The 576716-nt window shown below is 39.2% G+C and overlaps 5 protein-coding genes across 11 annotated transcripts; 2 read left to right on the top strand and 3 right to left on the bottom strand.

Annotated features, from left to right (window-relative positions):
• Window positions 1–134288: 134288 nt before the first annotated feature.
• On the top strand, window positions 134289–134975 carry LOC115844878 (tropomyosin alpha-3 chain-like). Its single transcript, XM_060297616.1, has 2 exons — window positions 134289–134766; window positions 134828–134975. Exons 1-2 carry the CDS (start codon window positions 134289–134291, stop codon window positions 134905–134907), a joined length of 558 nt encoding a protein of 185 aa, XP_060153599.1. The 3' UTR covers window positions 134908–134975.
• Window positions 134976–146277: 11302 nt separating this feature from the next.
• PLCH1 (phospholipase C eta 1) lies at window positions 146278–386665 on the bottom strand. 3 transcript variants are annotated; one of them, XM_060298491.1, is made up of 24 exons: window positions 386501–386665; window positions 359229–359347; window positions 256467–256613; window positions 254213–254455; window positions 245850–245980; window positions 242404–242574; window positions 226536–226629; window positions 224189–224392; window positions 216169–216289; window positions 211771–211942; window positions 206316–206423; window positions 185418–185579; window positions 179442–179513; window positions 176128–176219; window positions 172891–172988; window positions 161846–162025; window positions 161647–161754; window positions 160510–160634; window positions 156192–156276; window positions 154110–154256; window positions 153793–153872; window positions 152225–152284; window positions 151433–151787; window positions 146278–148994 (listed from the first exon to the last, which is right to left on the bottom strand). In XM_060298491.1, exons 2-24 carry the CDS (start codon window positions 359305–359307, stop codon window positions 146908–146910), a joined length of 5121 nt encoding a protein of 1706 aa, XP_060154474.1. In that variant the 5' UTR covers window positions 359308–359347; window positions 386501–386665; the 3' UTR covers window positions 146278–146907. The 3 variants fall into 3 exon arrangements, with proteins under 3 accessions (XP_060154474.1, XP_060154473.1, XP_069901596.1); XM_060298490.1 differs by lacking the exons at window positions 245850–245980; window positions 254213–254455; window positions 256467–256613; window positions 359229–359347; window positions 386501–386665 and adding an exon at window positions 242885–242954; XM_070045495.1 differs by lacking the exons at window positions 152225–152284; window positions 254213–254455; window positions 256467–256613; window positions 359229–359347; window positions 386501–386665 and having other exon boundaries at window positions 245850–245975.
• A 12167-nt stretch (window positions 386666–398832) lies between these two features.
• Window positions 398833–417051, bottom strand: C4H3orf33 (chromosome 4 C3orf33 homolog). Of its 3 annotated transcripts, none has more exons than XM_070045494.1 (5): window positions 416893–417051; window positions 415033–415092; window positions 407396–407543; window positions 401917–402077; window positions 398833–399627 (listed from the first exon to the last, which is right to left on the bottom strand). In XM_070045494.1, exons 1-5 carry the CDS (start codon window positions 416947–416949, stop codon window positions 399226–399228), a joined length of 828 nt encoding a protein of 275 aa, XP_069901595.1. In that variant the 5' UTR covers window positions 416950–417051; the 3' UTR covers window positions 398833–399225. The 3 variants fall into 3 exon arrangements, with proteins under 3 accessions (XP_069901595.1, XP_030698225.1, XP_030698226.2); XM_030842365.2 differs by having other exon boundaries at window positions 416919–417051; XM_030842366.3 differs by lacking the exons at window positions 415033–415092; window positions 416893–417051 and adding an exon at window positions 410459–411690.
• Window positions 417052–427102: 10051 nt separating this feature from the next.
• On the bottom strand, window positions 427103–448963 carry SLC33A1 (solute carrier family 33 member 1). 2 transcript variants are annotated; one of them, XM_030842406.2, is made up of 6 exons: window positions 447747–448957; window positions 436823–437013; window positions 432706–432890; window positions 432314–432431; window positions 429727–429942; window positions 427103–429040 (listed from the first exon to the last, which is right to left on the bottom strand). In XM_030842406.2, exons 1-6 carry the CDS (start codon window positions 448519–448521, stop codon window positions 428873–428875), a joined length of 1653 nt encoding a protein of 550 aa, XP_030698266.1. In that variant the 5' UTR covers window positions 448522–448957; the 3' UTR covers window positions 427103–428872. The 2 variants fall into 2 exon arrangements, with proteins under 2 accessions (XP_030698266.1, XP_030698267.1); XM_030842407.3 differs by lacking the exons at window positions 432314–432431; window positions 436823–437013 and having other exon boundaries at window positions 447747–448963.
• Window positions 448964–456320: 7357 nt separating this feature from the next.
• GMPS (guanine monophosphate synthase) lies at window positions 456321–574187 on the top strand. 2 transcript variants are annotated; one of them, XM_030842403.3, is made up of 17 exons: window positions 456321–456388; window positions 467272–467400; window positions 502608–502789; window positions 506209–506323; window positions 512704–512801; window positions 515711–515814; window positions 527557–527750; window positions 528153–528318; window positions 549211–549362; window positions 550455–550628; window positions 552018–552123; window positions 553502–553617; window positions 556021–556146; window positions 559330–559445; window positions 562517–562647; window positions 563557–563729; window positions 564786–574187. In XM_030842403.3, the coding sequence occupies exons 2-17, from the start codon at window positions 467356–467358 to the stop codon at window positions 564885–564887; spliced, it is 2100 nt and encodes a 699-aa protein (XP_030698263.1). In that variant the 5' UTR covers window positions 456321–456388; window positions 467272–467355; the 3' UTR covers window positions 564888–574187. The 2 variants fall into 2 exon arrangements, with proteins under 2 accessions (XP_030698263.1, XP_030698264.1); XM_030842404.2 differs by lacking the exons at window positions 456321–456388; window positions 467272–467400 and adding an exon at window positions 468562–468931.
• The last annotated feature ends 2529 nt before the right edge of the window (window positions 574188–576716 follow it).

Here is a 576716-nt window from a genome sequence, read left to right as displayed (position 1 = left end):
GATGCCCCATCAGATCAAAACAAATGAGTCTGGTCCATCCACGCAGGGACTTTCACAGACAGTTCAACAACCGGAAGTTAAAGAGAATGAGTTTTAAGGAGACCTACTTACTTCTGACTCTAAATGTGAAGACTTATAAAATCATGAAGGTGGTTGGACCAGAGCAGCAATTCCCAGATCTGGTTGATGTTTCCTCAAGTCCTTCTTCCATATATTCTGATTTATTTAACTTTCAGATAAGCACTGAAAGTTATGTATTATGAAGCTCCCCAGGTGAATCTGATAAACCTGATGTCAGGTTTGGGATCTTCTTGTCTCTAGATGACCTTTGCTGTCCCTTCCAAGACCAAAGGCCCTCATTACTGTGGAAGACAGCCAAGAGCAACAGAATCAGCTCCTGCTGGCCCCCTTGTCAGCTGAAGCCAGAGCTGAGAGCCCTGAGAGTTTTGGAAGCAGTCTACTTGGAAATAGGGGTGGATTTTTTTTTTTTTTTTTGCGGTACACAGGCCTCTCACTGCTGTGGCCTCTCCAGTTGCAGAGCACAGGCTCCGGACGCGCAGGCTCAGTGGCCATGGCTCACGGGCCCAGCCGCTCCGTGGTATGTGGGATCTTCCCGGACCGGGGCACGAACCCGTGTCCCCTGCATCGGCAGGCGGACTCTCAACCACTGTGCCACCAGGGAAGCCCAGGGGTGGATTTTTTATTCTGCATATGGACCTTAAAACATGAGTTGTACACACATATGTATGCAAACACTGGTAATATATATATCAACCAAAGGTGGTTATCAATATGAGGGCTAGAAAATGCTATTAATGCCATTTCCCTAAAAGAGCCACTATTTCAGCCTTTTAGAAAGCACCGTATGTGGTGAATACACTTTTGAAGAAACATATCAACATATATAATTACCGAACAGAAAGCAATGGGATGCATAATATTGCTAATCTGCTTTACTTGAAAGCAATTAGAACACTGAGCATTGGCTTATATTCCCTTTTCAGGGAACAAATTTAACTGAGAGCCAAATAGCACAAAGCTCTGTAACTTAGACAAAAAGAGTTATTAAAACTGTCAAGGCCAATACATACTTAAGGATGAAAGTAAACTGTAGCTGGCACCTTCTTTCCATTAGCTCACATCCATATTTCCCTTGGATGTGTGCTTGGAAATTCAAAATTATTAAGTTCCAAATGAGTCATTTGTTTTGTTTTGTTTTTTAACATCTTTATTGGAGTATAATTGCTTTACAACGTTGTGTTAGTTGCTGCTGTTTAACAAAGTGAATCAGCTGTGTGTATACATATATCCCCACATCTCGTCCCTCTTGCATCTCCCTCCCACCCTTCCTATCCCAACCCATTAGGTAGACACAAAGCACGGAGCTGATCTCCCTGTGCTATGCGGCTGCTTCCCACTAGCTATCTATTACATTTGATAGTGTATATATGTCCATGCCACTCTCTCACTTCATCCCAGCTTACCCTTCCCCCTCCCTGTGTCCTCAAGTCCATTCTCTACGTCTGCATCTTTATTCCTGTCCTGCTCCTACTGGGCATACACCCTGAGAAAACCATAATTCAAAAAGAGTCATGTACCACAATGTTCATTGCAGCACTCTTTACCATAGCCAGGACACGGAATCAACCTAAGTGTCCATCGACAGATGAATGGATAAAGAAGATGTGGCACATATATACAATGGAATATTACTCAGCCATAAAAAGAAACGAAATTGAGTTATTTGTAGTGAGGTGGATGGACCTAGAATCTGTCATACAGAGTGAAGTAAGTCAGAAAGAGAAAAACAAATACTGTATGCTAACACATATACGTGGAATTTGTTTTGTTTTGATGGAAATATCTGAGATTCTTTTTGGATGTTATTTCTGAAGTAGAAATAATGATGTACCCTACTGATTATTGGCAGATTTATGTTTACATATGAATCCCTAAAGAATCCACTCAAGAAATACGCTGTCTTGATAGAGACCTTATGATAAAGGTCTTCAGCTCCAATATTCTCCTTCAGGTTCCTGCACCACCACTGTCAAAGCCATTCTTTGGACATTTGTTTTATATTACTAATTTGTTGCAGCTTAGGTGTTTCTGTTTTGTTTTGTGTGAAGTGTTTCCTGGTAGACAACTGTTTGCAGGCTGTGTCCTCTGTCCAAGTTAGAAAGAAGGAACTGTTAGACTGTCCGAGTTGACACTGGTGCCCAGATATCTGAAGTGTCACCTGGCCCTCCTCCTTGGGGGATGGGGTTTTGGTGTGATCGATGGAGTCCACTGGGTCTGTAAACCCACCAAGTGAGTGATTACCTGGTTCCTGAATTTATAGTTGGGAAAAGATGGCTTAGTCAGTGGGTGTAATGCCCACATTGGATCCTCAGTCTGTGAAATAAGGGATCTCATGGTGGGGAAGTTCAAACTGAAATCTCTGAAACTGCCCACCCCCAAATTTAAAAACTTATCACATCCAATGGGTAGGGGATGGCAGGAATCAGTGCCAGCTTTAAGGATCTAAAGGATGCAGTGGTGGTGGTCCCCATCATATCTTCATTTGATTCTCTAGCCTGGCCCATGGGAAAAAAACAGATGGGCTCTAAAGGGAACCCTCCTACGCTGTGGTGGGAATGTAAATTGATACAGCCACTATGGAAAATAGTATGGCAGTTCCTCAGAAAACTAAAAATATGGTTACCATATGATCCAGCAATCCCACTCCTGGGCCTATATCCAGAAAAGACAAAAACTCTAATTCAAAAAGATACACATACCACAATGTTCACAGCAGCACTATTTACAACAGCCAAGACATGGAAACAATCTAAATGTCCATCAACAGATGAATGGATAAAGAAGATGTGGTACATGTATACATAAATAAAAGCATAAAAAAGAATGAAATAACGCCATTTGCAGTAACATGGATGGACCTAGAAATTATCACACTAAGTGAAGTCAGAAAGAAAAAGACAAATACAATAGAATTCACTTATATGTGGAATCTAAAAAAAAAAAAATGATACAAATGAACTTATTTACAAAATAGAAACAGACTCACAGACTTCGAAAACAAACTTATGATTGCCAAAGGGGAAGAGGGAGAGAGATAAATTAGGAGTTGGGGATTAACAGATACACACTACTGTATATAAAATAGATAAACAACAAGGAATCTACTGTATGGCACAAGGAACTATATTCAATATCTTGTAATAACCTATAGTGGAAAAGAATCTGAAAATAATATATCTATAAATATATATATGTATAACTGAATCCCTTTGCTGTACACCTGGAACTAATAGAACAATGTAAATCAACTATACTTCAATAAAAAGTTGTTTAGAAAAAAAAAAAAGAAAAAGCAGATGGGTTCTAGAGTGGACCTTTGAAAACTCCACCAGGTAATAGCCCCAATTGCAGCCACTATGCCAGATACGGTATTCTTCTAGAGGAGATTAACACAACCTCAGGTACATGCTATGTGGCCATTGATTTGGTATATACGTTTTTTTCTATTCTAATCAGAAGAGAGGATGAGAAATAGTTTGCATTCACATGGAACAGGCAGCACCGTACATTTACAATTTGCCAGAGAACTATGTTAAATCTCCTTCCTCTGGTCATAGTATATTCCAAAATACCTGTATTATCTGGATATCCAACAGAGAATCACACTGATTGATTAGACATATAACATTATGCTACTGGGCAAGATAAATGAGAAAGCTAGCATGCTGGAGGTCTTGGTAAGACCCATGCACTCCAGTAGGTGGTAGACAAGCCTTAAAAAGATTCAAGGGGCTACATCAGGAAAAATTTTGGGGTCCAGTGGTACTAGGCATGCCAGTAAATCCTCTCCAAAGTAAAACAAGAATTACTGCAGCTTACCTTCTACCCTGAAGTAGGAAGCTCAGTGCATTCAGGCTCTGACGGCAGCATACTTGATACCTGGAACGCTGCTCCAGTCTCTGTACCAGGTGATGCAAAATACTGCCAGCCTTGAGTGGGGCCCCAGGAAAGAAAGGGCTCTTCAGCAGGTCCAGGCTGTGGTGATACAACAACCCTGTCCCCTTAGCCTTCTGAGCCAGCAGAACCTATGGTGGTAGAGAGATCCGCGGTTGGAAAAGATGCTGTTTCGAGTGTATGTAAGCCGCAGTGGAGGATGAAGTCCTACAAGTCCTAGGAATCTGGAGCAAGGCCATGCCGTAGGCAGGAAGGAATTAGACACCTTTTGAAAGACAACTGCTCATTTGCTCCTGAGCTCTGGGAGGGATGGAGTGCTTGGCCACAGGGTACCAGACAACCATGCAGCCAGAAATGCTCAGCACAAGTTTGGTCCAATCAGACCCACCAAGTGATGACGTCAAGTAGGCCCAGCAGCGCTTCATCACAAGGGTGATGAAGGGTCTATCTGGGATCAAAAGCCCGCCAGATCAGAAGGCATAAGCAAGCTGCATGCACAAGTAGCTCAGACCCCCTTACCAACCACTTTGTCAACCACTTTGCCATTCCCTCAGCTCAAGCCCACAGCCATTTGGAGAATCACGTCTGATCAGCTGACCACCACACTTTAAGGATGGGTTGGCTCAGCAGGTGGTGCAAACTAGAAATGGATGGCAGCTGTTTCACCCTCACTTGAAAGAACAGTTTCAACGCCTCAGAATGCTTATATCAGGACCAGAAAATAATCTGGCCCAAGGATATTAAAGACCAGCAACATCTGACCAGTGCTGAAATGATTTATTTTTCAGTTGACTGATACCCAGGATACTATTATTGTCACCGGTGTTCATTATCAAGCAGATGCTAACTTTTTCACATTAACTGACAACCTGAAAGCCAGGCAGCTGAGCTACCCTCAAGCTAACTGCAAATGATGTTATTCAGAGTCCCAGATCCCTTCAGTTTCTAGTATCATCTTCTTTACCTGCTGAGGGGGGTAAGGCTTTGATACTGGGTCACCTCACGTCACAATACAAAACAGGTTTTGCCAGAAGCCTACAGCAGCCTAGGATGCAGACACGTACCCAGCAATTCACAGGAACAAATGCAAAGCATCTGCCCATGTTAATTACATTAAGATCAGTGGAAAGCTGGCTGCCCCTTAAAACAAGAGTTAAAATGAAAGGAAGGCTGGTTCTTTGAAAAGTGATAAACAAACAAATGACATTATTCCTTCTTGGGAAACTTATTCAGAAAAGGCATATCATTTTACACACAGGAAGACAAATACACAGTCATTTTAATTACACCACACTCAGGAATCCAGCCCAGCACCTACTTCTTTACCACCACAGCAACTCAATTAGCTTTCTCTGTTTATCATTTTATTTTGCTGCCACAATTTTGGAATGACCACCTTTCAAACACAATCATATTAACATGTAACATGCTGCCCTGTGACATGCCCCCTGCTATGGGGCAGTGGTTTTTGCAGAGCCTGACATGTGCTGCTTCCCCTGGCAAAGTTGTCTTACCTGAACCCGGCAGGGACTGTACAAAACCTTTCTGTTTCCTGTCCAGGAGGCAGGGCACACCATGGGGCCAAATCGTTCTGCTTTCTTAATCCCGTCTTCACTTAGCATATGGGAAGAGACAGGATAGCTTTTCCCAACCGACCCTGAGCAAACACGTCAATTAGTTCAAGAGGAGCTTCACAGCTGAAAGGAAATGTGGGATTCATCTAGACTAATACTCATGTTTTGCAAATTGAAAATCCATGTCCTAAATAATGGATCAGACTTCCACCAGGCCACTCAGCTAGAGAGCAGGGAATGTTAGCAGGCATGGGGTCATGACAACGCACCCTGCCAAAGAGAAGGCAACAGCTGAATTAGCGCGATTGCCTTAGCAATCCACCCACAGTGACTGCCTCCCATACAGCCCCAGACCTTTTCTCTGGCTGCCGACCCTCTGCTCCGTCTTTGGCCTCTCTCTGGTTGGTTCCAGCTGTTCCTCTTGGTGTATGGTGTCAGCTGGGGTCCAGTCCAGAGGATAGTTATGCCAGTTATTTAAAACCATGGGGATTTAATTCAGGGACTTGGTTATATGGTTGTTGGAACACTAAAAGGGCAAAAAATAGCACGCAGAAATAACCCAGAGGTTAGTAATTGCAGGAAGCAGACACCACCACAGGTGGGGGAACAACAGGAAAGAAGTGGGGTCACAGAGGCTCTGCAGTCACAGGAATGCTCCCCAGGATGTCGGTGCTCCAACAGCCAAGGCTACAGCCGTCAGCTGGTGCCTCATGGCTGATACCTGAATCCATGAAGGAATTGCCACGTGATTGTTGCTGGTCAAATCATTCCGATAGGACTTATTCTACCGCTGAAGAAAACAAACTGTTTATGAAAACAAACTCATTTGTAACAGCTGAAAGCCTTGTTATGCTAATGAAAGATCATTTTATGTAATCATTAAAGCCAGTCCCTTAAGGATATATATATACTAGGTAAAACTTTGTAGCCTGGCCCTAATTACCACATGTAGTTAAAAGTAATCAAAAACCATTTCTTCAAAATTATTCTGTAATTAAGACGGCTCATCAGTTAGATGTGACTTTTTCCCTATCCCAACTTGTGCGAATTAGTAAAGTTCTTACCAAGAGCAATAAATCAAAACCATTATAATTACACTGATTGTGTTCAGCCTCATCCATCATAGGTCTCTAATCATTTGACCTATAATTGCTTTTGTAATTGCTTCAGGCTTTAGTAACAATAATTGCTGCTATTTATTATGAGTTGATTATGTACCAAGTAAGTTATAAAAATTTCATTTGGGGGCTTCCCTGGTGGCGCAGTGGTTGAGAATCTGCCCGCTAATGCAGGGGACACGGGTTCGAGCCCTGGTCTGGGAGGATCCCACATGCCGCGGAGCAACTAGGCCCGTGAGCCACAACTACTGAGCCTGCGCGTCTGGAGCCTGTGCTCCGCAACAAGAGAGGCCACGACAGTGAGAGGCCCCCGCACCACGATGAAGAGTGGCCCCCGCTTGCCACAACTAGAGAAAGCCCTCGCACAGAAACACAGCCAAAAAAAAAAAATTAATTAATAAACTCCTACCCCCAACATCTTCTTAAAAAAAAAAAAAATTTCATTTGATTGTTGCACTTTACCTGGGAGGTATTATTCCCATTTTAGAGATGAAGAAACAGTTCTGAAAATGTCCTTGACTCGCACTCACAGAGATCTTTTAGGAGGTACTTTATGATTTATAGTATTTATCTCTGTTCCTTATGCTACTACAGAGATTAATGGAATTATATAAAAAATAATCCCAAAAAACACATAGCAATAAAACTATCCAAAATAGAACATATGAAGCATTTTTATTAGAGTTGTGGTAGCATCTGTGTCTGCTAACTCCATCCTCTCAACAGCTTCTACTCTGTATCTCCTGATTGATTTTTCTTCTGGTTATAGGCCTTATTTTTCTGCTTCTTTGTATGCCTGGTATTATGGGTTAAATTTTGTCCCCCAGTAAGGTATGTTAAGTCCTACCCCCGATACCTTGGAATGTGATCTTATTTAGAAATAGGGTTGTTGCAGATGTAATTAGTTGAGATCTGGATGAGGATGGGCACTTAATCCAATATGACTGGTGTCCTTATAAGAGGAGAGGGCAGAAACTCATGATGAGAGCACCAAGTGATAGAGGCAGAGGCTGGAGTTATGCAGCTGAAAGGCAAGGAGCACCACGGATTGACAGCCACCACCAGAAGCTAGGAAGCAGCAAGAAAGGACTCTACCCAGAGTCGTAGAGGGAGCACAGCCCTGCAGACACATTGATATCATCCACCTAGCCTCTAGAACTGTGAGAGAATCCATTTCTGTTGCTGTAAGCTACCTAGTTTGTGTTCCTTTGTTACGGCAGCCCTAGGAAACTAATAAACTTGCCAATCTGGATTGGATGCTGGATATTGTGAATTTTGCATGTTTGGGTACTGGATTTTGTTGTATCACTTTAAGGAGTATTGGGCTTGGTTCCAGCATGCAATTAAGTTACTTAGGAACAGTTTCATCTTTGTTCAACTTGCATTTTTTTAAACTTTATTTTATTTGTTATTATTATTTTTTTGGCCACACCATGTGGCTTGCGGAATCTTAGTTCCCCAACCAGGGATCGAACCCGGCAGTGGAAGTGCAGAGTCCTAAGCCCTGGACCACCAGGGAATTCCCAGAACTTGCTTTTAAAGTTCATTAGGATGGCTCAGGAGAAACCATTAGTCTAATGCTAACACCCTTCTTCAAACTATACTCAATGCCCACGTTTTACAAGGCCTCCCCACTGTGGTTGATGGGACTAAGAACTATTTCTAGCCCAGTGTGAGCTCCTGGAAATGTTTGTCCTATTGCTGTCTGTGGGTCTTTCCCCAGCCTCGGGGAGTTTCTTCTCAGGCTGGTGCAGATCAGGACTCAGCCAAAGACTGGAGAGGACCCATCTGCCCATCTCAGGAATTCTCCGGGTAGCACTCTCTTCTCTGGTGTTCTCTCCCACAAACTCTAGGCATCTAGTCTCTCAAAATTCTGATTTCTATCTCTTCAACTCAGCCAGACCTCTGGGCTCCACAACCTGGAAACTGCCTTTGGGCAGTAAGTTGAGTCGATTGTAGAGCTCATCTTATTGATTTGACTGTCCTTTTCTCAAAGATCAGTCCTGCACTGCCTTAGTCAATTCATGGAAATCTTTGTTTCACATATTTTATTTGATTTTCCTTTTTTTTGATGTTGAAGATTGAATCCAGTCCCTATTACAACATCATGGCTTGAAGGAAAGTATGTTATTTATTTTTTTAAGTAAACAAGAATATGGTGTTTTGAAGTTTCTTTCTTTTCCCCCCTTCTTAGTAGCTGGAGGGCACATCTCAAGTCACTACTGCACATGAATGTGAAACATATCATGTATCTTTTTTGGCACCAATAGGTTTCCTGTGAAGTCTCCGAGAAAGAGAAATCTAAAAAGTGAATCAGAGCCCGGAAGATCAGACCCAAGGACCCCCAATCTCAATAAACATCTTGAGTTACTTATGACTGTTAGAGGCAAACTGGTAACAGAAATCGCATTTTGCTTTTCAAGTGATTTCATGAGCCAAGCAGATGGTAAACTTCCTCACTAGTCAGCAAGTGCAAACTCTGCGATTGCCATCTTTGAAACAGTCTTACCTTGACACCATGTGGGACCAGGCAGGGCTGGAGGAGACAGAAAGCACTGAGATGACAAGTGAAATCAGATGTCTTGTGTGGTGTGTGGTGTGATCATTAGAAACCAGGAAATTTATGTAAAAGTAAGTTGGGCAAAAAGCAACACTCTATACTAAACACATGCTAAATTACAGAGAGTTCATAAACATGCCAAACGCCATATTTTTATAGCAATTCATAAATTATAAGACATTCCCACATTTATTTATTTTTTTCAAACCTACTCTATACATCGTCTTCTATTTCTCAGCTGATGGAAATTCCATTTTCCAGACGTTCACGCCAAACCTCCCAGTCATTGCTGGCTCCTCTCCTCTCACACACCTCCTATCCAATCCAACCCAGCAAATCTGGTAAGTTCTAATTGTAATAGATCAAGATGCAACCATGCCTTAATACCCCCACTGTCTGAGTAAATAACTGTCCTCTCTCCCTGGATTCCTGCAAGAGCCTCCTAACTAGTGAACCTGCCTCAAATCCAGCCTTCCAAGACTATTTTCAATCCAACAATCAAAATGGCCCTAATATAAATCAGATTATGTCACTCCCCTGCTCAAAACCCAGTGATGGCTCCCTATTTCTCTCAGAGGAAAAGACAAAGTTCTTACAGTAGCCTATAAGACCCCATAGGACCAACAACTACCCTACCTGGTTCTCCTTACCCTGGTCTACCTTTTCCTTTTGCCATAATTTCATCATCTAGCCTGCTATATAATAGGGTTATGCCAAAATGCAACCCAGTCTAGCAAACCAGCTGCCTTGGCTGATAAAATGATACATGCCCTCAGCTAATACATCTGGTGAGGACCGGTTTCCATACTGTTGCTAACTACCTTAGCCAACATGGTCATACACAACTCTCCTTTTTGGTAGATAACAGTTATCCATAGAGCAGTTTGAGGTAGATGAGGGTGAATTGCTGCCACGCTCTTGCTATTTAGGTTATAACCAAAGCAAAGCTGACATGCATGCAGGTATGGGTTGAGCAAACAGTCATTAGCAAGCAGCACAAAACATCTCTGCTGAACTGTGTAAGTTCAGAGAGGTTCCAGCTCCCTGGATCCCTTTAATGTTACCTGACAAGTTCTCTCGAGGCAGACACAACATTTCAGAGGCAAGATTCTGTTAGCCTTTTAGACATCATCAAGCAACAAGAATCCTCTGAAACCAATGGACAGAGGATCATTTAGGGAATGAGCCTGGTGTGCCTTCCCTAAGGACATAGACTACAGGCTTTCCCCGGTTTTTATACATTACTCATGCAAGAGGTATAGCCAATCCTCTTATCTTGACCACCTCAAATTTCACAGAGAGCCCATTTCTAACATACATTGTATAGTCAACAGGTCCCCACTTTTATCAATAACACAGTTCTGACATTCAATTCTAATGGAATATCTAATTACATACCCTTGGTTTGCTCAAGATACCAATAATCCTTATGGTAGCCACGTCTAGTATGAGACTGCTATAGTCTAGAAGCTGATTACCCCTTTTGTATAGATTCTCCATGGGGCAAATCTCTGCCCCTAGATTTAAAACTTGTGTTAACTAGCACATACTTAATTTCACATTATCTACAGGGAGTATATTAGATTAGAGATCTTATAGCACATGGCAATGAGTTAACTTGTGCCTCCACTGACAAATAGTTCAATGCCTACTATTTTCACTATAACAAGTAGCAAGACAGAGTAGGTTTTATTTTCCTTTTTTTTTTTTCACAGCCACAACTGTTGATCAATTCCTGGTATCATATAACATGCCTGTGGCAGAAATTGAAAATCCAGTCAAAAGGATTGGAAGACAGGAATGTCACATCAAAATGTCTTAAGTGTGGGTAACTGCCTGCTCTCCACCAAAAATTTCTTATGTCTGAAGTGAAAAAGAAGTGGAAAGAAGTGATGGAAGAAAAATGGGCTTTCTGCAAAATCAGAAAATTCATAACCTAGAACATATAGTAGAATGCAATCAGAGTCCTACATGTCAATCATTTTTATTCTTTTTAAATGCTTTCTTTTATCCTTTGTGACTTGAATGATTCTGTTGTGCGTGTAGGATAATTGGCTTTTCTGTTTGAAAAAGGAGTAATGTGTTTCTAGTAAAAGTACTAGATTAAAAATATTCTTTTCATTGTATGCCAATATTTTTCATTTTTATGTTTGCTAACATGTCTGAGCAAATAGAAACATCAGATAATTTAGACGTGAATTTCAATGTAAAAATTATTCATTGAACATGAGTCAACAATATTCCCTACAGAAAGCTCTGCCAAACACTATCCGTCTAAAAAGTTTTGCTCTATCAGGCCATGCACCATTCAGGGAGAACTGTACAAGAAAATCTTTCTTGGTTTTTTATTGGGTTTTGCCAAATAATATTTTCAACATTTATGACCTTCAGATCATAAGTTCTCTAAAATTAACTATTTAAAAAGAGATCTTGAATTGTGTTCTAGAAAGTCAGTCACCTGGTTTTTCCAAATTTTCAGTTATTGATGAACAAAAATAAAACCCGTATTGATTCCGGCAGGGCCAAGGTGGGGTTAAAAGAATCTTTCTGTCCTTGGAGGAGAAATGATTTGGCTGGGCCTTAGAGAATTGCTGGCATTCAGCTCATGCTTCATGTGTTTCCAGGTGAGAGCCAAACACGAGTTTGTCACAGAGACCAGAAGGAGCACTTGTCAGGGTGAGAGTGAGGTTGAGGGTGGAGGAGGAGAGTGAAGAGGGAGGGGTCAAATGAGAAAAATCAGCTTGGCAAACTCAGGGGCATGATCCAAGGAGCAAATTAAGCACTGGCTCAGGGCACGAACACAGCAGAGGTCCCAAGAAGGAGAAATATTAAATTTTGCCAAGCTGATCTGGAATTTTGCAAGCCAAAATTGTAAAAAAGGGGCTATTTTCATTTCAACATAGATGTGACTTGTACCTTTTATAGATGAGTGATGCTTTATTTTGAATATGTCAGATGAGAGATGGGAGTGGCAGGAGCTCTGGCACCATCATCTCCTTAGTTCTGGGGCCTCTGAAGGTCTTATTTGGGCTCCAAGTGGTGCTCTAGAGGAGAAAGCTTGGAAACGTAACAGGAAAAAATACACTGGCACATCAGGGGAAAGAAAGCAGCATCTTGTAAGATGAATCGCACAGCGATATATGAGGTGGAGGAGAGCACAGTGAGAATTGTCACAGAGGGGTGAGGTGACGGGAACTGCCAGGAAGACTAGCCCAGGGGTATTTTGAGAAATATTTCGTTTATCAGTACAAAGAGGCAGTGTTGAAAGTAGCATAATCCGCTTTCATTCTATTTTTGTATGACAAAATTATCCTATTTATGTAGGTTAAATGTAACTAATCTATTAATACTCTTTATCAAATATTCTCCTTGTAATAACATCAAATCTTATAAAACATACATTCATATATGTGTATGTATATATGCATGCATGTATATATACAAATGTACATAGAGAGGAAGAACTGATTCAATTCCTAAGATTACTAATGTCAGTGTATGTTTTTAAAGCAGCTTCGAGATAATAGTTCACATAGCATACAACTCAGCCATTTAAACTGTAGAACTGAATGTTTTTTAGTATATTTACAGGTACATGCAACCATCACCACCGTCAATTTTAGAACACTTTTACCACCTCTAAAAGAAATCCTTTAGCTATCACCCCTTACCTTTCCAGGTCACTCCCAACCCTGGGCAACCACTAATCTCCTTTCTGTCTCTCTTCTGGATATTTCATATGAATGGAGTCATATAATATGTTATGTCTTAAAGAGGGGCTTTTTCACTTATAATGTTTTCAACATGCAAACATGTTGTAGCATGTATTTGTGCTTCATTCCTTTTTATGGCTGGATAATATTTCACTGTATGCAGGTATGTACCACATTTTTTAAAATCCATTCATCAGTTGATGGACATTTGGACTCTTTCCATCTTTTGCCTATTAAGAATAATGCTGCAGGGCTTTCCTGGTGGCGCAGTGGTTGGGAGTCCGCCTGCCGATGCAGGGGACAGGGGTTCGTGCCCCGGTCCGGGAGGATCCCACATGCCGCGGAGCGGCTGGGCCTGTGAGCCATGGCCGCTGAGCCTGCGCGTCCGGAGCCTGTGCTCCGCAACGGGAGAGGCCACAACAGTGAGAGGCCCACGTACCGCAAAAAAAAAAAAAAAAAAAAAAAAGTCAATGGGAATCATTTCTACTACTTTAATAAGTAGATATTCATCACTTCCTCCAATGTCCTAATTCCAGTCTTCCACAAATCTGGTACAGATAGAGCAGATGCATCATTTTAAAACGCTCATTCCCCTTGCTGATGGGCAGAGAAGGGTCTCAGAGAACCTCTGAAGCTTATTGTATTTTGAAATTGGACGAACTTACATTCCAAGGAGAGAACACTGAGTTTTGAGGAAGCTGATAGTGTTAGAAAATTACTGTTTTCTTGGCTTCTGACTGGGCTGATTTATGTCAATTTTGTATGTATATTTATCATAGTTGGGTAAAATGTTAACTTGTCCTAAAAGGAAGAGCTCTAAAAAAAGGAAGAGCTCTAAACACTAAAATAATTTTCCCCAACTCATTTTGTTCAGAAATTTCTGGGAATACTAAATTCTAAAATACCTCGATGACACCTTGGAATTCAGATGTAGTCTCCCACCTCCCTTTTCAAGATATATTTCCCCAGGGCTTCTCTGGTGGCGCAGTGGTTGAGAGTCCGCCTGCCGATGCAGGGGACACGGGTTCGTGCCCTGGTCTGGGAAGATCCCACATGCCGCGGAGCGGCTGGGCCCATGAGCCATGGCCACTGAGCCTGCGCGTCTGGAGCCTGTGCTCCGCAACGGGAGAGGCCACAGCAGTGAGAGGCCCGCGTACCGCAAAAAAAAAAAAAAAGATATAGTTCCCCAAAAGACATAGCTAATCAATGTACTCATAAACCAGTAAGAGTAGGAGAAGTTTGTCATTCACTCAATCAAAACCACAAACGTAAAAGGTTCTGTTCATTATTTCTATTCTTTTGCTCTAAATTCTTATTCTAGGAATGTATTTAGGAAGTAGACTTTACTATTGGAGCTTTAGAATCACTTTTAGGGGTTTTTTCCCAGGAAAATAAAACCGCATGATCTTTGCGTTTCATGAGAGTATTTTTCTGCCAATAAATATAAAACTCATTTGACTTTTTCCCATAGGAAAAGTGTTTTAGTGGAAATATAGGCTCCTCCAGGGACTGGGCATTTGTAACCAAATAGTGTGGCAGTTGAGTTACTCTGTAGCCTTTTAAATTAGCAGATTCATGTGACAAGACAGATGGCCAAAAAAGAGTTAGACAGCCTTGGGTTGAGCTTTGGTGATGTTATTCTTTTACTGTGTCATTTGGGGTCAGGTTAATCTGGTTCAATTTCTTCATCTCCACAAATAGGGGGGGAAAATGTCCATCTTACAGCTTTGCTACGATTATATAAGAAAAGAAAAAGAAAACTGTGTAGACGTTAACCCTCAACAAAACTATAAAATATTCCCACAGCATTCATGCATTTTTAATGCAAGCTTCCTCATATTCTCTGAAATATACAGATAATGCAAAAAAAAAAAAAAAAAGCCCAATTCTGCCTTGTCTGACTTAAGATTAATATTTTAACTTTACTTGTCTTTTAAAACCTACATATTATTTTGGGAAATGATTTGAATGATCCATGTCACTACAAAAGATATTTAGGGAAGATTCTACTGCAGAATTTTCTGTGTGATACTCTTCAGGGAGCAGAGACTACTCAAATCATACCTTCAGCCATTTCCAAAACTAACGTGCATTTCTCACTTCTTGACACTAGATGGCACACCTCTGAAATAAACCAAGGAATTTGTATAAGGCAGGAAATGAATCTGGGTTAAAATAAGCCTCCTCAAACCAACATATCGTGACGTTTGAAATGGAGGAAGATGAGAGTGCCTGGAAAACCATTTATCTTTTCGACAATTAGGAAATGACATGGGAAATTAACCATTCAGCCATTGTATTATTTTCCTAGGGATGTTGTAACAAAGTACTGCAAACCAGGTGGCTTAAAACAACAAAAATGGGGCTTCCGTGGTGGCGCAGTGGTTGAGAGTCCGCCTGCCGATGCAGGTGACACGGGTTCATGCCCCGGTCTGGGAAGATCCCACATGCCGCGGAGCGGCTGGTCCCGTGAGCTATGGCCACTGAGCCTGCGCGTCCAGAGCCTGTGCTCCACAATGGGAGAGGCCACAACAGTGAGAGGCCCGCGTACCGCAAAAAAAAAAAAATGTATGACCTCACAGTTGTGGAGGCTAGGTGTCGGAAACCAAGGTGTCGTCAGGGTTGGTTCCTCCTTGAGACTCTGAAGGAGAATCTGTTCCAAGATCCCCTCCTAGCTTCCGGTGGTTGTCAGCAATCCCTGGCATTCCTTGGCTTGGAGACGCATCCCTCCCATCTCTGTCTCAGTCTTCACATGCCTTCTCTGTGTGTCCCTGTGTCATCCCATGGCCTTCTACAAGGACACCAGTCATTGGATTTAGGGCCCACCCTAATCCAGTATGACCTCATCTTAGCGAATTACATCTGCAAAGACCCTATTTGCAAATAAGTCACAGTCTGAGGCTCCAGGTGGACATGGATTGCGGGGGACACTCTTCAGCCCAGTACACACAGCAACACCCAAACTGGGCAGTCAGGTCTGGAGCTGAGCTGTGAGACTCAAGGACAAGCCATGTAACCTGCCTAAGAACCATGTCTTCATCTTGTGAAAAAGGAATATTAACATATGTGCCTCATAGTGTTGTTGTGAGGGTTAAATGAGGTCATACACACAATGTACTTAATGACTAGCATATAGTAAGTACTCAATAAATATTAGCTGCTACTGATGTTATTGTTGCTACTGGAATTCAAAAACGGGTCTTCCCACCTTACGTTTCCTCCAGAGCCTGACATAAAGGTTTCTCTGGTCTGAGTTTGACAAAATGATGAAGAGGGCAAAATGCGTCTCTTAAAAGACCCAGACTTGCTTCTGTACTTCTCCTCTGCGGGAAAGGGTCCACCTGTGTCTTGATTTTTTTTATCATGTATTTATTAATCTTACTGAGTCTACTTTCCAAAAAGGATTTGTGACAACAATGTCCTTGTGTTCTCTTCCTGCTTCCACAGGTTCTAAATGTGCCCAGGAATGGTCCAGACCTAGAAGAGTGGAGGACTTCGCAGCATTTGAGTAAAGGGGTAATACGGAGTGACAAGACGTAGTGACTGTCCAACCTCAAGCAGAACCAGTTCACGACAGGCGAACAGAGTTGCACCTGAGCACACAGAAAGGGAGGGCCAGGCTGGGTCTGGGCAGGACTGCAGAGGTTGTAACAAAATAATCACACTTGGGGCCCAAAGCCAGCAGTGGATCTGGTGGGTAAAAGTGATGCTCTAGGGGAGGAGCCCCCCAGGGCACTCAGAAGGGAAGGAGTTTAGGGACAGCCTGAATACCTGCCAGTCAGAAGGAGAAAGGCATTCAGACAGAAGGTGGTACCAAAGAAGCAGAAGGTGAGGAGGAAATGTCTCTTTCCAAGGTAGCCAGGATCAGTGGACTCTGAAACCCTTACCTAGTTCCCTGGGCCCCTCAACTTTCATGCTCTAAGCAGACCATCACCCCTACCAGAGGCCTGCTCTGGCTTCCACATTCCCTTTCTCAGAGAAGGCCCTTCAGAATCACCAGCCAGAAGCAGGGGTCATTCTGGAACCCTCCCTCTCCCTCATGGTCCATATCCTGTGGGTTCTACAACTCCAAAGTCACATGACTCCATCCCTTCTCTCCCTGCCCCTCCCCAGTACCTAAAGAACAAAGTCTTCAGCATGAACACAAGGCCTGTCGAATCTGAGCTCTTGTCTACCTTTTCAAGCCTCCCCTGCTTGGTCCTCCATCGGTACCCTAACCTCCCTCCAAGACAAACTGTGACAAGATTATTGCTGAATGAATACAGGAATGAATAAATGCATCACTACAAACAGGAGGAGGTTTAGAGCTTCCAAATAGTTTTCTGTCAAATTCTACCTTTTAATAAAACAAACATTCTGGGGTTCTCTTATTAGATTGATAAGATTGAATCCGTTGTGGATTTAAAAGGACCCTATCCAAAAAAAAAAAAAAAAAGACCCTATCTGTTATGAGAGTAGAGATTGCATCTTTCTCAGTCCTAGCATGGTACCTCACACAGTGATATGTGTTGAATGGCAAGATCTAAATTCTCAGCCCTGGGGAGTTCAAGTTTGAGTTTTCTTCCAAGGTTGGGTCTTCCAATCTGCCTTGTATATGGAAGGAGCAGAAATGAGTGTGACCTGGATGAATGCACCTGCTTCTGCAGCAAGAAGCCCTTGGCAGACACCTCTGACACAAAGGGCAGGAACTTGGAGGGAGAACTGAGGCCAAAGAGGAAGTATTGTGTGCAAGTAGGAGATAGGTGAGGGGCTAATGTTGATCTGTGGATGGAGTCAGTTGTGAAAGTCTTGGAGGTGAATCCCAGGATGGATTGTCAGGTGAGATACAAAGACATCAGTACTGGAGCCTACAAGGCAGGGTCAGACATCAGTTCACAAGGGTGCTCCTCTCCCTGGGTCTTCTTCAAACTGAACTCTTTACCCCCAAAATTCATATGTTGAAGCCCTAACCCCCAGTGTGATGGTATTTGGAGACGGGACCCGTAGGAAGGTAATTAAGGCTAAATAAGGCCATAAGGGTGGAGCCCTAATCCGATAAGACTAGTGCCCTGACAAGAAGAGGAAGAGACACCAGAGCATTCTCTCCCTCTCCCTCTCCTTGTGCACACAGAGGATGGGCCTCGTGAGACACAGTAAGAAGGTGTCTTGTCTGCAAGCCAGAAGAAGATCTGTCACCAGGAACCAAATTTGCTGGCACCCTGATCTCGGACTTTAGTCAGTTTGGGCTGTTTTAACAAAGTACCATAGATGGGATGGCCTATAAACAACAGAAATTTATCTCTGGAGACTGGAAGGCTGAGATCAGGATGCCAGCAAGGTCAGGTGAGGGCCCTTTTCCGGGTTGGTTTCAGACTTCTCATTGTAACCTCACAGGGTGGAGAGAGAGCTAGTTAGCTCTCTGGCCTCTTCTTACAAAGGAACTCCACTCTCATGACCTAATTACCTCCAGAAGGCTCCATCTCCAAATACCATCATATTGCGATTAGGGTTTCATCCTACGAATTTTGGAGGTGACCCAAACATTCAGTCAACTGCAGACTTCTAGCCTCCAGAACCGTAAGAAAATAAATGTCTGTTGTTTAAACCACCAATTCTGTGGTGTTTTGTTATGGCAGCCCTAGCCACTAAGACAGGTCTCTCTGGAAGGATCAGGCCCTGCCCTGGTATAGGAAGCACTCTAGTCTTCCTATAGAAGCCACACACTGTGGTGGCTGCAGAAGACAGCCCCTGGCAAACACACACACACACACACACACACACACACACACACACACATAAAAGAATGTATCTATAACCGTGGAGTACTGAGTATCAACCGAACGAGGCAAAGGAAGATATCTTGAAAGTAAGGCTATGCAAGCTGTCCATGAGGCCAGATCTCTCTCCAAAGAAGTTATTTAGGGACCCCACAAAGCAGGGCATTAAAGCAGTGACTCGTGCAGTTTGGGGACTCACAGACATCAAAATGGTCAGTCACACTGTCCCTAAAGGATTGGCTTCCAAGTGTCTGTCTAGGTTCTTACTTGTTCCTCACCCACCTGCTGGCTGACCTTCACTGGGCTGCTTCTACTTCAAGATCAACAGTCTTATCTCCATGACCATGAGCCTTCCTGATTCCATTTATGCTTCACTTTGGAGATTTGGGAAATTAGAACCACCGTGAAACCAGACATCTATCTTTTTATTTTTGCAGAAAACGTCCTTTAACAAAATTATTGCTAATACTCCATGAAGATGCAATTAAGAAAGTTGCTTCCTCCAATCAATCTTTTTTGACTACTTCCCCTGTAATCCAAAGAGAATTTATTTATATGTCTGCAAAAATTGAATGAAGCCAGATATAAAGACATTTTTGAAAACGCTTTGGTCATGAAATATACAAGTTGCTGTCTGGCCCAACAGGTTTCCCAACACTGGAACATATAAAGTGATCCTGTAGTTAAAGCCCATGTGTTTAGAAGATGTGAAACATCCTCCCCACTGTCTGTGAGTAGGGATGGTGATTCGGTTTTTAACTACTACTAAAAGCAAGTTTGTTTTCTGTTGAAATCCACCAGATCAATCATTTCTATATTCCTGCATCATGGCAGGACTTTTGCATCATTGCTAAAAGGGTATCTTGACAACTGGCTTCTGTGTTCCAGGTGGACCCTTGCACCAAAATAATGAACCTACCATTACATGAACTTTAAAGAACGTCATCCAGTGCTTTACATGTAACAAGGAGGTCTATTACTCTCAAGCACAGTTTGGGGTACACTTACCATGCAGTTAGACCACAAAATTAGGGGGTTGGGGGTCAGAATGATTTGTGCAGGCTTTAGGATATACAATAGAGGATCCATGAACCCTAGCGTGACACAAACCCCCCTGCGTCAGGAGCCTAGCTACAGAGTTTTTGAACAAGTAATTAATAAATAATAATTAATTAAAATTAAAATAATCAAACAAATGTTGAGTTACCAGTTTACTGTTTAAAACAAGCTAGTTCAACATGCTGAAAATCTTATTTTCTGGAAATTTTTCTTCAGTATTAAAAACACAAAAATATTTTCTTTCTTAATAAAGAAAAGTTTAGCTCCTTATGCAGTGATAGAAGGCTTACAGAAAAACTGAACATGTTTGCTAGTTAAAACTAAAACCTACGCCTCTGAACTACGTGATGGCATGGCAGTGGGATTCTGGACTGCACTTCTCTCTTTGAACCACCAGGGGTCATGATTTGCACTCTTTAGCAGAGAACAAAGCGAGCTGGCTGTGAAACAAGGTCAAGAGGGACTTTTTTCCTGGTAGTTTGAGCAAAGGCCCAAAACCAGGAACAAAGGCACTAAAGGCCCCTTCTTAGCTCACAGAGCTGCCAACACCTGCCTGCAGCTGGAGCCGGTTGCAGGGCCTGCAGGCTGGCTGAGGGTTCCTAAAACCAACCTGAGCTCCAAGAGCATCCTACCTGTTACTCAGACTAGACGAGAGGAGGGAGTCTGTCACTTGGGGGACTACAGCGTCCATGGAGAGAGACAAAGCCTTCCTTATGGGGAGAGAGACAGGGGTTACTCTCCCCAAAGTCTAGTGCAGGAAGGAGCCCCCAGGAAACTCTCTTGTTAAGATGGGGTGTCTGCAAGAAAGAGAGGAGGGCAGTCCATCCCCTCGACCATGTCTGCTCAGTCCCTGACTTGCTGATCTGCCCCCAGCAGAGAACAAAGAGAGGTGAGGTCAGGGCTGGGGAGGGGGCAACAGTGGAGCGGCTCAAACCCCTCTGATGGCCGCGGGAAGGGTGCCGGGTTTCCCCAGGGATGGGGTGGTCACCTGAGACAGTAGCTGAGCTCGTACTGCCTCACCAATCCTCACCCTAACGTGCACCAGCTGGGGAGAGAACCCAGCACACGGGCCGGGGATGGGCTGAAGGGTGAGGTGAAAGAGGTCCAGCAGGAGCCGGCTGTCCCAGGCAGGGCAGGGAGCTCAGCATGGGAAGGCCTGTGGCAGCAGTGCCCACAGGAGGGGACACTGGGCCCCAGCCCCCCAGGGACTCTGCCAGAAAGGGCAGCCTGGATGAGCCAGAGAATGAGCAACAAGAAGGAACACCACAGCCTGCCCAGGGAGGGAGAGACACCTCTGCTCTTTGCCTCTCCCTCCCTCTGTTCCAATGACTGGAGGGCTTGGCTGGGGGCAGGGGAAGCTTATAAAGAACAGATTGTGCTCCTCCCTGTACACACACACACACACACACACACACACACACACACACACACACACGGCCATGAAAACCATAGACAGTTGTGACCTCCAGGGGCAGGAAGAGAGTTTCAAAAGGAGTTTGAACTTGAAATTTTAAAATGAATGAGGGACTTCCCTGGCAGTCCAATGGTTAGGACTCTGTGCTTCCACAGCAGGGGACACAGGTTCGATCCCTAGTCAGGGAACTAGGATCCCGCATGCCACACGGCGTGGCCAAAAATAACCCCAAAAGAATGAAACTTAGTCAAATACTAAAATAAGATTGGGATAAATCAAAGTGACTATAAACTTAATGGTTACCCTCACGGTTGTACTCAGTTACTAGTCTTCTACTGTCCTTTTAGAGAGTGTCAGCTCTCTTTCCCCTAAACTGGGATTTGCAGTGAACCAGATCACTCAACACAGCAGGGAAAACAAAACGCGCACACACACGCACACACGCGTGCGCACACACACACACACACATAAATCAAGAATTCATGGAACTAGTACAACAAACCTTAAATATTATGAGAAAACTCATAATCCTGTTTGATAAAAAGATATAAATTCAACTTTATGGATAAAATACACCCTAATTATAGACTATTTAGGCAGTCAGAGTGGGTGTGGAGAAAAGGTGAAATCATGTCAACCGCCCATAGGGTAGGTCAGATGGAGGATCATTGCCAACCTGCGTCTCTACCTACAAAGTGTGGAACTTGGATTAGGCGGTCTGTAGCCTCCCTTGTCATGCTCTGATTTTATAATCTTATATATACATTTTTATTAAAGCACATTCTCAATTTCTCACATCCTTTTTAAAAAGGCATGTCAAAGTGCACCACACTGAAACTTGCAACTCTGGAAAGAAGGCAAGGTGGACTCCTGGGTGGGGGGCTTCCAGGGTCTAGAGAGGAAGGCAGACGGCTTCCTACTCCAGACAGATGGCGCCCTTCTACCTCCAGCTTCCAACTTGCCAATTGCCAGAGCTCCAAAAGTTGTTTCCTGGCCAATTGTTTGGAACTTGGAGCCCCAGAGAAGTGCAGTGACTTTCCAGTGTTGCGTGGCTAGTTAATGAACTTGGACAACAGATTGGTTCTCCTAGTGCCTGTCCAGAGCTGAAAGTTAATCAGATTCACTCACATGTTACACAGAGTAGTGAGGACAGTGCCTCCCCAGAGAGGCTCCTTCTGCCACAATCTCATCCAGTCGCTAAGAGATCAAGAGCTGCCATTTCCGGGCTTCCATGGTGGCGCAGCGGTTGAGAGTCCGACTGCTGATGCAGCGGACACGGTTCGTGCCCCGGTCTGGGAAGATCCCACATGCCGCGGAGCGGCTGGGCCCGTGAGCCATGGCCGCTGAGCCTGCGCGTCCGGAGCCTGTGCTCCACAACGGGAGAGGCCACAACAGTGAGAGGCCCGCGTATCGCAAAAAAAAAAAAAAAAAGAGCTGCCATTTCCATGGCCGCTGCCCATCCCTGGGTCATCTCACTTCTTACGTTTGTCTCCACTTCAGTCTTTGTCTCCCCATACCTGCCATGTCTCCCCTCCCTTTCCAACTCTCTCAACTCCTCCTGAACATAATAGTAATAATATTCTCTGTAGCACTTTACAGTGGACAAAATGCTTTTGCCTGAGAGCACATTGCCTAAATTCCACCACAGTTCTATCTTGTGATTAGGGACCAACACAATTTTACAAACAAGGGTACTGGGGGCGGGGGTGAAAGGGACCTTCCCAAGGTGACAAGGCTAGTGTTAAAAACAAGACAACAGGCTAAAAATTTGAGTCATTTTGTTACTGAACCAAACTTGGGTCCCCTAGCGCACAGTAAAGCCAATCTACTGACACCAGGTTGTGGTGAAGGAAAGCACAGCATTTACTGCAAGGAGCCTGATGTGGGACTGAGCAAGGAGAACGAGCAGGGCAGCTCCTACTCAAAAGACTTGAACTCTCCAATGGCTTTCAGGGAAATGTTTTTGAGGGCAAGGTGAGGAGAGGGTGGCAGGGTGCCTGATCAGCTCGTGAACATTCTTCTGATTGGTCAGTGGTGAGGTAATCAGGAACCAATACCATCAGCTTTGTGGTTCCAACTATCTGGTGTCTAAGTACTTTGATCAGCATGCAGTTAACTTCTTCTACCTGGTGGGGGTCTTATTATCTGCAAAACAACTCAAGGCCATGACTCAGGGTATTATCTATAACCCTTGAGGAGGAACTAAAAGCCTTTGACTTTGTTTTATGGCTAAACTATTATTAATTTGTCTTGCTTGACTGTTTCCCTTTGCTTCTGCATTTTCTCACTTCTGATTGAATTTGTTCTTTGGGACTCAGGAAAGGTCTAGAAGACTAAAGCTTTTCTACAAACAACAGGCAGGTGAGGGACATGGGGTGGGGGTGGGGGTCTGTCCCCAGGAAGGCCCGACAGTGTCCCACTCAATTTCAGTTTATGCTAAGCCCCACATCACCAAACCAAGCCGTAATTATGGCTTCCTTCAGGGTCTCCCAGAAATGGAAGCTTAAACCAGGCAATCAGGAATCACCTGATCAGTACTAGTTAGGCAATCTGCCTGATAGACCCTACTGTCCCCTAAAGGAAAGAAAACTTGCAACAATTACTCTTTTTGTGAGTCCCTTGTTCCTGCTTCCTGTTCCTGTTAAAAGTCTTTAATTTTATACAGCTTTTCAGAGCTCCTTTATATCTGCTGGATTGGATGCTGCCTGATTCAAGTTGATTTTTGCCAAATAAACTCTTAAAATGTTTAATATGACTCAATTTATCTTTTAACACTAGTATTAGTAGACTTGAGGATTTGTTCTTGTTCTCTGCGGCCCCCACCTTTGTTCCTCCCATTCTTTAAGATTGTGATTTTTTTTTTTAAATAAGAAACTATGGTTCAGGAACCCTCTTGCATTGTTGGCTGGAATGTAAATTGATACAGCCACTATGGAGAACAGTATGGAGGTTCCTTAAAAAACTAAAAATAGAGTTACGATATGACCCAGCAATCCCACTACTGGGCATATACCCCGAGAAAACCATAATTCAAAAAGAGTCACATACCACAATGTTCATTGCAGCTCTATTTACAAGAGCCAGGACATGGAAGCAACCTAAGTGTCCATCGACAGATGAATGGATAAAGAAGATGTGGCACATATATACAATGGAATATTACTCAGTCATAAAAAGAAACGAAATTGAGTTATCTGTAGTGAGGTGGATGGACCTAGAGTCTGTCATACAGAGTGAAGTAAGTCAGAAAGAGGAAAACAAATACCGTATGCCAACACATATATATGGAATCTAAAAAGAAAAAAAATGGTTCTGACGGACTTGGGGCAGGACAGGAATAAAGACACAGACATAGGGAATGGACTTGAGGACATGGGGAGGGGGAAGGGTAAGCTGGAACGAAGTGAGAGAGTGGCATGGACATATATACGCTACCAAATGTAAAACAGATAGCTAGTGGGAAGCAGCCGCATAGCACAGGGAGATCAGCTTGGTGCTTTGTGACCACCTAGAGGGGTGGGATAGGGCGGGTGGGAGGGAGATGCAAGAGGGAGGAGATATGGGGATATATGTATATGTATAGCTGATTCACTTTGTTATACAGCAGAAACAAACACAACATTGTAAAGCAATTCTACTCCAATAAAGATGTTAAAAAAAAAAAAGAAACTATGCTTCATTATGGAAAACAGTGTTTGTGCATTTAAAATGCAAATCGTGTTAGTCATGAGTGTTTGACCTTACCACCCACCTACTGATAATGTGCCCTCTGATGACAACCTCACTGCTTTTATTCTAATTCACTTACATCCACCAGAAAGGTGGGTGTATGGGGTATTTTCCTGTTGTTCTGTTCCCACTGACTTGAACTGTGCCTGACACTTAGAAGAGTTTCAAGAAATATTAAATGAATGAGTGAACAAGACAACCAGTATTTTTTTAAAAGCCAGTATAGACTCTTCTAGAGCTAGAAACATTGCCAAAGGTATTCCTCCTTGTGAAAAGTTATTTTTAAGTAAAACAGAATGATTCTAAAAGATTAACTTTAAACCTGATGAGAATTGTCATTTTTGTTAAGATTTTATTTATCCTTTCTTTTTTTCCCCTCTTCCACATGCTATTGCTAGCATTGTCCAAGAAGACCCTCTCCCAGTACCAGTCTGGAGTTGAAGTGAGAACCTAAGAGTTTGTGTATGCGTGTGTGTGTGTGTGTGTGTGTGTGTGTGCCTGCATGCACACACAAGCATGAGTTATAGAGGGAAGAGACAGGGGCAGGTGATAGACAAGTAAGACTGGGAAGGGGAGGAGAAAACTCCAGGAAGCAGTCTCCTACCTCTTTGCCACTTAAAGAAGCTGATATAAAAGCATATACATTCAGGAAAACGTTGCTTCCACCGCCAATGGGACAGATTCCAGGATGATGAGGAAGGGCCTCAGCAGGTAGAACTACTAGAAGCCACTGGTGGACATTCTGAATCTTGCATTTTACAAAAAGCTCTCATCTGGAACCACTGCCTCACGTGTCTTTCTCTGCATATCACATAAGCAATTTTTCTAATGTTGTCACATAAATTGATTTGGAGGGCAAAACTTCTCAGAGCATTTCATTGTTGATTCTTCATGAAGCCTAAACAAAAGCCTCTTGGCCTAAGAGATGTTTACAAAAATCATTTCTACTGTATGTGGTTCACTGAACTGAAAATGAATGAATCAGACTGAATTTTAAAATCATTTGATAAAAATAAATGGATTTGAGTATAACCATGACTGTTCTACCCTAGTCATTCAATTGTTAGGTAAGATTCTATTTGCAACCAGGTTATTTATCTCCCATCCTTTTCCCGAACCCATCCCACCTTCTCAGTTGAAGGACAGTGATATGCAAGTGAGGAGAACCACCCAGCTCCTCCACCCTCTGAAGAAGGGCATGCTGGCTTGTTGCTCCACAGGCCACTGCTCTAGGAATTAAATGTCACTGCCTAATCCTTGCAGAGTCTGCCTTCCTGCAAAGGCCACCTTGGAGAGGTTAGTTGAGCTTCGGGAGAATGGGACGAGATTGCCATTTTTTTAGATTACTGAAATGCACAGTTACTATTTTAGAGCATTGCTGACAAAATGTTGATAGAGCATTCATCACCTCCTTTACATAGCACTTTCTCAGAGATGGTAAATTATCGGTCCAAATACCAAGTTTGGCTAGTTGCCAGGCTTTTATTGGGCCCATTCAGTATACTGTTTTTCGATTAAATCAGTTGTCATCATTTAAAATTTGGGACGCTGTACATTTAAGAAATGGATTTCCACCTTCTCTTAAGAAATAACAAATCTCCTAAGTTTAGGTCCATGTTTTTTCATGAAACAAAATCTCTGGAGTTGAGTGGTAGCTGACCTTTTTAGTAGCCAGGACACAGTCCCACTGCTTTCTACTGCCTTACACACAGCCCATTACAACTCGTATTATCTGCCTGAACCATTTGAATTTGCAACTTCTGCTTTTCACTCAACAGAATAGTTCTGAAAATGTCCTTTTTATTGTTAATCAGAAATCCATGTGTGCTTGTTGGTAGTTTATGAAACATTGTGCATCTATAATTTGTCAGTTTAAAATATTTTTACAATGAGAGGCTTTAACGTGTACATTTAGTCTTGAGACATATAATAGGACATTGAATAGTATTTTTCTTCTTGCCTCAGAACTTTTAAGTCCCAATGCTGAGGGTAATTAGTGATAATGCCCTCAAATCCTAAAGAGAAGCTGCTGGACATATTTCGTGAGAATCACTGAAAGATATAGAAGGTCATCCCCCAGGCCTTCATTCACCTACATGTCCTATGTAAGGAAAAGAATAGCCATCCAGAGGGAAGGCATCAAAGTAAAGAGCCCTGGGGAGAGAGCTTTGGTTCTCCTCACTCTGGAACCAAGGAAGGGGGAGTTCAAAGAGCATCTCTTGGGAGGTTAGAAGTGCCTGCAGGGAAGGGATCCTGACAGCAATCTCCTTAACTGGATGAGGCCAAGCAGCAGAATCTCATAGGCTCACCTTTCCAAGGAGGAGCACAGGGAAGGAGCACCTAGGAGAACGTGCCATGCATCCTCTTAAGTTGGGGACATGCATGAGCAGTGACTGGGGCTCACCTCTCACCTAGAGATGCTTTCAGGCAAGAGTCAAAGGAGGCTGAGCAGAGAGGGTAGCAGTGGGGTCACCTGCACCCTCCCCAAGGATGCTTGAGTGTCTCAGGGAGTCCTGAAGTTGGAAAATTTCAAGACTGTTATAATCTGATGTCTTGTTAGTCACTAAGGACTTGGATTCTTTCCCCTTAACGACACTTTCTGAAAAATCAAGGCCCCCCCCAGGGTGCCTAGCATTCTGGTTTCAAGATGTCATTTCCTAGGGTTGCATCTGCCTCAGTTCCATCCTGAAGGAAAATGTGTCAAGGTTCCAGCATTTCAAGAAAGGGTCCCAAGATGTACTCCTGTTGCCCCAGCTAAGGGTACACTCCAGGCTTGAGCCAGTGACTGTGGACAGGAGAGCTGTTGAGAGGGTAGAGGTGGTGATGGGCTTAAGCTGGTCAGCCTCCATCTCTGGAGCAGGATTTGAGCTTTGAGGGTAGGGGTATCCAACTGAATGAAAATCATTTGGAAGCAGGGAGTGAATTGGGTAGGCAACAAATATTCATTCTCTGCAGAGGCAATTAAAGATATTTAAGTAGGGAGTGACACAACCAATCATAGATTTGAAGTCATTTTGGCTACAGTGTGAAATTTGAAATGCAGCAAGGCAAGACTGGAATGGGTATCTTTCCTATAAATAAAGACTTGGCTGTATTTGAAAGTAAAACCTTGGCCTTTAATATGTGCCTTCGTGCTTATATCAAAACTGGGAGCAGTGAAGAAATGAAGGCAAATATTTCCTGAAATTGCCTAACATCCTGACATTGCCACGTCATCTCTGATGATGTGTCTTCAACCTATCAAAACCACTCTTCTGAAAACCGTGCTGTCAACATGGATACAATTTCCCATCTAAAGAGCACAAAAAATAGATGTGTCATAGATCTACAGAAGTTTGACTTGTTTTCAAAAGAAATAAATATCTCAGTTCCTATTTGCACCTAAATGCATACATACACATACATACACTCACACACTCACACACATATTCATTCACTCACATGTACTTACATACACTCACACACACACTCATAATCACACACACAAAAAACATTCACATGCACACTCATGCACTCACATATGCTGTCACACACACACACTTTCTCACTTACACACTTAAATATGCAAGAGCCAATGCAAAGAGAATCATGTATTGATATTACTCTGTAGGATCCAAAATGGAAGAAGCAAAATGATGAATATTTATTTGGGTCCAGTTTTTAATATCTTGCTGGTTTACTTTTATATTTCAAGGAGAGAGGGGAGATCAGTCTAGGTTTGGGGATTCAGATCTTGGAAATTTCCATCTTCATTATGTATTCTAACTGTCTGGGGAAAGGCATTTTTCTCATTTCAGCTTTAGCCTGCTCAATCAGTTTGCAACAGCTAGCATCTCTAAAAGAAAGGGCATCAGCAGACTTTCTTGGAATCCAAACTGGAAAAAAATTTCAAACATATTTATGCCACTATCTTAAAAGAGAAAAGGATGAGGATAATATTATGTTACTAACAGAAATAATGGAACAACAGTGAAGTAAGCTGTGGCAGCATCTCAAGTACAGTCTAGAGAGACTTGGGGAACTGAGTGTTAGCCCCAGGTCTGCCCCTGACCAGCAAGGAGACTTTGGTTAAGTCCCTTGAACTTTTTGAGTCCAGTCTTTATTCGTTCAATTCTGATAACCAAAGTTTTTTTTTTCCAAATTTTTGCAAATTTTATTGGGTAATAGTGAGGTAGGTAATTTTCTTTGCAGAGTCTGACCTTAACCAGAGTCTGAGTCCTGGCGATAATATGCTCCGTGTAGCTAAACACTCATCCCCGGGAAACTCATTGCTGGGGTATCTGAAGCCCCTGACATGCTCCTTAAACCCTCAGCACAAATCCAGACCCCTCTCTCTGCTATGCCACGAGAATTGGTCACACCCACAGGCTGAGGACAGAGGCTGGAAGTGAGGAAATGTGGTGGGTCATCTCCACAGTGCTGCTCTCCATGGGGTGGAAGTGAGAAAGCGCTGTAGCAGCATCTCTCCTCCGAGACCCACTGCATGCAGCCCGGCCTCAGGCCTCATAAAACGATTTGTGTAAACAAAGAAGACACACCCTTATCTATGTCAGAATTTGTCATCCTTGATTTTCTTTTTTTTTTTTTTGGCACTGGCTTGAAAATAATCTTAGCAAGTTAGACATACTGATGTCAGTACATAACAATATGACTCTATTACAGTTTTCATTCCAGCCCTAGAAAAACCCAAGAAGTAGGTGACCTGTGTGTGAGCTTAGGGTCCCTCCAACTTTACTTCGTGGGCTTTTAACCCCAACACTGAAGGTCTCCCCGCTGAACCTCAGATTCCCAGGATACTCCATGAAAGCCTCCATAACAGCAAGAAGCATCTCAAGCCCTTTGCCCTTTTGTTCCCTTCAAAACCTAGAAGTCCTAAGTCCCTATTCACTAATACACAACTCGTTGCCAGAAAAGCCATTAGAGCATGATGTATGCCTATTTAACTTGTGCAAATTGAATTATACACAGGTAGGGAGACAAAACAGAAAGATATACATTTATATAAACACGAGCCAGGTACCTCTCCTAGTGTTCAATAGAAGCAGCAGTCATTTATTCCAACTCTGGAGGAAAGAACTGCTGTCTGGGCCTTAACAAGAGGCAACAGAATCCACAGAAAACCAGGCCCACAGTCTATATAGACCTTAGCACTGTGCAACTCCACTATAACTCAAGGCAAAGAAATAAAACATGTAATAAAAGCTTAATATTTTACCCCTTATGAGTCATTTTTCTCTCTTAACAGGGCTCGTTGGTATTCAGTGCCAAACGGAAGTTACTGTAATTTCCTGTTACCTACAGGATAAGTAAGTGACCACAGCAGCATGGCCCACCTGCCTCGTCTCCCTCCCTCAGTCTTTCTTTTTTTTTAATAACTTTTATTGGAGTATAGGCCATTACAGAGCATTGAGTAGAGTTCCCTGTGCTATGCAGGAGGTTCTCATTAGTTATCTATTTTACACATAGTAGTGTATATATGTCAATCCCAATCTCCCAGTTTATCCCTCCCCCACTGCCCACCTAGTGACCATAAGTTAGTTTTCTACATCTATGACTCTACTGTGTTTTGTGAATGAGTTCATTTGTACCATTTTCTTAGATTCCACATATAAGTGATATCATATGATATTGAATATTTGTTTTCCTCTGTCCGACCTACTTCACTCAGTATGACTACCATCCATGTTGCTACAGGTGGCATTATTTCATTCTCTCTCTCAGTCTTCATTCTGGAACCTACCCTACACTTTAATTTTCTGACTGCATATTTTTCTATTAAAACAATATAAACTCATAAAAAGCTGAGTTCAAAAAATATAATGTAGCAAAAAGCAATATGTATATTTTTCTTCTAGACTTTTATATAAAAAAAAAGATGAGCTCATTCCACATAGACAATTATATTCCCTTATTTTTCTCTTAACTCTGTAGCCTGAGCACCTCCCCACAATGTTAAAATCTCTCTGTAAACATCATGTAAAAGGTTTATGTACTAGTCCATGGTGGGACTATTTAGCAATGCACTTAGGCCTTCCCCTGTTGTGTCGAGCATATAAGTTGCTTCCGTTTTTCACTACGATAACGTGTACTGATCAGGCACACTATATGCTTCTCTGCTGTCGTTATGTTGTCACCTGCCTGTCAGATCTTTCCCTCTGCTCTCTGCCTGGTAAACTCCCACATACCCTTCAAGTCCCAGCTCAAGTGTCACCAGTTCTGCCTGCCAACCTGTTCTATAACTAACTCCTCTGGGTTAGTTACTTTCTATTCTGGGTTTCTACATCACTCTGTGTATCTCTATTACAATACCATCCACACTGTATAACATTAAGATGTTTGAGCAACTCTTCCACCAAAATGTGACCTTCCTGAGGGTACAGTCTTGTGTTTTGCATCTTTCTAACCATATCACCTAGTACAATGCCTAGCCCATGGTAGGTGCTCAACAGATATTTGCTGAATGAAAGGATTTCAGTCATTTTAGCAGAGTGTCTGAGGCCCAGGGGTGTTTTGTTTTTTCCAGAACTCTTCAGTTATGGCATTCAGAAATTATGTCCATTCATTCTTTTTTCCATTTGTGCTAGTGGTCTGGTTGGTACAAATAATTTCTATGGCTAAAGAGTGTATTAAAAAAATGTTTAACTTCCTACCAAGTATGTGCCCAGAACTTTGCAAGATCCAATATGGGACTCAATGGGAGAAGCTGAAGTACTTTTCAAAGGGAGGTTAAAATGAGTGGGAAGACAGAGATAACTTTTTAAAAAATGTGAAAGCCAAAAGGATAGTTTATAACAATTTGCAAAAATGAATATCGGTTGCAATTTTCAAGGCAGATATTGTGGAAGAGGTAGATTTTTAGCAAGAATACAGATAATATTCTGTCTCCCCTCACCCACCCCTCCCTTCTTTCTCAAGTTCTACCAATTCCATACCTATGTCTACATCTTTTCATGGCTTAATTAGAACAAAAAGTCTAGGATATGGTGGTTCTTGTCTCTCCAGTAAAGTGGGAGGAAAGTTTGGGTCTCCATTGCCTTCCTCAATCTCCTCTGCTTGTTACTTACATCGCCCTTATCTCCTCTTTCTATAGAAGAAAGAGTACAATAGCCACTACCAGAAAATTCTTGTACTTAGTATTATATACATTAATCTCTCTTAGTGAACTTGAATGTTACCTGCATACCTAAAATTTATATAAAGAAGTAGTGTGTTGGATTTAAGTAAAAATGATTATTTTTCCTTGTGTGAGAACTCCCAGATGGAATACCAAACAAGTGAATTTAGAAATCAATTAAAAAGGCCATTCGCACTAGGTTTTGTATGAGAACATGCAGAATATGAAGAGGAACACAAACCAGAGCCTGCAGTGAGCACAAGCAAAGCTGATAATGGGCGTTAGGGTGTCAGCAGACGTTTCTTGTACTCACATTAAAATGCCATCTTTGTAGTTTCCAGGGTCTAAGAAAAGTTTTACAGATCTGCCCTTCCTAGTGACAAAACCTGAGTTGCCTTTACCCAAGAAGCAGTTATCAGTACTAATTCTGATTACTGGTTTGGTGCTTTTAGCACAAACTAGATTTTTTTCCCCTGAAATAGAATAATTTTCCTCTCCACTATCTCCAGTAAAATTTGCATCATTTTAGAATGTTCCCCCAAAATCTTATGAAGAAATGAGGTGGGCTGAATTCCATCCCCTGAAAATTCATACTAACAAAAATCATACTAACCCCAATACCTCAAAATGTGACTGTAATTGGAGATAGGGTCTTTAAAGAGGTAATTAAAGTTAAATAAGGTCATTGAGGTGGGTCCTAATCCAATCTGACTGATGTCCTTATCAGAGGAGATTAGGACACAGTTACACACATACACACACACACACACATGAAACACCATGTGAAGACACTGAGTGAAGACGACCATCTACAAGCTGAGAAGAGAGCCCTCAGAAGACACCAACCTTGTTGACATTTTGATCTTTAACTTCCAGCCTCCAGGACTGTGAGAAAATAAATTTCTGTCATTGAGCCCACCCAGGCTGCGGTACTTTGTTGTGGCAGCCCTAGCAGACTAATACAGGAGGCTTTCACTGCCATGAATTTGACAGATACATAGGGAGAGAATTTGCAATTTGTGATTAACAAGATAAACTAACAAGGTGTGAAGTCTCATTTGTTTGTTTGTTTTTAATTCCTTGTGTAAAGAAAACGTTTTTAAATTCAAATTTCTTACCTCTGAACCAGTTTACGTATAATGTTTTATTTGAATACTTATCGTAAATATAATCTGTTAACCAGCTTCTCCATGGCTTTAGCTTTCATTATACTCATTCTATTTCTAAAAGTCAGAGGATGAGGGAAGTGCTGGGGTGGGGGGAAGTGGGGGGAGAGGCCGAAGGTGAATCCTTTGTGTGTAGAGCTCCTCCAAAATGAGGCTGCCTTTTACTCGGGGCTGTCTGATGACCCACCTCCCTCCAGGTGGAACAAAAGGGAGTGTCTGAGTCTGCGGCCACATCGTCACCAGGGTTAGCTGTGGCTCTGTTACAGAGGTGTGTAGCTTCCCGGCAATGGCTTCCCAGCTCTGCTGACACTTCTCCTCTGAGCTTTCTCCGCACTTCTGTTCTCATCTAAGGAGCTCCGGCTGCTCCCACCACCTTCCACGACTCGCAGGACCTGGCGTCACAAGCTGAGCTCACAGTGTGGCCACCCAGGGAATCAACAAGCTTTCTCTACCCAGGCTTTGCCCAGTTAATTGGACATGATATTCAAGCAAATGACTTCACTCAGTACTATGTCTAGAGGGAAAGTAGATATGTTCTCCCCAATTTCTTTAAAATAACAACAGCACAGGCAGAAAGGTAGTCCAGCCAATCCACAGAGACTATAGTAAATGTCACACATAAAGACTCAAAGGTGCTAAAATAAATCACAGGCTGCCTTATTTTTCAGTCACACCATACTTTCCATGCTCACCTCTGTTTTCACAGAATCTCAATGAAAAGCTGCACAAAGAAGACCCACATCAGGGGCAGTCACCTCTCTGGCTTCACACACACACCCCTCAACATGGGAAACAGTGCTCCCTATCCCACAAAATGGAAATATATTAAGAGACCCACAATGACAGTCTGTCCCATTCAGTAAGATACAGATACGTCCAAGTGACATGCACCTTGGTAAAAGCCAAAATATTTAAGTTCCTTGATTCATGACCTGACTCCTGGGATTTAACCTTAAGAATTAAGGTTAAGGAAAATAATCCAAAAGAAAGAACAGTAGATTACAAATGTTTATTTCGGCATTATTGGGGGTGGTACAACAATCCCCAACAGGAAAATGGTTAAACAAAGCAAGATATTTGCACTTTAGTCTGTTATAGACTGATTTCTGGAGCCATATAAATCAATAGAATGGAAATTCCCTTAGAATAAATCAAATTATAGGAAGATGTGATAGAATTTCCCACTCACGTGCTAGGAAAAAGGAGTCACTACACCCCACACCTCACTCACCCAGAAAAAAACATTACCTTTGGTATGTGAGTGAACAGCCTTGTCAGGTGAAAGCAGGGCCCGGAAAAGGCTGGAGCTGGTAGGTTGCCAGTCTCCCACAAGATAAGAAAAGAGGGGACCACATGGCAGCCACAAGCATTTGGCCTCTGGGAAGAGCCCTGGGAATGTCAGGCATGTAATAAATGGTGATGGAAAGTGCGTGGTGACGGTGCAATGCCAGATGCGCCACATGTGATCCAAATGACCAGCTGGGCCAATCAGGAGCTGTCCTTGGATGCACATATATGGAAAAGAGCTGGAGAGGAACACAGTAAATAAAAACAACTGGTTTGTTACTGTACTAAGACTACTGACTCATTTCCCTTTAGAATTTTTATTGATATCATTGAACAGGAAATATTTCAAACATGTATTTCAATAGACTTTTAAAGAGTGGCACATGCTGGTTGAAGGAAACACCATGCATCTTATTTATTATATGGATCAGAAAGGGACCCCCAGATGTGGAGGAAAGGGAACCCTCCTACACTGTTGGTGGGAATGTAAATTAGTGCAGCCACTATGGAGAAAAGTATGGAGGTTCCTTAAAAAAACTAAAAACAGAGTTGCCATGTGATCCAGAAATCCCACTTGTGGGCATATATCCAGAAAAAAAACTATAATTCAAAAAGATACATGCACCCCTATGTTCATAGCAGCACCGTTCACAATAGCCAAGACACAGAAACAACCTAAACGTCCATTGACAGATGAATGGATAAAGATGTGGTACATATATACAATGGAAAACTAATCAGCCATAAAAAGAATGAAATAATGCCATTTTCAGCAACATGGATGGACCTGGAGATTATAATACTCAGGAAGTGAGAAAGAGAAAGACAAATACCATATAATGTCACTTATATGTGGAATCTAAAACATGACACAAATGAATGTATCTACAAAACAGAAACAGACTCCTAGACATAGAGAACAGATTTCTGGTTATCAAGGGGAAGGGGGGCTGGGGGAGGGAAGGATTGGGAGTTTGGGGTTAGTAGATGCAAACTATTATATATAGACTGGATAAACAACTAGGTCCTACTGTATAGCACAGGGAACTATATTCAATATCCTGTGATAAACCATAATGGAAAAGAACATGAAAAAGTTGTATGTATATATAAAACGGAATCACTTTGCTGTACAGCAGAAATTAACACAACATTGTAAGTCAACTGTACTTCAATAAAATACATTTTTAAAAAAAGAAAGGGACTCCCCGCAGCAGGGACTTTCAGGATGTTCAGTGGCCAGGAAAGAGTCTTGTTTTCATTTATCAACAGTTTTAATACCTCCTGCCTCCTTCTCTTTCAGGAAAAATGACACCCTGACAAACATCTTGTCCTCTTCCACTGCCACTTTTGTGGCTCCTTTGCCATTCACCAGCCGCACTACAATTCTGATTTAACGTGGCCCTTTGTCAAATCCAAACAGCTGCCTTTTCCTCAGTATTCAGAACAAACTGTGTGCGGGCACGTTCCCTCCGTACCCTTCCTTTAGTGCAGCTCCTTTGGCAAAGTCCAGGGCATACCTAATGGTCATGAGGGTCGAGTGTTGGTTCCTACTAACTTAAATAGCCCCCTTCCCTTTAAAAACATCTGACACAGAAATGAAGAAGAATAATTCAATCAAGTTTCTCTTGGGATTTATGCTAATACCCTGAACTCTGGGAGAATGATCATACTGCCAGGACCATCACTGCCTTAGAGTATTTGTTTATTAATATTAATAAAATGCAAGCAAATTATTCATTCAATATATATTCATTGAGACCCACCATGGGTACTGAGTAGTAACAGAGCTGGGGCAAGCATCCAGGTCCATTCTCAACAGATTGAGTCCTTACTCCTAGGTGCCCCAGGTAGGTTCTTACTCCGGGCAATGCCCTCTTCTCAAACTAGAAGGATAGAAACATTTGCACTCTGCACACTTACAGTCAATTTGGTTGCCTAAAGTTCTCTGTTTTTTTCAACCCTCCCTGGAGGCTGTACTTCCTACAGCCATCACCTGGCAATCCCCATACATGTACCTACACTTCCATTTGCTTTTAATTTCCATATGTTTAGCTACACCTAAAAAGCTTTCCTTTGGAGGAAATGTCTTCAGCAGGTGTGTTGCCTACTTTGAACTTCTTTCTCTTAAGCCATCAGCCTTTCTCTGTTCCCCACTGTGAAACTGACTAAAAACAGCATGAAGCTGACAGGTTTTTGTATAGAGAACTGACATAGTATTAAAAAATGTCAGATTTTTGTTCCCTCTTTTAACGCATGGCATCTTCCAGTGCATCTTTTTCTTCATGTTGTTATTATCATTATTCACCAAAAGTTTTTGTTATCCAAAAAGATAATTCAGAACTAGAAACTGTATTCAAACAATCGTTCTCAAGTGGAGCTCTCCTGGAAAATGACCTATACCCTAAATGTAATATTAAAACGCTTTGCTGAAGAATAAAGTAAGTAAAAATGGATTTTTCAGATTTTCTTTGCTCATTTGAGTTTATTCAACTCATAGCACATTTTTCAGTAAGAAATGGCAGGATATTCACCCTGCTCTGCTCAGAGAGAAAAAATACAGGAGGGGACACAGAGCTTTAAAAATAACATCCGTGGCAGAAGTAGACAGACATCTGGGTGTGTGTCTTACTTAACCTCATGTCCACTAGACCAAGCCCGAGGCCTGGCTCAGAGCAGATGCTCAATAAGTGTTTGCCAAATAAACCCATGAGTGAGCAGAATCTGTGCCCTGGCACCAGCTCTTTGTTGGAAGAAGGGCTGGTAGATAGAGATGCTCAGTCAATAGCCTCATCACATTCATGGTCCTGGCCAGCTGAAGATAGGAAGAGGCATCTCACCCTACAACCTGCACCCACAACAGAGCCAACCTCAAGAGGACTCTGTTTGGACATGAGAGTCCTCTAAAAGCTATGTCCAAAGAAGATTCTGGGGTCCCCTCCAGAAACTTTAGAGGCCTGAGGTCCCCAGGGCTACCTCTGGAGTCCAAGCTGGAGTGTAGGCCCACCCAGAAGCTCTCACAGCAGCACCCAGAGGTTGCTGCCCAGATGCCTGGCATCTTAACTGTATGCTTTGGTTCCCAAAATTATGCCTCCAGTCAGACAGTTTTCCTGGATCTCAAACCATTTCACATTTTCTCTTGAACATCACCCTGGGGGCATCTTATAGAAATGTCCAACTCAAGCCATTGACTTTCCTCTGAAATATGCACTACCTCTTGCGTGCCCCAATACCAGACTCACTGTTTGTGCCCCCAATGGCATCCTATCCTCCCTCAACACCAAACTCCCCACGTTTCCTGAACACCTCCACATTTTTGTGAGTGGTATTTCTGGTGGCTGAAATCTCCTTGCACCAATAGCTTTCTTGGAAAACTACTCATCCCTCAAGAACTTACTCCATGTCACTTTCCTCTCCTTACCTTTCCTCACTCCTCCTGCATGGAGTGAGCTTTCAGGGAACTTTGTTCAGGGGTTCAGCTAGCACTTGTAATTTATCTATCAGCTTATTTGTCACTTCCTGACTGTGACCGTCTCCCCCCAAGAGATTCTCAAACCCAAGTGAACATCCAAATCATCTGGGGAATTTTTGAAACAGAAATTCCCAGGCCTTCACCTGGCGATTCAGACTCAATAGGTCTGGGGTGGAACCAGCGATGCTGAACCTCTAAAATCTGAGAGGATTCTGGATATCAACCATGTGTGGGAGCCTCTTCCTAGATAATAGCTCCTGTGTTTTGTTTTTTTTTTCCCCTAAAGTGTTTATCCATTCAATGTATTTGTTATTCTAAACATTGCAAGGCAGGATGGGAATTTTAAAGATGGGGGATAGAGGACTCAAGCACAGACAGCTCACTCCACAATCATATTGCTAGAATACTGTAAAGGAATAGCTCCAAAATCACAGCCCCCACTGCCATGATGTACAATTTACAAGACAGGGTGTGTCAGGAGGAAAAAAACGCGACCAAGGAGAAGCCTTTGTGAAAAGAGTACTTCAGGACGTTCCCCATCAGACAAGCACAGCCCTGATCCTGTATGCTCTCTCATGCAGCAGGTGGCATAGCATCAGTGTGTAGTAGAAGATTCATCGTTGGTGGGAGCATGGGTGAGTAGACAGAAAGATGTTTGGTGGATAACAAAGGACAGTGAGACATTCTGAACCACTACAAAACTGAGAGGATCCTGAAAGAGACTCTCAAGTTAGTTCAGAGCCTCTGGAAATAGGTGGCAGAATTGAGCCCCATTTCTAGCTCCAGAAAGCCTTGGCTACTCTGGGGAGCAAATTGAATTTAATTTCTGGTAGATTCTCTCTTCTCCCTTTGTGCATTTCTTCCCCATCTCCCCACTTCCTCAAAGGTTTTTATAGACCAGAAGCTTCTCTAGTCTTCCCTAAACCCCAGATCAGGTGTTTCCAAAGCCCAAGGGGATAACCTGGCTGAATACCAGGGGCCTGGTATGTGTCCAATAAATGGGTCCAGCTGTCCAAAAGGATCTCTGAATCAACCCTGGGCAGGGTATCCGACCGAACACAACTTCAGAAAGGTGAGAAAAACCTTGAGTTGGAGATGTGTGTGGCTGGTTCCCTGCTGTATAGGAAGGAGGAAGTTCCCTCCCACGGTGTTATCTCTGCAAGAGGCAGCCGGTACAGGCTCCCCTGCATGGCTCCCCTGCCATCTGGCAGCATTTGAAGCCCCTTGGGGACTCTGTTTAAGAGCAATTTAAATCCATAATTCAAACTCAAGAGCATTTTTGATGTAAAAAAAGAGTAATGCTTGATTTAATTTTATTGCCTTGGGCTTACAGGGAAAAGGGAAGTGGGGAGGGGAGGAGAGGGACATCTGCTGCTGGTGGGAAAATGCCCAGGGCAGAGCCTTTCTGTGTAATTATTCCTGGGCAGGAAAATAAAAACAATCCACATTTTCTTCCCAACCTATGGCCTCTTTGCATCTCAGGAAACAAGCTCTCTGCCACTGGAAACTTGACAGGCTGCCCTGCAACAAACATCAGCTGTCACAGGCATAGTGCAAGGAGAAGGGAAGCCTCCGGGGCCAAGCAGAAGCCATCAGGAGAGCTCAAATGTGCCCACCAAAGGGACCCTCCAGATAAGCATCAGAGAGCATCAGGGTAGGTTAAGGTCCAGCAGATGGCTCTCCAGGGTCTGCTTGTGTTTCAATGTCTGTTTTCACATGGAGAATTCATGGGCTATTTCTACACACAAATCTCACATCCTTGGAAAAACAACGGCAAGATTAGAGCAAAAAGAGATGCATCTAAACCAATATCATTGAACTCTTCAATCAACATAAAGTCATAGCAATCCTAGCACCCTCCAAATCTTCCCAGCCAGTATAGTCCTCACGCTCAGGTTGAGATGAGAGGAGGATGCAGCTCTCCTGGAGGTGGAGAGCATGCTGGCTTCTCCTGCTCCCTTGCCACCTACAGATGCTAAAGTGGTCTGGCCAGGGCCGCATGGCTCCCTGCAGCCCTAGTCTGTGAAGACCAGTGTCCCTGGAAAAGTTGGCAACATAGGTTAGTTTGGACTTCGCTGAATGTATCACATTTCACAGTGAAGGAATTAATCGTGGGATAGCATATGGCAGTAAGCAAGTCCTCCAGTGGTTTGTATAGTATATGTATGAACAGCCATGCAATCTGTCTGTTGGACCCATCCCTTGCTCTGGGATTCCAGCCACACCCACCCAGTTAGCTGTTTGGTACCATATAGTCCTGCAACCCTGGTTACAGCTGGCTGGACCACGGAGGTGTGCGTGACTGAAGAGCAACCTGGCTCAGGGACCCTGCCCAACAGGCAAAACTGTGATCTAATTAAGCTGATCAGATCTCATTGCTTAGACCTTGTGAGAGCCAGCATTAGGGAAAAAAAAAAAAAAAAGAATTAGCCTTTGGTAGAGGGAATAAAAACATTCTGCTTACCAAATATGCAGACAAAGTTCATATCTAATCACCAGAGTACCAAAAAAACTTATTTTGGAAATAACTGATATCTGTTTTATTTTATAAAAAATTAATCATCACAGAGGAAAAAATCAGAACTTTTTCTAGATTTATTTGTATCTATCTTAAAACTCTGCGCGGCATTTACTTTGAAATTCAGGATCGGGAGTAGAGAGCAGTCTACGCATTTTCTGGTCTAAATGCCTTAATGTGAACCTGAAAAACTACAAGGAGAAGCAGCAGGACGAAGCCCTGAAGCAGTAGGAGTCAGGAGTAGGAGAGAAGAAAATATCAAGTGGCCAGAAGGCAGGAGCAAGAGGCGCAAATCAGAGACTTGCTGAGTCACCATAGTGACCAGACAGCAGAGAGAGGACGCAGGCGCCCCTTTCTGGAGGAAACCTCTGAAATTCCTGCAGCGCTCAGAGCTGCTCTCTGGCCTCAGTGCAGCCTAAGGCTCCCTCTTTCCTCATGTAGCCTTATTGCAAATACTTACCTCCTGAGCTTGAGGTTTGTCTTTGCTTCTTGAAACCTAAAAGAACCTAACTAAGGCATCATATTAGCAAATAAAAGAAATATATGCAGATACTATAATCAAAGGTAAGAAACATTAAAGGGAGTGGACAGGATACTATGATTTGTGTGTCTCAATTGAGAGGCTTAATTCAAGAAGAGCTTTGAGTTGAGAGACAACATTACAGAACATAGAATACCTTCAGGAAGATGGCGGCCAGGATAAATACAGGTAAAACCATGTCTTAAATGGGCAGCAATCAGGAAGCTAGGGATGTACCACCAGAAGAAGAGAAGACTCAGGGGGCTCATGATAGATGGTGCCCTGTGTCAGAGGACTATCAGGTGGAGGAAGGATTGAAATTTTTTCATGTGCCAAAGGGAAAGAAACAGGAACAGGGAGAGTAAAGGTTTCATTTTAATAATTAGAAAAGCTTTTCAAAAATCTGAATTTTTCAGAAGAGGGGGTGGTCTGCTTTAAAAGGTAGTGAGTTTTTGTCATTGAAAATGTTCAAAGAAAGAGAAAATTTAAGAATCATCTCAATTCTGAAACTGTTTGAGAGAAAGACTCCTTCTATCCATGACATTTCCTATGTAGGGAGCACAAATTTTGGAGCCTTACTACTCAGGCTTGTATCTTGGATGACCCTAAGCAAGTTACTTGGCTCCTCTAAGCAAATTTCCCAATCTAGAAATTGAGAAAATACTAGTACCTATATCATAGAGATGTTGTGAAGATTAAATGAGATCATTCAAATAAAGAGTTTAGAACAATGTCTGGCACCTAAGAAGCACTAGATATATATATTGGTTGTTGCTGAGATTTGGTCCCCAGGACTTCTTCAAAGTGCTCATAGTTAAACTAATTATAACTGTGAAGAGAATATCTGCTCATCATTGAAGGAAATAAATATTAGAACTGCTTTATTAAGTGTCATTAAATTAGTAAATTAATGCTGAAAATGACCTTAGGTTTTGCGATATTCCCTTCTCCTTAATTATAAAGCCATGTATGACTTTTAAAAGAACAAAAAAAGGCAGGCCCAGGGGCTGTAATTGAATTCCACCACTGGTTCAGTAAATATTTGGGAGGTACCTTCCACGTTCCTGGTACTGTACTACACAAAACTAACACAACCAAAGAAATAACTTGCTCCAAAGGAACTTACTTAAGTCAGGGAAATAAACCATCAAGATGAAAACAAACAGGTGGCCAAGATGGCAGAGTGGAAACACCCTGAGCTCACCTCCTTCCACAGGCACACCAAAATTACAACTGTTTGCAGAGCAACTATTTATGAGAAAGACCTGAAGAGTAGCAGAAAAGATTTTCCACAACTAAAGATATAAGAAGGAACCACAATGAGATGGGTAGGATGGCCAGAGATATGATATAGTCAAGACCCACGCTCCCAGGTAGGCAACTCACAGGTGTAGCCAGCTGCCTTGAGACTCAGCCCCTCATACCAGCAGGTCATCCCCAGCCCAGGTCTCCCCAGACTCCACAGCCAGCTGCATCAAGACCCAGCTTTCCCCACAAGTGGCCAGAAACCACCATGAGGGGCAGGACATGGCAGCCAACTGGGCTGGGAGCCAGTCCCGCCTGCCAGTATGCACACAGTAGTCAGTCCTACTGCAACAGGAGGGCCTACTCAGTCCATATAGGGGGTACCGCTATAGCATATAGCTCTGGTGACCAGAGGGGAGTGTGCTACTGGGCCCCATAGGACATCTCCTACATAAGGCCACTTCTCCAAGATCAGAATCATAACTGAATTACCTAATACACAGAAATAAACACAGAGAATTAGGCAGAATGAGGAGACAGAGGAATATGTTCTAAACAAAGGAACAAGACAAAACTCCAGAAGAAGAACTAAGCAAAGTGAAGATAAGCAATCTATCTGATAAAGAGTTCAAGGTAATGATCATAAAGATGCTCAACAAACTTGGCAGAAGAATGGATAAACATAGTGAGAAGGTTAACAAACAGTTAGAAAATAAAAAGAAGAACCAAACAGAGCTGAAGAACACAATAGCTAAAATGAAAAATACACCAGAAGGAATTGACAGTAGATTAGATGACAAAAAAGAACGGCTTAGCAAACTAGAAGACAGAGTAGTGGTAATCATTCAAGCTAAACATAGAAAAGAAAAAAGAATTTTTAAAAATGAGGACAACTTAGGAGGCCTCTGGGACAACATCAAGTATACTAACATTTGCATTATAGGGGTCCCAAAAGGAGAAGAAAGAGAGAAAGAGGCAGAGAACTTATTTGAAGAGATAATAGCTGAAAACTTCCATAACCTGGGAAAAGAAACAGACATCTAGGTCTAGGAAGCACAGAACGTTCAAACAAGATGAAACCAAAGAAATCCACACCATGTAATTATAATTAAAATGGCAAAAATTGGGGCTTCCCTGGTGGCGCAGTGGTTGAGAGTCCACCTGCCGATGCAGGGGACACGGCTTTGTGCCCCAGTCTGGGAGGATCCCACATGCCGCGGAGCAGCTGGGCCTGTGGGTCATGGCCGCTGAGTCTGCGCATCTGGAGCCTGTACTCCTCAGCGGGAGAGGCCACAACAGTGAGAGGCCCATGTACCGCAAAAAATAAATAAATAAATAAAGGCAAAAATTGAAAATAAAGAGAGAACCTAAAAGCAGCAAGGTAAAAACAACTAGTTATGTACAAAGGAACCCTGATTAGACTATCAGGGTTAGACTGATTAGACTATCAGGGTTAGACTATCAACTGACTTCCCAGAAGAAACTTTGCAGGCCAGAAGGGAGTGGTACATTATATTCAAAGTGATGAAAGAAAATAATCTTACAACTAGAAATACTCTACCCAGCAAGATTATCATTCATATTTGAAGGAGAGATAGAGCTTTACAGATAAGCAAAAGCTAAAAGATTTCAGCACCACTAAACCAGTTTTACAAGAAACGTTAAAGGGACTTCTCTAAGCAGAAAAGAAAAGACCACAACTAGAAATGTGAAAATTACAAAAGGAAAAATCTCATTGGTCAAGGCAAATACACAGTAAAGGTAGTAGGTCAACCACTTATAAAGCTACTAGGAAGGTTAAAAAACAGAAATAGTAAAATCATCTATATTCACAATCAGTAGTTAAAGGATATACCCACATAAAAAAATATGTAAAATATGATGTGAAAAACATTAAACATAGGTGAGGAGTAAAAATGCATGTTGTTAGAAAGCACTTGAACTTAAGAGATCAGCAACTTAAAATAATCATATATATATATATGCACATATATAGAGAGAGATATATAGATTGCTATATATAAACTTCATGGTAAGCAGAAATCAAAAATCTATAACAAATATACACAAAAAAGAGGAAGTAATCCAAACATAACACTAAAGATATTCATCAAATCACAAGAGAGCAAAAAATGAAGAAAGGAACAACAACAAAGAAAACTATGAAAACAACCCCAAAACAATTAACAAAATGGCAACAAGTACATACTTATCAAGAATTACTTTAGGGGCTTCCCTGGTGGTGCAGTGGTTGAGAGTCCGCCTGCTGATGCAGGGGACACGGGTTTGTGCCCCAGTCCGGGAAGATCCCACATGCCGCGGAGCGGCTAGGCCTATGAGCCATGGCTGCTGAGCCTGCGCATCTGAAGCCTGTGCTCTGCAACGGGAGAGGCCACAACAGTGAGAGGCCCGTACCGCAAAAAAAAAAAAAAAAAAAAAAAAAGAATTACTTTAAATATAAATGAACTAAATGGCCCAATCAAAAGACACAGAGTGATTGAATAGATTAAAAAAACCAAGACCCCCATATATGCTGCCTACAAGAGACTCATTTCAGATCTAAAGACACACACAGACTGGAAAGTAAGGGGACAGAAAAAGGTATTCTATGTAAATGGGAATGAAAAGAAAGCCAGAGGAGTAAAACTTATATCAGTCAAAATCACTTTAAAACAAACACCAGGGCTTCCCTGGTGGCGCAGTGGTTGAGAGTCTGCCTGCCGATGCAGGGGACACGGGTTCGTGCCCCAGTCCAGGAAGATCCCACATGCCACGGAGTGGCTAGGCCCGTGAGCCATGACCGCTGAGCCTGCGCGTCCAGAGCCTGTGCTCTGCAACAGGAGAAGCCACAAGAGTGAGAGGTCCACATACCACAAAAAAACCAAAAAAACCCCCAAAAAAACACCATAGTAAGGGACAAAGAAGGACATTACATAATGATAAAGGGATCAATCCAACAAGAAGATATAACAATTGTAAATACATATACACCCAACATAGGAGCACCTAAATACATAAAGCAAATATTAACAAACATAAAGGGAGAAATTGATAGTAACACAATAATAGTAGGGAACTTTAACACCCAGACAGAAAATCAAAAAGAAAACACTGGCCTTGAAACACACATTAGACCAGATGGACTTAATAGATATAGAATACTCCATCCAAAAAGCAGAAAAATACACATTGTTTCCACATGTACATGGAATATTCTCCACCTAGATAACATACAAGGCCACAAAACAAGTCTCAATAAAGTTAAGAAGAAATCATATCAAACAACTTTTCTGACTGCAACAGTGTAAGACTGGAAATCAACCATAAGATAAAAACTGCAAAAAAGCACAAACATGTGGAGGCTAAACAATATGCTACTAAACAATCAATGGATTGCTGAAGAAGTCAAAGAGGAAATCAAAAAATACCAGGAGACCAATGAAAATAAACAAAACAATCCAAAATCTATGTGATACAGCAAAAGCAATTCTAAGAGGGAAGCTTATAGTGAAACAAGACTACATCAGGAAGCAAGAAAAATCTCAAATAAACAATCTAACCTTATACCTAAATGAACTAGAAAAAGAAGAAATAAAACCCAAAATTAGTAAAAAGAAAGAAATAAAAATCAGAGCAGCAATAAATGAAACAGAGACTAAGTTTTTTTTTAAAAAAAGCAATGAACTAAGAGCTGGTTCCGTGAAAAGGTAAACAAAACTGATAAACCTTTAACCAGGCTCATCAAGCAAAAAAGAGAACAGACCCAAATAAGTAAAATCGGAAATGAAGTAGAGAAGTTACAACAAACACCACAGAAATACAAAACGTCGCAAGAGATTTCTACAAACAATTATACAGCAATAAAATGGACAACCTAGAAGAAATGGATAAATTCCTAGAAATGTGAAATCTCCCAAGACCGAATCAGGAAGAAATAGAAAATATGAACAGACTAATTACCAGTAAGGAATTTGAATCAGTAATGAAAATTCTCCCAGCAAACAAAAGTCCAGTACCAGATGGCTTCACAGGTAAATTCTACCAAACGTTTAAAGAAGCGTTAATACCTATCTGTCTCAAACCATTCCAAACAATTGAAGAGGAAGGTTTGCTTCCAAACTAATTCTACAAGGCCAGCATCAACCTGGTACTAAAAGCAGACAAAAGTGCCCACCCCCCAAAAAAGAAGAAAATTACAGGTCAATATCATTGATGAACATAGATGCAAAACTCCTCAACAAAATATTAGCAAGCTGAATTCAACAACACATTAAAAGAATCATACATCATGAGCAAATGAGATTTAACCCAGGAATGCAAGAATTGTTCCACAATATCCACAAATCAAGCAATATGATACACCACATTAACAAACTGAAGAATAAAAATTATATTATCTTCTCATAGATGCAGAAAAAAGCTTTTGACCAAATTCAAGATCCATTTACGATAAAAACGCTCAACAAAGTGGATATAGAGGAAATACAATTCAACATAATAAAGGCCATATATGACAAACCTACAGCTAACATTATACCCAATGGTGAAAAAGCTGAAAGCATTCTTTTTAAAATCAAGAATAAGACAAGGATGCCCACTCTCACCACTTTTACTCAACATAGTATTGGAAGTCCGAGCCACAGCAATCAGATAATAAAAGGAAATAAAAAGAATCCAAAATGGAAAGAAAAAAGTAAAACTGTCACTGTTTGCAGATGACACTGCATATATAAAATCCTAAAGACACCACCAAAAATCTATTGGAACAAATAAACAGATTCAGTAAAGTTTCAGGATATGAAATTAATATACAGAAATCTGTTGCAATTCTATACACTAACAACAAACTAAGGAAAAGAAATTAAGAAAAAAATTTTCATTTACAATTGCATCAAAAAGAATAAAATACCTAGGAATAAATGTAAGGAGGTAAAAATCCTGCACTCAGAAAACTATAAGACACTGATACAGGTAATTGAAGATGACACAAACAAATGGAAAGATATACCATGCTCATGAATTGGAATAATTAATATTGTTAAAATAATCATACTCCCCAAGGCAATCTACATATTCAATGCAACCCCTATCAAAATACCAGTGGCATTTTTAACAGAACTAGAACCAATAATTCTAAAATTGGTGTGGGAACACAAAAGACTCTGAATACTCAAAACAATCTTGAGAAAGAAGAATAAAACTGGAGGTTTCACACTCCCTAATTTCAAACTATACTACAAAGCTACAATCATCAAAACAGTATGGTTCTGGCACAAAAACAGACACATAGATCAATGGAACAGAATAATGAACCCAGAAATAAACTCATGTGTATATATGCAATTAATCTATGACAAAGGAGGTAAGACTATACAATGGGGGAAAAGTCTCTTCAATAAGTGATGTTGGGAAAACTGGACAGATACATGCAAAAGAATCAAACTGGATTGCTTTCTCACACCATATACAAATATAAACTCAAATGGATTAAAAATTAAATGTAAGCCCTGAAACCGTAAGACTTTTAGAAGAAACATAGGTCTTTGACATCAGTCTTAGCAATTTTTTTATATATCTCCTCAGGCAAGGAAAACCAAAGCAAAAATAAACAAATGGGGCTACTTCAGACTAAAAACTTTTGTATAGTGAAGGAAACTGTCAACAAAATGAAAAGGCAGCCTACTGAATGGGAGAAGATATTTGCAAATGACATATCTGATAAGGGTTTAATATCCAAAATATACAAAGAACTTATACAACTCAACATCAAAAAAACAAACAACCTGATCAAAAAAATGGGCAGAGGACCTGAATAAACATTTTTCCATACAGGTGGCCAAAAGGCACATGAAAAGATGATCCACATCACTAATCATCAGGGAAATGCAAATCAAAACTACAGTGGGATATCACCTCATATCTGTAAGAATGACTGTTATCAAAAAAGACAACAAATAACAGTTGTTGGTGAGGATGTGGAGAAAAGGGAACCCTCGTGGATTGTTGGTGGGATTGTAAATTAGTGCAGCCACTATGGAAAACAGTATGGAGATTCCCCCAAAAAAATTAAAAATAAAATTATCACACAATCCAGCAGTTCCACTTCTGGGTATATTTTCAGCAAAAAACAGAAACACTAATTTGATAAGATATAAGCACTCCAGTGTTCATTGTAACATTATATACAATAGCCAATATACGGAAGCAACATAAATGTCTATCAATAAATGAATGGATAAAGAAAATGTGGTATGTACTATATATATATACACACACACACACATACATATATATACACATACATATATACACACATACATATATATACACATGCATATATATATACACACATACATACATATATGCAATGGAATGTTACTAACCATAAAAAATTATGAAATCTTGCCATTTGTGACAACATGGATGGGCCTAAAGGGTAACATACTAAGTAAAATAAATCAGACAGAGAAGGACAAATACCGTATGGTTTCACTTGTATGTAGAATCTAAAAAACAAAACAACTGAACCAACAAAACAGAAACAAATAGATAGATGCAGAGAACAACCTGGGGGTTGCCAGTGGAAAGGGGGTGGGTGGTTCAGTGAAATAGCTGAAGGGAGATTAAGAAGTTACAAAATGAATAAGTCATGGGGATATAATATACAGCATAGGAAATATAATCAATAATATTGTAAAGACTTTGTAAGTGACAGGTGGTAGCTAGACTCATCGTGGTGACCATTTTGTAATGTATAAAAATACCCAATCTCGATGTTGTACACCTGAAACTAACACAATATTGTAAGTCAATTACACTTCAATTGTTAAAAAGTGAAAAAAAGATAACAGATGAAGGCAGGGAATAAACAGAGTGCTGTGATGAGTGTTAGAGCGGACAGTGAAGTGAGGGTGAAATGCTTGCCTGTGGCCTGAATCTTCAGGAAAAGACAGGGTCTTTATTCCCCTGGGGGGAAAAGTAAACGACTAATGCAAATCCTTGTTTCCACAAAGAGGAAGAGAATTGAGGATAGGTAAGAATCTCTGTTAAACATCTCAGGTTTTTTACCAAAAATAGAAAGATTGGCCATTTTTACAAACAAAAGAAGTCTCTGCAATGTTTTAGTCATGCAGCCTCCATATAATTATATATTCCATTTCTCTGCAACCACCTCAAATATTAAATTTCTCACTTTTCTCATAGTCCATTCTGCTTCAGAGTAATAAGATCACATCGATAACTGAAACTAATATATAAGCCAAAATTTTCATTTTAGTGAAAAATATCCAATTTCCTCAGCAAATCTTTAGTAGCCAGCATATCTTCTGATGGGCTAGACTAAAAGGAAACCAGAGATTAAAAGAGACATAAAGAGGCATACTCCTCCTGCGCTATCAGCTCCCATGTAAGAGTTGTCTAGCTGAGCAGTTTATTAATCAGGTTAAGCTGCACTATTCTAATAAAGTATTACAAACCTCCAAATCTCAGTGGCTTAACATGACAGCAATTTACTGCTTCGGTCATTTAAAGTCCATTGCAGACAAGCAATTCCCCAAGGTAACTTATCCTCCACATGGTGACTTAGAGATACAGGCTCCCTCCATCATGATTTTAGGATGTGTGTAGCAAAGCAAGAGAAAGTGAAAAGAGCTCACACCTCCTCTTAATTGCCTCTGATTAAAAGAAACACATATCTTTTCTATTCAAAATCTGTTAGTCAAAACCAGATACATGGTTTTGACCTCCCTGCAATGAGGCTCAGAAAAGTAGGGGAGCACATGAAATATTGAGGGAGTATTACTGCCTCTTTTGGTATATGCAATTCTCACCAAAATCAAACTCAGGCCAGGGATATTCAGATGTCTTGGGAATTCAACTCCAGGCAGGTGCAGGTATCCCAGCCTCAACATTCCACAGTTTAAGAATTTCTACTTGTCTATGTTTATTTTTTTTAATTAATTAATATATTTATTTATTTTTGGCTGCATTCAGTCTTCGTTGCTGCATGCATGCTTTCTCTAGTTGTGGCAAGCGGGGGCTATTCTTCATTGTGGTGCGCGGGCTTCTCATAGTGGTAGCTTCTCTTGTTGTGGAGAACAGGCTCTATGTGCGTGGGCTTCAGTAGTTGTGGCACTCAGGCTCAGTAGTTGTGGCTTGCGAGCTCTAGAGCGCAGGTTCAGTAGTTGTGGCGCACGGGCTTAGTTGCTCTGTGGCATGTGGGATCTTCCCAGACCAGGGCTCAAACCCATGTCCCCTGCATTGGCAGGCAGACTCCCAACCGCTGCGCCACCAGGGAAGTCCCACTTGTCTATGTTTAAAACACATGTAAGTTTTCCTCATAAGGAGAGTCCCACTTGTCTATGTTTAAAACACATGTAAGTTTTCCTCATAATGTTACACCCTGGCACTTGAATAAAGTGTTACAGAAAGCAAACTGAGCCCCAGTTTTGCAAAAGATGGAACTTTAAAGATAGCAGCAAAACCAGCACTGTTCTTGTCAGACTTGGTCTAAGATTTGGAGAATATCATACACCATAGACTGGACACCATGCACATAAGCCCATCATTGGGCATAGATCAGGTAATTAACAAACCTTTTTTTCAAATTATATCCACAACAAAACATAGTGCCTTTCTATTGTTCCATGATTTTTTTTCTGAAATGGTGTAGTCTTCAAAAAATTTTTATTTTTATTTTTGTGAAACTAAGATAAGTCTATCTCTCGGTAGGAGAGAAATACCTCTCTTATCTCTCTGGGGTTTTTTTTTGTTTGTTTTTGTTTTTTAGTTTTCTTTTTCTTGGAGCTATGTGTATAAAACTTCCAAGTGGATCAACCCACACTGTGCAACAGTTTTGCTGCCAGGTCTATGTGGCAATTTACATCATGACTTTTATCTAGTAGTGGTTGTTCTTGGAAAAGTCTTCAGTTCTTAGTGTACATATAGGAGAATGACATTCAGGAAAGAGACTCACAGTAATAAATCTGATTTAGGAAAGATATGTGACTGAGAAATATGAAATCATCCTAATAGCACCTGGAGTGGTAACTTTGCAGATTTTTTTCCTCTCTTTTTTTTAATGGCAATTAGTGACCTCCAGATTTCTTTCCAATATGCACTGACTCTTTGACACCTTTCTACACAGCTATCTCTGCCATCGTCTTGGACAACAGGAATCTACTTATCCAATAGAAAGGCTCCTGGGCACTTCCCTCGTGATCCAGTGGTAAAGAATCTACCTTCCAATGCAGGGGACACGGGTTTGATCCCTGGTTGGGAAACTAAGATCTCACATGCCACGGGGCAACTAAGCCCATGCGCCACAACTACTGAGCTTGTGCGCCTCAACTAGAGAGCCTGCGTGCTGCAAACTACAGAGTCTATGCACCACAACTACAGAGTCCATTTGCCCTGGAGTCTGTGCACCACAAGTAGGGAAGAGAAAAAAACCCACACACCACAACTAGAGAGAGAAGCCTGTGTGCTGCAAGGAAAAGATCCCACATGCTTCAACAAAGATCCAACGTGCCGCAGCTAAGACCTGACACAGCCATAAATAAATAATCTTAAAAAACAAGAAGAAAGAAAGAAACACTCCTGTCTCCACAACTTCCTTAACTTCAGTTACCTTATTAGGCTCTATACACATCAATCACCCATACAGGTGTGATCCAAATCCTGTGACTATCCCCAATAATTCAACTGCTCAAACTTAAACTCTAAAATTCCAGTCTTTAAGTACGATTTTCTTTTCTTAGAGTACACTCATTCTGTCAATCCGTATACCCACTTTTCACATATTTACAGCATCCAGTCCCTAATGCCTGCCCTGGGAGGTAGTGAGCTTCTTGTCTCTGTGGATTCAGGAAAAGGAAGGATGATCATCTGTCAGGGATACAACACAGGCCTACCCTGACCTTTTGAGAAAGTCATGTTGCCCTAGAAGGTGCAGGGATACGGAATTCATGGACATATTGCAACTGTGATTTAAATGCTTGATTCTAGTAGCTGCAGGGACCTGACCTTCCAGTAAGTTTTCCATATTTAAATGACAAAGGTTCTAAATCAAGCACTAGATAATGACAAAATAATTAAAGTGATAAATACTGAAAAACTTTAGCAGGATTAGGAAAACGTGTCAATTTAAATAAGTTGAGCAATAGGGGTAGGGGATTAAGAGGTACAGACTATTGTGTATGAAATAAATAAGCTCTGAGGATGTATTGTACAACATAGGGAATATAGCCAATATTTGAAAATAATATAAATGGAGAATAACCTTTAAAAATTGTGAATCGGGACTTCCCTGGTGGCGCAGTGGTTAAGAATCTGCCTGCCTATGCAGGGGACACGGGTTCAAGCCCTGGTCCAGGAAGATCCCACATGCCGCAGAGCAACTAAGCCCGTGCGCCACAACTACTGAGTCTGCGCGCTAGAGACTATGAGCCGCAACTACTGAGCCTGCATGCCACAACTGCTGAAACCTGTGTGCCTAGAGCCCGTGCTCTGCAACAAGAGAAGCCACCACAATGAGAAGCGCGTGCACCGCAACGAAGAGTAGCCCCCCGCTTGCTGCAACTAGAGAAAGCCCGTGTGCAGCAACAAAGACCCAACGCAGCCAAAAATAAAAATAATAAATAAATAAATTTACAAAAAAAAAAAAAATTGTGAATCACGGGCTTCCCTGGTGGCGCAGTGGTTGAGAGTGTGCCTGCCGATGCAGGGGACACGGGTTCGTGTCCCGGTCTGGGAGGATCCCATATGCCGCGGAGCGGCTGGGCCTGTGAGCCATGGTCGCTGGGCCTGTGTGTCCGGAGCCTGTGCTCCGCAACGGGAGAGGTCACAAGAGTGAGAGGCCCACGTACCACAAAAAAAAAAAAAAAAAAAAAAAATTGTGAATCACTGTGTTGTACACCTGTAAATTTATAATATTGCATATCAACTATACTTTAATAAAATAAGTATAGATAGATAGATAGATAAAGCTGAGTAATGTTACAGCCAGTACCTTGCAAATGCAAGAAACAAGAGACTGTAATTAATGTAATACCTGGAAGGAAAATGGTGTTGCTCAAGAATCATATACAGTGTATAGGGTAACACTTACTAGGGCCATAACATCAGCCTCAAATCCGGTATGCTGAGGTAAATTAAAACTTGCCTCAGTTTTTATTTTTTTGCTGTACGCGGGCCTCTCACTGTTGTGGCCTCTCCCTTTGCGGAGCACAGGCTCCAGATGCACAGGCTCAGCGGCCATGGCTCACGGGCCCAGTCGCTCCGCGGCATGTGGGATCTTCCCGGACCGGGGCACAAACCCGTGTCCCCTAGCATCGGCAGGCGGACTCTCAACCACTGCACCACCAGGGAAGCCCTTGCCTCAGTTTTTAGACTCCAATTTAGATCGGACTCAACTGGAAGAAACTTCTTTGTTGTAATAGAAAAGATAATACAAGAAAAAGAATCCTAAACTTACAAACTAAGTGAAAGCAGCACAGTAAGTCAAATATACACAAACTTGTGATCAGTTGGAAGTACCTAAATGGTAATCTCCAGACTGCTGGGATAGAAATACTCCTGCATAGAAATCCTAAGCATTTATTGGATTTCGGATTATTGTTTTAGTATTCTTACATTGTCATCAAGGCAGATAATCATTAACTATACATATTTTTTTAGCTTAAGCGATCAAATAAGAGGATATTTTATGCATCAAAGAATAATGTCTCAGACATTGGTTACCAATTGATAAAATCAAAGGGTAGAATATTAGAAGAGACCCTCAAAAATCCTAGGACAATCTAATGTGACTATGGAATTATTTTTCTCTTCCTTGGGGAACAAAAGGAAGTTAATAGAGCATAACCATTGTTTGTAAGCTATTTACAAGAAGATCTATGTGCTTCCTTTCCAGAACATAAATACACTGAGGGAGGAGAAAATACAACTCCTGCCACAAACCTTGCTCAAAGCTCTTTGTTAGATGATGTGCTGACTTACTTCCTATGGTTCTTCTAGAGGAGAGAAAGAATCTCATCTCCCATTGTCCTGAATGAATCAAGAGAATTATTGTTGACAGACAAAATGGACCCAAAATTTCTGCTCTGAATAAAGTCTAAAGAAAAGAATCAGACCACCTTCCCATTACTACTGTTCTCTCCTGAAACAGCCACTGCATTTCTGCCCAAGATGTGAGAACTAAGAGTAAAACCTTTTTACTATATCCCATTACCAAACAAGATCTGCAACCTTGAGTTCCAGGGTTATTCAGATCTTTAAATCTCAGTTTTGTTGGAAAACTGGAAGCAAGGTAGACAAAATAAGATTATTTCTTAGCATTGTATTTGATAGCAAAGATAGGGTCAACAAAATGCTTTGACTTAAGAGTCCTAAATTGTCCATCTCATTGCAAGGAAAACAATATCAATAATTTCTAACCCTGGCTTCAAGAGACATCCTCTAATTTGGGGAAAGTTCTATGATACTTTATTCAGTGGTCGACTGGGCAAATAACTTCTAAGCTTCCTTGCAACTCCAGAGCATTACACAAGTGCTTATTACGTAGCTGGCTCCTCATATAGCACTGAAATAATATGTCATGCAAATGTTCAAAGGAAGGGAAAGGAGATACAATGAGAATACCTTTAGCATTCCCACAAAGGAAAAACTGATCTTTCTCATCTGATGTGCAGACACTGGACAGAACTAGGCCACTTGTTAACTTTTCAGCAAGAATCCTAACGATGTTTAAGAGCTGCCACTGTTGTTGGTGGTAGTTCTAACCCCCCTTTAAAAATACATATAGAACTTTGATAGGTAATTCAAACCTGAAAACAATTTGTAAAATACGTCAGTCGTTTTATACTACGGAATATTAAGCAGACCCCAAGCTGCTCAAATGAAGTCAAAAGGGGAAAATATACCTAGCTTATTAGCTTTTCTCAGCCATCCCCATTATGGCCAAAAATTCTTCAGGAAAATAATAGAAGACAAAAGCTAGTTTGAAACTAATGTCACAGGGAAAAATGGTCCTAAACTCTAAATAAGTTGAGTTCTAAAAGAAAAATAATGAAGCCACTAGATTAAAAGCAATATCAATTTTAAAAGATAGAAATGCAGTGGGGACTACTCTGTATTTAAAATGACTAAACTCTTTCATTTAATGCAAGCCAGGTATGATGTTTACATAAACCGTTAGAAGTTGCTGGAATATATGAAATCCTAAGGAGTCCAATAACACACACTGTGTGATGAATCAACAATGCTTCTGAACATAAAACAGAGACAACAAAAATTTGAGATTTGAAGTCTTAAAAAATGAGATCTGACATCTTTGGTAGAAGTGCTTGTACTAATAATGGCACTTTAAAGTTTATCTTAAAGAGAAAATAAGCAAATCCATGTTCTTTTGGAATGCATATGCCCATTAAGAGAAGCTAACAAGCTGACTGCAGCAAATCATACATAAATGGCGTCTATCCCAAAGTCAGGCTGAGGAGTGTTTATGGCTTCCTCTCTCCCAGTCACATGAAGTTGCCTTGGTGACTATCTGTCTCGTACTGGTTTGCTCTCCAAAAATACAACAAGCCAGATGCCTGTGGGTTCGGGTGTGTCTAACTGAGCTACACTGAGCACCAAATGACCTGGAAATGTTTAATCCAGCTTTTGTCAGAACAAATTACTGGGATGTTCTCATGCCCTTTAGGGACTAATTTATGATTGAATCCCAAGTCCTGTGCAACACTATGGGCCAAGGCTGATGCCCTCCTTCCCCCCTGCATGCAGAGTCTCTGGGTATGGTGCTCTGATATGAAGAAGATCCACTCAAAAATGGTAGGACTAATAAGAGGATGGCCACATGAAATACTGTGAGGGTCCTGGAGAGAGGTGTGCATTTTGCGCTTTTTGCTCCTCAGAGAGCTCTTTTCTGGAAAGAGAGCCTCGGTATGCTATCTACAAATTGCCCTGTGACGTATTGCCAAAGAGACGATATAACATGTGTTATGGACTGAATGTTGATGCCCCCCCCAAAAAATTCAGGTCTTGAAACCCTACCTCACAATGGGATGGTATTAGGAAGTGGAGTCTTTGGGGGGGGGTCACTAGAATTAGGTGAGGCCATGAGAGTGCAGCCCTCATGAATGGGATTAGTGCCATTATAGAGTCAGGAGAGAGCTTGCCCCTCCCTCTGCTCGTGTAAGGCTATACCAAGAAGACAGCAGTCTGCAATCACCTGAAAGAGGGATTCACCAGAGCCTGACACGCTGGTCCCTGATCTTGGACTTCCAGCCTCCTGAACTGTGAGAACTAAATTTCTGTAGTTCATAAGCCACTCAGTCTATGGTACTCTGCCATAGCAGCTGGAACTAAGACACCATGCCCTGGCAGTGAGCACTAACCTAGCAACTCTAATATTTTCAGTATCAAATTATTCCCATTTCATAAACACTTCACTAGGGTGCAGGACTTGCAGAAAGAAACTCGAAGATCAGGTCTGAGCTTGGTATATATTGATGTCAGGTGGGGGAGGCTCGGCCCCACTGAGCTCCCTCTCGACTGCCCACCCTGCCACAGGGCCCTGAAGGGGCACAGGCTGCAGGGTATAAGCGGCTCAGTGGGTGTCTCCAGATGACACCTTCTCTGCACTCAGACCTCTCACTCGGTCTCATGGACTCACCCGTGTTGCACACTCCTTACTTTGTTATCGCTCTCCTTTTGGATTTTGGATGCAGAGTGTTTAGTATGATATTCTTCAGTTTCAGGGTCTTCTGTCATCATCAATCCATGCAAAGTCCTTCTCTTGTTTTATTTCTGTGTTTTATTATTTCTGTATTTTTCCCCATCATAACCTATCCACACACTTTTCTTCCCCCTGCCCCATAGGCATTAATTCTAATGTGTTTAATATATATCCTTGGATCTCTATGGGTCTTGGAAAGATATGTGACTGTGATTTCAATTTATATGAATGGTATTGAATTACATGTCATTCGGTTTCCTCCTCTGCATCTACATAGGTACAGTGTTGTTACCTCTGACTGCTATGGAGTATTCCACTATTTGCATCCACTGCTTATTACTAAGTACAGTCATATTGCTCTGCAGAGATTGCTCCTTTACATTCCCAGGAGAGATGCATGAGAATTTCTGTTTGCCCACACTTGGTTTTATCCAACTTTCTAACTTTTACCAATCTGATGGTTGTAAAGTGGGTCTTATTACTGTTTCCATATGCATTTCTCTGATTGCTACTAAAATTGGACATCTCTTCACATACTTGATACCCATTTACATTTCTCTTTCTGTGGGTTTCCTACTCATTTCTTTTGACCATTTTTTGTTTATTGATTTGTTCATTGTATGTCTTAGATATTAATCCCTTGTTAATATGCAGCATATATCTTCTTCAGTATGGTAGCAGAGTTCCAAGAGAGCACAGAAGTATACAAGGCTTCCTGGAGCTTTGGCTCAGAACTGGTACAGTATCACTTTTTGCTACATTCTAATGGCCAAAGTAAGTCACAAAGCCAATGCAGACTCAAGAGATGGGGAAATAGACTCCGCCTCTTGATTAAATGAGCTACAAATTCACATTGCAAAGGGCACAGACAGAGGGAGGAAAGGAAAATCAGGATCAGTTTTGCAATCAATCTACCACTCGTTTCAGTTATCTATTGGTTTATAACAAAGCACCCCCAAAATTTCGTGGCTTACAATGACAATTCATTATTATCTCTTCTCGTTCTGTATGGTGGCCAGATTTATATGAGACGTTCTCAGTTGGGGTCTCTAATGCAGTTACTGGAGTTGGATGATGGATGGCTGGGACTGGAGTGGTCTGAAGGCTCAGCTGGGCTAGACATCCAAGACGATTCCTTTCCTCCCATGTCTGGTGCCTCAGCTGAGATGACTGAAATAGCTGGGGACTTCCTCCCACGTGGCTTCTCCATGTTGCTAGCTTGGACAGTCTCAGCATGCCTTCTCAAGTTATTCACACTTCTTACACGGCTGTTCATTTTCACCAGAGAAAGCATTCCAAGAGATCAGAGCAGAAGCTTCAAGGCTTCTCACCTAGCTTCAAAAGTCACACAGTGTCTCTTCCAGAAAATTCTATTGGTTACACAGGGCCAGCCCAGGTTCAGTAGAGAAGGGGGCTGCACAAAGTTGTGAATACTGGGCATTTGTGATCACCTATATGTGTAAGTGTGTGCAGTGACATATATGCATGCGATGCAATATCATCTTCACCTTTAGTTCTGAATCTGTAGATTTTGCTTCCATGTAAATAAATATATGTGTACATGACACCGCTTTTTTAGACAATACATTTTACTTATTTATCTATTTCCTGGAGTATTGGGTTTATTTTTATTCTTCCAGAATGTATAATTCTTTCAACTGTGTTGTCAGAGTGGACACTTTTGAGGCCTCGTGTGAAATGACCTGGAAAGAATATCTTTATTGCATACTCACTTTTAATTTTTTGACATTTCCTCCCTTCAATACTTTGTGTCTAGTGTTGCTATTAAAACACTTCTTCTCTAGGGTCATTAGACAAGTTTCCTTTGTCTTCACTTTTTTTTCTAGTTTTGCTCTCCTTTTTGTCAGTCTAGGTTCAGTTATTACCCACTTCATCCACCCCCTCCCAATGTACTCATCAAGTGATGCTGTCTCTAAAGGAACTTCCAGGCATTGCTCTTTCTCAGTAGCTGCATCAGTGATAATCCAGTTCTTGAAGTGGAGAGCAAGGAAAGCAGGGAAACTTCAGGGTCCAGTTCAAGGCTGCACTTGCTTTCATCCATGCATCCTGCCAGACCACAGTGCTTGATACTATCTTGCAGCCTCCAGCTAAGGGGCTGGCCCTGCCATTGCCCCTCCTCACAGTGGCTTTGGGAAAGGCAATGTCACTCAGGGAGATGTGGGGCACAATGAAAAAACTCACCTAGGCTACTCTACTCATACTACCTACATCTCCTGCATTCCAAGTTGCCCCTTCCACCCAGCCTCTGTTATTTCCACACCTACCTCTGGCATAAAGAGACTCAACCATCTTCCACCTCCTCAGGCCGTTCTCACAATCTTTGTGTTCTGAGATATGGCATTGCCCCTGTGGGCTCCGTGTCATCCTCTGAGCAGAGATCACATTGTTTACCCATCTGATCAGGATCCACACGTCCAATGTCCCAGACCCTTCACTTCATTTTTAGATAGCACATTATTATATTAAAATGCAGTCTTGAAATTAAAATATGCTAAACTTCAGAGCATAATCTTTGAAATAAGTTTTCTCAAACAACTCTACAATTCCATTAGATATCGCACCTTATAGAATTACCTTGTTTTTTAAAAATGAGGTTAAAATGAATAAATTAGCACACATTATACATGTTTTTTTCTAAGTTTGATTAATCAATAAGGAATAAAAATGAAAAATTATAAATATATTCATCTTGCTAAAATAAAGGACACTAGTGTTTCCTTACAAATTAATGGATATATTCCATTGTTTCCCTTTTTCCAGGACATTTGACATTCTTTATCAACTGGTACATAAAAGAATAGAAAAACAAAGGTTTCTCATGTTGTCCTTTGTACTTCTATATGAATAAATCAGAAGGATAGTCCACTAGAAATTAGTAAATGACTTCAATTATAGAAAGGAAAGGATCTGCCTTACCATTTTGATAGGGCCGAAAGCAAGTGTTTTTTATTTGGGCTCAACCTGTTTCAAACTTTGAAGTCACACACTCGTGAACATTTTAATTGCTTTTTTCCTTTGGTATGTAGAAATATAATTATTTTCAGTATGGAATCTTTTTCTTACTCAATTCACGCCAATCACAACCCTCTTATCGTTCAGGGTTTGTTTTGGGGGTTTTTGTTTGTTTGTTTTGTTGTTTGTTTTGCATTTAATACATGGTTTGTCAGGGTCATTATTTTTGCCTCTACTTTGAAGTTTTTTTTACAGATGAACATACATACCTTTTCCTGATACAGAATTGGGACCAGGTAAACCAAGCACCACATTCTAGTCTTTTTCTCCATATTCTTTTACATATATATATTACATATATATTATGTATATTATTACATATATAATATGATTATATATCTATAATATATATATTATATGTTACATATTGTATTAATTTATCATATATAATTTTATATTAATGTAATGTTATATATAATATATATATTTACATCTTTAGATTCTAAGAGTCTTGAATGTATAGCAGTACCTTTGCATCTGTTTCTTTTGGATGTTTATTGATGTGAATCAACAATAAAAATCTCACAATCTATTCTATTAGTACATTTTCAACTGGAACCTCACAGGTGTAACTGAAAACATTCTTGAACCATCACTTTGGAAATACTTTTTTTCTCACTTAGCTGAGCTTTTGGAAGAACTTCTTAAGTATAAGTTTGGAAGGGAATATTCAAAAATAATAAAGTAGTTAATTACTATTTATATTCTTTGAACTATTTTCTTTGAAAAATTTGGGTGGATGAAGAGATATTTTCCAAAGCCCACTTTTACTCTTAGCTCCCTGCTTGCTACTCTCCTGGCCTCAGCCAAGCCCATGCCATTCCCATACTTCATCTTAGTGCCTGGAAAACCAGCTATGTTCTGTGCCCTAGGTCTGTGCCCTGGGAGGGAAGTGAAACACTTAAAGCCTGTAACTGACCAATGTGAAGTGTAGCCATGATGCTCTCATGAACCTTTCTTGATAGCTGAGTATCAACATGCTTACTATTTGGGAGAAGATTGGAGAGAGGCAAGTTCATTCTTGCAAAGAATACAGCATGGTGAATTCAGTTAAATGAGAGGTTGAGAGCAACCATCTGCTTACTGTGTAAAGCAAAAAACAGACATCTGGGGAGACAGGTGATGGAGTGGAAACAGAGTTGAACTGAAAATCAGGAGGCTTGTGTGATAGCCCCAGCTTTGCCTGTGCTGGCAGCATTGTGACCTTGTATGAGGTCAATTAACCTCTGAGGACCTCCGCTTTCTCAGCAGCACATCAAGAGTATGAGACTAGATGACACCAAAGTATTTACAAACTCAAAGGATTTTTTCTTGACCCCAATTGACCTCTCCTGCTAATGCAGACACACATCAAACACAACTGTTTGTTCCTAATAGGGATTCAATATGCTAAATGGAATGTCCAGGGGCAACCTAATTAGGCAGGCAGTGGGGCTGTGGATTTATCTGATGTGACTCCAATGCCCATGAAAAGCGTCCTTTGGTCTGCCCGGCCTTGACCCTAGCTGTCAGAGTGTTAGTGTTCTTTGCTGACTTACGGAGAACAGTAGCTACACTCATGTTGAAACTCGTTGTCACCTATGCAGAATAACATTCTTACTGAGTAGTTAATATACTTTATTCCATGTGCAGAAAGCTTTGGGCTTCAGTTGGTTAGTCTGTAAGCTAAGATAGAGTCATTTTTCCCAAAATTAGTTCCTATAAATATTGGCAATGAACTGAGGCAGTGGCAGAGGGACAAAGGGGAAAGGTCATATCTCAAAGATGAACGGTGACAGGCATCCTTATTCTCACCTCAGATGGCAAGATCAAGAGGTCACTCCCAATACTTCCTGGGGTCCTTTCATTAACTTGAATATTTTCATAAGTAAGAGTTACTTTCTTCTGAACAGGAAGGCATATTAAGTACCATAAGTTCCTGTGTCTTTTTCAGAAATTATTCACTGAGGATGAACATACCAAATAGGAAAACCGCTGTTAACAAATAGGGCAAGAAATATTACTATGACCCAAGTCATAGGTTCAGAAATTGTATACACATTGCAAAGAAGTAAAATATTGAATTGCAATAACAGGCTCGTCTCATTTTTTTTATTGCCCGAATGGTTGGTGCAATGGAAACAGTGTGATTTCTATACTATATCAATAACTCAATAGTCTGAAGTGGCATTAAGGATAAAAACATTCATTTTGTTAAATTGTTTTACCACAAAATCCATGAACAAAATCAAAGCAAAAGGAGAACATCCTATGAGGAACAGTTTGCTGGAATGAGACTATTGTTTATTAATATAAATAATCTGTTAAAATAAATCCCTATTCAAAACAGTAGCACGCATCCCTTTTTCTCATTCTCCCTACATTTGACTCTCAAACTGAAATTAAGTGGTAACTTGGTTCTATTTTAGAATGATCTAAAGATACACATTTTTGGATACATTATAAAACCTTTCTTCTAGTTATTAATGGTATGTTTAATTCAAGTAAGAGCTTTTCTATCAAGTATATTTTTAAAATCTACTGTGTCTATACTTTATTGTCTTTTTTCCCAACTCTTATTATCAGAACTGTTTTGCTTCATCAATAGTCATTTATTGAAATCACTATGTGCTAGAATGATTTAGTTTTCTTCATTCTAATGGAGGCCTAGGTGTCATATAATTACGGGTCCTTCATTAGTAGTATTGCTTCTTCTTAACTCTTTTCATTGCCTTCTCCCTGATTACTTGAATCTTCAGGTTAATTGAGATTTCTCTGTACTGATGAATTGGCATCAGTCCGTGGGCTATTCTAAATAGACCAGAAAAGAGAATCCTGCCTTTTCAACTATACACTAGTTGAAGCCAAAGGATGGGGAATGTTTCTTTAAGGACTCCTCAAGCAGCTACAGTGGAAATGACAGGATGGCCGTTTCTATCCGAAGTCCTCCAAAAATTCCCATGCCATCAGTGTTAGGAGAAGGTAGGTAACACTGTAATGTCTAACAACCACAATGCCACATACATTTATTTCTTGCTCATGTTACATGAGAAAGGCAGGTCAATGCGGGGCTCTGCAGCACACCATAGCAGGGAGACTCAGACTGAAAGAGGCCTCTCTATTCCCGGGACTATTCTATTGGAAATATGTGACCTTCTCAGTCTCTGCAACAGAAAAAGAGAGTACTGGAGTGACTTGCACTTGGCAGTTAAATGCTTTGACCCACAAGTAACATGCCACTTCCATTCACAGCAAATGGCCAGAACTAATTACTTCCCCCTGCCTATCTGCCTAACTGTAATCCTCCTGTGTACCTGGAGGAAAAATAGGCAGGATATGAGTAAGCACTCAGGGTCTTTATGACACCACTCATGGATCAATGAATGCAGGATAAAGGCTTTGGGCTGGGGTGGCCAAATGGACACTTTCCCCATGCCCTCACCTGGTGCCATTTTTTCCCCATATGACACTTATTGTAACGCAGAAGAGGGAGGCCCACAAGAGTCTCATATCCATATAAGGAGCACAGCCACTAGTATTGACGGGAAGCCACTTGAGAGATTTGGCTCTTTTATCAGATGCCTGAAGATAAATGATGATTAGAAAAAAGATGGTTTACATAAACAATAGATGCCAGCTAAGGATACAACGTCCCATTTTCACCCACATAGTGGTCCACATAAGCCACCTCACCATCCACACACATAGAATTTAGATGAGATTTGAGGGAGAAAGGGAGAGATCCTGAATTTATTTGAGGATATCCCAGAAGTCACCAGTCCTGCATTATCCAAGATTATGTTTTGGCTACAAGTGGACTGAAGGTTCAAGATCGATGTTACATCATTCTGGGTAAAATCATACCCTCAACCATGGTTTGCAAGTATCATGACTGGTACATGATAATGAGTTAGTAAAATAACTAAGGCGTTATAGAAAGACATATCAGTTAGGTGTGGAACATCTTGGATGAGAAAAGTGAAAAAAAATGGGAACCCTGACACACAGGCAGAAAACAGGTGTTCCTGGACTAAGTAAGTAAAAAGTAGGTAAGAAAGATTTGACCAAGCAGGGAATTATATTTAGTCTCCTCCAATTTTAATTTAATTTGTTTTGCCTCAGTGCTTTTTTAGGATAAGAATCGGGGCTTGATGGAAAGGAAGAAGTCAAATTATCTCTGTTGGCAGATGATACGATCATATATAGAGAGAATCCTGAAGACTCCACCAAAAAACTATTAGGACTAATAAAAAAATTCAGTAGTGTTGTAGGATCCAGAATCAACATACAAAAATTAGTTGTGTTCCTGTACACTAACAGTAAATTATCTGAGAAGTAAATTAAGAAAACAGTCCCATTTAAAATAGTATCAAAAATAATAAAGTATAGGGCTTCCCTGGTGGCGCAGTGGTTGAGAGTCCACCTGCCGATGCAGGGGACAGGGGTTCGTGCCCCGTCTGGGAGGATCCCACATGCCGTGGAGCGGCTGGGCCCGTGAGCCATGGCCGCTGAGCCTGCGCATCCGGAGCCTGTGCTCCGCAATGGGAGCGGCCACAACAGTGAGAGGCCCACGTACAGAAAAAAAATAAAATAAAAAAAAAAATAATAAAGTACTTAGAAAGAAATTTAACCAAGTAGTGAAAGATCTGTGCACTGGAAACTATAAAACATTAATAAAAGAAATTGAAGATGACACAATTAAATGGAAAGTTATCCTGTGTTCACAGATTGGAAGAATTAATATTGTTAAAATGTCCATACTACCCAAAGTAGTATCCAGATCCAATGCAATACTTATCAAAATTTCAATGGCATTTTTCACAGAAATAGAACGAAAAGTCCTAAAATTCATATGGAAAAACAAAAGACCCAAATAGCTCAAGTAATCTTGAGAAAGAACAAAGCTAGAGGCATCACAGTTCCTGATTTCAAATTTTATTACAAAGCTATCAAAACAGTATGGTACTGGCATTAAAACAGGCACATAGATCAGTGGAACAGAGTAGAGGGCCTAGAAATAAACCCATACATATATGGTCAACTAATCTTTGACAGGGTGACAAGAATACATAATGGGGAAAGGACAGTCTCTTCAATAAATGCAGTGACCACATGCAAAAGAATGAAATTGCCCATCATTCTCAAAAATTAACTAAAATGGATTAAAGACTTAAACCTAAGACCTGAAACTGTAAAATTCCTAGAAGAAAACAGAGGGCAAGCTCCTTGACTATAATTTTTTTAGTCTTGACAATAATTTTCTGATTTGACACCAAAAGCACAGGCACCAAAACCAAAAATAAACAAGTGAGACTACATCAAACTAAAAATCTTCTGCCTAGTAAAGGAAATCATCAACAAAATTAAAAGAATAGGAGAAAATATTTACAAACCATGTATCTGAGAAGACATTAATTTCCAAAATATATAAGGAACTGTGACAACTCAATAACAACGGCAACATTAAAACAAATAACCCAGCTGATAAAATGGGCAAAGAACTTGAACTGACCTTTCTCCAAAGAAGACATACCAATAGCCAACGGGTATATGAAAAGGCACTCAACGTCACTAATCATCAGGGAAATGCAAATCAGAACCATGAGCAGTTATCTCATCACACCTGTTAGGATGGCTATTATTGAAAAAAAAAAAAGATAAGTGTTGGCAAAGATGTGGAGAAAAGGGAACTCTTGTACACTGTTGATGGGAGTGTAAATTGGTGCAGCCACTATGGAAAACAGAATGAAGTTTCCTCAAAAATTAAAAACTGAACTACCATATAATCCAGCAACCCCATTTCTGGGTGTATATCCAAAAGAATTGAAATCAGGGTCTTGAAGTGATACCTGTACTCTCGTGTTCACTGCAGCATTATTCACAATAACGAAGATATGGAAACAACCTAAATATCCAGAAACAGATGAATAGATAAAGAAGATGTGGTACATACACACAATGGAATATTATTGAGCCTTAGAAAGAGGAAATTCTGTCATTAGAGAAATGTAAATCAAAACCACAATGAGGTATCACCTCACACCAGTCAGAATGGCCATCATCAAAAAATCTACAAACAACAAATGCTGGAGAGGGTGTGGAGAAAAGGAAACGCTCCTGCACTATTGGTGGGAATGTAAATTGATACAGCCACCATGGAGAACAGTATGGAGGTTCCTTAGAAAACCAAAAATAGAACTACCATACAACCCAGCAATCCCACTACTGGGCATATACCCTGAGAAACCATAATTCAAAAAGAATCATGTACCACAATGTTCATTGCAGCTCTATTTACAAGAGCCATGACATGGAAGCAACCTAAATGTCCACTGACAGACGAATGGATAAAGAAGATGTGGCACATATATACAACAGAATATTACTCAGCCATAAAAAGAAATGAAATTGAGTTATTTGTAATGAGGTGGATAGACCTAGAGTCTGTCATACAGAATGAAGTAAGTCAGAAAGAGAAAAACAAATACCTTATGCTAACACATATATATGGAATCTAAAAAAAAAAAAAAAGGTTATGAAGAATTTAGGGACAGGACAGGAATAAAGATGCAGACATAGAGAATGGACTTGAGGACACAGGGAGGGGGAAGGGTAAGCTGGGATGAAGTGAGAAAGTGACTTGGACATATATACACTACCAAGTGTAAAATAGATAGCTAGTGGGAAACAACCACATATCACAGGGAGATCAGCTCGGTGCTTTGTGACCACCTAGAGGGGTGGGATAGGGAGGGTGAGAGGGAGATGCAAGAGGGAGGGGATATGGGGATATATGTATATGTATAGCTGATTCACTTTGTTGTACAGCAGAAACTAACACACCATTTTAAAGCAATTACACTCCAATAAAGATGTATATATATATAAAGAGGAAATTCTGCCATTTGCAACAACACAGGCAAACTGGAGGACATTATGCTAAGTGAAATAAGCCAGGCGCAGAAGGACAAGTACTACATGATAATACTTATACATGGAATATAAAATAGTCAGACTTATAGAAGCAGAGAGAATAATAGTAGCTGCCAGAGGTTAGGGGAAAGGAAGAAATGGGGACGTGAGGGTAAAGCAGTACAAAGTTTCAGTTATTTAAGATAAATTAAGTTTTGGAGATCTGCTATACAGCATAGTGCCTACAGCTAACAATACTGTATACATAAAATAATCTAAAAGGGTAGATCTTGTGTTCTTACAATAATAATAATGATGATAATAATAATAACAAAGGAAGTGGGAGGAAACTTTGGAAGGTGATGGATATGCCTGTGGCTTTGATGGTGGTGATGATTTCAGGAGCATATACTTATCCCCAAACTCATCTAGTTGTAAAAACTAAATATGCACAGCTTTTTACAGGTCAGTCATACCTCAATAAAATGGTTTTAAAAACAAAGAAAAAGAATTGGGGTCTGAGACAGGTCAGAATTGAGATGAAATTGCCCTATGACTAATTAAAGCATTGTTTTGACTGCATCCTATTAGCCCATTGTTGCCAGAATGACCTTTCTAACCCAAATCCCATCATTCCATCTACTACATAAAACTTTCATTAGATCACTTTATCCTTGTAGGACAAAGTGCAACTTCTTAGCATAGTGTACTATTCCCACCTTCCTCTTTATCTTCATGTTCTCCAAACAATCATGGTCTAGTTATGTTGAAAAATCTATAGTTCTCTGTCACACTCTTTTATTTCATATGTCCACATGTTCTGTCCACATGTTCATAAAATGAACACAAGCATCACCACCTCCAGCACTAGTGCTACTAGCACCACCACTACAAGCTCTACCATCACCTTTAATCCATCAATACAGTTACCACCACCACTGCCAGTATCATGTCCACTGGTACTGTCACCACCACCACCACCAGGATCACTTCCACTGCCACCACCAGCAGCCATCTGGCAAAGACCGTCTTCAACTTTTAAGACTTGGTTTTAAGTGTTAGCTATTCTACAATATTATCCTCTGTGCCATCAATGAACCCTTGTGTCATCAACATCCTTTCCTAAAATGTGATCATGGAAGCATTTGCCTCCAGATATTAATATCTGTTCCACACAATTACATTTATTAATAGCTGCTTTATGTCATTTGAACTAGGCCTTTAATATGATTTAAAATAATGTTTTTAGAGGACGAACCAAGATGGCAGAGTAGAAGGATGTGCTCTCACTCCCTCTTGCAAGAACACCAGAATCACAACTAGCTTTTGGACAATCATCAACAGGAAGACACTGGAACTCACCAGAAAAGATACCCCACATCCAAAGACAAAGGGGGAGCCACAATGAGATGGTAGGAGGGGCACAATCACAGTAAAATCAAATCCCATAACTGGTGGGTGGGTGACTCACAGACTGGCGAACACTTATACCACAGAAGTCCACCAACTGGAGTGAAGGTTCTGAGCCCCACATCATGGTTCCCAACCTGGGGGCCCGGCAATGGGAGGAGGAATTCCTAGAGAATCAGACGTTGAAGCCTAATGGGAATTGATTGCAGGACTTCAACAGGACTGGGGGAAACAGAGACTCCAAACTTGGAGGGCACACACAAAGTAGTGTGCGCATCAGGACCCAGAGGAAGGAGCAATGACCCCAGGGGAGACTGAATCAGACCTACCTGCCAGTGTTGGAGGGTCTCCTGCCGAGGTGGGGGGTGGCAGTGGCTCACCTTGGGGACAAGGACACTGGCAGCAGAAGTTCTGGGAAGTACTCCTTGGTGTGAGCCCCCCCAGAGTCTGCCATTAGCCCCAGCAAAGAGCCCCGGTAGGCTCCAGTGTTGGGTCGCATCAGGCAAAACAACCAACAGGGAGGGAACCCGCCCGCCCCCATAAGCAGTCAAGTGGATTAAAGTTTCACTGAGCTCTTTCCACCAGAGCAACAGTCAGCTCTACCCACAACCAGTCCCTCCCATCAAGCCTCTCAGATAGCCTCATCCACCAGAGGGAAGACAGCAGAAGCAAGAAGAACTACAATCCTGCAGCCTGTGGGAAAAAACCACATTCACAGAAATATAGACAAGATGAAAAGGCAGAGGGCTATGTACCAGATGGAGGAACAAAATAAAACCCCAGAAAAACAACTAAATGAAGTGGAGATAGGCAACCTTCCAGAAAAAGAATTCAGAATAATGATAGTGAAGAGGATCTAGGGCCTCAGAAAAAGAATGGAGGCAAAGCTTGAGAAGATGCAAGAAATGTTTAACAAAGACCTAGAAGAATTAAAGAACAAACAAACAGAGATGAACAATACAATAACTGAAATAAAACTACATGAGAAGGAATCAATAGCAGAATAACTGAGGCAGAAGAATGGATATGTGACCTGGAAGACAGAATGGTGGAATTTATTGCTGTGGAACACAATAAAGAAAAAAGAATGAAAAGAAATGAAGACAGCCTAAGAGACTTCTGGGACAACATTAAACGCAGCAACATTCGCATTATAGGGGTCCCAGAAGGCGAAGAAGGAGAGAAAGGACCCGAGAAAATATTTGAAGAGATTATAGTCGAAAACTCCCCTAACATGGGAAAGGACATAGCCACCCAAGTCCAGGAAGCGCAGCGAGTCCCATACAGGATAAACCCAAGGAGAAACACGCCGAGACACATAGTAATCAAATTGGCAAATATTAAAGACAAAGAAAAATTATTGAAAGCAGCAAGGGAAAATCAAAAAATAACATACAAGGGCTTCCCTGGTGGCGCAGTGGTTGAGAGTTCGCCTGCTGATGCAGGGGACACGGGTTCGTGCCCTGGTCCGGGAAGATCCCACATGCCACGGAGCGGCTGGGCCCGTGGGCCATGGCCACTGAGCCTGCACGTCCGGAGCCTGTGCTCCACAGCGGGAGAGGCCACAACAGTGAGAGGCCCGCGTACCGCAAAAAAAAAAATAAAATAAATAACATACAAGGGAAGTCCCGTAAGGTTAACAGCTGATTTCTCAGCAGAAACTCTACAAGCCAGAAGGAAGTGGCATGATACACTTAAAGTGATGAAAGGGAAGAATCTACAACCAAGATTACTCTACCCAGCAAGGATCTCATTCAGATTCGTTGGAGAAAACAAAAGCTTTACGGAAAAGCAAAAGCTAAGAGAATTCAGCACCACCAAACCAGCTCTACAACAAATGCTAAAGGAAACACAAGAGAAGAAAAGGACCTACAAAAACAAACCCAAAACAATTAAGGAAATGGTCACAGGAACATATATATTGATAATTACCTTAAACGTGAATGGATTAAATGCCCCAACTGAAAGACACAGGCTTGCTGAATGGATACAAAAACAGGACCCATATATATGCTGCCTACAAGAGACCCACTTCAGACCTAGGGACACATACAGACTGAAAGTGAGGGGGTGGAAAAAGATATTCCATGCAAATGGAAATCAAAAGAAAGCTGGAGTAGCAATACTCATATCAGATAAAATAGAGTTTAAAATAAGGAATGTTACAAGAGACAAGGAAGGCCACTACATAATGATCAAGGGATCAATCCACAAAGAAGATATAACAATTATAAATTACATGCTCCCAACATAGGAGCACCTCAATATACAAGGCAATTGCTGACAGCTATAAAAGAGGAAATCAACAGTAACACAATAAGAGTGGGGGACTATAACACCTCACTTACACCAATGGACAGATCATCCAAGTTGAAAATAAATAAGGAAACAGAAGATTTAAATGACACAATAGACCACATTGATTTAGTTGATATTTATAGGACATTCCATCCAAAAACAGCTGATTACACTTTCTTCTCAGGTGTGCATGGAACATTCTCCAGGATAGATCACATCTTTGGTCACAAATCAGGCCTCAGTAAATTTAAGAAAACTGAAATCATATCAAGCATCTTTTCTAACCACAACACTATGAGATTACAAATGAATTACAGGTAAAAAAATGTAAAAAACACAAACACAAGGAGGCTAAACACTACATTACTAAATAACCAAGAGATCACTGAAGAAATCAAAGAGGAAATCAAAAAATACCTAGAGACAAATGACAATGAAAACACGATGATCCAAAACCTATGGGATGCAGCAAAAGCAGTTCTAAGAGGGAAGTTTATAGCAATACAAGCCTACCTCAAGAAACAAGAAAAATCTCAAGTAAACAATCTAACCTTACACCTAAAGGAACTAGAGAAAGAAGAACAAACAAAACCCAAAGTTGGCAGAAGCAAAGTAATCATAAAGATCAGAGCAGAAATAAATGAAATAGAAACAAAGAAAAAATAGCAAAGATCAATAAAACTAAAAGCTGCTTCTTTGAGAAGATAAACAAAATTGATAAACCATTAGCTAGACTCATCAAGAAAAAGAGGGAAGGACTCAAATCAATAAAATGAGAAATGAAAATGGAGAAGTTAAAACAGACAACACAGAAATACAAAGCATCCTAAGAGACTACTACAAGCAACTCTATGCCAATAAAATGAACAACCTGGAAGAAATGGACAAATTCTTAGAAAGGTAAAACCTTCCAAGACTGAACCAGGAAGAAACAGAAAATATGAACATACCAATCACAAGCACTGAAATTGAAACTGTGAATAAATATCTTCCAACAAACAAAAGCCCAGGAACAGATGGTTTCACAGGTGAATTCTATCAAACATTTAGAGAAGAGCTAACACCCATCCTTCTCAAACTCTTCTAAAAAATTGCAGAGGAAGGAACACTCCCAAACTCATTCTATGAGGCTACCATCACCCTGATACCAAAACCAGACAAAGATACTACAAAAAAAGAAAATTACAGACCAAAATCACTGATGAATATAGATGCAAAAATCCTTAACAAAATACTAGCAAAGAGAACCCAACAACACGTTAAAAGGATCATAACCATGATCAAGTGGGATTTATCCCAGGGATGCAAGGATTCTTCAATATAAGCAAATCAATCAAAGTGATACACCATATTAACAAATTGAAGAATAAAAACCATATGATCATCTCAATAGATGCAGAAAAAGCTTTTGACAAAATTCAACACCCATTTATGATAAAAAAAAAAACACTCCAGAAAGTGGGCATAGAGGGAACCTACCTCAACATAATAAAGACCATATACAACAAAAGCAGAGCAAACATCATTCTCAATGGTGAAAAACTGAAAGCATTTCCTCTAAGATCAGGAAGAAGACAAGGATGTCCACTTTCACCACTATTATTCAACATAGTTTTGGAAGTCCTAGCCACGGCAATCAGAGAAGAAAAAGAAATAAAAGGAATACAAATTGGAAAAGAAGTAAAACTGTCACTGTTTGCAGATGACATGATACTATACATAGAGAATCCTAAAAATGCCACCAGAAAACTACTAGAGCTAATCAATGAATTTGGTAAAGTTGCACAGAAATTTCTTGCATTCCTATACACTGATGATGAAAAATCTGAAAGAGAAATTATGGAAACACTCCCATTTACCATTGCAACAAAAAGAATAAAATACCTAGGAATAAACCTACCTGGGGAGACAAAAGACCTGTATGCAGAAAACTGTAAGGCACTAATGAAAGAAATTAAAGATGATACCAACAGATGGAGAGATATACCATGTTCTTGGATTGGAAAAATCAATATTGTGAAAATGACTATACTACCCAAAGCAATCTATAGATTCAATGCAATCCTTATCAAGTTACCTATGGCATTTTTTATGGAACTAGTGCAAATCAGCTTAAAATTTGTATGGAGACACAAATGACCCCAAATAGCCAAAGCAGTCTTGAAGCAAAAAAACGGAGCTGGAGGAATCAGACTCCCTGACTTCAGACTCTACTACAAAGCTACAATAATCAAGACAATATGGTACTGGCACAAAAACAGAAACATAGATCAATGGAACAAGATAGAAAGCTCAGAAATAAACCCATGCACCTATGGTCAACTAATCTATGACAAAGGAGGCAAAGATATACAATGGAGAAAAGACTGTCTCTTCAATAAGTTGTGTTGGGAAAACTGAACAGCTACATGTAAAAGAATTAAATTAGAACACTCCCTAACACCATACACAAAAATGAACTCAAAATGGATTCGAGACCTAAATGTAAGACAAGACACTATAAAACTCTTAGAGGAAAACATTGGAAGGACAACCTTTGATATAAATCACAGCAAGATGTTTTTTGATCCACCACCTAGAGTAATAGAAATAAAAACAAAAATAAACAAATGAGACCTAATGAAACTTGAAAGCTTTTGCACAGCAAAGGAAACCATAAACAAGACAAAAAGACAACCCTCAGAATGGGAGAAAATATTTGCAACTGAATCAACAGACAAAGGATTAATCTCCAAAATATATAAACAGCTCATGCAGCTCAATATTAAAGAAACAAGCAACCCAATTCAAAAATGGGCAGAAGACCTAAATGGACATTTCTCCAAAGAAGATATACAGATGGCCAAGAAGCACATGAAAAGCTGCTCAACATCACTAATTATTAGAGAAATGCAAATCAAAACTACCATGAGGTATCAGCTCACACCGGTCAGAATGGCCATCATCAAAAAATCTAGAAACAATAAATGCTGGAGAGGGTGTGGAGAAAAGGGAACACTCTTGCACTATTGGTGGGAATGTAAATTGATACAGCCACTATGGAGAACAGTATGGAGGTTCCTTAAAAAACTAAAAATAGAATTACCATATGACCCAGCAATCCCACTTCTGGGCTTATACCCTGAGAAAACCATAATTCAAAAAAAGTCATGTACCAAAATGTTCATTGCAGCTCTATTTACAATAGCCAGGACATGGAAGCAACCTAAGTGTCTATCAACAGATGAATGGATAAAGAAGATGTGGCACATATATACAACGGAATATTAGTCAGCCATAAAAAGAAACGAAATTGAGGTATTTGTAGTGAGGTGGATGGACCTAGAGTCTGTCATACAGAGTGAAGTAAGTCAGAAAGAGAAAAATAAATATTGTATATATTAACGCATGTATGTGGAATCTAGAAAAATGATACAGATGAACTGGTTTGCAGGGCAGAAGTTGAGACACAGATGTAGAGAACAAACGTATGGACACCAAGGGGGGAAAACTGCGGTGGGGTGGGGATGGTGGTGTGCTGAATTGGGGGATTGGGATTGACATGTATACACTGATGTGTATAAAATTGATGACTAATAAGAACCTGCAGTATAAAAGAACAAACAAAAAAACCACAACTAATACTAAACTTTCTTTGGGTTATTTGTATGGAAATATGTTAATATAAATGTTTCATATATGACATGAAATTTCTAAAAATCTTATACGTACTTTTATAATGTTATAAGTCATAATTATAGTTATTACTTTAAAATATGTATCTCAGAAGTAACTAAATTTCCTTGTCAATTGCTTTATTATGAACTTTCATCAAATCTTTAACCGTGGTCATTTTTAAGTCTTTTGTCATTACAGACAGTTCTGGGTTTACTGTGATGCTTTTGCAAAAATGTTCCTATAAAAGGGTTTCATCTTCAAGGAATTTATGGAAAAGACTCTGACAAGTACAGGTTTCTGGTAACTGACTATACTGCTGAACTGAATGAATAAGCATTTTCAGAACTCTAATGGAAAACTGATGAATTCATAAAAGTGCTAACAAAAGATCATGCTAAAAAAAATTAATTACATGGGACTGAGTGAACTGATGAGGATGATTATAATTTGGGGGACTTTCTGTTTGAATAAAAAAAAAAATCCCACAAGGACTCAGAGGCAAAAAATATACAAATCAATTTTCACTGCAAAGTAAAGGAGCTGTTACAGTGGAGGATTACTGGACTGAATATCAATATTATGACATAGTATGAGTGTGTTTTGTGTTTGGTAATTGCAATCATTGTTGCTTTTGTTGTGGTCATCTATTTACAATGCTTGTTGTCAGTTTATTTATCTCTTGTAAAAATAAAATACAGTGTGTGTGTGTGTGTGAATAAAATAAAATAATATTTTTAGATAGTATAAATAGTAGAAAATATAGTTTTCATGCCTTTGATGTAATAATTATGAACAATTATGATAGATTTACTATCCTTTAAGTAATAATTTTAAACTTGCTGTTTGAGAGTCTTTCTGTGTTGGAATTATTTAGTTATATTTAAACCTAGTCTTTCCTCTATTTTGTGTACTAATATTTAGACTACATCATTGTTTAAGGAGGTTACATTTACATATACACATATACATATGTGTGTATATATACAACTTCCTTAAATAATGATGTAGTCATATAAATATACACACACACGCACAGGCGTGTGTGTTTGTGTGTGTGTGGTTTTTTAGATTTAAGTGGTATAAGTGTGACGTCTTTACGCAGATGAGGGGAGATGGGATTCCGTGCATAAGCAGTGTTACAGACAGAAGGTTTTTTCCCTTAAAATTCATGTGTTGAAACCCTAACCCCCCAATGTGACTGTATTTGGAGATAAGGCCAGTGAGGTGACAAAGGTTAAATGAGGTCATAAGGGTGGGGACCCAATCCGATAGAACTGGGGCACGTATAAGAGGAAGACACCCTAGAGTTCTTCTCCCTGCCATGTGAGGACACAGCTGGCCAGGAAAAGAGCCCACCAGGACCCAAATTGTCCAGCACCTTGATCTCGGACTTCCTGGCCTCTAAAACTGTGAGAAATAAATTTGGTTTTTAAGCCAAAAAAAAAAAAAAAGATTTAACTGTTTATAAAGATGTTTTTTTCTAGCCTTCTTGGTTAGAGGTGAAAAACCAAAAGCAATGTGTAGGTGGATGCTCATGTGGCATGGCACTCTCAATTCTATGCCAAAGGGGAGAAAAGTTATAAAACCCATGAGATACATTTTCTATTTTTTAAAGCTAAATCTGCAACTTAAGTGTTGAAAAATTTATTCTTTCATCCATTCATGCAAGTAGTATTTGTACAGTGCCTTTTCTGTGCCAGGCACTGAGCATCAGTGGTAAACAAGACTGACACAATCCTCATCCTCCGTGTAGATTCCGTTCTATCAGGGCAAATGGATTTTTTTAAAAAAAGTTAAACAAAATAATTACAACTTGTGTTGAGTACTGTGAAGAAAAGAGGCAGAAAGATAATTCAGGGAGGCCTGTCTGTGAATTGAAAGATGAGAAGGAAATTAGCTAAGCAAAGAAAGGAGGTTAAGGACATTGTAGGCAAAGGGTACAGTATATACAAAGGCCCTGAGGCAGAACAGGGCTTGGCATGTTTGAAGAACTCGGAAGAAACCGAAGCAGAACACAGTAAGATGACAAGACTCAAAAATCTAGGCATGCCCTGGATCTGGCAGAAGATTCTAAGCCAAGGTTGGGAGTTTGGATTTGATGACATGGCCCCAGGATTAAAAGGTTTTCAGCGGGGGGAACATGACCTGATTGATGTTTCCAGATATCCTAGCTTTTGTGAGGAGGCAGTGCTGTTGAGGGGAAAGAGTAAAGCAGGGACAGCAGTTAGGTGGTCCAGACAACAGATGATGGAGGTCTGGCCCACATGGTGCCTATGGAGATAGAGAGGGCAGTAAGGAACTTTTCTGACTTGTCACCAACCCTCAGAACTGTCCTGCCAGTGAAGTGCTGGTATCAGCACAGATGAGTGGCTTCTGTTAACTCATCTAGTCAACTGACAGCTGAGGCCAGATGGAATCCCACAACTGTCTAATTCTCAAGCACAGCTTTTTCTGCTGTACTGCCAGCCTCTTACTGCCCTTGGAGGGCTGCCCGCCCCACATCAATTTTCCTGCTCCTGATTAGAGGCTGAGATACCACTGTTATTGCCAGTAGGGGGATATCCTTTCCCTTTTTTCCTTTCTTGGAACATAGGTTCCCATCCTAGGGTACCTGTGACCATTCAGCTGGCAGATAAGGATCAGGAGAACGTCCCCCAGATTCCCTCCAGGCTTAGCCACGATGCCTGTCCCCTCTGCCCCCTGCCCTTGTTCAAATACCCCAAACACCACCAAACTGAGGGTTCAAGCTTCAAACTATGAATTTTTCAGGGGGACACAATTCAATGCATAACACCGTGTGATGCTTCAAATCTTCCCTTTCTCAATTTATATTATTCCATGATTCTGATTTGTCTCCACATTTCCACTACCCAGGAGCACTGGCAGTGTCAGTGAGGCTTTGCCTGGTACATTTAGTTAGGCTTCAGTAAGAGACAGGATTTCATAACCTCTCAAAACAAGTACCACAATCAATTCAGAGACCAAGGGAGATATCAGAGGCCCAGAACAGGTTAATTTACCCATTCCATATTTCATATGGCTGAAATTTAAGCTGTCTGCTGAGAGGCGCATGAAATCTCTGCAACTTAGGTTTCTCGTGTGTTGTTTCACACTTCTCAAATAATGAAGTGGATGTAAGAATTTAGTCTTCAGGTCTCATTATCAAAACTGGAAGTGAGTGGGGTGGAGCAGCTCTGGAGTTCTTGCCTGTCTACGGTGGGTACAGTGGTTAGCACCTGGGTTCTAGCCCTGCTTCTGCAACATATTAGCTGCGAGACCTTGGCAAGTCACTTCACTCTCCTGAGGCTGCTTCTTGATTTGCAAACAGGGATAATAAAACATCCTCTGAGCATCTGACCAGATTACTGAAAAGGACCAATACCAATGAGGCAACTTAAAATGGTGATGCTGTTATGGTCACACCTGAAATGTCACCCTCTAGAAATGGTTTAAGGTCTTGGTTTCCCAGAATTACCATAAAATCAGCATTCCAGAGCTGCTTAGTAGAAGTAACCAATCTTTTCCACTGACCTTGTGCATGTGGTTGCTCCCGGTACTTCTTTAACAGATCCTAAATATGATGAGAAGGGATAAAGTGTGTCCCTAAAATCAGAGCTCTGCTCTAAACACAGTCACTTGTCTCAAATGTCACTTAGGAGACTGTTGTCTAGAACTTCATTTAGCCTTTTTCTCTTCAAAGCAAAAGGTTCTTAAAGGATTGACTCTTTAACAGTAGCAAAACAAGCCACTGCTTTGCCTCTTCTAAAAGTTTAGGGTACTTGGACAGGCATGAAGAGAGGAAAAGTTATTAACTTAGACTTTTCCTCTTCCTCTGACTCTAGCTGCCTTGTCTCTTAACCAAACACACTTAAGTAAGCAGTGCACCAAAAATTAGGTAACCAGTCCTAGAAAGGGGATCTTTAACAGGTAGGCAGATACAACCAGTTTAGAAAAACTAGCTGGTATGGGGCAGTAAATTCTGTGTACATACAGAGTAGTGAAGCTTTGAAATGAAACCTGAGATGTTAGCCAAACCTGCAGATAGCCTGCCTGGCTCAGGAGCAAGTGGGCTGCTTGGCAGAGCAAGGGAAAGGAGGGCTGCAAGAGGGAGTGATGGGCTGTGTGGGAACCTCAGGATGTGGCAAGGAAGGGAAAGGGTTGCCAAGGTCCCACTCTGGGTAGCCAGAGCATCTAGTTCAAAAACAAAACAAACAAATCTTAAGAAAGGTCTAAGATAGTCATCAAGCTGTTTAAAGTTTCAGAAGGAAATTCCACTAACAGCTGAGTCATTCCAGAAGTCCAGACTCAGTCTCCAGCCCAGCTCAGGGCCTTTCTGCACACTAGACAATCATTATGGGCTTGTGTTGCCCTAAAATTAACATGTTGAAGTCCTAACCCTCCCCCCGCAGTACCTTAGAATGTGGCCATATTTGGAGATTAGGCCTTTAAAGTAATAATTACAGTTAAATGAAGTTTTGAGGATGGAGTTGTAATTCAATAGGACTGGTTTCCTTATAAGGAGAAGAGGAGACACCAGGGATGCACACACAGAGGAAAGACCACTCGAGGACACAGCAAGGACGCAGCCATCTGTAAGCCGAGGAGAGAAGCCCCAGGAGAAGTCAAACCTGCTAATACCTTGATCTTGGACTTCTAGTCTCCAGAACTGTGAGAAATCAATTTCTATTGTTTAAACCAGCAGTCCCCAACCTTTTTGGCACCACGGACCGGTTTTGTGGAAGACAATTTTTCTATGGCAGGCGGTGGTGTGGGGGGGATGGTTCAGGCAGTAATGTGAGTGATGGGGAGCGATGGGGAGCAATGGGGAGCAGCAGAGGAAGCTTTGCTGGCTCGCCTGCCACTCACCTCCTGCTTGCAGCCCAGTTCCTAACAGGCCATGGACTGGTACTGGTCCGCGGCCTGGGGGTTGGAGACCCCTGGTTTAAACCACCCAGTCTATGGTACTTTGTTATGGCAGTTCTAGTTCTAAGTGTAGTGGGAACTAATTGCAATCCAAAATCCATTAGTACTTTATTTTTTAATAGCTCAATTTACAAGGATTTCAGAATCTGAACCCCCATATTCGCTCTACCCCGGCAGGGAAGAATCAAACCACAGTTAGTCAGGGCATAGAGAAGAGGAGGCAAAGGCCCTATCTGGCCCTTGGGTGTTATGACATTCTTTTGTCCACATTGGTCCTTCAGGTGGGGATCTCTATAAGGCTGTAATGGTCCCATTGGCCTAGATGCACCATTACATGTTTTTGTTTTCTGGAGTCACACCACCTCCCCTTGACACTGACAGAAAGCAAGACCTGGGACCCTACTCTTATACAGCATACAGAGGATGCTGTCTCCAGTATAACAGGAAGTTCAGTTTCACTATCAACTTTTTTCTGTCTATAACTACAAATATCATTCACTGGGGTAAAATCAGAAGATGGGCCTGATACCCTGAGAAATGGGCTATCATCCTTCCATACCTTAATTATAGCTATAGGCTGGAGTGGTCTAACCTTGCTACTGACAAGCCAGTAGCACTGGCATCACTTGGGAGCCTGTTAGAACTTCAATATCAGGTCCCAACCTAGAATCAGAAACTACACTTTAACCATATCCCCAGGGGATTTTAAAATCCATATTAAAATTTGAATAGCAGCAATATTGCACAATGATTCTCAAATTTTAGCAAGCATCAGAATCGTCTGGAGGGCTTGGTGAAGTACACATGCCTCGACTGCACCTCCAGACTCTGACTGTATGGCTGGGGTGGGGCCTGAGGATTTGCATTTCTAACAATCTACCAGGTGACGATGCTGCCAGTTTGGGGATCACGATTTGAGTCAAACTGGTATAGAACATATAAAGATACATTAATGTTTTATAAGTTAAGAGATCTCAAGTAACTTTTTCTGACTATTTCATTATTAGTTGAGGCAAGCCTGTCATACATAACATTTGTGGAGTTCAGGGCAAGAGTACAAAGACACCCATGTACCATTTATATAAATATTTAACAGTTATAAATCAGGATGAAAGAAAAAGGATTTAAAAATATTCTGTCCTCTATCTTGACAGATAACTTTGCATGATGATGTGGAAGATCAGGTTCAAAGGTAGAATTCTCAGGAGTTCTCAGGATCCTCAGAATTCCGTGCCTATCCTCTTCCCAGCCTACCTGCTTTCTCTTCCTAGTCTCGCCCCCTTCCTCAACCTGGGAGAAGACTCAAGAAGTGGGCTCAGGGCCTTTGGACAAGGAATTCCAGCATCTCAGGAATTCAGAGGAATGGGTTCAGAAAGGACACACAGACTCCAGGGTGTCATATCACCTGACCTCAGGGATTCATTGCCTAATGGGGAGGAGGGAGGCCAGAGAAGGACCAAAATGCACAAAACAAAAGCACAGAACACAGAACAGGACTCAACATGGTCAAATCTAAGTGTAGTACAGATTGGAAGGCTTGAGGCAGCCTATGGTTTTCTGATAATATTCTTAGAGTCATAAAACTATTTAGTGCCACCTAGGAAGTCTGCAAGATAAAATATAACAGTTGACCTACTAAGTTCTGTGACTCTCAGTGTGGTCCCCAGACCAGCAGCATTGTTATGGACTGAATGTTATTGAATGTTTGTGTCCCTCCAAAATTCATATGTTGAACTACTGTGAACAAAATGTTGGTAGAAATATGCACAGTAAAGGCCATGCTGGTGATAGACAGAAATGAGGAAAGGATTATTGGGAAGTGGACAAGAGATGATCTTTTCTATAAAGTGGCAAAGAATTTGGCTCAACTGTGTTCTAGTGTTTTGTGGAAGACTGCACTTGTGAATGATGAAATTAGATATTTGGCTGAGATTTCTAAGCAGAGTGTTGAAGGAATGGCTTGGTTCCTCCTGACGGTTTTTAGTAAAATGTGAGGGCAAAGATTAATTGAGGAAGGAACTGTTAAGCAAAAAGGAACCAGAACTTGGAGATTTTGAAAATCCTCAGCCAATCCATTTTGCAAAAAATGAGAATGCTTGTTCTGAAAAGAACACTGAACAATCATTTAATAAAGAGATCATGTTGCAGTTCATGGACTTTATCAGTCATCTCTGAAGAAATCAGGAACAGAGGTGGGATTACACTGGCAGAAGCACTGTCAGCTGGGATGAAAAGGGCAATGGAAAAAAAATGGGACAGAATGAAAGATGGTCAGACCTCTGGGATTCTATAGAACCGGACAATAGGCATAGAGCTATCCAGCTGTAAACATGTTTTATTCTTCAAGAACAGAGAAAAATGACCCTGAAGATAATTCGGAAATCATCAGGCTACCACCTCTACCATAGACCCAAGGTCAAGGCTGCTTATTCCTTGGCTTCAAAGGGTGGGGCACTCTCAGAGAGCTGTAAGGGTGGTGCCCTCTGAAGCCAAAGGGGTGACGACCCCACTGAGCCATGCGGGTGACACTGCCACCCCAGTCAACCTAGAAGGTAGAGCATCAAACTAAAGAGGATATTCTTGAGTCTTAAAAGCTCATGGAATTTGTCCTGCTAGGTTCCAGATTTGCTCGGGACCCACCATATTTTTCTTCCTTCCAATTTCTCCTTTTGAAATGGAAATGTCGACCCCACCCTTCGACAATACAATGTCCCACCATTGTATTTTGGAAGCTTATCTGGTTTCACAGATTGCCATTGTAGAGGAATTTTGCCTCAGGCTGAATCATATCTCAAGTCTCAGCTGATTTCCATGATATTTAAATAAGACTTTGAACCCTAGACTTTAGAATTGAGGCAGGAATGAGTTAAGATGTTTGGGGGCCGTCGAGATGTTATTTCCCTAAACTGAAGAAGCTGTTATAATTATATAATTCACAGAAAGAAAAAATGCACAGCTTCCAGATCCCCCTTTTTCCGGAAGAGAGAAAACTCAAGGAACTCTGGTTGTTCAAGGTTCTACACAGGCGTGGGCCCTGATTGGCTTTCATCAGTTTCCTTGCTTCTAGTCTGCACAGGGAAGGGGTGATAGGTGGGGCTGATGAATTCAGAGGTGACCGTAATGAGCCACCGTGGTGGTCAGAGGTTAAACCTTCCTGGAAAAAAAAAAGTTGTATACATATTTTGTAGTTTCCAAGCACCCTCAAACAGCTAAAAATCTCCCTGAATCTAGCATTTTACTCAGAGTTCTTACTTCTTGGGAGAGCTGATTTTGTCTCCTAGAAAAGATAGATGAGAATTTGGCCAATGGCCTCAAAGAAACCTGCTATTTTAAGAAGGGGATGTGTATCATCAAATTTCTTTCCTGCCCTTCAGAAGTGGCACTTTGCTAGATTCAGGGCATTCCACCTTCGTAAGTGCCTACCTAGGGAAGTCCCCACCCAGGAAGTTTTACCACATAGTCTAAAACCACAGAGTTTGTCGGGCCAGTCAATTGAAGGAAGTCTAGTTGATGAGTCTAGTTGACCACTGGCTAAAAGAAGGACTAGAGAGCTCTGTGGCAGGATTCAGGAAAGAGAAAGCTTGCTTATCTTCCCCAGAATTGGAAGGGCAATGCCTGGCTATTAGAAAAACAAGCACATCCCTGGTGCTAGAAGTGCAGCTGTTGCCATGGCACCCATCCAGCCAAAGTTTCATTTGCTGTGGAGGCTCCACAGAGACCAGGTCCTCAGAGCTGACAGCAACAGTAAGATGCAGCTGCTAATTATATATTAAAGTAACAAGAAAACCCCCTCTGACATGCTGCATATGGTGTCATGTCCTGAGGTAAGCTCTTGGCAAGAACAGAGCTGCCATTGATAAATTCCCCTTGTTTGTCCATTAGAAATGCACAATGCTGGGTCATGTCTGGGGCAACCAAACCCAGTCTATGGAACATTGAGAGTATATACCTCCTTTGCTTGTCCCTACAGTTTACACTGTAAATTCTGCCCCTTTTTACTTTTAGCACATTAGGACACCTTTTATTTTCATGGTATGATCTTGGCATCCATTTATCCAACTCCTTCATTTAACAGATGAGGAAATTCATGTTCAAAGGTGTATATTCCCTTTCCCAAATCACGTAGCTAATAAATGATGGAGGCAGGATTAGAACCCAGGTCTGTCTGATTCCAAATAAAACCCATGTTTTTCCTCATCAATCTGCATTGCTTTCCTGAACTAATGGAAACTGTATTATGTCCTGTATCAATTAGGAATGATTTTGACTGCAAGTAACTACAAAACAACAAACAAACATAAACACCCAAAACAAAACCGAAAACAAATCTAAGAGTATCTTAAACTATACAGAAATTAAATCAGAACATAGGTAGTTCCAAAACTGGCTCAAAAGCAATACAGGGTCAGGACCCCAAATCAGCATCTCTGCAGTTCTCAGGCCTTCATCACATGATCACAAGACGGTCAGTGCAGATGCAGGCATCAGGTCCGCATGAGCATGTCCAAGCCAGGATCAGTGGACAGCTTTATAATAGGAGGAGGAAGATGAAGGTGAAAAGAACTATTGTGATGGTCTCTCCTTTTCTCAAGGAGTAAAATCCATCCCAGAACCCTCCCAGTGGATTTTTTCTTATGTTTCACAGGACAAAACCAGATTATATGGACAACTGTAAGCTGCAAGGGAGGCTGGAAAAGTGAGGCTTTGGCTTTTCTCAACTACTCTAATGGGAAGTAGTTAATAGAAGTGCATTGGAATGGCCATTAAGTAGCCAACACAAATTGTCTGCCACAGGTCCTCACAGGCTCCAGGGAAACTGTGCTCAGTGGCAGTTCCCTGGCTCTGTGCTCTTGATCTTTTTCTAGCACTACTCTAAGAGCCTCCTAACTGATATTCCCTGTCCAGGATTTATCCATTTAGCAGAAAGATTTGTCTGACCCTTCCACTCAGCCCTCAAGCCTTTTCCATCACAGGACCTAACTAACTATCCATACATTTAAACATAAGCATTTAGAGAACTGTTGTTTAGATTTTCTATTCCGTGCATAAGTGGAGAATATTTTCAACAAAAATACAGCAGAAGAACCTACTGTCTTTCTCTTCCCCAGACCACCTCTCTCACCCAGGGTCATTTCATACACGTTCTCCAAATGATCTCAGTCCCAGATGAACTTGAAATGTACTCTGTCTGGAGGAACACACACACACACACACACACACACACACACACACACACACACGCTATAATCAAGAGTAAAAGCAAGACAAAATCCTTACAGACTTACAAATTGACTACATGGAAATTTAGAGGTTTTCTTTCTTTCTTCCTTCCTTCCTTCCTTTCTTCCTTTCTTTCTTTCTTTCTTTCTTTCTTTCTTTCTTTCTTTCTTTCTTTCTTTCTTCCTTCCTTCCTTCCTTCCTTCCTTCCTTCCTTTCTTTCTTCCTTCCTTCCTTTCTTTCTTCCTTCCTTCCTTTCTTCCTTCCTTCCTTCCTTTCTTTCTTTCCTTCTTTCTTTCTTTCCTTCCTTCCTTCCTTTCTTTCTTTCTTCCTTCCTTTCTTTCTTTCTTTCTTTCCTTCTTCCTTCCTTCCTTCCTTTCTTTCTTTCTTTCTTTCTTTCTTTCCTTCTTTCTTTCTTTCTTTCTTTCTTTCTTTCTTTCCTTCCTTCCTTCCTTCCTTCCTTCCTTCCTTCCTTCCTTCCTTCCTTTCTTTCTTTCTTTCTTTCTTTCTTTCTTTCTTTCCTTCCTTCCTTCCTTCCTTTCTTTCTTTCCTTCTTTCTTTCTTTCCTTCCTTCCTTCCTTTCTTTCTTTCTTCCTTCCTTTCTTTCTTTCTTTCTTTCCTTCTTCCTTCCTTCCTTCCTTTCTTTCTTTCTTTCTTTCTTTCTTTCTTTCTTTCTTTCTTTCTTTCTTTCTTTCTTTCTTTCTTTCTTTCTTTCCTTCCTTCCTTCCTTCCTTCCTTCCTTCCTTCCTTCCTTCCTTCCTTTCTTTCTTTCTTTCTTTCTTTCTTTCTTTCCTTCCTTCCTTCCTTCCTTCCTTCCTTCCTTCCTTCTTTCTTTCTTTCTAATATAATCATTTCAGTATGGTTGCTGGTTTTCAGATTTATTGACTTGGAAAATTAAGGCTTTCCTATGGGACATTTTACGTTTGTCACTTGATAAAGTCCCTGCCTATCTGATTCGAAGGCCCAGACTCAAACAACTTCATCTTAAAAGGCACAGAACATTTACATTTATTTTTTATCCATAAACTAGGGCTGGAATGATGCATCCATAAGAATGCACAGCAGCATCTCCCCCAAGGAGTATAAACTCCAGGAGGAGCCATTCACATATTATATGTAAATGCAGCCCCCTGGAGCTTTGCAGCTGCCGTCCTAACAGTAGGTGCTCCAAGAAACAGCAAATGGTACACCAATTAGCCTGAGAGCTAGTCCCCCAAGGTATGTGCTCACAGCAATGAGCCAGTCCTTTCTGCTGCTGCCAGAGCACATGTGTGAAGGTTACACATAGACCTAGAGTCTGTCATACAGAGTGAAGTAAGTCAGAAAGAGAAAGACAAATACCGTATGCTAACACGTATATATGGAAATTAAGAAAAACAAAATGTCATGAAGAACCTAGGGGTAAGATAGGAATAAAGACTCAGACCTACTAGAGAACGGACTTGAGGATAAGGGGAGGGGGAAGGGTGAGCTGTGATAAAGCGAGAGAGAGGCATGGACATATATACACTACAAAACGTAAGGTAGATAGTTAGTGGGAAGCAGCCGCATTGTACAGGGAGATCAGCTCAGTGCTTTGTGACCGCCTGGAGGGGTGGGCTAGGGAGGGTGGGAGGGAGGGAGATGCAAGAGGGAAGAGATATGGGAACATATGTATATGTATAACTGATTCACTTTGTTATAAAGCAGAAACTAACACACCATTGTAAAGCAATTATACTCCAATAAAGATGTAAAAAAAAAAAAAAAGAAATGATTGTCCTGTTCAGAGCCCAGGCTGATTGCACCCCAAGAGGAGCAGTTGCTCCTTTAGTCTTTGTATACGACGCATAGCTCTTGTTTTTAAATGACAAAAAGAAAGGGGGCCCTGGTGTTTCAAGCCCTCCTCTCCTCAGAGAGAGTAAAGACAAAGGACAGAATAAGGGAATGAAGGTTAGGCAAGGGACAGAGGCAAGTGCCAGGAAGACACTGAGCAGAACTGGGAGCACACAAGCTTTTTATTCTCTGAGAGAAAGAGGCAGGTGATTTTTCAATCAGAGAACATGCCAATTTGGGGGGAGCCTGCACACACGCAGAGTGTGTTGGAGCAAAGAAGAGAAATTCCAGCTGTTAGATTAGTCCATGGGTAATCCGATTTAGCAGAAGAGAGCAGTCACAGAATTTTTATTGTGCTTTTCATTCATTCAACAAAAATGTATCGTCAAGCACAGTTCTATGCCAGGCACCGGGGCTGGGATTCAGCAGTGGAGGTACGCATGGTCCTTGCCACCAGGAAACTTATAGCCCAGTGGGTAAGGAAGACATTTAACAAATAATCACACAAATAAGTGTGCAATTTGAATTGTGACAAGTGATGGGGTTTGGGGTTCAGGATGTGCTACCCAAAATATGTCAACTTGGCATACTGAATATCTCAAGCTGAGGAAATTGGAGAAGTGGTGTATGCAGGAAGGACTTTCTTTCCCCTGAAGGAGATCATTAAATCCTCATGTGAGAGGCGCCCTCCCTATACCAGGAGTTGAAAGGAGCATCCTTATCTATCTCCAAAGATGAAGAGACAGAGAGAAATCTGAACTAACAAGCCTTGCTGGGCTTCCCCGAATTTACTACGCTTAGCTCACCTTTGTCCTATTACATCTTTCCACAACTTTCCACTCTCCATCAAAACTAGAATAAAACACTCAGGTCTGTTTCTTTGGGTCTTCATTTCCTTACAAAGTCTCCTGTGTCACATAAAACTTAAATAAACGTATATGCTTTTCTTCTGTTAATCTGTCTTTGTCAATTTAATTTTCAGATCCAGTCAGGGACATTAAGGGGGTCAAGGGAAACTTCTTCCTCTCCTACCTCAGCATTTCAAAGGAAAAATACAGGGTAACAGAAGAGTGAAAAAGAAAGGAAAGATACCCAGACAGGGCAGAGTGCACCCAAGGAAGCGATGTTTAAGCTCATGAAGGATGAGTAGGGTTCAGTCAAGTGAAGAAGAGAAGTGCTAGAGGCAAAGGGAACAGCACGTTGGGAGACCCTGAGTGTGGAAAAACTTGGCACTTTTGAGGACAGAAAAGAGACCAGCATGAGCAAGGAGAGTGGTACTGGAAAGCCGAGAGCTTGGATTGGCTCTAACGTGTGGGGACTTTTAGAGAACATTCAGGTCCTGAATCCTCCCAGGTCATATCACATCCACTGCAAAAGTGTCCCAGTCATCAGCTCATCAAACACCAGGCAGGAAGCCACCTTGCTTTGAGAACACTGCCGCCTGCTCTGAACCTTCAGCAGAGTAGAAATTTGCATCCCAGAGTAATTCAGAGGTATTAGTAGAGGAAGCACCAGGTCAGGGCAGGTCAATGGCTATTCAAATCTCTGACATTTGGGGCACTGTGTCAGGTTCCTGGGGCCTCCCTTAAATCACACATGGCAACTGCCAACGCCAACAGGTAGGGGAACTGGCTTCAGATCAAAGCAGCAGATTCTCTCAAAGAGTTCCCTCCCCTTCCTCTCTCCTCCCACTGCAGACTAGTAATAGCCCAAAGCAGCCTGGCCCCTGGCTTCAAGATCTCTTTGACTTCATTCCCTAGTGATTGAAAAAGGAAGCATTTCCATAATATGAGATTTCAGGATTCTAGTGGTTTCAGTTACCTGTTACCTGATACATCAGCAATTTCTCCACAGTAGACAGGAGAGGAGAGGAGAGCTAGAGGTGGAAGGAGGCTGTTATCCAGGCCTCCTCACAGGCACAGGCTTGGCATTCAAGGGGCCAGAAAGAATTTACCCATGCTAACTTCCACTAAAATGCTAATGTGGAAATATCTGGAGCTCTTCAGATCTGTGGACCTCAGAGAGAGGCTGCTCCAGAACTCTCCAGAACAGCGTTGGGCAAAATAGCAAAGTGAAAGGCATAACTCTAGTCTTGTTTTGTTTAAAAACAAAAAAACTAAACTAAAATCACAAAGGACTCAGTAATGAGAGACTAAATATTCAAACAGACAATGGCCAGACAATATATAAAATAGAAATCTGACTCACAGCCTGCAGCAACCAGGCCAGGAAAACAATGCTTTACCTACATTAGCCCAGCCAGGAAGTCCATCTGCTATCTAAGTCAGGCTTACAGGAAGTCAGACAACTATCTAGTACAACCCAGGAATCCAATCAATAACCCCTGTAACTATCAGGCCAAAAAGGCCAGGACTTGATTAGTAATTGACATCTTCCCTAATATTTGTCCTTGCTTCCAACTTTGGACCAATTAAAGGAAAGCCTGCCACGCACCCCCAACCAATCACATTGATGCCACCTACAGCTTCCCTGCCAACAGGCCCCAATCAGGCATGTCTGAAGCCTTCCCTCTTTTCCACGACAAAGCTTTCCCACTCCTCTGCCAGTCTTTGAGCCTCTGCCTAAACGTAAGTGACAGTGGCTGATTCCCTTGCTATAGCAAGCCCTGAATAAATAGCCTTTGCTTGCTCGCATTTGGTTGGTCTGCATTTATCTCCACATTAGGGTTCCATCTTTTGCTGGGTACCTGATACATACCTGCTCATCATCTCTGGACCTCGGTCTGCTCCTCCATAAAATAGAGTTGATATTGCTAACCTCTGTCTTCTTCATAGTATTAGGAGGAAGAAATAAGTGCTTTGGAAATGAAAACACTGAAGCAACAAAGTTATTACTTTGGGTGTCAACACTGCCCTCCATCACCTTCCTCTGCTCTCCCTGTTCCTCTTCTCATTTTTGCATCTCCATCTTAGTTCAGCACTTCAATTTTAGTATGTAACACATGGAGGAAGCCATGTAAATGTCTATCGATTTAAAATGTTAGAAATAGAAACACGGAGTGTTTTTCTCCACTGCAATGTCTCTTTTAGTCCTTCTTAGCTTCCTTCCTTACCTCTCTCTGGCTCTCCACCCCCTCCACTTTGATTTTTCTTCCCCAAAGTGTGTCTTTTGTATTGTGAACTTCTCTCTTTCTCCTTCCTTCCTTTCCTAATTATTGATGTTTTCTGTTCTCTGATGCTAGATTTGAGGATTTCTATTTAACAACTTTATTGGAGTCTAATTGCTTTACAGTGGTGTGTTAGTTTCTGCTGTATAACAAAGTGAATCAGCCATATGTATACATATGCCCCCTCGAGGATTTTTTTGATATTTTTTAAATATTGAAGTATAGTTGATTTACAATGTTTCAGGTATACAGCAAAGTGATTCCGTTTTATGTATATATGTATACACATGTATATATATATATATATATATATATCCTTTTTCAGATTTTTTTTCATTACAGGTTATTAAAGATATTGAATATAGTTCCTTGTGCTATACAGTAGATCCTTGTTTATTTTATATATAGTAGTGTGTATCTGTTAATCCCAAACTCCTAATTTATCCTAAATTATCCCTCCACCCTCTTTCCCCTTTGGTAATTCTTTGTTTTCTATGTCTGTGAGTCTATTTCTGTTTTGTAAATAAGTAGTAATAAAAAATTTTAAATTATAAAATCCTGCAAGTTTTCCCTGTTTGAGGACAAATGTCTGTCTGGAGGGTCTGACACCATTTTAAAAGAAATACAGTTTCATTACTCCCAAGGACAAAAGACAACACTGGTTGAAAAGTGAATAAGAAAGCCTTGCACTTGAACAGATCAGAGTTGTAATTAGCCTATTCATTGTTTGCATGCAAATTCAGGCTCACAAACTGAGAGTATTTCCCTTGTTTGTGCTCTTAATTCCATTAGCAAATCTTATTCTCTGAGATGCAGAAAATCCTGTTACAGAGTAATATTCATCATAAAAATTAATCCCAGGGTCTCCCATAATCACACGTATTAATCCCTAGGACTGGTCCAGTGCTTTGTTCACATGATTACAACAAATTTTCCACACGTAATAACTTCATACAATAGATGCTGTCGCAGCAAAAGGGGCTGCCTTGCTCATGCATCCAGAGTGGTGATTCCCAGGGCAGCGTTCTCAGACTTGAGGGTGATTCTGCACTGCCCGCCCCCCCTCACCTTCTTGAATTTCTGAGTCAGGAAATCTGGTGTGTGCAAGGTGTGAGCATTTCTAAGAAGTTCCCAGATTATGTTGATGCTGCCAATCCAGTGCCCACACAAGAGAACTGCTGCTTTAAGTGTCTGAGAGATTGGGCCAGACTTGAGTCCAGCCAAAACCACTCTGGTCCTCTGATGCACACTTTCAAGTTATGAACTTTCCAGCTGAGACCAAGCCTCCTGTCCTTAGAAATCAAAAGGTAACCAAGGACTTCAGTTCATGCTAAGACACAATGACTGATATCAGCTCCTACCAGATGCTACCTTGAGAGGAGATTGGAGGGAGGACAATGACAGTGAGTCAACTGAAATGACAGGGCCAGAGGGCAGAGAGGAGGCCCTGAGAGCATGGAACAAGCTGTGTCCACACCATCTGTCTAACCCCAACTGGCTTTCTCAACAAGAGCCTCTCCCCATAAGGACATGCCTATTTCTACATCTTCCAGTTGTAAGTGAAACAATAAAAGGAGAGCTGAGAGTCAGGGTGTGGTTGAATGATTCTGGGTCCTTGCTGCCCCACCTACCAGTCAACTACATTTATCTCCCGTCCTGGAGCTTTCTTACAGTTCTACCTATAGTCATCTCACTCTGGGACTTTAGAATCCTAAAGGATGGGACTCACATTTGATAGCGGGTATCTTTTGTTTAGATATAAAAGGAACAGGATAGATTTGTATTGGCTCTCTTGACTTGGAGCTCTAAGAAGGCTCTGGTTTCTAGGTATCACTAAACTGTGTGCACTGAGCATAATAAAGCAGTAGAGCCAATATGAATTAGGTTCCCACTTCTCTGAGCAGGACTGAGGGTTACATAATACAAAGCAATAAGTTCTTGCTGCTGATAGAATAGCTTGGGGTAGAAGGGCCTGTGAGGGGGATGATTCAAAATGCTTGGGATAAAGTGAGGAGCTCTGGAAGAGAACTAAGTAAGTGCAGGCAGGATACTCACCTGTTGATTATGCACTTTTTGCCTGTTCACATAATAGGCTGAGGCCACCTTGATTTCACTGACTTCTTCAGCGAGAAAACCAAGCAGTTAAAATACGTGGGGACAGAGACAAGTCTTACCCAGAGTGGAACTGCAGGAGCGTGGCCACTACTGCAGGGCACTTTCTCAATGTCAGGGACTGTTTAATAGTTTTTAGCATAATGTATGGACATGGTAATTGTTAAGACAATGATGAAAGAATTTAAAAATGAAAGCAAGGCTTCCTACATAGGCTCATTCTACTCCTGTAAGTACCTCTTAGATTCATCTGTGGGTTGGCTAAGAGTAGAATAAGAATACATGTTATAATAAGCATAGCTTGTGGTTGATTATGAAGGAAGTCCAAGGTAGTGGTGAAAAGAGCATAATTATTTTCTGAGATGCAGAAAATCCCATTACAGAGTAATACACATCATAAAATGTAATTCCTTCCATGAATACTTTTACTGAAAATAGTAGGCAAGAATCCCTCCCATCAAGCCTCTTAGATAGCCTCATCCACCAGAGGGCAGAGAGCAGAAGCAAGAAGAACTACAATCCTGCAGCCTGTGGAACAAAAACCATATTCACAGAAATATAGACAAGATGAAAAGGCAGACGGCTATGTACCAGATGAAGAAAAAAGATAAAACCCCAGAAAAACAACTAAATGAAGTGGAGATAGGAAACCTTCCAGAAAAAGAATTCAGAATAATGATAGTGAAGAGAATCTAGGGCCTCAGAAAAAGAATGGAGGCAAAGATTGAGAAGATGCAAGAAATGTTTAACAACGACCTAGAAGAATTAAAGAACAAACAAACAGAGATGAATGATACAATAACTGAAATAAAACTACATGAGAAGGAATCAATAGCAGAATAACTGAGGCAGAAGAATGGATAAGTGACCTGGAAGACAGAATGGTGAATTTACTGCTGTGGAACACAATAAAGAAAAAAGAATGAAAAGAAAGGAAGACAGCCTAAGAGACCTCTGGGACAACATTAAACGCAGCAACATTCACATTATAGGGGTCCCAGAAGGCGAAGAAGGAGAGAAAGGACCCGAGAAAATATTTGAAGAGATTATAGTCGAAAACTCCCCTAACATCGGAAAGGACATAGCCACCCAAGTCTAGGAAGCGCAGTGAGTCCCATACAGGATAAACCCAAGGAGAAACACACTGAAACACATAGCAATCAAATTGGCAAATATTAAAGACAAAGAAAAATTATTGAAAGCAGCAAGGGAAAATCAAAAAATAACATACAAGCGAACTCCTGTAAGGTTAACAGCTGATTTCTCAGCAGAAACTCTACAAGCCAGAGGGAAGTGGCATGATACACTTAAAGTGATGAAAGGGAAGAATCTACAACCAAGATTACTCTACCCGGCAAAGATCTCATTCAGATTCGATGGAGAAATCAAAAGCTTTACAGAAAAGTGAAAGCTAAGAGAATTCAGCACCACCAAACCAGCTCTACAACAAATGCTAAAAGAACTTCTCCAAGTGGGAAACACAAAGAAGAAAAGGATCTACAAAAACAAACCAAAAACAATTTAAAAAATGGTCACAGGAACATACATGTTGATAATTACCTTAAACGTGAATGGATTAAATGCCCCAACTGAAAGACACAGGCTTGCTGAATGGATACAAAAACAAGACCCATATATATGCTGTCTATATGAGACCCACTTCAGACCTAGGGACACATACAGACTGAAAGTGAGGGGATGGAAAAAGATATTCCATGCAAATGAAAATCAAAAGAAAGCTGGAGTAGCAATACTCATATCAGATAAAATAGAGTTTAAAATAAAGAATGTTACAAGAGACAAGGAAGGCCACTACATAATGATCAAGGGATCAATCCAAGAAGAAGATATAACATTATAAATATATATGCACCCAACATAGGAGCACTTCAGTACATAAGGCAACTGCTAAGAGCTATAAAAGAGGAAATCGACAGTAACAAAATAAAAGTGGGAGTATTTAACACCTCCTTTACACCAATGGACAGATCATCCAAAATGAAAATAAATAAGGAAACAAAAGCTTTAAATGACACAATAGACCAGATTGATTTAATTGATATTTATAGGACATTCCATTCAAAAACAGCTGGTTACACTTTCTTCTCAAGTGTGCACGGAACATTCTCCAGGATAGATCACATCTTCGGTCACAAATCAAGCCTCAGTAAATTTAAGAAAACTGAAATCATATCAAGCATTTTTTCTAACCACAACACTATGAGATTACAAATGAATTACAGGTAAAAAAAAGTAAAAAACACAAACACATGGAGGCTAAACAGTACATTACTAAATAACCAAGAGATCACTGAGGAAATCAAAGAGGAATTCAAAAAATACCTAGAGACAAATGACAATGAAAACACGATGATCCAAAACCTATGGGATGCAGCAAAAGCAGTTCTAAGAGGGAAGTTTATAGCAATACAAGCCTACCTCAAGAAACAAGAAAAATCTCAAGTAAACAATCTAACCTTACACCTAAAGGAACTAGAGAAAGAAGAACAAACAAAACCCAAAGTTAGTAGAAGGAAAGAAATCATAAAGATCAGAGCAGAAATAAATGAAATAGAAACAAAGAAAAAAATAGCAAAGATCAATAAAACTAAAAGCTGCTTCTTTGAGAAGATAAACAAAATTGATAAACCATTAGCCAGACTCATCAAGAAAAAGAGGGAGAGAACTCAAATCAATAAAATGAGAAATGAAAAAGGAGAAGTTACAACAGACAGCACAGAAATACAAAGCATCTTAAGAGACTACTACAAGCAACTCTATACCAATAAAATGGACAACCTGGAGGAAATGGACAAATTCTTAGAAAGGCATAACCTTCCAAGATTGAACCAGGAAGAAACAGAAAATATGAACACACCAATCACAAGCACTAAAATTGAAACTGTGATTAAAAATTTTCCAACAAACAAAAGCCCAGGACCAGATGGCTTCACAGGCGAATTCTATTAAACATTTAGAGAAGAGCTAACACCTATCCTTCTAAAACTCTTCCAAAAAATTGCAGAGGAAGGAACACTCCCAAACTCATTCTAGGAGGCCACCATCACCCTGATACCAAAACCAGACAAAGATACTACAAAAAAAGAAAATTACAGACCAAAATCACTGACGAGTATAGATGTAAAAATCCTCAACAAAATACTAGCAAACAGAACCCAACAACATGTTAAAAGGATCATACACCATGATCAAGTGGGATTTATCCCAGGGATGCAAAGATTCTTCAATATAAGCAAATCAATCAAAGTGATACACCATATTAACAAATTGAAGAATAAAAACCATATGATCATCTCAATAGATGCAGAAAAAGCTTTTGACATAATTCAACACTCACTTACGATAAAAGTTCTCCAGAAAGTGGGCATAGAGGGAACTTACCTCAACATAATAAAGGCCATATATGACAAACCCCAGCAAACATCATTCTCAATGGTGAAAAACTGAAAGCATTTCCTGTAAGATGAGGAATGAGACAAGGATGTCCACTCTCACCACTATTATTCAACATAGTTTTGGAAGTCCTAGCCATGGCAATCAGAGAAGAAAAAGAAATAAAAGGAATACAAATTAGAAAAGAAGTAAAACTGTTACTGTTTGCAGATGACATGATACTACACATAGAGAATCCTAAAAATGCCACCAGAAAACTACTAGAGCTAATCAATGAATTTGGTAAGGATGCAGGATACAAAATTAATGCACAGAAATCTCTTGCATTCCTATACACTAATGATGAAAAATCTGAAAGAGAAATTATGGAAACACTGCCATTTACCATTTCAATAAAAAGAATAAAATACCTAGGAATAAACCTACCTAGGGAAACAAAAGACCTGTATGCAGAAAACTATATGACACTGATTAAAGAAATTAAAAATGATACCAATAGATGGAGAGATATACCATGTTCTTAGATTGGAAAAATCAATATTCTGAAAATGACTATACTACCCAAAGCAATCTACAGATTCAATGCAATCCCTATCAAATTACCAATGGCATTTTTTACAGAACTAGAACATATCATCTTAAAATTTGTATGGAGACACAAAAGACCCCGAATAGCCAAAGCAGTCTTGAGGGAAAAAAATGAAGCTGGAGGAATCAGACTCCCTGACTTCAGACTATACTACAAAGCTACAGCAATCAAGGCAATATGGTACTGGCACAAAAACAGAAACATAGATCAATGGAACAAGATAGAAAGCCCAGAGATAAACCCACGCACCTATGGTCAACTAATCTATGACAAAGGAGGCAAAGATATACAATGGAGAAAAGACAGTCTCTTCAATAAGTGATGCTGGGAAAACTGGACAGTGACGTGTAAAAGATTGAAATTAGAACACTCCCTAACGCCATACACAAAAATAAACTCAAAATGGATTAGAGACCTAAATGTAAGGCAAGACACTACAAAACTCTTAGAGGAAAACATTGGAAGAACACTCTTTGACATAAATCACAGCAAGATCTTTTTTGATCCTCCTCCTAGAGTAATGGAAATAAGAACAAAAATAAACAATTGGGACCTAATGAAACTTCAAAGCTTTTGCACAGCAAAGGAAACCATAAACAAGATGAAAAGACAACCCACAGGATAGGAGAAATATTCGCAAATGAATCAACGGACAAAGGATTAATCTCCAAAATATATAAACAGCTCATGCAGCTCAATATTAAAGAAACAAACAACCCAATCCAAAAATGGGCAGAAGACCTACATGGACATTTGTCCAAAGAAGATTTACAGATGGCCAAGAAGCACATGAAAAGCTGCTCAACATCACTAATTATTAGAGAAATACAAATCAAAACTACAATGAGGTATCACCTCACACATGCTAGAATGGGCATCATCAGAAAATCTACAAACAACAAATGCTGGAGAGGGTGTGGAGAAAAGGGAACCCTCTTGCACTGTTGGTGGGAATGTAAATTGACACAGCCACTATGGAGAACAGTATGGAGGGTCCTTAAAAAACTAAAAATAGAATTACCATATGATCCAGCAATCCCACTACTGGGCATATACACAGAGAAAACCATAATTCAAAAAGACACATGCACCCCAATGTTCATTGCAACACTATTTACAATAGCCAGGTCATGGAAGCAACCTAAATGCCCATCGACAGATGAATGGATAAAGAAGATGTGGTACATATATACAATGGAATATTACTCAGCCATGAAAAAGAACAAAACTGAGTCATTTGTTGAGACATGAATGGATCTAGAGACTGTCATACAGAGTGAAGTAAGTCAGAAAGAGAAAAACAAATATCGTATATTAATGCATGTATGTGGAACCTAGAAAAATGGTACAGATGAACCAGTTTGCAGGGCAGAAGTTGAGACACAGATGTAGAGAACAAACGTATGAACACCAAAGGGGGAAAACCATGGTAGGGTGGGGATGGTGGTGTGCTGAATTCGGCGATTGGGATTGACATGTATACACTGATGTGTATAAAATTGATGACTAGGGCTTCCCTGGTGACGCAGTGGTTGAGGGTCCACCTGCCGATGCAGGGGACGCGGGTTCATGTCCCGGTCTGGGAAGATCCCACATGCTGTGGAGTGGCTGGGCCCGTGAGCCATGGCTGCTGAGCCTGCACGTCCGGAGCCTGTGCTCCACAACGGGAGAGGCCACATCAGTGAGAGGCCTGCATACCGAAAAAAAAAAAAAAAAAAGAAAAGAAAATTGATGACTAATAAGAACCTGCAGTATAGAAAAACAAACAAACAAACAAAAAACAAGTAATACTAAACTTTCTTTGGGTTATTTGTATGGAAATATGTTAATATAAATGTCTCAGACATTACATGAAATTTCTAAAAATCTTATATGTTCTGGTATAATGTTATAAGTCATAATTGTAGTTATTACTTTAAAATTTATATCTCAAAAGCTTTCACAAAAATATTCCTATAAAAGCGTTTCATCTTCAAGGAATTCATGGAAAACACTCTGACAAGTACAGGTTTCTGGTAACTGACTATACTGCTGAACTGAATGAATAAGCATTTTCAGAACTCTAATGGAAAACTGATGGATTCATAATAGTGCTAACAAAAGATGAAGTTGAAAAAAATATTAATTACATGGGACTGAGTGAATTGATGAGGATGATTATATATATATATATATTTTTTGCGGTACGCGGGCCTCTCACTGTTGCGGCCTCTCCCGTTGCGGAGCACAGGCTCTGGACGTGCAGGCTCAGCGGCCATGGCTCACGGGCCCAGCCGCTCCGCGGCATGTGGGATCTTCCCAGACCGGGGCACGAACCCGTGTCACCTGCATCGGCAGGCAGACTCTCAACCACTGCGCCACCAGGGAAGCCCTGATTATAATTTTTGTAACTTTCTGTTTGAATAAAAAAAAGAAAAGGAACTAGTAGGCAAACAGATTCTAGCGGGTCAAATTCAGATTGGTATGGGCTTTTTTGTTTGTTTGTTTGTTTGTTTGCGGTATGCGGGCCTCTCACTGCTGTGGCCTCTCCCGCTGCGGAGCACAGGCTCCGGACGCGCAGGCTCAGCGGCCATGGCTCACGGGCCCAGCCACTCCGCGGCATGTGGAATCCTCCCGGACCGGGGCACGAACCTGTGTCCCCTGCATCGGCAGGCGGACTCTCAACCACTGCACCACCAGGGAAGCCCCTGGGCTTGATTCTTCTGTGAATATGTTTAATTGTGATCATTAGATTGTGATAATTACTAATACAGAAGTGAATGGTATAACTACTAGTAGTTAATACTAGTAGTATTAACTATAAGTGACCTTTCAAATTATTTCTCTCTTGTTTCTCTCTTGGATTTATGTCAAAAGTAGCTGATTTGAAGTCAGTTGTACTATTAGTACTTGAAAAGTAGGCTCCTCATCAACAAATTAATACATAAAAGAATAGTCATATGACATTTTCCAAGGGTCAGTATCAGACAGCAGCTTCAAGCCTAAAGCACTGATTAGATGTGAAGTAAACTTTTAGTTGATGTGAAAAGTATATGATTAAGAGTTCTGTATCAATAATTATATGTGATCCATGACATCCTATTTCTCTCAACAATGCTGTCAGAAATAGTGACTCTCTTTCATAATACTGTGAAGTTTATAACTATGTAAACTCTTAGAGCAATGGTGATAAACATTGGTTGCAATATTTGTTTGTGATTTCCTTCTATTAGACAGTGGTGAACTGAGATAATAAAAATGCCAGAAGTTGGAAGGATTGAAGTGTTAAATAATGACACTTCTAGTGGATGTAATAGGTAAATACCTCTTGTTGGTCAGCAACTGCCAAGTTCTAGCATAGGTCTTATGTCTGAGTGATAGAAAACTCAGAAAAATCCGGCAAAGAAACATGCTCCTGATAGAATAAAGAGTATTTTTCCACATCAAAGTTGCTTTATACACTGATGTGTGACAACTGTGGAAAATATACTCCTATACAATGTCTCATCATCATCAGTACATTGTCAATGTATTGGTTAATAATCCTAGTATTAATGGAGTTGATGTGTTGAAATAGAATTATCAAATCAATCCTGAGATTTTTAATAGGTAATAGGAGCTATACAAGATTGAAACTAATTTTGAGGAATTTGGTTCTCAAGGGCTTGATGTTTCAAGTGTTTTGAGTATTTAACTTTTTTTTTTTTTTTTTTGGTGGTATGTGGGCCTCTCACTGTTGCGGCCTCTCCTGTTGTGGAGCACAGGCTCTGGACGCCCAGGCTCAGCGGCCATGGCTCACGGGCCCAGCCGCTCTGCAGCATGTGGGATCTTCCCGGACCGGAGCACGAACCTGTGTCCCCTGCTTTGGCAGGCAGACTCTTAACCACTGCGCCACCAGGGAAGCCCAGAGTATTTAACTTTTGTATAAGTTGGTTCTTCAAATGTCTGGTATGATGGAGGGCATACTTCTTCTTTTGAAGCAAATGCTTCTCTAGTTATAAATATTATTAGTATTACTGTTTTTAGTGAAGTAAATGACTCTATGAATGAGACAGTGTTTATGCTGTATAAACATGTAGAATCTAAATAGTCTGAGTATTTCTGTAGTATACCAGAGAAACTAAGAATATTTTGAGAGTGGGAGTTAAATTAACACCTAGTAATATCACTGTAAGGTGGGCTTTTGGCTCATGGCTTATACCCTGAAAATAATGGGAATCAGTATACAAAGCCACCTGCTTTTTATATAGAAGGACATAGTGGAAATGGGCAAAAACATAATATATATCCTTGTGATGGTCAATTTTGTGTCTCAACTTGGCTAGACAATAGTACCCAGATGTTTGATCAAACACAACTGGATGTTGCTATGAAGTTATTTTTCAGATGAGATTAACATTTAAATCAGCAGACTTTGAGTAAAGCAGCTTGCTCTCCACAATGTGGGTGGGTCTCATCCAATCAGTTGAAGACCTTAAGACCTTAAGAAAAAAGACTGATTTCCTCAAGGAAGAGGGAGTTTCTCCAGCTGACTGCCTTTGGACTCAGGCTGCAACATCAATTCTTCCCTCAGTCTCCAGACTGTCAGCCTTTAGATTTTGGACTTGTCAGTCTTCACAATTGTGTAAGCCAATTCCTTATAATCAATCTCTCTTTCTCTATTCCTCTCCCTTTCTCTCCCTCCACTTTACATATATATGTATGTAGATAGATAGATAGATAGATAGATAGATAGATAGATAGATAGATATATGACTGGAGATTATCTATTCACCTATCATCTATCTTTCTAGTCTATATCTATAAATAGAATATATATATTCAATATATAATTATAGATATGCTATATATGCATATATATCCAGGGTTCTTCAGACAAACAAAATCAATATGTTTATATATACATATAAAGAGACTAAGGAACTGGATCACCTGTTTGTGAGCACTGGCAAACCTGAAATTTGTAGGGCAGGCCAACAGGCTAGAAACTCAGGCAGGAGTTAATTCTGCAATCTTGAGAGAAAATTTCTTCTTCTATAGGAAACCTCAGTTTTTGCTCTTAAGGCCTTCCAACTGATTAGATAAGGCCAGCCACATTATCAAGGGTAATCTCCTTTACTTAAAGTCAACTGATTGTAGATGTTAACCATATCTACAAAATTCCTTCACAGCAACACCTAGATTAGTGTTTGATTGAATAACTGGTACTACAACCTATCCAAGTTGACACAAAAAACTAACCATGGCTTCCACCAACAGTGAATAAGAAAATAAAGTCTAAAACTTACAGTATATCTGGCCATCACTTAATATTTCTTCTATGTAAAGCAGCTAGTCAACTGAAGAATTTTACTCTTGTTGGGCAAGCAAAAATTATTGTAGCAGATGTGAGATATGCTTTGTGTCTAGAACTATTTCTGTGATAAATATATGATGTACTCACAATGTATCCTAAAAATCTAACTGATGGTTTTGCTCATATTATTTCTATACAACCAAAGGATTCATTTGGCTTCCTGCATAAATAATAAGTGAAATTATTCTGAATCCAGATAAAATTAGAATAAATCCTTCAGGAAGTTCAAAGAATCATAATAAATATTGATGTGAAGTTGGGTCTTCACATCCCACTTGATCAAAGAAGGCCTATTAACAGTATAATAGTTATGGCTTTAAGTACTAGAAGTAATAATAATACAACTGCAACAATTAATACATATGGAAGAGAATGTGGTGTGCTGTTTGGGGTATACTAGGTAGTTTTTTTTTTGTTTTTTGTTTTTTTTGCGGTATGTGGTCCTCTCATTGTGTGGCTTCTCCCGTTGTGGAGCACAGGCTCCGGACGCTCAGGCTTAATGGCCATGGCTCACGGGCCTAGCTGCTCCGTGGCATGTGGGATCTTCCTGGACCGGAGCACGAACCCGTGTCCCCTGCATCGGCAGGCGGACTCTCAACCACTGCACCACCAGGGAGGCCCATACTAGGTAGTTTTAAGTTAATAATTGCAGTAATGAAATTAATGGCATCTAAAATGGTAGGTACCTGCTAAAAGAAGGGAGAAGATAGTTAAATATATGAGATACCTGCCATATGTTAGATTTCCAGCTAATGGTGTACATTCTTCATCCTGTTCCAGTTCTTTAGGGAGAAAGTCAAAGGATGCAGGCTTACTCCAGTAGATGAAAAGTTATAAAAGCTTTCTGCAATTCTTTAGGCATCTCAAAAGGGCAATCCTAAGGAATATACTTAGAATCATTCCAGTGAGAATAATCTGCCCAGTATGCTCTACTTCAAGCCAGTGTTACCCCGGCCTTCAGTGAGTGCTGTCTCCACACCCCAGTTATATCTGCCCCTGGGAATCAGAGCGAGGCCGCAACCCAAACAATGAATGGACAGATCTGCGCTTCCAACCCTACCCACTCTTCTCCTCACCCCAAATCTGGTCCTGTCACTTCCCTTAGGGGCCATTTAGAATTGATGATTTTTTCAAGCTGACTCATTCTTTCTGATACATGCCCTGGGGGCGTTAAAACATTTGAATCTTTCTTTACCCCTCACCTTGAGAATGACTGCTGGGTTCAACTCTACTGACAGAGCAAGTTATCCTCATGGGTCTTGGGGAACATTATAGATTGGGAGCCCAGATTATAGTCGGGGACCCTTAGTGTATTCATTGGTATATTAGCCAGATAGAAAAGGCTCTTCATGATCTGGCATCTTCCTATACTTCTAACATCATCTCTCATCACTATCCTCCACTCCCATCACCACACACTATGTTTCCAACAATCACATCATACCTATTCACCCCTAGAAAGACTTTTCCCTTCTTGTCATTTTGGATAGTCCATACTAATTCTTCAAGACCAGCTCGGTGAACTCTGTGAAGTCTTTCCTGACCCCTGTCCTGGGCAGAAGAAATCACTTCCTTGCTGTTGCTTCTACAGCATCACTCCACTGTACTGATAGGTTTTTTTTCATGCCTCTCTCCCTACATGGTAAGCAGCCTAATGACAGGAACTATAGCCCAATCATATCTGTATCTTCCAAATTTTTGATCTCCTGGGACAGAGCAGATATTCAATGAATGCTTGTTGAAAAAATAATGAAAGGCAGCAGATTATAATCCTCAACCCCATATGTGGTGTTTGTCAAAGTGACAAACTCTCTTCCCTTCTGCCCTTCCACCACATCGTGAGTCACTGATGACACCTGTAGTAGAGCTGACAGGGATAAAGATACAGGTCTTTTTCATTGGAAACCTCTCCAGACCTCAGATAGCTCCCTTGTTGGATGATTTCCAGACCTTCCCCTGGGGTCCAGCCTTTGTCTCTTGAGGCAGGGTCGAGATGCACTGTACCTAGTCTGGATTTTGTTCTCCTCGGGTCACCTCCCACAAGCTATACTTTATAGTTATACCCCTTTCTGGCACAGTCTGCAGGCAAACTTCTATGGTACTTGGCAATAAACTCAGTCTTCATAGCATACCTCACAAGGATGAGGAGCTATTCTATTAACTCTTTCCACAGGCTGACACAGGCACCCAGCCTTCCAAAGAAGCAACTTGCTCCTTGCTAATGGCCTTCTGTTATACTGTGGAGTTCTCTGTACTTTTCAAATCTGTTTCACACATAACATTTTCATCTGACCATTACCATAGCTCCCTGTGCTAAATAAGAAGAGTAGATCTAGTATTCCAATTTTCAGATGCAGAAGAGACTCCAAGAGTTCTCAGCCACTAGGTAAGGACTCTAACCAAAACCTGATTTCAGATCTTAAGACACCTAGTGTCCTGTTCTGTGTACTATACTATACCGTATTATGTATCAATATATTCCAAGCTATCTCCAAGATCTGCTCATTCAGTACAAGTTAACTCAGCTAACCATTTCATGGACTAGTTCAAGGAATTTCCAGCACAAGAAGCAACAGTAGCAGCATAGTTGGTGAGCTAAGCTAGAAACACTAGTTAACAAAAGTATTCTCAACTACAAGTCCGTTCTTAGGTATTGCTGGAATTGGGATGTGAACATACTGAAAATATTTTTAATTATTCCTTAATCAAAAATTCCTTCCACTTACCTAACATCTATCAAGTGGCACACTGTGGCTTTCAAGAGATGGGAAGAGATTGTATGTCTCACTGACCAACAAAGGAGTTTTCAAGACTACAGCTTACCTTCGTATGAACTCACCACAGTCCTTCCCCAGAAGCTTCTGTTCTGAAATGTTAAAAGGTAGCTGAAGAGGAGAAAGGGTGAATTTTTGTTCCAGAAAGCCCTTCTCTCTCTCTCCCCTTCTCTCCCTATTTCCATGCCTTCTTCAATTTAAGTTCTTAGATAAATCATCTCATCCCATTCAAAATAAAACTAAAGGACAATTCATTCAAAGAATACTAATGACTGACATTGTCAGAGAAAAATTAAATATTCTAATGGTATTTCCTTGCTTTTGTCAAGAATTCATCTTTAAAGAAAAAAAAATAAGTATGTGCTTTGCAAAGTTGAAGTGATTCATCTTATTCCTCCAAGGTGAGGTGACCCACATCATTTCATCCTTTCAGACTAGCAGTCATATGAGGTTTCAAAATGAAATGTGACTACTCAAAGGTAAAAACCAAGCATACCACAGTGAAAAGTCAAATTTTTCATTTCTCTATTTTGCATTTTCAACTCCTCCCTGTTTACATCTCTTTCCACCTTGCCAGAATAAGACTTTTTTCTTCATAATATCAAGCATTTAGATGTGGAACTGTCTGCCTCAATTTCACTGTATATGGAAGAAGTCCAGTGAGAAAAACCTCAAATATTTCTTTGATCTCCCTAAACATCTCAGGACCTTGACTCAGTTCCCTAGGAATGGTCAGAGCCTAAATCTTATTTTCTTAATAATTATAATCCCAACATTGGGTAGGAGAATGGTAAATTTGCCTACCCTAAGAGGCATGGATTCTCCAAAACATTTCCCCTAATTTATTGGATTTTCCAACTTCCTTGCACAGATAATACAGAACTTTACAAATACTTCTTTGTTCCTCTCCTTTTACTCCTGGATAACTCCTTAATATTTACTTTAGATATAGTCTCTAAGCTTCTCTCCCTCTTTCTCTGAGATGGGTACTCCTCCTTTCTGCTCTCATGGAAAGGTATGCATAGTGGCTAAAATATCTGAAGACCAAGATTTGAACTCTGGTTTTTCCATTTATTAGTTTGTAACTTTGAGAAAAAAAGAAAAAGAAATTAGACTCTCTCAGTCTGAGTTTTCTTATCTGTAAAACCCAATGAAAGAAATTAAAGCAAACACAAATAAATGGAATGATATCTCATGTTCATAGTTTGGAAGAATTAATATTGTTAAAACGTCCATACTATCCAAAGGTGATCTACAGATTCAGTACAATTCTTTAAAAAACATCACAAAGTCTTTTTTCTAGAAATAGAAAAAAAAAATCCTAAAACTCATATGTAACTGCAAAAGACCCCAACCAGCCAAAGCAATCTTGAGTAAAAAGAACAAATCTGGAGGCATCACCCTTCCTGATTTCAAAATATGTTACAAAGCTACAGTAATAAAAACAGCACAAAAACACTGGCACAAAACAGACACATAGACAAATGGAATGAAATAGAGAGCCCAGAAATAAATCAATGCATATATGGTCAACTGATTTTTGACAAGGGTGACAAGAATACACAATGGGGGAAAGGATAGTCTCTTGAATAAATGGTTTTATAGAAACTGGATATCCACATCTAAAAGATTGAAATTGGACCTTTATCTTACACCATACATGAGAATTAACTCAAAATGAGTTAAAGACTTAAACATAAGATCTGAGACTGTAAAACCCCTAGAAGAAAACATAGGGAAAAATCTTGACATTGGTCTCAGCAATGATTTCTTGGATATGACACCAAAAGCACAAGCATCAGAAGTAAAAATAGACAAGTAGAACTACATCAAACTAAAAAGCTTCTTCACAGCAAAGGAAACCATCAAAAAGATGAAAAGGCAACCTAAAGAATGGGAGAAACTATTTGCAAACTTTACATATGAGAAGGGTTCAACTCCCAAAATATATAAGGAACTCTGACAATCAGTAGCAAAAAACAAACAAAAACTAATTTAAAAATGGGCAAAGGACTTGAGTAGACATTTCTCCAAAAAAGAGATACAAGAGGCCAACAGATACATGAAAAGGTACTCAACATTACTAGTCATCAGGGAAATGCAAATAAAAACCAGGAGATATCTCTTCATACCTGTTAGGATGGTTATTAAAAACAAAGATGAAAACAAAAGATAAGTGTTGGCAAGGTTGTGAAGAAAGGAAACTCTGGTACACCACTGGTGAGAATGTAAATTGGTACAGGTACTATGGAAAAAAGTACTGAGGTTCCTAAAAAAATTAAATAAATAACTACCATATGATCAAGCAATCCCATTTCTGAGTATATATCCAAAAGAATTGAAACCAGGATCTCGAGGAGATATCTGCACTCCCATCTTCACTGCAGCATTATTCACAACAGTCAAGATACAGAAACAAACCAAATGTTCACTGACAGATAAACTGATAAAGAAACTGTGGTGTATACATAAAATGGAATAGCATTCAGCCTTTAAAAAGAAAGAAATCCTACCATTTGCAACAATACAGATGGACCTAGAAGATATTATGCTAAGTGAAATAAGTTAGTCACAGAAGAATGAATATTACATGATTCTTCTTATATGAGGCATCTAAAATAGTCAAAAGTATAGAAGTAGAAAACAGAATAGTGGTTTCCAGGAGATGCAGGGGAGGGAAATATGGGGAGTTATTATGTAATGGTTATAAAATTAGAGTTTTACAAGATGAGTAAATTTCATAGATCTGCTGTACAACATAGTGCCTATATTTAACAATAGCTATCACGTACCAAAATTTTTGTTAAGAGGGTGAATTTCATGTTACCTTTTCTCACTGAGAAAAAGGGGAGACAGGAAACTCTTGGAAGTGATGACACTTTTATTATCTTGACTGTAACATAAATGCATACATATGTCCAAACTCACCAAATTTTATACGTTAATTATGTGTAGGGTTTTTTTCTTTTTGGATAGCAGTTATACCTTAATAAAGCTGGGGAGAAAAAAACCAATGCCTTGATTTTGATAAATGCCCAATAATGCCAGCTATCAACATAGTTATTATTCTAATATTTATGGTATTGTTGTAATTTATGTTTGTATGTCTGTCCCCAACCAGTGTCTCTTCCAAGTACTTCTTAAGGACAGGAAATATGTTTACACTTATACAATTATGCTTATAAAAATATAATACTTTTGTCTAGCAAACCATCTAGCATAGAATGGGCCTTCAAAATATAGTAGAAGAATGAATGACTAAAGAAATCAGGTTTAGTGATGTATCTGTGATAGGGCTCTACATCCTCTTAACCTAATTAGGTCAAAACAAAAATCTTTTAGACAAACCCAAAGTTCTGAGAGATTCAAGGCACTCAGAGGCCCAAACAATGTGTTTATACCAACTGTCTGATCCATCATATCCTGGACACAATTATAGTGACATAATTAAAAATATGGATTCTGAGGTCAGGGCTTGAGACCTAGCTCTGCAACTTAATTGCTGTTTGACTTTAAACTCCATAAGTCACAGCTTTCTCATACATAAAATAAGTATAGTTCTGCTTCATTGATTTGTCATGGGAATTAAGAAAAATAATTTACAAACAGTGCCTAGCATAATTCTTGGCATATAGTAGATGTTCAGTTTCCTGGCAGTGAATTTTCCTGAGTCTTGTTTGTCTAAAAGAAAATTTTATTTCATCTTCCTCTTCTCTGGTTATATATAGAAATTTAGGTGGGCAAAATTATTTTGTTGAGCACTTTAAAATTGTCATTCAATTGTTCCCTGGCTTTTATTGTTTGGGTTGAAAAATCTACTGTCAGTCCTACTGGTGATCCTTTGAAAGGAATGTGTCTTTGTTCTCTGTTTTTAAGATGTTCTTTTTGTCTTTGAATCTCAACAATATTATGTGACAATGAGATTTAAATTTCTTTTTCATTTGTAGTTTGTGACATTTTTGATTTTGTAAAACTCTTAGCCATTATATCTTCAAATATTTCTGCCCCAATATATTCCTCCTCTCCTTTTGAGACTGTAATGAATATATGTTAAACCTTTTCACTGAGTCCCACATGTTTCTAACATTTGTCTCTGTATTTTCAATTTTGTTTCCTCTATGTACTTCATTTTGGATACTTTTTATAGACTGCTTTGCAACTTGGTGTGTGTGTGTGTGTGTGTGTGTGTGTGTGTGTATTTGTGTGCATGTGTGTTGGAGCCTCCTCACTCTGGCAGGGGATAATTTATTTAATACTGAGGAGATCCCCATTATATTAAGTCCTTAAAGTGAGGGAATTTTTCTTCTTTTTCAGAAGTTCAATCTTGACAACACTCAAGATCTGAAGAAATACACCTCATTTTAATTCCTTACTGAAAAAAACTGGATGTTTGTGTTTCCCCTAAATTTGTATGTTGTAAACCTAATCCCCAGCATGAAGGTATTTGGAAGAGAGGCCTTTGGGAGGTGATTAGGTCATAATCATGACCTAATGAATGGGATTAGTGCCCTTATAAAAGAGACTGTGGAGAGCTCCCTCATCCTTCTGCCATTGTAGTTACAGCGAGAAAACAGATATCTCTGAACTAGGAAACAAGCCCTCGCCAGACAATGAATATGCTGTTTCCTTAATCTTGGACTTTCCAGTCTCCAGGACTATAAGAATTAAATCTCTGTTGTTTATAAGCCACCCAGTCTATGGTATTTTGTTATAACAGCTCTAATAGACTAAGGCACTTACTTTTTATTACATAGGTTATTATTCCTACCTGTCATTCATTAGCATTTTTCTTTCCTTCATTATTTTGGTTTCAATGTTCTCTATGCTTTTTAATCCCTTGTGGGCTTGCTTCTAAACCAGGACTAGATATTCACCATCAGTATCAGGGGTTCTGCTATAACCAACAGAAAATCTGGATGGAGATGGGCAGAGGGCTAAAATCTTTTCCAGTACACTCTAGAGCTATAGTAGGGACACTTAGACCAAACAAAAAAATCACACCATGTTTCTTTCTGGTAATAGTGAGAAAAGATTAATATGATCTAAAAGAAGAAAAATGGAGCACTGCATGAGAATTAACAGACATCTTCAATTTGGAACACTCCTTAGTGTTTATTATAAGAAACTAAACACCAAGAATCTTCTGTGCTTTTAAAAATGTAACACTGGCACACCTAAATATCATTTAAATTCTCCTGGAAGAGGAATATTTACAATATATGAACATTTAGAAACCTGAGACATGAGAGAATGTAAACCTTGCATTTTTTGGTTATAGATATTCTGAATAGAACTAGGTTCATTTCAGGTGAATAAACATGAGGAGGCAGCTACAGAAGTGTTCCATGTTTATTTAAGTAATTACTCCCCCTCAGGGAAAACACTTTATAACAGCAGTGGGGAAGTGAGGTGAAATCATGCAAGTTAAAATGCCTTCAAGCATAACCAATGGCCTGGGAATCCCAGAGAAGAAAGCCATATGCTAAGGAAATATACAGCTTTGCAACCTTTAGAAAACATTCCAGAAGCAGAAACTTTCTGGTCCTTTCAACTGCTCTAACAAGGGCTCCTGCACATCATCTGCTGCCATTGCCAGCTGCAGTATCAACCTAGAAAAAAGCATTAGATTCTGAGGAGAAAATAGATTTTATCCTCAAAACTAGAGGTAGAGTTGGCAGGGGGGGTGGGAAATGGGCAGAAATGGTTGCACAGAGAAAAATGTGAGTAAAGATAGTCCAATTCTCTTGTCACTAGCACTCCCCCTCAGAGTTTCTTGATAGTGGGCTGCATAGCCCCTTGAATATTAATATTAATCATCTTCTCAGATTATATATTAAAATAAAATAATTTGTTTTAGAATTCTTAGAAAAAATTCTATGGGTTGCACAGCTCTCAGATATCATTTACTGCACTCTGCTTTCTGCCACTAAATAAAGCATGTTAAGCAGTAACTGAGAAATGAGGAAAGCTTCCTCGTGCGTGTCCGGCAGTGTTACAACCAAGCAGAACTTTGCAAGATACAGTTGATTCAGAGACCCTTACAAATCCAAAAGAATGCCAATGTCTCCACCTCTGTAAGTGGTCAGCATTTACATTAAGAAAGAAGAAAAATTACTGAGAATCCACTTGTTAAATATGTTTATAGGCACACGATAAAATGGACAAGCAAATGAAACTCTAATCCCCTTATCAAAGGCAAGAATGGCTACTCTTGGTTTTGTTTTTTCTTTTCCTGTGATTGTAAGACCTCTGTAAAGTAACATTTTCAAAGGTTTTGTTTACCGCTGTTGACTACGGAGATTCTGAAAAGTGCAGTCAACAAAACAAGCTAAATGGCACAATATCAACTCCATCATCTTTAGCCATTTGGATTTCAATTTTCACTAAAGAGTATTTCATTCTCCCCCACCCCATCCTTACTGCAACAGACCTGGTACTATCACCTCCAGAGCTCTTTCTTTGCTCTTTGATGCAATGAAATTAGTTGTTTCCCGAATATTTTGCATGACTAAGAAGAAAGGAATTGAATAAAATATTATAATTTACAAATCTCACTTGGGAAAATATGTGCATATACATCAACATTTCTGGTAAAGGCCCCCAAATCCCTTTAGTCTCCCACTGAATTCACTCAGTGTTCCGCCTATGAATACATTCAGAGGAATAATACATTTTGAAAGTGATTCACTTGATAAAGGTGGTTAAAAAATAATTCAACAAGACAATCCCAGCTTTAAGTCTCATTTGAGTCCTCAAGGCAAAGGTGGGCATCAGTCATAACTATTTATCCTAAAGCTGCCAAGGTGAAGACCCAAAGTAGAAAGACATCTAGTCTTTAGCCATATAAGTAGGGCCATTCTACTCAATAAAAGGACTCTTTATAGGCACACACTCATACACATTCTAAGAGACACTGTGGTAAAATGAACAGAACCTAGACAGGGCTTCAGAGTTGGGAAGAACTGAATTTGAACCTGAGCTCTTCACCATGGTCAAACCACTCTTGACCTTTGTTAGATCATTTAACCTTGTTGAAATTCAAGTCCTTCATCTGGAAAATGAAGGTAATAATATCTACCTCCTGGAGTTTTGTGAGGATAAGTTCACACCCAATGGTGGTCATCACACCTTCATCCTCCCTATCTCCCAGCTATAACAGTCTGGCAAGGAATAATAAAAGCATCATAACTCAAGTAATAGTTCTTAAATTATATCCAGTCTTCCAAGCTCTATGCCGTCTGTCTAGGAAAAAAAAAAAATCACATATATTCCTGAAACCCTAGTATTTTTGGCTTCACATGGAAAGAGTGGGGTAGTAAAGTCTAGATCTAAATTGTCTTTCTGTTAGCCCATCAGACATATAGAGTCCCAAAGAATATATAAAACATTTTATTTCCTCTGATTTGACTTTTTACTGGAGTGGGACCTTAGTTCTTAACCCTTAAGACACCCACCCACATAGCCACCACCTTAGAGACAGCAGAGAAAACTCCTCTCCTATTCCATCTTTATCTTCCCCAAGGCTCCTTGGACACGAACAAAATTTCTCTTTAATTTTGCACGTTTAGAATAGTCTCTTTTTATGTGCAGGTAATCATCCCTTCACCCCACCAAATGCCATCTAGATGGTTCTTGGGTAGGGCATTCTGGGAGGGAGAGGAGACTAGGGACAGAGGGAAAGAGGCATGCATAGCTATTTTCATTGAAGATGCTATAGCTTCTTGGTGATGAGCACTTTCAATGTTCAGAAATCCTGTGGACATTTTCAATGTGTTTTTCCACCAACGAGAACAGGAAAAGGAAAAAATAGACCCATCCTGCTATGCACCCTCTCTATGGAAATTTCTCAGTCCTCACAAAGGTCAGTATCCCTCCCCAACTCCACTTGTGGGTGAAGAGGTACTGAGGTTACTCCATACATACTTTGCCTACATCATTTGGTCTCTAGACGTGTAGCTAGTCTCCCAGAACCAGCAGCTTACGTACAGCCCTCCACCACTGGTACTCCCTCTGTCACCCCCATACAGATCCTAGGTCACTCTGCTTCCAGTGAACCATTTTCAGTTCCCTTCTGGACACTGCTGGCTTCAGATTAAGTTCTTTACAAGGGGTGCACTTCTTCCCCATTTAGGAATGGTAGAAATCTCCCCACGCACCTGAGGGGAGAAATTCTGAGCCCTATGCCCACAACTCAAGTGTCACCCTCCCACGGTACATCTCTCCCTATCCCTAGGGAGGTCAGAGGGGACCCTTCTTGGCTCTGTAGTAAAAACTACTAACCTCTTTATGGAAGACAAGGTCAGCGTCCTGAAAAGCAGCAGATCCTCTCTCCACTGGCTCCCAGCTGAATAGGAGAGCATTCTGAGCCCTGGTTTGGTGCAACCTTGAAACAAACTTCATAACTTGATGGTATCCTAGCTGGCCTTTTATTAGATTGAATGGTGAGTTCAAATATGGTTTAGTACCCATCTATTAAGTATTCTGGGTTGTTGATGCCTCTGTGGGTGACAGTGGACTAGTTCCAGACGTTTTTTTTAAGATTTTTTTGATGTGGACCATTTTTAAAATCTTTATTGAATTTGTTACAATATTGCTTCTGTTTTATGTTTTTGATTTTTTGGCCACAAGTCATGTGGGATCTTAACTCCCCAGCCAGGAATCGAACCCGCACCCCCTGCATTGGAAGACAAAGTCTTAATCACTGGACCTCCAGGGAGGTCCCAGTCCTAGACTTTTTAACCCCAAACAATTGAAATACTTTGGGTGGTAAACAGCTCTCAAAATTTCTCCCTTGGGGCTTCCCTGGTGGCGCAGTGGTTGAGAGTCCGCCTGCCGATGCAGGGGACACGGGTTCATGCCCCGGTCTGGGAAGATCTCACATGCCACGGAGCAGCTGGGCCCGTGAGCCATGGCCGCTGAGCCTGCACGTCCGGAGCCTTTGCTCCGCAACGGGAGAGGCCACAACAGTGAGAGGCCCGCGTACCGCAAAAAAAATAAAAATAAAAATTTCTCCCTTGATCAGAATGCACACAAGAGAGAAATCTTTAAATTGCTAAGATTTTTTTCTGAACCTGTATGGTATGTGCCTGGGGGAAAAAGTGGGTAAACAATCCATTGCCACCAATATATTGCCAAGGATTCAGATGTCTGGCCCTCCAACAAGCAAAAAAGAAGTCAATGCGAATTAATTCTAGGGGTTTGCTGATTAAATAGTTTCTAGATGGGCTGCCTTCGGGGAAGAATATTTTCTTGAATGTAGCAAACCCAGGGGTCTCACTTTGTCACCCCATCTCCACCATCAGAGGCTGAAGAACTGTCCTAAGCACCTGTGGTGCTTCATTCCTCCCCAAGCGGCTTAAGTCATCATGCATCACCCTGGGCCTAGAAGGCACTATTTCCAAATGCTTCCCTAGCCCATGTATGGGGCACTCAAAGACTTTCAATGATATTCCACTCCTGAAGCAGAGCCTTCCTAGTCCTGGAAAAGTTGGGTAACCTTCCCTGCTGCAGGGCTCAATTTCCCCCTTCTTCCACCACCCATAGCTCTGAGGCTTCTCACTGAGCATTTTGCCAACCCCCTTCCCACAGCAGCAGTGGTGAGGAGTCTGGCCTGATAAAAATTCACCACAGAGTGTGGGCATCTCTGAGGGCTTATCTTGTCTTCCTCAGTCAGGAGTCTCTGATACAACCACTTCTCCAACATAAAACTGAAAACAGCAACCCTTTCCCAACAGTCTAAGCCATTCAGAATCTGCAGCACAGTATACTGATCCTTTTTTGCCCATTTGTTCAATATTATACTTTCTTAAAGAATGTTTCCTTCCATTATCCTAGCACTTTATATGTCCTATGCTAGGAATAGGAAGGGAAAAGAGATGTCCTTCCACTCACAAACATGCACAACCTTGTATACAATCTTGTATGCCAGCCACTGTATTAGTTTGCTAGGGCTGCTGTGACAAGTACCACAAACTGGGTGGCTTAAACAACGGAAATGTATCATCTCACAGCTCTGGAGGCTAGAAATCCAAAATCAAAGTGTCAGCAGGGTTGGTTCCTTCTGAGGACTGTGATGGAAGGATGTGTTCCAGGCCTCGCTCCTTGCCCTGTAGATGTCTATCTCTGGGTGCAAATTTCCCCTTTTTGTAAAGACACTAGTCGTATGCACTAGGACTCACCATGACCTCATTTTAATTTGATGACCTCTTTAAATGCCCTAGATATCCTTCTGGGGAGGAGGGAGTCACACAATTCAACCCACAACACCGCCCATTCATAGACTCTGTTCAAGAATGCTCGGAATAAAGCATCACCCTGGTACAAGACAGACTCTAGTGGCAATTAGAAAAGAACTCTGTCAAGTTCTCATCTTGTTGCTCAATCAACAGCAAGAAAACTGTATTCCCACCCACTGATTCATAAATCTCTCCAATTACATACGAACTATAAACATTTCTTTATTCCAAGATTCTATCTTTAACGTGAACCCTTTCTAGCGCCTTAAAGCTCAACTTTTAAATGGGTTATTTTTTAAATGCTCTTGGTGTTTTAAATTAATTTTGTTCATAATATTGTATACAATTATGAAAATATTTTTGAAATTTGTTAACTTTAATGAATTAACAATATGTGCTGAACAAGTTGCCAGAGTGAATAAGATCGCATAGAAAATTAGTTGTCCACTTGCCAATTTTCTGTGTTTCGCTGCCTGAGCAGTTATCTACTTGCTTCTGTACTCAAGCAAGACCAAGAAATTATCATTCACATATTTACTCATTTTAGCTAAGCTCAATGAAATTTGAAAATTTTCACCTACTTTAGAAGCGCGCTCTTCAAAACAATAAAAAAAACCTCCTTCCACTGTCCTTTGAACAAATGGCATCAAAAGACAAATTAAGTCAGACAGGCAATAAGGTTTTTAGAAGGCATATTGGTTTTACACAGAGTTGAAATTTCAGAATCACACCTGCCCCCTAAGCCCAGAATCTATTTCAGAAATTAAAATCACATTTTGCTTTCAGCTTTCAAGTTGGCTTTTGGGATCTTATTTCCCTGACCAGGGATTGAACCCGGGCCTTGGCAGTGAAAGCGCTGAATCCCAACCACTGGACCACCAGGGAACGCCCATCAGCTTTCAAGTGTTGATAAAACGTAAATCCCAATTTTTCCCTAAAAGTCCCATCTTAGGATGATACCATCTTTTCATAAACGTTTAAATACTCTTATATTCCCATACAAACCCCAAAAGAATTCTGGAGATTCCATCAAATAAAAAACACAATGAGAAGAATCAATACTGGGAAGCAACACGAGCTTAATTTTCTTCTTTTATATTTAGGTGAAAACGCTGAAGCACTTAGCGACTCAAAGTTTCCAGGAAGGGTGAGGTCACCTGAGCCTCAAGTACTTGAATCAGGCCAATTCTACGGTGAAACTTGGGGGTTGGGGGGAAGAGGGGAATATCCAGGACACTGTGTCATACTGAATAACGGAGACAGTTTATCAATGTCCAATACCACTTTGGAGTACAGATAGTTAATATCCTTCTACACTAACTTTATTGGACTTAGTATCTATTTTCAAAAATGTGTCCTAGGTGATCTCCCAGCCTATTCATCTACTCTCAACACTATTCAGTCTGAACATTTGAGGGGGTTAAACAAAGGGGGTTCACCCTTTAGAACTCACAGCAGGCACAACTGTGCCAGGCATGTCAGGTACAAGCCTGAGAAACTGACAGTCCAGCTTACCTGGCTCCTAAAAGAGCAGCCCTTGTTTCTGTCTCTTACATCTCTACCTCTGGGTTCCCCAACCCTGGCCAGTGTCTCCTGTATTCCTTGGGTTGACCCAATGGACACAATTATTAGCATCTCCATAGTCTGGAATTTGTGAACTAATTTGCACGTCAGTTTCTTCTGGAAAATTATGGATGATACATCAGTATTTAGAAGTTGTATAAGCAATTTCATTATTTAGATTTGTGACTTGGTGGGTAGACCCAGTTTCAGATGGAATGGCCAGCAATAATAGGATACCTCCTTTATGATCATGGCTCAAATTGTTCTGGGTTTCCACTTCAGATCTTGGAGCATTTCCTAAATGAGCAGGTTAGTTTGGGTTCTGTCCTCTTCCAGTGTTTTTCCTCAAGTCAATTATTGGAAATTGGGGATTGTTTCTCATTGATTCATGTACTGGTCAGAGTTCTCCAGAGGACCAGAACCAGTAGGAGATACATATAGAAGAAAGTTTATTATAATGTATCGGCTCACATGATTATGGGACTGAGAATTCCCACGATCTGCCATCTGCAAGCTAGAGACCCAGGAAAACTGGTGGTGTAGTTTAAAGGCCTGAGAGCTGGAGGGCTGATGGTATAGATTCCACTCTGAGTGCGAGCTAGGAGTGCTGAGGGCAGTAGAAGATTGATGCCCCAGCACGAGAAGAGAGGCAGAGAGCAAATTCAACCTTTCTCTACCTCTGTTCTATTCAGGCCCTCAACCGACTGGATGATACACACCCACACTGGGGAAGGCTATCTGCTTCACTTAGTCCAATTCAAATGTGAATCTATTCCAGAAACGCCCTCATAGACGCACCCAGAAATTATGTTTAACCAGATATCTGGGCACCCCGTGGCCTAGTCAAGCTGACACATAAAATTAACCATCAAAAGCCATAGCCCCTGGGATTGCCACATGAAAAACAGCTTACTTCCCCATTGACTTGCTTCCTTCTAAGTCATAAAAATGAGGGTTATTTCTCATTGACCCATCAGCTTAGTAATTCTTAGTAAACAGCAATTAGCAATACTAGGGACCCACACATATTTGCAGTCAACAGTTACTACTTCTTACAGATTCAATCTGCTATCTCCAAATGGTATGTGCTGCACATAAGCTAACTTAATGCTTTCTCTCATTCCTTTATCTTGTAAGGCAAGATAATAGAACAGAACAGAGAATCCCCAATACATTCAGGTTAACTTGACCTAGAATTCATTCTTAACGAAGGCGTGAGGGGGAACACCAAAACAAGAGAAATGGAATGGAATAGACAAAATAGAGAGTTGCATTCTTTCAAGCTGCAAAAAAAAAGGGATCATTGTTCTTCCACAATTGCATATAACTTAATACCACACTATAATGCACATGACTTTGGAGACATGTTCCAATTAGTTTAACAACCCTTAAATTATCTAAACAATTTATTTTATAAAAAATATATACAGTATGAAATATATCTTTTCTCCTCCTCCTCCTTTTTTTTTTTCTCTTGGTAAATGCTTAATGGTATGAGGATAGAGAGTATTCATTAGATTGCAATAAATCATCTCCCCTTATACATTTTATGTGATGGTCTGCAAATAAAAGAAATTTATGTACAGGATTTAAATCAGTAATACTCTAATGGAAATTCAGTGATATTTAAAATTTTCATGGAGAGAAGACAAAATTAAATACAGCAGTTTATAATTATAGAAAGAATTACTATCTATTAAATTGTTTTCTCATTAAAGAGTAATTTGTATTAATTGTAAAAGGTTCTATATTCAATTACATGTAAGTGAATATAGAATTCAAATATAAAAATATTCTTACTGTGTAAATAATTTTATAAATGACTTTTTCTTAACTTAGCTAAGTGATCTGAATATTTTTTCTTATCATTAATAGTTTTGGACAAATTTTTTAAATTGATCTCCACAAAGAGAGTGTTTGTTGGCAGTCTGTATATCTTCTTTGGAGAAATGTCTATTTAGGTCTTCTGCCCATTTTTGGCTTGGGTTGTTTGTTTTTTGTTATTGAGCTGCATGTAGCTCATTGTTTTGTTTTGAATTTCTTTGACTGTAGGTTGAAAAATGTGTGGTCAATTCAATGATTATTTCCTTTACAAGTTACTCATTTAGGGGTATTCACCTTGTTCTCATTGGCATGTAAGAACTCTGTATGTATTAAAGATAGTAATCCTCTGTCTTTCATAAATGTTACTAAAATCGTTTCCTTTTCTCTCACTTTATCACTTGTCTTTATATTTTTAAAGTGTTTTAAATGTCCTGAAGATTTCCATTTTCATGACATCAAATCTATATATTGTCCCTTACTGTTTCTACCTTTGGTGTCTGTCTGAGCACTGACTCTCTACCTTGAATCTTTATAAATACTCACCTATGTTTTGTTCTGCAACTTTCATGGTTTTGTTTTTTATATTTATACCTTTAATCCACCAGGAATTTATTTAGATTTAAAATGTAAGTTGGAAGCTACATGTTCCTCTGTGCCCCACCCCACATAGCAAGTTGGCCAATTTCTCCATGATTTACTAAATAAGTCATACTTTCCACATAGCTTTGACCCTCTTCGTCACTCTTCTTTACTAAAAACAAAAAAACTCCTGTATGCAGATTCTTCCTTAATGTCATTCTGCAATTTTTGTCATTTCTGTTTTCTTTTAATCTCACTGTTATGTGATTGGGATTACACTATATTCTGAATTTACGTAATAGGAAGGGGATTGACAGTTTCACAAAATTAAGCCTTCCCTTCAACAGCTCTTTCTAATCAAGTCTTTTATGCCCTTCAGTAAAATGTTTCAGCTTTCTTACAGAGGACTTGTTGAATAAGCATTTTATATTTTTATTTGTGATTTGGAATGGAATCATTTTTTCCCTTTTATTTTCTATCTGATTGTTGTTCCTGTGAAGAAGCGTTTTTTGTTTTTTTGCTTGCTTATTTGTTTTGTTTTCTTTTTCTGTCTATTACACTCCTGAAGATTTCTGGCTGAGGAGAATGGGGTGATGGTATACATCTGAATTACAAGGGATTCAAAATTATTTCTAGTTACTATGGTTTGTTGCCTATAAGGATTGAAAGTAATATTAAATGTCTGTTAGAGATTAGTGAAAATAAAGATGCAATTTTTTTTTCCATACAAGTTCACAAATCCCAGGTTACAACCCCTGATGGCTCTGGCATTTCTTAGGGTATCTTTGGAGTTTTCTGCTGGGTCCCCTATAATCAGCTGCAAGAGATGCGGAGAGGGAACATGCCCTTAACCACTATTTGCCTGGGATACATTTTTCAGTCTTTATTTTTCAGTCTTTCTAAGTCTAAGATGAAATGACTCATGTACACACCACTCTTAGACTTTAATCTGGTCTCAGTCACTCACAGTTATTATGAATACTGAACTACTTCAGACTTACTTCTGCGATCTTAATTTCCCTTGATATTTTTCTTTCATGCTTTTGTTTTGTTTGGTAATTTGTTATATTTTCTTTCCTCCATTTTTTCCTTATATAAATCTGGAAGTTGTATACAACCAATTTCTATCCTTCCAGAGTTTTAAAATATATGAGCTTACATCTTTCTATTGTTGTTACTATCAACAGTTACTTAAGACCAGAAAAGAAAAATAAAGATAGCCATATCTGAAAGGATGTTTACTTGTCTCTCTCCCACCCCACGTGCCCATTTACCTCCAAAGAACATAAAGGAGACAAGAGGAGAATGGGAGAAATCCTATCACCTACATTCTAGTCGTGGCAGGCACTGAGGGGTAGAGAACATATAGCTAATAGAACAAGACAGAGCAGTATTCCTACACTTCTTTGCGGATGACAAGTAGACATGCCCCTTATCAAATTCTGAGTTAGAAGCAGTCCAGGAAAGTGATTTCTTCTTGAGGTAGTTTGCTTACGATTGTAATGCCATTAACTGGGTGTAGACTGACAACGTAAGCATGACTAGGAGCCTGGTCTACCAGTTGCAATATTTTACCCAGGGTGAGTATCCATCTATCTCTCCACCAGGGGCTCCTCACCTATTTTCTCTGTGTTTCGGGGTCCCTGGCTTAAAAGACAGATTTCACTTCCAATGCAGGGAGTGGGGGTTCGCTCCCTGATTGGGGAAATAAGATCCCACATGCACAGCCAAAAACGTACTGAGGGAAGGAAAGGAGAGTCTCCCATATGTTGAGGAGTCCCAAAAGCCCCACTGACCTCATATATGTGTTGTCTTAGACCCCGCATGTTCGTGACACCCAGGGCAGGGGAACGTGGGGAATTTTACAGTCCCAGCAACACACTGCCACCTGGGTTCTTTCTACCCAGCCCCTTTCTCACAGTGCTTGGCCTGTGACATCCCAGCGGTGTGTTGCATTCTGGGAAATGTAGCTTTCACGATTCTGTGCTATATTCTCAGTGTAGGGGATGGGGGCAGGGATGAGACCTCTGAAATTATCTAGGAGAAGTAGGGATTGGGGAAGAATTCTTCTGGCCTTCTTAAAGAAGCGAGTGTCTCTTTTTTGGTTGATGTAGACTGGCTCCGCGATGACAACAGAGGGGATACAAAGTATCTTCCTACTGTTTTTATGCTCTCTTTGTTTCCAGGATAAAAGACAGAATAAAAATTTTTTTTCTCTCAGTCCAGCTCCATTTGGTTTAGACTTAGTGAACTTCTTCCCAGCTTATTACAATCATTTTTAAGTTATAGCTTTTAATGGCATTGCACCTTTTTTTCTTTTGCTGTCATAAGCAAGTTAACTGGAAGCTGTTAGAAAACTGTCATTTGAAACAGGAGTCTCTGCTACCGTCTTTTCCTTTTTTAACTGTTATTAAAGTCCCAGATGTGTATGATTCTAAAATATACAGTAACAGGTTACTTAGTGCTATTCATTTAATTGCCTAGAGTCAGAGAGTTGGTTCTTCGAAAAATAAGCCAAGTTATGGTTTGTCTTTCCAGAGGGAAAACTTTTGCAATCAAGCCCTAGTTTCCTACTCATTTGTAGTCTACTATTTTGAGTTCCAAAAAACTGTATAAAGGAAGCTTCTTTTACATTGCTCTGAATTATCAAGCAAGAGCCATTATTTCTCATCTGATCAGCCAAATAGACTTGTTCCCAGGAGGTTGCTTGATATTGGATCTCAGGAAATACTCAATTTTCTCAGGAGAAAGAGGACGTGATTGAACTCTGCCATCAGTGACTGTAATTCCAGGCTCCACATGGTGGGAATTCAGGAAGTTGTGTTTCGACAGCGTAGTGATCTGGGGCAAATATTTGATACTGTTGTTCTTGGACATTGAGGATGTTGTTGCCTTGTGTCTTATCCTGTTGACGTTGAACCCGAGAGCCATGAGCTACCCCCTTTTCTACACTGGCAGAGCCTGCCTCTCGTGAGACAGGTTGAAAATGTCAGATGCTTACTTTGTCAGGCTCACCTGCAGCTAGAGGTGCCATGCAAGCCAGTTCTGACTGGTGTGGTACAATGGAAAGTCTGTTGTGATGAAAGATTTTTCTTCCCTGATTGGAAGGGGAGGGGAATTGGGAGAGAGAGGCCCCACTCCATCTGATAAAGAAGCTAGGAGACGCCACCCTCCTCTTCCTGCTTTTGGATACTGACATGAGAGGATGTGACAGTTGGAGCTGCTCTAGTCATCTTGTGACAAAAAGATGTCCCTGACAAATCAGGGACAGCAGATTGGAAAGACAGGAAGCACCTAAATCTTCAATAATCGCCAAGCCACTGCAACAACCGTGGTACTGTCTACCCCCAGATTTTCTAATGGAGAGAAAAATAAACCCTTGGGAATACCTATTACCTCTGGTTGCAAATGTCTTGTTCTTCTCTACTTCTGGACACACAGGAGCACAGCACTTCTCTGCCACCAAAGTATGGCTCACACATCTATGACTTGAAATGATGTGTGACCAGAGTATTGTATTTTGTGTTCAGTGATTGATCCCTGGTGCTCTTCCCTGCAGTGGTAATCATGGGAGCATGTACATTTGTGGAGGTGCCAAAGATCCAAACAGCCTGGAATAATGAGCTAATGCCTAAAAAACCGCTGCTGTGCTGTGGACAGTTGCCTGGACCCTCAGCTGATTTTGCATGAGTAAGCAATAAACTTCTGTTGTGTTAAGCCACTGTTGGAGGCTGTTACTGCAGCATAATGCAGCCTATCATGCCAGATACAATCTCTATTCTTTTAGCCACTTGTATTTTTATATGCTCCTACTTGTAGCTGAAAGTACCTAATTGATACAACATATATAGCAATTTGACCTGCAGACAATTGTTTCTGAAAAATGAGATGGTTGCATTGGTGGGGAAATGAACATTTACGATTTTCTCCTGCCCAGACTTTAGTTTCCACCTTCTAGTAACAACATCCCAATTTTGCTTAAGGAAACCACTCTGGCAGACATATCCATTCCCTGACCATGTCTTCTCAGCACTTACTTCTACTCACAGAAAGCTGCTCAGTTCAAACTCTTACGACTCCTTGCCTGAAAACTTTTGTCTAATTGTAATAACATGCTGAATTCATAGAGAGGACAAGTCAGAATTACCTAAGAGTTAATGTCCCAGAAGGTCTCAACCAACCATGTAAAGACAGATGGTTAGAAAATAGTCTAGTTTCTTCATCTCTCAGTTGAAATAACTCTGATGTGCATTCTAAATTGTCTCCCTTTGAGAGCAAACCCCAGTTGCCAAGAGTGGGAACTGCTTTGATAACACATCTTTTATTGGCTTCTTCCCCTTCCTTGCCTCTCTTCCCCACTCTTGAGTAAACCTCCCTGGGGTCAGCTCCCAAATGAAGTGCTTGCTCCTGAATCCTTGTCTCAGAGTTAGACTCTGGCGGAACCTAAACAGACACTATCCCTCCCCAAGTGGGCCCAATCTTTCTAGGACTATCAATAAAGGTACATTACTTTCTCTGTCTTTTGTATGTGGACCTTGAATGGAATCACACAATGACTATCTTCAAGAAGTCAGAGGCTCTTCAAAAGGTCTACTTATTAGTTCCTTCTTTATAGATTCCTGCAGCCCTTCTGACACCTGCCTTTTTTGAGCCAGATGCCTTAGTTGTTTCCCCTGGTTCAATGAGTAAACCCATATTCTTTTAATAGATTCATTTTGGGATGAGATAGCTAGAATTGCTTTCTGTGATTTGTAGTCAAAGCAACCAATGGATATAGATGATGTATTAGACCTCTTTCAGCTATAAAGATTTCATGATAAAAATGAACGAGTTATAAAAAGTATAAGATCACTAAATGCTGTATGTTATTCATAAAATCAAATCCATAGAAGTCACTTTAAAATGTCAATGTTTTCATATTTCTTCACATTTTACTTGAAATAGAATCTCTAGCTTGTGAGAATGTCTTTCTAACATTTCAACACAATTCCCTTAAATAGTTACTGACCTGAAAGAGTGAAATAACTTCATAGTGGTAGGGAGGGGTCATTGCAGTTGCTGCTATTTTGTTTCTATCTGGGTGACTATTAAGTTCCCATTATCTGGTGTAAAATCTTTTGAAACATTTTTAAGAATAAAAAGTTCTTAAGAGATTTCTATGCAAAGAAATCCATAATGCTAAAATCATAGAGAAACCTTGTTTATTTACATTAATCTTACATACCTGAACATGAGAGTCACAGAGAAAAACTATTTAAATATACACTAACAACAAAAGATCAGAAAGACAAATTAAGGAAACAATCCCATTTACCACTGCATCAAAACAAATAAAAAACCCCTAGGAATAAACCTACTTGAGGAGTCAAAAGACCTGTGCTCAGAAAACTATAAGGTACTGATGAAAGAAATCAAAGATGACAAACAGATGGAGAGATATACCATGTTCTTGGATTGGAAGAATCAATATGGTCAAAATGACTATATTACCCAAAGCAATCTACAGATTCAATGTAATACCTATCAAATTGCCAATTGCATTTTTTCACAGAATTAGAACAAAAAAATTTACAATTTGTGTGGAAACATAAAAGACCCCAAATAGCCAAAGCAATCTTGAGAAAAAGAAATGGAGCTGGAGGAATCAGGCTCCCTGACTTCCTACTATACTACAAAGCTACAGTAATCAAAACAGTTTGGTACTGGCACAAAAACAGAAATATAGATCAATGGAACAGGACAGAAAGTCCAGAGATAAACTCACACACCCATGGTCAACTAATCTATGACAAATGAGGCAAGAATATACAATGGAGAAAAGACAGCCCCTTCAATAAGTGGTGCTGGAAAACTGGACAGCTACATGTAAAAGAATGAAATGAGAACACTCCCTTATGCCATACACAAAAATAAACTCAAAATGAATTAAAGACTTGAATGTAAGGCCAGATACTATAAAACTCTTAGAGGAAAACACAGGCAGAACACTCTCTGACATAAATCAAAGCAAGTTCTTTTTGATCCACCTCCTAGAGTAATGGAAATAAAAACAAAAATAAACAAATGGGACCTAATTAAACTTAAAAGCTTTTGCACAGCAAAGGAAACCATAAACAAAATGAAAATACAACCCACAGAATGGGAGAAAATATTTGCAAATGAGTGACTGACAAGGGATTAATCTCCAAAATACACAAAGAGCTCATGCAGCTCAATATCAAAAAAAACCAAACAACCCAATCAAAAAATGGACAGAAGATCTAAATAGACATTTCTCCAAAGAAGACACACAGGTGGCCAAAAAGCATATGAAAAGATGCTCAATATCATAAATTATTAGAGAAACGCAAATCAAAACTACAATGAGGTATCAGCTCACACCAGGCAGAATGGCCAACATCAAAAAACCTACAAACAATAAATGCTGGAGAGGGTGTGGAGAAAAGGGAACTCTCTTGTACTCTCGGTGGGAATGTAAACTGGTACAGCCACTATGGAGAACAGTATGCAGGTTCCTTAAAAGACTAAATATAGAACTACCATATGATCCAGCAATCCCACTCCTGGGCATACATCCAAACAAAACTCTAATTTGAAAAGATACATCCACCCTGATATTCATTGCAGCACTATTTACAATAGCTAAGACATAGAAGCAACCTAAATGTTCATCAACAGATGAATAGATAAAGAAGATGTGGTACATATGTACAATGGAATATTACTCAGCCATAAAAAAGAAAAAATAATGACATTTGCAGCAACATGGATGGACCTAGATATTCTCACACTGAGTGAAGTCAGACAGAGAAAGACAAATATCATATGATATTGCTTATTGTGGAATCTAGAAAAAGATGGTACAAATGAACTTATTTACAAAACAGAAATAGAGTCACAGACGTAGAAAACAAACTTATGGTTACCGGGGGTAAGGAGAGTGGAAAGATAAATTGGGAGATTGGGATGGACATATACACACTACTATATATAAAATAGATAACTAATAAGGACCTACTATATAGAACAGGGAACTCTACTCAATACTCTGTAATGACCTGTATGGGAAAAGAATCTAAAAAAGAGTTGATATATGTATATGTATAACTGATTCACTTTAGTGTACACCTGAAACTAATACAATTTGTATATCACCTATACTCCTATAAAAATTTAAAAATAAAAATTTAAAAATTAAAAAAAATAAATATCATCTTCCTTTAAAAAAAAAAAGTATCTCCTAATACCCAAATCTAGGACAAGATGAGAAAAAAATGTAAGAGTAATGGATTATAGCCTAGTATATAAAATATATAATTCATGAGTCCATACTGATATAATTGAGCAAATAAATGGGAGAGAATTCCAATTAATAAACGTAGAAGGAATAATGGCAATATAAAATAATCATTTGGCAACATAATAGTAATAATTATCTCAGTCAAGAATCATTAAGAGATGCTAAAATTAGCAGGAGAAAGTACAATGAGAAGCAGAATATTTACATACTCCCAAATATCTCCTCACAAGATACTTGCCAAATACAAAGAGGAAAATAGTAATGTTACAGTGGAGAAATTTAGAAGACTCTGCCTTATTCAAGCACTCCAATATCACCACTAATGAGACTAAGTGTCATCATGTGCCTCCTGATTTGATATGCTGAGAACGTGTCATGGTTAATTTTATGTGCCAACTTGACTGGGCCATGGGGTGCTCAGATATTAGATTAGACATCATATATGGGTGTATTTGTGAGAGTGTTTCTGGATGAAATTCACATTTGAATTGGTAGAATGAGTGTAGCAGATTGCCCTCCTCAATGTGAGTGGGCTTCATCTGATGTGTTGAAGGGCTGAATAGAATAAACAGGTTGAGTAAGAAAGAATTTTTTGCTCTGTGTATCTTACTAACTTCAAGCTGGGACATCAGACTTCTGCCTTCAGGCTCAGACTTGGACTCAAACTATACCATTGGCTCTCTTGGGTCTGGACTTCTCAGCCTCCATAATCACGTGAGCCAATTCCTATTTATATTTGTGTGTGTGTGTGTGTGTGTGTGTGTGTGTGTGTACACATACACATATACACACACTATTGGTTCTGTTTCTCCTGAGAAACCTGACTAATACAGATATTTTGGTACTGAGAGTGGTTCTAAAGGAACAGAATTTTAAGGATGAGTTTTCTGAATTGATTCTGGCCTTCTGGAATTGACTGTCGAATCTGATTAGATTTAAAGATGCAGAATGACTCTGCATCCAATAGTAAAGAGAGCACTTATAGTCCATGGCATGATCTGGCAATGGAGATACAGAAAATATCTGCATTGGATACTCCTAATCAATCCTTTATAAGAAGCAAGGTGTTGGGTGACTGTGTATATGATACTTTCAAACATTTTGGGAAATCTAACATACCAATATAATGAGGTTGGCTGGTTGCTCCTAATGTTGCTGGACAAAGTGATAAAAAAAAAAAAAGGATAAAAAAAAAATAAAAGTGATAAAAAAAATTGAATTCATGGGTGAATTCAATTTCCCAGCTCAGACACCACATAAATGAGCTGAAAGCTTCTATACATGCCTTGGAATACTCTTGCCTCCTGTAGCTGCAGGGCCGAGATTGCTGAAAATCAAAAGAATCTCACCCTGTGATTAACTGAATTACAGGTTAGACTCCCAGTCTCACAGAGTGTCTACCGTTAAAGTGAGGGCATTGACTGGGGAAAAAATGGGATCCTGCATGCTACCATGGGGATATGTGGGAAGAATCTGATGAAGCTGGAGACACCGAACCCTTAAATTCTGATGAGCCTTCTTTGCCGGTGGAAGAGGCCTCTGCACTCCCAACTGGAAGTGGCATTGGGTCAGGTATGTGGGATTTTTGCAACAATGCATAACCTGAATTTAATCATGAGAAAATATCAGACAGACCAAAACAGAGGGACATTCTAGAAAATAACTGGCCAGTACTCTTCAAAAAGATCAAGGCCATGCAGGACAAACAAAGGCTAAGGAACTTTCACAGATTGGGGGAGACCAAGAAGACATGTCAACTAAATGCAATATGGGATCACTGAGTGGAATCTGGTCCCCAAAAAAAGGTCATTAGTGGGACAACTGATAAAAGCTGCATAAGACTGTAGATTAGTTCATAGTACTGTATCAATATTAACTTCCTGTTTCTGATCATTGTACTGTGGTTATGTAAGATGTTAACCTTTTGGAGGGATGGGTGCAGTGTATGCAGGAATTCTTTGTGCTATTTTTACAACTGTTTTGTGTCTTAAATTATCTCAAAATGAAAAGTTCAAAAGTTAAAAAAAATAAGTTCAAAGCATTATTTAAAGTGAATTACACAAACATGCACTGAAACAGCAACTGGAGATGGAGAATATACTGAGGGAGTAAAAGTAAAAAATATCCGGAATATTGATTAGGCTCCCTGAAATCATACTGTGTTCAAAACATGCCGCGGTCACACTGTGCAAAGCAAAATGGAAATAAGAAACTAGATGTAAAAAAAAATCACAAACAGCCTGAAGAACAATGCAAAATGACCACTTATTCAACCCATGAATTGAAAGGAATTTGGAGTAAAGAACTGATTAAAGAAGGGTTTGGAAGATTTAAGAAAAATGTGACTGAACACAAGTGAGGATTTTGACATATATAAGTGATTTCCCTCCTCTACTATTTCTGATAAGAAAGTATAAATATGTATTTCTCTATAGATGAATATATTCTATTTCTTCTAATAAGTGTGCATGTGTCTATAAATTATGAATAGAAATTTATCATCACCTCTATAACTAGGAAAGAGTGAATATAAAGAATTGTGCATAAGTCAGAAAATTCTGCAAAAAAAAAAAACAAAAACGGAGTTGTACACCAGGGAGAAAGAAACTGATCAGCCCAGTGGTTACACAGGAACTAAACGGAAAGAAGATCTAATAGTATATCATCATCATTATCTTAAGGCAATTATAGTACAGCAGCAAAAATCTGAGCCTTTACTATATACCAGCCACTATTAATCAAGGACTTTATATGTCAATTCACATAATCCTCAACATATGAGGTTAGTCTACTATTCTTCCCATTTTACAGATGATGGTAAAATGTAAATGGGAAAAATGGGATTTGAGGGCAAGCAGTTTGGCCCCAAAGTAAAGTTTTTAATCACAAGGTTTAACCACTGCCATGAATTTGCAAGAAAAGACTTGACTCAACAGACTGGTTTTCCCTTCTCCTGGGAGATGAAGCTTCCAATTTATAATACTATTATGCCTTAATATGATCAATACTCAGGATTAGGATCTTCCTGTCACCAGGAGGTGATGGACTAGGGTATGTGTGGCAAGGTGAAGAGTTGAAGGCAGGGAAGGGATGACAAGAAGGCTCAGACCATAGGATGTAGAGCCCACACCCCTCACGCCAGCACTGGGGCTGGTTGTAGTTCCCTACTGGCCAGGGCTCTCAAAGGGACCAGAGGCAACTGCTCCTGCCATACAGACACTGCCTTGTTGAATAGAAAATTGTCTTTTGGGGAGAATTTGAACTGGTGATGTGAGGCCTTGTCACACCTACCACTTGACTTCAAATTGGCAGCTGGGAGGACAGTCAGCAGAGGACAGTGGACAAATGCTCCTAAGTGTGAATTTAGATTTGAAACACATCCTCAATCAGTTAATATACCCTGTGCTCAGAAAATATGGACACCAACAGTCAGGACTCACTGCGGTTAACTGACTAGGAAAAATAACATGATGAAAACATTTGAGAAACATTTGTTCTGGAAACAGAATTTGCAAATGAATTTAGAGTAGGGTCAACTCAAAAGCCTACAGAAGACAAGGAGGTAATGGATTCTAATCGAGTAAAACAGGCAGAGATGTTTCTTTTGAAGAGACTTTGTTTCCTTATTAAACACCTAGACTAGTCATCACTTCCACAGAGAAACATGCCCTCTCCAATGTTGCTCTTAAAACACACAGCTCTTTTGGGCTATCTTTTGCTTTCGTGGCTTTGATGGAGAGACGCACAGAGAAATAGTTCTCTCCTGTGGGACTTTCAGTAATGTAAGCATGACGATAAATGTGGACTGACAAGCCCTAAGAGGGAGACAAGAGGCAGTGGGTGGGAGGATGGGAGGATGGACAGCACACGCGCACTGATGAGTACAGGCTCTGTCGGCTGGCAGCTGGTTTTTGCCAAGCAGAATGTGGGCCCTGTGTTGTCAGACCTCCGCATTGTTCAAGAAAGCCTGAAAACATTTTTATAGGAAATATCTTGGCTTCCAATATTTACCTCAAGCTTTCAAATTAGGTGCAGACCTCCTTCTTAAAACACTTTCATCATCCTCTTCAATGACACTCTCCCAAGTGTCTCCCTTCTGTACTGGATGCCCCTAATCTCCTTTTCTGGGTCCTCCTCTTCCGCTCATCATCTAAAATAAGGGTGTCCCAGGTCCACTTCTCTGCTCTATCTACATTCTCTACCTGGGCAACCTCACCTGATCCCATGGCTTTCAGCCACCTGTGCCAGAGATTCCCAAACTTATATCCAGCCCTGACCTCTGCCTGGCACTCCAGACACTTGTCACCATGACTTCTCCAAATAGATGTCTAATAGAAAACTCAAATTAACATGGCCAAAATGGAACTCTCCCCTGACCTACCCATACCTTCTCCTCCCCATCTCAGGAAATGGAACACCATCCACCAAGGTGTTCAAAACAGAAAAAAAAAAAAAAAGCATTTCATGCTTTATGTCATATTTACGTGTGGTATAATTTTATGCTCATACTTGTTTATGTTATTCCCCCTTTTTAGGAGACTCTTTCAGCTCCTTCCTCATCCCTTTCACCAGGAAAAGTCCTATTTATCCTTCAAGAATCAGTTCCAGCATCATCACCTCCAGGCAGGGCCGATCACATAATTTTCTGGGCCCCGTGCAAAATGAAAGTGTGGATGAAATCAATCTACTTGTCACATGTTTGGTCGTCCCAAGCCAAGGGATCGTAGCCTCTGCACGGGACACGCTTGGCAGCTGGACTGAGGGTGAGAGAGAGGCCCTCATGATTTGCCTAGACAATGAGCCCGTGGAACTGCCAGCGCAGGATAGGGACAACTGCCACCTTGCCCCACCCCAAGACACTGCGGGGCACAAGCCTGACCTTGACCCTCCTTGCTCCTGTGCCTGGTCTCAGCCTGGGATGGAGGGTGATGGCAGTACGCGGGCCTCCCCCGGCAAGGTTCACTGCCCCATGGCTCCAGTGGCTGAGGATGGGCTGCTGAGAACCCCTCCTGTGGAGACCGGGAAGCAGAGGAAGGTGGGACTGCACGGAGCTGGGGCTCCAAGCCCCGGGTACATGCCCATTGTCCCACTGAACCGCACCTACAAAACACACATTTCAAGGATAAAGCTACAATATTGAGAATTTCGAAAGGTGACCACAGAGCATTAAACCCCAAGCATGAGCACTTCTGAGCGTGAGGCCCTGAGATACTGGTTGTATGCCCATGAAGCCGGTCCTGCCTCAGAAATTTTCTCTGACCGGTCCCCCCAAACTGAACTAGCTGCCCCTTTCTGTGCTCCTTGCTTACCCCATGTTTGCATATATCACTACATTTAGCACATTATCTTACATTATCTACTTATATGTATGTTTCACAAAATGTTTTGTAAACTTCATAAGCTCAAGGAATTTGGCTAAATCCTTTTTTCTTTTTAATTTCTAGGCCTCAGTATTGAAAGTGCTTATCAGTAGACCTTTGATAGGTGTTCAAATGGCCTGACAAATATACTAACTGGCTGAGCAGAAACCAATTTATACACCATCTCTTTTCGGCCCTGCCAACATCCCTACCAAGGTTGTCTCCCTTGTGTTCCAGCCCCAGCAATGGATCACACCTGATCCACAGTTTTACGTCCCCACTACTATAGCCACTGCCACCACCACGGACTAGGAAGTTTCCATGCACAGTTCCAGCTGACAAGGAGAGATCACCACATCTGAACATCTGAACACTTGTCAGATGGGATCCACAGAGGCTCTGGCTTCCTCTGGGGAGCTGGGAAAGGCTGCATAACATAGCTGGAAAGTGAGAAAGTTAACATCCTAAGGAGGCAGAATTCAACAATGAAAGGCACGAGATAGAAAGGAGTCAGCAGATATTTACCTGTCTTTCCTTCCCCTAATGGATTGTGCTGAAATGCAGTCATTTTATTTGGCCTCTCTGGAAATGTCCCACAAGGCTGGGCAACCAGCCATATTTATTCTGAAGTCATAGCCAGCTTGCCAATACTCCTCCTTGTAGTTTCTTACCCTACTTAGGGTAAGCTTAGGGATATCAATTCGCTACTGCAACTGATCAAATGGGGGTAATGATAATTATAGTACTTTTGCAGCCGTCAGCTACTTACGATGGCACTGAACCCCTTGATAGGTTCGGGGCAGCAAACTATCATTTTAAGGGATTCTGTGAAAGCCATAGATGGCTTTAAGGCAGGTAGTAAGTCCAGATCATGAACACATCAAGCAAGAACCAGAGGAACATCTGTGGGGGTAGATCTTGAGGGTGTTGGACCCTCAAGTGGAAATGGAATTTTAAACTAAGCAGGAGAAATTTGTTGAAATGGGCAACTCATCCATAAGTTGGAATTTAGTGTCTAGCAAGTCTTAATACTGTCCTAATAAAATTCAGTGTTTACCAGTCCTAATAGTTAGCTGGGATGACTCCATAAAGCCTGGATTCACAATGGCTCAGTTAGTTGAGGTGGATTTGCTGGAACTTAATTGGCAGAGTAATGAGAAAGGGGTGAGAAGGCTCAGGAAAAAGAGAATATTGGAATGAAGACATGCAAACCCACTACCTGAGTGTATTCTCCAGGAGGGGACACTCCCCTCGCTAAGAAATGTACCCATGATGGGAGAGCCAACATCACTGAGAAACTCACTGTTGGTTGTCTTCTTCAGGCCAGGGTTGACAGTGGAAGATCCTGGCATAGCACTGGACTTTATATCAATGGAGATATTGGGATTCTGGAAAGGCAGAAGCCAGGGGAGATATAATTACTAAACTGAGTAGTATGGTCAGAATGGCAATCAAAGTGCCTTGGCCCAAAGTGATTATTACCTCAAACTGATGATGGTTTTCCCAAAGGTAACATAGACAAACCACCATCTAAGAGCATTGTTTGTCAAAGTGTTGTCCTAAGATCAACAGCTTTAGCATCACCTAGGAACTTCTTTGAAAGGAAAATTCTCAAACCCCACTCCAGACCTACTAATATAAAAATTCTGGGGATGTGGCCCAACAATCTATCTTTTTTTTTTTTTTTTTTTTTGCGGTATGCGGGCCTCTCACTGTTGTGGCCTCTCCTGTTGCAGAGCACAGGCTCCGGACGTGCAGGCTCAGCGGCCATGGCTCACGGGCCCAGCCGCTCCGCAGCATGTGGGATCTTCCCAGACCGGGGCACGAAACCGCGTCCCCTGCATTGGCAGGCGGACTCTCAACCACTGCGCCACCAGGGAAGCCCCAATCTATCTTTTAACTAAAGTTTAAAGACCATTGACTAGGCTTTTGTTTGATTTGTACAACCAAAAGGAATTCAAAACTGATGATCATAAAGCTGATGTCAGACACTGATGGAAAACTGAAATTTCCAGTTACTAGATCCAAGCCAGTTCACAGAGCCAGAGCCCATTGATTAAAGGGAATATTGGATCGCCACAATGCCACCACAGCATGGCAAGTATCTCTCTAACCTTTCCTCAAAGCCAGAGTAATTGTGTGCTGAAGAAAAGGGAATACCCAGATTTTTTTTTTTGCTGCACCACGAGGCATGTGGGATCTTAGTTCCTCAACCAGGGATCAAACCTGTGCCCTCTGCAGTGGAAGTGCAGAGTCTTAACCACCGGACCACCAAGGAAGTCCCCAGATGTCTTGAGGATAGTTAGAATGAGATCACAGCTGACAACAATATTAGAGAACCCCAAACACCACCATGGTCCTCCAGTTAAAAGGGAGCCTTATAGATACCAGATTGTAAATGGTGTTTGGGTTCAAGTGCATCTCACAATGGATCCAATAGATCCAAGGACCCGCTCTGTTTCTGTATCTCTAGTCTCTGAATGCCTAATGGGATAGATATACTTAGAAGTTTGCCCTTGGTTTCCTGACCTATGAATTAAGGAACATTATGATTTAAAAAGGTGCAGGGCACCTTCCCTCCAAGCCAGGACAGTACATCAGAAGCAATATCACCTGCCAGACAAATTGCAGAAATTAGTACCAAAAAAAGGCTTAAAAGATTCAGGGATGGTGATTCCCATAATATACCTAGTTATTTCACCTACCTGGCCTCTGCAAAAAAATCATGTGGATCATGGTGGGTGCCAGGGGACTACTATAAACTTAAAATAGTATCCCCAATTATAGTTTCTGCGCTAGATATGAATTTTATGGGAGCAGATCAACTCAATCTCTGGCACTTCATTTGTGACTACTGTTTTGCTAAATGCTTTATTCCTGATTCTCATCAATAGAGAGGATCAAAAGCAGCTCATCTTCACATTTCAAGGACAGCAGGAAGTCTTCACTATCTTGCTCTAGGTCTGTGTTAATTTTCTGCTGTCTGTCATGGTCTATTCTATAGCGATCTCCATCATCTTGCTGTTCCACCGTGCATCATGCTAGCCTTCTACACTGATTGACCTTTTACTAATTGGACCTAATAAGGAGAACAGGTCAAGTAATTCAAATGCCGTATTAAAACACATATGTGTCAGAGGGTAGGCAGTAAGTCCTTGATGATCAAGGGGTCTGCAACATCAGTGAAATTTTTAGGGGTCCAGTGGTCTGGAACATGAAGGGCCATACACTCTGAAGTAAAGCCTGAGAGCCTGACAATGGTACACCAAGTAACTGTGCAATTGGAGCTGCCCGTCATGAGCTTAGTGTTAACAGAAACTCCCAGAAGAAGGTTGAGAGTCAAAGAAGCAAACTATTGCATGAAAGAAATGGTAGATTTAGGGAGACTCAAGTAATCCAGAAGATGCAAAAAAAATATGACTTGTTGGCCTAGACCTCCATATCGCCTGCCTCTGCTGCATTGATGCAACTCTCTCAGTCCACACCTATTCCAACTGAGGGAGAAAGAAGGACCTTGAACTCAAGTCAAAGACAGTTTTGTAGTATGCTATATTGGGTCCTATAGAAATGGATCACTGCCACATTATGCCACAAAGAGACTCCTAATAACCAGGTAGATAGAATGACTTATTTTCTAGGTGTCAGCCAGCTTCTCTCCTTGCTCAGTTCACTGCTTGCACAATGGGCTAATGAACAAAGTGGCCATGGTGGCATGTTCAGGTCCTGTACACGAATCCAAAAGCAGGGGCTCCAGGGGAAGTAGGGGTGAGAAGCGGCTGCAACTCTGGGCAGAGGAGGCAGGAACCCGAAGGCGAGCAGAGGTCGGGTGGGCACCACGGCGGGGGTCACCAATGAGGCGGTGAAGTGCGAGACCCATGTTCTGCAGCAGCAGGCCGGTGACGTGGAGGAAAGGGCTGAGCGCCTCCCACGGAAGTGGAGGGAGAAAGGTGGCCTGGGAACAGGCTGAGGCGGCCTCCTTGAACTGTAGGATCCAGCTGGTTGAAGAGGAGCTGGACCGCGCTCAACAGCGCCTGGCCACTGCCCTGCAAAAGCTGGAGGAAGCCGAGAAAGCTGCTGATGACAGCGAGAGAGCCATGAAGGTCGCTGAAAACCGAGCCTTAAAAGAGGAAGAAAAAATGGACCTCCAGGAAATCCAACTCGAAGAAGCTAAGCACATTGCAGAAGAGGCAGGTAGGAAGTACGAAGAGGTGGCTCTTAGGCTGGTGATTATTGAGGGAGACTTGGAAGGCACAGAGGAGCGAGCTGAGCTGGCAGAGTACCGTTGCCCAGAGACGGATGAGCAGATCAGATTGGTGGACCAGAAGCTGAAGTGTCTGAGTGCTGCTGAAAAAAAGGACTCTCAAAAAGAAGACAAATGTGAGGAAGAGATAGATTCTTACTGATAAACTCAAGGAGGCAGAGACCCATGCTGAGTTTGCTGAGAGATCGCAGCCAAGCTGGAAAAGACAGTTGAAGATTTGGAAGATAAACTGAAATGCACCAAAGAGGAGCACCTCTGTACACAAAGGATGCTGCACCAGACTCTGCTTGACCTGGATGAGATGTAGGGTGCCCTAGTCCCGCCCTGCGCTGCCCCTCCCTCTGACCCCGACTCCACTGAGGCCAGGCTGCGCGAAGCTGACCTTGAAACTGTTGGCTGATCTCTAACTGGAAGGCTGCTTTCTCCTTTCATCACGTCTCCCACCCCCTCCCCTGTGTCCTTTTCACCAAACTGTCTCTGAATCTGAATCTCTCCAGAGATTCCAGTTGGACTAGAGGCTGAGCACTTTTGGGAACAACCGTTTAAGGGAATGTGAGCAAAGTGTCTTCAAAAGCATGCTGTGATGTACATATTTTATAATTACCTTTTTTGTTGTTGATGTAGCAGCCATTTGTAAAACATTCCAGATAATTCCATAGTTCTGAAGCAGCAGTCTAATCCCTGTCTCACTTTTGGAAGGTAACTTTTCAGCTTAACGCATATTGCCCTCTCCGCAGAGGAGGGGAAAAGGTATGGGTCTGCCTTCCTGAGAACCAAACAGCCCAGAGAAAGGCTCCATTTTGGGAAACCTCATTGCTCTGTAAAAAGTACCCACCAAACGAGAGAGGTGATTCCAGGAGGAGTCAGCAAAAAAAAAAGTACTGTTCAGGTTTTCAGCTGAAAATGTTATCTTTGGGCAACTTTTTTTTTTTTCATCAGAACTGGCCAAAGGAAAAGAAACCATTTTGAAATATGCTAGAGGATTCTGTCTTCTCAACAACCACCCCCACCCGCCACCCCCAGGAGAAACTATTTTACCAAAACTTAACCTGCTGGGGTTTTATCAGAGCCTGACCAACTTGAGGAAAGGGAAACACCCAACTCCAGCCCCCTCTAACCATCCTGTACCACCTAAGGGGTGGGGGTGGGGGGGAATACTGAGAAGTACCAGTGAACTTCACAGTCGAGGCACACAGACTCATGAGAAAAGGGAGACCTAATCACAGAACTTTCAAATGCTGCCCTCTCCTCCTCCACATGTTACCACCACAACACTAAAGACCTACATACTTCAATTCCTGGTACATCACATCCACCTTTCAACCAAAAATTACAAGGCATACTAAAAGGCAAAAAATACTGTTTGAAGAGGAATGACAATCATCAGAACCAGAGTCAGATATGGTAGGAATGTTGGAATTATCACAACAGTAATTTGAAAAAAACTGTGATTAATATGCTAAGGGCCTTGATGGTAAATGTAGACAACATGCAAAAACAGGACATGCAAGAACACGAAGTAGAGAGACGGAAATTCTAAGAAAGTATCAGAAAGAAATACTAGAGATCAATAAAGACATTTGATGGGCTCATTAGGCGAATAGATACAGCAGAGGAAATAATCTCTGAACTTGATGACAATGGGAATTCCAAAACTGGAAAGCAAAGAGAACGACGAATTACAAAAAATAGTACAGAATATCCAAAAAATGTAGAACAATTATAAAAGGTATAACATACACATAATGGAAATAGAAGGAAAAGAGAGAAAGGAACAGAAGAACTATGTGTAACAACAATGACTGAGAATTTCCCCAGATTAAATGTCAGACACCAAACCACAGATCCAGGAAGCTCAGAGAACACCAAGCAGGATAAATGCCAGCAAAACCACTACAGATTGGTATTGAAACTTCAGAAAATCAAAGCTAAAGGAAAAATCTTGCAAGAAGCTGGAAGGAAAAAACCCTTAACTATAGAGCAACAAAGATAAGAGTCACAACCAACTTGTCCCCAGAAATCACAGAAGCAAAAAGAGAATGGAATGAAATATTTAAAGTGTTCAGAAAAACAAACAAACAACAACCAAACCCTATTATCCTAGCACTCTGTACCCTTTGAAATATACTTCAGAAGTGAAGGAGAAATAAAAACACTCTCAGACAAACAAAAATGGAGGGACTTTCTTGCCAGTAGACCTATGTTGCAAGAAATGTTAAATTCTTCAGAGAGAAGGGAAATGATATAGGTTAAACTCATATCTACATAAAGAATATCAGAGAATGAATAAGTGAAGACCAACTAAAAACTGATTTTTCATAATTCTTCTAACAGCTAGCAATTTATTCAAAATAATTACAATAACGTTTTTGATTATGTATACTTATGTGTGTACATATAAAATGTACATATATATGTGTATATATGTATATGTGCTTATATATGCATATATACAAGTGAAATGAATGACAGCAATGAAACAAGGGAAGGGAGGAATTAGGATTATTTTGCTATTATAATGTATTCACACTACCTGTGGAGTGGTACACAGGCATACCTTGTTTTATTGTGCTTTGCTTTATTGTACTTTTTACAAATTGAAGGTTTGTGGCAACGCTGAGTGAAGCAAGTCTACTGGCATCATTTTTCCAAGAGCATTTGCTTACCTCATGTCTCTATGTCACATTTTGGTAATTCTTGTAATATTTCAAATTTTTTCATTATTATATTTATTATGAAGATCTGTGATCTTTAATATTACTACTGTAATTGTTTTGGGGTACCATGAACTGCAACCATATAAGACAGCAAATTTAATAAATGTGTGTGTTCTGACCCCACCTACCAGCCATTCTCTGTTTCTCTCCCTCTCTCCTCAGGCCTCCTTATTCCCTGAGACACAACAATATTGAAATTAGGGCAATTAATAACCCTACAATGGCCTCTAGGTGTTCAAGTGAAAAAAAGAGTTGCACATCTCTCACTTTAATTAAAAGCTTACTGAGAAAGGCATGTCAACAGCTGGGATAGGCTGAAAGCTAGGCTTCTTGCGCCAAAGAGCCAAACTGTGCCAAACAGCCAAACTGAACAGCCAAAGGAAAAGTTCTTGAAGGAAACTAAAAGTGCTACTCCAGCAAGCACATGAATGATCAGAAAGCAAAACAGCCTCATTGCTGATATGGAGCAAGTTTTATTAGCCTCCAGAGAAGATCAAAATCAGCCATAACATTCCCTTAAACCAAAGTCTAATTCAGAGCAAGGTGCTAATTCTCTTCAATTCTCTGATGTCTGAGAAAGGTGAGGAAGCTGTGGAAGAAAAATTTGAAGCCAGCAGAGGTTGGCTCATGAGATTTAAAGAAAAATGCTTTCTCCATAACACAGAAGTACAAGATGAAGAAGCAGGTACTGAGGTAGAAGCTCCAGCAAGTTATTCAGAAGATCTAGCTAAGATAATTAGTGAAGGTGGCTACACTAAATAACAGGTTTTCGATGTAGATGAAACAGCGTTATATTGGAAGAAAATGCCATCTATTACCTTCATAGCTAGACAGAAGTCAATGCCTGTCTCCAAAACTTCAAAGGACAGGTTGAGTCTTGTTAAAAGCTAATGCAGCTGGTGACTTTAAGTTGAAGCTACTGCTCATTCACCATTCTGAAAATCCTAGCGCCCTTAAGAATTATGCTAAATCTATTCTGCCTGTGCTCTATAAATGGAACAACAAAGCCTGGATGACAGCACATCTGTTTCCAACATGATTTACTGAATATTTTAAGCCCACTGTTGAGACCTACTCCTCAGAAAAAAGATTCTTTTTGAAACATTATGGTTCACTGACAATGCACCTGGTCACCCAAGAGTTCTGATGGAGATGTACAATGAGATTAATGTTGTTTTCATGCCTACTGACACAACATCCATTCTGCAGCTCATGGGTCAAAGAGTAATTTTGACTTTCCAGTCTTATTCGTTAAGAAATACATTTCATAAGGCCATAGCTGCCATAGAAAGCAATTCTTCTGTTGGACCTGGGCAAAGTAAATTGAAAACCTTCTGGAAAGGATTCACCATTCTAGATGCCATTAAGAACATTTGTGATTCATGGGAAGAGGTCAAAATATAAACACTAACAGGAGTTTAGAAGAAGTCGATTCCAACCCTCATAGATGATTTTGAGGAAGTGATTCAGTAGAAGAAGTGATTCAGTAGAGGAAGTGGTAGAGATAGCAGGAGAACCAGAAGTAGAGCCTGAAGGTGTGAGTGAATTGCTGAAATCTCATGATAAACTCTAATGAATGAGTTGCTTCTTATGGATGATAAAGAAAGTGGTTTCCTGAGATGGAAACTGCTCCTGGTGAAGATGCTGTGAAGTCTGTTGAATTGACAACAAAGGATTTAGAATATTACATAAACTTAGTAGATAAAGCAGTGGCAGGGTTTGAGAGGACTGACTCCAATCTTGAAAGCAGTTCTACTGTGGGTAAAATGCTATCAAACATCATTGTACACTACAGAGAACTCATTCATGAAAGGAAGAGTTAATCAATGTGGTGAACTTCACTGTTGTCTGATTTTAAGAAACTGCCACAGCTACCTCAACTTTCAGCAAACACCACCCTGATCAGTCAACAGCCATCAACACTGAGGCAAGACCTTCCGCCAGCAAAAACATTACAACTTGGTGAAGGCTCAGGTGATGGTTACCATTTTTAGCAAGAAAATTTTTTTTTTTTCTTTAAAGCTGTGGTTTTCTTTTTTTTTTTAAGATGTTGGGGGTAGGAGTTTATTAATTAATTAATTTATTTTTGCTGTGTTGGGTCTTCGTTTCTGTGTGAGGGCTTTCTCTAGTTGTGGCAAGCGGGGGCCACTGTTCATCGCGGTGCGCGGGCCTCTCACTATCGCGGCCTCTCTTATTGCGGAGCACAGGCTGCAGACGTGCAGGCTCAGTAGTTGTGGCTCACAGGCCTAGTTGCTCCGCGGCATGTGGTATCCTCCCAGCCCAGAGCTCGAACCCATGTCCCCTGCGTTAGCAGACAGATTCTCAACCACTGCGCCACCAGGGAAGCCCAAAAGTATTTTTTTATTAAGGTATGTACATTTTTTCAGAGATAATGCTATTGCACACTTAATAGACTACACTATAGTGTAAACATAAACTTATATGCACTGGGAAATGAAAAAATTCATGTGACTCACTTTATTGTGATACTCACTTTATTGTGGAGGTCTGGAACTGAACCCTCAAAATCTCCAGGGTATGTCTGTGGGCTTGGATTAGGTGTAAAGGTATATTGCAAACTCTAGGGCACACTAAAAATGGAATCATAAAATTATCAATTAAAACCACAAAAGGCAAAAGAAGTGTGAAAGACAAAAATAGGAACAAAGAACAAGGGCAACAAATAGAAAATAGTAACAAATATGGTAGATATTAATCCAACCATATCAATAATCATTTTAAATATCAATGATCTAAATAAACCTATCAAAAGACAGATTGTCAGAGTGGATCAAAAACCAAGGCCCAATTATATGTTGTCTATAAGAAACCCACTTTAAATATAAAAACACATAGAAATCAAAAGTAAAGAGAGAAAGATATACCATGCTAACACTAATCAAAAAGAGTGAGAATAGTTACATTAATTTCAGACAGCAGACTCAGAGCAAGGAAAGTTATAGGAATAAAGATGCACATTAACATAATGATAAAGGGGTGAATCCTTAATGTGCATGTATCTAACAACAGAGTATCAAAATATATAAGGCAAAAAACTAAAATAGATGGAATACACTAATAGAGTTGGACAGTTTAATACTTCTCTGTCAGTAATGGACAGATCCAGCAGGCAGAAATTCAGTAAAGGCAGAGTTGAACTCAATAACATCATGAGTCAACTGGACATAATAGACATTTATTGATTACTTCATCCAGTAGCAGATGACACATCCTGCTCGAGCTCACATGTAACATTCAAGATAGACCACTTTCTGGGCCACAGAACATACCTTAATAAATTTAAAGAATATATATCATACAATGCCTGCTTTCAAACCACAATGTAATTAAACTAGAAATCAATAATAGAAAGCCAACTGGAAGATCCCCAAATACTTGGAGATTAAACACCACACTTCTAAATAACCTAAGAATCAAAGAAGAAATCTATATTCATTAAAGAAATTGAATTAATAACCTTCCAAAACAGAAAGCACCAGGCCCAGATTGGGTTCCCTAGTGAATTCTACCAAACATTTAAAGAAGAAATTATACCAATTCTCTACAGTCTCTTCCAGAAGATAGAAACAGGGGGAATACTTCCTAACTTGTTCTATGAGACCAGTATTACCCTAATACCAGAACCAGACAAAGACATTATTTAAAAACTACAGCCTAATATCTCTCATGAACATTGACATAAAAATCCTCAACAAAATATTAGCAAATAAAGTCCAACAATGTGTAAGAAGAATTATACACTATGACCAAGTGGGCTTTACCCCAGGTATGCAAGGTTGTTTCAACATTCAAAAATCAACTAATGTAACCCATCACATCAACAGGCTAAAGAAGAAAAATCACATGGTCATATTAATAGGTGCAAAAGAAGCATTTGACAAAAGCCGGCATGCATTTATGATAAAAACTCTCAGCAAACCAAGAATACAAGGGAACATCTTCAACTTGATAATGAACATCTACAAAACACCAACAGCTAACATCACACTTAATGGTGAGAAATTCGAAGCTTTCCTGCTAATATCAGGAATAAGGCAAGAATGTCCACTTTTATCTCTGTTTTTAAATATTGTACTGGGAGTCCTGGCTAATACAACATGACAAGAAAAGGAAACAATAAAAGGAATAAAAGGTATTCAGATTGAAAAAGAAATAAAATTGTCTTTGTTCACAGATGTCATAATTCTTTATGTAGAAAATCTAGAAGAATTGACAAAAAATTTTTAAAAACCTCCTGGAACTAATACAGACTATAGCAAGGTTGTAGGATACAAGGTTAATATGTAGAAATCAATTGCTTTCCTTATACCAGGAATGAACACGTGGAATTTGAAATTAAAAACACACTACCTTATACATTAGCACCCCCCCAAAATGAAATACTTAGGTATAAGCCTAACGAAATGTGTACAAGATCTCTATGAAGCAAACCTCAAAACTCCAATAAAATATCAATATATCTAAGGAGAATAAAATAAATGGAGAGATTGCATGTTCATGGATAGAAAGACTCCATATTGTCAAGATGTCAGTTCTTCCCAACTTGATCTATGGATTCAGCACAATTCCAATCAAAGTCCCAACATTTTGTGGACATCAACAGACTAATTCTAAAGTTTATATGAAGATTAAAAGACCCAGAACAACCAATTCAATATTGAAGGAGAAGAACAGTACTAGCGAGGACGTGGAACAATAGGAACTCTCATTCATTGCTGGTGGGAAGGCGTAATGGTACAGCTACTTTGGAAGACAGTTTGGCAGCTTCTTATGAAACTAAACACACTCTTACCATATGATCCAGTAATCATGCTCCTTGGTACTTAATTAAATGAGTTGAAAACTTATATCTATGCAAAAACCTACACATTGATATTTATTGCACCTTTATTCATAATTGCCAAAATTTAGAAGCAACCAAGATGTCCTTCAGTAGGTAAATGGATAAACTGTAGTACATTCAGACAATGGAATACTATTCACACTAAAAAGAAATGAGCTATCACACATGAAAAGACCTGGAGGACATTTAAATGAGTATTTCTAAGTGAAAGAAGCTAATATGAAAAGGCTGTATGGATCCAAGTATATGACATTATGAAAAAGGAAAAACTATGGAGACAGTAAAAAGATCAGTGGTCTCCAGGGTTTGGGGGTGGAGGGTGGAGAGATGAACATGTAGAACATAAAGGATTTTTAGGGCAGTGAAACTATTCTGTATGATATCACAATGGTGGATATATATCATTATACATTCATCAAAACCCACAGAATGTGCAATACACCAAGAGTGAACCCTAATGTTAACAATGGACTTTGGGTGATAACAATGTGTCATTGTAGCTTCATCAACTGTAGTAAATACAGCCACTGTAGCGGATGATGTCAATAGTGGAGGAAGTTGTGGATGGGGCCATATGGGCGGGAACAGAGGGCACAGTGGAAATCTCTGCCCTTCCTGCTCAGTTCTGCTATGAACCTAAAACTGCTCTAAAAAATAAAGTTTATTAACTTTCAAAAACTGGGTTATTCATGGACATCATAGGCATGGCAACATAACTTTCTAATTCTTTTTCCTTATATTTTCAACTACCACACGTAATATTGTTTCTAAATGTTTGGACATTTGGAACAAAACCAATACATTATGTCTCAGCATCTCTACCAGCTGGTGGCTCCCTAAAGACGAGTCCCTATTCTCATAATCCCAGCAGCCAGCTGAGTCTCTAGCCCAGAAAGGATGCTAACCAAATATGCACTAAAGTCTTCAGGAAAGGCAATGGTGTATAGAGGAAAGAGAACCAAAGTAGGAGTTGGATTAAACTTTCCTGGTGATTTCCTAGGCCCCATGACCTTGGGCAAATCACACGTTCACTGAGATCAATTTTCGGAAGCTATGAAATGATAATAACCTCATGTCTTCACAAAATTGTTGTAAGGACCAAGCGAGATGCACCACATATAAAACTATTTTTAAATTGCAGGATCCTTTACAAAAATCAGCTACTCTTACTCATGGGGAATGAAATAGATACTAAATTAAAAAGGAGAGAAAAAGATGGGCTGGATGGAAAAAGGGAAATGAAAAAATTAAAGGGAAACAAAGATAAATTGAGTCATCACCACACTTGAAACAAGATTCTGTGCTTCTTCCTCCTTCCCTGCACACAACAAACTGTGACAGCAGACACAGGTTTTCTCTCACATTTTCCCTAAGTTCTCATTCATCAATGTATCAAACATTTACTGAATACAAATAAGTACCAGGCCTTGAGCTAGGAAAGAGCACAAGGCCTAATCAGTGCCCTCAGAGAGGTCTACGTCTAGTGGGGGAGGCATACAAGTGAACAGACTGATACAATCGAGTGCAGTCAAAGGCTCCTAAATGGAGCTGAGGGATTCTTGATGGGTTGGGTACAACCAGGGAAGAGGAGATGACAATCAGAGAAGGCTCTCTAGAGGAAAGGACCCTCCAGGATACATCTTGGAAAAGGTAGTGGGTAAAGGAGGAAAGGGCAGTCTAAGGCAGAGGAGACCAGGCTATAGAAACAAAGGTACCGAATAGCAGACCTTATATGCAAAGGCTATGGAACCTTATTCCATAAGAGATGGGGATCCACTAAAGGGTTTTAAGTGGGAAAGATGGCTTGATCAGATTTATGTTAAGAAGCTTTACAAGAGGGAGGGGATATGGGGATATATATATATATATATATATATATATATAGCTGAGTCACTAAAAAAAGAAAAAAAAAAAGAAGCTTTACTCTGTCCTCTGTGGATACTGCCACTGCTGTAGGCAACTCTCCCAGGCACCTGTCGCTGTCCAGGCTTGGAATATTCCATTCAGCCTCTAAGAAAGGAGTCAAATGAGAGAACTATGAAACCTCACAGGGCTTGCTCTAGTCAGACTTGGCAGAGAATGGGGGCTTCCTGGACTCTCTAGCTCTCAAAAGAAAAAAATTAGAAAGCCTGTTAGTATCTTGCTTGAGATCTCACTGGCTGTGTGATTTCCTTGTGACTGAGTGAGTCCCTGATCCGTCTTCCAAACAAATGAAACCCTGGTCAGGAGTCTAACCGGAGCACTGAAAGCTTGCAGTAAAATTTAAGCTTTATTGCTTCCTCTTCATTATTAGGCAACCCCCAAATAGTAATCATGAATTCACTTTCCCTCCTCTTCCTAAGTCTATCAGTAGAAGAATACTTCATGTATGGGCGACAGACACACAGGGTACCTGGGGGATTGGTCTCATAACCCATCACTTGGCACCAACCATTTATGTTACTACTAAATCACCTTGAGATAGGGTTGACATCCATATGTAAACTCCTGGATTTTTGTAAGAATACAGATTTCTGGGACTTCCCTGGTGGCGCAGTGGTTAAGACTCCACGCTCCCAATGCAGGGGGCCTGGGTTTGATCCCTGGTCAGGGAACTAGATCCCACACGCATGCCACAACTGGAGCCTGCATGTTGCAACTAAGGAGCCCATGTGCTGCAACTAAGGAGTGGGTGAGCTGCAACTAAGGAGCCCGTGAGCTGCAACTAAGGAGCCTCTGAGCTGCAACTAAGACCTGGCGCAACCAAATAAATAAATAATCAGAATGCCTCTATATCCATTAAAAAAAAAAGAATACATATTCCATCAAATTATAAAAGGCAGATAAATTCTATACCTTTTTGCAAATGAATTTCAACAACTTTATACCGTGTTAATCTCTTTAAGACAAAGATACTTTAAAAACAAACCAAGGTCTAAGGATGGAACTTTGTGAGTTCAGAACCCCCAAGATGATGAAATATCTCAGGTTCACTAAGGGATGGAAAATGGGTCCCTCTCCTTTCATTATTACACCCCTACCCCAACCAGCGTCCCAGTGCTTGTCCAAAGAGAGGAAGACCCTCAGCACTGGGGAGAAGTTCAGGGTTGGGAACTGAGAGAAAGGGGAGTCTAACTGCTTTCCTCCCCACTCTCCCCACACACAACAAAGATTCAGGTGGCCTAATTTGCCAAATACAGCCTTTTGCCTGCATTGCCTGCGTAACCTCCACCGCCCACCCCCCGCCCACCCCCCTGTCACACGCAGGATTTGGGAAGGATTTTTAAACTAGCAACATAATCACCAAATGCGAATAAACTCATTACATTGAATTTCTTCTCAAGTCGCCTTACAAATATGGTCTTTAAAGCACAGTGAGAACACTCAAAGACATGAAACGCTGCTTAAAACTGTCCCTGTAGAAGTGATCTCTTCTGCTGCAAAGAGATGAAAAGGCAAATATTTCTGAGTGGTTCGGATTCCCTACTCAACAGTCATCACATGAGCTTCAATGGCAAAAAAAAAAAAAATTCACGAAGTGTTTAAAAATCTCCTTTAATTATATTTTCATGAACTCCAAGAACATCATCATTGCAAGTAATGTTACAAAAAAGCAAAGAGGGACATCTGAACATGCAATAAAAAATGGATTCACAGTGAAAATAATGTATGTTGGTACTAAAATATAGTTACTTGGCTCCCTGAAGGGAAAAGCTTTCTTCTAAATATCTATTCACTTGGGTTTTATCATGAGAAAATATTTTTTTTTTTGGAAAGCTTTGGGAAGTTTTCAACTTGTGCTACTGTTATTGTTAGCATCTGCTGGAAGTCCCTCATTCTGAAAGCCATTATTTGCAGTCTATAATTTAATCAGAAAATTCAAAAGTACAACAAATAGCTTGGCAACTGTGTTGTTACATACAAAGCCATTAGCAAAAATATGTAACAAAATTTATGTGAAACAAACAATTTTGTCCTTATATACAGAAGTTTGCTTTATTCCTCATACCCTCATAGCCTACTCAAAAATGAGAGGGTGTGGCAAAAAAAAAAAAAAAGAGAGGGTGTGGAAGGAGCCGGTACCAATCTCCTTTGAACTCTCCTTCTGGGTAGGGTAGAGAAATCTTAAAAGGTAAGTTAACTATTTTAATCTTCTTTTAAATGAGTTACAAAAATGCATCTGGGCTTCTTAATAAAGAACAAAAACTAGGAAAAATGATAGTGGCTTTAAAATAAAGAATTCCTCCCTTTGTCCTTTGTAAAATCTCTTAACAGACAGTAAAAATGACTACATTTGTGACTGTGATCTGAGGACAAAGAGTAAAGAGCATCTTGGTGAAACATACGGACGGTAGAAACCAAGCTGCTGAGAAGTTTCACATCTAGGGCATGCACATACATCATACCAATAGAGTTTATACCTCAGGGGAGAAAGATCAGAAAGGTACATGGGAAATGTCACCCGAAGCTATATACAAACGCATGAACAAGAAGAACACATGGAGTCAAAGGGAGACGGTAATACAAGTTTAAAAATACATTTTAAAATCATCTCAAAGCCAAGGACCGTATTTACTGAAAACTCGGACATTCTACAGAATATCTTGTAAACAGTGAAAATGCAGCTTATTTAAAATGTAAAAAAAAAAAAAAAAAATGCAGCTTTATGTAATTCACAGTCTCAAAAGAAAATAAATTTCTGGTTTATCATCACTGCTCGGTTCGGTCTGCAAAACGGAATGATGTGAACAGAACTGGTCGGCATGCCCAGAGCGCAGGGCTGCGCACGCGCCCTCGGGGATGCCGCGGCCCTCCACGCCGCAGGTGCCCTTGGCGCTCCGCAAGTAGCCCGCGATGTACGAGCCGGTGGAGTGCCGGTTCCCCACGGGCGCGGGCGCGCAGGGTTTGCTTCGAAGAACCACTCCTCCCACAGGGCTGGGGTTCACACTTTTCTGCTTGTTGGCTTCCTGCTTTTCCTTGGCGCGACTGGCAATGTTGCGCACTCTGCTCTGACTTCTGGATGACAACTTTCTGACCAGTGCCCTGGGGAACTGATTGACATCTTGCTTGGAATACAGCACTTGGCAGCCGTCTTCCTGGTCAAAGGACACAAGCTTCCGCAGCTGTTCGGTCAGGGCATCTATAGGCTCTAACGACTTTGTTTTCACAGTTACGCTCTTCTTGTCTCTGATGCCCGTTGTAACAAAGCTCTTACTAATACACTGGTACTTGCTTTCAAAATTACAGGCGATGTCCTCTGATGTTAAGTCTCCCAGACTTTTGGATTTGCAAGGACTGGGCAGCTTCAGAGCAGGCAGAGGAGGGTGTGTGGACCGCTCGGGGGCAGGGTCATGCATGTCTTGAACGCTAGACAGGGGCCCAGGGGTCTGGTTCTTTTTTGCATCTGAATTTGAGAAATGGTTATGCATAAAACCAGCACCCTGATAGGCTAGACGAGAAATATTTTGATTTTTGACATCTTGAATACTACTGTTGAATATTTCAGAGACAGAAGAGTGGAGAGTCTCTTTACAGTAGCCATTTCTCAAGCCTCTTTGAAAATGTTCCACCACATCCTGACTGTATTTCAGTTTTAAAGGAGAAGCGAGGTGACTTGTGCCCTGTCTCCTATATCCATAGGTTGTTAAAGGCAGACTTTGTGAGTCTCCATCCATTTCCACGAGACTGCTCTCCCCAGAATTTAAACAGAGAGTGGGATCCACCATTACATCTTTCAGTGTCAAGTCAGTGGAAGTGGCAGGGCTGTGGTTCTTCAGTATTTCCCAGTCTTTTTTGTGGGCGGGACTTTTTAGTAACCAGCAGTGAGGATTATTAGAGGACAGAGGCAGATGGTTTTCCATGGCCCCTGTCTTGGTCTTCCCAGCAAGGTCATCATCTGCTTTAGTTTTAGAGACAGGAGTGCAGATAGATTCACAAACAGCTGCATGTGTTGAGCATTCAGAGTTCTCGTGCCCCAAGAATGCAGTCTGCTCAGGAGATGAGCACAGGAAGGATGACTTGGGTTTTCCACTGGAAAAGCCATGCTTGAAGGGCATTTTTAGGTCCATGGTAGGCAAGGGAGGATGGCCTGCTATCACACTGGGGCTCTGAAGATGAGACAAAACTGTGGGGTTAACCTGGTCGCTGGTCTCATCAAACTGGCCAATCAGTGCTGAGATGGAACTGCCAGGCTCATTCTCATTTGTCAAAGTGACATTATCAATAAGATGGGAGATTTCACTCTCCTGGAGAATTGCAGTGGAATGTAAGTCAGGTATGTCAGAACAGAGCGTAGAGACGTCTGACAAAGAAAAGGATGTCGCAGCTCTGCCCTTATCCCAATCACCTTCCAGCTTCTTAATCTCCAGATTGCTTTGAGAAAGGATGCTTCCTGACAATGCGCTTTTCCCTACCACGAAGCCCCCAGCATTCCCATTTTCCTTGGTTTTCACACCACGTAGATCTTGTGTTAGGCTAACTGCAGGGTCACGAGCCAAATGCTGCCTTGGGGAGAGGGATTTGTTGGTACACTGGTGTTCCTGGCGATCACTTAACACATTTGATTTGGTTCTCCCACCCTTTGGACCTGGTAGCAACTGTTCTGTGATTGACAAGTTGGCGGTAGAAACAGCAGAGTCCCCGTGGCTGATGTCTTTGTGGAGGAGAGCACTGGAGGAAGCGGATAACTTTTTGTTGAAATTTGGAAAATGTTGGTCTTTTATACTTGCCTTCCCATCTCTTCTGTCATCCATATCTTCTGCTGAATGAAACAAACAATATTTTAAGTGACAGGTACCACTTTATGTAGGACCTGCAAACACTCATGTTTGTCTTCAGACAGACAAATGGAAAATGTAAATCTGTTACATCGTGACAATATAATTATGGATTGCATAGATTTGCAACAAAGTGTCTGTGTGATGGATAAATGGTAAAATTTCACTGAAACTTCCCTTTGAATAGCTATTACATCAGCTAAGGATGTAATATTCATTGTAAAAAAAAAATGTCAATGAGTTACCATACTTTTACGGTGAAGATTACCTTAAGTTGTTTCCTATTCAGATTTGTACTACACAGAAGCATGGCAATAGAAACAGAACAAGACAGCTCTGTTAAACAAAGTATTGTGGTACCTGTAAGCAAGATACTGTAAGCTTTCAAAGTTATACATGTGTTAGAAAAAAAAAACCCCACACAAATCATTTTGAAAAACATTTTGTCAAAATACTGATTTTAACCAATTAATTTCTAAAACAAATTGGAGGGTGCAATAGATGCATTAAAATATCAGTATCTGTTGACTTTAAAATGTAAAAATAAAGACTTGGTCACCAATTTTATACCATTGCTAATATCTAATTTTCCATTGATCCTATTTTTTGGTTTTAATACGTAAATTTCATATTGCATTCTCCCCTAAAAGAGGCAGATATCAGGCACAGTAAGGAAAACTATAAAAATACACAATTCAAAGTAATTTGGGGTACCCCATCCTGTTTAGAATAGTGCTAAGACAATATTGATATTAGGTGTTCAAGTGTTCTTAATCACATTATTTTAACGGATTTTATGCTTTCAGTTATGAGAATCAAGAAAATATGTTTAACTTTTTATTAAATATTTTCCTAACTAAAAAAAATCATCATAAAAATTTGATAAACCCAAAAATTATAAGGAAAAAAATAAAGATTATATGATGTTACCACTCAGATAGCCACTGTAAGCTTTTGTAGAGGGATAGAATTACATACACAATTTTTTATTCTGAATTTTTTCCACTTAATTTTTCTTCTACATGATAACTTGAATCATTGCATGGTTATGTACTACTCCATATTTATAAGTTTTATACTTAAGTATTATTAAATATATTATGCTATATATATATGAATAACTTATATAAATTTCCTGTTTTTTAAAGGGAGGAAAGAAACATAACTGTTGCTTTCTAACTCACCTTAATGGTAGTAACATCTGAATTGTGGCATTACAGGATTAATTATTACTAATTTCTTTTGCTTTATTTTCCCCCCAAAATGGAGTTATTTATATTTACATGTAGTTTACTTTCCCCCAAAATGGAGTTTTGAAATAAATTTTAAAGCATATATTTCATCTCTTCTCTGATACTGCCCTTAGCAAAATTTCAAACTTGTTAACTGCCTTTTTCTCCTTCAAATAAACCCTTCAAAAATTGGTTTGTCTCCCTACAATATCTTACAATAAAAATCAAAACAAGCAAAGTGGTGTTTGTGAGAAAATAGATCATTGAAATTAGATTGCATGATGAAAGACTTTTGCTAAAAGAAAGAGGTATCACATTCTCCTGTCTGAAGTGATTTTGATTTAATTAAAACATTTGTTGCAGAGACCTCACATGGACACAGTTTGGGTGCTTAAATTATCTAAAATAGGGTGGGGGAAGAGTCACAGACACAAGGCAAGAGCTCTTTGGTACACTGTAAACAGATATCACTCTTTATCACGTTCTTGATATGAGTGAAGCATTATGCTCAAATTAGGGGAAAAGGTGGGTAATGCCTGCTTCCTATGCCTGAGGACTCTATGAATGGACAGGAGCTGCAGACATGCTGCTTCCTTCCCTTCCAACATCCAGGGGTCAGGGAAACGAGGCCACGGGAAAACAGCTAATAAGCTACCTCTTGTGGAAGCAAAGATTTCTCAAGTGAAGAAGGTGGATTACTTTTAACATCTGGCTTTTCCTCTTTCTCCATAAACATTTCCAATTGTAGAAAACATGTTATATGGTGGGAAAGAAATATAACTAAATTCAACCTCGGAAAAGTCCATTTAATTCTATTCCTCCTCAGAAAACCAGTAAATACTGTGCCCACTTAGAAAACCATGATCTCTGCTAATATTTTGCAGGTTTCATCTCCCTCTGTTGTGCCTCATAGACCCGTAGGCTCCATTCCATCACATCTGATCCCTCACTGTCAATTTCAGATGTCAATGTTATTTTGAGGCTTTAGGTGACTAGGAGATAGCTCTTTTACCACCCACTCTCCAAAGTTTAAAATATGGTCTAAAAGGTAACACTGTAATGTACTGTAATGATTTATTTTTCAGTGTATTTTACTTTGACTACAAAATGTCATCCATGTAATAATGGTAATTAGGGACCAAAATGGACCTTAAAGGGGTGTATTCTTAGAGAAACTTAAAGCATCTTACCCAGAGAGTTTTCTTTTCCTTCTGTGTCTTTTGCAGTTTCGGATATAGGCAGCGACAGAGCCCCCAGAAGACTTCTGTCAACAGGCATGGAGACGGGGCGTGCTTGCAAACTCCGTGCGGTCCTTCTCAGGACCCCATCTTGTCCTCTTGCAGCCTCAGACACAGAATCCTTTACCTCTACCATTTCTTGGAAGCCCATTTTGCTCTTTTTTCTGCCTTTGGCTGGAGCACTGGCTGTGCGTCGCAGAATCCTATCTCCAATCGATCGCTTCCGAACATAATGGGAACTGTTTTCTGAAGAGCTGTGCCTGGGATTCTTATTGAACAGCCCCTTCAGACCTTGGAGCTGTCTGTTCTGAAGACACAAAAGGACCAAGCACAAGTTAAGCAAATACCACTGTGTCAACTGCTTGCCTTTTAAATGACAGCTCCACGAAAAATGGATACAAAACGAAATCTCACAGCCACTGAAGAATATTCAAACCAAGAAAACAGCAGCTCACAGCATGTTTGCACAACGTCATGCACTTTTTATCAACCCGACTTCGGCAGGAAGGCAGCCTCCCATTTTCACAACCAAGCTTTCCCACAAGTTTTCTGCCCGAAGATGACAAGGTGGTAGGAAGAGTTTCCACAGTGAAAAGACTGTAATGAACTTGAGCCACCTTAAAGCAACGGATGCATGTTTTAAAGTGGTAAGCAGGAAGATGGAGCGATGTGAGCGAGCATGCCGCCGTGACCACTGAAAGAGAAACGCGCCAGCAAGAACCAAGCACCATGCTGAGAAACTACCTTTGTAGCTCCTAGAAAGTGCAATATAGTGTAACTGGGGTTGAGTATTAAAGGGCTCCACTGCAAGGGGGAAAAAAGCACAACAAAACACATTTTGGGCTCATTCAAGAAGGCTGCACAAGGAAAAACAGAAGGAGATAGAACACATATGCTCTATAAACCCTTTCTCCCACTTTGGATTTTTAGTCACAAGTTCATTCATCACTCAGTTCGCCACCATCATGTTGCGGTTTACGCATATCAACCCAAACACCCCTTGAAAGTAATTAATGACTTACACATGGACATTTATTTAAGGAAAGAGAACACAAGTCCTACAGAACACCTTCTTGGCTCAAGTTTTTAACAAACTGATTTTTATTATTTCCCTCAAGCATGTTAAGTGCTAGAGATGCTGCTTTGTTCACCTGGGATTCCTAGAAATTCAAGAATCATTTTTCGATCATTTACATTTGTGTATGTTTAGGCCAGAGGAGAGAGCCCAACAAGCACAAATAGAAACCCAGGACTAAACACAGAAAGTCGTAAAACTTTATCACTCTTAGAAATTAGGATCCTTAGCACCTCACCCCTCCCAACTGATGGATGTGAGAATAAACACATACCTCCTATTTCAGGCCAAACTGGTCCACTACCTGCCAGTTGGATTATAGTCTCTAATAATATTAATATTAGCCAACATTTTTGAGCATTTACTATGTGCCAGGCAGCTTTTTAAAAATAAAGTATTTGTTTATGAAGTAGGTACTATTTTTACCCCACATGTACAAATAAGGAAACGGAAGCACAGAGAATGTATATACCTCTGGAGGAGGAGCTCCAGGCAATGCAGACCTTCTGATAAAGAGCACTGGACATTCCCGGGCCCTGGTCAATGCTACAGTCCCTCCAAATCACATCTAGTCCTGAAAATTGATTCCAGTGGCCAAGTCCCCAATTACTTGGCATTACCAGAGGACAGCCTATTGATTTGTAAATCTCAAGTGAGCTCTGCAATGAAGAAATTGGCATCAGCAAAGAGCTAGAATACACTTTTATGGTCCCTTCCTTTTAAGTCCTGTGGGTGGCTTTTAATTCATTCATGATTTTCAGGTTTCCAGTTGAATACAATGGCACTGAATGAATGCATCCTGCCTAGAACTGGCTGGGATCATAGCCCAGTTAGTACAGGTAATTCAAACATCTGAGACTACATTTCCCACTGCAGTCAGCTGGGTCTTTTTAAGGATTATAATAAAATTCAAATATGTAAGTCTATCTTTCCTGTTTTAGTCAAACAAATGATTGCCCTAGAGAGTAATAGTTTTCTCAATTCTTTTAAGCCCAGAGAGGGCCCCTAGGTGGAGGGAAGGAGTACACACCCCTAAAAAGAGGAAGGAGCGCACACGGATGGAGACCTGTGGGCAGGAGAGCACACTGAGCACAGTGTGGGCTGGGCTTCGCTAGAGTTTTCTGTTGAAAAAACAGCTTGTCAAGATACACGTTCCCTTTTATGAAATGAATTAGAAAACTTTATTAAGGACCATATTACTGTTGCATGTGGCTTTAAGCCCTGTGATCTTTCTTACCTTTCCATAGATTTCATTGATTGTTATGTGGACAAAAATGGATGCTTCTGTCAGTCCTTCCAAATAGACATGCCGGTAGCCTGATAAAAGTAGAGAAAGTAGTTTCCTTTGAGTTGAACTTGTGTTTGGCTTTCCCACGGGTGCAACAGAATTAAATACCTGACTTTACTATAGTTCTTTATGTTAACACTCACATTATCATATAACACATTTTATATATCATATATGCCATGTATCATGTATGTCACATATCATATATTAAATCTTCCAAAGAAAAGGAATGGTCAGTCTAGAGAGAAAAGGCCAGCCAGACTTACCAGGCACTAAGCTGCTAAAGGTGACAGTTCTTTGCCCAACAAAATCTCGTCCAATCGGATCGTGATCCCACACAAGGAACCGAACCAAAGCTATTTCTGGCATGTGTACTGTAAATGTGAGGGTTTCTTCCCACACAGGATTAAATCCTCAGAGAAACAGGAAAAGACAAATTAGAAAAGCAAAGGGGTTGGCTAAAAATGATTTAGCAGCAACATCTGCAAAGCAGACAGTGAAAATTGCTTGCCATGGTTATTAAACTCGTGAAGACAACTGAGCCACCCCGGGATGCCTTAGTGAAATAAAGCCTTGGAATTTACCCCATTGCTAGAAAATAATTGGTAAGAAATTGCCTGTAAATTATTACATCAATTCTAATAATCTTTGATGCCACATTGCATTGTAGAGAAAGCTCTTTTAGACAATATCTAGAATGTTTCAATAAGCTCAAAAAGTATCTACAGTAGCGATCTAAGAATAATGTTTTAGCAAAAGCAATAAAGAATGACTCCTCTCCTCCACCCCCATCCCACCCCAGTAGAATGATGCTTCTCACCCAGCAAAGATTCTGCTGCTGTAAGCATCACCAGCAAGCATTTTGTAAGGTTTCAATGCTATGGTACATATACCATCCTATTTAATTCTTATGGTAATCCTCTAAGGGTGGCAGGGCAGAGGTTTTTTTCTAATTAAGAAAAAATATGTATTACTGACTTTCAAAAATATATAACACTTAAAAATTACACAAGTAACCCATGCTCACTTTTCAACATAGGAAATATAATGCTCATTTTATAGTTGAGAAAACTGATGTTCAGAGAAAATAACATGCCTAACATCATGCACCTAGTGACAGAGCCAAAGGAGACGAGGCACTGCTGATTTCCAGTGGCTTCTCATGAAGCAAGACCTTAATACATGAAAGATGACATATTTTCATAGCTACTGAAAATAAATAGAAAGGCATATAATTCAACTCAAATTCTAAAAGGCAAAACCACGTTTATTTCTTGGTAAAATTCTCTCAGATAAAATAATTAAACTGATAAAAATTCAAGCACTCTGTAAGTTTGTTTTTCTTTTCTAAAAATGAAAATTCATGTTATTAAATGTATGCATTCAGAAGGCATCAGCCACTTAACCCTAATGCCTTAGCTAATGAAATAATTATGGACTGAAAATCATTGAGACGTCCCTCCTGAACAAGAGAAGGGATACTTTTTGTTGACTTAGTGATGACATCTCAATTATTTCTGAGACCAAAAATAATATATTGAGCATTGGTAGGAAAATGCAGTATGGGAAGTTTGCTTATTTTAAGCATGTTATTTCCTAAGTAACAGGTTTGTGCTACTCTTGAACCCTCAAATTCCTTTCCTTAAACTCCTCTTAAGGTCTCTCTAGGAACCTCTAACTTCCCAAGCATTTTGAGGATTGGGGTTTAGATTTTTTACACTATTAAGGACTAGAGATTGAGAAAAACAGGCATGCAATAATGTCTGTCATATGTATGAATAAATGCAACCTTAGAAGATTACTAAGAAAAAGACATGAGGCTTGAGTAAAGAAAGTTTTCTTTACATGATGGCCAAAACAGAAGAAGAACGCTGCCCACGCACCACAAGTACATATTCAAGAAGTGAACTTGCCAGAGCACGCTGCACTTGCCTTTACAGTTGTACATGCTCCAGAAAAAAATGAGAAATCATTGGGACGTGGGCTTCACAAATGAGAACTTTGAAGCAACTCATGTCATGAAAACAATATAAAAATATAACGAGTCATTTTCCTACATGAAGTTTTAACCCAGATCTTTAAAATATCATTCATTTCACTAGAAAAAAACATTTGCTTCAAAAGCACAAGTCTTGAGAGCCTAGATTACAACATCCATCAAAATATACCATGCATCAATACCATATTTACTTAGTTTTATGTGTTGAAAAATCTTAACAAAACTCAGATGGCAGTTACAGATTTTAGAAATTTGTTTCTCTTCCATGTAGACAAATTCTCTTTTTCAGTGCAAACTCTATTTCTAGAGCATCCTTATTAAAAGTGAACACAGATTATTATAATCTTACCATTGTCATCTACCACACGAGTCTGATCTTTACAACAATCTACTGGCAATCCGATAATTTCAACTTCTACAAAAGGATCAATGATCTATATAGATAAAGAAAGTATTACTACAACTGATAAATTTCTACACATGTTAATTTAAGAATATTGGCCAAAATATCACATATCAACAGCAACCCATTTATTTAGGTGCTTACTAAGAAAGAGAAATTGTACCAGATTCAACAGAGTCAACAATGAAGCAGGAATAAAAAAAAGATTACATTGTTATTTGCCAATATCTACTAATGCTACAAAAACTTAACCCAATGAACCTTCAACTCCAGTTGGAGGTATATACCCAACAGAAATGAGAGTGTCTATCTATGCAGAAATGCTCAGAGCAGGTGAATTCATAATAGTCACACATTGGAAGCAACCTCAATGTCCATTATGAGTAAGATGGATAAACTGCAGAATATTCATCTAATGAATACTACACAGCAATGAAAAAATAACAAAGTTGTGCTACACAGCCATAATGTGGAACAAGCCAGACACGAAAGAGTGTATACCGTCAGAGTCCATTTACATAAAGTTTGAGCACAGACTAAATTAATCTGTTTTGACAGGGACTGGTATTTGATGGGGGGAGGGGAGGGCTGGGAGTAGATATTGACTGGGAGGGTGGACGGAAGCCTTCTGGGGGTTCTGGATATGTTCTACCTTGATCTGCTTACACAATAATTAATCAAGTTATCCACATTTGATTGGTGCACTTTAAGGTAGTTAAATCAATTGTGTACTATGATGTAAATTTAGAAGTATTTAAAAATAAAAAGATGAAAAGGTAATCAAAAGAAAAAGATGAGTGTTTAGTTCCCCTCTTCCTCACCTTTACCTCCCCCATATCCCCTGCCCTCTGGGAGAGGGATCCCCCTTTGTTTGTCATCTGTAAGCTCTCCTTTGTAGTGCCAGTACTGGATAAGTAGCAAAGAAGGAATAAAATCCTAAGGAACCCAGAAAGGAGAGAATTATGAAGTCTGGGAAAACATATTTTTAGGAGCTTGGAGACTAAGGAGAATACAGTTTTGGAGGGAGCTTCATGGAATATGAGCTAGAGGTATGATAGAAAAACATTTTGAGACAGTTAGGTGGATAGACACGCTTTTTGTTCACTAAATAAATCACAGCTAAAGTTTACTAGTTTTCCATTAATTCTTTGATGCTAAAAGTTTTTCCTTAGAATAGAACACTGTGGTAAAACTGTACCATTGGGAGTCCTGGATTTGGGGACAGCTAATAAATATGACTAAGGAAAATAAAATTCCTTAATTTTAAGGAATTTAAGAGGATTAATTTAAGTCTAAATTAAGGAATTTAAGAAGCCACAGGCTTGAAGAACAACTTCTTGCTTCGACACTTGGTTCCTGTGCTGGACTTTGGCAAGTCGTGTAACTGTCTGTGCTTCAGTTTCCTCATCTGTAAACCTAAGATAACAGTGTACACTTCATCATGCTGTAATCCACGTGACATGCTGGGAGAATGGAACTTGATAGTGGTAGCAAGATTAGGGAGAGATTTGGGAGGTAGAATGTCCAAGAGATGCTAACTGAGTAGATGTGGAGAGCAAAGAAAAGGTGAAAATTAAAGATGACAATCAATTTTCTGATTAGGAGCAAGAAAAATTATTCTTTCATTCTCAGAGATATGAACAATGTGAGAGATCACAGGTTGAGAATTCAGGGGGACTAGAGGGGGGAGAAACTATATTTTCATTAGCCTCTGACTAAAGCACAAATAGTAGAGTATTAGTACTGTAATTTTGTGCCTGGCAGAAATCACAGATGTTTTCAAGTCACAGCATAGTTGCTGCAGAAATCTCCGTGTATCACCCATACTTATCACAATTTCAAAATTCTAATAGTTATTCAACCCCCTTCTAGAACCTGCTATTTATTGCATACATATTTGTATGTCACAGTTTGTTTTTAATATACTGATAAGTGAATTTCAATATGATTTGTCCTGTGTACCTTTATCTATTTTATTTTACGCAAACACATTATTCTGAGAAGGGGTCCAAAGGCCTCATCAGATGCCAATGGGTTCTATGGCTCAAAAAAGAGTTAAAATCTCCTGACAGAGAACCTCATAAACCACAATAAGGAGGTTGGATTTTATTTTAATTATAAAAGAAGATAATCCTCATACATTTAAATGATTACTCTAACCCCAAAGACTATGTATTACAAAGATAAAGAAATACCGATGCAGTGAAAAACACCTGGAAGAAAGCTCCTTATCCAAGTAACATTATCAATCCTGGGATAAACTGACATAATATGGCCCCGGATATGATACACTGAGAAGGATACACATTGCCCATGTAGTATTCCTGCCAAATATGTTTAGTCTGATTCTAATCATGAACAATCAGGTAATCCCAACCGAAGGACACTCTGGACACAGCTGGCTTGGACATTTTTAAAAATATCAATATAATGAAAACAAAAGCTGGAGAACTGTTTTATATTTTAAAAGACCAAAGAGAAATGACAACTATAAGCTATGTGTGACTCTTAATTGGATTCTGAATCTAAAAAGAAAAAAAGAAGATGTAAGAACAATTTGGGGACAATGGGGGAAAATTGAATATAGATTTTATATTAGGTAACATTCTTGTACCAACAAACTATTGGGTATAAGATAGGCTCAAGGATGTATTGTACAACGTGGGAAATACAGCCAATATTTTGTAATAACTGTAAATGGAAAGTAACCTGTAAAAATTGTATAAAATTTTTTTAAATAAAATTTTAAAAAATGAATAAAGTTCTGATGGTCTAAAAAAATAAAATAAAATAGAAAACAATATATTATTGTACCAATATTAAATGTCATGGGTGTAACGACTGTATTGTGGCTATACAGGAGGGGTCATGATGTTAACTTACTCTCAAATGACTCTCCAAAGAAAAGAAAATGCATATATATACACACATATATATAATTAAATTTTGTTATATTTGCTTTATTTCTCCCTTTCATGTGGATAAGTATATATGTATGTGTATATGTATATTTATGCACACATTTACACATGAAAGGAAGATAAAGCAAAAGTAACAAAATTTAATGAGTTAATTGGTGAATCTAGGTGCTGGAGATCCTGTGTTCATTTTATTCTTATTGCAACTTTCCTGAGGTTTGAAATATTTCAAAATAAAAAGTTTGGGGGAAAATATAGGAAGTGAGTCTTCCTTTTTGCAGACAATAAAGAAAAATGGAAAGAAGAGGAAGTAAGGATAAACTTTCTGATACTACCAAAATAACTATTCTTGCTGCTGAGAGAACAGAACTGGAAGCAGGGAGGCCAGTGAGCTGGGAGGCTACTGCAGCAGAACTGCCAAGAGATGATGGTGGCTTGGATTAGGCTGAAGGCAATGCAGATGAAAGACATGGTCCCATCTGAAGCTCCTACTTTCTGAGAAGGAGGACATGGCGCCATCTACTGGAGAAAGTGATGAGAATAAATGTTTGAGGAGAGACGAGGTTGAAAATAGCCACTGTGGAGAATAGGATAGAGGACTGATCAGGTGGAGTTGGGATGGCAGTGCAGCACTACGTGTGGGTCAGTGGAGATTTGAGACAGAGTTGATGGTGGGACCACTGCAGAGCTGCATGGTTTCACCATCGACATTCAAGATCCAGAAAGGATAGTTTAACAGGTGGGAGTGGCAAAGAGCCTGAAGTGATGGACCACTCCTGAGAGGAGGGACATGAACAGAGGAGGGGCTGACAGGTAGGGAGAAAATGGAGGCCAAGGAGGCCAAGAGCAGGTGGAATGGGAATAACGGAATGAAAGCTCTGGAAAGAGCGGAGGCTGTGGTCACAGAGGGAGACATTTTAAAATCACGCAACAGAAATGCATCAAGGCAAGAGCCAGTCTGTGGCCAGGGAGCAGGTGGCTGATGTGCAGCAGAGATGAGGGTCACAGTGGATGAGAAAGGCGGATGGAAGGTTAAGATGCTCTCCTAGGCAATGTGTCTATTAATAACAAAACTGCTCCTTGCATCTCAGTTTAGCATTGCCCGTGTCAGTCTCGAATCATGAATTGAACTGTATTGCACTCGTGCCTCCAAAATAGATGATGCACTGCACTCCAGAAAGAATTGCGTGTGCTTTGCCAATAAGTCAGTTAATATCTATGAGCTGAGGTCAGTGCTCATTTACACACACACACACACACACACACAGCCCTTAAGACATTTCAGATGAAATGTAAACACAATAAAATAAATCACATAATTAACCACTTGGTCGTATACAGCTTACCTCGCCTCGGTCTCCAAACATGGAATCTGGAGGTTTGGGGAGTTGTTGTCCACTAATTACTTTCAGGATGAACTGCTTCTTAGGGTTGGCAGGAAGTGGATCACCAGAGAAAGGGTTGAAAGTACCTAAGCCAGGTAAAGCTGAGGTTAAAAATCTAGGTTTGGTAGCATGGAAACCTAGATACCCACATACCCCCACATACCTTAAGCTTGTAGAACAAAGAAACAATAAATGCTGGATTACTATAGTGTTTCTTAAAACAAAGAAATTATCACCTAACTATCAGCGTGGCTTTTGCCTGAAGGCAATGCCAGCTGGCATTTCCATAGCTGTGTTTTTTTGTTAGAATCTATGCTCCCAAAGGCCAGAAGAATGGACCAATTTAAAACAAGCGTCTGCGATGCAATTATCAACCAAGGCAGGGGGTAAGAGGAACATTTTATTTGAATGTCCATAGTATAGAGAAGGGGAGCAGCTGTCAGATTCACATAATTTTCTATCCTAAACTATTGCAGGTATAGAGTGAATATAATAAACAGAAAGAAGACCTGAAATTAAGTAAACAGCATAGCAAGAAAACACGCAAAGCACAAAATTCTGAAGACACATCTGTCAACAGTTTTGTACCTGAACTGTTAAAAATCCAACTTGGAAAATTTAAAAAGAATTTTGATAAGCAGAACCAAAAGGAAGTGTTTTTGATATAACATTGCATTACCTTTTGTTGTTGTTGTTGTTAGCACTGTTTTGTAATTGGAATAAACTGACTAAAAGGGCTTGATAAAATGGTTTCAGGTGTTATTACAATTTTGCCAGCAGGTCTCAGACCCATACTCCCTTAGAGAGTTTCTGAAAGCATTCAGTTTACAAATAATGCCTAGTGAATATAACGCTGGACCACCGGATTTCAGGTGACAATCCATGCTATTATCCATGTCCCTGTTTAAGTGCATAACATCACAAGGAACATTGTAAACATCATGCTACCCAAATATTAAACAGTTGTGACAAGAGTTCTTTATTTACATTTCAATACCGAATTTACCTCTTTTTTAAAAATCATGTTGCAAAACAGAGGCATCACACTTTCCACAGAGCTCCTTCAATAGAGGCTATGACTATGAAATTAACACACACCTTTGCACATCTGCTGGGGTTTGAGGACATAGCCGCAATTGCCATTTGTCTTGAATTTGGCTCGATTTAACTGCATCATTCGCCCTTCAGACTGGTAGTTCAATGCCACTGTGCAAGTTCAAAGTTTAAGAGAATTAGGCAAGACAGCAGCATAGAGTCAAGACACACGGAGAACCGCTCCTCCCCGAGGCATACACACCTAGCTGGCAACCTGCGTTCCAGTAGGGCAGAGGGTTGAAATTACTGGAATCGATGCGGTAGGCAGAGGGATAAATCCTCGTGAGCTGCTTCTGATTATAAGTCATGAACTGCTCAGATTTCTGCTGAACCACCTGATGTGCTCTTGTTTCACTGAAAGATAACACATTTCCTGTGGTTCCTACAAGTTTTTAACAAAGAAAACAGAAATGTGAGAACTGCTGCAAAGAAAACACCACTCATAAAAGATCTTATAATGCTGTCCGTTTACACCCATAATAAAAGGCAGAGCAAAAGAGTGAATTCAACCAGAGCAGGCACAGCTCCTAAGTAAGAAAGGTCTAATAAAGTTCCACTCTCGGGACTCTTTTGCCATTTCAGATCAGAGCTGTGCATCTTGCTCAGATAACTGCCTGTTTCTGGATCCCATATTCTCCCAAGAATTCAATCATCTCACTACTTCATGTCTATCTGACTAGTATGAAGAGGACAGAGAGGAAAATTATTTTCTAGGTGCATGATTCAAGCAGAATAGCTTTGCCAGAGATCAAGACACCTATGGATAAATAAAACTATCTTTGTAACTCATTCCTGATAAAAGGGAGACATTCGTTGAAGGCATTCATCTAAAAAGCATACATATGAAACACATTAAGTGACAGCTTTCAGAGTCGAAGAAAATAAAGGGAAAAGACCAATTCCAAAGCAGGAAAATTGGGTTTTAAAGTTACTTTGAATAGAATTATGAAACCAGTCAAAACCTATTTGGGAGAAAGGAATCATAATGGAAAAAGAATTCAAAAGAACATCATAAAGAAATAAAAGTTTCAGAAACAAGAACAGCCATCCCCCTAGCCAGATTTATAAATAATGGAAAAGTAAAGGGAGGTAAAAAACAGGAAGCCTATCATCAGAAAGGGTTAATCCAGGACCGACGAAGCTACAAGTTAGGGGGTCATGATGGAGTAAACCTCCAATTATTTAATATCTTACCCTTTTCTCCCAGTACTACCTTTTGTACCACATCTAAAATGCTCCCACTACTCCCACTCCTTCACCAAACATCCATACCCCACCCCCCAAATGACCACCCCATGTCATCTGGTACCTGTTGGAATAGACCAGCCTAGATAAAGATCCAAATGTGCCCAGAGTCTCATTCTCATTCCAAGGTGTGCTCTGAACCCAGACTGAGGGACATGGCCCATGAAACAAAGGAGGTGAATTATAATCTTACTGAGCCTGAATGGTATCCAGACTCTGCACGTTTATTCATGCACACAGTCTCCCAGGGCCCTTGCTGTCCTTAGGATTGTACAGCCTTAGTTATTAAACACTGGCCAAATGACTAGCAACTACACTCTACAACATGGAACAGTCATAAACACAAGTGGAAGGCAAAGAAATTAGAGAATTACAGTGCTTAATCTGATGATTTCCCTCAAATAGACTCTTTCCTTATCACATATATCAATATCTTACTGACATAACTTAGCATAGTTTACATATCTCAAGCATACTAAAAATGACCATATTTGTAGATTTTGATGAGGAATACTTTGAACAGGGTAAGAGAAAATATAGTCTTTTTGACAAACCACATTCAGGTAGAGTAGCACTAAAATTAGTACCACTATTTTCTCTGTCTCTCTACATAAATTATGCACACCACATTATCAATAAGATGACCTTGCTAATTAGGTACATGTCAATTAGTATATTAATAGAGTTGAGCTGCTTTGCATTAGGATGAGCCATGCATTCATTATCTATTGCTTATTTTGTGGCTAACACATACACACACAAAAGACAAAAACAGATAAAGTTCAAGAACTAAACAGTCCTCAATATTATTTTCCATTAAGCTAATAGGATGATGATTATCTAAGGCATGTAGTAGAAATATTTCTATGAACCAAATATACCTTTAACTCCATTAAAATACTTCCTGAGTTTATTTTCTAGCTGTGGGCAGATATTATAAGAATGTGATGTTTAGGTACCACCTCACACTGGTCAGACAGTCATCTCAAAAAGTCTACAAATAATAAACGCTGGAGAGGGTATGGAGAAAAGGAAACCCTCCTACAAGGTTGGTGGGAATGTAAATTGGTGCAGCCACTATGGAGAACAGTATGGAGGTTCCTTAAAAAACTAAAAATAGAACTACTATATGATCCTGCAATCCCACTCCTGGGCACATATCCAGAAAAGATGAAAGCTCTAATTCGAAAAGATACACACCCCCCAACGTTCACTGCAGCACTATTTACAATAGCCAAAACATGGAAGCAACCTAAATGCCCATTAGAGGGATGGATAAAGAAGATGTGATACATATATACAATGGAATATTACTCAACCATAAAAAAGAATGAAATAATGCCATTTGCAGCAACATGGATGGACCTGGAGATTATCATACTAGCTAAGTCAGACAGAGAAAGACAAATATCATATGCTATCACTTACATATGGGATCTAAAATATGACACAAATGAACTTATTTACAAAACAGAAATAGACTCACAGACATAGAAAACAAGCCTATGGTTACAAAAGAGGAAAGGGGAGGGATAAATTAGGAGTTTGGGATTAATATATACACACTACTATATATAAAATAAAGAACAAGGTCCTACTGTGTAGCACAGGGAACTAAATTCAATACCTTGTAATAACTTATAATGGAAAAGAATCTGGAAAAAAAAAAAGAATGTGATGTTCACTTGCTGAGAATCCTATAGGGTCTCATGTTCTCACATGTGAAATTAATTTTTTTTAATAACTGTCACCATCTAAAGAAAGAATCAACACCAAAGGGAAGAAAATCTGCAGATAGAAAAAGATACACTTGTGGAATGGGGGGGGGAATAAAGATCTGAGGAAAGAATACTGGAGGTTGTAAGGACATAAGACTCAGCACAGGCAGTCAACAAAAACAAAGATTGAGAGGGGGAAGATGGCGGAAGAGTAAGACGCGGAGATCACCCTCCTCCCCACAGATACATCAGAAATACATCTACACGTGGAACAACTACTACAGAACACCTACTGAAGGCTGGCAGAAGACCTCAGACCTCCCAAAAGGCAAGAAACTCCCCACGTACCTGGGTAGGGCAAAAGAAAAAAAAGAATAAACAGAGACAAAAGGATAGGGACGGGACCTGCACCAGTGGGAGGGAGCTGTGAAGGAGGAAAGGTTTTCACACAGCAGAAGCCCCTTCGCGGGCGGAGACTGTGGGTGGCAGAGTGGGGAAGCTTCACAGCCACGGAGGAGAGCACAGCAACAGGGGTGCGGAGGGCAAAGCGGTAAGATTCCCGCACAGAGGATCAGAGCCGACCAGCACTCACCAGCCCGAGAGGCTTGTCTGCTCACCCGCCAGAGCAGGCAGGGCTGGGAGCTGAGGCTCGGGCTTCGGGCTGTCGGAGCGCGCAGGGAGAGGACTGGGGTTGGTGGCGTGAACACAGCCTGAAGGGGTTAGGGCACCACGGCTAGCCGGGAATGAGTCCGGGAAAAAGTCTGGAGCTGCCGAAGAGGCAACAGACTTTTTCTTCCCTCTTTGTTATCTGGTGCGCGAGGAGAGGGGTTTAAGAGCGCTGCTTAAAGGAGCTCCAGAGATGGGCGCGAGCCGTGGCTAAAAGCGCGGACCCCAGAGACAGGCAGGAGACGCTAAGGCTGCTGCTACCGCCACCAAGAAGCCTGTGCGCGAGCACAGGTCACTCTCCACACCTCCCTTCCGGGGAGCCTGTGCAGCCCGCCACTGCCAGGGTCCCAGGATCCGGGAACAACTTCCCCTGGAGAACGCACGCACGGCGCGCCTCAGGCTGGTGCAACGTCACACTGTCCTCTGCCGCTGCAAGCCCGCCCCGCACTCCGTGCCCCTCCCGCCCGCCCGGCCTGAGTGAGCCGGAGCCTCCGAATCAGCGGCTCCTTTAACCCCGTCCTGTCTGAACGAAGAAGAGACGCCTTCCGGGGACCCACACGCAGAGGCGGGGCCAAATCCAAAACTGAAACCCGGGAGCTGTGCGAACAAAGAAGAGAAAGGGAAATCTCTCCCAGCAGCCTCAGGAGCAGCGGATTAAATCTTCACAATCAACTTGATGTACCCTGCATCTGTGGAATACCTGAATAGACAACGAATCATCCCAAATTGAGGAGGTGGACTTTGAGAGCAAGATTGATTATTTTTTTCCCCTTTTCCTCTTTTTGTGAGTGTGTATGTGTATGCTTCTGTGTGAGATTTTGTCTGTATAGCTTTGCTTTCATCATTTGTCCTAGGGATGCATCCGTCCGTTTTTTTGTTTGTTTTAATACTTAAACAAATTGTTTTTCCTAAATTATTTTTTATTTTAATAACTTTATTTTATTTTACCTTACTTTATTTTATTTTCTTTTATCCTCTTTCTTTCTTTCTACTTTTTCTCACTTTTATTCTGAGCTGTGTGGATGAAAGTCTCTGGGTGCTGCTGCCAGGAGTCAATGCTGTGCCTCTGACATGGGAGAGCCAACTTCAGGACACTGGTCAACAAGAGACCTCCCAGCTCCACGTAATATCAAACAGTGAAAATCTCCCAGAGATCTCAATCTCAACACCAACACCCAGCTGCACTCAACGACCAGCAAGCTACAGTGCTAGACACCCTATGCCAAACAACTAGCAAGACAGGAATACAACCCCAGCCATTAGCAGAGAGGCTGCCTAAAATCATAATGAGTCCACAGACACCCCAAAACACACCACCAGACATGGACCTGCCCACCAGAAACACAAGATCCAGCCTCATCCACCAGAACACAGGCACTAGTCCCCTCCGCCAGGAAGCCTACACAACCCACTGAACCAACTTTAGCCACAGGGGACAGACACCAAAAATAACGGAAACTATAAACCTGCAGCCTGCAAAAAGAAGACCCCAAACACAGTAAGATAAGCAAAATGAGAAGACAGAAAAACACACAGCAGATGAAGGAGCAAGATAAAAACCCACCAGACCTAACAAATGAAGAGGAAATAGGCAGTCTACCTGAAAAAGAATTCAGAATAATGATAGTAAAGATGATCCAAAATCTTGGAAATAGAATAGAGAAAATGCAAAAAACATTTAACAAGGACCTAGAAGAACTAAAGATGAAACAAGCAACAATGAACAACACAATAAATGAAATAAAAAATACTCTAGATGGGATCAATAGCAGAAAAACTGATGTAGAAGAACGGATAAGTGACCTGGAAGATAAAATAGTGGAAATAACTACTGCAGAGCAAAATAAAGAGAAAAGAATGAAAAGAACTGAGGACAGTCTCAGACACCGCTGGGACAACATTAAATGCACCAACATTCGAATTAGAGGGGTTCCAGAAGAAGAAGAGAAAAAGAAAGGGACTGAGAAAATATTTCAAGAGATTATAGTTGAAAACTTCCCTAATATGGGAAAGGAAAAAGTTAATCAAGTCCAGGAAGCACAGAGAATCCCATACAGGATAAATCCAAGGAGAAACACGCCAAAACATATTAATCAAACTGTCAAAAATTAAATACAAAGAAAACATATTAAAAGCAGCAAGGGAAAAACAACAAATAACACACAAGGGAATCCCCATGAGGTTAACAGCTGATTTTTCAGCAAAAACTCTGCAAGCCAGAAGGGACTGGCAGGACATATTTAAAGTGATGAAGGAGAAAAACGTACAACCAAGACTACTCTACCCAGCAAGGATCTCATTCAGATTTGATGGAGAAATTAAAACCTTTAAAGACAAGCAAAAGCTGAGAGAGTTCAGCACCACCAAACCAGCTTTACAACAAATGCTAAAGGATATTCTCTAGGCAAGAAACACAAGAGAAGGAAAAGACCTACAATAACAAACGAAAAACAATTAAGAAAATGGGAATAGGAACATACATATCAATAATTACCTTAAATGTAAATGGATTAAATGCTCCCACCAAAAGACACAGACTGGCTGAATGGATACAAAAACAAGACCCATATATATGCTGTCTACAAGAGACTCACTTCAGACCTAGAGACACATACAAACTGAAAGTGAGGGGATGGAAAAAGATATTCCATGCAAATGGAAACCAAAAGAAAGCTGGAGTAGCAATTCTCATATCAGACAAAGTAGACTTTAAAATGACTATTAGAAGAGACAAAGAAGGACACTACATAATGATCAAGGGATCGATCCAAGAAGAAGATATAACAATTGTAAATATTTATGCACCCAACATAGGACACCTCAATACATAAGGCAAATGCTAACAGCCATAAAAGGAGAAATCGACAGTAACGCATTCATAGTAGGGGACTTTAACACCCCACTTTCACCAATGGACAGCTCATCCAAAATGAAAATAAATAAGGAAACAAAAGCTTTAAATGATACATTAAACAAGATGGACTTAATTGATATTTATAGGACATTCCCTCCAAAAACAACAGAATACACCTTTTTCTCAAGTGCTCATGGAATATTCTCCAGGATAGATCATATCTTGGGTCACAAATCAAGCCTTGGTAAATTTAAGAGAACTGAAATTGTATCAAGTATCTTTTTCTTTTCCGAGCACAACGCTATGAGACTACATATCAATTACAGGAAAAGATCTGTAAAAAATACAAACACATGGAGTCTAAAAAATACATGACTTAATAACAAAGTGATCACTGAAGAAATCAAAGAGGAAACCAAAAAATACCTAGAAACAAATGACAATGTAGACACGACGACCCAAAACCTATGGGATGCAGCAAAAGCAGTTCTAAGAGGGAAGTTTATAGCAATACAATCCTACCTTAAGAAACAGGAAACATCTCGAATAAACAACCTAAACTTGCACCTAAAGCAATTAGAGAAAGAAGAACAAAAAAAACCCAAAGTTAGCAGAAGGAAAGACATCATAAAGATCAGATCAGAAATAAATGAAAAAGAAATGAAGGAAATTATAACAAAGATAAATAAAACTAAAAGGTGGTTCTTTAAGAAGATAAACAAAATAGATACACTGTTAGGCAGACTCATCAAGAAAAAAAGGGAGAAGACTCAAATCAATAGAATTAGAAATGAAAAAGTCACATATTAATCAAACTGTCAACATACACTGCAGAAATACAAAAGATCATGAGAGATTACTACAAGCAACTCTATGCCAATAAAATGGACAAACTCTTAGGAATGCACAACTTGCCAAGACTGAATCAGGAAGAAATAGAAAATATAAACAGACCAATCACAAGCACTGAAATTGAGACTGTGATTAAAAATCTTCCAACAAACAAAAGCCCAGGACCAGATGGCTTCACAGGCGAATTCTATCAAACATTTAGAGAAGAGCTAACACCTATCCTTCTCAAACTCTTCTAATATATAGCAGAGGGAGGAACACTCCCAAACTCATTCTACGAGGCCACCATCACCCTGATACCAAAACCAGACAAGGATGTCACAAAGAAAGAAAACTACAGGCCAATATCACTGATGAACAGAGAGGCAAAAATCCTCAACAAATACTAGCAAACAGAATCCAACAGCACATTAAAAGGATCATACACCATCATCAAGTGGGGTTTATTCCAGGAATGCAAGGATTCTTCAATATACGCAAATCAATCAATGTGATAAACCATATTAACAAATTGAAGGAGAAAAACCATATGATCGTCTCAATAGATGCAGAGAAAGCTTTCGACAAAATTCAACACCCATTTACGATACAAACCCTCCAGAAAGTAAACATAGAGGGAACTTTCCTCAACATAATAAAGGCCATATATGACAAACCCACAGCCAACATCATCCTCAATGGTGAAAAACTGAAAGTATTTCCACTACGATCAGGAGCAAGACAAGGTGGCCCACTCTTACCACTCTTATTCAACATAGTTTTGGAGTTTTAGCCACAGCAGTCAGAGAAGAAAAGGAAATAAAAGGAATCCAAATCAGAAAAGAAGAAGTAAAGCTGTCACTGTTTGCAGATGACATGATACTATACATAGAGAATCCTAAAGATGCTACCAGAAAACTACTAGAGCTAGTCAATGAATTTGGTAAAGTAGCAGGATACAAAATTAATGCACAGAAATCTCTGGCATTCCTATACACTAATGATGAAAAATCTCAAAGTGAAATTAAGAAAACACTCCCATTTACCATTGCAACAAAAAGAATAAAATATCTAGGAATAAACCTACCTAAGGAGACAAAAGACCTGTATGCAGAAAATTATAAGACACTGATGAAAGAAATTAAAGATGATACAAACAGATGGAGAGATATACCATGTTCTTGGATTGGAAGAATCAATATTGTGAAAATGACTCTACTACCCAAAGCAATCTACAGATTCAATGCAATCCCTATCAAACTACCACTGGCAGTTTTCACAGAACTAGAACAAAAAATTTCACAATTTGTATGGAAACACAAAAGACCCCGAATAGCCAAAGCAATCTTGAGAACGAAAAACGGAGCTGGAGGAATCAGGCTCCCTGACTTCAGACTATACTACAAAGCTACAGTAATCAAGACAGTATGGTACTGGCACAAAAACAGAAAGATAGATCAATGGAACAGGATAGAAAGTCCAGAGATAAACCCACACACATATGACCACCTTATCTTTGGTAAAGGAGGCAGGAATGTACAGTGGATAAAGGACAGCCTCTTCAATAAGTGGTGCTGGGAAAACTGGACAGGTACACGTAAAAGTATGAGATTTGATCACTCCCTAACACCATACACAAAAATAGGCTAAAAATGGATTCAAGACCTAAATGTAAGGCCAGAAACCATCAAACTCTTAGAGGAAAACACAGGCAGAACACTCTATGACATAAATCACAGCAAGATCCTTTTTGACCCAACTCCTAGAGAAATGGAAATAAAAACAAAAATATACAAATGGGACCTAATGAAACTTCAAAGCTTTTGCACAGCAAAGGAAACCATAAACAAGACCAAAAGACAACCCTCAGAATGGGAGAAAATATTTGCAAATGAAGCAACTGACAAAGGATTAATCTCCAAAATTTACAAGCAGCTCATACAGCTCAACAACAAAAAAACAAACAACCCAATCCAAAAATGGGCAGAAGACCTAAATAGACATTTCTCCAAAGAAGATATACAGACTGCCAACAAACACATGAAAGAATGCTCAACATCATTAATCATTAGAGAAATGCAAATCAAAACTACAGTGAGATATCATCTCACACTGGTCAGAATGGCCATCATCAAAAAATCTAGACACAATAAATGCTGGAGAGAGTGTGTAGAAAAGGGAACACTCTTGCACTGCTGGTTGGAATGTGAATTGGTACAGCCACTATGGAGAACAGTATGGAGCTTCCTTAAAAAACTACAAATAGGGCTTCCCTGGTGGCACAGTGGTTGAGAGTCCACCTGCCGATGCAGGGGACACGGGTTCATGCCCCGGTCCGGGAAGATCCCACATGCTGCGGAGCGGCTAGGCCCGTGAGCCATGGCTGCTGGGCCTGTGCGTCTGGAGCCTGTGCTCTGCAACAGGAGAGGCCACAACAGTGAGAGGCCCGTGTACCGCAAAAAAAAACAAAACAAAACAAAAAAACTACAAATAGAACTACCATATGACCCAGCAATCCCACTACTGGGCATATACCCTGAGAAAACCAAAATTCAAAAAGAGTCATGTACCAAAATGTTCATTGCAGCTCTATTTACAATAGCCCGGTGATGGAAACAACCTAAGTGCCCATCATCGGATGAATGGATAAAGAAGATGTGGCACATATATACAATGGAATATTACTCAGCCATAAAAAGAAACGAAATTGAGCTATTTGTAGTGAGGTGGATGAGCCTAGAGTCTGTCATACAGAGTGAAGTAAGTCAGAAAGAGAAAGACAAATACTGTATGCTAACACATATATATGGAATTTAAGAAAAACAAAATGTCATGAAGAACCTAGGGGTAAGACAGGAATAAAGACACAGACCTACTAGAGAATGGACTTGAGGATATGGGGAGGGGGAAGGGTGAGCTCTGACAAAGTGAGAGAGTGCCATGGACATATGTAAAATAGATAGCTAGGGGGAAGCAGCCGCATAGCACAGGGAGATCAGCTCGGTGCTTTGTGACCACCTAGAGGGCTGGGATAGGGAGGGTGGGAGGGAGAGAGACACAAGAGGGAAGAGATATGGGATCATATGTATAACTGATTCACTTTGTTATAAAGCAGAAACTAACACACCATTGTAAAGCAATTATACTCCAATAAAGATTAAAAAAAAAAAAAGCAAAAAAACCAGACTCAACACAATGTTGTTTTCCCTTCACTGAGACATGAGAAAATGGGAGATTCTGACGTACATTTCTCTTCCACTAAAATTACAATTAGATTGAAAACCCATATGACCGCAGTTTATTTTCATAAGCACCCATTAACTGAACAAAATACAAGTGAGAAAGGAAGAGGATAAAGAGAAAGAGCAGCTAGCAGGAAACTCAGGGTAAGAACAGTTGTAACTAGAATTTCTCAACTCCACATATGGCAACTGATGGGTAAGAAACTGTGAAAGAGTCAATGCTTCTGAAATTTCTGCTCTTGTTGTTAAAATTGCAATCTGTGGATTAAATTATTTTCATCAAGGTCAAAATTTTCAATGAGAAAATACAGGGCGTTTCAAGATGTTATATTTGTCAATTAATTTCCTCTTTCTTCTAGTCATTCACACTTGGAACAGCCATCTGTGATCTGGCCATCAAACTAAGTCAAGTCTCCATAGTTTGAAGACTGGGAAGACCTTGCTCTGATACATTTGTGTTTTTAATAATAATAAAGTCTTCCTCTGACCTCTAGCCAATTAGGCAAAGTAATCAAAAGAGCCCTCCCTGTGAGCTAAGCATTGTACCAGCCATCAGTTTCCTGACACTCAAGCTGGATTCTCCACAGTTCCAGAAATGTGTGCTGATGATCTGATTAACAAAAGTTTAATTAACAATTGACAAAGAAAGGTCAGGAGTGTGTATCCAGAAGAAAAAACCCTCAGGCCTTACCATCATCCACAATGTCCTGGGCTGCCACGGAGTTTGTGTACACAACCAAATCAGAGAGCTCTCGACAGAGCTTCATGGTTTTCCTTCGGCGGCCCAACCTGTAAAATACACACCAGGACTCATGACATTTTAGAGCTGGAAGAGGTTTGGGCTTCTGGTTACTCCACCTTCCCTACCTGCTCCTGATGGAGCCAGGATTAGAAACCAAGTGTGATTTTTAGTTCAGCATTCTCTCCACCACAACACCATACTCTTGTGGCTTTTTTCACCGCTCAGCCAGACTTTATTCACAGTCTCTTCTCCTGAATTTGTGAGTTCTATTGTGAAGGGCTTGATTCCCACCATTACCCAACTGTGGAGTAAACCAGAATTTAGCAGGGAATCACTCTGCTTTGTCAGAAGGAGAACCTGGACTAAAAAGCAGTAGGGATACTGTACTGTCAGTCACAAGAATCCTATACCTAAAGATAAATACACCAAACTTTCCATAGTCATTATCTTCTAGAGGTATAAGTACAGTGAATTTTGATTTCTTCTTTATGCTTTTTCTATATTCTTCAACTTCTTAAGACAAATATCCATTACTTACTCTCTCTGTACATCTATATCTTCTGTATCCCATAAACCACTCCTAGGATCTGCTGTACAACTTTACAAATTCTGCCACTTACTCTTTGCCACAGTAAAATTCTCCATAGATTATCACATTCTCCTCACAGACACACTTTTCTCCTCTAGGAAAACATATAATCATTAAAAACTTCAATCCCCACCAAAGGAGATACACAAATGGCCAATAAGAACATGAAAAGAAGCTCAACATTAGTCATTTAGGAAATGCAAACCAAACTACAGTGAGATACCACTGCATATCTACTAGGTTGGCTATAACCAAAAAGGCAGGCAATAATGAGTGTTGGCAAGGATAAGGAGAAACTGGAATGCTCATATATTGCTGGGGAATTTTCAATGGTACAACTGCTTTGCCAACATAGTTTGGCAGTTCCTCAAAAAATTAAACAGTTACCATGTGACTCAGGAATTCCACTTTTAAGTATATACCCAAGAGAAATAAAAACCTATGTCCACATAAAAACTTAGAAATGAATGTTCATAACAGTATTATTCATAATAGCCAGAAAGTGAAAACAACCTAAATATCCTATAGCTAATTAATAGATAAATGAAATGCAATATATTCATACAATGGAATATTATTCAACAATAAAAAGGAATGAAGTACTGATACATTCTACAACATGGATGAATCTTGGAAATATTATACTAAGTGAAAGGAGCCAGACAAAAAAGGCCAAATATTGTAGGATTCCATTTATATGTAATGTCCAGAAAAGGCAAATCTATAGAGACAAAAAGTTGGTACCAGAGACCGGGGGAGAGAGAGATGGAAAGCCGCTGCTAATGGTAGAGTTTCTTTTTGGTGTGATGAAAATGTTCTGGACTTAGATAGTGATGATATAGATTTATTCACTCAGTGAATATTTATTGAGCACCTATTGGAGATAAAATAGTGAACAAATCAGACAAAAATTCTTACTGTAATGATACTTATATACATTCAACAAAAGAATTAAGGCCAAAATGTGTCAACAACTCATTTTGCCAAGAAAGAAGACAGGCACATAGACAGGTATAAAAACCAATGGGGGCTTCCCTGGTGGCGCAGTGGTTGAGAGTCCGCCTGCCGATGCAGGGGACACGGGTTCGTGCCCCGGTCTGGGAAGATCCCATATGCCGCGGAGCGGCTGCGCCCGTGAGCCATGGCCACTGAGCCTGCGCATCCGGAACCTGTGCTCCGCAACGGGAGAGGCCACAACAGTGAGAGGCCCGCATACCGCAAAAACAAACAAACAAACAAACAAAAAAACAATGGGAAGAAGAATCCATGTTCCTCCTCCACCACGTAATTAGGAAATTCTCTAGCCATCGGTAAAAATCTGGTTTTGTGAAAGCAAATGATTATAAATCAATGTGAGAGAGGTAATGCCTAGAAATGACAAGTAAAACTCCCAGGACACTCCATAACACAGACGACTTCTGTATAAAGTTAGCCCTTTTAATCCTTATCTTAAAATTGAATTAGTTTACTGAAGTCCCGAAAGGACACCGTCATCAATGCTTGAGCCTCGATAGCTATTACGGGCAAATCTCTAATTGACTCAAGAGCAGCATGCAACATGATTTCACGTGACAGCTTCCCTGGCTATATGATTCAGAGCCAAGCCTTTCTCAAACTTATATTTGAGAAAATTCACAGCAGAGGTCTCCTGGAAGGTAATTCTATTTCTCTTATATCCTTTACTGTAACTACATATTGAATTTTCTGTACTCTAAGGGTAGGAACCATACACATCTCCTTTGCCCTCACTAATTAGTTACTATTTTATGTATGGACATTCTGTTGGAGTGAAGCTCAAATATAAAATTTAAGTGAACACTAAATGTGATTTATTCCTATAGGACCTCTGTGCCTCCAATTTCGTTTAGTTTCAGTCTTATGATAAAGTCACAGAGCGGTGTGTGTGTACATGTGCACGTGTTTGTATATTTATCTGTCTATGAAGGATATAATTTACTTTCCTTTGCGAGACTTACTGTATACATAATTTGCCAGAAAATCCTTTATCAAATCATGTGTCACAATTTGGGTTCTACAGTTTTGGCCATTTTACTCATTCCAAATTCTACTGGCAATAATAAAGACAACAGCAGCTAATATTTTTGAGCACTTAGTTAATTGGAGTAGGGCTCATCAAGCCAAATAGTTTAATTCCTTTAATCCTTACAATGACCCTAAGAAATAGATACAAATGAGGAGCCTAACTTGCCCCCATCTTAAAGTTGGAGGAACAAGAGTTTGAAGTCTGGCTGATTTCAGATCCCTGACTCTTCACATGTTCTCATAATCTATCTTCTCCTTCAGTCTCCTGTGAGAGCCCCTCTGTACTAGTTCATGTGGTCCCTCTCTCTTCTCTGAAGATATCTTTTACCTGACAACTGCTACAGCCAGCATTTATTAAGAGCTCACTGTGTGCCAGGCAGCACAAGTGCCCTACATGTATTATAATCTCACATCCTGTTGATCTTCACATGTCCCACTGCAGAGCTCTCTACCTTGCAATCTGATTTCCTAGACATGTACAACTAAAACAGCCAAGCTGATGTGGATGGAGGGGCCCCAGGAGCCTGAGCAGGAAACATGGAGAGCTTTCTTACCTGTACAGCTGGCCGGTCTCCTTGCCAGGGTTCTGCTGTGCGTCCTCCTCTTCATCAGCACTACAAGATTTGGACCGTGATTTTGTGGTTTTCTGCCGGAAGAATCAGAGTTCACTTAACACAAACTCAGCACATCAGGTACATCTACAACATACAGAGGAATGAGCTTTAAAATAGACACACACACACACACACAAGGACAATTACTTGGAAAAAAAACAACTGACCAAATATTGCAGCTTGCCTCACCATCAATAATAAGCATGTCTGTGGCCAAAATTATCTTAAAATATCAAGGCAAAACGGAGGGTTTCATGCTCTAACATTGACTTCTAAGCTACATAAAATGTAGGTCTTAGACTATTAGTCATGCATTGAAGGTCTCTGTGAGGGGTAGGGTTAAAGTTGTAATATCTATTTAAACGATTATAAGGGATAAAGGGTCCTTTTATATAGGAAGCTCACTATTCCCTTTGACTTACTTATAAAAGGCAGATTTGATAAAAAAGACAAGTAGTAATTTTTAAATGAATAACTACCACTCCTGCTTTTGTTCAGTATGCATTCAAAAACCCATCTAAATCAAACTGTTCATTTGAGACTTTGACCCATCTTAATTTCTAGAGCAGAATGAAAATTGTTACCTACAGGAGTCAGGCTGAAAGACTGTAGGACTAACCTGGTGTCTTTGGACAGATTAGCTGTTAGACATAAAACCTCTTAGGAATGATACACTTTCAGCCCCACCACATTGGAGATAACCCCAATATTTGGCAACACACACGTCAACGATACAAATGATGGGGAGGGGCCCTAGTAACTGCAGAAAAACTTGCCACCAAAATTACAGCTTCTACAAACAAAGGTAAGACCTTTAGACAGAGTACCCTGGACATTTTGGGAACATGGCTTAGAAAAGGAAAGGGACTCCATCCCCACATTACCATGGGACCAAATCAACTTCTAGATTTTCTCATTCTCAACAAATAAAAAAATTCAAACTACCCTGTTGGCATAAACACATTCAACTCTACTGCACTGACGGCAAGGCGCCAATTTAGTCTAGAACATTTTTACATCTTATTTATGCCTTGAGAACTTCAGTGCACATGGCGTGGACCCAGGCATCTGATGATCTCATGTTCCAGATTGGCCTCTCACCAAGCTGATAAATTGGCTAATCTCTCAAGCTTTCTATTGTGCTTTTTTAAAGGGTAGGACAAAAACATCTGTCCTAAAGGATTATTATTTTTGTGATGATTAAATGAGATGACATGGAAAGTCATTCTGTAAACCACATAATATTAACTTTCAATTTAAAATACTATTAATACTTATTTAAATAACCTGTAAATAGTCTTGTAAACATTCACTCTTATGACTTGAGACATAATAAATTCTAATGCTATACTAGCAAAGGTACTCCCTAAAAGCTTTACTTTGGAAAATAATTTTAATTTAAATGAGTGGTTGTAATCAAGAAAAGAAATATTCTCCAATTCTGCATATAGTTAGTAATTTGAGGTGTTACAATAATAAATCTGTCTTTCCCAGGTTCATTTTAAAATATAAAATGCAGAAAGTAGAAATAAGTAATGAATCGCCAATGATAGATATTTGGAGAAATGATGATATATTTTCTTTACATACAGTTTTGATACATCTTATCATACTTAACATATGACATAATCAGTTTTTCATCTTATTTTTTTATTTAATGTTTTGCATGTTGAGCTCGTCAGAGTGATCATCTTTCTTTCTTTCTTTCTTTCTTTTTTTTTTTGCGGTACGCGGGCCTCTCACTGTTGTGGCCTCTCCCGCTGTGGAGCACAGGCTCCGGACGCACAGGCTCAGCGGCCATGGCTCACAGGCCCAGCCGCTCCGCGGCATGTGGGATCTTCCCGGACCGGGGCACGAACCCGCGTCCCCTGCATTGGCAGGCGGACTCTCAACCACTGTGCCACCAGGGAAGCCCAGAGTGATCATCTTTTAATGGCTGCATAATTGTCCATTGTGTGAATGAATCATGATTTACTCAAGCAGTCTTTATGGGAGAACATTTTGGTTGTTTTCAGTTTATTATGGCTATTTTGTCCAACCTTTCAATAAATTATCCTATTGATGGGGCAGGAAATTCCAGATACAACATTCATTAAAGTACAAGAAATGGCCTTGGAGAAACCTCATGCATAAAGTTCATCACCCAATAATTGACTTGTTTAACATGTTTTACCTTTTTATTGAAGGTAAAGCATACACTTAGAAAAGCACAGGAATCGTAAGTGCACAGCATGATGGCTTTCCACAAAGTGAAACCACCCAAGTGAGGAAATGGAATATTATCTGCCCCAAAGCCTTCAGGTTCTCCCGTTCGGTCATCACCTTCTCCCCAAAGGTAACTACTATCTTGACTTTTATCCCATAGATTTTTTTTTGCCTGTTTTTGAGCTTCATATAAATGGACTCAAACTGTATGTACTCTCTTGGGTCTGGCTTCTTTTGCTCAATGTCATGTTTACAAAGATCACACTATTGCATGTAGTTGTAATTTTGTCATTCTCATTGCTGATAAATATTCCCTTATGTGAATACGCCACAATTTTTATCCTTTCTAATGCTGATGGACGTTTGAACTGTCTCCTGTTTGTAGTATTGCAACTAATGCCCCTGTAAATATCGTTGTTTGTCTCGTGACACACACCTAACAATGGAACTGATAAGACATGGTTCATAGAGTGGCTTTAGTTGGTACTGTGAAACAGTGTGTGGAAGTAGCTGCACAAAGGCAGGTTCCCATTAGCAGTTGATGAGAGCTCAAGTTGCCCAGCATCCTCACTAACACATGCTGTTGTCAATCTCTTTATGTTTGCTGTTGTGGTGGGTGTACACGGAATCTCATCATCATTTTAGTTTGCATTTCCCAGAGGACTGATAAGGGGGAGAACCTTTTCCATATTAGCCACTTGGATATCTTCTGTTGTGAAGTTCATTTAAGCCTTTTGCTTGTTTTTTAAAAATTAGTGTGCCTTCTTTATTGATTTATAGGAATTCTTTATATATTCAGGAAAGAAATCCTTTGTGGACTTGTACAGAATATTGAAAATATTCTTTCCCAGTATGTTATTTGCTCTTTGATACTTCTGATGAACAGGAGTTCTTAAATTATAAAATAGTTTAATTATCAACTTTTTCCTTTTCTGGGGTCCTCATTGAGAAATCTGCAGTTATTCCAAGGTCATGATGATAGTCTCCTATCACCCTCTAGACTCTTTAAATTACCTGAATTATGCACACTTATCTTCCTTAATTCGTACCTTATGTTTTCCGAAGTTGGTCATGAGGGATCGTCCATGTGTTTTCTTTCCACTTTCCTTCACATCTGGATGCTGAGTAAATAAAGCATAATATGACTACTTTTCTTCTTTGCTTTTGTTTTCTCCTTAGTTCTGGTGGAAGGGCATGGAGTCCCTCTCTCCTTCCATCTCTTGGTGGGCAGCCGGAAGGTCCTGCTCATTTCCTCCTGCTCTACCCTCCACTTCCCTGAAGGTGGCTGTGTCTGCCTTGAGAGAGGGGGGGGATGCTGCAGAGAGAGACCTGGGCACCATCAGGAGATGGCAGCTGCCAACAGCTCCCCAAAGCTGGGGTCAAGGACCTCTCAGTAATGCCCAGGTGTGCAGGCCTCTCTACTGCCTGTTCACAAGGCTCTCTAGAGCACAGGATGTATTCCTATCAATGCCCTGAGGGGGAATAAATCATCTTCAGTTAAAAGTAGATTTAATTTTGAAAAATGGCCACAAGTCATTAACAGCCAATTCAGTTGACTAAAAAAAACTAATCAGACTGATCACTTAATTACTATTTAGAATTTGGAAACATTAAAAACAAATAAAATCCAAGTATATCTATGAGGCAATAAGATTGTTTTTCTTTAAGTAAACTGCAGCAGAGCTTATCTGTTCATTAAAATCATTCCCTCTGTGGTAAGCACAGGAAAGATGTATTGTAGATTCTGAATTCCTCCTCATGTGAATTAATTTTCCAGGCTAGAGATCTCTTTACTCTAGGGGACAGGAAAAAAAAAAAAAAAGACCACTCTGCTAAAAGGGTTTAGACTCTTTTTCCAATTGTCATCCCTAAAAATATGTATTAGGTGATTCACTGCTAATTACATGATGTAAGAGGAGACCAAGAGGCCCCGCCCTCCCGGGACTTTCAGCTGAACAGAGATTATCTCATAAATGGAATAAATGTAGGTGAGCAAAACCACCCGAAATCAAAAGGTCAGGAAGAGCATCTACATATATCCATAGAAACTAATCAAAGATACAATGCAGGATGGGGAGGGGGAACTGTGAGAACTCGGTTGGGGAAAAGGCAGTTCAGAAAATAGTGGAGGAGGGTGGGTGGCAGGTTTACAGGGTAATTTTAGTTGCCTGGTTTATATACATTGACTGCCTTTGAAGATCAATTAAAGCTGATCATTAACTATTCAAAAACCCTAGAATTAAGAAAGTAGTAAGATATGGTAATAGAAGTAACACTGCTCTTCAAGTTAGGAGACCCAGTTCTGCCACCATGTAGCCTCAGGTCCCCCATCTCTTTTTTTTTTTTTTTTTTAAGGTGATTTAAAAGATCATTTTTAACCTATTAGAAAAGTTTTACAGAACTAGGCTTATTCAGTCTGAAGAACAGAGAATTGAAACGGTGTTTTAAGGTGAATGAGAGTCTCTCTGATGGATTTAAGTCTAAGCAGGAAATTATATACATCAATACATTGATGGGAAACAGAAGCTGAACACATAAGAAATACCCTGGGACTCAGAATCAGATGGAAAGAGAGGGATTAATAGGTGAAGCAAAACATAGGAGATTCCAGCACACACTCTGTGCTAAAGACTTGCTCCTCTGGGGTAAACACCCACCTCTTGACCTCAGTCCTCTTATCTGTGACATGGGGGAGGAATGGACCAATTAACCTCTGAGTTCCTCTCCAGTTCTAGTAGCTCATCTATTAGTAGGGAGACCATGTCATCTATTGTCCAAAACAGGACTCTTAAGAGTGAAATGGGGACTTCCCTGGTGGCTCAGTGGTTAAGAATCCGCCTGCCAATGCAGGGGACACGTGTTCGAGCCCTGGTCCGGGAAGATCCCACATGCCATGGAGCAACTAAGCCCATGCACCACAACTACTGAGCCTGTACTCTAGAGCCCGTGAGCCACAACTACTGAACCCGTGTGCCACAACTACTGAAGCCCGAGCGCCTAGAGCCCGCGCTCCACAACAAGAGAAGTCACCGCAATGAGAAGCCTGCACACTGCAATGAAGAGTAGCCCCCGCTCACCACAACTAGAGAAAGCCCGCTAGCAGCAACGAAGACCCAATGCAGCCAAAAATAAATAGATAAATAAATTTATTTTTTTAAAAAAGAGTGAAATCGGGCACCTTTAATAATTACGCTGGGACAATAGGTATAAAGCGAGGTTGCCCCAAGCAAGTTGAGGTATAAGGTCATCCATTTTAATAGGCACCTGCTATGCCCCAAGGATTATGCTAAGTGTATTACATATATTCTCACTTAATACATACAACCATCCCTGGAGATAAGTATAATTAAAATCCTAGTTTTGCAGATAAGAAAAACAGAAGTATAGTGAAGTTAGATAATATGCCCAAAGTTACGAAGCTAGTTGGTGATAAAACAGGGATTCTGTGTAGTTCTGTCTCCTCCCTGGCTTTCTCTCCCTCCCCCACTCTACACTCCTTCTTTATGTACCAGAGGAATACACACAGATATCTCTCCCCAACTTGACCTCTCCTTGAGCATCAGCACTGCATCTTTCATTGAATCCATGGATCAAACACTGTGCTAGGAACTCAACATGAATACAAGGGAGACAGCAAGCAAGAGAGATGTAGACTTTGTCCTCCCTGGGCTTGCACTCTTATGATGGAGACAAATGATCATAACACACTATAATAAGACTATGATGGGGAAAGTTCAGGGTACTGCCTGAGGGCACGGGAAGGCCATCTACCTAGACTTGAGGATCGAGGAGGACTTCTAAGGGGACATGTTACAAAAGCTGAAGCCAGAAGACAGGTAGACATTATCTACGTGAAGTGAGGAAGAGGAAGTGTGCAAGGAAAAAGCAAACACAAAGGCCAAATGCCAGGAACATGGCACTTTCCAGGAAACAAAGAAAGGCAGGGGTTGGGTTGTGTATTTGTACTGTACACACGCACATTAATGAACAAATCAGAGCTGGGGTCAGATGATGGAGAAAGGATCTTTTGGGCTATAGCTTTCAATTTGAGCTTTATCCTCCAAACTATGAAGAGCATTTGAATGGTTTAAAATAGGAGAATGATGTGATCAGATGCATGTTTCTGAAATATCGCTATGGTAGTGGTATAAATGAGAGACTGGAGGGAGCGGGACAGCAGGGAGAGGTGCAAAAGTTCATGTAAGGAATAATTAAGGCTACCCAGATGGCTGTAGCTGGGATGTAAACAAAGAAGTGAATTCAGAACTCTAAAGAAGGCAGGCATCCTTCTACTAAGTGCTTCCAGCGTGAAGGATGAGAATTTCATTTTTGTTTTACTTCGGAGATCTCCAGGAAAAAGCTGGCACCAGTAGCACACAGTACTGCACTTCTGAGTGACGATCCAGGAGGGAAGGGAGCTGAAGTGATGAGCTGTCCTGAACCCCACAGCACATTCTCAGCCTTGGCTCTACATGTGTATATGTATCTGACACAGATGGACTTGTCTCTACAGTAACTTGTCTTTGCTTGCCACTGAACCAAAACCATACTTTAAAAACTAACACAACAGCAGGGTTAAAAACCTTAACACTTCATAGTCCAGTTTATTAAAGTTGCAGCCTCCATTTACTTTCTGCAAGTCTGATACATTCTTGCAGTCACCCAGGTTTAAGGGAAAGTAAAAAATAAAAAAGAGGAGGAGTTTTGTCCTACTACTTCTCTGAAATTTGAAGTCCCTTACCATCTTACCTGATGGGGAAATTACCATTAGGATCTCTTCCATAAAAAGAAAGATGGGCTTGATTTGTTTCTTCAAAAATCTCCAAGACCTGCTGTTGTCTTTCCAGTTGGAATGATCTACGACGGAACAAGAAAAGACTTCTCCAAAAGCATAAGGGGAAGTGACTGGCCCAGATTAGCCAAAGAGAGTTCACCAGGGACAAGAAGCAGAAATCAAGCCGGGTTAACCGAATGTGATTTTACAGACGTTTGTGTAGTTTAAACTAAGAGGCTGGAGGGTCAGGGAGGAAAGGGAGAGGCTAACTGGTATTTATAGAAATGTTCAAGAAAATTCAAAATTGTATGATAAACTGTAAGGGCAGTAATGCTGTAAATGACATTTTGGTTGTCTCCCAACATTCCATTCTGCCCCTCCAGCATGCAGGGGCAGAATGCATTTTCAGAGGGGCAGACCTTGGTGCCAGTTCCAGGGGTAAGTTCTCAGTGGCATCAGCAAGCCAATGGTATCCTACGTCCTTGCCAAACTACTGTTCCAAGAAGGACACATATGCAAGGCCACCATGGGGATCAACTCAGGAGTGGGCACATGAGCTAAGATGCTCAACCAGAGCTCAGCACAAACTCTGGTTTGTTGGATGAGGCACATACACTGTCTCACTCTCTCTGTACTTGGACCAAGAAACACATAGCTCAGGGGCCTGTTGGCAGTCACCCTGCAACCACCAGGAGAGGGGGAACCAACATGGGATGATGCTAATCACGTGGTAGGTAGAACAGAAAGACAGGTCTTTGATGACCCTGCTGAGCCTCTGAATTAAGCCCACCTTGAAGGCCACTCTGCAAATGAACTTGCCACTTACCTAACCCAACGCCTTTCTTCATTATTTAAGCCATTTTGAATTAGGTTTTCTATGTTTGGAAACTAAACAGACCTGAGAAACAGCCAGGCGTTTGAATGGCTGGACTTCTGTAGAGTCTAGAAAGTAACCACCAAAGCTGAGTGGTTGCTCACATCCAAAAGTGATGATCTTCCCTCTGCCTAGGGAGCTCTGAGCTCTGGAGGGTAGGCAGCAGTAGCAGGGGAAGCTGCTATCAGCTAAGCCAGGGACCACATGGATCTCCTCTGGTCCAGAATAAATGCCCTCAATGTCCTGCCGTGATAACATCAGCAAACCCACTATCCCTCTTCTTTGCCCATTTATGATATTTTTATTAGAAAGCAGAATAAAAGCCTCAGTCAGAGCCCAAACCATTCATTCACTCAGCAACTATATATGAAGGTCATACTAAGGTCCAGGCACTATACAAGTCAGGAAAACAATGGTTATCAAGACTGACATGGTTCCTGCCTTCACAGAATCTACAGTCTAGTTGAGAAGACAGATATTGAACAAATAAATGCAAATGTGTAGGAAAAAAAGAACTTCTTGAAAAAAGAAGATATAACAGGCTACCATCAACAATATAAAAGGGATAGCTAACCTAACCTAGGGGTCAAGGCAGGACTCATTTAGAATACCACATGGTTGCTGGAATTTAAAAGCCTAAGTAGGAGTTAGCTAGCGTAGATGTGGAAATGGAGTGTTCCAGGGAGAGGAAATGGAATGTGAGGAAGACCATGGCATTTAGATGGTTGTGGCTGGTGTGACGTCGTGGGTGGTGGTGTGACAGGGAAAATGGGGAGATCTGAGACAGGAGAGGTAGGCAAAGATGGAATTATGCAGTTCCTTGAAAGCCCAGTTAGTTTGTAATTTATCCCAAGCATAATAGGAAGCCACTGAAAAATTTTGAACAGTGGAGTGACACAATCAGATTTGCATTTTTAAAACATCATGCTGATTTCAGAGTGAAGGTTAGATTTAAAGAGGGCAAGAGAAGTCTAAGTGAGAGTTAACATTGGCCTGAATTAGGACACAGCCGTGGAGAAGAAGTGGACAGACATACACATTCAGAAGGTGTGATCAACAGGGCATGGAGGCCACCTGAATGAGTCCCCACCCTCACCTGAACACAAGTGGGGAAGATGAATGCAGGGGCACTGGGCTTTGTCCTGAGGGTGCCAGTGAAGGAGCATATGAATCATTTCTACACCCACCCATGCACTTTAATCTATTATTCACTATTTCTCTCCATTTTTCAGGAGGAGATTCTCATTTTTCCAGCAATATAAGGATAGAAATGGAAGAAACTGGAGAAGCCTTCCACAAATGACAAATGATAAGAAACAAAGCATGAGGTGCTTTCTTTTTCCTGTTGAAGGACAAGTACAAGAGGGAAATGTATACCTGCTTCAGGTGTGCATTTAAGCCTTCATGCGTGGCCTTCAGTAGTGCCCTCACTGTGAAACTATCAGGATCTTCCTTGTCTCGAATTTGAGATTCTTTTAACAGCGACTCCAGTTTTTTCCTTATGAAAGATTCCACCTGATGCTCAGTGGTCCCGTTATTCTGCGAAGAATTAAACAGTGGAAATAATTTCCCTTAAGGAACACAGAATCACTTAGAACACAGCCTTCACTCAAGCCAATATTGCTGCTATAATTTCTCTCTCAATTACCTGTAAAAAGTTAAGCTTATTGTACAATTTTTTGTCCTTCTCCCACCAGCCCTCCACCAATCCCATAAAATAATGATGACTGTGACTGCATTCAACCTTTAACAACCCTATAGTCTTATTATCATTCCCATTTCAGAGACACAGAATCTGATGTTTAGAGAAATAAGTTGATCAAGGTTGCAAAGCTAGCAAAGAACTGAGGCAGGATTCCAACTCAGGGCTCCTAAGTTCTTCTCCCCACACTACTTTATACTTTCACTAGAGGGAAGGCCAAGGAAAGTTTTGGGAGAATAAGTTTTCTGTACCTACATAGGGAAATTTGAACAAGACTATACTATTTAAAACAAATCACTTCCTTCACTGAAGGGAAAAAAGTGCTATGGAAATCTTTGTAAAGGAGGATTATTCTGAGATAAAATGTCTTTCCTATCTCTGCCCCACTATGTAATTGGAGGGAATTCACTACTGACTTGTGCCATGACTCAGCACTGTAATTACCTTAAGATCACAACTAATTTCAAGTGTTTTGGATAACAAAGCTCTGCCTGTGTCCAGGAGATAATTTACACAATGTTTAAGTGATCAAGGGACCCAGATTTCCTAGAAGTCTGCTTAGTGCAGGTTTTTGACTCCCTTGTTCTACCTGAAACTAACGGCCCAGGCTCTGTTCACTGCTTCTCCCCTTCTCAACTCCCTCCCCCTCCCGCTATGTCCAACACCCTTCCATAAACTCTTCAGCCACTTGCCAAAGGCCAACCCACCCAAAGGCAAGGAAGGGGCGCTCCTCCACCAGAACAATGCCCCTAGTCCTCACCAAAAGTTTAAGATCCATTTTTCCACTTGCAAATTTGTTACTAAGAGGTCATTATATTTAAACAAGAGAATGGGCAGTTTTTCAGTAATGCATTCATTTTCACAAAATCTTATAAGAGCAAAGCAATATAAATACAAAGGGAAACTGGAAAAAAAAAAGGCTACATCAGAACAGGTTACTGAATTTCCCTGTATTAATATCACATGCACGAATATCTTTAATATACCCAGTGAATGAGGCACTCCACTTCACTGGAGGCCCTCAGGTCCTGCAGGAGATGCAAAGGTGGAAAAGAGCTGGCCTTTGACATCAGGAGCAAAGATCCCATCAGGCTAACAAAGGCATGTCCCCAAATATCCTACCCAGGTCCACACAGCTGCCTGCAAAAGCACAAATGACCAGCACAACAGTGGTTCTGAGAAGGAACACGGCATTCCTGCCTGAGTGACCAGGAAGACCTCAAAGAACAGGGGGGACTCTGTATGGTAACTAAAACTTCAACAGTGATGAAGAGATGTCATCCATCACTCTAGCAAAGATTTTTACATTAGCAAAGCGTGTTTTATAAACATATGAACAGATTCGTTTTCCTGGAGCAGAAGTTCATGAAGGGGGGTAGTGGCAGATAAAGTTGGAAAAGTACTTTGGGAATGGGTTGTGGAGGTTCCTGAAAGCAAGAAGTCAAGAGGTGTGGAGTTGCTGAGAGTCTCTGGGTAGACAAGTGCCTGAGTTGCATTTTAGAAATAACAGTAACCAGGCAGCATATACAGAAAGAGAAAAGATACCTTACAAATGAAAAGCCAGATGCGAGGATTGGTTCAAGATGGCGGAGTAGAAGGACGTGCTCTCACTCCCTCTTGTGAGAGCAGAGAGCACCGGAAGCACAACTAACTGCTGAAAAATCAACGACAGGAAGACACTGGAACTCACCAAAAAAGATATCCCACATCCAAAGACAAAGGAGAAGGCACAATGAGATGGTAGGAGGGGCTCAATCACAATAAAATCAACTCCTATAACTGCTGGGTGGGTGACTCACAAACTGGAGAACACTTATACCGCAGAAGTCCAACCACTGGAGTGAAGGTTCTGAGCCCCACGTAAGGCTTCATAACCTGGTGGTCTGGCAACAGGAGGAGGAATTCTTAGAGAATCAGACTTTGAAGGCTAGCAGGATTTGATTGCAGGACTTCGACAGGACTGGGGGAAACAGAGACTCCACTCTTGGAGGGCACACACAAAGTAGTGTGCGTATCAGGACCCAGAGGAAGGAGCAGTGACCCCATAGGAGACTGAACCAGACCAACCTGCTAGTGTTGGAGGGTCTCCTGCAGAGTCAGCGGGTGGCTGTGTCTCACTGTGGGGACAAGGACACTGGCAGCAGAAGTTCTGGGAAATACTCCTTGGTGTGAGCCCTCCCAGAGTCCACCATTAGCCCCACCAAAGAGCCCACGTAGGCTCCAGTGTTGGGTGGCCTCAGGCCAAACAACCAACAGGGAGGGAACCCAGCCCCATGCCTCAGCAGACAAGTGGATTAAAGTTTTACTGAGCTCTGCCCACCAGAGCAACAGTCAGCTCTACCCACCACCAGTCCCTCACATCAGGAAAATTTCACAAGCCTCTTAGATAGTCTCATCCACCAGAGGGCAGACAGCAGAAGCAAGAAGAACTATAACCCTGCAGCCTGTGGAACAAAAACCACATTCACAGAAAGACAGACAAGATGAAAAGACAGAGTGCTATGTACCAGATGAAGGAACAAGACAAAACCCCAGAAAAAGAACTAAATGAAGTGGAGATAGGCAAACTTCTAGAAAAAGAATTCAGAATAATGACAGTGAAGATAATCCAGGACCTTGGAAAAAGAATGGAGGAAAAGATCGAGAAGATGAAAGAAATGTTTAACAAAGACCTAGAAGAATTAAAGAAAAAACAAACAGAGATGAACAATATAATAATGGAAATGAAAAATACACTAGAAGGAACCAATAGCAGAATAACTGAGGCAGAAGACCGGATAAGTGACCTGGAAGACAGAATGATGGAATACACTGCTGTGGAGAAGAATAAAGAAAAAAGAATGAAAAGAAATGAAGACAGCCTAAGAGACCTCTGGGACAACATTAAACGCAACAACATTCGCATTATAGGGGTCCCAGGAGGAGAAGAAAGAGAGAACGGACCTGAGAAAATATGTGAAAAGATTATAGTTGAAAACTTCCCAACATGGGAAAGGAAATAGACACCCAAGTCCAGGAAGTCCAGAGAGACCCATACAGGATAAACCCAAGGAGAAACATGCCAAGACACACAGTAATCAAACTGGCAAAACTTAAAGACAAAGAAAAATTGTTGAAAGCAACAAGGGAAAAACAATTAATAACATACAAGGGAACTCCCATAAGGTTGACAGCTGATTTCTGAGCAGAAAGTCTACAAGCCAGAAGGGAGTGGCATGACATATTTAAAGTGATGAAAGGGAAGAACCTACCACCAGGATTTCTCTAGCTGGCAAGTATGTCATTCAGATTCAATAGAGAAATTAAAAGCTTTACAGACAAGCAAAAGCTAAGAGAATTCAGCACCACCAAACCAGCTCTACAACAAATGCTAAAAGAACTTCTCCAAGTGGGAAACACAAGAGAAGAAAAGGATCTTCAAAAACAAACCCAAAACAATTAAGAAAATGGTAACAGGAACATACATATCAATAATTACCTTAAACATGAATGGATTAAATACTCCAACCAAAAGACACAGGCTTGCTGAATGGATACAAAAACAAGACCCATATATATGCTGTCTAGAAGAGACCCACTTCAGACCTAGGGACACATACAGACTGAAAGCGATGGGATGAAAAAAGGTATTCCATGCAAATGGAAATCAAAAGAAAGCTGGAGTAGCAATACTCATATCAGATAAAATAGACTTTAAAATAAAGACTATTACAAGAGACAAGGAAGGACACTACATAATGATCAAGGGATCAATCCAAGAAGAAGATATAACAATTATAAATATATATGCACCCAACATAGGAGCACCTCAATACATAAGGCAACTACTAACAGCTATAAGAGAGGAAATTGACAGTAACACAATAAGAGTGAGGGAATTTAACACCTCACTTACACCAATGGACAGATCATCCAAACAGAAAATTAATAAGGAAACACAAGCTTTAAATGACACAATAGACCAGATAGATTTAATTGATATTTCTAAGACATTCCATCCAAAAACAGCAGATTACACTTTCTTCTCAAGTGCACACAGAACACTCTCCAGGATAGATCCCATCTTGGGTCACAAATCAAGCCTCAGTAAATTTAAGAAAACTGAAATCTTATCAAGCAACTTTTCTGACCACAACACTATGAGACTAGATATGAATTACAGGGAAAAAACGTAAAAAACACTAACACATGGAGGCTAAACAATACGTTACTAAATAACCAAGAGATCACTGAAGAAATCAAAGAGGAAATAAAAAAATACCTAGAGATAAACGACAATGAAAACACGATGATCCAAAACCTATGGGGTGCAGCAAACCCAGTTCTAAGAGGGAAGTTTATAGCAATACAAGTCTACCTAAAGAAACAAGAAAAACCTCAAATAAACAATCTAAAGTTGGTTTTTTGAGAAGATAAACAAAATTGATAAACCATTAGCTAGACTCATTAAAAAAAGAGGGAGTGGACTCAAATCAATAAAATTAGAAATGAAAAAGGAGAAGTTACAACAGACACAGCAGAAATGCAAACTATCCTAGGAGACTACTACAAGCACCTCTATGGGAAAAAAATGGACAACCCCGAAGAAATGGACAAATTTTTGGAAAGGTATAACCGTCCAAGGCTGAACCAGGAAGAAACAGAAAATATAAACACACCAATCACAAGTAATGAAATTGAAACTGTGATTAAAAATCTTCCAACAAACAAAAGCCCAGGAACAGATGGCTTCACAGGTGAATTCTATCAAACATTTAGAGAAGAGCTAACACCCATCCTTCTCAAACTCTTCCAAAAAACTGAAGAGGAAGGAACACTCCCAAACTCATTCTAGGAGGCCACCATCACCCTGATACCAAAACCAGACAAAGATACTACAAAAAAAGAAAATTACAGACCAATATCACTGATGAATATGGATGCAAAAATCCTCAACAAAATACTAGCAAACAGAACCCAACAACATGTTAAAAGGATCATACACCATGATCAAGTGGGATTTTTCCCAGGGATGCAAGGATTCTTCAATATAAGCAAATCAAAGTGACACACCATATTAACAAATTGAAGAAGAAAAACCATATGATCACCTCAATAGATGCAGAAAAAGCTTTTGACAAAATTCAACACCCATTTATGATAAAAACTCTCCAGAAAGTGGGCATAGAGCAAACTTACCTGAACACAGTAAAGGCCATATATGACAAACCCACAGCAAACATCATTCTTAACAGTGAAAAACTGAAAGCATTTCCTCTAAGATCACGAAGAAGACAAGGATACCCACTCTCACCACTATTATTGAACATAGTTTTGGAAGTACTAGCCATGGCAATCAGAGAAGAAAAAGAAATAAAAGGAATACAAATTGGAAAAGAAGAAGTAAAAGTGTCAGTTTTTGCAGATGCCATGATACTATACATAGAGAATCCTAAAGATGCCACCAGAAAACTACTAGAGCTAATCAATGAATTTGGTAAAGTAGCAGGATAAAAAATTAATGCACAGAAATCTCTTGCATTCCTATACACTAATGACGAAAAATCTGAAAGAAAAGTTATGGAAACACTCCCATTTACCATTGCAACAAAAAGAATAAAATACCTAGGAATAAACCTACCTGGGGAGACAAAAGACCTGTATGCAGAAAACTATAAGACACTGATGAAAGAAATTAAAGATGATACAAACAGATGGAGAGATATACCACGTTCTTGGATTGGAAGAATCAGTATTGTGAAAATGACTCTACTACCCAAAGCAATCTACAGGTTCAGTGCAATCCCTATCAAATTACCAATGGCATTTTTTACAGAACTAGAACAAAAAATCTTAAAATTTGTATGGAGACACAAAAGACCCCGAATAGCCAAAGCAGTCTTAAGGGAATAAAAACGTAGCTGGAGGAATCAGACTCCCTGACTTCAGACTCTACTACAAAGCTACAGTAATCAAGACAATATGGTACTGGCACAAAAACAGAAATATAGATCAATGGAACAGGATAGAAAGCCCAGAGATAAACCCACACACCTATGGTCAACTAATCTATGACAAAGGAGGCAAAGATATTTAAGAGACTGTCTTTTCTCCACTGTATAAGTGGTGTTGGGAAAACTTGACAGATCCATGTAAAAGAATGAAATTAGAACACTCCCTAACACCATACACAAAAATAAACTCAAAATGGATTAGAGGCCTAAATGTAAGACCAGACACTATAAAACTCTTAAAGAAAGACATAGGAAGACTACTCTTTGACATAAATCACAGCAAGATCTTTTTTGATCCACCTCCTAGAGTAATGGAAATAAAAACAAAAATAAACAAATGGGACCTAATGAAACTTCAAAGCTTTTGCAAAGCAAAGGAAACTACAAGCAAGATGAAAGGACAATCCTCAGAATGGGAGAAAATATTTGCAAACAAATCAACAAAGGATTAATCTCCAAAATATATAAACACTTCAAGCAGCTCAATAATAAAAAAACAAACAACCCAATCCAAAAATGGGCAGAAGACCTAAATAGACATTTCTCCAAAGAAGACATACAGATGGCCAAGAGGCACATGAAAAGCTGCTCAACATCACTAATTATTAGAGAAATGCAAATCAAAACTACAATGAGGTATCACCTCACACCAATTAGAATGGGCATCATCAGAAAATCTACAAACAACAAATTCTGGAGAGACTGTGGAGAAAAGGGAACACTCTTGCATTGTTGGTGAGAATGTAAATTGATACAGCCACTATGGAGAACACTATGGAGGTTACTTAAAAAACTAAAAATAGAATTACCATGTGACCCAGCAATCCCACTACTGGGCATACACCCAGAGAAAACCATAATTCAGAACGACACATGCACCCCGATGTTCACTGCAGCACTATTTACAATAGCCAGGTCATGGAAGCAACCTAAATGCCTATTGACAGACGACTGGATAAAGAAGATGTGGTACATATATACAATGGAATATTACTCAGCCATAAAAAGGAACGAAATTGGGTCATTTGTAGAGCCGTCGATGGATCTAGAGACTGTCATACAGAGTGAAGTAAGTCAGAAAGAGAAAAACAAATATTGTGTATTAACGCATATATGTGGAACCTAGAAAAATGGTACAGATGAACCAGTTTACAGGGCAGAAACTGAGACACTGATATAGAGAACAAACGTAAGGACACCAAGGGGGGAAAGCGGCTGGGGTGTGTGTGTGTGATGAATTGGGAGATTGGGATTGACATATATACACTAATATGTATAAAATGGAAAACTAATGAGAACTTGCTATATAAAAAAATAAATGAAATAAAATTCAAAAATTCGAAGAAAAAAAAAAGAAAAGCCAGACGCATTGGTTTCCACTACGAGCACTAAGACCAAAGTGCTGGTGGGGGAGTTAATACAGGTGAGAGAGAGTTTGAGAGCATTCTGCATAAAACAAATATATATTGAGCTGTTATATGCAAGGTGAAAACATTGTTAAGGTACAACCCCACTGTCATAGAACTCTCAGTGTCACAGAGGAGGCAGACACATCAGTGCATAATTACACAACAGGTGCATGTAGGGTGACAGATGGGCACACAGAGGAGGGGCACCTCGCCCAGCCTTGGGAATGCAGGAGACTTCCAGGATCAGAGGACGCTTGAGCCGAGCCTTAAAAGAGGCGTGTATTAGGTTCCTGTGGCTGCTACAATAAGTTACCACAAACCTGGTAGCTTAAAATGAAGAGCTATTTATTTTTTCACAGTTCTAGAGGCCAGAAGTATAAAGTCAAGCTGTTGTCAGTGCTACATTCAGCCTCCCCAAGGCTCTCAGGGAAAAACCTTTCCTTGCTTCTTCCAGTTTATGGTGGCACCAAGCACTCCTTGGCTTGTGGCAACATAACTCTTGTCTCTGCCTGTCCTTGCATGGCCTTCTCCCGTTGTCCCCACTCCTAACATTAATAAAGGATGAGTTGCTCCCACAAAATAAGAGCACTTGTCATTGGATTTTTAAGGCTCACCCGGTTAATCCAGAATGATCTCATCTCAAGATTCTTAACCTAATTACATCTACAAAGAGTCTTTTTCCAAATAAGGTCAAACTCATAGGTACCAGATGGTAGGCCTTGGACATATCTTTCGCCGGCCACAATCAACCTTCTACAATGGGCTGTATGAATAAGAGCTGATAATCTGGCAAAGAGTGGGGTAAAGGCATTCCAACATGAGCAACACTTAGCAAAGCACTATCTATGAGAACGAGTAACCTATATGAACATGGAGAAAAGAGCACCGGGAAACACAGAAAAAGCAACTAAGACTTTATATGCTGTGCTAAGGCTTACAAAGCACTGTCATGTAACAACACTTTGAACCACCCAAGACCCTTTAAGGCAGTAGGAATAGCCAAATTATGATGCTTCTCTTTTTAAAAAAAAAAAAAAAAACTTTTTATTTATTAATAAACTATAGAGAAAATTGAAAAAATAAAATAAAATAAAACGGATAACCAACAAGGACCTACTGTATAGCACAGGGAGCTCTGCTCCATGTTATGTAACAACTTAAATGGGAAAAGAATTTGAAAAAGAATAGCTACATGTATATGTATAACTGAATCACTTTACTGTATGCCTGAAACTAATACAACATTGTTAATCATCTATACTCCAATATAAAATAAAAAGTTAAAAAGACTAGCCAAATTTTACTCATAATGATGCAGAGGCAGAAAGATTCAACACCTTGTCCAGACACACATGCCTATGAAGTGGATGAGGTGGGACCTAAGACTTCCAATTCAAAATTCTGTGTCTACTTCACCATACAGTGCTGCAGTCATCCCTTTTCTACTGTTACAGAAAAAGATAAATTCCTAAGTCAAATTAATCATATTTTAAATAATCTTTATTCCTACAGGACATCTGGGAAATAAAGCATCACAATCCCTCTGTAGAAAAATATACAATAGTAGGTTTCACTTAAGGTCAGAAGTGAATCCAAGAGGGACTTCCCTGGCGGTCCAGTGGGTAAGACTCCACGCTTCCAATGCTGGGGGCGAGGGTTTGATCCCTGGTCGGGGAACTAAGATCCCACGGGCCATGCAGCCAAAAGTAAATAAATAAATAAAATTCTTTAAAAAAGAAGTGAATCCGAGAAAGGAAGTCCAGGTCTCAAACTCCCAACACGTTTCAAGTGACCCAGAGCCTGGCAGGGAGCACGTGTGTTGAAAGATCCAAAAGAGAAAGTGTGTAAGAGCACCTAGCATGCCTGGTGTCGCACAAATGCCCCAAATAAGTAAGCATCAGTTTCCTTGCCTGGCTCAGGGCCACATGAGGAGTCAGAGACAGTGAGGAAATGAACCGTGGCAGTTATGCCCAAACACTTTCAGCGTCAGCAAAACAAGGCTAAAGATACAAAGCCGGACCCACTGGTGCTGGTGAAATAATGAATGCTTAACACAAAGGCTATAATTATTCACCTTACATCCTCTCAACTCTGGGAGTTGCTGAAGGAATGATATTTCTGCCTGTTGATCTTTTTCTTCCTTGTGATTTACAGCACAAGAATAAATAAATGTGTGGCTGAGGTTTCATTAATATATTATCGTTTGGCCCTGGAACCCAATAGCACTACTGAAAAAAAGCTGCGACACACTTAACCTGGCAAGAGTCAGCCACCGTGCAGCTGCAGCAGGGACCACAGTTGAAAGCCATAAGCATCTTGCTCTTTTGTTCCCTGAGCGGTGGGAGAGGGAGGATATTGCAGCTGGAGTTGGGGGGAGGGGACAGCAGCCCTTCAATATGGTCTGGAGTAGTTTCCACCTGAGCCGCAATCAGGCTTCCTAATTCCCATTTCTGAGACGCAAATATGATCTAGGAATATCAACCACAAATAAATAAGTCAAACACAAAACACATTCTTGTTTTGTCTCCAGCGTGAAATGAAAAGATCACTGGAAACAGAGAGGGCTGACCACTTCCAGGCTGGGAAGCAGCAGGAAAGGGGAGGGAGTGGGCTGGAGGGGCTGCCCCTTAATGAGGGACTCTCTCTACCACCATGCAGAGTGGTGCTCTACCTGGGCTGCACACTGGAATCACCAGGGGCATGTGGCAAAATTCCAGGCCCCATCCCAGACCAATTACATGGGATCTCTGGGTGAGGACCAGGGCATTGGGATTTTTGAAAGCTCCCCTGTCATTCCAATGTGCAGCCACAGTTGGGGCCTTTGCTTTAAAAACGAAAAACAAAACACTGGAATATCTCACTGTCCCAAAATGTCTTTTTTCCCCCTCTGGGTTAGAGTTGCAGACAGGAAGGATAATATATTAGCTGCCCTTTGTGAGTGCCTTAGAGCTCTCCAAGCTGGCCACCTGAGTGTCTTGGGCTGAAGAGCAGCTGCTTCTCAGCCATCCGAGGCTGTGCATTTACTCCTGTCCTCTCCTGTCTCCTGCCTGCTCCTTTAGCTCCCTTAAAACACCTTCTTCTGCTCAAGGACCAGCTCAGGACTTACATTAGCGATAATCATGCTGCAGCTGCTATTCTTCTTATAGATCGTATCTAACATTTACTGAGTACAAATTATGTGCCAGGCATTGTTCTGAGTTCTTTACAGAGTATGAACTTAACTTAACCCTTATGATAATCATTTTCCTTTGTTTTCTTCAGTTAAATAATGATTTCATTCCTTTACTACATAATAAGTCAAATTTATACAACTATGGCAGAGGATGAGAATGGCTTATATTTCCAACCAGGAGAAGTCACTATTCCTTTTTGTAAAACTGAAGTATAGTTGATTTAAAATATTATATTAGTTTCAGAATGGGAGAAAATATTTGCAGACGATGCAACTGACAAGAGATTAATCTCCAAAATATACAAACAGCTCATGCAGCTCAGTATCAAAAAAAACAAACACCTCAATCAAAATAGGGACAGAGGGCTTCCCTGGTGGCGCAGTGGTTGAGAGTCCGCCTGCCAGTGCAGGGGACATGGGTTCGTGCCCCGGTCTGGAAAGATCCCACATGCCGCAGAGCGGCTGGGCCCGTGAGCCATGGCCGCTGAGCCTGCGTGTCCGGAGCCTGTGCTCCGCAACGGGAGAGGCCCACGTACCGCAAAAAAAAAAAAAAAAAAAAAAGGGACAGAACCACTGTGGAAAATGGTATGGAGGTTCCTCTGAAAACTAAAAATACAATTACCACGTGACCCAGCAATCCCACTCCAGACAAAACTATAATTCAAAAAGATACATGGACCCTTATGTTCATAGCAGCACTATTCACAATAGCCAAGACATGGAAACAACCTAAATGTCCATCGACAGATGAATGGATAAAGAAGATGTGGTACATATATACAGTGAAATACTACTCAGGCATAAAAAAGAATGAAATAATGCCATTTGCAGCAGCATGGATGCAACTAGAGATTATCATACTAAGTGAAGAAAGTCAGAAAGAGAAAGACAAATACCGTATGATATCACTCATAAAATATGACACATATGAAACTATCTATGAAACAGAAACAGAATCAGGAACACAGAGAACAGACTGGTGGTTGCCAAGGGGGAGGGGGGTGGGAGACGGTTGGACTGGGAGTTTGGGATTAGCAGATGCAAACTGGAATATACAGAATAAACAAAAATGTTTTACTGTATAGCACAGGGAACTATATTCAATATCCTCTGATAAACCATAATGGAAAATATGAAAAAAAGTGTATATATATATATATATATGTATAACTGAGTCACTTTGCTGTACAGCAGTAATTAACACAATACTGTAATTCAACTATAAATCAATAAAAAATATATTTTAAAAAAATGGGCAGAAGATCTAAATAGACATTTCTCCAAAGAAGACATACAGATGGCCAAAAAGCACATTAAAAGATGTTCAACATCACTAATTATTAGAGAAATGCAAATCAAAACTACAATGAGGTATCACCTCACACCGGTCAGAATGGCCATCATCAAAAAATCTACAGACAATAAATGCTGGAGAGGGTGTGGAGAAAAGGAAACCCTCCTACACTGTTGCTGAAAATGTAAATTGGTACAATCATTATGGAGAGCAGTATGGAGGTTCCTTAAAAAACTAAAAATAGAGCTACCATATGATTCAGTTATACATATACATATATCTATTCTTTTTCAGATTCTTTTCCCTTATAGGTTATTACAGAGTATTGAGTAGAATTCTCCATGCTATACAGTAGGTCCTTGCAGATTATCTATTTTATATATAGTAGTGCATATGTGTTAATCTCAACCTCCTAATTTATCCCTCTCCCCTACCTTTGCCCTTTTGTAACCATAAGTTTATCTTCTATGTCTGTGAGTCTGTTTCCGTTTTGTCAATAAGTTCATTTGTGTCATTTTTTTAGACTCCACACATAAGTGATGTAAGATATTTGTCTTTCTCTGACTTTACTTAGTATGATAATCTCTAGGTCCACCCATGTTGCTGCAAATGGCATTATTTTGTTCTTTTTTAAGGCTGAGTAATATTTTATTATATATACACCACATCTTCTTTATCCATTCCTCTGTTGATGGACATTTAGGTTGCTTCCATGTCTTGGCTATTGTAAATAGTGCTGCTATGAACATTGAGGTGCATGTATCTTTTCAAATTATAGTTTTCTCTGGATATATGTCCAGGAGTGGGATTGCTGGCTCATATGGTAGCTCTATTTTTAGTTTTTTTAAGGAATCTCCATACTATTTTATCCAGAGATAAACCTATGCACCTATGGTCACCTAATCTATGACAAAGGAGGCAGAATATACAATGGAAGAAAAACAGTCTCTTCAATAAGTGGTACTGGGAAAACTGGACAGCTACATGTAAAAGAATGAAATTAGAACACTCTCTAACACCATACACAAAAATAAACTCAAAATGGATTAAAGATCTAAACATAAGCCTGGGATACTATAAAACTCTTAGAGGAAAACATAGGCAGAACACTCTCTGACATAAATTGCCTTAAGATATTTTTTGATCCACCTCCTAGGGTAATGACAATAAAAGCAAAAATAAACAAATGGGACCTAATTAAACTTAAAAGCTTTTGCACAGCAAAGGAAACCATAAACAAAATGAAAAAACGCACAGAATGGGCGAAAATATTTGCAAATGAATCAACCAACAGGGGATTAATCTCCAAAATATACGAGGAGCTTATGCAGCTCAATATCAGAAAAACAACCCAATCAAAAATTGGGCAGAAGATCTAAACAGAAGATTGGGCAGAAGATCTAAATGTCTTACTGTATAGCACAGGGAACTATATTCAATATCCTCTGATAAACCGTAATGGAAAATATGAAAAAGAGTGTGTGTGTGTGTGTGTGTGTATATATATATATATATATATATATATATATATATATATCCTGTTCTCCTATCCTGTTCCATTGATCTATATTTCTGTTTCTGTTCCAATATCATATTGTTTTGATTACTGTAGCTTTGTAGTATAGTCTGAAGTCAGGGAGCCTGATTTCTCCAGCTCCGTTTTTCTTTCTCAAAATTGCTTTGGCTATTCAGGGTCTTTTGCATTTCCATACAAGTTGTAAAAATTTTTGTTCTAATTCTGTGAAATGAATCACTTTGCAGTACACCTGAAACTAACACAACATTGTGAATCAACTGTACTCCAAGATAAAATAAAAATTAAAAATAAATTGCTTATTCTTACAATATAGAGCCTATTAATTTAGTTGCTATCAGTAAGAATCAGAATTTAGAACCCTTATTCTTTCTGTCTCAAGATTTTTTCATGTAGTAATAGCTTTTTTAAAGAGTAGAGATCCCTAGGAAGATAAGGAGATAAAATGGATGACTTCAAGATTCTCAAGATATTATGGCCAGTCACACAATGTATTTGTGCAAGGTCATGAGAGTCCCGTAGGTTTGTAGACCTGCTCCTTCTCCAGGTCAGAGGTCAATGTCAGCCAGGAGAGGACACTCCTACAACAGTTCAGAGCCAACTGGGACAACCCCTTCCCAGGAGTGTGAACGCAACTTATGAAGGTGGTAGGCAGGTCAGAGAGCCAGAAAAAGATTTTGACGTATTATTTTGATGTCCATTTAGAAGATGAAGATAAAGAAACAGGTCTAGAGTGGCAGAGCCAGGCTTTGACCTAGGCTCCAAAGCCTGTGTGTTTGATGACTGCTACCCAGTATGTCATCTGACCTACTCTGGGTATTCCAGGCTACCCTCAGCTCTCTTTCCTCTGAATTCACATTTTCTTAAGTCAATTCCACATGACATAACAATTTGTCAAGTTTGTTATTATTTGTTGCCAGTGTGATAAGTGTGTCTCTCCAGCTATATGAACTCCCCAAAAGACATAAATCTGAGAGGTCATATAAAATATCATGCTTGAGAGCAAGGATGGCCCATATAATTTTCCTCCTCTAAATTAATCACTAGATTAATTACTTTATCTAGCACAACCCCATTTTCCTAATCTGTAAAACATCAGAAATGATAGTTTCAACTCCATCCCCATGGCTATAGGAATAAAATGAAATTCTATAAGTATAAAGTCCTTAGCATAGTGCTGGTGCTAGTAAGGGTTCAACAAGTGTTTCATATTTAAAAGCTGATTTTAGCTCAGGTATAAAAAAATAATAGTACAATGTCAAAAAAAATAGCAAAAGGTAATGTTTCTTCAGAGCTGTTAAGTATACACTTTTTTTTTTTTTTTTTTTTTTGCGGTACGCAGGCCTCTCACTGTTGTGGCTTCTCCCGTTGTGGAGCACAGGTTCCAGACGCGCAGGCCCAGCGGCCATGGCTCACAGGCCCAGCCACTCTGTCGCATGTGGGATCTTCCTGGACCAGGGCACAAACCCGTGTCCCCTGCATCGGCAGGCAGACTCTCACCCACTGCGCCACCAGGGAAGCCCAAGCATACACTTTTAAATGTTATTAGAGCAACCATTCTTCATATACATTAAAACAAAAAAAATACTGTCCAAAATGAATGTAAGTCTGGGTTTGTGCATCTGTACATACATGTGGGTTTATATATGACAATGTACATTCATGCTTTAAAGTCCCCCACTGCTGCAATGACAGAAGAACTAACAAAGAGAAAAATCATAATCTTGGTCGAAATAAAATAAACAAGATCACTGCAGATCATAAATGTAGTTGAGCTCCATATTCACAGAGGGCACAGGTGGCCAAGAATTTATATCTTTTAGTACAATAGAAACTAAAAGTGTTCCACATGCTGTGGGAGATTAGAGCTGGTCTCTCAACATGAAACCAAGGTGGTGAAGAAAGCTGGAATGGGATCCTTGCTTATAATAGGAAACACTAAAAAAAAAAAAACTATTGTGAGGAAGATTCAAAATTTAATATCAAAAGAGGTAAGAATGAATAAGAAGACAAACAAAGTGCTGGTTTGCTTGGTGACTGAATGGGTAATATCTTCAACATCTCTAGTGGCAGAGAACTCTCAATCAATGTAAGGTCTGGTTAGGAACCTGGGGCACAGGTGGGCTGTGTGTATATGTGTGGGTGCCATGGGGGTGGGGGTGCTTAGTGTTCAAGTAGAAGCAATCCCAAAACCACTAGATAAGAAGGTTAAATATAGAAAGAAGGAGAATGGAAGGGGAAAAAACATTCCACTCAAAACTGAATATTCAACCCAAAATTCTAAAACCCATGTGGAAAAACTAATGCTAAGATGGAGTGCTAAAAACATCAACACATGGAAAGGAAACTCACTCTTTCACTTTGAAATAAGTATGTTTAGATGCTCAAAGATATAAAGAAATAGCTCCATAAAAAGAACAAGAAACTAAGAAGCCAAACAGTAAAATAAGAACAGGTGTCTACGAAAAAAAAAACAATAAAAATTTTGTAAATCAAGTATATAGTCATTGAAATTAAAAGAATAGCTGGGATAAACTCTAGACCAGATGTAGTCAAAGAGATAATTAATGAATTGGAAAATAATACTGTAAACATATAGTACCCAGAATCCCCTGCCTGCCGACACAGGGGACATGGGTTCTTGCCCCGGTCCGGGAAGATCCCACATGCCGCGGAGCGGCTGGGCCTGTGAGCCATGGCCGCTAAGCCTGTGCGTCCGGAGCCTGTGCTCCGCAACGGGAGAGGCCACGTCAGTGAGAGGCCTGCATACCGAAAAAAAAGAAAACATTAAAGAATTAAGAGATATAGAAAATAAAGTAAGATTCTAACCTAAATCTAATAGTACTTCCAGAAAAAGAAGACTGATGAAATGGCATAAAAACATATTTAAAGAACAAAACTGTTGAGAATTTTCTAGAATGAAAGAAAACATGAGTTCTCCAGTAGGAAGTGAATATGGAGTGCTAAGAAAAATAAACCTACTTCTAGTCATTTAATAGTGAAGTCACAGAACAGCTAGAATAGAAAGGAAAGACATATTACCAACAAGAAATAGTTGTAGAAAACAAACTTATGGTTACCAAGGGGGAAAGAGGGAGGGATAAATTGGGAGACTGGGATTGATATAGACACACTACTATATACAAAACAGATAACTAGTAAGAACCTACTGTATAGCACAGGGAACTCTACTCAATACTCTGTGATGACCTATATGGGAAAAGAATCTAAAAAAGAGTGGATATATGTGTATGTATAGCTGATTCACCTTGCTATACAGCACAAACTGATACAACACTGTAAATTAACTACACTCCAATAAAAATTAATTTAAAAAAACAACAGGGATAGTTGAGTTCTCGGCAATAATTCTCAGAGGATAATAACTTTGAAATATAAGGGAAATATGTACATACACATATCAATAATACATACAGTACATTAGACCTTAAATGTTCATTACCTTAACTCTCTGGCAGGGCAGGGAGGAAGAAATTGTATCATATACTAGAAAACAACTGGAATCTTCAGCTCACCTTCCACTCCTCACCCCTTGTCACCAGGATGAAACAGCATGCCCGGCACGTGGGTGTTTACCGAGGAACAGGACCTCACAACATCATGAGGTAACTCATCCTTTCCATGAGTGCTGACAAGTCTTAAACCAACAAGATTCATAATCGTCCTTAAAATGGCTCAAATCATAAAATGAATAACTTAGGAAAGAAGGTTAATCTAAGGTAATAGGGAGGGAGGAAACTATTAAAGTATTTAGTATGAGACATGCAGAGTGAATAATGGTTTTAGGGTACTAACATAACACAAAAAGTGGTTACATGTTACTCTACTAGGGCTTGTTTAAACTTGTTGGAAGGCTTGGTGTTCACGGGATGAGCTTCATATAGGAGACAGACAGCTTGATATTTGTGCCTAAGAAGCTGGCTGAACCCAGATTCAGAGAGTGCAAGGAACAAGATACTGAATAGCTCAGCAGAAGAGGAAAAAATCAGTGAGGTTGAACCAGTGGGGTGGAAAGTCTGTAAGGCACACTGACATTAGAGGACCCCATAAAAATGAATAATGGTGAGCTGGCCCCACTGAATCAAATTTGTTAGATTACTGTGCTGTGGTTGAAAGGAAGCTGTCCCCGAAGTCTTTGAGTTGTGTGATTCTTGGGTCATTGAACACACCGGCTTTACCTATGGCTTATTACAGTATGAGCCAGATTTTCTCTATGGCTGAAGCCTCAGATTAATGAGGTAGAAGCTTAAAGGATTCAATTAATTCAAAAGAAAGCATTTCTTAAAAGAGCAAAAGCTTTCGGTGTGGTTTGAATCCCTCAGCTTGATGGTAGACTAGGAGGAGTAAGAAGGCCAGCGTGAGGGTCCTGCCTCCCTCTCTGTTCTAACGTAAAGAACAGAGTAAAGAACAGGGTAAAGCTGGGCGAGCCACAGATCCTGCTTCTGACCTCTGCATCTGCTGTTCCCTCTGCCTGGAACAACCTCCCACCCCACCCCAGACATGAGCATGGCTAACCTCGCCTCTTTCCGGTCTTTGCTCAGGTGTTACCTTCTCTGTGAGACCTTTCCTGACCATCCCATCTAAAACGTCAACAGACTCTTTACACACACACTTTCTACACTTCTTCCCTCCCTTTTTCCCTTTAGCGCTTATCACTGCCTAGTACACTACACGTTACTTATTGTCTATCCTTCCTTCTCCCACCAATGCAGAGACTCCACGAAGGCAAAGATTTTTGTCTGTTTTGTTTACTGATATATGCCCCAACATCTACAGCATGTTGGTGCATCTCCAACAGGAGTTCCTCCATAAAAATCTTTTGAATGTGCCAATGAATCTTGCATAAGCCCCATGACAGCTAGCATTCCAGTGTTCGCGAATGCTAAGCTGAAAATCTTTATTTATTGCAATAATTATTGCAATATCTATAACTTATAAATCTAACCACATTCTGTTAACTTAAAACTGAGGTTAAGAACTTCCTCTAAGGTAATTATTGGTTTCATACAAACTATGCACAGTACATCCGCCTTTGCAGAAATATGATCAGACACTCGATTTAGATCAGACAATTTACGTTCAACACTCAGATAAGGCATCTGAGCCCTCTGCTGACAACAGAACTAGAAATTGACTGATTACGGGATAACACTTTGGCTTTCTAAATACAGCACTGCCTTTTCTCAGAAGAGCTCAAAAATAGACAAAAAAGATTTGAAAAAGATGAGTAAAAACCTTATATATTTCCACTAGAATGTTGATTTCTTTATATATTTTCTCTCCTAAAGTCTAACAAAGAGACACCTGTAAAATGTTACAGGTAAGGTGCTCTCCACTTTCACTTAGGCCCAAATCAAAGAATCCAAATGAAAGATCATGGCTATCTTTATGGAATCACATTGTAACCTCTCAACCTATATGGGTTCCTAGACATCAACCAAGAGACTTTGAAGACTGAGAGGAACCCAGTTGGATATTTTCACAGGTGAATTTATTGGTTTGTTTCCATAAAACTATACCTAATTCTCTTTTATAATTGTAGATATTTAACTTAGAAAGTTAGGAGGCTCACTGATATCAGAAGAAATTTTATATTACTGGGTGGATTTAGAAACTAGAATAACTTGGGTTTTACTCAGAGCAACAAATGACTATTGTGATAGTATCAATAGCTAAATTTCCACCACTCATTTTCACTAAAAACTACATTCGCTAAACACATAACTTAGTCAAGACTCTCTGCTCCTTGCTTCTAAATGATAGACTACTCTGAGGCTGGCAACCAAGAGTTTTGGGAAACAAGAGGCAAAGATATTGAAATTCAGAGACAAAAATCTGGCTTATAAAATAAAGCTTAAAGAACGAAATTACCTATAATAGCAAGTAATTAATTATAAAAATAGCAATTAGCTGGAAGAGCAAAAAAGAAACAAAAATATTAATTATATTTTCACTTATGTAAATCTCTTGAGATTTTCTGTAACCATAGCCCTATTAGTGGTATTTAATTGAGCTAATAAAAACTATTAAAAGGCAATGGATTAATACAGATGGTAATTTTTCCTTTTCACTTCAAGGCTGAGTCTTCTCCACTTCATCCCTTCTAAAATGCATCAAAGCCAAGAAAGAACTATCTACTGAGACTTCAGCTGTCATTAAGCCCTTGCCCTCTTTGAAAATAATACCAGCTCTCTTTAATACCTATAGGAAGTCACACAGTTACTATTATTTCAAAGAGAGTAGACTTTTTTTAATGATGTAGTAATTGAATTCAGGGCAATAATGTAAATTAGCAGATTTTATACAATATTTCTCTTTTTTTAGAGGGTAGAATAATTGTCCAGACATCTAGAGGAATACTACTTTTCTGTAGAAATGAAATTGTAAACCTTATAACAAGTTACCATGAGCAGGTGCTACTCTCAGATTGTCATATGTTCCTGGAAATCATGTGAGTTATAGAAGGTGGGGGAAGTCAAGAAGTCCTAGTCCCCCATAGTGATGGGGGGTGGGGGAGGTCTTTAAGCCTTACATTTCTCCCAGGTTTGCATTTCCATTGGATTACCAGGCTAAATGGTGCTTTTCTACAAAGGCAACTCCTTGATCTAGGACAGAGGTCTGAAGCACCATGCAGGTGGCAAACTATTCTATGCCATTTTATCTGAAATGTGGCAAATGTAAGATTTAGCCAAGAGATCCATGTCTGGAAGAGCTTGGAAATCTTCTGGTCCAAGGTACATTCTCTTACGGAGGGGATGAGCATTCTAGAGAAGCATACACACTTGCAGCTGGGTTCTGTGAGCCAGCCTTGACAGGCAGCATGGTGGGGCTTAAAGCCCATTTATGTCAGCAGACAGCAACATTTCCAACCGCAATTTGAGTTTTGACCAAGCTGTAATAGGAGGGAATTTGTCCCTGGAGAGAGGGTCAGATGGGTTAATCACTAACATTCCTTCCAACTCTAGGACACAAGAATCCTTGACTCACTCACTCAATAAACATTTGGGAGTTTTTGTGCCAGCACACAAAGTAATTTTCAATAAATATCCTTTTTACACTACAGCCACCATATCTGTGAAGATTCCAACACAGCAGCAATTTTTACTGTAGCACACAGAGGGTAAAAATTATGGCCAAGCCTGTAACTTACATAGTGGAGCTTGAACTTGCACTCATCTTCAATTTCATCTGCGCTGTCTTCATCAGAAACTTCCCCTTCCTCTGCATCATCTCCAAGGTGATAAGGTAACTTCTTGCCCTGAAATGAAACAAAACACTCAATTTAAAGATGAAAATTCAGCAAGATAGGGGTATGGGAATTAAGAGGTACAAACTACTATGTATAAAGTAAGCTACAAGGATATATTGTACAGCACAGGGAAATACAGCAATTATTTTATAATAACTTTAAATTGAGTCTAATCTATAAAAATATTGAATCACTGTTATACACCTGAAACTAATATTAGTCAACTATACTTCAGTTAAAAAATAAAATAGGAAATGAAAAATGAAAATTCACAATAGCCAAAAGGTGGAAATAACCCAGTGTCTACCAACAGGTGAATGGATAAACAAAATGTGGTATATGCATACACTAAAATGTTATTCAGCTTTTAAAAGTAAGGAAATTCTGACTCATGTTACAACATGGATGAACCTTGAGGACATTAGGCTAAAGGAAATAAGCCGGTCACAAACGACGACTGTTGTATGATTCCACTTATATAAGGTACTCAGAGTAGCCAAATTCATAGAGACAGGAAGTAAAACAGTGGTATCCAGGGGCTGGAGGAAGCGGGTGGTGGGGAAGATGGGAGCTGTTTAATGAGTATGGAGTTTTGGTTTTGCAGGAAAATGAGTTCTGTACGTGGCAATGCGAATGTACTTGACACAGCTGAACTGTACACTTAAAAATGGTTAAGATGGTAGGTAAGTTTTATGTATGTTGTATTTTACCACCATTAAAAATAATTTTTAAAAAATGAAAATAGACTGTCATACTGAGTGAAGTAAGTCAGACAGAGAAAGAGAAATACTGTATGATATCAATGTGGAATCTAAAAAGAAATGATACAAATGAACTTATATAAAACAGAAACATCTCATAGACTTAGAGAACAAACTTATGGTTATGGGGATCGGGGAGCAGGGGAAGAGATAGTTAGGGAGTGTGGGATTGACGTGTACACACTAATACATTTAAAATGGATAAGCAACAAGGACCTACTGTATAGCACAGGGACACAGGGAACTCTGCTCATATTATGTAACAACCTAAATGGGAAAAGAATTTGAAAAAGAATAGATACATGTATATGTATAAATGATTCACTCTGCTGTACACCTGAAACTATCACAACATTGTTAATCAACTATTCTCCAGTATAAAGTAAAAAGGTTTTTTTAAAATAAAAGAAAAATGAAAATAAAATTTGTTATCTCCTTGCCAATCATTACTTCAGACTGACTTGAAGGCAGATCGCTTGAATTAGAGGCAAAGCAAAGGGAGAAGAGACTTTCACGAAAAGGCAGTTTTATGACTTCCAATTAAATACAATTAATTAGGGATACTATATTTACAAGTAAAAATCAGACCAGGCTTCTGTTCGAGAATATACGACTCGTCATAAACAGGCATCACCCCATCCCATGTCCTTAGAGCAGCTTGTTCTCCTGAGCAGGTTAAATGCGCCCTCCTCTCCTGCTGGTTGTGTCCTCTGCACTGACCAGACCTGCTTTTATGGACAATGCAATGACACTCCTGACCAGCCAGAACATGCCCCTCGCAACCACTCACCAACACACTTTAGGAATCAGGGGCTTTTGGACAACAAGGGGGAATTCTTATAACAAAATGGTAGAAAACCCAAGTTATACAATTATATGCACATTATGATCTCAATGATATATAAAAATTCAGGGAAAAAAATCTGGCAAGAAATATGGTCAATTATTAGGAGTACGAATGTCTGGGTAACAGCATTATGGGTGATAGTTATTTTCTCCTTTTCTACATTTCCCAATTCATATTCAGAAAAAGTAAAACTAAATAAAAAGCAGAAGAAGGAGGCATGGCCCAGGAGCCTGATAAGGGCTTCCAGGACGGCTAATCATCTGTACCAGTAAAAGCATCTTACTTGTAAGCAGAAAGGAATATTAATAGGAAATTGACTCACTCCCAGAATCTTGGGGAGCAGAGAGGGCAGAACCAGACTCTGTGGCTAAGGGACCAAGGTCACTGTGGTAGACAGCCTCTAAAATACCCACAACGGTTCCTACCTCTTGGTATTCATGTACTTCTATAATCCCTTCCCGTTGAGTGTGGGCTGGACCTAGTGACCCCACTGAATGAATGGAATACAGCAAAAGCATGAAGATGGGGGAAATTCTTTAAACGTGGAAGGTTGTTCATGTGCTTGGCAGCCAAATATAATGATAAATTTCTAAACATCATCCCAGACTACTACCCAGGCTGATCTTCTCTAAACTAGAGCTCCAGTGACTTCTGTTACATATTCCTGCTCTTCACACCATGACTGGCCCACCTTCAGCACTCTGGATCTTCCCCTCATCCACTTCTCCTCCCTCCACAAGGCCACCAGCACAGTCAGATTTTCAGAGAACTCTCCCTCCCAGTTTCCTGTATCTTCCCTGATACCCAAAGCTCTTGACCTAAAGGGCTTGGCAAAGAGATAAATTTAAAGCTGGTTAAATCATTTATGTAATGAAAACAAAATCTATATTAAGAATCCAAACTCTTAGAATTTGAATACTTAAATATTTTTTTCAACTTACAAAAGGATGGTTATAGGTTTAAAAAGGTGGTATTTAATTTGCCTTCATATCCCTATGTAATATACTTCTTATTTGTATGTGCTATCTGCAAAGTGAAAACTACATTCTTTTCCACAGGAATATATATAGCTATAGATATATAAATATGGCACTAAGCTTCAAATCCCCTTTACTTAAGTGTGGCAGTAGGTGGGGAAGCAAGGAGAGAAAGTTGCCATCTAGAGTATTCACAAGGCGCCCTCATTTTCAGTCCTTTCAAAATCCCATTAAAAGATATCAGGCGGCTTCCCTGGTGGCGCAGTGGTTGAGAGTCTGCCTGCTGATGCAGGGGACATGGGTTCGTGCCCCGGTCCGGGAAGATCCCACATGCCGCGGGGCGGCTAGGCCCGTGAGCCATGGCCGCTGAGCCTGCGCGTCCGGAGCCTGTGCTCCGCAACGGGAGAGGCCACAACAGTGAGCGGCCCGTGTACCGAAAAAAAAAAAAAAAAAGATATCAAGGCCATATCTTCTGCCAGCTTTTTCCACATTCATGGTCTTTGAAAGATACCTTATACAGGCAGATAGGAAGAAAAGCAACACCACAGAACATTGTTTCTTAACGTCTCTTATGAAGAGTGTTACACCTGAGGAAAATTATAGAATAAACTTAGGTAGAATTTTATGAACTTAACAGTGGCCCAGTGTAAACAAAGAATGACCTAGGAGTCCCCTTCTGATCTACATACTATTTCATGTGGGAGTCACACTCAAGAATTAGATTAATTTCTCCATGGTACTGAAAATATTTCTAGAGACTGGAACCATAGCCATCTCTTAGCTTTTAGCTGCCTGGCCCCAGGACCGCGGTAACTGCTCTATGACACATCTGTAAAAGTAAAATGCTTGGACCAGATAAGTTTTCTTTCAGTAATGAGCCTATGGAAAATTACTAAGTTCGTTATTATTTTTGTTCAAAAGCAAATTTTTGTTTAATTTTTAGGAGATACGTACACACACAGTTGGCCCTCCGTACCCAAGGGTTGGTTGAATCCGCAGATGTGAGGAGCCAACTGTACTAGGCCATTTCATACGAGGGGCTTGAGCACTGTGGATTTGGAACCAATCCTGTGGGTAATGAGGGACTAGTGTATATATCTGTGTGTGTGTGTGTGTGTGTGTGTGTGTGTGTGTGTGTGTACACACAAGGTTGGAAAGTTTGTGTGTTACAGTTATAATAATAAACAACTTACCCATCTCCAAAGTGGTAAGTAGCCATTCAAATGCTGCCTTTTGGATCACAGATTGCTCTGATGCTAAAGGAACTTAGGAAAATCAGTTCCCTTTTTGTTGTTTCAAATGGGAGTGTGTTGGTCTAGAGATCTAAGAAATCTCCTTAAAGTTTGGAGAAGGTTACTACCAGCAAATGGACTGCAGCTGCTTTGAAACACCCACAGCCCACATTGCTGCCACTCCTTCCAACGAGTGCCTCAGGTCTTCTGGCTTCAATTCATCCTGGTGCCCATTAGCCCTAGGACATTCTATGCCCAATGATCCAAAGCCCAGTTATGCACAAGGGATTCAATGAGTTCATATCAAATATTCCTTAAGTTCCACTGTCCAAATGAGAAGTCTTTCAATCAGATGGACTCATTCTGCATTTAACCTTCTGACGCTTGGCTAAAGACCATTTGGGAACATGGAAATATTTACAAGGCTATAAAGCTGACACTGAGCTTTCTAACCTAGCAATCAGTTTTCACCACAAGAGACTGCGTTAGCAAGACTTCAGGAAAACTGACCTTAACGTTATTTCTCACATTATATAATTGGAGCTTTTATTCAAAATGCTTTCACACGTACAAATGCCCAATGACACCCCTTTGATGGATTCAGCCTATAACTCTCATTTAACTGATAGAAAAACAGGTTTTGACCCATTCTAAAGATGAATACTTTACATCTTCCCCATGTGCTGTCCTCTCTTAAAGCCCCAGTTAAAGTCTTGCTATGAAATTACACTATCTGACTTTCCTGCGCCTCCTCTGTGATATTTGGTTTTTGTACACACCCTTTTTAAGTAAAATATAACCCCATTTGATCATTAATACTCTGCTGCTTTTCCTTAGGTATTTAGTCTCAAAACAATACAACTATCCAAGATGCTTTTAGTCCAAATACACAAAATTAACTGGAATTAAATAAAATCACATCAGCAATCTGAGAACACAAGGAGCTGTCTTTCTGGCTATTCCTTGCATTAATAATATTCATTTCAGGTAGTAAGTTTTCTCCCTCAGAAGATCTGTTTATGAAATGCCACTCTATTCACCTACTGCTCCTCTGCCTACACACGAATCCTCTGGGGCACAGTGTCTGAACGTGTGCTCCACTTTGAAGTGAGCTCTTCTCACTTACATAACCAAGGCTGACCAACCATGAAGACTTTTTTTGACAGACAGTTATTGGAGCTTGAAATGGCAGAGAAGAATCTGAAAGAAATGCTTTTGGATACGGACACATGTAATCCAGGCCTCCCATACACAGACCCCTCTCCAGCGTCAACTACTACAGACTAAAATATTCAGTATTTGATTTACAGTACTGAGGTCCTCACTTCATAAAAACAAATCCCAGAATACATGACCAGTCAGTAAAAAGCTTTTTCTGAAGGTATGACTATAAGTAAGTTGGAACAAGGTGCATGCACAAATCTAGACAGCCCTTCATATATTGACTATTATTCTCTTGATAAACCAGTTTTCAGTCCTTAAGGGAGGGAGGGCTTAGCAGGTCATTAGTGCCTTTTATTGCATTCCTGAGGTAATTACCTTCACTAGGATTTTGCCTTTCAAACTTTGAGGGCTTGGAAGCTGCTTGGTCTCTCCTGTGTCTACAGATGACAGGTCGAGTTTGTCTCGGAATATTCCTTTCAGGTACTGAGCAATTTTCCTTTGCTGCTGGACACTGCAGTGATTCTCAATAGACAGTATGACCGGGAACCTGAGAGAACAGCAGTACATTGTAAAGGTGTCGAGTACAGCAACTCACAGGGACTTTTGAAAATTATTCTGTATTCATTATGTTCTTACAAGCCTAGTGACAGTATTTGTGAGCGAGGTGATAATTAAAATGCTTCTAAAATGAAAAAGATGAGAGATGCATTAAAAAAAAAAAACTCCTCTGGCCAAATATATTTTACCAGGCATAAGGGGTGAACAAAATACCAATCCATATGAGATGACTTAGTCTAATATTTTGTAGCTCTCTCTCTCCCGCACACACACAGTACATATATTTTGTCTCTTTTACAAGAAAAAATAAAAGAGAAAATTTTGAGAGATAAGAAACCTAAAGAAAGAAAACTCATAAGGTAATTTTGTCTTGTTTATTCAAAAGTCTAGAAACATCTAGGAGACCACTATCATTAAATGAAGCTATTTACTCTAAAAATATATATTCAACACACAGCTTGAAAATTACTATTGAGGATAAAATAACACAATGGAATTTTGTGTTTTATAGTGTCCTATGTCAGGCATTTCAAAATCATTTGTATAGAATTACATACTAGTCTTTACTTTCAGAAAGGAAAAAACAAAGTCAAGCATTCACTCTCCTCCAGCACTCAGGGATCTGTGCAGAGAATGTGAGACCCCAATGGAGCAATTAGTACAGACAGCCTTAGGAACCAGCAAAGATTCCATGACCTTACTCCTCTTTTGACTTTGTTTTTTCCTCAGAAAAACAAATTAAGGCTTATTTTCATTTTTTTTCTAGTTTCCATCACATATCTTCTGAAGTACTAGGCAATATATTTTTTTCTGGAATAGACAAACCAATATTTAACTTGCGTAATATGTCTACATGGAGAAAAAAATTTATTTATGCACTTGTATGAGAAGCACAAACTCCACAATACAGGCTGTGACCTCCTGAAATTACATTCTATCCTCATTAGTAAACCTGATGCCAGAGGTAACACGAGAGATGAACCTTTGTGACTGAGGTTGGTTTGGTTACCGGACTATAATCTGTTTGCTCCTGGGTCCTCACATGGGTTTTACCCCAGAGTGTTAGAAAGAGAAAAACAGCAGACTAGCAACCCTGAGTTGTCTGCGCAGTCACATCAGGGAGTTCTAGCAATGGATTTTTAAATTATCAATCTGTTTATAAAAAGGCTATCAGTGTCTAATGATGCTTGGTGTATTAAGCAGCGCTTCTCGACAGGGGCTGGGGTGACTGTGTGGCACTCCTTCCAAAGGGACATTTGTCAATGTCTGAAGACATTTTTGGTGGTCACAATGTTGGGGATGGGGGCTGCTACTGGTGTTTAGTGAGTAGAAGTCACAAATTTGCTCACCATCCTGCAATGCACAAGACAGTTCCCCATAACAAAGAATTATCTGATCCAAAATGTCAATAGTGCCAAGGTTGAGAAACCCTGGTGTAAATATGCAACTAAGGACTTCCCTGGTGGTCCAGTGGTTAAGACGCTGCCCTTCCACTCAGGGGTCGTGGGTTCGATCCCTGGTCAGGGGAGTTCCACGTGTGGTGTGTTGAAGCCAAAAAATAACCACACGTGAAACAAAACAAAACATTTTCAGTTTGGGACTTCCCTGGCAGTCCAGTGGTTAAGACTCTGCGTGTCCACTGTAGGGGGTTGCGAGTTCAATCCCTGGTTGGGGAACTAAGATACTACATGCTGGGCGGCACGGCCAGAAAAAAAAAAAAAAAAAGATGCAACTAGATCTTAAAGCTGCACTTTTAAAATGTGCTAAACAAGCTTATTAATTGTTTTAATTTGAAGTGCTTTTCTCCTAAGGATCCCCAGACTTTAAGTAAGCATAGTCAAGTCACCAGAGGGTCCTCCAAAGTACATAGACAGCAGGTCTTCTCAATGCCCTACTTCACATGTTGGAAAATAACGGCAAATCACTTCATCAACTTGGCTAAGATTAGTAGCAATCAGGGTAAAAAGACCCATCAGAATTTAGTACTCGGATTCTTCCATGTGCAAGTCACCACAAACCAAACCTGCTATGCAGCAAGTGTCTCTTAACAGAACAGCATTTTAACTTCATATTTAATTAATGAGAAGACGAAATGTTAGAAATTTTAAAGGCTACTAATGTCTATAAAATGAATTTTATGCAATTGTAATTTTAATTTGCCTTTTTTAATGCAAAAATCATTTCTTGAATGTCTGGTATATTGCAGGCACTGGCTAGGCAATAAAGAATGAATAAGGGGGAGTTCTCTAGTGGCCTCATGGTTAGGATCCTGAGCTTTCACTGCTGGGGCCCGGGTTCAGTGCCTGGCTGGGGAACTGAGATCCTGTAAGACGCACATAGCAGCCAAAAAAAAAAAAAAGCGGTGGGGGGGGTGGGAATAAAGTTTTATTTTTAATTTCTCTTAAAAATGAATGAATAAGACATAGCCACATATTTTCAAGGAGCTCATGGTCCTAACTACTTAAAAGGAGGCAAGTCACCAACAATTGCAAGAAGGTGCTGTATGATATGATAGAAATATGTTGAGTGCTAAGGACAGCGAAAAGAAGCATTTAAATCAGTTGTAGTATTGGTAAGTTTGCCAGAGGGACAATGCCTAAGCAGTCTTCTAGGATGAGCAAGAATTGGGCAGGTGGAATAATGGAGATGAGTGTTTCAGACAGAGAGAACGGCACAAGCGAGGGTAGGGTCTGTGAAAGCACTGAGATCCCCAGGGACTCCGGAAGACAGTCAGTGATGGCAGAAGCCCAAGTCTCTGTGGAGCAACAGTGGAAGATGACACTGGAAGAGCAGGAAGAGGCCAGGCCTTGAAGGGCACGGAATGCATGACCATGAACAACAGGGAGTCTTTGAAGGACTTTAAGAATTACAACATCAGGGCTTCCCTGGTGGCGCAGTGGTTGAGAGTCTGCCTGCCGATGCAGGGGGACACGGGTTCGTGCCCCGGTCCGGGAAGATCCCACATGCCGTGGGGTGGCTAGGCCCGTGAGCCATGGCCGCTGAGCCTGCATGTCTGGAGCCTGTGCCCCGCAACGGGAGAGGCCACAACAGTGAGAGGCCCGTGTACCGCAAAAAAAAAAAAAAGAATTACAACATCAGCTTATATTTTCAGAAAGAAACATACTGCACCAGCGTGGAGGATAAACCAAAGAGAAATGAAAATGAAGAGAAGGCAGTGGAGTCAAAAGATACTTTAGCAACTAGAATTGAAAAGATTGGCTGAATCGAGAGTGGACTCCCAGTTTCTAGGTAAAGCCATTGGTAAACAGTGCTACCCTCCTAACTAGAAGGAAATAGAGTAAGAGGAAGCTTGGCAGAATGAAATGCTGAGTTCAGTTTGGGGTGGAGGCCCCGTGCTGGTAGGAGTCTTATCCTCGCTCAGTGTTGAGGCTCCCCAAACCTATTATAGTATGCCTGGCTTAGAGTGGGCAACTTTAAATATCTAAGTAAATGTCTGAATAAATAATGAAATTTGTTAATTTTCAGGTACCTATGGGATACTCAGATGAATTTGTAGTAAGAATTTTTCAATATATCTCTGAAACTTAGGGAAAACATTCTGGATATATAATGGGCAAAAAACCAAAAAGTAGACCAAGGACAACAACTTAGGAAATAGTGACTATTAAAGGAGTGAGGAAATGGACTAGAAGACCGTAGGCTAAAGAAAGAGGTCGAGAAGCAATGGCAGCAATAGAGGAGAGAAAGCTATGATAGAGGCCCCCCAAAAGCAAGTATTAAGGAGAAAATTTTCACCATTATCAAATGCCAAGGAGAGGTCAAGTAACATAAGGACCCCAGGCACTTCAGTATACATAGGACATCCAGCAAGTCTGGAAACCAAGATATTATTATTTTATTGTATTGCAATATAATCCCAATAAGCTATTTATTATGTATAGTAACCTGTGTTTCTAAACTTCATAGACACTCTGTACACCCTGGCTTTAGAAATTTTGAGGTCACTCTTTATAAGAACGTGCTTCGAGGAGGCAACATCTTGAGAGAGAATGGGGTAAGGAATAAAGAGAGCACAAGAAAGTATGTACATGCGGCCCTTGTTTGTTCAGTGTTTTGTTGGGAAGGAAGGAGAGAACCAGGGCAGGAGAAAGCGAGATGTAGACTCCAGGGAAGTGTGTGGCTTGGTGGCCGTGTTACGTCAGGCAGTGCTGCATGTGCCAGCTGAGCCTGGCTCCCAGCTGCTGCTCTGCTTACTCGTTCTTCACAAAGGCATGCTTGTTGATGGTCTCCACAACATCTCTGAAGAGGATCTTTGAAGTGAGCGTGTAACCGTGGTGTACGACCGGCTCTCCGTCGGGGCCATCCCAACAGTCAACTGCCAAAAACAGAATGTCACATCAACAACTCAAAGTTTCTGGTGTGTCCTGATAGTTCTGGAAATAGCAGACAAGTATTAAGTTTATTGTTTGAGCTTATACGTATTATGATCGTGACAAAGATGTCAGACCGAAAAGAGTGTTCTGGCATATTTATCAGAATAAGGAATTAGAGATTATAAATGATTTACTGCAAGTAAATCTGCTTATAGTTAACAAAGAAGTCATATACACAAGCAGCTTAGCCTTTACCAAGAACTCTCATTAGAAACTGCTCTGAATCCAACCGAGTATGCCTGAGCATAGTGATATTTCTTAACAGGTTGTTTCTCTATTTTACTTCTTCTTATGCAGTTTACTATAGTCTTTTAATGTTTCAACGACCCTCTCAAATCAGTAACAGGGTTTTTCATCATTGTCCTCCTAAACTCATTATGTTTCCATTAGGTTTATTTCCATTTGATTAATTCGACAGTAGTTCTAAAATAGCATTGACTTCTTAACTTCGAATCTTCAGGCCCTGATAAGATTTATGTGCATATGGGCAAATGATTTAATAATTTAAAGTATTGCTTCCCCATGCATAAAAGGAACACTAAGAACAGGACTTGAATCATAAGTTTGAGTGATTTATAAGTACATGAGAAGTTGATTATAAACCTGCATGGCACACAGTAATCATTATTGTTATTAATACTATTGATACTGTTATGTGTATGGACAACCTCACTGACCCCCAGCTGGAGAAAGACAACAGCTTCCTCACCATCCTCCCCAACTTAGAGTTTGCCTTCCCTTGTTTTACACTTTGCCACCAGACTAATTTCTCAAAACACTGCTTTCTCCATGTCACTACTTTGCTCAAAAGCCTACTCAGTGCATAACATAGCATCCGACACACAGTATGCACTCAGTAGGTCTATGTTAAATTTATTAATAAACAACTTATAGCAGCTCCTGCCTGCTTAACCCCAGGGTCCCTATCTCTGGCACTAGAGACTGGCTAGCCATTCAACTAAGCCTGTTATCTCTCTCGCCCTAGCTCACAGCTAGACTACAGTTCCCAGCCTTCCCTTTCAGTAGGACATGGCCATTGAAATGTGGGCAGAAATGATGTGCACCACTTCCAGGTCTGCATTATGAAACCCTGCCTTCACAGTTATCCATGCCCTCTCTTCTGCTGTGAGTTTGGAAGTCATGTGCTGAAGATGGCACAGACACAGAAGGAAAGAGCCTGTACCCCTAAATCACTGCTTGAAAGAGTCACCCATTAAGAACAGCTATTTCGGACTTCACATAAGAAATAAACTTCAGTTGTTTTAGGGCACAGAGATTTAGGCTTAACTGTTAAAGAAACTAGTTAACTAATATCTTAGCTCCTGTTTGACAAGTCAAACTTATTTTCTCCTACTTCCAAACTCACAGACTTATTCTGCCAGTTAGGCAAGCTTCCTCACATACGATCCTACTTCCATGCCTTTGCTTCTTTCATTTAAGGTCAACTGAAGTGCCCTCTTTCACTTTGCTTATCTTAATCTCAACCAAGGGTCAAATCCTTGATTAAGGATTTAGATCCTAAACCAGGATCCCCCATAGAATTTTGCCAGCTCTCATGACATTGCCCTTCCTTATGACAGGGGGTCACAAATTCAAATACCAACAAGAACCTAGCAGGTCACATAAATAAATGTAGCAGCCCAACAGGGAATGTGTGTCTAAATGAGGTAACTATTTCTCACTGTCAGTCAATCATTCTTAAGTAGGAATAAGGACCCAGTTACCAGATCTGAGAAAAGTCAAAGGTCTCTTTCCTCTCTCTTTCTGTCTCTCTCTCTCTAGATAGATGAGAGTTGGGGGGGGGGGTGTTCTGTTCCCTAACTAATACAGTTACATACATCAATTAAATACTGCCTATTAAAATATCCTTGGGGCGGGAATGGAAAAAGGAAAAGGAGAAAGTACTTTCAAGGTTAAAACCATAGGAATACTGGAAACAAATTTTAAGAACAAATATTTTGGGATGCTATCATACAGTGTTATACTGTTCCTTTGGGCCTGTAAATGAGGTCAAACATATAAAGGCATCTTCTCAGGAGAGAGGCTCAATCCCTCTTTTGACATGTGCTTGACATTCTTTAATTTGCCTTTGGATATAAGTGTGAAAAGAATAAACAGATGTTTCAAAAGTATGTAACTTAAACAATATACCCCAATTTATACCCCATTTTGGAAGAAAAAGGGCTTAGGAGGGTTTCTCATAAATGAGCTCATATATTTTCAAAAAGAATGCAAAGCAGACGAGGCAATGCCACAGCTGACTTGATGATCATGTACACATAAAAATATCTCTTCATAAGAAACTACTTTGGTAATGAAAGAAGGAGCCCTTTTGCTAACATTTATAACACAGGCAGAATATGCATATTTGAGGATGGTTCTCCTAACGTTCACTTTTTAGGCCTATTTTATCACTTGTCTGTTAAATGAGGATAGCAACATCCCCAAATGGTGCTGCCATCTGAGCGTGTGGCATCCACAGTCAAGTTCAAATGGCCATGAAGAGCTCCTGTAAGAGCTAGCGCTATGATGAGAATGTTGGCAAAGTAGAAATCCTCTAACCAATTTCCTAGCCACAAAATAGCCAGGCCCATTTTTTCAATCAGACCACATGTTAGAAGCCCCCAAAAGCACCCTGACAAACAGCTGGTCAGATGTGAAGGCCAGCTGAGAGACTAACATGACAGCTTTTCATAGTGGAACTCAAAATGTTTCACCCTGATAGTGCTCCCAGAGATAACAGGAAAAGTTGTGAACCGATTACAACAGCAGTGCAACGTCAGTTCCATAATGAAAGTGAAAATCCCCTGGACAGAACATCCATATTTATAAAGCAACTAGGGCTGATAATCAAGGGAAAAGAAAGGCCGTGTAAAAAATGTCATCAATCTGATTTGCTGGCAAACCCACTTCACCAACAAAAGACTTACTCATTTTCCCCAAGACACCATATATATCCTGACCGAGGACATTGTTGCAGCTGAACTAATGGAGATGGAAAACACAGTATTATCAAAATAGAAGCTTGAAAGTGGAGAGATTCTTCAGGTCACAATACCATGAAAGAACTGTCCAGAATCATTACTCTCCATCTCTAAGAACTATACTTGGCAAAAGCTGCTTCAGAAAATTACCTGTGGGACCTGAAATTTTTAATCCATGACCTGCTACATTCTATAAATCAGGTTCTTTAACTCCTAGCTGCAGCTGTTTAAGAATAAAAACAACTTCATCCAGAAGCAAGGTAGATAAAGCACCACTGGGTGTGTATAGATTGGTGCCTCCAGGTCCAAGCTTGAAGTGTAAACTAAGATCTTCAAATTACAGGGCTGGCAGAAATTGTCAGGAGAGCACGAAAAATCACGTTATCAAGTTCTAAAGTCTTCAGGAACATCTAGATATTTAGATGCCAAGCCTAATCACAAGTCAAGCAAATGCCTCCTGTTAAAGCCAACCTCCTCTCTGTGCTGCACACTGTTCTTCCTAGTCTTCCTTATGTGACCAGATGGCCCTTATTTGATCCCTCGCTTGGGTTGGTCATGTCATTCAATGCGTGTTCTTCCAAAAACCCCAAAGGCTTCCTGGAGAAGCAAAGTGGGGGAGTCAGACAACTTGCGTTCAAATACCAGCTTCCAAGCTTCCTAGCTATGGGACCTTGAGCCACCAACCCTACCCCAAATTGGGGTGCCTTCTTAAGGAGATTATTCCATCTTCCTTAGTGTTGTAAGAATTAAAGAAGGATGCATGGAAAGCACTTAACCAGAACCTAGCCCACAAAAGGGGACGAAATCATGGTGGTTTCCCTGTTCCTTCCCAGTATATTCAAAGCCAAGGTGACAACCATAGTTTCAGACAGGAAATAGAGCAAGTACAAAGCTGACCAAGTCTCCTAGATAAACACAGTATAATGCTTCTTCTCAACAAAACCTTCCAGAAATAGCAGCTTGACTTTCACTGTCCAGTCATAGATTTTTCCAATAGTGAAAACTTCAAGCCAAACAACAGAGGAGAAGTTTGCTGATGCAGGCTTGGCGAGGGAGATATTTGAGAGATTGCACGTCCTTTGAAATTATATACAAGCTGTGCATCTTCTCAGTTTGTGTGAATGTCTGGAGCAAGCAACACCTTTTACACAAGGAGGGCAAAGATCAATAGCTTCTATTACTTTGGTGACTGGCAAAGAGGAAGAAAGAAGGTACAAGGGAAGGCCCATGTTCAATGTCATCTGCTGCACACAATTTCTAAAAGCTAATTTTAAAATTAAAAGATCCCTGAAAAACTAAAAATTATTTGTGTCTGACTATAAATTATCTTAATCAGATAACTTTCCTTCTTAATAGCCCAAGGAATGCCAGAGAATTAGAAGATCTGATTGAGTAAGGAGTTGATCATTAGAACATGGTTAAGCTTGGGTAAGACACTGATTTTGGACAGAGAAATCCAAAAAGAAATGATTGGGCACCTGAAAGACCTGAAAAGCAAAGGAAACAGTACAGGGCACAGAAGTAACAAAATTGCAAAACTGCCTGGAGTTGACTTTCACTTCATGGAGTCACCAGAAGTCATTTTCCATATTTGGCCTCCAAGAAAATGTCACCATTTAAAATGATAGGCAACCATCACTCTCTGAAGCCAATAAGGGTGTGGGCCCTGGCATCTCTATGCATGACAGACTTGTAAAACCGCTTGAGTGCTGAGTGAACAAATGGTTGAATAATGGCTGAGAACAGAATGTCACCTCAAGACCTTCTGTTGCTCGAAAGGTTTTCCTTTATGCTAATATTTTATAAGCATCTTCATTATCCAGTTGCTTAAGCTACTCAATTATCAGTCACTACTGTCAGTAGGTGTTCTCTGCATCTACTGCAAAAATGCCATGTCTTAAATCATACACTTCCAGAGCGCTAAATTGGTAGTGGTCCTAATGGTTCTGTATGCAGATAGTTTTTAATACCTGTCCATTTTCAAAATATGTCAATTTGCCTTTATAACATTACTACTACTATTACTGTAACATTACATCTGCTACTTTTGCAGCAGAAAATTCTTCAAGCCAGAAACTCTCTGACAAAGAAGCGTTCCTCTACTCACCCGTATTATCTCACTGCCCTACTGCTTTATTCATCTCCTTACACTATTCCACCACCCCAAGAACAACTTGCTACCTACTGCTGACTCCCATATGCTCCCACCAAAAAGCAATTCCCCTTTGCTCCATGGAATCTCCATTCCAGTGTAAACAAACCCCCTTTCATCATCAGACTCTCTAACAAACCCCCTTTCGTCATTAGACTCTCTAGAATTCTTCCTCAACCTCCTTATCTTGGTTAACAACCAGTTTACCTGGGAGGATACTACTTCCTTTCTCCACAGATGCTTTTTTTGTATAAATCACAAAATGAGGATGCTACTTTTAAACAATTGTTGTTCTACATTCATTTAAAAAATCCCCCCACTTTTAAACCTCACTTTATCCATCTCTGCCTTCCAGGAATCTTCCAAGTGCCTTTTCCGTAGCATTCTTCTTCTACTTAAGTATGTGGTTTACAGTTTTTAATATCCAATTTTTGATCTTTTAATTTTTTAGCTTTGAATCGCCCTGTCAGCATCCTTTGACTTAAAAGTCCATGTGGGCAATCTACCCAATCACTTAACCTTGACCTCAGTGCCAACAGCTCCCTGCTTCACTCTAATCATGCTCACCCACCACACGCCCTGCATATAGTCATTACCTCAACTATATCCAAAATCCCACCTTGTGATAATAATTCTCTGTTCTTGTTTACGGTATGCGTGATGCCGACATTCTCAGTATTTCTGTTTCTTTGAGTCTTCTAGTCTCTTAACCTCATTTTGTGGCCCCTTCATTTCCTTTCCTAGTTCATGGACCCACTGTCACTTACTTAAAAGAACTCTCACCAACATCTTGAAGATATTTTATACGACCTGGAAATCCAGAGGCTTGGATCAATTCTAGAATCTGTCTTCACTGCTCTTATACCTAGTCTGTTGGGAATGGGGTGGGGAGCAGTCTGAGCATGCAGACTTTGTATAACAAAAAGACTGTTCTGTTAAAGACTGTTTTTGAAATTAGCTAGGCCTTCCCCAGTTTATCTTGTCAACTCCTTACTCATTATTTGCTGATCTTTTTAAGCCTCCCATCCCCCAGCCAACCTCCACCCACTCTACACTTAGTGGATGGTGTTCTCTCCTACTATCCTGAGAAAAGAGAGGGTAACAGGCATGAACCATTTCAAAATTTCTTGTCCCCTACCCCATCTAAAAGCAAAATGAACGAATCCTCATTTCCCCCTCTTCCAAGTCTCAAAACCTCCCCAACCCTGTATCAAGTCTTCCCCTAATGCAGAAAAATGCCAAGTGACTAACTCACAGCAGATTATCTACCTGACCTTCCCACTGAAAGGCCACCAAAACTATATAGCAAAAGACACTAATAACCTCCCAGCTGTCAAATGCAACCGGACTAGACACTTAGTCTTTATTTTACTTTTCTATCGCATGGGACATTTTTGACCATTTCATCCCTTAGGTCCAAGTGACTGCTTTGCGTTAGTTGTCTTCGTCAGTTCCCCTTGTTCTTTCTGCTTCGAAAGGTTGGAATGCATAAGTCCTCAGGCCTTGTTCTCTTTGCCACTCCTCTAAGTGATCTTGTCCACTGTGATGTACATTTACACACGAAGGTCTCTGTAAGTGATCTTGTACGCTAACACACAGAAAACTCGGAATTGTGGAATCTTTATCTTTTCTGGATCCTTCTGTTGAGTTCACATATTGTTATTTAATTGACTAATAAAAATGTCCATGTATATATTACAAAGTCACTATAAACTCAACCGATGGAAAGCTGAACTCATTAATGCTCAGTCCCCACAGTAGATGATGGCTCCATCATTCATTCTAGCTCTCCCCTTCAAGCCTTACATCCTTTGCTTTGCTCACCAGGTCCTGTAAGTTTCCTTCTTTAATATCTGTATAAGCATCTCTCTCACCTAGTCTAAGTTTTTATGATCCTTCCTTTCAATCATTTCAATAGCCTTCCCACCATTCTCCTTGCTCTAGTTTCACCTCCCTTCCCCCACCACAAACATACATCTTAAAGAAAAATTATCTTCCTACACTGCTGCCCAAGCAATTTTTCTAAACTGCAAGTCTGACCGTATCACCCTAGGTATTAAAACAATCCACCGGACCCTCGTTACCAAAAGCTAAAGCTGAAATTCCTTATCACAGCACTCAGAACCCTTTATCGCTGACCCAAGTCTACCTTCCAGGCTGATTTCTCATCATATTTTACGTCACCCCTCACTTTCTGTATCACCTCTCAACCACGTTTGATTCAACTGGTGGAATTCTCACACCATACTATGATTTTTACCGTCCACCCCTTCTAATGACTGTGAGCGCCTGAAAGATAGAAGCCACATCTTACATCTGTGTCCTAACCCCCAGGAACCTCCTAGAAATTTAATAAGTGTTGGATGATTGATAGACCATGAAGTACCTTAAAAATAAATATTTATCCTGAACCATCTTTACCATTGTTTAATCAAAAAAAAAATCTTTCTAGGAAAAACTTTCACATTCATCACAATTTTTCAGCACCTGAAGGTGTGCCTCCCAAATGCTAGTACACATCTCTCTCCCTGTTTGAAGTGTCAGGAGGAACCGGAGAGGATTATGAGTTAAGAATAACTTTACAGTGAGTGGGAAAATAGTTCTGATTAGCATGAGTGCATTTTTTTAGGTCTCCATTATTTACACTAGACGTGCCTGACTAAAGCACGTGTGCACCCACACACACTCGCGCTCAAAGCACGCACCTTCCACGCAGCGACAGCCCTCCTGCAGCACCCGTGCATACATGTCCACTTTGGACTGAGACAGGAGCTGGTCCCCGGTCAGGTATGTATTGTGGGAGGAAGCGATGTAGTAGTGGCACAGGGGCTGGTCCATGTCCTGGTACACTTCATGGTGCAGTGGGTTAAATATGTCACAAGCAGGACTACGCATGAAGTTCGTGAAGCCTTTGGAAATGAGAGAGAGTGAAGTACTATAGCTTTGAAGCATATATACTTAACCAACTCTAACAAGGACAAAAGAGATCAAAGTTTGTTCATACTGATTACCTCATTTACCTTCAGGACAGCCTTTGCAGGGAATACCGGGGCAATGAGAGATGTGCTTCAGATCAAATAGACAGTGTCAAAAACTGAAATATGACTTTGGGGAGTAGCAGTTTAAATATAACCTACAGAAAAACAGACTTTTTAAGAGTTTTGATTGAGGGAGGGAGGGGGCTTATTGCAAAGCTCTTCAGTAACTGCTGAACTCAAGCTATGATTATTCAGTGTGACCTAATGGGTAGCTCATGCAGTGTTCAAACCATATTTATCCTAAGTGATATACTGATCAACAGCAACCTGATAGGTTATTAAGTTGATTTGAAAAATAGTATTGTCAGTGCCATAGCTGAGGTAACAGGTCAGAAGTTAGGCATAGCTTAAAATCAGGGTATGATTATTTGACTATGAAACTGGTTTGGCAAGATGCTACTAATGGCTAGCACATTTGAGAAATGTGAAAAAGTATTTCAAGATTATGTAGAAAACCCTATCAGTTTTTCAAAAACATAGTCCCTGGGTAGGAAAGGCATTCATTAACATATTAACAGATATGTGAATGTCCTACAAGTACCTACATGGAATGATTATTAGGGTAAATTATTTCAAGTCTTCAAGAATCCTGTGGTAAAACTACTGGTAAATATCCTCTGGAACTCTGGAGAATTTCTTCAGGCTCATCTTTATGGTCATAACTTAGAAATCAGGTTTAACTCCATCTTTTAAGGCCCCACCAAAGAAAAGATTCATTTATTGGTAAAGAAAGGTCCAAATTAGTTTATCTTCTTTGGTTGTTTTTAAAATAGCTTTTAATTATATAAATATTAAATAATTTCTCTTCATTTTAATTAGCCTCTATCCCTGGAAGTAAACATAAAATGTCATACCCCCTTGTCCACACTAAGCCTGTTTGGGAGAATAGGAGGCCAACAATCAAAATTGGTAAGATAAGCCATGGTATCATATGCTCTTGCAGGAAGTGGGATGCCCCAGTAGTTTTTTAATTAAGATTATCTATTCTGCCTGGCACATGTTCTCTTTTGGAGAGCAGCCTACAAATTTCTTTCCCTACATATTTTAAATACATATGACTTATAGATACATGTAGCTATATTCATGTCATATCATTTATACGTAATATCCTAGGAGCTAGATTCTAAATATATATTCAGAATCTAATATATATAACTGTGGGCAAGTTACTTATTTCTTTTTTTTAAAAATTTATTCATTCATTCATTTATTTTTGGCTGCATTGGGTCCTCATTGCTGCGTGCGGGCCCTCTCTAGTTGCAGAGAGCGGGGGCCACTCCTCATTGTGGTGCGCGGGCAGCCTCTCCCATTGTGAAGCACGGGCTCCAGGCACACGGGCCCCAGCAGTTGCGGCACACAGGCTCAGTAGCCGTGGTGCAAGGGCCTAGCCACTCCAGTGTATGTGGGATCCCCCAGACCAGGGCTCCAACCCATGACCCCTGCATTGGCAGGCGGACTCTCAAGCACTGCACCAGGAGGGAAGTCCCAAATTACTTAGTTTCTTTAAGCCTCACTTTCTTCAGTTATAAAATGAGATAGTCATGTTAACAAAATTTGTGGTCCCTACAACCTCTCTACCACTACCAACTAGGGAAAACAAATTAGTTGCCAACATTTAAAAAAAGAAAACAAAAAAACATGTTTACTTATTTTAGGGCCAAATTTCCCATCATGAGATTATCTGGTTAAAACTATTTCTAAAAATTAACCATTTGAGAAAAGTCAAAATATTTCTTGGCATCTATCATACATAGTGGCATCAAGTTGACTTGCTTGAGTGGAAAATGCTACTGTCCTTGCAAAAGTAAAAGAAACAGCAAAAAAAAAAAAAAAAAGAAAGAAACAGCAAAATCATGGCATCTGTTTTGTAGGAAAATATGTGTGTCGTGGGTTTTATTTGAATCATCTGTAATTCCAAGATTATCTCCCTATTTCTTTTCCTAAAAATTTTGCTAGAATGTAACTTAGCAAACTAAACTGAGAAATGAGAAATTAAGGATATTGGTTATTTTACCTTCTATGCCAAGGACATTTTTTGCCTTATTTTCTTCAGAAACTTCAAATTTTCTTATGACGTCAATACAATAGTCTGTTGTCACATTCGTCATCTAAACAAAACAGAACAATAGTACAGTACCTGCAATTTCATGAGATATGTTCCTCTATGCTAAAAGGGCATACTGATTTTTTTAAGCATTCGTGATATAGTGCAAAATGGTTAAATGAGCCATATTTGAGGTTACTAGTGTCATAACTACTTAACCTTTGGAAAACGATCAAGATCTCAGTATTCCTTGTATCTTTCAGATTTAATCAGTGAAAACAGTCCTTCAACTACTAGACAAATATTTTCTATGAAGCAACAAGATTAATAAAACCAAGTCAATAATCACTGCAAATGCATTGCCAAGCATCCACTCACTGTAAGCTAGTAGTTATCTGCAAAAGTAATGCTTTCTACACAGACACTGAGGTTTGCTAATCATAAATTGTATGCGAAAAGAAAATGACTCTCTACCAAAGAAGCGTATGCTAGGTAAACCACCTGTGTGTTTATAGCTACAGATCCTTCAACCGATTCATGAGAGCAGTCGGCCATGGTGACTCAAGAACGCAAAGGTTAGCAAAAGAAAATAAAAAGGTAGGTGAGAATTCTGGAGTGAGAATTCTTGTATTCAAATCAGCTGGCTCATACTATTAACAGTGTGGTCTTAAATAAGTCACTCACCTTCTCTGTGGCTACCTTATAATGTAGTTGTGGGGATTAAATGGATTAATATTTGTAAGAAAAATGTATGGTACCAAAAAAGCAGTATATGCTAACATTACTGAGTTAGTCTCAAGTTTGCTGCATGTACATTTCATGCTTAGTATCACTGGGAAAAGCAAACTCTTTGAGAATAATTTCTTTAATACTAATAAAGGATGCAATATTTTTATCAAAAATCCATTCAGCCCCAAAATCTCACAATGATATTTAAATATGCTAATAAGCACCAGAGAGCAGACAGCAGAAGCAAGAAGAACTAAAATCTTGCAGCCTGTGGAACGAAAACCACATTCACAGAAAGACAGACAAAATGAAAAGGCAGAGGACTATGTACCAGATGAAGGAACAAGATAAAACCCCAGAAAAACAACTAAATAAAATGGAGAAAGGTAACCTTCCAGAAAAAGAGTTCAGAATAATGATAGTGAAGATGATCCAGGATACTGGAAAAAGAATGGAGGCAAAGATCGAAAAGATGCAAGACATGTTTAACAAAGACCTAGAAGAATTAAAGAACACCTAAAAGAAGTAAAGAACAAACAGAGATGAGCAATACAATAAATGAAATGAAAAATAGAAGGTATTTCTACTTTTTTTTTTATTATTCTAGAAGGAATCAATAGCAGAATAACTGAGGCAGAAAACGGATAAGTGATCTGGAAGACAGAATGGAAGAATTCACTGCCACGGAAAACAATACAGAAAAATGAATGAAAGGAAATGAAGACAGCCTAAGAGACCTCTGGGACAACATTAAATGCACCAACATTCACATTATAGGGGTCTCAGAAGGAGAAGAGAGAGAGAAAGAACATAGAGAAAATATTTGAAATGATTATACTTGAAAACTTCCCTAGCATGGGAAAGGAAATAGCCACCCAAGTCCAGGAAGCACAGAGAGTCCCAGGCAGGATAAACCCAAGGAGAAACACACTGAGACATATAGTAATCAAACTGACAAAAATTAAAGACAAAGAAAAATTATTAAAAGCAACAAGGGAAAAACAACAAATACCATAAAAGGGAACTCCCGTAAGGTTAAGAGCTGATTTCTCAGCAGAAACTACAAGCCAGAAGGGAGTGGCACAATATATTTAAGTGATGAAAAGGAAGAAACTACAACCAACATTACTCTACCCGGCAAGGATCTCATTCAGATTCGATGGAGAAATCAAAAGTTTTACAGACAAGCAAAAGCTAAGAGAATTCACCACCACCAAACCAGCTCTACAACAAACGCTAAAGGAACTTCTCTAAGTGGGAAACACAAGAGAAGAAAAGAACCTACAAAAAGAAACCCAAAACAATTAAGAAAATGGTAATAGGAACATACATATCAATAATTACCTGAAATGTGAATGGATTGAATGCTCCAACCAAAAGACACAGGCTCGCTGAATGGATACAAAAGCAAGACCCATATATATGCTGTCTACAAGAGACCTACTTCAGACCTAGGGACACACACAGACTGAAAGTGAGGGGATGGAAAAAGATATTCCATGCAAATGGAAATCAAAAGGAAGCTGGAGTAGCAATACTCATAACAGATAAAATAGACTTGAAAATAAAAAATGCTGCAAGAGACAGGAAGGACACTACATAATGATCAAGGGATCAGTCCAAGAAGAAGATATAACAATTATAAATATATATGCACCCAACATAGGAGCACCTCAATACATAATGCAAATGCTAACAGCTATAAAAGAGGAAATCGAAAGTAACAGAATAATAGTGGGGGACTTTAACACCTCACCTACACCAATGGACAGATCATCCAGACAGAAAATTAATAAGGAAACACAAGCTTTAAATGACACAAGAGACCAGATAGATTTAATTGATATTTATAGCACATTCCATCTGAAAACAGCAGATTACACTTTCTTCTCAAGTGCACATGGAACATTCTTCAGGATATATCACATCTTGGGTGATAAATCAAGCCTCAGTAAATTTAAGAAAACTGAAATCACACCAAGCGTCCTTTTTGATGACAACACTATGAGATTAGAAATCAATTACAAGGAAAAAAAAATAAAAAGGAAAAAACACAAACACATGGAGGATAAACAATACATTACTAAATAACCAAGAGATCACTGAAGAAATCAGAGGAAATCAAAAAATACCCAGAGACAAATTACAATGAGAACATGACAATCTAAAACCTATGGGATGCAGAAAAAGCAGTGCTAAGAGGGAAGTTTATAGCAATACATTCCTACCTCAAGAAACAAGAAAAATCTCAAATAAACAATCTAAACTTACACCTAAAGAAACCAGAGAAAGAACAAACAAAACCGAAAGTTAATAGAAGAAATCATAAAGATCATAGCAGAAATAAATGAAATAGAAAAAAGAAAAACATTGCAAAGATCAATAAAACTAAAAGCTGGTTCTTTCAGAAGATAAACAAAATTGATAAATCTTTAGCCAGACTCATCAAAAAAATGAGGGAGAAGACTCAAATCAATAAAATTAGAAATGAAAAGGAGAAGTTACAGTGGACACCAGAGAAACACAAAGCATCGTAAGAGACTACTACAAGCAGCTCTATGCCAATAAAATGGACAACCTGGAAGAAATGCACAAATTCTTAGAAAGGTATATAACCTTCCAAGACTGAACCAGGAGGAAATAGAAAATATGAACAATCCAATCACAAGTAATGAAATTGGAACTGTGATTAAAAATCTTCCAACAAGGCTTCCCTGTTGGCGCAGTGGTTGAGAGTCGCCTACTGATGCCGGGGCCACAGGTTTGTGCTCCGGACTGGGAAGATCCCACATGCTGTGGAGTGGCTGGGCCCGTGAGGCATGGCCGCTGAGCCAGCGTATCCGGAGCCTGTGCTCCACAATGGGAGAGGCCACAACACTGAGAGGCCCACATACCGCAAAAAAAAAAAAAAAAAAAAAAAAAATCTTCCAACAAACAAAAGCCCAGGACCAGATGGTTTCACAGGGGAATTCTATCAAACATTTAGAGAAGAGCTAACACCCATCCTTCTCAAACTCTTCCAAAAAATTGCAGAGGAAGGAACACTCCCAAACTCATTCTATGAGGCCACCATCACCAAAACCAGACAAAGATACCAAAACCAGACGAAGATACCACAAATAAAGAAAATTATAAACCAATATCACGATGAATAGATGCAAAAATCTTCAACAAAATACTAGCAGACAGAATCCAACAACACATTAAAAGGATCATACACCATGATCAAGTGGGATTTATCCCAGCAATGCAAGGATTCTTCAGTATATGCAAATCAACCAATGTGATACACTATATTAATAAGTTGAAGAATAAAAACCATATGATCATCTCAATAGACACAGGAAAATCTTCTGACAATATTCAACACCGATTTCTGATAAAAACTCTCCAGAAAGTGGGCAGAGAGGGAACCTACCTCAACATAATAAGGCCATATACAACAAACCCACAGCAAACACCATTCTCAATGGTGAAAACATGAAAGCATTTCCTCTAAGGTCAGGAGCAAGACAAGGATGTCCACTCTTACCACTTTTATTCAACATAGTTTTGGAAGTCCTAGCCACAGCAGTCAGAGAAGAAAAAGAAATAAAAGGAACACAAATTGGAAAAGAAGAAGTAAAATTGTCACTGTTTGGAGATGACATGATACTATACATAGAAAATCCTGAAGATGCCAGCAGAAAACTACTAGAGCTAATCAATGAATTTGGTAAGCTGCAGGATACAAAATCAATGCACAGAAATCTCTTGCATTCCTATACACTAACAACGAAAGATCAGAAAGAGAAATTAAGGAAACAATCCCATTCACCACTGCAACAAAAAGAATAAAATACCTAGGAATAAACCTACCTAAGGAGGTAAAAGACCTATATGCAGAAAACTATAAGACACTGATGAAAGAAATTAAAGATGACACAAACAGATGGAGAGATATACCATGTTCTTGGATTGGAAGAATCAATATTGTGAAAATGACTATACTACCCAAAGCAATCTACAGATTCAATGCAATCCCTATCAAATTACCAATGGCATTTTTTACAGAACTAGAACAAAAAATCTTAAAAATTTGTATGCAGATACAAAGGACCCCAAAGAGCCAAAGTAATCTTGTGGGAAAAAAACGGAGCTGGAGGAATGAGACTCCCTGACTTCAGACTACACTACAAAGCTACAGTAATCAAGACAATATGGTACTGGCACAAAAACAGAAATATAGATCAGTGGAACAGGATAGAAAGCCCAGAGATAAACCCACACACATATGGACAACTAATCTATGACAAAGGAGGCAAGGATATACAATGGAGAAAAGACAGTCTCTTCAATAATGGTGCTGGGAAAACTGGACAGCTACATGTACAAGTATGAAATTACAACACACCCTAACACCATACACAAGAATAAACTCAAAATGGATTAAAGACCTAAATGTAAGACCGGACACTATAAAACTTTTACAGTAAAACATAGGAAGAACACTCTTTGACATAAATCACAACAACATTTTTTTGACCCACCTCTTAGAGAAATGGAAATAAAAACAAAAATAAACAAATGGGACTGAATGAAACTTAAAAGCTTTTGCACAGCAAAGGAAACTATAAACAAGATGAAAAGACAACCCTCAGAATGGGAGAAAACATTTGCAAACTAATCAATGGACAAAGGATTAATCTCCAAAATATATAAACAGCTCATGCAGCTCAATATTAAAAAAACAAACAATCCAATCCAAAGATGGGCAGAAGACCTAAATAGACATTTCTCCAAAGACATATAGATGGCCAAGAGGCACATGAAAAGCTGCTCAACATCACTAATTATTAGAGAAATGCAAATCAAAACTACAATGAGGTATCACCTCACACCAGTCAGAATGGGCATCATCGGGCTTCCCTGGTGGCGCAGTGGTTAAGAATCCGCCTGCCAATGCAGAGGACATGGGTTTGATCCCCGGTCCGGGAAGACCCCACATGCCGTGCAGTAACTAAGCCCGTGCACCACAACTACTGAGCCTGTGCTCTAGAGCCAGCAAGCCACAACTCCTGAAGCCCACGAGCCACAACTACTGAAGCCCACGCACCTAGAGCCCGTGCTCTGCAACAAGAGAAGCCACTGCAACGAGAAGCCCGCGCATCGCAACGAAGAGTAGCCCCTGCTCCCTGCAACTAGAGAAAGCCCGCATGCAGCAACGAAGACCCAACGCAGCCAAAAATAATAAATAAATAAAAGTTAAATAAATTAATTTTAAAAAATAGAATTGGCATCATCAGAAAATCTACAAACAACAAGTGTGGAGTGGGTGTGGAGAAAAGGGAACCCTCTTGCACTGTTGGTGGAAATGTAAATTGATACAGACACTGTAGAGAACAGTATGGAGGTTCCTTAAAAAACTAAAAATAGAACTACCATATGACCCAGCAATCCCACTACTGGGCATATACCCTGAGAAAACCATAATTCAAAAATAGTCATGTACCACAATGTTCATTGCAGCACTATTTACAATAGCCAGGTCACGGAAGCAACTTAAATGCCCATCGACGGATGGATAAAGAAGATGTGGTACCTATGTACGATGCAATGTTACTCAGCCATAAAAAGGAATGAAACTGGGTCATTTGTCAAGATGTGGATGGACCTAGAGACTGTCATACAGAGTGAAGTAAGTCAGAAAGACAAAAACAAATATCGTATATTAATGCATATATGTGGAACCTAGAAAAATTGTACAGATGAAAAGGCAGGAATAGAGACACAGATGTAGAAAAAACATATGGACACCAAAGGGGGAAAGTGGGGGTGGGGGTGGGGTGGTGGGATGAATTGGGAGATTGGGATTGACATGTACACACTGATGTGTATAAAATAGACAGTAAGAGCCTGCTGTATTAAAAAAAATTTTAATAAAATAAAAAAAGATCAATCAATAAAATATACTAATGAATAATGATAGAGGAAGCTAACTTGCGAGCCAGTATTTTATATTTCAACGATATTCTCAAAAATTCTATTACCTCTTAGGTTCAATACCTATGCTTTAGTGAAATCTAATTCAAGCTGTCTATTTAATAGCATTTAACTTATTGCAGGGGGAAAAAAAGCTCTGTTATGCAACCATTTTTTGCATGTTTGAAAGAGCACAGAATGCTTTTTTTCCCCTAAAACTAGCTGCATAATGGCTAACACATTCTTTGAGTAAATTTTATAACCTTTACTCCACGCAGAGGCCTACATTACTAGACACCACCCGAAAATACCATAAATAAATGAAACCATGCTGCCTGCGAGGAACTCATCTGACCAAGTCTGGCTTTAAGCAGCTCATTAATTTGTCTGCTATAAGCTAGAGAGGCTTATCACGTGCAGTCTAAAAGATAAATAATTTCTCACAAAATAGAACCAAATTGATAAAAATTGTATGTGCCATTGGAAGACTGAATTCACATTGCAATTATTTGGTTTACGAGGCCATTTGTCCAGAGATGTTGGGGACTTGCACTAGACTCAGGTAGTCTACCAGGAGACAATGAGATCTAAAAAAATTCAAGCAAACAAACAAAAAAACCCCCAGCATCCTGGGATGGAGCTAATTGCTGATGAGAACATGTTACTAGCTCAAAATACAAAGCAGGATGTGTTAACAAAAATCATCGTATTTGAAAAGTATTCATTAAATTGATGAAAATATCAGTAGGCATTCTAGGAAGCCCAAAATTTCCTGGGCACCATGTAAGAATTAATGGGAGCTAATCCAAAATTCAAGTATTAAGGATTAACTCAGTGAAATACATTAAAACCTCATAACAATGAGAATTGAAATGTAAGTCAATCTGCTCTCATCCTTCCTCCATCCCTGCTTTCATTTAATTAACTTCCCAATAGCAAAATCTTGCATTTTACACAATTGACTTTTTCAGACCTCACTTTGAAAGTTACATTGGGATTTTACTGTATGAATGAAGGTTTAACATAGTTTAGTTTAGCTCTTTATTGTTCTTTTTCCCCTTGCTTTGCTTTCTATTTGACATGGCTGATAAGATGAAATAGAAACATTTTCTCCCTGTTTCCCATGGAGTTTACTTGAAAGTCTTGTTTGCTATCAATATCTGAGCCACTCACTGTCTCTTAACACTAGTGATTGTTTTTTCTATACAGAGTAATTTGTGCTAAAAGAAGAACTTGAGGAAAACTTGATTACGTTTATATAATGTAGTCAATGTTATGCAGTTTATAAAAAGTTTTTACATCCATAATCTTAAACAGTTCTTGTAAACTTAGTATCTTTATCCCCATCCTGTAGGTAGGAAAACTGACACTGAGAATGGTTATCACAACCAAAGTCATAAAATCATTAGAAGGCAGCACCAAAGTTCAAATTTCAACCTTCTCAATTCAACTCCAAAGCTTTTTCTTTTACCTTGTATCTACTGTCTGGGTGTTTTCTTTATTTCTGCTAAGAAATTGAAATACTTACTTTTAAAAGTGATTATTTTTTTCAGTATAGCTGAAACTCCTGGATCTTAACTTTTGAAATTTTTGCAACTTTCAAATCAGTTATCATAATTTGACCTCTTTGATGATTCCAGATTGGAATGACTCCCAAAACACACGAAACACAAAATCATAATATAATTTGCAAAGAATTTTAAGGTTCCTAAACTCTTTTCCATTTATTTTTACTGAAGTAACATATCCATAATTAAGTCAGTCAAAACAGAGACGCTTATGACTAAAAGCAGAATTCCCCCTTTATACGCAGAGCCACTGTCCAGAGGTAATAATGCCAACATCTCTAGATATTTCTTGTGGAATGAGTCTTTATACTCCTAATTATTATGTTAATGATGTTATTTTATATTTCATATACTTTAAATATTATCTCTTAACTTTTTATTGTTTTTAAATAAAGACAACTCTTCTGGGCCAGCAAAACTAACTTTCGCCCTCCATCAATCCTCCCAATACAGTTATATCTTAACTTTTATTAAACTACAATTCAGTGTGTAAATTGTCCTGAATATGCAAATGTTAACATTAGGTCTATTGTATAATCTGATTGTGTTTCTATTCTTACAGAATTTTCTTCTGATTTAACTGCTGGAATTCCCATCCATTCATTTAATTTGTAATGTCCCTATCCAAATTCTTCCCAATGACTCTAATGGTCTCTTGGTATAATTTTCCACATCAAAGGCAAGAGGGCATCCATGAATTCCATTTTTTCCACTATAAAAGTCCTCCTTTTTCCAGGCTGGTTAAGTTCTAAAATTTCACTCCGTTTTTTGTCCCAATTTCATTCTGTCACTCTTATCAAAGAGCACTTGAGAGGTAAAATATTTATTTCTTGCACATATTTTTGTGTGTGTTTTTTATTCTGTGCCCACATTTGGTTGACAAATTGACCAGGTAGAAAGTTCTAGGTCGGAAATCATTGCTTCATGATTTTTGGCTTCCAGAGTTGCTGTTGAGAAGTCTGATGCCATTCTGATTCCAATCCTTTTTACAGGACCTGTCTTTGTTCATTAATTTGATAAGGCTTTTTTTCCCCCTTTCTGCAAGTCTTTAGGGTTTCATTTTATCCTTGGCATTGCAAAATTTCACTTTGATTTGTCTCTGCGTGGATCTTTTCTACATTCACTGTGTTTGGCACTCAGTGGACCCTACCAATTTAGACATTCCTCCCTTTGGGCTCTAATCATTTTTTGTATTACTTATTTGATAATATCCTCCCTTCTATTTTTTCTTATCTTTTTCTGTAACTCTTGTTATTCAGATAGCGGAACTTCAGGATCGATCTACTAATGTCCTTATATTTTTTCCATTTCTTTCCTGTTTGTTCTCCTTTAGGGACAATTTTCTCAACTTTATCTTCTAAGCCAACTAATGAATTTAGTTCTCTGCTCTCTTCTTCCTCTGAATCTTCTTTTCTCATAGCATCTTTCTCTTGTTCATGGCTGAAATTTTTTTAATCGCTCTGCTGTATTAATGTCAGTTTTTAAAGTTTCCTTCTCCCTGCATTGCCTCTATTTCCTCCAAGATTCTTGATTCTATTTGTTTGCCTTTGTCTCTTTTTTATAGCAAAGAATTTCCTCAAACGTGGTAAGCTTTGGTTATTCAAAACCCATTTTTTAAACTGACTATTTAAAAACCTATTTCAAACTAAGGCAAGAAAAAATTGGCTGGAAGCTCTGTATTCATGAGCAGAGGTTACTGACTAGTGGGCTTCACTGTAGAATTCTCTGGCTGGACTCAGGAAATTTCTGATGTAAATATCTTTAGGGTTTTTTTTTCCTTGGGTTGGTGTGTTAGTTTCCTAGGACTGCTATAATAAAGTACCACAAACTCAGGGCTGAAAACAACAGAAACTTATTCTCTCTCAGTCCTGGAAGACAGAAGTCCAAAATCAAGCTGTTAAAAGGGATGATTCCCTCTGGAGACTTGGACGGAGAATCTATTCCATACCCCTCCCCTTGCTTCTGATGGCTGCTGGCAAATCTTGGCATTCCTTGGCTTGGAGCTTCATAACTGCAATCTCTGCTTCCATCTTCACACAGCCACCTTCCCTCTGTGTGTCTATGTCCTCTTTTCTGTTGCTTATAAGAACACTCATCATTGGATTTAGGGTCCACACAAAATGTAGGATAATTTCATCTTAACATCCTTAAGTACATCTACAAAGACCCTACTTCCAAATAAGGTCACATTTACGGATACTGGGAGTTAGGACTTGGACATATATTTTCAGGCTACTATTCAACCCACTATAGTCTGTAATATGCCTCCAAGGAAAATTTTCCAATGTCCTACTTGTAAGGGATAAACCTGGGATCTGAACCTTGGAAGAGGGTTATGGCTCTCACACTTCAATGCATAAATGTTCATTTAATCTTTGTATTCATATCTATTTTTGTGAAACAAACCTCCCAAAACTTAGAAACTTAAAACCACCAGCACTTATCAATACTTGTTCACAATTGTGTAGGATGGTAAGTGGGACTGAGTCCAGCCACACGGTTATTGTGTTTTCACCTAGGGGTTACTCATGTGACTGCAGGCATCTAGTCAGGTGACTACAGTCAGATGGTCCAAAATGGCCTCACCAACATGACTGTGGCTCGTGCTGGCTGTTGGCTGGGCCTCTTCACATCATCTCTCCTCCTCAGAGAAACTACCTGGCTTCCTCACATGACAGTCTCACAGCCCCAACAGGGCAAGAGTGGAACTGCCAAGGCTCCCTGAAGCCTACGTTCCTTGTACATCTAGTGTGCTACAATCCATTAGTCAAACCAGGTCACAAAGCCAGCCCAGATTCAAGGGGCAGAAAAACAGACTCCACTTCTTGATGGGAGGAGAGGCAATGTCACGCTGCAAAGCCACACACATACAGGGATGTGGGAGCTACTGTAGCCATCTTTATAAACCATCTGCCACGCTCCCCATGTTCCAGTGCCCACACTCAGGTGTGCCTGGTATGCCTCAGTCCAGATTCTTCTGGTCCATCCTCCTCCAGCTCTTATTTTCAGTTTTATGCCAGGGTGGAGAAGGGACAGCTGTCCTGCTGCAAGAGGTAGGGGAGAGAATCTGGAGCCCTAACTACATCTGGATCAGACTTCCAACCAGTGCTTGTGTTTTCAACCCCTGCTCTTCTGTTTTCAGAGTATCATGTAAATTTCATTTTTGATCTTCCTTGGGTTCTTCTGGGCAAATGAACATGCTTTGTGGTTTCCTGCTCCGTGGGCTTGAGTTTCAGTGCTCTGGGGTCTCCTTTGGATCAGACAAGTTTTAAGATTTTGTTGTTTCTGTTTCCTCTCCCATTCTCTTTGTCCTTGTGGTTTTACAGGGGGGGAGAGGTCTTTTTACTGTATTTTTGGGTAATTTCAGCAGGGAGTAGAGAAACATCTCTAAATGAATGGTCATTCAGTTTCCAGCTGAATAAGACAACCATGAGAGCTATTTATCTCCCCAAAATGGCTACTCTCACTCATCCAAAAATTAATCCACAAATTTCAAAGCATTTAAATACATGACTATTTCACAGAAAAATGTCATTTGGGAACTATATTCAAGGGAGAAAAAATATTACATGACATAATTACTCTGAACAGTCTCTCACTGCTTTAACTGTGAATAATTAAGAAAAATGAAACAAAGTCAGGAAAGCTTCTTAAAGAACTGCTTTTATGACGAGGAGAATGATTTTAAAAAAAAAAAAAGAAGATAAAGGTACACTAGCACCAGAAAGGGGTAGTTATAGCAAAGAAGAATTTATAATTATTTCTCACAAGAGAGGTAAGATTAGAATGACCACGACTCTCACCAAACCAGTCTGGATTCAGTAAAGGGCAGTGAAGGGAGAGGGAACAAATGACACCTATAATTGGATCAGAAGAATCAAGGGAATATTTCAGCAGAAAGAATAAAAAAGCAAAATGAGCAACTGTTAGAACCACCACAAAGGGATAATGTATAGGTCTATGTCATAAAGTTCAGCAAGAAGAGGGCGCGCTAGCATGGGATCAGAAAAGTTCTGAAAACTCCCCTGGAATTAACCATCCACATGCATATTTCAGAGAAAAACACTACATAAATAGAAATCTGCTTTTGACTTATCTATGGAAGTAGCTTTTGCTCTTGGCTAACAGCTAGAAGGGTTTGAAAACTATAAGGACTCTTCAATATTCCTGCCTTCTCTTCCTCACTCTTCAATCCATGAGAAACAAAAAGATAAAGAGAAGGTAGAGGCTTGCTAAGAAAGGTTGTCAAGGAGAGTGGGGGGAATGAAATCAATTTCTCACTCCTGAACCAAAACTCTGAAAAGAATTGAACTCAAAACACATTCAGTGCCAGTGCCAAAAAATGGATAGGAACTCTGGAAGAGATGAAGGTTGCTTTTTGGCAAACAGGGGAAAAAAATGAAACAAAGAGCCTCAACCAACCCACGTACTCTGGAATCACAGACTAGTGGACATCTGTGATCTTGATCTGTGGATGCAAGGAAGCAACGGAAGAGAAACCTCAGCCAACTGGCTTCTTCCTTAACTGGCACTTCTTCACAGATATAAAAGACAGTAAGAATTTACCTTAGCACATCACATTTTAAGGATGAAAGTCCTAATCAAACAGCAGTTGGACCTGTCAAAGGCATAAATTCATTGTGCAAAGAGCTTCAGTGGAATAAAAATCTGACTCACGGGCCAATATTTGAACTCCCATAATCCCGGACAGCATATGTGGCCGGCAGTGATATTTCATTTCACAACTCAGTAAATCTGTAAAATCGGAATACTCTGGTGTCTACACCAATCTTACACCATCAGAAACGAATGAATTACTGCCATATGGATCATCAAATTGCCTCAGGTTCGTTCCACTGTGAAAATCCCATTTTGAAACTCAAAACCCCACAAAACTCTTGACTAATGACTCTCCTGCTGCACTTTTAGATCATGTCCAATTTCTCTCTGTTTTAAAGAATGCTGAAATGCACAACTTTATAACTTTTTTTTCTATACACAATTATTTCCTTAGGATGAACTACTAGATGTAAAATGGATTGGTAAAAATTTTATATATTATATACAATTTAATGATAAAACTGCCCATAGAAAGATTGTACCATTCCACAGCTTCACCAGAAATATAAGAAATGGACACCATGTTTGGTAGTATATTTTTTTAACCTTTACTAATTTGATGGGTGATATATGGTCTCTTAACATTGTAAATCAACTATACTCCAATTAAAAAAAAATTTAAAAATGGAAATAATACAGAAGCATATTAAAATAAAAAGTAAAATTCAAAAAGTCTTGGTTTTATTTCACATTTTTAAATTACTAGTGAAGGATGAACATTTTTAATAGATCATTGACATTGTGCAAATTTTTTTATATGTTTCAAATGTTTTGCACATTTTTCTATTGGGTAGTCATCTTTTCCCTCAATTGTCTGTGGAAGTACTTTCCATATTAAGGAAATTCACTATTTCTCTCTTTTGTATATTATAAATATTTTCCAAGTTTGCACTTGACATTCATTTTATGATGTTTGATATATTGGACCACATATAAAGTTTCAGGACATTAATATTTTCCTCTTGATATATGATAATTTAAAAAAATTTCTTTCATGTTATACCCATATGTAGCTTCAAGCTAGTTTAGAAAATTAAACTGGAAACGCGTAATCATTTGCCAGGAGCAGATGTCACAGAACACTGGCTTCTGTTTTCCCCAACTAAAATTTACTGGTTGAATGTCAATATAACAATAGGAGGGAAGAAACATATGCCCCTTAGCAAGTGACATCCACTATTGCTATTCAAATGGATTGGGTAAATTCCACTAGCACAAATGAATTTGAAGTCGCTTTCTTTGAACATTTTAATTTCTCACACTGCTGTGCTTCTGAATATCTCTGTCAAAGGGCTTTCACATTCATCATCCCAATCAATTTTCAATCTGACATTGTGAGATAAGAAAGGTAGGTATCAGCTCCCCTTTGTACAGATCAGGAAACCAAGGCTCAGAAACAGTACTGATTGGCCTGCCCAAGATTCTCCAACTGATAAAGCTTGCAGGATATGAAATGCAGATTTTCTGTACTCCTGGTCTAAGGTTCTTTCCACTATACTGTGAAGAGTTCTTCTGATGACAATGCAGGAGTAGTTATAATTGCAGGAAACAGGGAATAATGATTTAGAAAGGGCATGTTCTCTGGGGAAAATAATTCTTCTATTACCCCATTCCCATTTTCTGCCTGCCTTAACAGCTAACTTTGTTAATGGAGAATCTCTGCCTTTGCCAAATTATCAAACTAAAATAACTGATTTTGATAAAACATTTTGCTAACACTATCTGGCTTAATCCTTAAAGCAACAACAAAATGTATAAAATCTGGATCTGTAATTCCTAAAATGTATGTGATTGTGGTAATGGGATAAAGTAAAATATTACCAGGTCTAGTGTCTTTTTTCTGACACCACCAACACTGACTCTCCGACACTAGCTGGGTATCCAGCAATGCAATTCAGTCATGACGCTTACCATCTGGAGTCAGCATTAGACCCTGCAGGGCTCAGTCCCACAGGCTAACCCTGCTTCAGATGCCGCAGATGAGGTCTCAGGCTACCCCCACTTCTGCCTGGCCTACTACAAATTTGGGAGTTCTGGACATTACTTAAAACAGTAAAAATAGATTTTAATAAGTAACTGTTGCAAAACGGAAAAAGAGAGCTCAGTATAGAACTGGCTTATTTGCGAATACAAGTGGGGATTTATAGCCCAGGAGCAAGGTAGGGGTCAGTGGAGGCGTAAGAGGGGATTCTGGCTAACCCGACCTAACAGGATTCTTCCTGAAATGCAGGCCAGGCTGATCAAATATCACCCAGGGAATAGTGATAGGCGAGGAATTTTATCAGATATTGAGGACGATTAGATATCGAGGATGGAGACTGGTTAAACTGACAGGATTCTTGCTACAGCTGGACTCTTAAGGACAAGGCCAAAGGATGGACCCTTCGAAAAACTGGCTCAAAAGAGCCTGCTTAGAGTTTGTTTCATTAAGGAGAAAGTCTTTGTCAATTCCCACAACTCAGTTTCCAAGATTCGCCAGAATGACTCACAGAATTCAGAAAAGTGCTTTACTTACTATTACTGGTTAATTATAAAGTATACAGCACAGCCAAAATGGAAGAGATGCACAGGGCAAGGTATGAAGGAAGATATTTACCAATGAATTACTATACTGCTAGTTAAGAATTATGTCATAGTTAATAAATGTCTAGCTATGTTATTACTATAAAGAAAACATTACCATGGTATCTGAAAGGAAACACATGAGTTAATTGCCACTACTCTGTGGAAAAATATGCATATTTAAGGTTAAAAATTGTATAAGTGTTCAATTTGTCACTCCCTCTTTAAAGATGCTGGAAACACATTTTAAATAACTCATAGATAAGATTTTTGTGGAATTGTGATATTTACCCCTCTATTCTAAATTTAAAGTATACCTACACCCAACCTCAAGAAAAACTCATGTATCTTTCACAAGTATTTTTAAGTAAACATTCAGTTTAACAGTCTAATGATACCTTTTGCTCCACCTTCAAAAACTGAGCCAGTTCTTCCACAGTTAGGTGATCTTTCTTGTCACTGTAGCTCAAAAGCAACAAATAAAGGTCCCGTCTCAATGACATCATTTTGTAAAAAACACAGAACTCTTCAAATGTCAAAGTTCCCTGATTCTCATCTGTATCAGCTTCCTGAAAGACGCATAGAAAATAACAAGGCAGTGTGAGAGTTTGAAATAGGAAATTCAGTAGCCGGAAATAATATTTACTATAAAAAAGGCTAATACACATTTCACAAATGGTAAATAAGTTCTTTTCAAGCACGCATGGATCAATTTAAAAACTGACTATATATTAGGCCACAAAAAAGTTTCAAATTATAAAGAATCAACCTTATAAAAACTAATTTCTCTGATCACAGTAAATTTAAAAAGCAACAAACAAAGCTTAAAAAAAACTGTGTCCGGAAAAAACACATTTCTAAATAGGAAATGAAACGTACAGAAGTAAACGCATGTACCACGTGTTACAACTTGTGTGATGCAGTAGTTAGAAGGAAACTTGAAGTTTTCAATGTATAAGCAATGTAGATTAAAATCAGAGAAGCTAATAATTCAACTCCAAAAGCTAGAAAAAAGTTAAGCTAAAGAAAATAGAAGGAAATAAATTATAAGCAAAAGCAGAAAGCAATGAAATAGAAAACAAGCAGATATAACATCAAAGGTGAGCAATTAAACCCAAAGCTGGTCTTTTGACAAAACTAATAAAAGAAATTTTGGACAAGACTAATCAAGAACAAAAGAGAGAAAATACATTTAATACATGATGAAAATTCTAGTCTCTCATCAGCTTCTGACCTGCGATTCAATCAAATATAATTTTTACCTATAATAGAATCTCTCTTAATTCTGCATAGGTAGCTTATTGCTCTTACAGCCATCAGCATCATTGGTACCTTTTCCTCCATAAAAGCCTGAAAAATCCATCTGGACTGATCACTAGTTGAAATTATTTGCTCCTAGTAATTATTGAGCAAGGATCTTTCGCCACGTACCTGCTTTCGGATTGGCTGAATTTGTCATAAAACCATAAAACTGTTGGGGATATATAATGAAAAACCAATCCATTTACATGATCTCCTTTATTTTTAGTGAACACAGCTGTAGCTGAGCAAAAACTGACAGGGACTGAATGGCATTTTGAAATTCATAGATGTTGTGACATATAGTCAGCTGGTATGTGGTTTTAAATACAGTTTTGAAAGTCAAAGTGTGTATAAAAATATACTTTTTTAAACTTTGCTAACTTTGGGTCAATTCTGAGCAACCACTTAGACCAATATTTAAATCATACACTGTTTCTCTGTGATGCTGTTGCTTTCTGTCATTTTAAAGGCAGAGACAGATTGGTCTAGAGAATACCAACATTTTTGGTGTTTGAGGCTCTTGGTTGTAGAGTCTTTGCATCCAAAGAAAGTAGGTCTAATGTTCATATTTCTGCCATAAGTTTGTTTCAAAATATCTAGACCTGGATAGAGAGATGATACATTTTTCAAGACTTCCTTGGAAATGCCTAAACCATTAAGAACAGTAAACTCTAAGGTTTAAGCAATAGCATCAAAGACTTCAAAAGAAGCTATCCATACCTTAAAAGACTATTTTTAAAAGAAACCAGCTGAATCTTGTACTGCAACAAAAAGGCAAAGAAAATTCCAGGAAGGCTTTAATGTCTTTACCAGCAACTCAGAAAAAAAAGTTCCTTAAAATAATACTAAGATCTTTGTTTCCATCACTCCACCCTGAGCACTCACAGAACTCTGCTACATGCAAGACCTATGATAGAAATATTCTACATACAATAGAAGTCCAGCTGCTTCTCTAGTCACTGCCGGCTTGAGAAGTCTTTCAGTCTTTAAATCCAAGGTCATAAAAAGAGACCTTACTGTTTTCTTAAAACTTCTCTAAAGCATTAACTTTGAACTTACGAGACTTTTGACATAAATATTTCCCGGTTTACCCTCTAAAATACTCAGTGTATTAGAGATAAAATGTGTCTGAAGGAGGAAAAAATACAGAAGTAAAAATAGTTTAATATCTTATGTTACTTCTCTTATTTCCAAAAAGTACCCCCCAAATCATTATTTTTGTAGGTATAGATTTTGCCCTCCTATTTAAGCGTGGCCTCTCTGATTTAATCAGAGCTATCTCTCCAGTACTATGAATATCTCCTATGGAAAGGAATGCATGGGGAGGTGGGACTCGAAATAGAACAAAAGTAAGATGTCACAGGGAGTGCCAAGAACATGGCAAACCTTTCCATATAACTTAAAAACAATTCACTCTGTGACAACTCATTTCCCCTCCAAAGTCCCTCATTCCATCTCTGGTTCCTTTTATAGACTATCTCATTCCTTCCTCTTCTTTCCATTCTCTTCAGTGCAATGGGACCCAGTTCCCCCAGTGCAAACCACCTCCAGCTTCCAAGGACAAGACCACAGGACCTGTGACCGTAAGAGGTCACAGATCGAAGCCATCCTCCATCTTCCATTCATTGTTGCAACTCACCCCTCATGCTGTTTCTGCCCTTACCATCTCTGATAACACGAGGTTAGAAAACAAAGGAAGCACAAAACATTAAACATCATAAAATATAACGCTTATACTTAATTTTACATATTAAAAATATCACCTACCTAGTCACTTAGAAAATCACTGCAAAACATGGATTATACATATGACTTATCTCCAAATAAGAGCATTTCCTGAATTAGTAGTCTACTAATTACTAATAATCTAACATGTCTTTGCACCAACTTTAACTTAACAGAACTCACTTTTGCACCTTAGGTGGAAGACTGAGTACAATCCCAGCTGGGGGCCACAGAATAAGTTTGGGCCCATGGATTTTCCTCCAGAACTTACCAACAGGGAAAGAGCATCTCATCTAACACCAACAAGCAGCTGGAGTGAACTTCTGGAGGGCTCCCTAAATGGTAGAAGTGATACAGCGCTTCTAAGCCTTAAGGATTCTAAATCTTAAACTCCTCTGTAACAAAATAGAGGGCTCTTGAGGATTTCCACGCGTGCTATTTTGTCGTGTTACTCAGTCTTTATTCTGATCCTCACAACAGACCATGAGGTTGGTAGATGAGATCTTATCATCCTCTCCAAGTGACTTGATCCCATTTACCCCATTATTTAAGTACCAGGTTAAATGCTTAGAATTACTCTCTGAAAATGGCAACAACAACAATAAAGCACTTTAGGAAGTGAAACTGTGGATGCATGTTAAGTTTTGGAAGTTTTCCTTGATGAAATAAAATGCCTCTGTCTTCAAAGAAAAACAAAACAATACAGAGTAGTAATATTAGCTTCCAACAAGGCAAAATAGCCTTTTGAAATACCTCAGTATATCGATAACCTCCAACGTGTATTTTACATAAGACCAATCCAATTGTGAAAATATACCTGAAACATTTGTCTGACTTTTCTTCGGGGCAGATTGACATTTAGTTTGTGCATCAATTGGTGTATCTCTTCAATGTTCAATAAGCCATCACCATTCTTATCAGCTTCCTCAAAGGTCTGCTTCACCCACTTGCAGAAAGGTCAAGAAAAACACTTGCATTTTCATCAAAATAAAAATGCTTTCACAGAATACTCACAAGGACATTTATCATTCACACCAAACTTGAGAAGAAATTCTTTTGAGGAGGACCTGCAATCCACAGGCTCTTAGTGAGCTACTAACAGTGACAACAAAAGGAACTGGGGGAAGGAGAGCACATATAGGTGATTCCCTTCACTGGGAAATGAGAGTCAAACCATATTACTCTGGGAGCTTCTTTAAGATTTTATCCAAACTGTTAAAGCATCTCTATGATGTGATGAGACCCCATGTATACCAAATTTAGGCCTTATCTTCTCCATCTATGACCTTTCATCCAGCATTTTTTTTTTTACCTTCACAATATCCCTACACAACATGATCTTTTCAATTCCCTTTTCTCAGTCCCCCTCTTACAGTTAGAAGCTTAGACCATCTCATTCAATCTCCTCATTGTTCAGATGAGGATATAAAACTAGAAGAGAGGGAGAAATTTGGTAAGAATTAGTAAGAGAACCAGGTCTCAACCCCAGGTCTCCTTCAACTTGGTCTAGCACTGTTTTCTCCTGCACAGAAGGCCTGTCTCTACACTGCTCCTTTTCCTATGACTAACTTTGACAATTCTTACCTAATATCCTCAACTTCTAAATCAAGGGCATTAATAGGAACTGCAAGCCTGATATGATAGAGGTTGCTTCAAAGCTCAGGTATGATACTAGGTGCTTGAGGATATGAGTTTAGATACAAAGGATTTACATCATGTGAACTGAGATTTTAAAAGGCCCCGCCTCTCACTGCCGTGGCCTCTCCCGTTGCGGAGCACAGGCTCCGGACGCGCAGGCTCAGCGGCCATGGCTCACGGGCCCAGCCGCCCCGCGGCACGCGGGATCCTCCCGGACCGGGGCACGAACCCGCGTCCCCTGCATCGGCAGGCAGACTCTCAACCACTGCGCCACCAGGGAAGCCCGCAGAGGGCTTTTTTAAAATGTATGATTCACAGTTGTTAGGGGGTAGATAACAGAAGGTAGGAATGGTATGTACATTTAGAAAACCAAATTGAGCTTCAAAATTCAAAGGGTAATGAAGAGGAAAATAATGAAGATGATGGGAGAAAAACAGAATCAAAGTAAGGGAAAGACTTAGGTTTAAATCTAAGAAATGGGAGAGTGGGAGTAGGTCAAAGGAAGGTGTCAAAGAATAACGTTTGCTTATCAAACAGGTGACATCAAACTGAAAATTTTTCATTTAAGACGAAATATTAACTAACCTCCCAGTAGTAACTCAGAACACTTATACTTCTTAGGTGATTCAAACTACGATTATAGGAGATTATACCTTAGAAAGTAAAAACTGGAAAATTAGTCTTATTTCTCCTAAAGTTAAATAGAAGTGATTTTTCAATCGTAAATATCTGTTTCACATTTTGTTCCCTTTATAACATTTGAATATAACCAGCCCAGTTCTTTCAAATTCAATTGTTCCTCATAGAGTTCAGGAAGGACCTCATTATATATGATACCTGGGAATTAAAGGGTGACCCAGGACCAGGGGAAAAATAACTGAAGAATCAAAGGAGTGAAATATTTGGGCCAATTACTAGTAAGTACCTGAATCTCATTTTTTTCTGTTTTCTGGGAATACAGCACCCATTGCATGAGCTCTATTTCTTTTGACTGTGAACACTGCTCTGTGCCCCACAAAATATTTGGCCAGAGTTCAAAGAAATGAAAAAATGAGTCCAAGGATGGCAGCATTTTCATCCTTTTATTTTATACTTCTTTATCAAAGCATCTCAAAGACTTCTCCAGAGAAGAAGCAGATACAAGCAGACACTAAGCAGGAATATTCTGCAGAAACAAACCCTTTTGGGTGAGCCTGTGTCTGCAAGGCCTTCAGTGTCAACACACAAGCTGGCCTTGACAATTGGTTTAGGGGATCTGGGATTGGTAAGACAGAAACAGAGGCTGACTCAGACCAAGAAATATACACTACTTCTGATTCCATGCTGACCTGGCCCTGTGACAGTGGGTCACTTACATTACCTCTTGGGGCTTCCATTTCTTCCTGTATAATGTCAGTGAGCACAACTAGATGACCCTGAAGCCCCTTCCAACTGTAAGATTCTATGAAAGGAAATACCATTCTCTCTCAGTAACAGTACACATGGTATAAGATATAATTGCAGGTAAAAGTATTCTGATACCTCAAAGTTGTTGTTCATAATTGAGACATGAGTGCCCAAGAAAACCCTGAATTAATGATTCATAGCCAATACATGATAAATTTAAGAAAAGAAATAGTATTTCTGCAAAGAAAAACTAGGAGAGTAAAAACTGAATGAAAAGTTACGGCCTAGTATTGTCTAATCAAAAAACTTTAGAAGAGGGCTTCCCTGGTGGCGCAGTGGTTGAGAGTCTGCCTGCCGATGCAGGGGACGCAGGTTCGTGCCCTGGTCCGGGAAGATCCCACATGCCGTGGAGCAGCTGGGCCCGTGAGCCATGGCCGCTGAGCCTGCGCGTCCGGAGCCTGTGCTCCGCAATGGGAGAGGCCACAGCAGTGAGAGGCCCGTGTACTGCAAAAAAAAAAAAGAAAAAAAACCAAAACACTTTAGGAGAATGTAAAGCATTGAACGGTATTATTTAGTGCAGGGGTGGGCAAATTTTTTCTGAAGAGGGCCTGATAATAAATATTTTAGGTTTTGCAGGCCATTTGGTCTCAATTGCAACTACTCTACTATGCCATTGTTACACAGAAACTACCATAGACAATACATAAATTAATTGGCTAAAATTTCATGTCACAAAACTTTATAATTCTTTCGATTTTTTCAACCATTGAAAACCCATTGTTAGCTTAGGAGCCCATATAAAAATGTGGTGGGTCAGATTTACCTATAGGCTGCAGTTTTCAGGACCCCTGATTTATATGGAAGGTGTAAGGCTTCAGTTTACAACACCCATAAAGTCTTCTACAGGTAATAATTTCCCAAGTGGCATTAAGAGGTAAGGTGGGGACACCAAGGAGGAGAATGATCTGATGGAGGAATATGCCAGCATCATCATCTTTGCATGCTGGGACCATCGAGTTTTCAGACATCAATCGATCTGAACAGGAAAAGCAAAAGATTTGCCAATCCTTATCTCTCTTTAGCAATAACAACAGCAGCTACTGTTTATAAAATGCTTAATATGAGCTGGACAGTGTTCAAAGTACTTTGTGTATAATCAACTCATTTGATGGTCACACAATGACATAGGGCAGACACCATCATTATCGTCATCACCATGTTACAGATAAAGACTCTGAAGTAAAAGAGTTTAAGTAAGTCCCCCAAAGTTACATAGTACACGGCAGAGCTGGGGCTGGACCCAGACAGGGCAGCACTGTCTTGCTCCTTAACCACAATACTGTATTGCTTCTGATAGACCCGAGTACTTCATCTACCTCCATTCAACATAGCTACACTGCAGAAATAACTTGAATTTCACTTTACACTGGATGGATTTTTTTCACACAACTATTTAAGATTCATTATTCTCATTATTCATTCACAGTTGAAATTTTCAGGCCCAATTGAAATGTAATGATAATGAACATATCAGCTCTGTTCTCCTCAATTAATGTTATTAAATTTACATCCAATCAAGGATGTCATTTTGATATTAAGACATTATCTAAACCCCTATCCAATTCTGACAAATCTGTATGAGAATGGTTCTCTGACTCAATGTAACATTCCCTATTTTTGACATCAGCTTCCTCTTCATTATTCATTAATTTCCTATTTCCTTTTCTTTCCTCACTGACATAAACATCAACTCTTCAATATTTCTTGTAAAATTGTTCCCCTGTGTGGTTCTGGGGTACACTTGGTTTCCAGATAGCATATTTTCAGAATATGAAATTCCTCAACTGTCAATCTGATTAATTCAAATATGAAAACTTTCTACTGCCAGTAAACATGGACAAACAAATCATGTTAAAAAAACTATTCACCTAAGCTGGTAAAAATTCAAACTACAGTATTGTAACTTTAGGACATTAAATGTAATCCCCAAGGTAACCACAAAGAAAACAGCTATAGAATTTATATAAATGGGATTTAACTATTTTAATACAAAAAAAAGAAGACATAATGCAAGAAATAAGAGACAAAGAAAGCTATAAGGCATAAAGAAAACAAATAGCACAATAACAGATATTAATCCTTAACAATAATTATTTTAATGTAAATGAATTAAACTCCCCAATCAAAAGACAGATTGACAGAATAGATAAAAACTCATGACCTTACTATATGCTGTCTACAAGAGACTCACTCGAGATCCAAAAACACAAACAGGTTGAAAATGAAAGGATGGAAAAAGATATTCGATGCAAATCATAACAAAAAGAGAGCTGGGGTGGCTATATTAACATCAAACAATAGACTTTAAATCAAAAAAGGCTGTAAGAGACAAAGAAGGATATTATGTATTAATAGAAGTCTCAGTACAGCAGGAAGATATAACAGTTATAGACATTTATGCATCTAATGACAGATCATCAAAATATATAAGGCAAAAATAGTGAAAATTGAAGAGAGAAATAATTCTACAATAATACTTGGAGACTTCAGTACCTCACTAACAAAAGTGGATAGAACAACTAGACAGAACTAAGGAAATAAAGAATTTAAACAACACAATAAACCAACTAGATCTAACAGACATATACAGACACTCTACCCAAAAATAACAGCATATACAGTCTTCTCAAGTGCACATGGTACATTTTCAGAATAGACCACATTTGAGGGCAGCAATTAAGTCTCAATAGATTTAAAAAGATAGATAGCAGAAAGAAGGAAATAAGAAAGATGAGAACAGATATGAAGTAGAAAAACAACTGAGAAAAATCAATGAAACCAAAAGTAGTTTTATCAAAAAGATCAGTAAAATTGACAAAACTTTTGTTAGATGGACGAAGAGAAAAAAAGACTCAAAGTACTAAAATCAGAAGTGAAAGTGGGGACATTATTACTGATTCTACAGAAACATAAAGGACTATAAGATACTACTATAAAAAATTATACACCAAAAAATTGAATAACCTAGATGAAATGGACAAATTCCTAGAAATATAAAACGTACCAAGACTATATCACAAATAGAAAATATGAATAGATCTATAACTAATAAGAAGATTGAATCAGTAATCAAAAATCTCTCAACAAAGAAAATCCCTGGACTTGATGGTTTCACTGGTGAATTCTATCAAATATTTAAAGAACAAATACCAAAATCCTCAAATTTTTCCAAAAACAATTAAAGTGGAGGGAACACTTCCTAACTCATTCTATGAGGTCACCAAAGGCAGACAAAGACACTACAAGATAACTACAGACCATTATCTCTTATTTACACTGATGCAAAAATCCTCAACAGGGGCTTCCCTGGTGGTGCAGCGGTTGAGAATCTGCCTACTAATGCAGGGGACATGGGTTCGAGCCCTGGTCTGGGAGGATCCCACATGCCGTGGAGCAACTAGGCCCGTGAGCCACAAGCACTGAGGCTGCGCGTCTGGAGCCTGTGCTCCGCAACAAGAGAGGCCGTGATAGTGAGAGGCCCGTGCACCGTGATGAAGAGTGGCCCCCGCTTGCCACAGCTAGAGGAAGGCCTCACAAAGAAACGAAGACCCAACACAGCAAAAATAAATAAAAATTAATTAATATATATTTAGCCTGAAATTTTTAAAAAAAAAAAGAAAAATCCTCAACAATATATAGTTGATCCTTGAACACCAGGGGTTTGAATTGTGTGGGTCCACTTATATGGGAAATTTTTTTCATTAAATAAGTACTACAGTACTACACAATCTGCAGCTGGTTGAATCCACAGATGCAGAACCTCAGATACAGAGGGCCAACTATAAAGTTATACTCAGATTTTCAACTGCTCAGGAGGTCTGCACCCCAACTCCTGCATTATTCAAGGGTCAGCTGTACTAGCAATACAATTCAGCAGCATATTAAAAGGATTATACACCATGACCAAGTGAGATTTAGTCCTGGAATACAAGGATGGTTCAACATATAAGAATTGATCAAAGTAATATGCTGCATCAACATAATGAAGAGAAAAACCACAATCATCTCAATTGATACAGAAAAAGCATCTGACAAAATTCAACACCCTTTCACGATAAAAACACTCAACAAAATAGAAATAGAAGAAAACTACCTCAATATAATAAAAGCAATATATGAAAAAACCACAGCAAATATTATATTCAATAGTTAGAGACTGAAAGCTTTTCCTCTAAGATCAGGAACAAGACAAGGATGCCTGCCTTCACCACTTCTTCTCAGCATAGTACTAGAAGTTCTAGCCAGAGCAACTAGGCAAGAAAAAGAAATAAAAGGCATCCAAATCTGAAAGGAAGAAGTATAATTATCTGTTTGCAGATGATATGATCTTACACATAGAAAACCTTAAAGACTTGCAGAAGAGTAGAGCAATACCACACTTCTCACTAATTTCTTTTACTTTGAAAAAGTTATTTTTCATAAAAATACATTAACATGTAATAGTTTATTATAATTTTTAGTGAGATATTTTTGAAATTCTCACATTTAATGTCTTATATGACAAATATCAATAGATTGAACCCACATAAAAACTCTTTGGGGTCTTCAGTTTTTAAAAATGCAAAAAGGGTCCTGAGATCAAAGTCCAATTATGTTAATTTCTCTTGTCAGAGGTTGGTTTAGGAATGGGCCTGTAATAGCATTTCTGGCCACTGATGAGAGGTAGTCTTTTGTGGAGCTCCTGGGAAGTTTTTCTTTGCTCTTAAAAAAAAATGGGGGGACCTTTATGAGAAGAAACTTTGTTCCCTCTGGGCAGGACTTCTCTGTGTTTAGAGCTGCTGCACTTCTCTTTGACCAAAGGGTAGCCAGCTAAAGGACCAAGCCAACATGCTGAGAATGGCAGAGCCTAGGTCTCTAATGACATTACCTACGTCTCTAATGAGCCACTGAATTAACTAACCCTGAAACCGCTCTATCTCAGATCTCTTGTTCATGAGAAAATGAATATTCTTTATTGTTTGAGGCACTGTTAGTATGGTTCTGTGGCTTGCACCAGAAAGAATTCTCAATGATTCAGTATTTGTTTTTTATCAAATGTAAAGGAGTTAGGAACCAAACTAGCAGGAAAAAGCACAGAAAGTTAATTCCTATGTTTATGTTTTGTTCATTTATGAATCCCAGTTGCATTTATCTGCATGCTGTGAATACTGATGAAAACATCATGGCTCATCAGCTTAGACCTTTACACTGTCAACATCCTTTCAGGGGCTGAATATTTCCAGTCTGCTCCAACAATGTCCTTGGTGAGGGATTATAGCTAAAGCAGCACAAATTTACCACCACTCTGGGAAAAACTTAGGGTGCACATTCCAATGACACCCAAGGAAGGAACTGGTACTATTTCCTACGTGGAGAGGGGGAACATGTATTCTTAAGACCATTCAAAATGTGAGGAAGGGAACCAAAGCAGTCAACGAACCTAACACTCTCACTTTACAGATAAGGAAACTGAGCTCGGAAAGGCCATACATGTCACAGATTGTGAAAGTAAGTCCAGTCCCCTCAGAAGAAGTCTGCACCTCAGTTCACGCAAGCTTAAGTTTCTACGTGTTCTATGCATTCATTTACTTGGGGTGGGAGTGAGGAGGGGACAGAAAGATACTAAGGGTAAAGAAAAAAACAGCAATGGGGGGCTTCCCTGGTGGCACAGTGGTTAAGAATACGCCTGCCAATGCAGGGGACACGGGTTTGAGCCCTGGTCCAGGGAGATCCCACATGCCGCGGAGCAAATGAGCCCATGCGTCACAACTACTGAGCCTGTGCTCTAGAGCCTGTGAGCCACAGCTACTGAAGCCCACACACCTAGAGTCCGTGCTCTGCAACAAGAGAAGCCACCGCAATGAGAAGCCCATACACCACAACGAAGAGTAGGCCCCACTCGCTGCAACTAGAGAAAGCCCACACGCAGCAACAAAGACACAACACAACCAAAAATAAATAAATAAAAATTAAATTAAATTTAAAAAACAGCAAGGAAAGTGGATTTAAGCCTCAAAATTATGGGGGAAAAAATATAGTCTAATACACACACACACACACACACATTCACACACACACTCACACACAGTTTAGAATTAAAGTTCTAGGGAGGATATTGGTCGTGGGTCCTCTGCCTTTTGGCAAGGGAATCTTCATCACTGATGCCGGCCATCAGGTACTTGAGGCCTGTGATCCAGGTGCGGGCCTCCTCAGGGTTGGAGGTGATGAGGTCCAGGGACTCCATGTGGTTGCCATGGTAGATGGTGAAGCAGCAGCTGGGATCAAAGTTCCCCTCAGCCTGTCTGTGGAATATTTCAGACTGCCGACCCTCGGTGACTTTGTAAATGGAGTCAATAAGTACTGTGAGGAAAGAGATACACAGTTATGTGGCAGGTGAAGATATGTAGGGAAAGCAAAATCATCTTAAAATTTAAAAATAAAATTCATTGTCTGTGACTTGTGATATTAAGCCCGAATGTGAAATACAAGCTCTGTCATTTCCTGCTAGTAACCTTCTCCATGTACCACTTTACTCTCCTGGACAGCCAGACAACACCCTCCTGGGTGTTGCGTCAGGGTATTGAAATTTATGATAGGAAGACAGATATGCCCAGCAGGACAAGAAGGTTGGTAGAAAAGGGGGCTACGAATATGTCAAATGTATAGTTTATACGTTTATGCCAGGAAAACATACAAAGACCTAGAGCCAACTTTGACGTTTTACAATATGCATAAAACAGCCATTAAAAATTGAAGGGAAAAAAAAATTTGGTGGTAACCAAATAGCATAGCTAAATGTGATTGGGATTTATAGAGAGAAAGCTATGAGGGTAAAGGCAGAGCGGGGCTTAGAGAGGCGGAGGGGAAAACACAGTGGCAGCCCAGGGAAAGAGACATAAAGATACAGAAACATGAGGCCCGCTCCACAGATGTTAAACAGGCCATTTACACTGGACTGAAAAGCTCAAGAGGGAGAGTAATGGGAGATAAAGCTGGAAAGAGATAAATCGAGCTGGAGGCTAGATTATGAGGAGCTGAAGTAACAGACCAGAGATTAGTATTATTTAGGTAGTGGAGCAATGCTGCCAGTGTGTGTCACAGAAGCACTTGCAGAGGGGATTACTTTAGACTAAGACAGTATTTTTTGTTTTTTTGCTTGCTTGTTTGGGGGCATGAATCAGAAGGGTTGCAATCTTACTGATTGCCCATATACACCGTCCACGCCTCTGCTCTGCCTTAATGGCACGTTCCCAATTTGTCTTTCTAACTCGTTCTCCACATGACTCACAGGGAAATGAGCCTATGCCCAGCCCCCGGGGAAGTTCTAGTGGGTCCAAGCCAGTGGGGTGGCCCCACTTCTATGTCCTATGATTGCTTTAGGTTTGGGAACATAACCCAGTTCTAACCAAGGAGACATGGGCACCCTGCTTTGAGAGAAGGGTGTGGAAAGGGGTTCTTCGCTCTTGAAAAGGAAGCACTGAAGAGAAGGTCCCTTTCTGCATCTTCACCATCCTATCAGTTGTGAAGCCAGGTTGCTGCTGCCTCGATTACAATGTCAACACGCAAGGGACAGAGCCAAGGGCACTCAGGGAAAACAGAACTAGAGACTCAATGTCCCATGCCTGAGGCCGGCCAATCTGAGTTTCTTGTTATGTGAGAGAATACATTTGTGTATCACGAAAGCCTAATTAGTCGAGGTTGTCTATGAGCTAAAGAGGAAAGCATCTTATCTGACAGGGGCAGAAGAAACTAGCAAAATGGAGCTTGGTTAGGAGACTTTGCAATAGGCCACCGGAAAGGTGAAGAGACCCTAGACGAAGGAGACCCCTGTGAAAACAGGAGGGAGGGAGCAGATGAGAGAGACACTACAGGGGACTCAGCAAGGACTGGGTGCTGAGTGTAGAAGGTGTGGGAGAGAGGCTTTACAGAGGAGACAGATCAACGCTATTTTACTTGATATCACTGAAACAATTTTGTTAATTCATTCATCAGTTAACTGTGCTCAGAATATGTCAAAACACTTTAAATCCTACTGGATTTATGATGTCCTTTACTTTTCATAGGAAAATAAAAGACGTCAAGTTATAAAACCTCATATCCCAACTACAAAAATATGTCTCCAACACAGGGGAAATATTACCGTTTACAGCACTCGTGGATAAGAAAACTTTTTATGGATTTAAATTCCTCCAAAGAATTAACAAAAGTAAAAATGGTCATCACTTATTCTGTCTCTTCACATTCTCTAACAACTGACCCTAAAACTTGCAGAAATATGAAAAGTCTACAGATCTGAAGCTTCAGAGCCCACCCAATAGAAGCCATGTGTTACTCTGTCAAGCCGAACAGAGAATTCAAAAGTTAGTCTTACTTTTTGCCTTCTCGCTCTTCCTAGAGGGTCTCCATCGGAGGCGGGTCCTGTGCTCATCCAGGTAAAAGAGCCGGACGAGCCCTTTGGTCCCACGCTTCAGTTTGATCATCTGTGTCCCGGACTGCATGACACTCATGCATCTTTCAACTGCAAACAAGATTAGAGTACATTCAGCTCTCACACAATGCAGGTGAGTCCTGGTGTTCAGAAACCTTACTGTCAAATAAAACTTCTGATCACACCCTAAAGGCTCAAGACCCAGAAGACAAATTCAGAAGAGGTAATCTGAAGAGACAGGTGTTAAAGCATTGATTCGTCAGGCTTAAACCAGTAAAAAGCCTTACTGATAGAAAGAAAATGCTACTTCTAGATAAACAATGCATTACTGTTGAACAAAGCGTCTTTTGCTCTAGCTGGCAACATGCCTTTTGGTATAAGATCGATGATAATTTGGTGCTTGAATTTATGTTCATAAAGCAAGTTCTCAGGCTTCATGTTAAAACTTGTGAATTTTTATATAGCCAGCAGTAAAAACATCTTATGATAATGCTTCAAAATGCAATTAGCAAAAACACGACTGGCAAAATGTTTTACCAATTGTTGAAGTTGTATATGGGTTCACATTATAATTTTGGGTATGCTTGAAAACAGCTAAATAAATGTTTTAAAATGTGATGAGGGGCTTCCCTGGTGGCGCAGTGGTTGAGAGTCCGCCTGCCAATGCAGGGGACACAGGTTTGTGGCCCGGTCTGGGAAGATCCCACATGCCGTGGAGCGGCTGGGCCCGCGAGCCATGGCCACTGAGCCTGCGCGTCCGGAGCCTGTGCTCCGCAACGGGAGAGGCCACAACAGTGAGAGGCCTGCGTACCGCAAAAAAAAAAAAAAAAAAAAAAAAAAGTGATGAGGAAAAAAATCAAGTTTTCACAATTAAACATAAAATATTTGTTAATGAATTTAGTTGCTAGGATTTTCTAAGTAGAGAAATAACTTGGTGATTGAACTCAGATAAAATCCAAATCACTTATTATCCAAGTTAATGCTATCATTTAAATTCTCCTCTTTGAGATGAACCTTGATGGAAGTGAGCATCTGTATCTGTTGGTGTTGTCTGTTTCCCTTTCTTTGTTAATTGCACCCACTTTTCCTTTGGAAATACTTCTTTCCCATTCCATGTGCCTTTGGTGGCCCGTCAATCACCCCAAGCAAGAAATGGCCACCTGAGTTAAGCTGAGAGCAAATCTGACTCCCTTTCAAGGAACATGCACCCTGAGTAAAGCACTGAATGAAAACAGAACTGAGTCATTTCAAAGTACAAGATTTAAGAGACACTCCTGGTTGGCCATCCCAAGATGTTACAGTTGTCACAGTTACTCTTCCTGAAGCTGGCAAATGATTCCATTTTCCCCTTGGTTCTCCAAGTTATACAATACTCTTCCAAACGCCCTTTTCTCATTGCATCAGCCAGAAACAGCTTCTGTTTCACCGACTAATATACATAGGACAGATGCAACCATTAAAGCACTAGGAACAACTGGCTCTGAGTACCTACCTGATCAAGCAGCCTACCATTAGATAAAAGAAACGCAGTAAGTCAACTCCAACAATGTTAGCCTTCGGCTTCTTTGGCTAATTTGTTTTTACTAGGAAAAAACCTGATCCCAAAGCTTAACATTGTATGCACAGAGTACTCAAGGTAACTTCAACATAACCAACTTCCACTATTTCCTCCATGCAGAGTCTTTCCTTCTCCCAAAGAAATCAAGGAAGAACTGCACAAAATCAAGCATGGTTTTGGGATTTGATTCTGCAAGATAGGTGAAGTGTAGGTTGCTCTTACCCATTTCATATGACATACCAAATATACAAGTAATAAAATACTGCTTAAGAAAAAAAACACGCAAACTTAAAATGTTTACTTTGAAGACCAGAACAAAATCTGAGATTTGGTTTCGTGCACATTAGTAAATTTACCTACCACTGAGCACCATTCATTTAGGTAATGAGAGCCACAGATTTGAATTCTTGACAGTCACCCTGACCATCTCACACCAGTAATTAGAGGGAGAACAGAAGACAGCCAGTGTATCAAGATTAAATCATCAAGTCTAACCACACAAGCCAAAACTCCCAGAAAATTCTATTAGAACTTCTTTGGCCACTGACCTTAGGTCACATCAGTAAGCAGATATTCACAGTCACCCCCTGCACCATGCACAGGGCTATATAATGAGGTGAAGCAGAGAACAAGGAGACTTTGACTTAAAGAGGTTAACTTTCAAGAGCATGAAACCTTTAAAAAGACAACTTATAAATGGTAGTTTAGAGCTATGATTCAGAACAGTGTTTGGATCTAGACAGCCTGGGATAGAACTCCATATCTGCCACTTATTAGCTGTAGGAGGTTAGGCACATTATTTAATCCCTCTGTGCCTCTATGTCTTTGTGTATAAAATGGCAATAATGTTACCCCTTGAAATGTTGTTGAAGACTGAATGAGTTAATTCATGTAAAGTACTGAAAATGGTGCCTGGAACAATATAAACACTATAAATGGTAGCTATTATTACAGTTTTATTACCGATATTTTAAAAAATAAATGCCAAGACAAAAATACATGAGAGTCCATAGTAAAAAGAGAATACAGTGTGCTGGGATGGGGTTGAGTGTAGTAATAAAACAGTGTCAATGGAGGCTTGGGGACAGGAAAGAGCAGGGGTATGATCAGAGGATAGGAAAAGATGGTCCTCTGTCTACAGTGACCTAAAAGGGGATTAACAGGATATTTGATTCTTTGGGCCAGATAAGACTAGGTGTCGGGGGTTAGGAATGCTGGCCTAAGATTGAAATCCAACAGCAATAAGAGAGAGACTCACTCGATATTTCTGAGCAAAGGAGTAGTGGGATAAAAAAACATAATTCAGGAAGATGTCTGTTTGGGAAGAAAGAATAAAATGAACTGTTTATACCAGAACAGAAAATTGAATTAACTGTACTATCAGAGATCTAAAGCAAAGACTACAGACCTATGGAAAGGACCCTCTATATATCTGGCATGGTGCCCTCTACTTTATTCACACTGCCCCTTCCTTCCCTTTACTTTTCACAGTCACATTTCTTTTCCCTGAAATGGAACTGCTATGGCTACAATATTCTCAGCATTTTAACAGGAAAAGCACAGCGATATAAAAGTTTAATCACTTACTTGAGCTAATAAATACCGCCTATCACTTAGCATCGTCCAAAGAAACCCAAACATTTTAGAAAGTGGAATCCAACCCCTTAGAGAGGGAGTGTGTTTGAATAATATATTAAATATTCGCTAGCTTCACATTTATCCCACCAACTCATCCATGGGCTAAAACTCCAGCATTATCCGTTGCCATGAACAAGTACATATGGTCAAAATATACTTGGCAGAGCTAGGGTATGAATCAATGTCCTGCTTAAAGTGTTTATGTAGTCGCTTTATGCTTTCTCCATGATGTTCCCTATCACACAAAAAAAGCCACATAGTCAGTCACCTTGAAAAAAATCAAGTCTAGTGAAGTCTTGAAAGTCATCTAAACCCATTTCTCCCTTCCTCAAACGAGACAGTCCATTGGAGCTGTACAGCTAACCAGAGAAGGAGAACGCTCCTTCTTTCTAACTCATTCCCACTGGGTAATAATCACCCATGTTAGAGACAAAATATTCTTCCAGTGTCAGCTAAACTACTTAAGGGTCAGCATAATCTCTTCATGTTCTACCTTCAGTTGAGATAGGTAACAGTACCCACTATAAAAGTCATTCACCAGCCAAGCCAGATCAGTAGATTCCGTAAAATAGGGTGAGAAACAAGGAGACAAAGGCAAAATTCCAGGGGCAGGAAAACAAAGGAAGAGTGCCAGAGGCTTAGGATGATGTAACCTCATCACACACATTTCCACTGCTGCAAGGTATCTGGGGAAAGTCTGCAAATGCAGGTTACAGATTCAGGCAGCTACAAACTATGTCTCTGATATCACATTCTCCCTGTGGTAGCCTTAATATTTTTAGAAAAGAAGTTTATTTGGATACAATGCAGCAATGTTCAAGAATATTAAGGGAGAAACGCCCATGAGCCCATTACGTAACACACATACTGTTTTTGTCTATTGTGCTCCAGGCTTCAATATGAATACATAACTGACATATTTGTTGCAATCATGATATTTCAGCCATTTGGCACCCTGCTTTTTTTTCATTTGTATTGTAAACAGCTTTCCATGTTTTTACAGACTCTTAATAATTATTATTTTAATCGCTGCATAACAGAATAGCATAAATATTTAAAGAGCAGAACAGATGAGTAGAGGACTACATTTCTAACTTTACTACATAATTAGAGTTTTAAAACTCTCAGTCTCATCTGTAAAATAAAAGGCATAACAAAGTGGTCTATAAGGTCCTTTAGAATTCATCTCTTTAAAGGGATTAAATCAATCATTTCTGCCACAGTTAGTTTAAAATAAGTAAATTTCCTTAGGGTTTATCATTTCACTAATTCCCTCAAGCAGAAAATGCTGTTAAAAAATACATTTCCTATTTGAAGCATTGTAGTAGAAAGTATCATTTGGGGGGAGAGATGCCTAACATTGCCACTAAGTCTATATGGCATCCAAGTGGGTTCAAGTCTTTAAGCCAAGGTCGAATCAGAGAAAATCACATTCTGTTAGGAATGCCATACATGCCACCTGATGACAGCTTTGAGATATAACTTACATACATTAAAATTCAAATGTTTTAAATGTACAGTTCCATGGCTTCGGCAATTTAGAGTTGTGTGATGATCTAATTTTATTTTACTTTTTTTTTTTTTTAACTTTTTTGGGGTGCGTTGGGCCTTTGTTGCTGCACGTGGGCTTTCTCTGGTTGTGGTGCGCAGGCTTCTCATTGTGGTAGCTTCTATTGTTGCTGAGCATGGGCTGTAGGCGTGCAGGCTTCAGTAGTTGCAACACATGGGCTTAGTAGCACGTGGTGCCCTAGAACACATGGGCTTCAGTAGTTGCGGCATGTGTGCTCAGTAGTTGTGCCTCGTGGCTTTAGAGCACAGGCTCAGTAGTCGTGACGCACGGGCTTAGTTGCTCCACAGCATGTGGGATCTTCCTGGACCAGGGATCGAACTCATGTCCCCTGAATTGGCAAGCAGATTCTTAACCACTGTGCCACCAGGGAAGTCCCTGATGATCTAATTTTAGAAAATTTCCATCACCCCAAGAAGAAACCTCATGCCCATTTGCAGTCACTTCCCATTTTCACTCACAGTCCTAGACAACCACCAACCTACTTTCTGTCTCTACAGATGGGTCTTTTGCAGATATTTCATATAAATGAAAATCATACAATATGCAGCCTTTTATGTCTGGCTTCTTTCACTCAGCATAATGTTTCTGAAGTTCCTATGATGACTGTGTTCATTTGCTTTGTCTTCTCTTTCGCCTTCTTCCCTGACATCACACGAAACTCTTCCACTGTCACTTAGGGTAAAAATGATGCAGAATGGGAGACTGGCTGAATAAAATAATATAAACATAACACAAGGCAGTACTATGCAACTATAAAAAATAATAAGATCTCTATGAACTGATACAGGGTTTCCAGGAGATAATACTAAGTGAAAAAGGCAAAGCGTTAAGTAAGCATATATACATTTATAGTATGCTACTTCTTGTGTAATAAAAAAGGATGGGAATTTTTTAATATACAAATATTGTTTATCATTACAAAAAGAAATATAAGAAGGATAGCCCAGAAAACAGTGAAGCTGGTTACCTATAAGGGTGGGAGAGAATTGAGTGAAGAGGGTAAGGAAGGGACTGATACCGCTCGTAGGATCCTACATGTTCAAAGTTAAAATTGAATCAGTGAGAATGAGAGGAGTGGAAACAAACACAAAAAGTAAACAAATTCATACACACATAGACACGAGTATTCGTGTATGTATTTGTATGCTTGTGTGTACATATACACAAGCATACAGATCTTCTATTTCCTAGATCTGTTCTCTAAAAGGCCAAGAAGCAAAATCCCCTCCAATAGTAATGAGCACACCTGGTGCCCTGCTCATTCTCTGCTCTAAAGGTCACCTTGAGACAGTTTCTCACATACAGCCTCATCCATGCCTGTGCTGAGACCATACAAAAATATCACTTGCACTCTCTTGTAAACACATCTATTCTGGGACACTGACCAACAAAAACTGTGCAGAGCGGGCAAAAAAAAAAAAGTCCAGATCCTCTGCAAGAGAATCTTTTCAGCCAAAAGGTACATGAAAAATGTGAATTGATTTCTTGTCAGCTTCCACAGATCAGAGTAAATCTGTGTGGCTGAAAGGGATTAGTTTCTGAAAACAATTTCATTTCTATGTGGAAACGGTACCAAACAATGCAGGTAATGTTTCTGTCAAAGGAAGGAAAGGGAGATTTCCTAAAATCATCAGAGCAGAAGTAAAGGGTATACTTAAGTCTCAGCATAGACCAAAAACATATTTTGGGACCTGGTACATAGTGAATCCTGAGACACCTTGTTGATGGGCTGGATGACAGAGTCAGTCCAGATTTAGGGACAGAAGGAGGGGTAGCAAAAAGAGCTCTGGTTTGGGTTCCGTCACTAGCTGTGTGGACTTCAGAAGGTCACTGAGTATTGCTGATTATCCTACTTCCCTCAACCTAAAAATACATTTTTCTCTAAGTTCTGTGATCTGGCTGATCTGGCTTTCACAAATATTATTTTACCTTTCGATAAGCTGAAAGCCTAGTTCAATCCAAATGCCTATTAGAATAACTTTAAAGGGAAAAAAAAAGCTGATTAACATCTGGATCTCTTACTACAGATATGAATTTTCAAAATGATCTTTATATAAAATATAACTGCTCTCACAGGGAATGGCTTCCACTTGAAATGCTCTTTCATGCCAGTAATAAGGCCTTAAAGGCAAATAATATCAGCTTATAAGTGTGCTTACAAACAGCCGTGGAGACTCCACTCTTATTAAGTCATGATTCTTCCCAGTGAAGAGCAAACAATGTGAAGTTCATTGATTTTTTTTTTCCATTGCCTAAATCACTCTTGAGTAGAAGATAAGATTATTTGAAAGGCTTTTAGAAATTAATTGATTAGCAGTAACATTCTAGAACTTGTTTGCAAACTCTATATACACATAATCACTATGTTTGCAAAGTTGATAAATACATATGGGAGGATTTAGGTCAAAGAAAGGGTGAAATGAATTAATCAGTAATTTTTTAAATGTTAGAACCTGTTTTCTATTTTATTACAGCCTTTAACATGATACTTTCTTTTTTAACAAGACCTGTCTAGGCTGCTAACTGGCTCATCATTGATAAGTCTTTCCAACAGCTTTGCCTCCAATTTTCTCATCTATAAAAACAAGGAATCTGTTTGCTGGTTCCTTAGACCCTTTCTAGCAAATACTAAAAATCTATAATACACCAGGTCTAGCTTTTGTAAACTTTATCACAGTGATACTACAACTTCATGGGAATGACAGCTCTAGTAAGTAGTATGTAAAAATAACAATAAAATAGGGGTGGGATGCAAGAATAAATAGGGACAATAAGGAATGGGGATGGGGAACGTGGCATGGATCAGGTGAACTCCAGAGAAGACAGAGTTTGAGCCTGACCCCTGATGAAAATAATAAGAGCACTTGGTGCATTTTTTACGTTGTTCTTGTTCTAGGTCTGTGCACATTTTTTCTTCCCACTTAGAGTATGCAAACAGTAGCTGTGATTACTTTAAATGAATGACAAATACTCTGTTTACCACAGTAAAAATTAGACCTTGACATTTCTTTTTAGTAACTAGAAAGCCAGTTTCATTTATTGCTTACTCCTCAACTTAGTTGTTTCCTTGGTGACACTGGACAAGGGGACTTAGTGAGGCTTAACCTTCCCTAAAACCAGTAAAATATTTTCCCTTAGTTCTACAAAAACTGCCATGTCAAAGCACAAAAGCATCTCTACTGGGCATATTAAAAAAATAAAAAGTTTACTATACCATGTATTAATTTCAAAATGCTAGCTTGTTGTTTGACTGATGGTTAGGTCAAAATGGAAGGGTACACAGCTTTTAGGAGACGGAAGTCAAGTGTGATCCTTGGACAAATCCAACTTCTCTTAAGGCAGCAACTGGTCCCCGAGCTTGGCTTTCTTTGAGATAACAGACTCCCAGCCCATGTCTCCAGAAATCCTTGTTGCTTAAGAATCTGTATTTTAAAAGCTCTTGCAGGTAATTCTGAGGCCCATTTAAGTTTGGAAAACAGTTCCAGGCACCATTACTGCTCACCATACCTGTTGAGCATGTGGTTATTGGGAGCCAATCAGCTTCCCAGGTACAGCACTTAATTCAGAGTCACTTAAATGAAAGAAGCAAAGGCTTACTAGCTCGGTTGTATATTAGGATGTTAGCACAAAGTCTCATCCCCTACTGAAAAAATATGAAATATCCCAGTTAAAGCAAGTGTTAAAAGATATGAAAATTCTGATTTTCAAATAATCGTTATTGATTATGTCTCTATAACTTCTTGTCCCCTTGGGAGCTGCTCAGCACCTCACAATGTCAGATCTACTCTAACTTGTAATTAGCTGCTAAGTAGGGCAGAGGTGCTTTCTTAGTTCGGAGCCTTATGACCAGTCCGCATTTTATCTGATCTCACCTACACCCCAACCAGAGACACTTCTTTGAAAAGCAAGATACCTCGACAGGAAACTTACACAGTTGGCTACACACACTAACACAGAATAAGTGTCTGTTGAGGTTGTTAGTGTCTCATTTATTTCTTTTCTTTCTTTTTTTTTTTTTTTTTTTGCGGTACGCGCGGGCCTCTCACTGTTGTGGCCTCTCCCTTAGCGGAGCACAGGCTCCGGGCGCGCAGGCTCAGCAGCCATGGCTCACGGGCCTAGCCGCTCTGCGGCATGTGGGATCTTCCCGGACCGGGGCACGAACCCGTGTCCCCTGCATCGGCAGGCGGACTCTCAACTACTGCGCCACCAGGGAAGCCCTCATTTATTTCTTAAAGTCACTGTACACACTTTCCACTTACCTCCTGTTTTATTTTAATTGCATTTTAAAAGAATGTCTATTTTGTACTCTAACAAATTCATAAACCCCCAGCAGTTCCCAGTTCTTACACTTAAGCCTCTATATCCCTCAGCAACCACTGGTTTGCGGAGTCGATCCTTTTTTGCCAAAAACAGCAACAAGAACAACAAAGTCAAGAAAGTTTAACTGATTTCATGCAAACTGTCCTAATTTTGTCCACAGAAGTCCTACTTCTGTGTGCCTGTAAGGCTTTCTGTCTGTGAGTCAAAGAACAGAGAATGGAGAAAGAGATCGCATTTTCTCTAGAAAACAAAGAGCTTCCCTACCCCCAAGTCTTTTTGCTTTCAGGCCAATGGTCTCCCAAGGGCTGAAGGAGTCAGAGACCACCTGCTGAGCTGAAGCAGGCCTGGCACCTTCCAGCCACAGCCAGTTGGAAACCAAGTTGTACGGCATTTAAAGCAGGGACCTTATTTCTGCGGCAGGTGGTTTTGTGCGGGGCGGGGGTCGGGGGGGGGGGGGAGAAAAAAAATCCATGATAAAAAAAAAAAAGATCTCCCTGTGGTAAGGAAAATGCTTCAGCATATCCCCTCAGGTTTATTTTTCAAAAATCATTTGCCCCTCACCCCAACCCTGGTCCTAATATCATAAGCTTTTCCTTTTTTGTTTTTTTAATACTACGTAAACATCACTAAGTAACTGAGCATTCACCATAGCTTATTTGTGGCATTTTGATTAGAGTTGTTATCCCAAATCACTGACTACAGATCTTAAAATCATTTTTTTAAGTAGAAAAATCTAAAAATGGGAGAAAGATGAAAAAACCCGAAAACTTCTTTTAAGCAAAATTTGCATGTATAATCAGAGCAGATGTGCTATAAAGTTTTCTAAATAGTCAGTCCCCCCCCCCACCAAAAAGGCCAGCATTAAAACCGAAACTAACTGGTTACAAGACTCCTTGAGTCTCTCTGCATTCAGAAATAATTACACACACTAACACATGCATGTGCATGTGAACACAAACATTCTCACACTTCTTCAGCAGTATAAGGATGTCCACCAAGCAGGAACAAACAGGGCTGAGAAGTGTCCATGATCACCCTATGACTGGTGGGGTAAATCTTGGGAAGCATACAGGAATTGACAAGGGACAGACAAAATGTCAGAGAGGGTCGGGAGAATGTCAGGGATGGATCAAGAAAGAATAGGAAATATTAAACACAATGGTGGCAGGGACAAGAAGAAGCAACTGGAAGCAAAACTTTCAATGGTGAAGAAGAGAGTCAGTGAGAAAGAACCAAAAGATAAGAAAGAGCTGTGGCCCAGGAAAAAAGTAGGAGGTAGGCAGAAAGTTGATGAACACCTGACAGCTGTCTTAATGTCAGAAACATAGGACGCTGGCAGAGTCATATATGACATCAGTAGTCAATGGAATGCAGGACCTATTTCAGCCACTATCGTCTACACAATTTTAAGCACGTAAGCAACGCCATATGACTCAGTCTGTCCTCATAGAAGCTTTTCCAGAGTAAGGATTCTACACTTTCTATAACATAGGCAAAGGATAGAAGTCCTAATGGAAAAGGATGACAAACTTAACTACATGTAAAAATATCTATATAAACCATAAACATAATTCAAAATTAGCAAAAGATTAGGAGAAAACATTTGCAAAGAGACATAACAGAAAAAAGGATTAATATCCATGATCTAAAGGGTTCCTGCAAGTCAACAGGCAAAAGGATAAGAAGAGACAATTCACAGAAGAAATGACCAATAAATAGAAGAAAATGCTTAACCTTACTCATGGTTAAAAGCTTAAAGTAAAAAGTGAAATGATATTTCACTTGATAAGCACAAATTTTAATGTGAAGAAAGCTATTGTGGATGAAGTTGCAGGGCTAATAATAAGATTATAAATTAGGTAACATTATTTGAATCAATTTAGCAATATTTACCTATCTTTAAAATAAACATGCATTTTGACCTTGCAATCATAGTACCAGGGCTTTATCCTGAACAAATACTGGCATAATAAAGCAAGAAATAGAGGTAATATGGCTGATCACTATCACCTTGTTCGTAATTGTCTAAAAACAAACTAGAAACCACCTAAGTGTCGATGAGGCCTGATTAAATTATGAGTTAATCATAAAATATTATGATGTCATTTAAAATAATACAATAGGTCTAAATTTGACAAAAGAGAAAGCTGTCCAAGATACAGTATTAAGTGAATAAAAAGTTACAAAGCAATATTTAGACAACTGCATGACAATTCTACTTGAGTTTTGTAACATACATAAATATATGTTATATAGTCTTGGAAAATTTCTGGAATTTGTGGAAAAGGAATGGTACTTAAAGAGGAAGAGAAAAGTGCACTTCAATTCCTACCTTAAAGCCTTCTGTACTGCTACAGGATTTTCTTGTCTTTGTTGTAAGCCAGTACTGCTTTGAAAAAAAAATTTTTTAACGTATGGGAAGTGTTATATTTACTTTAAAATTGCATGTAGTTTGCAAGAGCAAGCAAAATAAAATATTGCCACTCCTTTGCAATTCTGCCAACTGCAAACATGATGAAGCAAAAAAAAAAAAAAAAACTCCAAAGACATGCATTCAAATCCTGGGTTCATTTCTCAGTCACATTGTCACCTGGCCTACCTAGCTGACTCTGAGCCAGTCACCTCACATGTTAAACACAATAATCATGGTAAAGATTCAATGAGATGAAGTATAATAAGTGTCATGCTCAATTCTCAGCACACATTGCACCTTCAACAAACACTAGTTTCTCTCCTTCCTAAATGATATCAAAGCTCAGAGAAACTAGCAGCTCAGGGTATTGTCAGCAGACTCTGAATCACTGAAAACTCTATGGCAGGACAATACAACTGCTTCCAAATACTGAAGGAACATTTGGTTTCTATACCACCCTATGCAATGTGGCCTAATCCTGGGGTATTGATTCCAGTCCACACACAGATGACTCCAAGTGTAGATCTCCAGCACCATTCTCCACCTTCAGTTGCAGGCATCTACGTACAACTGCCGGATGACAGCGCTGGGATATCTAAGAATCTTAAACATCATATCAATCCTAAACCTGCTCCTGCCCCAGCCTCTCCATCTCAGTAAGTGGCTTCACTAACCCCTAAATTGTTTACGCCCAAAACCAAGAAGTCATCATTGTTTCCTTTCTCCATCCTTCACAAAATCTTGACTCTTCATCGAAAGCACAACCCAAATTCACCATTTCTCTCTGTCAGTATGGCAACCTGGTGATTCAAACCCCACCATCATCTCTCTCCTAGATGTCTAAGCATTCCAACTGACCTCTCTGCTAAAAGTTCTCCATGTCATGACTTCTCTGCCAAAAGTTCTCCAGAGTCCTCTCCTCATAAAAGTTCTCCATGTCATAGCTATTGTGGTATTCTTTTTCTTGTTTTTTTTTCTGTAGGTCCTTGTTGTTTATCCATTTTATATACAGTAGTGTGTATCTGCTAATCACAAACTCCTAATTTATCCCTCCCCTAACCCCTTTTCCCTTTGGTAACCATAAGTTTGTTTTCTATGTCTGTGAGTGTGTTTCTGTTTTTTATATAAGTTCATTTGTATATGTTTTTTTCTTTTCAGCTGCATTGGGTCTTTGTTGCTGCGTGAGGGCTTTCTCTAGTTGTGGCGAGCGGGGGCTACCCTTTGTTGAGGTGTGCAGGCTTCTCACTGCAGGGGCTTCTCTTGTTGCAGAGCATGGGCTCTAGGCACGCGGGCTTCAGTAGTTGTGGCACGCCAGCTCAGTAGTTGTGGCTCGCGGGCTCTAGAGCACAGGCTCAGTAGCTGTGGCGCACGGGCTTAGTTGCTCCATGGCATGTGGGATCTTCCTGGACCAGGGATTGAACCCGTGTCCCCTGCACTGTCAGGCGGATTCTTAACCACTGCACTACCAGGGAAATCCCTGTATCATATTTTAGATTCCACAAATAAGTGATATCATATGGTATTTGTCTTTGTCTGACTTTCTTCACTTAGTATGATAATCTCTAGGTCCATCCACGTTGCTGCAAGTGGCATTATTTCATTCTTTTTATGGCTGAGTAGTATTCCATTGTATATATGTACCACACCTTCTTTATCCATTCCTCTGTCGATACACATTTAGGTTGCTTCCATGTCTTGGCTATTGTGAATAGTGCTGCTGTGAACATTGAGGTGCATGTATCTTTTCAAATTAGAGTTTTCTCCAGATATAGGCCCAGGGGAGGGACTGCAGGATCATATATCTCTATTTTTAGCTTTTTAAGGAACCTCCATACCGTTCTCCATAGTGTCTTTACATTCCCACCAACAGTGTAGGAGGGTTCCCTTTTCTCCACTCTCTCTCCAGCATTTATTATTTGTAGACTTTTTAATGATGGCCATTCTGACCAATGTGAGGTGATACCTCGTAGTTTTGATTTGCATTTCTCTATTTAGGTCTTCTGCCCGTTTTGTGATTGGGTTGGGTTATTTTGTTGTTGTTGTTGTTATCAATGTGATATTTTTTAAAGGTCAAGTAGACTTTTCGGAAAACTCCAACAGCTCATTTGGTATCTACCGTCTAGATTTGCTTTTTTCTGACTCCTGCACTTTAGTGAATCACACAAAAGTAAGGCTCCAACATTACATCTGTATACTGTACATGACAAGAAAAGGAAAAAAGACTAGAAGACTTTATACCAAAATGCCAACTGCAGTCATTTCTGGATTACAGGGTTATGGATGATTTATCATTTTCTTCATTTTCTTCTGTGTTTTCCACTGTTTACAGTTAACAAGCAATATTTTAAAAATAACTTTTTTGTTTAAATATCTAATATGCTATTTGCCCATATAGAATAAGAACTGAAAAAGATTTGAAAATTAAAAGACAAATACTAAAATGCCTTAATATGATGGAGAAAGTTTTTAGAACTTAAAATATTCTTTTTCAGTTACCACAAAAACTACTTCTAATCTTTAATTTTGAAGAGAAAAATATCTGCCTTATTCCTAAAAGTCATTTCTCTTAACCCTAAAATTTGATCCAAATTTATTATTAAAAATTTTACTGATCCATATTTAAGTCACATTTGCCTGACTTAGAGCCATAGCAAAGCATAAGACAGAAAACAATTCTGGTAATTTTGGTAAATTCAGAAAAGCATAGTAGTAGATCCAACAAACAAATCACAAGCCTTAAAAATGGGATGAGGCTTCCCTGGTGGCGCAGTGGTTGAGAGTCCGCCTGGCGATGCAGGGGACACGGGCTGGTGCCCCGGTCCGGGAAGGATCCCACATGCCGCAGAGCGGCTGGGCCCGTGAGCCATGGCCGCTGAGCCTGCGTGTCCGGAGCCTGTGCTCCGCAACGGGAGAGGCCACAACAGTGAGAGGCCCAAGTACCGAAAAAAAAAAAAAAAAAAATTGGATGGTGTACTTGCACATAAGTGATTGTATAAGCCTCAGTATAATGCTAGGATCATTGCCAAATTCAAGCTATGCTATGTTTAAACATAATGCATGTACCAGGAGCAATAGGACTTCAGTCCAAAAAAAACCAGTGAGGCAGCAGCATAAGTCAACACCCAGGAGATGCACAAGCCTTCCCAGGATGTCTGCTCACCCTGCCCTGGGTCACAACATTCATAGGGGATTCAACAAGCTATAGACCCTCATCCCATTAGGCTGCTTCCCTAAAGATCTATTCACAGGACAATTACGTCCCAGTCTGCATGCTCTTTTAAATTTTTGCAACTGACTCAGCACTGCAATTGCTAATAAGTGCTGTAATCAGAAATTCTTTTCCTCTAGCAGAACAAGAGCAATTCAAACATCGGAGTTTATCCTCACAATCCAGATCTGAAAGCGAAAAAAGCACCAACTAGGCCTACATCTTCTTTAAATCTCAGAAAACATTTGCAGCACTGTGAAAGCAGTGTGATTCTAATGATAGAAAACACTTTTGATGAATAATGCAAAAGCATCTGTCAGTGTTTAGGAAACAATCACCACTACTGGCCATTTGAACAAGTCCATTCTAGGTGAACGAATAACCGGAAGGACTCTTCTTTGTTTTTAAGTATTCAATTCAGGAACACAAAAATAATCAACAAGGTTCATTTAACTGGAATCATATTTCCAACCAATGTACCCTTCCTTCTGTTCTTGAAATGTGGGGATCCAAGGTTTAAGCCGTTCAAGCCAGCTTGACTCATCTAAAGCAGCTTTCAGTAGTTTCACAGTGACCATCAGCTCTGTCAGAGGGTGGATGTGGCTTCAGAGGGTCATACCAGCAAATGATAATTACTGTGTTAAAAGAGCTATTCTCAGTGGCATAAGTGTCCCAGCTACCAAAAAGCTACAAGTGGAAACCCTACAAAACCAGCTGATTTGTTGTTATAAAGTATCCTATTCCAATGCATTGCAAGCACTCACTACTCCCTGTATCTCTATCAAAACCAAAAAGTCAGATCTCCTTTAAATCAATTACCATGCTCTAGTCCAGAATTTGGAATTATTCAGGACAACTGAATCAAGTATCTATTACCTTCCAGAGCCATCATCATATCCATGAACAAACCAGCTATAAAGCAGTGTATCATTAGAGACAAAATATTTCCCAGTCCAAGCTGCAGGTTTTTTTTGTTGTTGTTGTTGGGGGTAGGAGTTTATTAATTAAGTTATTTATTTTTGGTTGTGTTGGGTCTTCGTTTCTGTGCGAGGGCTTTCTCTAGTTGTGGCAAGCGGGGGCCACTCTTCATCGTGGTGCGCGGGCCTCTCACTATCGCCGCCTCTCTCGCTGTGGAGCACAGTCTCCAGATGTGCAGGCTCAGCAGTTGTGGCTCACGGGCATAGTTGCTCCGCAGCATGTGGGATCTTCCTAGACCAGGGCTTGAACCCGTGTCCCCTGCATTAGCAGGCAGATTCTCAACCACTGCGCCTCAAGGGAAGCCCCAAGCTGCAGTTTTTATAACACAATTTTCTGCCTTCCTCATCTGTATTCTGAGATGACTGGGCCTAAGTCAATTTAACTGTCTCTATATAGCCATGCCCATGTAAGCACTTTAAAGTGCTTGATCACAGAAGATTGTTAAGGGCTCTGCTTAAAGGAAGATCTTACAAAAGGGGGGAAAAAAATTCCCTGGTGCAGTTAATTTAAAATGAGAAAGACAGGGAAGGAGAAAGGGAGAAAGAGAGAGAGAGGAAGCAAGGAGGGAAAGGAAGAATTTCTTAAAGTTTCATCTGATTTATGGGAATCTTACTAGTAAACGAAAGAGGACAGCCTGCACATGACCTGTAATAGTAATATTATGAATGCTCATGGCATTCACATTAGGGAAGTAACCCCCATTTGAGTTTGTGATCTTAATAAAAAACTTTTTTCTAACTTGCCAGATTCCTAGGCTGACCTCCTTGCCCTATCCCTCTTAGACGAGACATCAAAATTCTTTCCTGGAAAGAAACATTGCCTGCTAACATTGCCAATGATGACAACAAGCTACCATAAAATATTTTTTATGACTCTGTTTCCCCTCCCTTAAGTGTGAAGAACTCCTAAGTACAATATCTCCCTTTTTACGATGGTCAGTTTTACTGACAGGGCCAGAGGAGAGAAAGGGCAGAAGATGTGGTAGAACGTGAAGAACGCCACTCTTGAGAGTTGAGAGGGGTCTATAGCTCCCCTGGTGGAGTTATCAAGAGTTTCCTACTGTCAAGATGCCCACCTTCTCAAATGTGTCATAGTCCAAAAATGTAAATGTCCTAAGAGGCTACATATTTTAAATGTTATAATCTTCCTGTTTTACTTATAATGTCTGCCTCTCCCACTAGAAATAAGTTCCATGAGGTTAAGAATTTTTATCTGGAAATGCAAATCAAAACTACAATGAGGTATCACTTCACACTGGTCAGAATGGCCATCATCAAAAAATCTACAAACAATAAATGCTGGAGAGGGAGTGGAGAAAAGGGAATCCTGTTACACTGTTGGTAGGGATGTAAATTGATACAGCCACTATGGAGAACAGTATGGAGGTTCCTTTAAAAACTAAAACTGGGCATATACTGCCACTCCTGGGCATATACTCGGAGAAAGCCATAATTCAAAACCATACATGCACTCCGATGTTTACTGCAGCACTATTTACAATAGCCAGGACACAGAAGCAACCTAAATGTCCATCAGGAGAGGAATGGATAAAGAAGATGTGGTACATATATGCAATGGAATATTACTCAGCCATAAAAAGGAATGAAATTGTGCCATTTGCAGAGATGTGGACAGACCTAGAGACTGCCATACAGAGTGAAGTCAGAAAGAGAAAAACAAACATCATATAATATCACTTATATGTGGAATCTAGAAAAATGATACAGATGAATTTATATGCAAAGCAGAAATACAGACACAGATGTAGAGAACAAACATATGGATACCAAGGGGGGAAGGGGTGTGTGGGATGAATTGGGACATTGGGATTGACATATGTACACTACTATGTATAAAACAGATAACTAATGAGAACCTACTGTAGACCACAGGGAACTCTACTCAGTGCTCTGTGGTGACCTAAATGGGAAGGAATTCCAAAAAGGAGGGGATATATGTATACATATAGCTGATTCACTTTGCTGTATAGCAGAAACTAACACAACACTGTAAAGCAACTATACTCCAATAAAAATTTTAAAAAAGAAACATGAAAAGTCAAAAAAAAAGAATTTTTATCTGTTTTATTAGTGCTTTATCCCCCACCCCATACCTGTCAGTAAACACTCTGTAACTAATTAATGAGTAAATCAAAGGATAAATTATACCAAAATCTCCATGCTGATGCATTCCTGACTCAAACATTTTTTAACTTAAGGTAAACATACATTTAGGGGGTTATGGGCTTAAATCCGTGACTTCTCCGAATTCCTGTGAGTTGTCTAACCATATCAGTAATTAAGCCTTAAGCAGACCTATAACACTCTGCTGCTTATCACCCTGGGATGGCAAGAAAAGTTTCATTTCAATATAAAATTAACTGTTAAACTAATCTCACAAATCCTTCTGAAATGATCAAATGAATTTCTTGGAATCAAAACAGCTCAGAGGAAACAGGACATTCATGACCAGAAGAGGGATGCAAGGAGGCTGGCCATCTCCCCTCCATCGAAAAAACACGCACTGTGTTGTGCTAGGATGGTGCAACTGTGCTGTAAGCAGAGGAAAAACAGTGCTCATTTGCACCACCTACTGATGACTGGCGAATAGGAATAAGCACTGTCCAGGGTAACAATGAAAAAGATAGCTTTTCTCCCAAACCACGAGGCCCTTTCTGTTTTCCCATAAGGCTCGCAGTGGTGAGAGGGGCTGAAATGTTGGGGCAGCTGGTCACCAGGACCAACAGTGGGCAGTGGGGTGTTACTGAGCACTGGCAGGGAAATGAGGACTAAATGAAGGCTAAAAGGATCCACCCTATGTGGTCCAGAGCTAGGCTCATTGTCTAGGATGCAGAGCTGAGGTGTGGCTCTGGGCTACAGAAAGAAGGCTCAAGAAAATGACTTCCAGTAGCCTTCAGAACTGCTGCTTAATTAAGGGCCCAGGAGGTATGAGAAAGTAGACCCAGCTCCTCTAGCAAAAACTGACCCAAACTTCATGCCAGAGAAAGAAAGATCACAGAAAGAGAGGGAGGGGGGGACTTCCCTAGTGGTCCAGTGGGTAAGACTCTGAGCTCCCAATGCAGGGGGCCCAGGTTTAATCCCTGGTTGGGGAACGAGATCCAGTGTGCATGCCACAACTAAGAGTCTGCATGCCACAGCTAAGAAGTCTACATGTCGCAACTAAGAAAAGATCCCGTGTGCCACAACTAAGACCCAGCACAGCCTAAATAAATAAATATTTTTAAAAATTAAAATTTTTTAAAAAAGAGAGGGAGGGGTAGGAGCAGGGAGAGGTGCTCAAGGACCAACTATGTCGGTAACATTGAATCTCTCTAAATGACAGAGTGGAGCACTGGATATCCGGGTGAGTCTTAAACTATTCTGTGTACTTGTCCATGCAGCTGAAATATTCCACGTGGAGAGAGTGTAGTTCAATGGTAAAGAGCACGGACTGTGGAATGTGTGGGCCTTGGGCAAATTACCTAACTTGCCTGGAATCACTTTGTTCATTGTAATAGAGCATGATAATGGTATCTGTTCTGCGGATTTGTTGTGAGGATTAAATGAATAAGTGCCTAGAATAATACCTGCCACATAATGTCAGACTCTTACATGCCATTTATTTCATAATTTTAAAAATTAAAATCTCCCAGCTCTATTGCCACTCCTCAAACACTCCAACTCCCAAAATGCCTGGTAATGGTGCTTTTTACACCACAAGGTGTTTCTCAAGCTGTGCAGCTTCTATCTTCCTCCATCTGAGCATTTCAGTAAACTTTAAAGGATAAGAGCAGAGTGCCCGGTGCGGGGAGAGAATGTGCAACCCTTCAGTCAGAGCTTCCAGCAGTTATTGATAATCCAAATCCTATAGCCTGTTCTGAGAGTACCATGTACACTGTGCGCTTTCCTTCACACTCTGAACAAAAGATGAAGACTTGATTTTAACCTATCCCACTCCAAAGATTAGAAATGCCCTGTATCTGAAAACAAAAACATCAGCTGTGATGCATCTTGTTTTTATGACATATGCTAGTGCTGAAACGTATGGCTTGCAGAGCAAATCCTACAGAGATCTATTCAGCTGTTGGAGGCTTTTTGCTTGCAACTCTAGGAGCTTCCACGTGATGAAAAAACAGGCCGAGGGGTAGAGCACTACTTGGAAAACTGATTTTTAAACATCAATCAATTTTTGCTTTTCCTTAAAAGTTAACTCATTATTAAAATATACTCATTGAAGTTGGGATTCTCCTTGTGAAAATCTTACTATTTTTTTTTTGCAGGGATGGGAATTTCTCATAGTGTTGTTTTAAAAATGTCAGCTAACGTTGCATTTAGTACATAATTTCAAAAATAAAATGATCAAAAAAATTTATAGAAAAGAAATATATATGCATTCAACTACTCCTAAATTACTCTGTGTAGATGCTTTGGGCTGCAAGCAAGAGAAAGACCAACTATTACAAATTGCTTAAATAATAAAGAGGATTTTTTAATTCCACATAGTAAGTTTGAAAGGTAATAACATGGTTAGTTCATTTAGCAGTTCAGTAATTCATTATAAAATCCAAGTTTCTTCCTAAACTGATCGGTTACACCAAATGTATAATAGCATCTCCAGGCATCATGTCTTCCTATCATAACACTACGTCATTTTTAATAGGAAAGAAAACTTTCTCCAAAGTGCCCTGATTTTCTTCACATCTAATTGGCTGGAATTGTGTCATGTGTCCCTGCCTACAACCAATTATTCACAGGAAACTGGAATAACCAATCTGATCAACATTCACCCAGACTGGGCAGATGCTCAGATTTCCCTTGAATAGGACTGATTAACCTGACTGAGGTTCTGTCAGAAAAAAGGAAGCTGTTTTAGGCAACAATATTAATATAACAAATTTAAGTCAAGATACAATTCTCAGAAATTTCTTAAAAAGGAACATATAGGCACGATGTAACTTTTTCAACTTCAGCTATATAATTACATTCAATGTCTCAAAACTAACCCCAGGACCCATGTTGGATGTGATGGGTCCAAAAACTGAAAGAATATAGTACTTTTATAACACTGAACAGATTAATTTTATATGTTAAATCTAATAAAAATTTGGAGCTTGTCTTTTTTATGTCTTGGTTTTTATTTCTGGTAATTTATTTTTATAGTATTCCACAAAATTATCAGTCCATGATGGCCTAAAAACTGAAAGAAAAAAAAAAAACCAAAATAGAAGCCTCAAAGATAGCCTCATCCACCAGAGGGCAGACAGCAGAAGTAAGAAGAACTACAATCCTGCAGCCTGTGGAACAAAAACCACATGCACAGAAAGACAGACAAGATGAAAAGGCAGAGGGCTATGTACCAGAGGAAGGAACAAGATAAAACCACAGAAAAACAACTAAATGAAGTGGAGAAAGGCAACCTTCCAGAAAAAGACTTCAGAATAATGATAGTGAAGATGATCCAGGACATCAGAAAAAGAATGGAGGCAAAGATCGAAAAGATGCAAGAAATGTTTAACAAAGACCTAGAAGAATTAAAGAAACAGAGATGAACAACACAATAACTGAAATGAAAACTACAATAGAAGGAATCAATAGCAGAATAACTGAGGCAGAAGAATGGATAAGTGACTTGGAAGACAGAACTGTGGAATTCACTGTTGCAGAGCAGAATAAAGAGAAAAGAATGAAAAGCAATAAAGACAGCCTAAGAGACCTCTGGGACAACATTAAATGCAACAACATTCACATTATAGGGTTCCCAGAAGGAGGAGAGAGAGAGAAAGGACCAGAGAAAATATATGAAGAGATTATAGTTGAAAACTTCCCTAACATGGGAAAGGAAATAGCCACCAAAGTCCAGGAAGCACAGAGAGTCCCATACAGGATAAATCCAAAGAGAAACATGCCAAGACGCATAGTAATCAAACTGGCAAAAATTAAAGAAAAATTATTGAAAGCAGCAAGGAAAAAATGACAAAAAACATACAAGGCAACTCCCATAACGTTAACAGCTGATTTCTCAGCAGAAACTCTACAAGCCAGAAGGGAGTGGCATGACATATTTAAGGTGATGAAAGGGAAGAAACTACAACCAAGATTACTCTCCCCGGCAAGGATCTCATTCAGATTCAAGGGAGAAATCAAAAGCTTTACAGAAAAGCAAAGCTAAGGGAATTCAGCACCACCAAACCAGCTCTACAACAAATGCTAAAGGAAATTCTCTAAGTGGGAAACACAAGAGAAGAAAAGGACCTACAAAAACAAACCCAAAACAATTAAGAAAATGGTCATAGGAACATACATATCGATAATTACCTTAAACGTGAATGGATTAAATGCTCCAACCAAAAGACACAGGCTTGCTGAATGGATACAAAAGCAAGACCCATCTATATGCTGTCTACAAGAGACCCACTTCACACCTAGCGACACATACAGACTGAAAGTGAGGGTAGGAAAAAGATATGCCATGCAAATGGAAATCAAAAGAAAGCTGGAGTAGCTATACTCATATGAGATAAAATAGAATTTAAAATAAAGAATGTTACAAGAGACAAGGAAGGACACTACATAATGATCAAGGGATCAATTCAAGAAGAAGATATAACAATTATAAATATATATGTACCCAACATAGGAGCACCTCTATACATAGGGCAACTGCTAACAGTTATAAAAGAGGAAATCGACAGGAACACAATAATAGTGGGGGACTTTAACACCTCACTTACACCAATGGACAGAGCAACCAAACAGAAAATTAAAGAAACACAGGGCTTCCCCGGTGGCGCAGTGGTTGAGAGTCCGCCTGCCAATGCAGGGGACACGGGTTCGTGCCCCGGTCCAGGAAGATCCCACATGCCACAGAGCAGCTGGGCCCATGAGCCATGGCCACTGAGCCTGCGCTTCTGGAGCCTGTGCTCTGCAAAGGGAGAGGCCACAACAGTGAGAGGCCTCTGTATCACAAAAATAAATAAAGAAAGAAAGAAACACAAGCTTTAAATGAAACAATATACCAGATAGATTTAATTGATATTTATAGGACATTCCATCCAAAACCAGCAGATTACACTTTCTTCTCAAGTGCACATGGAACATTCTCCAGGAGAGATCACATCTTGGGTCACAAATCAAGCCTCAGTAAATTTAAGAAAATTGAAATCATATCAAGCATCTTTTCTGACCACAATGCTATGAGATTAAAAATGAATAACAGGAAAAAAAAACGTAAAAAACAGAAACACATGGAGGCTAAACACTACGTTACTAAATAACCAAGAGATCACTTAAGAAATCAAAGAGGAAATCAAAAAATACCTACAGACAAATGACAATGAAAACATGATGGTCCAAAACCTATGGGATGCAGCAAAAGCAGTTCTAAGAGGGAAGTTTATAGCTATACCTCAAGAAAGAAGAAAAATATCAAGTAAACAATCTAACCTTACACCTAAAGGAATAGAGAAAGAAGAACAAACAAAACCCCAAGTTAGCCGAAGGAAAGAAATCATAAAGATCAGAGCAGAAATAAATGAAATAGAAGCAAAGATCAATAAAACTAAAAGCTGCTTCTTTAAGAAGATAAACAAAATTGATAAACCATTAGCCAGACTCATCAAGAAACAAGGGAGACGACTCAACTAAATAAAATAAGAAATGAAAAAGGAGAAGTTACAAGAGACACCTCAGAAATATAAAGCATCCTAAGAGACTACTACAAGCAACTCTATGCCAATAAAATGGACAAGCTGGAAGATATGGACAAATTCTTAGAAAGGTATAACCTTCCAAGACTGAACCAGGAAATAGAAAATATGAACAAACCAATCACAAGTTATGAAATTGAAACTGTGATGAAAAATCTTCCAACAAACAAAAGTCCAGGGCCAGATGGCTTCACAGGTGAATTCTATCAAACATTTAGAGAAGAGCTAACACCCATCCTTCTCAAACTCTTCCAAAAAATTGCAGAGGAAGGAACATTCCCAGACTCATTCTAGGAGGCCACCATCACCCTGATACCAAAACAAGACAAAGATACTACAAAAAAAGAAAATTACAAATGAATATCACTCATGAATATAGATGTAAAAATCCTCAACAAAATACTAGCAAACAGAATCCAACAGCACATTAAAAGGATGATACACCATGATGAAGTGGGATTTATTCCAGGGATGCAAGTATTCTTCAATATAAGCAGATCAATTAATGTGATACACCATCTTAACAAATTGAAGAATAAACACCATATGATCATCTCAATAGATGCAGAAAAAGCTTTTGACAAAATGCAACACCGATTTATGATAAAAACTCTCCAGAAAGTGGGCAAGGAGGGAACCGACCTCAACATAATAAAGGCCATATATGACGAACCCACAGCCAACATCATTCTCAATGGTGAAAAACTGAAACCATCTCCCCTAAGATCAGGAATGAGACAAGGATGTCCACCCTCACCAGTATTATTCAACATAGTTTTGGAAGTCCTAGCCACAGCAATCAGAAAAGAAAAAGAAATTAAAGGAATACAAATTCAGAAAAGAAGAAGTAAAACTGTCACTATTTGCACATAACATGATATTATACATAGAGAATCCTAAAAATGCTAACAGAAAACTACTAGAGCTAATCAATGAATGTGGTAAAGTTGCAGGATACAAAATTAATGCACAGAAATCTCTTGCATTCCTATACACTAATGATGAAATATCTGAAAGAGAAATTAAGGAAACACTCCCATTTACCACTGTAACAAAAAGAATAAAATACCTAGGAATAAACCTACCTAGGGAAACAAAAGACCTGTATGCAGAAAACTATAACACACTGATGAAAGAAATTAAAGATGATACCAACAGATGGAGAGATATACCATGTTCTTGGATTGGAAGAATCAATATTGTGAAAGTGACTATACTACCCAAAGCAATCTACAGATTCATTGCAATCCCTATCAAATTACCAATGGCATTTTTTATAGAACTAGAACAAATTATTGTAAAATTTGTATGGAGACACAAAAGACCCCGAATAGCCAAAGCAGCCTAGAGGGAAAAAAATGGAACTGGAGGAATCAGGCTCCCTGACTTCAGACTATACTACAAAGCTACAGCAATCAAGGCAATATGGTACTGGCACAAAAACAGAAACATAGATCAATGGAACAAGATACAAAGCCCAGAGATAAACCCACGCACCTATGGTCAACTAATCTATGACAAAGGAGGCAAAGGTATACAATGAAGAAAAGACAGTCTCTTCAATAAGTGGTGCTGGGAAAACAGGACAGCCACATGTAAAAGAATGAAATTAGAACACTCCCTAACACCACACACAAAAATAAACTCAAAATGGATTAGAGACCTAAATGTAAGACCAGACACTATAAAACTCTTAGAGGAAAACAGAGAAAGAACACTCTTTGACGTAAATCACAAAAAAGCAAAGACAAAAGCAAGATCTTTTTTTTTTTTTTTTTGCGGTAAGTGGACCTCTCACTGTGTGGCCTCTCCCGTTGTGGAGCACAGACTCCAAACGCGCAGGCTCAATGGCCATTGCTCACAGGCCTAGCCGCTCCGCGGCATGTGGGAACTACCCAGACTGGGGCACGAACCCGTGTCCCCTGCATTGGCAGGCAGACTCTCAACCACTGCGCCACCAGAGAAGCCCGCAAGATCTTTTTTGATCCACCTCCTAGAGTAATGGAAATAAAAACAAAAATAAACAAATGGGACCTAATGAAACTTCAAAGCTTTTGCACAGCAAAGGAAACCATAAACAATATGAAAACACAATCCTCAGAATGGGAGAAAATATTTGCAAACGAATCAATGGACAAAGGATTAATCTCCAAAATATATAAACAGCCCACGCAGCTCAATATTAAAAAAAACAACCCAATCCAAAAATGGGCAGAAGACCTAAATAGACATTTCTCCAAAGAAGACATACAGATGGCCACGAAGCACATGAAAAGCTGCTCAACATCACTAGTTATTAGAGAAATGCAAATCAAAACTACAATGAGGTACCACCTCACACCAGTCAGAATGGGCATCATCAGAAAATCTACAAACAATAAATGCTGGAGAGGGTGTGGAGAAAAGGGAACCCTCTTGCACTGTTGGTGGGAATGTAAATTGATACCACTATGGAGAACAGTGTGGAGGGTCCTTAAAAAACTAAAAATAGAATTACCATATGATCCAGCAATCCCACTACTGGGCATATACCCAGAGAAAACCATAATTCAAAAAGACACATGCACCCCAATGTTCATTGCAGCACTATTTTTAATAGCCAGGTCATGGAAGCAACCTAAATGCCCATCGACAGATGAATGCATAAATAGGTTGTGGTACATATATACAATGGAATATTACTCAGACATAAAGAGGAACGAAATTCAGTCATTTGTTGAGACGTGGATGGATGTAGAGACTGTCATACAGAGTAAGTCAGAAAGAGAAAAACAAGTATTGTATATTAACGCATGTATGTGGAACCTAGAAAAATGGTACAGATGAACTGGTTTGTAGGGCAGAAGTTAAGAACCAGATGTAGAGAACAAACGTATGGACACCAAGGGGGGAAAACTGAGGTGGGGTGGGGATAGTGGTGTGCTGAATTGAGTGATTGGGATTGACATGTATACATTGATGTGTATAAAATTGATGACTAATAAGAACCTGCAGTATAAAAAAACAAACAAGCAAACAAAAACAACTAATACTAAACTTTCTTTGGGTTATTTGTATGGAAATATGTTAATATAAATATTTCAGACATTACATGAAATTTCTAAAAATCTTATATGTTCTGGTATAATGTTATAAGTCATAATTCTAGTTATTACTTTAAAATTTATATCTCAGAAATAACTAAATTTCCTTGTCAATTGCATTATTATGAACTTTCATCAAATCTTTAACCATGGTCATTTTTGAGTCTTTTGTTATTTACAGACAGTTCTCGGTGTACTCTGATGCTTTTGCAAATATGTTCCTATAAAAGGGTTTCATTGGGCTTCCCTGGTGGCTCAGTGGTTGGGAGTCCACCTGCTGATTCAGGGGACACGGGTTCGTGCCCCGGTCCGGGAAGATCCCACATGCCGCGGAGCGGCTGGGCCCGTGATGGGCCCGTGAGCCATGGCCGCTGAGGCTGTGCATCCGGAGCCTATGCTCCGCAACGGGAGAGGTCACAGCAGTGAGAGGCCCGCATACAGCAAAAAAAAAAAAAAAAAAGGGTTTCATCTTCAAGGAATTCGTGGAAAAGACTCTGAGGAGTACAGGTTTCTGGTAACTGACTATACTGCTGAACTGAATGAATAAGCATTTTCAGAACTCTAATGGAAAACTGATGAATTCATAAAAGTGCTAACAAAAGATCAAGATGAAAAAATAATTAATTACATGGGACTGAGTGAACTGATGAGGATGATTATAATTCTGGGGACTTTCCGTTTGAATTAAAAAAAAGAAAAATCCCACAAGGACTCAGAGGCAAAAAATATACAAATCAATTTTCACTGCAAAGTAAAGGAGCTGTTACAGTGGAGGATTCCTGGACTGAATGTCAATATTATGACATAGTATGAGTGTGTTTCATGTTTGGTAATTGCAATCGTTGTTGCTTTTGTTGTGGTCATCCATTTACAATGGTTGGTGTCAGTTTATTTATCTCTTGTAAAAATAAAATACAGTCTGTGTGTGTGAAAAAAAACACAAAAAAACAAAATAGTCATTCAACAGAGATCGATTACCCCATGCAATGCATCTAAGTTTAGTTTAAATGCTATACATAGAACAACTTAAATTTTTCCTTTAATTGTCATAAAAAAATCTCAGCTTTTTCCTCCCAACCTGATTAAGGTCTAGGACTTTGAGACCTAAATTTGTGGTCTGAACATTGTAAAATATATTTGAATGTAAAAATTGCATTAAAAAATAAAACTGGCTAGGACTATTGAGCCCTAGGTCAGAGGTCCATTACTCAGTTGGCTAGTCAGTTCCAGAAGAAACTAGACCTTTAACTTTGGCCAGCCCCTGGACACATCAAGTAAAAAGGGAGTAGAAGAGAGCTGTGTATGCATTTGAGCAGGCCACTAATACTAGAAAAACCTGTTAGGTTCCCTCCTAACACAAGATGAGAAAAGTCCTTAGGATAAGCAAAATGCCATTGTTGGTAAGGACTGGTTTCAAAGTTCACATCCCTTTTTCCTTCAAATGAGAAAATCACCTACATTCAATTAGCACTTGAGCTCGTCTGCTGTGGAAAATGTATTTTGTAAAGAGTCCCACATCTTATCATATTTATTTTCTCAGACAGAAATCATATTAATTAATTCTTGCACCTCTCCATAAAGGACAGGACAGACCTGTAGTTAATACTGAAGATTAGGAGATTACCTTTGCCATAATTAGTGTACGTCAAGAGCACATTTTCATAACCAAAGAACCTTTCCACCTACTTGAGTATGTTTATTCAGTAGATTTAAAGTAAACTTTCAAATCACCAACTGCAGAGAAAACATTCCATTTCAAAATGTATTCAAATTGGGCTCTTGTATGGTGTTTTTACGAAATTATTAACATACTGTCTTCTTATGAAAAGCTCTCCGACATCCCTGAGAGCACTAACCAGGGCATAAAGGAAGCAAGGTGCTCAACAGTTAAGAATTCTACACTGATTCTCAGACAGAAACTTGAGAGCAAGGATCATCCTGAGCTTTAGCACATCTACTGATAGCATTTATTAGTGGGTTACACTTTCTTCTCCTTATTTATTTCTCATTGCTTATCCTGGCACAGCTCTCCAAGTGATTTTTTTAAGGTATTCAATTTTAAGAATGCAAGTTCAAGTACACTCCCTCCTTTACTGCAGGAGAAGGTAATTTCGAATATTCAACAAATAGGTTTACCAACAGTCTTTTTGTAAGGGTTCCCTACTTTTCATCCACTATCATTCTAAGAAATATTCCCATGAAATAATCCCTTCAACAGTTCCCACATTAAGCCTTAAAATTACAATGCCATACCTTCAACCACACACAAGCCCTCCCACAAGTACCAGTTCCCACAAAGAGCTAAATTTAAGCCTGATAGGAGAGACAAAACTCCACTCCTCTTAGACTCTGGGACCTACACTTTGGACATGAATGGCTGACTTTGCCGTCAAAGCCCATCCTGCTTTTCTCCAAGTCGCCAGCTGTGACTTCATTTTGGGCTTTAGGCTATGATTTTTCTCTTTGCATGTAAATGTTTATTTGTGAAGTCTTGAACTTTGAGCTACCTGCAAATCTAGAAATGATTTGTGCAAATTGTCATGTTCATAATCATAAAGGCTCCAGCTTCCCGGATTATAAAAAATCTCTTGTTATTTAATTAATCTCAAACTCATAATGTCCTGTAACATTGCTATTGGAAAATTTGTTTTTCCAACATGTCTATTCTCTTACACATAACTAGAATGAGTAAAATTTCTGAATAAATCAGAGGCATCTGTACAGGCAAATGATTAAAGAGTTTGGCTGCCTGCCACAATATTGGAACAAGATCTGGGAGAAAATATTACTGAATAAAGGATTATAAACTTGGACATGCAAGTAAATGCAGCTTAAATATATACCATTAGTTTCCTCAAAAAATAGACTTTAGACATGCTTATATTCCATGCATCTCTGTATTACAGCACTTTAAATAATCTAGGTAATGAATAAATATTTATTAAAACGAATACATCTTAAAAACCACAAGATATACCACCTGGTTGAAAAGGCAACTTTTTGGTGGCATTAGGCTCCCCCATAAATAAACCACACATAAGGCAATCACAGTCCTTGATACCAAAGACAAAAGCCCAAGTGTATTTGAAGATGTCTGAGGATAACTGGGGGAGGGGACTCAAAGGTGGAATATCTAAAAGAGTTCCCTGTGTTTTCACCTGGGAGCCTTTTGAACAGTCCCACCCAGCAAATGGCAGCCTGTTTTCACAACCACTACTACCCATGTGAACATCTCCCAGGCTCAGTGCACCAATGAGCCCATCTTACTCTCGTCCATTAGATTCACTTCCCCAAGAACTTGTAGTAGGGCCTGAGAAATTAGTTTCCATCTCTGCTGATCACTTGCAGGAAAGATCTAAATCAGGAGTTGTGAGATGGCCATTTCCTAGCATGCCAAAGCAGAGAAAAGCAGTCTACAAAAAAAGAGACGGGCTTCCCTGGTGGCGCAGTGGTTGAGAGTCCGCCTGCCGATGCAGGGGACGCGGGTTCGTGCCCCGGTCCGGGAGGATCCCACATGCCGCGGAGCCGCTGGGCCCGTGAGCCATGGCCGCTGAGCCTGCGCGTCCGGAGCCTGTGCTCCGCAACGGGAGAGGCCACAACAGTGAGAGGCCCGCATACCGCAAAAAAAAAAAAAAAAGAGAATGAGGCAGGTAGTAGGGAGAGCCATGGAGATCAGAGTTGGGCATCGAGGACTGCCTATGCTCCCAGTTCCAGTCTCCTGTGAAGCCTGGCCATCCATGTGGTTCCTTGAGTTGACTCAATATCCAAGATGTCTGCAGAGTAAAATGGTGGGGTAGAATAAGAGAAAGGATGCAATGATAGTCTGGGCTTCCTTTGAGGGCTCTGGGAGCCACTGAAGGGCTTTAAACAGAGTGACCCATATTTGGGAATCATCTTTACAAGTGCCACCCTGACTGAGAATGGGCTGAAATGGAGCAAGATTGTAGTGAGGAGGTTGCGTGGTAATTCAACAGCCTATGGTCCCAGGGAAGTATCTGTTGCTAATGTTTAATGCTGCCTGCTGGCATAATTTAAACAGATGGTCTATTTCTCTTCAAAGGAGCATGTTTTATGTAAGATCTCTAAACATTACACAAAACTCATTCTTTGTCACCCCAGCACAATGAATTATTAGATTGTTAGTCTAAACCTTCATGAGTATGTAACTAAATCATTAGCATTAGAGATTAAGTCACTAGAGAGTTTCCATTATTTAATAGCACTGTAGTTTGGAATCGCCCAGGGAGAATATCACTCTACTGCTTTTAGCATATGGTCTCTAACATTTTTTCCTCAATGTTGTCATTCCTTTCTTTCCTAAGCCTCTCAAAGTAAATTTCAACACATGAATTCATACAGTATTACTTGGTAGCAGATACTTTTGCTAATTTCACAGAATCTTTCTAAATACCTTAAGATTGGGTGCTTTTCTAAACATAATTGATTTTTAAGTTGGCTAAAGAGAGGGAGAGCACAAGCTGGGTATTGAAACGGGGACCAACTTCGCATGCTACAACTACTCAAGATCTACAGCAGATGCAGCTCTTGGAACACATTTTAAAAACTGATTTTCATTCTAGAAAATAAACCACAAAAACAAATACTTTTTAAGATTATTTCACTGGCACTGACATTTATCTTTTTTTAAATTAAAAATGTTGAGAATTTAAGTCAATATTTTCTATAAGCTGTCTTTATAGTTTTTTTTTTTTTAAGAGTTAAATGGTCAGGAACATTATACTGACTTGTATTTCTATCTGTATAATAAGCCCAAATTTTCCCTAACTATGCTTGATCCATTTTGTGGTCAAAATTTGGGGCATCAAAACTCAAGTTTAGGGCACCTGAATCCTGCTAGTAGAAAATTCAACTAAACCTTCCAAAAAAACCTGTTTTATTCTGGCAGAGACGTTATCAAACACTATCAGCCCAAAATCTTAACAAAACCACTAATTCAAAGACTCACCAGCTACTGAAGGGTGGCATATTAAAAAATGGGTCAAGTGTAATTTTTTCCAGTTCTAAGAATAGTGAAAACATTAATACAATAATAAAAAAGAAGAGCTAAACTTTATCAAGCACTTAATATGTACCCACAATGCACTATTCACAGTGCTTGGCATGCTTCCGATCATTTAATAATCAAAATAACCCTGTGAGTAGTACTATCATTATCCCTATATTACAGCAGAGGATACCGAGGCATAAATAAACTAATTTCCCCAAGGTCACGCAACCAAGAAGTGGTAGAATAGGATTCGAGCAGCCATACTGAACTACTTTCCAAGACCCACATATTACCTTGGGTTAAAAAAAAAAATCACTGCATTCTTTAGTATAATGAAAGCAGAAAGAAAAAATATTCAGGGTAAATTGCAGACTCTTCCACGATGCTTCTACCATCACTTTCATTGAAAGAAGCCTAAGGGACTCCACTCTGCAGTAGTTTCTACAGCCAATTTTAAATAACCAATTTTAAAAAGACAAATGTATAAACAAGTGGCAACCTCAAGACTTTATATATTAAAATTACATTTAGTAGAACAATCCTATGGCACCCAGAGGTGAAGTGCATTTCCCAAGTAAGGATCTTCCCAAAGCCAGGAGGTCAATAGAAGGTCACAGTTCTTTTGGGGACATGACCGAGGCTCTTCAAGGAGTACCCATACACTTAACTCTATCATGCATACCAGTGACAATCACACAGCAAACAACCAAAATGTCAAAGAAATCAACCAAGTATGATCAGCTATTTGGATTTTCCCCATTAGTATTATTGTTCCCTTTAGAATAACAAGTGTTCCTTTATCAATGGTCTATATTCACATGGAAACAGATACCAAAAAAAATTTTTTTTAATGCATGAGAATATCCTTCCACTAACTTAAGATTTTTCTATAGTTTGTGTAGTGGAGGTTGGGGGAAACTGCACTGACCAAATTTTAACTAACTAAGTTGAATTTAGCTCACCAAATTTTGTTTTATGGGACTATGGTTTAAGAATCACTGATCCAAAGCCCTTCTTATCCTTTGTGATTAATCTATTTATTCTAAATAACTGTCTGCCATGCTAACTAGTAGAAAATTTTGCCTTTTCCCTCATCTCTTCTAGACATTAAATTTAGGTTTGGGCTTTTTAAATAAGCAGGGAATTAGAACTAAATGTAGAACTAAGACCAAACATTCCTATTTTCTGGTTCAGGGAGATAAGGCTTTAGGCAAACAAGCAAAAAAAAAAAAAAAAAAAGCCATGATAATTAGCTAACCCAATTACCAAATATAGAACAGAATGCACAAGTACCCTCTGTCCATTCTGGATGACGTCAAGCACTTGAATGAACAACAGCAGAAAATTTGCCTGAAAAGCTGCTCATATACAGGAACTTTATCTACAGTATTTGAATTTCTGTGGGCATATTAGGAAAACAAATTCTCCTGGTAAAATGGTTCTCAAACATTGGGGCCCTAGAAATCATCTCATTCATAAAAATAAACATTTTAGCTTTATTTTGTTAGGTATTTTCCTAAAAATAATAACCCTTGTGATCAAAAACACACATTTGCAAATTGTTTGTTACTGAAAACAAGTGGGTTTAATGGTCCACAATCAATGTACACAAGAAGCAAAAGAGCATGAGTTGTTTTTTTTTATTTAACCTCAGGCAGATGCTGCCCATTATGTATTCAGGCATGCTTTGGCCTTGTGCCTAGCTTAAAAATATTCCCCAGCCTCCTTTGCACATATGGGATACCAAGTCATGTTACTAATTTCTGGCCAGTGTGATGTAAGTGCAAGTTCATGAGTGGATTTCTATGAAAAGTATTCTAAAAGGGGACTAATTCAGTTAATGGGTACCCTTTTGTTATTGATCCTTCCTGCTATCTGAATGTAGATTATGATGGCTGGTACTGCAGCAATCATCTTGTAATTACAAGGTTTCCTTGAACAAGGAACCAAGAGCTTTCCCTTTTCCCTTCTCTCTCCCCCTTCTTCTCCCTTGTATCACACAGCATAATAATTACAAAAGTCCTAACAATGTGGGGAAGACAGAAGAAACCTGAAAGCTGGAAGGGCACAGAGTTGCCACGACAGTCCTGCACTGCCTAGCCTCAAGATTTTTACATGTAGAAAAATGAATTCTTGTTTAAGGCACTGTTATTTAGATTTCATGTTATATACCTGGCTTTAATCCAAAAACAGTACCTGTGGGAGCCAGCATCCAAGAGAACTCACCCTGCCAGAGAGTCAAGGTATCTGACTATACCCGATATCTTTGTAGAGTCTCCTCCCACATTGAATCAGGCAGCCTATAGCATATGGCAAAAGGGACCTGTGATTTCCAAAGCTAGGTCATAAAGGGCCTTGCAGCTTCCAAGCTGGTTTCACAGATCATTCCACTCTGGGGTTAATGTCACAACATCATAAGGAAATTCAAGCAGCCCTGTGGAGATGCCCACATGAAGAGAAACTGAGGTCTCCCACCAGCAACCACTTGAGAAGCACACGAGGAAGCCATCTTGAAAGAGGATCCTCCCTCCTCAGTCAAACCTTCAGATTACTGCAGTCTCATCCGATATCTGATTGTATTCTCATAAGACACCCCAAGCCAGAACCAGACATTCTTGAATTCCAGACTCAAAGAAACTATGAAAGGTAATAAGTGGTTATTCATTTGGGGGTAATCTGTTATTGGTGATGGATAATAAAATGTGTGTCTGTTGGCATTAATCCTCCAGAACGCCCTGGTATTATAATGTAACACCCATGAAATTAACCTTGAACTGCTCAAAATTATTTCATTAGTTATACTCAGTATTCACAGGGGATTGGTTTCAGGACCCCTGGTGGACACCAAATCCATGGATGCTTAAGTCCCTTATATAAAATGGTGTAGCACAGTCAGCTCTCCATACCTGCAGGTTCCACATCTGCAGATTCAACCAACCCTGAATCAAACTCCATTGGTACAGAGGTCCGAGTGTATTCTGCATTATCCTTTTATTAGACCTGCCAACATCATGCCCTGTAGCACATAAGCTCTATGAGATTAAGGATCATGTCTGGTTTTGCTCATCATTGTATTTCCCCAATATATGCAACAGAACTTGGTATGTTCAGTAAGCATTTGTTGAATAAATGAACAAATAAATGTATGACTGAAGAATGAAGGAATAGTGGCAGTCAGGTAATAAGGTTATTTAGTTGTGTGATTTTTATTTTCTTCTCTCTTTGTTGGCTAGTCCTGCCTGACCAGTGGCATGTTGTACAATACATGAAAGAGCCTGCCCAGTCCTTGATTGTTATCAGGCCCAGAAAAGAAAATTAACTTGAGATCACATCCTGAATTGGTTTCCATTCCATTTTGTTTTGAATTCCAAATAAAAAACAGAGCGACTGAGATGAAGGGTCAGTGATGTTAACAGACAGGTATAATCACAGAGGTAGCACCTTGTAGCAGAGAAGGTGACAAACACAAAGCTATGGGAAGATGAAGGGATGTGAAGGGTGGGGTTACATGGTCCCACTCTCCAGAGTCACAGCCCTAGTCACTCTCTGTGATCTCTGGGACCCAGAGCTATTTAATCCCCAATTTAAGAAGCACTTGAGTTGAATTCAACAAGTCTAAAACTACTAAATCCAAAAAGTATACCATAAAAGAAATAATTTTTTGAAGGAGAAAGAAAACAATTCCCAAGAAAGGAAATTCAAATCTTGATTTTATGCTAAATCATATTTTTTTATTCTTATTTTAGTCCTCCAATTACTATCTCTAGATCAGAACAAAGGAAAATACAGCCATCTCTCAGTGGATACCAAAATCTGCAGTTGCTCAAGTCCCATAGTTGGCCAACTCTCTGTATTCGCGGTTCTGTATCCACAGAAACAACCAACCAATCAACCAACTACATGTAGTACTGTAGTATTTATTGAAAAAAATCTGCATATAAGTCAACTCATACAGTTCAAATCCATATTGTTCAAGGGTCAACTGTATTCACTTCCTAATACTCCCCTTTTCTGCTGTTAGGACAGGTTGCCCTTTTATTTATTTATTTTTAATTTATTTATTTAATTTATTTATTTTTGGCTGCATTGGGTCTTCGTTGCTGCGCGTGGGCTTTCTCTTGTTGCAGCAAGCGGGGGCTACCCTTCATTGCAATGCATGGGCTTCTCATTGCGGTGGCTTCTCTTGTTGAGGAGCACAGGCTCTAGGCGCACAGGCTCAGTAGTTGTGGCTCGCGGGCTCTAGAGCGCAGGCTCAGTAGTTGTGGCACATGAGCTTAGTTCCTCCGTGGCATGTGGGATCTTCCCAGACCAAGGCTCGAACCCGTGTCCCCTGTACTGGCAGGCGGATTCTTAACCACTGCGCCACCAGGGAAGCCCAGGTTGCTCTTTTAAATATCAAACCCAAGCCAGTATAGTGGTAGCAACATTCCTGCCAGGGAACTCCTATAAAAGTTTCTGTCTAAATAGAGATTGACAAAATAATTTTTGTCAAATTTGATAAGGCAAAAATTCCTTTTTCACTTATTCTCGGCAAGGTACATCTATGTCAACAGTATATAGCCCTAGACTCTAAAGGAAAGTGATAAAATAAGAATTTTTTTATTGACATAGCACTTCATAATTTTCAAAGGCCTCCTCCTACATTATCTTACCTATTTCCCACAGCAACACTATGAGGCATAATGAGAAGCAAATATTGAGATTTCTTCCCTAAAGCCCAAAACCCATATGTCCAAATGCTCCTAGACCTCTCCATACAGATATCCCAGTACCCCAGACCACTTCAAACTCAACAAGTATAAAACCAAACTCTCCATCTACCCCACTGTTTTAAGGATATCTGGAGTGTTTTAAAATTCCAGTATGTTTGGTAGGACACATAGATACAGAAATGACTGTCATGTAGGAACAAGTTTTGTACACTCTCAGCTCCCTACAAACAGGAGGCACTGCAGTGCAGAGCAGGGGGCACAGAGGGAAGACCAGGGTCAGTCAAGGCAGAGGGGGGGTTGGGGTGGGGCGAGGGTGAAATGAGGGCAAGAGCCTTTCCTGTGGCTTCCACAGGAAGGACCAGGTGAGGCCAGGTGAATGAGCTGAGGATTCACTAGTTTAAATAATTTTAGCAGGCTGTGGGACTTAGGGGCTATCTCTAGTTAGCTGGTACCCGGGTGTTGGGTGATTAGGGCAGGTGAATAGTGACCTGGGTATAAGAGACTGATAAATGAGGCAGTTGGGGTGACAACTCTGGATTGCTTGGTTTGAATATATAAAAAGTATGCTCACAGGTGAGTTTTTAGCTCCAGGAATTAGCTAACCCCGGGAGGGTCAGTCCCCCAGGGTCAGTAAGATCCCAGATGTGAAGCATCAGAGTACAGAAAATAAAAAAAGAAACGGTTAATACACCTACCTACTCATCGTTCCCCATCTGGTTTCAGTCTCATGAATGGGTGGCATCACCAACCTCCCACGGGCCCAAGCCAGACACCTTGTTACTACTGACTCTTCCACTCTCCTACACCACACATCTTCCCTTCTGTCTCCTGGATATCTCCCCTCAGACCCCACCCTGCTCAGCCCTTCATCTCTAACCTTGGCTATTGCACCACACCTTTGGAATGCTATCCTGGAAAAGCTAGCCAGTGTCATGTCCTAGCTCACCCACCCCCCTCCTCAGTACTGACAATAGTGACCTTTCAATGTGCAGCTCTAATCACTTAACTCCCATACTCAAATCCTTTGAAGACTTTTATCTTTATACGTGAAACTGTATCCTCAACTCCTTAATAAGAATCACCCAAAATCCTTGAGTAAAACTAGCTCTTTTGTCCTGACACTCCCCTAAATAACCCAGAGAGTGAGGTCACCACAATTTGGGGAACACAGGACTAAGCAGAGAACCTAAATCAAGGTCTTTCTGGAGCAGCCTCCTAACCAGCCAGCCTCATTTCCCACACAGCCTGCCTCCTGCCCCAAGTTCACGCCCTTGACTCGACACTAACTCTGAAAATGTAAACCCTGAACACATCATGCCTCTCACAGTCTTTGACCTGATTTTGCTGGGCTCTCTTTCTTTTTGCACTACACAGGCCTCTCACTGTTGTGGCCTCTCCCGTTGCGGAGCACAGGCTCCGGACGCGCAGGCTCAGCGGCCATGGCTCACGGGCCTAGCCGCTCCACGGCATGTGGGATCCTCCCGGACCGGGGCACGAACCCGTGTCCCCTGCATCGGCAGGCGGACTCTCAACCACTGCGCCACCAGGGAAGCCCTGGGCTGGCTCTTGATAAAAGAGTTCAGTGAAGCAATGGAGTGTGGACATTACAATACATAACTGTGGTGATTTAAGACATATCCACAAATTCTTTGTCACTCCTGTCAGTGAGAGATCAAGTCCAATTCCCCAACTCTTGGATATGGCTTCACCTTAGTGACTCATCTGACAATCAGAACGCAACACCAGAACAAACACCAATATAGACTCAAGACTTCTTGCAGCTGTGCAAAATTAACCACCACCTTCATTCTTGATTTCCAGCTCTCCCCAGAGAGTGAGACAATTTTATATAAATGCAGTATCATGCAGGGCAAACCCCATTTGCTTTTCCTATTCAGTAGGCTGAAGATACGAAAGCTTAGCTAATGCATGTATTCTTAACCTGAGAGTCAATGAGGAAAATGAATGTGCTCTCCTATCCAGCATAACAAGAAGCATTTGGGCTCCTAACAATTTAAATAACTCCCTGCACACACTTTAACAGTCCCAGGATGAAAGATGCTTGAAGGCTTCATTCAAAAGTACTCTAACAACGTTCCTGGGACAGCACTAACAGCCAAGGCACATTTCCTAAACTGCTTTCTCTCAAACTTGCAGAATCTTTTAGATAGATCAAAGGACACAATTAACAGGAAATTGCATTTTCTTTGCAGATCAACAAAGCAGCCAATTTAGGAGATCAGAGAGAAAAAAAGTTGTACACAGAGCTTTAGGAAAAATATAGAATCCAGAGGCTCCTGGTAAAACAATGCCCACACAATTTTTGACACGGAAAAGGTTTTAACCGATGACTAGCAAACACTTAAATTAATCCCATGCCTGCCCTCTAAAATTTAACGAGAACTTCCAATGCCTTTAAAAAATAAAGAAAAAATTTAACATTTAAAACTCCTGAGATAAGAGAAAAAGAGATGATTGTCTGAAGAGTAAACATTAATTCTTTTATGCACTCAATAAGTAGTTTTAAGCATCTATGGAATATCTAATCCAGTACTAACAATTTCTAAGCCTAAATCAGAGGTACAGTCTTAAATCCTGGGCACGTAACCTGTTCTCTTCCGTTTCCTTAGTATTGACTGTCCTCACTATATGTAGTAGAGGAATTTTGGCAGGGTTTTTGGAAGGAGCGATTTGTGTCTTCAATCTGCCAAGTTTACCCACAGGCGGTAAAAGAGGAATTTGTACATGTTTTCAAACAGAAAGCTTGAAAATTTGACTCTTGGATCAAATGAGAGAAAAAGCATAACAATCAGTGATATAGTCATATAAAAATCCCCCAGCCTTAAGAGTATAGCTCTACTATACTGGCTCAGGAGATCGTATCCAGAGGGTCACAGCTCAGGAATTTAAATTCTTCCTCAACCCCAGGGGGCAGGGGTGGTGCTGTTGGAGATTTCCCGATATCTAACCTCAACCCTCTTACATTCATCAAGTCAGATTAAAAACCAAGAAACAAACAAAAAGAGGCAGAGGAACCATCACCATAAGATGTTGATAGTCTCGAAAGGGAAAAGAAGTCACTAAAAGGCAGCTTAAGAGCAGGTGGGACCATTTATAGCCTAGGTACGTTACAGGTCTCTGGTCTTGGTATCCTGCCCAGAAAAAGGAGGATCCTCCTTTGCAAAGGCCCCTCCTTCTCTGGCAAATGTCAGCTTCCAACAGGGAGAAAGGCCTGGTCACATTTAAATTTCCCTAAGTGCCAAATTATTTATGTAGTCATTCATTCTATCTTTCAACAAATAAATAGTGTCTACTGTGTACAAGATGTATTTCGAGGTGCTAAGGGTATAATAATGAACATGACACACAGAATTAAGCAAGCGTGACTGACAGTACACAACAAATTAGACAACAAACTATTTCATAATATTTGTCATAAGTGCTATGAAAAGAGCAGGATATAAAGAGAAAGCAAATGACAGAGGACCTGACAGAGCCTGGGCTTCCAGGGAAGGGAAGGCTTCTCTGTGGAGGTAGCTTTTCATCTGAGCCCAGACTGAGCATCAGCTAACAGGGAACAGGTAGGAGGGATCAGCGCATTACAGGAATGGACACGGGCGGGGCGCTGGGACGTGGCGGGAAGGGGAGAAGGACAGATCTTGTAGGGTCTCCTAGGCCACACTAAGGATCTCGGCTTTCATAATAAGAGCAACAGAAATCCACTGGAGGCTTTTAAGCAGGGAAGTGACATGATGAGGTTCATCTTTTCTAAAGATCAGGACAGTCTGGGAGGACAACAGTGAGGCTGAGAGGACAATTGGAGAAATACAGCTACATTAAGGGGTGACTCAGACCAGGGCAGAGCTGAGCTATGTGGGCTCATAATTTGAGGTCTTCATCACTGATTTAAAGACATGTCTGCAACTGCCCGAAGAAAGTAAGGCAAAGAAGCCTCTCCTCCGGAGCCCCCAAATAATACCTTGATTAACAGAACAAACGCTACCACTCAGCAGGCCTTGTCCTCCTTACAGGGAGGTCAGGGACCATCTGATGAGCACATACCCTTCAGGCAGGGCCAGCACATGTGGTGGGATGGCTGTGTAGACCACAAGTAGCACAGTACACATCCTATGCAACAGTACAGAACAAACCTGCTATGGGGGGGTGGAGGGGGCAGGGGTCTCACCTCCTACCCTGTAACAAGTTCCAACTCATTTTCCCCATCTCAACTTTCTAGTGATTACATCACTCCCTTATCCCAGAGCTACCCAGCTGACCCATCTTTAATCCAGCTTTGATTTGGACTCAGATGATTGTAGTGGGAATGGAGGGAAAGAGAACAATTCCAAAGTCTATTAAGAAGTAGAATTAGAGGGCTTCCCTGGTGGCGCAGTGGTTGAGAGTCCGCCTGCCGACGCAGGGGACACGAGTTCGTGCCCCGGTCCGGGAAGATTCCACATGCCGCGGAGCGGCTGGGCCCGTGAGCCATGGCCGCTGAGCCTGCACGTCCGGAGACTGTGCTCCGTAACAGGAGAGGCCACAGCAGTGACAGGCCCGCGTACCGCAAAAAAAAAAAAGTAGAATTAGGGACTTCCCTGGTGGTCCAGTGGGTAAGACTGGGCACTCCCCATGCAGGGGACCTGGGTTTGATCCCTGGTCGGGGAATTAGATCCCACACGCATGCCGCAACCAAGAGTCCGCATGCCACAACTACGAAGTCCACACGCCACAACTAAGAGTCTGTGTGCCACAACTGAAGATCTCACATGCCACAACTAAGATCTCACGTGCCACAACTAAGACCTGTTGCAGCCTAAATAAATGAATAAATAATTTTAAAAAAAGAAGTAGAATTAGTAAGACTCAGTGAGTGTGTGACATAGGGAGGCATGGAAGAGGGAAGAGTCACACTTTTACAACTTCCTGGGGTCTTCCTCAAACGGTTCCTTACTAGTCCCCCCCCAAAAAAAACCCTGTCACATGACTAATAAAAACTTGTATAGAGCCCTTTATAACTTATACTAATTTATTTTGGGTATATCATGTGACTACCACAACAGTCCTGTGAGACGTGACAGGCATAATCCTTGTTTCAAAAGTGAAGCTCACAGAAGACCACACAATTAGGTACAGCAGGAAAAAAAACCCAAACCAAGAACTTCTGAATCCAAATACACACTCTTGCTACTAAAATACATTGCCTGTAAGTGATACAATAATCTAACAGTGCCACAGACAAGCACTCGGTGGGCTTCTGTTATCTTGGAGAGGCTGCCACAGGAGATAAGCTGGCAGGCCTTCAGTGGGGACTGCTCTGGCCAGGGGGCTGGAGGCTTCACAGTCTAATGTTACTTGGGAGCCTGGAATTAGCCTCAAGTCACCAAACTAGAACATTTCTTCTTTTTTTTCTTTAATTAATTTAATTTAATTTAATTTTGGCTGCATTGGGTATTTGTTGCTGCGCGAGCTTTCTCTAGTTGCGGCGAGCAGGGGCTACTCTTTGTTGCAGTGCTTGGGCTTCTCATTGCAGTGGCTTCTCTTGTGCAGCACGGGCTCTAGGCACGCAGGCTTCAGTAGTTGTGGCTTGCGGGCTCTAGAGCGCAGGCCCAGTAGTTGTGGCGCACGGGCTTAGTTGCTCCGTGGCATGTGGGATCTTCCTGGACCAGGGCTAGAAACCGTGTCCCCTGCATTGGCAGGCAGATTCTTAACCACTGCGCCACCAGGGAAGTCCCTAGAATGTTTCTTTTAAACTAAAGAAGAAACAGTAAAACACACCAAAGTCAGAACTTAAAAGAAAATGGGTAAATATGTTTTCAATATATACGACAGATATTCCATTTGCCTCACTCAATGAGTTATTACAAGTCAATAAGAAAAATATAAACCAATACAAAAATGGTTATAGGACAGACAATATATAGAAGAGGAAATTACCAGTACACATGGAAAGATGCTCAACAATGCTAATGATTCCAGAAATGCAGATTAAAACAAAAATATTCTACTGTTGGCTGGTATCATCCAGTGTTGGCTAGAGTGTGGGTAAGCAGGCACTCCCATAGACTGAGGAAATTTAGCCACATCTAAAAATTTTCCTATTCTTTAAACCTGCAACTTCAAAGCTTGGAGTTTACATACTGTACAAGGGTACAAAGGCAAATGTAAGTGAATGTTTGTCATAGCATTATTAGTAAGAACAAAAAACTTAAACGACCATCAATAGAAAACTAGTTTCTTAAAATATGGTACAGCCGTCATTACTGAAAACAATACAGTTGTTAAAAAGAATGAGGTGGATGTGTATTTAACGACATGAGTGTGTGTGTGGGTGTGTGTGTGTGGGTGTGTCTAGAGAAGGAAGTAAAACAAAACCAATTAAACAGAATGTATAAGGTCATACATTTTTATTGTTAAGATAATGTATGTTTGCATGTGCACAGGTAAAGTTGGGGAAGATACACAAAATTGTCAATTGCGAATACCTACAAAGGTTGGAATAGCTCGTGAGGAACAGAGAAGTATAGCTCAAAAAAGGACTTTTACATTTTATTTCCTATACTTCTGTATCATTAAAATTTCCAGTGATAAGCATATATTAATAATTTTTAAACTAATAAGAATATCTTAATATGAAAAAAAATCTCTGGAGTTTAATGTTCTTCAGTAAGTGAACTAAAATATTGAGCAAGGTACTCTCTTCTTATTCCCTTTACTTCTGGATCACTTTGTTTCAGTATGAAATTACTTACCAGTCAATCTCACATGAAACAAGAAATAGCTGTTTTCTTCTTCCACTTTTATCGTTAGGCAGATTAGATGTTCCAATTATCTTCTCCGAAGAGCCGCTCTTTCTAAATCAGTCCTCGGAAATGATCAATTCTTAGCTAAGATAAACTAAAAGGAAACCTGAGTATCTACCTCTTGGCCTCCATTTTTCAAGTCTCAACTTCCTAGGCTTTCCTCCCTCCAGGAATCTCTAAAAATATGTAAGTTATGCCTCAGAGCCTTTAGACCCATGCAGTTAACCATGCAGAACAAGCTGGTTAATTTGACTTTCTCGGCGAACATAATGATCAAATCATCCTAAATGAGCAGGAAGACAGAGCAAAGTCCAAGTGGGATGTTAGCGTTTATTTGACTTTACATCTAACCCTAGGTCTCACTTTTCCAAGCATTCCAGGAGTATTTAGGCCACGAGAGCCAGTTAGCTTTAATCACTCATGCTGCTCTATCCCTCAAACGGCTAGAACGTTTAAAAAGCACCACATTAAACTTCTTACACGTGATCATTTTATAACTTGCTAATAATCTACATTTGCACAGCATCATTTATCTAATGCACACAAAGAAGCCAGCATGGCCTAGATGGCTAGACTCAGACTATTACCCACCAGAGCTCTGCAGAGTCAGTAGGACAAATCCACACTCAGTTCTGGGAGGCCAGAATTTCCCTTCAGGTTAGCAAAGGGAGAGGGTTCTGTTTTGTTTTTTGTTTGGGACTCTGTTGAACACATTCACATTTTCTGAGCCCACTCTGAACACAGTACAACATTTTCAAGATCATTCATTCACCAAACATTTAGGGCTAGATACCATCTGCGTTTCAGAGTGCTTATTACACGCAGGAAGATCTTTAAGCGCTTGATCTCATTTACTTCTCCTCACTGCTGCTTTCAGACCACGCTCCCTCTCACGCCTAAAACTGAAGCACATACCTCCGCTTATGACACCCGCTCCCTCGCCTTGCTGAGGACACAGGCACCCCCCCCCCATTCACTGACAGTTTCTGCACCCAGCTCCACTTCTACTCCTGTCCTCATTCCTGTTGACACTGACTTAGAGCTGGAAGACACACCCAAGGCTCTGACATTTTTGTTCCTGGATCTTCTCACTTCCAAAAATCTTGTCATCAAACCACCTTGGCCCCGCCACTTCAGTGGTGTCACCCTAGACCTCTAATTATACAATTACCACTAATTGTTTCATTCCTAAAATCTCCACTTCAAACTTTCCACTAGACTATCACCACCAGTTCTGTTTTGTTTTGTTTTCTCCCTTCCTCTGTTATCCCAATTACTTGACCCCATCATTAGTTTTTGGCTTTTGCTTTTAAACTGTCCATACGCCTTCCTCATAGCCCTCTTCACCCAGCGTTGGTTGGACAGGCTTGCACGCACACAAAATTCCTTCCCCCTACTCTCCCTCACCCACGTCAGCGCCTGTCTCCACTTCTTCCGTGCCTGCACTCGGTTGGCAAGAACAAAACATAGGAACAAGTCTCATTTTTAAAGTTACACTGTCGGTTTTCAAACGAGCCCTCATTTCCCTTCTCAGTTCATTCCCTCACACTCCAAAATGACTTCTGTATAACATTTTACCAATATGAGAAATAGGTAGAGAAATTACCCATTCCACCTGCCATCTTTATCTACTGTCCACGTGCACTGTTTCCTCTCTCTCCTGCATCATCAATTTGTTTTCTCTCTACTAGATGATACGTAATAGTTTTCAAATGTGCCATAGAAAGTCCCTTAAATACTCCACACCTTGATGCCACACTCCTCAATGGGTGACCACCCCATGTCTCTATATATCTTTAGTGAAAAAACTCCTCAAAAACCGTTATCTGTCTCTCTCCACTTCTTTCCCTCCCATTTTCTCTTTAATCCATTCCAACCAGCCCTTTCTCTCTACCTCTCCACTGAAACCATGCTAATTAAGCATGCCCATGACCTCCATGATACCAAATCCAATGGCCATTTCTTAGTATTCATTGTACTCTACTCCACAGTGGCATTTGACCCAGATGACCACACCTTCTCCTTGAAAGGCTGCCCCGCAATGGTTCCTGCAACACCATATTCCCCTAATGTTTCTCATATCATACTGGCCAGCCCTCCTTGGTTTCTTTTGTTTGGTTCCTTCTTTCCTTGAGCTCCAAATCTGGAGAAATCCATCTTCTTTCACTCATTCCTTACAGAGCTAAGCAAGTTACTGTGACTTTAAATATGCTGACAATTTCAAAAATGTGTATCTACAAAGCTACACTCTCTCACCTATCAACATCTCCACCTAGAGGTCTAATAAACATCTCAATCCTAACATGTCCAGAGAAAAATTCTGGACACCCACCACCACCACCACGACCTGCTCTTCAGTCAAACCTTTCCATCTCAGAAAAAGGCATCACCATCACCCTATTTATTCTGGATGGTTCTCTGGCACATCCCATATCCAGCCAATCAGGAAGCCCCATCCAGTAAACCCTTCAAACATATTTTGAGACTGATCACTTCTTGTAACATGCCCAGTTATCACTCCAGTTTAGACATCATCATCTCATACAATAACTGTAATTAGTCTCCCAGTTTCTCTCAACTCATCAAGTCCATCTTCTGTGGTGCAGTCCAAGAGGTCCCTCTAAAGAGAATTCTGTCACTTCCCCCTTAACGTCCTCCAATGGCTTCCAGTTACCCTTAGGAAAAAATCTAAATACCACGGTTGGATACACAAAAAAAAATTCAAAATGGATTAAAGACCTAAATGTAAGGCCAGACACTATAAAATTCTTAGAGGAAATCACAGGCAGAACACTCTTTGACATAAATCACAGCAGATCTTTTTTGACCCACCTACTAGAGTAATGGAAATAAAAACCAAAAATAAACAAATGGGACCTAATGAAACTTAAAAGCTTTTGCACAGCAAAGGAAACTACAAACAAGACGAAAAGGCAACCCTCAGAATAGGAGAAAATATTTGCAAACGAAGCCACTGACAAAGGATCAAAAATATACAAGCAGCTCATGCAACTCAATATCAAAACAAGAAACCAATCCAAAGATGGGCAGAAGACCTAAATAGACATTTCTTCAAAGAAGACATACAGAATGCCAACAAACACATGAAAAGATGCTCAACATCACTAATAATTAGAGAAATGCAAATCAAAACCACAATGAGGTGTGACCGCACACCAGTCAGAATGGCCATCAGCAAAAAATCTACAAACAATAAATGCTGGAGAGGGTGTGGAGAAAAGGGAACCCTCCTGCACTGTTGGTGGGAATGCAAATTGATACAGCCAGTATGGAGAACAGTATGGAGGGTCCTTAAAAAACTAAAAATAGAACTACCATATGACCCAGCAATCCCACTACTGGGCATATACCCTGAGAAAACCACAACTCAAAAAGATACATGTACCACAGTGTTCATTGCAGCTCTATTTACAATTGCCAGGACATGGAAACAACCTAAGTGTCCATCGACAGATGACTGGATAAAGAAGATGTGGCACATATATACAATGGAATATTACTCAGCCATAAAAAGGAATGAAATTGAGTTATTTGTAATGGGTGGATGGACCTAGAGTCTGTCATACAGAGTGAAGTCAGAAAGAGAAAAACAATTACTGTATGCTAACGCACGTATATGGAATCTAAAAAAAAAAAAAACGGTACTGATGAACCTAGTGGCAGGGCAGGAATAAAGACGAAGACATAGAGAATGGACTTGAGGACATGGGGGTGGTGGGGGAAAGGAGGGAAGCTGGGGCGAAGTGAGAGAGTAGCACTGACATATATACACTACCAAACGCAAAATAGATAGCTAGTGGGAAGCAGCGGCATGGCACAGGGAGATCAGCTCGGGGCTTTGTGACCACCTAGAGGGGTGGAATAGGGAGGGTGAGAGGGAGGCTCAAGAGGAAGGGAAGATGGGGATATATGTATATGTATAGCTGATTCACTTTGTTGTACAACAGAAACTAACAAAACATTGTAAAGCAATTATATGCCAATAAAGATACTTCTAAAAAGTAAAAAAAAAAAAAAAAATACATACATACATACATACCATGATCGGACCTGTGGCTACTTCTCTGACTCCATGTCCTAATATTCTTTTAGCTCTTATACAGTCACTTTCTCACATTATTCAGGATTCTGCTCAAATGTCACCTCTTATAAAGGTCTTCTTGGAACCTTCTATCTAAAATATTCCCGTTTCGTAGCTATTTCTCTCTGGTACTTGGATCCCTCTTGTACTTTCAGAATCTTTGCAGATAAAAGAAACTGCCTGAATCCAGATCTATCCATACATCCACAAAAGAAGAGCAAATAATATTGATACCATCTATAACCCATTCCCAGAGCATAGCTAGGAGTCAGAGTACACTACAGAGTTTGATTTACATAAAAGCAATCAAATACATGGCATAACCAAACATAGCAAGTCCCAGAATCAGATAGCTATTGCATGAAAAAGAGAAGAGGACAGTAGTAGGGACCTGGAGATGGTAGAAAACAGACAAAAATCTCTCTCAGAAAGAAAAGGAACCATCTGAAAGGCTAGTAAACCCTAAAAAAACAGAAAGGAAAGAAGAAAATTTTTGAGTAAGATTACTAAATAAATTTTAAAATGCAGATTCCTTGGTAGAAAACACCAACAAAACAGACCAAAAAACAACCAAAAACCAATAACAAACGTACTCAAGAAAAAAAAAAAAAGAAAGCAAAATAAAAAACTTCAAAAGGGAAAAAATATTGATACAGAGGTTATGTTTAAAATACCAAAAAACAATCTTTCACCAACTCTAAGCAAATAAATCTGAAAACCTAGATAAAAGGGATACTTTCCTTAAAACAATGCGTTTTCTGCATTTCCAACACAAACTTAAACATCAATTTTCATAGAAGAAATAGAGAAAATTATTCCCTCATATAAACTACTGCCATAAAGCACCACAGACCCATGTAGTTTTATGGGGGAAATTCTACCAAACCTTCAAGGAATTGATAGTCCCTATGGTAATAAAACTGCTCCAGAGAAAACAAAAGAAGCATAAATTGCCAAATTCATTTTATGAAGCAGATATAATACTGATACCTAAACTTAACTTTTAAAAAGACTGCCAAAAAAACCCTACAAATCTCACTTATGAATACTGATGTAAAACCATATATAAAAAGTGAGTAACAAAAAATACAAATATTGCATTAACAAGTGCATTTTTTTTTCCAGGTATGCAAGAATGATTCACTTTTACACATTACACATTCATTAATGTAATTTACCATCTTAATAGATTTAAGGAGAAAAACCATATGATTTTCTCTAGAAATACTAAAAGGGCCTCTGAGAGAATTCAATACCATTCCTGATGTCAAAAAAGAAAAAAAAAAAAACACTCAAAAATTAATGGAAGTGTATCCTTCAGTCCTAAAGCCAGCATCTTATTTAATGGGGAAACACTAGAGTCACTTGACTAACATCTGAAATAAGGCAAGGATGCTCATTATCTTTATATAATATTGTATTAGAAGAGGCATTACCCAATGTAATCAGACAAGAAAAAAGCAACTAAAGACATGAAAATTAGATATAATTGCATTTCCTTTCTATTTGTAGATTATGCAACAGTATACCTATAAAACCCAAGATAATTAAAGATAAAATTTTAAATAATTTAGTAAAGCAGAGAGTTATAAACTTAACATACATATAGTCATATGTCATACAGTCACATAATTATGCAGTAACCAGTTAGAAGATATAATGGGAAAGGAAACACCATAAGCAGAAACAAAAAACCTTTTTTTTTTTTTTTTGGTGTTTCTGCAGGTAAACAAGTTGATTCTTAGTACAAAGAAAAATAAACAAGCGGAAGCTCAGAAAAGGGATTTCTGCTTCTGACCAAGACAGAGTAACCCACCATAAAAAAAAAAAAAAAAAAAACTGAACAAAATATATGAAAAAATAACTTTCAAGACTTCAGTATAGGGGAGAATTTACAAGGGTATTTTTCCTCTACTCTTGTAAATTCTCAACTGGGAACTCAATAAAAGGCAGATTAGCAAGAGAGAAACATACAAATTTATTTAATATAAGTTTTACATGACACAGGAGGCTTCATAAGGAAATGAAGACCCAAAGAAATTAAATCAGTTAAAACTGATTGTTTTTAATGCTAGGTTTCGTGAAGAGTGGAAAGTTATGCAGCAATATGATAGGACAGAGTAAGAAGTAAGTTCATTTAATGGGGGGAAACCTAGCAAGGCCTGTTTGTTCATATTCCTCTCTGTACCCTTTTGTCTTCAGAGATAAAGAAACTCTTTTCCTCTGGTTATATGGGCACCTCTTACATAAAAACTTCATAACTTGTTTCAGGGGAAGGTCAGAAAGTCCTTCTTACAAAACACTCCCAAACTCATTTTAAAAGACTAGCATTACCCTGATATTAAAACTAGATAAGGACACTATAAGCAAAGAAAACTATAGACCAATATCCCTGATAAATATAGATGCAAAAATTCTCAACAAAATATTAGGAAACCGAATTCAACAGCACATTAAAAGGATCACACACCACAATCAAGAGGGATTTATTCCTGGGATGCAGCTAGTTCAACATACACAAATAAATGTGATACACCACATTAATACAATGAAAGATAAAAAAATCATATGGTCACTTCAGTAGATGGAGAAAAAGCAATTGACAAAATACAAGATCCGTTCATGATAAAAAAAATCCTCAACAAATTGGGTATACAAGGAACAAACCTCAACACAATAAAATCCATATACGATAAACCCGCAGCCAACATCATAACTCAATGGCAAAATGCTGAAAGCTTTTCTTCTAAGACCAGGAACAAGACGAGGATGCCCACTCTCACTACTCCTATTTAAAACAGTATTGTTAAGTCCTAGACAGAGCAATCAGACAAGAAATAAAAGGCATCCAAATCAGAAAGGAAAAAGTAAAACTATCTGTTTGCAGATGATATGATCTTACACATAAAAAATCCTAGGGACTTCCCTGGTGGCGCAGTGGTTAAGAATCCGCCTGCCAATGCAGGGGACATGGGTTCGAGCCCTGGTCCGGGAAGATCCCATATGCTGCAGAGCAACCAAGCCCATGTGCCACAACTACTGAGCTCGCATGCCACAACTACTGAAGCCCGTGCACCTAGAGCCCATGCTCCACAACAAGAGAAGCCACCACAATGAGAAGTCTGTGCACCACCATGAAGAGTAGCCACCACTCACCATAACTAGAGAAAGCCCACACACAGCAACAAAGACCCAACGCAGACAAAAATAAATTAATTTAAAAAAATTTTTTAAGAAATATATATTTTTTTAATCCTAAAGATGCCACCAAAAAGTGGCTAGAACTAATCAAAGAATTTAGTAAAGTTGCAGGATAAAAATTCAACATAGAGAAATTAGTTGTGTTTCTAGGGACTTCCCTGGCAGCCCAGTGATTAAGATTCCCCCTTCCAGTGCAGGGGGCGCTGGCTTGATCCCTAGTCAGGGAGCTAAGATCCCACATGCCTCGTGGCCCAAAAAACCAAAACATAAAACAGAAGCAATACTGTAATAAATTTAATGAAGACTTTAAAAATGGTCCACATCCAAAGAAAGATCTTTAAGAAAAGAAGAAGAAATTAGTCGTGTTTCTATACACCAACAAAAAAAAAAAAATTGGAAAAGAAATTAAAACAAAAAAAAACCAATTCCATTTGCAATAGCATCAAAAACAATAAAAATACTCAGGAATAATTTAATCAAGGAAGTGAAAAATCTGTACACTGAAAACTACATTACATTGATGAAAAATACACAAACAAATGGAAAGATATCCCATATTCATGGATAGAATTAGTATTATTAAAATACCCATACTTCCCAAAAAAGTCTACAGATTCAATTCAATCTCTAACAAAAGTCCAATGACTTTTTCTCACAGACATAAGAAAAACAATCCTAAAATGTGTATAGAACCACAAAGGATCCAAAGTAGCCAAAGCAATCTTGAGAAACCACAACAAAGCTAGAGGCATCACATTTCATGATTTCAAAATATATTACAAAGCTATAGTAACCAAAACAGTATGGTACTGGCATAAAACTAGACATATAAACCAATGGAACATAATTGAGACCCCAGAAATAAATCCTCACATATATGATCAACTAATATTTGACCAGGGAGCAAAGAATACTAAACAGGGAAAGTATCCTCTTCAATAAATGGTACTGGGAAAACTGGATAACCATATGCAGAAGAAAGAAATTGGACCCCTATCTTATACCCCCTCACAAAAATTAAATCAAAATGGATTAAAAACTTAAACATAATAACTGAAAATGTAAAACTCCTAGGATAAAACAAAGGGGAAAAGCAATGATTTTTTTGAATTTAACACCAAAGAATAAGCAACAAAAGCAAGTATTAGTAAGTGGAACTATACCAGACTAGAAAATACAGCCAAAGGAAAAAAATATATATATCAATGAAAAGGTAACCCATGGAAGGGGATAAAATATTTTCAGATCATATATCTGATACAGGGTTAATCTCCAAAATATATAAAGAACTCATTTAACATAATAGCCACCAAAAAAACTCTGATTAAAAAATGGGCAAAGCGGGCTTCCCTGGTGGTGCAATGGTTGAGAGTCTGCCTGCCGATGCAGGGGACACAGGTTCGTGCCCCGGTCCGGGAAGATCCCACATGCCGCGGAGCAGCTGGGCCCGTGAGCCATGGCTGCTGAGCCTGCGCGTCCGGAGCCTGTGGTCCACAATGGGAGAGGCCACAGCAGTGAGAGGCCCACGTACCACAAAAAAAAAAAAAAAAAAAAAAAAAAAAAAAAACGGGCAAAGGAATACATACAAATGACCAACAGGTACATGAAATCATCAGGGAAATGCAAATCAAAATCACAGTGAGATATTGCCTCACACCTATTTAAAATGCTATCATCAAAAAGTTAAGAGACAGCAAGTATTGGCTAGAATGTAGGGGGGAAAAAGGATCCAAATAGGGCTTCCCTGGTGGCACAGTGGTTAAGAACCACCTGCCAAAGCAGAGGACACGGGTTCGAGCCCTGGTCCGGGAAGATCCCACATGCTGCGGAGCAACTAAGCCCGTGCACCACAACTACTGAGCCTGCGCTCTAGAGCCCATGAGCCACAGCTACTGAGCCAGCATGCCACAACTACTGAAGCCCACGAGCCTAGAGCCCGTGCTCTGCAACAAGAGAAGCCACCGCAACGAAGAGTAGCCCCCGCTGGCTGCAACTAGAGAAAGCCTACATGCAGCAATGAAGACCCAATGCAGAAAAAAAATAATAATAAATAATAAAATAAAAAAGAAATTTAAAACAGAACTACCATATGATCCATCGATCCCACCTCTAGGTATATACCCAAAGGAAATGAAAATAGGATCTCGAAGTATGTGCACTCCCATGTTCACTTCAGCATTATTCACAATAGCCAAGACATGGAAACGACCCAAGTGTGCATCAGTGGAAGAATGGATAAAGAAGATGTGGCATATATATCCAATGGAACATTATTCAGACATGAGAAAGAAGGAAATTCTGCCATTTGCAACAACATGGATGAACCTTGAAGGCGTTATGCTAAGGGAAGTAAATCAACCAGGAAAAACGAATACAGTATGATATCGTTTATATGTGGAATCTATAAAAGCTGAACTCCAGGTCCTCAAGGCAAAGATGGGCGTAGATATCAGTGGCCAGGACAGCGATCAACCACTCTGGACAAAGGCTACCACCAGTAGCATGGGGGCAAGGAGGCCCCAAAGTGCAGAATAAAAGATGCTCAAGTCAGAAAAAAAAAAAAAAGCTGAACTCATAGAAACAGAGTGGAGTGGTGGTTACAAGGGGATTGCTAGACAGAGGGATGTCAAGAGGAATCCAAATACACGGGCCTTGCTAAATTTCCCCCAGTTTGCTACCCTTAGCTCATACCCTTTTTTCCTATCACATTTTCCCACTCTTCATCAAACCTAAAAACGCTCTGGCTAAACCAGTACTTCAGGTCTTCATTTCCTTATGAAGGCTCCTGTGTCATATAAAACTTTTATTAATTTGTATGCTATTTTTGGCAGTCCAATTTACAGGGCCCTCTGCCAGAGAACCTAGGAGGGTTGTAGGAAATATAATTTTTCCTCACCTATATTATTTCAAAAATATTTATTGAATTATAAAATCTGAAACTATACTTTTGATAAAAAGCTAAGATATTCCCCATTATTTCCTATTTTTTACTCCTTAAGTTTTATTACTAGAGTATTAAATGTCATTTAGTAAAGAATATTTCTTAAAAAATAAAACTTGCTTTTAAAGAAGTATGTTTCCATAGTTAGTCTCTATTCATCTTTGATGCAACAACTTAAGTCTGTTTTTATCTAATGGTTAAATAATTCTACTGAGAAGTATGCCTTTCATACTTGGAAAGAAGTAGTCACACATTTAGCTGCATTCTTTTTCCCTTGGCTGCCTGCCAAAAACAATCACAGTTTGATATTACAGCTTCTCCTTCAGAAGTAATTAAGAAGTTAATCTTACTTAGAAAACATAATTACCCAGCAGCCCATAGAACTAACCTATCTACTTGTCAAAGCAGTAGTACCGGGCTTCCCTGGTGGGGCAGTGGTTGAGAGTCCGCCTGCCGATGCAGGGGACATGGGTTCGTGCCCCGGTCCGGGAAGATCCCACATGCCGCGGAGCGGCTGGGCCCGTGAGCCATGGCCGCCGAGCCTGCACGTCCGGAGCCTGTGCTCCGCAACGGGAGAGGCCACAAGAGTGAGAGGCCCGCGTACCGCAAAAAAAAAAAAAAAAGCAGTAGTACCACACTCACAAAGACAAACCCAAATTTTCTCCCTAGCTATCCCATCACCACTGTTTGGAGCTGGACAGAGCCCATTACAATGCATCAGTCACTGGAAACCAAGCCTCCTCAGCTTCTTTGAAGCATGAAGAAGCAATGGAGCTGAAGATGGTGAAGGACATTAGGCACAGGTCAGTTAAGTTCCTAGTCATCAGGATAAGAGATATGTCTCAACAACCAAGGAGACTTCCCTAACTCAAAATTGCAAAATACTCCTTTATTGTTCCTGACCACCTGACAGCAGTGAGATGTTCACTCACCCTTAATCTTCTTCCAACATCAGTCGATCATGAGAGAACGAGGCCTTCTGCTTCATTTGACATTGGTATATCAAGTGCCAACTATGTGATTTCTCTTATTTAACATGGAAAGCATTTCTATCTCTAAATTCATTACCTATACCCATGAAAGGGGGAGCCAGATGTCTTCTAGAATGGAAGGATCTTTTGAAACGGCATCCACACCTGAATTATAAAGGCACTGCCCCCTCTGTGTGGCAGTCTTCATTGCCTAACAGGCTGAACACAATTAAACACTTTTCCCAATAGTGCAGATCCCATGGCCACCTGTGCACATCACCTTTAGAACTGTATTCTTTGCACAAGTCAACAGCCACTTTTACCAGCCTCTTCTCTCTCTAAGCTAGCTCTCAGAGCAAATTCTGAAATTCTTAAGAATGCTACAGAAGCTGAAGGCATGTGAAATTGAGATTGCAGCAGCAGACCAACTCCAAGGCTATTTCCAGCCAGCTACAGTAGGTCATACACAATAAGGATGTTTCAACAGTTAATAGCCCTTAAAAACCTGCTATGTGCACAGCACTATACTAAAAAGCATAGGGATTTACATGGAAAACAGCATCCCTTAGAAACATATACTCCTCCTAATATCTTAATATTAGAAGTGATCTAACTACAGCTACACCTGAACTTTCGTTAAATTATTTCAACTACTGCAGGAATGGGAAGGTGGGGAAGGGGACATAAAATAATTCTTCTACCCATTTACCCATATCAGTCTCATGAGTTTTGCTTCATCTTTTGTGCATTTGGATTTTACATTATTAAAAGAAAATCAACATGCTCCTTTTAAAAAGAAATCCCTTTAAAAAAAAATGGTTCTGAAGAACCTAGGGGCAGGACAGGAATAAAGACACAGACATAGAGAATGGACTTGAGGACACAGGGAGGGGTAAGGGTAAGCTGGGACGACGTGAGAGAGTGGCATGGACATATATACGCTACCAAATGTAAAATACATAGCTAACAGGAAGCAGCCACATAGCACAGGGAGATCAGCTCGGTGCTTTGTGACCACCTAGAGGAGTGGGATAGGGAGGGTGGGAGGGAGATGCAAGACGGAGGGCATATGGGGATATATGTATATGTATAGCTGATCCACTTTGTTATACAGCAGAAACTAACACACCATTGTAAAGTAATTATACTCCAATAAAGATGTTTTAAAAAAAAAAGTAAGAAATCCCTTGTTGGAAAATGAATTGACAATTTTCCTTTTCCTATGTACCCTAGGATGAGCGGCTCCCCTAGAGTGACTTCATAGGTAATTGAATTTCATATGAAATTTACCAAGTAACAAAGGTCTGCTGTGCTCTGCAGAACATTCCATATAGCCCAAATCCCCACCTGCCTGAGGCTTTCAAACATAATGTCACATGGAAAACTGGCATATTGAGGAACAGGGGAGTACTGTCCCCTTGATAGGCCAGCAGAATCAATACAGAAAGCCCCAAAACTGACCCAAGATGGAGCTATCATCTCCATATCCTGGCTGGGGGCCCATCACCCACATAGTTCAATAAAAGGCCTTGAAGGTGCAACTTTGTACAAGCTTATCATGGGGACATTCATAATTATATAGAGGAACTACCATGATCTAAAAGCAATATATATTTTTTTTACCATAAGCCTGAGACTAGAAAATAAGAGACCAGTGAGAGCGGAGAATGCATTACAGCCAAATAGCCCCAGTCCCAATGAGAACTCTGAATTGTTCAGTGATTGATCTTTGCCTCCTGTGTCTATGTATTTGCTTTTTCAATAATTAAAAGGATTATTAAATTAAAATTCCCAATATTAAAACAGTAAACAATTATTAAGGACCAACTCCCACTGTTGTAGATTCTAGGGGGCCAAGTGAAATGAGACTCTATCCTTTTTCTGCTAGTTTCTTAGGAGTAATATATCTGAGTAGTTTCCTTTTTTTCCCCATTTTATTTTTTGAATTTTATTTATTCTTTTGTACAGCAGGTTATTAGTTATCTATTTTATACAAATTAGTGTATATATGTCAATCCCAATCTCCCATTTCCTCCCACAACCACCACCTCACCCACTTTGCCCCCTTGGTATTCATACATTTCTTCTCTACATCTGTGTCTCAATTTCTGCCCTACAAACCAGTTCATCTCTACCATTTTTCTAGGTTCAACATATACGCATTAATACCCAATATTTGTATTTCTCTTTCTGACTTACTTCACTCTGTATGACAGTCTCTAGGTCCATCCACGTCTCTACAAATGACCCAATTCCATTCCTTTTTATGTGTGAGTAATATACCATTGTATATATATACCACATCTTCTTTAACCATTCGTCGATGAACACTTAGGTTGCTTCCATGACCTGGCTATTATAAATAGTGCTGCAATGAACATTGGGGTGCATGTGTCTTTTTGAATTATGGTTTTCTCTGGGTATATGCCCAGTAGTGGGATTGCTGGATCATATGGTAATTCTATTTTTAGTTTTTTAAGGACCCTCCATACTGTTCTCCATAGTGGTATCAATTTATATTCCCACCAACAGTGCAAGAGGGTTCCCTTTTCTCCACACCCTCTCCAGCATTTGTTGTTTGTAGATTTTCTGATGATGCCCATTCTAACTGGTGTGAGGTGATACCTCATTGTAGTTTTGATTTGCATTTCTCTAATAATTAGTGATGTTGAGCAGCTTTTCATGTGCCTCTTGGCCATCTGTATGTCTTCTTTGGAGAAATGTCTATTTAGGTCTTCTGCCCATTTCTGGATGGGATTGTTTTTTTTAATATTGAGCTGCATGAGCTGTTTATATATTTTGGAGACTAATCCTTTGTCAGTTGCTTCGTTTGCAAGTATTTTTTCCCATTCTGAGGGTTGCCTTTTCGTCTTGTTTGTAGTTTCCTTTGCTGTGCAAAAGCTTTTAAGTCTCATTAGGTCCCATTTGTTTCTTTTTGTTTTTACTTCCATTACTCTAGGAGGTGGATCAAAAAAGATCTTGCCGTGATTTAAGTCAAAGAGTGTTCTTCCTATGTTTTCCTCTAAGAGTTTTATAGTGTCCAGTCTTACGTTTAGGTCTCTAATCCATTTTGAGTTTATTTTTGTGTATGGTGTTAAGGAGTGTTCTAATTTCATTCTTTTACATTAGCTGTCCAGTTTTTCCCAGAACCACTTATTGAAGAGACTGTGTTTTCTCCACTGTATATCCTTGCCTCCTTTGTCATAGATTAGTTGACCACAGGTGCGTGTGTTTACCTCTGGGCTTTCTATCCATTTCCATTGATCTGTATTTCTGTTTTTGTGCCAGTACCATATTGCCTTGATTACAGTAGCTTTGTAGTATAGTCTGAAGTCAGGGAGCCTGATTCCTCCAGCTCCGTTTTTTTCCCTCAAGACTGCTGTGGCTATTCTGGGCCCTTTGTGTCTCCATACAAATTTTAAGATTTTTTGTTCTAGTTCTGTGAAAAATACCATTGGTAGTTTGATTGGGATTGCATTGAATCTATAGATTGCTTTGGGTAGTAGAGTCATTTTCACAATATTGATTCTTCCAATCCAAGAACATGGTATATCTCTCCATCTGTTGGTGTCATCTTTAATTTCTTTCATCAGTGTCTTATAGTTTTCTGCATACAGGTCCTCTGTCTCCCTAGGCAGGTTTATTCCTAGGTATTTTATGCTTTTTGTTGCAGTGGTAAATGGGAGTGTTTCCTTAATTTCTCTTTCAGATTTTTCATCATTAGTGTATAGGAATGCAAGAGATTTCTGTGCATTAATTTTGTATCTTGCTACTTTACCAAATTCATTGATTAGCTCTAGTAGTTTTCTGGTGGCATCTTTAGGATTCCCTATGTATAGTATCATGTCATCTGCAAACAGTGAAAGTTTTACTTCTTTTCTAATCTGTATTCCTTTTATTCTTTTTCTTCTCTGACTGCCATAGCTAGGACTTCCAAAACTATGTTGAATAACAGTGGTGAGAATGGACATCTTTGTCTTGTTTCTTATCTTACAGGAAATGCTTTCAGTTTTTCACTATTAAGAATGATGTTTGCAGGCTTCCCTGGTGGAGCAGTGGTTGAGAGTCCGCCTGTCAATGCAGGGGACACAGGTTTGTGCCCCGTCTGGGAAGATCCCACGTCGTGGAGCGGCTGGGCCCGTGAGCCATGGCCGCTGAGGCTGCGCGTCCAGAGCCTGTGCTCCGCAACAGGAGAGGCCACAAGAGTGAGAGGCCCGCATACTGCAAAAAAAAAAAAAAAAAAAAAAATGATGTTTGCTGTGGGTTTGTCGTATATGGCCTTTATTATGTTGAGGTAGGTTCCCTCTATGCCCACTTTCTGAAGAGTTTTTATCATAAATCAGTGTTGAATTTTGTCAAAAGCATTTTCTGCATCTATTGAGATGATCATATGGTTTTCATTTTTCAATTTGTTAATATGGTGTATCACATTGACTGATTTACATATATTGAAGAATTCTGGCATCCCAGGGATAAATCCCACTTCATCATGGTGTATGACCCTTTTAATATGTTGTTGAATTCTGTTTGCTAGTATTTTGTTGAGGATTTTTGCATCTATATTCATCAGTGATACTGGTCTGTAATTTTCTTTTTTTGTAGTATCTTTGTCTGGTTTTGTTATGAGGGTGATGGTGGCCTCCTAGAATGAGTTTGGAAGTGTTCCTTCCTCTGCAATTTTTTGGAAGAGTTTGAGAAGGATCGGTGTTAGTTCTTCTCTAAATGTTTGATAGAATTCACCTGTGAAGCCATCTGGTCCTGGACTTTTGTTTGTTGGAAGATTTTTAATCTTTAATCTTGTGATTGGTCTGTTCACATTTTCTATTTCTTCCTGCTTCTGTCTTGGATGGTTATACCTTTCTAAGAACTTGTCCATTTCTTCCAGGTTGTCCATTTTATTGGCATAGAGTTGCCTGTAGTAGTCTCTTAGGATACTTTGTATATCTGTGGTGTCTGCTGTAACTTCTCCATTTTCATTTCTAGTTTTATTGATTTGAGTCCTCTTTCTCTTTTTTTGATGAGTCTGGCTAATGGTTTATCAATTTTGTTTATCTTCTCAAAGAACCAGCTGTTAGTTTTATTGATCTTTGCTTTTGTTTTCTTTGTTTCTATTTCATTTATTTCTGCTCTGATCTTGATTTCTTTCCTTCTACTAACTTTGGGTTTTCTTTGTTCTTCGTTCTGTAGTTCCTTTAGGTGTAAGGTTAGATTGTTTTCTTGAGATGTTTGTTGTTTCTTGAGGTAGGATTGTATTGCTATAAACTTCTCTCTTAGAACTGCTTTTGCTGCATCCCATAGGTTTTGGATCATCATGTTTTCATTGTCATTTGTCTCTAGGTATTTTTTGATTTTCTCTTTGATTTCTTCAGTGATTTCTTGGTTATTTAGTAATGTATTATTTAGCTTCCATGTGTTTGTGTTTTTTGTTTTTTTCCCTGTAATTGATTTCTTACCTCATAGCGTTATGGTCAGAAAAGATGCTTGATACGATTTCAATTTTCTTAAACGTACTGAGGCTTGATTTGTGACCCAAGATGTGATCTATCCTGGAGAATGTTCTGTGTGCACTTGAGAAGAAAGTGTAATCTGCTGTTTTGGAATGGAATGTCTTAGAAATATCAATTAAATCTATCTGGTCTATTGTATCATTTAAAGCTTGTGTTTCCTTATTAATTTTGTTTGGATGATCTGTCCATTGGTGTAAGTGAGGTGTTAAAGTCCCTCACTCTTATTGTGTTACTTTCGATTTCCTCTCATAGCTGTTAGTAGTTGCCTTATGTATTGAGGTGCTCCTATGTTGGGTGCATATATATTTATAATTGTTATATCTTCTTCTTGGATTGATCACTGTGTAGTGTCCTTCCTTGTCTCTTGTAACATTCTTTTTTTTAAAGTCTATTTTATCTGATATGAGTATTGCTACTCCAGCTTTCTTTTGATTTCCACTTGCATGGAATATCTTTTTCCATTCCCTCACTTTCAGTCTGTATGTGTCTCTAGGTCTGAAATGGGTCTCTTGTAGACAGCATATAGATGGGTCTTGCTTTTGTATCCATTTAGCGAGACTGTGTCTTTTGGTTGGAGCATTTAATCCACTCACGTTTAAGGTAATTATCGATATGTATGTTCCTGTGAGCATTTTCTTAATTGTTTTGGGTTTGTTTTTGTAGGTCCTTTTCTTCTCTTGTGTTTCCCACTTAGAGAATTTCCTTTAGCATTTGTTGTAGAGCTGGTTTGGTGGTGCTGAATTCTCTTAGCTTTGCTTTTCTGTAAAGCTTTTGATTTCTCCATTGAATCTGAATGAGATCCTTGCTGGGGAGAGTAATCTTGGTTGTAGTTTCTTCCCTTTCATCACCTTAAATATGTCATGCCACTCCCTTCTGGCTTGTAGAGTTTCTGCTGAGAAATCAGCTCTTAACCTTATGGGAGTTGCCTTGTATGTTTTTTGTCGTTTTTCCCTTGCGGCTTTCGATAATTTTTCTTTAATTTTTGCCAATTCGATTACTAAGCGTCTTGGCGTGTTTCTCTTTGGGTTTATCCTGCCTAGGACTCTCTGCCCTTCCTGGACTTGGGTGGCTATTTCCTTTCCTATGTTAGGGAAGTTTTCGACTATAATCTCTTCAATTATTTTCTCAGGTCCTTTATCTCTCTCTTCTCCTTCTGGGACCTGTATAATGCGAATATTGTTGTGTTTAATGTTGTCCCAGAGGTTTCTTAGGCTGTCTTCATTTCTTTTCATTCTTTTTTCTTTATTCTGTTCTGCAGCAGTGAATTCCACCATTCTGTCTTCCAGGTCACTTATCCGTTCTTCTGCCTCAGTTATTCTGCTACTGATTCCTCCTAGTGTATTTTTCATTTCAGTTATTGTATTGTTCATCTCTTTGTTTGTTAATTCTTCTAGGTCTTTGTTAAACATTTCTTTCAACTTCTCAAGCTTTGCCTCTATTCTTTTTCCGAGGTCCTGGATCATCTTCACTATCATTATTCTGAATTATATTTCTGGAAGATTGCCTATCTCTACTTCATTTAGTTGTTTTTCTGGGGTTTTGTCTTGTTCCTTCATTTGGTACATAGCTCTCTGCCTTTTCATCTTGTCTATCTTTCTATGAATGTGGTTTTTGTTCCACAGGCTTCAGGATTGTAGTTTTTCTTGCTTCTGCTGTCTGCCCTCTGGAGGATGAGGCTATCTAAAAGGCTTGTGCAAGTTTCCTGATGGGAGGGACTGGTGGTGGGTAGAGCTGGCTGTTGCTCTGGTGGGCAGAGCTCAGTAAAACTTTAATCTGCTTGCCTGCTGATGGGTGAGGCTGGGTTCCCTCCCTGTTGGTTGTCTGGCCTGAGGCCACCCAACACTGGAGCCTACCCGGGCTCTTTGGTGGGGCTAATGGTGGACTCTAGGAGTGCTCATGCTAAGGAGTACTTCGCAGAACTTCTGCTGCCAGTGTCCTTGTCCTCACGGTGAGACACAGCCACACCCCAACTCTGTAGGAGACCTGCCAACACTAGCAGGTAGGTCTGGTCCAGTCTCCTATGGGGTCACTGCTCCTTCCCCTGGGTCCCAATGCGCACACTACTTTGTGTGTGCCCTCCAAGAGTGGAGTCTCTGTCTGCCCCAGTCCTGTCGAAGTCCTGCAGTCAAATCCTGCTGGCCTTCAAAGTCTGATTCTCTACGAATTCCTCCTCCCATTGCCAGACCGCCAGGTTGGGAAGCCTGACGTGGGGCTCAGAACCTTCACTCCAGTGGGTGGACTTCTGTGGTATAAGTGTTCTCCAGTTTTGGGGTTTGTTTTTATTGTGATTGCACCCCTCCTACCGTCTCATTGTGGCTTCTCCTTAGTCTTTGGATGTGGGGTATCTTTTTTGGTGAGTTCCAGTGTCTTCCTGTTGATGATTGTTCAGCAGTTAGTTGTGATTCCGGTCCTCTCGCAAGAGGGAGTGAGAGCACGTCCTTCTACTCTGCCATCTTGAACCAATCTCCTATCCTCGTATTTTCAATGGCCAAGTTTTACAAAGATTATACTTTAAAATACAACTGTGCAAAACAAAAATGAGAAAAAGCTACAAATACATATGTACTATACATAGCTGTAAAAACATCCCTTTTGTAACATGTGATTTAATCAACTTAGACAAGTGCCTTTGGTTAGGTTTGGGTAACTAAGAATATGCATGGAGAAGTAAAACTTGACCCAGTTCTATCACTAACTAACTGATGAAATCTTATACTTTTTTTTCTCTTTCCTCTTCTGCCCCTCTCCTTCACTGTCCATAACCTAGCCAAAGTTTTCCACCTCCTGATTATTCCAGTTGCACAGACTGCTGCTCCAGATATTGATGTCTATAAAAATATCATCTCCCAGGAAAATTCTCCCTATCTCTCAAAGGTAAGGAGATCTGCCAATTCTTTGTGTATCTTCTCCCACTAAGCTGTATGTGCCTCAAGCAGAGACTCTGGCTTATTTATCCTACTATTCTTGGCACCTAGTCCAATGCATGGTGCATAACAGCTACTCGGCAGTTAATAAATGTTAGTTCAGTGAACTACCTCTCCATTACCTAGAGTAATATCTCTATGTGCTAAATGCTGAATTTGTACTGACTGACTGATATATATCTATATCTATATCTATCTATCTATCTATCTATATATATATATATATATTTGGCTGCTCCAGGTCTTAGTTGCGGCATGCGGGATCTTTTTAGTTGTGGCATGAGGGATCTAGTTCCCTGACCAGGGATCGAAGCCGGGCCCCCTGCATTAGGAGTGCAGTCTTAACCACTGGACCACCAGGGAAGTCCCTTATATATACTGTTAATTTGCCAATCATTAGAAGAAAAGAGTTATTATCAACTTTGCACTACCATTGTTCAGGCTGTCATGTCTTCAAACTTGCAAAAGTCAGGCTTCATAATAAGCAAAAGCAAACATTCATGAGACAGTGCACTTGTAAAATAAAAGCATTCCTCAGTCAACTCCCTTATTCTGCCTTTTACTCCCTACAATAATCACTCACTTAATATTTGCCAGCGATAATGCGTTGAATAGTGATGCACCATAAACAGTTTGATGATTGGACCAATTATAATGATGAGAAAGAGCATTTGCTTCTGTTCAGAAAAGAGCCTGGCAAAGGCAGCATAGTAGAGGGGATTCAGCTGGGCCTGCACTCAGGGTGCCTAATTATTTTTGCTCTTTGGCTATTCAGAGAGTGCAAAGGAACGTACAGTGCTCATCCACGCTGACAGACAGGCATCTTTCCTCCTAAAGTTGCCTTCCGGCTGCATAATCTGAGCTGCAGGGCTCTAAAAAGAGATTTCAGACGCTCGGTAAAGATTCCCTGAGCATCTGCTACATCTCAGACACTACACTGAATAGCAAATGAGTGAGACCTCAGACACTCACAGTCTAGTCCAAAGGTCAGCAGACATTTTCTGTAAAGAGCCGTATAGTAAATGTTTTAGGCTTTGTGGGCCATACAGTCTCTGTGGCAATCACTCAACTTTGCTTGTAGTACAAATGCATCCTTAGAAAATATGTACACTATTGAACATGGCTGTGTTCCAATAAAGCTTTATTTACAAAAACAGGCAGCAGGTCAGATTGGCCCACAGGACGTAGTTTGCTAATTCGTGGTCTAATCCACAGGTCGGGTACATTCTTTAATGCAAAACAGAGATATCTGTGTTGGTGAAATCTCCCCCCTTGTATCTGTGTAACATTTCAGAAATAATGAAGCTATTTCATATATAATGACTCAAAGTTTAATCCTCATACCAACTCTTTGCAGTGGGTAGGTCTTATTATCCTCATTTTATAAGTGAGAAAACTGAAGCTCAAATAAAGAACTTTAAGTCATCCCACAACAAGGAGTGGAGGTAGGATCTGAGTTTCTGCATAATAGGCAGAGATTACTATGTGTTCACCAAAAGTAATTTCCTCTTCTACCAGGGCACACACCAGATTACATTTCCCAGGCTCCTCTGCAGTTAGGTATGTCCATGTGCTTGGGTTCCGGCCAGTAGAATTTCCACCTTGCCCCTTAAAACTTCCTCATAAAAATCTCCTGTACACGATTCTCTACTTCCTTTACACTTTTCAGTTGTCTGAGAAGGAGACACCCCTAAGGCAACCTTGTAAGTCACATGTTGACAAAAGCAGAACCACAAAATTGAAAGAGTCTGAGTCCATGAACCACCACCTGGAAAAGAGCCACCCAACCAGAAACATCTGCATTATTAGACTATGAAGGCTGCAGGAAATTTGCATTAAGGCACTGAGATACAGAGCTTTATCTGTTACAGGAACTCCCTTAACAAACGCAGCCTGTGCCCAGGTCCAGTGCTGTTTGCACTCAGCTATAGAAGAGATGCAAATGCTGTGTTTATCAGGCTGATGAAGCAGAAGAGATCATATTTCAGGCAAGAGAGATATCAGAATAAGCAAGGGGTGCATTTAAGAAAGTACAAATTGTTCTAAATGGTTACATAGCAAATTAGCAAAGCAGTGGAAGGAGAGCCAGCAAAGATAAGCACTGGAGGGGCTTCCCTGGTGGCGCAGTGGTTGAGAGTCCGCCTGCCGATGCAGGGGACACGAGTTCGTGCCCCGGTCTGGGAAGATCCCACATGCCGCGGAGCGGCTAGGCCCGTGAGCCATGGCCGCTGAGCCTGCGCTTCCGGAGCCTGTGCTCCACAACGGGAGAGGCCACAACAGTGAGAGGCCCGCGTACCGCAAAAAAAAAAAAAAAAAAAAGATAAGCACTGGGAAGGGACTTGTCTACAACCCTAAAGAAGGACTTAGAGAGAAAAAGAGACAGCCCAAAATAAGAGAAGTGCCATTAGTACACCCAACCAGAGGAAGAATAGGCTCGAGGCGGTGAGACCAACTCAAGAGTCTCAGGATAGTCCTGGCATAATCAGAGCAGAGCTGTGAGCTAGCAGAAGATTGTTCTTCTCATAACTTGATTTTTAGGGTCTTTTTCTGATTATAAATGTAATATGTGCTAATCATAAATGTATGAAGAACTGAGAAGAAAATAAAACATACATAATCCCATAGTCAAAGGTAACTAGTATTGTAACTTTGAGGCATAAACTTCTGAACTTATTTTGCCTTTTTTATGCACATATATGTAGGCATTAAGAAAAATAGGAATATAATATTTTCCAATGAATATAACCATGGGAAATCTCCTCACATCAAAAGGTCTTCACATCATTGTGAGTAGCTGCACTGCCCCACGATATATGGTGTTATTTTTCAAAAACCAGTTATTTCCTAGTGCACACTTAGGTTGTTCCCCTTTTCTTGCTATTACAAAAAAATTACTGTAATACATTCCTATTGATAGATATATCTATGAAAATGTGCAAGTACTTTTACAAAGTTAAAAAAAAACAAGGACTCTTTACCAAGGGTCAAACTGCCCTCCAGAAATACTAATTCAGATTGCCACTAGCTATGTATAAAAATGTCCATTTTCCCACACCTCTACTGACACTGGATATCTTTTTTTTTATCCTTTGCCAGTCAGGTTAGGCAAAAACAAAAAACAAACCTCTCATTTAATTTTTGAAAACACAGTTAAACAATTTTTTAGTTCCCTTCCTTGTATTTTTTAAAAAACATCCTGTTTCATCTGTGGAAGATGCTAAATGCATAACATTTAGAAGTTATCTTTAAGGTGACAGTATGCTTAATTTATACAATTGGTCTTAGTGACTAGGAGCAGAGCAACTTCTGGATTTGAAAGACTTAACATGAAGAAATCAGCACGAACAATCAAATATTAATTTTTCTCAGGGGATACTTCCCAAGTGATACTGTATACTGTAGCTGAGCTATGACTATCAGAATTGAGTGGGTAATCTGTTTCTAAATTAAAAAGCTGTTTTGCTAATTACAATCAACTTTATTTAACTTATTGCTTCCTTAGGTTTTTTCTTTCATACTTTTATCAACGCTTGACTTATTTTTGGTTTTGGTTATATAGTAGGTACCTAAAAGGGTAAGTACCCAAGAATGAGTGGAAAAATACAAATAGAAACTGATAAAGGTTGTCAACACTGAGAGAAAGGAAGGAGGGGACACAGATGAGGGGTGTGTAGAACACAGGTACTGAAATGAGCAGGCGTGTATTATTAGAGGAGGGATGCGACATTCACCGAAGCCCTAGGTACCAAGCACTGGGCAAGACTAGTTGCACACATCTTCTCATTTAATCCTCACAACTCTTTGAAATGCATGGAATCCGTATTTGTTAAATGAGGAAAAAAGTGCCAGAGAAATTGACCCAGGTGATTACCTAAAAGGCTAAGCTGCTATTAGAACTTTTGGTTGTTTTTTGCTACTTTTTGTGTGTGTGTGTGTGGTACGCGGGCCTCTCACTGCTGTGGCCTCTCCCGTTGCGGAGCACAGGCTCCGGACGCGCAGGCTCAGCGGTCATGGCTCACGGGCCTAGCCGCTCCGCGGCATGTGGGATCTTCCCAGACCCGGGCATGAACCCGTGTCCCCTGCATCGGCAGGCGGACTCTCAACCACTGCGCCACCAGGGAAGCCCATCTTGCTGCTATTTTGTTCCAGATCCCACATTCTCCCCCAGTGTACCACTGCACTGGAGAAATCCTGTGGTCTCCCTGCCACCAGTTTCCCTTGTGTCTCATTAAAGCGTACAAAGAAACAAAGAAATGGTAAAGTTAAAAATGTGAGAATGGGGGAAGGTCCCAGCAATACGAATAAAAGAACAAGGAAAATAAATTATGCATTGAATAAATGAGAAAATAAAGAAATTGAAGAAAGGAGTGTAAACGTGGAATTGTGTCCACAAGAATAAAGGAGTAGCACAAAACAATGGCATTAAAAAAACCCACATTAACATATGCACACTACTATATGTAAAATAATCAACAAGGACCTAATGTATAGCACAGGGAACTCTACTCAATATTCTGTGATGACCTATATGGGAAAAGAATCGGAAAAAGAATGGATATATGAATATGTATAACTGAATCACTTTGCTGTACACCTGAAACTAACACATTTTAAACCAACTATACTCCAATATAAAATAAAAATTAAACTTAAATTTAATAAAATAAGATTACAGATAGAAGAAAACACACATTAGTCAAATGAAGAAGTTAAGAAGTATAAAAAGGTAAATAAATAGCTAGTAACCGCAGAATTACAAAACTGAATTGTTCAACCAAGAAACAGTATGTTCAGCCCCTTAATCTTGACCTGTTCCTAAAGGAACCCATTTTCCATTCTGTTACTATCCATTACCATACACCAATTTCCACCCTTTTTAAATGCAGTGACCAAAATTGAACTGGCTCTTCAAATAAGGGCCACGTCCACCCAGTAAATCCCAAGAGAACGTCAGCCATGGCCTGCTGACACTATTTGTACTAATGGTTGATAACTTTAGAACTTTCATCAGTTTGTTGCTCTCCAAGATCCTTATGGCTTCTGCCAAGCCTGCCAATGTTTTTGTTGCTTTGTTTTTGTTCTTAACAACACTTCTGAGCTCAGAATGAGAAAAATCACAGAAAGCATCTTAGAAAGATCCCCTAACTCAACGTAACGGGTAGGTAACTGCTCCAAGATCTTACAGCTAACTGTGTCTGAACCAGAATAATACCAACCACTGATTCTGATCTTCATGGACTTGCATGTGGCTTTATAAATCAAATACATTCGAAATTTTATTTCTATGGAAAAAAAAGAACAAAAGGAAATTAGAAAACTAGGGCAGGGACGTTTAAAAACAAAAAAGAAGACTTTGTGGAAGAGAGGTCACAAGCAACAAGAGTGAGTGCTCAGAGTAGAAAAAGAAAGAAATGCAAGCCTAAGAAGAATGGGATAGCTTCATTCTTCATTCATTTTATTCTTCCTTTGTTCCTTTCTGCCTATCTTTCTTCCATCTGCCACATCTTCAGGGGAAAATAGGCATATATTTGAGACAGAAAAAAAAGTAAATAGTGAAAGAATATGAACTAAAGTTCAGAATGACTACACACCATGATTAAATAAGATTGGTCAACCAAACTTTTTAAATAAGATGAAAATAAAGTGGTAAATAATATGAAACACGATTCCCCCCTTCCCCCCACTGCACCACCAAAATTTGTATATTCCTATTTATTACGCTCCCCATGCCTGCTTTCTTTCATTTTCCTACTAGATTTCCGGTTTTTGTGGGGGTTTTTTGCGGTAAGCGGGCCTCTCACTGCTGTGGCCTCTCCCGTTGCGGAGCACAGGCTCCGGACGCGCAGGCTCAGCGGCCATGGCTCACGGGCCCAGCCGTTCCGCAGCATGTGGGATCTTCCCGGACCGGGGCACGAACCTGTGTCCTCTGCATCGGCAGGCGGACTCTCAACCACTGCGCCACCAGGGAAGTCCTCTACTTGATTTTCTGAGCTTCATTTTTCGAAATATCAGTGAGAACCCGAGAAAAGAAATGAGTAAATAAAAAGTACAAAAATGAGAGAATAAGGATGAAATAATACAAATTAACCTTAAAACCCCAGTATCAGGAGAATGCTAATTGTATGAGAGGAATTTAGTTACTAAATCTAGCTTAGTAACTAAGTAATTCTAGCTAAATAATAGCTGAGGTCCTACCTCATGTTCATACTGGGGCTCAACAAGTAAAGATGGGAAGGTAAGTTACGAACGGTCCACACAATTTATATTTTTCATCCTCCTTGCTGATTACATAAAAATTTAATTCCCCAGGAAACCTTCCCTACTGATGTAACACCTTTCTGTATATGTGTGCACACACATAACACACACTCCTGGAAGGATGCAAACCCACAGGCCAAAATACCAAGCACAATTATATCTGAGGAGTGAGAAAAGCAAGGGGAAATTTCACTTAGCACTTAATATAAAATCAATATTTTGTTTTTTTAAACAGTCTTTGGACATAACTTTGGACATTCAAAATAAACAATAAAGAAAAGGGCAGGGCTTCCCTGGTGGCGCGGTGGTTGGGAATCTGCCTGCCGATGCAAGGGACGTGGGTTTGTGCCCCAGTCCGGGAAGATCCCACATGCCGCAGAGCGGCTGGGCCCATGAGCCATGGCCGCTGAGCCTGCGCGTCCGGAGCTTGTGCTCCGCAACGGGAGAGGCCACAGCAGTGAAAGGCCCGCGTACCGCAAAAAAAAAAAAGAAAAGAAAAAAGAAAAGAAAAAAAGAAAAGGGCAAATGAAGAACTTAGACATGAGGGGAAAATGTGCAAAGAGAAACTATGCAAGGGAAAGTAACAAAATTGTTCTTCACAGCTTTTACATCATTCCTTCTTATCTCTTCTCCTGATTTTGTACATTTGAAGGGGGGGGGTGCCTCAGACCCCTCCTTGTATATTTTCTCAAATTTTATTTTTTCATACCCTCCCTTGGGGGAAAGACAGACAATACTGACATCAATTTTAAAGAAAAGTGAGAAGCAACAGGTCACTGGATTAGACGGAAACCTTATGTTACACACATCGACCACTGTGGCTTATTCTTTAAACAGATCAGTAGAAACAATCATTCACCTTTCTTCAAAGAGACAGCTGAAGTAACTCTAGCTCACTCATGGTAGCTTCTGTTTTGCTGACAAGTAATTAGAGACAGTAACAGATCATTCGTCAAAACCTCAGTGACAAGTGTTCATGGCCTTGAAATACCTGAACCAATTTCTCAAGTAGACTGAAGGACTCTTTATCTTTGGCTGTTGAATCAATCCTTCACAGCACTTCTTTCCTCCTTAAATATCCTATTTTTTCCTAAAATACCATTTTTTTCTGTAAAATACCACTTTTATATCATCCATTCACTCCAAAGCTTACCATCCTCTCCCCTTCTTTGTTAGATCCAGCCCAAACTCCTCATGGGCGTATCAAAAACCTTGTGTGATCTGGTCCCACGCTAACCATTATTATCCCACTGCTTCCCTATACCAACCCCCATGTAATCTACCACACATTATTCTTTCTGTTTCTTACTCAGGAAGTACTCATTTGCAGGTCCCTTTACTCAAGGTAATGTCAGGCCAGGCTGATGGCTGGGGAAAGACATCTGCAGAAAGCAGAAGTTAAACCAAGTTGTCTGTAGAGATACAGTAGAGAACCCTGTACAGAGAAGGCAAGCGATTGCTTCCTGCCTACATATCTTACCACCTACAGGACAATAAATATCATCACTAAGAGAGGGAACACGACTGCAAGTCGAGCTCCAAAGTCAGCCAACAGGATTCAAATGTCAGCTGTACCCATTACACTATGACCTAGGGCAAGTTACAATATTTTTCTCTCTCCGCACCTCAAATTCCTCACCCCAATAACGGAGATACCTATACTTGCCTCATTGAGCTATGATCAAGACTGCTAGTTGTCAAACTATCAGGTTCTCAATTTTCTCTAATGAATTTGATACCATCATGTGATAAAGAAATCTCCACAATCTGTCCTTTTCCTCATATACCAACTTCTGAAGTAGTACCCTTAAGTAAAGTTAACTTAGGCAATTACCTTGCTCTGGTGAGCATTCATATAGTGAAAATTGTGTAAACGTATGTAATCAGAGTATATAAACTTTGCTTACTGATAATAAACTTTCTAGGACTTCCCTGGTGGCGCAGTGGTTAAGAATCCACCTGCCGATTCAGGGGACACGGGTTTGATCCCTGGTCTGGGAAGATCCCACATGCCGCAGAGCAACTCAGCCCATGCACCACAACTACTGAGCCTGCGCTCTAGAGCCTGCGATCCACAACTACTGAGCCCACACGCCAAGAGCCTGTGCTCCGCAACAAGAGAATCTACCACAACGAGAAGCCCACGCACCACAACGAAGAGTAGCCCCCACTCGCCACAACTAGAGAAAGCCCACGTGCAGCAACGAAGACCCAATGCAGCCAACAAAAATAATAAACTTTTAAAATCAACCTATTATTGAAACATGGAATGAGTATTTATAAATACAGAACAAGAATGGAAAAATTATTATACGTGAGAAAAGTTAGGAGGGATAACCGAGAGAAAGGACTGGTAAAAGGGAGTGCTATGATCACTGAATAGAGTATTTCTTTCTTTTTTTTAAAAAATTTACTTATTTATTTATTTATGGCTGCTTTGGGTCTTTGTTGCCGCATGCGGGCTTTCTCTAGTTGCAGCGAGCAGGGGCTACTCTTCATGGCAGTGCACGGGCTTCTCATTGTGGTGGCTTCTCTTGTTGTGGAGCACAGGCCCTAGGCGCATGGGCTTCAGTAGCTGTGGCACATGGGCTCAGTAGTTGTGGCACACGGGCTTAGTTGCTCTGCGGCATGTGGGATCTTCCCAGACCAGGGCTCGAACCCGTGTCCCTTGCATTGGCAGGTAGATTCTTAACCACTGTGCCACCAGGGAAGCGCCCTGAATAGAGTATTTCTATTTGGCAGGGCAAGGAACACGAAAGTATAAAAGAATTGTTAAAGTTAGAAAGGTAAGCAACGGGGTAACTAAGAGACAGGGGTTATAAGTGAGTTAATTCCTCATCTACCATAGAATAAAATCAATAGACAATATCAAAAATCAGTAAATAGTATAGTACATCATTTAGAGATATGAAAGTAACACTAAAACTCTACAAAAAAGGATAGTAAAAGTAGTTTATTTAGGAAAGAGGTGAAGAGGGCTAAGAGAGGGAACTATACTTTTTGTGCCAATTCTTCTATACTACTATGTTTAAATTTTAACTATTTTCAAAAATAAGAAAATGTAACTGAAAAAAATCTATTCACAGTACCAACTAAAACCACAAGAATAAACCTAAAAAGAAATGTAGACAACCTGCATGAGAAGAAAACTCTAAATCTTCAGACATAAAAGAAGACCTAAATATGGTGCCTTCTACTGTGTTCCTGAAAAGGAGGACTCAATATCTTAATGTTGATGGTTCTCCACAGTTAATTTATAAATGTAATGCAATTCCAATAAAAAAGTCCCAACAAAATTACTCTTGGGACTAGAGAGGCTATTTCTAAAATTCATCTGGAATAGAAAATACATGAAAAGAGCCAAAATTTTTTGAATAAGGACAATGTTAGAGAACTTGCCCTAACAGATAGTTCAAGAAACAGACTCAGAGAATGAACTTGTGGTTATCAGGGGGGAAGGATGCGGGGAAGGGATAGTCAGGGAGTTTGGGATCAACATGTACACACTGTTATATTTTAAATGGATAACCAACAAGGACCTACTGTATAGCACAGGGACCTCTGCTCAATGTTGTGTGGCAGCCGGGATGGGAGGGGAGTTTGGAGGAGAATGGATACATGTATATGTATGGCTGAGTTGCTTTGCTGTGCACCTGAAACTATCACAACATTGTTAATTGGCTATACTCCAATATAAAATAAAAAGTTAAAAAAAAAACGTTTGCCCCAGTTGATGCTGCAGTTCCATTTCTTGGAGTTTATCCTGAAGGAGAGAGGCAAGTTTGACAAGATGTGCATAACTGCTAATAAAAAATATAAAAAGTAAAAAAAAAAAAAATTGACTGACAGATCTGTGGATCAGAATAAAGTACACAGCATCATGAGCGCCATCATCTTCATTAAATAAGGAAATAGCCATTTTCAACAAAAACAAAATTAAGTACCAAGAAATGGCCACCGACCTCCCAACTCTAACGTTTTAGTTGGAGTGATTATGCAAGCAACATGACAACACTGAAACCAATGTCCTACAACCTACAAAAGGTGGAGTTGGGGTTCTCTGAGCTTCTTGAGGAAATAGGTTTCTGTTCTCTGTAAAAGAAGAGCAGAGATACTCATTATTAGGCACAATTCTGTCTAATGGGCAAGAGGTTGCAAACTTAGTAAGAACAGAAATGTTAAATTTCGTATAAGGCAAATACCTACTTGTAGTTAATTTAGTTCAACTACAAGACAGTGACTGGATACAAAGCATATGCAGAGGAAGCAGCAGTGTGGGTTCTAGGGCAGCTGTGACCAGGGCAAAGGACACCAATGTGGACTTGAGAGCCTAGTGGTTTCTCCTGAAAGAACATCTAAGCTAAGAAACCCAAGTTGAGGCCACTGTATTCTCACCTGTTTACTTCAACAGACTTCTGGTCTCCCTTGCTCAAGCCTCATCCCTCCCATCATTCCCTAAACTGTTGTCAGAGAGATCTGAAATTCAAATCAGTCACTCTCTCCCCAGTTTAAAACCATCTGCTTTTTTTTCTTGGATAATGCCTACATTTCTTAACCTGGATTATGAGGCCTTTTATTGGCCCTTGCCTACTTCATCTGCAATCTTTGCCTATCCACCTGATATAATCCTTCTTATCCTTCAAGGCTCAGTTCAAATGTCACCTCCAGAAATCCTTTGTTGACTTCTCCATGCTCAAGTTACCACTGGAATGCTCCTCTGCTACAGTGCTACCATAGTTACAATGATATGAGCATGTCTTTGCACTAGGTCATGAGTTACTGCAAAAGAGGTTAATACTTTTATTCACTTTCATACCCCCAATTGGCACCTTGTAAATAAAGTATATATTTGATATATTTGGTTATTCATTTTCAGCAGTTAAGAATTCCACAAGAGGGCTTCCCTGGTGGCGCAGTGGTTGAGAGTCCGCTTGCCGATGCAGGGGACACGGGTTCGTGCCCTGGTCCGGGAAGATCCCACATGCTGCAGAGCGGCTGGGCCCGTGAGCCATGGCCGCTGAGTCTGCACGTCCGGAGCCTGTGCTCCGCAACGGGAGAGGCCACAGCAGTGAGAGGCCCGCATACCGCAAAAAAAAAAAAAAAAAAGAATTCCACAAGAAACTCTGTTTTCCTCTCCTTAAAAATGGCCTTGAACAAAGAATTCAAATGACACAAGATGAGAGAGATCACAAATATCTAAAGGTTTAGCATCTGCTAAAAGCAAAAATCTGTATTTGAAGAGAGTGGGTCCAACCATCATGATCCGGGAATTGGAGGGCCTGATTCCAGTCACAGATCTGCTCCATGTCTTAAGAGAAAATTGCACAGTCTATGTTTTTTTCTCCTTGAAAAAGAGAAGGATTAATATGGTTTCTTCCTGCTCCAGGAATCTAGGACTCACTCCTACGTTGACATCAGCCCTTCCATAAGGCATTCATACACAGCACGCACACTGCTGGCATGTAGGTTATACTAAGCCAAGGGGAAAATTAGTAGCAGATGGTACCAAGGTTCTAGGTCAAAGTGCTTTTGATTTGCACTCCAGAACAAATGCAAATTCTTTTCAACTAAAGTAGACAGAACATGCCTTATCCTTATTTTCATGACTGTATCATTTTCCACTTCTGTCGTCCTTTTCCATCTTCCAAATGCTTTCAGAGACATTATACCAGTAATTCTTATAACAACCTTGTCAAGTAAAGCAAGAAAGCAGTGTTCTCTCTTGTTACTAAAAAGGAAACTGGGGTTCCTAGACATGATGAGATTATAAAACACTTGCCTTACATGCCTGAAGCTTGCTCTGACTTCTGTTTTTATGCTGCAAATCAAGTCCCTTACATATTCAGTGTCGTTTTAAGAATCAATAAAGATGCCTTCTAATTTGGAGGTTTATAGTACATTGCATTAAATTATAAGGCAAATGATGACAATAAGAATAATTCCCTAAAGATATGCACAAATACAAAATGCAGGAGCAAACATGAGTTTTACACTTAATAGATGTTTTAAGACTAAAGATATACCATCAAAGCTCAGGTTTCTTCTTTCTGGTCTTCCTGTCTCTGAATGAACATTTTTGAACTTCGTACCCGCATATATTAGAATCACTTCCACTGACATTACTGTTAAATAATGCAACTCAGATTTCAAGAGAATTCAGAATCTATTAATTTCACACACTTGGAAATGGAGTTGATCTGTATAATTTAAAAGGTTCCACTTAATAGTGATTTGGAATTCAGAAGAAAGATTTATTCTTAAAAAGTCTTGCTACCCACTAAGATGATTTTAATACCAAGATGGACAGTCCATAAAGAAAATTTTTCACTCAGCAAAATAAATCATTAAAATGAATAAATGAAAATCTATTAAGTAAACTATGAAGTATATGCCCATTTAAAAAATCTCTAGTAAGACCATCTCTTTGTGACTACATCTACCTTCAAACAAGACACCTTACATTTGTCAACTTTAAGAGCTTATCTGACTAGAAAAATTCATTCAAATTTCCATTAGGTTTAAGAATCAAAGCTTAATTTTAACTTTAATCCTAAAGATTACTTTATGTGGTAAAAGTAATAGAAGTCATTTTCATCATTACTTCCATGATGTGTAAAGCAAGACAATTCTGATGCTATGCTATGCCATTCAATTGACTCCCACATTCAGCATACCAAAGAGTTTCCAAACATATTAAAAGATAAAACTAACGGAAAACCATTCTGACAAACTGCATACTGAGTAAACCAAATCCTACCCCATTTCTGTATAAAAGCTCCTTCCTAAGTCTTAGAAAAAAACCTCAACCATGGTTTAATTTATATTTTGAATAAAAAGCAAGCATCCCTGCTGGTACTGCAAACATGGCACATTGAAGTTGCTATCATCAACTAGCAACAACCTCGAGACAGGCTCTCAGAGGGTGCATTCACATGATAAAGTTACATTTGAGTAGACGCACATGAATCATCTAAATAGCTGACAAATTTCAGTTTGAAGATAAGTTCAGAAGACATTTCTTGACATGTCATTGATTCTGTCTGACCAGGCAGGAACATTTCTTATAATTCAAAAACAATCTCCATATATTTCAAATTTCCGATCTCCTAACCCATACTTTAAAATGTTTCTTTCATGCAGGGGAGCTGACAGATAGGCTCTGAGAACATGATACGTGGATTCTGCCTCCATTTTATCCATGCTGAATACTTATGCCATTTCATTTTCAAAAGCTACTTATTTTCACTCTTCATGACTTTCTTTAATTGATACAAATTGGGAATGATTTTGTCCAGATTACTGGACAAAGTAGGAAGTTAAAATAGAGTTTTATCCATCATTATACAAACTGAGTAAGACTAGACAATGTTTAAATTAAAACCCACTGTTTATAAGTATCAGACAAATGAGATTTTCAAGCACGTCTGTATCCTTGACTTATATCCTAAGAATACAAATGGTTTTGTCACTGACCACTTTACTATAATGATACACTTCCAATTTGTCAGCATGCAAATTCTACCATTATAAAAGCACACATTGGCAAGGAGAAAGACTAATCAAAAATACTTTGTTACCTTTTCATCTCATATTGAAATACAATACCTCAAATATGTTGTCAAGAGTTCAAATAAATCTTTAACTTAACTCAACATGAAATAAAATGACATGTATAGCATCTTTTACTAGGACTATTACACTTACCTTAAAATTGGTAGTATGACTCTTACCTTTTTCTGGACTTAAGTTTTTATACACTTCAAGGTCTGCCATTAAATCTAATATTGTTAAACATTATTGGCAAGAGCAGTAAAATTTCTCTCTAAAGGCAAAGCCTTTTCCTGATACACATCTCCAAAAGGGAAAACGAAAAAAAAAAAGGCAAAGAAATCCTTAGCAGCCCCAAGAACTTGACTCATGTGGCCCTTTATGGCATGATGAGGTCTTCACAATTCAGGCTTTACAGTGTGGAAAAAATAAATCCATGAGCTATGATTACAGAACTTTGTCCCAAAGTGAAAAGCACAGCCAGATAAGAACACTAGAAGCATCTGCTCAGGGCTGCCGCTATTGTGGGAATGCAGGCACTGTGGCTACTTTGGGTATGAGACATGCATGCTTAGTGCAGCGCTGAAAGCCCTCAAGGCATTATGCACATTTAATATCTGGGAAGTGTACGTCTTTAACCATCAAAGAAACCTCCTCACCTACAGAGGCCATTGAGAAACACTGATTACCATGGTAGTGACGCAGGCTGAATGCAGAAAATGAATGCACACACAGAGACACACAGAAGCACACACAGACGCGCACACACTCTCGGAAGCAAACATCACTCCATTTGAGGCAAAAACAATCCACTGAAAATAAGCTACGTGTGGTCCTCTACACTGCACACTGCGTTTGTGCCAGTCAGGTTAAGCACGTATGTACTGACAGTGTTGAAGCTTTTCCTTGATTTTTGTTCTGATTCCACACACAAACATAGCAACGATCACAGAAAAGACTCTGGCATGTTTCCAACTTAGAATGAATGAGGTTACAGTAACAAAACACTTAGGCAGTGAGGGTTACTTCTCAGGTAAAAAGCATATCCCTGTGGGCAATGTAAGTAGCATGAATGGGTCTGAAACAGCCAGTTTTTAGTGAATGAACCAGCATGTTACCAGAGGACAATTTTCCCTCAAGTATACAAAAGCATTATTTACATGTTTTAATCCACTTCTTCATAGAGACAGGTAGACAGACAGGTAGATATTTCAAAAACAATTTACTATAGTCTTGTATTTAAGCGCTGTAACTAGGTCTCTTCATCTTGAGCATTAACACCCTTACTCCCAGAATTCTGTATCTAGTATCAACCCCTCTTAACATTTTCTTCTTCCTGGCTTCAGATGTGGCCCCTGAGACTCCCAGCACCTCCCATGCCAGTGTCAACCCCTTTACTCCATTCCCATCAGGACCACCCAGTCCAGACTCCTAACCGTCCCCCTCTCCTCTAAGATGCAAAGCTCTACCCCAATTCCCATTCACCTGTTTCCCAATTGGCCTACCTCTCAGCCAATTTGCAAACCCCACTATTTACTCTTAAATACTCCTGAGAAATTTGAATTTCAAAGGTGTGTGTGTGGGTACAAACAATTAAAACATCCTTCTGGCCAGACTTTATCTGACATACATATATATACAACTATACAAAACAGCAGTTAAGAGTTTAAGAGCCTATGGGGACTTCCCTCGTGGCACAGTGGTTAAGACTTCGCGCTCCCAATGCAGGGCACCTGGGTTCGATCCCTGATCCAGGAACTAGATCCCACATGCATGCCTCAACTAAGAGTTTGCATGCCACAACTAAGGAGCCCCCCAGCCGCAACTAAGACCAAACGCAACCAAATAAATAAATACTTTTTTTTAAAAAAAAAAAAAAAGGAGTTTAAGACCCCAGGTTTGCCTGGGTTCAAATACTGACTCTGCCACCAACTAGCTGTGTGACCTTGGGCAAGTTACTTAAATTCTTTGCTCCTTGGTTTCCTTATTTGTACAATAGGCATATTAATAGTTCCCACTTCAAAGTGTTACTGCAAAATTTTAATACATATAAAGCGCTTAGACTCACAATTATTTTATATTATCATTGTTATGCTATTATTATTAGTCTTGAAATCCTTTACATAAGCCCAGAAAAGAAGTGGATTTTATTGTTTAATCTGAACTAACCAGGACTTTGAACACACAGTAGCACCCTGTTTTTGAGATATCTCAGTAGCACCCTGATATTTGAGATATCTCAGAAATACTCCTGTTAAATAATTCAAATAATTAATACTCCTAGATAATCTTTTACAAAAAGACAGTGGTTTCCGAAACACAAAATTGGTGTCAAGTGACGGATTTCTAGTTCCTTTAGCTTCCCAGAACCAAAGCTACCTGAAAAGCAAAAGGCATCTTTGGGTCAATTTCCCACTCAATCCGGAAAAGAGATGGAAACCAAAGTGGCCCCAAGGAAGGCTTGGAAAACCTCTCTTCTTTTTTCCTTACAAACACCCCCCACCACAACCTTGTGATGTCAAGAGAAGGGGGTGTGAGGGGAGGGAACAAACTGTTCCTCACCCTCCTCATACACAGGGGAGTCTTTTCCTCCCCAAAAAGTTCTCCAGCCCTCTCGCCCTAGGCTCCTCCCTGGAAAAGCTTGTGTACATGTTAGATATGGAGCCCAACACCACAGCAATGGGCAGTGCCTTGCGTTTATCCTGAATGGCTTTGAGGCATCCTCAAGGGCCAAGCCAGATACCCAGTGTGAGCACTCAGTGGCTCCACAGGGCAGGTAGATGACTCTTAAAAAGCAGGCATGGCCCATGAGTATGCATTTGACCACCAAGGAACACTCATGGATTTTTTGAGAGCCCAGAAATATCTACCCCTTATTAAATACTCAATGTCTCAGCAGCAGTAAATAACCTTCTGTGCAGCCCATTCAAAAAATATCATAAAACAAACACCAATTCTGAAGTCAGCAGGGGCACTGGATGACACAAACATGGCAGCCACGTCACTTAATGAGTCAATGATTATAAAAGCTACCATTTACCAAAGACCACTAAACAAACATGCCCTTCTCTAAATCTTCATGAAACTTCTGCAAGGAGATATATTAAGATCCAAGAAAAATATTCAAGTGGACAAGATGTGCTAGAACAAAAATTCAAACTCAGGCCAACTCTAGATCCGGGCCCTTCCCACCAGCTCCATGTTTCAGGTCAGGGGAACCATCTGCAAGATTTCAGGCCTGATTTCAGAATTCCTTGCTTTTCCCAGTTAGAGAATATTCCCACACAATGCCAGAGCTGTTAGGGCCTCTGGCACAGGAGCTTAAAAAGAAAAATAGCCTGTAAAACCCAAAATAATCCCAAATTACCCATTCAATTTTTTAAAGTATATTCACAATTTTGTTTACAACATGCAAAGTAGCACAAAAGTAAGTGGAGAGCAGCAGTAGCTTCGCAGTGTAAGAGCCTCCAGGTGGCGCCCAGCCTGGACCTTCCACAGACCCTGTCCTCTGGCCCTTCATTCAAAGCACCTAGGTAACTTGGTGAGGGGTGGATTTCACAGGAACTCCCACACACTGCTAATGTATTATAAACTGAGATCATGAATCGTAACAAATTTAATAAGAAGTCAGTCATCAGGCAAGATGCAGCAAGTTCCGTAAAAATGTTTGTACTTATTTTAGTCAATAATCATTATAGCTAGAAAGCTATCATAAAGCAATCACCAGCAATATAAAAATCTATGTACGAGGATATTTCCTTAGTATTAGTTATAATAGTAAATAACTAAAGCTAAATGCCTATCAACAAGGGAATGATTAAATAAAATATATATTCATGCTTGGGAATACTATCTAGCCATTAACAATGTTTTTAAGACACTGCAACTACCTAGAGAATGTTTGACAAGCTATGTGAAAAAAGGATCCAAACTAAATATACGAGTTTAATTATGTAAAATACATGTGTATAGAATCACAGAAAAAAGGACTAGAAAAAACAGGTGAAAAAGATTAACAACGGAACCTCCAAGTGTTCTTATTTTCTTCTGAAACTTAACTATATTGTAATTTTTTAGAACCAGCATTTCTTTCTTTTATTCAGGGGAAAAAAATTTTTTTTTTTACAGTGTAGCCAGTTTAGTAACACTCAACTAGGGAGGAGATAATCCTTTCCCACTGCTGTGTTGAAACAATGGAGAATTTTGAGGATTACTAACATGTCTGAAGCACTTTACTATGTTTCAGACACTGCTCCTAGCATGGCACACACCTTATTTAATCCTTACAGTGTCCCTGTGAGTGAATTCGGTATAATCCTTTCTTCAGCTTCAGATGTGGAAACTGAAGCAGAGATAAGTAACTTCGCTGAGCTGGCACAGCAAATGAGTGATAGACATAGGCTTTGAATGCCCACAGTCTGTCTCCAGGGCCAGTACTCTTCACCAGATAAGGTAACACGGATATCTTGAGCATGTCATATATATCCTGCTAACTGTTTTATTCATCTGAAAGCCCCGTGGAACAATAAAAAGAGCTACTAGAGCTTAAATCCTTTCAGAAAATTCCACCGTGCACTCAACTACAGAGGAAACCCAAAGTCCTCAAAATAAGTCATATAGCAAAATCACCAGTGTAACTACACAAACACATGAAACCCCAAAACAAGAATCCTACACATAGGTACAAACCAAAAGAGCTAGATGTGGGGAAATTCCCACATAGATGCTTCAGGGAGGTATTCCCAGGATGAGCAAACACATTTGCTTCCAGAAAACAGAGGGTACCTACCACTGCAGCACTGTCCTGTGTGAGCCCCCCTGCTTAGCCCCAAGCTGTTCCAGGTCATTCTGAGGACTCTGGGCACCAGTCCTTCATCAAAATCCCCTGACTACTCAGGGCCTTCTGTACTCAACTAGCTGTCCTGAGCAATATCTGGCTTTTAAGTAGAGGCACCACCATCCCGTTACTTGGCCTATGTGAATCACAGAAATTAAAAAAAAAAAAAGGCAGGGCTTCCCTGGTGGCGCAGTGGTTGAGAGTCCGCCTGCCGATGCAGGGGACACGGGTTCGTGCCCCCGTCCGGGAAGAACCCACATGCTGCGGAGCGGCTGGGCCCGTGAGCCATGGCCGCTGAGCCTGTGCGTCCGGAGCCTGTGCTCCACAACGGGAGAGGCCACAACAGTGAGAAGCCAGCGTACCACAAAAAAAAAAAAAAAAAAAAAAAAAAGAAGCAGCTAACTGAAGGGTAGAGACTTTAGCCTGTGAGTGTCTATTAATCTATGGGTTGGCACTGAAAATCTGCTCTCAGTTTATATTTACAATGGACTCAACTCACTAAATTAAAGCTGGGCAGTCACTGCAAATTTGGAGTTAAATGAATTAAAAAGAGTAGAGATGATATATCAATTCAAACAAACCAGCACAGTACATGCCTGTGGCCTATTCATCATCAGTGCATTTGAGGGAATCGCCATTATGTAAAGCTCAGAAACCCCTGTCAGGAATATGCTGAAAAACTGCTAGAACTTTTCCATCCAGTCCCATGGAACAAAATGAAATACTACCATGAGTTCATTTTCAAAGGAAGAGTTAAGGTGCTCCAGAGACAAAGGTGTACACGAAGTACCGATATATTCAATAGCAATGATAATGATAACCTCATGCTCTTCCTGCATACCGTGCATATGTGCTTAATAGATTATTGCCAGCAATCAGCAATTGCTAGACAACAGAGTATAACCAAAAACTTAAGTTGCGGGCTTCCCTGGTGGCACAGTAGTTGGGAGTCCGCCTGCCGATACAGGGGACACGGGTTTGTGCCCTGGTCCGGGAGGATTCCACATGCCGCGGAGCGGCGGGGCCCGTGAGCCGTGGCCGCTGAGCCTGCGCGAACAGAGCCTGTGCTCCGCAACGGGAGAGGCCACAACACTGAGAGGCCGGCGTACCGCAAAAAAAAAAATTAAAAAAATAATAAATAAATAAAAAAAAAACTTAAATTGCAAGCCCAGTATACAACAAAAATTTCAGCTGAGAGCAGAGGTAGAACTGTAGGTTTACATCCAGTGCCTGTTAAACTAATACTGAGAAGGGCAGAAACAAGGGTTTTATTTAGACAGCAGGATTAACATGGCGGTTTATACAACATCGGAGAGAATAACTATACATTCTAATGATATAGAACATGCCCTATAGATCACACATGCTTGTCAAGTAAACCAATTTGGACTTCCCTTGTTAGAAACCTGACACACATCAGCAGGCCGCAACTGCTGCACATTTTTAAGCATCTGAATTCCCAAACAAACTGAGTATTACCCATATTTAATTTTGCTATGTTCCACGGGACAGAGAGGAGCCACACTTTAGGTCGACAGTTCTTTGAAATGAGTCCTCCTTGATGATTTATTGATCTCCCCTTCAAGACTCCTGGCTTTAAAATAAAATTCTCATATTTTTTGAAAGACTTGACTATTTGTTGGTCACGTCACTTTAAATTTTATGGGTTAGGGCTTCCCTGGTGGCGCAGTGGCTGAGTCCACCTGCCGATGCAGGGGACACGGGTTCGTGCCCCGGTCCGGGAAGATCCCACATGCTACAGAGAGGCTGGGCCCATGAGCCATGGCCGCTGAGCCTGCGCGTCCGGAGCCTGTGCTCCGCAACGGGAGAGGCCACAACAGTGAGAGGCCCGCGTACCGCAAAAAAAAAAAAAATTATGGGTTAGCATAAAAATTTATACGCACATCACTATCAGTTTGATGATGATGTCAATATAATTCAAAATAAAATCCCTAGTAGGCTCAGAGCTTGATTTCAGCTTAAGCTATCCACGAAAACAACTGAGACCTCAAGGGCAGGATCTTATTCACAGGCCCTGAAAGAAACCCAAGAGCTTACAGCCAGTGATCATATACAGCACTTGAACTGGTTTTGGTAGAGACTTGAGAAATGTGAAAATTCAATTGACACTTGGGTTTCATGAACTCATACCCAGATATAAATAAAGGTAGCCAGACTTTATAAATCAGCATCAACTGTTTGGCTATCTACCATCAGTTCTGATCAGTGTTAATTATAACGTTAATAGAGGGGAATTAACTAGAGATAGGTAGGCACGTGGGAATCGCTAATGGTTGTTGACAGTGACATATATTAAAACAAGTATCTACCCTGAGGGCTAACGCTTTAATTAAATTCTCAAGATTGAAGTAGTGACATATTCAACCTCCCCCACAGCACTCAGGAGGCACTTGTACCTTGAACAGAGAAGCCCCTTAAACTTCTCCCCTGGGAGGAGGAGCTGGACAGCTTGAGTGTAAAAGTCCGGAAGAAACCCTAAGTGTTTGTACTCTCCAGCTAAAGGAGGACTGTTTTCTTATACAATAACCATGCTTGTGCGTATCTGATATATTTTTTAAATACATTTATTTTATTTATTTATTTTTGGCTGTGTTGGGTCTTCATTGCTGTACACAGACTTTCTCTAGTTGTGGCGAGCAGGGGCCGTTATTTGTTGCGGCACGCGGGCTTTTCATTGCGGTGGCTTCTCTTGTTGCAGAGCACGGGCTCTAGGCATGCGGGCTTCAGTAGTTGTGGCACTTGGGCTCAGTAGTTGTGGCTCGCAGGCTCTAGAGCATAGGCTCAGTAGTTGTGGTGCATGGGCTTAGTTGCTCCGCGGCATGTGGGATCTTCCCGGACCAGGGCTGGAACCTGTGTCGCCTGCACTGGCAGGCAGATTCTTAGCCACTGCGCCACCAGGGAAGTCCCCATATCTGATATTTTAATAGAGGAAATTTTTCCATGCTTTAACCTGACATCCCTGGGTCTAATAAAAGGTAAATGATATTATGTGCCAGGCCTTGCTTGGCTTACAGCCAGTTAAAGAAGGATTACAATATGTGCATTCAAATGGGAGGCACATGCGCTCATAACGCAACCCCCTTATCTGGTGATACTGAACCCCTGAACACTATATATACAGACTGATCCCATGAGGAATGCAAACATAAAGATAACTATGAGGATAGAGGAGTGAGGAAAAGGAGATTCTAGATTAAGAAACAACCTCCTTCTATACAAAGCTCTTCTGAGTACAAACAGTTGAGAACAACTCAGGTGCCCAGAATACAGAGTCAGTAGCCACAGAAGTTCAGGCCCAAGAGACAGAAGCCACACTTCTGTAAAGTCTCTCACAGGCCAGCCCAAGCCAAGGCCTGGCTAAGGAGGGGCCAGACCCCAAGGCTCCTTCAACATAGCAATCTGGCTTCAGGGCTGTTGACCTTTGCACAGCTGACCAGAGACTCTCCAGAGAATAGGAAGCTGGTCTGAAGGAGAGCTGGGTGGACATTAACCCCCCTGAAGGACAGAAAAAGAGATGCACTCCTCTGAATATCGAATCCTGTAATGGCTGAGGAGGACATTTTCATAACACAACATGACCTTTAAGGAAGGGATGACCTTAAATGACCTAGGCAGAGAGACATCACCCCTCTTTCTGGAAGAAAACCAAAGTAAGAGATGGTACTGACTCCTCTGATAACAATTTTCATTATGTCACAGCACACAGAACTATCACAACAGTCTAAATTCCTAATGTAGATCACTCTACAGAAATGAAAAATCGACTCCTTTGTCTCCTTCTTGATGAAATAGAAAGTGAATGTTCTCCCAACTTCAGCGGCGCATTTTTCACACGTATTAATATTTTGTGGTCTCTCTTCCCCAAGTCAAACAACTTCACTTCTTCAGCCTTTCTCCTTATTTTCCTCAACAATGATCTTGATTTATTCTTTTTATGCCTAATAGCCATCCCAACAGGTAGATGGGACACAGCAAACAGAGCACCATAATGTAAGCTCCATGACAGCAGGAATGGTGACTACCTTGTTCACTGATGTATCTCTGGGCCTAGAATGGATCAGGCCTTAGTGACACCAAGAAGGTCTGAGCAGGAAGACCCAACCGAACACAGGAACTCAGATTCCAAACAGTTCTCCAATTCTCAGACAGACACTGGGAATAAAGCAGGACCTGGACCCCAAATGCTGACAGAGGGACTCCAAAAGCTAGGAGCATGAAGGAAACCAGTAGCTGGAATTGTGATATACAGTAAGGGCGAAAGAGGGAGCGACCACAGGCAGCCTTTTTCTACAAATATAGGAGAAGATTAATACAGAAACTACTCACAGGCAGTTCCTTTGAGACAAAAATTACTGATTCATTAAAGTTTCCCAAATGGCTTTCTAGTTAACACTTTACTCCAGGAATTTAGGACGAAAGAGAGCCAGCCTCTGGTACCAAAAAGAAGGTAGAATTCTTAAGGAGAAAAACAGAAAGGACAGGTCAAGTCCAAATCCGGAAATAATTAAACACAGTGCAGGGAGAGTTGCAGGCATGGAATAATAATTGGAAGCGATGTGACGGCCACTGGATATGGGATCAAAAAGACCTGAGGTCAAATCTGGGTTCCACCAGGTAGCTCAGCAATCTAAGCCAAGTTGTTTTAAGTCCCTTGAAGCCTCAGTTTCCTCATCTCCAACGGTACCTACAATAACACATGCAAAAGCTCCTAGCCCAGTACAGAAAGACTCTAATCAGGACCAGCTACATAATCTGCAAGTTCAGTGTGAAATGGAAATATGGGGCTTTCCCCCAAAAATAAAGAATTTTAAGACAGCAACAGCAGAGCATTAAACTAAGCACAGGGTCCTTCTAAGGCACAGATCACACACAAGTGAAGCTTGCCTTCACCCTAAGAACTTGGTAGGTTTTGTGATGCTGTAACATTTTCTCCATGTTTGTTACTCTCCTTCTCCCTTCTCTGTTTCCCGATAGATATCGGTTGAAAAAAAGTTCTTTCAAAAATAAAGGACCTTAGGGCTTCCCTGGTGGCACAGTGGTTGAGAGTCCGCCTGACGATGCAGGGGACACGGGTTCGTGCCCCGGTCCGGGAAGATCCCACATGCCGCGGAGCGGCTGGGCCCCTGAGCCATGGCTGCTGAGCCTGCGCAGCCGGAGCCTGCGCTCCGCAACGGGAGAGGCCACAACAGTGAGAGGCCCGCGTAACGCAAAAAAAATAAATAAAGGACCTTAAAAAGAAATTAAACAGACTTATCGATGTTGAATTTACTTAGGTTAATAACTGTACCCTGCTTATGTAAGAGAATATCCCTATTGTTAGGAAATTCACAATGAGGTATTTGGGGCAAAGAGCTATGAGGTAGGCAACATATTCTCAAATTATTCAGAAAACATAAGTGTGTGTGTGTGGAAAGAGAAGGTGTGCAAGCATACAGTGATAAAGCAAATGGGGTAAAATTCAACAGTAAATAAATCTGGGTAAAGGATATATGGAGGTTCTTCATTGCATATTCTTGCAACTTTTCTATGAAGATAAAATTGTTTCCAAAGAAAAAGCTAATGTAACATAAAGGTCCCGTGTGAGCTCTGGGGGAGAAGAGGGAAGAAGAGGGTAACAGCAAAGAGAGGCAAGATTGAAACCTCTGTTTAGATAGGGGCCGTTTCTTCTTTGTTAACTGCTAAATCCGCAGCACAGAACCTAGGTCAATAAATATTTAAGGCAGGAAGAAGAAAAGGGCGACATCCCATGGGGAATAAGGGCTCAGGGCAAGGACAAATGATTGATGGTTACACCAGCACTTGGAAATCAGTGAACTGCCTCTGTTTAGAATGAGACCAAGGAATCTCAACCAGAGGCACATGGTGTGACATGGTGTATACCGCACACTGCACTACCAGGGCCTTGGTTCTCACTGCTTACTAAGAGTTCGGTTAGACCCAGCTTGGGCCCACCATTTAAACTTCCCAGGCTTCAGGGTGCTCACTGATGAAATGTGGAAGGTTACTAACTCATTCACCAAGTACTTACCGGATGTCTCCCATAGGCCAGGCCCTCAAGTCATGTTCCCTGATCTCTAGAGCTTTCATTCTAGAAGGGATCTCACAACTGACTGCATTAAATAATTTCTTGATGTCTCTTCCAGCCCTGAAAATTCTATGCAAAAATTCTGGGGCTTTTTACTTCAAATATGAGAATGAATATTATAGTTTAACCACTCTCTAAAGTACTCATAATAAATGCATACTCAAAGGTGAAAATATACTCAGATGCCCTATGTTCATAACTTAAAAGAAGTCTGTATACACAGGCAGGGAAATGCCTAAGAGCATATATAATTAAGCCTTCTGCAAATGATCAAGTTGATTTTAGTTGCCAAAATTCTCCTTCCTTGACAAGTTATATAAATAGCAAGAATTTCAAAAATCTAACTGAGCTCTGTAGATAGAAAAAACATTATAAAGATAGAAATACATTTTTAAAAGCAATAAATTTATCAATGAGAAAAACAACTTTGTAGTGTAGATTAATGATTAGTATTAAAATTACAGCATCGAAAGTATTTTAATTTTCTGCTTCATCAGTCCTCCTCATTCAGTCAACTAGCACAAAAATGGTTACAAAGGCTAATTGTGTTAAAGACTTTGGAGAAAAGAGGAAAGAATTGCTCCTTCATGAATACTAAAGATGATAAAATAGGAAACCAATAACATTTTATCACTTTATATAAATTAATCTAATTTAGAAATAATTTAGTACTATGATTTATGCAGAACTTATCTAGCCAAGAAAAATTTTTATATTACCAGTATCAGAAAACATGGTATGTACACTTGCCAGATATTAAACATCTGCACTGCTTTATACAATTTAGGAGAAATGGCAAGGGTAGAGGATCAAAAAATATAATTATGAGATTCAAAGAGATCAAAATAAGAGGCATATGAGAATATTATTTCCCAGATGGGTTCTCAGGAGCTAAAATAGGAGTACACATCTATGAAAGATGGTTGCAATCACAGGCTGCAAGTTGAGACAACTGAAACTGAGTATTTGTCCTTGAAAAACAACCATTCTCCTGACACTAACATAATTCACAAAGATATGGACACTCTTACTATTTCTTGGTAGATGCAAAGAGGGACCACTAAAGAGTTAACTTCCACAACTAAAGGCTATTCATCTGTGGTTTTACAAAGCAGCGGCTTTCAATGTTTTATTACTAGAAATGAAAAATGTTCTAAATGTCCTTTGGATTCATGGAGTCAACACTTTACCAGATAGTGAAATCATTACTTGATCTAAATGCTACATGGATTATATGACTTTATTTGTAAAGTTCAGCACCTGGTTCCCTACAGAGAGTTAATAATCATTTATTAGCCATGAAGACAAAAAAAGTCAGTTGGATGCCACCAGGTGAGGAGAGCCCTGTCTCACAGAGCCCTGCTGCCCTCAGTGATGGAGAAACCAGGGCGATGCTCAGTATGCCCCCTCCTCCAGCAGCTCTGCAATGAATATTTCACACTCACTTGGCCAACACACAGAGGCTTTAAAATGCTTTCATTGCTTTTATGTCACAATAGTCCAATGCTATAAAGATGTAACCATTTCCAATAATCAGAAAATGCAGAGATTTGTGAGATCGATCCCACAGAAATCCACTTACCATTTCATAATATTTAGCTCAGATCACAAAGACCAGCTGAGTGGGAAAGGCAGAATGTTGGCTTTTAGAATTAACCCTGCAGCTAGCTGGTTGAATACGAATATGCTTTCTCATCTATAAGAGGAGAGTGGTTTTAGTCAAAGGTTTATAATGTTCCAAAGGGACAAGTAACAGATTGCTTTGAAATATGATGAAAGCTAAGGACTTTGTTCATAGGAGGGGGGTGAACAAATATATATGCATATATACACAGAGTGTTTGGAATGATATTTTCAGAGATTACACAGCTTCCTGAAGCCTAGCTAGAGGTTCTGTTCAGAATTCCCCAATCAGATGGCTTCTCAAGTTCTTTCTAGTTCTGCTATGCCATGCACACTGCAGACCAGGGTGTTGCTTACATCCTTAACTATATACAAAGTTTCCATCCTCTAAATGTGTTGGTTTGTGGGAGTTATTCTCTTCCCTCTAACCCCATTCCTCTTCCACCAGTTCCTTGAAGAATAAGGACTAATCCCTCACTCATGAGGACTCACACCCAAGCCCAGTGGGTCTCTCAGAGCAGCACTGTCCACACTTTACTATACACTCAATCACCTGGAGATCTGGGGAAAATGCAGATTCCAATTCAGCAGGTCCCAGGTGGGGCTGTGAGTCTGCATTTCTAACAAGCTCCCAGGGACCACTCCAGTAGATACCAGCTCTCAGCCCCTACCCCAGTTCCCTAAGCTCCCTTCTCAGCCTGAGGGCAGCTCACCGTGGTGTTTCTGTGGAGTTCTCTAGTGACCTCTAAAAGGTCTGAAGTTCTTTTAAAACATTCGAATCCATCCTACCCATCCCCAAATCCGAACTGCTTTAAAAGAAAAAACTTCGTGTAATACATCATTGTGTCACAATAGTGGAAAAACTCTGGATATAAGAGTATGACAAACCTGGGTTTGAACACCATAACCTAACAATGTGGTTTTTGGCAAAATGTTTACCTCTCTGAGTTTCATCCCTAAAACTGTCCTGATGAAAGACTTAAAAGAGAGAACGCTGGATGCAAACTATTATATATAGGATGGATAAACAACAAGGTCCTATTGTATAGCACAGGGAACTATATTCAATATCCTGTGATAAACCATAATGGAAAAGAATATGAAAAAGAATATATATATTTATAACTGAGTCACTTTGCTGTACAGCAGAAATTAACACATTTTAAATCTTCAATAAAATTTTTTTAAAAGAGATAATGTTAGTAAAGCAACCAGCATCGCCAGTCCTAATGATAACCTTGATTCAGCATCAGCCCGAACATTTCCTGATGGTGCCCCAAGAATACTGGAATACAGAATCCACCGATTCCTCCTGACAAGGTCTAAACTTAGTTATCTTAACATTGACCCCAGATTCCTCTTTGTGTTCCCCATATGACTCCAATGTGCAAAGAAGGAACTATCATGCAAAACAAGAGTGACCTGAGAAGACAAGATTTTTCCTTCACAACTCTGAACTTCTAGGAATAACATAGGGACACTGAGAATCGGTCTTCTCGCATGTGAAGTGATGAAGGCAGAACATATGTCTACAGGGGCTGACAAAGTTTGCCTTAGTTTTCCAGGGTAGACAGACAAACACAATTCTAATAATACTCAAGATTAAACTGATGTACTCCATATGATGGTACTGTTCTCCCAATTCCTGTGTTTCATATTTATTTCTGCATCCCTCCTTTAATTTATCCTGTTGTGAACTGTATAGTCCTCATTATGGATTAATCAAAACAAAACACTTGGGCTTCCCTGGTGGTGCAGTGGTTGAGAGTCCGCCTGCAGATGCAGGGAACATGGGTTTGTGCCCCGCTCCGGGAAGATCCCACATGCCCGTGAGCCATGGCCGCTGAGCCTGCGCGTCCGGAGCCTGTGCTCCGCAACAGGAGAGACCACAACAGTGAGAGGCCCGCATACCTCAAAAAAAAAAAAACAAAAAATAGAACACTTAATACATTCTGCTTCCTGTTGTTAAGAATCTTCTCAAAGTATTTCTGTTTACCATCAGGAGGCTATGGATAACCCTGTGAGGTCAGTTAAGGCTAAAAGGTATATATTTGTATCATGCAACAAATATATCAGCTGTAATGTTAAGACAAGTCATACTTAAAGGGCACTAAGAAAGCATGATATTAAAAGGAATATGAAATAAATCTGTTGGAAGAAAATGACCATATGAAGGTGAGCATATCACTTGCCCCTCCCACTCCTCTGCATAAAATCAAGTTTCATACATCACTTTTGCTCAAACTAGCAAATAATTACATACTGTTCTAAATCAGTAAATTAATTCGATTTAGCTTACTGATTAGATCAATATTTTAGTAAGTCAACAATTTTAGCCCAGTAATTCTCACCCCTCACAGTGCATCAAAATCACCTGAAGTTAAACAGAAAGATACAGATATAAGGAATAAAAGGATGAACACACAGGCCACCCACTCCCACCCGCCTAGAGATGATTTAAGTAGGATCGGGTAGAACCCAACCACCAGTATTTTTTAAGCACCCCAGCAGATTCTAATATATAACTAGAGTTAAGAATCACTACTTAGGACTTCCCTGGTGGAGCAGTGGTTAAGAATCCTCCTGCCAGTGCGGGGGACACGGGTCCGATCCCTGGTCTGGGAAGATCCCATGTGCCGCGGAGCAACTAAACCCGTGTACCACAACTACTGAGCCCGGGCGACACAACTACTGAAGCGGGCATGCCTAGAGCCCGAGCTCCTCAACAAGAGAAGTTACTGTAATGAGAAGCCCGCGCACCGCAATGAAGAGTAGCCCCCGCTCACAGCAACTAAAGAAAACCCACGCGCAATGAAGACCCAACGCAGCCTAAATAAATAAATTAATTATTTTTTAAAAAAGGATCACTACTTAGTCTTTGGTTTTTTGTTTGTTTTTTTGTGTGGGTGGTACGCGGGCCTCTCACTGTTGGGGCCTCTCCCGTTGCGGAGCACAGGCTCCGGCTGCGCAGGCTCAGTGGCCATGGCTCACGGGCCCAGCCGCTCCGCGGCATGTGGGATCTTCCCGGACGGGGGCACGAACCCGTGTCCCCTGCATCGGCAGGCGGACTCTCAACCACTGCGCCACCAGGGAAGCCCAGTCTTTGGTTTTTAAATCACTTTAAGAAAGTACAGACTTAAAACACATACTGAGATTATAGATTATTTCTTTAGTCTTTTCTATACTCTCCAACTTTTCAGTGGTGAACTTGTATTGCTATCAGAAAAAAATTAAGTGAAAAAAAATTTTATAGAAAACCAGCATCCACAAAATGCCAAGCATAAACCTTTAAGATTCAGTATAAAATAGGCTATCATCACAGAAAAATAACCATTATCAAATTCATGAATTCTATAGTTCCGTTGAGAGAATATGTATTTGCCACCTTAAGTCTGGAGTATTCAACACACCAGAATCTAATTGGTTGCCAACTGGAATTACCTGCAGAGTTCTAAAAATTCCCCCAGGCCCTAACCATAACCCAGACCAATTAATCAGACCCTCTGGGCTGGGACACGCACAACAGTTTTTTTTAATACCCCCAGGTGATTCCAACATGCAACCAAGGCTGGGAACCATTGGCTAAAAGAGTTCATTAATACAAGCCTCTAGAGATAAGCCTCTGCTGAAAGGTATTAAAATTCTGACACTGATATAATTTCAAAAAATGGTCATTTGTGGAAATGTATTGATATTCAATTTCCAGTTGCCAAGGAATAAAATAGGACACTAAACAATAAATGTGTGCACTGTTCTCCCTTTAAATTGGGAATAAGTCACCACCTTCTACATTTAAATACAAGAAGTTCTGAGATCACTGTTATATGTCAGTCACATATGCTGACCAAGAAAGGAATACTGACAAGACAAAATTGGACAAAAAATGTTTTCACAGATTCTACATTTATTCTACCCAAGTAGGTATTATTCTTGGGGTAACTTTGCTACCTAGAAGTCAGAAATGTACTCTGCTGTTGCTTGAGATTCTTAGATGAAAGGCCTAGATGCTCACCATTTTTCTTGTTTGTAAATCTGAAATAAAAGTGCATCTTCTTAACTTTTAAAGAAGCTGTTTGGTTATTCTCTTCATGCACCCCCAGGCCTCCTTTCCACCTCTCTTACTGAGAAAGCTGGTGCTTTTGTTTTGGTGCAGGTCTCTTCTGCTCTCTGGGGTAAGAATTACCCTACAGATGACAACTCACTTCTGTGCCTGAAGATTTTCAGACTCAAGCAGCAGAGAATTTTAATAGTATGCAAAATACTGCAACTAAACATCTTTTATTAAGAGGGTTATTTTAACAGGCAAAACCTCCATTTTCAGAGTTGAATAAAATAAACCCATATATAACCAACATGGAAATTCTGGAAAGTATTATTAAATGAATTCAAAAAGTCTAAGAAATTCTTTTAAAGAAATGGGTTTGTCCTTTTCCACTTTGAGGCATTATACATTTGTAATCATCTTTTCTAAAGCACACTAGGATTCTCAGCAAAGTGGGCTTTCCCTTCTCAATCTCAGGAAGGAATGGTTTAGGTGCATTCTTCTGTTCTCCAAGGCAAAAGCATGAGTGAAGGGAAGAAGAGGGTCTGCAGCCAAGGAACTGATGTATTCCACAGCACAAAGATGAAAGGCCAAGAGGCACAGGAAAAGATGCTCAACATCACTGATTATCAGAGAAATGCAATACAATGAGGTGTCACCTCACACCAGTCAGAATGGCCAAAGTCAAAAAACCTACAAACAATAAACGCTGGAGAGGGTGTGGAGAAAAGGGAAACCTCTTGCACTGTTGGTGGGAATGTAAATCGGTACAGCCACTATGGAGAACAGTATGGAGGTCCCTTAAAAAACTAAAAATAGAGCTACCATATGATCCAGCAACCCCACTCCTGGGCAAATATCCAGAGAAAAGCATAATTTGAAAAGATACATGCACCCCAATATTCATTGCAGCGCTATTTACAATAGCCAGGGCATGGAAGCAACCTAAATGTCTATCAATAGAGGAATGGATAAAGAAGATGTGGTATATAGAGAGAATGGAATATTACTCAGCCATAAAAAAGAATGAAATAATGTCATTTGCAGCAATGGATGGACCTAGAGATTATCATACTAAGTGAAGGAATTCAGACAGAGAAAGACAAATATCATGATATAGTTTATATGTGGAATCTAAAAACTTGGTACAAATGAAACTACTTACAAAACAGAAATAGAGTCACAGATGTAGAAAACAAACTTATGGTTACCAAGGTTAGGGGGAGGGATAAATTGGGAGATTGGGATTGACATATACACACTACTATATATTAAATAGAAAATCAACAAGGACCTACTGTATAGCACAGGGAACTCTACTCAATATTGTGTAATGACCTATATAGGAAAAGAATCTGAAAAAGAATGGATATATGTATAACTGATTCACTTTGCTGTACAGCAGAAACTAACACAACATTGTAAATCAACTACACTCCAATAACAATTAATTAAAAAAAAAAGATTAAAGGCCAAACTTGAGAGTGCAAAAATAATGAAACAGTAGGTGGTTCTTATCTCCACTGTAATTAAGATGAGTATATGCAATGCACTCTGCTATGTACTGGAGATACGAGTGAGAACAGTCTCTACTCCCCTGGAACTTAGAAGTACAAGGAGGACAAAAATTAAACTGGTTATCACAAAATTAATTGTTTTATTACAACAGTGATAATACAATGAGGCAGCAATGCAGGGTGATAGGAGAGTATAAAAAGGGAACTGACCCAGTCTGGGAAGTCAGTATAAGCTTCTCTGCAGAGGGGACCCTTATTCTGGTGTCTGAAGGATGGGGTAGCAGCCAGCTAAGCAAAAAAGGGGTAAGTTTTGTGGGCAAGGAACGGGAAGGTCAGTGTAGCTGTGGTGCAAAGAGGGAGGGGAAGCAAGAGATAAGGCTGGCAAGGCAGCCGGGTACTGGTGCGGAAGAGGGAATTCTGCTCCAGACATGCTGAGTCTGAGGACCTGCAGGCATCAGTGGAGCTGTCAGGTAGGAGGACGGACATCTGGGTATGGTGCTAAGCCAGGAATACACTGTTGGGAGCTATCGGCACACAGATGGGAGTTGAAGCTGCTGGAATGGGTGAAAAACACACTAGGCTATGGGCTTTAAATTTTTTAAAAATCTGACTATCCCTTTGAAACCAACAGTTTGCATCTGTAACAAGCCCAAACATACCTGCTGAAAGGAATGAGCCCTAAAAATATATAAACTATCACAGGTCCACTGGGATGACTTTTCATGTACACAGTGTAAAGGACCAAACTGGAATTTTTAATCTTTGTTTTGATAGATGGGAGACAAGAGGGTTTTGTGATTACAAATACAATCACTAATAATTATTACTGTGGTCCAAGAAAAAAATCTGGATCTTTTGTATAACTAAATTAAATAATTATGCTGCTGTGGAAGAACCCTGAATCTACCCATGGAAAGACATTTCATCCTCGCATCAATCTCTGTGCATACGTTAGGCACAGAGTAGAAAAGACAACTGGGAAAATGAGAGAGCAGAGGAAAATTAATTATAATTATGGAAATGCAGATTAAAGAACAAAGGCTTAAATTTGTAACACAGGTCTAAGGGGACATAACGCTCTTATGTAACCACTTAAAACGTGAGAAGTCTGCAAATCTGAAGGAAAAGTTGACTCTTTATTAGGTATATTTCTTCTAACTTAGTAACCAGAAAATTGGTATTCCCAAGCATAAGGAATAAAATAATCAAGGGCCCTTCTGCTTGACTGGACTCCCAATGGCCACAGGTTTGAGAGAATTTGAGAGTCTATCGGGAAAGGCCAGCCAAGGTTATCACTTAACACAACAGGCTTGTTTCAAACAACGACTAAAGCTAAAGCTTCAGAGACTGACCACTGTTAACTTCTCATCCATCTGGGCTTCCCAGGTACCCAGATCTTCAATTTGTCATTTTGCTACGCATTCCACCGGGATCTTTTTATACCCTCCATCGTTACAGAATGTGAATGACCTCAACACGGAAAGCATGACAAAAGAGAACACTGTGGGTTCTCTTTTGTCAGCAAAATCCCATCAAATTAGATTCCCGATGTGGAAAAGAGGCCAAGACATCTCACCATGGATTTTTATAAATCTAGATCGCTGTTTGGCTCTGATCGATCCAGCTACACAACCTTGCAAGAAGCAAGCACAATAAAGAACACTAGTACCTTTGGGGAAAGGAAGTCTCTCTAATCCAAAATGTTCACGGACAAGGACCAGCCTGGAGTGGCTCTAGAGAGGTCCAAGGAGAACTGTCAGGGGTGAAGAGGGTGGGATTCCATCCATTCAAAATCACATGACCTGAGCCCCTGTTATGTGCACAGCCTAGGCACCTGGAGTGGCACAAACAGTACTCTGAGGATTAAAATCGGAGCACCCCTCATTCCCAGAGACAAGCAGGGGAAGGGCTACAAAAGAATAATTCAGAGGCTTCCTAAGGCTTGTGGGAGTAGCCCCCATAACAGCGAGAGTAGGTCTGGGAGGAAGACAGGAACAGCTTCATAACCAGCCCATCCTCCACAGCCTGCGGCAGCCTGCAGAACTCCACGTGCAGAAACATGGAGATAAGAGAAAAGGCAGGGACCAGGCAGCTGCCCAAGAGTCCTCAGGGCAAGGGCAGCCAGGCTTCAGCCAGAGGGAATAAGAAATGGACAATGGGTGGGGCTGAAGGGAGACAGTGGGTCCTCTCTGCAGAGTCCTTGGTGACAGAGGGGTCAGGGTGAAACCGAACATCCACAGGAGAACAGGAGAGAGAGTCTTGATCATCTCACTGCCACTAACATACAAACTGGCCGGGGTGAAGCTCAAAGACCTTTGCTTTCCCCCATCTCTCTTCCTTGTACCAAAATCTGAGGACCTAGGCCTTGAATTCCTCTTCAAGGAGAAGAACTATAGCAGAGCCAAATGAACGCCCCCCCTCACCCCTGACAGACAGGTCAGGCCCACGCTGCAGGTAAGGGAGGAGATGGGATTTAGATGAGTTTGAGATTAACCTTTTAAACTGGATTTGACCCTCAGTAACCAAAAGTAGCCAGAAAGTAATAGAATCTGCCCAAGATGTTGCAAAGAGTATTTTTAAAAGTAGTAACTGGTGAAAAATAAAACAATTTTGTTTATATGCTACACTAAGTTGAGAATGTTCAATAAACCAGTTTGGTCATCATGGAGAAAGACCAAAAAAAGAAAAAAAAAAAAGGAAATGAACTTTGGATTTTGATATAAATAGCATTTCACTGAGACTTTCCTTGACAATTTTCTCTGTCTCCTAGGGATGAAGGAAGAACACACGTTACCAAAAAGTTATAGAATAAGATTGTTTCATACTAGCTCACGTTAAGGTTTGTGTTCTAACTAGATAGAAGTATCTACTTTTGCAAGGCCTGAATGGCTGGCTCTAATTTGTCTCAGGCAAGGGAAGAAGTACATAAATCAATTTGGTCAGTTAATTCACTGCAAATTCCCCAGCTGGCCTCTGTTTACAAGTGGCCTGAGGTGGGGAAGTGGAGAAACAAGCATTTCTCGAAATTTTACCACTTAGGAAGAAGTTTAGATGTCATTTGTCCTAAATTGAAGCATTTTGCTGACATGGAAACTTAGTCCCAAAGGAACAACTCATACAAAGCAGCCCAGAGGGAGGGTGGCCCCTGCAAGATGCCACACCTGGGACAGGCCTTGCTCCCTTTGCTGAGCCTTCACTGCCTCTGGCATGTTCACGAGATGCCCCTGAACATCACAGACCTGAAAGTATACCTGCCCTCCGTGCTTTCTGCCTGGTGGCCATGGAAGGGGGAGGGGGAGACTTGAGTGTGGGGCTAAAGAGGAATCTTCTGGGCAAGGCTGCTTCCAGAATTAGTTCTATTCCATCATTTAAATGACTCAAGTACATTCTCTCCATTTAAGGCCTATCTTTTTTTTTTTTTTATACTTTCTCTCAACTGTCTTTGAAATTTTTTCCATTCAGTGTTCCTCTAAGAGATAATACTTTTGATCTTAATGATGTTCACAATATCTTGACTATCATTGCATTAGCAGGAATTCTCTGTGTGCTGGTGTTTTTCTGGACCTAGAAGAGGATGTATATACAGTCATTGGCTGGAAAAGCTAGGGTTTGACTCAGTTAAGAAATGACACTCTGATAAAAAAATCCAGTAATGCCCCAAACCGCTAAAGCAGACAGGCTGCCAAAGTCATACCTTGCTAATAAACTGGCCTAAATGAATGAGAACCGAAATTCATGCCTGCATAATTTCATTCTCCTTTCACATTTACCAGGCCGGATCTGGCATTCTTCTTTTTTTACAACGAGGATGGAATTCCAGTGAGAACTTCTCCACTCTTCTTTGAGTATAATGACATTTGTCCTGAAAGCTTGTCAGTCCTAGCTACTGGTCCCTCCATGTTTGGGAGGGACTCAAGAACAACCCTACACACACACACACACACACACACACACACACACATACACACACACGAGGGACTCAAGAACAACCTACACACACACACACACACACACACGAGGGACTCAAGAACAACCCTACACACACACACACACACACACACACACACACACACACACACACACACACACACACACACACACACACACAAAGGGAAATGCAGCTTTTTGCCAGTGCAAAGGTAACTACAAAGTTTACAATCAAACAAGAATCTTCCTCCTCTTCATTGCCATCTTGTCAGCCCTCTCTTCCCATGTTCTGGCCTGTAAGACACTCCCGTTCACCACACATCCTGTTTGACTACACAGAGACCACAATGTTGCTGCTAGAAGGGAACTTTGGAATCTGGAAAAACCCTCATTTTAGAAAGAGGGAAACTGAGGGTCACCTAGGTGACAAAGGCTACACAAGTGAGTCATAAAAATGGAGCTAAAACTAGTCTCTGGGATCCAATTCAAACCTACTTTGCTTTACAAACTGGCAGTCCAGTTTCTGTCCTACATCACCAATTAGGCCTCTGGCCAGGAAGGGGTGGCTGGCTAAAAACTAATTATTTAATAAGCTAATTAGTTTGATTAGAAGTTTTTTGTGAGGCAAAGTCAAAGTACATATAAAGCACTTTTTAAAAAACATACTACATAAATATTTAATACCAGAACTATCCTTAATTTTATCCCTAGATAGTAAGAGACACTCGTAATTCAATTCAAAACGTTTCTAGTCTAGATTTGTCTTGGTCATTCAGAAACATTCATATAACAACATGAGAGCAACAGAAGTAAATTTCAATATAGTAAGTAGGGGTGATACCATATAACTTACAGGAAAGCAACATCACAATTTTTTCAACATCACAATTATAACTAGCAATGCATGAAAACAAAAATTAAGTCACCTCCAAGTAGGAACTCAAATGTTTGAAAAAAGCTTGTGTGCATTAGAAATTGGATATATATAAATTGTAAATACACTGATAACAGGTTTAAGAATGTGTGTCCCAGGTCAGAAAAAAATGCTGCAATTCACGACAGCCAAGAGAAAGAGCTGAGGGTACAGGTAATTTTCAAATAAAAATAATTCATGAAAATATAAGCCATTAAAGCAAGGTTCATACTACACAAATTATTCTTTGCCCAAGTTTTTTCTCTATATCAAACATGTTAAAACAAAAGCCAACTAGAGGAAACCTCTAGCAATTGGCTTCTTTGATAGGCTCAAAATCCCTTTGGATTCAAGATTCCCTAAAAATCTGGGCAAAGGCCAGGACAAGTGGGAACAAAAACAGCTCATCATAATGCCTACCAGGGGTCCTCTCCTGACTGACACAGAATTGTCAATTCAATCAGCTCATTTCTGTTGCCTAGTACCCACCGTTTCCTACCTTTTCCAGGTATTCCATTCCTACATCAGGACTGTTGCGAAGATGAGAGGAGATAAAAGACCGGGTAGAAACATACAATTAGTGTTATTTCTGTTACTCCAATTTGGGTTGGGAGATTGTGGGTAATTTTCTACATTGTTTCCAATGAGAACCTACCTCCTCTATACTCAGAAAGGGAGGCTATGAATGTGCTTTATGAACTGTGAAACAGTATACAAATATTACATTTTTATTTTTACTTTTATTGACCCCCTACTGCCCACCTAGTCCTCTTTTTAAGGTGGTTCCTTTCTCCTGGGAATACTGCTTAAGTCTGGCTAGCACAATTTGCACATCTGAGTCTGCATATTCTAAAAGTCTATTATCTTGCAGAGGAAATGGTTCTTTTCTGTTTATAATGGAGGTGTTTTGTTTCTTTTTGTTTGGCTTGATTTGGTTATGTAAGGAGAGTTACCAGCAGACCAGGAGAATCCCCTCTAAAAGAAATCTGACCTTTCTAACTCAACATGTCCTGTCTTTTCTCATAAATGTTCAGAAATCATCTACAAAGATGTTATCACTAGTGCCCCCTTGGCTTAAAATATACCAAGACTCCTCACAATCCTCCATAAAGTTAAATAAATTCCTGTCTTCACAGACATTACTTTTCTGCAGAAGTAAATACAGTGGAAGAGCAGAGGCATCGTTCTTTCCTGAATTACATATCCTTTGGCATAGAGATCCAAAATGATATTTTAACTATCAGAAATACTTAAAGCTACTGCTTTATTATAAATGACCAGAATCATAATTCTCACTGGCTTTAGTCCTTTTAATCTTGGGAAGATTTGATATCTCTAAATCTTCTCAAATGAGTAATTCTTCAACGTAAGTAACCAAGTCATATTTTAAGTATTCTACTGCCCTCTTGTGAATCTCATGTTCAGAGACAAGATAGCTCACAAAATACATACAGCAACTGGAATTCTCAGAAATACTTCAGTGGAATCTCAGAGACTAGAACTAGGAAGAACCTAAAAAATCATCGAGACCAGTACACTCATTTCACAGACGAGAAAACTGAGATCCTGAAGGATTATATAACGTAGTCAAGATCAGACATGGCTGGTTAATAGCAGAGAGAATACTGTTGAATAGAACTTAAACCTCTCAGAGTGTTAATTTTGCTATTAAAATGGAGGTGCATCCTGGAAAAAAAAAATAGTGGGGTTTTGGAGTTGAGCAGACACGAGTTTGATTTTAGATCACCACTTCAACAACCTCCCCAAACCTCTGTTTCCCTATCCATAAGATGGGATGAATAATAACTATTGCAAAGGTGTTGAAAGGATTCAATAGGATCATGTTCCTCAAGCCCTCAGCAATACAGTAATTCACTAAGTGGTAACACAGTTTTAACAATACATAGGAAATTGTTTTTAAGTTGTTATAGCCTTTGAGATCTCTGGACAAAGGTATTCTAAAGTAATGAATAAATAAAATCTGAACTTTTTCAAAATTGGCACAAAACTTGGAAAAAATAAAGCTAATTTTTCTAACTCCTGTGTTTATCATATTTATTCTTTTTTTTTTTTTTAATACAAGTAAATTTGTAACAGAAAGCACCACACAGCAAACACCGTGTGAGAGATGAAGCAACGAACAGGGTCCTTAGATGAGGTTCACAGGAAAACAAAGCAGAACTCAGTGCCAGCGTGTTAAGTCACCATATCTTAGTCTCCTTTGCTAAGAGGCTGTCGCCGCTGCAATGCCAAGAGAGCCAGCCTGGAAGGGTAGAGGCTAGAATTTTAGATCTGACCTTGCTAATAGCTGACTATGCCAACTTGGGCTGGTCATTTCATCTCTGCTTCCCTTTCTTGACCTGTAAATGAAGGCATCCTCTACGGAGTAAAGTCCGATAGTGAGGTGGCATAATGAACGTGAAAAAACATTGTAAGATGTGCTTTAACAAAGTAAGTAGGGTTAAGTTTGTTATCTTAAACTTAATCTAAAGCAATAAAAAAACAGTAAGTCTGCACTAAATTGGGGAAGAAAAACCAAACTTAGAAAGTTGAAGGTAGCTTAGATCAAGGATTCTGTTCAGTAGCACTCCACTTCTCATGAAATCTCTCTTCCCTCTACAATTCCACCAGCTCTTAATGGAGATTACTCCAAAAATTCTGCCAACACATGAATCTCTGACTCTTAAGTAAATTTCACTCAAGGGCACCCTGATATCAGGATTGACAGAGCTTATCCCTGGCTGTATAACACAAAACAAATATGCCAGCAGGGTAAAGGCAATTCATCTTAGTTTGCCATGAAAATGACTAATGTTGATTATTCTCTGATTTACGGCTGCAGTCATCCAACCTGATCGTTATGGTTAAGTGCCCTCACCTGCTCTGTTTTTATATGGAGCCTGATAGAAGGCACACACCATGCTGGTTATAAGCCCTGATTGATGATCCACCGATATTAACCGAGAACTACCTAATGGGTCTAGCTCCCCCAATTTCAAACATCGGAAAGGGATATTACTGGAGTTGACAGTGTAGTAGAAGAGGAAAGGCACTGACATAAACTAACCTGAGAGGTAGAAAGTAACGATGCTGTTATGGCTGCTGAGGGGTGGCACACAGCTTGCAACTCTGCGGAATGAGTCCAGTGGGGATTCTTGGGTAATTTTTCAGCAACAAGTTAACTCAGGCTCTTGGTTCAACCCAACAATCATACCACATTTGCATCCAGAGTGCTGGAATAAAAGTGCTCTCAGAAACAAAAGATCCGCCTACAGGAGTAGAAAAGGCAACTCACCGTGAAACAGACTGTTGTCCACCAGAAAATGCCTGCGGTACTGCACACAGTTCCTTTTCTCCAAGTTCCAGTAACTCATTGTCAGAAGATTTCTGGCACAGCATCAAAACAAAATTGCTCTGTCAAGGGAAAAGGAAGGAGACAAAAATGAAGAAGGCGGAAGCCACACGCTCATGCTGGCCGCCTGACACCATTAGTCCCCGGGCCTTAGCGGGCAGCACGCAGGCCTCACACCTTCCCCACGTGGGGAGCTGGAATGCCCCAGGGCCCAAGAAATTCCCCACAAGTCTTCCCACTGGATAGAAGGTCACTTAACATACCACAACAGGAGCTTTTTCTAATAGCACCTGAAGGGGCTCAAAGTTACCGTTGTCCTGGGGGTGGGGGGGAATCAATCCACCAATGGAGAACAAGTTTCAGAACTGGTTTATGTGCTCTAGGCTTCGCCCGCACTCAGCCAGGACTCAAACCAGTCAATGCTGGTAGCTTTTCAGGAAATCTCAGTTGCAGGCGGGGAGGGGACTAACAGGAGGGTGACTGACATTCCCAGTTTCCAACTTTTGTGTCAGCACCAGTCTGGTGGACTGCGTACCTGACCAATCCAGGGAAATCTTGGAAATTATAATGGCATCCATGTAGCCATGGGCCAGGCAAACACAGCAACAAAGGCCGCCTCCCTCTCTTGGACTCACTGTGGGTGCCCATTTAGGGCCCCTAGGACCTGACTCTGCCCCCTGTAACCAGAGCCGGGTGAACAAGCAGTGGGCCTGCTCCTCCAGAAGGCTTGCCCCTCCACGGACAGAGAAACACAGTGCTAACCAGAGCAAGGACTTGAAAAGCAGAGATGCCAGCTGATGAATTAGACTCCTCCAAAAGCTGGTGTGCATAACCCTAAACAAGGCTCCCTTTGTTCACAGGATCTGGCTAAAGCAACTTTTCAGAATTCCATCTTCTTTTCTGGTCACAGAATAAAGCCAGGCAAAACCAAGCAAGGCTGGCATGAAGGAAAATCCACAGGTGGGAAACAATTTGTCATCTGTCCTATTAAAGCAATCTAGACTTTTGTGAAGGCACTCCAGGATGGAGTCAGTACTGAAAACAACAAATGATCAGAGCTGTGCCTATTCGTTAATGGAACCACAATTGGTGTAGGTTCCTAAAGCTTCTGCCAGAGCTTCTCCTTGGCTCCCTAAGCCTCATTCTTCCACCCTCCCCTACCTGTAACCTATTCTACCTTTTCTCAGGCTCCAGGAGACCTGACCCCCCCTTCTTCTTACCCCACCCCCACCTGGCTAAATCTGGCTGCTTCTCCCACTCCCTGGGGCTGAGGGTGAGTCCCATCACGCCAAGATACAATCACTCACGGAAAAAACTGTAAAATAAGATAGAAAACAGGTGATTATGGAGACAACCCTCTCTGCCCCCTCCCCACCCAGTATTCCATACTACAAGGATTTCTCTCAAAAAGTATTTTAGGTATACAGTTAGATATGCTCAGTTTTAAAAAAACTCAAAACTGAAACTCGAAAAAAAATTTTTCATTGAAAATCCCCTCTTCCCTCATTTCATGTCTCTCTCCTGGAATGACCACTTTTGCTTGGTGTGAATCATTCCAGTCTTTTTTATGCATTTATTTATACATGTATTCGATTTTGAAGACACGTTTTTAATAAGAATACCTTTTTTCAAGAATTGGAAATAATTTTCAGTAATATCAGTAGTAACTATTTCCTACAAAAGTATATTCATGATTTATATTAGAAATATTTTACAAAGAAAAATATTTTAGGTTACACAGAATTAAGGAGAACTGTCTGTATTCATGCTAACTTTTCCTTAGTAACTTGATCTTATGGTTTCATGTGTCATTCTTCTTTTTTTTAACATCTTTATTGGAGTATAATTTATTTACAATGGTGTGTTAGTTTCTGCTGTACAACAAAGTGAATCAGCTATATGTATACATATATCCCCATATCCCCTCCCTCTTGTGTCTCCCTCCCAGCCTCCCTATCTCACCCCTCTAGGTGGTCACAAAGCACCAGCTGATCTCCCTGTGCTATGCAGGTGCTTCCCACTAGCTAGCTATTTTACATTTGGTAGTGTATATATGTCATTGTTACTCTCTCACTTTGTCCCAGCTTACCCTTCCCCCTCCCCGTGTCCTCAAGTCCATTCTCTACGTCTGCGTCTTTATTCCTGTCCTGCCCCTAGGTTCATCAGAACCATTTTTTTTTTTAGATTCCATATATATATATATATATATATATATATATATATATGTTAGCATATGGTATTTGTTTTCCTCTTTCTGACTTACTTCACTCTGTATGACAGACTCTAGGTCCATCCACCTCACGACAAATAACTCAATTTCGTTTCTTTGTATGGCTGAGTAATATTCCATTGTATATATGTGCCACATCTTCTTTATCCATTCATCTGTCGATGGACACTTAGGTTGCTTCTCATGTGTCATTCTTTATTTTGCCCTCTCTGTTCATTCTCAATCCAAGGAAGGTTAGCGGAATCAGAAGATGAAAGAATAAGGTGCTTTTGTGTATAGTCAACAAAACACAAGCACATACCTGACTCTCATTTGGCCCTTCCTTTTAACCAGATGAAAGGAGAGAAGAGGATGTTAGAGTCTGTGACTCACCCATGCTGCTAGGAAAAAGCAGCAGTGGGACTTGAAATCGTACCTTTGGATTACAAACTCTTCTGGGTAGGTGTTTTTAAGAAGAGGGGACTCAGTTTAAATGGTTGAACTAGAACACAAAGGTATATGTAATTGAACCCTATGGTCTCCAGGCTGTGTGCCCCTATTTTGGTTAATCATGGGCATGTCTTACCTCCCCTGGCATCTGTTTGCTGCTGAAGGGCAGACAGTAAGCCACCCCTGGGTGCCAGACCTGAGCTGGGCACACACTACAGGCCCTCAGTAAACGTCAGTGATGTCCTCGTTCTATGCCGCATTTCCTGGATTCCCTCCAGTATGAGACTGAAGGAAGGAAGTGCCCACTCTGGCCTCCAGAATCACAGCAAATGATTTCAAAATTGAGAGATACCGGAGGTGGAGGTAATGAATGGAGTCAGTAGGGCTGAGGCAGGGGAAGAGACAGCTGTGCAATAAAGCCAATCTCAGCCACAACCAGATTTAGATGAACCAGCAGCCCAGCACTCACTAAGGGGAAGCAACTGAAAGGGACCTTAGAAACGAGCTCAAACCCCACATGGTGTAGCCAGAAGGAAACTGAGGCCCAGAAAGTAGGTGTAACTTGCAAGATAGCACTGCTAGGTAGCTATTCGAGAAAGCTGGCAGGAACCCCAGGCTCAGCAGTACCAAAGCAGGGATCTTTTGAGTGTTTCATGATCCCATTTGTGTGAACATAATGGGTGAAAATATCCACTAAAATATACTTTCATTGATTTAATATTTGCTATTTAATATATGTTACATTTGGAACTCTTTATAGAACATACGGATCCCCAATCCTTGTAAATTAATAACTGACAGTGACTAAGGAACATCGGGTAGAGAAACAACTCATTATTAAGACTAGTTTCAAATTCTGCCTTCAGAACAAGGTTAATATGAACTTTTTTCGTGGATGATAAAGTTATAGGAAATGTTATATGTATGTATTTTACTTATCTTTAACAATTTCTTTTTATCCATTTTTAGAACTTGAAACATGCAGAAAAGCTAAAAAACAAAAAACAAAAAACTTATATAGTGATATCACTTACCACCCAAAGACAACTACCATGGATACTATGGTCTTTTTTTTAAACAAACTAGATCCTATTAATTTGAAGCCTTTTTTCTTTTCATATAACTTACTAATATATGGTGACATTCTAGCCGTATCAATAAACATACTTCTACAGAATACATATGTGATTTGAAAAAGTGTAATCAGCTCTACTCAAAACCTCCAAACTCCAAAAACTCTAAAGCAGCAACAAGAAATAAAAGAAGACAAGCAAGTATGCAGAGGATTCATCAGATGAACTAAAAATATCTAAAAAGTTGAAATGTTCCTAAGCCCATTTTTTAAAAATTTTATTTATTTATTTTTGACTGTGTTGGGTCCTCATTGCTGCGCATGGGCTTTCTTCTACTTGCGGAGAGCAGGGTCCACTCCTTGCCACGGTGCCCGGGTTGCTCACTATGGTGGCCTCTCCCACCGTGGAGCACGGGCTCCAGGCGCGTGGGCCCCAGCAGCCGTGGCACACGGGCTCAGCAGCTGCGGCTCGCAGGTTCCAGAGCACAGGTTCAGCAGCTGTGGTGCACGGGCCTAGCCACTCCACAGCATGTAGGATCTTCCTGGACCAGGGCCTGAACCCTTGTCCCCTGCATTGGCAGGCGAACTCCCAACCACTGCACCACCAGGGAAGCCCCCTTAAGCCCATTTTATAAGCGATTAGTAACTTTTATAACATTCCACATTTCTTTATTTTTGCCATTTTTTTCTATAGATACATGACCAAAGTTGCCAGTGTCAAACTACAGACCAGACATAAACCTGTGGTGGCAGGACACCATGAAGAAAGAAAATATTAGAAATTCGAGGACACTTTTCACTAAGAAAAGCAGGAACAATTTTGATTAATAAGCATTTGTCAATGCGTTTAAAATGCCACAAAGGAAAGAGAAATCCTTCACAGCAACACCCACTCATTTTAACTAAAGCCCCCTAAGAAAAAACACACAATGGCAGCCACCTACTGGTTGTTCCCCTGCTTCCTCTGGTTTTCCTCTAGGAAACACCTTCTCCCACTTTCTTTCCATGAGACTTAGCTGGTGTCAACTCCATCCCTATTCAGGTGAGGACGTGGTTTAGGTCTGACAAAGCTGAGCACTGCCTCCCCCAGGCCATACTAGTACAGATGGTGCACATAGCCCACCTAATTCAGACCACTGAGAGTCAGGCATGGATGTCTGTCTGAACTGTTGGAGAAAAGAAATTTTCTTTTCTGTTGGACTCAAGGTTGTGAGGCTGTGAAGTTGTGAAGCCTAGAAACCTAGAACTCCTGGCAGCCATCTTGTTACTACAAGAGAAGAAAAAATCTATGTGGGACTGGATTCAACCCAGAGGAATGAAGATAAACTTGGTCCTACTGATATCGTTTAAGGCACACCTGAAGCCAGATCTCTCCCTGTACTTTTTAGTTAAATGAGCCAGTACATTCCCTTCCTTGCTTTGTTTAGTTTTGTTTAAACCATATTGAGCTGGGTTTACTGTCACTTGCAACCAAAGAGTTCTGACTGATGAAATGTGTCAGCAAATCAGAGTAAAGAGAGCCCACAGGGCAGTCATGAGCTCTCTTTTTTGGTTTCATCTCTAACAGTTGACTCACTGGGGGACCTTGGGCCAGGTTTTTTAGCTGGTCCTCTGAGTTTCAAAATATGACTCCCTATTTACTTGGGCTTTCCCTAGGGACATGCCGCATTCAAGTCCTTTGTTTTGGTAGTAAAGGATTCCCTCACACCCCTTGAAGGTGTATTTAAGCAGAGCAAACCCTGAAATCTTTTCTTCTTTAGAATTCTCTTAACTGTTTTTACATGTGAGGCAAATCTATATCACTGCTTTAACATGAGTTTTATGGAACACTACAAATCTGCTCAAGCCACTTGAATGGCTTAATAAAAGACAAACTATTCAAGCTCATATATGGAAATCAGAGTTCTAACAAAGGAAAAGGAAGAATAGGAGAGTCTTAAAAGAGAACTTTGGGGAAGGGGGAATATATTCATATATGTGTATGTATGTGTATATACACACACAAACACACTTTTTTTTTTTAAGTACAGGGATTTGTTACTACATGCTATCTCCACCTCTTCACCTACTGTGACTGCTACTACCACAGCCAATTCTTCTCTGGCACCCCTCTTCCATAAAAACCAACACTCCCACTCCCACTCTTTTATATTCTTTCTTTCTTAAAAATAATATATTATTTGGGCTTCCCTGGTGGCGCAGTGGTTGAGAGTCCGCCTGCCGATGCAGGGGACATGGGTTCGTGCCCCGGTCCGGGAGGATCCCACATGCCGCGGAGCGGCTGGGCCCGTGAGCCATGGCCGCTGAGCCTGCGTGTCCGGAGCCTGTGCTCCCCAACGGGAGAGGCCACAACAGTGAGAGGCCCACGTACCGCAAAAAAAAAAAAAATAATAATAATATATTATTATTTGTAAATCATTTTATGGTTCATACAATATTTCCATTTCTATCTTGTATTTTTTAAAAAAAAGATCCTTACAATAGCCCTATAAGTCATGCATCATTAAGCATGAGTTCAAAGAGGCTAATAGGAAATAGTAGGTTGCAAATTCATGTCTTCTGACTCCAAATCCACTGTCCCAGTCCCAGGGCTATACTCTGTCCAGCCGTGTTTCCTCCCTGACACTCCTTCCCTATGGAAAGAACCTAGAGTTGTATTACTCATAATATACAAGGTATAATTCTTCTCATATCCACCACTCAATCCAACTCCACTATGGGTCAATGAAGGGGAAGAGCCAGAAGGAGGAGAAGAGATGACTAAATGAAACATTACTTATTCAAAATATACCTACCTTGTCCCTCCAGCCAGGAGACTTTGGAGTATACAGACTGGAGGGGATCCAAGCAAAGTGTCAGTTCTTTGAGAATCAAATGGTGGGAGGTTTCTTTGCAATGAAATTTGAGTGAGCTATTTGGACAAAGCTCAGAAACACCAAGGCCAAATTTTCGAGCCAGAAATCATTGTGAGAACTATCTGAGGGGTTCATGTGCTTTCCAAATTGCTAACAACAGGGAGGAAGGCTATAGCCAGAAATTAAAACAATGCATAAACTCACCCTGCTGTTGGAAAAGGAGTAACTGCTTCATGGGATGCGGTAAGGCATCAAGGGACAATGGGAAAATGTCTGACTGGATGTCAAGAGGCCAGAGTTGCAGCCCAGTCCGCCCTCTGACTAAACAGTGTCAGGTAAATCTCTTCACTCCCCTGTGCTCGGGCTGCCTCATCTTTGGAACAAAAGACGAGTGGTGGTGAATGAGATGCTCTCTCAGAGCTTCCAAACTTAATATTCTACAATAATAAGGACTATGGGCAACCCGTACCCCCGACTAATATCCCCATCATTCAGCTGTAATTATAAATTAAAATAGCCCTGAGAAACCACAGAGTTAATTCCCATTAGTATACCCTTTAACTCATATGGAGAAGTGATTTCCTTCTCCTTAAGCCTCGCTGAGAGACAAAAGACATAACTAATATGCTCTGACAGCAATATTCATACAACAGCAAGTGCTTAGAAAGAGGAAGGCAGAGGGGAAAAGTCCCCAAACTGTGTCCTGCACCTCACAGCCTCTGACACAACACGTTTAGGAATTTCTGCACCAAGTTCTCTTTAATGGTTGAGAATTCAAACTCAGTCCAGTTAAAAGCTAAGATTTCAAAGACAGCTGCTCTTCTCTCATTTCTCCACTAATTTTAAGACAAACAAATCAAGAGACTTACACAGCACAGGGATGGGATGGGAGGGCCCACGGCTCCTGTCCCTGGACCAGGCCTAGACTAACAGGTTCTAAAGCAGCTCAGACGCCTGGGTCAGAAGGCCCTGGTCAGAGGGGCCCCACTCCACTCCGCAGATGGCAGGTCACTATCCTCCCCTCCCCCTTCATAAACTCCCTCCCTCACTTCCCACAGGTTTCCAAGCACTGCCAAACTGGTTGTTAAAGGGCTCTGCAAACAGCTTAATTCCATAGCTAGCCCCCTCCCAGCTATGTACACACAGGGAAAGAAATAAAAGGGTACTTTGTTCATTTTTTAAGGCTCACAGGGGACACCACTAAACCCCAAGTTCCCTGTGTGTTTTCTTTAAACCATCAGGAGCTGAAAATATTCTGAGCTAAGTTGAGCAGTGAGATACAATCACCCTCCAAAGACACATGGATGCTTCATTTGAAAGGGCTGGTTTCAAGTATATAATAATAGGTATCCAGTGCTTGAAAGAGTTCATACCTTTTGGTTCAGTAATTCAGCTGCTGGAAATATATCAAAAAGAAATCTTTAAAGATACAAAAATGTATACACAAAAAATATTCACTGCATCATTTTTTATGATGCAGAAGAATTAGAGCACTAAACAGTCAGCTACTGGGGTAGCACTGACTGTAGGTTAGATATTAACAATTGTGTTCTGCAAAAACTTTGTAAGTGAACATGGAAAATGCTCATGATACGATGCTATGTGAAAAAATAGGATACAGTATGTATCAACCATCAAAAGCAGTATTGCATAGAATAATGGATCTTCATCTTAAGAAACAAAGTGCTTTTAATATTTTACCACTAAGTGTAATGTTTGCCATAGGTTATTTGTAAATATTCTTTATGTTAAGAAAACTGGCTCTATTCTGATTTTCTGAACAGCTTTTTGCATAATTTGATATTAAACATTATAAGACATTTTCTCTGCATCTACTTAGATCATAAGATATGTCTCCATTAATCTGTTAATATGAATTTTCTAATGTTAAATCAACGCTGCAATCCCAAGATAATACATTGTGAACAAATTGGATTTATCTTTTTAACACATTGCTAGATTTGGCCTGCTCAGGTTTTATGATTGTTACATGTATATTTCTAAGTAAGTCTGGCCTATAATTTCCATTTCTCATATCGTTCTTGACACGTTTTTATACTGAGGTTATCACAGCTTCAAAAAATGTATCTCTATTCCCTGGAATGATTTATGCAAGTTTGAAATTACTTTTTCCTTGAGTGCTTGGTAGAACTTGCTCATAAACCCATCTAAACCTAGACCTTGCTTTATGGAGAAATATTTGACTAATGGTTTATTTAATTTAAAAATTATAGAATTATTCAGCCTAGTTTTTCTAATTTAGTTTCAATAAGTTATACTTGTCTAGAAAGGTATTCACTTCCTCTAAGCTTTCAAATGTTTTAGCATAATGTATTTCATAACTTTTTTTTACTATCTACATCTGCTTTTCCACTCCTAATATTGTTTAGGAATATTGTGCCTCTCCCTTCTTTTGAAATCGGCCTCACCAGGTGTTCATCAACATTACTAGCTTTTACCAAGAGCCAAACTGTATCATTTTTGATCCTCTCCATTGAATAATATGGAATTATTATTATTTCCCTCCATCTATTTTCTCTGGGTCTACTTTGCATCTTTTTCTAACTCTTCAACTTCAACATCTAGCTAATTTTCAGGCTTTCTTCTTTTCTAATATAAGCATTTATACATGCTTTAGCTGCTTATCCCCACCCCAAGTCTTGACCCAAAATATTTTTGTTATCATTCAGTTAAAAATATGTTCTGATTTCCACTGCAACTTCTTTGATCCAAGGGTCATTTTGAAATATATTTCTATAATTATTCAGTCATCTTTTGTGATCAGTTTCTAGCTTAACTGCACTGTGATCACAGATCTGGTCTGGATGATACCAATCATTGTTTGCTGTTAAGACTTGCTTGATGACATAGTTTGAGGTCATTTTTTGTAATGTTCTATGTATGTTTGAAAATAATGTGTATTCTGCAGTTTTGAGATGCAGTGACCTTCACATGTCTATCAGCTCAAACTTACTAACTGTATTGCTCAAATCTTGTGTGTGGTAGCTGACCTTTTCCCCTCTTTATCAAGTACTGATGAAGTATATTAAAATATCACTAGGAAGGGAATTCCCTGGTGATCCAGTGATTAGGATTCCATGCTGTCACTGCCGAGGGCCTAGGTTCAATCCCTGGTTGGGGAACTAAGATCCCACAAGCCACGCGGCACGGTAAAAAAAAAAAAAAATCACTGGGAATATATGTTTCCCATTGTAGTTCTCTCAATTTTTGCGTAATATATGTTGAGACCACGTATTAGAGACCACGTTTTGCGTTATATTGAGACCATGTTTAAAAACCACAAAAGGTTTTTCTCTGATGAGTTCCAACTTTTGAACCAATATGACCTTCTTTTATCTCTAAAAATGCTTTTGACATTTAAAGTCTATTTCATCTGATATCAATACTGCCAGCTTTTAGTTTTTGATGTTAATAGTGACAGCTTTTAGTTTGTAATCACTCATTTATCTTTTTCTATTATTTTACCTTCACCTTTCTGTATCCTTATGTTTTAGACATGTCTTTTATAAACAGCAAATAGCCGAATTTTCATTTTTCATCTAGTCTAACAATCTTTGGTTTCTTTATATTTGCTAATACATTGGATTTTATTTCTACATCTTATTTTGTGTTTGCTACTAGTCGCCTATTCTATATTTCTTTTCTCAACTTTCTTGACTTCAGATTTAATAGTTTTCTCATTTCAATTTTCCCTGTTGGAAAGTTATTCATTCATTCTTTTACTAAATTTTAGTGGTTGCCCTAGAAATTTTAACAGGTACACTTTACTTATCAAAGTATAAATTTAATCTGTATCTTTAACTTCCTCCCAAACTATACAGGAACTTTAGAAGATATTGACTCCTTCTGCTTCTCCAATTTATTTATGTCACTTATTTTACTTAGTTCCCACTGAAGACATGATTACTACTTTATACAGTCAATGTGTGTTTTACTTACAAATTTTCCTTTTCTTTGTTCATTTTTTTGTTTCTGAGACATTCCATCTGGTAATAATTTTCTTCTGCCTGAAATGTATCCTTTTTGTGAGGATCTGCTAGAATTCTAGGGTTTGTTGTGGTTTTTTTGTTTGTTGGTTGGTTGGTTTTAAGTCTGAGAGTCTTTGTCTTTGCTTTTTAAAGATATTCTTAACGAAAACTGAATCCTAAGCTGATAGTTAATTTCTATCAGGGCATGAAATTTAATATTCTACTGTCTTCTGGCTTCTATTGTCACACCGTCAGGATAATTTGTCATGTCTTTGAAAATAAGCTGCCTCTTCTCTCTGACCTTGCTTAAGATCTTCTCTTTACATTTTGTGTTCTGCAATTTAATTATATTTTGTCTGTGTGGATTTTTCCTTATCCCGAATGGAATTCAGATAACTTCATGAATATGGAAAGTGATACTTTTTATCAGTCCTTGAGAACTGTCAGTCATTATCTTTTTAAATGTTGCCTCTTCCCATTTTCTCTCTTCTTCTGAAATTATAATTAAACTTATATTGAGTCTGAATTCTCTGTCTTCCACATTGATTAACCTTTATTTTGGGGTTTTCATTGTCTTGCCTCTCTGTTGCTATCTGAAAATTTTCTTCAGATCTATCATTCAGTTGACAATTTCCCTGTTCAGCTTGGGTTAATCTGTTCACTGAGTTCTTTTTTTTTCCCCCAAGTTCTATAATATTTGGTTCTTTCTCAAATCAGCTTGGTTAGTCTTCAGAGTTTCTGGTTCTCAGCTTAAATCTTGTGTTTAGTGATTTTTTTCAAACTATGAGATGCTAGTTTTCCTTCTATTGGGTAGGACAAAAGGTTCATTCAGTTTTTTCCGTAAGATGGCTCTAGTAGCACTTAGCTGCCTTTAACTTCATTTGAAACAATTTTGTTAAACTGTATGCGATAGCTGTCATATCAGTGTGCATTTAAAAAAAGACATCTAATAAATTAGTGATGTTGAGCATCTTTTCATGTGCCTCTTGGCCATCTGTATGTCTTCCTTGGTGAAACGTCTATTTAGGTCTTCTGCCCATTTATTTATTTTTTTTTGCCGTATGCGGGCCTCTCACTGTTGTGGCCTCTCCCGTTGCGGAGCACAGGCTCTGGACACGCAGGCTTAACGGCCATGGCTCACGGGCCCAGCTGCTCCGCGGCATGTGGGATTTTCCCGGACCGGGGCACGAACCCGTGTCCCCTGCATCGGCAGGCAGACTCTCAACCACTGTGCCACCAGGGAAGCCCCTGCCCATTTTTTAATTGGATTAGTTTTTTTTGATATTGAGCTCCATGAGCTGGGTGTATATTTTGATGATAAATCCCTTGTCGTTTCATTTGCAAATATTTTCTCCCATTCTGAGGGTTGTCTTTTCATCTTGTTTATGGTTTCCTTTGCTGTGCAAAAGCTTTTAAGTTTAATTAAGTCTCATTTGTTTATTTTTGTTTTTATTTCCATTACTCTAGGAGGTGGGTCAAAAAAGAGAGAAATGCAAATCAAAACTACAATGAGGTATCAACTCACACCAGTCAGAATGGCCATCATCAAGTCTAGAAACAATAAATGCTGGAAAGGGTGTGGTGAAAAGGGAACCCTCCTGCACCATATGTGGGAATGTAAATTGATACAACCACTATGAAAAATACTATGGAGGTTCCTTAAAAAACTAAAAATAGAACTACCATATGACCCAGCAATCCCACTACTGGGCATATACCCTGAGGAAACCATAATTCAAAAAGAGACATGTACCACAATGTTCGTTGCAGCACTATTTACAGTAGCCAGGACATGGAAGCAACCTAAGTATCCATCGACAGATGACTGGATAAAGAAGATGTGGCACATATATACAATGGACTATTACACAGCCATAAAAAGAAATGAAATTGAGTTATTTGTAGTGAGGTGGATGGACCTAGTCTGTCACACAGAGTGAAGTAAGTCAAAAGGAGAAAAACAAATACCGTATGCTAACGCATATATATGGAACCTAAAAAAAAAAAAAAGGTACTAATGAAACTAGTTGCAGGGTAGGAATAAAGATGTAGACAGAGAATGGACTTGAGGACACGGGGTGGGAGGGGGAAGCTGGGGCAAAGTGAGCTTAGCATCGACATATAAACACTACTGAATGTAAAATGGTTAGCTAGTGGGAAGCAGCAGCATAGCACATGGAGGTCAGCTCGGTGCTTTGCAATGACCTAGAGGGGTGGGATAGGGAGGACGGGATGGAGGCTCAAGGAGGGGATATGGGGACATATGTATGCATATGGCTGATTCACTCTGGTGTACGACAGAAACTAATGCAGTATTGTGAAGCAATTATACTCCAATAAAGATCTATTAAAAAATAAAAATTTTAAAAGGCATCAAAATTGAATTTTTATAGCCATTTTAATATTGAAGATGGCAGAAAAAAGCAACATTTTCCATATATTATGCTTTATTATTTCAAGAAAGGTAAAAATGCAACTGAAATGCACAAAAAGATTTGTGCAGTGTATGGAAAAGGTGCTGTGACTGATCAAATATGTCAAAAGTGGTTTGTGAAGATTTCTCACTGAACGATGCTCCATGGTCGGGTAGACCAGTTGAAGTTGATAGCGATCAAATTGAGACATTAATTGAGAACAATCAACGTTATACCACGAGGGAGATAGCCGACATACTCAAACTATCCAAATCAAGAACTGAAAATCATTTGCACCAGCTTGTTTATGTTCATCGCTTTGATGTTTGGGTTCCACATAAGTTAAGCGAAAAAAACCTTCTTGACCGTATTTCCTCATGCGATTCTCTACTGAAACGTAATGAAAACGTTCCACTTTTAAAACAAATTGATGGGCGATGAAAAGTGGATACTATACAACAATGTGGAATGGAAGAGATCGTGGGGCAAGTGAAATGAACCACCACCAACCACAACAAAGGCCAGTCTTCATACAAAGAAGGTAATGTTGTGTATATGGTGGGATTGGAAGGGAGTCCTCTATTATGAGCTCCTTCTGGAAAACCAAGCGATTAATTCCAACAAGTACTGTTCCCAATTAGACCAACTGAAAGCAGCACTCAATGAAAATCGCCCAGAATTAGTCAACAGAAAACGCATAATCTTCCATCAGGATAACGCAAGACCGCATGTTTCTTTGATGACCAGGCAAAAACCGTTACAGCTTGGCTGGGAAGTTCTGATTCATCCGCCATATTCACCAGACGTTGCACCTTCAGATTTCAATTTATTTCGGTCTTTAAAAATTCTCTTAATGGAAAAAATTTCAGTTCCCTGGAAGACTGTAAAAGGCACCTAGAACAGTTCTTTGATCAAAAAGATAAAAAGTTTTGGGAAGAAGGAATTATGAAGTTTCATGAAAAATGGTAGAAGGTAGTGGAACAAAAGGGTGAATACATTGTTTAATAAAGTTCTTGGTGAAAATGAAAAATGTGTCTTATTTTTACTTAAAAAACAGAAGGCATATTTTGGCCCACCCAGTAATTTCATTGGTGGGGATTCTTTGAAGTCTAGGATAAAAATAGATTCTTCCAAAAGAAGGGGGAAAATTGGTGTTCGCTCAGTACCAGGGACACTTGCAATGTTGGAACTCTTTAAATCAAATTTCCATTTTGAGGTTTTTCTGACCACCTAGTTATTATGATTCCAGATGCAAATCTGTATTAAAGCTGGCTCAGGATCACAAATTCTCAGGACCAAATAATCAGGGTCTGCTCAGAACCAATATTTTTGAAAGGTGATTTTCCTTACAATATTATAGGGTTAGAAAGAAGGTAGATAATTATTTTTATTTTTGTTTTTATTCTAATTCACCCTTACAATGAGGGAGAAGCCCTTTGAAGTCCTAGCTTTATGACCAAATGGTCCCTTCTCAGATGTTTTAACTTTATCTCTTGTCCCTTGTGCCCTCAGGCCATGAAAGCAGAAGTTCAAGTTAACCTGGTTTGGCAAATGTCCTCAAGGCAAAAAGCCAGCTTCATTGCTCAGTAGACCCTTCTTCACTTAGCATTTAAAGCCTGAATATTCATTACTTTCTTACAGGTTACTGCACTTAAGAAAATAATCTTTCTACTGTACCCAACATGTTCAAACTGTTTCATCGGGAGTATCAGTGAACTATATTGCTAGAAACAGAATTCAAGCCTGGGAATTCACATTCAAAGCCACAGAACCTTGCAATCTGACAGTCAAATCAGGACCTGATCTAACCCAAAAGCTTATTAGGCTCAGTGCCTGCTAATTTGTAATAACGGCTGGTACTTTTTAGCACTTCCTATGTGCCAAGTATTGTGGTATATATTTTACGAAACATTATTTTTTTCATCTTTACAGTGATCCTAAGGGCTAGGTATAATTATTATCCCCATTTTACAGATAGAGAAACTGAAGCACAGAGAGAAACTGAAGCACAGAGAGGTTAAGTAACTACCTAAGGTCCACAGCTATCAAGTGACAGCACTGGTACTTGAACTAAATAAAAATTAACTTCAGTGATTACACTCTTAAGATCTATGTAATTTTGCTCCCTAATAAATAATGAATATAAGACAGGGAAAGAGAAAAAAGACAATAAAAGAAAGAGAAAGGGAGCGAACACACTACTAGGTATGGCAAACTCAGTAATGAGATCCAGACTTTTCAATGTACAATCTTTTCCAATTCCCTATGTTCATGTAAGGGTTGAGATATTTTTCATCTTCTAAAAATATATTCCTTCACTTTCAAAGTGGGCACGAAGTGCAGATTGGAAATTAAAACTACATTGAGAAAAAAAACACTCAAAGGAATGACTGTTTGGTAATTAGATTTCAACTCTCAGTGGCCATCAGTCTTGAAATCCAGTCCAATATTAACACCTTTGATCATATATGAAGACTATTCCTGATGACACACTGACATCCAAAAAATCCTTGATTTATACTAGTTGTCTCTAAACCAGTGATTTCCATACTTTTTGAATATTAGAAATGGACTTCGGAATAGCTCCACCCACAATTCCCTCATATATAAGGATGCCCAAAATTCAGTCTCAGAAATGTCAACCCCCAGAGAAGGGCAGATCCCCCAGCTTTCCCAAGTTCATCTTACCCCCTCTCCTGTCCACTTCCCTACCCACCAGTGAGAGAAGGGAGCTTATCACAAGGAATGTGTTGGACTCCCAACTTTGCCTGCTTTCCCTAACCCTTCCACCGAGCAATACGCGCGGCTCCAACAGGAGATCTGCCTTGAGCTGGGCAACTAAACCTCCAGGCAATACCTTCTCTCCTTCCCAACCACAGCAGGGTGAGTAGGGGAAGTGTCCCCCTTTTTGTGTTCAAAAATAGGATCTCAGGACCCCTTAATGTGCAAAAAGCTATAATCAAATCAATTTATGAATCAAATAACCCACAAGTATGCTCTGGGCTCTACTATACGTACTGAGGGGATGGAGAGATGCCTAAACACTGTCCCAAGTCATCAAGAAGCCAACGATCTAGATGGGAGAATAGTGCATAGATAGAAACAAAAGATTTATATAAAACTTGCACAGGAAAAGGCAGAATGTATGATTGGTGGCAAATGAAGCATATTGTAAAGGTTCAAAGAAAAGAAACCAAGGCTGTCAGGAAAGAGTTCCTGGACGGTGGGAGCATAGAGCTAGATCTCAAAAGATCAGTAGGTTTAAAAGAGGGAAGATGAGATGGGGGGGAACAGGAAGGGCAGTTTAGTAGGAAGGCACTGTGAATGCTCAAAATACTGCTCAGTTATCAAGGTAAAAATTACTAATTTACATTGTTAATATGATGTTTAAATACATTGTGATAGGGAATTCCCTGGCTGTCCAGTGGTTAAGACTCTCCCCTTTCACTTCTGAGAGCACAGGTTCGATTCCCTGGCCAGAGAACTAAGATCCCACAAGCTGCATGGTACAGCCAAAAAAATAAAAAAATACATTGTGATATAACAAAGTATATATAAGGAAATTGGCAAAAATAACATTTCACCAAGAATGCCTAAACATAACTTATTCAGAATATAAATCCCGCAATAGGCCTCTCTTTAAAAGGATGGTAGGGATCAAAGACAATTTTGCAAACATTTCAGCCTAAGACAATGGTGGTAAAATTAAGAATTAAAGTTTAGTTTCTCTAAACCAGCAGAGATGTTAACTTTCTAACTGTTCAACAGAGAACTTATATCAATGCAAACATAAGAATGTCAGAAATTATAAAAAGGACAAGTAAAATGTCCTAAAAGCAATACAGAAGGAGATAGGATATTAAACTTAATTTGCTCATATAAATTCTCAAGTTCAAAAGAACAGCAAAAAAATCTAGTCAAATATTTTTTTTTTTTTAGATGTTGGGGGTAGGAGTTTATTAATTTATTTATTTTTGCAGTGTTGGGTCTTCGTTTCTGTGCGAGGGCTTTCTCTAGTTGTGGCAAGCGGGGGCCACTCTTCATCGCGGTGCACGGGCCCCTCACTATCGCCGCCTCTCTTGTTGCGGAGCACAGGCTCCAGACGCGCAGGCTCAGTAGTTGTGGCGCACGGGCTCACTTGCTCTGCGGCATGTGGGATCTTCCCAGACCAGGGCTCGAACCCCTGTCCCCTGCATTAGCAGGCAGATTCTCAACCACTGCGCCACCAGGGAAGCCCTAGTCAAATATTTTGAATTGTGGAAACTCAGCTTTGTTTTTCATGTGCCGTATCCTTAATCTTTAAGAAGCTCTGGGGAAAAAAAAATCCGAAGCTGATGGAGGAAGCCCAAGTTAAATGCATCTAACACATTTCGTGTTAACTTACTCTTTTCAAGCTTATAAGTTCTTGATTCTTTAAGTCTAGGTAATAAACAGCCTGTTTGAAGTTGCCATCTGACGAAAGGTGTCATAGAAAGCATTAATGAGAAAAAATAGGGAAATAAAACCCAAGCAGTATTACAAATTCCTCAAATGAAATTTATAGTGTGGATTTGATGTTTTCTTCTTAAAGTAGAACAAAATAGATTATAGACACAGAAACTAACTCCTGGTTATTTGTCACTGGCCTATATGTTTTCTATTATATTCTCTTGCATAGTTTCCTTCCATTGAATATCTAATATGCTCGCACTAAAATCATGGGAACCAGACTGAGACACTATTCTAGTGGCCAGGTCTTGGTTCATGGCCACCCTCAGAATCCTCCATTATTCCAAAAGAATCTTGTCCACATTCAAGGAAGAGCAGCATTCTCCTGAGTGTCCAAACAAACAGAATCAGAACCCACCAAAGTCTGAACGCTCAACATTTCTTCTTTCCTTCGGTAATGCTAGGGCACAAGAACCTATGCAGCCACAAGAGACAATAAGGAATTCAAGTTAGCTTTGATCCCAGGCAGTGGGAACCAAGCAGTGCTACAGCCAAGCCCAGTGTTGACACCATCCTGCCAGGACTGGAGATACTTTTGGATTCCAAAGACACCAACTCTCCCAGACCTGGGGAGATGAGTGAAATATTTGAGACTTGGAAGGAAGTGTGAAAAGCAACTAAATGCTTATCATATAAGAAAAGTAAGTGTGCTGACTCTGATCCTCTATCAGGCAGTGATCTGAAACCTATTCATTTGTCTCTTCAAAACTGATTTTTTAATCTATAATAGAAAGAATGAAGTGACACCTTCTACTCTGAGGCTCTGCTCAAAATGGAAATTTGTAAAGTTAGCCGTAAGTGAATATGAGGAAAGCAAGTTTTATCTATATCAAGATGCTAATTTTTTACCTATCAGGTTAGCAAAAATCAAGAAGTTTAATGACAAATGGTGTTGGTGAGGGTGTGGAGAAATCGTCATGTAATACATTTCTGATAAGGGTAAAAATTGTACAAATTCTATTGAAGTCAATTTGACGATATTTAGCAAAATTACAAACGTACATACCTTTGACTTAGCAATCCCACTTCCAAAAATATATTCTATAGCCATACTTGAACATGCAAACAGTGTATATATAGAGTTATTTACTGTACCATTGTTTTCAAAAGATCAGAAGCAACCTAATTGTCCATTAATCTGGTTAAATTTTAGTATATCCATACATTGGAAAATAGGTGGCCCTTAAAAAGAAATCCAGAAGAGCCAACATAATATTGAACAAAGTTGGGAGACTGAAACTATCCTACTCAAGACTTACTCTAAAGCTACAGTAATCAAGACAGTGTGGTATTGAAGAAAGAGTAGATAAATAGGTCAATGGAACAGAATACACAGCCTGGAAATAGACCCACATAAATGGAATCACTGATCTTTTACAAACAAGCAAAGGCAATACTATGGAACAAAGACAGTTCTTTTCAAAAAAATGGTGCTGGAACAACTGGACATCCACATGCAAAGAAACGAATCTAAACATAGTCCTTATACCCTTCACAAAGATTAACTCAAAATGAATCACAAACCTAAATTTAAAACACGAAACTATAAAACTCCTAGAAGATAACATAGGAAAAATATCTAGATGACCTTGGGCATGGTGGTGACTTTTTAGATACAACACCAAAGGGATGATCCATGAAACAAAGAATTGGTAAGCTAAACTTCATTACACCTTAAACCTTCTGCTCTGTGAAAAACAATGTCAAGAGAACGAAAAGACAAGCCACAGCCTGGCACAGAATATTTGCAAAAGACACATCTGATAAAAGACTATTAGTCAAAGTACACACAGAATTCTTAAAACACAAAAAAAAACACCTGATTTAAAAATGGGCCAGAAACCTTAACAGACACCTCACCAAAGATACAGAGACGGCAAAGAAGCATACGAAAAGCTGCTCTACGTGATAAATCATCAGGAAATGCAAATTAAAACGAGATACGATTACACACCTATTAGAATGGCCAAAATCCAGAACACTCACACCACAAAATGTCGGTGGGGATGTAGAGCAACAGGAGTGCTCCTTCCTTGCTGGTGGGGATGTAAAATGGCACAGCCTCCTTGGCAGACAGTTTGGCAGTTTCTTACAAAACTAAACATATTCTTACCACACGATCCGGCAGTTGTGCTCCTTGGTATTTACACAAAGGAGTTGACAACATATGTCCACACAGAAACCTCCACATGAATGTTTATAGCAACTTGATTCATAATGGCCAAAACTTGGAAGTAATCGAGATATCCTGCAGTAGGTGAAGGCAGAACACAGGATGTTTAGGGCAGTGAAAACACAGTGTATGATATCACAATGATGGATACAGGTCATTACACATTTGCCCAAACCCACAGAATGCACAACACCAAGAGTTAACTGTAATGTAAACCATGTAATCTAGGTGATTATCATGTGTCAAAGTGGGTCATCAATTGTAACAAATGCACCATTCTGCTGGGGGTTGTTGGTAATGGGGCGTCTACGAACGGGTGGGGCAGGGAGCACATGGGAAAGTCTGCACCTTCCCTTCAATTTTGCTGTGTACCTACAACTGCTTTTTTCAAATTAAGGAAAAAGAAAAAAGAATTAAGAAGCTCTATGTGCTAATATGGAATGATATAAAAATATATTGTTACAAGAAAAAATGCAGAATCACATGGATGGTGCATTACCATTTGATTCTTAAAAGGAAGAAAGCATCCATATGTATTTGCTTGTATATATATATCTTTTTGAAAAAATACATAAGAAACTAATAACACTATTGGTCTATTAAAGAACTGGATGGCTGAAGAACAGAGGTGAGAGAATTTTCACTCAATGCCCTTTTAGCTTTAAAAAAAATTTACACATGAGAATGTATGATCTATTCAGTTATTCTTTGCTAGCAAAAGTTACAGAGTAATAAGAAGAATTCTGTGAGGAAAGAATGTTTTATTTACTTCACCAAATTTGAGATGAGAAATTTTCAAGAAAGTGCTGAGAGCTGACCCTGACTTGAGTTTTTGCTTTTGATTGAAACTGGACACTAAATAGTAGATTTCACATTTCTCTTTTGACGAGTAAAAAAGAAGTTGGTACACAGTTTGTGTTCACTCTCTTCCAAGACTGTATTTTAATGATTTACTCAGTAAACAGAAAACTACTTCCAATTCACAACCTATTTCAAACAAGAAAAGCTGTGGTTCACAATAAAACATTTGTACACAAGTTTTTTTTTTTTCCTTGTTCAATTTGAGAAGGATTCCTCTGACATTCACATTCAGACACTGCTCAGCAAAATAAAATCATCACATTATAGGGATTTCTCTATGGGTAAAAAAAATGGGGCGGGGTGTGGGGGGCTTTCTGGGCTTCACTCCATAAACACACTGCCAGCATAAGACAGGTTTAGTGACTCAGGAGTGGGACAGGTCTGATTCCCATTGGCCCACTGAGTCTGGGGGCAGCCAATACCTGATGCTCTATGAGAGGGAAGAAAACCATGAAAATTCAAAACAAACCTCCCCAAGCCCTGTTATTGAAATCCAGTGTTAAAAAAAATTTAAAAATGACTAAAAAAAAAAAAATTACTAAACGTGAAATTTGAGACTTAAGATAGTGAAAAAGAGAATTTCTCTTCTTTGAAATCACTTCCCATTTTCCTACTTCTACCACTTAGGACCCAGGAGGTGGTTACTTATTTCTTTATTATTGAAACCCAAGTATTGTTTTTCTTACTTTAATTTTACTTACTAAGTTTCAAAATCTAAAGGCACAATAAAGGTATACAATGAAGAGTTTACCTCTGGTATCTGTCTCGCAACTAACATTAGTTTCTAGTGTACCCTTCAAGAAATATTCTATATGCATGGAAGAAAATCCTCCCTTCTTTTCTCAACCCTCCCTTTCTGTTTTACACAAATGGTTGTAAGGAACCAACAGTCTTTACATTGAAATAAAAATCAAAGGATCTTTTCATAATACTAACTCCTTTTTCTATAAAGAAATCTTTTTTTAAAAAAATTTCTTTTCAATCCCATATCACTCAAAGTTAAGAAACAGTTGCTTGGCAAAAAGAAACAGGAGGTCTAGAGAACTAAATAACATACAATTACACAGCAAATCAACTCACTTAACTTCTGGTCCAGGATTCTGACCCCTGAAAAAAAACATACAGGTCTTCAAAGTTCCCACCAGAGGTTCCGCTAGCACTCCACGGAGACCTGTTCCAAGATCCAGATGCTCCTTCAGTTAAATTGAAGAGGGAGAGAAGAGGAAGTGGGAAGCTAAATTCAAATGTTTGGTTCTGGCGGACTAGCAACAAGGAAGTGAAGGCAGATCTAAGAGAAACCATGATTGCCTTAGATCAGTTAATCAGTAACTCACATGCGATAGCACCAAACTAGATCTTTCTGCCTTCCAGTGGCAATTTAAAGCTAAGGCATGGGCACCTGAATGGTTGGACAGGTTCTTAAGTCCCTTGCTAAATTCAGAAGACAGAGCCACAGAGAAAAGAGGCTGCTAGTAGGATAAGACACAGAAAAACTCATGAAGGAGGAAACTCAGAGCGCTCCAGGGCCCTATGTGTTGCCTCAAGCGAGGCTGGCATCCAGTCTTCTGAAACCCTCCACCTTTTCTTCTCCCCTGCAGTCAGACATAGGGAGAAAAGAAGGCCCAGGATAGAGGTGTGCTTTTAAGGTGTGGTGTACTAATAAGGTCAGTAGACCGGGTGTGTGCTGGCAATGTCAAGGTTCAAGTCCCATTTCAGCTCTGTGAGTGTGGACATTCCTGAGCCTCAGTTTACTCATGGGTAAACCCACTCAAAAATGCTGCAAATCTGAAACCAGCTTAGTACAGTCTCAATACCACAGCCAGTGTGGTTTTAGAAGCACCAAAACTCCAGATTCTAGCCTAAATTTAGAAATTTTCAGCAACTGTGTAAGTTGATTCAGGTCTCCAATTTGAAAAGCATTACAGAAAGACACCATCTGATTCTACCCAGCAGTAAAGTTTATGCAAGATAAAAATTAACATCTAAGTCTTGGGATGCCAGAAAATACACATTAAAATCATGAGGGGTCCTCTTAGACCCAGCACAATTTGACAACACAATCTCAAAGTGATAAGTGGGCCACTTTGATGTGAAAAAGCATCGGCAGAAGAGAATCTAAACACCACTCACTTCTAAACAAATAGCCAACACAGTTTATAAACAAAGTCTTGAATGTGTTTCTGGAACCAGGCCTGAATTTATAACCTCCTAAACTCCATAGAGGGAATGCAGCTTCTCCACTCACCAAAAAGCTGAACAGAAAAACCTCTAAATGTCTATTTTGATTGGCATGGTGAGTTTGAAATGAAAACTCAGTATTTTTCATAAATTAAGCCTTGCCTTTCTGAGTGGGAACATGATGTAATAGAGCACGTAGGCAGACAGACCTGGGTTCAAATTCCAAGACTATTCCATACTCACTTAGATCTTGGGCAAGAAACAAATCTCCAGGTCTCACTAGTAACATGGGATAATAACTCCTCCGTCTTTTTATGAATTTTAAAGTGACCTAAAATAAATGCCCAGGCACATGATTGGAATAAATCAATGTTTATTTCCTCCTTTACTTCCAGAGTCCCTTGTTTAAGATATTTACTGGACAATAACGAGAAAAGCTGCTCTACCATGTATTAAATCCTAATCATGACAGAATTCCTCAGGCCAAAATACATACTGAAAAATATCTCTTTTGCGTTTATGCATGTGAACCATATACATTCTCATGACATACACGTGGTTATAACCAAATATCAGAAGGTGCCCACTGTCAATTCCACTCAGTGAAATTAGATTAAGTCATAAAACATTGCTGGTGTTTGAACATTTTATAACTACAACTATAGCAAGTTCATACGGTTACAAATACCCAGTCTAGAGCAAGGATTTCATATCTGTCCTCCCTAGATTTCCTAGAAACAGCAGGATCATTAGAAATCAGAACATTTTCACCTGGGTTCTTTCATTTATTAGCTGTATGACTTTAAGAAAATCCTGTGGCAACCTTAGGCCCTGGTGTCCTGATTCACATAATAGTAGACGTATTTTTCTGCTCTGTAATTTCATGATGATCATGAGGTACAAGCATTTAGTTTAGTGCATCTAAAATGCATACTTGATGAGAATTTTTTTTAACTTTGCTATAAAAGTTTTCTTAGTTGTCCCTCTGTGTTCATCCTGTCCTCTTTTACTTTGAAGCATGGAAGACAGAGACCCTGAGGATAATAACACAAAGCTGTGTAAACTTCTTCATGGGCTTCTTAAAATGCACTTCTAATTCGGCACACCCTACCACAGCAGTCCTGGATTTCTCCTTAAACAAAAATCGTCACGGGTGTCAAAGAGATGTGAGTGAGTGTCCACTGAACTGTGTCTAAATGATTTTCCTTGTGAGCAAAGCTGGCCTGGAATAAGCCCCTACCAGTGAGGAAAGAGAACATGCTTCCCAGGCTGAGGAGGCATTGTTCAAAGTAATGAGTTCTGCACCACTTGGGCCACAATTCACAGCTGAGTCTGATTTTCCAAGACAGAGAGCAATAACCAAATGGGGATGATCTTCAGCAAGCTTCTCTGAGCTAATAAAAGACTCATGAGGTGGTGAAGGAAAGGAGGCTATAGTCTCCCTAATCTTCTGTGTCCTAAGAGTGACAATAGGAAATGTTGGTCAACCTTGGTCAATATTATGCCAGAGGTTTGTCACTGCTGTAATGGATTTCAATAGAGTCTGAACTCATGAAGAATGCCTAGAAATTATTCCAGTTCAAAAGTTAAAACGTTCAAATGCCCTACTGTATTCCTTTTATCCGTCTACCAAAATTTTGTATCCTTTTATTTTTTTCTGCTCAGAGAAATGATAGTCATGATCCTTCAAGCATGCAGACCAACACTATTCTTAGAAGGGAGCTGCAGGAGGTTTATTATGTCGTGAAACACGGAGCCAGAACAAAGGACTACTGAATCACTCACCTTATCTTCATCTAAGAAACCTGAGAATTACAGGATTCCTCTGTTGCTCCCAAACTCAGAGCTGCACTTGCCAAGAAAGAAGGTTTTAGGGCCGAGACTACATTACAAAAATGTAAAAAGATAGGTGCACACGATGCTTCTTACCATATATATAAGATTCTTATCTAAACTGCTCAAAAACAATGTTCAGGGTTTTTTTAAATCAGAATTTAAGCATTTGTTTCTGAATCTAGACATCTGATTACTTGGCACTTAATTAAGTGCTCCCCCCTTAAGAATACCAGATAGTATCTGTACCCTGAAAACCTGAAACAGGATTAGAATTATTGCAGAAGTCACGAGTCTCAGTTCATTGAGGACAGAAATCTAGGTTTATTTGTCTATATCATATATAACTAGCTTTCAATAAATATCTGTTGACTAAATGAATAAATTAAGTAGAAAGCATGTAACAGTTTTCCTAGTATATTACATCAAAGCACCCTAACATAAAGCACCTTTATCATATTCTATTTCTATAATTCTATCCTTATATTTAGAAGACTGATTCTAAAAATAAGTTTAACTGATGTTGATGTGGGAAAATGTTATCAAACAGAAGCAATGACTGTAACAGCTTTTATGAAGAATCTGGTGCAGCAATAAATCCTGGCTCTGCCCATCAACCTTCCCTCCCTTTGTCTCATCCCATCGCCACCCCCCAGCCTTCCCCCAAGCACTCCCAATCTCATTATCCCATGATCTGCTAAACTGCAGTTTATACCTCCTGGAACCAGCAGACACACATGTCACTGAGAATTAGGGAACTGGAGGCAGTTACGAGCCACTAAATAGGGTCACAAAGTATCTGAACCTGGAAATTAAGAGGTTTTCTATTTTTTTAATTATAAAAAGAAAAGAAAAATTTAATTGGACATTTTTAAACACTTGAGCTAAATGGAATGCATAATGTCTCGGCATTTATAATGATTGCGATGGGAGAGAGAATTTTAACAGCACGTTATTTGCTAATCATCTGAAAAATATTACCGTTGACTACATTTGCTGATGGTGGAAGGATATTGTCTGAAAACTTCTACCACTAATAAACATTTGCTATTCTTGAAGGCAGATTATTTAAAAATAGGATACTGCAAGACAGTACTCATGTGTTACTTCATCTAAGGTAGTTTTATGCCACACTTTATCCCAGGAAGAGTAACTTCATTTTAAAACTTTTACTAGCAGTTAATTCTAACCAATGTTTAGTTAACAACAACTAGGTATACCAACCATGCTGCCAAATATTGATGCAACCTAAGAAACAGTGAGCCACAGGAAGCTACAGCTCATTCTACATACCCCTTAAGATGTGTACCCTTGCCAAATGCTAACCTGTGTGTAAACAAATGAAACTTTTAAAAGGGGATGGAGCTGTCAAGACTTAGAATTTTAAGGAAAATGACTCTCAATCTCTTAACAGAAAGCTTGAGGAATCTGACTGGTTCGTATTAAGGCTTCTTGAACATTCCCTGAAGATTAAACCCAGAAGTGACCAAAACGCCGGAGCAACTGGAAAAACAATCACTTCTTCTGGGAAAGCCCTTGTTTCTTTTCTTTGGCATTTTACTTTGGTCCATTTTGGAACGCATCTCGTTCTCGTTAACAAGCCAAAAGGAAGACACAGGTGCTGCCCGTTTGTGCGCGCCCGGCTCTCCACCTGCGGAAAGCCGGCACAGGTCTGTCCCCTTAATGCTCAAGAGCAAACACCTGACCAATTTTTTTTTTTTAAACTGCTTAACCAGTAAGTAAAAATATTTTATTGGTCTCCACTTTCATGGGCTAGAAGGGGGGGGGGGGAATCTCAAATACTACCCTAAAAAGCAATTCCTCGCCTCTTCAGTCTAACATCAAAGTGGTATTGCCGTGGGAGGTGGGAGTCCTCTTTTAAATTTTAACTGGTTATTGTTTGAATGCTGAACTCCTACCGTCAAAATGAGATCATAAACTTATTCCGAGTTACAAACAACAAAGAATAAGTCTGAGGGAGCGCGAAAGAGGGCGCCGCAGACGCCCAACAGGGAACAGGGCTTGGGGGCACGCGGGCTGGCGTCTCGGACTCGCGGCGCGGTCGCCATGGGAACCCCGCGCAGGCGCAGAGCGCGCTGCTGTGTGGCCCGGACTTGCCTCTACCGCTCAGCGCTGCGCCGCTCCGGTGCCCCTGGTTTATTCCAGGAAGGGGCAATGGAGTAAATCCTCCTCGCGCTGAGAGCACCAGGTCTTCTCCGAAAACGCCCTGAGTGGGGTCACCGGGCGCAGGAAGAACCGTGAGACTCCAAGTGTAATGGACACCGCACTCCCCTTGCTGGGAAAAGCGGACCTGCTCTTTTTGCGGCGTCTGGCGGTCAGAGACAGGTCCCGGGGGTCCCGCGTAGGGGTGAAGCATCCTGCAACGAGCGATGCTTTACCGTCCACGGGGCGTAAACCCCACTCACCACAAGAGACCCGAGAATGAAATTCTGGCGCGGGCTCACACACCCATTCTGCCGAATTACGGAACCCCAAGACCAGCCGAGGTCCAGTTCTCCGCACAGGGTTTGGGGGATCCCCACTCACACCACCACTCACACTGTCCTAAAGAGCGTGTCCCGGCTGGAACTGCCACGAGAGGAACTCGAGCCACCTGCTCACTTGCACACGGGGACTGCTGTAACAGTCCTCTTTTTCTTGTCCCCCCCCCATTCCCCCCCCAAAGCACTGACCTGCTCAACTTCTGACTGTTCGGGAGATGAAGGACTTCTCGGAGTCGCCGGCAGAGCAGCAGCCTCCAAAGTGCTGGCGTGATGAGTTACTGGCCCCTGTGACTCCAACTTCAAAACCCTGTCGAGGAGCAGAAGAGCCCCCAACAAGGGCCCTTCTCCACACCGGCCTGCAGAACCCCCGAGACGGGCTGGGCAGAGTGGGGCGCCGCTGCCACAACCTGCTTTCTCATTCAAATGCTCACGCTCACTCCGGCGTCCCCACCCTCCCAGCCCCGCAGCTCCCGCGGAAATCAGGAACTGGAGCTCGGGAGAGCGGACTGGAGCTCCCGCCGCCACCACTGGGCCCAGCCGGCTGGGTGGAGGGGGTAGAGCGCCGGACCTGGAACCCTGGGCCTACACCTCCTTGCGGGTCTCGCCGGCAGGCAAGGGCCAGAAGCACTGGGGATGAAGTCTTTTTCTTCTTCTTCCTCAAGTTTCAAAGGTTCCCAAACCCAGAACAACCCCCTTGATACTCATTTTGGGGCTGTGCTGCGGAGAGCGGTGGTGGGAAAGTACAGGAGTTTGGCGAAATGAAGTTGGAGAGGAAGGGCGCAGGGACTGTGTGCAGGTTGTACCAAAGTAAAAAGTGTCAGAAGCACATCTGAAATTCCGAACTGCCCATTTTCTCTCCCCTCGCGTTTTGTACCATTCTAAGAAAAATAGCATCTATTATGCTACTATATAACCAACGAGATCTCTTGTGAGTCAAGTCCAGCTAAGACTGAGGAAGAGAGAGGGTAGTTAACACTGCTTTTATTCTCTCCCGCCCCCACCCCTCCGGCCCCATCTCTTCTTCCAGATGCTTCTCCTAAGTGCTAACAGGCCAATTATTCAATCAGATCAAATTGATGGCAGGTGGACTCAAGCGGTGAATGAGAGCACGGCCCTGGCGGAGGAAAGCTTGCACACAGTAGGCACTCAAATGGTGCTGAAACGATGAAGTCTAGTGAGCATCCTGACGTGGTGAGTGACCAGGTGGCTGCAGCTGTTGGAACGCTGACCACCGCTGGCCCGGGCAGCAGCAGTGTGATCCGGCTTCGGGATTCCAGGATTTGCATTTACCAGCCTTCATTCAACCTGCCCTATTGTTAGTTCAAAGCCTGGCTGGGAGGGACTGGGAGACGCTGCTCCTCACTCACCTTCAGTTTAAAATTCTCCACCAATAAGAAGGTCCTAGAAAAGCTGGCAGCTTGGGGTTGGCAGGGATTTTCTGGGCTTAGTGACAACATAAACTAAAGTCATTTTCTTTTTCAAGCGTGAATTTGCTCAGGAAGTTACAAATGAGTGCCGGAGCTCGGAGAGCTTGGCTGCCCGTCAGCTTTGACGGACAGTTAGTGTGAGGGGTGGTAGCACCGTGACCTCTCAGCGCAAGATCTAAGGTTTCACCTTTTCATCCCACTTAGCCGATACCATAGAAACAACCCATTTGTATTATTCAATTCAACAGAGGCAATTACAATGTCACAGCAAAGCACCATGGGCAAGAAGAAACTTTATCCCGAAAGCAATCCTGGACTTTCAGAAAAAAGGCAAAAGCCACCAGAATAGTCACTTGGATTTCTTCCTGCCAGGGTACCAGGAAGAAATGAGTCTGGGAAAAGATGTATAAGGTCCTTTGGCTCCATAGAAAGAAACCTTCCCAAATTTTCTGGCCCAGCTGCAAATTCCCAGTTTATAAGAAATTAAACAGATATCCCTTCTACCCCTAGATTGCTTTTTGGAGATTTGACTGGTAATCTCCATGGTGAGTAGGAAGTCCCCCCACCCCCGCCAAAAAAAAAAAAAAAGAGAGAGAGAGAGAGAAAGATACCAAGACACCCCCTCACACAACCACGGAAGTTATCCACCCCCCAACCTCCTGTGTTTGTCTTTCTCATATCAAAAACTGTAGATGCAAATGGTGAAATAAACTCATACAAAGTTCACAACAAGAGCACTTGTTTGCTGTGCATTCTTTATTTTGATAGTTTTAATCGATTTCCATATTTTGAGAACTTAAATTTTTAAAAAAATTATGCAGTATTTCAAACCTACCAAAAACAAGGCAAACATGCATATCATACTCTCCCTCCCCCACCCCTTCTTTTTTAAATAAAGTGTTACAGATACAGGTAAAACCCCATCTCCTTGGCCCTTCTCCCTCCCTTTCTCCTCAAAGGCAACCATTCTGAAGTTGGTGTGAATCATACTTCATCATGGTCCTAACGTATATTTCCATAAATCTTTTAATGTAGCTTTTCCCTCTGAGTCCTTTTTTCACCATTAATCAGAGAAAAATTACTAACTAAAACCAAGAAAAATGTTGTTGTTTCATTGCTAAGTTTTTAGAAGCAGGACAGACCCGTTTTTCCCTGCTTGTGACAATCAGAGGGAACAATAACAAAGGGATTAGACACTGGGTAGGACAGTGGGTAGTAAACAGCCTCTCTAGGTTACACAAACCCTTCCATGGTTACTGAACAGTCAATAGGAAAACAAAACAAATAATACCCCCTTCTGCATTCACTGGTTACAAGGGAATTGGAGAAAATGGGACCTAGGTTAACACTTCTTTAGGCAGGTAAAACGAAAGTCCTACATGGTAATAAAGTACTTTTTTGACTGGTCTCTTGGTCACGTAAGCTATAATCTTTTAGTAAGGATTTCCAAGTGTAAGGAACTCCTGCTGCTAGCTCAATTCAAGGTTGAAATCAGCCCTGCTGAAAAATCTGGGGTTTAATTCTCTCAGCTTCCCCATACACAGGGACCTCCATCCATGCAGTGAGTTACAGAAAGCCCTTTATAGCACTCCTTTGACTTAACCTCCTCCCAGCAGTAAAAAGGCTATGAAAGCACCAATTTTTCTTAAATGCCATTGACTGGTGAAAGACATCCTTCCCAACCCCCCTCTCCTCTTGCTTCCAGAGCGATGACTCTCATTAATTATACTGGCACAGCACTGCCTGGCCTCCCTTCTAAATAGCTGCCAGATTCCTACATATCACCTCTGCCTTGATACAGAATGTGCACTGACACCAAGATCACAGAAAATCCTGTAAAAGGCGCCTGATACACGGTAGATGATTGATGTGCCTCGTGGTGGGCCTGCTGTGCTGCATATCGTAAGGAGTTCTTAGAAAACTGCACTAGAAATCTGTGTTGGAAATAGCTTTTTCTAGCTGTACAAAAATCATGCTTTCAGTTGCAAAAATAGCTATATTTGAGACACTCAAATTTAGCCAGCAGTAATATGCGTGAAACGAGAGTGAAGGAGATGAATGTTATCCCTGTTTTAATCAATGCACCAAGAAATCAAGAGAATGACCAAAGAGCTTAACAACTGTCAAGGAGGAGTTACTGCTCTTTCAACACATATGTCTTAAGCACTTGCCAGGTACCAGGCACTGCTTAAGTCTTAGCTGGAATATAGATAGTACTCCTGAAATACAGAGCAGTAGCTGTCCTTGTGGCTTATTTAGATAAAAATCCCAAATCAAACTAGCTTGAGGGAAAAAGGCAACGTGCTGACTCCTACCTTAAGACAAGAGAAAGGATAAGGGCTTCAGTAATGACTGGATCCAGGCATTCAGAGTCATCATCACACTCATTCTCACTTTTGCTCCTACTCTTTTTCTCTCTCTGCTTTTTTTCAGTATTTTGATCGTATTCTCTCTTACTACACACTAGCGTCCTCTACAGGCTGGTGGGGATGGAGCATGACCAGGGACAGCTCCAGACTTCAGTGGTCTCAGCTAATGATCACAGGGGAAGAGAGGGCTTCTTGCTTTTACCATCTGTAAATAAGATTGAAAGGGGGGCTTCCCTGGTGGCGCAATGGTTAAGAATCCACCTGCCAACGCAGGAGACACGGGTTTGAGCCCTGGTCCGGGAAGATCCCACATGACGCCGAGAAACTAAGCCTGTGCACCACAACTACTGAGCCCGTGTGCCACAACTACTGAGCCCGTGTGCCACGACTACTGAAGCCTGCCCGCCTAGAGCCCATGCTCCCAACAAAAGAATCCACTCCAATGAGAAGCCCGAGCACTGCAACAAAGAGTAGCCCCCGCTCACAACTAGAAAAAAGCCTGCATGCCGCATCGAAGACCCGATGCAGCCAAAAATAAATAGATAAATAAATAAATTTATAAAAGAAAAAAGATTGAAAGGGATTCTAATTGACCTGGTTCAAGTCACGTGTCCATCCCTAGGTCAATTAATGTGGTCAGCAACAAATAGAGTATATATGTGACCAGTTCCTGATTATATACCCACCCCTATAGGCAGGAAGGTGGGATACTATGAGTAGCAGCCCCACCAGACTTGGTGGAGTCAGGGAGGATTTGCTCACCATAGTAAGGGGGTTGCTCTTCCCAAATGAGGATAGGAAGGGAATCTGGCAGATGAAAAAAGCAGGTGTTCCCTGCAGTGCCCTCTCCTGAATGTGCCACTAAAGAAAGACAGGAACACCTTTTGTACAGATTCATATGTGTATGACAGAGAGAAAAGTGAGAAGAGAAACTTCCTGAGTCCATCAGGAAGGATGGGGGGTAGGGGACTAGACCAGTGTAAGTGCCACCAATCTTTCCCTCCCCCGCTGGAGAGTCATGTGTCCACACATGTGGCCAACCGTCATGCTGAGATGGAAATGGAGAGAAAGCAACATAAGCAAAATGGATGATCTTGGGAAGGGTTGCTTGGGTTTATGTTTTTTACTTTTTATCATGGAAATTTTCACACATACACAGAAGTAGAATAGTATAATGAAGCTCTATGTATTACTCAGTTTCAACAATTATAAATACTTTGCCAATCTTTTATCTATTCAGGAATGTGGGAAATCCACTGGAATACTTAAATTCATAATGGAAGAAATGCAGGCCTCCAAAATAACTAAACTGAATAAGACCAGTACATGTGAAGCTTCTTAGCAAAGTGTCTGGTACAAAATGAGCTCTCAAAAATGTCGGTTATCTTTACTGCTATTATTGGCAACCTGTTTCAAGCTTTTAAATGCTAACAAAGTCTACACATTGAAATGTACTTGGCCTACAAAAGAAAAAAAATTTTAAGGCCAAACTCTTTACCAATAGACAATAAATAACATTTTAAAATGATCCATTTTTAAATAGGCTATTCATATGCTTTTTTCTAAAAAGTCTTTATAATTGTTTCCCCTTTTATATGGAAATGTCAAAAATATTACAAGCAAATGCAATTTTCACCTTACAAATAAGGAGAAAATATAGGTTAAACTGTTTGTCAAGATCAGGAATGAGTTTGGAATAGATATCCAAATTCAGTTGTGGCTGCCTAAGTTCTTCAATTCAACTAAGATTTTCTTATACACCAGTTATACATCTCAAGAGAGTTTCAGTTCCCAGCATAGAATGAATACTTTAAAAGGCAGAAAGTATGCTAATTAAAGTGAACTTTTCCCATTTTCTATTTTGTCCCAACTTATTTCATTGTTTTTTCCCAACTTATTTCGTTGTTTTTTTCTCTTGGGGGTTGGGGGAGGGAATGAAGTATTTTATAGGAAACAATAGTGTCAGAGAAGGACACAGCCCCTTTTCCTTCCTCCTGAAAGCTTCACAACTCAGCTCTGTGTGTTTTGTTTCCAAGAAGACCTCCCACAGAGCCAATATCTACAACTTTCAAGATGGCCAGAGCCTGAGGGTCAGGACAGGCATATAACTGAAGTTTCCTACAGCTTCCTACAGCATAGGAAATAATATTAAAACTTTGAGATTACATGTTCCCATTACGGAATATACTGGGTTTCTCCCTCCTGTACCACACCATTAGAAATTCCTGCAGAATCCCATAATATAATCAAAAGAAAAATGAATCTTCTTAAACTAATTGCAGACCAGTCATCTAATACAGCAATCATTTTTATAGACATTGAACAAAAGTTTAGACAAATGAGCAAACTGTATTGCAGAGAGAAAATGTAGAAAGAAACTGGTAAGACAATATAAATTCTAAAACTTTGAAAGCTGGGGGCTGGACGAGGCAATTTACACCCTGAGGAACATTCTATTTGGAACCCTAATGAGGCATGTACTCTCTATTACTAACACTTGTTTATTTAAACCAGACAACAAGTGGTTAGGTTTTCCCATACAAACACAGTGAAAGGGAAAACTGCATTTTAAAAACCATATGTTACTTTTTGTTTTATTTGCATATTTAAACTAAATATATACTTAGGGGGCTTGATTTGTCCAAAATAAATATCATGTTCAAATTTGACAAGTTTAAAAAATGTTCTTTCAGACTATTTAAGGCAAATTAATCTTCTTGGTGTAGGATCATGAGATGTATAGGGGAAAATTAGACTGGGAAAATAGGTTTTGGTCAAACCGAGAAGGCAATGCTGTAATGGTCCACTTCATTCCTTATTTGATTCCTCTATTTAACAAATATTTATAGAGTTCCCCAGTGAGCAAGAAACTGAGCTAAATGCTGTGGAGGGAGCGGAAATGATCCAAAATTTATAAGGTATCATTTGAGTAACAGGACCCACTATACCTTGGATGTGAAAGAAGACAGGCAGATCTGCACATAATGTGTCAAGGGCTAAAATAGATATGTGTAGTGTTGTTGAAGAACAGAAGAGGGCGCTAATTACTCAATTTCATTGATGGTTAAAGTCTCTACAAGATGTGTTTTGATAACCAAAACAAACGACCCCAGTGAACTCAATTTTTGTAAAACCTCATTTCTGTCTGAATTAGCTGTGGTCCTAAATTTAGTTACATAAATCTGTTGATGAGGCTTCTTCAAAACAGTGTGTGGAGAATGACAGCTTCTGTCGTGACTTTCAGTAACCCAAATATTTTTGTATTCCAAGCCAGTACACACATTCGAATATATTTGTAACAAAAAAATGTAACAAACCAACACTTATCTTTGCTATGTGCAATGCACTCTTATATATTATCTTCTGTTCTTTTATCTTTTTTAATTGCTAGTGGCAACCCAATAAATTGATTCTCCATCTCACTAGTTATAGTTCATGGCCTACAGCTGAAAAACACAGTTCCAACATGTCCTTTAAAAGTGAAAAGGAGGCAAAGCAGTAGTGTTCAGTACACTGATAGATATCAAAGCCATACAGAATTAAATCTCTGGGAGAAAAGAAAAAAGGCATGTGATTGCTCAACCCTTTGGCCATGAACCCACATCAACAGAAAGGGGCTTCTAAAGTTGTCCAGCCCTCCAAGGGTGGGTCCTCCCCAATGCCTACTTGTGAAGAGGCTATGGAAGATAAGGGCAATCTTCCGGATAGCAGAACTGGGCACCCAGAATGACTGAGAAATTCACACACTGCCAGGACTGGGAGTCATCATTATCACTGTCCAGCAGGGTGAGACATATGCTATAAACCACTGACATTCTATTTTCCCTCCAGGTTGTAGATTGGATGCACTGACATTTGGCCTTAGGCTTCCAGATCATGAGGAACTACCTTGGGACCTAAGCAAAAGGAATTCGTACCAGTCAGAGATTCCAAACTAGGGTATGGACTTACTTCCTAAATGAACTCACCTTCTTTCCTGAGGAATACTGAACCCTAGAATCATCAGTATCTTAATCAAATTCTTTTCATCACAGTTTGCAAAACTTCAAAATATCTAGCTAATTAATGGCATTATTGATACACTGTTTTCCAACTCTGATACCATTTTTTTCCATTCTAATATTTGTTTGATATTTTGACATAATTTGAATAGAAGTTAAACGAGTGAGCTCAACAACCATCTTGAAATAGAAATATGGTTCATTTTTAAGCTTTTTTTACTATTTTACTTTTAAATTTCTGTTAACATTTTAATTTTTAATCCTGGGTTTCTTTATTTTCTTCACTCTTTTCATAAATTTGCATTACTTTCTTCCTGCAATTTGCCTTCAATGAAATCGCTACTTTGGTAATGGCATTAGAAAAGTTCCAAACCAATGGTGGGGTTTGGGACATGCTACCCCCAAATATGGCACTTTATTATATTGAATATTTAAGCTGAAGGAGTTTGAGAAAACAGCAGAAGGAGGAAGTTCACTTTGACCTCCTCCTTCCCTCACACTTCTTCCCTGAAACAGGCCATAAAATCCTCACATGAGAAGTGCTGGAGGAAAGGAGCATCCTTATCTCCAAAGACAAAGGGATACCCAGAGGAATGCTAACAAACAGGGCTTGCTAAATTTCCCCCAGTTTACAATTACCTCAGACTCCTTTCCCTATCATATTCCTCCATGACTGTGTTCTCCTCACCAAGCCTACCATAAAGTACTCAGGTCTAACTATTTCTTTGGGTCTTTATTTCCTTATGAAGGCTCTTGTGTCATATAAAACTTGTATTAAATAAATATGTGTGCTTTTCTCCTGTTACTCTTTGTCACTTTAATTTTCAAACCCAGCCAGGGACGCTCAGAAGGTCAAGGAAAACTTTTCCCTCCTTACATCACAAAAAAGAGCCAGAAAATCATCTCCACCCCAGCTACCCAGCAGCAGTTGCTTCTCCTTAGTATGTCTGCCATCTTTTTTAATGGTGACTTAAGCAATAATGACTCTGTTGGTGCCTTGAACTTCTGAAATGCTGCTGTTTCTTGGCTTTTAGAAATATGCTGTCTCTTTATGAAAAGTCACTGTCTTCAAACCAATGCCATATGCAACCACTGAATTTTAGGACAGATGGTCAACAACATGCCCCTTGACAGCACATGGAATTACATTTCTCCAGGGAGAGACTCATATCTCAAAGATGTAAACTTCACCTTGGTGAGGAATCAAATGATGCTGGAGACCCTTCCACACTGTTAGAGGGAATGTAAATTGGTACAGCCACTATGGAGAACAGTATGGAGGCTCCTAAAAAGCTAAAACTAGACCTACCATATGATACTGCAATCCCACTCCATGGCATATACCCAGACAAAACTATTACAATTCGAAAAGATACATGCACCCCAATGTTCACTGCAGCACTATTTACAAAAGCCAAGACATGGAAACAACCTAAATGTCCATCGACAGATGAATGGATAAATAAGATGTGGTACATATATACACAATGGAATACTACTCAGCCATAAAAAAGAATGAAATAATGCCACATGCAGCAACATGGGTGGACCTAGAGATTATCACACTAAGTGAAGTCAGACAGAGAAAGACAAATATCATATGGTATCACTTATATGTAGAATCTGAAGAAGAAGAAAAAAGACATACAAATGATGCTAGAGAAATCCAGAAGAGGATACAACTCTTGGCACACCACCGCCTGCCTGCTTCAGACGTAGTTCACTCTCCTAAAGCAGGTTTTGCAAGTATACCAGCTTGGTATGAGGTACTGACTGGGATCTTTACCATGCTCGGAGTTACCAGATATGAGAGACAGCAAAACTGTTGGGATCAGTGGCCCTCATTTTTCTTTGACTCCAGTTTTTAAAAGATGGCATTTCAGGCAGCAGATTCCCCAGGCTTTCCCAGGGGTGGGAAAGGTCAAGCCAATTTAGAAGGTTCCATGACCAGGAGATATAAGAGGTCTTGGAGTAAGGAGGAGTTGGGCAGTTAGTTTTGTCAGGCAGCAACCATCCCTGCCCTCTCCTATTTACATAGGGGAGAAAGACTTGACATTAGCACTGCACTCTCCTTTCTACAAGACTGAAGGTGCCAAGTATCCTGTTTCCACTAAGTTTGGAAATAGTGATTATCTCTTTCCTGACATTTACTAAGCCACTGGACCTCATTTTCCTAAGGAGAAAGAAGCATGATAAACAGTGGGAAGCAAAAGAGGAAATGCCTGGGTGGTCAGTTTGTGACTACAGGAGTTTCCTATAAGTGGGGCTGACATCATAGAAAGTGGCAGGAATGATCAGGCTTGCTAGTACACTCCCCAACATACACAGTGAGTGGAGTAACTAAGCCCAGTCACCTACCACAAGCAAACTCAAGTGTCCTTCCCATCCCAGATGATGAGAATCCAGCAGTCAAAGGCTGTGGACTAAACTGCTTTGGGAGTCAAGCAGGTGGGGAAAGAAGAGTTAAGAATCTCCCAAGCCTGAGGACTATGATAGCGAGCCTATGGAGCCCTCACTGAACAGTAATTGTCCCATGCGCTAGAGAAGAGCCAGTATTTGTCCATCTGTCTCATGGATGGAGCTAACAGAAACACCAACACAACAAACAGAAAGCAACATGTAAGGAGCCCTTAGTTGTCTGTTTTCTTCCTTTGGATGTGGCTGGAATATGCTTTTAGCTGCCAGTAATGACAGTGCTGAATGATATACGTATGGGCATAGTTTTCACTCTTCTCCCAAGTTTTGTTCACCATTAATTATGATAAAGCTGGTATTGCTGTCAACATGGCATATATAAGAAGTATGATTGAAAAATGAAAAACAAATAAAACCCCCAAAAGGAAATGTGGTTCTAAGACAAAATAGATTTGAAAGGGCCATAAAAATTCAACCTTTTAGAAATACAATAAGAACTAAACTCATTTGATAGAAATATATTTAAAAAGTAAAGGGTTCTAAATACCCAAGATACCAAAAAGAAAAAAGGTCAAGGAGAAAACGGTGGTCATAGACCCTGTTGCTTTGAAGATAAGAGACTAAGAAGTAGTAAATCCTCTATTTGAAAAAGGTAAAGAACCTGGGCTTTAGTCAAAAATTCAGCCTAAAAGGCCTTTTCCACTTTTTTCAGATGGCCCTGTTATAACCAGCTCCAGTGACAAAGATCTAGCCTCTCTGTAATTATCTAGTTCACCTTGCCCTTGGACCATCAAACAAACTGGTCTAATCAGGGTACCCTACTACGTCTTCAAGGGAAAGATTAGACCAGGTCACCTAGTCCCCAGAAAGACCTGCACCAGCCCCACATTCACACAGCTTAACTGGAAAGACAAAAATACACTGGCAGAGCTGGTAGAGGCCATCAGTGATAACTGTGATGAGATCTGACATCATTCGGAGGCAAACTGAGAAAAAAAAAAAAGGCTCAAGAGCTTGCCACAAAACTAGTTTAACATCCTTAAATAAAAATCTTGTTAAAATCTCTAAATAAAAATAAAACATCCTCTTAAAACAAAACAAAAAGCTATTGAGGCACTAGACCCAGGGAATAAAAACTACCACATAACTTCCTATCCTACCCCAAAGATGATGAAATAAAGTCACACACACAAAAAGTATCTTTGGAAGATTTGAGACCTCACTAAAAATTAATGTTGTTTAATTAGAAAATGTTGAGAAATCTACTTTGCAATGTTTTAAATAGGAAAGCAACAGTTTCCTGTTTTAATCAGGTAGCAGCAGTAAACTTTTCATTCTATATTACTGATTCTGACAGGAGTCAACTATTTAGACCAGATGATACCTCTGACTTTGGTCAGTGTCACAAATCATTAAGAAAAACTTCTGGAGGGTCTTCCCTGATGGTCCAGTGGCAAAGAATCTGCCTTCCAATGCAGGGGACACAGGTTCGATCCCTGGTCAGGGAACTAAGATCCCAAATGCTGCAGGGGAACTAAGCTCACACGCCACAACTACTGACCCCACGCACCTCAACTAGAGAGAAGCCTGCACACTGCAAGAAAGAGCCCGTGTGCTGCAACTAAGACCCGACACAGCCATAAATAAATAAATAAATAAATAAAATAATTATAAAAAAAGAAAAACTTCTGGAGACATTGTGGGTGGATTATTGCTGGTGTTGTGAAAAAAGCTTATACTGTCAGGAGGATTTTGCAGCAAGTATGTGTGTATATCACATCCTCAAACCAACTAAAACTGGCTTTAAAAATAAAGAAATTTACTATCTTGCGTGGTAAGAAATTGGGAAGCAAGAGGGTTCAAGCCCTTAGGGTCTCGACAATGTCAGAAGGCATCCCTATTCTTTTTATCCTGTGTGCTGCCATCCTCGGCTCATTCATGATTTTGTCCTCAGGATTATCCCCCTCATCTAACAACAGGTAGAAATAAGCCACTCTTTTTTTTTTTTGCCGTACGCGGGCCTCTCACTGTTATGGCCTCTCCCGTTGCGGAGCACAGGCTCCGGACGCGCAGGCTCAGCGGCCATGGCTCACGGGCCTAGCCGCTCCGCGGCATGTGGGATCCTCCCGGACCGGGGCACGAACCCATGTCCCCTGCATCGGCAGGCAGACTCTCAACCACTGAGCCACCAGGGAAGCCCATGTCACTCTTTACTAGTAGAAAATGGTCTAAGTGACCTTCTCTTGTAGCTCTGCCTCAAATTCACAAGCAGTTATAAAGTAGTGGAGAGAAAAGAGCAGCCTCAGACATGATGCATAAAGAGTCCCTTTATTATAAGTAATCAAAAGTAAACAAATACTCTCTTTAAACAAAAGTTAAATACGGCTGCCCAAAATGACTAAAATAATACAATGGCCAATAGTTAAACTCTCTCTTCATATATTATCACTACATGTATATCGCCCTCAACCTGATAACTTTTTACAGAGCGTTTCATTTTTCCTAAAAGGATATTACATTAATCACAATTTATTTAAATTATTCTGATATTACATTTATAAGAATCATCTCTTAAATATTTAAATACATTAGAATCATTTGGGGAAATTTCCCATTTCAACTCAATGAAAAATATTCATTATATTTATCCATTATATTTTATTCTTTTGGGAGTAAGTCACCTCCAGATCTCTTGGAATATTTCATCCTTTTCTACGAAAGTGTATGCGACTCAGAAGTTCTCTGAACTTCAGTATTAAGGAGTAGTTATTCATGTTTTCTTTCCATGTTTCATAAGTCCTTCTAAATTTGTCATAATAACTTTCTTTTTTCAAGTTGAAATCTGATCCAATTTTTTTTAAATAACTGTCTTTTTTCCATATTTCTCTCCAGGAGCCTTTGAATTTTTCCAAATAACTTTCTTTTTCAGATTCTTCCTTCCATATTCCTTCTCCTTTTTTTAAGGCTATTAATTCAGCTTTAAGTAAGTTTCTGTGAATTCTCCAATAGATTTTAGAATCATAATTTAGCCCTTTAACGAGAACAGTTTTGCCAAGGCCTCTTCTCAAAATTTCTTCATTCAGACTCACACTAAAATATCTACCCTTGAATAAAAAAATAACACAAGCCAATTATTTAATAAAGTTACTAGCATACCTGTAACACTTCATTTACTTTAAAATCAGTCATTCTGCAACTTGAGTCCTCCAAATAAAAGTCAAAAATATAAATGCAAAAGGGTCCTTAAGAGCTTAAAACAGTTAATGCTAAATCCAAGAATTTCATTACTAGAAGAGACCATTGCTCAAAGACAATTCACTCTTTTATAACATATAGTTCTCCACAGGCTCACTGGTCTCCTACCCAAAAATGTGCAGAAGCAATAAAGCACGAAAAGGGTTTTTTGGTTTTATTGTTGTCGTTTGGAGGGGAAATGGAGCACACACCAGATAGGTAAAATGACAGGAGGCCATAGCAAAAGAGAAACCAAAGAAAAGTAACGAAACTAAAAAGTAGACAAATGCAAAATGAAATGAATCATCACTGAACTGTTAATTTAGGTTCAGAAGTCCAGTGTTTGAGGAAGGCACTGGCATGTAAATACATTTTTAAAAGATGTCCCATAAAATAATGAACATAAAAATAGTCCTGGCCCTTGAATCTTCACCCTTCAGGAAATTTCATTCATACCTCACTGCCTAATGAAACCAGATGAATGGGATTTTTCTTTTCTCGCTAATTTACAGTGTAAAGGAGATCCTGCTTAGCTATTTCCATAGTCCTTGTGGGATTTTAACTTAACAAGGTTAATTTTAACAAAGTATTAGTAATTTTATAGCTTCATTAGACAAGTAATTCACAGTTAAATTTTTTTAATGTGAAAACTAAAAATTTAAAGTAGGAAACATTTTCTAAGACTATATAAAGGAATAAAGTAACCTTTTGTTCCTTTAAATGCAGTAACTTTTGGTACATGATGATAAGCGGCTAAGAAATACAGTTTTAAAGGGATTATCATATTTGTCTCAATGTTTTAAATTTAATGAGCTGAACCAAAATAAAAATAATTAAAATTCAACCTCACACTACAGTAAAATTCAACAGAAGTAAATTACCGAAATTGCATAAAACATAATTTGGTCACCTTCTAGGAAAGAGTATAAGGTAAAGACAGATAAGGTAAAGTGTGGGCTCAGAAGCCAGGAAGAGCTGGGCTTGAATACCGGTTCTTCTACTTGGTTACCCGGAGTCCCCCCTGTAAAAGGGAATAAAATGATTCCATAGCGGGGTTTTGAGGATAAATAATATATACTCCTCAACTGAAAAGAGAAGTTAATATTTTCGTAAGGCCTTTGGGATCTTTTATATACTTCTGTATTATCAACTTAGTCAAGTGTAAGATGCTTTAACCAATCAGTATTGGATAATTCTTATTTTGAAAGAACTGAATGTGATCTGGACATGCAAAAATTAATGGATTTCACTAGGTGTTCTCTTAATAATTCACAAAGCTTTAATAATTAAAATAGTTATAATTCTAATCACTTTAATGTGAGGTTATTTTTCTCTTCAGATTATTCTTGTTTGTTACATAATAAGGAACTTTAAAAGTAAGAAAAATTACCCTTAATCCTGTTATAATAACATTTCAACTATTTTATTTTTCCATGTTCTTTTTTCAGTAATCGTCCACCAAAAGAAATTTGGAAGAAGGCACATCGAAGGACTCAAGACAGTGACAGGGCAACAGTAATGAAGCTCTCAGGCATCCGCAGTTACAGAATGGCTAATGGCCAGTCATAAAGGTAAGGAAACTCTGAGGCAATGTCTTCAGATGACTGACTACTGATCATGAATAGTATTTAAATAGGCTCAATTTAAATATGCCCAGTAGTATTAAATATGCTCAATGTTTTTAGAGTTCAAAGACTTATATGTTAAGGCATACCTATCTACAAGGTACTGGAGCAGAATGAGCAATATTTACCTTCGGAAAACACCCTTGCTCTTTGCAATTTTCAGTTGACAAGTCGCACTCAACAAGTGGTTTATAATAACAAGTGTGATATAATGTCCATAAATAAATGTATAAGATACTCCTTAAACTGGCAATGTCCAGAGTCAATAATAATTCGAAGTTTTTTAACTTTTTTAAAATTTTCTATTTTTTTCTATAATAAACATATAAACACAATTTTTTCTATAATAAACAAATTTTATAGCAAAATTTATATATGAAACATCTAGTTCTCTATACATAATCACTGTGAGTCATACTTTAAAAAGACAAAAAAATTCAGTCTCATTATATATTCAAGGCTCTGATTAATGACGAGTTTATGTATTAAATAATAAGAATAAAATATTGCTAGTTATTTCTTCACACTACTTACCTTATTCACTAAAAGGTAGCAAAAGAGTGCTGAATTCTCCTTTCCAAGAAGTTGGAACCATACTACTTGGGAAGGTTTTAGCTCTTTTTGTAACCACACCTTCCCAGTTTCAGTGAGTTCTACTCCAGCCAACTTAACCAGCAAAGCACCACACGGCTCTTCTAAAAGGGTTAGGTAGAAGAGAGTTTTAGCTTTAATACCACGTTGCAAAAGCAAATTCCAAAGTCATTTGGGCTCCAAAAAACAACTGGATATATTATGTTTATTTATAAATACCCAGACTATCTAGATATAGATCCATTCATTTCTATAGTCAACCTGTCTTTTAAAACAATACAAGTATGTAACAGATGGAAATTTCAAAAACTCATTTCAGTAAGATCCAGAACAGGATGTGGGGTTTAACCAATTTACCTTTTTAAAAAAAATCTGCCAGATTTGGGCTTCCCTGGTGGCGCAGTGGTTGGGAGTCCGCCTGCCGACGCAGGGGACGCGGGTTCGTGCCCTGGTCTGGGAAGATCCCACGTGCCGCGTAGCGGCTGGTCCCGTGGGACGTGGCCGCTGGGCCTGCGCGTCCGGAGCCTGTGCTCCGCGGCGGGAGAGCCCACAGCAGTGAGAGGCCCGCGTACCGCAAAAAAAAAAAAAAAAAAAAAAAAAAAAAATCTGCCAGATTTATTTCTCTGCACACATACACGTAATGCTACAAGATATGTCGTTCAATGATATAAGCTCCTACGACCAATAGGACTGTATAAACTGCGTTTTCACTTAATGTACTGAGGATATTTTCCCATCTCAATAAATATTGATTAATATCAACATTATTTTTTTTAATATACATTTTACAAAACTGACTTCCAGACAGGATTTTATCAATTTATTACCCAAGTAACATAGTGATAAGAAAGTCTGGGCAAACTCTTGATAAAATTTTAACCAATTAAACTTTAATAACAGGATTTTATTGCAGAAAAAGTTTATAACTTTCCATAAAGGATAATGGCTGACAAAAAAAAATCTTAATGACTTTTTTTTGAAAGAAATTATATATTTAACATATGTTAAACTCTTATACAAGTAGCTGAAAGTATAAAGTTAAGTTCATTTAATTACTAGGGAAAAAGTAATACTTGAGTTCAGGAAGATATCCTAGAAGTTTGCCACAATATTATTTGATGATAGAAAAACATTTTCTTTAGGGCATGGGTTCTTGAAACCTGTCCTAGAGTTTCAGTTAGATAAGTATCAAAAGGTGTAAGTAGGATTATGTCCTTAGAAAAATCTGTGGCACAGTAAATACACAAATTAGATTAAGGCAGAACATATAATAAAGACTAGATGAATTTAAATCATTGGTACGTAATGAGTTAAGGGAAGCTTGAAGATTCTGCGGTCTCTCTTCAATCCTTTAATGCTGCCATCAACACCAGCTGTCTTCCAATAAAACATCCTCTAGTCTTTAAGGCCAAAATTTGGGGGACCAAAAACATGAATCTAAGTCAACACTATCAACCTGAAGTATTAATGTCCTAATTCTTCACTTCACAAAAGGTCATTGGGATTCCTTTAAAATTAGCAATTCCCCATTAAGCATTTAAAATATGATGCGGCCAATAAAAATTTAAAAATAAATCTTCCAAGAACTAATCTACTGAATAAGGATATACATCATATATTTTTGCCCAAACAGTTGAGATTTTTTTGAAAAAGGAGATGCAACTTTTAATGCTTATGATGTCTAATTTTAGCTTTATGTGAATCCCTCTATCTTACCAGCTCTTCAACAAATCTTTTATGCACATATTTTAAAAAAGCCTAATTCATACTGTATTGGATGACACAGATGATGCCAAAGGTTATAAGGGGACAGCAACATGGGCTCCAGTGGAAGAGCCCAAGAGCAGGACTTGGGTTTTGCAGAATGAACAGAGAGGCAGGAGGAGGAAGAGGAAGTGAGTATGTCAAGTAAGGGAAAGACCATGGGAACCTGGAAAAAACGGCAGACGTAAGATGAATATGGAAGCAAATCACCACTAAGGAGTTTGCTATATTTCTTTTTTTTTTTTTTTTTTTTGCGGTACGCGGGCCTCTCACTGTTGTGGCCTCTCCCATTGTGGAGCACAGGCTCCGGACATGCAGGCTTAGCAGCCATGGCTCACGGGCCCAGCCGCTCCGCGGCATGTGGGATCTTCCCGGACCGGAGCACGAACCCGTGTCCCCTGCATCGGCAGGCGGACTCTCAACCACTGCGCCACCAGGGAAGCCCAGAGTTTGCTATATTTCTGTTCCATCAGATGGGTCGGAAACTTCATAACTAAATATTCTTAAGGTTTTTATAAAGATAGTACATGATAGAAAAACAACTGATTTATACCCTCAATTTAGAAAACATTATAAGTGAATTCATGACAATGGACAATTTCACGAGACAGGAGTATCACATACGTCAAAAAGGTTATTTTTTACCATCCCCGGATAGAAGAAGCTTTGAGTAATATCCTCATTAGACTGCAGGTTTTGTGACTACTGTAGGATCACATCCATTGTTTGCCACTATATACTGAGACTGTGACAAAACAGCAGGCATTCAGTAAACATTTATTGAAGAAATGAAGTGTCCTAAGAGTTCCGCTTCATAAAAATTTTCAGCTCTGTGTGTGTTTGCCTCCTCATCATACACACCAAAGATAAGAGCATGGAAGGAAGGGATATTACAGAATACTCATGAGGAAGGAGTCTTGGAAATATTATAATTCTCTTCTTTGATGGTGGTGGAAACCATAAGCCAAAACTAGAAATAGAACACAAGCTCTCCATGCCAATACACATTCTACTACACCACACAGACTCTACTCTGATGTAGTTTTCTGAGCTAAATCTTTTTGGTTAGAATGGCCTTAACTTGGGGAGCCTGAATCCTAGCCTTCCTTACAATAAAATCAAAAGTCCATCCCTGGGACCTCCCTGGTGGCGCCGTGGTTAAGAATCCTCCTGCCAATGCAGGGGACACGGGTTCGATCCCTGGCCCAGGAAGATCCCACATGCTGCAGAGCAACTAAGCCCATGCACCACAACTACTGAGCCTGCGCACCACAACTACTGAAGCCCGCACTCCCCAGAGCCCACGTGCTGCAACTATTGAGCCCATGCACCACAGCTACTGAAGCCCACATGCTCTAGGGCCAACGTGCCACAACTTCTGAGCCCATGTGCTGCAACTACTGAAGCCTGCGCACCTCGAGCCTGTGCTCCGCAACAAGAGAAGCCACCGCAATGAGAAGCCCGCGTACCGCAATGAAGAGTAGCCCCTGTGTGCAGCAACAAAGACCAACGCAGCCAAAAAAATAAATTAATTAAAAAAATTAAAAAAAATAAAAGTCCATCTCTATCTTACAGGCCAGGTAGTAAAAATAGTGAAAGGAACATAAGGAGCTTTCAATTAACAGCTATTTTTAAATGAAAAAGATTATGCTGTAACATCTTATTATATCAGTCAAAATAGTGCTTGGAAAGCAACCTTCTAGTTCTACAACCATTTTATAAGTAAACAGGTTTAACAAATGAAAATGCAAAATGATCTCTTTAACATCAACAATTTATGTCAGTTACAAAAAGTATTAACACTACCGTTACATTTGTACTGGTTATCATCTGTTGGGACGAATAAGACATGTCTGTTTCTTTAACTTTTGCATCTGTATACATAAAGTTGTGGACTGGGTAGCAGAAAATCTGTTTTCTACCTTTGATTTCATCAACTGTTAGGTAGATGGCTTCATACATGGCCTTTAACTTCTATAGAAAATATTTAAATAAGTGGGGGAGAAAAGTAAGTTTCCTTTCAGCTCTAAAATTTTGATTGTTTGTACCAACTTGATAAACATTTTTATTTGATATGAAACCCATTAATAACAATATGTGTATATGGCAATTAGAGTGCTGTGGCATTGCTCGACTTCTGGGGCAGATTCCCACTGAATACCATCCCTGAAGTTGTACGATGTACAGCCTGGACAATCACAAGTGATGACCTTGCTGTCTAAGCACTAAAGAATCATCACTATTTCAGACAGGAGAGATTTAAATTATTGTAGCATTATTACAACAACTGAGAAGGTAGAGGACTTATGAAGTATAAACCATGCTTAGAGCTGAAATGGCCATTAAATGGCCATTAAATGGCCAAATAAACATCTCAGGTATCTTTCTTTAGGGAAAAATACTGTTTGATTTGTTAAAGAAGTCAATCATTTCAGGTATGTCTGGGGAAAAAAAATTAATCTTATTCCTTTGCAGCCCTATCTAATTGAACAGAGTGATATTCATTCATCTGAGGCTAAAGAAATAAGAATCCCTTTCTTCAAAACAGTAAAATAATATTAAGAAGATCTTTAAATATAACTCAGTTAATTCATTTGACAAATTTTGCCAAGTCTCTGCTGGCTAACAATTATTTTTCTAGGGACTGTAAATAATGAGATAGATAAGAAAAGTTCCCTGCCCACCAGGGGCTCACAGTTTAATAGAAGAATATAAACCTAGATATATAATTACAGGAAAATGTGTTTCAGTACTTTAATTGCAGTGTGTATAAATTGCTTGGGGGACAGGAAAGAAAGAGGCTAATTCTGCTTGGGAGTTAAGGAGAGCTTCACAGAAGAGCTGACATTTGAGCTAGATCCTAAAGAATCCACAGGAGCCAAGTCACTCTGGGCAAAGAACTATGCCCAGGGCATGAGAACACATGGAAGCAGCAGGCATGTCTGTGTGGCTGGGGGCTTTGCCATGAAGCAGGGAGAAATGGGAATTGCAGCAGCAAAGCTATGGACTCTGCCCAGCTCTCCAGCCTCCTTTGGTGTCTCTTGTCCCCTTCTTCCCTATGCCCTGGCCAGACGAGCCTTCACGTGCTTACCAAAAGAGCCAACTCATCCCCACACATATTCTTCCTAGCCAGCCCCCGCCCATTCTTCGGGTATCTGATTAAATAGCAACTCCTCAGTGAGGCCTTCTCTGACTACTATATATGTAGGTTCGCCCTTCATACAACCTCCTATAATTCTCATCCTATACCCTGACCCTCTTCTTCAGCGCTCTCAGGACAATTTTTCATTTGTCTGTTGCCCATCTTCCACCTGTACTATAAGCTCCAAGGGGTAGAGTGGTCTTGTTTATTTCACTCCCCACGTACGGCTAGCATAGGACCTAGAACATAACATGTGCTCAATATTTGTGGAATAAATGCTTGAATGCCTGAATGAACCACTGAGTGGTTGAATGAGAAAAGGAGGGAAGGAAGAAAAGAAATCTAGAGCCAAATTAAATAGTTCTTGTATGTAAGTCAAGAATTTGGACTTTCCCTCATAGACAATGGAAAGTTACTAAAAATTAAAATGACTTTTTTTTGCTATTTTTAAAATAACTTCTAATAAAGGAACATTAAAATAGTTATTTAGTGTTATTATTTTTGCACCTTACTTACTTCTCCATGAAGATATAATAGGTAAAGTAATGGGAATATGTTCAATCTCTAAACCATTCTCGGTTATTCGGCGTAGTCGTCCTCGTAGTTTAACATTCCTTCTTATAAATTCTACTGGAATATCTGAAGGACTTGTGAATTTTGATGTCTGTTGATTTACAAGGAGAAAAATATAACATTTTACTACCATTTTCATGTTAAAATTAAGCATGTCAAATTCTCTAAACATTTTAAAGAAGATATAACCACTGGAAATTTTTAATTTGGTTCTTAATTTTATATTAAAATTTTAATAAGATTTAACACAAAGTGTTTATGGGAACATTATTTAGAAATATTTAGTCATTATTTTACTATTTCAAGCTACTCTATAGAGAACATTAAACAGACTCCTAATTTCTAAAAGCCTACATCCTCGAAATATGACACAATCCATCAAAAAGCAGTGAGTCTAAACATGGTACCACACAAATCTGGCTAAAGAGTCACTATCCTACACTATAGATGTACCATCTATTCATGCAGGTACTGCTGGGAGAACCTAACCAAAACTGAGGCAAGTTAAATTTGACTACTAATCAACAAGGTTTTTTCCCTTGTTTTTTATCTCATAGGAGAAAAAGGCCCCTCCCAAAAGGCCAACATTAGGAATTTATTTAAATACCTAACACCTTGGAGTTAGTCAACATTTTATACCTGTGTCTTCCATATTAACAGTACTATAGAGATAACCTTAACTCATAATCATGGCTGGGTGAGAACCTCATACAGGCAGAAGGATAGTAAGATAGATACTATCTTACTTCCTAAGATAGTGAAGTTGGTCTAAACATTAAAAAAAATTTTTTTCAAACAAGAAAAATATTGTAGCAGACAAATCCAGAATGTGGAACGTTAAAAATGGGATAAATGACTTGGTTACTCTAACAAATCAATGGCGTAAAGGGGAAAAAATGGGGGTGGGGTTCTAGACTGTTATAAAATAAATGAGTCATAAGAGATATAACAAACAAACGCAATATATGGACCATTTGAATCCTGATTCGAACAGATCATCTATTGAAAAAAGACACCACTGAGACAATCAAGGAACTCTTAATATGGTCTGGGTATTAGATGATGCTAAGGGGTTATTAATTATCTTAGATGTGATAACGTTCTAGGACAGACGGACACTGTGAGTCTCCTGATGTGGCACAACAGGAAGCAGTATACACCGTCACCTTCTTGTTCACACTAAATCTACCAAGGAAACACAAATCTAGACTGTGGGACATTCTCTAAGACAAGTGGCTTGGGCTCTTCAAAAATGGCAGTGTCATGACAGACAAAAATTAAACATAAAGTGGGATAAAAGTCTAGATTAAAGGAGACTAAAGAGACATGACAACTAAATACAGTGTGTGATCCTGGGCTGAACCTTAGACTGGGGAAAAAACAGCTACAAAGGATATTTTCAGAAGATAAATATGAATATGAACTGGATTTTAGATATTACTGCAAAAATATTAAATTTATTAGCTGTGATATTAATGTGACTATGTAGGAAAATATCCCTGCTCTTAGGAAGTACACTATGAAGTCCTTATGGGACAAGTTCCATCATGTCTGCAACTTGCTTTCAAATGGTTTCACTGAGGGAGAGAGAGAAAGCACAACCATGGCAAAAATGTTAACAACTGGTGAATCTAGATAAAAAGGAGGTGACTGCTTTTTCTGGGGAAAACACTGTGAGGAAAAAGATTCTGAAGGTATGTATTGTCAGCATTCATTCAAGAATGTGGAATATGCAGAACATAAACAAAAGGGAAGAGAAATCCTAAATCAAACACACATGAAAAGTTTGAGTGAGTCACCTGACAGAAGTTGTCTATGAAAAGTTTATGGGAAAGACACAGAAATGTGGGCTAAACATCCACATAGATGGCTCCCAATATGGTTCTGTGACATCCCTAGGGTAGCACTGATGAGTTAATGTCAATGGGAGGGGAACTCTAGGAGTAAGCCACAGGGCTCTGACCTGGATCCTCTCCTGTTTAATACGATCACCAGTGACTTGAATGAGAGCGTAAGGATCGAACATCAGCAGGTCTGATGCTTGGAAGGGTATGAATACTAAGTCGGAGTTAGTATTTTAAAAGATCCTGACAGGGCTTCCCTGGTGGCGCAGTGGTTGAGAGTCCGCCTGCCGATGCAGGGGACATGGGTTTGTGCCCTGGTCCGGGAAGATCCCACATGCCGCGGAGCGGCTGGGCCCGTGAGCCATGGCCGCTGAGCCTGCGCGTCCGGAGCCTGTGCTCTGCAACAGGAGAGGCCACAACAGTGAGAGGCCCGCGTACCGCAAAAAAAAAAAAAAAAAAAAAAAAAGATCCTGACAATTAGAATGAATGGCTACAACATAAAAGTCTGCCCCTGTATCCTCCCAAACTAAAGGATAGAAGAGAATAAAGCAGCATATATGGAAAAGATTTACAGGTTTTAGTTAATTGTGAACTCAAGATGAGTGAAAATGTGACAAGGCTGCCAAAAACAAAAAGTGCAAACTCCCTCTCCTCTTTGCCCAGCCCCCCCACAACTCCCCTCTGCAAAGTTCCACCCAAAGCAACATTATTAGAAGCAGGATCCAGAACAAGAGAGGTGAGGGAGCGAATACTCTAAATCAGGCTCTAAGTGGAATCTATCTGGCTGTTCTGGGTGTCATATTTCATAAAAGACTTCATCGAACTGGAACAAAGCCAGAAGAGGAGAAAAAAGATGGTAAAGAGCCTGGAAACTACATCACCTGAGAAAACCAAGAGTATTTTGCCCAAGGAAGCAAGACTTAGAAGGAGTAGAGAGGGACATTAAAGATGTCTTCAACTACTACAGGTCCATCCTTTAAATTGAGGTGTTTTCGTTAAAGGATACACATAAAAGGGCAAAAGTGTGCCCTGATGTTTGGAGTTTTGGAAGTTATTAAGGAGCTAGGGGAGGAAATGGAAAAACGTAGAACCCAATGTTCTACTTTCACGAAGCTCACAGTCTATGTGAAGAACCTCTAAAGGCAGATCCCACTGCATCTACCTCATGATGGGAGGAATCCAATAATCCCTCAACAGCCAAAAGTTCAGTGCAGCATTTCTGTGACACAGAACGCATCATCTGGAAGAGGAAAAGACAATATGCATAAAACCAGAATACAACTATAGAGCAACACATGAATAGGTTTAATATAAAGTGTAAGTGCTAAAGGGTCAAAATGGAAAGGATAGGAACACCTGAGGAAGACATCTTTCAACAAAAAAATCCTGAGTTTGTGATAAACACAGCCTGCTCTCCGGAGCAGGCAGAAAGATGATCCCACTAACAAGGGTGCTAGGCCCAAGCTTCAGAGGGTGAAGGGCAGTCCTAAAGGCAAACAGACAAAAGCTGGAAGCATCGCAGTGAAGAGAAAATAATAAGGGTTTTAAATTCAGGAAGATGTCATATGAAATCCAGTTCTGCCATGTACTAGCCGGATGATCTTGTCAGAGTTATTTCTCTGACCATCCATCTCCTCATCTATAAAAGTTAGGCATAAGAATACCTCTATCACAGAATTATTTTACCTATTAAATGAAATTATATATATAAAGGGCTCAGCACAGTACCAAACTTAATAATCTTTTTTATTTTTTAAATACGAAATTTGGAATTGTCAATCTGTAACTGAAAGAATATGAGAAACTGATAAACTCTCAAAGGGAAGAAGAAGGAGAGAAAACCAGCAATCCAAAAAGAAAGCTGGAGAGGAATTATCAAGGCTCCTTGTGGCAAGATATCAATGCAACATCCATTCCCAAACCCATTCTCCCTTGCCAACATGCTCTGTATGGGGTGGAAAAGCCAAACGGCCACTTGCCCAGCCTACTTTCCCCAGCTAGAGGTGGCCATGTGACAAAAGGATGTGAGCAAAGGTCTACAGAGGGCTTCCAGGAACATTTTTGCTTTTTGCACAAAAGGAAAAGATGCGGCTTGCACCTTCCTTCCTTTTTCCTCTCCTCCTGCCTTGAGCAGCCTGCTATAGCAGCCATCTGTGCCATGAGGAAAGGCAAGGAAAATCAGACAGACCTAAATTCTATGTTACTGAGTCGGGGAAGCAATGCTAGCAGCCTCTAACCTCCAAACTTCTTGTGACATGAGAAAAATCAACTTTTTAATTGGTTAAGCCACTGTTGATTGGGGTTTCTCTTATTTCTAGCTAAACATCTCCAACTGTTCTATAACAGAGTTTTTTATCCCCTAATGTTCCAATGTTCTTTTTCTCTTCCTTAGTCTGCTCTTCTCATCACTATTATCAAAAACCATAAAATCTAAGAAAAAGACACCAAACTTAAGTCTAAAATAAATAACGTCATAACTACATATATATATATATATATATATATAAAATTGAATAACTTGCATAAGTCAATGACGTACCTAACATAAGCAGGATTAGGACATGAAAGTCAATGAGAAAAAAAAAAAGAATTAAAGTCAGTGAGAATAAAAGTGAACATAATAAACAGTAACACACTCTGCTTTTTTTTTTTTTTGCGGTACGCGGGCCTCACTGTTGTGGCCTCTCCCGTTGCGAAGCACAGGCTCCAGACGCGCAGGCTCAGGGTCCACGGCTCACGGGCCTAGCCACTCCGCGGCATGTGGGATCTTCCCGGACCGGGGCACGAACCCATGTCCCCTGCATCGGCAGGCGGACTCTCAACCACTGCGCCACCAGGGAAGTCCGTCACACGCTGCTTTTAATATTACCAAAGTGAAGTACTGAACTATATACTAAAAATAACGAAAAACTTACAATGATCTCTAATTGATTCATGTGTTTTTTTAAGGGCTAATAAGAGAAATGATCCCTCAGCACTATTTTCCCCTTAACTCTTAATCAGATAATTTAATATTTTGGCAATTTTGGAAACTTCAAAATACAGATATGTCATGGAATGTAGAAATATAAGAAAATGAAAAAAGTAGAACAAAAAGAACTAAAGTTTCAAAAGCTCCATTCTAGAAGAATATACATAGGCTAAAAATGAATGACTTACAAAATCATGGAGGTGTTATAAGAAAGAGCCTATTAAATATAAGATTAAAAATGAGTTCAAGACCCCCCCCACCCCAAAAAAGACAGCCACTTCAATAAATGGTGCTGGGAAAACCGGACAGCTACATGTCAAAGAGTGAAACTGGACTACACTCCATGCACAAAAATAAATTCAAAATGGATTAAAGACTTAAACGTAAGGCCTGAAACCATAAACCTTCTAGAATAAAACACAGGCAGTATGCTCTTTGCCATCAGTCTTATTAGTACTTTTTTGGATATGCCTCCTCAGGCAAAGGAAACAAAAGTGAAAATAAACAAATCGGACATCAAACTAAAAAGCTTTTGCACAGTGAAGGAAACTGTCAACAAAACAAATAGGCAGCCTACTGAATTCGAGAAGATATTTACAAGTGATATATCCAATAAGAGCTTAATTTCCAAAATATACACAGAAGTTATACAATTCAGCAACAAAAAAACAAACAACCCAATTAAAATATGGGCAGAAGACCTAAAGATATATTTTTCCAAAGAAGGTATACAGATGGTCAACAGGCACACGAAAAGATGCTCGACATCACTAATCATCAGGGAAATGCAAATCAAAACCACAATGAGATATCACCTCACACTTGTCCGAATGGCTATTATCATAAAGACAACAAATAACAAGTGTTGGTGAGGATGTGGAGAAAAGGGAACCCTCGTGAACTGTTGGTGGGAATATAAATTGGTTTTGCCACTATGCAGAACAGTATGGAGGTTCCTCAAAAAATTAAAAATACAACTACCATATAATTGAGCAATTCCACTCCTGGGTATTTGTCCAAAGAAAACGAAAACACTAATTTGAAAAGATATATGTACTCACATGTTCACTGCAGCATCATTTACAGTGGCCAAGATATGGAAGCAACCTAAATGCCTATCGATAGATGAATGGATAAAGAAGATGTGGTATGTATATATACAATGGAGTATTACTCAGCCATAAAAAGAATGGAATCTTGCCACTTGCAACAACATGGATGGACCTAGAGAGTATTATGCTAAATGAATAAGTCAGACAGAGAAAGACAAATACTGTATGATTTCACTTATACGTGGACCCTGAAACATAAATGAACAAATGCAACAAAACAGAAACACAGTCATACATACAGAGAACAAACAGGTGGTTGCCAGAGGGGAGGGGAGTGAGGGAAGGAAAGAAATAGGTAAGGGAGATAGGACTAGGAGATAAACTTCTAGTTACAAAATAAATGAGTCACAGGTATGACGTGTACAGCATGGGGAATTTAGTCAGTAATTATGCAATATCTTTGTATGGTGACATGGTAACTAGACTCGTGGTGATCATTTTGAAATGTATTGAAATATCAAATCACTACGTTGTGTAACAGGAAGTAACCCAGTGTTGTAGGTCAATTTTACTTCAAAAACAAACTCATAGAAAAAGATCAGATTTATGGTTAGGAGAGGTGGGGGTAGGGGAAGGGGGAACTTGGAAGGTACAAACTTCTAGTTATAAGATAAACAAGTACTAGGGATGTAATGTTCAACATGATTAATATGAACATTAAAATGAACACTGCTGTAAGTTATCTATGAAAGTGGTTGAGAGAGGAAATTCTAAGACTTCTCATCACAAGGAAAAAAATTTTTTTCTATTTATTTAATTTCATATCTATATGAGATGATGGATGTTCACTAAATTTACTGTGGTGATCATTTCATGAGGTATGTAAGTCAAATCATTATGCTGTACATCTTAAACTTATACTTTCACTGTATGTCAATTACCTCTCAGTTTAAAAAGATGAGTGCAAGGCACTAAAACAAAAAGAAGGGAAAAGAGAGACAAAAGTTTTGAAATTGGTGTCTGGGTGAAAAGGCAACAGTTGGAAAAGATATAGTATGATAAAGTAATGGGGTGTAGTCAATGATAATACAAAACAATATAGAGATAAGTGTAGGAAATAAATATATATAGAAGCAATATATCCATCGCAGTTGGATGACACATGACACTGACACCGAACATGACACTGAAATTACATCCTATGATAAAAATAAAGTGTATTAAAAAAATACTTGTAAATCTTGAATTATCAAATGGATCTCCACAATGTCTATTATTAATACATTATTGAAAGGGCAAAAAAATACACTAAATGAAAGCATAAATTATTTAGTTCTAAGGGACATAATTCAACGGCGATTTAAATTTAATACCACCATAGGAAACACTTTTGACTGTTTTCAACATCTGAAATGCAAATTTAGTGGTTACACCATTCTAGCAAATTAAATCCTTTTCAGATTCCTTTTTAAGCAGGAAGAAAAATGATTATGGAAATACAGGCTGTGCAATTACTTTCCATAAAATCCTGTGGATGTGTTACTTTCAAACCAACATCTTAAAATATGTTCATTGTTCTAAAATACTATTTAAAAGCTTCTAATATGAATAACAAAATGATACACTGCTTGAGATATCATCTTTCTCGTTTGAAGTGAGAAAAATTAACTGTCTGGTGCTTATCATAATGTCTCCTTCATTTTTTTAACTTACCAGTCGAACACTTCTTAGAAGTAACATTACTCCAGCTATGGCCATTACGGTGCTGATGTTCTTCAAAAAGAGATTTAATGATTAATCCTAATTATTATTCACAATAGTGAAAGTACTAATTAGAAGGCAGAAAAAAAAATCCTCTCTGTACCTAACTGCCCAAATAAGGCATATCCTTCAACTAAAGGTCCACTTCTTCCAAAAAAACTAACTACCCACCCGCCCATTAATCTTCCCCTTTTTCTCCAACCAAACTGGCACACACAGTAGTAATATACATAATATGGTACTGCTCTCTATTGATTGTATTGCTTTAACCATGAGTTCCCTGAATGCATGAATTAGTCTAATACTTACTTCTTCTGCAAGACCCACAGGAACTCTATAACCCTGAGTCTGCAGGCAGAATTTAAGTATCTGGTAGAAAACTTTATCACCAAAACCTTAAAATATAGCACTTGGGAAATACATGTTGCAAACAGTTGGGAAAAACTTAGCGATACCTTTGAAGTGCTTCGTTTAAACTGAAACAGACCTAAGGGAGTTTAATTAATTTAATAAGGATACTGTAATTCCCTCAACAGTGGTAATCTAACATGCTTTCCTTCAATAAATACAACTAAGCATATAAGAGATGAAGTTGAAAATATACACAAGGGTACATTCCATGATTGGATTATTTGGAATGAACTATCCATGTGCTTGCTAACTTAACACTGTTTCCTCCCCAATACTGATGAGGTTATTTTTTAATTTGTAATAATCAATGCATCTCTTCCTGCTTACCTGGAAGAACCAAGGCCTTGTCAATTAACATATATGTGTGTGCATATTCACATATATATATTGCATTAATGCTACCAATATTTATCTAGCACTTACTAAGTGGTATTTACTACTCTAAGGACTGGGCTGCACTGGTGAGTGAAAACAGATACGGTCCTGGCTCTTGTGCTGCTTGGCTGCAAAGTATTTGCAAAGCTGATGATCCTACTCAATTTCCCAGCAGAATTCAACAAAGTTAATCACTCCATCTGAACACATACTCTTCACTTGGCTTCCAGGACACCTGGTTTTCCCGATTTTCCTCCTCCTCCCTGTCTGTTCCTTCCTAGTCTTTGCTGACCTCCTTTTCAGGCCCCAAATTCTAAATGTTAGAGAGGTCCCCAGGTCTCAGTTCTAGGGCTTCTTCAGGAGCTTTTCTGACTGGCTCCAAGACGTCATCCAAGCTTTAAATACTACTCAAGGTTTATGCAGCCCATTCCCAAAGTTATATGCCCAGTTCTGATTTCCCTTCAATACATGACTCCTGTCTCCAGTTGCCTAGAACATCTACAGCTACGTTTAGAAGTCTAATGACCATCTTCAAGTTCACTCATCTCCATCTAGAGGTCTCATAGGCATCCTCAAGTTCACACGTGCAAAAAGCTCCCTAGATTTCCCTAACAATTCATTTATCCCAACTCCTCTATATCAGCAATTTCCAACACCATTCACGAAGCAGGCAGCCCCCTTTATTCCTCTCTTTGTTAGAAATAAAGGAATCACCACAATCCTCTCTTGTCTAGTCGCCGAAAGTGCAGCCTCCCTCCCCCCCGCCCCCGCCCTTTGTTGGAACTCCAATGGCCTCTCACTGCATTAAAGAAATAAACTCCTCCATTCTCCCCAGGCCTATGGAGTTACATGCCCTGCTTTGGTGTCTGCCCGGCCCTTCCCAACCGCCCCCGCGGCCCCGCACACGCTGCCCTGACCGGGCGGCCCCCGAGCTGCTCCCCCGCGGCCTTCCATGCCTCCCCGGCCCGGCGGGTCCGCTGCCCGGGCCTCCCCAGGACGCGTCTCCCTCAGGCCCGCGCCCACCACCTGCCCGGCCGGCGGGTCTGCGGTACCCGGACGAGACGCAGGTGGTCGTCTGCCCATTGCGAGATCCACGCCACCACATTGGGCGCCGCTCGGTCCCGGTCCGGCGGCGGGGTGCCGGTGGCCGCGGGCCTCCCCGCCATGTTCCCAGCCTCCCGCGAGCCCGCGCCGCCTCTTTGACCGGGCGACAGGGGGCGCCGCTCTCCGCGAGAGGGCGAACGTGTTCGCGTTCCTCCGGCTGGAGGGGAAGCCGTCCAAGCGGACCGCCGGGTCCCCTTCTCCGCAGCCTAGGAGTGGCCGGGGGCAGGCCTCCCAACCCATAATGAGATATCTTCACAGTGACCCCAGCATTTATGCAGGGTTTTCCCACAGCGCAGGAGCTCTCTGTGATACGGGGACAGGAGCTACAGAATTCCTGGCCATGCTGATGGGAGATGATCACTTTCAACTCGCTTAACTCACATCTGTGGGTAGCATGTGCCACACAAGAAAGAAAACTGAAGTAGATCATTCCTTACACCTGCTCCCAAATATAACAAGATGCGTATTTCTTATAGTTGAATTGTTGCTTCCTAAGCCAAATATGCTCTAAATCTTTGAACTGTTAATTGATTAAATGTAGGGAGCTGACATATTCCAAAAATCAATACATGGATATTAACTTATTGCGGTAATCATTTTGCAGTATATGCTTATATCAGATCATTATGGTGTACACCTAAAACTAGGAAGTGTTATGTCAATTATATATCAATAAAAAATCAATACAGTTAGTGTATTTTAAAACAAACAAAAATAAGTCACAGTACAGTGCAAATTATATAATATTTATGTAAAAAAAAATTGTGTGTCTGAACCATGAAAAGCTGTGCAAGAAACCTGTAACAGGGATTACCCCTGGGAGGAAGGATTTGGGGGTAGGAATGGGAGGGAAGTTTCACTATCTGCCGGCTCTAACAGAACATTTTGCAAAGACAGAAATGTTCTGTATCTGCACACATGTGGCTATTGTGTGCTTGAGATGTAGCTAGTGCAACTAAGGAATTGAATTTTTAATTTTATTAATTTTGATTAATTTACATCATCACAACTGGCTAGTGGCTACCATATTGGACAGTTTTGTTTTACCGTATGCATATATTCCCTGTAAAAGTCAAAATAGAGTATGCTGTATTCCTAATAACACATATTATAAGGATTGCTTCAAGGAATGTATTGTCTGAGTACTACAGTCAATGCAAAGTAAATACAATAGCTAACACTTAGATCTTGCTTACTATGTGCCAGGCGCTGTCCTAAATACTTTTCATATATTAACACCTTTGATCCTCATAGCAACTTTATGAAGTAGACACTATTATTAATCTCAGTTTTAAAGAGGAAGTATTTACAGAGTGATTAAGTCAGTAGCCAAGGTCACCCAGCCAAAAAGTGGTGAGCTGGGACGTAGTGCTGGGATTCAACTCAGCCAATTGGCTCAGTCTGTGCACTTAACAACACGGACTCCCACAAAGGCAATCAGCTAAATCACATAAATCCTTATAAATTTCCAGTGATGGTACAACCCAAATGATATTGGGGAAAATCCAAAAAAAAGATACACTACAACCAAAATCTTTAATCACTATTTCAAGTAAAAACAAAAGTTCTGTATATTAATAGATTTTGAATAGCTTTAGTTAATAAATGAAAAAATAAGATTATGGGCAATTATGTGCCTAATTCTGCTTCCTTTGCTTTTCTAATGTCCTGTATCTCTTAACTCCTTTCTGCTCCCACTCTCACTGTCCTAGTTGAAGATAACTAGTCTGTTCTCCCTACTTTCCATCCAGTCTTTTTTTCTGTACCCCAAATATCAGTCACCTGGGTGTCTCTAAGACTTCTCAAAAGGTCCTTCTCAATAATATTTCAGCATCATCCCACTAACCATTGATGTGAGAAGTATAGTGCCTGCCCCAGGATTTCTGCAGATTAACCAGCAATTTAACATTCTCCTGGGGTAGCTCCACCAAGGAACCCTGCTCCTTTTACTGCTGGTGACCTCTGAGAACTCACTGGATATGTTGCTTAGGCGAGTAGAGAGGTAGGCAGAAAAAGGCACACTTAGATTCTCTGCCCATCCCTGAATTGCCCACAATACCATGGACGCAAAGACTGTGTCTATAATGATTTATTGAGGAAAGTTTGATATTAACTAGGTACAATTAGATTTTTAAAAAATCAACTAGATATTAAAGTGAATGTTCCTAGAATCCAGAGAAAAAGGGGAAAAAAACTGAATGGGACCACTTACAAAAACCCCCCAGTTTCTATCCTTGGCTTCTGAAATCAGGAAATGAGGTAGTAAAACTCTGAAATGTTTGCCTCCTGGGGTTATCACTACAGTCCTTAGCTCTTATTATATGTACATGCACCGTTTACTTTCACTTCAGGGCATTAATCTGGCAATTAAGTCTATGTAAGGAATTTCTGGCAGATCATTGCAAATTATATACAGACAAAATCTTTAATATATTAATATATATTCCTAATTTTAGTCTTTGCGGTAGAACCATATTTATTTTATTGAGCTCTTTTGTTGGCCAAGAACAGAGATTTACTTTGTCTACCTCAAATAAAAGAAATCAGGAATTCTCTTACTGCGGTTGGTATGTAGATTATACAGTGAACAGAGACTGTTGGAAAATGTGACAAGATCATGAAGATAATATGGATTTTATCACTTAGGGGAAGCAATTTACTCTAAAGAAGATTTCATAATTTCTGATTGCATTTTGGAAGAACACTATAATATCTGTAGTGAGGAATATACACATAGTAGAACTGAGAGTAAGAAGAACCATCAGAAGGCTACTGCACAATCCTAGACTGATAAGCACCTCAAAAAATACTATGATATTCACCATGAGGAGTATGAGTTTTGATAACAAAATTCCAACTCATAATTTTTTTTCTTATTTTTATCAGGACTGGAATAATGAAGAGGGTGTACCATTAGATATTTTTACAGTAATAAATGTTAATTTTTAAAAAGAAAACTATGATCTTCATCCTGCCTTCTCCAGAACTTTGTCCTGCAAATTTCCCCCTTTCTCCTTTGCATCCTTAATGGGTTCATTTCCCTGGCTCACTCACTGAACTCAAGAGAATGCTCAAGTCTCAATTCCTTCGGAAAAAAATGTTCGAAACAAGTCCCTGTTTACACTCATACTACCATCTTTTGATTAAAACTGCCTTCTCTTTCAAAGTTGCTCCCCCATCCACATTTCCTACATCATCTACACTCAAAAGTTCATGTCCTTGCTTCCTATAGTATCCAACTGTCCTTGCAATTCACCTTCACAATCACTGGAATCCATTTCCTCTTTAATACTACTATTCTAGTTTGGTCTCTGTCTATTCTGAAGGCCTTTAACTGATCTCCCCTCCAATTTCATTTTATTAGAAATTGGCAAAAAAGAAAAGAAAAACATCACTAATAAACCAATGCTTATAGCCTGCAAAATCTTAGCTTTTGCATTCTCCGACTATATATATACCTTATGGTCCATGTATATATACATCAATCTCAGTGTGGGCAGTATCTGATTAGCAATTTAAAAAAAATTTGAGGACTGAAAAGAAATGAATTTTTAAAAAACACTCTGCTTTTGGTGTGGAGAAAAGGGGACCCTCCTACACTGTCGGTAGGAATGTAAACTGGTGCAGCCACTATGGCGAACAGTATGCAGGTTCCTTAAAAAACTAAAAATAGAGCTACCATACGATCAAGCAATCCCACTCCTGGGCATATATCCAGAGAAAACCATACTTGGAAAAGATACATGCACCCCAATGTTCACTGCAGCACTATTTACAATAGCCAAGGCATGGAAGCAACCTAAATGTCCATCGACAGATGAATGGATAAAGAAGTTGTGGTTCATATATATACAATGGAATACTACTCAGCCATAAAAAAGAATGAAATAATATCACTTGTAGTAACATGGATGGACCTAGAAATAATCATACTAAGTGAAGTAAGTCAGACAGAGAAAGACAAATATCACATATCACTTATATGTGGAATCTAAAAAAGTTATACAAATGAGCTTATTTACAAAACAGAAACAGACTCACAGACTTAGAAAATAAACTTATGGTTACCAAAGGGGAAAGGTGGGTTGGATGGAGGGATAAATTAGGAGGTTGGGATTAACATATACACACTACTATACACAAAATAGATAATCAACAAGGACCTACTATATAGCACACGGAACTCTACTCAATACTCTGTAATAACCTATATGGGAAAAGAATGTGAAAAATAATAGATATATGTATAACTAAATCACTTTACTGTACACCTGAAACTAACACAACATTGTAAATCAACTATATGCCAACATAAAATAAAAATTTTTAAAAACTCTACTTTTTCTTTTATCAGAAGTTATTAACCTAGCAAACAAAAAAGTTCAAAAAACTGTAAAAGTTCAATTTTGAAAGGGCTTCACCATTTCTTTTTTCTTTTTAACCCAGAGTTAGTTGTTTCTGCTTTTGTAATAATTTTCATTTCCTGACTTACAGGGTCTGGTTTCTTCACATATAACTTCCAATTTTTGCCTCAGCTCATACCTCACTACTGAACTACTAGATTTACAATTTCCTCTACCCACAGGAGTGGACTTTTTTATTATCACCTTAAGTTGAATTACTTAGATAATTTGCCCCATTTAGGCTAGGAGAAAATATAAAAGGAAACATCTAATCACTTGAGACTGAACTCTGGCTTCTAAGACACAGGTTTTCATAACCCCAGGCCTCTGACCATAATATAACCAAAAAATGTGAACTAAACAATTCAGTTTCAAGAAACATCAGCTAATACATGTCTGTTAAGTTATATTTATCCACATTGTACTGAAAGTACACACAGTTTCTGGAGCAGCGACAGATTTAATTATTACTTTTAATAACCACACTGGTTTCCCATACTCTAATTCTCAATTCTTACCTGTGCAGTGACTAATAAGAGCCAGACTGATAACAGCTTATCAGACTGATAACAGCCTACATATACTAGGTTTAGTACTATCGATGAGGAACCTCAAAATATGAATCTGGGGCCCTATATAGGACAGCTGTTATCAGTCCTATATGGAAGCCCTCCTCTCTTCCGGAGAAGGAAAGATAAACCTTACCTCCTTAATTTAAATAAATTCTCCTTGGAAAGGATCCTGTACTCTTACCCTTTGGAATGTAAATATATGTCTTTAGGGGCAAGACAAGACTTGTGTCTCCAGATTTACAGCCCAGAGATGTCTCCATGGTCTCCAGTCTCATACCCTCTTGAATTGTGCATAACAGAGATGTGAACATCTGTGTTATGCACTGAATTGTGTCTTTCCAAAATTCTTATGTTGAAGCCCTAACTTCCAATATGACTGCATTTAGAGATAGGACCTTTACAGTGGTAAATAAAGTTAAGTGAAGTCATAAGGGTGGGTGCCTTATTCAATAGAACTGGTGTCCTTGTAAGAGGAAGAGACACCTCGGATGTGCACGCACAGAGGAAAGGTCATGTGAAGACAGCAAGAAGGTGGCAGTTTCCAAAACAAGGAGAGACCTCAAGAGAAACCAAACCTACTGCCACCTTGATCTTGGACTTCCAGCCTCCATAACTGTGAGAAAATCATTTCCGTTGTTTAAGCCTGTAGTCTGTAGTATTTTGTTATGGCAGCCCTAGCAAACTAATATATACTCAGGATGGTTTTTCACTATCTATTCAGTCACAATTTAACTTTGAAGGCTTCTCTTTGAGCCCAGGTTCCAAGTCTGAGTAAAATTTGCTCAGAAAGCTCTAACTCTGCAGAAACAAAATATTTTATCTACAGTCCCAAATTGTCCTTTAAAGAAATTTTCAAAACTGTAACTACTGAAGAAGCCATATCCAAACACAAATGTTTCAAGGGAAATTCTTTATAATCCCAAACTATCCATACATCATTTCCTCTTGAAGGAGAAATGTTGTGCCTCCACCTATTCTCCATTTTGCCCAGGTTACTAATAGTACAACCAATAATTCATAAAAACAGACAAAAGATTTGGTGGAAAGCGTACATCTCTTGAAATTACTGAATTTGTTTTTAATTATATAATGCCAAGCTAGTATAATTTTGATATGAATGATTTGAAGGTAAACTTGGTTATTATGTAATAAAAATAAGAATCTTTCATTAATGTTTTTTTTTAGAGATTAATTGTTAAGTAATCATTTTGAGCATTTAAATAATCCTTTATACAAAAATCTGGAGAATTTATTTCAAATATACTCTATATATTTAAATACTGCATAAATATCAAGCTTTAACACACATCTTTTAATAAATTAGCCAAATAAACATTTCACATATACTAATGCTAAACTATCAAAGCTAATGCTAGATCTTCCAAAAATGATAACAGAAATGATTTTGGACTGTGCATTTTTAATTCAAAACTGGACACAGGTACAATGATTACATAAAAACCTCAACAATGACAGTTTTCAACATTGAGTATTTTTTTCAATTTTACACTAATCTTTGCAAAGGCTCTATCTGAGGACAACAATAGATATAGACTCACCAATAAAACTTGACAGTGGTAATCTATCAATTTATCAGATATGCCAAACTAACTTTTTAAGTTAATCAAATTTCCCAATTTTATATTTTCCTAATTGTATAGTTGCATGTGATAAAAAAATTTCAATTTCATTAACTATAAGGCTATAAAAAGTAAACTTTTCCCAACATTTAAAGTCATTTTGGGGACTTCCCTGGCAGTCCATTGGTTAAGACTCCACACTCCCAATGCAGGGAGTTATGGGTTTGATTCCTGGTCAGGGAATTAAGAATTACTGCACGCCACACAGCACGGCCAAAAAAAAAAGATAAAGTCATTTTGATGAAAATAAGAAGAGTCTTTAATACTCATATTTTATAATATTGACTGATTTAATTGTAACTAAGGTGCTAAATTTTAGATACTTAGGATAACTCCCTAAGAATTATACCAAAATCTTGTTCATTTCAATCACACTATTTACTCATTATTCTTTACACAAAATTGTTATAAAAAGTTATGTGTATATTGACAAAAAACTATTAAAATGTAGCAACATTTTTCTCTATGCTTCAAGACTTCTTATAAACTATGCAAATTAATATTGCTGATATTTTAAGATGATCTTTTAAACTATACCCCGCAACATTTTTTAAAAAAAGGAACAGTGATTAATCATACAATTTTCATCCTGTTATATAAAACTACTTTCTCCTACAAAACGTCTGCCCCCCCAAGGTAAAAAACAAACAAAACAACAAACAAACAAACAGACCTCCTTAAAAGCAGTCTTTATAATCCAACAGTCAAAGTTTCTCTTAGTTTAGGGGAGAGGACATGAGTCCTGTACATTAACTATTCTGCCCTGATACAGGACTTGCTTCTACCAAAACGGAATTCCAGGAAGGAATATTAGCTCTCTATGGCCATTTTACCTTGCTAACAATTTAGAGGACTAAAATGAAGACTCTAATAGTAGTTTTGACAAGTAGGAAATGTAAAGGCTCTCCATCCCAAACTAAATAGTGATTACATTAAAAAATTGGCACTGTCAGGGCTTCCCTGGTGGCGCAGTGGTTGAGAGTCCGCCTGCCGATGCAGGGTACACGGGTTCGTGCCCCAGTCCGGGAAGATCTCACATGCCGCGGAGCGGTTGGGCCCGTGAGCCATGGCCGCTGAGACTGCGCACCCGGAGCCTGTGCTCCGCTAAGGGAGAGGTCACAACAGTGAGAGGCCCGCGTACCGCAAAAAAAAAAAAAAAAAAAAAAAAAAAAAATTGGCACTGTCAAATCAGGCAGAGATTAAACTGAAGTGGAAAAGTACCTATTATAGATACTTTAAATCTTCTAAGATAAAATCAAATAATTATGCCTTACTACCTACCAAAGACATTGGTTAAAAAAAGTTACAAGGCGCTATACTACCTTCCCTTCTGTAACTAAAATGGCTGTCAAATATATTAATCCTATTTATTATGAAATTATTTTTAAAATTTATTTTCTTTCTTTAATACTAAAGTAAAATACATTTTGGAAATCTGCATGGAATGTTCCCAACAGGTTGGTTCTTTATTTTTAGCAGGGTGTGAGTTATATAGGGTCATTATTTCAAATACATGAAAAGACATCATCCCCCAAAATACAAAAACAAACCTGGTCTTGTGTTATATTAAATAATGATCTCAACCATTTAATACAAAACAACATACTTTTTGGGGGTGTATGTTAACAAGGCAAAATACAAGTTGTTTATAGGAGGAAAAGGATTTAATGACTAAGATATGTCTTTTGTGGAATACCATTCACCCTTATGTCCCTCTTTCACCAGTAATGTCTTATCTGATCTAATCCCTTCAAGATTCAAGTTCAGTACTACAAACGCAGAGATTTTCTAGTTTTCAGCATAGATTTTTCTTTTAACATTGTTTTCAGAATGCTTTAAACAATTAGTTTTACAACTATTATCTCAAATATATGTTTAAAATTCACAGTACAGCCCATATTCAATAAGGCCATAGCTTTTACATCTTTTTGGATCACAGACCATTTAATATTTTAATAAGAACTCTCTCCAGAAAAATTAAAAATTACATATCCAGAGTTTTGCAAGTAGTACAGGGGTTTCAAGGCTCCACTGACAACCGTTTAGTATAAAAACCCTTGTCATAAAAGGATGAAATCAAACAATAGGTTTAGATTTCAAAGGTTTAATTTTTTTTTTTTTTTTTTTTTTTGGGCCGTGCTGCGCAGCTTACAGAATATTAGTTCCCCAAGCAGGGATTGAACCCAGGCCCTCCGCAGTGAAAGCGCAGACTCCTAACCACTGGACCACCAGGGAATTCTCTCAAAGGTTTAATATTTTTAAAAATAGAGAATTAGGGACTTCCCTGCCGGTCCAGTGGTTAAGACTTTGAGCTCCCACTGTAGGGGAGCTCCCTACAGCTCCCACTATAGTTCCCACTGTCCCTGGTCGGGGAACTAAGATCCCACACGCTGTGCTGCGTGGCCAAAAAAATAAATTAAAAAAAATTTTTTTAATAAAAATAAAAAATAGAGAAATCTATTTCAGGTGTTGAACAAATTTTTTATGATTGATCAGGCAAAATTAAAATATTTACAAAGGAGTACCACGCAGCTTGCAGGATCTTCCCCAACCAGGGATTGAACCCAGGTGACCACTGTGAAAGCCCAGAATCCTAACCACTAGGCCACCAGGGAAGTCCAAGGAGGGAGTTTTTAGTTTTAGTCTCAGCTAATCTTAGCTAATCTTATAAGAGCTTTTCAAACTCATCTTTTGATTTAAACGGGTTGCAACCAATGTGCAAATGGAAATACTGATATAAAGAGATGTATATATATATATGTATTTATAAACGTATATATGTATTTATATTCAATATTAGCTAGTAAATATATAATTCATTAACTGGAGGAGTTAATGTTCATACTTGAGGGTAGAGTTTATCAGGATCTGTTAGTAAGGAAAAACACACACAAAAATAGGCAGTGTTTTCTAGCAGATTTACAACAAACAGATCCTCACATTCAGGTAGATCATTTATAAGATGCCAACAGTGATCAGTGTATGCAACATTGATATTAACAAGTCATTCTTTTGGCAAACCTTACAAGCATGTATCCAAATAACCAAATGACTACGATTCAAAGCAAGTGTTCATTTCTAGAGCAAGTGTAATTAATGGAATGGCTTTCACCTTACCGTTAAGGCTTAAAATACATTTTAAAACTTCAAGTCATCAATGATTTATAAACTTAAAGTACGTTTGAAAGTATGTATAATTTGTAATAATATGGGGAAAAGATAAAGGTAATTATGGCAATGTGAGCTTCTTAATACAAAAGTTAAAAATCAAAATACAGGGCTGCCCTGCTGGCGCAGCGGTTGAGAGTCCGCCTGCCGATACAGGAGAGACGGGTTTGTGCCCCGGTCCGGGAAGATCCCACGTGCCGCAGAGCGGCTGGGCCCGTGAGCCATGGCCACTGAGCCTGCGCGTCCGGAGCCTGGGCTCCGCAACGGGAGAGGCCGCAGCGGTGAGAGGCTCGCGTACCGCAAAAAAAAAAAAAAAACAAAATTAAAATACATTTCACATATGAGAGTTAGTAGGTTTTCTTTATTCATGTAAATATTTTGATTATAATACATGACAAAGGACAACACACGTTACAAAGTACTGTAGTCTATGGTTTGGGATGTCTCTAGGACGATTTTCCAGGTGATTCTTCAGGATCTGACAGTGATGCCCAACACAGGCTTTCCAATGGCAATGCATGAGTTCTAGAAGCCACTGCCTCTATCTTTCTTCAGACGCTGAGTGCCATTTTTTCCCACCCATTTTATCCTCCATTACTTATAAAAACCCCACTCTAAAATTCAACCTATGTTATAAAATTAACAAAATCAAACATTAGTATGTATTTTCCCACAAAGATAATAATTATTAAATAAGAGTCAACTGATATGGGGACATATGTATAACTGATTCACTTTTGTTATAAAGCAGAAACTAATACACCATTGTAAAGCAATTATACTCCAATAAAGATGTTAAAAAAAAATAAGAGTCAACTTAATATCTCTTTTTCTCTAACTTTTGAAGGCTTTATGTAATCTCTAAAGAGTCTGAGTACCATACAACACAAAATATGCAAAGAACCTTATTACCAGGTACACATAATATGTTGGAAATTGCTAAAGTACTCAAAAGCTTAATTCTCCTGGGATAGCAATTCCCCACCAGAAACTATAGTTTACAAACAGAAGGATGTGTTTTAATAAGAGGAAACATAGTACCTGATTTGGTATAATTGTGAGAGCTTTTCTCATTAGTACAGTGCTTAATTAAGAAATCTTTTCCCAACACATTATTTGTCAAAGGCACAAAATGTCTTTGTCTCTCTCTTCAAAACAGTTTCTAAAATTACACTATTATTCATTTAAATTTTTCTTAATCAGTAAGTTTTACTGTTTTTCTCTCAATAATAAAAAGAAGACTACTTGAAGAAAAACGTTTAATTTTTATTTTCAAAACTTTGCCATGAACATACATACAACATTAAATTTGAACCACTTGTGAGCTGTCCATGTGCCATGAAGCACTTATGACAAAAAACCATATGTAAGCTTTACGGTAAAATTAACAAGTAATCAAAATATCTTTCAAAAGGGGGAAGGGGGAGGGGAACCAATAAAAGTCATAGCTTTCATTTTATAAAAAATAGTTTGAATAATCTTCCTATAAGTCTTTAATGCTTACAAAAGCAGGAAATACATTTAAAATAGTCTTTTTAACACAGATTCATTAGCACAATGTGGTTATGGTCAGAAAAGTTAAAACTAAAATGGTTTTTCAGTAGTTTATATTCTCTTCTCAACAAATTCCACAACAAATTTAACCAATTTACAATTCAAAATAAGATTTAACTGCCAACAAGGCCAAACTAGTTGTAGTTAGTACCTGAATATCAAGCTCTGTTCCATTTAATATATTTTACCAAACATTTTAATATAGCTCAATGATAGGTACTGATAACAATACTTGACTGCATGGTTACCACCCATGACTACTGCATTGCAGCTTAAAACATGCTTTGGTCAGTAAATTAAAAAGACATAAATCAAATAACAAGATCAGAAAAGTTGTTTTAGTACCAATTTCCTGACCTTAAGTAAACTTTAAATACATTGACAAGGCAAGGAAAAGTATATTTAAATATACAGAGAGGTCTCTATATTTTTAACCATTTGACATTTTATATTAATAATTTCCTGTTTAAAATAATATTTTATACTCCTATACACTGATTATCATAACTCTCTGAGTTAAAACTAAACTAGAGTTACCTTTCTAGAATGTCCAGTAGTGAATGCATTACTTGCTTCTTTTGCACTTCCATGAAGATGGTCCTTCATCCTGTAACTTTTTAAGTTTTGGACCAAGACAGAACCACCAACCAAATCCAATAAAAACACAAATAATGGACTCCACATAATAACCATCCAGTGCTGTAACACATGAGCCACCGAGTTTTTTGCAAAGCTGTAAAAATAAAATTATAATATCAATAAATACTCCACAATTTCAAAATGGAAGTATTCAGCAATTACGTTTCTGCTTTGTTATTTAAAGGATTAATCAAAATATGCTTTTGTTAAAACATTTCATTCACTCCAAGTGACAAAACAAGTTAATGCATCTTAATCTCTCTAATGCTACTAACAGTATTAAAAAGAATTTTCAGCTCTTGCTGTAAACAATATTCATTTTCAAGATACAGCTTTTCATATTTGGAAATGTGAGGAAATTTCCAAGGAATTTACTCCAGAAGTGGGTTATTGTTACTTTGAAATAATTTATCAACAAACTACTAACCATTCAGTTTTAACACCATTTGTTATATGAATAGCCAATGGAACTCTCCTTCTTATATCATTATATACCTTAGCTATTAATCATGCATTTATTAAATGCCTAGTGTATAAGGACAATGGTACACAAGGTGAAGGAGAGAGAGACTGCTCCTCCCTTGCTGAGAAGCAACTTCAAGTGAGCTTCACTTACTGATGTGAGTGTGTTTATACCCTCAGTTATGATGGGAAAGAAAAAGCTATTAGAAACTATGGGCAGATACAATTTTAAAAAGATGTAGTACTTCTAGAGGCAAAAACGAGGAAATTAATATCTTAATATTACCTTAACATTATCTAAAATTGCAACATACTTACCTCAACAGCATCATGTGTTCGGCAATTCTGGTTTGATGCTCCTACACACTCTTTCACTGTGAGGGGATCTACCAGCCAAAGAGCTACCGTAGAAGGCCAGTTTCCTCCCAGGTTAGACACAGTATTTAAAAGGGTCATATATGTTCCGCCAATAAGTGGATCACTAACCTTCGCATTGAAAGCCATTATGGAAACATACATGCTATACAATGTAACCTACAGGGAAAATGTAAAACATCTTCAGTACAATTAGACTTTAAAAAGCTATGGTCTAAATTAAGAACATTGAAAGCATAAACCAGAAAATTAATTTTCATGACTCTTATTAAACTCAATCAACAAACATTTATTGAGCACCTACTACAAGCCAGGCTTTAATGTCTGGTCATGGCAATACAAAGATGAATAAGACACAGTCCCTCTGTGCCCTTGAAGAATTTATTCTAAGATGGGAAAATAGGGAATAAATAGTTATGATGAAATGTGGTAAGTATTGAAAAAAGAAGTACACACATTGTGCTATCAGAGCCTAAATATATGGGAGATTAATTTTATCACAAGTAGTCAAGGAAGGCTCAACTGAGAATGACAGATGAGGTAGTATTGAAAGATCCATATAGTAATAAGCAAAACACTATATTTACACTATACCTAAATATATCATATGTGTGTATAGTATATATGTATTATACATATAAGCACTCAAATATTCAAAGGGAATATGAATATATAATTTTATGTATATAATTCAAAATTTATGTGACAAACTAAAGAGAAAAATCTCCTTGAGAGGTAAGAATTAACCCTTCATTTAGGAACATGAAAACAACCCATGTTTCTAAAATAGAATTCCTTTGAATACTGTTCCATGGGATGTTCATAGAAAAAGGAGTTCCAAAGTCAAATAAGACTGAGAAACACTAAGTTACACAAAATTAGACTGTAGTTCTCCTGAAAGCCTTTAGAATATAATCTTAAGGGCAGGGATTCTGGCATGATTTATTCACTGTTTTATTTTAGTACTTACAATGGTTCCTGGCATGGAATAGGTGTATTCACTTAATATTTGCTGAAGGAATGATTAAGATGCTACATAAAGAGGGGTTATGTCATGTATCATTTCTCAAATTTACTTGGCCTTATAATATTTTTACCACAAAGCATCTGGTTTTCTGAGTTTCGATGACTACACTTTGGAAAATTCTCTAATGAAATCCAAAGCCAAACAAATGATTTTTGGACAACTACATCATATTTTTCTTTACTTACTCAAGAAGTGAAGCATTACTAAGCTAAACTACTTCTCTTAGCTTCAATTTGGCACCTAGCATTAACTATGTGCAAAACAGAAAAAAAATTATATTTGACACCTTAGCCTCAGTGTTTTTACATACAGCTAGTCAGACATGATCCACTACGGAATTCTCCTAAATGATATAAATGTATGCAAAAAATTACTGAGGTTAACTGGTAGTCATATTTTTAGGTTTCAGTTAAAAGCAGTGAGGAGTTGGTAAATATAATTTTCAAAGAGTTTAAACTAGGTACTATAGGTCCAAAGTGAATCTGAAACACACATTAGCAATAACTGCAACTGAGTCCCAAAGGTTACTACTGGGCATCTGCCATTTATTTGAAACATTTATTCCCAGGGAAAGAAAAACCCATTCTGCAACAGCAGTTTGGGTGAGACTATGGAAAAGTGGAGATCAGTTCTTTTGGGGATTACAAACATTTAATAAAGAAAAAAAAGCAGATTAACACCCAGCTTCCAAAACCACAAAGAATAAGTCATAATTTTTAATACAGGGAATTCCCTGGTGGTCCAGTGGTTAAGACTCCATGCTTTCCTGCCAAGGGCCTGGGTTCAATCCCAGGTCAGGGAGGGAAGAAAAAAGGAAAGGAAAGGAAGGAAAGAAAGAGAGAAAGAGAAAGAAAGAAAGGAAGAAAGGAAGAAAGAGAGAGAGAGAAAGAAAAAGAAAGGAAGGAAGGAAGAAAGAAAGGAAGAAAGAAAAAGAAAGGAAGAAAGAAAGAGAGAGAAAGAAAGAAAGAAAGGAAGGAAGGAAGAAAGAAAGGAAGAAAGAAAGGAAGAAAGAAAGGAAAAGAAAGAAAGAAAAATTTAATACAGAATCTAAACCAAAAACCTGGGACGTATAATCTAGAAGCTGTCATTATTTCTCAATACTTTCAGAAAAAAGAAAATACCGGGACTAGAAGAAGGAAAGAATCCCTAATCTAGGGATGAACTGAGGGATACTCAGCAAGGGTAGAATTCTTAATTAACTTTGGGATAAATTCTGAAATGTAACAAATATTTGTTGAATGAACAAAAGAAAAAAAAATGAAGTGAATGAAGAAGAAACTCTCTTTCTATGAATAAAACTCATTAAAATAAAATCCAAAAAATAAAAATATAAAAAATAAAATCCACAAGGTTTAAAGTTCACTGTCAAGTAATTTCTTCAGAAACAGATTCGTGCTTAAATCTTAAAATTTATTATCATCATTTTAAGGCAATTGTAGAAGAACTTCATCTTTATTTTACATAGGACAGTTTACTTCCTGGGAAAAACCATGGCAAGCTTACCTGATGTAACGCATAACTGAGCAGCACTATAATATAATAATATATAGGGAATCCCCCTTGATGTTCTACTTTAGGAGTCCACCAGACCAGTAGAGCATATTCTAATCCAAGCAATAATCTATAGAAAAAGAAAGAAAGGTGGAGCTGACCTCCATTTTAGGTTAAAAAACAATAACAAAAACAGAAATCTGTGTGCCTACCATATGAAAGAAGCCTGTATCTAAAACCTGTTAGGAAGTTAAAAAGAGATAAAAGTGCATATAAATGATACTGAAGTTAAAGATGTTTTTCAAGCCTTTTCCCATATACACTCTATACACAGATATTAGTGATACTGATAACTGCTCCTTATTTAACTTCTCTTATTTAGTAAGGTTTCATTTCATTTTTACCTGTAGGGCATGGCTTTGTAAAATATGTTTAGTGGCTGGGGACCTGCAGTATATTTGCTGATAATCAGAGGCAATATTATTTGCAAAGGAACCATTGGAACTGCCAATAAGGCTAAATGTTCTTTGGGTACTCCCTCTTCTACCAATTTCAGTCCTGTTACTGCATCTGCTGCTGAAAAACCAATCTGCAATATAAAAACAAAAAAATATTTTAATTTGTGACTTATGAAATATTTTCCTCCAAGCATATGTAAGTAATTTAAGAACCTCAGTCTCATTATTGACCCATGCCAGTTACAAGTTAAGTATCATATTATTATATCTGGTACAGCAATCAAGTTATGGAGGTACACTTTGCCCTTATGGTCTACTAACAATATGAAGTGAAAACAAGTGAAAATTCAGCACTCTTAGGAACTGTAATTTTAATTACAACTAAATTTCCATTTCAAAAAGTTCTATATCTTACAATAAACAGAGTCCAAGTCCAAACCTACTGATTTGTATATTTTAAGTTTAAAAGAAAAGCCTTTGACTCCAAATAAATCTGGTTAAAATGAAGCATCATTGCCACAAACCATACGCATTTTTGATGATTTCTGACTGACAACAAAATTTCCAAAAAGTCACCTAGCTTTTCAAAAATAATTCTGAGAAAACATTATATCTAAGAGGTTGAGTTAAATGAGGGGTAAGAAAAGGTATAGTTAAATTAATTCTTAAAAACAACAAAAACAAATAAGAATGCTAAAAGTAGTGGGTAAAAGTTTGAGGTGAAATAAGATATTTAGATAGTCTCAAAGTATTTCCCCACAAATTAGTTTTTAATTACAAAAGGAAAAATAGTAACTTTGCAATGGATTAACAAGGTAATCAAGATTAACAACAATATTTAATGGATAAAGGGACATGATATGGCTCCTGATATAATTCCCTGAAGATGTCACAGTATTATTTCTATGATATTTCTGACATAAATACACAGCACGAACCTAAACATGAAGAAACATTAGACAAACATAAATGGAAGGCCATTCTACAGAATAACTGGTCTGTCTTCTTTAAAAGTGTCCAGGTCACCACATACTACTATGTATAAGGTAGATAACCAACAAGGACCTATTATATAGCACAGGGAACTCTACTCAATATTCTGTGATAACCTATATGAAAAAAGAATCTAAAAAAGAATAAATATATTGTATATGTATAACTGAATCACTCTGCTGTACACCTGAAACAAAACATTGTAAATCAACTATATGCCAATAAAATAAAATAATAAATTTTTTTTAAAAAAGTGTCCAGGTCGTGAAGGACAAAGAAAGGCTCATACTAACTAAATGCAATGTGTGATCCTGAACTGGATCCCTGACCAGGAACAAATAAAGTTATAAAGGCTGCTCTGGGGACAACTGGTGAAATCTGGATATGCACTGTGATTAGAAAATAGTACTATATCAATTGAAATTTCCTAATTTTTTATTAAGTTGTGGCTTTGTAAGAGAAAGTACTTGTTTTTAGGAGATACATACTTAAGGTATTTACGGATAAAGGGACATGATATGTACAAACTACTCTCAAATACTTCATAAGAAATATGTAAAATAGCACAATTTACAGAATAAAGAAAGTGGAGCTAAATGTTAAAAATCACAGAATTTAGATAAACATATATGGACATTCTTTCAACTATACAAGTAAATTTTCAGTAAGTGTGAAAATATACAAATAAAAAAATGTTTTTAATGATAAATATTACTTTAAATATTTTTAAATACTTTAACTTCTCGGAATGGAGCCAAAAAGGAAATTTCACATAAAAAATTAAAGGTCAGAGATATTTCATTTAAGTCCAGAAAAGAATTTCACTTATACTTAACACATTCTCTTTGTAAACATTAGATACACAAACCGACTTCAACATTTACTCTGTCTTAAAAGTGGTACAGGAGATATTTGTAATACGCATATCTAATTAAAAAACTCATATCCAGGATATATAAAAAATAAAACTTCTACAAATTTAAAGAGAAGGGTAACTCTGGATATTCAAATGGCCAATAATCATACGAGAAGATGCTCAACTTCTTTAGTCATCAGGGAAATGCAAATTATAACTATAATGAGATGCCACTACACACCCACCAGAAAGGTTAAAATTGAAAAGACAATACATGTGGTTTCAAGGCTGCGTAGTGATTAGAACTCCCTTACAGTGCTGGTGGTAGAGAAAATTGGAACAATGACTTTGGAAAACTGTTTGGCAGTATGTACTATGCTTTTCTTAATGACCAGCAATTCTACTCCCAGGTATTTACCCATCAGAAATGTTCACCTATGTTCCCCAAAAGTAATTTACATGAAATTTCATAGAAGCACTATTAATAATAGTCCAAAAGTAGAAATAACCTAAACATTTGTTGATAGAATGGATAAATTGTGGCATATTCATACAATGGAATATTATAAGCAATGAGATGAACAAACTATTGTTATAAATAACAATATGGATAAATTATACAAATATGATGTTGAGTGAAAGAGTACAACAGCTAGACATAAGACTACATACTGGATATTCCATTTATATAAAACTCAAAAGCAGGGAAAACTAATCTATGGTGTTAAAAGTTAGGAGAGATGTTACTTTTGGTGAGGTTTACTCTACAGGGGGAACATGGGATTCTAGACTCTGTATTTGAAGCAACTCCTTATACATTGCTGGTGACAGTATAATTTATTATTAAAATCTTTTAAAAAGCAATTTAACAATCATATTCACTGATCCATTAATTCCTCACTTAAGAATCTATTGGAAGGAAATATTCAGAACACCAAAGAGTTACACACAAAAATATTCACTAGTACATTTTTATAATTAAAACGCATGGCAAATTAAATATACAACAATAGAAAAATGAGTACATTATGGCAAATTTATATACTGTGACAATTTATAGCTATTAAAAAGTATATTATAAAATATTATTTAATGATACAGGAATATGGAATAAGACAATAACAAAATAAAAAATTATACACAGTATGATCCAATTCCACTTTTAAAGTATTTGTGTGTATATATATTAATATTAATTCTTAATTATAATTAATGTATTAATTATATATGTCAAGTTTATGTACACACATGTGCATGCACACACATACATACATAGGGGAAAAAAGGAGGCTGGAGGGAAATATACCAAAAATGTTACCAATGGTTATCTCTAAATGATATAATTAGATAATACTATTATCTTCCTTGAAACTTTTAGCATTTCTAAAGTTGAACCTTAAGTTTAAACCTTCCTAACATTTCCTAAAAATGTAACCCTCCTTATCCTTAGAGAGGAGGAAAAACTCAGTACTTCAAAACAATGAGGCTGTAATTTTTACTTTAGGGTTATCAAAAGATAGCTGTGAAAGTGTTTATGTTGATAGGTTTAAATATAATATGAAAATCCTATAACTGATTTTATATTTTAGGATATTAATTCCAATACTAGCAATAGTTCACTATAACAAAATATACTTACCTTTCTTCTAACATAATCTCTTTAAAATGTTTTAGAACTATAAAATTAAGACATCTTAATACAGAAAACATACAGAATTCTTAAAAAGTCACCAAAACCCCCCTTTATTTCATAGTATATTTCCGTCTAACATTTTAAAATAATCCAACTGATTTTTAAATGGACTTCTAATAATTATACATTTCCATATCTTTGTAAATTACATTCTAAGTAAATAATTTTAATACCTTTGACATTAGGTATATACTCATTCTAACAGTAGAGAGCTATTATTTTTTTAAGGTATTCATTTCCATTCCAAGCATTAATATCATTCATTTAAAAACTCACATTTATTAGAAGTACTTCAAATTGGCATAATTTTTTTCAAGATCTTAAGACATTTAGCTTACTTTGAAGTTATGTTTGATTTGATATCATCACACCTTTTAAAACACATTTAGTAAACAAAGTATATTAGTTTTTATTGTTAAATTCTAATATTACTGGAAAGGGACTTACGAAAAGGCAACAGAAGTATTCCATGATATTGTTAATTGTAACAGAATGGGGAATTTGCTTTATAAATCTCTTACCTTTGCAGTTAGAATCAGAAGGCAAAATGTCAGAACTGCAGGCATTTTTATAATTGCAAAAAGCAGCTTGTAAGTATCTGTGATCCCTTGGGTTTCTTCTTTTCCTACTGATACTTCTTTGTTTTCTTTTTTCAGAAGGGCAACTAAAGTTGTTGTTATCAAAAATACAGTTCCCCAGAAGAAAAGGAAGTCTGAAATTAAAAATGTTTTAAATCTATAATTAACCTTTGAAATAACATGTCTTCATTGATACTAAATAATTCTGTACACAACTTTTCCTCAACTAAAATCTGTTAAAAAAAAAAAATGAACACATAGGGCTTGTCATGTTCAAGGCACCAGATGAGGCACAGCAGATGAATAAGACAGTCCTGTCTCTGTTAAACATACATTACATAGACAGTGATACTTAACAAGGAAAGGGTTTAGTGGGTTGAATGAAATAAAAGTCACCAAACTGTGACACCTGCTGTGTCATTTTATTCAAGGAAACTGCTTAAGGGCAGGAGATGATTTTCATATCCCATAAGATCCATCTTAAGTCATACTTCTTAAGCACTTAAACCATTTCAGTTCTTTATTAAATTTTGACAACTTAAACAACAAACAGATGATCATTTACATTAGACTTTCTGCCTTTTGTTTTTAAACTTTGTTTTTAATCTGTTTAAGAATAACCTTTTCTTTCAATACTATGATACATAAGTAATTTTCTCGTACTTGTAGATGCACAAAAAAGACACATGAAGAGTACTATTTGGGTTGTTCCAGTGAAAGATGCCTGGGCCGTTAGCCCATATTGCAAACAAATTAAGCGGAGGGAGTGAATAATGTCCTGGAAGATTCTGCATAACAGCTAAAAATAATAGTAATAATAGAGGCACCATTTCTTGAGTGCATACCATGTGCCATAAATGTGCTAAGCATCTTACACATATCATTTCCTTTACTACAATAGTACAACAGGGGAAGTTATTACTAGCCCCAATCTTCAGATGAAGAAACAGGCTGAGAGGTTACATTGCCTGATATTACATTTTAAGTCAGTGCCTCATACAACTGATTTCAAAAACTTGTGTCTCCTTAACCACCCTAAGAAATGCATCTTATTTTGTCTCTATAAACTTTCTCCAATACCTGTATTTTATGCTACATGTAATGGAGTTGAACCTTTTTATTATTTAGTAATTCCTAATTATGTTCCGATACTTTTCAAGATTATTACTCTATTGTTTCATGGCATCTCTAGAAATATATCTCCATGAGATATGTACTTTGTTTCATATTGAAAAGTATAAAATTTACCTTTAAATTCCTATGTGTGTATCCTATGGTTATCCACATGTATTATTTTTCATTATTCTAATAAAATTTATTTTAAAAAAAAACAAAACTTAGTGGATAACCCTCAGTTTCTTCATCCATAAAATAAGAGGAGTTCCCTAGAAAATCCCAGATGTTTTCTAGCTCTAACATTCTAAAATCATATTCAGTTTTAAATATGTTTGCTTTTTATTTTATTGCTCATGCAGCATAACTGACTGTCCATGAAGCCTAGTCACCTTTTTCCAAAAAAAGGTCTACTATTCTTGAGTCAGGGTTTCCTCTGTATTCAGTCTTGCTCGGTTGCTGTGCTGGGTCACTACAGCTTAACTCTCACTTACGATGGAGGCAGACAGCATCATTCATTTAGATCAACTTCCCTCATGCATAGACCAAATTCACCTTAGTATTTAAATGTTCCTTTCTTATAAGTTATTTCATTTGATTTTTGTAGTAAACACGTGAGACAGGCAAAGTAGGCATTATTATACTATGCAGAGAAAGGAAAAGCTCAGAATATTTAAACCTTTGCCAAAGGTCAAATTATTAACAGGCAGAACTTGAACCTAAATCTTCTGAATTTGAGATTCATACTCCTTCTATTATTTCACAGTGCCTATATAAAGACTTTTTAAAATTAATGTTGAATTAAGAATCTATTAGAATTGGCTAATTATGTAGTCTCCACAAGCCTAACCAAAAACAAGGCTCTGCTATTCAAATTTTGCAAATTAAAGAAGCTAAACTGCTTCAAACACATACAGAAATTTGTATTCTGAGGTGAATTCTTTTCTCCATAATGTGAAATTTATACAGATGGTCCCTGACTTATGAAGGTCTCACTTGAGATTTTTCAACTTTATGATGGTGTGAAAGCGATATGCATTCAGTAGAAACTGTACTTTGAATTTTGATCTTTTCCCAGGCTAGCGATACTCAGTATGATCCTCTGTCATGATGCTGGCAGCACCAGCACAAGGGGCTTCCCTGATGGCGCAGTGGTTAAGACTCCACCTGCCAACGCTGGGGACATAGGTTTGAGCCCTGGTCCAGGAAGATCCCACATGCTGTGGAGCGACTAAGCCCACATGCCACAACTACTGAGCCAAAAATAAATAAATAAGAATAATAAGTTTTTAAAAAACGTTAAGTGAAAATTAAAAGTTTTCAGTTATATACTACTTTCAGCAAAGAAATTTTTTAATTTGCTTAGTATACACTCCCATTTTTTTTTTTTTTTTGGCTGCTCCACAAGGCTTGCAGGATCTTAGCTCCCCGACCAGGGATTAAACCCCATGCCTCCTGCAGTGGAAGCACGGAGTCCTAACCACTGGACCGCCAGGGAATTCCCTATTCTCCCTTTTTTTTTTGCGGTACGCGGGCCTCTCACTGCTGCGGCCTCTCCCGTGTCGCGGAGCACAGGCTCCGGACGCGCAGGCTCAGCGGCCATGGCTCACGGGCCCAGCCGCTCCGCGGCATGTGGGATCCTCCCGGACTGGGGCACGAATCCGTGTCCCCTGCATCGGCAGGCGGACCCTCAACCACTGCCACTGCGCCACCAGGGAAGCCCCTATTCTCCCAATTTTAATGAACAAAATCTTCATCTGAATTTAAACTCCGTGATACCAGTACCAAGGGAAAAAAGATTAAGAACAAGTTAAACAGGTTTCAGTATTGTTTGCAGATAAGATTATTTCTAATTTCTTTGTGCTTTGAGGGTAAGATAACAGTCTGAAAGAAAGAAGAAAGTAGTGACAATAGGTCATTCAGAGCCCTCATTCAAAGGCTTTCCATTGCTCACAGAGACTGAAGAATGAAGTAATGGCTCAGAAAGAGAGGCTTAACCCCTGCCAGAAAATGTATTAAGATTTATGAATGCCATTACCATAAATACTATTATTAGACTATTGGCTATTGTTTATTAATACTGCTTGGATCCTACAGAACAACCATAGTCTGATATACCAACCACTAGGAAGATATTATTAGCAAGAATAATCTAAATATTTCATTATTAACATTCTGGTTGATTCTGATTTATATATTTTATCTGCAAAAGCATTGTGACATATATATGTATGATCAAGATGTCAGAGCTGATGTTCAAGTTTCTTAAACACGATTTTGTGCAAAGACCTGTAAGACAAGTTAAATATTCTGAAGTGGCTACTAGATCTTACCTAATGCTCCAATGAGTGCAAAAATTAAGAGCATGTAACAATGCGCCAGTAATCAAAAAGGATATAATAGCCAGCACCTGAGCTCCTATTATGCCAAAGCAAGACACAGGACAGGGCAATAACCTTCAAACTCACTCTCCAAGACAAGCATTATTATTCCTGTTTTATACCCAGTGAAAGAGAATCACAAACCAGGAAGTGCCAGAGGTGGGATTCAAACTCAGATCTGACTCTAAAACAAGAATGTTCTTCATTATACTACCCAGATGCTCAGAAACACCTACTGCAAGTAGGCTGTCTTCCTACTAAACAGATACACCTGAGAAAAAAGGTGCTTATTGTAGCTCCAATCAAGAAGTCTGGAACACAGACACTTACGAATACTTCTTTGAACTGGTTACTTGTATTCCCCCCTCCCCACCTCCATGTCCCCATACGGTGGTATACCATAGGGTATGCAAATCAAACATGGTCCATCTTCCTAAACAGTTCATTTACTCAATAACTTAGAAAGAAACATTTTCATGAAAAACATATATTATAGAGAAGGCAAAATTTCCATGAATTTTAAAGATAAAACATAAGATTTCAAAAAAATTTCAAGCTTTCAAGGCTTTGGACCAAGCCCCCAGACCCTTCGTGGTACAGGTTCATTCTCTTCCACCATCAGAAGAGGTAGAAAAATTAAGAAGCACTGTCTGATACAACCATCTTTGGCTCAGGACAGGTTCTCTCTCTAACTCTCACACTATGGAAATGAACTTTAGTCCTTCAGAAGTTGCAGGAAAACAAACTTTCAGTTTCTGTTCTAAATAACGCTCAGGCCTTCCTTTCATCTTGCTTTCAGTACAGCTTTCTCTACTTCACAAGTTAGAGCATGAAGGGAATTTAGACACCTATCATCAGTCCACTTGCTCTTTCACAATGGAAGAAACTGAAATAGATATACTATGTATCTGGCCCTGGGTCTCCAGCTAAGTCTTAGCAAGAAACAGAATTTTCTGCTATGTCACAAATCTCTCCCTTTTAAACATTTGCTTGAAATATCTATACTGAGGAGCACTCCCAGAAAATTCTGTTTTGATTATAATACAATATAGTCATATCTTATTTGGGGATTAGATTTTTGAAAGACAGCATGCAATGCAAAAATTAACTTAAATACAAAGCTAATTTTGAAAGCTTCCTAAGAGTTTGGTTTTCCTAACCCCTTAGGAAGGTGCCATCTTTAGATCACATACTTTTTCATTAACTCCAACAATGCCAGGTTTTCCTCTGGGGTAGAAGAAATGGTTTCTTCAATCAAGCACTAGATTAAGCAGCTGTCTGACTAGCAAGATCCCTGTTGTCCCAAAACACTAGACTTAAACTCAGCCCAGGATGCAAGACTGAAGCTGAGAGGCCAATAGATTCAATGCTTCCACCTCATGCTAAATCTGGGGCCTGTATCACTGAATAGATGGAAATGAATCACTTTCCATTTTTTAAAATATGTTCAAGCCAAGCACAAAATCCATTTTAATTAAACATGTATGACATTATCTCTCCTCTGATGCTATGATAGGAGGTTCTTGCATTCAGCTTTTGTACAACCTACATCCTGACACCCCTAAATCACTTTTTGTAAGCTGAAAGCTGAATTCAGACTTTTATAAAACAGCCGACAGTGAGCATTCCAAACTATCACACGAAGAGGCAGGGTTCATCAGAATAGCTAAAGTGAAAAATAATGGTAACATGAAATGCTGGCAAGGATGCAGAGAAACTGGATCACTCACGTATTGCTGGTGGGAAGATAAAATGACATAGCCACTCCAGAAAAAAATTGGGCAGTCGCTTTCAAAGGTAAAAATGCACTTAACGTAAACAAGCATTTGTACTCTTGGGCGTTTATCTGAAAGAAATGAAGACTTATTTTCACATAGCAATAGCCAAAAACTGGAAACTACTCAAATTGCCTTCAATGGATGAGTGGTAAAATATACTGTGGTATTTCTAACAAATGGAATATTTCTCAGCAATAAGACTGAACAAATCACTGATCCATGCAACAACTTGGATGAACCTCAAAGAAATTATTCAGAGTGAAAAGAGCCAACCTCCAAAGGATACATACTGCATGATTTCATTTATGTAACATCTCTGAAATAACATAATTATAAAGATGGAAAACAGATGAGTGGCTGCCAGGGATTAGGGATGGAGAAGAGGAAATGGGTATAGCTGTGAAGAGGCAACACAAGAGTTTTGTGGTGATGGTACAGTTGAGTATTTTGATAGTAGTGGTGGAGGTTATATAAAGCTACACATGTGATAAAATTACATAGAGCTACACACGCGCACACATAAATGAATATATGTATAACTAGTGAAATCTAAATAAGCTCTATGGATTGTACCAATGTCAATTTCTTGGTTTTGATATTGTACTATGGTTATGTAATAAGATTTTAACAATGGATGCTAGGGGAAGGGTGCATGGACTTCTCTAAACATTTCTCTGCAACCTCCCGTGAATCCATAATTACTATTTAAATAAAGTTTTTAAAAACTAATGGGAAATTTAAGAATGCAAAAGTTCTATGACTGTACTAGGAATAAGAAATGTAGGTCTCAAATACAAGACAATATAAAATATCTAAAAAGAAAGAAATCTGTAGGTGTTTTGAATCATGTATTCTGGAGCCTTAACTGATGATGATTGGACTTCAGCTATCATGTGTTCAAAAGTAAAGGGAAGGGACTTCTCTGGTGGCACAGTGGTTAAGAATCAGCCTGCCAATGCAGGGGACATGGGTTCAATCCCTGGTCTGGGAAGATTCCCACATGCCGCGGAGCAACTAAGCCCGTGTACCACAACTACTAAAGCTGCGCTCTAGAGACCACGAGCCACAACTACTGAGCCCACATGCCACGACTGCTGAAGCCAGCGTGCCTAGAGCCCGTGCTCCGCAACAAGAGAAGCCATCGCAATGAGAAGCCCGCACACCGCAACGAGTAGCCCCCACATGCAGCAATGAAGACCCAATGCAGCCATAAATAAATAAATAAATAAAAGTAAAGGGAAGAAATTAAATTAAAAATATTTTTCTTAGATAACACCAAACCAAGAAATAGAAATTCTGTAACGGAACAAACATCTTGCTTTTTGAATATGCACCCCATCCTTAATAAATGTTTCAGCATGCATACTCACATATAAAATACATACTTGTATTGACACATACACAATTCTATATATAAAATAGATAACTAATAAGAACCTACTGTATAGCACAGGGAACTCTACTCAATACTGTCATGGCCTATGTGGGAAAAGAATCTAAAAAAGAGTGGATATATGTATATGTATAACAGATTCACTTTGCTGTACACCTAAAACTAACACAACATTGTAAATCGACTATACCCCAATAAAAATTAAAAACAAAAATATGTATTTGTGACCTCCTATACTAAGCTATATATATATATATATAGTAAGATAAAAACCCCACATTAAAAAATATGAAATAATAAAAAGAATGAAAAGGACATGTATAAAATGCAACATTTATCCAAAATTGTATTTAAAAGAACAGGTGGAATCAGGGGTTTTATATTTTTCATTTTTTAAAAAAATAAATAAATTAATTTATTTTTGGATGCATTGCATCTTCGTTGCTGCATGAGGGCTTTCTCTAATTGCGGCGAGCGGGGGCTACTCTTCGTTGTGGTGCACGGGCTTCTCATTGCAGTGGCTTCTCTTGTTTTGGAGCATGGACTCTAGGTGCGCGGCTCAGTAGCTGTGGCGCACGGGCTTAATTGCTCCGCAGCGTGTGGGATCTTCCCGGACCAGGGCTTGAACCCGTGTCCCTGCGTTGGCTGGTGGATTCTTAACTGCTGTGCCACCAGTAAAGTCCTTATATTTCATTTTTAATTTCCTAGGAAAACATCTTGTATTAGGTAAGTCTATTTTGCTTTCTCCAATTAAATTATAGTTTTCAGGAACACTATAAATGAAAGTAGGAGACTGCTTGTAATTAGTGAGGTTCTGACTGTTTTGTTGATAAATTTACATAGTAAAGGCTAATTCAATTGGCCTCCAAATAAATTTCAATAAAGTTAGAAGTGAAATTCAGAGTAAGACATATGCCAAATAAAATCAAATACTTTTTTGGTTTACAGTGTATTTTGTAAATTGGCTTTTATGCACCCCATCCACAAAAGCTATTCTACAGTTCTTTACTGGACAAGGAAAGCATACAGTACCATTTCTCCTTTGCTTTGTTTTTAAAAGGAAAAAGGCTTTAAACCTTCTTTCTGGGGTATGGTCTCCAGTTTTTAATATTTAATCTCTCCTGAATCTAGTAGCTCCAGTATTCCCAGCTATCTCACTTTACTACTAGGGCCCTAACATTTGAAAAGAAGTTCACTTCTTCCTTTGTCTATACTGAGATGTGAGATCCACCAGATTTATGAATTTGTTCCACTCAAGGCAAAAATAGAGTGAAACTCAAGGACTGTATATCATATACTGTGTATGATATTTACCCAGGGATTAACTTGTAAGGTAATGGATTCTTTTAAAAAATTTTTAGAAATCTTAAGTAATTATACAGTAAAACAATTTTTTGGTGTACAGTTCTATGAATTTTAACACATGCATAAATTCAAATCATTACAGAACAGTTTCAACACCCCCAAAACTCCTTCATACTATTTATTTATAGTAACCTTCTCATCCACAACCCCTAGCAACTACTGATCTGTTTTCTATCTCTATAGTTTTATCTTTTGAGAATGTAAGGGAATGTTTCAAGCCTAGATTTAGATGCTAAAGAATGTATTACAGTTTTTCCTAGTTTTTCCTAGTTTCCTACCAAATGGAGGAAAATCACCAAATAAGGAGTCAGGAAACCTAAGCTGTAGGTATATCTATCTCTACCTCTAACTAGCCAGTTACAATTTCCTGATCAGTTTCCTCATCAGTAAGAATGAGGAACTGAAATATATGATCTTTTCAAGGCATAAAACTTTATGTTCTAACCTCTGTGTCCTACTGGGTTACTCTCCCATTGCTTGAAGCTTAAAACGTTATCTCTCTTTGCTACTAAAGATCCTTGAAAACCAAGGGGGCAGGAACAAAAAAAAGGCTACCTCTGAGTTAAGGACTGTTCTGTATCCCTGAAGGTACCAAAAAGCCAATCTCAGCATAATCAAGGTTTTCTTTCTAAGGGACTGTGTTTTCATCCTCTCCTTCCTGTTCTAAATTTACTATTTAGATTACTGCTTTCTAGATTGCAAAAACTGTTCTTTCTCAATATAGTCTATCTCTGTGTATCTGTAACTCAAAACAAAGTGCTAATAACAGAACGTATTTCAGAATTTTAAAAAATAATTATGCCTCTTTTTAATTTCCTCATTTTGTAAACATCTGCCTCAGTGTTTGCCTCTTCTTTTATTACCTAAGCAACTGTATTTCCTTCATGATTCTTTCTGTGCTCTCTAAATTCCTCAAAGCCACTGGTTACTCTTAGTTATACTAAGTTCCAAAAAAAACCCTATAAATGTGATATGTACAGTCATACAAAGGAGAATGAAAATGCAGGACTCTTCAACTCTTAACTTATTAAGAAGTAAACTATTTTTAAAATTTCCTGGAGAACAAAGTTCAAACTCCAGAACAAACAGCTATTCAAAATAATAAATCAGTGTAAATAAAAATCCAGTGGCTCAATTTTGATCTTCCCATAGGGGAACAGTTAATGGCATTCTCTGGAATGATATTTTATTAATCACTCTTTTATCACACTTGTGAGAAAGCTCTAATTTACTTAGTAATTTAGTTTCCATAGTCTCTTCAATCTTGATTTATTTATTGAGAGTTTCCCATGTTAAGTAACACATCATCCTATTAGCCCTTTTTGGTGATATGAACAGTCCCAGTAAAAAAGGAAAAGCAAGACACATAAAAAAGCAACGATGCATTCATGAAGTATTTGTAAGCAGAGAATTATCCATATAGCAGGAGTGGGACCCCAGAACACTCAGAGACAAATCTGTCTAGGTGCACAGCAATATCTCTCAACCATTTTTGGCCGTAAACCAACTGAGGAAAAGTATAACTATTATTTCATCAGTAGTAGTGGCTCACTGGCAGTTTGAGGAGGTAGAAAGGGGATCACTTATAGGGTGTAGGGGTGTGGAGGGGCTGTATACGATTTCAGTAATACAGTTGGGAATCCCTTCCTCCCTTCCCTGAATATTATGATATAGCCCTTAAACTTCCCTCACCACACACCTTGCCCTGACATTTACCCTATTGGGAATCCCCTAGTACTAGGAAAATGAGAGCAAGTTTAGCTGTTTAAACTTTAAGAGACAGTCACCTAAATTGATCATCACTACCAGAATGAAGAATTCTACTATATTCCCAGTGTTGGTCATTCCTGATATTGGTAATTTACTGTTTCTCAGTTGTTAGGAAAGTTAAAAAACAAAACAAAACAAAACAAAAAAACAGAAAACCTTACCGGCCTTGTATTGTGCTCATGCTGAAAGAGGGGGAAATCTGTAGAATTTACACCCAATTTCCTACGGGATAAACTTTAAACTCTTACTCACAGCAACTAAAGAATTTGGTCAACAACCTTTAATTTGGTTACAACCTTTCTTTCAGCATCATTGTCCAAAATCAGGCCCCACAATGACTGCTTCAGGCACTTTGAACACTGCATGTACTGTCTTGTATCTTTCTGTACTTTGCTGCTTCAGTGCATTTTCACCTGGTGTTTTGTGCATTCTGGAACTCTACTTACCCATTTCATGAAATCTTGTAATTCAACAACAGCAAATGCCAAGTCTGACTGGCAAGTTCTTCTTGTGGGCGGGACTTGGCTTTAATCACAGGAGGCCCTTTGAACCCTGTCACTTAGCCTGCTCATTAATGCTTAAATGAATTAACCCTGTTCTATTCACCAGAAGGCTACATGAGGGCTCTTGGTATAAGGGTAGGGGTAGAAATGGACCAGAAAACATGGAGCTAGAAACCTCAGTCTAACAAAAGACGAAAGGAAAATTCTGAAATAAGGCTGGGCTCATGTCTTCACACCAGCCAGTCTTCTAAAAAATGTGCATCTGAGTATTATTAGGCAAGTGCCAAGGTACCCCTAGACTCAGAGTTTTGTTTGCTATGACACAACAATGTTTACTGGGTTGCCTTCCTCTGCTCAGTTCAGAATACTGATCAATTATGATTGCTCTATGTAATCATTCTGGCTGAAACTCATTTTAGTAGAACAGAAAACTTACCTCGGATTATCTCCCATAGAATGATTTCCAGTACATTAAATAATGGTTCCTTCTAACACCACACACACTGTCGAAAGGATTCATAAACGTACAATAAACCTAACAGCATAATAAATTAAATACACTACCTGAAAGAGTAACGATTCCTCTGGGTTGAGGTTGAAACCGCAAATATTTGTTACAAAAGTCGGCAGATTCAAGGGCCAAAAACAAAACATTGCCCAAAAAGTAACCGGCTGTTTGGCCCACTGAATTGCAAGTAGAAGCATAACCCACGTTTTCCCGGGATAACATGGTTAACGCCCAACCATCCACAGCGATGTCCTGAGTAGCTGCCAGGAATTCAAACAAAAAGAATGTCACAGTGAGAGCAACCACATCGGGGGTTCTGCCATCTGTATTTCCGAGCAAATGGTCCACTTGAGTGGAGAGATATATCATGAAGAGTCCCAGTATATACTGTGTAGGGACAAGCCAAGATTTGCGACGACCGAAGTTCCTAAAGTAAACCGCATCAACCAACGGGGCCCAGAACAATTTGAGACTGAAGGGCCAAAAGACAAAACTGAAGAAAGCTTGATCTGTATAGCTAACGTTTTTGCTCTGTAAAATGAGTGGGATGCTTCCCGCCAGGCCCAGTGGAATGCCCTGAAGCACGTAAAGAAAGAGTAACAGCAAAATGCTGCTTAATTCCGCCCGGCAGCTCCGTGGGGGTTTTGAGAAGTCACTAGCGCCGATATCCCGCAAAAAAGCTTCTTGGTCCCCTTCCCCGTCAACCAACTCTGGATAATTATCATCCCAGGCGCCCGGCGGCAGAGGACCGCTCTTCATATCTAGAGAGTGGTTAAAAGTCCCTGGCCGTCGTTGCCGACTGCTATCCTTGTGGGAGATGGTGGGTGACATATCAGAGACGATGCAGAGCCCCGTCTGTAGGAGGCCAGGGCTTAGCGTCTTGGATACGTCTAGTCCCAGGTCCTAGGCTGTCGCTCTGGACCAGGGTCTCGATGGCTCAGGGAGGGGGGCAGGGCGCGGGTTGATAAGGGCACCTCTTATTGTGGCCCTGAGTGCTGAAGCCGGGAGTCAGTCCCCCGGCGGGAGGCCCAGGCGATGGCCAGGTAGATGCCCCTTGGAGCGGCGTCAAGGAGCCTGAAGGAGCCCCCCGGGCAGCCTCGCCGGGGTCTGGGCTGGAGGAGGGGGCCGTGGTGCTGCGATGGAAACGGACCCCTAGCTGCGGCGAGACCAAACAGCCAGTCCGCCGACCCACCGCCTGCTCTAGCCGTCACCAAAGCGGAAGCCGGTACTTTCCCCACGGGACTACAGACATACCAGATAACTTCCTGTCTCGCGCTTCAGGAAGTAGTCCTATTCTCAAATGAGTCCTCAGCCCGCCTCCAGAGAAAGCCAATCTGGAAACGCCCTCCTGGCCAAGTTCGGAAACAATGCTCGGTAGGAACCCGCAGCCCCAGCGGCTGGGACCTCATGGGAGGATTAACGCGGGTGCACCGTGCGGCCGGGGCGGGGCGTCGCGCAAGCTCCGGCTCTGTGAGCACTTGCGGCAGCCTGGAAAGCGTGGGTCTCGGTCATTGGGCTCCTGCGGCCACGTGATGGATTCAGCTAGGTCGGACCCCACCGCCTAAGGTTAACACGGTTCAACCTTTGAAGCCCGGGCGACGCTGTGAGGGCTCGTCACTAGGCTTGGGTGGGTAATACCCAAGCTCCAGGCTGGGAATTTTGTGATGCTCCTGCTTTCGTGGGCCGGGCAGAAACAGAGAGGAGGGGGATTGAAGTTTACGGAATTTCCTTATCAGCCGGCAGGGGCGCTTTGTGCCCCCAAAAGGGTAAAAAAGGCCTGGCTAAAAGGTGAAGCGCGTCCCTTACAAAGTGCCTACTTATTCATGGAATGAATGAAACTGCTCAAGAGGCGCTAGGTTTCGTTGTAGTCCGTTTTTCCAAAGTGGTGGAAAAAGTGTAGGGGAACTGGTGTCTGGGTAACAAGCTAGTTACATTGGGTAGATTGGAATGATAAGACTCGTTACATCCCTCTATCTTTGAGCTATTGTAAAAGATCTTGTAAGAGCCAAATATTAAAATTTTGTTTCATGTTAACAGGTGTGAGTTATTGAAATGATCCTACAGAGAACTTAACCTTGAGTAACTAGTATCGTAATTTGTAATGTATAGAAAATACGTTACCTATACAAGTTACATATATACATATATCTGTATATATGGTGCTTTCCATTGGGTAATTAAATACTAAAAACAAAAACTTAAAAACTATAATTAAAGTTAGGGCGTTCCCTGGCGGTCCAGTGGTTACGCTAGGGCCCTTTCACTGCGGTGGCCCAGGTTCAACCCCCGCAGTGCGGCCAAAAAAAAAACCCCCCAAAACAAAAACTGTAATTAAAGTTAAACCTCACACCATTTAAAAGGTAAAACATGTTGTAGCTGGCCTCTTACAAATATAAATGCAAATGTTGAAATAACTGTTCATCTCAAAATTATTCGGAAAAAAAGATTAGCTTCCTGAAGATGGACCTTAAAATTTGAATACAATATTGTATCTTGATCAATAACTCCAGAACTTGAATAGAGAGTTCTTGCATTTTATACATGAAAGTGCCATCAAGCCTCACATTCAGTCATGAATTACCCATACTGGTTAAGGATACCACCTACATTGGTAGTTCAATAAGAAAGAAAGAAAAGAAGTAGGAAGGGAAAGCAAGATCATTTTAGGCTTCTATTTTCTTGAACTCCCATAGCCAATTAATTGGTCACCTGTCAAACTTCTTGAAATATATCCTCATGACCCATTTCATGAAGAGTTTCCTGGCTATTCCTAATCTCTAGGAAAATGTGGTTATTCTGAACTCTTTGTTATCACTTTACTTTAAAGCTTGCATTTATAATTTTTTTTCCTGACTTCTTTCTCTAAACTCATTTATGTCAGGGCCTATGTTGTCTTCATGTTTGATTTTATAGTGGCCAATACAGTGCTGACACATGGTAGGTATCCAGTAAATATTTGTCAAGTGAATTGTGTCATAAGGTATCAGAGGCTGAATTAATAATATGGCCCTTTCAGAAATTGGCAGTATGACCAAGTATAAATTTCTTCATGTTTATTTTCAGTTTCCACGTCTATCAATTGGGAATGTGCTGTATTATTTACCTTCAACAAAGAGATGTTGAATGATTAACAAAGAGTCATTTAAAACAAAAATGAAGTGCTGGAGAAATGATAATGAATTATATTAGATTATGGAACTTGGAAAAAAAATTTGAATACAAAAAATTACACACTTATTAAATGTAACCTAGAGCTTACACAGGAAACCAAACTATACAAATAGCACATTTCTGAAAACTAACATTATGCAATGTTTCAGGAAAGTTTTTGCAGGGATGGTAGTTCTTAAGTTCCATTTGTGGGCATCAAAGGTCTGTTCACTTGCTGAGAATTTTTTTAAATACATATGCATAGTAAGTGACAAGTAAATACTTGCTGAATGATGAATTATGTAATAGAAAGTTTAATACTAAGCTATGTAAGTGAAAATTATTTGTATTTCAAGACTAATTTTATAACGTATTACAAATTCCCATTCATATTGTCAGCATCCATTTAGATTTAAATATTGCAAAATAGCCTTTTGTGTGTGTGTGCTTTTTTATTTTGCCTGTAAGATCTTGGTATAGTCATGATTAAATTCTATTCAATTTTTATATGGTTAGAGAATTTCTTCAACTATTTTTTAAGATAGGGTGTGTAGGTAAATTGAATCTTTGCTTGTCCAAAAATTGTAGTTGTTGACTTCCAACTTCTACTATTACTGATAAGAAAGAAATATTCATCTTATTTTGTTTCTTTTGTAAATAGCTTGTTCTTTCTGTCTGATGCTTTAAGATTTTTTTCTTAATTTCTAGATGTGTCTTTTAAAAAATAAATTTTAATCCTTCCTGGTTATATTCATTATGTATTGCTGAGTAACATATTATTTCAAAACTTAGCACTTTAAAAGAGCAAACATTTTATCTTACAGTTGTTGGTTAGAATTCAGAAATGGCTTAGCTGAGTGGTTCTGCCTTGGTATCTCTCATGAGGTTGCAGTGAGATATCAGCTGGGGCTTCAGTCATCTGAACGCTTGACTGGGGCCAGAGAATCCACTTCCAAGATGGCACACTCACATGGCTGTTGGAAGGAGGCCTCAGTTCCTTGCCATGTGAGTCTCCCTGTAGAGCTGATTAGGTAGTTTTCCAACATGGCAGTTGGCTTCCTCCAGAGCAGGTGATCTAAGAGAAAGAGCAAGGAAGAAGTTACAATGCTTTTATGACACAGTCTCAAAAGTCACATACTGTCACTTTATTTATTCTTTAAAATCTCCACCATATTCCTTTCATCAGAAGCAAGTCACTAAGTCCAGCCTACACTCAAGGGAAGGAGAATAAAGCTCTACCTCTTGAAGGGAGGAGTATCAAAGGATTTGTAAACATAGTTTAATAGTATCACACTGGGTATCAGTGAATCATTTCAATCTGAAGATAAAAATTTTTTTCCAGTTCAGCAAAGTTTTCTTCTATTATTAAAAAAATTACATGTAATAATTTACTTGTAGATTTTTAAGGGTTTTTAAAATTGAGACATTTTCAGGAAGGAAAGGTGCAATTTTGGCTTAACTCAGATGTAGGTGCCAATGGAAGGACTTTGCTATATTATAAATCATTTGAATTACAATCTGCTATTGTATTTGTCATCTAACCCCTAAATCCATAGGTTACTATTAGAGTTAATACTAGCTATAGTTATAAATATAGTTATATATCAATTTATAACTATAGTTATATTATTATTGTTAATATTACTAACCCCAACACACCTACTCTGTATCTCTGATACTGATATTACTACTGTTACTGATGTTTCCTAGAGCCTCAAAGAAACTCTAGGGATGTCAAGGATAAAAAAAAAAACATAGACTACTGAAATATGCTATAGTCCAATTATTTTCTTAGATATTCAGATGCTACAACAAAATATATTGAAGTCAGCCGCATGGCACAGGGATATTGGCTCGGTGCTTTGTGACGGCCTGGGGGGGTGGGATGGGGAGGGTGGGAGGGAGGGAGACGCAACAGGGAGGACATATGGGAACATGTGTTTATGTATGACTGATACACTTTGTTGTGGGGCAGAAACTAACACACCATTGTAGAGCAATTATGCCCCAATAAAGATGTTAAAAAAAAAAAATATTTATGGTATTTCAGGAACAGACTGTAGGGGAATAAGAATACAAGTAAGGAAACAGAAGACTTCAGTACTCTATACAAGATGAGGATGGCTTAAACTAGGGTGGTAGCAGTGTTTGGTAACTGGTTTATATTTTGAACTTAGCTCTTTCAGGAATTTTTTGTCTGGATAGGATATGGAGCTGTAGGAAAGAGAGGAATCAAGAACAAATCCTGGATTTGTGGGCTATAAAACCTGGGTAAAGGTGGCAATATTTTCTAAATGGGAAGACCACATGAAGAAAGTTTTTTGTGTGATTATTTATTTGGCAAGTGCAACAAGATAATTAAGACTTATCTTTTATTTCTGTTAATTTGGAGAAGCTTATTAGGCATCCAACTGGTAATGTTGAGAAGGTAGTTGGTTCTGTTACTCTGGATGTCAGGACAGAGTCAGAGCTGTAATTATTAATTTTGGAGATCTTACCATGTGGATTCCATTTAAACCATGAGACTTAATGTGATTACCCAGAGTGGCAGTTTGGGAAAAGAGCAGAAAATCAAGGACTGAATGCTGTGGGAGAAAACACTAACAATGAAGTCAATGAGTTAAGAGAAAGAGGAGAAGAGTATGGTAACTTGAAAGCCAACTGAGAAAATGAGAGACTACTTACTATGCATGTCAAATCATACAGAGATAAAGAAATATGATTAATTTTTCTGGCTAGACTGCTTCTAACACACTGGTCAGAAGACATCCATGCACAATTCAGCATGTTCATACTGTTTAAAATTACAAAGGACTCTGTCTTCAAAACCAAATGATTAATTCCAACAAGTACGGCTCCCAGTTAGAACAACTGAAAGCAGATGAAAAGCATCCACAATTAGTCAACAGAAAATGCATAATCTTCCATCAGCATAATGCAAGACCCCATGTTTCACTGATGACCAGGCAAAAACTGTTACAGTTTGGCTGGGAAACTCTGATTCAACCACCGTATTAACCAGACACTGCACCTTCAGATTTGCATTTACCTTGGTCTTTACAAAATTCTCTTAATGGAAAAAATTTCAATTCCCTGGAAGACTGTAAAAGGCACCTGGAACAGTTCTTTGCTCAGAAAGATAAAATGTTTTGGGGAGATGGAATTATGAAGTTGCCTGGAAAATGGCAGAATGTAGTGGAACAAACAGGTGAATATGCTGTTCAATAAAGTTCTTGGTGAAAATGAAAAAAAAAAAAATATATTGAAGTCCATCAGACCAAGTAAATTTATATAGTAATTGGTACTTGTGGATTACTATAAATAAAAAAATTGTATCTCCTTAGTGTAAACCCTCAGGACTATTCTTGTGTATTCAGATGGTCTTCATGTACCTACTCTATCAACTGTGACCTGTAGTTTGGACAGGTAATCCTGCATTTCCAAGTATTCAAAACAAACCTCTTAGTAACATTGTTTTTTAAAGCCCAGTTAACTTATCAGGAGGAGTTCAGGACATAGGTGTCTACACTGACTACAAGTTTCTAATCTAAAACAAGTGACCATACTGACCATGATACCAAAAAACCCCCCCAAAACAAGAAATTCAACAACTAATATAAATCTGATGTCTAAAATCATCCAGAATAATACAATTGCCCTTGACTATTTTTCAGGCTAGCCAAGAGAGCCATACAATAGCTAATATATCTTGTACCTATCAAAAAAAAAAAAGATGAAATGATTAGTCATTTTTTTAAAAGGCTGTTTGGTTAACTAAGGTTGATCAAACTGATCCTTGATATTTAGTCTCCTGATTAGGTACAGGCTACCTAAAAAATTAAATACAAAATAGTTTCCAAATGTCTCATGATATAAAATTGTCCTCATTATGCCATTCTCCACAATCTGCCAGAGGTTTAAATGTTACTACATGGCTATCCAGAGCTGACATTCAACTAATAATGCTGCATCAAAAAAAGCCAAATCCCTCTTGGTCAATTCCTCTCATTTAAGAGCAGAATTTTGACCAAAAGCACTTTGAGGGTGAGGATAGTCAAGAAATTCTGATGTAGGATATGGTGCAATCTTGGTGTAATTAAGGTGTAGGTAGCAATGTAATACAATGCCAGATACTACACATAGTAAGCCAGCTGGTCATACATAATGTATACTTCACATTGAGTATCTAAACTCTTGACGTTTCTTAGAGGATCCAACCCTAACCCTAAAAACATATTATCTTCCCTGAACTTGATACGGCAGTTTTAAAAACATAGCTTCCAAATTCTTTGCCACTTCTCCCTTTGACAGGTAGAGTCTATGTCCCTTTCCTTGAATCTAGGCTCTGTGGCCAATAGAATACAGCTTGGGTGATGCTGGAATAATTTCCAGGCTCAAGTTTTAAGAAACTGGTAGTTTTCACTTCCTGTCTCTTGAGATAATCACTCTTAGAACTGAGTTCCATGCCCATACTTATGATACTGATGACCATTTAGGTTCTTTCTGGTTTGATGGTTTGTTTTCCCAATACTCTCCCAAATACATACATAAAATGTAAAATTTATATCAATATTATAAATGTGTATAAAAATAAAACACATATATATTTTAGAAGTGAAATTTCTGGGTCGAAATATATATTTAAAATGTAATATATTACCAAATAGTCCTCCAAAAAGTTTTGTACTAATGTATACTGTTTAGCTGTGATTAATTGGATTTGCTTGCCCTCATCTACCCTTCGTATTTCAAACTTGTCAGTCTACACCAGTATGAAAGCACAAATATGTGATGTTATTTTAATTGTAATCTATTAATGATAAAAGCATATGTGCATGTTTATGATATCAATTTTTAAAAATTTTAGTTCTTCCTTCCTCTGACTTGAGGCTGAAGCTCTCAAAAACAAAAAAAGTTACTTATAACATATTATTATATGATTGTTGTTCACTATTGCCAACAAAAAGAAATGTCACTCACCATCTGGTTCTACAAGAATGAAGTTCACTAGCCACTGTAGTCACTAACCTTTAACACACCCTGAAAGGAATTCAGGGTGGAGATCAGAAATGAGGCACTCTATGCTCTGGGAAAACTGGCAGAACAGGCCTTCTCATAGTGAAATATTTTCAGGAGAAAATTTTATGAACCAAATTTCTTGCACCTTCACTTACCTAGAAAAGCACTAAAATCATTAACGGAGACATCTGCTCCTTGTGACTAGCAGCAATCTTCTACTGAGATGTGTGCTTGATTGCATATACCTCTTTGCCAAAATCACACATGTACTGACCTCCCCACCTTACCTCTTCTGAGTGCTTCCTCAGAACTCTCTGAAGGGCTGTCTCCCGGGCTATAGTCTATAGTCTTCAGTAACTCCCCAAATATAACTGAACTCAGAGCTCTCACATTGTGCTTTGTTTTTCCTTTCAGTTGACACCATCAATCCATTTTTGTTCCTTTGCTGGTATCCTGTTTTTCCATTTGGAAGCTTGTGGAGTTTTCTTTTTTTTTTCAGAGTTCAGAATTTTCACCAGAATGTGTGAAGGTATGTGCATGTATGTTTTTCTGTTAATCTTATTCAACATTTATTAGGCCTTTTTGAAGAAAGTTCCAAATCTTTCATGAATTAAGGGAAATTTTCTTTTATAATATATTTGATTTTTCCTTTTTTTCTTTCCTCTTCATTAACTCCTCCTGGAAATCCTAGTAAACTTTTAGTTTGTTTACTGGACTTATCTCTTTAGTCTTCTCTTACAACTTTCCCTTTTCTGTTTTGCTTTATGTTATTATAAACTTCCAAACTAGGTCTGTCCAAAACAAATTGGAATTGTATAGTTAAAATTTGTGCATTTTGCCAGGGGTTAGGGAGAGGGAGGAATGAGAAAGGGGAGCACAGATAATGTTTAGCGAAGTGAAAATACTCTGTATGACACCATAGTGATAGTTATATGTCATTATGTATTTGTCCAAACCCACAGAATGTATGACATCAATGTAAACTATGAACTTTGGGTGATAATGATATGTCAGTGTAAGTTCATCAGCTATCACAAATGTACCACTTTGTGATGTTGATGATGGGGGAGGCTGTGCATGTGTGGGAACAAGGGGCATATGGGAAATCTCTGTACGTTCTGCTCAATTTTGCTGAGATAAAATAAGCCTATTTTTTTAAAAACCTGTGCATTTCAAAATAATGTAAATTTATCTCATGAGAAAAATGACTGTAAAAAACTATTTGCATGAGGGTTGGAAGTGATGAAGGTTTGATGAATTAAGAATGGCAGATTATCAACAACTATTGACGTTTGGTGATATTGGAGTTCATTATACCATTCTGTTTATTTCATACATGTTCAAAATTCTATGTAATGAAAAGTAAGAAGAAAAACAAAACAAAACAAAAGTTGGTTAACAGCCTTAGTAGTTCTGCTATTTGGTCTGTTTCAGAAAACAAAAACAAAAGCAGAGAGAGAGAGAGAATTTAACTGGAAGGATATTGATGGCTTCCCAGAATCAGTGGAAGCCTGGGAGACCTAGCTTAGCAAAAACACAGAAACCAATGCAGCTTAAGGCTTGACAGCAGGAGTTATAGCTATGGATTTATAGGAAAATTTTGAAAAAAACTGCTCCAGGCCTGTGATCTCTGAGCTTCCAGCATTTCCTGGGCTCTATTACAAAAATTAATACCACCATCTAGTGGCCTCTTCCTAAACCTGTGTGTAGTTGCAGATTTCTTGACTGCTTTTCCAGTTCACTATCATTCATATGCTAGTGGACTGGAATCTTCTATATATTCCTCAGAATTTTTTAATTGCTTTTTTCTTGGGGGGGGTAAGGGGGATCAGGTTTACTGAGGTATAATTTATGTACAGTAAAACTTTAGTGTACAGTTCTATGAGTTTGGATAAATATAAACCATTTTCACAAATAGTTGTGTAACTACCACCACAATCAAGATATGGAATAGTTTCATCACTGCAAAAAATTCTTCTGTGCTCATTTGAAGCCAGCCTCTCCATCCAGCCCACAGTCCCTGGAAACCCCTGATATGTTTTTTTCTCCCTATAGTTTTATCTTTTCCAAAATGTCAAATAAATGGAATCGTACAATATGTAGCCTTTGAGTCTGGCCTCCTTCAGTCCACATAATGCATTGGGATTCATCCATGTTGCCGCCTGTATTGATAGTTCCTCCCTGAGTACCCCCCACCCCCCATTGTTTTTGGCTGAGTAGCCTTTCATTGTATGGATGTACCAACGTGTGTTTATCCATTCACCAGTTCAAGAACATTTGGACTATTTTCAGTTTTTGGAGATTATGAATAAAGTCACTATAAACACTTGCATATAGGTTTTTGTGTAAATAAAAGTTTCATTTCTCTTGGGCGCTTACCTAGGATAGGATTGCTGAGTTGTATGGTATATGTATATTTAACTTTATAAGAAACTGCCAAAGTATTTTCTAAAGTAGTTGTGCCATTTTGCACTCCTGCCAGAAACATTTTTCTCTGCTTATGACCTTCTACCTGTTTTTCCAATATTGCCACATTTTACTTAAAATTTTTTTCTTCTCTCATTTTATGGGATTTCAGACGGCTGGGAAAATGATACCAAAATATTTAAAATAGCATATCATGTTTAGTAACTATTTGTACTGCCTAATTTGTGAATTTTGTCTCTACCTTTCTCAATTGGGGTCTTGGTAATTTTTGTTTTTATTTATTATAATGTGCTACATATACTTTAGAGATTAACATACCTGTTCTTCTGCTGTTAAAGTTTCCCTATCTCTTGTCATGTTCCAATGTACATGGTTTTAAAAATTAGGACACAGTATATAATGCTTTACTAAATCATTGGGTACCCACAATGTGCTAGGCAGTGGAATATAGTCTGAAAATAACTAACATTTTGTACAGTGTTTTATCATTTACAGAGTGCTTTCATATATATTATTTAATGCTATATAAGGAAATTAAAAGAGAAGAAACACAATTGAAACAGGAGGGAAGGGGGCAGGGTACAACATTTAAAAGAATGACATAGCCATTGAGGATACAATATAAATTGATTAGAACCAACTAGGTCCAAGATGGCAGAAGATTCGCCTTCCAGTGGACCTTGAGCCTCATTATATGCTCATTGTAATGCATTAGCACATGCTAAATGACACACGCACCAGCGCCATGACAGTTCTGAGGCTGACCATAAAAGGCTAAAAGGCAGGCGGTGGCCCAAATCCAGGAAACCCCTGCCCCTACTCCAAAATAGTTGTAATAATCCGGCCACTCATTAGCCTATGAAATTACCCAGCCCATAAAAACTAACCACCCCATATTGCGGGTAAAAACTAACCACCCCATATTTCGGGGTCTCTCGCCTTCTGAGATGGCCCACATTCTGTCTCTGGAGTGTTTTACTTCCAGGGCCGCTGTTGCTTTTTGAGATGAGAGCATTCTGTCTATGGAATGTGTATCTCTCTAAATAAATCCCTTCTTACTCATTACTTTGTCTCTCGCCGAATTCCTTCTGTGCTGAGACATAAAGAACCTGAGCTTTATGAAGTCCTGAGAGACCAGGTGTGCGATCTCAATTAAAAGACAGTGGGTTCAAGTCCCAATCTGGGTTTTGGCTGGGTTCGAGTCCCGTTTGAGTTGTACGATTTCACAATCACCCACAACCAAACATTCTTTTCATGTATATATTGTGGACAATTAAAGGGTACAGAGAAATGTCAAAATGAACCATAGAAGGACAGTCAAAAGATGTGTTGAATTGGCTAAGGAATGAAGAAAGTTGGAGAATGAGGTAACAAATGTGTGAGTGGGAGGCTGGCAAGTGGGAGGCTGGCAGTGGGAGGCTGGCAAGTGGGAGGCTGGCAAGAAAGGAAGGCCATTCAAAGAGTTTTGGGTAAACATTCCCTTGGGTATCTTTACAATATACTTTCACATTTTTAAATAGTCTTTTGAAATGCTGCTTACCTATCTTTTCCAACAAGTTTTTCCCAGAGAAGGAATTTTACTTTGGGCAACTAACACTGCCACTAGGGAAAGAAATCTTAGGTAAAATGGGGGTAGGTTTGAAAAGGCAGACTTTGTGAAGTTTCCCCTTTCAGGAAAAGCATCTACTCTTGTAACAGTCCCTAAGTAAATTTGGGCCACGCCGCTTTTTTTTAAGCCTCAGATTTGTGGTGTCTTGGTTGAATTGAGGCTCTGAATGTAGAGCTTATTACCAGGAAGATGCAGAAGTTTAAACACATCAAGCTATTGGTTACAAATTGAGCCCAAAATATATGCGAAACTGAGTCCCCTTAAAACTGAGCTCCCCTGCCAAATTTATGATTAACCTCTCTACCCAAAACTTGATTCCCTTTCTTGTCCCACTCCTGTCCCTCTCAGGATTGAGAAGTATCAAAGAAAAGGGGGGATTGAAACTGAGCAGGACCTTGCAGGGCCCTCGCACGAAGGCCCCTCCTGTCCCCAGTTCTTTTTTGAAAAAAAGAAAAGGCTTTGGCCTCCTAGGCCTTCCCTGAGTTCCAAAGAGCAGACTCAAGCAATTAAAAGGAAGTGAAGGAAACAAAGGAAAAGCAGTTAAGAAACAATAGTTTAGTGATAAAACAGAGTCCCAGTTCCTTCTCAAGGGCTATACATAACAATCTGACACATTGCGGGCCTCTCACTGCTGTGGCCTCTTCCCGTGCGGAGCACAGGCTCCGGACGCGCAGGCTCAGCGGCCATGGCTCATGGGCCCAGCCGCTCCGCGGCAAGTGGGATCCTCCCGGACCGGGGTACGAATCCGTGTCCCCTGCATCTGCAGGCGGACTCTCAACCACTGCGCCACCAGGGGAGCCCTGACACATATTTTGAGTTGTTTTTCAGGAACTAAGACCACCACCCAGGCAAAGGATGGTGGTTACCTTCTGAGCACAAGCACTAGGCCCCAGACTGGTTGGAACCAGAAGGTTGGTGACTGAGATTCCTGAAACACCACCCTGTTACTTCACCACCAACCAATCAGAGGAAAGGCAGGTACCCTGCAGTCCTCATCCCAAATGTTGCCTTTAATAACCCTATCCTGGGGCTTCTCTGGTAGCACAGTGGTTGAGAGTCTGCCTGCCAATGCAGGGGACACGGGTTCGAGCCCTGGTCTGGGAAGATCCCATGTGCTGCGGAGCAACTGGGCCCGTGAGCCACAACTACTGAGCCTGCGCGTCTGGAGCTTGGGCTCCGCAACAGGGGAGGCTGCGACAGTGAGAGGCCCGCGCACCGCGATGAAGGGTGGCCCCTGCTCGCCGCAACTAGAGAAAGCCTACATACAGAAATGAAGACCCAACACACCCAAAATAAATAAATAAATAAAAATTAAAAAAAAAATAACCCTATCCTGAAAGCCATAGGGAAGTTCAGGGTTTTTGAGCATGAGCTGCCCGTGTTCCTCACATGGCACCTACAATAAACACTGTACTTTCCTTCACTACAACCTGGTGTCAGTAAATTGCCCTTACTGTGCGGCAGGTGAGTGGACCCAAGTTCAGTTCAGTAACATATGTACTTGTATAAGTATTATGATTCCTATTGCCAGAATACTAAATTCATGGACATTATGTAAAAAGTGATTTTGACATATGAAAACAGCTTAAAGTCCTAAATTTAAAAATTCCATGTAGGGACTTCCCTGGTTGTCCAGTGGGTAGGACTCTGTGCTCCCAATGCAGGGGGTCCAGATTCAATCCCTGGTCAGGGAACTAGATCCCGCATGCATGCCACAACTAAAAGTCCTCATTCCACAACCAAGGAGTCCGCATGCCACAACTAAGAAGTCTGCATGCTGCAACAAAGATCCCACGTGCTGCAACTAAGACCCAGCGCAGCCAAAATAAATAAATAAATATTTTAAAATTCCATGTAAAGTGTTATCATTACTTATACAAGAACAGAAAACATACTACATTTCAAAACCTGAAGAGCTTCATTTTCTTCACCCTCACTGTGAGCTATTTTATGAGTTACCATGTTTCATGCTTATATTTTCAGTTTTTAATATATGAACATGCCAATAGCAGCATTATTCACAATAGCCAAGATGTGGAAGCAACCCAAATGCCCATAGACAGTTAAAATGGATAAACGTATGTATATATATTTCATATAAAATAGAATTTTATTCAGTATTAAAAAGGAAGGCAATCCTTTCACATGTTACAACCTGGTTGAAACTTGAGGACATTATGCTAAGTGAAATAAACCAGTCACAAAAAGACAAATACTGTATGATTTGAGGTATTTAAAGTAGTCACATTCATAGAAACAGAAAATGGAATGGTGGTTATCAGAGGCTGAGTGGAGGAGGAAATGGGATGTGTTTTTTGCAGAATGAAAAAGTTATGGAGGTTTGTTGCACAACAATGTTAATATACGTAGCACTATTGAACTGTACACTTACAAATGGTTAAGATGGTAAATTTTATGTTGTGTATTTTTTTTACCACAATTAAATATATAAACACCCAGTGAATTTGTGCCATGAATTTTGTTAAGGATAACCAATTGAAAAAAATTCATCAAAATCATGGCACTGCAAACAGATGAAAGAAACAGTGGTTAACAGGGCCATTACTCTGCTTTAAAATGTGCCCAGTAATTCATGTGGCTTTAAAGATTGTTTGGCAATGTATATTTTGAATATTTAATAAACAATAAAAGGCTAGAGCCAGTCGGCCTGGTTTGAATCTCAGTTCTGTGGTTTACTGTCTATATAACCTTAAGTTAGTCTCTCTCTCTGTCTTCTCAATCATAAAAGGGCAATGAGAAGATAATGTACCCATCTCATAGGACTGTTATGAGGATTAAATGAGTTGACATATGTAAGGAATTTAGAATAGGGCCTTGGCATATAAAGTGCTATGTAAGATTTACTACTACTACTACTGTTAAGCGTTTTCTTCATCACCAGTTTTAGAAATTTGTCAAAGGCAAGACACCAAAAATTGCATTCCTCCCTTTCCTAGAGATGATGAAGGGACAGGATTTGGCTGACTCAGTTCTCACCAGGAGGATGTCAGTTTGGCTCTAAGAGAAGGTGACCAAAATTTGAAAGAACAGTTGAGACAGAGGGCATAGCAGAGATAATCAATAAAAATATAATTATGATAATAACATTCAATGATCTGCTTTAATAAAATGTGACATTCAAAAATATGATTGTATCATATATGGGTGGTTATTTCATTACACAATCATCTGTTGCTTTATGAAAGGATTAATCATATGATTTTTAAACAATTAGCTTTTATGGTGTGTCTTATTTTTATTTATTATTTCAAACTTATAACAAAGTTGCAATAAAGAGCTCCCATAAACCCTTCTCTTAGAGCATTCAAGGTTTGCCAACTGACCCAATAGTACCCTTTATAGCAAAAGTTTCAATCTAGGTGCATGTATTTCTCTCAGCTTCAATCTAGAACAGTTCCATATACTGACCTTCATTTTTTTAAGATTACTGTAGCTGATTGTATTTTCCAAGCATTGCACCACATTTGCAGTTCCACATGCTCTTCCAGAACGCTCTCCTTGAATCTGGACAGGCCTTGTGACTTATTCCATGAATAGAATGCAGAGAAGTAAACGGTGACTTCAAGGCTAGACAGAAAAGGCTGCACAGCTTCTACCTGGTTCTCACTAGTTCTTTCTCTGTCTTGCTCTTGTGTGTGTGTCTCTCTCACACACTCACTCCCTGGAAGTCCTGAGCTGACCCATAGGAAATCCAGTTACTGTGAAGCTGTGGTAATGGAGAGACCACATAGAGACAGAGATACCAGATGGGCTGCAGCTGTTCCAGCTCTCAGTTGTTGAGTCTCCCTGTTCAGGTGTTAAGAGATGTGAGTGGGAAAGCCTTCACATGATTCTAGCTCCCAGCCTTCGAGCCACTCTAGCTGAGGTCTAGTGGAGCTGTGCTCTGCACTGTATTAGCTGACACATTAGGGCAAAGAACAGCTGCTCCTGCTGAACCTGTCCAAATTGTAGTAAAATGAATAATGCTGTTTTAAACCACTAGATTCAGGGGTGTTTGTTGCAAAGCAAGAGATAACTGGAAAAATTACAGACCTGTTATTTTTTTAAACGTGCCTCCATTTGGGTTAGCTTGATGTTTACTCAACCTTAGGTTATACATTTTAGGCAAGCAGTACTGAAGTAATACTATGGTTGCCTCATTGCATTCATCAGGTGACACATGTTGATGATTTTTTCCTAACTTCGACCACTTGAGTAACGAGGTACCCTCAAGTTTTTCCACTGTAAAGTTACTATTTTCCTTGTCTAATTATTATTTTGTAGGGAGATACTTTGAGACAATGTAAATAAAACCTGTTCTTGATCCTACTTTCATCCACGAATTTTACCATCCATTGATCAGTTTCTTGTCTGAATTTATTATTTGTGTGATGGTTGCCAAATGATGACTTTCCTTTTTTTAAAATTAATTTTTATTTTATATTGGGGTATAGTTGATTTACAATGTTGTGTTAGTTTCAGGTGTACAGCAAAGTGATTCAGTTGTACATATACATATATCCATTCTTTCTCAGATTCTTTTCCCATATAGGTTATTACAGAACATTGAGTAGAGTTACCTGTGCTACAGTAGGTCCTTGTTGATTATCTATCTTACATAGTGTGTACAAATGATGATTTTCTAACTCAATTATTCCTTTGAACTTTATTAGTTGACTATTATATGGAACGGTTTTCTCTTCATTTAATCATTTATTTATATCATCAGAGACTGATGGATTCCTAATTTAATCAGAGAGTACAATCTGTTTACCATCGCTATTTTGATATATTGTTCCAGATTTGGCCAGTAAAATCTTTTCAAAGTGACTCTGTCCCTCTGAAATGTGCCCATCATTCTCTGAGCACTTCCTAACTTCCTGGCACAAAAAGATGTTCCTGGTCACCTTGTCCCTGCCTCAGTCCTGAGATCAGCCATTTCTCCAAGAAGTCCTGGTTCTTCTTGCTGGAGACCGGTATTTAGAAAACAGTATCTGGGTGCTAGGTTTGCTTGTTGCTACTGGATGTTACTGTTTCCAGGGCTTTTCTGTGGACAGAGACAAGTGAACAGGTAACACTGTAGAGGGTGGTGAGTAATGATGAAGGGGAAAGGATTATGGGGGCACAAAAGAGGAAGAGACATCTAACCCAAGACTTCGGGGTTGTGGGAAGGGGAACAGAAATATTCTAGATAAAAGACATTTCTGTGCAAAAGGCCCAAGTCAAGAGAGATCATGTCATATTTAAGGAATGAAAGAAGTTTAATATGGCTAGAGAGTAGAGTGAGGAGGGCAGTGGTAATAGCAGGCTACAAGGTAAAGTCAAATTTCCAAGTACCAAGTAAGCAATGTTAGAAGTTTTGGAGTTTATCCTGAGAGCAATGGGGACCCATTAAGAAGATTCTGGGCAAAGTATGTATGATCAACTTTAGAACAGTTGTCTTTAAGTTTTTTTTTTTTCTAACCCACATACCATCCTAAAATGATTTTGAAAAACTATGTACTTCCTTCCACATTTTAAGTTGACATCTAATATTCTTCGTAAGTTTAAAAGTTAATTTTTTTGTTAATGGCAGATTTAAAATATTAAACATTTGAAAAAAAATATTAAACATTTGAAAGATGAAATAAGATGACCATGGATTATACCTGAAATAAATATTTTATGATATGATACTCATCAAATCTGAAAAGTCACGTAAATTTTCTCTGTGGATTTTCTGAACTGTTTCTTTTAAAATGTATTGGTCCCAGAAACCACACAATTACATTTATAAGAATCAGCATCACTATTCTATATTGCCTAAGTTGTTCTGAATTCAGGGCAATCTTCACCCTTAACCTTAATAATCATATAAAAATATTATAGGACAAAAAAAAAATATTATAGGACAGGTAACAGAAGGAAGACCTTACAGGTTTAAGATGCCTCAACTAATCATTAAAACACTTCCACTTCTGCCAGAATGGAGTAACGAACTGGATGCACCCTCCTGGAAACAACAATAACAGAAAACTCGGACAAAATATATGCAACAATGGTTGCAAGATACTGGATATCAAGCAACAAAGGTCAGATCCCTGAGAGACAGGAAGCAAAAAAGATGAGCCCTTCAATTGCCTCAGCTTACTGCCTTGAGAATCTCCAGATTAAAGAAATAAACTTAACCATATCAATAATCACATTAAATGTAAATGGTATAAACACTCCAATTAAAGCAAGATGTAATTATGTGCTGTCTACAAGGAACACTTTAAACATAAAGACACAAACAGGATAAAGGGTTGCAAAAGATGTATCATGCCAAGAACCAGTCAAGAAAGCAGGCATGCTGTTTTGGACACAGTAGATGTCAGAGTGAAGAATATTACTGGGGATCTAAAAAATATCATTTCATAACTATAAAGGGATCAATAATGATTCTAAACATTTATGATCCTAAAAACAGAGCTTCAAAATACACAAAGCAAAAACTGATAGAACTGTAAGGAGAAACTGATAAAATCACAATTACCGTTGGAAATTTTAGTGACCCTCTTTCAATAATTGATATAAAATGAACAGGAATTTAACAAGAATAATCTTGAACAACGTTTTGTTTCAGACTTGAGTTGGGACCCACTATGACATTTAACATCTAACTGAGGTTGGATACAGTGATAGGGACCTGGAGCTCAGAAGAGAGAGCTGTCATGACATACAGCCTATTAAGGGGTTTTTAAGCAACTCTCTCTCTCTCTCTCTCTCTCTCTCTCTATATATATATATATATATATTTTTTTTTTTGGTACGCGGGCCTCTCACTGTTGTGGCCTCTCCCGTTGAGGAGCACAGGCTCCGGACGCGCAGGCTCAGCGGCCATGGCTCACGGGCCCAGCCGCTCCGCGGCACGCGGGATCTTCCCGGACCGGGGCACGAACCCGTGACCCCTGCATCGGCAGGCGGACTCTCAACCACTGCGCCACCAGGGAAGCCCGCAAGTTTATATTTTTAAATAAGTGCCCCCAGGGAAACACAGGTGAAGAATAAGATGAGAAGAGGGCTAGGAATGGAAATACTGAAGAAAACCAATACTTACGTTTCCTCCTATAGGAAAGATATACAAAGAGGGACAAGAAATGTGATGGAGAAAAATCATGGAGGTAAAAAGACACCTCTATGGTGCCCTGTAAGGACATACAGTTTCAAGAAGGAGGAAGGGGTGAATAGAGTCAAAAGCTTCAGAAGACTTAAGCTATAAGGATTCTGGTACATGCTGACATTCTTAGCTGTAAACACAAGTGACTACTAGAATATATTTAAATTAGGCATTATCTAATACAGATGGGGTTTAGCCAATCCTTAATGCCGGCACATCACATTCCATTCCATTCCAGGTGGATGTTAATGCAATTCTCCTATTGGTTACCACACTGTTCTCTGGATTGTTCACTCAGACCTATCAAGAGAACACAGTCTCCATGGCTTTAGAAAGTTCAAGTATCCATTTTTCACCTCGAAGAAAGGTAAGTAAAATACTTTCCTTGAGTGTGAGGTCCAGGAGGGCCTTGGGCCTTTTGATCCTGTAAATATTTTACTAACAAACTGTTTATCCCTTCCCAGGTCAGGTACCCCTTACCTCCTATATAGAGAGGCAAAAGCACATAATCTCACTGGGCCTCAAATTTTTTATTAGTAAAAGTGGATAAGAACATCAGTCTTACTGCACTACTTCCACGGGATTATTTAGAATAAAATGAGTTTTTGGAAGTCAGGGCAGTCTCACTCTAGCTCCTTAATACCTGGACTAGAGCTTGACACACAGCATGAGCTCAGCAAATATTGGCCATATTATAATATTAACTGAATATCTGTTAAAAGGCTTTGTAAACGGAAAGCCGCCCCAAGTGTTATTATTTATTCCCCAACCCTGGTTTAGACCCACAGGTGACCAAATTCAAGGTACTGTAATACTTGCATTGACGGGTATCAGTGAGTAGCTGGAGAGACTACAGTTCCTCCCTTTCCCACAAACAATCCAAATAAAAATACTGCTGTGCAAACAGAGCTCTACTCCGTCGGTCCAGTTTCCCACCAGGTTGCCACTCCCAAACCCCTTCCTTTTGGAAATTCTGCACCCGCTGTAGAACTTTTGAGGGACCTAAGTGATCAAATGTCACTTTTAAGTCCACGTTGAGGTCACCACGAAACTCTTCAAAGCAGCCTTGGCCTCCCCCATGACCCGCAACCTGGGATGAGGCCGCACCACCGGGTAAGCGTTCCCCAGCGACTCAGCTCTCTGGAGGCCTCCTCTTCAGTGTCACCAGCCTCTCTCGCATTAAAGGCTGCGGGCCGGCGGGCCAACAGTAAGCGAACGGCAGCTTGGGTTTTTCTCCGATGCCGGCTTTAGTGGCGGGGGTGGGGCAGGGCGCCACCGGCCTTCCTCTCAGCGCCTGCTGCCGGGTACGGGGGCGGGACCGGGGCAGCTAAGCTGGGCGCCGCGGGCTCCTCCTCCAAAGGGCGGGCCAGACAGGGGCGGGGGCGCGGCCAGGCGCCGCAGGCCCCTCCTCTTGTGGGTGGGCAGGCCTGAGACCCGCAGGTTTCTTCTACCGGGGGCGGGCCTCGGCGGTCCGGACGGACCTGGAGGCGGGGCCGGACGCCGAAGTCCCCTCCTCCAGAGGCGGGCTTATTGGGCTGCAGCAGCAGTGGCGGCGGCGGCGGCAGCTGCGGGTGTTCGCTGCTCGGCAGCCTAGCCACAAGGGCTCTGGCTCCTCCCAGTGGCCGGCCAGTGCGGAAGCAGGAGGCGGGGGCAGCGTGAGCGCTGCTGGTCTGTGCTCTCCCGCGGCGCTGGGGCCCGTGCTCCGCGACTGCTGCTCCACTCGGCGCTTCGCAGGCGGCCAGCTCCTCTCCGCGCCTCCCGCCCGCTCCTCGACCAGGCCTCCTCCTCAGCCCCGGCCCGTGGCGTCGACCCCACCGGCCCTCTCCCGCCCCGTCTCATCTCTGGCCGCCGCCGCCGCCGCCCCAGCCCCGATGGCTCTGTGCAACGGAGACTCCAAGGTCAGTCTCTGGCGTGGGGGGTCCCTGCCTCACCGCTTCCGGACGGAGGCAAGGCTCCGGGGCCGGGGAGCCACCGCGCGGGGCCCTTCCCCGCCTCCTCACCCCAGCCCGCCAACGGAGCCCTGCGGCCCTGGCAGCGGCGCGTCGGAGAGCCTCCAGTCGGGGCCTGTGGCATGTTTTCTCCTCGGGAGCGGCAGGTGCTTTGTTGATTTTTGTCTGCGTGTCGGGGTTCCTGCGCCCGCTGAGCTCCTGGCGTCGGGGAGGGCGTCAGCTTCCCGTGGTCGCGCTGCTGGCCCCAGCCTCCCCCGCGTCGCTGTGGGGCTCAGAGCCCGCGGAGCGCGGTCGGAGGGTGGGGGTAGGGAGGCGAGCGGGCGTCTCTGTGTGTGTGTGTGTGTGTGTGTCTGTCTGTCTGTCTGTCTGCCTGCCTGTCTGTCTGTGAGGGGGGCTTCCTCAGCCCTCACCCAGCCCCTTCGGGAGTCGGGCAGCCTTTTGTGGAGCTCCCGGGGCCCGCCGAAGGCAGAGCGGGGTCGGGGCCTCGCGTGCGGCGTTGGAGCTGGGCGGGCCTCCAGTCTTCCCGCCACCCCGTTTCCCGCCTGCCCTCGGTGGGGCTCGCCGGGTTTCCCCCCTTGGGGTCCGCGGCGGCGAGACCGGCCCTGGATGAGGCCGCGTGACCGCGCGCCCTCTCCCCAAGCCCCGGTCAGCGCCCTCCCGGGGTCGGGGCCGGTGGCCGGAGGGTCGCTCACTCCGTTCCCCTCCCCCCATCCTTCTCCGAGGGATGGAGCGTGTGTCCAGCCCCGCCCCCATCCCGCTCACTCCTTATTTTTCAAGTTGGTTTGCGATGGGACCCGCTCCCGGCCTTTGCGAGCCCCTTCCGGGACGCAGGCCGCCGCCACCGCGCCCGGGAACCGGGGGGTCGCGAGTCCCGGGTGCGGGAGAAGTTAACTCAATGTGCCGAGTGGAGGGAGTAGTTTGGGCCGCCTCTGCGTTTCTCGTCACCTCCGACGCACTTCTTCAGACCCTCTTCTTTCGTCTCGCTTCTGAATCGAGTACCTTCGCTTTCACTTCTGTGTTAAAATTTTCGTTGGCCTGGAGTTCTCTCAGACCCGCACAATCAGTGTTATCAGCGGGAACCCGCGCGATTTTGAATTGCGATTTAAGCGAAATTTACCTCCCACACGCTGTTTAGGGCCCGGCTAAAAGAAATTACTTCATTACGTTTCATTCAGGATGTGTGGAACTTTAAACACCAGGTGGGAATTGGTGTTCTAAGTCAGGTAGAATTGTCTTTTCGGCAGTATTCTCTTATAAAGGTGGTGTCTAGTCACATCTTAGTGGGTCCTCTCCATTAGTAATTGCTTACTCTCTAGTAAACATTCAAATAAGTATTTGTTGAACAAATTAGTAAAGATTAAGGTAGCTGATAAACTCCTTTAAACCGAGGAAAACTAATGCTCAGACTAGTTGGAGCTCTTTCTCAAGATCATAAAGGGGAATGAAGACACGCTAACCCTTAGTTTTTGGCCTCAGAAGCTTATGTAAACCTCAACATACAGCTCTTTCCTGTACACTAGTTAACTTACAAAGCATTTTTCTTCTCCCTTTAATTTTGAGCCATAAAATCATTGAAAAGATTCATCTTTGTGCTAGTAGAGGAAATGACTGTGTTATTAGGAGGATTCAAACCTAATTTACAGACTTTGAAAAATATGTGCTGATTTGAAAACAGTATTTACACAAAATTGAGTGACAGCAGGAAGTTAAAAGATTCAGTTTCCAAGTTACCTGACTCCGGTGTACAGAACATACAGTATTCTTGCTAGCTGGTGTGGGTTTTTTTTGTTCAACTTGAATTTTAAAGAGAATCTTATAAGTTTGATATATCTGAGACCCAGGTGAATTGCTGGTTACCTTATTTTTATTTCAAGGTTCTTTATGTTTTGTAGCATAAGCAAGCATGTGTCTTCTTTTTTTTTCTTTCTTTCTTTCTTTTTTTTTTCCCCCCGGCTGTGCTGCTTGGCTGCTTGTGGGATCTTACTTCCCAGACTAGGGATCCAACCTGGGCCCAGGCAGTGAAAGTGCCGGGTCCTAACAACCGGACTGCCAGGGAATTCCCATTGTTGTTGTCTTTTTTACTTTACTAACAATTAGATGTAAAACAAATTGAAAGCATTTTCAAGAGGAGCAATCCAGGAAAATAACATTTCATCACATCTATGATTATTTCATGAACTCCTAAGGAGGGGAAAAAAAAAACCCTATAAGTAAGCCATAATATGTAAATACTTTCTGATGATATGATCAATGATGTGTCATTGATCATAAGAAACATTTAAGTAAAGAGATGTTTAAATATGGGGGGGTTGCAGAGTAAAGTAAGTGAAATATGATATTCTGAGAGGTCCACCCAGAAATCTAAGTAGGCATCTATTTTCCATAGCTTACCACTGAAACCACCTTTCCCTCTGGTGTGAAATACAGGTACTGGACCCAAGCTTACGTTGTACATCTATTGTGCCTCTGACAGTTGTGTGTAAATCTTAGTTGATAAATTAAAGTGGGGAAAGAGCTCATTTTGATTCCTGTTCTGGTACATCTCAGTATTTTTCAGGGTTTTTGAAAAAGACATTTTTGCATGATAGAAATTAGGGAGAGACCTACCTAAATTCTGTAAAAGGATTTGGGCTGTTTTCATTAGTTTTACCCACAGAGTATCATTTTAGAGCTGGAAAGGACCTTTATGAGTTCTAGCTTCCTAAGCTGAAAAAACATAGCTGGCTTTTCTTTTTCTTGAGGGCTACTGTGGTTAACCATCCAAGGCAGAGATTATTCTTTTCCTTAAACAGCTGATATAATGTTATTTAGTTAAGATCTTATCTCACATAAACAAGAGCATAGGCAGTCAGCTTTTCTTTAAAAAGTTTTTACAACTATTCAGTGTTGTATATGAATATATGTATGTAGCAAACATTAGACATAGTAACTTTTTTCAGTTTTATTAAGGCAAGATTATAAGAGTAATGTTCTTTGGACTACTTGTCAAGTTTCCCACTTTTAGTCCCATCTAAGTCTTAGACTCTTTTTTTTAAAAAACATCTTTATTGGAGTATAATTGCTTTACAATGGTGTATTAGTTTCTGCTTTATAACAAAGTGAATCAGCTATACATATACATATATCCCCATATCTCCTTCCTCTTGTGTCTCCCTCCCACCCTCCCTATCCCATCCCTCTAGGTGGTCACAAAGCACTTAGCTGATCTCCCTGTGCTATGTGGCTGCTTCCCACTAGCTATCTATTTTAAATTTGATAGTGTATATGTCTATACCACTTTCTCACTTCGTCCCATCTTACCCTTCCCCCTCCTTGTGTCCTCAAGTCCATTCTCTACATCTGCATCTTTATTCCTGTCCTGCCCGTAGGTTCTTCAGAACCTTTTTTTTTTTAGATGCCATATATATGTGTTAGCATACAGTATTTATTTTTCTTCTGACTTACTTCACTCTGTATGACAGTCTCTAGGTCCATCCACCTCACTACAGATAACTCAGTTTTGTTTCTTTTTATGGCTGAGTAATATTCCATTGTATATATGTGCCACATCTTCTTTATCCATTCATCTGTTGATGGACGCTTAGGTTGCTTCCATGTCCTGGCAATTGTAAATAGAGCTGCAATGAACATTGTGGTATGTGACTCTTTTTGAATTACGGTTTTCAGAGGGTATATGCCCAGTAGTGGGATTGCTGGGTCATATGGTAGTTCTATTTTTAGTTTTTTAAGGACCCTCCATACTGTTCTCCATAGTGGCTGTATCAATTTACATTCCCACCAACAGTGCAAGAGGGTTCCCTTTTTTCCACACCGTCTCCAGCATTTATTCTTTGTAGATTTTTTGATGATGGCCATACTGACTGGTGTGAGATGATATCTCATTGTAGTTTTGATTTGCATTTCTCTAATGATTAGTGATGTTGAGCATGCTTTCATGTGTTTGTTGGCAATCTGTATATCTTCTTTAGAGAAATGTCTATTTAGGTCTTCTGCCTAGTTTTGGATTGGGTTGTTTGTTTCTTTGATATTGAGCTTGCAGGAGCTGCTTGTAAATTTTGGAGATAAATCCTTTGTCCGTTGATTCATTTGCAAATATTTTCTCCCATTGTGAGGGTTGTCTTTTCATCTTGTTTATGGTTTCCTTACCTGTGCAGAAGCTTTTAAGTTTCATTAGGTCCCATTTGTTTATTATTTTATTATTTTTTTTACGGTATGTGGGCCTCTCACTGTTGTGGCCTCTCCCGTTGTGGAGCACAGGCTCCAGACGCACAGGCTCAGTGGCCAGGGCTCACAGGCCCAGCCGCTCCGCAGCATGTGGGATCCTCCTGGGCTGGGGCACGAACCCATGTCCCCTGCATCCGCAGGTGGACTGTCAACCACTGCGCCACCAGGGAAGCCCTGTGTTTGTATTTTTTATAGAATTTTTCCTGTAATTGATATCTAGTGTTATAGCATTGTGGTTGGAAAAGATACTTGATACGATTTCAATTCTCTTAAACTTACCAAGGCTTGATTTGTGACCCAAGATATGCTCTATCCTGGAGAATGTGCCGTGTGCACTTGAGAAAAAAGTGTAATCTGCTGTTTTTGGATGGAATGTCCTATAAATATCAATTAAATCTATCTGGTCTGTTGTGTCATTTAAAGCTTATGTTTCCTTATTAGTTTTCTGTCTGGAGGACCTGTCCATTGGTGTAAGTGATGTTTTTAAGTCCCCCCACTATGATTGTGTTACTGTCGATTTTCTCTTTTATAGCTGTCAACAGTTGCCTTATGTGTTGAGATGCTCCTATGTTGGATGCATATATATTTATAATTGTTATATGTTCTTCTTGGATTGATCCTTTGATCATTATGTAGTGTCCTTCCTTGTCTCTTGAAACATTCTTTATTTTAATGTCTATTTTATCTGATATGAGTATTGCTACTCCAGCTTTCTTTTGGTTTCCATTTGCATGGAATATCTTTTTCCATCCCCTCACTTTCATTCTGTATGTGTCCCTAGGTCTGAAGTGGGTCTCTTGTAGACAGTATATATACGGGTCTTGTTTTTGTATCCATTCAGCCAGTCTGTGTCTTTTGGTGGGAGCATTTAATCCTTTCACAGTTAAGCTAATTATCAATATGTACATTCCTATGACCATTTTCTTAATTGTTCTAGGTTTGTTATTGTAGGTCTTTTCATTCTCTTGTGTTTCCTGCCTAGAGAAGTTCCTTTAGCCTTTGCTGTAAAGCTGGTTTGGTGTTGCTGAATTCTCTTGGCTTTTGCTTGTCTATAAAGATTTTAATTTCTCTGTTGAATCTGAATGAGATCCTTGCTGGGTAGAGTAATCTTGTTTGTAGGTTCTTCCCTTTCATCACTTTAAATATGTGCTGCCACTCCCTTCTGGCTTGCAGAGTTTCTGCTGAAAGATCAGCTGTTAACCTTTTGGGGATTCTCTTGTATGCTATTTGTTGTTTTTCCCTTGCTGCTTTTAATATTTTTTCTTTGTACTTAATTTTAGATAGTTTGTTTGATTAATATGCATCTTGGTGTGTTTCTCCTTGGATTTATCCTGTATGCGACTCTCTGCTCTTCCCGGATTTGGGTGGCTATTTCCTTTCCCATGTTAGGGAAGTTTTCAACTATAATCTCTTCAAATATTTTCTCAGTCCCTTTCTTTTTCTCTTCTCCTCTGGGACCCCTGTAATTCGAATGTTGGTGCATTTAATGTTGTCCCAGAGATGTCTAAGACTGTTCTCAATTCTTTTCATTCTTTTTTCTTTATTCTGCTCTGCGGTAGTTATTTCTACTATTTATCTTTCAGGTCACTTATCCATTCTTGTGCCTCAGTTATTCTGCTATTGATTCCTTCTAGAGAATTTTTAATTTCATATTGTGTTTTTCATCATTGTTTGTTTGTTCTTTAGTTCTTCTAGGTCCTTGTTAAATGTTTTTTTGTATTTTTTCCAGTCTCTTTCCAAGATTTTGCATCATATTTACTATCATTACCCTGAATTCTTTTTCAGGTAGACTGCCTATTTCCTCTTCATTTGTTTGGTCTGGTGGGTTTTTACCTTGCTCTTTCATCTGATGTGTGTTTCTCTGTCTTGTAATTTTGCTTAATTTACTGTGTTTGGGGTCTCCTTTTCACAGGCTGCAGGTTCATAGTTCCTGTTGTTTTTGGTGTCTGCCACCAGTGGCTCAGGTTGGTTCAGTGAGTTGTGTAGGCTTCCTGGTGGAGGGGACTAGTGCCTGTGTTCTGGTGGATGAGGATGCATCTTGTCTTTCTGTTGGGCAGGACTGCGTCCGTTGGTGTGTTTTTGGGTGTCTGTGACCTTATGATTTTAGGCAGCCTCTCTGCTAATGGGTGGGGTTGTGTTCCTATCTTGCTGGTTGTTTGGCATAGGGTGTCCAGCACTGTAGGTTGCTGGTTCTTGAGTAGAGGTGGGTTTTAGCATTGAGATGGAGATCTCTGGGAGAGCTTTCCCCGTTTGATATTACGTGGAGCTGGGAGGTTTGTGGTGGACCTGTGTCCTGAACTCGGCTCTCCCACCTCAGAGGCATAGGCCTGATGCCCAGCTGGAGCACCATTACCCTTTTGGGAAGTCTGAGGTCTGCTACCAGCATTCAGTTGGTGTTCTGTAGGAGTGTTCCACATATAAATGTATTTCTGATGTATCTGTGGGGAGGAAGGTGATCTCCATGTCTTACTCCTCCACCATCTTGAAGGTCTCTTCCTAAACCTTAGACTCTTTTGGAGTAGATGTAAGACCTGCCCTACCACCTTCACTGAGATGTTGACTACAGTATATCATACTTGAGTTAAAGGTTTTTTATTATAAATACTTATTGATTACATGTGATATAGAATCTTTAATGACATCTAATGTTGAAAATTTAAATCTGCCATTTTCAAATTTAAGTTTTGAACTGAATGAAAAGATGACCTGAGATTTTTATTTGGGGTTCATTGAGAATGGAAAAACTATCCTTCTATGATAACCCTATAGTACATTTTTTTCAAAGGTCAAAGTTGGATATTTGTTTTTCCTCCAGATTTTGTCCTGTCTGTTAAGGTATTCATCTAGAATGTAAGAGCTGTTACGGGCAAAAGGAATGTTTTTTATTGTTTTCTGTTCTTAGACTTGAAAGGTTTTGAAATTCCTCCAGGAACCTCGGATCACCTTGGGCCAACTTGTCTCTTAAGGAAAATAATTGTCTTTTAAGAATTAAAAAAATACATAGTTTTGTCCTATACTCGTTCAAATGTGTTTGATACTTTTTAAGGCTATTTAATGAGTTATATTTTAAAAGATGCCGTTTGAAGTAATGAATAATTATTTGCTATCCAAAACAATGGAGTTTTTCTTTGTTAAGGTACTTAAACTGTTTTCATGCCTCCTTCTAACCTAAACTCTGTTTAGATGCTCAAAGTCAATGAAGTCCTCAGGGTTAATATGTGATTCTGAAGCACTTTATGATTCTGAAGCACTTTATGAATCAACAAAGAAGTAATAGAACTTAGAATCTTTGTATCACATATATAGTTTTAGGTTGTATAGAATGTTCATCTCATGTAGAATTGGTTTGGTTTTTTTGTATTTGTTTAAGAATCACGGCAGTTCAAAAATAGCTTTACTGTAGTAATAGTGTGATATTAGTTAGTTTTCTGGTTGGCTGACCCTTGCCATCCCTTCGGGTTCATGATTTTGAGGACCCAGGAGATGCTTTATGTAGTTATGTCTATGAATTCCCTCATGTAGTCCACTACAACTTGATAGGGAATAAGGTCGTTGTTTATTGTAGTGTGACCATATACTCTTTGTGTAAACTGGGGCACTTGAGCATGAAAGGAGATGCTAAAAATAATTTAAATTTATAATAATTGCTGTGAAATGTCACCAAATAAAATAAATATTTGCTGTATCGTGTAAATCCAATTAAATTAATAGCGAAACTACTGTAGCATTAAGTGCAGATTACTCTCTCTGTACATTTTGCACAGGAATACACAGAGTCTCTTTCCTGTATGTATTTCACGAACACCTTACAAACACCTTACATATCCCACTGACCCAGCTGATGGAGGCCTGGAGGTTATGCGCATTTTGCAAGCTGAAGAATAGCTGTGGCACAACTAGCATGTACACCAAGTGGCTGGCCGGGACAGCAGCTTCAAACATTCTGCTATCAGCACCCACATCTGGATAGAGTTAGTGTCCAGGTGTACTTCTTTGATCAGGAAAGGGTCAGGAAAGAGAGAGATGGGTTCTCAGTGGTTGGTTTTTAGATTGAACCAGAAGTTGAAGTGAGAACTCTGTTAACTTCACCTGTACTCCACAGAGTACTAGGCAAAGCCATGGTAGAAGGTGGAAGTATAAAGTGGAAATGTAACAAACCCATACTATCTTACTTTAATGCAGTTATTCATAATAATATTTAAAAAATGAAAAACATGAGACAATTGTTAAGTTGGGTGGGATGTGGGAATAACAGCTCTAAATTAGTACAGTCCTGGGCAAACTGGGCCATGTGGTCACTCCAGTTATAGAGTACATATCATCCTGAATTTGGATCTTGATTTCTCTAGTGACATGTATTTAAAATTTGGCTAAAATTCAAGCCTAATGTGTATACATTAAAATATTTTTTTTCTGAATTAGTAACTATTCTGGGAGTTATTCTAAACTTCTTAAAAATTAAGTGTCAGGACTTCCCTGGAGGCGCAGTGGTTAAGAATCTGCCTGCCAGTGTAGGGGACGTGGGTTCGATCCCTGGTCTGGGAAGATCCCACATGCTGTGGAGCAGCTAAGCACATGTGCCACAACTACGGAGCCTGTGCTGTAGAGCCCGTGAGCCACAACTACTGAAGCCCGTGTGCCCTAGAGCCTGCACTGCAACTACTGAGCCCACCTGCCACAACTACCGAAACCTTCTAACTTTAGAGCCCGCGTGCTGCAACTACTGAGCCCGTATGCTGCAACTACTGAAACCTGCGTGCCTAGAGCCCGTGCTCTGCAGCAACAGAAGCCACCACAATGAGAAGCATGCGCACCCCAACGAAGAGTAGCCCTCGCTCGCTGCAACTAGAGAAAACCCACGTGCAACGCCGAAGACCCAATACAGCCAAAAAAAAAAAAAAAATTCAGTGTCAAATTACTTGCTTTCTAAAACTTGAGAACCAGCAATGTTGAAACTGGCCAAAAGGTAAAATAATCTGCTCTAGTCTGCCATAACATTTGCAGAGGATGTTTCCCAAACCTTTAAAACTGCCTGGACATGTAAAATTCCCTATTTGTCCTGTTTGCCAACAGGTGAACAGAATCCTTTTTATTCTCAAAACTCAACGGAGGTTTACGTAAAATTAAGTCACCCTCACCTTGTTTGTAATTTGGAGAACTAATTCTTATTCTCTGAGTTTCGTTGTGAATGTAAATCAGGGGCTCCAGAATTCTAAAATCCGCTTTGGACAACTTTTGGGTGAACAGTCCCTAATTAAATTGGGAGACTCTAGATGCATAAAAATGGTTGTGGATGGATCATTGTTTTGGTGTGTTATTGGTGATGGTGAAACTTTTTTATGCTGTGATTTTTCCTGCTTTTAACATTTCATGAAAAATTTCAGACAAGCAGGTTAAAAGAAATTTTAGTCAACATTTGTGTCCACCACCTAGATTCTACCATACTTTTCTCAAAAAAATTTATTTTTGTAAAAGCTTAATTCAGATATAATTCAAATACCATAAAATTCTGCCCTACCCCCGTTTAAATGGCACAATTCAATAGTTATTAGTGTATTCACAGATTTGTGCAGCCATCACCACAGTCTATTTTTAAACATTCTCATTACCCCCAAAAGAAATTCTGTATCCTTTACCAGTCAGTCCTCATTCCCCCCACCCGCCGCCTCTCCCTCCCAACCCTAGGCAACTACTAATCTATTTTCTATAGATTTGCCTACTTTGGACATTTTATATGACTAGAATCTTACAATATGTGGTCTCTTGTGACTGGCTTCTTTTATTTAACATAATGCTTTCAAAGTTCATACGTCTGGTAGTATGTGTAAGTACTTTATTCCTTTATTAGCAAATAATATTCCATTGTATGGATATAGCACCTTTTATTTATCTATTCATCAGTGGATGGACATTGGGTTGTTTACATTGTTTGGCTATTATGGATAATGCTGCTATGAATATTCCTGTATAGGTTTTTATATAGAAATAATTTTTCATTTATCATGGGTATATACCTAGAAGGGGAATTGCTGGGTCATGTGGTAATTTTATATTTAACCTTTCGGTGAACTGTCAGACTGTTTTCCAAAGTGGCTGCAGTATTTTACATTTCTGACAGCAGTATATGAGGTTCCAGTTTCTCCACATCCTTGTTAACACATGTCTTTTTGATTATAGCCATCATAGTGAGTATGAAGTGATATTTCATTGTGGTTTTGATTTGCATTTCCCTACTGAAGGATTATCATGAGCATCTTTTTGTGTGCTTATTGACCATTTGTATATTTTATTGGAAGAAATGTCTGTTCAGATCTTTTGCCCATTTTGAAGATGGGTTATTTGTCTTTTTACTGAGTTGTAAGAATTCTTTATTTTAGTGACAGGTCTCTTATCAGAAATATGATTTGCAGATATTTTCTGCCATTCTATATGTTGTTTTTCACTTTCTTAATGATGTCTTCTGCCAAACAAAAGCTTTTTAAAAAAAATTTTTTTTAAATAGGCCTAGCTAATTTTATTTATTTTATTTTTGGCTGTGTCAGGTCTTAAGTTATGGCATGCGGGCTTCTCTCTAGTTGTGGCATGCGGGCTCAGTAGTTGTGGTGCATGGGCTTAGTTACCCTGCGGCATGTGGAATCTTAGTTCACTGACCAGGGACCGAACAGGCATCCCCTGCATTGGAAGGCGGATTCTTAACCACTGGACCACCAGGGAAGTCCCATAAATCTTCTAGTTTTCATGAAGTGCTACTTATTTTTTAAAATTTTGTCACTGTGCTTTTGTTGTCATATCTAAGAAACATTTCTTAATTCAAGATCCTGAAGAGTTTGTGCAATTGCCTATGCTTATTAAAAGTTTTATAATTTTGATTTTTATATTTAGGTCTTTCATCTATTTTAGCTAATTTTTGTATATGCTATAAGGCAAGGTACCAACTTCATTTTTTAAATTTGTGGCTGTCCACTTGTTGCAGTACTGTTTTTTGAAAAAAATATTATTTTACTTTTGAATGACCTTGGCACCCTCCTCAGAAATCAGTTGACCGTTTATTTTTGGACTCTAGTTCTGTCCCATTATCTGTATGTCATCCTTTGCCAATATCACATTGTCTTCATTTTGTAGCTTTGAAATTGGGACATGTGAGTCTGCCAGCTTTGTTCTTCTTTTCTAAGCTTGTTTTGGCTATTCTGGGTCCCTTGACTTTCTGTATGAATTTTAGGATAAGCTTATCAATTTCTGCAAAGGATTTTGATAGAGATCACATTGAATCTGTGGATCAATATGGGGATTGGTACTATCTTAACAGTATTAAGTTTTCTGACGCATACATGGGATGTTTTCCCACTTATGTCTAAATCTTTCAGTAGTGTTACATAGCTTTTTAAGTATAGGTTTTGCACTTCTTTAGTCAAATTGTTTTATTCTTTTTGATGATATTGTAAGTGGAATTTTAATCTTAATTACATATTTGGATTGTTTATTACAAGTGTATACAGTTGATTTTTGTGTATTTATTTTGTATCCTACTACCTTACCAAACGTTTTTATTCTAATAGTATATTAATGGAACTCTCAGGATTTTCTTTATATAAGATCATGTCATCTGCAAATAGAGATAGTTTTACTTTTCCTTTCCATTCTGGATACTTTTAATTTCACTTTCTTGCTTAATTGCCCTAATTGCCTTAATTTCTTGCCTTAATTGCCCTGCCTAATACCTCATACTTTTGCATAGAAGTGGTGAGGGCAGAAATCTTTGTTCCTGATCTTAGTTGAGGGGAAAGCATTTAGTCTTTACCCATTAAGTGTAATGTTGACTGTGGGTTTTTCATATATGCTGTTTATCAGATTGAGGGCATTTCCTTCTGTTCGTTTGTTGATTGTCTTTATTATGTTAAGATGTTGGATTTTTGACAAATGCTTTCTCTGCATATATTCTGACCATCATATGGTTTTTGTTCTTTATTGTGTGGATACGTTAGATTAATTGATTTTGGGATATTAAACCAAACTTGCATTCCTGGGATAAATCTCACTTGGCCATGGTGTATAATCCTTTTTTGTAAGTTGCTGGATTTGGCTTGTTAATTTTGTTGATTTTTACATCTACATTCATAAGAGATAATGGCTTGAGGACTTCCCTGGTGGTCCAGTGGTAAAGAATCTGCCTTCCAATGCAGGAGATACGGGTTCGATCCCTGGTCATGGAACTAAGATCCCACATGCTGCAGGGCAAATAAGCCTGGGCGCCACAACTACTGAGCTCATGTGCCACAACTAGAGAAGAGAAAACCTGCACACCCCAACTAGAGAGAAACCTGCGTGCCGCCGCGAAAGATCCTGTGTGCCACAACTAAGACCCGATGCAGCCAAAATATGGAAAGAAAGAGATAATGGCTGGGAGTTTTCTTGTGATGTCTTTGGTTTTGGTATCAGGACAGTACTCTGGCTTCATAGAATGAGTTGGGATACCATTCACTTTTTTTTTTTTTTTTTGGCTGTGCCCTGCGGCACGTGGGATCTTAGTTCCCTGACCAGGGATTGAACCCGTGACCCCTTCAGTGGAAGCTGGGAGTCCTAACCACTGGACCACCAAGGAATTCCCTACCATTTACTTTTTACTAAACTTGCTTTGTGTGATCAGTTTTTGGACTGAGACCCTAGTTTACATTTTAGTGGATCATTTTCATATTAATGCATTACTGTATTGAACTGTGAGATATGTTCCTTCCAAGTCCAACATCTGATTGGGTAAAATAAGGCACAAGACTTAGAGCATCACACTGAAGAAGATAGCTCTTTTAGAGGTAATTGGTATACTTTGAGTGGATGTAGCTTGGGTTAGACTAAAAATTTTTAGGGATAAAAGTATAAACTTTTAATGTATGATTAATCAATCCACATAAGTGGATTTAACTTGATAGGTTTTTGGTTTTGAAACAGGAGTGGCTCTTACGTTTGAGTGAGTGTTGGCCTTGTTATTGACACCATGGCAGAGCTTGACCATACAGTGCCCCTGAAGGCTGAGGGTAACAGTTGCTTATTGTAATGTTGTCTTTCAGTTTGTGGAGAGAAATGGTAGTTTGAAAAAGGTCACAAATAGGTGATTTATTTTGCTTGTTTTTGTAGAGGTAAAAATGTACATGTAGTGAAGTGCACAGATCTTTAAGTGTACAATTCGAGTTTTGACAAAACGTAACCCCTACCCCAGTCAAGATACAGAACATTTCCATCCCTCCCAAAGTTCCCTCATGCCATTTGGCAATCAGTTCCTCCACTCCTTCAGCAGCAACCACTGTTTTGATTTCTGTATCAATACATTAGTCTTGTTTGTTTTTGAATTTTATATCAGTGGAATCATACAATGATTTTGGCTTCTTTTACTCACTATAACGTTTTTGAGATTTATCAATGTTGTGTGTATCAGTAGTTTGTTCATTTTTATTATTATGTAATATTCCACTGTATGGATATACCAGAATTTGTTTAGCCATTCACATATTAATGGCCATTTGGATTGTTTCCAGTTTTTGTGGACAGTTTTGTGTTTGTGTGGACAGTTTTGTGTTTCCAGTTTTTGTGGGTGTTCATTTCTCAGTATAAACACCTAGGAGTGAAATTGCTGGAACAGAAGATAGCCCCTGATAGATTTTGGTATTCCCCACTTCCTACAGCTTGGAATATGTAGGCTGTAATAATAGGTACTTGATGCCTGGAAGAGATAAATCTTGGTATAGTAAAAGAAACTTTTAAAAAGTTGCGTTATAATATTTTATCCTTAAGGATATTTTTAAAGTATTTTGCTCAGCTGTATTTTAATCAAAATAGTATGTGGTTTGTGGACAAACAGGCTACTTTTAGACAGGTATATAAAAACCAGTAGAAATGAACCACTACTTTATTTGGTAGTAGCAATTTGAATTTTAAATTAAAAAATAATTTGGCAATAAAGTTGATAAAAATAAATAGAATTTGAAGCATTCTGAATTTAACAAGGTTGAATGTTTTAAAAATGCAACCTTGGATTTGGTGTAGTATTTTCATAGAAAAGCTATTTTCAGGTACTAGATAAGAAAATTTCTACAGGTTTGTCTGTGAGGCATATTATCCTGTCTAGTCTGGTACCTCTTGAGTTCACCAGCCCTAGCTCTCCAGAGGTTATTTAATAGTGCCTCTAAGTGGTTTCTCTTCCCTGATGTCTTTCCTTCATTAGTTACCCCCTTTAAAAAAAGAGGTAAGTATGCATTATATTTTAATCTTTAAAGCCAAAGATTCAGTATAATGTATATTTTGAAGTCAAGGTCGTAGAGAACTAAACTTAATGGTAGCCATTTTGTACAATTTCCCCTACATTCTTTTTTTTTTTTTTTTTTTTTTGCGGTTACTGGGCCCCTCACTGTTGTGGCCTCTCCCGTTGCGGAGCACAGGTTCCAGACGCGCAGGCCCAGCAGCCATGGCTCACGGGCCCAGCCGCTCCACAGCATGTGGGATCCTCCCAGACCGGGGCGCAAACCCGCGTCCTCTGCATCGGCAGGCGGACTCCCAACCACTGCGCCACCAGGGAAGCCCTCCCCTACATTCTTATATATTTCTGCTATATATGGCCAGGGAAAGCAGAATCATAATTTATTATTGATTCATAACCTGCTGTGGATGCTTTGGTGTTAGACAGCTTTTTAAAAATTTCACTTTAGGTAGTATTAGAAACATTTTCAGAAAGACAAGTGATGCTTACTTCTTGCGCAGGAGTTTGTGGGTGAGCTCGGCTGAGCTTCACTACTCTCATCCTTTGCTTGGATCAATAAGTAGACTCTTGGTGTTTTCATGATGATGGCAGAAGCACAGGAGACAAGGAACATAGCTTGGTGCTTTGTGACCACCTAGAGGGGTGGGATAGGGAGGGTGGGAGGGAGGGAAACGCAAGAGGGAAGAGATATGGAACGTATGTATATGTATAACTGATTCACTTTGTTATAAAGCAGAAACTAACACACCATTGTAAAGCAATTATACTCCAATAAAGATGTAAAAAAAAAATGGCTTAAGGCTTGGCACACTGTCACTTCTGCCCTCATTACATTGGCAAAAGCAGGTCTCGTGGTTGAGCTCAGGGTCAAGAGTGATACATTCTGCCTATAATAGGACAAACTGCAAAGTGGCATGACAAAAGGCATGGATGTAAGGAATAGTGAAGAATTAGGGCCAATGTAGTCTGTTACATATGGAAAATTTAAAAACATGCACAAGTAGAGCAAAGAGTATAATGTCTCTGTCACTTACCTCAGTAGTTATAAACATGTGGTCAGTTTTCCTTCACATACACTTACTTAGTGCCTCATAGTAAGTTACATATGTCTGTAAATCGTATCAGTGTTTTCTTAGGTCAGTGTCTCAAGGCAATAGAAATAAAAACAAAAATAAACTAATGGGACCTAAGTCAAACTTACAAGCTTTTGCACAGCTAAGGAAACCATACACAAGATGAAAAGACAACCTACAGGATGGGAGAAAATATTTGCAAATGATGCAACTGACAAGGGCTTAATTTCCAAAATATACAAACAGCTCATACAACTCAACAACAACAAAAAACAACCCAATTGAAAAATGGGCAGAAGACCTAAATAGACATTTCTCCAAAGAAGAAATACAGATGGCCAACAGGCACATGAAAAGATGCTTAACATTGCTAATTATGAGAGTAATGCAAATCAAAACTATAGTGAGGTACTACCTCACACCAGTCAGAATGGCCATCATTAAAAAGTTTACAAATAACAAATGCTGGAGAGGGTGTGGAGAAATGGGAACCCTCCTGCACTGTTGGTGGGAATGTAAGTTGGTGCAGCTACTATGGAGGTTCCTCGTAAAACTAAAATAGAATTACCATATGATCCAGCAATCCCACTCCTGGGTATATTCCAGACAAAACTCTAATTTGAAAAGATACATGTACCCCTATGTTCATAACAGCACTATTTACAGTAACCAAGACATGGAAGCACCCTAAATGTCCATCAACAGATGAATGGATAAAGAAGATGTGGTATATATACACAATGGAATATTACTCAACCATACAAAGAACAAAATAATGCCATCTGCAGCAACGTGGATGCATCTAGAGGTTCTCATACTAAGTGAAGTAAATCAGAAAGAGAAGGAATACCACATGATAACATTTATATGTGGAATCTAAAATATGACACAAAAGAACATATCTACGAAAAAGAAACAGACTCACAGACATAGAGAACGGACTTGTGGTTGCCAAGGGGGAAGGGGATTGAGGGAGGGATGAGTGGGAGGTTGGGGTTAGCAGATGTAAGCTATTACATGTAGAATGGATAAACAACAAGGTCCTACTGTATGGCACAGGGAACTATATTCAGTATCCTATGATAAACCATAATGGAAAAGAATATAAAAAAAGAATGTATATATATGTATAACTGAATCACTTTGCTGTACAGCAGAAATTAACAACATTGTAAATCAACTATACTTCAGTTACAAAAAAAGAGTTACATATGTCTTGTCTCTATTTTAGTAGGTTAAGATTGATCAGTTGATTCAGGGTGTTGCCATCTTATTCATCTGTTATCAAATTTCTCATCAGTCTTTAATGATTTTAATAGCCAACACCTAGTTCAGTGCTTCTCACAGATCTGCAATAAAGATCGAGTTTTTTAAAAAAATTTCCAGTCCTACCATGACTGCTATTTTTATAAAATACAATAAACTTTTAGACAAATGAAACTTAAAACTCTAAGGCATAGAAAATAAAAGCCACAAATTTTTATTATAGATTCAAGGAAATAAAATTATTGTCAACTTGTTATATAAGTTTATGAATGCTTATATAAAATTTATGTACCTTTTGTTATTATGAACTGGCAACAGTTTGCATACCAGCACTGATCCTTTTGTGGACCACAGTAGCCTTAGATACATTATTTTATGAGAGATTGCAAAATGATGATATTCTAATTCTAATTCTGGAACTGTTTATAAAGAACTTTCTTTCACTTACTGCGTGGTTACTTATGGCAGAGTTGATACTAGAAAGGCAGAATGCATGCTTGATTCCTTCCCTAACTTTGACCAATTTTGTGCATAATTTTTTCAAGTTTTATTAACTCATTATTATTTTCAACAAAGTGTAGTTCAGGCACATGTTACAGTAGAAAGGGCAAGATGTAGAAAGGAGGTTGGGTTTATGAAGTATAATAGTTGCATCTTGAAAAGTGGACCATGTGCTAAATACTTGTGAAATTGTGACATTCTATGTTTAAACTTTAAAGTTTTTCTTAGGAAAAAATGTATAGACCTAAGCTAAAATTACTTCTTAAAAGTATTTTAGGAAAAGTAATTAAAGGTAAAATTGAGTCTGTTCACAAACTCAGTATATTTAGGAAGAGAAAGCCCTTTGATTATCTTTCATCTCTGCATGAAAAGTATCATCTAAGGTAATCTTTAGTATACTGATAGTATGGGGAGATGAACTGAAGAGAGGCTGTTTAGGTATATAAATCTATAATATTCTTTCTATTTCTTTGTCTCTTTGCAAAGAACCTTTGGTTCTTGTTCATGTGAACAGGCAACACACACTTGAATCACCATCTAAAGAAGTATTTTTTGTTAAAGTAGTAGATCTCAGTCACAGTTGGAATGCAGAGTCAGTCAGGAAAACTAAAGGTCAATATAAAGAAAAAATCTGTGAGGAGTATAACTAAACAGATAAGCATGGACATGGTTCAAAACTTTTCCTTCTAATATTTTAATGGTATGACAACAGTTGTTACTGAATGTTGTTTCTCTGTGTGTGTGTGTGTGTGTGTGTGTATGTACATTGCCAACTTTTAGAAGTAGGATGGTTTGAGCTAATTAAGAGTGGGTTAGATTTATCTAGAGATAACCTTGATCCTCCGTTGGCTAATGCTCATCATCAAATGGGAAAAGTAGCTATAATAAAACTTTTAAGGATTGAAAAATCATGAGGTAAAGAATAGTGTACTTTGATTTTAGCCAACGGTGCCAAGTTTTCTTAATTATTTAATTTAAAACTGGCTACGTAAGTATAGTTTGTCAGCCAAATAACATTGCTATAACTTTCTGGAAAGACTCTTTTAGAGTCATTGAAATCCAAGGGAAAATATATAATTGATTTCAAAAGGTTTAAAAATTGGAATTAGAAATTGTAACACTGGAATAAATTTTTATTTCCCCTGAAGTTGGAAAATAAAGGTAATAAACAGTTGTGTGTTTATTTTCTTACCCAGTGATCATATGTATCAATAAAACCCATTAGAACTATATTTAGCATTAGAACTATATTTAATTTACCTGAGAAGTTGAAATTCCTCAACCATTTCCACGGTTAGAGTTTGTGTACATGGGGTCTGGCTGTCTTTAAGTGGGTGCTAGTAGTAGTATCTGAATCCAAGCTAAACCGCTTTTTAATTCATTGATTTAGATAGTACAGACTGTTCATTATGGTCAGGAATAGTGCCCACTTGAACTTGAAAGGAGCTGTTGGCACCCTTACACATAAGGGGAGAAGAAGATTTGGAATGACTTTGAAGAATCAAGAGACATATTTATTTATTCAAAAGAAGATGAAATTGTAATCAGAACTACTACAAATTGGTTCAGTAAAGGAGAAAAAATAATTAAATTAAAAGCAATATGGAATTCATAGTAGCATGATCCCAGATAGCGTGTAGAAACAAAGCAGGAACATTGAATAACTACTAGCTTGAAATCTCATTAGGGAAAAGTGTTTCCTCAACGTATGAACTCATTAACAAACCAGGAGCAGTAAAAGGCTAAGACAATGCTATATGTCACTAGGGACTTGTATTTCCCAAACCTGTTGAACACTGAAAACTTAAAAAAATAGTAATTTATTGAAGATATTTACTGAAGAGGTCTATAGGTTGCATACTTAGATTAAACAAGATAGAGAAAAATGAATGCAGACGAATTTAGTGATCAGAATTTTTGCTTATAATGCTTAGTATCTACAAATGTATTGAAATTATAAGACAAATGGAACAAAACTTCGTGATCTTAATTTAGGCAACATGAAATAGTCGATGATAAGTGCTGCTTAAGCAGATGTATGGCATCATTTCCTAAAGGCATTTAATACATTTATTATGTAAAATGAACAATTATATAACTGTCACCTGTATTCAGTAATTGCACCTAGAATTTTTTATATATATTTCAGAGACTTAGACTTTTTTAAAACTTATATACTACTTAGGTATAGATAAAACATATCTATATATCTATTTATATGAAATAAATTAGTTTTAGTATTTCTAAACTTTCTTCATGTTTAGCCTGACTCTTCTGAATTACTTTTTTTTTTTTTTTTTGCGGTACGCGGGCCTCTCACTGCTGTGGCCTCTCCCGTTGCGGAGCATAGGCTCTGGACGCGCAGGCTCAGTGGCCATGGCTCACGGGCCCAGCCGCTCCGCGGCATGTGGGATCTTCCCGGACCGGGGCACGAACCCGTGTCCCCTGCATCGGCAGGCGGACTCTCAACCACTGTACCACCAGGGAAGCCCCTGAATTACTTTTTGACTTGAGTTGTCCAGGTCCTGTTTTTCCACAGATCTCTTATTCCATCAAGAATTTTGATGATTCATTATTCCTTGTGAGTACTCAGTTACTTCTGGGATTTTTTTCCAGGCCACTGAGAATTCATTCTGGAATTTTTGACGCTAGCACTCCTTTGTTCTTACCAGAAGATGTCAATGTAAGTTTTTCAGGTAATAACCAGAACTCAGTCCTTCTTCAAATGGTTTTTATTTTTATTTTTTTAAATAATTTATTTATTTTTGGCTGCGTTGGGTCTTCGTTGCTGCGCGTGGCTTTCTCTAGTTGAGGTGAGTGGGGGCTACTCTTCGTTGAGGTGCATGGGCTTCTCATTGCGGTGGCTTCTCTTGTTGCAGAGCACCTAGGCCCACCTAGGCACACGGGATTCAGTAGTTGCAGCACACAGGCTCAGTAGTTGTGGCACAAGGGCTTAGTTGTTCCGCGGCATGTGGGACCTTCCTGGACCAGGGATCGAACCTGTGTCCCCTGCATTGGCAGGTGGATTCTTAACCACTGCGCCACCAGGGAAGCCCTTCAAATGTTTTTTAAATGTTTTGCTGACTGAAGTGTTACGGGGTTGCACTTGTCCAGGCATACCACTACGAATAAGGAGCCACTACACTTTCCAGGGATCTTACTCATTCTTACTGTTCATAGAATGCATAGAGAAATGGCGTACTTGGTGAGATACATAAAGCTCCAGCATGGCTATTCTAGATGACTTTCAGCCATGCTCACCTGTATTTCTTTCCCTGAACTCTTGGGGCATCTTTCTGCTCTAAGGGAGATTTCCTGAGAGATTCCGTCCTGAGAGATTCTGGGAATCACCTTCCCTTAAAGGATTTTATGTCAAATTGTACATAACTATGACCATGGCAGTGACAGCTTTGTCATTGGGCTAATGGAAAATTTAAGATATAGCATGATTTCAGAGATGTTTGATTTCTTTCAGTTGACATGTTTGAGATTGATTCAGAGAGGACAGCATACTACTCTGTGGGACTGTGGAGAGTTTAAAAGAGCAGTTTAGGCTAAAGAGTAGACAAAGCCTCATAGGACTTGGAAAGTATTTTGGACTTTATTGAACTTTATTCTAAGGGAAAGTCACTATAGGGTTTTAAGCAGGGGTAGGACTTGAATCAGATTTTTTTTTTCTTTCAAGCACACAGTCATGTTAACCAAGTGATCAAAGTCAGTATTACCAGTAGTGGAACAAAGTGACATTGTGTCCTTGCCATTGTATGACATCAGGAGAAGGCAGTGTAAAATCATCACCAATGTAAAATTGTTGCCAAAAAGAAATGTTTATCTAGAGTCTAATCATGAGAAAGGAAACCCATCCTGGTTGTGGGTCATTCTACAAAAAGCTACTCTGAACTTTTAAAAATGTCAGTGTCATGAAAGACCATAAAAATGTGAAGAGGTGAATAGTTCTAGATTAATGTGTGGTCTTCGATAGGGTTCTGGAATTAAAGGAAAAAAAAAAGCCATAAAGGTATTTGTGACATTTGGGAAAATTTGTGTATAGGTACTAACAGTGTTAAATTTTTTGGGTGTGAAAAAGGTATTGTAGTTATGCAGGGGAATGTTCCAGTTTGTAGGAGTTCCATGATGAAAAGATGTTTGGGGAGTGAAAAATCTACAATTTACTTTCCAGTTGTTCAGGGGAAAAAGTATATATATAGGTAGAAATAAACCAAATGTGGCAAAATGTTACTAATTGTTAAATTTAGTTGGAGAATGCTGTTCATTGTACCATACTTTCAACTTTTTGTAGGTTCAAAATTTTTCAAAATAAAAGGAGGGTATAACAAGCATATGGTAAGGTTAGGAGCTATAGTCTCTTTGTTTTAATCCTTTAGTTGTAGGCTCAAACTTCATTCAGCATTGTATGTGAGGTGATGGGCTCTTATGAAAAATCTTTGGTGAGGTTGATTCATCTAAAGTACCCGAGATGTTGGATAATTTTGTGAAGAAACTGTACTATTTTTTTAGTTATAGATGTGGTGAGATTAGATAGATAAAAGTCAAATTTCCAGTTGTCTTTTGGTAATGAAAGGATTATTCTGAGTAGCTGAGAATCTCAGATCACTAAAATGGGTGTGGGTGGGTATTTTTTAAATCTTTCTTAACCCTAAAACTTTTAATTTTATTTCAACAATTGAAGGCTCCTAATTTGAAAGGGCTTTTTTTTTTTTTTTTGCCGTACGCGGGCCTCTCACTGCCATGGCCTCTCCCAGTTGCCAAGCGCAGGCTCAGCGGCCATGGCTCATGGGCCCAGCTGCTCTGCGGCATGTGGGACCCTCCCAGACCAGGGCGCGAACCCATGTCCCCTGCACCGGCAGGCGTACTCTCAACCACTGCGCCACCAGGGAAGCCCCAAAAGGGATTTTAAAGGCAATTACACGAATAAGTTTGGTATTGATGAAATTCAATTTCAAAAATCGTTTATATAGTATAATAGTTCTTTTCTTGGAGACATCAACAGAACATTATTTCACTCATGATGGAAACTTTTTAAAGTAATAAAGCTTACCCCTTTTAAGTACCAAAATATTAAAAAGTAAAATAACTTTGAAGGTAGTCTTCCAGAAATATAATGCATATTTAACCACTTTCCTTCTGCAGTGCTAATTATTTTGGGGTTTGAAAAGACTTACATTTTAGTCCTATCCCCAGGCAACTGGCATTTTCTTCATCTGTAAAACATATACATTATGAATAAGAAAATATGTAAGACACCTGAAATAAAAGGTACAGACTCTTAGTTCCCTTCTTTTGCTTTATTTAAAAAAATATTTATTGTAAAATAAGACACATGTAAAGAAAACTACACGCAACAAATGTGTAGTTGAGTGAGTTATAAGTTTTTAACCAATATATTCAAAGGGTTTTTTTCTTTAAAGCCAAATAATATTGTTGAGAGTATGTCTTGGGATTGATCGTTCTGGGTTTATAGTCTAATTTTGATTCATATTCTTTCATGCCTTGCAGAATTTTAATACCTTTTCGCTTATTTAGAAATAGCACATTCCAGTTTTCATCTGTTGTTTGAGTTTGTCTTTCTGTCTTGCTTGCTTTAGAGATATTATTCTATTCCTTATTTCCTTTTTTACTTTTAGTAACTTTGTATGGAATTTAACTTCTATGCTTATTGCTTCTCTTCCATGCAAACTTAATTTCTTGCATTTTACTTTTTTAAAATTTTTATTTTATATTGGAGTATAGTTGATTAACAATGTTCTGTTAGTATCAGGTGTATTTCTTGCATTTTTTTTTTTTCTTTTCTTTTCTTTTGGCTCCCCACACAGATCTTAGTTATGGGACCAGGGATGGAACCCGTGCCCCCTGCAGTGGAAACATGGAGTCCTAACCACTGGACCTCCAGGGAATTCCTAGTATTTCTTGCATTTTTAGAATACCTTCTAAATTTTCAGATACTTTCTACAAATTGAGAGAGCTCCCTCTTCTGTTAAAATCATGGCAGTTTGTTTTCTGAGCATTCCTGGCACTGATTCCTCCCCACACTTTAGTCTGGCCCTTCTGTTTTCCTTATCTTATTTTTTTTTTGAATTTTATTTTATTTATTTTTTTAAACAGCAGGTTCTTATTAGTCATCAGTTTTATACACATCAGTGTATACATGTCAATCCCAATCGCCTAATTCATCACACCCCCACCCATAACCCCCCCACGGCTTTTCCCCCTTGGTGTCCATACATTTGTTCTCTACATCTGTGTCTCAGTTTTGCCCTGCAAACCAGTTCATCTGTACCATTTTTCTAGGTTCTACATATATGTGTTAATATACAATGTTTGTTTTTCTCTTTCTGACTTACTTCACTCTGTATGACAGTCTCTAGATCCATCCACGTCTCAACAAATGACCCAATTTCAATCCTTTTTATTTTTGAGTAATATTCCATCATATATATGTACCATATCTTCTTTATCCATTCGTCTGTCGATGGGCATTTAGGTTGCTTCCTTGACCTGGCTATTGTAAATAGTGCTGCAATGAACATTGGGGTGCATGTGTCTTTTTGAATTATGGTTTTCTCTGTGTATATGCCCAGTAATGGGATTGCTGGATCATATGGTAATTCTATTTTTAGTTTTTTAAGGACCCTCCATACTGTTCTCCGTAGTGGCTGTATCAGTTTACATTCCCACCAACAGTGCAAGAGGGATCCCTTTTCTCTACACCCTCTCCAGCATTTGTTGTTTGTAGATTTTCAGATGAAGCCCATTCTAACTGGTGTGAGGTGATACCTCATTGTTGTTTTGATTTGCATTTCTCTAATAATTAGTGATGTTGAGCAGCTTTTCATGTGCTTCTTGGCCATCTGCACGTCTTCTTTGGAGAAATGTCTGTTTAGGTCTTCTGCCCATTTTTGGATTGGGTTGTTTTTTTTTTAATATTGAGCTGCATGAGCTGTTTATATATTTTGGAGATAAATCCTTTGTCCGTTGATTCATTTGCAAATATTTTCTCCCATTCTGAGGGTTGCCTTTTGGTATTGTTTATGGTTTCCTTTGCTGTGCTAAAACTTTTAAGTTTCATTAGGTCCCATTTGTTTATTTTTGTTTTTATTTCCATTACTCTAGGAGGTGGATCAAAAAAGATCTTGCTGTGATTTATGTCACAGAGTGTTCTTTCTATGTTTTCCTCTAAGAGTTTTATAGTGTCTGGTCTTACATTTAGGTCTCTAATCCATTTTGAGTTTATTTTTGTGTATGGTGTTAGGGAGTGTTCTAATTTCATTCTTTTACATGTAGCTGTCCTGTTTTCCCAGCACCACTTATTGAAGAGACTGTCTTTTCTACATTGTATATTCTTGCCTCCTTTGTCATAGATTAGTTGACCATAGGTGTGTGGGTTTACCTCTGGGCTTTGTATCTTGTTCCATTGATCTATGTTTCTGTTTTTGTGCCAGTACCATATTGTCTTGATTACTGTAGCTTTATAGTATAGTCTGAAGTCAGAGAGTCTGATTCCTCCAGCTCTGTTTTTTTCCCTCAAGACTGCTTTGGCTATTCAGGGTCTTTTGTGTCTCCATACAAATTTTAAGATTTTTTTGTTCTAGTTCTGTAAAAAATGCCATTGGTAATTTGATAGGGATTGCATTGAATCTGTAGATTGCTTTGGGTAGTATAGTCATTTTCACAATATTGATTCTTTCAATCCAAGAACATGGTATATCTCTCCATCTGTTGATATCATCTTTAATTTCTTTCATCAGTGTCTTACAGCTTTCTGCATACAGGTCTTTTGTCTCGCTAGGTAGTTTTATTCCTAGGTATTTTATTCTTTTTGTTACAGTGGTAAATGGGAGTGTTTCCTTCATTTCTCTTTCAGATTTTTCATCTTTAGTGTATAGGAATGCAAGAGATTTCCGTGCATTAATTTTGTACCCTGCAACTTTACCAAATTCATTGATTAGCTCTAGTCATTTTCTGGTGGCATCTTTAGGATTCTCTATGTATAGTATCATGTCATCTGCAAACAGTGACAGTTTTACTTCTTCTTTTCCAATTTGTATTCCTTTTATTTCTTTTTCTTCTATGATTGCCGTGTTTGGGACTTCCAAAACTATGTTGAATAATAGCAGTGAGAGTGGACATCCTTGTCTTGTTCCTGATCTTAGAGGAAATGCTTTCAGTTTTTCACCGATGAGAATGATGTTTGCTGTGGGTTTGTCATATTTGGCCTTTATTATGTTGAGGTAGGTTCCCTCTATGCCCACTTTCTGGAGAGTTTTTATCATAAATGGGTGTTGAATTCTGTCAGAAGCTTTTACTGCATCTATTGAGATGATCGTGTGGTTTTTCTTCTTCAATTTGTTAATATGGGGTATCACATTGATCTGTGTATATTGAAGAATCCTTGCATCCCTGGGATAAATCCCAGTTGATCATGGTGTATGATCCTTTTAATGTGTTGTTGGATTCTGTCTGCTAGTATTTTGTTGAGGATTTTTGCATGTATATTCATCAGTGATACTGGTCTGTAATTTTCTTTTTTTGTAGTATCTTTGTCTCATTTTGGTATCAGGGTGATGGTGGCCTCATAGAATGAGTTTGGGAGTGTTCCTTCCTCCGCAGTTTTTTGGAAGAGTTTGAGGAGGATGTGTGTTAGCTCTTCTCTAAATGTTTGATAGAATTCACCTGTGATGCCATCTGGTCCTGGACTTTTGTTTGTTGGAAGATTTTTTTGTTCTTTTTTTTTGCGGTATGTGGGCCTCTCACTGTTGTGGCCTCTCTCGTTGCGGAGCACAGGCTCCGGACGCACAGGCTCAACGGCCATGGCTCACAGGCCCAGCTGCTCCGCAGCATGTGGGATCTTCCCGGACCGGGGCACGAACCCGTGTCCCCTGCATCAGCAGGCAGACTCTCAACCACTGTGCCATCAGGGAAGCCCCTGTTGGAAGATTTTTAATCACAATTTCAATTTCGTTACTTGTGATTGGTCTGTTCATATTTTCTATTTCTTGCTGGTTCAGTCTTGGAAGGTTATACTTTTCTAAGAATTTGTCCATTTCTTCCAGGTTGTCCATTTTATTGGCATAGAGTTGTTTGTAGTAGTCTCTTAGGATGCTTTGTATTTCTACGGTGGCTGTTGTAACTTCTCCTTTTTCATTTCTAATTTTATTGATTTGAGTCCTCTCCCTCTTTTTCTTGATGAGTCTGTCTAATGGTTTATCAATTTTGTTTAACTTCTCAAAGAACCAGGTTTCAGTTTTAGTGATCTTTGCTGTTGTTTTCTTTGTTTTTATTTCATTTATTTCTCCCCTGAGCTTTATGATTTCTTTCCTTCTGCTAACTTGGGGTTTTGTTTGTTCTTCTTTCTCTAGTTCCTTTAGGTGTAAGGTTAGATTGTTTATTTGAGATTTTTCTTGTTTCTTGACGTAGGCTTGTATAGCTATAAACTTCCCTCTTAGGACTGCATTTGCTGTATCCCATAGGTTTTGTATTGTCATGTTTTCATTGTCACTTGTCTCTAAGTATTTTTTGATTTCTTCTTTAATTTCTTCAGTGATCTCTTGGTTATTTGGTAATGTAGTGTTTAGCCTCCATGTGTTTGTGTTGTTTATGTTTTTTCCCCTGTAATTCATTTCTAATCTCATAGTGTTGTGGTTAGAAAAGATGCTTGATATTTTTTCAATTTTCTTAAATTTGCTGAGGCTTGATTTGTGACCCAAGCTGTGATCTATCCTGGAGAATGTTCTGTGTGCACTTGAGAAGAAAGTGCAATCTGCTGTTTTTGGATGGAATGTCTTATAAATATTAATTAAATCTATCTGGTTTAGTGTGTCATTTAAAGCTTGGGTTTCCTTATTAATTTTCTGTTTGGATGATCTGTCCATTGGTGTAGGTGAGGTGTTAAAGTCCCCCACTATTATTGTATTACCGTCGATTTCCTCTTTTTCAGCTCTTAGCAGTTGTCTTATGTATTGTGCTCCTATTTTGGGTGCATATATATTTATAATTGTTATATCTTCTGTTATATTGATCCCTTGATCATTATGTAGTGTCTTTCCTTGTTTCTTGTAACATTCTTTATTTTAAAGTCTATTTTATCTGATATGAGTGTTGCTACTCCAGCTTTCTTTTGATTTCCATTTGCATGGAATATCTTTTTCCATTCCATCACTTTCAGTCTGTATGTGTCCCTAGGTCTGAAGAGGGTCTCTTGTAGACAGCATATATATGGATCTTGTTTTTGTATCCATTCAGCAAGCCTGTGTCTTTTGGTTGGAGCACTTAATCCATTCACATTTAAGGTCATTTTCGATACATATGTTCCTATGACCAGTTTCTTAAATCGTTTTGGGTTTGTTGTTGTAGGTCCTTTTTTTCTCTTGTGTTTCCCAGTTAGAGAAGTTCCTTTAGCATTTGTTGTAGAGCTGGTTTGGTGGTGCTGAATTCTCTTAGCTTTTGCTTTTCTGTAAAGCTTTTGATTTCTCCATCGAATCTGAATGAGATCCTTACTGGGTAGAGTAATCTTGGTTGTAGGTTCTTCCCTTTCATCACTTTAAGTATATCATGCCGCTCCCTTCTGGCTTGTAGAGTTTCTGCTGAGAAATTAGCTGTTAACATTATGGGAGTTCCCTTGTATGTTATTTTTCGTTTTTCAATAATTGAAAAGCAGCAACTATTGCTGCTTTCAATAATTTTTCTTTGTCTTTAATTTTTGCCAATTTGATTACTATGTGTCTCAGCGTGTTTCTCCTTGGGTTTATCCTGCCTGGGACTTGCTGTGCTTCCTGGACTTGGGTGGCTATTTCTTTTCTTATGTTAGGGGAGTTTTCAACTACAATCTCTTCAAATGTTTTCACGGGTCTTTTCTCTCTGTCTTCTCCTTCTGGGGCCCCTATTACGCGAATGTTGTTGCATTTAATGTTATCCCAGAGGTCTCTTAGGCTGTCTTCATTTCTTTTCATTCTTTTTTCTTTGTTCTGCAGCAGTGAATTCCACCATTCTGTCTTCCAGGTCACTTATCTGTTCTTCTGCCTCAGTTATTCTGCTATTGATTCCTTTTAGTGTAGTTTTCATTTCAGTTATTGTATTGTTCATCTCTGTCTGTTTGTTCTTTAATTCTTCTAGGTCTTTGTTAAACATTTCTTGCATCCTCTCGGTCTTTGCCTCCATTCTTTTTCCGAGGTCCTGTATCATCTTCACTATCATTATTTTGAATTCCTTTTCTGGAAGGTTGCCTATCTCCACTTCATTTAGTTGTTTTTCTGGGTTTTTATCTTGTTCTTTCACCTGGTATGTAATCCTCTGCCTTTTCATCTTGTCTATCTTTCTATGAATGTGGTTTTCCTTCCACAGGCTGCAGGATTGTTTTTTTTCTTGCTTCTCCTGTCTGCCCTCTGGTGGATGAGGCTATCTAAGAGGCTTGTTCAGGTTTCCTGTTGGGAGGGACTGGTGGTGGGTAGAGCTGACTGTTGATCTGGTGGGCAGAGCTCAGTAAAACTATAATCCGTTTGACTGCTGATGGGTAGGGCTGGGTTCCCTCCCTGTTGGTTGTTTGGCCTGAGGCAACCCGACAGTGGAGCCTACCTGGGCTCTTTGGTGGGGCTAATGGCAGCCTCTGGGAGGGCTCATGCCAAGGAGTACTTTCCAGAACTTCTGCTGCCAGTATCCTTGTCCCCATGGTGAGCCACAGCCACCCCTCACCTCTGCAGGAGACCGTCCAACACTAGCAGTTAGGTCTGGTTCAGTCTCCTATGGGGTCACTGCTCCTTCCCCTGTGTCCTGATGCGCACACTACTTTGTGTGTGCCCTCCAGGAGTGGAATCTCTGTTTCCCCGAGTCCTGTCATAGGCTTCAACGTCTGATTCTCTAGGAATTCCTCCTCCCGTTGCTGGACCACCAGGTTGAGAAGACTGACGTGGGGCTCAGAACCTTCATTCCAGTGTGTGGACTTCTGTGCTATAAGTGTTCTCCAGTCTGTGAGTCACCCACCCAGCAGTTATGGGATTTGATTTTGCTGTGATTGTGCCCCTCTACTGTCTCATTGTGGCTTCCCCTTTGTCTTTGGATGTGGGATATCTTTTTTGGTGAGTTCCAGTGTCTTCCTGTCAATGATTGTCCAGCAGCCTATTGTGATTCTGGTGTTCTCACAAGAGGGAGTGAGAGCATGTCCTTCTACTCCGCCATCTTGGTTCAGGCTTACCCTATTAATTTTGATTCTCATCCCAGCAGTTGCTCCTTATTGTGAGCCCTGACCCAGAAGGGAGTCCTGGCCTGTCAGTTTCAAAGGTTTAGGGGAATTAAACCCTTAGGTTCTCTTGCTGCCTCTGCTCCATTGGAGTGGCCACACCTCCTCCCAGTGCAGCTGCTGTTCTTAAATTGGCCCCTGTGCCTTTTAGCTACTACCTGTTGGCCATTGTGGAATTCTCTGGTTTTCTTTAATGATTCCTGGTTGCTTCCCACACAGATGCTGTAACACAGGGATTGTGGCTCTGGTAGTTCATTCCCACCAGCTTGTATTTTGGGGTTCTTGGAGGAATAACTTATCATTTAGTTATATGATATATGTCTTGGGTTCTGGTTTTGATATCCGGTGGTCAGTGATATGAGGAGATTCAGGAGGATCCAAAAATGATGCCATTTCCATATTTATAGTATCTGCAAGATTCTTTTGCTTTATTCTTAAATAGGGTGCTGAATATGGTTTAGTTTTTACTTAACATTCTTGCTATTATAAAAGATATGAACATTACTTACTTTATTATGATGACTTCAGGTCACCTGAGAGGGATAGCCTTCGTCTTTAGTTTTAAATCAATTTTATAAATAGATATAATAGGTTTTTCTGTCTTGTGATGTTGAATTTCATTTGTCTCAACTAATGGTGTGACTAATGAGCTATTTTTCTCTTTAGGGTGCTCTTTCTAATCCCTTGAGGGTTTGGAAGCCTAATGATCAGACTTTACAACTCTGTGTGAAGTAAGAGTAAATAGATTTAAGGTTTTCAGGGAATGGAACTTTTGCTTTTATTACTGGTGACCTTTTTGCTTTTCCCTGAGTTGTTGAAGCTTTTTGCTGGATAGGCAAGTTGATAGCTGAGGTAGAAAGAAGTGAGGCAAGGATTCAGTGTTTCCTCAGTGATCTCTGATGTCATTTGATTGAACAGCTTTAAAACGTGCTAAGAAAACTATAAAATTTTCTTTTAAAACTAATTTATTTAAGAAAAAAATGGTTGATTTAAAGAAATAGACAGTCCTCACTGTGTGATAGTAAAATGATCGCAAAAATGGACTTGCAAGCTGAAACCATGCAAAGCAATCATATAATCAATGGGAAAATTATGATGGTGTTGTGACGTTTTAAAATTTTTTGTTGAAATATTCTTACTGTTAATTATAAAGAATAGGGAAGTAGTGAAACTACTATTTAGTATCACTTAAAACTTTAGAAACATTGAGAATTGTGCTTTATTTCTTTTTATTTTTTTAATTTAATTTAATTTAATTTTTTTTTTGGTGGTACACGGGCCTCTCACTGTTGTGGCCTCTCCCGATGCGGAGCACAGGCTCCGGACTCGCAGGCTCAGTGGCCATGGCTCACAGGCCTAGCCGCTCCGCGGCATGTGGGATCTTCCCGGACTGGGGCACGAACCTGCGTCCCCTGCATCGGCAGGTGGACTCCCAACCACTGCGCCACCAGGGAAGCCCTATTTCTTTTTAAGCTACTCTTGATAAGTTTTTTACACAGTGCTTCCCTTCACATCTTTTCTATGCTTTGATGGCTTTCAACATTTTATCCTTTGCACTTTGAATGTCATGAAATATCTCCAAGAGTTTCTTTAATTTGAAGTATTTTCTCAGAGTGACTTCCTCTGGGACATTGTTATCCGTTTTATCACAACCACTCATTGATGTTGATAAGTTGCCTTCACTAAGTTCCTCTGACTGCACATCTAGAGGGGCTTATACTGCAGCAGTGTCAACCTTGCCACAGCCAGCTATTTCTTCTATAATTCCATTTACATTGGATTCGAAATTCACTTCCAGCATATCACTTTTAATTTCTTTGGTGCACTTTCATCTTTGTTGATTATCCATATGTGTAAGATGGCATGTGGATTTATCACTGGGCAACAAGAAGGCAGCACAATTGCACTATCGGCTGTTTGTTGTGCAGTGACTAATCACCAGTAGACTTTGAGAGAAGGGACATGATTGGCTATTGATCATGATGTTCATCTTATTTATGTGATGATTTGTGAATTGACGAGCAACTTTATGTAATTATTATATGTTAATGTATGTTGACTGAAATTGGAGCCATGATATTGGGGACTGTTTGTAGTTAACTAAACCCTGGTATAAAGCATGGCATGAAATTCTTGCATATCAGAATCATGCAAAGTGAGAACTCTGCCTGTAATATGAGAAAACAGGTTGTACTTAGATTTGGTGAAAATTTTGAAGGTGATAATGGACCTAAATCTGAGACATTTACACAATAACATAGTGGTCTTTAAAAAGTACTTTATTCTTTACAAAAAATAAATTAAAATACTTTTAGATAAATTCCTTAAAGGGGAATGTGTATGTATATACGTATACTAAGACTAAGGGTAAAGGTCTGAAAGGAGAAAGTTTTAGCATTTCTTGCATTAATATATTCTATAAACTTCTGTTTTCTGTGATCTGATTATTCTACATTGCTTGATATTCTTATGATTAAAACCTTCATTTTGTGATCTGAGGAATTCTTTCTGGCCTATGGTTGAGTTCCTCTCACAAATCCTCCTCTGTAGATGCCTGTGATTGTTGTTTTTTCATTACTGCAGTGAAGAAGTGTTAGTGGTGTTGTGAAGTCTGCATTTCTTTTTATTTACTTTTTAAAAAAATATGTATTTATTTATTTGGCTACGCCAGGTTTTAGTTGTGGCACGTGGGATTTTTGTTGTGGTGTGAGGAATCTTTAGTTGCAGCACGTGGGATATTTTGTTTGCGGCATGCAGGCTTTTAGTTGTGGTAGGCGGTATCTAGTTCCCTGACCAGGGATGGAACCTGGGCCCCCTGCATTGGGAGCGTGGAGTCTTAACCTCTGGACCACCCGGGAAGTCACAGTCTGCATGTATTTATTCATTTAAATGGAGAGGGAAGAGGGATGAAAGTGTTACACAGATGCCTAAGGGGCTGGCTTAAGATTTTTTTTAGTGTGCAAATTTTACAACTGGAGGGGGAAAAACTACAAAAATATGTGTATTGTAAATATTTGAACATACTGAAGAGCATAAAGAAAAATTTTAAATCACCTACTATAATTCCATTAGTACTCAGATACTGCCTCTGTTAATATTTTGGTGTATATCTGTCTATACATTCTTTTTCATACATGTACATACATTGCACTTTTGCACAAAATGTTTTAAAATGGGATCATATTGTATATGCTTCCTCCAAGTGGATTTACAGGGTACATACACATTTTAAAGCTTTTTCTTATGTAAAATAAACAAAAACAGAATCGAGACTAAAGTGAACACAATATATGTATCACCCAACTTCAGTGGTTTCAGTGGTTGACCTATAGTCAATCTTGTTTCATCCATACCCACCTGCCCTTGCATTATTTTGAAGCCAGTTCCAGGTAAATATTTTAGCACACTCCAGATAAATATTTCAGCACATATGGTTAAAATTTTATGTTTTGCCAAATTGCTCTCCAGAAGAGTGTTTTCAATGTAGACTTGTCAGAGATAGGATTAAAAAACATTTAAAAACTTTTAGTGTTATGGGTCAGATGCATATATATTTTTTCCTCAGGTAATACAAAAAATCCTAATAAAGTGAATTTGGGTATGGTTATATACTCTGGGAGGAAACTTTCAGTTCCTCATCAGTATGTCCCTCATAGGAATGCTGTGTCAGTTAGATTGGGTGATCATATAATTTATTACCCAAACTGGGATGCTTTTGAGGTTCGAAGGAGGCACTATTAATAATAATGCCAGTATAACAGGCATGGCATAAACCAGTACTTTATTTTGGCACAGCTGGACTGTATGCTTACCCTAGTATTGGATAATGTGTATAAGATGCATTAAACATAAAGTGACTATATCATGTCGTCAGTAGATGGTAACTTATATTTATGCCTGTGTATGGATATGTATAAAAATCTTAAGAAGTGTTTGAATTGGCAACTCAAAATCCTAAGTTAACAGTTTCTGTGTGTTTTTGGAGCTGACAGTGACCACAGTTTTTAAAAGTAGCTCTAATTTTCATAATTCTCATAATTAAGACATTTGTGTTAATATTTGCAGCTGGAGAATGCCGGAGGAGACCTTAAGGATGGCCACCACCACTATGAAGGAGCTGTTGTCATTCTGGATGCGGGTGCTCAGTATGGGAAAGTCATAGACCGGAGAGTGAGGGAACTGTTTGTGCAGTCTGAAATCTTCCCCTTGGAAACACCAGCATTTGCCGTAAAAGAGCAAGGATTCCGGTAGACTTAACTTATGTTTTTCTGAGGAGGCTGAGCTTAGATTGTAGGATATTTTTTTATTAATTTTTTTGGGCACTGAATTACTTAATGAAACTAAGACATGGAATGGTTTTACAAGAAATTTCCCATGGCTCTGGGAATTAAAAGGAATTTAAATTAAAGGAAAAGATTACATTAATTTTATTTGCATAGTTTTAAGAATTTATCGTTTGAACATTATATGTTTCATAGGGTTTCTGGATCAGACTTAGATCTGGCTATTATGGTCATTCATTCATTCATTCATCCCAGAGCATTTGTTCAAAGGAATATATATGTATAATGGCTACAATACCTAAATTAGAGAGTTCTGTGTACAATGAGTCTCTTTTGCTTCCTATTCCAGGAAACTAGTTTCTAAATTATGAAGACTTCTAATTTAAGGGCTAATTCCATAGTTTGTACACTTAAAACTAGTCAAAATGACTTCTTCCTTTAACAACTATTTCTGGTTAATGCTGTGTCTTTTCTCTTGGAATTAATGTTTGCTTTTAAATTGAATGTTATTCAGAAGCAAGCAACTGCAGTTTATATCCTTAATTAGCTCTTAAGCCTTAATGCTGTATTTCTTCCAAAATATAATGTGTTTAATTTTTCTTAAAAACATAATGTTTTTCCATTAGACAAATGGTTAACTTTTAAAAACTTCACAGATGAGTATACATTATCCTTTGTTTCTTCTTTTTGAAATAGAGTGAATTGCAAATCAGAAAAAGCAGGTCTACATTTAACTCTGTTCTAGTTTTAGGATGTAGATTAAAAACAGGTATCTCTTTTAAACTGTAGAATTTTAGAGTAAGAAGTTTATCTAATTCAACTGTCTTGATTTGCCAGTGAGAACCAGTTTTAAGGGAATCAAAAACTGCAAGAAATCTGAATGGCTCTCTGTCAGATCCAAGTTCCATCATTCTCCCAACCCAAAACAAACACAAAAATCCCCAGCAAACTAATCGACCAAATGTTTTGGAATAGGGTAACCAATATTGGCAATAGAAGTCTGATTGTTTTTCTTGTCACCTGTTTACCTGATCATCAACCGTTTCTAGGTCCTGCTTATGCCTATAGCTTCTTTTCTCTGTAGAAGAATAGGAACTATAGCACTGTGGCTTTCATTACTATAATCCTTTCTGCTGAGATAGTTATTTGACCACCCTTTTTCTAGAATAAATTTTAGGTTTATGACTTAAGAGACATCTTAACCTACCTGTTTTTAGAACCTTGATTTGCTTGATACATAAAATTGGTATCTGGAATGCCTTAGGACTTCGTGGGCCTTGTAATTGCAAGTTGTTTCAAAATCATAGCAGGGTAGAAATAGAAAACTCAGAATGAGTGATTAGCTCTTCTCAAGACTTACTGAGATAAGAATTTTCATAATTGGCTTAAGTGCAGCTTGAGTTTTATCTTGACTAAATCCGTTGCCTTTTCTTTTTAATAGTATTAAGAATCTTTATAGCCTTGAGTTGTTTAGCAGATTAATGAGGGATGCTGGGCAGTTGCATGGTGGTTATCCTTTATAAAACTAAATACAAACTAAATACTGAAATTCTAGAGATTTTGATTATTAAGTATGTTTTAGAGAGTTTTAGCTTATGCATTTTTAAGAGGCTAGGCTGCATATCTACCCTTAGGGCTAGCCCATTCCCCTTTAAAATTGTTATCTTAAAGATGTCACATTCATCATCTGATTAGGTTATCTTCAGTCTCTTTTGCAAGAGATAAGCTGGCAGACATAATGTATACCAAAATTCATGTTACCAATACAAGGTTTAAAGAGTACGGCTTTTGTGCTTACTTAAATTATTGTTAGAATATTAAAAAAAAAATACATTATGGGCTTCCCTGGTGGCACAGTAGTTGAGAGTCCGCCTGCCATTGCAGGGGACACGGGTTCGTGCCCCGGTCCGGGAAGATCCCACATGCTGCAGAGCGGCTGGGCCCGTGAGCCATGGCCGCTAAGCCTGCGCAGCCAGAGCCTGTGCTCCGCAACGGGAGAGGCCAAAACTGAGAGGCCCGCGTACTGCAAAAAACAAAAAACATTAACTTGTTGAGTAATTTTTATGAATTTGACTTATATTATTTTTCTGGATGTATTAAAGTCTAGTATTTTAGTTTATATATGTTTTTGCATGGCAGGCAGACACTAATTATAAGGTGAATTGTAATCCAGTTTTGTTTGTAAGTAGATTTTGGTTATATCTTGGAATGCATTTTTCCTTTAGAAATATAGATAAATCAGGATTCCTGCAAACTGAAACTTAAAATGAGTTTGAGGGTACTTTAGATTGATTAAAGGGCATAAGTATGCCTGTATTGTGTAAACTGGAGAGCATGAGTAGTCTGAAGGTGCAAGTCTCTCTGTGATTCCAGTTATTTGTGTCCATGTAAGGGTGAAAGTCCAGTATTAGCAGATTTTCCCCCTTGTTTTCCCTAAAGAAAATCTAGAAATCTGAATTTTTATGTAAAAATCATAACATTAAAGTGTTCTATAAAGTTTTTGATTGAATGCTGAGGATCAAAGTTAGCTATATTAGAGGCCAGGTGAGTAATATAGGCCTCAATTTTCAGCTTTCTTTATATGAATAGTTCTATTCCCAAGTTAACCCATGGAATGCTCTATAAATTGTAATGTAGTTAAGTGATAATACTGACCACTGTTCTGAGAGCAGGGCATATAAGGCAAGTCGTGTTAGCTCTTATTCCTAGGTCTCAGGTAAAATTGATGGGAATATTGGACAGGTTTTAAACAGGCAAAGTTAGGTAATTCTTCACATTTTCTGCCATTCTTTATTGTAGAGTATTTTGCCCTGCATGATCCAGGGCCTTCATAATACCTTCAGTTGTCCTGCTGTGACCTGCTTCACTCCTGACCTCTCAGGAGACCTGTATTTTCACCATCTCGCTTTAGAATTCTCATTTACTTCCTCCATTGATGAGGAAACAAAACAAATACAGGCTAACCTTCATAGATTGAAACATTGGTTTTATATATTTGGAATTTTGTACTTATTAACAAGTGTTTGTTGAATTGATAAACTTCCATGTATTGCAATAAAGTAGAGTAAAAATAAGTAAGCTGTGTAGAGGACTTCCCTGGTGATCCAGTGGTTAAGACTCTGTGCTTCCACTGCAGGGGGCACGTGTTCGATCCCTGGTCAGGGAATGAAGATCCCGCATGCTGCGGCCAAAAAAAATTAAGCTGTGTAAGAGGCTGTTAATAGGCTGATAGAATCTGGATCTGCTGTAGCATAGTGAAAACATAACAAAATCTCTGAATCTGTATCAAGTCTCCCTCAGTGGTACAAGCAAGAGAGGGCATAGAACTTGTATAAGAATTAGCAGTTAAAGATTCTTCATTACTCTCTTCCTTAAATCCACAGTGCTATTATCATCTCTGGAGGACCTAATTCCGTGTATGCAGAAGATGCTCCCTGGTTTGATCCAGCAATATTCACTATTGGCAAACCTGTTCTTGGAATTTGCTATGGCATGCAGGTATATGCATCTATGAATTTGCCTTAAGAGTTAATTTATTCTGCTTTTGACTCCTACTGTATTAGTATTTTCTATCTTTAGAGTAAGTAAGATATTTAGTTATATGAGATAATTTGTTCATATTACAACTGTTTATGAATTGCTACACTAGTATGGCAGAACTGACTTCAATGGGGATTTTCAGAAAAGCAACTATATTACTGCTTACAACAAAACACTGTCCATTAAAAAAAAAACTTAGACATTTAAATACACTTAAAAGTTGCAGAAGTAGTTCACAGAGCTCCTGTATACTTTTACTCAGTTCCCCAATTATGACATTTTTAACCATTTTGAGAGTAATTTGCAAACAAGGTGTTCTGTTACTTGTTGTATCCTAAGTACTAGAATTCTGTCCTACATAACCACAGTACAGTTATCAAAATCAGGAAGTTAACATTGACTCAATGTTAGCATCTGATCCACAGCCTTCATTCACATTTCACTGTTGGTCTCATTAATGTCTCTTATAATTCATGAATCCAGTCTAGGACCATGTGTTGTATTAGGTTGTCATGTCGCTTTACATTACTTTAGTTTGGAATCATTCCTCAATCTTTCCTTCTCTTTCATGACCTTGGCAATTAAAAACAAAGTACATTCCAGTTACCTTGTAGAGTAGTCCTCAGTCTTGGTTTGTTTGATGTTTACTCATTGTTAGATTCAGGTTATGTATTTTTGGCAGGAATACCACAGAAGTAATGCTGTGCTCTTCTCAGAGCATCTCATTAGGAGGCACATGATGTCAAGTAATATCATGATCCGTGATGTTCATTTTGATTATTTTGTTAAGATGGTGTCTGCCAGGTGTCTTCACTGTAATGTTAATTAAGTATATGTAGGGGAGTGGCCAAGATGGTGGACTAGGAAAACACTGAGCTCACCTCCTCTCATGGGCACACCAAAATTAATGACTATTTACAGAGCAACTATTGATGAGAATCTAGCAGAAGAGGTCTTCTACAGCTAAAGATATAAAGAAGGAACCACAATGAGATGGGTAGGAGGGTCAGAGTTACAGTCAAAACACATAGCCCTGCGTGGGTGACCCACAAATGGGAGAATAATTACAATTTCAGAGGTTTCCCCCAAGGTCAGAGCCCCATGTTGGGCTCCCCAGCCCAGGGTTCCTGCACCAGGAAAATGAACCCCCAGAACATTTGGCTTTGAAGGCCAGTGGAGCTTACTTTTGGGAAAGACAGAGGGTTGTGGGAAATCCAGATTCCACTCTTAAAGGGTGCACACAAAATCTCACACGCTCCAGGACTCAGGGCAGAAGCAGTAATTTAAAAGGAGCCTGGGTCAGACCCACCTGCTGATCTTGGAGAGTCTTCTGGAGAGGCAGGAGGCAATTGGAGCTCACCCTGGAGACATAGACACTGGAGGCAGCTATTTTTGGAAGCTTAATTCTACCATGAGGACCCCGGTGTTGGTGCCATTTTGGGACCCTCCTCATTTTAGTAGTGAGCAGAACAGTGAATTGTCTTTTTTTTAAACAATGTGGTTGAAACTTGTGTATTGATATGAATAATGGCACAAAGGGAAGCTATTCAAAAGTTAGAAAGTGAACAGACCAATACATTTTCTAATAGCTGTCTCTGGAGCTTTCAGTAAAGGAAGGAACATAAATCAATGTTCACGTAAGAATGTGAATATTTTTATTATTCATACTCTTGATACAAGGGCAGAATATTAGAAATCACTGGTCTGCAAAACAGCTTTACCAGATTTTGCTTCTTGTTAATTGATTGTTATGGTTTTCCATTGATTTAGAGGAAATGCTGACTAAAAATATATAAAATACAAAATCTATGATAATGGATATTTTCTTATCTAGGCAACAAGAATTTTATAGTAAAAGGTTCTTTTTCCCCTGTAATGTGCTCTGAAAAGTCAACTGGTGATTATAAATTTGACTTGGATAATAGCTTATTTTTAGATTTTCCCACCTAGTATTCTAATATGTTTTCTCATAAGAGCCTGTTTCCTGATCAGATTGAACATTGGAAATTGGCTGACTCTTTTTTTTAAATATGTCTTTGCCCCATGATGTAATGTATTTACATAATTTATTGATCTTCCTTGCCTGAGTAGTCAATATTAATCATAAAGCACAACTAATAATTACAATTTAAAAAAAAATTTTTGGCCATGCCACACAGCATGTAGGATCTTAGTTCTCTGACCAGGGATCAAACCTGTCCCCCTTGCATTGGAAGTGTAGAGTCTTAACCACTGGACAGCCAGGCAAGTCCAGCACAATCTGTAATTAAATGGTTTTTAGTATATTGAGAGGCATTATAACATTTTGTAAGGAAGAGTCTCACAAGATATTTTTTTGGCACCCACTTAGAGTGAACAGGTCTGGAAAATGCTCCCTTAATTTAAATGATAGTGGCTGACTGTTTCACCATTATGTCAGTACCCCCTTATAATTGGAAGACCACATTTTTCTGTCATTCAGTAGGGGTCTGTGGTAGCCAGAGCCTGGCCTGCTTATGTTAAATGCATAAAAAATTTTGCCTTTGTCATCTGAACTTTCATAGTAGTATAAGGGAATAGGCTGATCTTGCTCCTTTGGGCAGAAATTGTCTTTCTATAAAATATTGATAAATAAATAAATAATAAATAAATAATACCACGTAGCTAATATGCTGTTTGTAAAGGACTACCGCTTCTTAGTGACTCTTAGTTGAGTAATTTTAGCACCAAAGTTCTCACTCTGGTATATACCTTTGCCCCCTCCATGGCATCCTGAAATTTTAGTTATTTCAATGTCTTCTGTACCATCTTTTGCCATTAACTCTTGTCAAGAGTCTTTCTGATTGCTTCCTGGTAGTTCTTTGCTTTGGAAGAAAAAAGTCTGTCCTGCTCCTTGCTCCCTTTACCTCTATTACTGTTTATGCCCCACTCAGCATAAGAAATAGAATATTAGTAGAACTTTTAAAACTCTCTTTATGCTTTTTTCCATTCTACATTCTTCTCTCTTCCTGCAAGAGGTAACACTTTCCTGAAATGTCATTCATTCCCTTTCTTTTCTTTGTAGCTTTATACATATTGTATTTCTAAATAATATTTTACTTAATTTTGCCTATTGACCTTAATATAAGTGAAATCATACTTCGTGTATTTTCATTTTTGGTTTTGAGATTAATTAATTTTATTTTCACTACTGAGTTTATTGTTTGAATGTAGCACAAATTAATTATACATTCCACTGTTAGTATCACTGGTCTTTTCCCAGATTTTTGCTATTACAGATACTGCCATGAATATTTTTGGACTCTTCATCTGGTATTGTACGTACACAGACTTTTCTCTAGGCTAATTAATTGAAATGCCGAGTCTCAGCTTCACGAGGAAATGATATTTGCCCCCAAAGTACCTTCCCAGAGCAGTATATAAGTATATAAAAATTCCTTCTGCTCTATATCCCTGCCAGGCCTTGACAAGGTCAGCTTTTTTTTTTTTTTTTTTCCCTGAATTTGCCTAGCTGAAAAGGTATTAAATGACATTGTGTTGATAGTCTTAATGGTCATTTTCCTTATTTTGAGATTCATGTGTTTATTTGCTATTAGTCATTAGTGTCTGCTTTGCTGTAAAAGCTTATTTGTGATTTTTGCACATTTTCTTGTTGAATTTTTTAGATTGTTTTTATGTATGCTGGATACTAAACTTTTGCCAATCATATATATTGCATATACCTTCTAGACTGTGACTTCTCTCTTCACTATAATTTCATTTTTTTTAAAAGAAACATCTTTATTACAAGCATTTGGCTTCTTTATACACTCCCACAGGTTTTGTCAAATTGTTTTTATTGGTGGAATTTCCTTCCGTTTCCCCCTCCCAAATCTAAGATTTATTTTAAAACCTTGGCATATAAAACAGATAAGAGGGAAGCTGACCCAATTAGAGTGGTAGACCTAGTAGACTTTCAGGGGTTTTTTTTGAGACATTTAGGACCTCGAGGTTATCAGGAATCCATACTGAAAACCATTTCCTTAAGTCAAAATAGAATATTAAAACAAAATTTTAACAAAGTAAAGTGTTTTACTCTACATAAAATTATTCCCTCCTCCCACACACACACTTAGCTGGTCTTTCAACTCCTTGTATTCTCACCCTTAAGTAGCATATAGTCAGGAATCAAGAATAAGCATGAAAGCCTTCTGAATAGGTGACATAGCTTTAAATTTTACTTCAAGCCTTTGGCTTTGTAAAAGCCTTTAATTTAGACTCTGTGAACTTTTAAATTGTGTAGTGTTCCAACAGCTTTGGTTATCTTGATCATTCAGCTCTCTTCTAATTAAGAACTGCAAATTAGAGGAGGCAGAGGTGCACAAGGTTCATTGAGTGGTGTAGAGGAAAACATTCATTTTTCGTTCAGCAAATTTGAATGACTGACTGCTCTGGGCCACATACTTTGTTAGGCCCCTGGGACTGTGAAGAGACCTGAAGACATGGGGGGAGAGGACACGGTCAGCTTCGGTAATCACACCAGTTTGAATAGCTGGAGTAGAGAATGACAGGGAAGATGAGAGGTAAAATTAGACGGGGGCAATGTATTAAAAAGTCTGTGTTCCATATTGGACTTTATCCTGTAGACAAGGGGTCAGCAAACTATAGCCTGCTGCCAAAGCTGGCCCACTGCCTGTTTTTGTATGACCTGCAAGCTAAGAATGGTTTTTATGATTTTAAAATGGTTTTTATGGTTGGAGTTGAAAAACATTTAAAAAAAATTATATTTTGTGACATGTGAAAATTAAATGAAATTCAAGTTTCAGTGCCCATAAATAAAATTTATTAGAACACCGCCACATCCAGTCCTTTAAGTATTGTCTGTGGATGCTTTTGTGTTAACGACGACAAGAGTTGAACAGTTGCTCCAGACACAGTAGCGCCTGCAAAGGCTAGAATACTTACTCTTTGGCCCTTTACAGGAAAAATTTACCAACCCAGATGTAGATGATAGAGAGCCATTAAGAATTTAATAATGGACTAACAGAATCATATTTATATTTTAGTGGCTGACATTCGTAGATCTCTGGAATATAGGCTGGAAGATAGGCAAGACTGGAGGCAAGGGGACTGATTAGACTGCAGCAGTATTTCCTAAACTGTGTTGGTTAAGGTGCTGCAGAAAGTGTTTTACTTATGAGTCTTTAGTTTGGGAAATACTGGATTAAACAAGGGTTAGCAGGGTTTTTTTTAACTGCTGGACTTAACCCAAAACTTTATTGCAGGAAGGTTAATTGTGAATGTCTAAGAGGAGAATGTAGAGGGCAGCATTTGCTGATGGTTTTGAAGAATATGCCGTTGTGCATCACAAGAATGAACATTTATTTAGCCCTCTGCCTACTTTTCTGTTGGGGGCTGGGTCAACCTGCATCACATATTGTTGTGGCAGGTATATTATGACACCTGTTGTGGAACAGACATACCAAGATGGGTTGTAGTGATTTTATTGATGCAGATTTAATGTTCCTAAAAATCTTGTGTGTGTCTGGTGTTGGGGGTGTTTGGACATATGTAAGTGATAAGAAGATTGACACAAGAAAGGTCAGAATGTAGAGACCACTTAAAAGTCTGTAGGTGTATGGGATTTGAACAAATAAATTTAATTGAAAGACCAGATTTTATTGCTTATCTCATCTCCACAGGACAGCCTTTTGCAGACTTTCAGACTATTCCTTTGGAGCCAAAGATTAAACAGTTTGGAGGAATTTATATCTGCCTGGTTTTAATACCAACCTAGGTACTTTCTAAGCTCAAAGTGCCTTTTAAAATGCTTTAAAATTAAACAGATGTAAGTGTTAAAGAAATCCCTATTTTTTTTTTTTTTTTTGCCGGTACGCGGGCCTCTCACTGTTGTGGCCTCTCCCGTTGCGGAGCACAGGCTCCGGACGCGCAGGCTCAGCGGCCATGGCTCACGGGCCCAGCCGCTCCGCGGCACGTGGGATCTTCCCGGACCAGGGCACGAACCTGCGTCCCCTGCATCGGCAAGCGGACTCCCAGCCACTGCGCCACCAGGGAATCCCAAGAAATCCCTATTTTTAACAGATGAATTAAAGTACCCTAAATGGAAAATTTGCCAGTGTTTAGGAATTTGACCTGAGGTTAATTTTTATTAATTTAGTTTTGTTTTATAACTATGCCTTTTAAGAACTTTATAATTATATATAATAGCACCAAGTTATCTACAGTTATCAGACTTCCTTTATTTGGGGGGCACAAATATAACAGCTATCCTAAAAATAAGAAACATAAATTATTAATGTAAGAAATTGAGTAATTTTCTTTTGATTTATATTAACATCAATTTATTTTCTCTTGAACAGATGATGAATAAGGTATTTGGAGGTACTGTGCACAAAAAAAGTGTTAGAGAAGATGGAGTCTTCAGTATTAGTGTGGATAACACATGCTCATTATTCAGGTATTAAAGATATTTTTAGATCAATAAGAATGTTAGTAGCTTAACTAACTTACAGCTGGGAATGTTATTCTTTAAAATTGGAGATTCTGTAATTCTTAGACAAAATTAAGGCCACAGTAGTGGCCAAAGGTGTTAATTGTCATATTTGTCTTCCAGTTGAGTGTCAAGACAGCAGCAGATCGCAGTGATGCTAATTAGGGATAAGAAAAGCACTTAATGACATAATTTAATAAAAGCACCTGTGCCGTCTTGAACCCCTCTTTGGGACAGCATATTGTGATGCCAACATTTGTAGTTTTCCCTTTTCACTCTTTCAGTAGAGTGTGATTCTAAACATTAGTATGACAGACGTGGCAGATGGATAATGTTTTAAACTGTCCTGCATTTGTATACCTCTTCCTCTACCATGTTCTTGCTCTGGGTACTTAGCAAGCTACCCATTGCTGGACTCATTACTAAATATGTGTTTTATTTCCCTCTTCCTCACTTTCTCTACTGTGTCTGAGCATAACTATACTTGGTGTACTGTCTTTAATACAGTGAATGTATTAATTTATTTTATTGCTAGGTGATAATAGATTAGATACAGCAGCTCTAATGTATTTGAAGATTGGTGAATGAGCTATTCATTGGCTTTCTAGAATCATTTATCTTCTGCTTTACTAAAAAAAATAGCTGAGTTTTCATTCAGCTTCCTGAAAGACCAGAAAACTTAAGTTTTAGTCACTTGCTTTCTTTTTTGGGGTTTTCCGATGTTTTGGATATAGCCCATTTATAGGTGGACTATTGATAGAATTACTCACTCACTTTTTTTTGAACTAAATTTCATTTTTATTTAAAAATCACATTTCTCCCTAACTGCATTCAATCTGTAAAACGCTGGCTGATGTCAGTTAATGTGCACATGTTGTCTTTATTATCATTTCTTATAACTGTGCTAATTATTTTTATAGATTTATTAACATATTCTTACAGCCTCCATTGAGTTGTGCCTAAATTAATTCTTAATGAATAGTGTTCTCCAAATTGGACAGATCAGAAATTTTAAAATTCAAGTTAAGAACTTTTATCTGAAATGGAGATTTCCCAGTTTTTACACAGAACTGGCTGTGGCTGGCTTTTCTTTAATACTAGAAAGAACAAAAATAAGTATATCTGTATTCAAGTATTCTTGTTTTCAAAGGGATATTAATAAAAAGAAGCCAGAGTTGCTCAAAATAATTTTATGAACTGAAGCTGCTCATTGCCAAAATACGTTTTTGAAATCCAGTGCTTGTTCTACTTCATAATGGAGAGGTGTTGCTTACATTGATCTGTATCTCAAGTGACTACTCTTGAGAACTACTTCAGGAATCTTGCTGGTAGAAGGTGATAGTACAGGAGGCTTTAAATGTAAAGATCTGGTTAAGATTTAAAGTTTTTCTGTCTTTATAATTCTAAAATCCTGGTATTCAGTTACAACCTACACTAATCCTAAGTAATAGTGATGACAATAATAACAACCGCAAAACATCCTTTTGCTTTTAAAGTACTTTATCTTCTTGCTTTATTTAAAATTTTTTATTTCTTAATATTATTTAATACCAAGTCCTTGTTCAGATTTTTTCATAATGTAAAAAATATCTTTTTATGGTTGATTTGTTTGTATCAGGGTCCAAAGAAAGTCCACACAATTGCATTTGATAAATGTTACTTACATCTGTTTTAATCCATGCCATTAATTACTTCTGTCCTTAAGATAAATTCCAATAGAGATATAATTTTGAAATTATTATCTTATAGCCTCTTGAAATTGTGTGTGTGTGGTGGTGGGGGGCGTTATATTACCAACTTTATTTATTTATTTTTAACTCACAGACTTAGAGAACGAACTTACAGTTACCGGTGGTGGGGGGGATGGCCTGGGGGTGGGGAGAGTCAGGGCGTGTGGGACTGACATGTATACCTGCTGTATTTAAAATGGATAACCAACAAGGACCTACTGCATAGCACAGAGAGCTCTGCTCAATATTATGTAACAACCTAATTGGGAAAAGAATTTGAAAAAGAATAGATACATGTATATGTATAACTGAATCACTTTGTTGTACACCTGAAACTAACACAACATTGTTAATCAACTATACTTCAACATAATATAAAAAGTTAAAAAAAATAACTTTATATATTGTTTCAGTTTTCAATTTTTATGGATTGTCTTTTTTTGAAATTTATTATTGTTATTTGCTTTATAATGGACAGAATAAGTTTAAATTCTAGCAGTGTTGCACCGTTACATACTTTCTCTCTTTTCTTGATTTACACACAGAAGAAGCTAGTATTTCTAAAGCAAAAAACTACCAATTATAAGATGAATAAGTTCTAGGAATCTTATGTACAGCATAATGACTACAGTTAACAACACCGTATTGTATATTTGAAAGTCACTAAGAGAGTGGATCTGTTTTTTTTTTTTTTTTTGCTGTACGCCGGCGTCTCACTGCTGTGGCTTCTCCCGTTGCGGAGCACAGGCTCCGGACATGCAGGCTCAGCAGCCATGGCTCACGGGCCCAGCCGCTCCGCAGCATGTGGGGTCTTCCCAGACCGGGGCACAAACCCATGCTCCCTGCACCGGCAGGCGGACTCTCAACCACTGCGCCACCAGGGAAGCCTGAGAGTGGATCTTAAATGCTCTCACCACACACAGAAAATGGTAACTGTGTGAGGTGGTGGATATGTTAACTAACTTTTACTGTAGTAATCATTTCACAATATATATGTATATGAAATCATCACATTGTACACCTTAAACTTAACATAATGTTATATATGTTATTACGTCTCAATAAAGCTAGAAAAAAATAAAGCAAAGAATCCATTAATCATGTCTAATAATTAAGCTATTTGTGTATTGTTTTATTTTTTATTAGGGGCCTTCAGAAGGAAGAAATTGTTTTGCTTACCCATGGAGATAGTGTAGACAAAGTAGCCGATGGATTCAAGGTTGTGGCACGTTCTGGGAATATTGTGGCAGGTAAAAATTCTAAAACTTTTGCAGATTTCATTGTAAAAAATTTATCTGAGAAGGCTATAAGCATATGTTTCTGTATGAGGTACTGTTTTTGATGTTTCTTATTTTTTTAAAGATATTGTAAATGTCATAGGGTCAACCATTAATTTATGAAGGGTATTTAATATTAGAAGGATTATCTAGAAGTCACTTACTAGTTTGCTCTGAAATACTTTTAAAAATATTTATTCTAATATGTTTTCCAGATATAAAATACAGCTATTACAACTCAGGAAAAATTTGAGAACTATTTACCTCTCCAGCATGCTGTATTCATAATTGTCCTTTTTTTATGCTTTTCTTAGGTGTATATAGGCATGTATCTTGGATGCTATAAAACATCAGACTAAGCATTCAGGGCATTTCTCTGAACTAGGGTTGGCAGACTATTACCTGTGGGTCACATCCAGCCTGTAGCCTGTTTTTGTACGTTTAGAAACTAAGAATGATTTTTACATTATTAAAGGGTTATAATAAACAACAGGGACTATATGTATGTGTCCCACCAAGCTTAAAGCTTATACTGTCTAACCCTTTGTAGGAAGTTTGCCAGCGCATGCTCTAAACCATTTTTTGTTCTCTGTTTTTTTGAGGAAGAGGAGTTAATTTTCTGGTAATTTGTGATTTTTTTTTTTCTTTTACTTGCTTACTTGAATAATTGTAATGTAAATAATCACTGGTAATCCTGGATATCTGCAAAAGCAAAAAGTGGGGTTATCAATAAAGTTCTTGTTTGATATGCTACACCTAAAAAGTTGAAAAAAAAATTCGTAATGGATAAATTGAATTGAGTATTCCACCTGCAGTTACTTAACAGATTAATGTATTAGCATAGGAATTATCAGGAATGGTTTTTATATTGACGGGTTTTTATTTCGTATATGAGATCAATAGTGGTAGATGAGCTTATGTATTTTAATTCATTCAACAAATATCTGAGTACCCACATGTGCCGGGCACAGTTCTAGGTGCCAGTGAACAGAATGGACAAAACCTCTGTTTAATGTTATAGTTGGTGAGGGCGGAGATGGGGGAGAGGTGGGACAGACAGAACACAGATAAATACAAAATAAGTCGGGTGTTGGTCATGTTTAAATGTACTGAAAAAATAAATAGAAGAGAAGAGTGTTGTGGAATGTGTGGTTAGGACTGTTACTGTTTTAGATGGGGTATTCAGAGATGGAGATGGTGTTCCTATTAGATGATATGAGACATGGAGGAAGTAAGTGCTGACCCTTTTGGATATTTAGGGAAAGAGTAAATAGCAGTACAGAGTTCCTGGGATGGGACCTTGTTTAAGGAACAGCAAGGAAGCCACATGGTTACAGCAGAGTAAGCGTGGAGTGTGTGGTAGAAGATGAGGTCAGAGAGGTTGTTGGGAACCAGAACACCAGGACTTTTGAGGCCACTGTGAAAATGTTGGCTTTACTCATAGTGAGATGGAGTTTTGAACAAAGGAGAGAGAGACACAATCTGATTTCAGGATTACCCTGGCTACAGTGAGGAGAAAAGAGACCGTTAAATGTAGAAGCAGAGACCAGCCAGAAATCTATGGTAGTAATCAGGAAAGGAGACTAAGGAACCGGGTGGTAGAGGTAGAAGTGCTTAGGAGTGATTGGGTTCTCATATAGATCTTGTACATATTTTGTTAGATTTACACCAAAGTATTTCATTTGGGGGGGGGACGTGCTAATGTTAATTGTATTGTATTTTTAATTTAAATTTCACTTGTTCATTGCTAGTATATGGGAAGGCAATGAACTCTTGTGTGTTAACCTTGTATCCGGCAACTTTGTTGTAATCATTTATTAGTTCTATTTCCTTTTCTTGTCCTATGGCATTAGCTAGGATTTTATTATGATGTTGAAAAGCAATGATGAGAGGGAACATCCTTACTTTGTTCCTGATCTTAGTGGGAAAGTTTTGAGTTTCTCATGGTTAGGTATGATCTTAGCTGTAGGCTGTAGAAGATAGTCTTTATCAAATTGATGTCCCCCTCTATTTCTAGTCTCCTGAGAGTTTTAATCATGAATGGGCATTTGGATATATTTCATATGCTTTTTCTGCATCTATTGATATGATCATGTAATTTTTCTTCTTTAGCCTATTGATGTGATGGATTACAGTAATCGGCTCTATTTCTGACAGAAGGATGTTGAAGTATCTTAACTACAGTAGTTGATTCATGTATTTCTCCCTATAATTATATCAGTTTTTGCCTCATCTATTTTGATGCTTTCCTGTTAGGTGCATACGCATTAAGGATTATTATGTCTTCTTTAGGAACGAACCCCTTTATCATTATATATATGCTCCTCTTTAACCCTGATAACTTTTCTTGGCTGAAGTCTGCTCTGTTTGACATTAATGTATCTACTCATGCTATCTTATAATTAGTGTTATCATGATATATCATTCTCCATCCATATACTTTTGATCTGTGTCTTTAAAGTGGATTTCTCGTAGACAACATATATAGTTAGGTTTTCTTCTTGATCCACTATGACAACCTCTGTCTTTTATTGATGCATTTAGACTATTGGAGTTTAAAGTGATTATTGATAGTGTTGGATTAATATCTACCATATCTGTTACTGTTTATTTGTTGTCCTTGTTCTTTGTTCATATTTTTATCTTCTGTTTTTTCTGCCTTTTGTGGTTTTAATTGAGCATTTTATGTGATTCCATTTTCTCTTTTCTGCATATCAGTTCTATTTCTTTTTTTTACTTTTTTAAGAAAAAGTTGCCTTAGATTTTACAATATACATTTACAACTAACCCAAATTCTCTTTGAAATAACACTGTACCACTTCACAAGTAGTGTACCTTATAATAACAAAATAAACCTAATTCTTTCCTCTCATCCCTTGTACATTGCTGTCAGTTCATTTCACTTATAAGTAAGCATGAATAAGCATATCTATCTATAAGCATACGTAATTGTATCACTGTTGCTATTATTCTGAATACAGTTATCTATTACATCAATTAGGAAGAAGAAAATTTTAATTTTACCTTTACTCCTGCTCTGATGCTCTTTTTTATGTAGATCCAAGTTTCTGATCTTTATCATTTTCCTTCTCTCTAAAGAACTTTGTTTTTGAATTTTATTTTGTTTATTTTTTTTATACAGCAGGTTCTTATTAGTTATCTATTTTATGCATATTAGTGTATACATGTCAATCCCAATCTCCCAATTCATCCCCCCCACCACCACTTTCCCCCCTTGGTGTCAATACGTTGGTTCTCCACATCTGTGTCTTTTTTAATGTTTTTTTTTGTTTGTTTGTTTCTTTTGCGGTACGCGGGCCTCTCACCGCCATGGAGCACAGGCTCCGGACACGCAGGCCCAGCGGCCATGACTCACGGGCCCAGCTGCTCCGCGGCACATGGGACCCTCCCGGACCGGGGCACGAACCCACGTCCCCTGCACCGGCAGGCGGACTCCCAACCACTGCGCCACCAGGGAAGCCCACATCTGTGTCTTTATTTCTGCCGTGCAAACCAATTCCTTGGTACCATTTTTCTAGGTTGCACATATATGCATTATTATACAATACTTGTTTTTCTCTTTCTGACTTCACTCTGTATGACAGTCTCTACATCCATCCACATCTCTACAAATGACCCAATTTCATTCCTTTTTATGGCTGAGTGTTCCATTGTATATGTGTACCACATCTTCTTTATCCATTCATCTGTCGATGGGCATTTAGGTTGCTTCCTTGACCTGGCTATTGTAAACAGTGCTGCAATGAACATTGGGGTGCATGTGTCTTTTTGAATTATGGTTTTCTCTGGGTATGTGGCCAGTAGTGGGATTGCTGGGTCATACAGTAGTTCTATTTTTAGTTTTTTAAGGAACCTCCATACTGTTCTCCATAGTGGCTGTATCAGTTTACATTCCCACCAACAGTGCAAGAGGGATCCCTTATCTCCACACCCTCTCCACCATTTGCTGTTTGTAAATTTTCTGATGATGCCCATTCTAACTGGTGTGAGGTGATATCTCATTGTAGTTTTGATTTGCATTTCTCTAATAATTAGTGGTGTTGAGCAGCTTTTCATGAGCCTCTTGGCCATCTGCATGTCTTCTTTGGAGAAATGTCTATTTAGGTCTTCTGCCCATTTTTTAATTGGGTTGTTTGTTTTTTTTACTATTGAGCTGCATGAGCTATTTATATATTTTGGAGATTAATCCTTTGTCCATTGATTCATTTGCAAATATTTTCTCCCATTCTGAAGATTGTCTTTTTGTCTTGTTTATAGTTTCCTTTGTTGTGCAAAAGCTTTTAAGTTTCATTAGGTCCCATTTGTTTATTTTTGTTTTTATTTCCATTACTCTAGGAGGTGGGTCAAAAAAGTCATTGCTGTGATTTATGTCAAACAGTGTTCTTCTTATGTTTTCCTCTAAGAGTTTTATAGTGTCTGGTCTTACATTTAGGTCTCTAATCCATTTTGAGTTTATTTTTGTCTGTGGAGTTAGGGAGTGTTCTAATTTCATTCTTTTTTTTTTTTTTTTTCCCCTGATATGCGGGCCTCTCACTGTTGTGGCCTCTCCCATTGCGGAGCACAGGCTCCGGACGCACAGGCTCAGCGGCCATGGCTCACAGGCTTAGCCGCTCTGCGGCATGTGAGATCTTCCTGGACCGGGGCACGAACCCATGTCCCCTGCATCGGCAGGCGGACTCTCAACCACTGCGCCACCAGGGAAGCCCTAATTACATTCTTTTACATGTAGCTGTCCTCTTTTCCCAGCACCACTTATTGAAGAGGCTGTCTTTTCTCCGTTGTATATTCTGGCCTCGTTTATCAAAGATAAGGTGATGACCATATATGTGTGGGTTTATCCCTGGGTTTTCTATCCTGTTCCATTGATCTACATTTCTGTTTTTGTGCCAGTACCATATTGTCTTGATTACTGTAGCTTTGTAGTATAGTCTGAAGTCAGGGATTGTGATTCTCCAGCTCCGTTTTTTTCCCTCAAGACTGCTTTGGCTATTTGGGGTCTTTTGTGTCTCCGAATTTTAAGTTCTATTGTTCTAGTTCTGTAAAAAATGCCACTGGTAATTTGATAGGAATTGCATTGAACCTGTAGATTGCCTTGGGTAGTACAGTCCTTTTCACAATATTGATTCTTCCATACCAAGAACATGGTATATCTCTGCATGTGTTTGTGTCATCTTTGATTTCTTTCATCAGTGTCTTATAGTTTTCAGAGTACAGGTCTTTTAACTCCTTAGGCAGGGTTATTCCTAGGTATTTTATTCTATTTGTTGCAGTGGTGAATGGGATTGTTTCCTTAATTTCTCTTTCTGATCTTTTGTTGTTAGTTTGTAGGAATGCAAGAGATTTCTGTGTATTAATTTTGCATCCTGCAACTTTACCAGATTCATTCATTAGCTCTACTAGTTTTCTGCTGTCATCTCTAGGATTCTCTATGTATAGTTTGTTATTTGCAAACAGTGGCAGTTTTACTTCTTCTTTTCCAATTTGTATTCCTTTTATTTCTTTTTCTTCTCTGATTGCCACGGCTAGGACTTCCAAAACTATGTCGAATAATAGTGGCGAGAGTGGATATCCTCGTGTTCCTGATCTTAGAGGAAATGCTTTCATTTTTTCACCATTGAAAATGATGTTTGCTGTGGGTTTGTCATATATGGCTTTTATTATGTTGAGGTAGGTTCCCTCTATGCCCACTTTCTGGATAGTTTTTATCATATATGGGTGTTGAATTTTGTCAAAAGCTTTTTCTGCATCTATTGAAATGATCATATGGTTTTTATTCTTCAGTTTGTTAATATGGTGTATCACATTGATTGATATGCATATATTGAAGAATCCTTGCATCCCTGGGATAAATCCCACTTGATCATGGGTGTATTATCCTTTTAATGTGTTGTTGGATTCTGTTTGCTAGTATTTTGTTGAGGATTTTTGCATCAGTATTCATCATTGATATTGGTCTGTAATTTTCTTTCTTTGTAGTATCTTTGTCTGGTTTTGGTATTAGGGTGATGGTGGCCTCATAGAATGAGTTTGGGATTGTTCCTTCCTCTGCAATTTTTTGGAAGACTTTGAGAAGGATAGGTGTTAGCTCTTCTCTAAATGTTTGATAGGATTCACCTGTGAAGCCATCTGGACCTGGACTCTTCTTTGCTGGAAGATTTTTAATCACAGTTTCAATTTCATTACTTGTGATTGGTCTGTTCATATTTTCTATTTCTTCCTGGTTCAGTCTTGGAAGGTTATATCCATTTCTTCCAGGTTGTCCATTTTATTGGTATGGAATTGCTTGTAGTAGAATTTTAGGATGCTTTGTATTTCTGCGGTGACTGTTGTAACTTCTCCGTTTTCATTTCTAATTTTATTGATTTGAGTCCTCTCCCTCTTTTTCTTGATGAGTCTGGCCAATGGTTTATCAACTTTGTTTATCTTCTTAAAGAACCAGCTTTTAGTTTTACTGATCTTGCTATTGTTTTCTTTGTTTCTATTTCATTTATTTATACTCTGATCTTTATGATTTCTTTCCTTCTACGAACTTTGGGTTTTGTTTGTTCTTCTTTCTCTAGTTCCTTTAGGTGTAAGGTTAGATTGTTTATTTGAGATTTGTCTTGTTTCTTGAGGTAGGATTGTATTGCTATAAACTTCCCTCTTAGCACTGCTTTTGCTGCATCCCATAGGTTTTGGATCATTGTGTTTTCGTTGTCACTTGTCTCTAGGTATTTTTGTATTTCCTCTTTGATTTCTTAAGTGATCTCTTGGTTATTTAGTAACTTATTGTTCAGTCTCCACATGTTTGTGTTTATTATGGGGTTTTTTTCCCCTGTAATTCATTTCTACTCTCATAGCATTGTGCTTGGAAAAGATGTTGATATGATTTCAATTTTCTTAAATTTACCAAGGCTCAATTTGTGACCCAAGATGTAAATATCCTGGAGAATGTTCCATGTGCAAATGAGAAGAAAGTGTAGTCTGCTGTTTTTGGATAGAATGTCCTATAAATATCAGTTAACTCTATCTTGTCTATTGTGTCATTTAAAGCTTGTGTTTCCTTATTAATTTTCTGTCTGGATGATACGTCTATTCGTGTAAGTGAGTTGTTAAAGTCCCCCACTATTGTGTTACTGTGGATTTCTTCTTTTATAGCTGTTAGCAGTTACCTTACGTATTGGGGTGCTACTATGTTGGGTGCCTATAGATTTATAATGGTTATATTTTCTTCTTGGATTGATCCCCCCTTGATCATCCTTCCTTGTCTCTTGTAACATTCTTTATTTTAAAGTTTGTTTTATGTGATACAAGTATTGCTACTCCTGCTTTCTTTTGATTTCCATTTGCATGGAATATCTTTTTCCATCTCCTCACTTTCAGTCTGTATGTGTCTGTAGGTCTGATGTGAGTCTCTTGTAGACAGTATATATATGGGTCTTGCTCTTGTATCCATTCAGCGAGCCTGTGTCTTTTGGTTGGAGCATTTAATCCATTCACATTTAAGGTAATTATCGATATGTATGTTCCTATTAACATTTTCTTAATTGTTTTGGGTTTGTTTTTGTAGGTCCTTTTCTTCTCTTATGTTTCCCACTTAGAGAAACTTCTTTAAGCATTTGTTGTAGAGCTGGTTTGGTGGTGCTGAATTCTCTTAGCTTTTGCTTGTCTGTAAAGCTTTTGATTTCTCTGTCGAATCTGAATGAGATCCTTGCTGGCTAGAGTAATCTTGATTGTAGGTTCTTCCCTTTCATCACTTTAAACATGTCCTGCCACTCCCTTCTGGCTTGTAGAGTTACTGCTGAGAAATCAGCTCTTAACCTTATGGGAGTTCCCTTGTATGTTCTTTGTTGTTTTTCCCTTGTTGCTTTCAATAATTTTTCTTTGTCTTTAGTTTTTCTCAAATTGATTATGTTTGTTGGCTTGTTTCTCCTTGGGTTTATCCTGCCTGGGACTCTGTGCTCTTCCTGGATTTGGATGGCTATTTCCTTTCCCATGTTAGGGAAGTTTTCAAGTATAATCTCTTCAGATATTTTCTTGGGTCCTTTCTCTCTCTGTTCTCCTTCTGGGACCCCTGTAATGCAAATGTTGTTGTGTTTAATGTTGTTCCAGAGGTCTCTTAGGCTGTCTTCATTTCTTTTCATTCTTTTTCCTTTATTCTGTTCCGTGGCAGTGAATTCCACCATTCTGTCTTCCAGGTCACTTATCCGTTCTTCGACCTCAGTTATTCTGCTGTTGTTTCCTTCTCGTGTATTTTTCATTTCAGTTATTGTATTGTTCATATCTGTTTCTTTGTTCTTTAATTCTTCTAGGTGTTTGTTCTTTAATTCTTCTAGGTCTTAGTTAAACATTTTTGAATCTTCTCGATCTTTGCCTCCATTCATTTTCCGAGGTCCTGGATCATCTTCACTATCATTATTCTGAATTCCTCTTCTGGAAGGTTGCCTGTCTCCATTTAGTTGTTTTTCTGGGGTTTTATGTTGTTCCTTCATCTGGTACAAAGTCATTTGCCTTTTCATCCAATCTATCTTTCTGTGAATGTGGTTTTCCTTCCACAGGCTGCAGAATTGTAGATCTTCTTGTTTCTGCTGTCTGCCCTTTGGTGGATGAGGCTGTCTAAGTGTCTTGTGCAAGCTTCCTGATGGGATGCACTGGTGGTGGGTAGAGCTCTGTATTGCTCTGGTGGGCATAGCTCAGTAAAACTGTAATCTGCTTGTCTGCTGATGAGTGGGGCTGAGTTCCCTCCCTGTTGGTTTTTTGGCCTGAGTTGACCGAGCACTGGAGCCTACGTGGCTCTTTGGTGGGGCTAATGGCAGACTCTGGGAGGGCTCAAGCCAAGGAATACTTCCCAGAGCTTCTGTTGTCAGTGTCCTTGTGCCTGTGGTGAGCCACAGCCACCCCCCACCTCTGCAGGAGACCTTCCAACACTAGGAGGTAGGTCTGGTTCAGTCTCCTGTGGGTCACTGCTCCTTCCCCTGGGTCCCAACGTGCACACTACTTAGTGTGTGCCCTCCAAGAGTGGAGTCTCTTGTTTCTTCCAGTCCTGTCAAAGTCCTGCAGTCAAATCACGCTAGCCTTCAAAGTCTGATTCTCTAGGAATTCCTCCTCCCATTGCCATACCCCCAGGTTGGGAAGCCTGAGGTGGGGCTCAGAACCTTCACTCCAGTGGGTGGACTTCTGTGGTGTAATTGTTCTCCAGTTTGTGAGTCACCCACCTTGCAGTTATGGGATTTGATTTTATTGTGATTGCGCCCCTCCTACCATCTCATTGTGGCTTCTCCTTTTTCTTTGGATGTGGGGTATCTTATTTGATGAGCTCCAGTGTCTTCCTGTCAATTATTGTTCAGCAGTTAGTTGTGATTCCAGTGCTCTTGCAAGAGGGAGTGAGTGCACATCCTTCTGCTCCACCATCTTTTTTGTTTGTTTGTTTTGTGTTTTTTTTGTTTTGTTTTGTTTTTGCGGTACGCGGGCCTCTCACTGTTGTGACCTCTCCCGTTGCAGAGCACAGGCTCTGGACGCGCAGGCTCAGCGGCCATGGCTCATGGGGCCAGCAGCTCCGCGGCATGTGGGGTCTTCCTGGACGGGGGCACGAACCCACATCCCCTGCATCGGCAGGCGGACTCTCAACCACTGCGCCACCAGGGAAGCCCTGCTCCACCATCTTGAACCAATCTTCCTAAAGAACTTCTTTTAATATTTCTTGCAAGGTAGTCTCCTGGCAACAAATGGCCTCAAGTTTTGTTCATTTGAGAAAGTTTTTTATTTTTCTTGCATTTTTGAAGGGTAGTTTCTCAGGACACAGAATTTTAGGTTGGTGGGTTTTTTTCTCCCAACTTTTTTTAAAATTTAAGTTTTCCAGCTTTATTGAGGTATATTTGACAAAACTGTAAAATATTTGAAGGGTACAATGTGATGATTTGATATACATTGTGAAAGGATTTTTCCCCACTGAGTTAATTAACCCATCCATCGGCTCACATACAGTTGATCCTTGAAAAACACAGTTTTGAAGTGTGTGGGTCAACTAATACGTGGATTTTTTTTTGCTAAATATTTCCTTCAGTACTATGTGATGTGTGGTTGGTTGAAACTGTGGATGTGGAATTGCAGATCCAGAGGGCTGACTGTAAAGTTATATGCAGATTTTTGACTGCACAAAGGGTAGGTAACCCTAAGCCTTGCATTGTTCAAGGGTCAACTGTATTTACTTTTTTTTGGTGAGAACATTTAATTTCTACTCTCTTAACACTGTATTGGATCACTGAAATTTGCTATCAGCTATAGTCACCATATTATACATTAGGTCCTCAGACCTTATTCATCTTAAACCCAAGAATTTGTACTCTTTAACCAGCCTCTCCCTATTCCCCTCGTCCCCCAGTCCCTAGGTCACCACTTTTATACTTTGCCACTTTTGATAGAGATTGAATTGAATCTCTAGATTACTTTGGTGAGAATTGACATTTTAATAGTAGTAATTCTTCTAATCCATGAACATGGAATATCTTTTTATTTGTTCCTTCCTCAGTTTCTTTCATCAGGGTCTTACAATGTTCAGTGTACAGATCTTTGACCTTTTTGGTTAAATTTATTCCTAAGTGTTTTATTCTTTTTGATTTTGTTGATGGCAATGTTTTCTTAATTTTTCCTGATGACAGTTTGTTGTTAGTACACACACAATTGATTTCTGTAGGTTGGTTTTCTTTTCTGCAAGCTTGCTGAAATAATTTATTAGTTCTAACAGCATTTTGTTAGAATCTCTAGGGTTTCCTAGAGACAGTGTTGTGGCATCTGCAAATAGAGACAGTTTTACTTCTTCATTTTCAATTTGGATGATTTTATCTCTTTCTTCTAGCCTGACTGGTCTGGCTAGGATGTCCAATACTTTGTTGAATTCTTGTTTTGTTCCTGATCTTAGAGGAAAAGCTTTTCACCACTGAGTATGTTAATTGTGGACTTGTTGTATATGGCCTTTATTATGTTGAGGTACGTTCCTTCTCTACCAGTTTGTTGAGAGTTTTTATCATGTATGATGTTGAATTTTATCTTTTGCTTTTTCTGTATCTATTGAGATGACCATATTATTTTTATCCCTCATTTTGTTTATGTGGTATATAACACTGATTGTCAGATGTTGAAACCCTGGAATAATATCTCAGAGCCATAGATACGGAGTAGTACATGTCTATGTAAAACATTTAGCCTAATATCTGCTGCTTTATAGATGATAAAGTGTCAGAAACACATTTATCAAGTCAATGAAGTTATATTTGGTTAATAGTACCCAAGAAAGAAACACTTAGAATATTCTGATAGGTTTAATGTATGAGGATTTTCTAATATAGAAAATTGGTACCTGCACATTGCATGTGAAGGCATATGGGACTGAGATCTAAAATCGAGTTATCATTGCATTAAATAGATAAGACAATTGCAGTAACCTAGGTAGAGAACTGAGGGTACTGTGAATTATCTCTGTAGGACTTATTTCAAGGTCATGTAGTTCATTAATTGCTGTATAAGGAAAGACCTTTATAAAACTGTACCATGGCAATGTAGTTTTTATTTGTATTTTTTTCCCCATAGCTAAAAATCCACTAATTTGTATCAATTTCCACGTTTATGGAGGAAGAAATTGTGAGGAATTACTGTGGGTTCTGGTTGAGTCTGTTCAATAGGAAAAAATTTTAATTTATGATTATTTTCCCTATAAAGGTATAGCAAATGAATCTAAAAAATTATATGGAGCCCAGTTCCACCCTGAAGTTGGCCTTACAGAAAATGGGAAAGTAATACTGAAAAATTTCCTCTTCGACATCGCTGGGTGCAGTGGGACCTTCACTGTGCAGAACAGAGAACTTGAGTGCATTCGAGAGATCAAAGAGAGAGTCGGCACATCAAAAGTTTTGGTAAGCAATTTATATTTGAAAGTCTATAAATTTATGTCAGTGATATTAGAACTCAGAGTTGGCTTACTCAGCATAGCCCTTAAATTTTGACTGGATGATCATGTGCTTTTGAGTTGCACTGTTTCAGTGTGTTCTTTCAGTTACCATACATACCTTTCGTACAGACAGTGGTTTTTTGTTTTTGTTTTGTTGTTTTGCTTTTTTTGGCTGTGCTGCACAGCTTGTGGAATTCTAGTTCCCCGACCAGGGATTGAACCTGGGTCCCTGGCAGTAAGCATGGAGTCCTTACCACTGGACCGCCAGGGAATTCCCCAAACAGTGTTTTTAGGTAGTGATTTAAGCTGATAACTTAGTTTCTTTTTCCTTATTCTACTCAGTTTGACTTTTCATTTCACCCTGTAGGTTTTGCTCAGTGGTGGAGTAGACTCAACAGTTTGTACAGCTTTGTTGAATCGTGCTTTGAACCAAGAGCAAGTCATTGCTGTGCACATTGATAATGGCTTTATGAGAAAACGAGAAAGTCAGTCTGTTGAAGAGGCCCTCAAAAAGCTTGGAATTCAAGTCAAAGGTATTGAACTCCAGAAGAGTTAATTTACATGTCAGAACTTGTTTAATCAAATCTAGCATATGATTAAGTGAGCACACTGCCTTAACTAAGTACAGTTTTCCCACTAAGCTTATGGTTGAAAATGTTTTTTATTTTTACCTTGTAATTACTTTTGGTTCAAGAGGGGTCACAATATAAATTTGGAAACTTGATTACTCCAAATGTTATGTATAGATCAGTAAGTTACCTTTTTCCAGCTACTATTCTGTTCTTTCTGTTCATCTTCTTAGGCCTTAACTGCTTTTACATTTGTGGATATCTTTTATACTTTAAAAAAACAAGATGTAAGCAATAGCTATAATGAAATTAAGTCAGTAGTTTAATGATATAAACTACATATTATTGATTTAAGTGGAATTGATGCCAAAAGGTTGAGTATAAAATGAAGAGTTGTAGTTAAACATGAAGTAAAGATGAGTCTATTTCTTTCTCCTTTGGAAACGTCACTAAAATAACAGTACAGGCATAAAACAAGTATAATGCCAGAAGAATGAGGAATAGGGAGGAGGTAATAGCAGTCTGATGGTTTCAAAAAAATGTTGGAAAGTGAAAAGCAGATGGATTATGCAGATTTTGTCCGTTAAGCTAATGAAGCTTAAATTTCAGTAGTGCTCACTAGCCAAGCCTTTACCAAACTCTGGGGAAGGAACCTAGTAGTGTCTTCTCATAGTTACAATTTTTATGCAATTTGAAAGTAAGATATTTTAATAATTTGCCATTAATTTACTTTATTTTTATTTATTTATTTATATTGATTATATAAGGAATTAGGGGCTATTAAGGTTTTTTCTTTTCTTCCCAAGCATTAGCTAGTTGACTCAATGTAATTTCTCATAAATTAACTCCAGTATGTAAAATAGTACCAAACTGTTTCAATCATGACAGTTTCATAGTACATTTTAATCTATGGTTGGATTTATGTCCTTTCATTACTATACTTTCTCAGAATTTTCTGGGATAATGTTTTATGTACATTCTTCCAGAAAATATTTAGTGTTATTTGTCAATTGGCTGTTAATTTAGATTACTTTTTCTTTCCACTCTAACTTGCTCTCTTTTGGGTGGGTTTGTAGTGGCTGCAGGCATTTTGGGATTACACTAAGAAAACGTTGAGTTGGGGATACATTTAGTCTGGGTTTGGTGCTATATTTGTGATTTGCAGTGTTTCTGTGTATAGTCTGTGTTAGCCGTGGTAGTATTAATTTGTGATTTTAAAAAATGCCTGATTTATTATTCTTTTTTTTAATACATCTTTATTGGAGTATAATTGCTTTACAATGGTGTGTTAGTTTCTGCTTTATAACAAAGTGAAACAGTTAAACATGTACATATGTTCCCATATTTCTTCCCTCTTGTGTCTCCCACCCTCCCACCCTCCCTATCCCACCCCTCTAGGTGGTCACAAAGCACTGAGCTGATCTACCTGTGCTATGCGGCTGCTTCCCACTAGCTATCTGTTTTACGTTTGGTAGTGTATATATGTCCATGCCTCTCTCTCGCTTTGTCACAGCTTACCCTTCCCCCTCCCCATATCCTCAAGTCCATTCTCTAGTAGGTCTGTGTCTTTATTCCTGTCTTACCTCTAGGTTCTTCATGACATTTTTTTTTTTAATTCCATATATATGGGTTAGCATACAGTATTTGTCTTTGTCTTTCTGACTTAGTTCATTCTGTATGACAGACTCTAGGTCCATCCACCTCATTACAAATAGCTCAATTTCATTTCTTTTTATGGCTGAGTAATATTCCATTGTATATATGTGCCACATCTTGTGTATCCATTCATCCGATTATGGACACTTAGGTTGTTTCCATCTCCGGGCTATTGTAAATAGAGCTGCAATGAACATTTTGGTACATGACTCTTTTTGAATTATGGTTTTCTCAGGGTATATGCCCAGTAGTGGGATTGCTGGGTCATATGGTAGTTCTATTTGTAGTTTTTTAAGGAACCTCCATACTGTTCTCTACAGTGGCTGTATCAACTTACATTCCCACCAACAGTGCAAGAGGGTTCCCTTTTCTCCACACCCTCTCCAGCATTTATTGTTTCTAGATTTTTTGATGATGGCCATCCTGACTGGTGTGAGATGATATCTCATTGTAGTTTTGATTTGCATTTCTCTAATGATTAATGATGTTGAGCATTCTTTCATGTGTTTGTTGGCAGTCTGTATATGTTCTTTGGAGAAATGTCTATTTAGGTCTTCTGCCCATTTTTGGATTGGGTTGTTTGTTTTTTTGTTATTGAGCTGCATGAGCTGCATATAAATTTTGGAGATGAATCCTTTGTCAGTTGCTTCATTTGCAAATATTTTCTCCCATTCTGAGGGTTGTCTTTTGGTCTTGTTTATGGTTTCCTTTGCTGTGCAAAAGCTTTGAAGTTTCATTAGGTCCCATTTGTTTATTTTTGTTTTTATTTCCATTTCTCTAGGAGATGGGTCAAAAAGGATCTTGCTGTGATTTATGTCATAGAGTGTTCTGCCTATGTTTTCCTCTAAGAGTTTGATAGTTTCTGGCCTTACATTTAGGTCTTTAATCCATTTTGAGCTTATTTTTGTGTACGTTGTTAGGGACTGATCTAATCTCATACTTTTACATGTACCTATCCAGTTTTCCCAGCACCACTTATGAAGAGGCTGTCCTTTCTCCACTGGACATTCCTGCCTCCTTTATCAAAGATAAGGTGACCATATATGCGTGGGTTTATCTCTGGGCTTTCTATCCTGTTCCACTGATCTATCTTTCTGTTTTTGTGCCTGTACCATACTGTCTTAATTACTGTAGCTTTGTAGTATAGTCTGAAGTCAGGGAGCCTGAATTCCTCTGGCTCCTTTTTTCATTCTCAAGATTGCTTTGGCTATTCGGGGTCTTTTGTGTTTCCATACAAGTTGTGAAATTTTTTGTTCTAGTTCTGTGAAAAATGCCCGTGGTAGTTTGATAGGGATTGCATTGAATCTGTAGATTGCTTTGGGTAGTAGAGTCATTTTCACAATGTTGATTCTTCCAATCCAAGAACATAGTATATCTCTGCATCTATTTGTATAATCTTTAATTTCTTTCATCAGTGTCTTATAATTTTCTGCATACAGGCCTTTTGTCTCCTTAGATAGGTTTATTCCTAGATATTTTATTCTATTTGTTGCAATGGTAAATGGGAGTGTTTTCTTGATTTCTCTTTCAGATTTTTCATCATTAGTGTATAGGAATGCAAGAGATTTCTGTGCATTAATTTTGTATCCTGCTACTTTACTGAATTCATTGATTAACTCTAGTAGTTTTCTGGTAGCATCTTTAGGATTCTCTATATATAGTATCATGTCATCTGCAAACAGTGACAGCTTTACTTCTTCTTTTCCGATTTGGATTCCTTTTATTTCCTTTTCTTCTCTTTTTGCTGTGGCTAAAACTTCCAAAACTATGTTGAATAAGAGTAGTGAGAGTGGGCAACCTTGCCTTGTTCCTGATCTTAGTGGAAATGCTTTCAGTTTCTCACCATTGATGACTATGTTGGCTGTGGGTTTGTCATATATGGCCTTTATTATGTTGAGGAAAGTTCCCGCTGTGCCTACTTTCTGGAGGGTTTTTATCATAAATGGGTGTTGAATTTTGTTGAAAGCTTTCTCTGCATCTATTGAGGAAGACCATATGGTTTTTCTCCTGCAATTTGTTAACATGGTATCTCACATTGATTGATTTACGTATATTGAAGAATCCTTGCATTCCTGGAATAAACCCCACTTGATCATGGTGTATGATCCATTTAATGTGCTGTTGGATTCTGTTGACTAGTATTTTGTCGAGGATTTTTGCATCTATGTTCACCAGAGAAATTGACCTCTAGTTTTCTTTCTTTGTGACATCGTTGTCTGGTTTTGGTATCAGGGTGATGGTGGCCATGTAGAATGAGTTTGAGAGTGTTCCTTCCTCTGCTATATTTTGGAAGAGTTTGAGAAGGATAGGTGTTAGCTCTTCTCTAAATGTTTGAAAGAATTCGCCTGTGAAGACATCTGGTCCTGGGCGTCTGTTGGTTGGAAGATTTTTTTTTTTTTTTTTTCGGTATGAGGGCCTCTCACTGTTGTGGCTTCTCCTGTTGCGGAGCACAGGCTCTGGACATGCAGGCTCAGCGGCCATGGCTCATGGGCCTAGCCGCTCCGCGGCATGTGGGATCTTCTTGGACCAGGGCACGAACCCGTGTCCCCTGCATCGGCAGGCAGACTCTCAACCACTGCGCCACCAGGGAAGCCCCAGTTTCCCCTTTTATGGCTGTTAGTATTTGCCTCATGTATTGAGGTGCTCCTATGTTGGGTGCATAAATATTTACAATTGTTATATGTTCTTCGATCGATTCCTTGAGTATTATGTAGTGTCCTTCTTTGTCTCTTCTAATAGTCTTTATTTTAAAGTCTATTTTGTCTGATATGTGAATTGCTACTCCGGCATTCTTTTGGTTTCAATTTGCATGGAATATCTTTTTCCATCCCCTCACTTCCAGTCTATATGTGTCTCTAGGTCTGAAGTGGGTCTCTTGTATACAGCATATATATGGGTCTTGTTTTTGTATCCATTCAGCCTGTCTGTGTCTTTTGGTGGGAGCATTTAATCCATTTACATTTAAGGTAATTATCAATATGTACATCCCTATTCTCATTTTCTTAATTGTTTTGGGTTTGTTATTGTAGGTCTTTTCATTCTCTTGTGTTTCTTGCCTAGAGAAGATCCTTTAGCATTTGTTTTAAAGCTGGTTTGGTGGTGCTGAACTCCCTCAGCTTTTGCTTGTCTGTAAAGGTTTTTATTTCTCCATCAAATCTGAATGAGATCCTTGCTGGGTAGAGTAATCTTGTTTGTAGGTTTTACTCCTTCATCACTTTAAATATGTCCTGCCACTCCCTTCTGGCTTGCAGAGTTTCTGCTGAAAGATCAGCTGTTAACCTTATGGGGATTCCCTTTTGTGTTATTTGTTGTTTTTCCCTTGCTGCTTTTAATATGTTTTCTTTGTATATAACCTTTGACAGTTTGATTAATATGTGTCTTGGCATGTTTCTCCTTGGATTTATCCTGTATGGGACTCTATGTGCTTCCTGGACTTGATTAACTATTTCCTTTCCCATATTAGGGAAGTTTTCAACTATAATCTCTTGAAATATTTTCTCAGTCCCTTTTTTTCCTCTTCTTCTGGAACCCCTATAATTCGAATGTTGGTGCATTTAATGTTGTCCCAGAGGTCTCTGAGACTGTCCTCAGTTCCTTTTTTCTCTTTTCTTTAATCTACTCTGCAGTAATTATTTCCACTACTTTATCGTCCAGGTCACTTATCCGTTCTTCTGCCTCAGTTATTCTGCTATTGATCCCTTCTAGAGTTTTCTTTTTGTTTTGTTTTGTTTTTTTTGCGGTATGCGGGCCTCTCACTGCTGTGGCTTTTCCCACTGCAGAGCACAGGCTCCGGACGCGCAGGCCCAGCGGCCATGGCTCACAGGCCCAGCCGTTCCACGGCTTGTGGGATCCTCCCGGACCGGGACACAAACCCACATCCCCTGCATCGCCAGGTGGACTCTCAACCACTGCACCACCAGGGAAGCCCTAGAGAATTTTTAATTTCTTTTATTGTGTTGTTCATCACTGCTTGTTTCGTCTTTAGTTCTTCTAGGTCCTTTTTAAATGTTTCTTGCATTTTCTGTATTCTGTTTCCAAGATTTTGGATCATGTTTACTATCATTATTCTGAATTCTTTTTCAGGTAGACTGCCTATTTCCTCTTCATTTAGGTCTGGTGGGTTTTTATCTTGCTCCTTCATCAGCTGTGTGTTTTTCTATCTTCTCATTTTGACTATCTTACTGTGTTTGGTGTCTCCTTTTTGCAGGCTGCAGGTTCGGAGTCCCGTTGTTTTTGGTGTCTGTCCCCAGTGGCTAAAGTTGGTTCAGTGGGTTGTGTAGGTTTCCTGGTGGAGGGGACTAGTGCATGTGTTCTGGTGGATGAGGCTGAATCTTGTCTTTCTGGTGAGCAGGTCCACGTCTGGTGGTGTGTTTTGGGGTGTCTGTGGACTTATTATGATTTCAGACAGTCTCTCTGCTAATGGGTGGGGTTGTGTTCCTGTCTTGCTAGTTGTTTGGCATAGTGTGTCCAACACTATAGCTTGCTGGTCGTTGAGTGAAGCTTGGTGTTGGTGTTGAGATGGAGATCTCTGGGAGATTTTCACCGTTTGATATTACGTGGAGCTGGGAGGTCTCTTGTGGATCAGTGTCCTGAAGTTGGCTCTCCCACCTCAGAGGCACAGCATTGACTCCAGGCTGCAGCACCAACAGCCTTTCATGCACACGGCTCAGAATAAAAGGGAGAAAAAGTAGAAAGAAAGGAAGAAAAGGAGGAAAAGGAAAGAAGGGAGGGAGGGAGGAAGGAAGGAAGGAAGGGAGGGAGGAAGGGGATAAAAGAAAATAACATAAAGTAAGGTAAAATAAAATAAAGTTATTAAAATAAAAAAATTATTATTAAGAAAAAAATTATTTAAAAAGTAAAAAAAATAACAAACACGGACAGATAGAACCCTAGGACAGATGGTGAAAGCAAAGCTATACAGACAAAATCTCACACAGAAGCCTACACATACACAGTCACAAAAATTGAAAGAGGGGAAAAAATCATAAATCTTCCTCTCAATGTCCACCTCTTCAGTTTGGGATGATTGGTTGTCTATTCAGGTATTCCACAGATGCAGGGTACATCAAGTTGATTGTGGAGATTTAATCTGCTGCTCCTGAGGCTGCTGGGAGAGATTTCCCTTTCTCTTCTCTGTTCGCACAGCTCCCGGGGTTCAGCTTTGGGTTTGGCCCCGCCTCTGCGTGTAGGTCGCCGGAGGGTGTCTGTTCTTCACTCATACAGGACAGGGTTAAAGGAGCCGCTGATTCGGGGGGCTCTGGCTCACTCAGCCTGGGGGGAGGGAGGGGTACGGAGTGTGGGTGGAGTGTGGGGCGAGCCTGCGGCGACAGAGGCCGGCATGACGTTGCACCAGCCTGAGGCGTGCCTTGTGTTCTCCTGGGGAAGTTGTCCCTGGATCCCTGGACCGTGGCAGTAGCGGGCTGCACAGGCTCCCCAGAAGGGAGGTGTGGAGAGTGACCTGTGCTCGCACACAGGCTTCTTGGTGGCGGCAGCAGCAGCCTTAGCGTCCCATGCCTGTCTCTGGGGTCAGTGCTGATAGCCGCGGCTGGAACCTGTCTCTGGAGCTCACTTAAGCAGCGCTCTTAATCCCCTCTCCTCGCGCACCAGGAAACAAAGAGGGAAGAAAAAGTCTCTTGCCTCTTCGACAGGTCCAGACTTTTCCTGGACTCCCTCCTGGCTAATCTTGGTGCACTAACCCCTTTAGGCTGTGTTCACACCACCAGTCCTCTCCCCGCGCTCAGACCAAAGCCTGAGCCTCAGTTCCCAGCCCCGTCCGCCCCAGCAGGTGAGCAGACCAGCCTCTGGGGCTGGTGACTGCTGGTCAGCACCGATCCTCTGTGCGGAAATCTCTCCACTTTGCCCTCTGCACCCCTGTTGCTGCGCTCTCCTCCATGGCTCCGAAGCTACCCCGCTCCGCCACCCGCAGTCTCCGCCCGCAAAGGGGCTTCTAGTTTGTGGAAACCTTTCCTCCTTCACGGCTCCCTCCCACTGGTGCAGGTCCCGTCCCTATTCTATTGTCTCTGTTTATTCTTTTTTCTTTTGCCCTACCCAGGTACGTGGGGAGTTTCTTGTCTTTTGGGAGGTCTGAGGTCTTCTGCCAGCGTTCAGTAGGTGTTCTGTAGGAGTTGTTCCACATGTAGATGTATTTCTGATGTATCTGTGGGGAGGAAGGTGATCTCCGCGTCTTACTCTTCCGCCATCTTCTCCCTCTCCTGATTTGTTATTCTTTTTCTTGAAGAGGACCCCCAAGTTGTTTAAGTTTCAGCTCCACAAAAACCTGCATCTGTCCTTGTTAACTGTCATAGTAGAATGGAGGACTCCAAAACCTTGGGGTGTGGGGTGAGGGAAGGAAGCCAACAAAACAGAAGACTTACGTGTAGGCTCAAGAGTTGGAAACATTGACTCCCCTATGGGACCTGGTTCACTGGGTTAGCCTAAAATGGATTGGTTAAAAATCTTAGAAGCAGATCCTTTTTCCTTAAAACAGGAACACACTGCTGCTATCCCTCCTTATCAGAAGACTGTGGATTTATTCTCTACAAACTCTAGGCTAAACAAGAGAGATTTTGTTCTTGGGCATCTCAATACCAGGCATAGCTGAGGGTGGAAGTAAGATGAAGTAAAAATCTTATGTACTGAATGGTATCTCCCTCCCCCTTGCCACTTCCTCTATTCAAACTATCACAGTGCTGATAAGCTGGAAATCGGAGGTGTCTTCTCTGCGTAATTGGCCAGCTTAAGAGAAAGACCCACAAATTCACTGGTGTTCTCCAGTGAAGTAGCCAGGTGCCTTGGCATCTTACAGTGAAGCCCACCAATTGTTCAGCCTTGCTACCAAATAAATATCCTAGTTTTTTTAAATTCTTTGCTCTTTAAAAGAACAGCCAGAGGTGACGTTTGAGTGGGAGGCGGGGGCTAGGCTCAGGACACATGCAGCCAGAAAAGACCTTCGGGGCAGGGCCTAGGCAGGGTGATGTTCAAGCATGGGGCGGGGCCTCTGCTTAGGACCTCTGTGGAAGGGGAGAGGCACCACGGCCAAAGGGGGGCCTCTGGAGTGTGGGGTTTGGAGAGAGAGCAGAAGGAAGAAAAACTACAATTCTGCAGCCTGTGGAACAAAAACCACCTTCACAAAATGATAGACAAAATGAAAAGGCAGAGGACTGTGTATCAGATGAAGGAAGAAGATAAAACCCCAGAAAAACAATTAAATGAAGTGAAGGTGGGAAACCTTCCAAAAAAAGAATTCAGAATAATGATAGTGAAGATGATCCAGGACCTTGGAAAAAGAATGGAGGCAAAGATTGAGATGATCCAAGAAATGTTTAACTAAGACCTAGAACAATTAAAGAACAAACACCTAGAAGAATTAAAGAACAAACAGATGAACAATACAATAACTGAAATGAAAAATACACTAGACGGAAACAGTAGCAGAATAACTGAGGCTGAAGAACAGATAAGTGACCTGGAAGACAGAATGGTGGAATTCACTGCCGTGGAACAGAATAAAGAAAAAAGAATGGAAAGAAATGAAGACAGACTAAGAGACCTCTGGGACAACATTAAATGCACCAACATTCACATTTTAGGGGTCCCAGAAGGAGAACAGAGAGATAAAGGACCCGAGAAAATATTTGAAGAGATTATAATCATAAATTTCCCTATCATGGGATAGGAAAATGCCTCCCAAGTCCAGGAAGCGCAGAGAGTCCCAGGCAGGATAAACCCAAGGAGAAACACGCCGAGACACATAGTAAACAAACTGACAAAAATTAAAGACAAAGAAATATTATTGAAAGCAACAAGGGAAAAATGACAAAGAACATACAAGGGAACTCCCATAAGGTTAACAGCTGATTTCTCAGCAGAAAATCTACAAGCCAGAAGGGAGTGGCATGATATATTTAAAGTGATGAAATGGAAGAACCTACAGTCAAGATTACTCTAGCTAGCAAGGATCACATTCGATTTCGATGGAGAAATCAAAAGCTTTACAGACGAGCAAAGGCTAAGAGAATTCAGCACTAGCAAACCAGCTCTACAACAAATGCTAAAGGAACTTCTCTAAGTGGGAAACACAAGAGAAGAAAAGGACCTACAGAAACAAACCCAAAACAATTAAAAAAACGTTAATAGAAACATACATATCGATAATTACCTTAAACGTGAATGGATTAAATGCTCCAACCAAAAGACACAGGCTCGCTGAAATGATACAAAAGCAAGACTCATATATATGCTGTCTACAAGAGACCCACTTCACACCTACAGATACAAACAGATTGAAAGTGAGGGGTTGGAAAAAGATACTCTATGCAAATGGATACCAAAGGAAAGCTGGATAGCAATACTCATATCAGATAAAATAGACTGTAAAATAAAGAATGTTGCAAGAGACAAGGAAGGTCACCATATAATGATTAAGGGAGCAATCCAGGAATATATAACAATTATAAATATATATGCACCCAACATAGGAGCACCTCAGTACATAAGGCAAATGCTAACAGCTATAAAAGAGGAAATTGACAGTAACACAGTAATAGTGCGGGGCTTTAACACCTCATTACACCAATGGGCAGATCATCCAGACAGAAGATTAATAAGGAAACACAAGCTTTAAATGACACAATAGACAAGATAGAGTTAATTGATATTCATAGGACATTCCATTCAAAAACAGGAGATTACACTTTCTTCTCAAGTGCACACAGAACATTCTCCAGGTTAGGTCACATCTTGGGTCACAAATCAAGCCTTGGTAAATTTAAGAAAATTGAAATCATATGAAGCATCTTTTCCGACCACACTGCTATGAGATTAGAAGTCACTTACAGGGAGAAAAATGTTAAAAAACACAAACACATGAAGGCTAAACAATAAGTTAAATAACTAAGAGGTCACTGAAGAAATCAAAGAGGAAATCAGAAAATATCTAGAGACAAATGACAACAAAAACACGACAATCCAAAACCTATGGGATGCAACGAAAGCAGTTCTAAGAGGGAAGTTTATAACAATACAATCCTATCTCAGGAAACAAGAAAAATCTCAAATAAACAATCTAATCTTACACCAAGAACAAACAAAACCCAGTTAGTAGAAGGAAAGAAATCATTTTCAAATCAGAAATAAATGAAAAAAAAAGGGGGAATGCTAGCAAAGATCAATAAAACTAAAAGCTGGTTATTTGAGAAGATAAACAAAATTGATGAAGCTTTAGCCAAACTCATCAAGAAAAAGAGGGAGAGGACTCAAATCAATAAAATTAGCAATGAAAAAGGGAATGTTACAATGGACACGGCAGAAATACAAAGCATCCTAAGAGACTGCTACAAGCAACTCTGTGCCAATAAAATGGACAACCTGGAAGAAATAGACAACTTCTTAGAAAGGTATAACCTTCCAAGACTGAACCAGGAAGAAATAGAAAATATGAATAGATCAATCACAAGTAAAGAAATTGAAACTGTGATTAAAAATCTTCCAGCAAACAAAAGTCCTGGACCACATGGCTTCACAGGTGAATTCTCTCAAGCATTTAGAGAAGAGCTAACACCCATCCTTCTCAAACTCTTCCAAAAAATTGCAGAGGAAGGAACACTCCCAAACTCATTGTATGAGGCCGCCATCACCCTGATACCGAAACCAGATAAAGATACTACAAAAAAAGAAAATTACACACCAATATCACTGATGAATGTAGATGCAAAAATCCTCAACAAAATACTAGCAAACAGAATCCAACAGCACATTAAAAGGATCATACACCATGATCAAGTGGGGTTTATCCCAGCGTTTCAAGGCTTCTTCAATATACACAAATCAATAAATGTGATACACTATATTAACAACTTGAAAAATACAAACCATATGATCATCTCAATAGATGCAGAAAAAGCTTTTGACAAAATTCAACATCATTTATGCTAAGAATAAAAACTGTCCAGAAAGTGGGCATAGAGGGAACCTATCTGAACATAATAAAGGCCATATACGACAAACCCACAGCAAACATCATTCTCAATGGTGAAAAACTGAAAGCATTTTCTTTAAGATCAGGAACAAGACAAGGATGTCCACTCTCACTGCTGTTATTCAACATAATTTTGGAAGTCCTAGCCATGGCAACCAGAGAAGAAAAAGAAATAAAAGGAATACAAACCGGAAAAGAAGAAGTAAAACTGTCGCTGCAGATGACATGATACTTATACTTAGAAAATCCTAAAGATGCTACCAGAAGACTACCAGAGCTAATCAATGAATTTGGTAAAGTTGCAGGATACAAAATCAACATACCGAAACCTCTTGCATTCCTATACACTAACAACAGAAGATCAGAAAGAACAATTAAGGAAAGAATTCCATTCACCACTACAACAAATAAAATAAAATACCTAGGAATAAACCTACCAATGGAGTTAAAAGACCTGTACTCAGGCGGCTAGCAGCGTGGACCCCAGAGACAGGCATGAGACGCTAAGGCTGCTACTGCAGCCACCAAGAAGCCTATGTGCAAGCACAGGTCACTATCCATACCGTCCCTCCCGGGAGCCTGTGTAGCCCGCCACTGCCAGGGTTCCGTGATCCAGGGACAACTTCCCTGGGAGAACACTGCATACCTCAGGCTGGTGCATCGTCACTCTGACCTCTGCCGTGGCAGGTTTGCTCCGCATTCTGTACCCCTCCATCCCCCTGGCCTGAGTGAGCCAGAGCCCCCGAATCAGCTGCTCCTTTAACCCCGTCCTGTCTGAGTGAAGAACAGAGGCCCTCAGGTGACCTACATGAAGAGGCGGGTGCAAAGCCAAAGCTGAACCTCAGGAGCTGTGTGAACAAAGAAGAGAAAGGGAAATTTCTCCCAGCAGCAGCAGGAGCAGCAGATTAAATCTCCACAATGCACTTCAAGTACCCTGCATCTGTGGAATACCTGAATAGGCAACGAATCATCCCAAATTGAGGAGGTGGACTTTGGGAGCAAGGATATATATATATTTCTCCCTTTTTCTCTTTTTGTGAGTGTGTATGTGTATGCTTTTGTGTGTGATTTTGTCTTTATAGCTTTGCTTTTACCATTTGTCCTAGGCATCTGTGTGTGTGTTTTTGTTTTTTATTAATTACTTAAAAATTTTTTAAAATAATTTTTTATTTTAATTACTTTATTTTACTTTATTTTATCTTCTTTCTTTCTTTTTTTCCTTTCTTTTCTTTCTTTCTTTTCTCCATTTTATTCTGAGCCTTGGTGCCTCAGCCAGGCGTCAGGGCTGTGCCACTGAGGTGGGAGAGCCAACTTCAGGACACTGGTCCACAAGAGACCTCCCAGCTCCACATAATATCAAATGGCAAAAATCTCCCAGAGATCTGCATCTCAGTGCGAAGACCCAGCTTCACTTAATGACCAGCAAGCTACAGTGCTGGACACCCTGTGCCAAACAACTAGCAAAACAGGAACACAACCCCACCCATTAGCAGAGAGGCTGCCTAAAATCATAAAAAGGCCACAGACACCCCAAAACACACCACCAGTCGTGGACCTGCCCACCAGAAAGACAAGATTCAGCCTCATCCACCAGAACACAGGCACTAGTCCCCTCCACCAGGAAGCCTACACAACCCACTGAACCAACTTTAGCCACTGGGGACAGACACCAAAAACAACGGGAACTACAGACCTGCAGCCTGCAAAAAGGAGACCCCAAACACAGTAAGTTAAGCAAAATGAGAAAATAGAGAAACACACAGCAGATGAAGGAGCAGTGTAAAAACCAACCAGACCTAGCAAATGAAGAGCAAATAGGCAGTCTACCTGAAAAAGAATTCAGAATAGTGATAGTAAGGATGATCAGAAATCTTGGAAATAGAATGGAGAACATATAAGAAATGTTTAACAAGGACCTAGAAGAACTAAAGAGCAAACAAACAGTGATGAACAACACGATAAATGAAATTTAAAATTCTCTAGAAGGGATCAATAACAGAATAACTGAGGCAGAAGATCGGATAAGTGACCTAGAAGATAAAATAGTGGAAATAACTACTGAAGAGCAGAATAAAGAAAAAAGGATGAAAAGAATTGAGGACAGTCAGAGACCTGTGGGACAAGATTAAACACACTAACATTCGAATTTTAGGGATCCCAGAAGAAGAAGAGAATAAGAAATGAACTGAGAAAATATTTGAAGAGATTATAGTTGAAAAGTTCCCTAATATGAGAAAGGAAATAGTTAATCAAGTCCAGGAAGCAAAGAGAGTTCCATACAGGATAAATACAAGGAGAAACATGCCAAGACACATATTAATCCAACTATCAAAAATTAAATACAAAGAAAAAATATTAAAAGCAGCAAGGGAAAAACAACAAATAACACACCAGGGAATCCCCTTAAGGTTAACAGCTGATCTTTCAGCTGAAACTGCAAGCCAGAAGGGAGTGTCAGGACATATTTAAAGTGATGAAGGAGAAAAACCTACAACCAAGATTACCCAGCAAGGATCTCATTCAGATTTGGCAGAGAAATTAAAATCTTTACAGACAAGCAAACGCTAAGCGAGTTCAGCACCACCAAACCAGCTTTACAACAAATGCTAAAAGAACTTCTCTAGGCAGGAAACACAAGAGAAAGAAAAGACCTACAATGACAAACCCAAACAATTAAGAAAATGGTAATAGGAACATACATATCGATAATTACCTAAAATGTAAATGGATTAAATGCTCCAACCAAAAGACATAGACTGGCTGATTGGATACAAAAACAAGGTCCGTATATATGCTGTCTACAAGAGACCCACTTCAGACCTAAGGATGCATACAGACTGAAAGTGAGGGGATGGAAAAAGATACTCCATGCAAATGAAAATCAAAGCTGGAGTAACAATTCTCATATCGGACAAAATAGACTTTAAGAAAAAGACTATTACAAGAGACAAAGGACACTATATAATGATCAAAGGATTGATCCAAGAAGAAGATATAACAATTGTAAAAATTTATGCATCCAACATAAGAGCACCTCAATACAAAAGGCAAATGCTAACAGCCGTAAAAGAGGAAATCGACAATAACACAATAATAGTAGGGTACTTTAACACCCCACTTTCACCAATGGACACATCATCCAAACTGAAAATAAGGAAACACAAGCTTTAAATGATACATTAAACAAGATGGACTTAATTGATATTTATAGGACATTCCATCCAAAAACAACAGAATACACATTCTTCTGAAGTGCTTATTTAACATTCTCCAGGATATATTATATCTTGGGTCACAAGTCAATCCGTAGTAAATTTAAGAAAATTGAAATCGTATCAGGTATCTTTTATGACCAGAATGCTATGAGACTAGATATTAAGTACAGGAAAAAATCTGTAAAAAAATACAAACACATGGAGGCTAAACAATACACTACTTAATAACCAAGAGATCAGTGAAGAAATCAAAGAGGAAATCAAAAAATGCCTAGAGACAAATAACAGTGAAAACACGATGACCCAAAACCTATGGGATGCAGCAAAACAATTCTAACAGGGAAGTTTATAGCAATACAATCCTACCTTAAGAAACAAGAATCATCTCAAATAAACAACCTAAGCTTACACCTAAAGCAATTAGAGAAAGAAGAATAAAAAAAACCCAAAGGTAGCAGAAGAAAAGAAATCATAAAGATTACATCATAGATAAATGAAAAAGAAATGAAGGAAACGATAGCAAAGAGCAATAAAAGTAAAAGCTGGTTCTTTGAGAAGATAAACAAAATTGACAAACCATTAACCAGACTCATCAAGAAAAATAGGGACAAGATTTAAATCAATAGAATTAGAAACAAAAAAGGAGAAGTAACAACTGACACAGCAGAAATACAAAGGATCATGGGAGAGTACTACAAGCAAGTATATGCCAGTAAAATGGACAACCTGGAAGAAATGCACCAAGTCTTAGAAAGATATGACCTTCCAAGACTGAACCAGGAAGAAATAGAAAATATGAACAGACAAATCACAAGCACTGAAATTGAAACTGTGATTAAAAATCTTCCAACAAACAAAAGCCCAGGACCAGATGGCTTCACAGGTGAATTCTATCAAACATTTAGAGAAGAGCTAACACCTATCCTTCTCAAACTCTTCCAGAATATAGCAGAGTGAGGAACACTCCCAAACTCATTCTACAAGGCCTCCATCACCCTGATACCAAAACCAGACAAAGATGTCACAAAGAAAGAAAACTACAGGCCAATATCACTGATGAACATAGATGCAAAAATCCTCAACAAAATACTAGGAAACAGCATCCAACAGCACATTAAAGGGATCATGCACCATGATCACGTGGGGTTTATCCCAGGAATTCAAGGATTCTTCAATATATGCAAATCAATCAGTGTGATACACCATATTAACAAATTGAAGGAGAAACACCATATGATCATCTCAATAGATGCAGGCAAAACTTATGATAAAATTCAACACCCATTTATGATAAAATCCCTCCAGAAAGTAGGCACAGAGGGAACTTTCCTCAACATAATAAAGGCCATATATGACAAACCCACAGCCAACATTGTCCTCAGTGGTGAAAAACTGAAAGCATTTCCACTAAGATCAGGAATAAGACAAGGTTGCCCACTCTCACCACTCTTATTCAACATAGTTTTGGAAGTTTTAGCCACAGCAGTCAGAGAAGAAAAAGAAATAAAAGGAATCTAAATCGGAAAAGAAGTAAAGCTGTCACTGTTTGCAGATGACATGATACTATACATAGAGAATCCTAAAGATGCTACCAGAAAACTACAAGAGCTAATCAATGAATTTGGTAAAGTAACAGGGTACAAAATTAATGGACAGAAATCTCTTGCATTCCTATACACTAATGATGAAAAATCTGAAAGTGAAATAAAGAAAACACTCCCATTTACCACTGCAACAAAAAGAATAAAATATCTAGGAATAAACCCACCTAAGTAGACTAAAGACCTGTATTCAGACAATTATAAGACACTGATGAAAGAAATTAAAGATTATAGAAACACATGGAGAGATATACCATGTTTTTGGATTGGAAGAACCAACATTGTGAAAATGACTCTACGACCCAAAGCAATCTACAGATTCAATGCAATCCCTATCAAACTCCCAATGGCAATTTTCACAGAACTTGAACAAAAAATTTCACAATATGTATGGAAACACAAAAGACCCCGATTAGCCAAAGAAATCTTGAGAAAGAAAAACGGAGCTGGAGGAATTAGGCTACCTGACTTCAGAGTCTACTACAAAGCTACGGTAATGAAGACAGTATGGTACTGGCACAAAAACGGAAATATAGATCAATGGAACAGAATAGAAAGCCCAGAGATAAAGCCATGCACATATGGTCACCTTATCTTTGATAAAGGAGGAAAGTATATACAGTGGAGAAAAGACAGCCTCTTCAGTAAGTGGTGCTGGGAAAACTGGACAGCTACATGTAAAAGAATGAAATTAGAACACTCCCTAACACCATACACAAAAATAAACTCAAAATCGATTAAACACCTAAATGTAAGGCCAGACGCTATCAAACTCATAGAGGAAAATATAGGTAGAACACTCTGTGACATAAATCACAGCAAGATCCTTTTTGACCCACCTCCTAGAGAAATGAAAATAAAAACAAAAAACAAATGGGACCTAAGGAAACTTCAAAGCTTTTGCACAGCAAAGGAAACCATAAACAAGACCAAAAGACAACCCTCAGAATGGGAGAAAATATTTGCAAATGAAGCAACTGACAAAGCATTAATCTCCAAAATTTGCAAGCAACTCATACAGCTCAATATCAAAAAAACAAACAACTCAATCCAAACCTAGGCAGAAGCCCTAAATAGACTTTTTTCCAAAGACGATATACAGGTTGCCAACAGACAGATGAAAGAATGCTCAACACCATTAATCATCAGAGCAATGCAAATCAAAACTACAATGAGATCATCTCACACTGGTCAGAATGGCCATCATCAAAAAATCTACAAACAGTAAATGCTAGAGAGGGTGTGGAGAAAAGGGAACACTCTTGCACTGCTGGTGGGAATGTAAATTGATACAGCCACTATGGAGAACAGTATGGATGTTCCTTTAAAAACTAAAAATAGAACTATCATATGTCCCAGCAATCCCACTACTGGGCATATACCCTGAGAAAACCATAATTCAAAAAGAGTCATGTACGAATATGTTCATTGAAGCTCAATTTACTATAGCCAGGATATGGAAGCAACCTAAGTGTCTAGCAACAGATGAATAGATAAAGAAGATGTGGCACATATAAACAATGGAATATTATTCAGGCATAAAAAGAAACGAAATTTTTTTATTTCTAGTGAGGTGGATGGACCTAGAGTCTGTCATACAGAGTGAAATAAGTCAGAAAGAGAAAAACAAATACCGTATGCTAACACATATATATGGAATCTGAAAAAAAATAAAAGGTCATGAAGAACCTAGAGGCACATCGGGAATAAAGACACAGACCTACTAGAAAATGGACCTGAGGGTTCGGGGAGGGGGAAGGTTAAGCTCTGACAAAGGGAAAGAGTGGCCTGGGCATATATACACTATCAAATTTAAAATAGGTAGCTAGTGGGAAGCAGCCACAAAGCACAGGGAGAATACCTTGGTGCTTTGTGACCACCTAGCGGGGTGGGTTAGGGAGGGTTGGAGGGTGGGAGATGCAGGAGGGAAGAGATATGGGGACATATGTATATGTATAACTGATTCCCTTTGTTATAAAGCAGAAGGTAACACACCATTGTAAAGCAATTATACTCAAATAAAGATGTTTATTAAAAAAGTGCATTTGAAAAAAAATACCTCTACTCAGAAAACTGTAAGACACTGATGAAAGAAATCAAAGATGACATAAACAGATGGAGAGATGTACCATATTGTTGGATTGGGGGAATCAACATTGTGAAAATGTCTGTACTCCCCAAAGCAGTCTACAGATCCAGTGCAATTCCTATCAGGTTACTAGTGGCATTTTTTTTACAGAACTGGAACAAGAAATCTTAAAATCTGTATCTCTGTATGGAGATACAAAAGCCCCCAAATAGCGAAAGCAATCTTGTCGGAAAAAAACGGAGCTGGAGGAATCAGATTCCATGACTTCAGAGTGTATTGCAAAGCTACAATCATCAAAGCAGTATGGTACTGGCATAAAAACAGAAATACAGATCAATGGAACAGGATAGAAAGCCCAGAGATAAACGCACGCACCTATGGTCAACTAATATATTAGAAAGGATCAAGGATATACAATGGAGGAAAGACAGTTTGTTCAATAAATGATGATGGGAAAACTGGAAAGCTACATGTAAAAGAATGAAATTAGAACACTCCCTAACACCATACACAAAAATAAGCTCAAAATGGATTAAAGACCTAAATGTAAGACCAGACACTATAAAACTCAGAGGAAAACATGGGAAGAACACTCTTTGACATAAATCACAACAACATCTTTTTTGACCCACCTCCTAGAGTAATGGAAATGTAAACAAATGGGGCCTAATGAAACTTCAAAGCTTTTGCACAGCAAAGGAAACTATAAACAAGGCAAAAAGACGAAAAGACAACCTTCAGAATGGGAGAAAATATTTGGAAACGAATCAACGGACAAAGGATTAATCTCCAAAATATATAAACAGCTCATGCAGCTCAATATTTAAAAAATAACCCAATCAAAAAATGGGCAGAAGACCTAAGCAGACATTCTCCAAAGGAGACATACAGATGGCCAAGAGGCACATGAAAAGCTGCTCAACATCACTAATTATTAGAGAAATGCACATCAAAACTACAATGAGGTATCACCTCACATGAGTTAGAATGGTCGGCATCATCAGAAAGTCTACAAACAACAAGTGCTGGAGAGGGTGTGGAGAAAAGGGAACCCTCTTGCACTGTTGGTGGGAATGTAAATTGATACAGCCACTATGGAGAACAGTATGGAGGCTCCTTAAAAAACTGAAAACAGAATTACTATATGATTCAGCAATCCCACTACTGGGCATATACCCAGAGAAAACCATAATTGAAAAAGACACGTGCACCCCAGTGTTCATTGCAGCACTATTTACAATAGCCAGGTCATGGAAGCAACCTAAATGCCCATTAGCAGACGAATGGATAAAGATGTGGTACATATATACAGTGGAATATTACCCAGCCATAAAATGGAACAAAATTGGGTCATTTGTAGAGACGTTGATGGACCTAGAGACTGCCATACAGAGTGAAGTAAGTGAGAAAGGGAAAAAAATATATCGTATATTAACTCATGTATGTGCAGTCTAGAAAAATGGTACACGTGAACTGGTTTGCAAAGCAGAAATGGAGACATAGATGTACAGAACAAACGTATGGACACCAAGGAGGGAACGCGGGTGTTGGCGGGGGTGGGATGAATTGGGAGGTTGGGATTGACCTATGTACACCAATATGTATAAAATAGGTAACTAATAAGAATCTGCTGTATAAAAAATAAACTGAAATTCAGAAAAAAATAAAGAGACAACCAAGGATCACTAAATATGTGTTTATAGATCTCGGTTTTTCAAGAGACTGGTCAGTGTGCACTTCTGAGGGCTTTGATCCCTGTGTATGTACCACTGCTTTGATTCCCTTGGGGTAATGCTTCTTGTTGGGGTTTTGCTTGTTGCTGTGGTGAAGCACGGAATAAGATGGGAGGCAGTTAGCATAATTTGTGATATTATGGCCCTAGATAATATTTATTTATTTATTTATTTATTTGGTTGCGCCAGGTCTTAGTTGTAGCAGGCAGGCTCCTTAGTTGCGTCTCGCTGGCTCCTTAGTTGTGTCATGCGAACTCTTAGTTGTGGCATGCATGTGGAATCTAGTTCCCTGACCAGGGATCAAACCCAGGCCCCCTGCATTGGGAGCATGATATCTTAACCACTGTCCCACCAGGGAAGTCCCTGGCCCTAGAATTAATGCCACACGATTCTTAATGGAACAAGATTCAGTGAGTGCCTGTGTATGGACTCTGTCAGTCATAGTTTACTGGTAGTTCTAGAATATGCAGGCAAATTACGGGGAGATCAGAGGATCCATCTGGGTTTTCTGTTTGTAGTTTGACCTATCATTTATGATTTTCAAATATCATGTTAGTTTAAAACATGCTTCTCTGCTCTTACCCAGTGATAAATGCTGCTCATTCTTTCTACAATGGAACAACAACTCTACCAATATCAGATGAAGACAGAACTCCACGAAAGAGAATTAGCAAAACCTTAAATATGACTACGAGTCCTGAGGAGAAAAGAAAAATCATTGGGGATACTTTTGTTAAGGTACCTTTTTAATATCTTCAATGTGTACTATTTTCGATGTGAATTTTAGTATTTTTTTCCTTATCATTATACCAAATAACCAAATTTTGTGACTAATTTTGATTCTTTTGTTGGCTAAGAGTTTTACGATATATTGCTATTATACTGACTTAGTAAAAACTGTTTTATGTTTTTAAAAAACATATGTACTTATGTTTTCAGTTTGTTGTTTTCACTGCTTAAGAATAGATATTTTCACTTGATATTAGATTTTAGTTCTTTGGGTAATGGCTAGATTTTTTTAGGCTTTTGATGGGAATGTTCATATACCTTTTTGAATCACATTAAGCATGTGTTTTGAGGGTTTTTTTGACTTTTAAAAAAATTTTATTAATGTATAGTTGGTTGACATTGACAATGTGTTTTTTTTTACTTTTTTATTGCTAATATTTTGTCTCTCTCTTTTTTTACATCTTTATTGGAGTATAATTGCTTTACAATGTTGTGTTAGTTTCTGCTGTATAACAACGTGAATCATCTATATGTATACATATGTTCCCCATACCCCCTCCCTCTTAAGTCTCATTCCCACCCTCCCTATCCCACCCCTCTAGGTGGTCACAAAGCACCGAGCTGATCTCCCTGTCCTATGCAGCTGCTTTCCACTAGCTATCTATTTTACATTTGGTATTGTGTGTATGTCCATGCCACTCTCTCACTTTGTCCTAGCTTACCCTTCTCCCTCCCCGTGTCCTCAAGTCAATTGTCTACGTCTGCATCTTTATTCCTATCCTGCCCCTAGTTTCATCAGAACCATTTTTTTTTAGATTCCATATATATGCGTTAGCATACAGTATTTGTTTTTCTCTTTCTGACTTACTTCACTGTGTATGACAGACTCTAGGTTCATCCACCTCACTACAAATAACTCAATTTCGTTTCTTTTTATAAGCATGTGTTCTTAAAGGAGTTTATTTTGGAGCACGGTAGATTTCATCTCCTGGTCAATATTGCAAAAAGACTCTTTAAGAAATTTAGCTGAAAATATAAAATTTTGCTGTCTTTTAGAAGAATTCATCTCTTAAAAGGCTGTTTTACTCCTGTTGTTTGTAGATTGCCAATGAAGTAATTGGAGAAATGAACCTGAAACCAGAGGAGGTTTTCCTTGCCCAAGGTACTTTACGGCCTGATCTAATTGAAAGTGCATCCCTTGTTGCAAGTGGCAAAGCTGAACTCATCAAAACCCATCATAACGACACAGAGCTTATCAGAAAGTTGAGAGAGGAGGTAAAAGCTTATGAGAACTTTCGCATAAAACCTCCCTCCCTTAACCATTTTTAAGTGTACAGTTCAGTGGTGTCAAGTGTATTTGTATTGTTGTGAAACAGATCTCTGTAACTTTTTCATTTTTCAAAACTGAAACTTTATACCTGTTGAGCAACAGCTACCCTTTTCTCCCTCTCCCTAACCCCTGGTAACCTACCATTCTAATTTCTGTTTCAATGAATTTGACTACTTTAAATACCTCATAAGTGAAATCATACAGCATTTGTTTTTTTGTGACTGGCTTATTTCACTTAGTATAAGTCCTCAAGTTTCATCCATATTGTAGCATGTGATAGGATTTCCTTTTTAAGCTGAATAATATTCTGTGTGTGTGTGTGTGTGTGTGTGTATGTGTGTGTGTGTATGTGTATATATATATATATATATATATAGTTAATTTATTTATCTACCGATGGACATTTGGATTGCTTCCACTTTCTTGTTGTTGTGAATTGTGCCTATGAACATGGGTTTACAGATTCCTCTTGGAGCCCCTGCTTTCAGTTCTTTTGGATATGTACCAGGAAGTGGGATTTCTGAATTCTATTATTTTCAATTTTTTGAGGGACTTCCTTAATGTTTCCTTAGCAGTTATACTATATTACAGTCCCACCAACAGTGCACAAAGCTTCCAATTTCTCCATACCTTGCCCAACACTTGTTCTTTTCTGGTTTTTTTTTTTTTTTTTTTAATTAGCCATCCTAATGAGTGTGAATTACCTGTACCTTTTTATTATTTTAGGCATCCTAGTGGGTGAGAAGTGGTAGGTATCTCATTGTGGTTCTGATTTGCATTTCCCAAATAGCTAATGTCAGTCATCTTTTATGTGCTTATTGGCTACTTATATGTCACCTTTGGAGAAATATCTATTCGGATCTTTTGCCCATTTTTAACTTGGCTTATTTATCTTTTTATTATTGAATTGTATGTGTTCTTTTTTATATAGTCTTGTTACAGCCCTTTATTAGATATATGATTTGCCTTCTGTAGGTTGTCTTTTCACTTTTTTGATGGTATCATTTGGAGAGTTTTAATTTTTAAACACTAGTATATTTTCTGATTTCCTTGTATTACAGTGAGAACTAAATCAGATTGGTGGGTAGGTTTGTTCTCATTTATTTCTATTTAAGAGGTTTACGTTTAAAATGGATTTCAAAGAGAAATATGAAGACCACTAAAATATCTAATTCCTTATAAGCACATAGGAAGAAATACTTTAAAAGATGAAGTTTTAAAAACTGATTTTTAAAGGTAAAAGACAACAGGAAAAGCCAATAATTTGTTACTCTTTGTTTTCTATGTCATTTTGGTTACTAATTTGTATTAATTGGCGTTTTTATTCCCTGTAGGGAAAAGTCATAGAACCTTTGAAAGATTTTCATAAAGATGAAGTAAGAACCTTAGGCAGAGAACTTGGACTTCCAGAAGAGTTAGTTTCCAGGCATCCATTCCCAGGTAAAAAATAGAATTCTGTTTGATTTGTTACTATGCCTTCATGTTGAACAAAAATCAATTCAGACAGGTTTTGAAGTAATTTATCATCTTAGGGAATATGTAACTTTAAAGAAAGGAAAGGATGGATAGGGAATAAATATTCTTTTTAGTGCCTTACTGTATATATTTCATTTTATTAAATACTCATTTTTATTGTATATATATTTATATATTACATTATCTTTGTGTAAACAGATTGTCATGTAATGTTGCCATCAGATGAGAAAGCCAAGAGATACTTTAATAACATTGCCACACAATTCTTAGTGTTAGAAATGGGGTTTATATGTTCTTTCTACTATACCATGATGTATTCCACAGGGTTAAAACTCAGTTCTCTGAAATCCTTATCCCCTGACTTGTCTGAATGGTTGAACCATTTCTTTGCACAGTGCTGTATGTATTTAATTCATGACCAAATGAAAATATTCAGTTTTTAAATAGTCATTTGCTGTCATAAAATAAAATTAATTAGAGGTGGTATTTGTTAAAGTTAGGACTGTGAGTCTTAACCTGTTTTTGTTATGAGTTCTTGAGCTTGGCAAATCTTATACCTCAGTTTCTAGGTCTCTACAATAGTCATTGGGTGATGAGTTGAGGGAATGGTCTAATTAAATGAAAAAGCATAGTAATAGTTAACATTTCTTGAGTACTAGTATGTGCTAGGCATTCTGCTAAATACAGTATTTTACACATGTTGTCTTATTTGATCCTCACAATAGAAACTATTATGATCCTGTTGTCCAGCTGAGAGAATTTTGGGACAGAGGCTAGTTTGCCAAAAGTTATGCAGGTTGGGTTTGGAACCAGGATTCTAGCCCCACTAAGCTCTTCTCAGAGTTAGTTACTCTTAACTACTGTATTGCCTTCATAAACAGTGTTGCAAAGGTATAGCCCATATGGAGATTAGCACTTGTTTATATGACGAACTTCAACTGTAATAATTTGAGACGTTCAGTCCCTAACGTGTGTTGGCAAAGGATTGTGTATGAAAGTAATTTTAAATAGATTGGCATGTATATTGTGAATTAAAAATATTTATTGGAGAATTTTGAGATTCTTAATACAGGGACTATTAAAATAAGAGGTGTATATCATGGATGTGAACAGAACTGAAGCATTCTAAAAATGATGAGTTGGATGGGAAACTAATAGCTGCATTTCATATTAAACACTTTAAAAAACCTAAATTGTATATGTCAGTTATATTTCAATAAAACTGGTTAAAAATACAATGGCAGGGGTGTTTTATATTTTGGGAATAGTGACCTTTTTTTATTTAAAATTTTATATTAAACATAACATTTATATTAAATACCATTGTTACTCTTCTGTTTAGGTCCAGGCCTGGCAATCAGAGTAATATGTGCTGAGGAACCTTATATCTGTAAGGATTTTCCTGAAACCAACAATATTTTGAAAATAGTAGCTGATTTTTCTGCAAGCGTTAAAAAGGTAATAATTTGTGTTGAATTTGTTTATTATAGGAGCTTTAAGCAGACATAGCTAATTGGTGCAAGGAATTGAATGGATTCTTGCTGTACCCCAGTCTTTATAATAAAATTGATTAGGGTTTCATTATTTGAAACTTCAGGGTAATTTAACCTTTGGAAATGACTATGAAGAAAGTATTCTACAGACACTCTTAAATGCAGACTTCTCTTTTCAGCCATTCCATATATTTTAACAGATTGGATACCTTGAATCCCTGAAAATACTAGATACAAAGTATTTTAAAATACCCTTTCATATTTATTGCAAGAAGGCAAGGGAGATCATTTTAGTTCTAAATTGAGGATGATGGAAATGTCTCCAGTTCTTATGTATATTTGGTGCCTAAATTTATAATCTGTGTTAAAGTGGGCTTTGGTTGGTAGTGCTTCCAGTTGTCAGACAAAAAGCAATGTAAATTCTCTTTGGAGTCTCTTCAACCAGGCCTCAAAGAATTCCCATAAATAGAGTTTCAACAAATATGAGCTTACAATAAAAAACTATAAAATAGATATAAAAGTAAGGCACCATGAATGAGAGCTAGTGGAAACAACTAGTAGAAGACCCTCAAGCACTTCAGATACTGGAATTGGCATATAGGCAACATTTAAAAGTACTGAGAATTAAAAGAAGCAATTTTTAATAAGAATAAGGTATATAAGAGACTATAAAAAGTGACAGGGGAGCTTTGAAAAAAAATTACGTTCTAGAAATGAAAATAAAATTAAAAAGAGCTAAAGAGAGAATTAGTGAAGATCGATGTTAAATTATCCAGAAATTGGAACAAAGCATCAAAGACAAAATATGGTTCAAAGAGGTTAATGTAGAATGAGAATGTCAACTTTAATGTATATCCAGAAGGAGATACTAGATAAAAGTATTGAAATTCCTCCACACTGGTGAAAGATACCATGCCTCAGATTCAGGAAGCATAATAACATCCCAATCAGGATAAAGGAGAAGAATTTGACACCTAATAGGCATAACTATGGAAGCTACAGGCTACCAAAGACAAAGCAGCTGCAAAGAAAAGATTGATTGCTGCATAAAGGAAAGGCTATTACTGGAAGCAGTAGTTAAAAGCAGGAAGAATTCAAAGTACCAAGAGAAAATAATTGTGAACAATAGTGAGTAGATAAACTGTCTCAAAGAACTAGGGCAAAATAAAGACATTTTCACATAAACAGAATTTACTACCAACAGTCTGTTACTTAAGGAACTATAAAGGCAGTGGTTCTCAACCTTGGCTGTGTATTAGATTCAACAGGGGGAGCTTTTGAAGTATTCTATGCTTGGGCCCCTTCTCCCTAGAATTTATTTAATTGATGTGGGATGGGACCTGAACATACTAAGAAATTTGAATGTATAGCTAAGGTTGAGAACCACTGTTTTAAAGAAATGACTTGAGGAGAAGCAAAAGGATACCAGTTAAAAGGTCTGAGATACAGGGACTGGTAAGCAAATAAAATGGTAAATGGATAAAATTAAACAGACATGGACTGTATAAACTGATCTAAATTTTGGTGTTTATTTAAAAAAATAGTATAACATTATATAGCTAAAATAGCATATAAGCCACAGGGGGATCAATTGGAGTTAAAGCATTCAAAGATCTTTGTATTTTTTGCTAGTTGGGCAGAGGTGATTCTCTTTTGTTAAATATCCCCACTTAAGGGGAAATGATAAAGAATAAAAATAGAGGGTTTAACTTCACAACTAGTAAAGGGGAAATAAATGAGCTGGGAGAAATCATCAGTTCAGAGGAATATAAAAAAGGAGAAAGAAATATAAAAAGTGGGGCAAATAGAAACTACTGAATTAAATGGTAGGATGGAATTCAACCATATTATTAACCCACAATTAAAAGGATTAACATCTTTAGTTAGGACATAATTGTCAAACTAGATTGAGGAATAAAATCTAACTATAGTCTGTTTACCTAGGGATAGGAAGAGGGAAGGTAAAAGAACAGAAAAACATACACCAGGCAAATAAACCAAAAAAAAGGAAGTAGGTAGAGATATATTAATTTCAGACAAAGTTGACTTTATGGCAAAAAGTTTCCTTAGAGATAAGGAGAAGGTTTGACTCACGTGAGGTGTCCCTTGCTGTTGACAGAGGATTAAAGCCTCCATGTATGTAAATCTAATCTGTGTTTCTTTTCCTGATATTTAACTTCTCATAGCCCTGGCGCTCAGAAATGAAATTCTGACACACTGCATAGCACACACAAGTCAGAGAGAAATACCAAATAGAATCTATTGCTATAAACCAGAAAGTGTAGATACATAAGATAGTAAAATGTACCAAAAGAGTGAATGCTGTTATTTCTTGAAACCCTGAGGAGTGTGTCTTTGGTTTTCCTAGCCACATACACTATTACAGAGAGTCAAAGCCTGCACAACAGAAGAGGATCAGGAGAAGCTGATGCAAATTACAAGTCTGCATTCACTGAATGCCTTCCTGCTACCAATTAAAACTGTGGGTGTGCAGGTGAGTTGTGTGACTTCATTGACCTGTGACATAACTTTCTGCTGCTCTTTTTGCTAATATTGAAATAGGAATGTCTTAGGAAAATGAAATACAAAAGTATATACACCAAGTTTAAAAATGTAAAAGCAATATTTTATAGAATGTTTATGAAGTGAATAAGGTAATAGGAACTAAATATTCAGGCTGAGATTTTATAGACTTGAAATACCTGTCATCTGTATCAAAAGTAAAAAAAAATTCAAAGAGTGATTTGCTATAGGATTGGCTGGCTTGCTTCTGCCTTGAAGAACAGGTACTGAGAGGTCATGTCCTCATTTATCCTTCTTGATGTGAAATATTCTGTGGCTTTAGAAGTCTCTAACTGCAAGAAGGCCCCCAGATGTACATGTTACACCATTTACGCATTGTTCTCAGCTTGTGTATTCCTTAAACCAGTGTCCTCTGCCTCTTCAACATGTCCCGTCTCTCCCTCTCTCTCTCTTAGCTGTGATAATGTACAACTAACATTTTCAGTATGTTCTGTCTTTCCAATTGTAAAAGCATGTGACTGTAATATAGTTCTCATTTTTGAAATGCTATTCATAGATTATATTAAGTTCTTTATTTATGTGATCATCGGGTGAGTTTCTGGGGGAAAAAAGCTTGGGAATCTAGGGAAGAGGAAGGTTTCTTTTCAGTGATTTAGAATTTGAAGTTAAATGAAAACTAGAAAAGGTGTCAATAATTCAACTCAAAATGGTGCAAGTGCCAGTTAAGTGGGTTAATGTGTTTATAATGTTCTCTTATAGTAGAATTATGCATGGGAAGAAATTAAATACATTTTAGAGATTGTTCATCTAAAACTTAATATATACTCTTTTCCATAAATATGTGAATCTGAGCCATCCTTTTAAATTCCTCTTTCTCCTGAATTCATGTAGCTCTGTCTGTAAATAAGACAATAAAAATTCATCGTTACTTTAAAATTAAACTAAAATATTTTAGTTCATGGAAATGATAGGGCCAGCTATTTCCCCTCTTCTCCCTCTTTTTAAAGGCCCTATGTGAAAGCTACTTATATTGTTTTTAAATCATGTTGAAATAACCATTCCTGGAATTGTAGGAATAATTTTCTTTCAGTGGTGTATGGATTATCTCATTTATCATATACAGATTCATTTTGAAACTCATCGTATGATATTTCAGGCAGATATTACCCTACTATATAAAAATAGAAGAGCAGACAAGTGGGTTTTTTTGTTTTTGTTTTTTCCAGTCCTAAGTAGATCTATTATAGAAAACTTCCAGCTGTGTATGCTAACTCCTGCTAGGCAGGGAATTGAACTAGTTCCCCATTCCCCTTTTTTGATAAGTTCGTAGATAATGCTATGGATAAATAAATAAATATAATTTGTTGGATGAGTGATTTCTTTTTTAAAAAATATGATTAACATATATATACACTATTATATATGAAATAGGTAAACAACTGTATAGTACAGGGAACTATAACCTGTAATGGAAAAGAATCTGAAAAAGAGTTATATATATATATATATATATATATATATATATATATAACTGAATCACTTTGCTGTACACTTGAAACTAACATAACATTATAATAATTACACTTCAATTTAAAAAAATGAAGCTCATTCAGGCTCCACTATTTTTCCCATCAAAATAGAAGTTTCTTTTGTTGTTGGTTATCTTAACTTTATCTAGTCTCTTAGGCCTTTGAAGCTGAGACTCTTAGAAGTCCAGATAAAAATCATAATTCATGGTTAGTATAGCAATGAAGTTTATTTTCTAAATACCAAAATAAACTGCATTTGTAAAAAAAAAAAAAATGTACAGTACATTTAAAAAGTAATTCTCCCTATTTCTGCTCTCCAGTTAAATGTTCCCTCCAGAACCATTTAGAAAGAAAATGAAAGGGAATTATTGACACCTTTTTCATCACCTTTTTCTTTTAACTGAACATCATGAACTTCTTTTCATGCCATTGCAAGTAGATTCTTATTCTTAACTGCTGCCTTATATTCCATGTATGATTATACCATAATTTATTTAATCATTCCCCTACCAATGGACATTTAAACCATTTTCACTTTGTCACTATTATAGGCATTTCAGCAAGTAGTATCTTATTTTTTCAAGCAGTTATTCATGTATTTCAGTAATATTTTCAGGATTAAAGAGCATGTACATTTTAAACTTTGATAAATACTATTATATTATCATTCAAATAGTCTGAATTCTTAAGTTTACTGTGTATTAGGTAGTTATCTAATGAATCTTACTTTTAAGTTGTTTTCAGTTTAAATTTTTTTTTAAGTAAATGACTTGGATTAAATAGGACAGAGGAAATGGGAATCAATATTATCAATTTTATTCACTTATTTTAAAATTAACTTTCTTATTATAAAGGAATAAATTATTTTTATATCTGACTTGAGAATCCTTTATCCATCTAAAGGATTTGGCAGATCTTGTCTGCCAAATTAAGTGTGCTGGCTGTCTGTAGTTCGGCAGGTATTTGGAATGAAATCCCAGTGGATCTCTGGTGTATGTTGAAGAAATTATTGAAATTACCGTGACACTTCTTTTTAATGTCTGAGCTGATTTAGGTAGAATTTAACAGGGGATGTTAGGGACTTCCCTGGTGGTCCAGTGGTAAGGAGTCCGCCTTCCAGTGTAGGGGACACGGGTTCGATCCCTGGTCAGGCAACTAAGATCCCACATGATGCGGGGCAACTAAGCCCACACTGCGGAGCTTGTGCGCCTCAACTAGAGAGCCTGCGTGCCACAAACTACAGAGCCCATGTGCTCTGGAACCCGCACACCACAGCTACAGAGCTCACGGGCCCTGGAGCCTGCGCGCCACAACTAGAGAAGACAAAACCCGCACATCACAATGAAGAGCCCACGCGCCGCAGTGAAAGATCCCACATGCCTCAACTAAGACCCGATGCAGCCAAAAATAATGAATAAATAAATAATACAAAAAACTGTTAAATAGGGGATTTTAATTTAGGATTTGTTTATATCATTAGCAAACTATCCATATATACTTATAGTCAAGCATATTTTTGTTTAAAAAATTGCTATTAATGGTGTCATCATGCATGAAATATTTTCCAGTCCATCTTTTGAATTCTGTAAAATCATTAAAATTATCAATTGTATTTTTATTTTCAGGGTGACTGTCGTTCTTATAGTTATGTGTGTGGAATCTCCAGTAAGGATGAGCCTGACTGGGAATCTCTTATTTTCCTGGCTAGACTTATACCTCGCATGTGTCACAACATTAACAGGTGTGTTCTGCAGGTGGTGGTGGGGTGAAATGTAATGGAAGGATGTGTTTTTTTTAAGGTCTTCCCATGTTGAAAGAGCAGTGGCTCAAGTGTAGATACAGGTATGTGCTTAGGTCATAATCCAGCAGATATTTAATAATACCTTGTACTTTGTTCCTTCATCACAGTGCAATCATCTGCTTATTAAAATATTTTTTGCTTGAGAAATAGGAAGGTTTTTAATTGTAATATGAAGTACTAAAGACAGCTTTAAAAACATGTCTTCCCAATTAGCAATTTACACTACTTGTTTTATGATTAGATGTTTTATTCCAGAAGGATTGAAAGAATTGTACAGGTTATAGAATTACTGTTAGGGACTTAGTCAATTTAATAATAATTCCAGAGTAAATCAAAAGCAAGAGACATATGCCAGATATCGTCAAAGTAACAGCGTTAAGTGTTTAAAAAAATTTGAATTTAGTTTTTCAGATCCAGTTTTCCTTTAATTTACACATTAATTTCTTATGTTGTATATATCAATAACTGATTTATTGATATAATCTTTATGTAATACTGAGCATTGTCTGTTATAATTTCAAAAGTCTTACTCATTTAGTACCAGATTGCTAATTAAATCTTATTTTACACTGTTTCACTCTTTTCTATTTTCTTCATGGGTTTTAGGCAGTTAACAACCAAAAAGAATTTCTTGAGATTTCAGTTTACTCAAATTAGCTACAGAAAGTATAAACCTACTTGTTGGTGTTTACTTAGCAGGGTATGTATATTTCTATACTGGTGTGGCTAGTATTTGTAGGCTGGTATGGCCTTCAAGACAAGAAGTCAAAGGGAAATCACATTTTTACTGATGGGAACATGTCCTTTAAAAGGCTTGCATAGATGAACCAAAGGCCCCCAAATACAGAAGCACCTTTAACACACTGAAAGGGTGAATTATTAATAAATAATGGTAAATTTGTAATTGCCTGTTTTGAATGGAGATAATTGTCTTGGTTAAAATAATGGTTCATAATTCATCTTCTGAAACATGCTAATACCTAAATAAACTTCATAGGTCATACAGAAAATTCCCTTTCACTAAGTTTGGCTCCACGGCTTTTACTACATAATGAATATGTTTTTCATTTCACAACATTCTTGTTTCATCTGTCTCTTTGTCCTTTTCTTTTGCCGAAGAGCACTCACCCTTGTTTAAACTTTATCTCGGTCCTTTTATAGTCTGGTTTCTCTGCCTGTCTTTTCTTTTTTCCCCATTTGTCTCTCCCTCCATTCTTAACCCTTCCTCCCTCCCCAAAAAAGGAAAAAAATAAAGTCTAACAACCAATAAACAAAAAACTAGATTTTAAATATGAACCTAGCAAGCCCTTAAAGGGTGTTGGTGAATTTTTGATTTCTTTGCCAGGGTCTTTTTTTGGGAATTGGAATTTAAAAAAAGAAAGAAAAAAAAAAAAAGCTTTCCATTTTTACCAGTCTTTCCCCCCTAATTTGCATGCTGGAATCTTTATATAGAGAGGGATGGTTCCAGTTTTACTGGAAGGCTGCCTATCCCTGTACATTCTATGATCACTCTTGTTTGAACAAAATAAAAGAAAAAGGAGCAAGTTCATGGCATTCTCTTGCATAGTTGCTTTTTTCCTCTAAGGATTGTTTATGAGCTCTAGGAACTATTTTGTTTAGAAGAAGTGTGGCCTACTTTCTATGCATGGAACAAAACGCTTCTTGTGACAGTATGTTTGGAAGGAGGCAATGAAGTATTTGGTGGTAGTGGTGGTTTTAATCTGATGTTTTTTTCTTCCATATGTTTTATTTTAAGTACCTATTAAGAAAAAAGCATTATTAAACTTCACCATGGTAGTTACAGGGGAGATTTATTTTCTCTGCTAAAGACAGTAGGGCTAAGGAAAAGGGACAGTTGCCTGCTGGCTGGAGTTGGATTGGAAAGAGCCAGGTGGCACTCATCCCTACCCCTTCTCTCTCTTGTTTTCTGGGTGAAGGTTGTAGAACAGATTCCTCAAACCATTGGCAAGATTCCCCTTGAATTGTTGTAATTATTTGATCCTAATTTCCTCAAGCTACCTTCCAAATCCTACTTTTATTAACATCTGCAGCATACTTTCATAAGTTTCAAACAGACATTTACTTGAAGCAGTAGTAAGTCATTCCTTTTCAACCAAGTCTTAACTTTCGTGATATTCTTAACCTTTCTTTGGGATCAGTGTTTTCCAAAATGTAAAAAAAAGAAAAAAAAGGTTGAGTTGGCAGTCAAATAAGTTTGGGAAATTCACTGTAGTCTCATCTTGGAAGCTTCTAGCGCATATTATAGTTTCTGAGGTTTTGTTATAAAACCTATTTATTTAATTTGGTGTTTCCCCAGGAATTTCCTAGGGCTACTGTAACAAATTTCCACAAACTGGAAGGCTTAAAACAACAGAAATCTATTATCTCACAGTTCTGGAGCCTATTGAAGGCTATAAGTCTGAAATCAAGGGTGGTGTCAGCAGGGCCATGGCTCTCTCAGAAGGCTCTAGGGGGAGAATCCTTCCTCGTCTCTTCGTAGTTTCTGTTGTTTGCTGGCAGTCGTTGGCTTGTGGCAATGTAACTCCAATCTTTGTCTCCATCTTTACATGGCTGTCTTTTCTCCATGTGGCTGTGTTTACAGATTTCCTTCTTCTTAGAAGAACACCCACCAATCATTGGATTAATCCCCCCAAACACCATTATGACCTTTGTTTGATTACCTTTACAAGGACCCTATTTTCACCCACAGATTCCAGATGGACATGAAGTTTTGGCGATACACTTCTATCCAGTACATTAAATGGAAAGAGGATTGTGATAATCACTTACATCTTTGCACGTTCTGAGATACTAGTATTCCAGAAAATATACTTTGAGGAAGGTTCATAGAATAGAGACCCTTCTATAATCTTATATCCTATCCTACCCATTTGGGAATTTGAAGTGGGTAAGAGAGGGGCCTAAGAACAAATGGAAAGAATGTTATTTTATGTGCTTTGCTTCTCTTACTAAAACGTATTTTCTCTGTAATTTTCACTACCCCCTTCTAGAGTTGTCTATATATTTGGCTCACCAGTTAAAGAACCTCCTACAGATGTTACTCCCACTTTCTTGACAACAGGGGTGCTCAGTACTTTACGCCAAGCTGATTTTGAGGCCCATAACATTCTCAGGGAGTCTGGTAAGCTGCCCATTTTGTTCATCACTGAATGCTCTAACTAGATTTTGGAAGCATGGCATTATTATTTCTAGTAGGAGGACTCAGCTTTTAGTTTTATTATTTAATTCTTTGGGTAGTTCTGTGACATTGCCTTATCTGTATAAAATTTATTCATCTTTGTGGTCATTTGCGGACATGTACAAAGTGGCAAAAAATTTGAGTTGCTCAACTCATATGTTCCCAGCTGAGGTTGAACAAGGCAATTCTCTGCCTTCTTGTTTCAGCTCTTTCTATAAACAAGTGTCCCTTTTGTGGTCTATTTAATGACATGTTTTTTGCATTTTCGTGCTTTTTGTTGGTGATTTCACTGTTTAAAATAGTGCTGAGGTGCTGTCTAGGTTCCTAAGCACAGGAAGGCTGTGATGTAACTTACTGAGAAAATAGGTTTGTTAGATAAGATTCATTCAGGCATGAGTTATAGTGCCATTGGCTGTGAGCTCAACGTTAATGAACCTACAATAAATATTGCATAAGGTGTCTTTAAACAGACACACACATAAGCAAAGATATGTATTAATCAGTTGATGAAAGTGGTCAGGAACCTAACTCTGTATTTCCCCTAGGGTTAGAGGTTCAGTATTTTCTTATTCAGTGTCTGCAGTATAGAAGATAACTACTATGAATAATGAATTGACTTTATATCACATCACTGTAACATATCACTGCAGTCATCAAATTCTGTAATTTGTATTTGTGATTATGTTTACTTACAGTGCTATGAGAGTAGCTAAAAACAGTACATGATGACAGTCCCAAGAAGTGGTGTGTGTATGTGTGCGATTTTAGATCTGTCTGGGGGGATTTAATTGAGCAGAGAGTGCTTTTCTATGGTGTGGTGATTGGTTCTACATGTTAACTTCCTTTCTTTAGGGTATGCTGGGAAAATCAGCCAGATGCCGGTGATTTTGACACCTTTACATTTTGATCGGGACCCACTTCAGAAGCAGCCTTCATGCCAGAGATCCGTGGTTATTCGAACCTTTATTACTAGTGATTTCATGACTGGTATACCTGCAACCCCTGGCAATGAGATCCCTGTAGAGGTAACTTATACTTTTTTTTCCTAATGTACATTTTTAATACCTTATACATTTTATAATAATGGTGAATGGAATAGGCTATGGCAATGTTGGTATTCCTGAGGTTGGTTTTCTGTTCATAAAATAGGCTCTTTTTAATCTCCACATAATTGGTTGTTTAATACACTATAGTAGAAAAAGGCCTTAAGTTTATTAAACTCCAGATGTCTGATTACTATGTGGAGAATCACCAACTCTAATCTATCATTTCATCTAATCTTGCCAACCTCTACTTTATAAATAGTATCCTCCAAGTAGAGAAGAAAACACTAAGAGTGAGGAAGAGTTTATTAGACATAAGGGTGAGATTTGATGGCGTTATGGCCAGGCACCCATGAATTTCTTGTTGCTCTGCCTATTAGCAATTGCAATTTTGATCACCATCTTCCTTTCTTATTATCCCTCCACTAGAGTGTTCCAGAGGAGCTATTTGCATAATGGCAAATGAAAGTCAAAGCGAGACTTTATTAGTTGGACCACTGTTCCAGGACTCTAATACAGGGCTCTGATTATATATAGCTAGATAGCTGGGTTGGGGAATGTGGCTTAGAGTCTGTTTTCCCTTAGGCTCACATTTGCCAAGTCTCTGGCCAGTCAAGTGACAAGGCCTTCCTTGTCTATACATATAGCAATGATTATTATTACCTTGCATTATGTGCCACCTTGGTGGCCTCGACATTGAAAGCCACAGACAATTTGTGAAGCATTGGCATAAACCCGTAAAATCAGATACTTGGATGCCACAACAATGTCAAATTGCCATAAATGCTTCTAAACACTTGTTATGGACCAGTAAGCAAACATGACTTGTAGACTGCACTTTGAGTAGTACTGAATTTAAGTCACTTAAATCTATAGAGCATCACTACATAAATTAATCATAAATATATCCCATATACAGAGAGAACAATAGTAAAAATAGATTGTGTTTTAATTTCAAATTACAATTGCAGGACTTCTAAGTCTGTTAGACACACAGTGGACCCTGGCTCTTTATTTATAATCTTTGTTTTATAACAGGTGGTGTTAAAGATGGTCACTGAGATTAAGAAGATTCCTGGTATTTCTCGAATTATGTATGACTTAACATCAAAGCCCCCAGGAACTACTGAGTGGGAGTAATAAACTTCTTGTTCTACTAAAGTTCCGTGTGCAGATTAAATTGATTAGAAACTATTCCCAGTATTGACATGCAGTACTGTCAAAACAGTTACTGGAGCAACTACATCACATCTGAGTTCTCTGCAGCAAAAATCTACGGCTTAAGAGCTGATTTGGGGATAACTAAAAGGGACTGAAGAGTTTGTATGGGTATAATCAAAGCACCATTGCCTACACTCAGACACTGACACTGCTTTTGCCTTTACCTCTGCCTCACTTGTTCTTTATGTATAAACTCACTGTTGCTATTGATGTCTCTGTCATCGAAGATGTATGGGAGTGGGTGAGTCTGGGGGCTGGTAATGGACTTCTGTCCCCTTGCCAGTTTCTAAGAGATGTTAGAAACACCATTATTTACCAGTGTGACTTAGTATGTATTCCTTATGGAGAATCTGCGTTTCCTGTAAAGTAACCTCATTCCTCCAAAGGTTCTGGGAAGGGGTCAACATATCAGATAAAGATTTAGGTGGGCTATTCCATCCACTTTTGCTGGACACGGGGGCCCTAAAATGGTAAGCTACCTTAAGATGGAAAAGCACCAGGAATTTGTTGAAGTACTTTGAATTTTATGTCATTACAGCCATGGGAGGAAGGAACTACGAGTAGTCTCAGTTTAAAGTGTTTTCAAGTCATGCTCCATGTTGCATACTGTCAACCTGTTCATTGGTAAGGAGCTTTATCCTCCCAGCCTTATTGCCGGCTCCCATAGCCTTGTAGAGGAAGTTTCTGTTCTCTCCCCAGAAGAGACTGTCTTTGGTCTAGCATAGATAAAGTTCAAGCATTTTAATCTTGTTTGGTCCGAGGAGCAGCTCTGAGATCACAGAAACCATCGTGCACACCCACAACTTACAAATGCATGCCTGCAGTAATCTCGTAAAGAGTTGTAAAATGAACTCTTAGATGTAATCTATAGATACATTTTTTTATGCACTGCTCAGAAGATTGTGACCAGTCTTGGCTCGTGCGAAGTATTGCCAAACTTTGTACTCCTTTCTGCCAGCTGTAAGAGAAGATTTAAGAACTGGTGTAGGACTGTTTGCCATTGCCACCAGTTTCTAACAGATGCTTTTATAACATTCATAAAAATAGACAGTACTAGGTTTGAATTCTGCAGCCATTTCTCTCTCAGTATTTTAGCTGATGTTACTATTTTAAAATGTTACCATGGGGCTTCCTTGGTGGCGCAGTGGTTGAGGGTCTGCCTGCCGATGCAGGGGACAAGGGTTCGTGCCCTGGTCTGGGAGGATCCCACATGCCGCAGAGCAGCTAGGCCCATGAGCCATGGCCGCTGAGCCTGCGCGTCTGGAGCCTGTGCTCCGCAACGGGAGAGGCCACAACAGTGAGAGGCCCGTGTACTGCAAAAAAAAAAAAAAAATGTTACCATGTTTGTCTCATACCAGTTCCATCTCAGGTTGCTGCCTCTTACCTAATCTTCAAGATCTTTTGTATTAATCAGGTATACAATTTTGTTTGGGATTCAGTGTTACGTAAGTAATAAAATTACACATGGCAGAAGTCTTCCTTTCATTCTGTTTGGCACAGGGTATAAGAAAACTGTGTTGCTGAACCAGCAAGGGAAGAGCTTCTGACTGCTGTAACAGGTATCTGTATCTGAGAGACAGGAGTATTTGATTTCTACAAAACTTGATGAGTTCATTCTCTGTCCTAATGATGAGGAACTCATAATGGCTTTTTGCAAAAAGGGTATATTAGTGGTCTGGCCTTAACAGATTTGGAGGCATGTTATTTTAGAGCTGGAATAGACAACCTAAAAAAGGCTTATAAACATTTGTGTTTAGTGAGAAGAATTCCTCTTCTAGAAAAAGTGTCTTATGATTTTGTATTCAAGCAAATAATAGGAATCTAGGAAGACTTTTTTCCTAAAGTATATTCTGTGGAACACTGTTGCACAGAGATAAAGGGTTAGGTGATCATATAAGTTTGGAAAGTGCTGCTCACTTGTCCTTCCATCTTGGAGATTTATGGTATACGTTATTTTCAAAGCTCTGAGAAATTTTGAAGTTAGAAACAATTGTTTTTTAACTTAATGTTTTCCTGATATTTGTTCACTAAACTCCTTTTATATAATCCTTCTTAAAACTGTAAAAATGGTTTCTCCAAAACACTTCTCGACATGATATAGTAAAAAAAAAAAAAATCTAGAATTCAGAGGTTTCTTAATATTTAGTACCCTCTCTTCCTTTGCAAAGAACTTTTTGCTTTGTGCCATATAGTATTACTCTATACCTTCACAGTATTTCATCTGAGGACCTGAGAAAAGTTAAGGTTGCAGTTCCATTTTACAGTTAAGGAAACAAGCTCAGCTTAGTAATGGCTACCTGAAGAGTTTCAGAATTAAATGTAGGGTTTCCCAGTTATTCTTTTTTAAAGTGAATTTTGGCACCTAAAATTATATAAACTTACTGGATGGTTATTTTTAATCAAGGCTTAGAACAGTGGCTCCCTGTCTAATAACATTCATCATTGGTTATCCTTGACAGCTCATGACTGCTTTCCCAACACTCACCACTTACCTGGGAATATATTCTATCTAATAAATATATTTTGTTTCTTTGTACCTATAGAAGGAGGAAGGCAGGTTAGTGAAAGCATCATTTATTCTTAAGATTGGTGGGCACAAAAGAAACTTGAGAACCAGATAACCTTGCCCCAGCTTTGTGGCCCAATCTGTGATCATCAGCTCTGTTAGAAGTAGCAACCTGGCATAATTGCTGAGAGTAGGTCTTTAGATGTATCTGGGAGATAGGGTTACCCGAGTTTCCCATCTTTTGCCACTCCTTTATCCTAAGATAGGTGCATGCATGTAGCCAAACAAGCATCATAAAAGTTTGTTTCCTTGCTATGTTTGGGCTTATCCCCGATAGCCCATTTTATTGAGTAACGAATCAAACCTCTAGAGCAGGGGTCCTCAACCCCTGGGCCGCGGACTGCTACCAGTCTGTGGCCTGTTAGGAACCGGGCCGCACAGCAGGAGGTGAGTGGCGGGCGAGCGACCGAAGCTTCATCTTCCGCTCCCCATCGCTCCCATTGCTTGCATTACCGGCTGAACCATCCCCAGCCCGTCTGTGGAAAAATTGTCTTCCACGAAACCGGTCCCTTGTGCCAGAAAGGTTGGGGACCGCTGCTCTTGAGAATGAGGACATTCGGAGTAGGTAGGTAGGGCCATTCATCTTTAGTGCTTTGTGTTGCCATTAAACAGCTGTGTGAACTTGGTCATTTCTGTGTTTTTTTAACATGTAAGATGAGGCAGTTGAATTATATTTATATCAAATCCAGCTCTAAATTCTTATTTTATAAATAACAAGAAAAAACATAGCAGGAGATAGAATGGAGAAATGGGATAGTTTTAAGTGCTTTTAACATCAGATATGACCCGGCCAAAAGTAAACATTAAAATATTGTAAAATCAGATATTAATTACCATTTTTTGAACCTGAGGCATAGATCAAGGTTTGACCACTTGAGAATCTTCTGTTGTGACCGTGACACTTGGAAGATACTCATCAACAACATGTTCCTAGGCGCAATCTCTTTACGTGTTTTTGGAAAAGTTAACAAGAGTATGCTTTGGCTTTGAGACCAGTGAAAAGTCTCCCATACTCAACTTATATATAGCTAATTGTTGGCAAAGCTAGCATCCAGGTTTTCTGCTCTCTACATTGAAGAGGTAATGCTCCAAGGCCCTTCAAGGCAAGGCTTAACAGGAAGTTCTCAGTGTGTAATTGACCATCAGGGATAAGTGTATTTCCAAGGTGTTTGTCATCTTCTTACAGCTAAGTGAGTATTAGTTTCTGAAAATAGTACTGTCTCTCAGAAATCTTCTGAAACTCTCATGCCCAATGTTATATCTCTGTTTCTTCCTACCTTTCCAAACAGCTCCCTTTCCTACTCCTAACACCCTCCTCCTCTCTCCCCCTCTCCTGAATTCTCATTGGAATGTGGTGAGAACACACCTTAGCTATTACCTCAGTAGATGCTTCTTTCATTGGCCCCCAATTAGAATTTTTTTGGACTGTTCGTAGTGGTATTTATTTATTTTTGTTTTTTTACTTTTACTCATTCTTTTTTTTTTTAATTTTTATTGAGGTATAGTTGATTTACCATGTTGTTGTAGTTTCAGGTGTACAGCAAAGTGAATTTGTTATATATCCACTCTTTTTTAGATTCTATTCCCATATAGGCCATTACAGAGTATTGAGTAGAGTTCCCTGTGCTATGCAATAGGTCCTTATTAGTTATCTGTTTTATATATGGTAGTGTGTATGTGTCAGCCCCAATCTCCCAATTTACCCCTCCCCCTCCCTTTAACCCCGGTAACCAAGTTTAATTTCTACATCTGTAACTCTATTTCTGTTTTGTAAATAAGTTCATTTGTAGCCTTTTATTAGATTCCACATATAAGCGATATCATATATTTGTTTTTCTTTTCTGACTTACTTCACTCAGTATGACAATGTCTAGGTCCATCCATGTTGCTGCAAATGGCATTATTTCATTCTCTTTTATGGCTAATATTCCATTGTATATATGTACCACATCTTCTTTATCCATTTCTCTGTTAATGGACATTTAGGTTGCTTCCATGTTCTGGCTATTGTAAATAGTGCTGCAGTGAACATTGAGGTGTATGTATCTTTGAATTATGGTTTTCTCCAGATAGATGCCCAGTAGTGGGATTGCTGGATCATATGGTAGCTCTAGTTTTTTAAGGAACCTCCATACTGTTCTCCATAGTGGCTGTACCAGTTTACATTCCCACCAACAGTAATGAAAATAAAAACAAAAATAAACAAATGGGACCTAATTAAACTTAAAAGCTTTTGCACAGCAAAGGAAACCATAAACAAAACAAAAAGACAAACCTCAGGATAGGAGAAAATATTTGCAAATGAAGCAAGCGACAAGGGATTAATCTACAAAATATACAAACAGCTTATGCAGCTCAATATCAAAAAAACAAACAACCCAATCAAAAAATGGACAGAAAATCTACATAGACATTTCTCCAAAGAAGACATAGAGATGGTTAAAAAGCAAATGAAAAGATGCTCAGCATCACTAATGATTAGAGAAATGCAAATCAGAACTACAGTGAGGTATCACCTCACACTGGTCAGAATGGCCATCTTCAAAAAATCTACAAATAATAAATGCTCTAGAGGGTGTGGAGAAAAGGGAACTCTCTTGCACTGATGGTGGGAATGTAAACTGGTACACCCAATTAGAGTTTAATAGGGAACTGAATACAAGTTTGATGTCTCCACCCTTGGAAAGTACCCCTTTGTCCTTACTGAGGTAGTTTAGCCACACAGATAATGTAGGAAACCATGGAATCTTTTTCATCAGTGTAGGGCCTGACAACAATAATGATGGCATCCTTGGCTTTTATATTTCCAAACATTTCATTTAATGACAAAAGATTTGAAATCCCCCAAAGATTGCCAAAATGCCAGCACCCACCCTAGTCATATATTGAAGATGCCCAGGTATACCACCCAAATCTAACCTTTTTCAGTGATTCTCAACCCTGGATGCCTGCTGTTACTACTTGAGAAGTTAACTCTGTATAACACCCAGACCCCACAATCAGTTAAATTAGAATCTTGGTGAGGCCCAAGCATTGACAGTTGAAAATCTCCCAGCTGGAATAAGTTGTTATTGAGGGACATACCTGGCCTTTCTAATTATAGCTTAAAATCTTTGTTAAACCTGTAGGTGAGAAGAGAAGGCCCTAGGTACTGTCTTGGTGAAGATCCGTATAACTAAAGTAGTTCAAAGCTAGGGACCGGACTCTGGAACTGATTCTACCTATACAGGTTATCCCCACTATCCAAAAGTAGAGCTTTCCTATGAAACCTTTTAGGCAAAATGTCGTAAAGCAAAGAAGCAATCACCTTAGGACACATCTGGCTAATGATGTACGAAATAAATCCAGATAAAGCACAGATGCTCACAGACAGAGTTCAAAGCCATGGCAGCCAGGTGCTGAGTGTAGTTCGAAGGGAAGGAGCTTGGGACCGCCACTCTTGCTGCTTGAGGTGTGCGCTGCCTCTGTATCAGCTCACTGCAGAACAAACGCAGAACGCTATTTTCACTTTTCATCCTTTTTCCTAAAAGCAAAAATCCTTTTCCAACTTCTTTCGGTTTGTGAAAACAGGAACTACTGTCGGTCTTTCACAAAAGTGTAGTGGTGTAAAGTGAACTTTCAAAAAGCAAGGAATACCTGTACTGTCTTGTAGGTCAGACACTTCATGGGCCCGTTTGGTATTACTCAGGGTAGCTGACATAGATGTTACCCCCTTTGAGGTCTGTGCAGCAACTACACAGGCTTTTCTCTTTCAACCTCTTTTTTCCTACTCCTTTTGCTTTTCGTCAAAGAGGAGAAATCCACCCCTATGCTGCAGCCAAGTCTCCAAATTGGACTTTAGCCAGATTATGAAACTGAGACTGAGCTATTACTCAGAAAGCCTTCTGGAGCCATGTCATTTCAATATAATTCTCTACAAAGCTAGAGATTACCTACCTGTAACCTCAGTTTCCTGAATGAAATCTTTTGAGCAGTTCCATCTTAATTTACCCATTTAGGGTCTTTGTTCACTGGTGAATCCTGTGGCATCCCTTGACCTTGTTAATGACCCCTGAATTAGCAAAATCAGGAGACTCGGGGTGGGGGGGGAGTTTGGCTATTTCTTGGGTATACTAAGTTCAGTAGCTCCAAAATCCTCTGAGTGTTGCAGGAAGCCTGAACCTTGACTGATCCAAGTAGAGTATATACCTTTGGAGAATACAGATGTTTAAGGTAAGTAATTTTCTGTTTTTGAATCTACTATGATCATTGTTAACAACCTTATGATATTAAATGAAGACGTGAATGTAACCTTTTGAAGAAATTTTTTTATAAAGAAATATTTTGTTAACCGGAGTAACTAGTGTAGTTGTAAAATCACTATGTAATTGTTCATGGTATACTGAAATGTCTATTGTGTGTTGTGGTAATAAAGTTGGCATAAAATAGCTTTGCTAAATTAATGTGAAATGATTTTAATGCTTTTCTGTCTTCAATATACTTCATAAAGGAGGAAATGATGACTTTCATATTTGTCATTAAGCTTCAGGGTTCATGAGAAAAAGAAGCAGGAGAAAAGAGGACAGACACTATCAGGATATGGGAAATAGGAAATTGCATATGCTGTCAGAGGTTTCTGGATGATAAAGTTAATCTATTTCTCTTAGTTACAAAGGAGGGTGTTAGTGTTTTACCTACAGTGTTAACAGTGGACACGGTAGACATAAAATATTGGGTATTTTTTTATTTAAATGATTAGTTAAAGTGTTTGTGTTTCCAAAATTAAAGTCATGTATGTACACATACATACTTATTTGATTTCTTACATATTCATTTACATATGATCAAAACTGTTCTCAATTTCTTATAACATAAATTGCCTTTATTTAATACAGAAGTCAGATTCATTTCATTGTTTGGAACTATGTTATCAGAGTTGATCAAACCCATCAAAGTAAATGTTTATATTAGTGAGTTACCAATATGAAGATTAGAGGAAATGACCATGTTCAGAAACTGAATTCAGTAATTACTTTCAGGTGGCTACATTGCTCTGGTAGCTGGATCCTTTCAGATCAGTGACCTAGTCTGGCCTTCTGCTATCTGGGAAGCCTGTATTTGGTTCATCTGTATTTTGTAAAGTTTTTACTATTTTAACATGGCTCAAAACAAAAATATTACTGAGTTTTTATCTTGCACTCTCACAGATCTGTCATTTTACCTTTCAAAAAATTCTACTTTTATCAAAAGCTATATTTTACACCACAGCTAAGATTTTTCTTGGAGTGTCAGTGAATTATTTGAATGAGTTATATACATTAGATACTAGGAAAAGCAGCTAGGAATCCCACTTAAACCTCACTATTATCCAGATACTGTGTTGAATTCTAATGAAAAAAAAATTTTTTATGTTTCAGGATGCTGTTTCATATGCAACTGTACATTACTGTTCTTTTAGACAATATGTAACCTGCCAACACATACACTTTAAAAAAAGATTAACACCATAAAGAAAACTATATTTTAAATTCCCACATTAAAATAGTGGAAAACATGAGCGCCTTTTGTCAAGATGCCTTTACCTAATTGCATCAGGACATTGATACTTGCTCTAAATAAGAAAAAAGTTTCAGGGGACTAAGTTTTAGTATTTAGCAAAGTGCAAGAAAGTTCTTTGGAAAGCAACTACTATTGCAGTGTGAGTGGTGAGGATGTAATGAATTGAACTCTTATTTTTAGTCCCTGTTTTGTGGAGTGCCTGAATGAACAGTTTGAGAACCATGTAGTCTCAGTATTTTCATTTCTTTTTCTTCTCAGTTTAGTTGTCTTAACTTCAAAGGGTATGTCTAAAATACACTTGTGTCCTTAATATTGAAAGAGTTGTCTTTCTTGGTTTTGACATTTAAGAATTGGAATATTTTGCAAAAGTATAGATATTTAAAAATCTTAAGTGCATCTTCCTAGGAGTATAGAAACAGATATGCCATATATTATATCAAGTATACGTGTATAGAATGTGCCTAGATCCAAGTTTGATATACACTTTCATTCACTTTGGAGCTAGTTTTGTCAGGTACCTGTTGTTACAACAGAGGCTTAAAACTATCCTATGCTTTTTAGACCTATGTGTAGTAGTGAATATTTTAATTTACTGGATTTAGACTATGCTAAATGTGCTATCTACACATTTGTTACTACTATATTAATTTCTCTTTGTAAAACAAGGGAGAACAGTCACATACCACACACACACTTTAAAAAAATCTTTGTTAAGTAGACAGTGATGGCATGGCCATCTCTTGAATGTGTTTTGAGAGTTTAGAGATGTCGCTCTGTCTGGCAGAGAGAGGGAATCAGCACAGCTCACATTAGGTTGGGAATAAATTGAACTTCAGCTTACGAAGGGAGCATAACTGTCTTGTGTATAGTTTCACCATTGTGTGACTTCTTTACCCTAAGTCTCAGAAGAGAACCACTGTAGAAAATAAAAAACTTCTCTCTGAGACACGGGAATAGAATCTATCACGAAATCTTGAGAGTATTAGTGACATCAAGTAAGGTTCCTATTAAACTGGTAAGTGTAAGTTTGGGAATGTATTTTAGAAATAATATTTGTTCCTAATTCTGCTGATTCAACATTAGCCTGAAATCCAATAAACTTGATTCATTTCTGACTCTGACTCCATGTAGCTATGTTACCTTGGGCCAGACACCAATCTCCTGGGCAACAGTTAACTCAAATGTAATTTAGGAATAGTATTGCCTGTGTGGGTCAAGTATGAAAAATGAATATGTATGAAAATATTATCTGTAAAATGCTAGTGTAAGCATAACCTGTTACTTAAAACAGATGGCAGTGCACATAAAACACATGATACGGATTAATAATTCCCTTGTGCTCAGTTAGCTGGGACAATTCAGATAAATTTACACTATGCCAGATCTCCAGATTTTGAGCTAATTCCTTTTAGCTGTACAAGGACTGTGTATTCGTTTTTATGAAATTTATACCATGTGATAATAACCCTGACCAAGGGAACAGATCTCACTGACTTCTGTCTTTTAATTTCCAACCTTGCACTTGAGAAGTACAAAAATTATATATCTACTTTCCTTTCTCTTCTGATTCTAGTGGTTTGTGCAATAATGAAACATTTGTCCTCTCTTTTGGTTGGGGAAAGAAATTTGGGACAATAACAGATGTGATAAGTTAGCATGTGAGTAATTACAGAATAAAATATTCAGGCAATAATTTCCATAAAAAGTTGAGAGGTGAGGGAGAACACCTCAAGCTCATGTGATGTTCAGATGCTTTATGTCACCCTTTGGATTGGAGCTGAGTCCTCAAAGTAGTCCATGGAGAGGTAGAAATTATGGAATATTCCTGGTGGGTGGAGGCCAAAAGGAGCCAGAAGTGAGTAAACTTTGACCAGCCCGAGTTGTTTGGGAGGATAAAACTGGAGAGTTAGTGCAAAATTGTGGAGGGCTGTGATTCAGCCAAAGGTTTGAATTGTGCCCTGTTGGGAGTGTGTACTGGCTAAGTCAAAAGGACTGGAAAAGCTTGTAGCCCAACTCCTCTGTAAGAAAGTGGCATCAACGCTTTTCCCTTGCTGTGAATAAGGTCTGTGATAAGCTGTGGTCAGGCTAGTCAGTCATGAATAGTTTCTCCATTCTACTTAATGTGCTTCAAGTGACATGCTATATGTTTGAGAAAAGTGTTTAGTCTAGCTTCTAAGACCCTCCACAGCCTAACTCTTGCCTACCCGTCAGGCTTAAACTTGCCTTTTGCAGCCAGGTGGATCCACTTGTGGGTCCTTCAGGCCCTTGGTGTTTCACTTCTCCCTTTTGCCTCTACTGCTCCATCTATCTGGAGTGCCAGCCCCAGGGCCCTTAATGTCTGCAAACATTTAGTCACAACTTTCAATAGAAGGTCTCCTCTATGAAAACTTCATACCTTTTCCAAGCTCCCACTGCCTGTTGAGGAATTCCATGACTATTTGTTTATATTTTATTTCTTATTTCTCTTTTACTTATTTGTATTCATTTTCTTCAGCCAGACTGTAAACTTTTGAAGGCAAGGTCAACAATTAACTTATCTTTGAACTCTTAGAGCCTGGGTCATAAAATATAAAATTGGAATGCTTTTTAGAAACCTGCAAAGAGAGGACAAAGCTTTTTTAAAGGAATAAATGTCTAATAGTAGAATTCCAAATAACAGACACCTAGGTGAAAAAGCTAAGCTCAGGCAGATAACCTAGCCTGCACCCTTGCTTCCACACTGATATCACCAAATAGGAAACCACTTATATTTTTAGTTATCTGTAGCTTCAGGCTTTTGTGTTACAGCCCTAAGTACAGTGCTGTGTTTTTAAAAAAATTATTCTTTTTTTAACTCTAGGCAGACAGTCTGTTTTTTCGTAAATTCTGTTTGAATTATTAATTAAAATATGAATGCTTGGAGAATAGCATTCAATTATTTGGGATTTGTTCAATAAGATTGGGTGGTTGGGGACTTCCCAGTGTGGGAAGCAATAAACCACAGAATTGAAAGAAGTGGAATGGTGGTCCTGACTTAAGGTGGTCTAAACAATTTCCACGGTGCTTATAGTTAGGCCAGTTGGCAGTTCGGGTTTCCTTTAGAAACTGTTCTTTAGTTCTGCTCTGGACATCTTGTAAGTACTCTTTTTCACAAGATTAAAGCAGAATTTTGGAAAAGGTTAGGCAATTAATCCTGAGTGAGGGTTTCAATGTTGCTTTTCAGCCTTTGTTGCAGAAGGGAGACACTATTGAGTTCATTACTCACAAAAGTAAAGAATAATGGTATTTATCTTATGAGGTTTTTTTTTTTTTAATTTATTTTTGGCTGCTTTGGGTCTTCGTTGCTGCACGCAGGCTTTCTCTAGTTGTGGTGAGCAGGGGCTACTTTTTGTTGCGGTGCGTGGGCCTCTCATTGCGGTGGCTTCCCTTGTTGCGGACCACGGGCTCTAGGCGCACGGGCTCAGTAGTTGTGGCTCATGGGCTCTAGAGCGCAGGCTCAGTAGTTGTGGCTCATGGGCTTAGTTGCTCCGCCACATGTGGGATCTTCCCGGACCAAGGCTTGAACCCATGTCCCCTGCATTGGCAGGTGGATTCTTAACCACTGCATATGAGGTTTATTTTTGAGTACCAATATGCTGCTGAGTGGCCTGGCAAATGTGAGGCAG

Source organism: Globicephala melas, chromosome 4, assembly GCF_963455315.2.
Source record: "Globicephala melas chromosome 4, mGloMel1.2, whole genome shotgun sequence".
Lineage (NCBI taxonomy): Eukaryota > Metazoa > Chordata > Mammalia > Artiodactyla > Delphinidae > Globicephala > Globicephala melas.
This window is presented reverse-complemented; position numbering and strand designations above follow the sequence as displayed.

Excerpts from the sequence above, each read along its gene's own strand:
- LOC115844878 (XM_060297616.1), top strand. The coding sequence starts at position 134,289 with ATGTTCTGCAGCAGCAGGCCGGTGACGTGGAGGAAAGGGCTGAGCGCC. Across the intron at positions 134,767-134,827 it reads TCTGAGTGCTGCTGAAAAAA|AGGCAGAGACCCATGCTGAG; the intron begins AGGACTCTCAAA and ends ATAAACTCAAGG.
- PLCH1 (XM_060298491.1), bottom strand. The coding sequence starts at position 359,307 with ATGAGTTACTGGAACTTGGAGAAAAGGAACTGTGTGCAGTACCGCAGG. Across the intron at positions 245,981-254,212 it reads AAGGCAGAGGACCCACGACC|AGTGGGTGAAGCAGACCTTT; the intron begins AATATCCTCCCT and ends GACCTTTCTGCA. Across the intron at positions 226,630-242,403 it reads TTTTGAAGGTGGAGCAAAAG|ATGACGAATGTGACAACAGA; the intron begins GTATCATTAGAC and ends TGTTTTGTTTAG.
- C4H3orf33 (XM_030842365.2), bottom strand. The coding sequence starts at position 417,032 with ATGGCGGGGAGGCCCGCGGCCACCGGCACCCCGCCGCCGGACCGGGAC. Across the intron at positions 415,093-416,918 it reads ACCACCTGCGTCTCGTCCGG|AACATCAGCACCGTAATGGC; the intron begins GTACCGCAGACC and ends CTCTTTTTGAAG. Across the intron at positions 407,544-415,032 it reads TTCTAAGAAGTGTTCGACTG|ACATCAAAATTCACAAGTCC; the intron begins GTAAGTTAAAAA and ends GTAAATCAACAG.
- SLC33A1 (XM_030842406.2), bottom strand. The coding sequence starts at position 448,521 with ATGTCACCCACCATCTCCCACAAGGATAGCAGTCGGCAACGACGGCCA. Across the intron at positions 437,014-447,746 it reads AGGAATCGTTACTCTTTCAG|ACTTCCTTTTCTTCTGGGGA; the intron begins GTAGTGTATTTA and ends TTTTAATTTCAG. Across the intron at positions 432,891-436,822 it reads TTCTGATTCTAACTGCAAAG|ATTGGTTTTTCAGCAGCAGA; the intron begins GTAAGAGATTTA and ends TTTATATTGCAG.
- GMPS (XM_030842403.3), top strand. The coding sequence starts at position 467,356 with ATGGCTTTAGAAAGTTCAAGTATCCATTTTTCACCTCGAAGAAAG. Across the intron at positions 549,363-550,454 it reads TTGGGGATACTTTTGTTAAG|ATTGCCAATGAAGTAATTGG; the intron begins GTACCTTTTTAA and ends TGTTGTTTGTAG. Across the intron at positions 550,629-552,017 it reads TCAGAAAGTTGAGAGAGGAG|GGAAAAGTCATAGAACCTTT; the intron begins GTAAAAGCTTAT and ends TATTCCCTGTAG.